The 501,604-nt window shown below is 41.2% G+C and overlaps 3 protein-coding genes across 43 annotated transcripts; 1 reads left to right on the top strand and 2 right to left on the bottom strand.

Annotated features, from left to right (window-relative positions):
* Positions 1-117,670: 117,670 nt before the first annotated feature.
* LOC1275761 (CUGBP Elav-like family member 4) lies at positions 117,671-437,769 on the bottom strand. Of its 39 annotated transcripts, none has more exons than XM_061648897.1 (13): positions 437,533-437,768; positions 432,674-437,196; positions 399,350-399,432; positions 248,167-248,215; positions 193,211-193,336; positions 163,375-163,454; positions 134,827-135,067; positions 134,591-134,737; positions 134,377-134,487; positions 129,210-129,287; positions 127,849-128,025; positions 127,600-127,764; positions 117,671-127,407 (listed from the first exon to the last, which is right to left on the bottom strand). In XM_061648897.1, the coding sequence occupies exons 2-12, from the start codon at positions 432,678-432,680 to the stop codon at positions 127,637-127,639; spliced, it is 1,227 nt and encodes a 408-aa protein (XP_061504881.1). In that variant the 5' UTR covers positions 432,681-437,196; positions 437,533-437,768; the 3' UTR covers positions 117,671-127,407; positions 127,600-127,636. The 39 variants fall into 39 exon arrangements, with proteins under 39 accessions (XP_061504881.1, XP_061504908.1, XP_061504882.1 ...); XM_061648924.1 differs by lacking the exons at positions 399,350-399,432; positions 432,674-437,196; positions 437,533-437,768 and adding exons at positions 200,129-200,818; positions 267,489-268,341; positions 269,502-269,842; XM_061648898.1 differs by having other exon boundaries at positions 117,671-127,401; positions 127,596-127,764; positions 432,674-437,769.
* On the top strand, positions 415,138-417,266 carry LOC1275759 (uncharacterized). Of its 2 annotated transcripts, none has more exons than XM_315045.5 (5): positions 415,138-415,297; positions 415,657-415,833; positions 415,930-416,211; positions 416,277-416,533; positions 416,693-417,266. In XM_315045.5, the coding sequence occupies exons 1-5, from the start codon at positions 415,240-415,242 to the stop codon at positions 417,116-417,118; spliced, it is 1,200 nt and encodes a 399-aa protein (XP_315045.5). In that variant the 5' UTR covers positions 415,138-415,239; the 3' UTR covers positions 417,119-417,266. The 2 variants fall into 2 exon arrangements, with proteins under 2 accessions (XP_315045.5, XP_061500725.1); XM_061644741.1 differs by having other exon boundaries at positions 415,171-415,591.
* A 50,507-nt stretch (positions 437,770-488,276) lies between the features above and the next one.
* LOC5667388 (uncharacterized) lies at positions 488,277-489,244 on the bottom strand. 2 transcript variants are annotated; one of them, XM_061646365.1, is made up of 2 exons: positions 489,074-489,244; positions 488,277-489,010 (listed from the first exon to the last, which is right to left on the bottom strand). In XM_061646365.1, exons 1-2 carry the CDS (start codon positions 489,170-489,172, stop codon positions 488,354-488,356), a joined length of 756 nt encoding a protein of 251 aa, XP_061502349.1. In that variant the 5' UTR covers positions 489,173-489,244; the 3' UTR covers positions 488,277-488,353. The 2 variants fall into 2 exon arrangements, with proteins under 2 accessions (XP_061502349.1, XP_061502350.1); XM_061646366.1 differs by having other exon boundaries at positions 488,277-488,914.
* Between the last annotated feature and the right edge of the window lie 12,360 nt (positions 489,245-501,604).

The following is a 501,604-nucleotide window of genomic DNA, read 5'->3' as shown; positions in this document are numbered from 1 at the left end:
ATTAAATGGGGTGGGGTGAGCAAAACTCCCCAGTGGGGTATGATGTGGACACGCTCTTGAAAGTATGGTATGATGGATTAAAAGGACGGGTATACCGCTCGCGGTTCGGAAAGGAGAGCGGCACTAAATTCAGGATCTGGTCGCCCTCTCATCGTTTTACAAATATACAGGGAAAAGGGAGCGAAAAAAAAACACATTCGGCAAAGTAGGCGAGGACGTCATTAGGGGTCGAGCTAGCTCTAGTACACCCAACATATAACTGTGTGTGTTGATATTCGTGGGTGTGTGTATGTGTGTGGCATGTGTGTTAGTATTCGTGCGAGTGCATTAGTGAACGCTCGCTGAAAAATGGTTGTCATTACGGGGTCTAAGTACCCTGCAATGATCCGCCGGGCGAAGGCAAACTAAAATGCTGCCACATTTATGGATGTGTGCTGGGTGCGGAGAGATGACAACGTTAGGCAACGCGCAGCGCCGCAAAACACTTCTCCTCTGTCCCCGATGGGATGTGATGATGATGCCGATGTTGATGTGTTCCGCTGATGTGTGCGGATGTTGACGAGTTGAGGTTGAGGGCTGGGGTGATAATGTTGCTACGGTGAGCAAAATTGTGAGGACCGACCCCATTGACATCGAGGGGATGTCCTCTTGTCCCCGTGCAAGCGCTAGGCACAAGAAGGGTCAAGTGTTCACCGACAGAGGTAAATACCCCATGTGGATTTCATCAAGTTTTCCGCTCTTCAAGTTCCCGGGGCTGTAGATTTGTTCCGTTTCGCATTCTCTCTTTTTTAGATCTCTCTCTCTCTCTCACTCTCTCTCTCTCATTCTATCTCATTATTCTCTTGTTCGCTTCATCATTCAGGTACATTACTTTCCTCTTGGTTTACTTGTGCTTTAGACTTTTTGTCAATACTTAGCAAAAAGCGACGTAAAAAAATATGGCAGGGTGAAAAAAAGGAACCAAACGAGCTCACATTTTGCATGCTCTCTTTAACTGAGCCCCTAATGATACGAATTCCCCAACCACGGTAAAACCTACTGCTGACGACGACGACGACGACGATGAGTCGAGAAGGTTAAACCCTTCCGGTTTGTGAGCATTACGTTACATTCTGCCAAAGGCAGGTGGGTTGTGTGGATGTACGTGCTGGATTAGGGACCCCCGAACTAGCGGGGATGAGCGGGACACAAAAAAATCTCTTCAAATTCCTTTGAAAAAAAAGAAAAAGAGAAGGGTGTAAAAAACTTACAGCAACATAATATAAAAAAAACATCCGAGCAAAACGAAAGTAAGAACAAAACTACTTTTCGAGGCCCCGGGACCCGGGACCCGGGAGGTGATTTTTTCTTGCTATGCTTCACAACTCTTGTTCTGTTTACAATGTTTTTGAGAAGCACACAAATGCAATAGCAGAAAGGGCTGCAAGTAGTTTTTGTACACTTTACATTAGAGAGTATAGGCTGTACCTGGTAAGCATACACACAAACGCACACTCCTCGCCATAGCTGCGTTAGCTTTTCCTCTTCAGCGAGCTCAACAAATACTTGACGATGCCTATTTTGTCGGAGGGTTTGTAGTGCTGCAAGGCAGTCAGGTGGGCAGATTGTGCTATCCTTGTTGGGCAGGCGAACTTAAGGGGGGAAATGTATTTGGAACATAATTAACACAAATCTCGCCGGTTGGTCTGCAGCGCTGAAGATGATGCATCCTAAGGTGACAGTAATGAAACGTAGAACCAAAAACAAGGCTGACGAGCTCGTAACAGGATGAATTTCTGCTTCAAAGCACAAGTTCTTTGTTTGGGTGTTGTTGTAGTAGCGAAAAAGTGGGACATCTTTTGGTCACCACATTTTCTTTAAGTACTTTTTGTCGTCTGAAGTTGAGGTTAATATCTGCACGAAAAAAAAAGGTTTTTAGTGTGTGTAGTTGTCGTAAGATCAGATTTACTAATTAAGAAGTTAGTTTTACAACAGTGACGTAACTAATCAAATCAGTATAATAAAAAAAAACATGAATTTTGAGATATTGTAGGCATTTCATTTTACATCCGAACATCTTTTTATTTAAGGTGGGTATAACAATGTTCTCTTTGTATTGCCGTTTTTCTCTTGAAATAATAACATAATAATTAAAACTATCAGCGTTCCCCTGTTTTAAATAACTTTGATCTGTTGGGACGCTTGATAGATCGAAGATGTTTGTTGTGATGATAAATGGTGGTCATATGAGCAATACTTGATAATATATAAATTACAACAAGAGATGATCAAGTCTAAAGAATCGGAAGGTATTAAAGTCATGTAACTGTGAATCTAAATAAGAAAGAAATATTGAATTGAAGTCAATGAAATTTCAAACATGATTTCTTGTTTCTGAGTTTGAAAAAATCGTATGTAAGTCAATTTGCTATCCATTTTTATTTTATTTACGAGTCCGAATGCTGAAAATTTGATAATCGTCGTAAAATACGATTTTACATTATTTGAAAAGAAAGAATGCGTGGGCTTTTGGAATGTGTTATCGTCATATACATTTAATTTTTTTCTCCTGCCATGACTAAACGGTGTTCCAATACGACTGGCAACAAAAAAAAAAAAAATTAGGTAATTGTTATTTATTTACAAATTTTACTTTTATTTGGTTGCAGTCTGCTCCGGCGTTTTAAATTTGCGTTTGAAATTATCTCCATAGTATGAATAACTTTGTTTTATACTTTAGAGATATTGTAACGCATACATCACAAACATTTTTCCCAACTACTATTTCTTATATTTCTTAAATAGTGAATTAGCAGTTTGTATATTTCAGAGCCAGTTTGTGTGCTACAAACGATGAACATGCAGTGAAAAAAACAACTAAATTTTACTAATGAAGAACATTTTAATGCATTGTAGTTAGCAAACACAAGAAACTTGATTCTCGAGCGACTGCCCAGACGTCAAGTGCAAGTCTAATTTAATCATCAATTTGAAGCGGTTTTAGGTCACTCCTTCACTCACTCTTCTCTGTGCACATTGATTTATTTCAACTCGATCGCAGGCTGCACCCTATGGAGACATTGTTGCTTAAATGCCACTTAAATTAGCTTCAGAGCATCTCGTTACGTGATATCCATCCCGACCCGAAACGGTGTCGTAACGGCAGAGCAGTAAAGTAAGGATTTTCTCTCCCCTTCCTTCGCCGGTGGCTTTCGTTGCAGGACCTCGTCGTTAGATGAATGTGGTTGCACGTTGTGCCACGTAGCGCTTCGGTGGGTCGACCAACGAAACCAGTGAAACTCGCGGGTCTTTTGCGCTATTTGTTTGACATTACGGACCAATGATTGCCGATAAAAAAAAGAACGGTAGCATGAACGGGATCGGGCCATGGGCTGAAAGACCGGAAGCTAATTAGTACGTGCCGGATGATGGCATCGCGCAACAATTTTGTAGATCCAGCCCCAGCATCGACATGATCTACGTGCAAGTGCAAAAGCGCGCGGACGCAAAAGAGAAAGCAACACATAAAAAAAGAAAGCCCGTGGTGGTGAACTTTGGAGATGAACGACTAAGGCGATTCTTAGCACGTACTTGTACTGGAACAACGAGTTCGTTTTTTTGCTCTTTGGTCTTGTTAGTATGTGGAATTGTGTGTTTTTATGCATTACACTGTCATCAGCAGTAAATTCCACCAGTGTAACGTTCGTCCTTCGACAGGATAGTGGCAGGATGTAATGAAAATGAAACAAAATGCTCCGCACAGAATTTATGGGGTGCACTGTTGCTATTAAATGGTCCTCGTCTTTTCGTAATTCTAGGTTAGTAGTAAGGTTAGGCGTAACGGTATCGACAAGGGACGCATGCATGCGAGGTATGCGGTGGCGCAAGGATTTTTTATACCGGTTTTTTCACTCTTCTCACTGACGAAACACTCGAAGAAAGTGAAAAGCATTCATTATAGTATGCACGATTCAAACTTTTCCACTATATGCGAAACGTGCTGCTCACACTTCTTGCGTGGCTGTCGTGGTGCCGGTATGTTCTTGAGATTCCACTTTACACTTTGGCAGTTTGGTCTACGCTCCGTAATTGGGGAGCAACAAAAAGCCACTGGCAAATGAGTGTTTGTGGGGACGGGAAACCGTGCGGGTAAAGAAGCGTGTACTGTTTCCATGCCCTCGTGATGGTTGTCGTTGGTGGAATGGTAATTTTATTACTCGAATTAAACTTTCCTCATCAAGCGGCCAGGCTGTTTTGGTTTAGAATTGTTTGGTCGTCTTGTAATGGTCCTGGTGGAGGTAGCGTGTGTGGTACAAGCTATTGACAACCAACGAACGAGCATATATTCTTCATGTTCTCATGCTAAGTATGTTCGGCGACAGTATGTGTGAGTGTTGATGAGTGGCAGCGGAAAATGACTAACGATGCAATCATATTTCAAAGAATGTACAATGTTTGATCTATACATGTCTTGATAGTTAAATAACATATTGAAACTGAAGCTGAAGGATACCAGATGATAAGTTAATCAATTCAGAATGTGGAAAAATACGCAATAAGATAAGCCACTTGAATGCAGTTTAAAGAAAGATGTTCTAATTTGAATTGGGCCTATTTACTTAGTTGCTTAGTTACTTACTTACTCACTTATGTAATGTAATGGACTACTAAAATTGCCATCTTTTATGATTAATGATGTAACACATAACAGCGCATATTGAATTCCAAATTAAATATTCCTAATGCATGTGTAATTTTGTTTGAAGGATTCTAAACAAAAATAATATATTTTATGGTTTTAATTTTTTATTTACAGGAAATGAATAAATGACAATTGATTAATCAAATCAACAAAATTTACACTATGAAAAGCCAAACTTATATATCGCATATTGCCTAATTTGTATGAATAAAGCACAATTTATCTTGGGGTTTATCTGAACCAGCTAAAAAGGAGAAGAAAATGAAAACGAAACAAAGAAAACATGATAAAAAAGAAAATGAAGCAAAGAAAACCAAGAAGATAATAAGAGAGAGAGAAAGAGAAAGAAAGTAATAAAAAGTGTGAGCGATAGAGATAGAAAGAAAGAGAGAGAGAGAGAAAGAGAGAGAACGAGTGAAAGAGAGAGAAGATAAAGGTAGAATGTAATATAAATGTAATATAATATTTGTTGAAACAATATAATACAACAGAAACATGCCCGCCATGGGTTCAAGCCTAGAATGAACCATGCCCCCGCAGTAGCGTCTGACTATCCGGCTCGCAAGTCTCGAAATCCTGTATAGGCTGGCATGTCCGCGTATTACTTTACATCACATAGTAGAATAATGACACATACGATGGCACGGTTATAATTTCGCTACATACGTCATCTCTTACAAGACTGGATAAGGTCGATTCCCATGAGGCTGGAAACCTCTAAGCAAATAAAGTACAATAAGTCTAGCAAGACATTTTCGAAATAAAGAAACGAAGGAAAACAAATTATAGAAACTCTGAAATCCCTAGAAAGAAGAGCATTTTGTACCCAACGCATTTTGAAACAAGTTATGCCGGATGAGAAACTATTTTCCTGTCAAAACTTGGTTCACTAAAACATCATAAGTAATAATAAAATACGATACAAACGTTGCTTGGTTACATAAATCTGTTAAACGCATCAGGCCATTCTTTCATCATTGCAAAGATTAAAGCCCCTTGATACGGTGTGGTTATATAAAAACTTTTACAAGAAAAGTTTTCTGTTGATTCTTCCCTTGATAAGCGCACAAAAAGCGAAGCCTTTATTCGTGTGCATGCAAATATGCAAGGGTACAAGAACGGCAGAGGTTTCGAAAAACCCCGGGCATAGTTTCACATCTCTTTGGGACGCTGGAACAGAAAAGACATAGGGCGAGGGATGCAGCCGGGTATGTCAGACGATCATCCGGGAACAGCATGGGATGCAAAAGTATTGCTGACGGGTTCAGAATTACCATCCTGTCGGTTCGTGGCTGATTTCCCGGTTTTTGGGAAAGTGGAGATATTGCATCGACATTGTTACACCATTAGCCACGTGGGGTCTTACACAGCTCTATCGTACGGAGCCAAATTGGTCTTCCTTGTAGTTCGTACACGCTGCGGTGCACGATACACTGTGCACAGATGAAAGGCGAGTATGACTTCCGGCATAACCAAGCATAACCCCAGCTGACGAGAAGCGCTAAGTCAGCAAGTGAAACAAGTTGCAGGATGCATTACACTACTACCGAGGCCAATATCCATAGCAGAATGCGTTACATTGCTCCAAAGCGCTAGTAAGGGTGAGTGAAAGGTTTTTGTTGGAACAAGCAATGAGGGTTACAAAATCTGGTTGCATCTTTACCCTCAGCATCAACGAGCGGTGGTAAGAACTTTTGTTATGATTATCAAAAGAATAATATCATTTGCATCAACACTGATCCTTGGTACTTTCATCAACATACCCATACGCACCCATACACATACACCACATACATACCGATGTGGCATGAACTGCACTTAAACGCATTTTAGACGACGAAAGATGGGCAACTTTTCTACTATGGGTAATTGAATTATGCTAACGATGAAAAGATGTACGATCACGCGCGGAACAGTTTTTATACTGGTACGGAAGTTATGTGGCTTTGATATAAGCTCCGTATAAGTACATCATTTGGTTTGCAAAATATTTTTTGATTTAGTATTCAAAAATGAGTAATAGAGATAGAAAAAGTTATGTGTGATAATACATAAAAACAAAATATTGAATTTACTGCATAGCTGTTATTTAACAATTATAGAACAACTTACTGACTGTTCAGATTTGTGCAACGATTATATAAAGTATATGCCAATGGTCCTATTTGTTTCGTATGGCGCTTGTTGTCTTGTACTCCTTTTCCAGAAAATAATGGTTACTCAATACTTTTTATTTTCCAATTACTGATTTGAATATTAAACCTTCAAATATGTTTGGCTGTCCGTCGAAATAATGTATCATTGCAGAGTCTTACTCCCTATACTAAAATTTTATCAAAAACAGCTGGAGTGATTTCATAATCACTTAGTAATTTCTAAAAAATAACCGGAATAACGGGTTGGCAGAAGAAGGCGTGAGACCGTGAGCGGTTTCGGAGATTCCCGTAGCAGACCAAGACTGCAAAGCGGTTGTAGCGCCGGATAAAAAAGTAAGTAAGTAAGTAAGTAAGTAATTTATATGTTTTTAATGTGTCCATATCATAATCTAATAAAATCCGTACATTTTTTTTCATGATGGGTTGTGTGAAAAACTCAAGAAAATGTAACAAACCAAATGGTTGATCACCGTTATCATTGTTTAATTTATTCATTTGCGCACCTATTCAAATAAATGAACCAACAAATTAGACCCGGATATTGGAAAATCTACATGCAACATTTGTAACACGTAAAGAATCAACATTCATTGAAAAAGCTTTGTACGTATTTTGCCTTAAAAATGTCAAAACATTTAAGCCGGGGAGTGTTTGTAACAACATGCCCGTCATGGGGTCAAGTCCCAACTAAACCGTGCCGCCGCCATACGTAGGACTGACTATTCTGCTATGGGGAGTCATCCATAAGTCACTGAAAGCCAATCCCACAAGTGGTACAGGCAGTTATTGAGTGAAACCGGTTGTTGAGCCAAAAAAGAAGAAGTGTTTGTTTGTAGTATTGGTTTGCAAAAGTGTCCGAAAACATTTCTGCATCTATTAAAGGGGCCCTTCACGATTCTAGTCAGTTTTTTGTATGGAGATTGACAGTTGGAGGCTGAAATCATGTAAACACTCCATACAAAACCACACAAAAAACTAGCCTGCAATTTTCAGTCTAGATTATTCTAGCCTCAAAGCTAGAATTAGATTCGAGTACCTGCTCGAAAACACGGTGTTGTTTACATTTACCCCAAGGTGCATTAAAGAGATCACGTGGTGGAATCTAGAATCAAAGTGTATGTAGTCCAGGTGGTCTCATGGCATGTTTTAAAAAACCAAATTTGAATATCACTTTTTAACAGAATGGGTGAAAACTTTTGTTCAAACAAGATTTTTGGAGACTTGACGAATACTCAAAACACTCCTAAAATCTTCATTCAGAAGCAGAAGCGATAAAAATCAGCCTTCTAAATTCATACACCTTGGGAGAAGCCCACCTGTATATTATACACACTTAGATAGCCGCTCGAAAACTGCTATACAATCAAAACAGCTGACAGGCTGAAATTTCAGCCTACGAACTTACAACGGAAAGGGCCCCAAACATAGAAAAGGTGATTTAATCGACCAATAAAACACAAAATATTTATCATGGCTATATTATAGTAAATCCACAGTAATAGTCCTGCCTCTTACAGTAAATAGTCCTGCCTCAGAACCGCGACGGCGGGAGAGCCGCAATTGGAGTGTTAGGCGACACTGGGAGCGGCTTCGAGTTCAGCAAAGGCACATATCCATACTGTTGAACTGTTGGTGTTTCTTTCTGAATAAATAAAAAACTGTTGGTGTTTCTTGCGGCTTTACATGTGGCAAGAGTGATGGGTAAGGGTACGAACTGGAGCATTGGCTCCTCTCGCAACTTGAAGAGATAAATCGCCATTAACCATCGAGACGAAGCACCGACTGCTAAGGTGTCGCGAGATGCAGGAAATTGAGTCGCAGACTCATCGTGGACAGATTATCAACCGAAGAAGAAGTGCTCCGCTCTGAATCCGTTGATGTAATTGGCAATTACTACGACGAATAAATTTGAGCGTTAATTGTATGTTATTACGGATCGTAGAAATCCTGAAGGGGTTTCCTTACTGGAAACGTTGGAGTTTAGAGACGTTGCATTGAGTAGGGGGTCATATCCAAACTCTAGAAATAAGAAAGTGTTTTTATTTGTGATTATTGGAGATAGTGAGCTTCTTACATTTCATTCCGATTTTTGTGTGTTATCGGATTAAAAGTTATTGTTCTCACCTTGTTAGTTTTTTTTCTTTTTTTGAGCAATATGTAAATGGGTTCAATAATTGTATTGCCTAATGTCTACATTTGATAGTGGATATAATAAGTTATGTATGTTACAGGGTAATCAAGAAACGAAATTGCATTTGCTTTGTTGTTTTGGCTGATAGTTGATCCTGAACTGATGAATCGTTCTGATAAGTTTTAACAATAGGAATTATCAACCTGACTTGGATGGTATTATATTAGAAATGCCACAATGTCGTATAACTTGATTTGAAATGAAAAATAAATAAAATACACAATGGGAAGTTTAGAAAAAAACTCTGGATAAAATTATTTTTGCTGATTTTGCAGAATACTGATCTTCTTGGTTTTGCAGCTATCCGAACATATTAGAATTAGCAGCACTTTTTCCAACGTTAGCTACAAAAAAAGTATTTACATCATCTGGAAAGTAAAACTCTTGCTATGGTTTAGTAAGTTTAGCTACTGATATTGAACTGATTAACGAATTAGAGGAATACAGCGCATTATAAAAAATGTCCTTATGGTTGTAATTTATTTCTTGCAAAATATTCTTTCTAGCATACATCCTTCTGTCCTTCTATTTAATTTGTGATGACTTTTGGGAGTTTCTTCTCCCAAGACGTCAATAGATGCAGGTCCATTCATATTGTTTTCCTGTGATCGAAGATACCTATAATTTTACAATTGTTCGACTTACATACGTTTATAACCTGGTGTAGGGTTAAAGGGTATGTGGTTCTGATTTGCTTTATTGTATTTAATAATATAGTTAGGTTAGAATAGATATTTACAGAATAGATTAGTACATGCACTAAAACTATGTATCTTACTCATTTAAAATGAAAGGTTATCAAAAGCACGTAGAATATATTTTTGTATAATACATGAAATCCGCTACACTAGGCACCTATGGAGGCGCCTAGTTACGCATTAGAAAAAATAATGTGAAAAAACTTCAATAAAATTTGCGTTTGCAAACTTTTGCTGAATGTATTTTTATAGATTCATAGTATATATATTACACTATGATGTACATGAGATGACGCAACTCGCCGAATCTTCTATTATGACATAGAGTCAAAAATTATAAAAATGAAAAATTTCAAATGTTTTTATTGTTTTTATCATATATTTTATATTTGAGCAAATTAAATTAACTCCAAAACTTTAATGTATTTATAAAGTTGACTAAATATCCTTTTCAATTGCCTAGTCTTATCAAAATCGGTTAATGGGCCCTTTCCGTTTTAAGTTCGTAGGCTGAAATTTCAGCCTGTCAGCTGTTTGCATTTTATAGCAGTTTTCGAGCAGCTATTTAAGTCGGTATAATATACAGGTGGGCTTATCCCAAGGAAGGCTATGAATTTAGAAGGCTGATTTTTATCGCTTCTGTTTCTGAATGAAGATTTCAAGTGTTTTGTGTATTCGTCAAGCCTCCAGAAAGCTTGTTTGAGCAAATGTATTAACCCGTTCTGTCAAAAAGTGATATTATTTTTTTCTTTTAAAAACATGCTATGAGATCACCTGGACTATATACGCTTTGGTTCTATATTGCATCACCTGATCTCTTGAATGTACCTTGGGATAAATGTAAACATCATCTTGTTTTGCCATTTTTCAAGCAGGTACTCGAATCTAATTCTAGCTTTGAGGCTAGAATAATCTAGACTGCAAATTGCAGGCTAGTTTTGTGTGTGATTTTGTATGGAGTGTTTACATAACTTCAGCCTGTAACTGTCAAACTCTATACAAAAAGCTGACTAGAATCGTGAAGGGCCCCAATATTTGAAAAAGTTGCAAAGGTTCAAAGTTTTAAGATTTTCCCGAGTTTTTTTTAACAAGTCTCTACTTTGAAAGCTCTGTTAGAGATTCTATTCAGAGCCAGAAGAGATAAGGAGCTCATAATTGGGATTTTTCTTAGTTCAACCCTAAAGATTGAAACCTATTGTTTGGAATTGCGTTATTACAAAGATGATTTTTTGAATTTCATCCCGGCAATGCGGTAATGCGACCTAACCATTCATAGTGTAGAATGTTGCAATTAGTTTTGTAGAATAGCTTTGTTTTGTACATGCAAATTAATGATGTATTAAAAATGAATAGCTTCGAGAATATAGTTGAAGTTACATTTTGTGGACGGCTTTGAACATTATTCATATTTTGTGAAACATATTACATAGTTCCAACGTAGTCGTTTAAATTTCAATGTATGGAGCTGATTAATTCATATGACATAAAACTGAGAAATAAAAAAGGTGATTCAATTATGATGCTATACCCATGATGTGCTGTATCAATGATTAAAAATGCATATGAATGCTTTTCGATAACATTATCTTTGTTTTGTTCATTTCAAATTCATTTTATGTTAATCTTTCATTTTAGTAGCAAGGTCTCATCATTAACTGCTTTTGGTATATTTGGTATATAACATTTTAGTACGAGTGTAGTAGTGCCTGCGGTAACGACTGCGATACGATGTGCTACAACAGATCAAAACGGTGTACGGGTAAAGTTAATCTTACCGAGACTGCAAAACCACCAACCGGGGGACCGGTTTTTGTTGTCATTTTCTGCGAATGTTATTGGAATGATAAAAGGATAATCTTCTCAAAATTTACTTGATGCAATGGGAGCGTAGCGAACGTGTGTATTTATTCGAGCGTATGTAAGGCTTTTAAAATCGATTTATTATTTCGCAAGCGACACGAATATCCGTTTCATTTACCGAAGCAAAACAAGGCTTTTCCTGGGACTTTTCCCCGTTGAGTTGGTTAGGTTGTGTTTTATTTTGTTCATTGTCCCTACCTCTGACTGTGTGTTTTTTTTTGTTCGGTTACTCAAATTCTGAGCTTCAACTGTATGGCACTGTTCTAACGCACGTGGTGGGTTTGTATGTATGCCGACTGTTTCATTCAGATCCGACGCTGGAATATGAATATTTCGTGTGCATAATAGCATTTCCCATTCGTAAAAGCGGGCCCTTCTCTGCGAATCATCGGTCTGGTGTTTGTATTTGTGTGTGTGTGGTTGATTGTGTCAGTGTGGTGTTTCATATTTCATGTGGCTTATTTTTGCCCGTTTCCGGACCTGGCGCAGTCACACTTGCCAGTCAGCCAATTTCGACCGGTTTCGTGACTCATTTATCGCTGGTTAACACATTCCCAGCGCGTTAGCTATGGGCGGGTAGTGACAGCGGTGCGGCGGTGACCAACCAGTGCGAATGAGTAAGTTTTTCGCCAGAACGGAACTTGTTGATTGTTTGCTTTAAGTTTCTCAGGACAACACTTTAGTGAACGCGAAAAACCCCTGTTGCACAGTGGGCTGAAATTTTCCCACCACAGTTGTTTCGTTGGTAGCAACAAATTAGTTTGCATAAGGAAAACAAAACGACAAAACAAAAACATAGAAAAACGCCGTGAGACAATGTTTTACATGCTATCTGTTGGCTGGTCGGTGTCAACGAATCATTACCGGTTCGTCGGCTGGTTATGATTGTTTGCAGTAGAACGAGCTTGTTAGTTTGTAAATGTAAATGATGATGCTAATGAAGCGTGACTTTTGGAGCTCTGCTGATGTTAGATTTTAGTGCTAGGGTGTTAAGCGTATCGATGGAGTGGGAAATGAATTGATTATTACATTTGTACCACGTCTTTGATTGATCAAATTGAAAAGAAGTCACTCCAGTTGATAAGATTTGTTTGTTTTTATAAAAAAACTATTTTTTTATACCCGAATTGTATAACCGTGGGAAAATTTACAGTTTTTTTTATAAAATAAACGAACATATGTTGAGACACAGGCTCGGAAGCCCTGTCATCATGTGATTGTGTTTAATGAAACACGAAGATTTTTTTGTTGACCTTTAAGCTTTCGGCTCGGGCAAATAGTTTATAAGTATAAGTGTAATAATAGTATAAACTCTGTTCTTATTTTGTAACACAACAAGCCACAACCGCCGGTAATTATTAAAAGTTAGTAAAAATTACACCGAAGTGCGAAAGAACAACTTACGATTCTTACGATTAAGCTATTTTATATCAAAGTAATGGTTTAACTGCCGGTCTCATGGTACAGTCGTCAACTCGTACGACTTAACAACATGCCCGTCATGGGGTCCCAACTAAACCGTGCCGCCGCCATACGTAGGACTGACTATTCTGCTATGGGGGGTAATCCAAAAGTCACTGAAAGTCAGTCAACTTCACAAGTGGTACTGGCAGGTCTTGTCCGACAATGGTTGTTGAGCCACAAGAAGAAGAAGAATGGTGTTTAACTAGAGATCGAAATGATCGCGGTACGTTATCATATTCGCCAGATATTGATATCAATATTACTAATGCCATCAAACATTTTGAGAGCAACAAGTCTGCTGGCAGCAGTAGTCTGGCGGCTGCAATGCCGTCTATAAGATCGGGTCTCATATCCTGCTGTGTTGTGCTGACTTGCGCCCCTTGTTACAAATTTCGTTGGCAGCTACCAACATGGAGACAAATCCACCAGCGACCAAATGTTTATTCTTCGGCAGGTCGTCCAGAAGTGTCAAGAGCACCAGATTCCTACGCACCACTTATTCCTCGATTTCAAGCGGCCTACGATACCATAGGCCGGAATAAGATATGGAACATCATGCAGAGGTACCACTTTTCTGGAAAGTTGATCCGGCTATTAGAGGCCGCCTTGAACGGGGTGCAGTGCAAGGTGAGAGCGAACTTGATGTCGGTATCGTACAAATCTCACAGGGGTCTGAGGCAAAAATGACGGATTTGCAACATCGCTCTGTGTGCTCGTAACATCGCCCTGGAAGGTGTTATTCGAAGCGTGTGGCGAGACAACGACATCCGTGACACGATCTTCTACTGGTGTTTGCAATTTTTTGCTTTCGCGGATGCCTTAGACATCATCGGCATGTCGACAGCAGCGACGCAGCAAGAATTGGATTGATAATCAATTCGTCGAAGTACCTGCTTGCTGGAGGTTCAGAACGCGGAACGGTCGTTACTTCGGACAATGACATCAGCAGTCGGAGACACATGCAAGGGAAACGTGCATACTATAGGCCTGCTATCTGCTGAGATAAAGAGGACTTCCAGACCGCACGAAATGTGCGATATAGTTTTACACTGGTCAGCACATTTTGGCACCAACAGTCGGACCCGTTGCCTCATGCGATTTCCAGTCGTTGCCAGAACAGTTGTCATGTCAGCATTCGGGCCCGATCCTCACCCCCACTACACAATCGGCAGTTTTAACATATAAGTGAGGACAGATAGCCGATTGATTCCATTACTTGTCAGTCCACGCACGCGTGCGGATAGTTTTAGTTTGAAAAGAGCTTTTGTATTAGATCAACCGGTCAACTCCTATTATTAAATATCGTACACTGATTCGCCCAGTAGTCCTCTATGGACATGAATCTTGAACCATTCGAGCGGAGGATGCAAACGCCCTAGGTGTGTTTGAGTGTCACATTTTCCGGACCATCTTTGGTGATGTATTCGAGCATGGAGTGTGGAGGAGAAGGATGAACCACGAGCTTGAAAACCAAGCATCCGGGCGAAAGCAGCCAGGATACTATGGTTGGGGTATGTCATGAGGATGCCGGACTCATGCCCCATCAAGAAGGTATTCGACAGGGTCGCTGTCTCAGGTAAAGTATTAGCCCTTCCTCTGTTTATCCCAGAATTAATTGTTAAAACTATACCATGCACTGCTGGTCTAGGCCTGCCTTCATGAGCTTTGCTATCTGTAACTGTTTGCATAGTTTAGTCCATGCAGTCAACTTTTTGGAACTTATGTATAAACACGGATCGTACAGTAATACAATCGTACAATAGAAGATGAGTGTTAACCTTACAGTTTATTTACCTATTACTGCAGAAGAGCCCGAATCCACTCACGGTTTTGCGTACCTTCGTCTGCCAAAACATACAGCTAATAAACATACATTATTGAAAAAAGAGACAGCTTCATCTAAAACCAATGGCAAGTGTGGTGATGATGGTCAATATCATATCGTTAGCTAGTCTCATTATGTACAAGTCAAACGATATTTTAATTTAACTCAACTGATTGACAGTAAAAAGCATTTGATACGTGGCAGCATTTCCATGGTATCCACTCTTGGTGGGCTGGTAATTAAGTCAATTACTTTGTAATGTAAGATGTCACTGACACGCACTAAGGGAAGCAACGTACAACGAACTAACGAAAAAATATCCTCCCGTTAAATTAACTGTCTGCTATTCTGAAGCATAAGCATGACGAAAAGAAAAAGAGAAATAAAATGAAGAAAAAATGCATCTAGCGCTAGAACCAGCTCAAGTATGATCAAATGAAAAGAATTAATTAATATATTAGATTTCAAAGCATGGTGTTTTTTTTTCTCTTTTTCCGCACTTGCAAAATGAGGAGCAGAAAAAATGCACAAAAGTGCAAAAAATGGCCGTTTCTTGGTGCTGGGACTGTGATAGTAAGCATGGAAGAAGCCGAAGGGAAGGAAAAAAGATTACCGGTCCAATTTTCCTGTCGCATTCAAACGACTATTGGCTTCGGATTCATTTTAAGTGACTTTTCATTTTGCTCACCCTCGCTTTGGGATCGTGCTGCACCGACGGTATGGCTTGCTTTGACAATGCAATCTCGCGTCGCCTGCACGATTGTTTGAAGGTGACAATAGCTCGTATTTTGAATGTGAAAGCCTTGAATGGCTATCGTGGGACGAAATCGAAAATATTCTATTAAATTCCAACCTAGCAGTAGCAGCAGAGGCAGCAGCAGCAGTCGACAACGGACAAAAGATTATGCTGGTACATATTGTGAGGCGAGAATGGGTGGCCCGTTTGGTTTCTCCCCGTCGGATACCTTCCACCGTGGCGGATGTGTTCCAGTACACAAAAATGCCCATATAGCCTTGTCTTCCTTGCTCTTGTAGCTCCGGCCGGGTGGAAGATTATTGTTCCTTATTTCTATATAAAATGAAATGAATATGCATGCAACTTGATGGAAAATGAAAACGAAAAATTGAGCGACAAAAAACGGTGGTCCAGCTTCGTAATGAATGCATGCGATAGATAAAGTGCAACTCTCGCGAAATTTGCATTCAAAAATTTCTTTTAGGAATATTTTTGAATTGAAAACTATTTGAAAAACAATTGCATCGTTCTGGTTTTGATGCGCTAAGATTGTTTTGTTCGTTCATTATTTTCTTTGAATACTTTTAATCTGTACTTAAACCAATTCATATAATAATTAGTAAGTAAAGTTAATAATATTTAATTATTTGCTTGATTTTGCTTGATCAACGCATTACTAGAAACATGCTTTCATGAATATATGCAATTAATGTATTACTGTACAAATCATTGTAGAGCAAAAAGAGGGAATGAAGAAAGTAAAAAAAGAAGTGAAATATAAAGTCCAATCAGGATCGTACAAAGTTTATTAAAGTATTTGTCGTATCGATTTATTCAATTTAATTTACAACTTAAATGGTGTAATTAGTTTTAGGTCAACTACATATTCGCGGAGTGAAAATATACCGATCGACAAATCGAAGGCCTTTCGAGAACTTATTTGAGTTCGTATATGCACACGTATTTACAATCGTATTCACAATCGTATATGGTGTCTAATCTTGACAGTCATCTCAAATTAATATTGTACTTCATGACTTACACTTCAATGTCGAGTTACTGATGGAACACAAGACACATCATTTATTTTAGTATGAATTATTGCTCATCATTTGGTATAAAAATAATTGAACATTTCTAAAAAATTAGCACTGATCCTCTTTGGAAAATGAATTCGGACGATCAAATGGCCTCCATTGATTTAAAAACAAATATTTTTAACAATGTGTTGAACAATCTGAAGATATTTGAACATGTAAAATAAGTACCTTTACCTTATTAAACCTTAAAAATCACTTGAACCATTTAAATCATTCAAAAGGTCAAACATAGATCTTTAAAAAACTCTACCATAATTCTACGGTAAATGCCGAACATTACACCAGAATTATTTTTGGTTTGTATTAGGTTGTGTAGTGAAGACTTATTGTGGTTCAGGTCCAGTTAATCAAGTGAGGGTTAAGATAAATATAAACGTAAGATAAATTCTACGTTCCACGTTACAGTTCGGATGAAAATTGGACCCCTATTGGGAGCATGTAAAGTCATACTAATCGCACATTTCAAACGGTGATGTAAATATAATATGTAATATATTTGATCGTTTCTGTGTAATCTTTCACTCCATCAAACCGAACGTTCCAAACTTTCTTTTTGTTTAGTTAAAAATGATCGCCTGTCCTAGCTGTCCTGGCAGAACAAGTAGTACCCTCTTTTAGACTGTGTAACGATCCCCCGTGTATAATAACCCACCTGATGAATTATTCATTTTTCTTGAAAAAAGGGGTTTTATAAATTTTACAAATTTAAAAAACCAACTCAGTCCATTTTACCAATTTAGTAGATATCTGAACTTTTTTCTTAATTATGGAAGACCATCAGTTTAGTTTATGAACTTATGCTGAGTTTTAGTATATGACCTCATACTTGTGATGCTCATAATTAGAGTGTTAGAATTATACCAGTTTGCTAGCCGGCCTCGTGATATAGTCGTCAACTCGTACGACTTAATATCATGCCCGTCATGGGTTCAAGCCCCAAATAAAATAGTCGCCATACGTAAGACTGACTATCCTGCTATGGTAACAAGAAGTCACTGAAAGCCAAGCTCACTTCACTAGTGGGTACAGGTAGACCTTGACCGACAACGATTGTTGTGCCAAAGAAGAAGAAGAAAATAGTGGATGTTAGTGTAAATACTAGGATAAGCTGTGGTTTATTTGAGTGTGAGGAGGATCATCGGGCAGTCTAAAATAAAGAGTCAGCCGAGTCGGTCAACTAATGATTCCATTACAGTGGTTACTTTTTATGAATTTGATTCAACAATTTAAAGAATAAGTGAAATCAATTGTTTCCTCAGTTTCCAAACCTTTGTTTTTCCTTATGCATTTCCATGGCAACACTCGTTACTTTTTCCAGTATTGGCTTTGTGAATACCCCAGCACCAGACTATCTTTATATGTAATCGAATGTAATATCTCAGGTGCAATCGAAAAGTTACTACCCTTGTAAAATTCCCCCTTGATCGGATTTTGGTCATTTTGGACCTAAAAGGGGGTCGTTATACACGGTAAAAGTTGGTATCCTACGTATCGTAAACAAAATGTTGGCAACTATGCGTTCTCTCAGTTCTCGCTGGTTACCTCTGCATTTTTGAATAAATGGGATTTTTATCTTAACACTATCGTAACAATAATACAGCAGAGAAGTTTAAAATATGTGCGTTCTGTTTCATACCTGACCCCACTAATCTTATCAAATAATTGATGTTGTAATAGCTAAGATGGTTTGTATTGACATTTTAAAACGATTCAGAGCTCCAGCAACAGCACCACCACCGTCGTCTAGGGAGAAGTTACGATGGCTGAAATTACTGAAGCTCTCTTTCATGCATGGATTATGAATAGAAGTTGTTTCGGATAAAAGCAAAACCCGTCTTAAATACCTCGCCTAAGAAGCTCGTCCGCTTTTTATCATCTCAACCAAAAGGCAGAAACAGCGAAAGCTTTGCATGGGTTTCGTGGATTGTTTGCGCCGCGCTGTAAATCCCGGCGCACCAAAACAGTTCCGGCAGCACTCGAACAGCCGCCCAAACCACCGAATGGTAATGCCGGGAGTGGAGCAAAATGAAATATAATTTATAATTCTGCGCGCTCGGCGTGTAAGAAGTGGTGCACTTTTAATTTTATATTTCGGCTTCGCGGCATCCCGCGGGTATCATTGCACAAAAGGCACCACGAGTCGAATGAAGCTTTTCCCGAGTGTTCAGTGTTCGGCTCAGGAAAACATAAATCGCGACATGCCCGTGCACCGCGATGTCACGGCATTGGCGTTTTCAATGATGGCGCTGTTGGTGGAGGTTGTGTGCAAAATCCGGCCCCTTTGCAAGAGATGAATTGAGACCCTTTGGGGAACGGGGTGGCTGAGGGGGAGGAGGGAACAATGAACCAAAGGAGGTGGGAAAGTTTTAGCAATTTCCTCAATTTTCAAAAGCTTGGACGAACTTATAAGATGCTCTCGCGGTGCATACCATCGAAACTGTCCCGACCCACTCGTTGTAGAGTGAGACGTATAAAGGATGGGGGTAGTGAAAGGGACAATGGTGGGAGTTTTTATAATTCGCCTGAGTAGCATTCGCTTCCCCCGGCTTTCCGACCATGCAGGTTGAAGTATGAAGGAGTCACCAACCCGAAGCCAACCGCGTGAAAGCGAATGGTGCACATTTTGCAGAAGAGGCACAATCATTCGAGTTATAATGGGAATAATGAAGAAACGCGAAAATTTACCGTTTTTGTCTGTTCCGCTGTAGCGCAAAAGTAAAGTACCAGCGTGCCACTTATTTCGCTTCCCGTAGTCTTCGCTTCGGATGAGGCGATATTGTTGAGACGAATATAATGGCGCAACTCAAAGACGTATTACTTACCCAGGGTTTGGTGCGCTTGCGAAATGCAAAACAGCAGTCAGTCTTATCGTCTGTCGCCCAGTGTGGGTTTATTTTCCAAAGATTCTTTCGGTCGGTGGGAGAGGCAGTGAAATGAAATCATTCTGAAGAAGATACCACCAGCTCACCGGTTGTCTCGATTGTGCCAATTTAATCCAAACACTTGTGATAAAGCTGGCTGAGTGCGAAGCTGGATCAGCGTGTAGGGAAGCGGAAGAAGCGATGAGAAGCCGGGGCCCTAGCAGCATTGGAAAACAAAGGGTCGTTAGTCAACCGTACGACTTTAGAGCGAACAAACAGAACAACAGCACAGCTATTGGTAAAAATCAATCTTGCTTATGGCGAGAAGGATGGATGACTTCAAACTGATTACCATATTTTATTTCGATTCGATGTAGGAAATTCATTGTGTCTTACTGAACACCCGCAATAGGTCCCCTGAGATGGGCTACTGCCCATCTCCGCGCCAACATGGTCTGTTAATGTATTAATAATTGCCCTTAATACATCCTAATTATAGCGAAATCTACCACCTGAGGCGTTCACGCGATCGTTACGGGTTCTGTAGGTAAGTGCAAGCATATGCAATCGCTTGGTACCATCCGGTACGTCCGGCAAATCTATGATAAGCTTGTAACATATGGTGAATTAAAATCAGCACATACTCACCGCCCCCCACAATGACGGCCTTGGCTCGGCTAGTGTGAGTGCATGTGTGAGTAGTGGTAAGTGTGTCGGTAAAACCATAAGCCTTCATTACAGTTTAATTATCGCATGCACTCATACGCCGGCCTATTAGAGAAATCCAGGATATGGCGAAAACCACAACTTGCCACTGTGAAACAGTTGCAAGCTGCAGTGAGAGCCCCAAACCGCGGCTACCATCTCGACGGGTTATCCCTTTCGGCGAACGGGCCAATGTCCATGGGCTGTAAATGTAACATGCCCGTTTTGAAGGGAAGAATTACGTCCCCGAAGGGCGAATCCGTTCTGTCGGGGTTGCGGGAGAGGTTATTTTCCTTTTTTTTCGTACGCTGGTTTCAATGTGTCTGTAGGTATGTTTGGACGGTTACTTCATCTAAAAAGTGAAGCAACTCAGCTCATCCCGTCATGTGGTGCTGGGTCCATGGGCGTTATGAGTGCAATTAAGCTTGCCTGACATTTGCCGGTTGCTCGCTTCTACCGCTTTTTGCCTTTTTGTGGTTTTTCTATCATGGATCAGCTATTTTCGGAGCAGGCTAAAGTCGCAAGGTGTATCTCGGTAGAGGATGCTCAACAGCGCTTTGGGAGGATGGTGGTTGGGTTACCTCACACAATTATTGTCTTGATGAACCGTTTTAATCTTACATGTAGAGTCAGAAAGGTTTAGAGAGCTTAGATTTAATTGTTTAATTATTTTGAGAACGTTACCGCATTAACATTACAAACAGCTCTGACAGATCTTCTCCTGTTTTACTACTTCAACGCTCTGTAGATTAAACATTTTTGAGAATTGAGTAGTTTTTAAAACATTTATTTAAAGAGTGAAACGCTGTTTATACTACTTTGTAACATTAAAGAAAAGATCTTTTATTAATGACGTTTCGATAACGTACCTCACTTTATTCTTATCTACGTCTGATAAATCACACGCACGCCGCACCCATTTTCTGCCTCAGAAACGAAATGCGCTCTGCACCAGGGCAATCGCTCATCATGCACGAAACAGAACGTTATTAAGAATCGATTATAACGCGATAAAAAAGTAAGCAAAATCCAATATGCTCCACGATCGATGGCGGTGGGTCAGTGGAGCCGGCGAACCGGTCGATTTTGAAGAATGGCCGCCCGATTACTATTCCACTCAGTTGTGGCGCTAGCATTATTGAGTGCGTGTTAAGAATTGGCGAGTGGAATACACAATGTGCGTGAAAAACATACGGCACCATTTTACCATGATGGTCTCGGGACGGGGACTTCTCAAGAAGTCGGACAAACGCGTAACGCCAACATGGTGACGTGGCAGAACGAAGACACTGTGCAAACATCGCTGCTAGTGCGTGGAGCCACATGCTTCTGCCGAGTAGAAATGAGTGTGAACGAGGGTAGTGTTCAGCTGGTGAGACGCTCAAGGTTTTCTAATTAAATCGGTATCGATTTTGCATTATCACGGCGTATTATCGCTCTACTTCATCGGATGCTGGCACGCTGTTGTACGGTTGTTTGGAATGTGGTAAGAAGCTAGCCACCAGCCCCAGGCCAGAACACGGAGTGCTGTGGTACTTCATGATTTGTGAAAAGTAAGACAAGAGATAGCGGGGAAAAGGGAAACAACCTGTCCGTTGTCACGGGCACTGCTAGGGGATAGAGTTACGAAATGGATGGAGTGCAAATGGGCCAGAAATGTGAGAATCATCTTTCGCGTGCTAGGATCCGCCGAGCGGTAGGTCGTCGGTCGGTCGTATGCGCTTATCTGATGGAGGGTATTTAATAAATCGTTTACCATTTTCCTTGTTTTTCGCACGTACCACTTTGGGCGACTTCAGCGAGCATACTCCACGGCAAGAAGCAAGCAGCCCCCGAGCATCCGTTTATCAATTTCACGACAAACTTTTGAGACGGCTAGGAGCGATGGCTAAGGATACGGCATCATTTTTATCACGTTATGTCGTCGAGTGTAATCAGGGGGGAGAGAAAAGGAAGAGCACGGCATCGGAGGTAGGATGGAAGGTGAGATAAGGCGCACAGGTTCCCTGTCAGAAGTTGTATGGCTTTAATCACTCGCTTAAATTATAATTGGCAGCGTAAATGTGCACCGATTCCGGACGTACGTGATTTTATCGCTATCTATGAGGAGCCGTCTTCCATCGCCCGGCATTGCTGTATGACGCCCGTGCCGTATCTGATTGGTCTGCTTTATCTCATAGCCACGAAGCTGCTGGTGATGATATTGCTGCTAGTACCGCCAGCGCAAGAGGCTCGACCGGAAATGAAACCAATCAGAAGACGGTCGTTTGTCCGTGATGGGGCAGCAGCCTTTTGGCTTCCGCTAGCTGCCCCGTATATATCGGTCCACGCTTCGATGGCGTTTGGCATGGCCGTTGATCTATCGCTTGGACCCGACAGCATCCACGACCTATGATGTTCTGCAAACTCTCATCTTTCGTGCGTTTCGATTGGGGCCGGGGGTTTGTGGAGCCATACGTTTAGCTTGGAATGTATGGTCGAGTCGAGCGAAAAAGCGAACGATTTATGCACCTCGGAGCATTCTTATTCCCACCGGCAGAAATGGGCTTCTGGGGAGAAATTCGATGTGGAAATGAGGGTAAAGATTACGGTCACACCAGAACACTCCGTTGGAAGGTTAGGAGGGCCGATGCTCCAACCGGTATTTGTCGTTTCGGAGTGCTACTGTTCAGTACAACTTTGGTAATGGGCAAGGGTCGCATGTTTAATGACATTGTTCAACATACCACTGGAGAATGTCTCGGCGCAACCCCAGCTACTTCCACACCTTCACAACTCACCGAAACACACACACAAACACACAGGTTGACGCACGATGTCCAGTAAGTTTCTCGCGTTATAGTAGCTTACTGGTGCGGACACTGTCCATTCGTGATCGTTTGGCTGCGATGGAAGAAGGTGTTATAATTTAGAAAAGGACGCAGAACAGATCTTGCAAGCTGTGAAGCTGTGTACGAACACGGAAAGGTAGTAACACCTTTCCGAAAACATGGCTTCACTGAACCGTTGAACTGGGAAAGTGCACGTACCTTCGGGGTATGACCTGTCCTGGTGAAAGAAGTAAGGACAGGTCCTTTGGGAGAGCAAGTGTAAATTTCTTCACAAATAGACAACGGGTGTACGGCCGTTTGACACTGTGCAAATTTATATGGAAACGCATAGGTGTGGTAAAAAGGCTTGGCTAGAGAGGGTAAGATTTTAAATCGATAACAGTTACAATTCTATTCATGTGCTGGAATTATTATTGAGCTGCATGGTATGAGCAATTCAACAGATGATTAATGCTACTGGAGTGTAAAGTGTGCAGTGCTATATATATATGCCTTATAAAGCTTACATAGACACGAATGCGTAACGGATTAATTAAAGAATTAAAAATATTTGCAATTGGATGACTTTTGTGTTTCTGTTTCAAGATTGTTGTTCATAGTTTAGTTCTTTTCGTTTTATTGTTTATATTTGTGTGTTGTTTGTTTTTTTTTAATATGTACGGAAGTATATTTGAAATTGAAAAACAGTTATCTAATTATAACTATTTACAGGCAACTTCTGCATGAAAAAGCTGCCAAAATATAAAATTATTGGCTTACATGTGCATTTTGAACCAAGATGCCTGCATAAGCTAAAGGACGTATGCGTCATTTCGAAAACACCATTGACGTTGTCTATGAATTCTCTCAAGAGAGCTGTAGGTGAAGATTTGGTTGTTTTAATATTCCAAATTACATCCATCTGCACGATAGCCTGTGCCCCCGATAAATGCATAGTATGAAGGGAATATTTTTTTAGACTGTTAGGTTTTCATCCATTTCGATGATCGATCACATCCAAACAATGATAGCTATTGCGCTGTATGGCATTTAGAATCCCTAGCTTCCCAGGAGAATATGGCTCTTATCTTTCCAGCAGTACCTATGGGAGATCCGTAAGCCGGATGTTCTTATTTGTTTCGAAAGACGACAGAAGGGAAAAAAGTTAATACCACTGGTCTAAAACACTGAATCACTTCCAATTTCATGCACATGTACGCTACACGTGTGCATTTTCTAGAAGCATCCGGTAGTCTAAGAACACTTCAATGCATATTAGTGTGCGTCTTGTGTTTCGTTCCTCTGAACGTTCGTTCCTTTTTGCAAAAAGTCATTCAGTCTGCGAAGATGTAGGATGTTGGGTTGGATTCTTAGTATTCAATCAACGTAGGGGTAATTTCTCGCTCGGAAGACAAACCACCCATTAGAGGGTAGGCATGTATGTATGGGGAAGTGTTTTTTCTGGCTTGTTGAACCAGTTGAAACCTTACCGTCGTTGTGCAAGTGAGGACATATTTGTTGGTAAGCGTGCGATGGACAAGAGAATGGTGAGAAGGTTCGTAGAAGGTGTCAGAAGGCGATGAAACAAGTAAAAGAAAGGCCAGCAAATCCTTATCGGCTGTGATGATTCCCCTTTTATCCTTGCCACTGCTCTTGGAGTGTATCACAACGAAGGGCATCTCGGAGGGAACTGGGCAGTCAGGCAAGGAGTGTATTTTTTTTGCTGTTGACGTCGAATCTAGAAGAAGCGCTAGTGTCAAGATCTGTCCTTTTGCACCCTGACTCTGTGCAAAATATGTAAAGCGGTCATGAGAACATCTACAGGGCTGGTAGGATTTTGTGCACAATTTCTGCTCCAGGAACGGCTATAGGGCATTCACAGCAACAAGCTACTTCAGTGGTGTGGCGATTAGGGGGCCCTAGGCACGTGAAACATACTAGACTTAAAGCATCGAGTGGTTTTAAAGTTCATCAGCAAGTCTTTCTCCCGGTTGACAGAGGCATTGTACTAGACATTTGTGTGCCTTAGCCTGGAACTCATGATTTCCACTGGATGGTTTTGGACCTAAAATTGTGTTGGGATTAAGATCGAAGCAGCTGGAGGTCACGTATGGCAAACGAAACAGTAACGCAATCAGATGCACATGTTTAATTCATATTTTTCCTGGGAAAAAAGTTGCACCAACCATTGCTTGCTTGCCATCTTGCGGGTTACATCAACAGGCATATCAGCATAAATATTCAACTTCGGTAAAGTGAACATAACTAGGCCAGCAGGGCGTAGAGTACAGTTGGTGTTGTATGAACAAAAATAAAAGAGGTAAAAGCTCGGAATTGAAATGAAACAAGGAAAAAAGGGTGCACTTTTCGTAGCACAAGCTGCTAAGAAAGTGTGGTTGTAAAATCCAGCTTCCCGATAGGAAAGTAAATCCCACACGGAGTAGGTTTCAAAAGTTTGCTCGTGAATCTTTGTAGCGTACGAACTTAAAAAAAAATCTAGCAAGGAACAGTAGCTTGCAATGGGGGTTCTTGAAAGGCTTGTACGGACGCGCTTTGGTACGGAGGCTATACCGAATGACTTATAGTATAAAGGGAAAACAATCGGTTAGCCACGTGTGATTGTGCGTGTGTGCTTGAGTGTTATTTTTCTTCTCGGACTGCTTCATGCTGACTACTGCAACGGATGCATTGCTAGAACCGCATACGATTCGCAACTCGACTAGCAAGCAGGGTTTTACACGAATCAGCAGCAGCAGCAGCCGGATGGAAAGGGCCAGATGTAGTTAGAAGATATGGATGGAAGTTTTATAAAACAGTTTTATCGGCATCAAGCTGTTGGATGTAGGGTTTCATACTCACATTAGAGGCATCTTGCCGAAGCAAGCTAAGCTGTGCCAGCTGAAGCGCTCAACACATCGCATCGGCTTGAGCGATGCAAACTTTTGGCTGATGTTTGATAAGTTTTCGCTTTGGAAGGGAGAATTCACACAGGTTATTACATATGCTTGCTATCGTGGATGAACGTACATTTGGTAATGCAACTTGGTGAAAAGTTAAATTTTCCGGACAAGCCATAAGGGCTAAAATGTGTAATACCGGATTATCTGCGAGTTAGTTGCGAAAGTATTGAGCTTCTTACTTTGCCTGTAATTACCTGTTTATGATTAAGTTCAGTTGATTACGACGAAAGTTTTATTACTGATCAACAAATAGCAAGCTTATTCAAAGGACTGGTTGAAATCAATGCTACATTAAACGTTATTGATTAAATTAAATATTAGTATGTGAGGATTTGCACTGAAATAACTGTCAGCTACCACTAGATACAAGTCCATTGGTAACTTAAAATTGTTCTTGTGTCTATAATAATAATAATATAATAGTTTGTTTAAAGCATACTGACCATTGTATTCGCGGTATTTTAGATGTTCACTCAAAAAACTAATAAAAACAAAAGAGTCAAACCACGAGAATATTTGTTTCTTTCTATCACATTTAATTCATGAAAATTAATGAAAGATAATAACGCACACTGACTGAGCGTACATAAGCAACAGTCAAATACAGATCACATCGAAAGAGGTAAGAATTAAACACACACCCACTTGCAGGGATAAGTTTCTTGAGCTTAAGGAGTGTAGTTGGAAAGCGTCTTGTCGGGAGGGAGGGAGGGGGGGGGGGGTCGCTGCTTGCTCGGTATAATCGCTTAGCGGCAGTGTAATTATCGTTTGCTTTCACCAAAATGAAGCAGTTCGACAGTTTGCTCACGTACTCACGGCTCATGACAAAAATGCCTCCGGGACGAGAAATTAAGTAAACAGAAAGTATTCGGCACTACCCATACGGGGACCGTACCGAGGGACAATACGACGCTGTGATGAGTTTGGTAACCATATGGACTGATGCCGGCGGTGGTGCTGGTGGTGATGATGGTGCTGGTGGTGTAATTGAGGTAAACATTTATTTATGAGTACGTTCGTACGACAGTACTGTATGTTGCCTTGCGCTATGTGTTCCCGATGTTGAAAGGTTTTCTTTACATTAAGTGAAAATTGTTTTTGTACAAATACATACAGGCTGGATGGTTCATAAGATACAGGTTTTGTTGGTTTGAGATGTTGAATTGAACATGCACAAAACGAGCAAAGATGTCTATCGTTCTGAATTGCTGATATTAGCAAGAATTATAGTATTTTGAAATCAAATATTCGGTATCTAGAATTCTGAAAAATGAATTCGTGTAAGCTGTGGTACTGTGTAAAAGGATGGAAATATCAAATACCAACCAGACTTGTCAAAAATGTCGCTTCTTTTTGTTGCTGTATCCTGCCAGCCGGATGTCGCCGGATTGATTTTGCCAAGGGTCGATGGTTTTGTGGCTTTATGCAGAGAGTTATCGCTGATTGGAATGGTGAAAGATTTTCGGTCTTTATTTTCTTCCACTTCTTACGTTTGGCTGCTGCTCTTTTAGTAGTCGCTCGGTCGTTTATGGGATGTGTTTTTTCCGTTTTTTATTGTTGCTGTATTCTAATGCCTGGTCGTGAAATCGTTCATATGGATTTCAGGTTTATTGTTATCAAGTCTGTGTGACATGTGGAAAATGATGATAAAAGGTTTTTTTTTTATTGTATTTTGTGTGTAAAAACGGGAATGGTGGGTGTGTTTGGGAGAATATTTTTCTTTTGTTGCATTGCTTTTTTTTCGTTTGCTAGCTCTGTTCCATCACATTTCGCTGTTGGTTCAGATTTGGTTTTTCAATCATGTATTCGGTTCTTTGTTAATTCGTCGATTGAACATAAAATTGACATGTTGTGGCTTTTATGGGGACAGGCTGTGAGTGTTATTGGCAACGATTGCTAAATTTTCAATAGGGTTTGTGTGTTTCTGTACTTGTATATGTATCAACTGATATAGTGGTTTTTCTATGCATGAAGTATGTAAAATAATGGGTTTCAAGTAAGTAAAAGTGGTTTAAACTTATTATTATTATTATTCATTACTGGTTTTGTTCGTATAAAAAGCGTACCGTGAACCATTTTTACACGGTACTCTCAAGATTTAGACAGACAAGGACAAATATGAATGTAATACAGCTGATACGTTTGTATTGACGAGTTTTTACACGCGAAAATTTATAGCTGAAACGAGGCCGGCTCAGATAGACGCACGGCGCGTCTAGTTTGGGTAGGTTGGTCGGTCGGATGGGCGAGAATCGCTACCAGACAAAACATCATAAAAGTGATGATGAAATTGTTTGGAAAGCGTAAAAGGGAGTAACACGTCAGAGTGGCTTAAAAATGAGTGCTCGAGACGAATTTCCCGAAGGGGCGAGCGAAAATGAGATCGTAGGAACCCATTTCCCCATTACACTCAATGACTGTTGAGTGCGCAGGGGAATATCCTGAGCGAAAAGGCACACACGGGGAAGGTGATGAGTGTAGGCACTCTTAGGAGCATGGGAAAGGAATCATACTGAGCGCTACGCGAACCCAGTGTATACAAATGTGTGAAGTATACTTCCGGTGCGCGTGCGTTCACTTGTACTACATTTTTGTAATAGCGGCGACAGCAATGCGCGGGATTACGGAAACGGGAAGCGAGAAGAAAGACACGGGGTTACACTTTATCGCTGTTGCCGCTGTTGGTTGTAGGTGCGACTTTAATTCGGCTCTTGTTACCGTTTGTTTCGAGCACAGCTTAAAGCGAACCTTGTACACGCGCGCGCTCAACTGCTTTCGGCGGCAGAGATTTACATCTGTGACTGTGCGACGTGTGTCGGGTATGCCTGAGACGGGGTGTGGTGAATGCGATGGTAACAGCAGCGACGAAAGGCAGGGTGCATGCTGCGGTGGGACGCTTAAGGTCAGGCTAAATATTTACCCTGACTAGGTAAAGGCACGATATGGTAGAATCAAACGGCCCTTCAAACGGCATGTTAGATACACGGTGCTGAACTGCTGAACTGCTGCTATAGATGGGATAATTTTGAAATATAATCGTTTTGGCGTAATTACTTGGAATGGCATTTTGGCACCACACGTTCGTAAAGGTTTTACTGGCTGAATGATAGTTGCATGTCGGGGCATTTGGTAAATGGCTTATGGTGTATTTTTTTCTCGCCTATACACGGGAAACCTGTTGTGAGGCGGGCATTACTTTGTAGAATGAGAATTTATCGATGTAAGATAATGTTTGGTTGTCAGGTTGGTGTTCGTTCTGTTTTCGAGTCAGCAAATATCTGTTGTGAGTAATTAAACAATCCTGTTAATCATTGCAAGGCCTTTGACACCTAATATTAACAAAAAAATCAATGTGATGTCCATACAATGCTAGTAGTGTAATCTTCATTTTGAGTTTTCTTTAGTATTAAAATCAAGCACAATAAAAATAGCAAATGGGGTGCAAAATTTATTGGTTATTATAGTAAATGGTGTTATGTGACACTCGTATATGAATAAAGCTTCCTCAACGAATGTGTTCTATTTGGATATAATAATATATAATTCTCAAATACAACTTCTCTAATTACTTCTCTAATTACTCTCTAATTATTCTTGACCTACCTTAATCATATAGCTGGATGACTTATAAACCGTGTTGCTTATAAACCATATTGCTTTTAGCCCTTTATTAATTTTGCCTTCAATCTTCCTTAAAATACGTTTAAAATGTATAATGATAGTTGAACATTTGTATGCATTAATACAAAGGAAAAACAGTAAAACCAATGTAGGTAACAGATTTAATGAGTTAAAATAAAGTCCTACAATAATCCGGACATACTTGTATGTTACGGATAGAAGCAATCCACAATGTCAACCATTAAAAATGGGATGTTAACATAAACTAAATATACTTTTTAGGTTGTTTGGTCTTTATTGAAATATTTGTTTAGAAAAAGCTGCAAGAAACGTACAATATTTAATAAATTCAATACAATAATTTTTCGTAAAATTGTTCATACAATTGCTTTTTTTTTGTATAGAAATTAAAACCTTTTTTGGTACGACCATCATGAAATAATACTGTTGAAGAGATTTATTAGTATAATTCCGACTTTACCTTGTAAGTGTATATTTAAAATTTCCGTTTGAATCTAAATACGGTTTTTGGCAATTTATGGATACAATGTGTTTTCAACATTAAATGATCTACTTTTTTATTAAATAATCTTCACAACTTAAACAATGGTCTGTTGCATCATTTGTATACCCTAGTTGTCCTCTTTCTTTTATTGACAATTTATAATAAATTACCAAACACGATCAGACGTCGTTTTATGAGTAACACAAACAGTCACCGACTAATCAATAAAATGTGCATCAAAGTGGGGCGAAACCGTTTCAGTTCACTACCACAACGAGGGGAGAGCCGCGAGGATCGGACACGTAATTGGAAGTTATGAAATCATTTAATTTTATAATGAGTTGTTTACCGTTCGGCGAGCCAAATCCTATCAGTGCACTGTGCATTAAACAAATACTGGTATGGCACCGAGCAGCGTAAGTGCAGCTCATTCGATATTTAAATCGGCTCGAAAAGCTTGCCAGTGAGCGCGAACGGTCGACCGGTGGTCGTAGTCAATGGTTCCCCTAAAAAGTCACACTAAGTCGGTAAGTTGGTACACATCGCGCAAAGTCAACAGAACGGCAAAGCAGACAAACTGTCCCATCCATCCAGCGGACAGCCTTCATCAGCCGTCAGCAATCTTTATTTTGGCATACATATCTTTGTGCTCGTGTGTGTGTGTTTGTCTGTCTGTTTGAAGTGCACTGTCAGGGGTTCTTTGGCCCGAAACGCAGCAAACGGCTTCTCGTACGTTCATTTCGGTTAACAAGCAAGCCACTGGAAAATCGCCCTCGCAACCACCATTACAATAACCGTGCGCCCGTTTCTTCACTCCTGTTGAACGATGTGCAATTTTGCAATCATATATGCATAGGTGTGTTTGTGAGTGTGTGTGTGGGTGTGTGGATTTGCATTTTCCGCCCACACCATCGTCGTCAGCATCACCGGCATCATCAACGGTGAGAACGGGCATAATATCACTACGTGCCCTTTCCTCTCTTTCCCCTCTATTCATCACACCCTCTCACAGTACCAGTCGCTGATGGTATGGCATCATGTGGATGAAATGATTTATTACTCGCTGCTACTTGCAATTTTCAGCCTGCCTCTTTCATTACTTTGCAGAAAATAGTTTCAATTGTGGAAATGATATTTGATTTCACCTCATTTTTACCTCCTTCGCTTCCGGCCGAAGCGCGTCACCGGTCGAACCTGGCTGGCTCATTCTCGAGTGCATTATCGAAGGTGTGCAAACGGCGGGGCCAGAGTTCTTGCACACGTAAACGATGCTCAAAATATTGAACCCACCGTTCTACGCCATCCCCGTCGTCTCTGGGAAAGAAGAAACCAGACAATCAGGCAACGGCAATTTATCGCCATCGATTCAAATGGTTCGCCCGTCATTTCGTACCGTTCCGTTCAAATGCATGCACCGTAAAGCAAACAGAGTTCCCCGTTCCAGGGGGAACAAAAGGGCACCACGATTGGTGCGATGAGACAGTCCGCCGGGGCCAGCGGGTGTCATTTAGCGTGTCTGTCAGCGTGTGCCGAATCTCGACGCTGCTATTACATGGATTTAGTAAATGTACCATTGGCCCCGAACAAGGAAACGTAAGCGCTGATGGACGTTCGCTGTACTTTGTTTGCAAAGGTGTGACGACGGACAATGAGCAAGGTCAACGTGGTTGGCATCGTTTGTGCTTTGCTCGGGCTATTTCATTTCGCAAGCATCGAATTTGGGCAAAGTAAAGCGCGAGCCCGCAAATCACGTCGCAACAATGTGAATTCGAATAATTCGCAGCGAAAATAAACACTTTCATTCGATCGTTTTGCCCTTCGATTCGTGGAGGAGTATGTTAAAACTAGCACCAAATCACTGTGTGGCCGTAAATCATCCCGGCACTGGGTTGCCCGTGTTCTAGCGAACCTTCAGTTAACCCCCAAACTAAAGTCGGCCACTTTTCTGGTCCCAAAAACAGGACTGGGCAATTTACGATGGTTGCCCAGCCTTTCCCAGCAGTGGGGATCCCGGCACTAGATGGCACCGGCATTGGTTAGCCGGGCGCATTTTCCCGCCCAGACCGGAGAAACGATCGTTCATTTTAAAAACAAATATCCAATATATTTTAATTTCATGTACACACTAGAACCGGTGTAGACCGTGAAATGAAAATATTTATCATAAACAATGTATTCATTTTAAATGCAAATATTTTTTCTTCCTCTCCACAATGCGGGGTACCGTTTTTCGGGGGACCTACACCCCGGTCGGACACTATCACCCGCATCGACCCCTGGCAGTCATGTTGGGTGTTGGGGTTTGGGGGCGTCGTGTGATACGAGCTGTGGCCACATGTGCCGTGCTGAAGCCATGCGAAACGAGTGGCAACCGTTTTGGGTTGCCTGATGCTGGGGTGGAGCCCGCGCCCTTTTGGTTCGTTTCCGTGTGGAACCCCGTACCCCGTTTTGCCGGAAAGTTTCGATTCACAGACAGTTGTGATTCCCGTGTCCTTTTTCGGTGGAAATAGAAAATAAAATAAAACGAGCAACAAAGCGAGAAAAAAAACATACACACACAAAAAGGGTTAACAACTTGCAGGCCTTACGGTATACGGTGTAAAATACCCTTTCAGTTTCAGGACACCAGTCGGGTACGGGCGAAGGGCGGCGTAGGGGCATTTTGGTGGGGGGCATTTTTTCCTGTTACTTTATTTGTCGTGTTGGGCCGATGGGGAGTTTTCGGAATAAGTTTGCATTGGGATCGTTCTTCTATTTTTTTGTGTGTGTTACTGTTGAATAACAAATACACTGGAGCACGCTGGATCGTAGGCAGGAAGCGTTAGGCAACAGCTACATGGCAACAATCTGGAGAAACTAGTTATCTTTGTATGTTGTCTAAATATGCAGAGAGTTCGTTTGTATTTTTAACACGTTTTTTTGTCCGCTTTCGAAGTGGTTGTGTAGGAATAGTTTGCAACATTTGACTGTTGCACAAAGTAAATTACTTGCACTATTTTTATTTGTTGTATGTCAGCTGGCGGTAGCGAATCATTATTATTATTTGTTTAGTTTCCAACCCGGCTCACTAGTGAGCAATGCTTTCGTCTAAAACATTGAAGATTAATAAAAGTTTCCTGAATTCAGCAGATATTAATTGTATTGAAAAATGTATGTTGTATTTATGCGCCTACACAAACATATCAACATAAGGATCAATTTTGATATGCTCAGTCACTAGAGTTAATTATTTCTACATCTCTAATACAACACTTGAACACAAACTCATGCATGCAAAGGATTGTTTGCGCCAAACTATAAGAACGAGAATTTGCCCTGGAATGCTCGTCGTAATTACAAAGCCGAGAATAAGCATAGGGCAATAAATTCAAAAATAATTTACAGCTGACACGTAGTGTCCGCCACGTCGAGCGAGCGAATTTCGATCGTGAATTATTGCCCCAACAGCGTGTGCGCTTGGCGAGCGCTGAGTGCTGAAAGGGCAGCTCGCGCGACTGCCACACGCCAAATGCAAATGCTTTTTTTGGGGCTGTGACAAGGGAGTGTTTGGGTGAGGTAGCATCGCGCGGGCGAATGGGCGCATCGGCCATAACAGCTGTTTGCACTGGCTTACTGGTTAGGATTAATGGGAAAACGTTCCGTTTGTTGCTCTGTGCGGTGTTATAAATTTGCTCTAGTTGATTTTATTAACAGTTCGCTGAATTATTGAGTGAATAGCTGGCGTAGGCTTCCTGAAGCTAGTGCTGCACGTCCAAAGGTGAAGGTGGTAGCAGGTGGCTATGGGATGCATTCAATTCGACAGACGAGCTTAATAAAATGGAAACGGAAATAGAAAAGTTTGTTGTGATGTTTTATTTGCACCACCCCGCTTTGCATGATGTAATAATTTTTCATCCATTCAAACGTATCGTTGCCAATGATGGGGCTTTGTCTGATTCGGGATGCTGGTTGACGAACAAAAAGAGCAAAAAGAAAGGAAAAATAAATAAATTCAAATGGATCTCCGATTATTGATTGACTTTTATGCTACACAGTTCGATGTACTGCAGGTGTGATGTATCAAAGAGGTAAAAAAACGGAGGTATGATATAATTGATTTGTCTGTGAGTGTTGCAAGTACTATCAATTCAATGCTCTTTTTAAATGATTTTGTAACAAATGATTCATACCCTGAAGAGTGTCATTGAATGAGTTAGTGCCGATTTACGCCGCAAGATGGATTAGTTTGACTGACAGTCTGATATGAGTAAATTTCCTAATCGTTCAATATTTTTAAAATTATTATAATAATCTTTATTTTTTTAACTGGTTTTCTTATCAGCTTGGAATTTAAAAATTGTGTGGAAATAAAAACAAGCTTCTTTATAAATCATGCGACTCGTTGGATTTTTTGAAACGATTTTGATTAAGTTGATTTGGCGTTGTTTTTGACACATTGAAGAAAAAAAAAGCGTTCTTTTTTGCACGTTCACATCGTTATGGAACAGAAAGGGCATGAACGGGCTACATGTAATCATGCTATATTAATATTCCACTGACGGCACTCGTTTTGATTCGAGGCAAAATTTAAGACTTTATTCACGTTCCCATTTTGGTACCGGGTAGGGGATGTCATCTACGCGACCATGTCATACGTAGCAAGGTGAACTGTGCCGGCTGGGAAAAAGCGAAGAAAGCAGCTGCAAATTGTTAGCCGGTTGTTTCCCGACACCTTAGATGCATAAAATACCTCGGTCTCGAGAGCGCTGGTGGGAAAATACACTCTTACCAACGTGGGATAGGCAAGCAGCTCTTAAGCAAGCACAACGTAAACGGGAATGTGTTCTTTTGCTTCCGTCCCGTCCCGTGTACGTTCGAGTGCATTCTCACTCAATCGATGGTCGATACTGTTAGGAAAGGTGCTAAGTTTGTAGCTGACAACGATCAGCAGGCCTTGGGTTGCACCGGCTGGGCAAACAGCGTAACCAGGGCCAAGTAATCCGACACGAACTATCAGCCGTTGGTCCATCCGGTGCGAATAGAGCTGGTGGAAAGTGTTTGAGAGTTTTCGGCAAAGTTTGAACTGCACGTTGTGGTTAGAATAAAAATAGACCCACCAACCTAGAGACAGAGGCGTACGAGCTGAAGGGAGAAAAAAATCTTGTAATATGCACTGCACAGCGTGGCGCGAACACATGTAAAGTAATTTAACAAACTTTTCTAGTCGGATCAAATCCCGGTCACAGGAAGCTAAGTGCAAAGGCTAGGGTGAATGTAACAGTGAAACTGAACGGTCGTGTGTAGGTGGGCATGTGTTTCTGCTGTGTGAAAGAAATTCAGGATGAACTTTAGGAAAGTTATACAGTTTTCAACAAATTTAATCATGCTCTGCTTACAAACAAATAAAAGATGCTATACAGATGTTCAAATACACATGTTTGCTTTAGTTGGTTGTGCTGAATCCTGTTTGCTGGCATTCGAAGGACGTCCAAGCAGCGACGACGAGCATGGTATGGCTAGGTAGGCCAAGTAGGAGTGCTTCACGGGGATTTTTTTTGTTTGCGCCATCACTCCTCTCACCGTGGCTGTAAGTTACTGCTTCAAGCCAAAGTCAGACCATATCTGTGGCTGTGGCATCCGGAGGATGGATGGCACCCGCGTGGCCGCCTGGGGAATTGCCCATCGGCAACAATGATGGTCCATTTTTGAACTATCGTGCGGGGCGCAACTGACGGCGATGGAACCGGGAACCAGGGGAAGAGAAATCAGTCAGAAAAGTCAACAGAAGTATTTTCGGACGAGCGCAGCGTCGGCACCGGGGATCACTGTTTGACTGCGGGCTATTCATCGAGGAGCAATTCTGCACACGACCGACTCCGAATCGGACCGCATCCATCCTAGCAGGTAAGGTATGTGTGTAAGTTATGCCAAGATCGTCGACCAGGCCGGGTCGGGTTTATGCTCGTCGCCCTGCCCGCAGCCTGAAATGCGTAATGTTTGCCAAACCCGTTTCGCCATCAGCGAGAGGAAGGAATCCCATACATCCGGAAGGACAGAATTTTGGGTGAAACAGTGGTCCAAAAATTTTTGTTACAACAAGTGTAAATATTGCATCCCCCGCCCCACTCCTGGGTGTTCTCAATCAGTTAAAAGGTAGTGTGATATCTTTTGCAATCGGATCGCGTGTGGCTGTTCCGAATTGACAAACGTAGGCGTGAGAGAATGGTTGACCGCACCGGTTGTTTATTTGTTGAAACGCTGGCTTACCGCCGGGAGATCGAAGGGAGCGTTCAATAACATTGCTTCCGGTTTTGGTGAAATATAGTGTATGAAAAGGATGTTTAACTGTTTGTACCAACGTAGCCAGATGTATAAGTTTTTTGTGGTGTAATAGTCACAAATACATTTGTACAATGTCAATGTCAATGTAAAAATTAAATACAATATTTTCCAAGAGATATCTTTTCCTAAAGATTTGTGTTGCTGGCCAAAACAACAAGAAGCTCAGACGAAAGTGAAGTAATTCAGTAATTTAAAAAATCAATGAATAGACAAAATTTATTATGTTCTTTCAGTGCTCAATTGACTTATGGACTTATGACATACTGAAACGGTAAAGCTTCAAAAATGCTCAACTGAATAGAACATTTGATTTCGCTATTTCTAATTAGTTATATATATTGTTTTAACCAAAATAAACTGTAGTGTTGTTCATGATTCAATAAATTCTAGCTTTTACCCAAAAATCACAAAAACAAATGTTAGTGTCACATTTGCAAAAAGTGTCAAAGATGCATGATACATCATACATACGGTGATCGTTGTAAACAGACAAATTCAGGCATATTTTTCTCTTTTTGAATTTCCCGCACAGTTGACTGATTTTGCTAATTTTACTATCATAATGGCACAAAAAATCTATGGAAAAATTAGCCGCTGGGACTCATGGCTTATTTGCACGGAGCGAAAAGTTTGGAAATCAATTAGCTCGGCTTGTTTGTGGGAACGGTTTGCGAACCATCAGATTTTTGGGTTCGGTTACTGAGGCCATACCCGTTGGCTGCTATCCAATCAAATCACTAGCCCAATATTCAACCCCTGCCTGCAAGTGGCCACGTCGTAGTTGTTGCCAAAGAGGTGGAACCATTTTTACTTAATCACATGGGAATAGTGAGTGGGAAAAGAAACCGATGCATAGAGGGAATGAGATAGAGAACGTACAAAATACCGTGCCTGGTAGGGGATGGTCGAGTTGCGAAAAGTTTCGTTTCCGCAACCCGAGAAGATGGTCGACCGAAATGAATGGGAAAGAATGAAGAATTATATTTCCGGAGAGATCCGGCGCGTCAGCATCGAAAAACGGCCGCTTCCGGACCAAAAAAAAAAAAAACAAAGATTGTCCAAGAAGGCAAAGTAGAACGACTAAGCAAAGGGAAAGGATCGTGCGAGCAGGCAGAACCATGGTATGGTTCACGTTCCGGAAAGTTTGCTGGGAAATTAATTTTTATTATGACATTTTTTTCGGCTAATAATTTTATCGCCTTTGAATAATGGGCAAGTGGTGGTTGTCAATGTTCGGTTTTGTGATCAAGTTTTCTCATATCTTATATATTAGAAAATTCTTCCCTTTTACGTCAGGATGCGGCACCGTCCTGTAGCTGTTTGATATTGGCCAAAATGCAGGATTCACAATGTTGAGCCGGTGCCGCCCGCTCGTTGGTCGATTGTCGGCAATTTTTCAATACCAAATGTCAATATGTTCGCCGTTACATCGTTTACTGGGCCGAGTGGCAGTCTTGCCCGGAATGCCAACATAAAAGTAATCCGCTGTCGCGAGATGGTCGTTTTGTGGGCACTGTTATCAATAAAATTGTATAATATATGGTTTTATCAGCACGCTATCACACTGCTGCAAGCTGAATCTTTTGTCTTCATTCTGATGTGCCGTGGCCAGTATAAACATTTTCTTTTATGGATTTATTTGCATAGTAATTTGAGGAATGGAAAGTTATTACATCGTTTTTGAGTTTTAGGTTGAACGGTATTAAAAACTATTTTTATTGGAATAGTTTCCATTGAATCCGAGACTGAATCCGGCAGATATGCTTTGGCATTTACCAGGAGCATAACGTGGTGTTCTGTAAAATTTAATTATTCGAAAGTCATGCTGCGCTACGGGATCGTATGTGCCTTTTGCTAGCTGGTAGATTTGTTGATAAATTCCATCCCATTCACCGAATTCACCCGGCGCTGTGACGAATGGGCCCTACCGTCTGTCGATCTTTCACGTGACCGAAACCAAATAATCCAATATAACGGGCGCGTTCGTTACCAAAACGGACAGCAACACGCAACAAACATTGCAAGCGTACACGTATTAAACGGCCGTCGGCTGAAATGGGGCATACCGCCGTCGTCGGGTGGCTCACCTTGGGGATTCTTCAAAGCCTACGGAGGTTGATGAGCCGATAAGGCAAGGGTCTGGCCAGGGTCAGTCCATTTGTTGCCTCGTTTCTTCGACCGGTGCGGCGTTCGCGTAGGATGTGATGGTGCCTTGCCGGTTGTTGCGTTTGCCTGTACTGGCCCCGTTTGCTCCGAATGAAGTCGAGTGGATCGAAAGTTTAAATTAAATTTCGATCGTTGTTTGTTGTGCCTGCCCGCCGGACTATCAACACGTTCGTTTTGGCCGGACCGTGAGTACTGTGGCACCGTGTACAGTAAGGGTGGATTTTGGAAGAGCAAAAGCCTAAAAGTGGTGCGGCTTGCACCATCTTCAGTGCGGAGGAAGGCGTACGGGACCCACATTCTAGCATTCCCTGTCCGTACTGTGGTCGCTAGCGAAAGTGAGAGAGTGCATGTTGAAAGAAGTGCACTACAAAGTTGATGAGTTGATAGCTGCAGGTCACTCGTTACATCGAGATACATTCCAACAGGCCCGTTTCAATCCACCCAGAGTGTCTGTCGAGACGGGGCTTGAAATCGAAATACCAATCAGCCCGCCAGCCATACACAGCTGTGCAGCTCGCTCCGCACCCGGATTGTGTTGTGTTGTCGGTGCTGGGGCGGCCTTTTTTTACTATTCAGTTCGTTCCATCAACGCAAAGAATGAACTCATCCGTCCGGGGCCATCGGGCCTGCTGGAAGAAGGGATGGTTTGAATTCGTGCGAAAAATGGAAAACTTTGTAAATCCGTTCGGCGCGAGCTCGAACTCAGTGCCAAACCCCGGAAGGCACCGAACCTCACTCCGGTGGTCCCGGTAATGGGACGCACTGTTTGAATAGAGTTTGTCAAATGAGTGATGCAGTGATTGCGAGACAGTGTGGGAGCGGTCGACGAAAGTTAGATTAAATTGGTATTCGCTTTACAATTGGTCGCGAACGTCTGCGAAGTTGGATATTATAGAAGGGGGTGAACGGTGAACAGGGGCGTCATGTAGTTTGGATTTTTGAGTCGTAATTCCAAAACTTCTGCCTGAACTGATTCCATCACCATCGTTTGGAGAACTACCGTCGATGAAAGAAATGAGAATTTGAAGGATCAGTTGCACGCTTGTGTGGGAAGGATTCCCCCCCCCAGAGAACCATTTATCCATTTCCATATCGCTTATCCCAGCGAGGAAAGAAAATGGCACGAACATCTTTTGTTGGACTGTTTTTTAGTCATTGTCATTTTCAATCATTTTGCTTTTCCCTCAACAAGTCATACTATGGCTATGTAATTTCACGGCACTCTTTATCAATCCGATCCAGTCAGCAAAAGTCATCACCGGGTTACGAAATAGAAACAGGCACCCGCACTGGCAACGGCAACAGAACATTCCTTGCAGTGCTCCAAAAAATCCAAATCCTGACAGACTAATTCCAGCCTGTTTTACGAGATGTCGCCTCTCTTGGATGGGATTTTCCCATTTTCTCCAAATGCTGTGTTTAGTTGGTTTGTTGTTTTATTTTGTAGTACTACCGATGACGACGGTATCTGACAGAGGCCGGGATTCGGAACAGCTCCAAAGTTGAAGATTACACTCTACTGATATGGCTGACCTACCTTTCTGTTCGTCCTGTGAGGCATAAATCTGTGGCGCTGGTTTTCCAATTTGTAAGATTCATCTATATGTGTGCTGTACGGCACGGTTCGACTTACGGACTTGCACCATCGAACAGTGTGTGACGACAATAAAAAATGTGCCATATAACACAAACATAAGCCGCATCCGAATTACTTCAGTTACTGGAACGGGGGAACGATGTTCGGGCTTGGTATTCGCTCTCTCTCTCTCTCTCTCTCTCTCTCTTACACACACACACACACGCGCACTTACATAGACAAACACACAATAACCGACCCATTACGTCCAGATTTCGTAGGCCTTAGCTGACGGGTGCCGTACACGGTGGGGTTTGCTCTGGGCAGGCAAAGGGGCAAAGTTTTTGCTGCAGCCGGAATTTGTGTCCGCAATATCACTCTTGCTCACTCTTACCCCTTACCATGGAGCTACCTTCAAAAGGCTGGGCGTGACACTTCCGTTGCCAAAGAGGAGACGATCCTTAGGTATGGCACTGAACGTGTGTGCGTGGCGGGGTGTGGAGAATGGCATGGGAAAACTCTGGGAAAATGGACAACAGACGGAATGGCCGGCAGCAGAAAATTACGGGGCTTGGAAAAGAAAAAGAGCCTAAACTTTCTTTTGTTTCCTCGCTGCTCAAAGTTATCAGCTTCAGTTTGACAGTAAGAGTTTTATGTGTCCTGGAGCGAATCCCAGCCTCGGTCCGTCCGTCCAGTCGGGTGGTGTGGGTGGGTGGTAAAAAAACGTCAAGTGTGAAAGATAAGCAAGCGCTAGCAGGTCGTAGCAATGCAGCTAGCTTCCTTTGGCAGGCGGCGGAGGTGAAGGATCCAGGAGCGAAATGGGGTTTGTGTGATTGTGGCAAGGCGTTACAAGACGTAGTGTCTTCTGGGAAAGCCGGTGATCGCAATAGGTGCCCACAGGGCAATGGGAGGGTGCGGTGGCGTACGTCAACCTGAAGCTCTGGGTATTATTCGTTTGGTTCGGCTTTTACTTTGTATAATCTTTTATCTCTTCATATTGGAAACAAACAAACATGGGGCTGCGGGATGGTGCGAGAGCAGGACTGAAAGAATGAAGGATTTCCTCGGCACAGGATTCGCTCGGGCAGAAAAGCTAGTGTTGGATGCCGGCCAAACCGAAAGCTGAGAGTGGACTTTAGATGGATCATTCGATGGTAGCAAATGGTAGGTCGGAGTAGGAGTGCCTTGGTCCTATGGTCCGATTATCCGAATGCACACAGTCCTCCACCCTACGGCGAAAGCCAATGGGCCTTGGGGCAGGAGAGGAAAATCGTAAAATAAAAGCCCTTACAAAGGTTTTTCGATTACTGCAGGCCCAGTTGCAGGCCGGCTAGGCTGTAGCCGGGTGTACTGTTGTGCACGGCACCGTCAGTACGAAAGCTGTTGTGTGTTGCTGGGAAGCGGAGGGCAAACGGCAAACACTGCGGGGATGAAATTTGATGTCTCTGACCTGACACAAGTTTTATGTTTGGTGTCTCGTGCTGAAATTTGCACTCTCGAATTCATTGGAACCGGGCGGCTTTCTGGTGCACGAGTTAAGGAGGGGCAGGCAAAAAGGGTCATCTATGATGAGCATTTCATTCAGGGCGTTGCCATGAAAGGAAGTTCATTATGATTTATTTCAATGAGTTCGAAACATTAGGCAAATTAAATCGTTCCTTTCATCCGGGTGTGCATGTGCCCCGAGGCAAATGGATGGCTTTTGTGGCTTTTGTACGGTGTGCTTTCTTCTTGTATGGGATCGGGGCAGTGGTCCACATGAGCATTGTACACAATTTATGTGCCATATCGAGGGTGGTAGCCCTTGTATTGATGCTCCCTTTGTGTTTGTTGCTGTGTAGTAAATATGAACTGAAAGGTTACGTTTGGTTGTGCGAGGTCCGGTCCGGTTGATGAAATTCATTCTGATTGATATGAAGAGCAATGGAACATTTTTATATTACTGAAATCGATAGTTAAGAGTTGATGATTGAAAAGAAAGTAAGGGTTGTGGGGGAGTGGAGACAAAACAATGATACTTGAATGCAAAAATACCTCTCGCTCTTAAATAAACTCTCTCTCTCTCTCTCTCTTTCTCTTTCTGTTGAATGTTTCAAGTGCGATTGAGACAGTCTCATTGCGACCACGGACGAATCCTTGGAGACGATGGTCTGGAAAATACTTATGATTGGCAATAAATCATTCAAAAGTAGCAAACGTCCGTTGATGAAATTGTCGACTGCAAACGTAAAAAGGACTAACGGACGAGCCAGTGTGAGTATGTGTTCATCAAAATGTATTCTTCCTTCATGCAAGAGTTACGGGCATTTTGGCATCCATTTTGGGTAGTCAATTTTCATTTTCATCGCATCAATTCTACCGATAAGTGGCAAACCGACCCCAACTCGGTTACCACGGTGTGGCCCTAGTGAAGAGAAAGGGCTTTTCTGTGTTCTGCGTTTTTAGTTGGATATGTGGATGGATGTTTGTTGGAAGCTTCCAACCTAAAAGGCGACAACCCCGGAGCTGTACTCCCCACCGGCAGAAGCCTCGTGAGCTCGAGTTAAGATGAACGACTATGCCGTGAAGTTGAATCGGTGCCGTTCCGTTGGGCAGTGTCGGGCTGAGATGGATGGCTCACTTTTTCGCAAACATGTGTGTGTATGTATGTGTGTGGGTATTCTTCTTTCTCTCGAAAACTTGTACTAACGCAGCTGCGGGTGATTACTACGGGTGTACGAGCTCTGGGATGGATAAGATGTCAAAACTGTGGATGGAAAATGGAAAATAGGACGGGGCCAAGCATAGGGTGAACGTACATCATGGACCTTACTGTTGCTAGACGGCAGCATACTGAGCCGGGGGTACGAGCCAAGCAACCAACGGAATACCAAACGGAGCGCCCAAACCTTCATTGGTATGGAGGGACGGAAAGTCAATGATAATTTTGTCATCACTATAGAAAATTAGATTTGGGAAAAGAATATTGTATTATGTGAGGTTGCCTCTCACTGGTAGAATTTGAAATGTGCACGACGGCAGTTGGATGTACCTGTTCGACAGCACTTGCTGAGAAGGCCTAGTTTACGAGCTGTTAATGAATGCAGAGCAAGCTGTCAGCAACGTTCGTTTATTGGTGTGTGCCACATTGTCATTCATGTCGACTGAAAGGTGATGTGTAGTTTAAAATTTAATAGTTGCTACAACGCGTAGTGAGTAACGTACAGTAAATATACGTGTATGCGAAAAAGGGGTGGCTTTGTATTGTCAAATAGAGATTTAAGCATAGCTTAGAAAAAAGCTACAATGTGCTTATGTTTAATGAAGTATAATATATTTAAGCACTAAACTCTTTGCACATTTCCAAGTAAAACAATTTGCTTAAACTTGTTCTCATTACCAGCGATTTTATATGTGTTTCTACTGTTCCAGCTTCATGTACAGCTACATGTTCCGGAATGCGCAGCGCTACCTTCTTTCAAACAGCAGTAATTCAATCGCTTTGATCCTTCGCCGGGTAGATGTTAAAACAATGCCGAGCGCTGGCCACACATCAGGGTGTGACATTTCAGAAGCGTACAAAGTCTGTTCCAACTTGACAAAAAAGAGAATGACAAAAAAAAACTTTGCAAAACAACGAAAAGGCTGCATTTTCTCGAAGCAAAGTGTCCCGGTCCAGTTATGTAGATGAACTCTATAAGCTGTGCTGTTTTGGTACTGTTAGCTTTTGAACCGAAACACGATAAGGTTGACGTTTGGTGTTATGTTGTTTCGTTGCTAATTAGATTCGGTACAGCTTTTTTGCTGCTGCGTACGAATCCATCGCTTCTGATGTCGAGCAGCGTACAGCGAACGTGAGTGATTTTGTGTAGCGGGACGGAGTTTTCCGGCTGCATTATCGGCACGTACTGTCGCAGTTTGTTGGCTGAAGCAAACAAGTATCCACAAAAAAGGAGCGATGCTCAAAAAACTGAAACCATCAGCAGAACGGTTAGACGAGTGCATCATGTAGAAGCAATCTTATCAGATTATTGGTCAAGTTTTCGACCGAATTGCAGGCGAACGCGTTCCAACCACAAAACCTGTTTCACTGGGTGAAAATCATCATTTATATGCTCACGCACTGCAGCACGCATAGATGCCGCACTGTTTCACCGGGGGAGGATAAAGTGTCACTACAAAGAATGTTTATTTGCCGGGAGGAAAACATAGCGCATGAAAAACAGGTTCGCATCAACATAGCAAACGCTTCTTCAAAACAATGTAGCACTACTGGGCATGGGATGAAAGCTGGGTTTGGATTTTTTTCTTGCTTTTTATTTCGCCAACTGATGAAACGCGACTGAACTTGGGATTGATCGTTTGCGATACGAAAGATGCATCATTTGAAAGAACTTCAATGGCAGCTATTCAATTTTCACCATAACACCACCATTTTTATTGGATTGTGGGCTAGCAAAATGCTTGTGAATAAATTAAACCAAGGAGGAGTAGTAATGAAAGCAGACTTATTTTCTAACACTTCTTAAAATGAAAAAGTGCTTCAGTGATGAGGTGTTAGGATATGCATAATAGGAGTTCCGTTCAGTTGTTTATATTTAATTGAAAGACTATCAGTATTCAGGGCCAGTCTCGCGGTACAGCCGTCAACGCGGACTTGGCTAACAACGGTTGTTTGTGCCAGAGAAGAAGAAGATACTTTAATAATAATTCTTAAGATGATTGAATAAAGCATCTGCAATTGAATAACTTTAAGCATAGTGAAATAGTTTTATGATCAGGTTGAGCATACGATACATGAAGCTCTTGATACCCAAGTACGAAGCTCTTGATCATAGTTAGGCGAAGGTAGGTAAACATTGCGGGTAAGATGGACTTTTTTGATAAAGACGTGATAAAAGTAATTATCGAATAATTCAACAATGCTAATTTGACTACTGGGTATATTAAGCTTTGTGACTTGCATTGTTTATATTTTCGGAAATTTTACAGAGTTTACCTAGCCAATCCGGCATCGTCAAAGCGTTATCCGGCATCGGTCGCCGTAAATACTTTTTCGAGCGTCGTAAACACTCAATTGGGCACTGTTATTTATATTCAGGCCTTGTGAAGTATGATTTGGGCATAGTCAACAATGAAAGCGGTCTACTCTGTTTTTAATTTATTAAAAAACAACGGCAAATTGATAGAAACTTTAAAGTTTCAGCTCATTTTCTGATTAACAGTGTATTTTTTCATGGTCATTGTATTTATGTAGCCCTATTTTTTTTACATTTTCCTTAACGTGTACGTTTGTTTGGCCTATTTTCCCTTACGTGTTTCCTATAAGAATAGTATATTTTCAAAGAGTGAATCTTCCTCTTGTACTTCTTCTTCCTATTAGAGTCATGCGCGGTCATGTCAGACTATGAAGGTGTATAAATTTGCGAATTTACCATTGACAGTTTTTTTCACGGTCACAGACTACAAACAATAACTCGCGGTTAGCTCACTGCTTGTGGGACTTAACTATTTATTTATCCATTCATCCACGTAATGAGTTACTGATTACACATAGCACGATAGTCAGTCCAACGTATTCGGGCACGTTCCATTCGGAGCTTGAACCCATGACGGGTATGTGGTTAGGTCGTGAGCTGACGACTGTACCACCAAACCACTTCATACGCTATTGATTATTTCTTTTCGATGCACCACTTAGCGTTCGGTTATATTCGCTCGAGCTTCGGGAGCGACTTGAACCTTAATGATCGTGGTGGGCTGTTTCGGTTGTCACAACTGCTTTCTTATTTTGGGTTCCGTTGAAACATGATGAATATTATTTTTTAATACGCTGTTAAGGCGATCTTACATGCATATGCTTTCAAGAATTAGCGAAAGTAGAATATGAGTACAATAAGTCACATAGTTTTCCCAAATACTCTGGCAAAAAGGGTGCCTTTCATGTGGCAATTATTAAAAGTCAACTAATTTTGGATTATGCTCTGATTGCTTTTGGTCTTATTTGGTTGATCTGTAACTAGACTTTTTATCACTCCACAACCCCTGAAACGTTTATCATTTCTTACTCTAAACGAAATGTAACATTGACCGAAATGTCAATGCCAATTGGTTTTATGAAATTTAATAGTGCGTAATAATTTACGCCATTTTCAGCTCAACTCACAGACCCACTTGGTCGCACGGTTGATTTTGTGGAAGAATCACCCATAGGCTAGGCCGCAGCTATTTGCACGCATTGTCAGCCACGCGTTTGCAGCGTGCAAGGCAGCGTAAGTGAAAACACCGGCACTCAATTATTTATGAACTTAATTTTAATATCAATAATCTCCATAACAATTTTCTTTCATCGCCTCGAACGCGTGTGAGCGCTTCAGTGTTGGCAGTGAGCCGCTGGCGGAAGCAGAATAATTGAGTGACGTGCACAGTTGATGCTGGCGACATCAACGACGCTGGCGTCCTCGACAATGATGGCAATGATGATGCAGAATAGCTGGAGGATGGGAAAATATCCGATGTCCTTCCATAAAAGGTCGTTGCTTTCGGTATAAACGTTTGCACATTTTGTGCGAGTGTGCCTACAGTTGGTGCATCGAAATTTTAAAATTGCATATATTGCCTCATTATAAAATGTTTGTGGCTTTATGCCCTCTCTTCCTTGTCATTTTCCATTGCTCGATTGTACGACTGCAACAGAAACTCTTGAAGTTTAGTGCATTTTCAGTATGCATTGCGTGGTAGCACGTTGATCGTCATTGTGTGTATGTGAAGCACTGGGTATACGATTGAAATATCACCAGACACATAGTGAATGGAAAGTTTGGTCATTCACGGTGGAAACTGTATGAGAAGCTGTCAGATAAAAGGTTACATTTTTGAAATAATCACCAAACAAGATTAAAACCTTGAGTATGAACCGTTTTATTATTATCAAGCTATAAGCTGTATGCTTTTAAAGTTTAATATTTGTTTTAACTATTTGATAAAGAATAGTTGATTGCCGAATGGCATGCGGAACTTCGAATGTTAAAACAATTTTAATTTATATTGAGTTTAAAATGTTAATGTTTTCGTCTTATGGGGCCTGAATTAATTTAAAAATGAATACCAAATTTGTATACAAATAAAACTGACCGCGTTTGAGAGCCATTGTGCACCAAAAGTTTGACTCGATTCCATTCCGGCTGCGTTCTCGTCGAACCAACCAAAAACGCAAGCATAAGCCAAACCAGCTTTCTTTCGGGGTGCAGTGCTGCAATGTGTCTTTCCTGCTGTGATGTGTAGTGTACGAAGTCGTTACCAAACCACCATATCGGACAGCGTAAGTGACGGCTGCTCGGTGTGGCTGGCTGTCGCGCTCAACAAGCAAATCGGAAAACCAGCCGGGTGAAAGTTAGTAGCATCATGAACGTTTCACTACAAACTGACGTGCCAGCGGCAATGATTCTCAACTCATTTAACAATATTTTAAACTGCTGTTGGCGCACTCGTTAGCTGGCACTTTGGCATCGATTCGTTGGGCTGGAACGGGGTACGTGTGGTCTTGAATTACGAAGAACTACCGAAGGGACTAGTAAACGTCGGACTTTATTTCTACCCGTGCTCTCAGGATGTGTGTTTTTGTTTGTTGTTTGCTCAAGATTCAGCAACAATTCTATCGCTTTCCAACGTTACACAGTTGCCCTTTGTCGTGGAATTGGAAAAAAGCAATGTGTTTTGTTGTTGTGATTTTGCGTTTGGAATATCTTTTTCCTTACCCATGTTGTACGATCGGTGGAGACGCCTGGTAGGTGTGGTACGCGGATGGAGGCGCTTGGTGGCTAGTGGTAGCAACTAAGAAGCGTTGGCTTCACCATTGTTTTTGCCCATGTGTGAGTACATGTCGGCAAGGCAAAAGGAAGTGTGTACATGCAGAAGAACGACAGTTTTTGTCGTGATTTGCCTTTCAAGTCACGGCACATGAGCTTTTTTTTTGGTATGCCCGTATGTGTGTGCATATGTGTTGGGTATGGCTTAGTCAACGCTCTTCCGCCTTGGCTGGGGTACCGTGTTTTAGGTTCTTTTGTATCCGGTTGTGGTTCGCTTTTATCGACAAATTTTTGGTTGGTTGGACCGTGGTGTGCAAATATGTTTGTTTTCAGTTTATTAGGAATATTTCCACCGGTCGTGGTCCCTCGCACATGGCCGCTGGACGTGTGCCATCGAATGGCATTTTGTTCTTAAGGCTTCTTCTCTGCCTTCCAGGAATTACGGCCGAGCACTCATGGGATACACATTTCGAGAAAACATGTATACAAAATGTATGTTTCTGTGTCGGTTACGAATCGGTTGCTGGGAATGTTCAATCTAGTTTTGTGGTTTATCCGGCAATTCTCAGGATCTGATTATTTGCTTGGTTTTCGGTGGAGATTCCAAGCCCATCCTTCTAGTGTTCAAATAATTCTAGATCCCTGTGTTTTTACGGTTGCTTCTCAAATCCAGCGATTTCGCTGGATCCAGGAGAAATGCTGTCAGAAAGGTGAAGGCAGTTTTGTACGCCCGGAATGATAGCTTCAGTGAGGCTAGATTTTTTTTTGTTATAGTTAGCAAATGAGCACAAGCCAAAAAACAGAGAACGATATTTGTTGGCAGAGTGCTGGAAAAAGGACTGACCAGTCTCCCATGCACAAACACTTCCGTGCGTCGAGTGGAGCAGATTTATGTCGGAAATTAAAGATTCCTTTTGACTTTTAATTATCGCATTTAGCCGGTGATGATGGGTTTAGTGGCTATTTGAAATGGTACGACTAGGACGTGGCAGCAGACAAGTAGAAGGGGAACCTACGTTGGCTGTCAGAGTCGGTATTTGCTAAATTAATTTAGTGTTCTTGCACCACAGCAATGTGTCCGGGGTCCAAGGAACATACTTGGCATCGGTAGATTTTTGTACGAGAGCTACACCAAAGCGGTTGAAATGTCCTCTGCTCTAGTGATGAACCAGGGGTTGGTGGTACGGGCAAGTGCTTCGAATTTGATAACTCGTCAGTCGCCCTGTTGCTTGATGCCGGTTCGGACCAAATGCTCGACAGCGGTTGCTTCTCCTTTTAGGAGAACCCAGTTTACTATTCCAAAAGAGGCTGTTGCGTCGACAAAGGGAAATGAAATGAAATTGAAATTGGTTGCACGAAAGTGGCGTCTCTTATGTTTGTTGAAAGTAACAGTGTTGGAAAAACCCATGCGCTTGTTTATTTTACTTCTCGCTTTACCGGTTACATCCATCAGAAAAGCCTGCACAGAACGCCAGGACAAGGTTGGAGTGAATAGCAGTGTGTTTTTGCAAAGCTACTGTGCGTGATATCACTAGCGATGGATCTGTTTGGGAACTGTTTTTACCGAACCTCAAACATTTCTTACGCTAAAATAAACAGCAAAGAATACACTTAAATTCATCTCACGATATTTGTTGAATCTGACGGCTTCGTTCTGATATCATGTTGTGAGCTCGTGTGCTTCTTTGTGATGGCTGTTCTTGATGATGGTAAACAGCAGGATTGTTTTTAATTTTTATTTTAAGCATTTTTCTCACGAGCACTTCAGGTTGCGCCTCTCTAAGGCATTTCTCAACCAAGAAAACAAGTGACAGCAAACAAGCAAAGGAATCAATCCCAGAGGATAGAAATAAAGAATATTAAAAACAAACCCTCCTCCGGGACTGACTACAAGCCAAGCAAAGTAAGCTCCGAGTGAATATCAGAGTTGTTGCTACCCGGTAGTGCTCTTGAATTGAGTTCTGGGGGTGAAGGTAAGGTTTAAAATTTTGCAACATCATTGTGTTGATTTATTTGGTGTTCGTTATGCCTACTTCTGAGAGGATTTTCATGATTGTATGCCAACATGCACAGTGGCAAGCAATCGGATGCGAATGTTTGTAGGGTAATACATTTGTGCCAAACAAGAGTCGGTTTGATTGACGTGGCGCATGTGTCTTATTATTTTGAAATGAACTGGTGACTTCCCATTTTATAATTGTACTTGATAAATCTGCGAAAACGTAAGCTGATCTCGTGTTTAAGTTTTGTTTGACGAAGTCCACTTTAAGATTTGTGTACTTTTTTACTTATTATTAATCGATTTTAAATTTTTGATAAAATGCAGCTAATTTATACAGCTCATTCTTTATTTTACCATGCATCAAAATAGTAACTAGTTTATCGTTTTCAAATTATATTAATAACTGCTTTGATTGATATTGATCAAATTTCGGATGAAATTCAATTGTCAGTTTACATTATTTTATTATTTTGATTTTAGTAGAATTTTTAAGGCCGGAATAACGGACTGGCAGACGAAGGCGCGAGATCGTGGGCGGTTTCGGACACTCCTGAGGCAGGCCAAGACCGCAAAGCGGTTGTTGCGCCGAATAAGTAAGTAAGTAAGAATTTTAAAGAGTGGTTGATGATGAATTTCTTGGTTTTGGGCAATGGCACACACACATCTCTACACATTTCTGATGTAGGCTTATTTAAGTCAGTTTATTATTTTAAAAATTTCTTTATACATTGTTTATTCAGGGATCAGCAGTTTGAGAGCTCCGTTTTGAGTAAGCGCTCTGCTATTAACTTATGTTTGATTGGGGTTTTATTTTCAAGATTATTCGGCTTGCATACGTTTTATGACCCGTTTTTAGCTCCACGCATCGCTTCAATTTCCACGCATTTTTATAATATTTCTGTTATAAATATGTATCGGATTAATACTTTTTTTATGTCAAGCGAATTTTTAATATAAGGGGTTTTAAAATGCAAGCCAGCTGTCTTTTTTATGAAAGGATTTAATTTTATTTCAAGTACTTTTATAATCAAAGATTTTTGTGTTTACTTTATGCTTTTCTTTATACTTAATATATTAGACTTTGTTATTAGATTTATCTGAGTGGTTTTAGGTCTGTGTGGATTGTAATCAACCAGATTGACAATTAAAATGATTTTAAAACGAATTGCATACATCGATAAAAGCAAGGGAAAATGGTAAAGAGAAGCAAACTTACCGTATTAGTGCAATGAAACCAATATCAATTGTAGAAGCAAACCTCTCACACTTATCGACGAATGCTATTAGCCCATTAAATGAGAAAATCATTAAAAAGGCACATGACGATGGGTAAGCAGTAAGGTTTGTTTGTGCCACAGAACAAATCGTATCCTATCGATCATGAAACCGACGACCGGGTGACGTCTAGGAGCAATTACTTTGCGAACCCATGCGAACGAATCGGCTTGCGTACCGGTCAATTCGATTTTGCAGAAAAGCTTTTTCTTTTCATCGAATGTGTCAATCTCGTGATTGTTGCAAAACCATCAACCTTCGTTCTACCGCTGCTCTCGGGCAAATCGTAATGTTTCCGCCAGAACTCTTATTGCTCTATGGTATTAACGGCATGCAACCAAAATCGGCAGCCACTGATGCCATTTGTATCGCAAAGCTGACGTTTGGTTGGCATTGGCTGAGGGCATCAATTATATCAGAAGCAATTTATCAATTTCAATCGACCACCGGCAGGGAATCGTCATTAGGAAGCGAGTTGAAATTTAACAAACTTTGCAAAGGCTGGCTAGCTGACGTTGGTATTTGTAGCAATCCCCATTGTTGCAGTGTGTTCTGAAAGGAAAAAGGTAAACTGTGTATAGATTGTTCTAGAATGCCTGAAAAGCATTGTAAAGTAAGTGGTTGTAAGAGGAACGGGAGTGTGCAATAAGTGAGAGTGTGAAAGAAACAACTGAAATCGATAAAGTACCAATTGGATGAAAGACCGAAAAGCGTTTCATTACTTTTTCTCAGCTTTTTCCTGGAGCAAATTGTCTTATTTTTGGTTAGACCATTGTCTTTTTTTAACCTTTGTATTGCTTCCACCTCTAATCCGTTTGTTTCAGCGTGGATGTGCCGTATCATTGAGGTACACCGACAGAAGGGAAACGCTAGTTCGAAATAAAAGAAGTCATTATACTTTCCTACGTCTTAAACTATCGTAAAAAGCTGTTGCCATCGAAAAGCGAGCACCCCTTCTGGAGAGATGTGGCAGGTAAGTTGGTTGTGCGGTCCGATTGTTTTTACGATTTGGTCAATGAGTTTCCTCCTTCGCCAGCACAGACTAGGCGGTAACAGCACATAAATACCGAGGTGATATCTGATTACATTTTCCACCTTCCCAGAAACACCCTCAATGCTTCTATTTGGGGCTATCCGCACTGAGTGGTTAAGGCATGGGGGGTTAGGATTAGTTTGGTGTTCTGCTTTGTTCCAGTTACCGGGCATGTTCTCTACTGTTTGTGTGGAACAGAGCAAGAGCCTACGTCTTCGATTTGAAAAACCAACAAATGAAGAAATGAAAACAAAGGCCGTAATTGTCTAATATATATTAAAAGCTTCCTTCCACCTCTATTCAACGAAGTAAGTGCTAGCGAGTGCCTTACCTGTAGTTACGGTTTACCACGCCGTGTTTACTTTCCTTGATTTCCACCGCTCTGTTTCTAGATTCATCGCTCACAATTCGCCCAGCCAAACGATGCGGTGCAACGGCAGCGTTGGGTTGGCTGAGGGCAGTGGGGTTGTATCCACGATTCGGTGTCCTCCTGATTTAATTGAAAATTTTATTATTGTTGTCCAGCGGCAGGAGAAGAAGGGATGCAGACGGGTAGCGCAGAACCTATGGCGGTTCGAAGCACGTTGTCAACAAACGACCAAGCAGGGGACTGAAGTTGGTCTCGCTGGAGGAGATTGGACGGTGTATGGGTGTTAGTTGCCAACAATGGTGCCAATGTTTGAGGCGACCAGCGCCTTTGCCATTCACCGAGCAAGCGACCGGGCAGCGAAGGTAGCGCGAGAGAAAGTTTTCCGAGTGTTTCTTTTTCATCCGTTATACGACAGCGTCACCTTCTGCCAAGGAACGGTACCATTTCTACTCAGAGCTGGCGAATGGAGGTGATGGAGTGTTGGTTGCGATGGTGGAAGCCATGGTGAGCCCGGCTGTGCACAAAATTGAGAGATAAGAATGTAATTTATTTGTTTGTCGGGGTAGTACGTGCGAGTGTGTACATTTTACAATTTCAATGCATGTGTGTGCCGAAGCGGCAAAGTAAAATGTGGATTCAGTATGAAGTAATGGGAGAAATAGTTGCTTTTACTAAAGAGGGATTGAACACAAGGTGATCTCACTTCGGTCGGTTTAACTCTCATCCTGTGGTGCTATTGATTGATTAATTGCGTCTCTCTACCTTTATACAGTATTGTTAGGTGTCCAATTCTGTAGCTTAAAAGGAACGATTCGATGTCCGAATTTGGTGATTTTATTTAGAAGGGAAAACAGGGATTCATTTAGAGTAATTATTTTTTATTTTATGATTTGAGGTAAAATGTATGGCTAGATGTAATGCAGTAGAATTTATACAACTTTATGACCGAGCAATAAAAATGCAATTCCAGAACTTAGTGAAAAGGGGAATAAGACCAATTGGCTCATAGTGTCAATAAAAATAAATACAAATAAATAAGTAAAAGGAAAAACTAATCTTGTTCTAGTTTAGTTCGAGATGATATCATAATAGAAAAAAATCACTTGAAAAGGATTTGTACGATCTTTACCCTTACATATTGAATCGAATTTGTGTAAGGCGTCATTTATGAATTACGTAACGTGATAATTTGCAAATTTGTAACCCCCTCTACCCTAGTGTAATAAACTGTAATGTTGAAAGTAACCCACTCTCCCTTATAAATCACGAAACAGGTTGCCCACCCTCCCCTACTCCCATCGCTTATTTGATTTAACAAAATCTGTTTTTGTGATTTTTTCTTTATTTATGTTTATTGTGATACATTCACAAGATCGTGGACGCGACCCACATGCATTGAGGGCATACATTTTATTTGTTCTAGAGTTATGTTAAGTTAATTAAATTTTGTTTTTGAGTTAATTAAAAGGTTTTGATTAAAATTATGTTTAAATGTTATTCTAGCCATGCTTTTTGTTTTTTTATTATTCAGGGAGAATCGCCGGAAACCGCCGTATTGCTAACAAAATTTAAACTTATTTGTCAGGGATTTTTTTTTTGGGAATGTATACCAATAATTTCATTCGAGAATCACGCAACGGACCACAGAATGGAGATCACTGCCATACAGCAATCCAAACATTTTGAAAACCGGATCCTTAGCGCCATTTGCAATATTCTTGCATCACAATCATCAGAAGCGTATTTCATCCAGCCATCTTCCAAGTTCTTATAAATATGTCCATCTTTACAGAAATAATTCCTTGGCTCTAGGTATTGTATTATCATCAAATTGATAATTCCATTTCTCATAACATGTGATGCTGAATACGTTACGCATTGCTTAAAAATAATAAACAAAATCGATACTGTTTGCAGGAGCTTTGGTTGCATTTCGACGTATCCATAAAAATACGATCAATAACCAACTCTTACGAAAATAGGACTAACTGCATTAAGTCTACCTTCAGTTTATTTGAAACGAATTGGGTTTGAATGGAAATGGATTGGTATTACACCTATTGCCAGTGTAACAGCCATGCCAGTGTCTCATGCCACTTCAAATGCGTGCCTTTTAAATAGAATGTATGCCACTGCGGTCGTCGCAGTAACGGAATGCACTACTTATATCTACGATAGGTTTGGGTCTTGCCTAGAAACTCCACAATAAATCTGGAAGTGGCGCACCAATGAAACCAAAAACCAACATGTAAATAAAAATGCACTGGATTTTTTACGTTCTTGCTGTAGAGATTAGTATAGTAGGCATCAAACTTTGTATCACTAAAATGATAGACTATGGGTTCAAGGAATACGATGGTATGATATTTTTGATTTTCTTTTAAAAATCATCTGTGTGATTTTACTTCGGAGGAATCGTGTGTACGATTGTTATTTCGTTAATGTTAATGTAATTCTTTTCGACTTGACATTCTAGCACATCATGTCAGTCTATATAGACTTCCGAGACTTATTAGTACAACGCAACAAAATAGCCAGCTGGTGCTACGGATGAATGGTACGGTAGGTAATCTATTTTGTGCGGCCTTATAGAAGACGATGCTACTATTGACAGACCATTAGTCCTTCCGACCTCCCCACTTCAACATTTCATATTTGTTTGAGATTGGAAAAAACAGTCAGTTTAAAAATATCTACAATTGCAACTTTTAGAAATTTTCTAAACGTAACGGCGAGTGCGAAATAGAAATTATGCCCACGCTAAAATGATACTAATTAACATTGTTGTCAACTCTGCTTGTCAGCTATAACCGGAATAATTTTCAAAGAGTCATGAAATGTATTTTACTTTGGCCAGCCGTTCATATAACTTCATACCAAAAACCAGCTGACACAGTAATGCACTGACTATCAGTTAGCCATTGAAATTTGATTGCATTTTGCAGTTGCACTCTGGCATCACCGTATGTTCTACCTGTGAGACTAATGAAGCATTCGCTTAGCGAGCACTTTGCTGGGCTAATGAATGGTTCGTGTGGCACGTTGGCATCCATTGACCGGGATGGAAAAAGCGCATCATCCTTCAGTTCGCTGCATGCTTGCAGCGGTGCGTTTTAATTAGGAGAAATAACAGAAAATCCAGCATGTTTTCCAGGACTCATGTTGCTTCCGTAGTGTGATTTTTTTCGTCCTTCTCTCACTCGCTTCAATTCATACCTCCAGGTCTTTGGATGGAAACGATGGATAGGATGTGCAATGCCGGTACACAGTAGCGTAGCAGGCTTTTGTAATCTGACATTATATGATGTTTTATATCACTTTGCATTCAGCCCGAAAGCGCTGTGCTCTATGGCAAGCGCATCCACGCACAGGATAGTATGGATTGTTCCTCTACGAGATTCTAAAAAGAACATCTCTAATGTGAGTGCGAATGGTACAGTTTGTAGGATGAGCTCACCCGTTCGGACCATATCAGTAGGTGTACGGAATAAAACCATGCTAAAGGTGTGCTTGGTTATGTGCTATCCATTCTCCATCGGTTTTCTCAACTGGCCGTACTGCAACCGTTCGACACGGAGAGTGGAGAATTATTCATTGATTTATTTACCATGAAATGTGTAGAAAATAATATCCCTCCTACCCGTGCGCGCGGCGGTCTCGAACGTGTTGGAAACTGAGCATCAGGGATACCGAGTCGGTCTGATTCTTACACGCCACGGAAGTGCGTATTTCGCTCGTCCGAACTGCACCGATGCAGCCGCGTGCAATCTTGCGTAGAGGATGCACGGCTCGTATCACATAATTTTCTCGCACTCTGCACAGACCATTAACTAATCAATGGTATATTAATTAAATGCAACGGTACACGTATTCGTCCGCCAGGCTGTGGTTTTGCAATTTTATGTGGCTAAGAGCCACTTGGCAGCGAATGGCGGAACCCATACGATAGATGGATGAATATGAAGGCAAGCATCATGTTTATAGAGCTTCCAGATACAAGGTAACCTGCTTTGGAATCGTATCGCTTGTCCGTAGCTTTCTGTGGATGATTTTGCTAGGGTTGTGAATGGTTTCACTTCGAACGTCTGTTGAATTTGGTTTTGGTTTTAAAGAGTGTTGTAGTCCGCTTGTTTGTAAACTCGTTTGTTTGCTGCTTTACACATAAATGATAATGATTTTTTGCATTGTTACATTTTTATTTGGATTTGTATACATTGGATATGGATTTGTTGTTACATTTTTATTAGGTTGCGGTAATGTAGATAAAAAATATAAATGTTTCTTTCTTCTTCTTATTATTATTATTCTTATTCTTACTCTTGTTTGACTCAACAACCGTTTTCGGTCAAGGCCTGTCTGTACCACTTGCGGGCTTAGCTTTCAGTTACTTTATAGATTAACCCCCACCATAGCAGAATAGTCAGTCGTACGTATAGGAGCACGGTCCACTTAGGGCTTGAACCCATGACAGGCATGGCATTAAGTCGTACGCGTTGACAACTGTGCTACGAGACCGGCTTTAATGTTTCTTTCTAGTAGTTTATAAAAATAGATCTTTAGCAAACGTAATAGAAATTAATTTCGTAATACAACTTGATTGCAAGTAAAATTTGGGAGGAAAATGGTAAAAGCACTTGTATACATAGCATGCTATAAGAAAATACAATATTTTCAACAATTATTTTTTCTAGACAAATGTCGATATACACTCGATATAGACGCCATACAGTAACGGTACCTGACGGATATCTTTCGAACACACATTACTGATTAATTGAAGGATTCTAAATATCCTTTAGCACAGTTCTAAATAAATTTGTTTTGTTTTATAGCATGACAACTTAGGACCATCCAAGGGATTTAGTTTATGGCGCTGAGTACTAAGAAGGTGGCCTGTGCTTTTAAGAAATTTACTTGATGATAACGGCTTTATGGTAAAAGAAGAGCTTTCATTTATTGCAAAAAATTACATTCTTTTACAGAAAAACGTCGCATAATATTCACCACGAGTAACCTATACTCATGAATTTAGAATGCTTCAGTGAAGCATACTAGTATGATGCCTATGTAATGCAGCACATAAAACACGGTCGCTCCCTTCTTACTCGCAGCACGTTGATGTAGTAACGGCAGTGCTTGGCAACCTGTTGCCTATGTGTTTTTCCTGACACGATAGCTTTTGTGTGTAAACACGTTTTACGTGTACTACGCGTGTGTGCGTGCGCACGAGACGTAGATTGTGGATGAGATGGGTTTTATTGATTAAATCTTCGCCATAGACATACTGTCGATTGGGGTACACAGGTTTCATCATCTGCTGTTGAGGATGGCTCTAAGATGAGAATATCCAGATGGAGAGCAGGATTGGTTCAGAAATATGAGTTCATATTCATATCAAAACATTAGTAATTAAAAATATGTAGATTTTGTCACACTGTTGTGTGTTTATTAGCATTCATAGTGAATTGTACCGTATTTTCAAATACATTCAAGACTAATTTGCTTTTGATGTTAACATGCCTTCCATTTTATTTTAGTTTTACTATTATTATCCATAAGTTAAAAAAACAGTTTTTCTTTACATACTGTCTTACATGATAATTAACGATTTTATATTATCATGAATCAGTAGCAACATAGTAATGTATAATATAAAATTATAAAGGTCATGTAATGCATATGTAGTTGAACGCTACACGTATTTCTATTCAGTTCACACAAAAAATTGATATAACATAAGCTTAAACTGGCTTTAGTAAGCGCCACCAGACGGAGGATTCAACGCAAAGCAGCCCGATTTTGGGGCAGTCACGAATTTTACATCGCGTTGCGTTTGTTTCGGGATTTCGTCACAAAGCCACCAAAGGAAGGCAACCCGATTGAGAATCTGTCAATCGGAGGATTATCCGTTATAAACAACATCAAACGATAAACGGTTTTAAATCCTTCAATTTCAATTCAGCTCATGGTGGTTGGTTTCTCTTTCCTGGTGTACCCTTGGAGTGCAGGGCTACGCATAGTCGAATCAGAAAATTGACACTCGACGCGCTATTTGGCGGGAAAGGGGTAAGCATATGGAAATAAAATTTCGTCTTGGGCACATTTTTTTTCCTTTAACCACGGACACCAGACAGTAAAACGAAGGACGTTGACGCAGAGATACGTGCTCGTTGAAATGGTGAAAACTGAAACCTAGAAGGGTGCTCTGCACCAACCATCGGATGGTTGAAATCGCAAAAAAGAAAAGATTTGGAAGTAAATCCGCTAGGCGTGATTCAATTTGGTGAACCATACAGAGTAAACCGTGCACCTTTATAGCAAGTGACTATTGTAGGTGTAATATTTGGCAAGCCAGAAGAAGTAGTGGGGTATACCTTTGGTGGTGATAGTCAACATTTATTCTATTATTGAGGATACAGATACTGTTGTTGTATGAATGTTATATGAAAATCAGATTACAACGCTCAGAACTTGGTTTTACGGTATTATTAATAAGGTCGAATCGAATGCTTAATAAAATATTTTGTGTATTGAGAATATAAAAGATATGCCGTATAAAATCTGAGTATGGATAAATAATTGTGGTGTTTTATTTGATCAGAGTTCTAAAATATACTGTAATTATGTATTTTTACATGATATTCAAATTAGAACTAACAACTAGCCAGACATAACTTTATTGCTATGTGGTACCAAACCGACATAGATACGTATAACTTAATATGGTTAGATAGTCCTCGACTTGTAACCGGTCTAGTGGTGCAGTCGTCAGCTCGTACGACTTAACAAAATGCCCGTCATAGGTTCAAGCCCCAAATGGAGACCTCCATACGTAGGACTGACTATCCTGCTATGGGGTAATCCATAAATCACTGAAAGTCAAGCTCTCACTAGTGGTGCAGGCAAGACTCGGCCGGCAAGGGTTGTTGAGCCAGAAAAGAAGAAGGAGAGAAGCCCTCGACCTACTATGCAGTTATGGCATAAAAGGAGGAAAATAAAATACACAATTAAAGAAGGAAGGTTTTTTCAATCTTAATGAATCGTTATCGTGTGTTGCAAGAGTTATAATTTGTTATTGTGTCGCAACGCAGACATTTAGATATTTAGAGATCCGCCGGGTAACGGCTTAACTATGTAAAGTTATAAAAGACAGATATCGATCGTTACAAATACACGTTATGAGACATGAATAAAATCCGTGTGAGACGTTACAAAGCGCAAACTCTAAAAGCTACATGTTGAAATAATGCGTTGCCAAATTTGCTTCATGTTGGCAGTTTCATCTGGGATTAAATTACTAAATTAATTCATTTTTTATTTGTATTTCATAAGTTGGTTATATCAATTTTACAAACTGCGAAAACATCGCAAAGTTCACACAAACATTACTCACAATCTAATCGAAGCATTTTGTTTTGCATTCTTCAAACTATGACAGTACAGACAGACGCAAACATATGTAGATTTGCGTTTTTTTAAAAAAAACCGATCAGTTCATCTAATTACAAACAAATCTTTAGTGAGAAAACGTATCATCGATTGAAAATGATGATTGAAATCAGTTTCTGCCGTAATAACATCTCATTATCTTAAGTAGCAACTGTGAGGAATGTGCGACATGCCATCTTAATCAAAGGGAGTATAACAAACACAGTGCTTCTGTTTGTTTACTCGTGCAAATGTTTCACAGATAAATAAACAAAATTTATCAACATAAAATTTGCAATTTAATTTCCAATTCCTACCCATTCCATCAGCAAGGCCCCTACCGACTGCATGCATCTCATGGATGCATGTATCGTCTCGGTTCCTAGCTAGCTTCGATATGTCCGAGAGCGATTTGCCGACATGATATTAGAACGGTAGACCTGTCCTAGTTGCGTTATGATAGCGATCGAGCTGGAGGAAGATTTCGTCATCGTTATGCAAAGAGTTCGGAGCCTTCCTCACTACCCCTTTCTGGGATGTTTGTGTGTAGCAACTTGGTCCCAAAGCGAAACAGAGTGCAGCAAAACGGGATTGACTTCATATCCAAACAAGACCCAACAGGCGCGATTGCGGTGCAGTGAGTGTATCCGGGGGAGTGTGTATTTGCGTGAGTGTACGTGTATGTTTAGAGTAAACATCTTGTTTATAAACGATGCTCCTGTTCCTGCAATCGCTAAAGGATGCATCTCCTATCGGAAGGTTCGCGGAATATTGGGCTTCGAGTAGAGCGTGGTACGTGGACGGGATGGGGCGCTAGCATACGTAGTGTGTACTTAAAGCGAAATTCAAATAAATTTGCAGTTCAAGCTACTCGAACCTATTCAATCATCCACCGGTATACAGTAGGTGTGTCAGGGGTTTGTGTTATTCGATGGTGAGAGGTTTTCAAATTCTTGTTTCTATCAATTAGGCGCTACGTTTCTAGCTGGCCGGCTGCAAATAGAATGACTTTATTGCACATAGCAAACCATCTACTGTGTGAGGTGGTTGGTACTGCGTTCCCAGGGGCCCGTGTGTGATTGGAAAAGAATCTCTCTTGGGATGGCTGAAAGGAGGCGGCTATATTGATAGCTGGCAATTAGTGTAGTGTAAGTAATGAAAAATCGCTCTCCGTTCGCTGTCCATTGATGCCAAATGGCTTGGAATATTTCCACCCAACTCACTTGGGCAGGCTTTACTCGAGACAGCGTACGCTACAGCTCGCACCGGTTTGCTATCCAAATCATTACCATCGTCCAATGCCTTCGAGCTCAAAGCTTCTATGGTGTAAGGTGGGCAAGCATTTTGCAAGCTTTCGACCGTCCGGACGTCTACGCGAGGTGCTTGGGGCTGTTTTGCGTTTCGGGATTGGAATTGCTTTCTACGACACGCTGCCACGAGCTTCATTTTCATTCTGTAAAACGTGAAGCAATAATGTTGCACCTCGCAAACAGTGCTCAAGTTCGATCAGCACCCCATCCAGCAAAGTATAGCATCTAGCAATGGCGGACAAATTTGTAAAGCAATACAATGTTGCCATTGGGACTGAGTGGGGGCAACATCTTTTGCAATCTTTGAAATCATTGGTTTGCACATTACCAAGCGGGCACATGCGATTAGACAACGTTTGACACAGGACGTACGCTGGGAGACGTAGTGGCGAATTTTGCTTTGAAGTTCAGTTAGCGAACCGAAGATGACGGGCGGATTAAACACAACCACTGAGAGAGGAAGGTGATGGCCGCATGCAGTATTTGAACTGTGTTTTAATATGTACAGACAGAGGTCGTGTTTATTAGAGTGCATCAATTTGCAACATTTCATACATCGCGACGCGATGGCGGCGGAAGTTGGTGGTCGAATAGTGAAGAGAAGGAGAAATTGCACCGATCAAATGAACTGTGGTGATATTTGAATTACACACGTTTCCTGTACCACCCCTCAACAGTAGCACCATACTTTTACTAATAATTATTATTTGTTCATACGTCATCACCGACCCATGGACTGAAAAGGGATGAGTAGTTTTAATTTCCAGCTACACGCTATTGCTTGATGATAGGCTTTAAGTCAAAACTCCCGTTTTTGTGGTGAGCGATGGTTTGGATCAATGTGGGTGTATAATGCATTGTTTTTTGGTAAAGAAAATTAAAGTCGATCTGTGTTACATAAAATACACAGAAGAGTAAAAAAAGCAATACAATTCAAATTTGTATAAACCAAACCGATCATATTTTTCAAACACCTTATCAATATTCAGATGCAATTCGAAATTTAAAAAATGCATTCATTTACTCGACACGCAAAGAATCGTTTGTAGACGTTAGCTTTTTATTTATGACGGTCACTGGTACTCTTCGGCGATGTGGAGATAGCACCACACAAATTGAATAATTGAATATAAACCCAAAAAACAAAACCAACTACCTTAATAAATTTGTGTGATTGTGTGTCAATGTAAAAAAAAACTACAACAAACATAGAGTTGTGGACAAATAAGCTCACATGGCCATTTTTACACGGGATATTTATGTTCAACACACCGGCCTACGGGGTCAATTCTTGTTGCTTTCACTGCTGCCGGAAGCGCTTAATAAATAGGCTAGAATTGGCTCACTTGATTATTACTCGAACAAGGATAATTAATTGTAACCGTAGCAATAGACGATGCGCAATCTCAGATTGCGCATATATTCGTTTTATCAAAACATAAGTCATACATACGTAGCCAACCCTGAGCTATAAACGTCATTTCCATACATTTTCAAATTGCGCCAAGATTGCGCATAAATTTTCAAGATTATATGTCCGAGATATATAATTTTTTTTTGACAGATAAATATATCAAACCGATCCGTTTGACAGATAAATATATGCGCAATCTGAGATTGCGTATCGTCTATTGCTACGGTAACATTATATAAAAGCCTCATTGCTAGTCGTAGTGTAATCGATTCTAATCTTTAGTGTTTGTGAGTGTAGGTGTTGGGGACAACAACCTTTCCAATCTTTGAAATCTTTGGTTTGCATACAACCAAGCGGGCCTCAGGCAACTAATGTAAGAGTTTGTGGTTTCGTAAAAATCTTAAATTTACATGAATACATTTTTACAGCCGTTTTTCGAACAGCATCTCCCAATGACCAGGTACCAATGGTGATTTGGAACATTGGTAGCAAAACATTGGACTGGTATCGTGATACAGTCGTCAACTCGTACGACTAAATAGCATACCCATCATGGATTCAAGCCTCGAATGGACCGTGCCCCTATACGTAGGACTGACTATCCTACTATGCGTAATCAGTAAGTCACAACCCCAGTAGTGGCACAGGCAGACCAGCAACGGTTGTTATGCCAAAGAAGAAGAATTTATGATCCATGATAAAATACCAAACATGAAATCTATTAAAATAATTGAAATTGACATAATCTCACTGCATATATACATAGAATAGGACAAAAATACCTTACATACAATTTTGATTAATTGTTTGTATTTTAATAACTTTAAAGATATTTAATAATGCAATGTTTGGTTTATGTACCATTAATTTTGTATATTTAGCTTTATTATTTGGTCGGTATATACACATATTAATAAACCCCTCTGACACGAGCAGATGAATAACGTAAACGATACACTCAGACAACCACCGAGATTCGTTGACGACAAATCCGCAAGCAACGGTGGCTTGCGGACTTCATGCATAATGATACATTTTATCGGTTGCAAACGAAACGTGACATTAAAGTTAACAATAACCATTTGCTGGAGGAAATTATTGCGCACGATAAATTATCACGATTCTAGCACGGCATACTGCGCAGGATACTTTACAGCCAGATTCAAACTACCCGCCGCCGAAATCGGGAATTAATAAGACCGCAAGCAAACGATCTAACCTCGGAACCGGTTGGTTGCACGGTCTACCACACGGTGGACAGTGTAATCAATCGAATTGCATATAAATTGCGTTATTATTTTTTACGACCAATCCACCAAGCTTTTGGATAATTTACCAATGTTGGTAGGATCTCAGGGATTATTTGGGTTTCCCGGTGCTACATTGCTCAAAAGTGAGCTGAGGTTTTCATGGTCGTAAACCCTGATATGTGGCATGCCGACTTTATATGCCTATCAACCTGTCGCCTGTGTAAAATGATAAAGGGTAAATACAATAGGTTTGGTAATTTTTTAGTCATCATCTGTAACACAGCGACGGCTGTTGCGTGATAGACTGACTACCTGTTAGGTAAATACGGTTTCGATGGTATGGTAATTGAACGATTGCAAATAAAACACCACAGACAAAGCGAGGGAAAATAATGAATCCTGAGCAGAAATTTACAGGCTGCCGATGGACGATGGTTGCTTTTAGAGTGAAAATGTCCCGTCCAATAAATCATCCAGCGAGAGTAAAGTGGAAAGTAGAATACTTTATTCATATTAATTAAGGCAAAGGGGTGCTGCCAAGTGTTCTACGCGATACGTATGTGTACTATGAGACATCAATTCTTGGTGTGCGGTAGTGAAAATGGTTTGCAGTCGGGTGCAGTTATACTGTGATAGCCTTTGGGCAGATGCTACAGGTACATATAGCAAACAGTACCGCAACCAACACCACGACTGGTGGGAAGCCTAAACCCTTCTGCAGTTTTCGGACAATGGGTTGCATTTTGTGCTTGACCGATTTTACCGCCACTGCAATCGCTGTACCGTCGTTGTTCGTTCGGTTTTGAGGCTGTAATGGTGTCTGGAGTTTACCCCTTCTGTGGTCCACAACAATCTGGTTCGAAACAGCCGAGTTTTAGCTTAATCTATATTCAAACAGATATTGGAGTAGTGATGCGTAAAATTAATATTTTAACATGTGAGACTTGTTTGCACCAAACAAACGCACTGACCACGATGTTTAGTTTGGTTGCTCCGATGTGTCCAACACGTAGATGATGGGGTTGTGGGAGTGTTTTTTTTGGTTGTTTTTCCCGTTCGCTTTACTGTTGCCTCCTCGTGTGTTGCGCCGATTCGTACCGGGTCACACCGTTGCTTTCCATCATATGGTGTTCATCAATCAAACAACTAGTCCCGGTGCAGCACTCTGACCACCGTAAAATGGCAGACCGGACCGGGATCGGTGTGTTAAGCTTTGTGGCGTATGTGTACGCTTCGCTCTCTGAACGCGTGCATATGTGCATGCGAGTTGCTTTAGTACGCAAGCAGTAAGACGGTGTGTTAATTATTATGAGAATAATAATCAGACGGCAGCAGGCGAAATTAGTGTGTTCCGGCTGCGAGGAACGAGGTTAATTGTGTACGCACACATTACATCGCCGTGCAGTTGCGCTGATTTCGTGGAATTCGCCTCATAATGCTGCCATTGTTCCGGTATGTGCGTTGGGATCTGGCACGTATTGTGCGCGAGGCAGTGCATCCTCGTTGTTCAAATTGATAGCATTTTTCGTCTTTGCTATTGCTTTTGCTAACAGTTGCTGGTGATTTGGAGTGGTGATTATGAAATTTAAACAACGGGTCATATTGAACGGGTGGTGAACGATGTTCGACAAACTCCTGCAATGAGCGATTGATTATGGTTTCGCTAAATTATGTGGCCATCCAGAAGGATAGGAGCATGACAGTGAATACCTAGTGTAAGCTTTGAAAGGGAGCATCCAAGAATCGTAAGACATGTGAACCGAATGCGTGTCATGTAATAAACATCTTGTAATGCACGTGCTTGTCATGTTTAACATGAAATTACTGTTGTTGAAACATTTTGTTGTTTAGCCCGTGAGTACATGCTAAAAACAATAATGTAACTTTTTACTACTGGCAATGCCGTTTCTAAGTAAAACCCCCATTGCCATACCATCGCTTCTGGGTATTCCATTTTCTATTGTTTGTTTACAGTACAACTCACTTTTCCCCTTTTTAAACGAGAAGTTAGATTCGCTTTTAGCAATCATAAACGGTTCACTTGCACCGGTGAAGCCAGGCCTGTTCCTCTGCCCAAAAAGGGAACCCCAGCACCATCACCCCGTACAAGGTAGATTAGTTGGGTAGAAGCGAATCGATGGGTTGATGTGTTTTTTTGGTTTGCACCACGAACAGGTTGTTTATTTGGAACTGAAGATTCAGACTGTGCCGCTTAGCTGAAGCATGCTTGGTACTTTTTGCCCAATTGCCAAATTTTGGTTGTCTCGGAAACACGTGAAGGGCACGGTTGATGCACCTGCTGGGAGAATCCACAAGTTGCCCGGGCGGCAAAGGGAAGTTTAGACGGGGGACTCGCGCACAAAATATTCTACTTTGTATTTTATGCTTTTATGGAAGCATAAAACTGGTCGCCATGGCGATGGGACGAAGAATTAATTCGACGTAATTGACAAAGTTTTGCTTGCATTCACATGGATGAGCTAATTATTTTGCCGAGGGACCAATTGTGTCGAGCAGGCGAAGGTGCAGGTGGACAAATGCTGACAGGAGAAGGTTAGACGGGAGGGACGCAGAATGTTGAAAATGTTTCAACCACCATGATGATGAGTCGACTGTTGCATGCTCGGAAAATGGTACATCAGTACAGGGAAGTCACAGTTAGTAATAATTCATTATAATTGGTTTGGTAACATTTATGTTGCAACGGACCGGTACCACTCGATCAAAAAGTAACAACAGGTGACATTCGGGTAGGAACGTGCTGGAACGTTCCCGTAAGTTGCTAGTACTACCCTTAGTTTTGTCAGCTTTGTCTACGCTTTCAGCTGATGGAAAAGAGAGTGGGAGAGAGAGGGGGAAAGAGAGTAGTTAAAATAATTTACCAACACGTTTGATTGAAAGTTATAGTCCTCAGTGCCTCACGAGTCGAAGTAAGGTTTTTCGTTCGGCTGGTATATTCTCACAACCAGGCAAACTATGAATATCAATGAGCAAACATATTGAACTAGCTTACCGATGAGCCTTAATCGAGTTGTATCGGCACTTGTATTCTACCCCTGAACTGACTGGCATGCACTGGCACCTCTTTTTTGCATCTGTTTGAGTTGATTTAACGTGTGCACAGAGCATCGATGTCGGCTCCACTGGGAATAGTTGTTGGTCGTGTCGGTCGAACATCGATACGATGTTGTTTCTCGATTCAGAACTGTGTCCAACAAGCTGAAGGTTGGTGCATGGCTTCCGAAACCGTGACTGCATCTGTAGTTTTTTGAAAAGTGAACCAAATACGCTGTATTTGCATTTTCCGCTTATAAAAAAGTGGAAACATGTGAGCCAAAGGAACCAAAAAACTAAAAAATATAACAATAAAACGGGGAAACGAAAAGGATGGATTTTAAATGGACTTATGTTCAGTATTGGAATACTGGTAGGGCACTGTCGACATAAGTCGTTCCTGTTTATTTCGTGTGGGTTTTTTTGGTTCGGGTAAATCTTTTCCTACAGCAAAAGAAACATGCTACCAGAGCAAAAAAAAGCCCGACTTATTTGCCGACCGGGTTCCATTGGGAAACTAGCCTATCTTGTAGTTCAGCTCATCTGATCTGTCTGTTCTGTCCGTTTGTGACGGGTCGTTCGGCTTCCTGGCGGGGGGAAGTAAAAGGAGTGGTTAGGAAAAGGGGTAAAGAAACAAGTGCATCGGAGCGTCCAAATTGGACACAGAAAGCGGGACGGACCGGGGTGGCATGGGAATATAATGCATAAATTTGCATTCGTTTGGAATGAGTAGCAAAAATCTGACAAATAACTGACAGATTGGAGTGTGAAGTTAAATTGGTTGCAGATTTATTTATGAGAACAGTCGATGCATAGGAGCTGAGAGCGGCTTACAACAATTGAATTTTGTTGCATATTTTCACCCATGGTCTTGTGTGATGGCAGGGTATGATCGCTTTCGTACATGATTGTTTTGGCGATGATAAGAAGGTTTTACAATTTAAATTTGGTGATGCAACTCCAAGGACTTTATGTTTAGTGTTTACTATGGATGAAGTTTAACGATGTATTGGTCGTTTTTGTGTTATTCTAATCAATTAAGGAGTTATACATTTGGCATGTATATTGAGACTTGGTTGCTTCCGCGGATATTCTATACTGAGTTTGAAGTTCATCGAAATGATCGAATCTTTGCTTTTTCTATCATTTTTGTGTTGTTTTGTACCTCTCAGAAGCTACTGTCTTTTATTCAGAAGTACACAGGTATAACTGTCAATATTTTATTTTAATAAATATATTTTTATTTCTGTATTATAATGTTGACTGGCCCTGATCGCCGTTGGTATCGTCATCAAGTCGTTCAATGTCGTCGTTTTGACACAATGATTCATCATTCGCACACCAATTCTGTCGTTGCGGGAAACCAATGCGTCGACGAAGCACACTCAGTTGGCACTGCTGTAACTGTAACTTTGCATCACCATCCTCCCTCCATTCGTGAAAATGTAGGAATGATCACATTTTATATGTCCTGCTTAATTTATTCAGTTGCTGATAGCTAAGCAATGATAAACTAATTTCTGTTGTTATTTGTTAATTCTTGTGTTTTTTTTTTTATTTTCTATATGAACGTAGTTCATACACACATGAAAATCTCCGTGTTTTGTCTTCATCATGGTACTCCAAAAGATAATAAACAGTTATGTTGAAAAATTTCATTGCACAACTAAAATAGTAAAACCCCTAGTGAATTTCATGGTGTTGTAATAATGAGAACAAACGCAAAGGAAAGGAACATTAAAGAGCATGTAAATAATTCGTTCACATTTGAACCTTCGCCGAGCACGGGAGAGACCGGGCTGTGAGTTTGTACGTTACTAGGTTGGTAGGAGCAATATTTCATAACTGCATTATGATCACTCCCCAAAACATGGATGGATTTTGCCACAATTGCCGCGGAATCCCGTGAAACATGCCCTGAGGATGCCAATTATTCGGGACAGCGTTGAATCAGTTGAATAAATGGTTTTACACATCAATATGGGCTGTATGATTGCAGTTTTTTTAATGACTGATGCATCACAATCAGCCTCAATCAGCAATACTCTTAGGAATGCAATATTTATTCGTTGGCAAGATGAGTACAGTTTGGTGGGATCAGAAGTAAACTGTATTTATGGATGGAGGGTGGTGGGTTACATAGTGGTGTTTTTGCGGAATGCGGAAAGGTTCGGAATTGTATGCACACTTTTGTGCTGCCGAAAATTATCCTCGGCGCATTGGAAATTAATATAAGCGGAAATCTATGGGCATAATATTTTGAGTATTAAATCATTTAACAGTTTGTCTGAATAATAGTCTGGATTTTTTATTTAAACAAAAACATTGCACATTTAAGCAGCTTTCTGTATTAAATGATTGTTTGATTGGTAGTTTTTCATCTCCTTTTCATCAATTTATGGTTTTATTGCTGCCATAAATTTGAAAATTGGAATCCTGGTAAATTAAACATGGTTGTTTTTCAAATTGATGATGATTATGATGATGATTAAAAAACAATTTCTTATCTTTTTCAGTTTTTCTTCAAGCAATATATCAAAAATACACATTTCAACGGTAGTAGTAAAAATCATAGTAGCCGGTCTCATGGTACAGTCGTCAACTCGTACGACTTAACAACATGCCCGTCATGGGTTCAAGCCCCAAATAGACCGTGCTGCCATACGTAGGACTGACTAAACCTACTATGGGGGGTAATTCAAAAAGTCACTGAAAGCCATCCCCACAAGTACAGGCCAGGCCTTGACCGACAACGGTTGATGAGCCAAAAAAAATATAATTTTATCAACTTGAGCATCAGTTTCATGCTCACACACAAGTTTATAACTGAGAAAAATTGGCTTTTTCCTTCTATGAGCAGGAAAAGGACTGATTGAAACAGTCTATTTATTATTCAACGTGCGTTTGATGATAATTAAAAGAATAATAGGTATAAAATCTAGCGATGAATTAATTACGCCCATATCAGCATCGCCCGATCGTTGCTTCACAAAGGGAAAGAACCTGTTGGTGGTAGGTATCATACGGTCTCGAAGGAATCTTCTTGAGCGTTCTAGAAATGAATGCGAAATAAAAGAATCACTTTTTATCAACCGTTCTTTTACGTCCCTTCGTGCTAAAGTCATTGGTTTCACTGAATGCTTAGTGTTGACGACTCAGTAGTCCCGTGCCTTCATTCAAATGTGTCTTAGCTCGATTAGCCACAAGTGGGGCGTTTCATGATATGCTGCACCAGGGAGGAACTAGTTGATAGTCAATTAGTTTTTATGATATTTTTCAGAATTAAGTTTTACTACCACTTGATTATATCGCTTGCAGCGTCTTGAGCTTCAGATGTGCATGTGTTGGGACCCGTTCTAGTTTTTGCCATCCTTGTTGCTGGGCGCTAATGTCTGGAATGAATTCTCGACTCATGGAGGAAGTTTTCAACGAGGTAGCGATTCGCACTAAACCATTGGCTGGTAAAGCGGTAGAATATTAGCGTGCATTGTCACCGGGGCTCTTAGCTGGCTACTAACAAGCTTTCGTAAAGTTGAGACAACGATCAATGAAGGGTTCCGACGCTAAGCGCTAATAATTGGGTAAAGTGAATAAGAACGTTTCTAAGAAAAGTAGCACTTTGGGAGTTGCTGTGGGATGTGGAATGGTATTTGGAGATTATTTTAATGGTGAAGGTAATCAGCAGCGCATGGAATATATGAGATGGTTCGGAAGTTCTCTACAAAAAGCTTGTAACCAACTTCTTTCATTGTTTAGATGCATAAAAAAGGCAACTGAGAGCAATAAAACTATTCGGAAGAATCTATAGAGCCCTGCATTTATAAGAGCTTTCTAGGACAATCCCTTCTCTCTTATGTTTACTGGTAATTAAATAATTGGGACGTTCATTAAATTAGAAGCAAGAGAACTTTCATCAGGTTGTTAATAAACTATGGTAAAAAATAGCTTAAGTCTTTATTGTTAAATATGATAAAGACATTAAGCAAAATTAAGACGAATTCATACTTTTACATTTATACTGTAGAATGACTGATGTAACTAACATGAGTGAACAAAATCTACATTTTTCTAACAAAATTGAAAAAAAGGAAAGAAAAACTAATTTATTAGTTTGTGTTATAGGGGCAACAGTAACGTAATGCTATTATTTTTCAATGCAGACAGAATTTGCAATTCTGCTGCAATCGAGCATTCAAGTAATCAATGCCTTAGCGATCATTTGTCACTCGTTTATAAAAGCACGTGTCGCCCGGCGAACGTGCTGCTTCACTTTTCATGAGTGCATTAGATCAGTGGTCGGCAAAGTCCGGCGCGCGCGCCAATTCTGATCCGCCGTAACATTCCATCCGACCCGCGAAAAGATTTGGTTGACTTTGAAAGATAGGAAGAACTTATACGAAAAGCTTATAAAAACCAGTACAAATTACTGAACATATTTTAGTATGGCATCTCATACCTCCGAAATCTCTTTAATTTTCGTAATATGGATTGAATAATCAACATGGTCCAACTCAAGGTTAAATTTTCTTTATGTAACAATAACATTGCTTCTATCTGACAATGGTCATCTCCATTTGAAGGAACTTGTTGTAAAGGGAATCAGTTTTCGGTTTTATGACATGATATTGTTTTTAATTTGTTATTTTGAACTTTAAAACATCAATTATTTTGTTTCTAAAAGTATATAATATGATAATTTATGTACAAAAAACTGCATTCGTCTAGTCCGCAACTTTTGATGTATAGTAAATTTGACCTTTAGCTCAAAAGTTTCCCGACCACTGCAATAGAAAGTTTGTTCATTGAAATTCAATCCTTCCCGTCTCGATTCAAACAAGATTGATTATTGCCACTCTCAACATTGTTTCCCTAACATGTGTATGTGAACTCTGACTAATTGGACTCTTACATACAACATACATTTGATTTTATCAAAAGTATTTAAAATATTATATTTGTTTTCTGTTGTTGAAGTTCAAAAATGGAAAAAGTAAAACACATCCTTTTGTATTAAATCGATAATTGATCATTCCATAGAATATATTAAAATATAAGATGTGTATATAAAAAATAAAATAAAATAAAATAAACAATTGAGCAAAATAATTTAGCCAGCAGAAATACAGTCTGAACTCATGGGTTGTCCTTCGATTCCCTGCCAACTATTGAATATGTGCTTTTTAGTTGGGGTTTTCCATACAAAAAAATATAAAATTTCTTTCGGCAGGCTATAAGATTTTTGGAAAATTTTCAATGAAGTATAAAACAGATATTTAAACTTTAAACTTTAAACTGTGAAAACAACAACGAGAATTCCGACTTGTTCACTTTTCATCTAAGCACTACGAACAAAACGACAGTTGTAAACAAAGCATCGATGTTGTACTGCGATATTTAGTACACCGATGTTAAGTTGCAAAGTTTTTAATTGCAAAGTTGCAAATAATACAGAGGTCGATTGATAGCTCGATTTTGGTCCACCATTTTCAGAGCTTGTTTTTGACAGTTGAAATGATGAAGAAGTGTTTGCAAAACATTTCCACTCAACTAAACACTTTTTACGGTCAATTGTCAATTGCACAAAACCTAATGTGACTATAGATTTTCATCTCATGAACGTGGTATGGAGTAGTTTGTTTAGTAATTCATTACTTAAAAACGACTACAATCAGGAAAACAGCCTTAGTTTTGGTTCTCTGGAGCTGCACATGAGTTCGGCCTAATTTTGGGCACAGATCTTGTTATACTAAAAAAATGAACTATAAATCTATCTTTTTTTAATAAACTTTTTTAGGAACAAAAATATGAACAAACGTTGTTAAACTGTTCGAAAATGCATCCGAACTACTGCATGCACCACAACTAAAATCGCTATGCATGCTGCAATGAAACTATTGAAGCTTTTTAATCTAACAGTCAAAACATTCCCAAACTTTTTTATCGAAGGTTCTGGATGACTCGATCTCTGTATTATAAATAGTTTGTTTAGCGCTAATATCCTAGATTGCTGCTCTTAGCAAAATGGTAAAAGTCGCCAAGCATCTTGGCAACACATTTTAAAGGGCTATATTTTACAAAAGGTAGTGGCCAGCACGAAACTATTGAAACACAAATGTGTTAAAATGATTATATTTGAAATAAACAATTCATTCTTGGTTTCTAATCGCAAATTTTTTTTTAGAGTGATCATATTGCTAGTTAAGGCCATAATTAGTACACTTACACTTCATATAAATATTTGCATTTTTAATAAAATGAATTTTATAAGCAAAACGGTATTTTTTGCCTCCTACTGAATAAAAAAATAGATTAAATTGATTATTTCATTCACCATTTTGTGTTTAATAAATTTATAAAAAAACCTTAATGCAACCCATGATTCAAAAATTACTTAAAGAGAAAGAGATATTCGGTGATTTCTTATCTGTCACGTCATCTTAACTAGAACTTGAAAACTATGTATTTTACATTTTATCTAAGCTATTTTATTGTACTGGCAGACGAAGGCGCGAGACAGTGAGCGGTTTCGGATATTCCTGAGACCGGCCAAGCGGTTGTAGCGCCGGATAAGTAAGTAAGTATTTTATTGTAATTATTTGCATGCATGTCGTTATTTTCTAACAGAATAATGAAAATAAATAAAAAAATAATTACCCAAATATTTTTTGGATTAATTCTACAAATTATTATTAAATTTGTAAATATTAAATACTTTTTATCAAAAGAAACAACTAACAGAACTAGCCAGTCATTATTGTCACAAAAAATATTCATACGTCGAAAGTTATTTCATCCACTGCCGGCTATTCGAGCTTCGTGCAGCACAGGAAAAGTGCAAGCGCAGATGAAGCATTGTTGCATAACGAGCATCTGGGCATGCGAAATGGTGTCGTTTCCGCCCCGGCAGCATCCGACAAGACAGAGAGCATACAGTTTGTCGAGCAGTCGAGTGACGTCATTGGTTCTAGTCATTCGGCCACTCATCGGCTGCCAAACTGCTGGGGAAAGTAGTGCACACCTTTAGAGACGTGTAGGTAAAGTGCAATGATTACACCTCGTATGGCTACCGGCGAATGCAGCGTGACGGGAAATGTTTTAGTAATAAACTCTCAGCTCACATCTCAATTATCTCAGAATCAATTTGTTACCTTGGATATTCTATATTGCCCTGTCAGAATTTTGCACGAAGACGCATCAAGCGATCATTGTTTTAAAGTATTTTAAAAGCAAGATTAAATTATGCGTTGTATAGCCATTAATGATCATGATTCAGTACCATAATCAATATTTACCTTATGCTTGATATTGTGACAGATGTGTCTATCGGTAGAAATCAACTACCGTCGAGTGTTTATTGTGTGCATATCAAAATATACGTTATCTGTAAAAAATATGTTTTTTTTTTGTTTTGGTAGAATAAGGATGCAGCTTCTCACAGCTCAATCGTTAAACTCTGTGAAGCTCTACTACAGTCATATCATCTAATCGATGGGTATTTTAATCAGTGTTATCATTAGTTGGTCGTTATTATTATTTGTAAATTAAAGTACTAAACGATGCTTAGAATGTCACTTGGAATAATAAGCCAGGGATTTTATTTTTATTCATTTGGTTATCATTTAGAATGTACATTATATAGAACTGACAAAAGTGCATTTATCAAAATGCGGCAGTATTCTACACAATTCCTCCCGTATGATATCGCATAGTTTACCGGTATAGATTAGGTACGGCATAGTAAACAGCATACGCGTTTCGGTATCGTTGCAGGTTTTGCGCGGAGGTAGCAACGTAGGAAACTCAGCAACCTTGTTCCTAACGCAAATAAGAGCTCCGTGTAGAAATGCTCCCGTTGATGGGGATGAGTTCCTGTCCTTTGCGTACAGCCAGGCACTTGTGTCCTAACGTGCAGGCAATGTTTGTGCAGGTAAGAACCTTTCCACTTCTGCTGCTACTGCTGCTGCTGCTGCAAACGAATAAGAGGACATTTCCATTTCCTGTGCAGTGCGGTGGTTTACCATTACGTCTTACCAAGCCATGGGTTTTTGCGACGACGAAGGACCAAAATTTGTTTATGTCACAATCATATTAATGACATTGTCATGTACCAACCTGGAAAGGTTGCGCACGTCAAGATAAAGACAGTGCCGAGCGGAGTAGCACGGGTACCATTTAATAGTATGAGCAATAAATTCAACATTCTTACTTCTGACAGGCCCGTTTCCTTTACGCTGTGGTCGGATATTTGAAAGTTTGCCTATTCGCTCCGTTGCTGGTGGTTGGCAACAGTTGGGCGAAGCGTTACGGAATTTTTTGGTGGTAAGCCTGCCAAGCATGAATGATTCTGTGGCACGGACACTTGGAATTGATATCCCTATCGAATGTCATCCGAATGATTGTGCAAAGTCACGCTTGGAATGAGCTGAAAGGACCTTTCTCGGGTAGCATTTCTCGCCTTATCAAACTCAGTCGAGTGTGCAAATTTCTTTATCGTGATAGCATAGTTTCCTTACTGGCAAGGCTGAGCAAGCGCATAGCCCAATTTGTTCAGGTAATCCCTGTGGCAAATGTGTATTGAGATGCATGATTCATTCGTTGTTTAAGAAAATGGGTTTGAAATACTAATGTTGCATAATATGTTGTTTTGAATGATATGAAATGTTTGATATTTGCGTTCACACTTATTTGATATGTACGAAAAAGTGTTTATTTTTTTTTTATTCAGGAGTAACGGTCCAAAAAGGCCGTATTGCTTAAAAAGTGTTTATTTTAAAACTTCACAAAAATGATCCTTATTCACAAACGAATCTTGTCAGAATAACTGTAGCAGCAGCAGGAAAGCAAATGACACGAAGCACGAGTCTTATCTCAAACAATAATTGTCACTCCACAGCCTTGATTGAATGAAGTCATGAGTGATTGCGGATGTGGCACATGGAGGTAGAAATTTGGAAGCAACGCTTTTGAAGTAGAAATTGGTTATGAATGCGTGCAACATTCTTTAACTACGTCGTGTGTCTTGTGCTAACCTTTTCTCGTGAGCATGGAGGAAAAATGGGTGGGATACAATGGAAGAGCCTGATATTGCACATAAAAGAGCTCGGTAAAAGGCTTCGATAGGGCAGAAAAAAACAGTGTTGGCTGAACAATTGATACCGGATGATGGGGGAGAGGGTTTTTGTGTATGTTTTTCTTTTTACCTCAAATTCCTATCGTCACATTTCTAAGTCGTTGGATTTGATGTTTGAGTGCTGATTGTGTTTGCGATTGTGAGAACTTTGCATTGTGAAGTGGTTTTACAAGTTTTCCTTTAGCTGTTACGGAGCTACTGCACAAGGGAGAATAAAAAACAAAATAAACGAAAACACATTCCCTATGTTCCATCATATGAGATAAAGGAAAAAAAAATCGGGAAAGCTTGAGCAAACGAAAAGAACAAAAAACTGCACAACGCACGAAACAAATCTTTGGAATACGGGCCTTCGTGAAGCTTGTTTCGGGCTAGTCGGGGCACACCGAGACAGAGCGCCGTTAACTGCCAAGGAGCGATCCGTAAGAGGAAATCTTTGTTTGAAGTGCTATAAAAAGCAATTTATTGTGTGGTTGAGATGTGGGCAAACATTAGGCAATGCTCAAATGGTTCAGTATGCCTTTTTATTTTGCGCTGTCCACGACATGCTGGGAAGAGCTGTGAATTGTTGGCTGCACGTTCGTACCATCTTCTTGAATGATGACATTGTCGAGCGCGTCTCTACGTTTTATGTGTTTGCTGTATTTGATGAGGATCGCTGCGAAACCAGATTCTGGAACGGCGTGATGGTTGCTGTGATTTTAAACTTTATATTTGGTGTTGGTGTTGCGTTTTTTTGGAAAACAGATGTTTATTTGTATTACTTGCGTATGTGACAAAATAAACATTTTGATCAAACGTCACTAGACTTTGGCATGGAGAGAAGCTAAATGAACGTCATCTTTTATAGTGATGAAAATGAATAATGTAGTTTTATTGGTCAGAATTTTTAAAACATTAATGAAATACTCCGTTTTTATCTCAACTAATATGATGATTTCTTTCTTATATGTAACAATAAAACATTTTTAAACAGTCCTTTACCATGGCATACCACGGATAATATTGAATTATTGAATTACTGGAATTGAACTAATAAAAATATTGGTTCGCAAAACTGAAGTTTTCCAAATAACATTGAAGGTGCATTTGTAAATACCTAGATCGTAATGCAGATCTAACTATAGAAGAAAAGTGTATTATGTAGGGTTATCTTATGTTACATACAATAAGATAAGGGTTATATTTTAATTTTTTCCATATTACTTCATTTTATGTAAACTTATCAACTTATCAAAATACGCAAAGCCTTATAAGAATCAGGTTATTAATTAGAGGCCAATCGATCGGATCCTATGTTAAAAAATGTTAAATGTTGTTACAAACCAATTCAAAAAATTACTTACTAACTGACTTACTTACATATATGTAACAATGTTAAGATTTCTAATGATAAACGTAGTAAATGAGTAGTAAATGAACATTCAAAATTGAAAATTTGTGTTGTTTGCAACATGTGACACTAGGAGTACGGAATACGTTAATTTAATGGAAATCCAATTTTGAAGAAAAATACGAAAAATACCTTTGGTTTTATCTCGTTGTTTACTTTTCGTAAATTTAAAATAAAACTTTGTGTGTTTGTACCATAATGATCATTTACTTTAGTTTAATGAATTTTTAAACACATATGTGGGAAACTTATGTCTACGAAACCCGTCAATAGTTGATTACATTTATTAAATTTAGTTTAGTTGTAACATTTTTTCTATTGTTAAAATGTTAAAATATGTAGGGGTTAAAGATAACTGTAAACCACTGAAATAATCTTGTTGGGTGATGTAACTTAATTACGCGAAATTGTTAACCAACTTATTCCTCCTGTTTCAAAGAACTCAATCCGGGAATTGGACAAAATGTTGAAAAAATGTTTGTTTGTGAAACAATGACGACTATCACAATAAATTGACAATGTGCAAACAATGTTTTTTGGAAACCATGACTTATTGAACGACACATAATATTGATACAACTAGTTTATTCTTTTATGATTATAACTAATCTTAATCAATATTCTTACCCACCTGCCAATTTCACGGTTGCTTGTTGAGATCTAGGTATATGAGAGATGTCTGTTAATCTAGTGTTAAAACAATTGTTAATTTGGTTACCTAATGCGTCTTCCTTGCAGGGGTTCTCAGCCATGCTTGTATTTTAGGTACTACTTCTGGACTTTTTATAACGTGAAGTGATAGATTTGTCGTGCTGGTGATTTAGGTTGTTCGAAGTCGAGTTACGATTTGGGCTGCATAATTAGACGTTACAATATGGTTGTCTTGTCATGCACATCACACAAGACTAGGGCAGGTAACAGATTTATTATTATTGCGCCAAAGCAAAGTCTGGACGTCCGAAAGAATTTGGAAATAATTTCATGAAAGTGAAATAAAGTGGATAAAATTTTCATTGCTGATAAGCATTAAGAAAAAGTCTATGTACTATCTATATTTTCTAATTCTAACTCTGTATATGAAACTGGAAACTGAAACAAATCTGAAAAGAGATTGATTCATGTTTACCAAGTAATTTTCATTCTTCACTACAGTAGTGTATGGTCAAGCGCAACCGATATATAATAAAACCAATACCATTTCCTCGCGTCAACAGTTTAACAATACCATCCCGCTCCATTCGATTGCATATTTCAACAATAATTGGTTCTTTGTCTTGTTCGCAAATTCAATTTGACAATCAATAAGTTGGTAATCACTTACAATTTCGATAGGGTTGTTGAGTTTAACAATTGAGTTCCACTTGAAGTGCTTCAGCAATATCGTACCAAACTATCCCACGAATACAAGTAAATATGCAAGAGACATACGGCGTAATGGAACGTAAGAAGCACGAAGGGTTCTATGAGGGGAAGCAATCATTGGGAAGATTTTCGATATCATAAATGTGTTTCTCAATAAAAACAAATTGAAAAACCACACAGTACCTATCGCTATATTGGCAGTACACGCGAATTCACCAAAGAAACCAAGTGCACTGAATTGTCCGTGAGCGGTAAATCATTTCACATTCAATAAATATCAATTGCAAATAATTTACTTGATATCCATCGAACCGTTGCAGCAACTGATCGCAAATATAGACTTTGAAAAAGAAGAGTGGTGCGAGTGCACTGAGAAATGCGTTGCGAATGGTGAAACAGATAGGAAAAGTAGAATGTATAGCGTCCGATTGGCAGCATTGTTAGTGTTTTCCGCCGATTTGCCCGACCGTACACTGAACGCCGGATTCTTGTGTCGGCTTTCGTCTATTTTCTTACGCGCGTCAGCCATCGTCATCGAAGAGCGCTCAATCGAGTGGAGGCAGTGGCGAATTTTGCTTTGATGAAAATTCAACGGTTCGTTATGGCGAGCGTCGAAATTGCTGGTCCACGAACAGCAATGGCAGGAAAAATTGCATCAAAGCGAAACTTCGCCAGCTCGCTTTACCGCTCGTGTTGGTCCCGGGGTAGGGGAATAGGGCTGGTTAGATTGGCAGTAGAAGCTGTGGAAAATAATGAAGAAAATAACGGCATGATTCCACTCAGCTGTTAGCAGACGCGTCGTTGAGCCACGTTCTGCTGATCTGATGAAGCGCAACATTCAGTTTATTTTATATCGTTAAAATATGAAGAAGCACGTCGTACAGGAGGCAAAGTTTCTGCAGGTTCGATAGGATTTGGGATTATTAGTTCTCGAAACGGTAACATCTTCCCTTGGCGAGCTGCGAGTAAGATCATCCAGTCTCGTCTGTACCGAGAGTACAGTCGACGAAAGGTAATGGTTTCGAACTGGGATCGCTTGGAAACATGTTTGAAACTTCATTACGACCGAATGAACAATCTTTCTTGCATGACGCAATGAGGAGAATGTGTATAGTGAATGAAGGCGTCTTTTCCATATTTAGCCTTATGCAGACGAAAGTTTTGAGCAAAATTGTTGTAATATTGCATTATTTGGACGATGGAGGTAAATGAGTATTCACATATTTCTGTAACAACCTAATTGCAAATAGTTTGAAACTTACATTGATTATATTGTTACTAAATCCGAAGATTCAGTGATCGTGTTGAAGCGAGCGTGAAATATTGTGTAATGGCTAAATCACTAAATTCTTCTTTTGGTCGGTTTCGTTTATTATCATGTTTGTCATGGCTTAACGATTAACAGGGCCATACCGTGTTGTACAAGTATTTAGGATTTGTTTAGTCAATCTTTAGTGCAAAACAATAGATGAGGATTGGACTCGCCTGGTCTTGAAGAAACTGGTAGGTATATTCAATAACAATGTATCTTAAAAGTACGTACCGCTTGTAAAATGCCGAAAGAGTCAAATACTGTCCTAAGTAGATTAGTAGTTAAAAAGTAGACAAGCAATTAAACCATTGAGTTTATAAGTGAGTAAGAAAGTAAATGAATACGTAGGTAAGTAAGTAAGTAAGTAATTCAATACGTAAGTTAATGTTTAAGCAATTACGGTTTCTTCCATAAGATTTTTATTGTTTATCCGATCATTCAATGAGCGATCTGAAACATGAAGATATTCATGGCATGTGATATAAATTCGCTCAAAACCGCTAGACACTTTGTTATAGATGAACTCATTATAAGTTACGATGGTGGCAAGGTAGGTAAAGTACCGATGTAATTTAATCTCTACAACTACCGTTCGGCTTGTTTGTAGATTTTGAGAGGACTTGTGTTTAATGAATCAGCTAGAGACATCTCACTCTAATTTCATGCTGCATAAATAACCGAAAAAGGTGCGACAGTTATTGCCTACCCTGACCCATGCCAAGAGTTAGGCAAAAAGATTGGTAGCGGTGTCAGGTAATTATTCCAATAAATATGAAATTTCACTTCACTGGAGTGTGACTATCGACTTAATCACCGAAGCACCAACACCATCACTATCGCCTGGGACCGTGAGAACGAGTTGAAACGAGCACGAGATAACATTAAAAAGGATTACATTAAATTCGTAAATCTTGGCACCATTAGAACGAGGATTGTCGTATCTTTTTTCAAGCTATTTGTGTAGAGCCAATAGAAGCGGGAGCCGATGGTGCCCTCGCAAACAGTTGACCTTTTGGTTGAAATGGAATCCACCGTTGATGTTATTTTTCTCCCCGACAATCCTATTTTGTGCCCTTCCCGTGTTTCCTTCGTCGCAATTTCGTATCAGCATAGGGCAACAGCTCGCTTTATCTAGCGTCGTATATCTTGGCCAATTACCAACATCCTCCTGCGAGATAGGACTAAAGATGAAGTTTGGGCATTCCTTGGATGATTTTAATACTACATCCCTTTCATTCGACGTACGTGGTCGCCCAACAGTATCAATGCTGGTTGGCTGACCTGCTGCGATTCAATATTAAAACATAATAATTCATTTTCCAGCACATTGGTCACGTACGAAGCAAAAGTTAGAGTTTGTTTCAGTTGCTGGTTTTTATTCGGAACGTTGAGGTTTTTTGTAGTAGGTTTTTATTTCGGCACGGGTAGTATGCTTATTCGATTTCCGTTCGCATATGTGTGATCGCTGTGGCAGCGCATAATACTAATACGTATGAAGCTGTACGGTTGCCTGCTGGCCTGTTCAGTTCATTTTACAGCAGCTGTTGTGAATCATAAAGCATCGCGACTGTTTTTTAAACGACTCTTTTCGTAAGTCTACCTTGGTTACAGCCATAGCTAGCTGTCCTTGCCAATGTACAGTAGAAGTAGCATTGACCGGGATGAAAATGTTTTATTTTTTTTATATTTCAATACCGGGAGTATTTTTGCTTTAAAGTAGAGACTATTACATAAACAGTACAACAACAAAGAACAAAGTTGATCTGATTGGGTAAATCTCTTTACACTGATATTTTGACGGAAATCGATGCCTTAACGTCTTATTCATGAATCAAAAATAGTAGTAAAAATTGTAACAGCAAATATAAATGTGTAAAATGAAATTTAAAAATCAAAACATCAAAAGACGTGACAATGTATTCTGTGGCATAAAATGATATCGATCACAACATTGGACTTTAGGTTTTGGTTTAAATTCTGCAATCTAGGTAGAATAGCGAGCATGGAGATTTTGTAATAAAGTGTTTTGTTGAATAATTTAGTAATTACAAGTGAGAGAGAGAGTGAATAATTTAGTAAATATGCTGGAATATTTTAATAATGTATGTGTTGTAATTATTTTTTCTCGTCGATAAAGTATACATAAAGCACTTGTTTATTTTTTTATTTATGAAAGTCAAAGTTATTGAAGCGACCTTTGCTTACATCTCAGCCTCATCATTTTCCTCATGTCAAAACATACCGACCATGTTTCCCTATGCTGGACCGACTTGGGCTAAGAACAATTTTACATTTTACAAACTTTAATTTTAAATACTTCATTTAAATAAAAATGCTTACTTTTTCACATATTTTGCATATTTTTTCATTACTGAATGACATGTGTCGCGATACAAAGGGTTTTTGTTCTCTAGTTATTTATTTTTATTATCTCTAGAGTTAATTAGCTCAATGAGACAAATTCTATAGTCTTAGATAAGCCATCATGCCGGCAGTTCTGTGTAGAGTTGTCAAGTCGTAAGAATAAACAATATACTTATCAATCACTTATCAATATACAAATCTAGAATAGACCATGTATCAAAGAGATTCCCAAAGATCTCCTTACCGCGCCCACTGGTGGTAAGAACTGAACGTACCCACTGAACAATGTTTAGTTGGTGGTAAGAATGGTTTAGTGCACAAAACGTTTTATTCTAAATGAATTGATTATTTGATAAATCTAGATAACAATAGAAATCCTTAAACGCAGCTTAAATCAACGTAACATTACAAAATAAGAACTACAAGTACAAAACATGAACTTAAACACGGACAAAATAAACTGACGTGTCGCTCAGCACGAATAAAGTCAATAAACGCGACGGGAGTCATTTTTGGTAGGCAATCACGAACGGCTTTTAATTCATGGCAGATGCATACAAAAGCATCAATGGTGATACAGGGTTTACCAGCATAATAAACAACTGTCCACTTGTTTATAACAATAGTCGTTTTGAATAGATACCGCTGTCTACCACTTACTCACACGTCAGATGGTGTAAACTACTCTGTCCAATTCAATAACACAATTTTCGCCTTCGATCGCACAACGGTCGGATTCGGCATGGTTCTGGTGGTGGTTGTATAATTAACAAAATTAATGTTTTGATTTATTGAAATATATGGTTTATACTGCATATTGCTTGAATAAAAGACACGTGTTTGAAAATGTTTTGTTTTTGCAAAACTTGTCCCAACAAAACAAACTGTGCCGAATCTGACAGTTGCTTATCGAAGGCAAAAATTGTGTTATTGAATTGGACAGAGTAGCTTACACCATCTGACGTGTGAGCAAGTGGTAGACAGCGGTGTCTATTCAAAACGACTATTGTTCTAAACAAGTGGACAGTTGTTTATTGGACTGGTAAACCCTGTAATGTGGGTACGAAGATCCTCTATATCGAGCATTGACAATGCGCGGAGCAATCTCGACGGGACTACAATAAATTTAATTTGGAATGTTTTAGTGACTCAACGCACAGCGTCCATCGTATTCAACTTAGACCCTCTAGAAGCACAAAGCTTATTCTTCTTCTTATACTTGGCGAAACGTCCTGCGTGGATATGCCGGCCTATACAGGCTTTCGTTACTTATTCAGTACCACGCAGCCGGATAGTCAGTCCTTGCTACGGGGAGACGGTCCATTCTAGATTTGAAACCACGACGGGCATATTATCTAAATAACTGACTTATTGTGCGAGTTGATGACTGAACGGTACCGCTCCCTATTATATGTACTTGAACCTGTATTTTTGTACTGCCAAATTTCATTTAAGTTATCTTAAACATATCCGAAGCGTACCTTGTTGTACAAAAATACTTTATCATTCATTTTTTGTAAAAACTTGCGTTGTGATTTTGTTTTGTTTGAGTTTATTTTAAATACGATGAAATAATGATGATAAACAATACATGGTCTGTTTTTGATAAGTGCATAATTAAACGTTTGTAAATAAATACTTTGAATTCTTTACAAAAATGAATCAAACTATGAACTGAAACATGTGGTTAAAATTTGATCCTCGTCAGGGCATGGCTAGCAATGCTCAGCCGTTAACTAGCAATGCTCAGCGCTGCATGCAATGGCTTGCAGGGATGTCAATCATTTGTGAAAATAACTAGAATGTCAGCCACGCCAATGTCACCACCAGTCATTTACGTCACCGTCACCGCTCATATGCACAGCTTTCAATTAATATCATACAAATGGACCACGTCCTGTTATTAGGTTTTTTAATACGCCCTGCCCATCATCGCACGCACAATCTGTATGCAATAGTCGATCATAAAGTGAGGCTGTTATTGTGTTTCTCTTTCTTTTGCGGAACGAAAGGCCAGCGCATGACGGATTGCTGTTTTTAATTTTGTCACTGTACATCGCTGTAAATGAGTCTTGTGCAGTATTTTCCCCTTCGAGTATGACAAACAACGAAATGCATCGATGCTTGGTCGAAAAAGCAAATGGAAAGAAAAAAAAGGAAACATTGAAAATCGTAAACACAAAAAAGTAAACCTGGTACATTGAAACAAAGTAACAGGTGAATGAAGCCAGGAAGCGGAGGCTAGTGGGGTCGCGCATTGAGAAGGAAATCTCGACAACATGAAAGAACACTGCAAAATTAAATATTTTAGGTCCCACAGAAAATGCTTTGATCATTTATAATTACGTGAGGGCGAAATTGGAATAGCTGACGCGTCCAGTGCAATGCCGATTGAAAGAAAAATCAATCCAAACGCTCTTTCAGCGATCCACGTCAGTGTAAACCGTCGAGTGGACGCATCCCGAACGTTGTTCGATTATTTGAACGAGTATAGTGGGATGTATATTTTTAGTTGGATTTTTTATGCGATACGCAAACGATGCGAGTGAACGACTCATCATTCGTAACGGTTTATTTTTTACTTGTGTGAGTTTGTATTTTCTGTCTGAAATTGAAGTTTTTTTAGACTATGAGCGTCGCACGACAGTTTCATTGAATCCACTGATTAATGTTTGCGCTCTGATTAATTCTGTCCAGTGGTACAAAATATGGTGATTAGAATTTGAGTATCAAACACGCCAAATTAATCATGCCAAAGCTATTCACGGGAGATGTATTGTGAAGAGATGAATCAAGAAAAATTATGGGAAATTTTCTTTTCACAGCAGCGTGCCATTTCTTGGGTAAGGATGTATAGGAATTCAAATCATTTAAAAAGATTGCTCTATGTCTAGAATTTTCAATTTCATTGATTAAAAAAGCCCATTAGTTTCAGGTATGTGCATTAAGTGATGTATATGTTCCAAAACACAATGATAAGCCTAGTCAGAAAAATAAAAGGATCATAGCTCTTCCAAACACTCAGCCATTTCTACATGAGTAGGCTTGAACGACAAATTGAAACTGACAATTGGAGCATAAAGCGTTGCTTGTCACATCTCCTTAGCTCGACAAAAGCCTCTGGAGGACGATTTTTCACCTTTACCGTACCCGGGGAAGTATGTTGATGGTTGTATTGGTGTTGTGGAGCGGTGAGGTGAGTAGGGAAAAATATCGTTAGCATTTCCACTGTAATTATTACCATCGCTGCTCCACCCTTCGGGAACTCAGGGAGTTTGGCTGCTAGGAGAAAAAACGGGAGCACGACTTGTTGCCTGTCGTGCCCCAACCCCTAGGCGAAGAAAAAACACGGCCCGAGCCTTATAAAATATTAACTCATTCATACACTTTTCCTAAACACGCAAGCTCCTTCAGCACACCTGGGAACTAACGGACCGTTTGTGGAGTGGTTCGGTATGTTTCTTTCGCCGGAGTTATGGGCGAGCTCGTGACTGTGTACATATGTGAAAGATAAGAAAATATGCATTAGTCAGAAAAAAAAGTAAGAGTCACTTACTCGGCCGGCCGCCCAGCTCGAGTCATTCCCATCCCGTCCTGTACGCGAGAGACAATCTTTCGTGCTTTTTGATGGTTGTTTCCGGCATTGGGGCATATCACCCCATTAATCGATTCCCTTCGGTATTTGTAGATAAATGTGGTCCGTTTTGAGGTAACGTGATTAAGTGACCACAAAAGGCTCTTGTGGGTCCCATGTCCTAGGATACGAGAACATGCTGATCATTTAAGCATGCCACTTTGTACGTTTTTCTGTCTGGCTGCTTGTGGAAGTACCTGCGAAGGGAAAGTAAAAAAAAAGGTTTGTTTATTTCCGACTAGCTTTCTATAATAGCTACGAAAAGCGGACTTCATGGCTCGGGCTGCAAAGAGCTACCAGAGATGTGTGGGTGCTCGCGGATATGCGACGAAAACAATTTATTGACTCATTTAAGCTACACTATCGAGCGCTCTATATCTTAATATAGATAGCACAAATCATTCCAAAGCAAACACGACGCACTAAATCCTTCTGCACCGAGTACGAGTCGCCCCGGATGTTGGCCACTGTTGACTTAGTGCCTCTCCCCTTCTCCGGAAGTATTAGCGCAACTGCCTCGCCCGTAGGGCTTAATTACCGGCATTGGTTCATTTTTCGAAGTTGGAAGTTTTTATTTTCTCAATTTATGGCGCTTTATCCGGGGCAGCTCGTGGAAGCCAATTGGCACACGTAAATCGTCAATATCGTGGTGCCTTTTTCAACGGTCGTGCTGTTGCGCATCCTGAGGGTTGGGATAGGGTCGAGGTAGCTGATTCAAGGGCCCCTTCGTCTGAGAGGCCGGTAGTTGCGGGAGTTGTGTGTCTTAGCGTTATAAATAAGTTTGTCGGACGTAAGAAATTGTTTTCACGCGGATTCTTGCCCACCTTCGTTGCATGGTGTCGTCAATTACGGTATATAGGACGGTGGGATGATGGTGGTAGAAATGTGGCCACAAAGGCTATAATTTGCAGTAAACATGCACGCTTGCTGTGGAATGTGAGATACCGTTGATGAAGAAGCAAACTTTTTGACTTTTGGTTGCACGAAAGGGGTATGCTACAATAGAGATATAAATGTTTGTAGTTGCATAAGTAAATCTTGCTCAGTAAAATTGAAAACAGGTAATGTGTAAACAAGCTTTGAGTGAAATTAATTTATTAAAAACTCAAACCATTAGAAGTCATTCTAGCTGCTAGTAGCGTGACGTTTTATTATGCCATGTGAAAAGCCACTCCTGACAACATAACAATATGCCAGCGCTTATTGATGAGCTAAGATAAGGATAAGGTTGTTTTAGCATGCAGGACAGTTCCATTCATGTTTATGCCTTTTCAAACGGTTCAATACGCCAGCAATCGTGCGTTGGCTAACGGAATTGAATATTTTATTTAACATTTTCAATGAAAATTGGCTTCCCCAAAATAGCTGCCACACACTTGGACAGATTCCCATTCAGCTTGTCAGCTCACCTTGACTATCTCACATGACAAAACTCTCAGGGAAACTATAGCGGGAACGAGATCCCTCATAAATATTTCATTCCTATCATAATTCTTTGAAAGCCTGCCTATTACAAACAAAATAATATGTCTCCGTTACGGTTTGGAGGAGTTGTTGGTGGCAAAAGTGAAGCATTGGAAAGGGAATTTCTTTTCGTGTTTGGGATAGCTCAGTAAAAGGGCAGGAAACGAAAAACCGACGAGTCACATTGTGGACGCAATCTGAAGAAAGTGATGGAATTATAGGCTTCCTCATGCCTATCCCATCAGGGGCACAATAAATTGCGACTTGATATTGTAATACCCGGAACCCTCAGGTTGGGTATCGCTCGTGCCCCGATGTGTGTGGCTGGATTTTATCGTTAATCCCACGTTTTCAGATTCCCATGAGCTACTACTACTTCGTTTGAAATTGAGTTTGTGGAGTGTTGTTTCGATACGATCTATGCAGCTATGATGTGTGTTTTTGTACCAATGAATGAATGGATGCATTTTGATAACGTGTATTTACAACGTTCTTAAATATAATTTAAATGTTTAAGCAGTGGTCAATTACATGAACAGTTAGGAAAGTTTGGCAATTTCAGAACAGCTACTTATTAGCATCCATAATCCGTTACAAGAAACGCAACATCCTGCATAGTCGAACAGACTGCTAGACTGTATACAAATAGAGCTTTCACCGGAGTATAGCTGACAGAAAAATTGGTTGAATTTTTCGATGAGATGGTAGCAGCATTTTTGAAGCATTGTGTCAGCAACCCTGCCCATTCACGGACAGGAGCGCCAGTGCCAAAGCCACATTAAATGCAACTTCTCTGTGCGCCGTGATGAGTAATTGAATTAAATTTTAATATAGCTGAAAGCGTCTTGAGCGTGTGATATAATAAAACACACAGACACAGACAATATTATTCGTCCGGTTTTACGTTCTCTGTCCGTCTACGTAGGCATGCCGTGGCAAAAATTGCCTTGAAACGGCCAGACACGCCTGCAGCGGAGCTGTGGCTGAAGAGGTGAAGCTGTGGTTTATGAAAATCTGAAAGTTATCTATTCTTTTTCTCGACTTTCCCATTCAACGGTCGAATATTCCGGCAGCGCAACAATTAGATTATGGTTTTGTTGCGAAAACTATTTATTGTCCCTTTGCTTAATGCTTCGTAGGCAACCTAAAATTTGGTGTTGTCTATGTCGAGCCGTTCGGGTCGGAACACTAAACGAAGGAAGTCTGGAAATGGGATAGCATTTTTCCTTTTAGTTATGAACGCCCTGATGAGTGAGTGGGAAGGAAAGTATTCGCAATCCGGAAGCAGACGGTTTTGATCCACCTTAAACTGGTGTCCTTTTGTGCGCTTGCATTCAACTGGTTTATTGCAGTTTAAGCAAGTTTGGCGAGTGTCGAGACAGAAACAAAAAATATACCCCGCGTTTTATTCGTGTTGGCGGTGTGTTAAAAACAACGATTTGCAAAATTCATTGATGTGGTAGAAATCTCAACCTGCCCGTGCTCGGGGTGGGAAGCTAGTTGAACTAACAAAAGTAGAACGGGACCCGGGGGCAACGAAATTTGGCAATGGACAAACTTTTTCCGTTGCCCGACAATTTTGCCGGAGATCATTTATTTTCACCTATCCCGTTCCTTGGTGAAGGTGACTTGATTCGGCTTTTGGGCTATCCCTGGTAGCCACCGAGGAGAGAAGTTTGAGTGGGAAAAGTTTAATTGCCACCAAATTAATTCATATCCGCCGAGTGAAAAGGCGAACGCAGCTGGGGGTGGTAGCAACGCGAATTAATAATGGAATTGACTCGGAGTGGAAGCCGTGGCAAAGGAAATTGGAATTTAATATCGCATACCTCGCTTCGTGCAGTGAACGCTGTGGAGAAGGATAAAAGAGGAAGAGAAATAGGGAATTGAGTTCGAAAGTTTGATCCGAAGGATAACTACTTGTCGATTGATTGCAATTGAATTTTGCGTGTAATAAAGAGAGCTACTGAGGTGGGCGTTTGGCTAATTATGCTGACATTGTCTTTTGCAAGTTTAATCGGTGAGAATGATTTACAGGGATTTCCAAAGGATTGGTTGCGCACTTGTCGAAAGCGGATAATACACTCAGATTTGCATAATTTACACTAAATTCACTTTGAATAAAAACTCTTGAAATGATGTACGAAATGCATACAAGGTAGTAAAATTTTTGCTACTACAAGTATGTTACAATATAATACGGTTTTAGCATTCTTTTTATTTTTCTTGTTCTTGTTTGCCATAACGACTTAGGCGGTCATATCGACCCGACAGTCACTCGACAGTGCTACGGAGAACGTTCTCCGGATGGGAATCGATCACGTCTGACCTGCTGAAAGCCAGCAAGTCCATCGGTTTCGTTATCGAGCCATTCCCTATAACATTTGACATTAAGATCCACATAATAAATTTTCTGGAACATAATTATACTAGAATGAGTTCATGAGTTTAAAGGATTCACCAAAAGGGCTCCTTTTGTAGTATTGTGGTTTTGAGTAAATTTACCATTCCTCAGCCTAGGTATCCCATAATTACCTCACTGATACATTCGACACACACTACTTGAACACCACGCTTAGATATGAACTGATCTAGCTATGTTAAGGAGTATGGCCCCTTAAGCATCATTTTGCATGACTTAGTCGCATCAAAGTGTCCGTTGTAGCGGAAAGGCAAGCAAACAGAGTGAAATGAAAATTTAGCTCATATCATCTTGCCATTGAAAACATTAATTACTGTCTAGGCAACGTGAGTCCGTGTTTGCCACTCGATTGTGGTCGTGTCGCCATGACTTTGGAGCATTGTGTTGCGCCGTCAAAGGGTCGACCGTTGGAACAGCAATAGCGTTAAGCATGTTATAGATGAGCGATGGAAAATCGATTGAGCATGTATAAAGTAAATACAGTTTCTACAAATTTATGGAGAATTTGCAGGATGTTATAGTGTGAATCTAATTGAATGTATTTGATAAACACATTTAAAAAGTAACAAATAAGCATATTTAAAAAGAAAAAAGGTCAGGATGGTATACTTACCGCAAACGTACTCGTCCAGCTTATAAGCATCAGTTATTGTCAATTTTATCTTGCACTAGGTTTGGGATATGTAAATTTATGCCTAATGTTTTATAAAATATTTTATAGAAGATCATGTAGATGCTGCTTGCGATGTAAATTAATTACCCGTATTCTATTCTAGGCCAAGAAGCTGAAATTTCAGCCTTGTTTGTTCTTTTTTTCTGTTGCATAAGTTATAGTATTTTTAATACATTAAAACATCCTTTGTATGTTCGAGCAAAAACAAAAAAATATTCTTTATGAGCCAAACTGACCGAGCATGCGATGAAGTGGTGTATGTTTACATTTTTTAAGGGTGATATAATCTAGGCTGAATCTTAGGGCAGTTTTGTGTGTGTTTTTCTTAGAAGTGTTGACATGGTTTCAAATGCCAACAGTCAAAGGCCATATAAAAAAAAGTCTGTAGTATCGTAAAACATCCCAATCACAGAATACGATCATTGATTAATGATAACACACAGATCAACATTTTGACTAAAACGAATGGTTGTAGGTAATGGATGGAATTTAATTGGCTACGATGTATAAATCATTCTTAGTAGTTGCTGTATTATGAGAAGTAGTCGTAGTTGATGTTATTTTAGTATAGGATATATTAGTAGTCTGGGGCGGTCTGGTGATACAGTCGTCAACTCGTACGACGTAACAACATGCCCGTCATGGGTTCAAGTCCCGAATAGACCGTGACTTGACTATCCTGCTATGATAACAATAAGTCACTGAAAGCCAAGCTCACTTCACTAATGAGTACAGGCAGGCCTCGACCGACAGCGGTTGTTGTGCCAAAGAAGTAGAAGAAGTATTAGTAGTAGTATTGTATGTATTATTACTAACACAGTAGCAGTACTACTAGCTGCAGTATTACGATTCGAAGACCATACTACTTTTTAATACTTATAGTTAATTACTATATAATTACTTTTTTTCTGCAGTGCGAAGCTTTCACATTTTGATTTATTATTATACATTTATATCCAACTATTAGTTATATAGTCAATTTTGACACAATACAGCGACTGGTGACATGTAATAGCCTACATATAGAAAGGTTCTTGTGCTCTAACTATAAAGTGTGCTTCGTCCAAGGCCTGGGTTGAGATAACTGATGAACAAATGCATTATTATTGTACATAAAATGAACTATTCATTTTTCATTTTTATTCAACTATTCAACATATATGGTATGCAGGTTTAATAGTATTCACTGCAACGCGAAACATTGAGCGACGAACGGCATTTAGTCACTTACCCAACCATGCGCATAATCAACGTTTGTTCCCTAACGAGGAACTTGTTCTTTGTCTATTATCATATGATCAGCCTGTATGATATCAAAAGAATTACAGCAGGTATAGTATTACGACCTAAAAAAAAACATCCTAGACAGCTTTGTTCAAAAGAGGCGATCGTAACCTCGCTGAGCATCACAAATGAAAAACATCAATGTGTTGTGCTAAAGTTGGTGAAATAATTATTGATGGTATGCCGCTAAATGCATCCGGACATTATATTTTCAATTAAAAACATGCCGAAGCACTAATCATTCACAAATTTGGAAAATGTGTGTCGAAGTGCTTAAGGTATTTTTCTTTTATTTGCTAATAATTTGATTTTCCCTTTGCGTGATATGAACATTTTGCACGGTTTACCAAGATACTCTGTGATGTGAGATACCACAGGATACGAATTGTAATTCTGGCGTACTACCTACTTCAGTTTGTCTGAAATAATTTTCTATTCCACCACTCTCATTTTCATCGTATTATATGGAGTGTTTTTCACAGGGGATCTTAGTCGGATAAAAATGCGTGTTGATTCTCAAAGAACAAAGATGTGCTGTAGCATTTCAGTCGAAACATGGATCATACATTGAATTATTAGCAGTTTAAAAAAGCTACATACATCGCCTAAGCAACTTTAAACATGCTCTGCTTAGCTGAAACGTATTGAGGTTTGCATTCAGTTTAAGTAGTCGCCGTAGATACGTTGAACGGAGGCCGATTTTACCGCAGCTTAGAAGAAATAAACGCTCCTGTTATGCGTTAAATTGACTTACAATCTAATTTGTTGCTTAAAGAGGTTATCGTCATTGCATTCCCAAAAGTTGCTCGTTACCTAGGGAACGTGTTGTACGGTGAAAAAAAAACTCCCAGGTTAACTCAGCACTTTTACCCAAAAAGCGTGGAAAACTCGGAACTGGTAAATGATAGTCACAAGCAGCCATGATGGTCATAGTTTTCATCTAGAGAAGAAACCTAATATGTAATGAGATACTTCATAAGCTTTGGTCGGATGCAGCATGATTCAAGTAAGGTACAGGGCTGCAATATGCGATACGATCCAAATTGCTCAATGGATGTAGGAGCATATCGTGTCGTACACGTGTGTCTAGTTGTTTGGTGGAGCATATGTTAGTTTTTCCTTGGAATAACGCCTATTCATGATAGCGCAATTAATAATGGTTGGTTCATGAAAACGCTGGCAACATCGAAAATGGTAATGTTTCAAGCAAACAGTCTTGTGAAACCCTTTGTTGGTCGTGATGCTAACGAGCGCGTACAGAGTGAGGATGAAAAAGAAAAACACGAACAAAACTAAGCATCCGCGTAGTTTCTACACATCGTAATTGTTTGTATAATGGTGAAGCATGTTACACAGGTTTCCTGATGCTTAAAGCATATTATTCAAACAAAAAATTTACCGATTGTGAAGTGAAGAGAAGGTTCGCAATTAGGTTTGAACTAATAAAATGCGACTTTTATAAATTAAATATTTGTTTGATATCTAATCCTAACAACGAATGAAAATATATTATTTGTCTTTGATATTATATTTTTGTATCTATCAAACAGTCAAAAATTATGTAAAAGTCTTGTAAAATAGTATAAAAATGGAACTAATAATCGGATACTTTTTATAAAGTGTAGGTAAACATACTGGATAAATTTGCAAATAGAAAGAACATTTATGTTGTTTAAAAATCATATTAGTGGTTGACGTTGAAGAATCTGCTTCTGATAGTAGGTTACGAGCAGGAAGAAGATATATACGGGCTAAGCATCTTTAGCATACTTGTAGAAGAAAAAACAACAAAAGAGACACAAGAATCATACAAACAACCTTGTGCAGACTGCTGCTACCGAGTGTCATAAATGGAGGAACCGTTAAGTTGCAGATCTTGAAATTTTATGTGTGCGCTAAAATATCGCTTTTCTGGTGGTGATGTTTTAGATGCAGAAGCGATCATTTCTCGGTCTGCTTCGGTTTGGTGCTCGCGTCATTTCACAGCGAATAGTTTTTCTCTTTGTTTGGGTTAGATTTGTTCTCCAGCAAATGAATGTTTGGTTACCAAGGGACTAGAGATTGAAGGTAAAGAATAAAGTAATAATATAAAACACGTCAGAAAGGAAGTTTATACTTCAAATTATGATTAGAAATCAAGTATATTTACTAGTATTTTAGAGAATTGTACTCTTTATTCGCAAATAGTGAAACAAATGTTAATTTTGAGTATTTGTTCAGTAACATCACTAGATGCACCGATGTGAAAACATATATGTAAGCAATTCAAGTATCGTAAAAAAATCCTTCAAAAGGGCAATCCCTTGTAGTAATATTTTGTCATAAAATTAAAATATAACATTGTCACATTCTATTAAATATACAATGACACATATTGTATCAATTGAGAGGAGTAAAAATAAAGTTCAACCCAAAGTAAAATTTAATTTTCTTATGCAGGAGTCCTGTTACACAAATGACAGTTTACATGAAGAGTTTGTGTTTAATACGCCTTCCGGTTACATTCACTGTCTCACTACAGTTTAAATTTACAAGGCAGAAACCTTTATTCCCGTAACTTTAAACCCTTAGTCAATGCTTCCTTATACGTAATCATATCTTCTAGGCGACCGATCTGTGGAATCGGATGACGAGTCCAGCTCAACCATCACGAGAAGGATGCGAGAATGTGTGCACAATATATAAAAATATAACGAGATACGCCTGAAGTAGTTGAAGCGCTAGAAACTTTTATTCCATTCCTGCCCGACGGGTTATAAAACGGGAGTTATAAATTCCGTGCAAGGAACGTAAAACGCAGCACGACCAAATTGGTGTGCTGATTTCGTCCAATGCACTGTGCTACTTGGAGGAATGATGATAGTACGGAATGGCACGAGGTGACGAATTAGAGTTCATCTCGGTCAAATGTATTTTGGTGTCACGTGAAGTGTCTTTGTTTGGTTTGTGCTCTTTTTGAATAATGCATAGATGATGGCTTATGCCCGTGGATAGATCTTTCATCTTCAATCGATTGTTGTTCACATCTTTCACAATTTAAAACAGTTATATCAAATTCGTTTTGAGTCACGAGTCTGTTTATTGTTGAAAATGGTGCGTTAACCGCAGTTCATCGAGGGGTCGTTGAAGTAATGGGGAAAATTGGCCTACAGCCGGATTTGGATTGATCCAAATCCGACTACTGTCGGATTCGAATCCGGATCAACTCCAATGGAAGGGGGTTTGGGATGGAATAATGTTCCAGGGTTGTTTGGGATGGAATGATGTTCAGCTTTTTTTCAGTTGTTGAGTTAATTTCACCATCCTTTGCCAATTATTGCAAACAATAAACTCATAAATCCATTTTCTAATTTACAATCCTTTATCTGCACTATAAAGTGTCACTATACTATATATATATCCACGTAGCTACAAGCTATAAGTTTCCTGTAAACTTTTCGATTTGCCTACCAAATACACACCATCTACTGTTAGCGTCAAGAAATAATTCGGATTTAAAAAAAATATTTGAATTAATTAACAAGGTATTGAGCGTTGCTCTAAATTGTTTGAATTAATTGTTTGTAAAATATTTAGATAATGCCAACTAATTGTAGAAACGGGTAAAATATATGCGGGAAATTGTTAGTAAATCTTTGAAAGAATCCAAACGTTTTAGAGCTGCAAACCATAAATCACGAGATTTATCAAAATAAAAATGGCAAAAGAAAAGAAAACCTTGGCAAACCATACGAATTTTTGGAAGTACGCACCTAGGCGAACGAATTTTTACTTATATGTGTGGCTATGAATACAGCGCTGTTAGCTAGGAGCTAGGGTTGCTAGCAAGCTTATTTTTTTATTTTAGGTTTTATTAAATGATGGACTATAAAGCCCTCTCGTAGTCTAAGTATTTTGCTCTAAGAATTGAGCACGGTAGTGAAACAGATTCCATTTGGAGCCATTTGGATACGATCGGAGTAATCCTGATTCAATCTGAGCCAAATGAATTTGTATTCGTTCGGAACAGCCGGATTCGAATGTTTATTTCAGAGTCAGATCCAGATTAAGAATGTCGGAGTTGGAGTGGATTCATGAATCCAATCCGGAGCTCTCTTTACTAGGTCGTTGGCCTATTTGTTGTGAATGTGTTAAGGAAAGAATGAATTTGTCGATATTTCTGCTGAGAAAAAGATCACAAAAGTAGTTTTTAATCTTTCCTTAGCTTTTGACGGAAAGTTAGACCGAAGATTTGACTTTCGGTCTTATTTTTATGTTATATCAGCTAAATGTATGGGGTTTACGAGAATCAACAAACGCTGTTGTCACAACACTACTAATCCATCCATTCAAATCAGCTACTGATGTTTATTCAAGTAACCTTTCACTGAAACTCACGCATGTGCCATGTTTGCGATAACCTCTCCAACAAGTTGATTTTTCTCTATTTAAACAGTAAACAAAAATTGAACGAAAAAATATCCTTATTACAATATTTATAATATGTTTCTGAATCAGAAAAATAACTGGGAAAGATCTTTGCGGGCCAGATTGAAAGTATTTTTGGCATATGAATTTTACACATGTTGTGTTGTTCGAAGCACGTTAAAAATACGACATAATTCGAGAACAGATACACTAACCGCGCGGCTACACGAGGTGAAATACACAGCTAAATGACCTGTTTGATATGTGAAATATCCGATAGCTAAAGCTAAAGGACTGGGGGAGATACAACATCCGCTTTCGGAAATCCATTGATAAGAGTATCTCCTCAAGCGGAATATTCACAAATTGGAAGAAATGATGAATGTTGATGAAAATTAACGGAATACTGATTATTGGAGTTCTTTAATGGAATAAGATACGATTTAATACACGTTATTTGTTTACATTGCACATCAGCTGGTTGCTGTGATGCGATATCTTGTCAAATAATTTATTTCGCTGTATATTTCACCTCGTGTGGTCGCGCGGGAAGTGTTCAGTGACGAAAAAGTTTGACAATCGAAAAGTTACGCTTGTTATTGTAAACAAACAAAAAGTGAGATAAAAAGTCCTCAATTTTGATGAGAATAACAGGAATACTTAAGTTTAAATTGTGTTAAATTGATGTTTGGCACTGCATAAGCATGCTTACAACAATTTCGTTAGGTTTTTGGTCGCCGACGCGTGGACTGAAATTGGTTGACCGAAAAAAAGCGTTGCAATGCGTTACATTTCATGTGTCAATTTTTTCGTGACGGTGGTTTTTTTTGGTTTGTCTGACAGCGGCCTAAGCTGAAAACCATAGGACTTTGTTTGGTTCTTTGATGGTTATAATTTCATTTCAGTTAACGAACATTTGTCCGCTGACTGGAAAGTAAAAATTTCCTAAGTAGCAAACACTTACTGCATTTAATGGTTTAAATAGTATTCAATTCTATCATTAAGACATAAGAGAAAACGTATGGGACATTAATGTTTATTTTACTTACTTACTTATGCGGCGCTACAACCGCTTTGTTGTCTTGGCCTGCCTCAGGAGTGTCCGAAACCGGACGGACGCCTCCACATCTTCTTGCCACCTCAGTTTGGGCCTACCACGCCTCCTCTGTCCATGTGAACGGCCTAAAAAGATTTTACGTGCTGGGTCGTCCGTTTCCATACGTACAACATGGCCAGCCCACCAGAGCCTGGCGAGCTTGATACGCTGTACGACAGTGAGGTCGCCGTAATTCTTGTATAGTTCGTCATTATAGCGACTCCTCCATTGTCCTTCCACACATACGGAACTAAGCATCTTTCTGAGCATCTTCTTCTCGAACGCGACTAAGAGGGTTTCGTCAGATTTGGACAGTGTCCATGTCTCAGAGGCATATGTGAGTACCGGTATGTGTGATATATGTGTTACTTTAGATAGTGATATATATTATTTAACTCGCAGACCATATTCAATATGGCAGGTTTGAATACATCACCAGGAGTTGTAACGAAAGTATTGATTATGCTTCTCTCGTAGGTCCAGCTGGACGTACGATCCAGGACATTTGCTATTGCTGGATTCCGGACTTCGTTTGGCGCACGTGACACCACAAGCTGCATGTCCCGCTTGTTCAACTTCATCTGCGATCTTTATGAGCCAGGAACCACGGCGACGGAATGAACCGCCCGCATTTATAAATTATCAAATAATAATAACCTAGTCGCTGTCAAAATTTGTAATTTACTACGCAACAATATTGCTCATTGCTTACATTGTTGAATGACTGATGGATTATAATTCTGTAATGAAAATCTTAAGCGAGTTAATTATTTTAGTTTAAACTCTAACCGGAATCTAACAGAAAATAGAACGGCTTGAAGCAAATGTTTATGAAAGAAGGAAACGCAATTATGAATAAATAATGTGCGTACCCGGTTTGACTTAGTTTGCATATCAATTCAGAAATCCTAATGTATTGCATTAAACTGCTAACTGTTAACAGTTTAACAAGATGTGAAATTAAAAAAAATATCTATAATGTACTGGGAAGCATAAAGCCTTCTAAATATAAATTTTTTCACAAAATTCTGTTCGGAGTTTTATATTAGATAGTTTTGACTGGCATCATTCACATTATGACTTGAACTTTTAACAAGGATTATTGTGCTCGCATCTTTTGGTCGGTTCTTTATGTATAATTTATTGCTAATCTTAATAGTTAGGGTAATTGTAAGTTATACGGCGACTCTTTCCGGACAATTCTTTTTGGATATACAAAAGAATGCAATAAAACAATTCTGTGAGCGAAAAAACTAGATAATGTAGAATATTAACCGGGAATATTGGCCGGGATAACGGACTGGCAGACGAAGGCGCGAGACCGTGAGCGGTTTCGGACACTCCTGAGGCAGGCCAAGACCGCAAAGCGGTTGTAGCGCCGGATAAGTAAGTAGAATATTAATCAGGTTACATATCAATTTCGGCAAAGGATTTAATTGGTCTATCGTGAATTGAAAAAAAAAAACAATAAATTGATATTTGTGGACAGAGGCTACTAATTATTGACAGTAACAAGTTGATATTTGATTAGTTACTTATTTTTATCCGCCCTATCTATTATTCATGATACTTCATACACTTTCTCTCCCTTACTTTGTTATCGAATAAGCAAGTTTACGATTTACCTTCTGAAAAAATATGTATTAAATTCACATATTACGTAAGCAACTGCATGTAGGATATATGTTAAAATGTTTAAGTGGAAAAGGGTTAAACAGTATAACAATTTTTTTTTCCGAAATAGCTTGTTGCAATTTTCAACGCAAACTGACCTGCGCTATTATTTTGGTTCCTGTGTGTATATTTGATTTATTACGCTTTAAAACCCCTTTTTTACAAAATACTTGTGTACAGGCGATAGCTGCAACAGAGGTCTAGCGTTCATATTATATTTACAAAGCATCAGCATGATTGTAGCTTATAAGTTCTGACGATACCGCCACAAGAGGATGTGATGGACCCGGTCAATGCCAAGCCTGATACGAATCGTGCAGTGCGGCAGCAAGTATTCGACGCCATGTTTGCCGGTAACACAATTAAAACTTATTTGAACTGACTTCCTGTTTGCTGCGGAAGATATGAACGACTAATGAGATATGTTTCGGAAACATTGGCTCGCCTGCGCATACAAAACTCCGTCCTTTGCTTGCTCTTCGATGATGCATCGGCATAGCGACTGTTTAACCACCGCAAGTGCACATCGTCAGCAGTGACCGACTGGCTACGGTTGAAGCACAGGGACCGGAAATTGAATGAGATTGTTTCGAATAAAAGGCAATTTATGTGGCGAGTTATTTGCAGGAAAACTGTACATGGCGTAAAATCACGCCACCGAAGAATGAATTCCTTTTACATCGACGAGAAAAGTGATGATAATGTGTTAACCAGCAGTGTTGATGGTACTGGTCCTGGTACTGGATGTTGTGTGTTTAATTTTCTGCTCTTATTAAATAACAAATTCAAAGTAAAAATGTACTTTTTAAAGTAAAAATGTAGTAAAATTGATTGGAAGAGAAATGGTACGTAGTATTGTTCAGCAGTTTGTTATGTGATGATTAGTAAAACATGGTGATTGAATTTTTAATAATAAATAAAATTATTGTAATGAAGTATAACGAACGGTAATTTGGGTGTTTGGTTTTGAATAATATATTGAATAAATGACATTTAAACTATTTGGTTTACTGAAGCGGCTAATTTGAGGTTACAGTAACAATTTCACTGTAACTGTAATTTTGTGTAGAAAAAATACAAGGTATTTTAGGAACACTACTGCGAACCGTAAAATGAGTGACTTTTATTTTTGCCGATTTTCTGCAAATGAGACTCGTTGCGCATAATTTCGCTAATTTATATTTTTTTCCTTCGTCCTATACTCACTACGGTTCTAGCCAATCCAATCAAATTTATAACGTATGTCGACCAGTCGACATTAGGAACCGCAGCGATAGCGGCGGTTGGTGTAAACGCCGTTTGTTTACAACAATTTGTGAGTTCTAACCAAAGGTCTATCATGAACATGTTGATGGTTCATAGATAGCGTATTCATTGGTACAGACAAACATATAATTCCGGTATTTATAATAAAAAAATGCGTATCATAGGGTTTATGTGGTCGTGAAATATATTTGAACTTATTTAATCAATTGATGAACTCAATAAATTTTAGTTGTCGATTGCTTTCTATTCATTATTAATTGCTTTTTTCTTCATTCTTCATTTATCAATTCCTTTTTTCTTCATTACATTATATTCAATAACAAATGTAGCCTCTGCCCCGTCTAATGAATAGTTAGTATACGCCAGTTGCATAGTTATTTACTTTCGTTCGTAGTTTTTTTGGTAATATGTTTTACCTTTTCATGTTTATTTCCCCACATTTATACACTATTTGGATGCTTTGTCTTCTATGCGCATCTAGCAACACTGATGAAATGTAGCATCACGTAGCAGAAAAATTGCAATCGTGTGGTGAGGGTAGTGATCCCTAGCTGTACTCTACTGCAATTCAACGAGTCAAATCGATAGTCTCTCCGATAGTTTTTTTCAAATTCATCATTTGGGTGTTTTAAGAAAATTTTAACAGACGAAGTTCGAAACGGTGCAGTTTTCTTATCAGATGCTGCTGTTCTTTTGCTCAGCATTTTTTTACTAACGCATTTATTATGGTTAAATTGAAGCATCGAATGATTTAAGTTAAAATTAAAGTGTAAGAAGTTGGCGTTAAAGTTTTACTATTTGTCCTACTGCTTTTTATTACTTGTTTGGACAGATTTACTTCAATGATAAGTTATATCTGATATGTTTAAAGTGCATCCCGTTATTTATTGTTTAATTTAAACCTGAACTTTTCCACAATGCTGCACACTCGGTGCGATTAGTGAAGCCAATAAAATGGCAATAATCGAATTTCTTTCGCCGCTATTTACGGACAGGCTCGCGTGCATAAACCTCATCGTGTAGCCTTTCCGAGCTATGTCACGAACTGTTGGAGGTGTGAATATGGTTGTGTGGCCCCATGAAATTTCCTGTTCCGTTACGTTCGACACTACAAATTGAACTCAAATTGCTACGGCATAACAGTTATTTGATTATTTCCGTAATTTGTTTGGTGGAGTGTATATATTACCGTACGGGAAAACAGAACCCCGGCAAGCGTACGTTTGTTCAGATAAAAATTGGCGCTGGGATAGGACAAACCGGGTGGAAATGACGCTTGACACCTCAAAGGCAAATCAAACAAACTGGTGTATGATAAAATTGGTATGATTATGTTTTCAACAGGTAGGGTGGCTTCAATTAAGGTTGTGTAGTGTGGGAAAGGAATTCATGATTGAACTGCACATTGTTCATAAAGTGCAGTTTTGGGTTACTCCGTTTACGGTTAAAGACTTTTTGTTTGTTTGGAATTTTGTATTTGGCAAATCACAATTATGTCAAAACTTAAGTTAAAACCATGTGTTACACTAGGTTTAAGGTTTTCAGCCTTGTTTTTTCACATTTGATTCATTTTAAATAAATACCGCTATGCCTGTTTGCACAGATTACCACATGGATGAATGCATTGTTCTACTGAAGCCTAAACGTTGTTTTCAAAACTAAGTCTGAAACGAAACTTTAAATTGTATTAAAATTTGATAACTCATTATAGAAAAAAAAATTAGAATATGTTTGAGATCGAAAAATCGTGCTGAGGCCGATGGCCGATTTAGATTGAACTCATATTCTTCGTGGTGCTAAACCCATATCTTTTCTGGAAGTGTACATGTATCCTTATTAGCACAGGAACTGAGCACAGGATAAGCATTTGTAAGATAAAAGTAATTAGCCACCCGATTTACAAGTGTACAAACCACAAACAAAATATATAATGAATATCTATAACACCGATTTTTAAGATTGATTTATACACTTACTCAGAAGATTATTCTCAAATCACCTAGCTAGCAAATCTTTTAAGAGTGCAGTGAATTTATCGTAGATAAATTGATGGATGTAGGCCTTTTTTACATTTATGATATTTTATTTACGAGAGATTGTGCGATAAACGTCAACTCATCAGCAATGTTCAGCATTAAGCCGCTAACGTTGGTCCCGAGAAAGCAATACTAGCACATGGATAAACATCATGTTGGTCCACTCGGATCAATAATGTCCTGAAAACTATGTTTATACATTTTCATATTTGCATTCATTTTCAAAAGTCAATCTATTGTCTCGAGTAGAGCTTACATTCGTTATATAATTTTACTTTTCAACAGAAAATTGTTGTACATTCGTTTCAAGTTATGAATCATACATTTTTGCTGTGAAAAATGAAATCTTATCCAGTAACGCAACAGGTAAAAACAGGTACACTGCATTCCAAATTTTCATCTCTGGTTTTATACGCACCATACGGTACATTGTCATATGCTACATGCAACTAAATTTTTGACTAGACCGTACTGCATAAAGAGTTTTTTTGTGTGTGCTTGGAATTTGCCAGCTTCCTTCGTGAACTCAGAAAATGAAGCAAACGTTCCGAACGATTGTAGCATAGGAAACATATGTCTTTCTGAATGCTAGAACAGAATAATAATTGGAAATTTTTATGCCGTTTCCGAATGCAGGAAGCAGTAGACTAGATTTTTTCTACTCGTTCCTCGAACGTTCCATTCACCAAACGATTGGCGATCCGTAACAGGTTCACACTCTTCCGGATCGACTGGTATCGGCTATTCCTTATGCTCTCGTTGATCATTGCGATGCCCTTGTGCAAAATCCTTCTTCAAAGCAGCATTTGAACCAGTGCCATCTTTTGGGGGCGTAGGACGTAGGCGTTTGAAATTATAATGAGCTTTCGAACGAGTGAGTGCCGAGATTTTATGCTACTCTAGTTCCCGTTCTCCTTCCAAGCAGTAGGCAACTGGTGGCCATGGAGCTGTTAGTAGCGCATGGCAGAGTGAAGGAAGTATCGCAGCTGCCTTACGGTGACGGAAGCGGAAGTGGAAATGGCTTCGACAACAGGATAAACGATAAAATGCTAAGTGATGGAGGCAATTTGGATGGAGGGGTTTTATTGAACGGTTTTCGACACGCACGGTCGTAGTTCTCGATGTGTGGCAACGTGATGTGTCAGAAGTTCAGTCCAACATCGTATGTGACACATGTTGAGCAAGCCAACATTTTCGGGGGCTGTACTTGTGCCCGTGACACCCAAATGTAGCAGTACTTTGGTGGAAAGCATAGCGCGTGAGTTTCATTTTGATTATCTAACGGCAAACTTAAGGACTATAATTTATGGGGTTTGTTTGGTGAGCACTATTTAATGGAAATTTGAACGCGCCTCATCTCATGTATGAGAATAAATATGACGGATAGTTTGGATTGTGATTTGACTGTTATTGATTATTTGGATGCTTTACAGATTTTGTACCAGGTAATTTTTGTGTAAATATTTCTTGAAATTTTGTTCATATCAATTTAATTTTTTAGTTTTATGAAATTACATTATGAAATATTTATTTTAATTTTAAAAGATTTTATAATGTGACATTAAGATAACTGACAAATATTTGTAGAAATCAAGAAGCTAGGAAAAGATAATTTATTATGCAAAAAATTCTCGTTTCTTGTTAAAATTCTCGTTTCTTTATATCGTAGATACGTAATACTTAAATAATTAAAAAATTTTAATGATTAAGAAAAATAAAGCTCTAAAGAAAAGAGACTCTATATTTTGATGACTACCTCGTATTTTACTAAAAGAATATTACCCTACATCTAAAACTGTGGATCACTTGACTCGCATATGTTGCATTTATATTTCTTGTCACCTTGAAATACTATTAAATTATTCGTGATGAGTGACGAGTAGCATCATGAAACTTGTATGTTTGCTGCCACAGAATATTTTCAAAGGCAATAAATTGCATATTGAAACAATTCCTAGAATCTTTTATTCTTCAGAAGGTCTGCCTCTGGTGCGTGGAAAAATGAAACTAATGCCAATATTTTGTGCCATTTTATTGAGTCATAATGAACATCTGCGTTTTACTTTCCTTTGTATTGCAGCTTGAAGCGTAAATGATTGTCTCCGGTTTCATCGGTCGGTGGGTCTTGTTCTACCGCCACAAGTATCTTCGTCGTGAAATGTGACCATATAGTTGATGGGGACGTGACATAAGCTCCCTGGTAAAAGGTGCCGTACAATAAAATCCACCAAACGCGCTACAAACGCGGCGATGCAATATGGGCTCATTAATTGGTAATACCGGTGTTGCAACGGAATGGATTAAATGATCAATTAAAACTACCGAAAAAGTAGCAACGCCCTCTTTAAGAGATGGAGCAAATCTCATCTCTTTTTCATCAAAAGGATCCCCAAGCCGTTGAAGGGCTATGATATTTGATGATCGTGTTTTACGATTTCATAACATTCTTATGACAGAACATAAACGCCCGGGACGTCACGGGAACTGTCGTGGTATAAAACCAAAAATTTAATAAAGGACCTCACAAATTGGCATGCCCGCTCAGCCCTGAAAGAGGGAAAGAGATCCAGAAACAAGGGAAGCTACGTCTCTTCCATCCCATCGTGTCCTTGTGGAAGTGAAAGCGGAAAAAGAAGTATTCCAGTGATTTCCGTGCGGTCAGTTGCACTAAGAGCTTTTCCGGTGACCACCGTCGGTAATTAAGTATAAACTTTGCTATTATATTAAACCATTACTTTTAATCTTCTTCGTTCGCTGTGTACTTTGGTCGACACAAACTTGGAAGGCTGGACTGTTTGCTCTCTTTCCTCTGGTTTTGAGTTGGTCTGGTATCGTGGTACCGGGTCCAGGGGTTTCGTGTGAGGTGAAATAAGAAAATTTATTACACTGCCTTTCGTAATCTTAGCAACGACCGAGCGGCAACGTTCGGCAACAAATTGGTTAATTTTTCTCCGTGACTTCTGCAGTCCGAGCGATGGTTGTGTATTTAGGTTGCGGACGCACATAGATGAAACAGGTAATAGTGTCACAAAGTTTACGATTGTATAGGCTGTGTGTGGATTCGAGAGAGCACGTTTTTATGATAACAAAATTGGATAATGGTTTATCTATGCATTTCGTTATTTTGCCAGGTATAATAACATTTACGTTTGATTTGTCATTTTGCAGTGATTTATTCTCAATTTTTAAAATTCATCGCTTTCTAATGCGGATTGTTTTGTTTTAGTTCTCATTCACAATATGCATAAAAATATTCAACATAGCGATGTAAGCTCACATGAAAACTACGAAGCAATCTGGTCGTTCTTCTTGATTTAATAAGTAGCAATCTGTTTACAGGGTTTCGAATCATATAATGGACTACTTAATCCACTCGGTGGAATATTTGAAATAGTAAGGGGATGTTTGCAACGTTGCTATGGAGGTTTACAGGCATATAGGGGAATCTATCAAACACTTAGGAGAAGTGTGCAAAACAGCTATGGAGTTTTGCATCCAGCTATGGAGCGCTTGGTTTTAGCGCTGTAGAAATTAAACCTAGATTTTTTCAAAAAGCACCGCGTGATGATTTACGAGTTTGGAGTGATTAAACACATGTTTTAGCATCCTTAGGAAGAAATTGTAATTAATCCGTAATAAAATTTATGCCTAATAACTACTCACTATGTAACTGTTTCCTACGTCCTATGCGATCCAACATTCAATTCTTGTATTTCTTCACATCGTCAACATTTTCTGATGTATTTAAATATGAGGATTCTTAAGGCTGGGGGGAAGTTTTGACAGCTGTATGAAAAAGCTTCAATAGTTTCATCGTAGCATACATTGAGGTTTTAGTTGTTGTGCATTCAGTGGTCTGAATGTATTTTCGGTCATTTTTACATCGTTTGCTCGTAATATTGTACTTAAAAAAGTTGACGAATATCAAGAAAAGATTGAATTATAGTACAATTATTGATTGTAACAAGATCAGTGTAAAAAATTAGGACAAAATCATGTGTAGCTCAAGAGGACCAAAGCTAATAGGCTTGTTTCCGGATTTTGGTCGTTTTTTGCTGATGAATTAGTGAAAAAACTACTCCATGCCACGTTAATGAGAAGGAAATGTATTGTTTCAATAGATTTTGCGCAGAAAAAGCACAATTGGCCCTAAAAAGTTTTTGGTTGTGTGGAATCGTTCACAAACTTTTTCATCTAACTGTCAAAAACAAGCTTTCAAAATGGTGGACCAAAATCGAGCTATGCATCGACCTCGGTATTATATAGACCAAAGTCCATATAATACAGAGGTCGATGCATAGCTCGATTTTGGTCCACCATTTTGAAAGCTTATTTTTGACAGTTAGATGAAAAAGCGTTCACAAACGATTCCAAACAACCATACACTTTTTAGGGCTAATTGAGCATTTTGTGCTCAAAACTTAGTTTAACTATACATTTATTTCTCATGAACGTGGCATGGAGTAGTTTTTTCAGTAATTCATCACTTAAAAATGACCACAATCAGAAATCTGGCCTCTTAGCTTTGACCCTCTTGAGCTGCACAAGATTTCGTCGTAATTTCGGGCACTGATCTTGTTGTAATTGATAATTTCACTATAATTCTATCTTTTCTTGATATTCGTCAACTTTTTAAAGTACAATATTACAAACAAACGATGTAAAAATGGCCGAAAATGCTTTCAGACCACTGCATGCACAACAACTAAAACCTCAATGTATGCTACGATGAAACTATTGAAGCTTTTTCATCCAGCTGTCAAAACTTTCCCACGCTTTTTGATCAAATGTTCTGGACGACTCGACCTTTATATTATATAGACTTTGATATAGACTTTGAAAATTAGCTTCAAAAGTTGTCTCCTTATTTCAAATGAAAATACGTTAAACACTAGCGCCATCTCTATAATGATTCGCTTACTACACTGACACAAAGGAGGAACTGCTAAAACCCCTTTTTATTTTTCTCCGTAAATTCCAATGCGCATTGTTTTATTCACTTCTCACATCTTTTGCATTGATTTGGAAACTTATAAAATGATTTTCCTGGGTGTTTTGTCCAAAAATTCTCACAAAATCTTGCCTAACACTTCCTCCGCCGTTTGTACTTGGAAAAGTTGTTTACATCGAAGCAGCAGTGAACAGAGCTTACTTTGACAGAAGTGATCGCCTCACATACAAATGACAGTACTTTCGTGTGGGACACTTTTGTAACGCCAGTGTCACGTCGGTTTGTCGGTGGCAAAACTCCATAGCTGTTTTGCACACTTCTCCTAAGTGTTTGACAGATTCCCCTATATGCCTGTAAACCTCCATAGCAACGTTGCAAATATCCCCTTACCATTTCAAACATTCCACTGAGTGGATTAAGTAGTCCATTATATGATTCGAAACCCTGTATATAGAATATTAATTTATCGATAGTCAAACGTGTCAAATATCTGTATCTTATAAAAGTAGTTATTATTCTAAAATGTGTACCGGTTATATTATATTTGATGATCTACTTGATGGCAAGCCCCATTTTGGAAAGCAAAGCACTAAAGTTACATATGCAACCGGTGCAAGTCCTAAAGCAACTTTGTTGTTTACTTTCTTCCGTGGAATCCGGGGAATGTTTTATGTTCATTGTGTAGTTTATGACAAACATGTTATCCAATGTTCTTAAAACTTATGGCGAGATGTGGTTTACAATCTATTCTATAATTTGATCGCGTTATCCAACGTCCAAAACACGAAGCGCGTTTGCAAGTTCATGAGCCAAGATTAAGTGGTCTCCATGAACTGTTATCGTTATCATTCGTTACAGGATGCTGCGCACTTTTGGAAAGAAAGATAGTTTTCTGTAAAACAGTGGTGGTCAGGCTTCCCGCAAGCTGTTGTAGTACGATCGAAGAAAACTATTTCCTTTCGGGAGCAATAAAGCTGTAACTAAACAATTTAGCAGTTGAATGAATGAAGACTCAGCGTGTTACATGTCTAGAGCCAATGATGGCCATGGATCATGATGGAAGAATTTTTGAGCGAAGGATTGGCAGCACAAAACTGACCATCGCATTGATGCTATTCTGACACTAAAATCTCGAGCATGTGTCTGGTTTGAAATTAAGCGAGCACAGTTTCAGAGACACACATACTTGTATTATTCCTTTGTGCACTCATGCGAAATGGTAGCAAGCATCATCCAAGGACAGTGGTCAATCTGAGACATTTGGATGCATCGGAAACCCACCGATGTACCGGAACTCATTGTAACAGTGTACATACATGCACACATTGCTCGCGCACATTCGAACATATACAGATCCATTCATTGTCTAGAGTGTGTGTGTTGCTGCCGAAAAATCCAATTATTTCCAGAAAAACACAATCGACAATGTTTTCATTAGTCTTTGCTAGAAAAACAGTACACTGCCCCGGCACGCTTACTGGCAACAAATACTGGACACGCCCGACCACACGGACACATCTACACGGTTGGGATGGAACTGGATCGAGGTTGCACGAAGGTTTAATGAAAATGTCATTTTGACTCTCTTTCAGTGTAAAATAAACAGCATCTTCCCGGTGTTGGAGATAGGACACGGGTCATACGGATAGGTACGGCGGCAGGATAAACCGGAGGGCTTTTGTGGGCAATGATGAAGCTAGCTGACAGGAGTTTCGCTGGCAGGACACTTTCTTCACTTGTAAAAACGACCATGTCCATGAGGGATACAACAGCAGCCAAGATGTGCTTTTTGCTTTGCTATCGTAGTTTGTAGCTTTTAATGGAGGATGGTTTAGTTCTTGGAAGGGATAAAGTTTAGATTTTGTTACAAGCAACGTAATTACACTGCTTAATGGATTTGCTCAAAGCAATTTTTAATATTGTGCAGTATTTTTTTTTGTAAACCGCACAAAATAGTGTAGTCTTTTTAAAAGCGTTTAATTTCAATATAACCTCAGTAAATTTTCCAATTCAGTTATACCATCGCCTTCTTCATAATCAAATTCATTGCCAATGTGCAACCATTCGGTGCAATAAATGACTGTAATTACTTGCAACGGTGGAACAATTTGACACTTTGCTTTGGAACGTGCCTGATGCAGACGTGTTTCGTGAGCAAAAATTCTTATCGAAACTCCTTAAATCCTTTTTAGTCGATCCTTGAAAAGATATGTAGCCGGACTGTGGAAGCGGCACTGTGCTTTTGTTAAGAATCGGCTGTTGCCCTGCAAGTGCTTGGCTGATTCTGTACAGGAAAGAGCGATAGAGCAAAAGATCAACAATTAATTATTTTAAGTTTTACTGTAATTAATTCCAGGCAAATTTATTGTGAGCATAGATCACTGTTAATCCATTGCCGGCCATTGTTCTGCAGATGCGTCAGAGTATAGTTCTATGTAAGTGTGTCGGTGTGTGTGTGTGCCTCACGTTATTCTTAGAGCCGAGGGACGAGAAGAATCGCGGGGTTCTTCTAAGAGCAAGACAGATGAAATGTATATAAGATGAAGAAGGTGATTACTTTTATGAATTGCGAAATCTATGCAGCACTCTCCATTTGGCGAATGTTTGTGTCTTTTTTTTCTTGAGCTAGGTGACTCCCAGACCTTTGATTTCGGAACTATAGGTTTTGAATTACTCCTCGATTCCTTTAAGATTTGTTACGATTTCAATTTGAAAATGTGCATATTGTCTTTAGTCCATTAACAAAACACAAATGTGTATTCACTGTGTATAATAATGAAATTATAAAACTACATATGAAATTACGATTAAGTATCCCTTATTTTTGGGTATAATCTGACCAATATTGAAAATGTTTTGTATTAATTAAAAATAATTTATTAATAATGAATGCAATACAACTCAATAAATGAAAAAGCGTTACACTTTAGTCGGTCGGCTCACCTATATTACCATACGTGAAGTATGTTCATGTGTTGACTAATAGCAGTCTATCAATCGGGCAGAACAGAGACTATTAAAGTAAACTGAGTGAAGAATTATTATTATTATTATAAAATAAATCAACAACAAAGAAGCATAACGTATTCTACAGTTTTCAAATCACTGCAACATTAAATGATTATGTTTGACAATAGCGTACCTGGTTGTAATCTATACTTAAACTCTGCTATTGTAGCAACTGTGTTTAAATACAGAGAAAAGAAACATCAAAGTTCAAAGTTCTGGAACAAATGGCCTGTTTGAAATGTTCCTCTTAAAAAAACACATGCTGAAAAGATTTATTTAAAAAAAATGGCATTATAAATTTATCACGTATGGTGACATCAATTACTTAGTTTAATTTTCAGATGACATGTAACTCACTATTTATACAAATCGTTTGAAATATTTTTTTTTCTAATAATGAGATATGAGATATCGAAAGAAGTCTGGGTTGAGATTTTTTAATTATAGATGCAAACAAAAATGTCTAAAAGTCCTTGTCCTGTGTTAGAAATAATGACTGTACATAGAAATAATGAATACACTAAATTTTAGATCCTCTGTAAAATTCTAAATGAAAAAAAAAATTAGAAAAATTGTTACGCGTACTATGAGTTATGTTGTTGTTGTGTTTTATTTGATGACTCGTCGGGTTCTAGTTAAGTAATGAACATAATTTCGGGAATGCGAGATATATTTATTAAACCCTCATTGCTGTATGCAATCCCATTCAAAACGGCAGGCTTAATATATCGAACGCTGTCTCATATACATGACATGGATGTGGATTATTTTCGATCCAGTTATGTGATGCTCACAAAGAGTAAAAATTTACACAAAGAAAAACACACGCATTGCTTTTATTTTGAGATAATTGTGGTTTGTTTGTATCATTTACTAATATTGCAACGACTTTCCCCAATAGAAAAAAATGGATTTGCACCACATACATTTAATCGAATGTTTATATGTTGGTAGAAGTCTTTGGAAGTTCGCTTTTATTCGAGAAAAAATATTGTGAAGAACAAATAAATCACATTCCTCGCTGTGCTGTATTCTATAATATTTGTTTCTATCTATTTGTTTCAAATAATTACCCTCTAGGTATCACAGACTCATTATAGATCCGAAGTTCTAATGCAATTAAAACTACAAGTACAATGAATAAAATTTACTAAGTGATCAAAAAATAAAATAATATGCTTTTTGATAATAAAAAGAAAAAACCAGTAAGTGTATAAACAGGCGCTATCGTTTTATAAAAACCATTCCGAGAGCTGTCGTGAAATTCAGAGGGAGTGGACTGAGAAAGCCAAGAAATATTCCTAATTTACTTGCCAGCTCCCTCCAAACTTTTAGTCATAGAAAAACTATATTCAGCACTATGTCCAGCACAAAAATCGTGTAAGAATATTGATTTATACTTCTGTTGTTTTTGATTACTTTTTGATGTACATTTAGTCATACTAGTCATGTGGAAACCCTTCCCCTCCCCATATCCCTTTCCCTACGATTTATCCACGCTGTTTATGGTTATGGGGCATCTTCCCGTTTACTCCAAGAATGATTCTCGATTTTAAATTTATCTGTATATAAATGTTGTGAGCTTTAAGCAATACGGCTTTTTTGGACCGTTACTCCTGAATAAAAAAAAATGTTGTGAGCTAGAACGTATTACTTAACCTTTTCTCACCAAGATACATTAAGATTCCTTTAAATTGTATATTTCTAATCAAATGTATGTTTTCAAGCATAATTTACTGATATAATGAACAAGATTATTTGAATGAAATGTGTCAAATAAGTGCAAAGAACGTATGATATGCAAATCACAGGATTGCACAACAGTCTTGAACTATTGCTTGGATTGATTGGTTCCCATACTCTGCCAGCCACGACACAGACAGGTAGCTTAGCATTGCCATGGCTTGTCACCAATATTGAACCATTTTGACAGGCACCTGGGCAGTAGCAATGTGATATTATAGATATGTATTTATTTTTTTGCATTTCACCCTAGGCCACACGTTGTTTGGGCTCATGCAAGTTTTGACAGCTACTTTATTGTCAGCTACCATGGCAGATTGGTTGTGGTGAATTTGTTGGTTTTCCACATGTAAGCCAGGCATTTCGTAAAAAAATCTGCTACTTGCATCATCGCACGTGTCAAACTATGCATGACATCGTTGGTATTTGTGGTGGAAAACAGAATCCTTCTTTTAATGGAGGTGTTTTTACCCATGTCATGCTGAGAGGGGTATTTACCCTAGTCGGTGGTTGTAGTGCACTGGTTGAGCCCTGAAAATGTCATTATGATTTAATGAGAAAAATGCAACCGCTGTCGAGCACCTGAATGCTAACAGACTCTCATTGCCAGTAGCGAGGTGTTACAGGACTTGACGCACTCTGCTATTGGTCATCGCACGACGCTCCAGGGAGTCGAGGGTGAAATATGAAACAATTGCTCTCAAAACAATGTTGCCCAAAGCGACGAAGCAATATAAATTAATTGGTGCGATGAAAATTTCAGTCAGTGTAATTGATTTTAAATTTTATAAAGCTGCCCTAGGTGGTAAAATCGTCGCCCAGGCTATCAGGCATTCCGTTTTCCGCTCTATCCGAGGAGCCTAGCGGTGCTCTGAAAAAATGACTGAACGTTAAAGCCTCGAAGTTGATTCGCTGGGGGTGTCGTTTGACACGTTTGTCACATTGTTTGACCGTGTTCGGGGATTTCGAATGCGCTATGCACTGGTTTTTTGTATGTATCTGTACGTGTCCGGCGCACCAAAGCACACTTCTACAGCTGCATTCTACTACTGTAATGGCAGTTGCTTGGTGAGATTAAACTGTTAATTTATGGGAAAATGATATACAATTAAGGGCTAGACAAGCGTTATGCCATAAATCTGGATTTAGGAAATACCCGGTGATATTTCAATCCGGATGCAATGAAACACGTACAACATGTTGGCATTCATAGCTATTGATGTAATTTGTACTAAAACTCTGGTTTCTTGTTTTAAACCATGTCTCTGAAATAAGACAATAAAAATGGTTGTATTAGCTTTCCCTTAAGTATTTTTAAAATAAATTTTATAAAGAATCTACTACCTGCTATTAAAAAAATGCATATATTTTATTATATCAAAGAAGTTGCACCTAATCAATTATAATAATAAAGGCAATATAAGAATAAGAAGACGGCTTCACTTAACAGATATTCACTAATTATTCAATACTATCAACTTGTGATTACGTGAAATAGGTTTGAGTTACAGCAACTACACTGCATGTTGTACCATTAACATGAAATCAGGTCAGTGTTTTTGACATTTAGAATCGAAAGAGTCTTACGTTATTATTGAATTCATCTTATTTGGCACAACAACCGCATTTGATATTGGCGTGTAATTCATGAGACAGTTTAACGATGCGCCTTAAGGAGAGGGGAGATGTTTTGGTTGTAAATGTTGTTGAGTTTGGTTGAGATTGAGATTTACAACGAAGGACATTCGAGAATGAAAACATGTTAAACACAACTGTTTGAAAATAAAGTTTTCTACAGACAGAAGTTTTTCTCATACACATAGTCTTACCATTACCATTTCCAGCTTTTTTTTGTCTAAATTTGTTTCGGATGTATTTTGGCCATGGAATGATAGTCCAAATTTTAAAAGTGTATTTTTAACTTTTATTTTGTTAATTTTCTTTGTTATAAAGATAATATGTTTTTTTTTTCTTTTTATATATAATAATTTTTCTGATCATCGAAGACAATCGTAACGAATTGTCGCTGTTAGCATTTTGCAATGGACATTTTCTTCTTGTTTTGTTGTGTTACTTTCCTAAGAGTTTCTACTTGTTACTATAGAATATATTTTGCTTTTTTTGTTTTTGTTTTATATTGTTTTCTTTCGTTACTTTCATAAATCAGCTGCAAATGCAAAAAAAGAAAACAAACATTACTGTTCCTGTTTTGTGTTTGTTTTTTTTTCTCTCATAGTAGTAGTCCTAGACTATCAGGCAGCTATCCTGTAAATTCCTCTTATACTTCTAGCATTACCGCGTTTAGTGAATGTCTATCAGTGACAACTCGATGACACTGATCAACACATGCGTTAAGTGGGTCCTCTTAACTACAAAATATTTTAATGATCCGTGTTATTCCTTTTTCTTTTGTTGTTGGCTATGTCCTGCACTTTTTGTCTAGCTTTTTCGCGTTATATCAGTTTTCACCAACTATACCTCGAACGGTTATGTTCACTTCTTACCTGTTTATTTTCTAGTGTAGTGATGTTAGCAATAAATATACTAATAATAATCATAGTTAGACTTAGTTTGTTCACTTTTGTAGTACAACCACACTAATCATGGTTTGCTGAATGAGTGAGTGTTGCAACAAAAAGAAGGTGTGACGTGTATATTATTAAGCATGTATCGCATTGCAAATATGTTGCGCCTTTCTTTTACTGTGTCAATGCTTTTTGCTGTATCTGCAGTTGAGTTGTAATTTAGTAAGAGCATGGTTTTTGTTTTAATTTTATTGAGTTTTGGGTTTTGTTGTGGTTGGTTGCTGTGTATTTATCTCGTAGTAATAAGTAATTGATAATAAGTACTTAAATACTTTTGTGTAATTCACCATCTTTTAAAGTTGTTTTGTTACAGCATTTATTCCTCTACTTGTCCCATTAAATTCACTAATTAGAATGCAAGTAATTTCATAAAGACGCGTGTCCTTCACGCTAGTGTAGCTTGTTTAGTATTGTAATCCGTTCTTGTTCATTTCATTCTTCTGTTAGCTTTTAGCAGCAGTTTTGCAAATGTTCAATATCAAGGACATGTGGCATACTATAAAGTATGTGCTGCACTATTTGCGCCATTAGATTCTTCCTTCTGCATGTTAGTAAGTATTTACTTCCCCCGTGATTGACAGTGCAAGGTTTAGTTTTTATTTCTTGTTAAATCATCTTAATACTTCTTGCACCGGCATCAGTTCTCGCGTGTTGTTTTACCACTTAATTATTCATTCGTTTTTGCTGGTTGCTTATACGTAGTTCATAGACCTCAGTCGAAATGTTTGCTAACCCTTCCGCTACTCACTGTAATGCGAATCAATGGTATGCTTCGCCAAAGTGCGTTAATCTGAAAACGTCACGGCGAGCATCCTTGTTCCACAGACTTATACGTGTTTCATTATTCTTACTAACTGATTTTGGCATTTACTGATGTCACCTAAACGGGCCCTGCATGATGCTTTGTTTCGCGAGCGTTCGACTCTATATGGTTTAGCTTCTAATCTAAGCTATTTATTAACAAATGAAAATAAAGCTGATTATAACACTATGAACGAGATGGAAGTAAAATAGAATGTTTTGTGTAATGAAAATCGTACATAGCTATTTCTAGAATTCTTCTTGTATAAGTGTTTGTGTGCATGTGAGTTTTGTAGTTAATGAAGTGAATTCTTTGCAGGATTGCAGAGATTTGTAATCAATTTTATAAAATATTCAAGTATTTCTCACGAAAAGGTATCAACCGTTTAATAACCAAATTCTCTATCCGTTTTATCAAATTTTGTTTTTAGCTTCCACAGGTTTCGCCACAACAAAGATAACACAGTGCGAAATGTGTGGTAAAAGGCCAACGGTTAATCTTCTCTTTTAAGTATGCTTTTAATCGAATATGTACTTTCATACTGTGCATAACCTTGACTGTTTATTAAGTTTATTTAAAAAAACTTAAAAGTGCAGTAGTTTTTTAGTTAGTTAGTCAATTGGTTAACATTAAATAAAAGAGGTGTATGTACTTTATTCAATTATTGTGTTTTCTCATAGAATTGTTTTTCGTGGTTTGCGTTCTTGTACGATTGTATATACTTGTCTAAAAGCATTATATTTATAGGGATTCTTTGAAATATAGCTCAACAATCCCATTTTATTTTGTTATTTTGTCTAGGTGACTGTTTCATGAAGTACTTTAAGCTTGGTAGCTATGAATGAATTAGTGAAGGGTGCAAGTGTAGAAGAATAGTTGCCAGAATAAAAATTACAAAATTAAGTTTCCGCCTGTATGGCATTACTCTCTTTCTAACTTTTGAAACAAAAGTCAAGCAATTCGTTACTGCCGTTTTTTGAATAAACTAAAGCTTACAAAAACTGAACTTCGCAGATTCTGACACATGTTACACCACCCTTTTCGAATTGCGTGTGGTGAATAAAATGTACATTTAATTTTCAAATGTAGCACGTGGGATCTTGACCTGGCTGCTTATATTGCACCTTTTTCCGTTTTTTCTCTAGTTCTGTTAGTTTTAGTACCTGATTGATATGGTTTAGTTTAGCATCGTGTCGCATTACCTTGAGAGATCATGTGTTTGTGTATGCATTTTCTACAGTTTTAGCAAATTGGTTTTTGTTGTTATTTTTTTATTCATTCCCTTTTCAATTCTACTAATACGTGGTGAATCTTGTTAAGCAATCACTGCAGTAATCACTCTATGATGTTGAGAGACGGGACATCATTTGACTGCTCTCAAAACGTAGCTACCAGCAGGATTGTTAGGAGGAAACCAAAACCAAATACCTCTATCGTTCCATTTTTGCTAGCTGAACTTGCCATTAGAATATCTAATACTGTTGTACTTAAGATTTAGTTCATGTTTGATGCTGTTCGTCTAGGTTCACACTGTAATGTGTTTTGTGTGAGTATCGGTGTATTATTTTTACCGCTCTGTATGATTTTCGATATAAATAATTCTTATCCATTATAAATATATATTTATGTATATGCCTTTCGCGGATACCTCTGGCTTTTCGCATTTCAGCTGCTTTTCATGTTTGTTTTAGCTTCTCTTCAGTTTTAGTTTGATTAAAAATCAGATTTGGTTTTTCAGATTCAGTTGTGAAAAAAGTGTACTAATTGTGTTGGCCAACAAACAAATTTTCTCATTTAAATGAGATGATTCTGCAAGTTTTGGGGTAGTTTATCAAATGTATCCAAATGTACACTACGGAAGGTAGAAGCAGTATTAACAGACGAATATTGTGTGTTATGTTTTCAAAAAAAAAAAAACAAAAAAAAAACAGAAAAGCAAAATGCACTCGACGGTCTAGCTTGGAATATAAAAAAATGAATTAGATAAAGTTGCAACCAGTATGATACAATCGCTAAAGTAGTTTCAGTACATTCGAGACACTCCATCATGTAAGATTAATAAATGTCCCAAACGAATAGCATTCATCCGGCTTCATAATTTAAATTAATAGTAACAGTCGATCCCTGTGCTACCGTTATCTTACGCAAATTTTGCGAATCGCAAAGATATAGAGAGGAAGAGAGAGATAGAGAGGGAGAGAGAATAATGAATGATACCTTTATAATAGTAGTGTTTAGGATATTTGTGTTTGTTTTAAAGTTGTGCCCCTCCAGTGCCCAATGCACGGCACTACTGCAGCTTTGTTCGTTTTGTTCCGCTGCATTACAGCAGTGCAATTTGTCTTATAATTCGTTTTAAAGTTTTAAAGAGAAAATTCTTTGATTGAAACCATTCAATATGGTCGTAGTAGTAGTTGTTGGTGATGTTGTTGATGTTTTGTTTGTGGGTCGTGGTGGTGGTGAATTTACATGGGTTTAGAATTAGATAGAGAAACGACTGCGGAGTCTTAATGGTGCTTTCGATGACTCCACTTGTAACTATCGGTTGGTTTCCCATTCCCACTTGATGTGTGAGTGTGATGGTGAAAGTGTAAGTGGTTCTTTGAAAGCGCACGTGTATGTGTGTATGCAAATGTTGCTGCTTTGGATAAGTTTCGTTTCATCTTTTAATTAAGTCGTGCACAGTCGGCTTTTAATGTAGCATATACATGGTTTAAGGCTTCATTTCAATGTTCTTTATATTATTTTATTATAATACCATATTGTCGTAATAATTAAAGTTTCCCATTAATTATTTTGTGTCTACTCTTGCTTATTTTCTCTTCTTATTCGGTTGTTCGGTTGTCTATCTTTGCATTCATGTTTTCATCAGTTAAATGAAACAAAGACGTTTTTAAATGTACTTCATGTTAAATGTTTGAACAAAAAAGCACCATTTAACAAATTTTCAGTACTAAATCATATATTTTGCGTTGAACATTTCACAATTGTTAATGAAACAATAAAATGTGATTCCATTTCTGTTTTGCTGTTTTTAGGTACATGCTATGACTTAAAACATCTGCTCCAAACAAACTTTACGTTGTATATAACCTTACAAAACATTTATTGTACTTATAATTCTTGTGCGTTCTTTAGATGTTGCATGTTTGCTTTTTATAACACTCATATCACATTTAAAAACTGAATTAAAAACTGAAATTAAAATACCACAATAAGTTATGAAACAAACTTCTCTCTGCCACCATGACACATTTACCGTAGTTTCGTCGAAGAAACGATCGATTACTTAGTAATATGTTTGATATGGTATGAACGATTAAGCCAAATTTTCCAATTCCTCCAGAACATTTTACTTAACATATAAATCAAGATTATAAGAAAATGAACGATAAACGAGATGTCAATGCGAACCGAAGCAGTGTGCATTACCTACACTTGAGGATAATGGATGGTTTTTATAGTCTCGTGCAGGTGAAAGTTGGTGAAATTGTCAACGATTATCAGATGTTTAAACTCCACCACAAGTTGTCCTTTTCTCAATGTTAGGAGAAAGAAAACAAAGTAAATTTGTCTAAAAATTTGGTTTAATTTAATAAGATTTTTGTTTGTTTGCTTTCCAGTATTAACCGTATGTGTTGGTACTCTTCTCCTTCTTCGCCTTTTCCACCGTTTCTTATTTCTCTGTGAACCTTCTCATTCCCATCGCTAGGTTAGGCTTCTCACGAGACAACTTATGAATTTGCGGCTTTGCTTCTAAGGGTTATCGTGTACGATCTTTGTTATACTAAATATACTAAATTATCATTCATATATATTTTTTGTTTCGTTTTCAAAGCGTTAAATTTCGCAATGTACAGGTGTCTCCACATTGTGTTATTTTTTTAAGTGAAATTTTAAAGAATTTCTTTGTATATATGGTATATATATTTCTTTTTCATCTTTTGCACCTTCTTATTTTTACTTGTTATGGTGCTACGCATCGGAGTTCAGCAGACAACACACTCCCTCTCTAGTAAATGGGCATTTTCTTTTCTGCTCGCTTTTGGCTTTTCTTTGATTGATATTAAACTTTAAACGTGATGCACCATCACTGCATTGGCTGCCTACGAGCTAACAGGATCTAGTTGCGTATTATCGGTCTTTTGTGAACTGTAGCATTGTTGTGTTCGTAAGTCTAACGTTGATAAAGGTGTTAAAGAAACTGATACTACTAAAGTCATTTGAAGCTGTTTTTCATGAACAAACATATTGAATCACATCGAAAATTATTCCTCATGGTACTAATAAGCCCCATGAAGTAGCAACAGATGTGTGACAATAACCAACAATAGCCTAACGCACCGGATCATCCTGAGCGTTGACTGGTCTTTGGTTAGAAAAAAATACACCATCTCTCTTACCAATTCGTCGCATATAGGTGATCCATTATTGAGCGCTGATTTGTTTTCTGCAATATTACTGCTAACATTTTGAAAAAAAATAAAATAAAAAATAATTTACTAATGCCAATGGTAAATGTTCTTATGAAAAGGGCTACAACTCCGATGTTTGCTCGAAGATGTTGCTCCTTTCAAAACTTGACAATACTGGCATTCGCTGAAATAAATACTTTAACTGGCGATTCGATTTGAAATAAATAAATCTCTGATGTAAGTATATCGCTCTTGATAAGTGTTTAGAGTGTTTGTGTTGCTATAATAAAATGTAAATCCATCCACATTTTATTGTGTACTAGCATGTTCTTCCCATCCTCATCCGCTTGCACTTTTTCTTCATCTGTTCCTTTCTATACCGGTAGACGACCTGCCTACGACCTGTTGTCAAATCTACTTTGTTTTTCATTTTTCCTGTGTTTCTTTTCCATTAGCAAATTCATAAAGATGTTTCGGGTTTGTTATTTTAAGTATCATTTTAATAGTACTATTATTATTCTTTATAAATATTCATATCACAAAACTAATTTCTTTAAACATCATATCGTTTTCCCTTTTTGTGACTATTATTCACAGGCATGAACGTCTAAAGGCTACTGAATCAAAACGTATGAATCACTAGTAGACAATAGAAGAAGAAAGTAGGAGCAATAAAATTCGTCGGAGGGTCGTATCTAAAAAACGTTTATGTTTTCTTTTTTTGTTTCAACAATCGAGCTTTATTTGCTTCTCTATTACTTAAGATCGCACGATTTAAGTGTGTTAGTTGTTAAATGTTTAATGAGTTTTGTTGTTCGTTAAATTTATAGAATAGTATGGATTAATGCGTTGTGTAAATGGTTTTGTTATTTATTTCATTTTTCAGTAGAACCCTTCTTCTAAAAATTTAAATCGAGTTGATTAACTGAACCATTCCGTCTTCGTGGTAATAATGTACGTGTTTGTGTGTGTGTGAGAGTGTATGTGTGTGTGTGTGTGTTTATGTGAAAGAGAATAATGATAGGAATTATGTTAGCAAAAATGTATAATGATGACTTTTACGTTTTTCAATTCGCAATAATAATAAGTTTTGTAATAGTATTTAAAAATGTAAGTTATGTTTTAATCTCTCCCTTCTGTTCTATTCAACATGCGTTTTTCTCCTATTAGTATTTAATTTCTCATTATTTTCAATAATTGCAAGAAATACCCTGTATCCTAGATTTTTACATAGTTTCTTATCTGTCATGAATTGTTTTTCTTGCAAATAGTTTTAAACAGATTTGTATTTCTAGTTATAGGTAAACAAGATAATGGTTCATTCGTGGGTGTGTGATCAGTGTGCGCTCCTGCCAGGATCTGTGTTTGTTCCTTTACAAATGGTGATTGCATGTGAAAAAATGAGCATCCCATTAACAGTGCTCACACTGCTCGCACACACACAAATACACTCGCAATCTGTTTTCCAACTGTTATTTCATTACGCACTTCCTTTATCGTTTCTTAGCTAGTTGAAGACTTAAAATAACTTTCCTCGTAATGGTGTAGTAATCCATTCTCTTTTGTCTTGCTAGGGTCTGCAGTGTCCAGTTTCTCCACCCGGAGAAAGGACGACCATAGCTTTGGTTCGTGATTTGGTTTGTAATGTTTCACTTGTGATTTTCGTTTACTTCTACTTTGTTTGGTTTGTGGTTTTTCTATGTTATTTTTTGTGGTTGTGTTGTTTTTGTATGTGTGTACACGCGTTTTTTGCACGGTAAATGTATATAATAATGTTATTTCTAAATATGTGTATATACGCATGTTGGTGTATATATGTATATTTATATATAGATTCATGTGTATACTATCGTGTTGGAGGCGTGGAGCATAGATTTTGGTAAGTGAATCGAATTATCCCTGTTTGCTAAAGTTAAGCTGTCTCTACATTGAAATTGAATAGAATTTGCAAATAATTTTAAAAATTTCTTTGCATAGTAAACTTAAAGAACCAAAACGGTAATTTTCTAGGTAATTTGGAGAGTTTTTTCCCATATCACGTGCATAAGAAAAAATACTTTGAGTTTTCTATACGATGAAACAAACTAGTTACATTAAGCGTAGCTTTTGAACAGCAAAAATGTAAACCCTTAAAATTTTTAAAATTTTATGAGAGTGGTTTTATTTTTTCGGACAAGATAGTTTCCCGCGTGGATATTATTAACTGAGCTACAGTTTCAGTACGGATTTGATACGGGCGTTTAATTCACCTACTTTTGTCGTCAAAACTATGTGTACTGGGCATTAAACGTGGCCTACAGATAATAAAAAAATCATTTCATAGTGGCTACTACATGCTGTAATAATGTTGCGCCATCTTTGCTTACTACTAAATATTACCTTCGCTTTGCGCTTAGCACGATGCTACTTTGTCACTCCCATCTACCAGTCAAGATTTTGTCACAAACTCTGGGTATAAGATGTTTTGTGAGAAAAAAGGTATTAAAGGATCTTACAGATGCAATGTATAGATGTTAAAATTGTTTCAAACTTGTATTTGTATGTGAAACATGTGATTCCACATTCATAAAAATCATTCCATTTTTCAAGCGTGAAGAAAACAAGGAGGCATAAAAGTATGATTCTTTAATGAAAGGTAAAATTGTTATGTTATCATATGTTCAACCGAATTTTACTGTAATCGTTAGCTAAATAACACATTCAGAGATTTGCGGAAATGTAGATAACCTTGAGAAGGGAGGACACACTAACTACGTTTAGTTTCAGGGAGGCAGCTTAGGGAGGGATACAAATGAAAGTTCCCTGGCTAGAGAGACATATAGATTGGTGAGAGAAAAATCAAACCTGACGGAAAAGTTTCACAGTTTTTTCTCTCGAAGAAGGTGGGTTCACGTTCGTTGGGCTGTAGTCCATTTTTTTCATTCATACTTTGTTTGTGTTTGTATTTTTTCATTTATCTGTTCAAGTATTTTATATGTGGATTCATTGGTGATCTTACTTGCTTTTTAATAATTATTTGACTAGTCTTTGTTTTTAACTTGCTCTGCTATAATGTGGGGACTTTCACTTTATCGTTTGTTTCGCATCAAATAGAAAGGGCGATTAGAGTGGTGATTTTTTTAATCTAGCAATGTTGGGTAAGCGATGGCTTTGTCCTGTGGAGGAATCCTTGACACTAAACTTCACGCACAAAACGCGGGCAATATGGCTCTGGGTTGAGTTACGTCGGCGTGCTGTTTGTAGCACATTGACAAACTGCTCTTTGTTTTTCGCATTCCCTACTAGCAATTGAAAATGAAACTTTTAGTTTCAGTAACTGATATGGCTTTCAATGCATAGTTAGACGCATCTAATGTAAATGCGTCCGTGTTCACCTAAGAATGGCTGCCGTATAAGTTAGACTCGCTCTAGGTATGCTAAAGAGGGATTGCAGTAAGTAATACTTATATAAGTAGAGTAGAGTGAGAGAAAAACGGCTGCATTGATTTTACATCTATGTACAGGTTGAACTGTTGTTTAATTTGTCTAGTTGATGGTAAAAGTGCTACCAAACGGTAACCTCTTTTTGATCTTAATCTCGCAATCTTTTCTGAATAATTTGGCAAAGGTAAGACCGATTTTACATATTAGGTGCACGGGATTTAATAATCATGTGTTTGTTCGTCCCACTCGAGCTGCTGCATGCATTCTAGCATAAGATGCTTTCTGCAAACCTTTAGGGATAGTGATGATTATTTGTTTTATTATGGGACGATGGTCAATAAAAGCAAACAATCCGTAGAAAAAAGTATTTAACTAAACACAAGTATTGCTAATAATTGAGGGATACAAACAAGAAAAGCAAATGCACTGTTACGATATATAAGTAGAAACAAAACAAACATCAGCAGCATTTGTTTAAGTAGGGTTTTATGTATCTGGTTGTAGTGTTTGCAAATCATAATTTGAAATCACAGCCCATTTTGTTGGTTTATCTAACAATAATATGTTTTTAGTTTTTTTGTGTTCACTTTGTAGCTGTTCATAAAACCCTACCTGCAATTTACAAAACTGTAAATAGTAAGTTTTCAATAACTTTTTCTTATCATTGTGAATCGGGGTAATGAACAGGAGTTAATGAAAAGTACGGAAAATTCCTCAATTTTGCTGTCCCTGGAGGCATGTTCAAAGAGATTTATTTTATTTCAGTTGGTATACTTGTGCGGTGAAATATGGATTCTTCACGAGATGAACAAATTATTCAATCGTATCAAATTATCAACCAATAGTGCTCTGACATTTGTATATGATTTCAACTGCTCTAACGATTTGCCGCGAACCATTAAGCTCAATATGATGCATAATAAGGTGTTTTATTCTGGTTACTTGATCGCGTTTAAGAAAATCTGTTCATAATGAAACAAAACAAAACGATTAGAAATCGCTATTGCACCGGAGAGTACAACGTAAAACGGAAAATAGCTGCTGAAGGAAGGGAAAATTATTATCTCTCTACTTATTGTTAATATTGGTTGGTTTGGTTTAGTTTTTACGTAAATCTAGCACTAGTGTTAATGTTGTTCAATGTTAAAGTTTTGTTTTGTGTTAGAAATAATGTATCGTAGTCATTCGTGCAGCTTGCTCGAACCATATCTGGATTCGATGACACGAGTTACCGCTTCTCGATAAACGAGTGTATATGTTTGTTTCTTTTTGGCTTTGCTTAGCTGTAGGTTCTCAATATTTTCTCTAATACGAGTTGGTTTTATGTTAATTACTGCTGACCACGCACACAAACCCACACACGCGTGTGCGTTTTCTCGTTTCAAATATTATAGTTTAAATCTTTGATGCATGAAGTTAATCGTTTGTTTCTATATTACTACATTCCCTAATATTTTCGTGTGTGTGTGTGTATGTATCTGTGTACGAGTGTTCGTTTTGGTTTTTATTTAAATTTTAGGCAGGAATCCGATTACTAGACTTTCCAGCCTGGCTACTGGTGGCACAGGCCCTGGAGGGATGCAAACTACCGAACGCAAAGCTCAATGATGGCGGGCATGGGTAGATTTTTAAGATGATATTACCTTAGCCTACAAAATGACTAGTGTGATAAAACGGAAACGCAATGTGCAGTGTTTTGCAATAATGCCCTTCATACATGCTTGTCTCAGTAAAAAGACGCACAGCGAAGCCGGGGCCACGATAGACAAAAGGAACGTGTTTTTATACAAATTTAAATTAATACTGTAATAGGTAAAACGATGCAAACCTGGGCTACAAAACAAAAAGCGTTGGTAACGTTATCCACGTACATTCAGGATAGGATTGAGCTAACTGTATTTGTTTCATTGCGGAAAATTTTAAAACTTTATTTTAATGTCGATTTGATCGCAAAAAAAACTCTTCGTATATATGTGCACTTCTTCAATTATGAAGTATAAAGTAAAACGTCTTACTAAACTTATTTAAAAAAATGTTAAGGAGATAGAACCATGTAATTTTATTTAAAAAAATCAATGATTTAAATATATATTTTTTAATTAAATTATTATTGTTATGTATCCGATAACAAATGTGGTTTGCGGAAGCAATCATCATCTGTTTGTTGCATTCAAAAGGGTTGATAATGATCGTAAATGATTACTTAACGTAGTAATATAATTTACATCTTAATATGTTGGCTCAAATCATAACAATATGTTGAATAATTGCTAAGTGCTGTTAATCGAGGCTTATTGCCACACTGCTAATGCACTATATAAAACTAATTCCTGTGTCGCAAATTTTACGCTTTAGTTGTTGATTAGGGCTTGAAGCTATCGAAACAAATAACACTCTTTTTATGTATTAACATATAGGCAAAGTAAGTTTCACCGTATTCCTTCGAATTCCTTAGCAGTCGAAAAAACTTTAGAAACCTATACGAAAAGAAAGCAAACCGTACCATCCCATTTGTCTCTTAGAGCCCTATAGACTATGATGAATGCGTTTTTATGTTTTGCTAAACGAGCAGTTTCACACGAAACTGTGCGAGTAAAAGAAGAAAGAAACAAGTAGTGTAACAGCATTATATATATTTGTAATAACACTGCTAATGAGTTTTCCTTAGATACAAAGATTTACTATGCAGCTAGTGAATCAAAATAAAAGTGTTTTGGTCTAAAGTTGATATAATTTCGTTTGTCGAATTATAGCGGTTAAGATGTGCACTAGAAAAGCGAGAAAACAAGAATGACAATTAAAAAGTACCTTGTGGCACGTTATTTACAATTCCATTGTTAGTATAATGAACGGGCATTTAACGTTTCTTAGTACATGATCAGTAGCGTAAAAATGTGAGTACATAAATGAGCAAAGTTTAATAGATTATCTGAAAAATGTTATTAGTATACGCTTTGCTGTAGCCTCACTATTGGTTTGAAGATGCATTTAATAACGTTCTTGTAATGCTGAACTGTGTATTGTGTCATATTAAAATTGCATAAGTGAACCTAATGTATGTAATAAATTGTGTGCGCTAGAGAATTTTTGTTACCGAACCTGAATGAAACACGTTTTCTTGGTTCCACATCGCTAATCGATGGGAACTCGGTTCCTTTTACGAGAGAGTTTTGATTTGTATCTAGATATAGATAAACTTAAGTATACGATAATTCACTTACTCCTCCTATCCTATAACCACGACATTGGTTGGCAAACATTGGACTAGCCTCCATTTTTGGTAAAACAAATGTACTTTTTCCACCGGCTGCATTACATATTTCCAGCTGCAATCGTGTAGTCACTGTCATATGCTGTCTCCTTCTTGACTGTTGTGGCTCCGCTGGATGATGCCGGTTGTGCTGTACGCACCAAAAGCACTTTCATTTCACACTTCATCCCTTCTTTTCATCACGGACTGTTGTGTGTTGCTGGCGGGCGCGTATAGTTGGTACATCGGTTTTTTTTTGTGTAAGACAAAAGTCACTGACTTTGCAACAGTGTTGTATAGCTTTGTAATCGTGTATTTTTTTGTTCTCTCATGTAGGATTTTTTTTTGTTTTTGCTTTATATATAGAGTAGCGTAAATGTTTGCTCCTTTCCATATGTTTTGTTTTTAAGTAGTGTGTCTGTGTGAGTTCATTATTTAACTTTAAGCGATTGGTTGTAGTTGTTTTTGTTTGTTTCTATTCATAACTGCACTGATAATTGATGATATTAGATTAAATTTGTCTAAGGATTAACTTCATATTTTAAAGCTTCAGCTATGTGGTTTTAATACGTACGTGAGTGGTGCAGTGTTCCGCAACAATTCCCATGATCCAGACACAGTGAAAATTGGGAGCAAATAAACGAAAAGAAGAAGAGCAAAAAAAGAACAATCGATTGGTAATCTGATACACACTAGAGACATTTTCAACGAGAAAATGTAAACAATTTGTGAATATAACACTCACCAGAAGCACTTTTTAAAGCGCTTTTAATCTCTGATTGTTAATAGGGTCTATTCGCATCCTTTGGTCTTTTCAGCTGAACTTTCAGTCTTTTCATACCAATCTGAAAACCGTTCATGGCTTGAATCGCAGCTTGTGCGCTGGCTGGATTGTCAAACGATACAAAACCTGCACATGGTTGGAACAAAGAACAAAGGCGTAAGATGCATTAGTGAGGTGTGAATAATTATCATATTCCATGAATAAACTTACCGAAACATTTACTCTGATTTGTAGCTCGATCAATGAAGACTTTAGAACTTATCACAGTTCCGAAGGGCATAAACATCTGCATCAGCTCTCCGTCACCGAATTCCTGTGGCAGATGGTAGATGAACAGGTTGCAACCTTCCGGGCCCGATATGGAGCACCCTGGGAACATTAACATGTCTTTACAGAAAATTAAAACAATCCATCACCAACGTAAAGTTAAGATTGCTTCATATAGATGTTCAACATGGTAAGACTTCGTTAGCTGATATGTAGGGTAAATGGTAGTTCATTGCAAATGGGTCAGTTTTTTTTATTATGTAAGAAAGGGAAAGTTCTTAACGCTTTTAAAGGTGTTTTTAGTTTCAATGGGATCGTCTCAGGGATTCTAAATTGTTTTATATTTCATTTTTTGTTTTTTACGCAAGCATGAAACGCCGTGCTACACACCAATACACTATAGGAAAGGCAATACGTACAAGAAACCAAAACACTGAATGGTGCACAGGAAACCGTATAGATCAAAAAGAAAAGAGAAACACGTGTGGGAAGTCGATTTTTGATGGACATATTTACTAAAACTTAAACGAATGTTTTCGGCAAGCAATGGCTAACAACAATATGAAACGACGCTATAGATCTAGTACAGCTCCCTTTTTCTTTGTGTATTCTGTGGTTTTACTCAGAATATCATTTTAAAATATTTTTCACGTATAATATACGATGAATGAAATAGGAATCTGTACCTTAGCTGCCACCGATCAAACAAAACACGTCGGTAAGGGAAATAAATCGAATTCTTCGTGATGGGTGAGAAAACAGGCCAGGAATGGAATAAACATACAAATGGACATTTACACACATACATTTTTACACAACATACATAACACAGAGAAACACCGAAGAGCATTCAGATGAACAGTGGGACAGTTAGAATGTTTTCTGTCGTCAATTAAACGACTAATGTTTTCCGATGGCGATAAATAAAAAGCGACGAAACAATGTGCCTTTTGTGCCAGTTTGTACTGTGGAAACCAATTCACTGCACGATAAAGCTGCCAGATAACGAACCACAACCAAGAAGACCTAAGATGCCCAATCATTCAGCAAATTGGACAGATATGCAAAAGCTATGATTTAGGCTGTTTGCTTCAAGGAACGGAATTTACGCTAAAACTAGTAAAGATTCACCATCTGACTGCTTTCGTGCGAAATTGTAACGTAAACTGTAGGCCGTTTTGGTAGTGGTTGTGGTGATCGCGGAAAGTGTAATTGGTTCTAGAGGGTTTGTTTTTGTTTCGTTGGATGGGGTTCGCTGCAAACGGTTCTCGCTAGCTTTTGAGGTGAGGGAAGGCGATGCTTACCTTCGCGTTGTGCTGGTGCAACGGCAGCAATCGGTTGCGGTATAGCTTGCGGAAATTGTCCATAAACGGCTGGGTAGGCTGTTAAATTTACAAATTTACAATCAAAAAAACAAATATACATCAACAACACACAGTAGAAATATCGATCGGAAAAAGGAAACGGGTGGATTGTGAAAGGAATTGAGTGGACTATGATGTGGCTATTCCGGCAAGCTTTGCAATGGTTCGGACGGATAACGTGCATGAATATGCCAATCCTAAACTAGCGTTGCGTTGCACTAGTAACTGCATTAGTCACGTACCCTTGACACTACTGTTTACATGTTTTCGACATAATTCTAACTAATGGTTGGACTTGATGGATAAAAGGTCATTATGGAGGACTAGGTGTAACGTTCCCAGGAATATTCATTAAATACGTGGAAAATAACCAATAAAAACAAAACGTTTTAAGAATTTGTAGTGTTATAAATAAAAAATCGTGTCGAATCAGAAAGTACAAGGAAGAAAGATATAATGACAAAAAACCGAAAACTACACTTGTGAGTAATATATTATAAAACTGTAGCATTATTCATGATACGTGCGTTTGTTGCATAGTTTATAATCTTGTTTAGCTCGTATGATATGCAAAAAGTAATCGCATAAAATACACAAAAAATATCGTTCATTTTGCTTTCTCCACAAACCAGCACATTGGGCACAATCAGCCCCATAACGAAAAATGTTAAAAAATATTTCTTCTGAGCACAATTGCCTTCGTAATAGATTTTGAAATATAAAACCTTCACACAAACACATACACATACACCACCTTAAAAGAGACAACAACACTGGAAGTGACTAAACCCGCAAACGACGTATACGCTATCAAATGTAACTTATTGTAGATAGCGCGGAAGGAGGAATAAACGCGTTGTGATGCCGATTATCAACCCAACCGGTAGACCAGGTTTGGCACCGTCTGGTGATTATTGCTCAGGGTGGAAACTGTCACATAATTCAAGCTGCTAAAAACCAATTGCCTAAAAGTATTGTTTAATGAAATGGAAAATTCCGTGGACTGTCGAATCGTCTGAATCAGCGTTCGTGCTTGGTTGGAAAACATTAGAGGGAAGCAAACATTCCAACACGAACCATAAGGAAACAAAAGAACGCTGTTGGAAAAGCCTCTTTGCGCGTATTATTTTTTGTTCATTTCATTTCAGCAATATTCCTACCATAACGAGAACACCCATATCTTTCTTTTACAAGAGATAGTACAAAAAATGCTTGTTGCGGAAAAAAACCCTCGCATGTGAGCAGGGAATCGGGTATCGTTACTGTGCGATAACATTTGACAAAGAAGTGGAAAGAAAAGAGGACGAAAAAAACAACAAGCTCATAATTTTCCACACCAAGCCTGGCGCTGGAGCTGCCCGGCGTACCCTATCGATATGTTACGCTTTGTGGCCGAAATATTCAAGCAAAATGGTAAGCGTAGCGGGGGAATAAAAACAAGAAAATTCATTGCTGAAAAAAGGAAGCATAACGGAATCGAATCCATGTAGGTTACGTCGTATGAACAGCACAGCAAAAATTGGTCCATTGAGCAGCGGGAGTGTAGTAGTGCAGTTCCTTCCGGATTCCCAGCCTCTAAAGGAATCCACTTAAACCTATGGCCCAATGGCCTATTCGCTGTTCATAATCCGTTAAGGGTAGTTTTCTTTGTTCATGCCAACATCCGGATCGGCCTTTTTGGATAGCACAGAAAAAAAGGACCAAAGTTAGTGGCAGTAATAATAAAACGAGATCGGTGCATAAATCTTACCAGAAAATGGCACACAACATTTTTGCGTCTGAGCAAAAGATGAACTTTCTGTTGATTGTTTTTCAGCAAAAAGAACGCGGAGGGATTTTCGTTTATCATTCAGATGTTTTTGTTTTTGCTTCGTTCTCATTTTGTTATAAAAATAATTTTGGATACGTCTGTAATTTTTAGTTAAAAATTATGTTTGGATACATAATTATCAAGCTGTAGACATACGCTGAGGCGATTATTATGCATTCGGTACACCAAACTGTCACCGATGACCAAACCCATTAGTGTCTAAATCAGGCTTAAAACGACTTAGGTTTTTGCACCAAATAATAAGAAAGATATTAAAATAGCTGAGACACATACGCGCATTAAGTGAGGAAATTTTATTAAATTTTTTTGAATTTTTTTGAAATACCTATAAATTTGTACACGCCTATATGATTTTTCCAATATTACCCAAGTCCCACCGATGTTTAACTGCTGCCTTTCACAGACACCAAAAAGTCAAACGAAGGCAAACATACTCGCAAGCCCTGCTCTGAATTTCATTCTTTATGGTACACGATTGCAAGAAACAGCGGTTCAACACCGACGGCCGAACGGAAGCGTCTGGGACGGTGAATATTTAATTATATTAGCAATTTCTCCATCAATATCCGGTACTGGCAGATCTTTATGGGTACGCATCTTCCACTTTTTGGTAACCACTGGCAAACCGTATGGCGCATAAAGTCGCTGATGGAGACGCCTGGTCGTTTGTGGATGAAAGCGTGCGACAGCTTGGGAGGAGAAACGGAGGCAAAACTCGGATTTAATTTACTTCCGCCTCATTGAGATTCACGAAAATGTTCTCCGACAGTTTTCATTCAACAAACGTAGAGGTGCTGAGATTACGCTGTAGATATATAGTTGCTCACAGTGACGACGACCGTTTTGAAGTGGAAAACTAATTACAAGGCAGCTACCGTAGAGCGGAGCAGAGTTTCAAATTTTTGTACCATTTAAATGTCACTGACAATTTGCATGCAGTGGTAGTGAAACTTTGTAATGAATGGAACTGGTCGCATCGTCCAGGGACATTCCCGACAGAAGCGTTGCCGAAGCAAAAGTTATCGCTCGGAATGTGTTTATAGCCAAGTGAGGGTTGTTTTGTTGTGTGCTGCTGCTACAAACTGTTGCATGAAAAACCCAAAACAGTATAACGCATGAAGAGATGGTTTGTGAAAAACATCCGCTTTATTGAGAGGAGAGCTGTAGGAATAGAATCAGCAGGCAGAGAAAAAGTGTAGTAATTTGCAACTTAGTTGTTATTTACCGTCGCAAAGTTGTAGCATCTGATCTTTGAGATGCTGTCGTGAGAAAAGGTGGTTTCACGCCGAGAAAATCGAGGGCAGCTTAAGCAAAGTCAAACAAAACAAGATAGGACAACAGCAAAACAAAACGACTGTCCCGTTTGTCTGTCACGTTGTGCAAGAAGTATGGTATAGAAGCATGGATCTGTGAAATTCTGCCTTAAAGAGGACTGGTAAACAGGAGCAGGAAAAGTTCAACTCCGTCCCTGCTTACTGACATCAAACCAAACAGAAACGATACATTAAAAAAAGGTGAGATGAATAAAAACCATCTTTCGTGCTCAATAGCAACAGGAGCTCTGGGGGATGATGGTCGCAGCCACAGTAGCAGAGAGCAGAAAAGGGTAGAATGCAGCTGTTAATTCCAGCACACTAGCCGTGCACCAGTGGCGGTACTGGTGTATGGAAGTGAAATGCAATTAAAGTTTGTTATTTGTTTTCGGGTGAGAAAGTTTATAATTTCAATGAAACATGACTCACCGACTCCCACAGTGCCTGGGTTTGCTCTCTTTGGCACCAGTGGCCAGCGAAGGTATGTTTGTGTATACGGGGTATTTTTTTCCCATACAAGTTAGTTTTAACTTCAGCTTGCTTTCCCGATCGTTTGGTTTGCTGCAATTCAATTGCTTTGTGAATGAGTGGAAAATGCAAAAAGAACAGTTGAATATTCAGGTCGGGGTGCTGGTTGATACTACTATTTTTAACTCTCAATTATGCCTCCGTAGACTTGGGCTTTATTGGTTTACGGACTTGAAAGCAGAAATAAAATAAATACACATCGGCCAAAACAAGTGTGTGTATATTTTTGCAATGATGTAATCATGCCTTTGCAATGGATGAGTAATTTCATTCCAACTTTGCCGGCATACCAGCTTTTGATGTGCAGCACGGAGATGAATATTTTTATTCCATTTTCAAGTGTCATGGAATGAAAATGTAAACTTGACTGAAGCTGAACTATGCTGGGAGGAAGAGAAAACGTTACCATAGCTGCTCGAAAGCAACATAAAATGTATGAAGTTGTGAATATTGTAAATTCTTTTGATGAAATAATTAAGTAAAATTACAGAAAACAAGTTGACGGAAAACAAGAAAAATGTTGTTAAAATTTTAAAATGAAGTCCGCCAAAAAGTGTTTTGCACACTCAATATCATTGTCAGTACATCAAGGTATTTTATATTAGAACCGATGTTTTCATTTAACGCGTATTACCTCAACCGTTGTTGTACAAATATATGAGAGTGTAGAAACCAAAAACACAATGAGAAAGTTTATATGCATAAATAAAAATTAGGGGATTTAAAACAGTGCCAGTAGGATAGATGGTAATGATAGTATTAGGACTAAGAATAATGCATTTACGAAAGTATCTAAATAATCAGAGAAACACATTGACACATTAACAATGAAACGATCACGGGCGAGGGCAAAAAATCACGCAGCGATTATATAGAAAACACAAACATAAAAACATAAAAATACAAACAGAAACAAAACGACTATTAGTAACAGTAACAGCAGTGAAAATAAAAAAAAACTAGGATGGTGGGAAAATAAAGAAATGTAAATCATTATATTGAACAGTTTAGCAGTAGGAAAATGGAAGCTTGAAAATGACAGAGCATAAATAAACATAAATAAACACAAAAATACAAAAAAGTGTTGTTCCACTGATCACGTTGAGTTGTTCCACGTATAAAACAAAGAAAAGTTCAAATCAACCAAGTAACGATCAAAAAATCACAGCACAACAACACGAGTGTACAGCATAACATCGGACATGGGTCAATCGGTCAATAATGGATTGTTTTAGAGCGAATGACCTATGAGGGATGAAGTAGGTTTTTAAACGCTAAAATTGATACTAATGTGTAGACATTATGGAACAAAGGGTAGCAAAAGAGTAAGAGAGAGAGATACAGAGACAGCGAGAGAGATAGGGTGTACGGGATAAGGCTGGTGGCTTATACCACTACAAATACGGGTGAATAAAAACGATTTGGTAGAACTTACCGACACCGGGATACGGCTGGATGCCAGGGTAGGCGGCATGCGGTAGGGCAGCATCTCCGTTCGGAAGTCCTTGAGCGGGTATCGACAGGTGAAGAGCATCTGCATAAAGAGCTGTGTCAATTAACAAAATTGCGAAAATGTGGAGGATTTTGGGAAGAAGAATGTGTGTGTGTTTTTTTTTTGGGTGGAACGTTCAATGTTGGAAACTACTTACGTCCTGGGTAGGTCTGGGGTATTCCGTTGGTGTAAACCGCCTCCGAGCCGGCCGGTTGACCGTTGGGCGTTTGTGCTGCCATGTTGAAGGTAGGCATCGTGGGCGATGGTAGAGAGGGGATGGCACCGTTTACTGGCTGTCCGGAACCTGTAAGGTATATTGATATCCCGGTTGTTTACATTTTGGTCCATTCGGTATGAGCGGCAAAGCTTTCCCTGGGCACCGGTCACACTTACCGTTCAACGCGTGAGGTATTTGTGTTGCTAGTGCAGCCATGGGATTGATATACGTTCCTTGTGCGGTTGCAGCCGCCATCAGGGCCGCCTGCTGCTGCTGGGCGTAGGCGCCGTACGGTCCGAACTGGTTGAACACAAACGGACTCAGCAGGTTCATATGGCCAGCCATTTGCTGCATACGACGGAGTTGCCTCTCTTTCTCGGTGTCAGCAAACTTTACCACTAAGCTAGAGGATGCACCCTGCCGAATCCGAGCAAAGGTAGAAAAGAGACACAATTATTAACGTAACTCAACCTATTTCAGCAAAGGCACTCTCAATTCCTTCCCTCTCTCTCTTTATTACATTCTTGGACTCTCTCTAAGCGGACGTAAATCATCAGCCTATTAAGTGAAGCTAAACAACAACTGCGAAACGGATAATTCATGACCAATTATTTGGAATGGTGAGCATTGTGTGGTTCTTTTCTTTTCGTAACAGCTCAGTAAACGTTATAACATTAAGCGGACACTATCAGCTTTTGATGGCAGCTTAAGATAAATACATCAACAGCAACTACAACGGTTTGTAGCGACCCGCAGAAAAATGAACTACATAACGGGTAAGCATCTGTTTTCGTACTCGACGTTAGACGCTGCACGTTTCAGGTTAAGGAATAGTATGTATGAACATTAGTTTTCGCAAACGACACACCTTGAGCTAACTGGGCTAGCGGCCGGGCATATGCGGTCATTTTGGTATGATTAATTACATAGCTTGGTGCAAACAATATATTCTACGTTTACTGACGCAAACAGTCTGGAGAGATACGGTTGTGAGGTATCCAAACACTTAAATACAACTGCCATAGTGTACAGACAATGTTCGCTCAAACATGACACAAACACATACAACGATTACAATGATAATACATAAACACACAAACACACACTTACAACGATAATATACACATTGATATGAGATACAGCGCAAAGCAACACTCTTGAGAGGCATTGAAAGCTATTTTTGAATTAAAGTTGCTTGATCAAATAGAACAATTTCTAAAGAAACTCTTTCTAAAATATGAAATTAGCGATAAAGTTGTGAAAGTGAGATAGTTCTCAACTTTTATTGTTAAAATCCTGTTACGTAATGCTCAGTCGAGCCTGTGTTTTCTTACTGACGTTTGCTCCTTCAACCCTTGAATTTTAAATCAAAACGTACATTCCTTCGAACGTCCACAATATTGACTGCTCAAAAACACCTGTTGCTCGAAGGTACGTTCTTGATACAAGACACTACAACAAAAGAGTATGAGAGTTACCGTACAAGCGTACGACACGCCAATACCGTCCACCATATCACATCCCCATTATGTGGTAGCAAAGTGAAAGGAAAACGTGTGCAGACGGTAAAAAAAACAACTGCCAGTATCGTAGGCTGAGTGGTTCGTGTTGAGAATTTGCCCCGGGGTCGTACTTAGTCACGTCACGTCACCAGTCTAAATTGTACCCCTTTTTGAGGCAGCAAAAAAGGGAAAACTATCGTTATGGAGTTTTCAAAAGCGAGAAAAAAAACCCACATCTTCATACTTCCAAGCCACTAAACTGTGATCGTCATTTCCGGCCAACTTCCTGACATTTGATGAATTTCCATTTCATGGTGATGTCTCATAAGTGAGGAGAAAAGGAATCGCTATCTCAACTGTTGCGCTTGCATGATTCCCAGTGCGGAAACCTGTTGTTATGTTCCTCTATTTTCCCTTCCCTTCCATTCCTTAGCAATGTTGGGTCTGGGAGTTTGGTTGCACGATTAAGGTTTTCTTTAGTTCAGGTTTCCTGCTCTATGCTTCTGAATGTTCTACGTCATCGTTGGGCTGGTTCATCGTTCTATTGAAACGGAAATGATCCGTACGATATTGTACGAAAAAATCGAAAAGGCTCCAGCAAAGACAAGTTCATAAATACAGACAGACGAAAAAATTGACGATAAAATTGCTTCCTCCCAGAATGGAAAGAAAATCACATACAAAAAACGGTAGGCCCATGAGGTAGCTCTCATCATCACCTTTTAGGCTGGATTGTCAGCGCTTCGTCACAAAAGGGCATTATTAATGATGGTGATTTCTGGTTCAGGGACTATGATTTGAAGCTACCTATAAGCGCCTTGAGTAATACATCCATCAAAGAATAAAGCACTCCACCATTACAATCACGTCACGGAACGGAAAGCCGGAATATTATTGATTAACGCTGGCAGGTCACAGGACAGCTCCCGGTGGGCTTTGATTCAATTGACGCCAAGGGTGCTCACCTTGCCATACATTGACTCTGGGAAGCATTGGGATCGCTAGAGGTTAATTGATGACAAATTGAAAAGCTTCTCCCGGCGGCGAGGTTCAAACAATTATGGAATGATTTATGGAATCTTCTGTCAGGCGAAGGAGTTGTTTCGTCCGGGCCGGTTGCGTCGTTTGTTTGCAAATTGTTTTGTACATTCTTTAATAATCTGTAAAAAATAAAATAGTTTATTGTACAATGCAATTATTTTTAAACTTATAGACCATGTACACAGTATCAACCCAAGTAGGTTGCTTTGCTGAAAATTTAAGTGTGACTGTTTTCGTTTCTGCTACGAAAATATGACAAAAAATAGAGGATAATGGAGCAACCTACAGACAGGACGTTCGGGAACGTCGATAAAAATCTCTTCAAACAATAAATAAACCGTCCATTACGGACTAGGGTGGCACTGCTGGCAAATCGATTCGGCACGAGCTCAACCCAGTACCACGAAATACGGCCACCTTCGTTCGGAGAAGGGTGAACTGTGGCAAAGGACAGGCGTGCTGAAGACGATACATTTTATTGAAGAGCTTTGGCCCTAATTGAATTGAGTTGATTCGTTATCCTCTGTGTAATGTGCGCACTCGGGCCACTCGGCACATCCACTTGAAACTTCATTCCATCAATAACACTCCCTGCTGCTGCTGTTGCTACCCCAAGCGTACAAACGCCACGCCTTCGTACACCTGAGTGCGGTGAAACCATTTTATTTCATTTGTTTTATTTACTGAATGGGTTAGTGCCGGCCAGCCTTCGAGTGGTTGCGAAGTGCAGGTGATGTGAGCGCCGTTCACGGTACGGCTCGGTGGGCCCCTTCGCTAGCACTCCGTGGGGTACTTTTCTGTGGTCGGTGAAAAACTCGAGGCTCAACACACAAAAGCATTCAATATTTTATTCATTTCACCTTCTGCACTAGAAACTGTGGAAGCAAAACGGGGAATGAGATGAGGTCTTGTAGAACACAGTCTGTTGCTGCCGACGGGAGAAATCAACAGATAGGGAAACTTCTTTCCCAAGGACGAGCTACTTGAGCTGCAGCTTGTTTGCCCGATGCCCTGCAGCCATTGCGTTGCTGGTTGTAGCCGTGCATTTAGGGTTGTTCCCAAAAGCAGAACACTCTGCACACGGTACCGCTAACTTCGCCGTTGCGCCAGTAAGCGCCACTACCGTTCGGCTACCGCTGCTTAGCAACGCTTCAAGGATCACAGGAGTGGATCCTTCAGCTAGAGAAGCTTCCGACGAGGTTGGGTCTGCTCCCAGTGGGCTTGTTACATTGCAGCTAGTAAGGATGCAACATTCTAGCTCAGCGGGTCTACAACAGCAGTGAGAATGGTGCATCTTTTGCCGTGACGGCAGCATGTTGCCAGTACCATCAGTATCATCTTGGCAGTGTCTTCTCTCTGCGGGAGCTGAAGGATGGGGCGGAGAAAACAAATAAAATGTCTACTTTTATCCGACTAACGGATGCAATTTCCGTGGAATGTGTGTGTCTATGGGCGGAACGGTAAGAAAAAGTGCAAATATGATCAAGGGATGGTTGCAGCTGTTGGTTTCGATTCAATGTTATATTTTGAAATGGATGCAGCGCTGCTAGACGTCATGTAATGTATCTAAATTTGTTGACATTATTATTTGGCTATCGAGGGAATTGTGCAGTGATTGTGCCGTTAAGGACATTTTGCAAGTATCGCAGATTAGTCATATGATGTATGTCTTTTTAATAGATTTTTAATATTTTTTTTAAATTTATATGAACTATAAACTCACAATAAACTATACATACAAAACCGCCCATAAGCTAATCTTCGTTCACGCATGAACACTGAAACACTAAAATTAATCAAAACCTCCAATCTTTCATTCATCTCAACTTTTAGCCGCTTAAAAAGCTGCTGTTTTGTGGGGAAGAAATATTTTACCAAACAAACCACATCTATTTTCCGCATCAATGCAGGAGAAAGCACCAGCCTGTTCGTTCCAGAAGCCCTTTGAAACAACCTCGACCGTTGTCAAAAATTCTCTACCCAACCCAAAAGTGTGATATATTAGATGGCCCGCTTAATCTGTTGCCTCGCAAGAAACGGCTACCAAGAGCATTTGCACGATAGTTTAAACCTCAACAGCCGGTGAGACGGTGTCTGTGATGTAATGCAATGTGCATATAATGATAATATTCATAAATTGTCATGACCTCGCTCATGGCTACGGCAACTTCGACCTCCTCCTGCGAGACTGTACCGAGCTATAAATGTGCAACAGGCAGGATGGTTTTCAGCTACGGGTAAAATAACGGCCAGATAGCGTCGACTTGTACTAATAATAATAATACAACGCAACTACCACTTGGGTCTATGGACAGAGCAATGTTCTTCGTTCGCTCGGGGCCTTTACGTGCTGTGCACTGCTCGTTTCCAAAACGAAGCAAGCCAAACATTATGGAAGACAGGAGAGAGAAAAAAAAAAGTACAACATCACTAAACACGAACCGCATGTTGCATGTTCCGGTTCTAAAGCGGGGCGTTTCGAAGCTTTCACGCCTCAACAGCACCAGAAATCCCTTGCTGTAAGGAATAGAACGGAATGGGAACAAAAAGAACAATCCTTGCATTCGTATGCCACGATGCAGTGGCCAACACATACCAGCCCGAAGGCATGATGTGCCGCCCCGGGAAAAGTGGTCGCTGGTTTGATTTGAGTTTGTGTGTTCCATGTTTTTTTTCTTCTTCTCTTTTTGCCTTCGTTCGTGCCAATCGCACCGCACTGCCTTCCGTTGGCAAAGTTCCAAAATAGCTTCTCAAATAATAATGAAAGCGATTAAATAAAGTTTAATTTTAAACGACCTCATCAGCGTCACTTGCTGGCAGGCTGGCCATTTCCACCGGATCCCGGTTTGCTTTCGTTCCGAGAGGGCCCTCGAACTTTCCACCGCTCGTTACGGATGGCCAAGTAAATTGAAGGAACGCCGTGAAGGAATCCCGCTTGCAGCTGTGGGCTTTTGAATTTTTCATGTGGTTCGTAAGGTTGAGGACGGTTGAGGATGTGTTTTTTTTATTCGTTACTTTCCTCTGCTTCTTGTGCTGTTTGCTCGGCCGGACAAATGGTAAGTTTATGCGGATCGGCAGTTTTTCCTTTGCCGATGTGTTTCCTTTGCGAAAAACGCTACGCTTTGTTAGCATTCGGGCCAGCTACCGTGTGCATAAGATGCCGATTTCTCAGCCAATTTTTAGGGGGAACGTTTGCTTTTTTTTACTTATTTCAACACCATTAGAATAGCGTGTGAAGAAGAGTGGCAAAAAAGTGCCCCCAGTTTTTTTTCTTTGCTGTGTTTTCTTTGGCCTGTAGTGTTTCTCTTTCGTGCTTTTACACACCAAAGCACGATGTTATTGAAGAGCTTCTAAAAAGTACACATAATTAGGTTATTAAAGAAAAATTGATTTGCTCATCGTTTGTACGGTCGTTTACGATGTAGGGAAGGTCCAATGGCAAGGGAACATGATTTTGTTGCTTCGGATTTTTTTTGGTGGAAGCAAATATTTTCCACCGTTCCCGACACGGTTGATGAGGCTGGTATGAGAAACCTTTGTTCGTGTGTTTTTTATGCCTTCCTATTAGCTCCTTCGTTTGGGATGAAGGATGCTCCATGTTTCTGGTCGTTTTACGCACCCTCATTACTGTGCGAAGGTTCAGATCGATGTTGGGAAACATTTCATTCAGCCATCTGCCTAACAGACAACGTCGAAGGTAAAGATATTTGGCAAGATATATAAGGTGAAATGAAAAATTAAAAATCATGTACCATTTAATATCGCTTTTAACGTGTAGCGAGGCCAGTGAGCTACGAACATTAGCCAAGGCTAGCCTTTATATCAAAGAAAGGAGAAACTTTGTGAGCGGATAAAAGTTTTAAAACTTTTGCCAGCTTGGGCGGTGCAAGGTATTAGAGCAAACGAAAAAAATGGGCATTTCGACGAACAAATGATTTTAAATTTGTTTTTTTTTCATGCCTCCTACTATCCAGATGATGTTTGAAAAAAGGAAAATCATGTAAAAAAGCTCATCACTGTTAGCAAGATAGATGATGGTTGCATGCATTTTGATGGTAGGTAAAATGTGGAAAGTCATGAAAATCAATAAGCTATGAACATTAATCATAATGATGCTAGCGGGCTGCAAGCTTTAAAACATTTTTACGTTTCCTTTTTGCTGCCGTTTTACCTTTAAAAATGTTCAGGGATTCCCTCTACCGTATAACGGTGCATTAAAGCAAGATGGGAATGCTTTACAATTCACTTGCAATGCATTGTTAGCGAATGAAAAGAGAGGGGAAAAAGAAGCAAAAAGTCGTTGGTTGACAAGCAGATTTTTCTCTATTATTAGCGAGCATAAGGAATTTCATACCGCGTGACACCGAAATCCCTCATTTCTTGAGGATGCAGATGAGGCAAATAAAAATTGCATATAGCTTGAAAATTTCTATCCGTCTGTCAATTGATGGAATTAAATTTCCCTCGCTCGTGTAAAAGCGACCAACGACAAGGGAAATAACCATCCGATCTACTTTTGCCAGTAGCCCGCAAGAGCCTGACACTAGCAGCAGAGGCATGCGAATGTTCGATCTAGGGTTCTGTTGACCGGTTTACCGAACGTACCAGAATGTGTATGAGCATCCGGTGAGATGGGTGAGATGACAGCGACAGCGTGTTGAACGTACGGCCGATACGGTACGTTATCGGCTCTGCGATGACGATGTGCCCGGAAACCGGATGTCGGAAGCGGTACTTCAAATTTTAATCAAATTACTACCTAATTCAATATCCCTCCCGAAATGCCACTCCCGAGGGGCCGTGAGCGGTCGACGTCTTGTGACGCGTGGTAGTCAGCACAGTTTTCGATGCTGTTCCATGTTTGGTTTGCAGCTGACGTTTACTTTCCGTGACGGCAGGAAAACGTGGGGTATTCATAGTAATATCTACGTGAAGGATATTCATGAGAATTCAAAAAAAAAAGGAATATAGTTATTCCATCGCACACATTGCCTGTCTTTTGTTTCGCGTACTTATGTGTCTTTGCACAGTACACAGTCTTATGAGTGAGGTAGAGGAAAAAAGGAAAACGATTTGCGATTACCGTACTACCGAACAAGAAATGCTTTTGGAACGCAAGAAACAAATATAATGCAAAAAAATGAAAAACAATAATCCTCTAGCGAGACGATTTCATCCGCTCTATTTAGGTGTAACCCTAGCGGCGAGATACTCACGTACACGCGTATGCTCCCGTTTGGGTGTAATCAAAATCGAATAACTAGTGCCTTCATCGATTGATTGAACCAACAGATCTCCTGTTGGTTGAAGCACAACGAGACGAAATACTCATCCATCGTAACCACAAATCGAATGCCATGTGTAAGCAAGCTAGCACAAGGCAAAGAGGTAGAGAGGTGGACGAATGTTTTGATCACTTCTCGGCTCATAGATAATCCAACGTGCAAACGTCAGCAAAAAGTATTATCTGTGACTGTGAGACGGCATGGCACATCTCCCAACTGTATGCCTTTCAAATGGCGCATTAAAGAAGGGAATATATGTAGTAAGTTGTTGTTCATCAGCTGATAGAGTGTAGCACTGTTGTCCGTAATTTAAGTTAAAAATGACAATATATTTGCTGCGTTGGCGTCGTTCCTATTTTGTGGTTTTTATGTTTAACCATTTTAGGATTTAAAGCTGTCTGAGTTTTGCAAACAACAGACGCAATTCTTAGGGCACATTTCCAACCTTAGCAATGCAGAAAAGGATGTTTCCATCGAAAGCATCATCCGAAGAATGATCTCTTGAATATTTCCATCACATTTACTTGCATTTGCGCTGCTTTACCCTGCTCGAACGTTCATCCCAACAGCGTTTCTACCGTTTCAGTGATGAGAAACTGCATACAATCGAGACATGGGTGAAGAAATGTGGCTCAGTATCCACGCCGGGTAGGTGGAACACTAAGGAAGAAGAAGTGTAATCGAGCGAAACACGTCCGTCAGCATAGAAACGCGGAATGCTTTCACGTTTCTGGCCATCTTTTTAGCTATTCCGCCGTCCGTGTTTGCTGATGTGTCCTTGCAAAATGATACGCGACAGTCCATTGAGTTTTATATGAAAATTGATAGAAAACCTCCCCCTATTTCTTTCACTGCTTGTGCTCAGCCATTTCTGGAGCTGAAGAAATGTCGGACCATTTGACATGATATATAAATTATTACACATTTCAGCTTTCCCTCCCCGCTTCAGGCGATCCTAGGAGTGTAACTAACAGCGCAAAAAGAACGAGAACAATTCATCGTCCACTCGTTCAACGCTCTTTGCACTCGATGGAGATGAATCCTTACCGGACCGTTCCTTTGTTCGTGTCGGTCAGTAGCAGCAGCAGTAGCAGCATGGGAATTTATTTCCCGACCATTTTTCTACGCTCTCATTATACTGTATGTCTCGTGGAGCAAGTCAATTGAGTGAAAAATAAATTTTCAACTCATTCGTGCGGAACGATTTGGATCCACTGAGGGAATGTGTGTGTGTTTGTGTGTGTCGGTGGGTGCATGATTTTACCCTTATTTTCTTTTCTGTTCATGAGTCTGAGTTTAAAGTACCATCAGCACTACTTTTGTTTCTCAGTAGCACTCGTGTGAAATTAGGTTGACGATGTCTAACAAATAGGTTGAACAAAGTAGTTCGCACCGTCTGAAGGGACATTATTTCAGTGAGTTTGATTTTATGCTTCCTGAGTTTGTTGCTGGAAATACTTGTGCTTTGGCAATGCTGAAAAAGAAAAAAAAATGAAACGACAAACCTGTGTTGCGTTTCAAACGAAAGCACTCCGATTTGTTCCACTTTGAAAGGCAATAATTACGGTGTGTAATGTAAATAGCGTGTTACCGTAATTACTATGTATGTTTTACGATGCGTGGCCAACTTTCCGTGTCAACAAGCTGATGGTTGAAATGGGATAAAATATCCAGGTTTGAAGAATCTAACAGAGCAGTTCACATTTGAGGAGGCTTCACGTAAAACAAGTACATCAAAGAGGTTTTTGGTTTTGAAGCACTTGCTGGTGATGCTTTGCCTTAACATTAAAACATTTATTTTAACAAATCTTCTTTTCTTTATGATTTGCTATCTGGCAAGTGGAACCACATGTTTGATTGTTATTAGCACTATTATTACATTTTTAAATTTTCTTTATTTGCTTTTAACAGTAGTGAGAAATATGAAAACATTTTTGTTGCATAGCTAAAAGTACCAAAGTAGAAGAGAACAGTTATAAATACGCATACATTAAACGGCAAGTGTAAGAAAGCGTTCCCCCACAAAATTGGCTTGTTGCTCTCCATGCTTGCAGAGGAACGTGGAAGCATTTCTTTAACTTCTCTTTGTATACAAACACTGTTCCACTTTCTAAAGTTTGTAGTTCCATTCCTTTTTCCCTCTCTTGCCAGAAACTATCACTTATTATTTGACGTAAATACAAACATAACTGTGTAGGACTTTGCCCATAGCAACGCAATGGGTAGAAGAAAACACAGTTAAAATACAAATAAAAAAAAACAACACGGAATCAACCAATAGATTGGGCGTTGTTTCGTTTGGTTTCGAAATTGATTTTTCGCTAACTTTGTTTCCTCTCGCAACAGCAGCTGGCCACAAAATGTGTAAGTTTGTGTAACCTTGGGCACACAAAAAACGGCCTTTTCCCTGAGGAAAAGAAACGTAAGGAAAGTTTGCTATTCTTCAGCTTCCCCGGTTCAGTGTGTAGAAGTTTGTAAGTAGGAAACGATTTTGCTGCATTTTTCCATCTTGTTACCGGTCTTTACGGTAGTTATTTTCCACAGGCTTAAATTCTTAAACGAGGAAAACTTTCCTTTCTCAAAGTGTTTTTGTTGTACTCGCTGTGGGTGGGACTTATGGGTTCTTTAATTTCAAATTATGTTGTTTTTTGTTGGTCAACGTCCATGCGTATTCTGTATTTAAACATTTTTATCACTATAACTACAAATTATCAAAGGAAGGTTTATCGTTTCGTGTGTAATGGTTTTATTGTTGTCATTCTTTAAACATCATTCTATAATATAAATCTATTCTAGAAATAAAGCATTCCAAATTTACACTACAAACATAAAGTAGGACGTTGTTGCAATAGTAAAAAAATACATTGTTTCTATTATTCGTGTTCATACTGTACTTCTGTCAGATATTTTTCTTAGCCCATGGAATATTATTCAAGTCTGTTTTGTCTGTATTTCACTAAAACATAGACAACATTCGACATTCATTCGACATGAACTGCTGTGGACCACTTGGCCAATTACAGTTTATTTGTTTGCAATCGATTTTTTTTTCTACCTTTTGCATGGGTGAGTGTGCGAGTACAGTACTTGAGGAGGATGAAAAGAAATGCTGGAAGTTTATGTGATCCCTTCGTCGCGTTCAAAGTCACTGAGGGAAAAAGAATGCAAAAAACAACTGATCCAAAGAACCTACACAAACGATAAAATGTTGCAAGCATGGTAATAGCTCGACGCAGACACTGTGTATTCCGTTCCGCTCACGGTAACCATACAGTGAGCTCACACCAACATAAAGCAAAAAAAAAAGGAACGGCACAAGTTGCACAAGTACGTTTGTCGATTCTGTACCGGGACAGAGTGCACTCGATATTTATATGTAGATTTGTTTTTAAACCATAAAACTTCCATTCCCCACCAACCTATCGGGCTTTTGTTGCCACTAGGCCTTTAGAGGTTTAGCAAAGGAAGGAGCCCAGCTGGCTCCAAGTGGTGTAGGTGTTGAGGGTGCTTTTCTATTATTACACAATATGTACGGTGAAATGAAACGCCCATAGATGAGTTCCTCGCTCCCGTCCGAAGGAGGATTGGATTGAATTGCTTTGCCCGGCGAGCATGTCTGCAAACGATGTGATCATAGTCAAGCCCTATCATCGTCAAGAGGATTGCCCTGGCAATGCTTACTCCCAATCGCCTCTCTCCCAGTGGGCTCGAGCCGGTAGAGAAACTGGATCTATCTTCATTTTGCAACCATATACCACAATGGAACGGTTTGAAAGGATTGTCTGTCGGTGTATTGTTGTTTTTTTTTATATACAGCCAGTTGCTTGGACACGAGAATAGGAAAGGATAATTTTAAAGCTCTATGAAGCGCCATCCGTGAACACATTGCATGCTGATATACTTTGTAAGAGTAACCATTTTGCACAGACTGGTGGCTCAATTCGAGAGGCGGTACTCAATTCTATCGACAGCGTGTAGTCATAAGAGGCTTAAACTCATCTATCATACTTTAAATATGGCTTATTACATCGAAGAGCTATTGGAGAAGTCAAAGAGAAAGAGATAGGGAGGAGGAGGGCGAGGAGAGAGCGTGAAAGATTGAAAGGATGGGAAATTAAACATGCTTATCCTTAAAAAGAGTATAACTTAGGTTTTGTCCGGATCATATTTTAAATCGGTTGAAGTTAGTCAGACAACGTAAATAAGGTAATGGTAATAAAAGAGCGATTAAATACATTATATTTAGAAATAATTATGCAAAACCATTCAAATATTCAACACTTAATAGCATAATCTTATCATTTTCATAAAAAAGTAGACAAAAGTTGAAAATACGTTGTGTGAAACCGATTTGAAACAAAATTTGTACTAAAACACATAGTTCTCCTTTTCTACCACAGTCTCATTCTCTACGGACCTGTGGTCGATTGGCGTCAACCACCCCGCGTCATGCTGTTAAACCAACGGCGACGAAATGCAAAATATGGCGTGGCAAACAGTCGCAATGGAGAGAAATATGGGAGTGAAAAATAGAATATTCATGATTCAATTTGTAAACATCAGCGGAAAAACTGCACACGGCCTTCTGGTTCAGGGTGTGCAAAGCTGTTGCTCTATATATCGCATTACCAGGAGATTTTCCGACCCCCTCACACTCGACACCTTCATTCTTCCCCTTTTTTCGGTCCACCGAAAAGAAGAGCGAGCTGGAGTGCTGGTAGCACCTATTCCGCATCTATTGCTTGCTGAATGCAGCTCTATCTGCATTTGATGCTACACTTTGCATTGGAATGTTTTTGCTTTTTCCGACACATCCTCGCAACACAACCCTACGACCTCGCTGCGGGACTTAGAAATAGCCATCTTTATGGGATGAATCCGAGCCACAGCCTTTTCCCCGTTAACCCCAGCGCAAGGCACTCCGCTCATCAGGAAGCGTTTGATGGAGAGATCGAGCGTAGCGATGGAAATGAGATGCAGTTTCATTTTCTAATTTGCATAATCGCACGACAACCAACCTATCTCCGGGTACTCAACGCCTGTTTTTTTTTTGTTTTCGTCTCCAGTGCCACTGCTCATGGATGCAAATACAACATGCAGCTCAACCGGTGTCCGACACCGTGCACAACCCGTATTCGGATGGAGCAAATCTGGATTTTCACTTATAATTTGTTGATTATTTTATGCGATCTTTGCCGCAAAACTGAAATTTAGCTACTCCGTTGCGGCGGAAGGAAACCACTTAAATCCGGGATTAAAAGTATCGTTGCGCCAGTAGTACCACCAGCACCGGAGTACGGGTACGACCGAGGGGTGATAGGGTGGATGGTAAAAGCTGTTCTCATTATATTTCCGAAAGATAAAATACAGTTTAGCACATATTATGCGACGACAAGAATATGTTTTTGGTGTCTAAGGTTTCCTTCCATTGGCTAGCCGGCAAGGGTTGCCCGGCAAAGCAGCAAAGGAGCATGGTAGACGCGTTTCCTTTTTCGAAGAACAGAAATTAAGTTATCTACCCAACGCCAGTCCGGTTAACTACACAGATGCTGTGGACACATTCACAACCCGCAAAGCACACATGGCGACTGCTGGGCCCCTCGCCGAACCCAAGCAGACAGCATTAGTCCGTTGTCCTGGCTACAAACGTACATCCATTTGAGCATAAAAGCAACGGCTCCGATGGGACAATGGGGTGGATATTCGGGGAAAATTCGTCCGTATGTGAGGGTAAAACTTTCTCCAATTCGATTAAGCTGCCAGCGAACCGCTCGGAACCGTCTCGGCAGTGAATGGACAGGTCCGGCTGGTACCCAGCGCACAGAAGTGTAACGCTCTACTACACGGACGCTCACGAGCTCAGTAATGAATGCATGTCACATAGGATATCTTATAATTAAACTGTTTTTCTTTCGGTACGCCTTTGGGGGGGGGAGGTTGTAATGAAGCCATCGCAGCCATCGACGCTAAGGGTGAATTTGGCGAATCCCCCCTCCTCCCTCTCCCGTAGCGGGTCCACCGGCGTCGTGCTTTCGCTTCCGCTTCATCGCGTCGTCCACAAAACCGGTCTGTCTGTCTTGATGTGTTGGGTGGAAGTTTTTAATCTTTTGTCTAAAATCTCCTCTCCCCTCTCGTGGAAGAGCGCCCAGGGACTGCTTCATAAAACTATCCGGCCAATATCCCTTAATTTAGGTAGTTTAGAAACTTGTTCCCCGATTAAAATCCTTTCTTGAGCAAGGGTGTTCTCGGTTTGTGTCCTGCACCAGGGAGCGAGAGTGACATCATCGAAATCGAACCCCATAGGAAAGCCCTTAAATCCTTCGGTCGGTACTGACCCACCCACTTTTCCGCCAGCTCAACCCCAACACGATAGAGACACGATTTCTGTAAGTTTGTGACAAATTTTATAACTCTCATTTAGTGCGACCGACACACGGTAGCTCACTGGTGCTACATGGTGTTTTGGGGTTATCCACAGCCACGGCATTCACTGGTCCTGCTGGTTTGGGTTGGGCGGGCTTCGGAGTTTCTGTGCTCGTTTCATTTTACAGCTTGACTTTTACCCATTGTGGTCGAACGATCGTAGTGCGGTAGGATTAAGCGGCATCGTGCTGAGATTTCCAATGTACCGTCAGTGACCTTTCACTTCTTAAGAAAGCGACATACTCGTTGGAATTAGTTACAATGGTTCGATGAACGGAAGGGATAGGTGTCCGGTTGAATGCGGGGTGTTTAAATGTCGAGCGATATCAGTGAGTAGATTGATTTGTTAAAATCTACCCGAGCAAACCCGTATGTTTGCATACGTTGTGGGTTACCCTCGAGGGGAAAACTTTTGGACTGGAACAATTAAAAGATTCAAAGTCAAAAAGAGACATCCGTATTGCGTTGGCAGCGTTTTGATAGTTAAGATTAGGATTGTGATGAGGATAAGGATTATTGAATGGCACAGCAGGTTGATGTCAGTGGAACATGTTAAGGATTACTAAAATAAGCACTTATTTCGATTGCACCGCTGTAAAAACTAAGCTACAGTACGCATTTTATACGTTTGCTTGTGTACTCGAGATTCTCTAAAATCTATTTTTTTTTTGTAAATAATTTTCCCTTGACGCGTATAAAACCTTTGTACAAAAAACTTCGAAAGGTCTTGAAAAGGCTTGATTGCACTTAATTTGGTCGAATGTAGTCACAATTTTCCTGTATAAGCCTCCACATGCTGTTTCATTGCGTCCTCAGACTTCTATCATCATGAGTTGTGTTACGCTGTTTCACAGCTGCATAGTGTTTTATGCGGTGTTTGTAGCAAATACAGCTATAGGGTAAATATTTATAATCACTTAATCATCGCAATAACGTACACTGGTCTGGTCAGCGCCAACACTTCACCGTCCATGCTATGGTCTTCTGATGAGTCATCGCCACCAGTGAAGCCATTCCGTTCAAGGCGTCTTCGAAACAAAGGAAGCTCCAGTGCGGCGAACCGAAAGAACTTCAGCATTCGTGGCCGATATCGATGCCGACTAGTTGATAGGAGCTTATCAGCATTGTTGAACGAGCAAAAAAAACCAAACAAACAAAAAACTTAATCCTCATCGAACGAGTAAAGACGGTACCACAAATATTGATCGGGACCCTTCGGTAGGGTGGCATGGTAGACCATCAGGTTGAAGCAACCACTTGTAGTTATGGTGCCTCGACACGCCCAGCTCTGTTGCTGTGGGTGCACTCGAAGCTCGGTCGTGCGATATTAGTTTATCATTAAAAGCAACAAGCAGCACGCGAGTTGGGAAGGGTGATAGAGGCAAAGCCGCGAAGAGGTTTGTTCCGTTTCGTTCCGGTTCACATTGTGAAACCACAACCGTTTGAGAGTGTCTATGCACGATGTGTTTAAGGGAAGCATGAGCACAAATTGATTAAATTGTGTTTGAAGGAAGACCGCCAACAATGTTCAGATTAAGTTTACATTCACAACAGTTCGCCCTACACACTACATATCCTTGTCAAATGAAGACGCGGACGAAGCTCCAGTGTGCATAGAAAGAGGCTTTATTATTCAATATACTAGCGCCACACAGGACAAGATCATTAGTGCACACAGACGGGCACAGACAGCGCGCAGTATGTTTAGAGGTTCTTTTTTCTGCTTCTTTTTTTCACTAGATCTGTTCATTCTATCATCCTGCCGGCACCGAGAGCAAAACATTTTCGTATTCGAAGAACCATGTACCTTTAATAAACATTCGCTCAGCATGTTGTACTGTGAGCGCGCGCCCGCCGGCAATATTGCTACAACCTTTCGCATTCGGCAGCAATCATGGCACCCGATGTAATGCAATATCCTCACTTCGTTCTTCTTGTATTCCGTGATGTTTTTATCCCCTTTCTTCGCCCTCTCGTATTTCGCCACTTCGGGAGGGTTACTGAGGTATCAGGGCGGTCGGAAAATCAGCGAAACATGCGATTCGTGTAGCCGTGCAGTGGCAGCTGAGAGGTTTAACGGGAAGAGAATGAACCAGGTACGGCTCATCGCACGGAATCGCACCTTTGCGTCCGAGTATCAATTTTCCGATCCGCCTATCCTTGACACCGAAAACTACGCCTACGCAATCCATCGATGATTGATTGCGCACGACATGGAAGCCTTGGGTTATGGGCTGAACAGAGAAGGTATGTGAAGTGATAGAAAACTCAACCAGACCGCATGTTAGTTTTTTTTTGCTGTATCTGTTCCTTTTTTTCTACTCTGGTAAGAAGCAACTGAAACGTGCCACTGGAAAAAGGAGAAAGTTTGTGCAATTCTTTCCGTGGCCGTGCTATGCCTCTTTCAGTTTTTTTTGTTTTTCTTTTTCCTCGGCTTCGCCACGGAATACAAACGGGGATCGGAAATAATAACCTACAACGTTCGTCCTCCACCACCAGCGGTGTGTGTGTGTGTACCCGTGTGTTAGTCAAGCCGGCGACGTGGACGTGATTCTGACGAGGAACCGTCGCGTAACCTGAGAATCGGGAGGAAATTGAGTTATATTTTCCATTAAAGCAACTTTAGGGAGCGATCTAAAGGTTGGCCGGATTCCAATCAGCCCCGGCCGTCCAGGATGCCCCCCGGGGAATTGGCGCAACCGAAAACCTCGAACCACCGTCCTGTGCCAAAGTCGCAAAACAAGCATAAATCAATATTTTTGATGAAGAAACTTTTCTTACAGCGCGCACGAAGGACAGGTTGGTGTGTGTTTGTGTGATTGTGTGGTCGGTTCTGTTCCTTCGAACTCCGGAGCTCCAGAGTAGCTGCCCGAGTAGATTGCGAAGGCGAGCTGTCTTAAAGTATCTTTGACGACTTGCCCTCCTTAGAGAGTAGCTTTTGAAGTAACAAAGTCCTGAGGGATATTAGTTCGTCAAACGATTGGCCGCACTGTTAGAATCTAACCTCTCACCACAGAACAATGCATTAGCGTTCATTAGAAGCAACTGTGGGTGGACGGGCGTTGTTGAAAATAGGCATGTAACATTATGTTATGGAGAAATATAACTGTGTCCATCGCATGCCAGATGCATTTAAAAATATAGCTTTAAACTAAAACGTTTTTAAAAGTCTCTTGTTATAAGTTATTTTGTTTTACATACCACCGTTTCAAAACCTATGTTTTTGAAACCAAAATGTTCACTACAAAAAGAAAACAATATTCTGCTATGACTTTCAAATGTTAGGGTTGCAAAAGCTGACACAAATTTCTTTCAAGTCCTTCATCATGTCCTGCAATCATCATCATCATCATCATTATCCATTCCATCATCATCTCCCCTCGTTTATTTGAGTTTTCTTTCGTCGGGTTAGTTAGTGTGTTTAACCTGTCCGTCGATCTTTTATGTCATTTTTCGTCCCAGCGTTTGCAACTGACCGGTTTTCCTATTCACCCATCCATTCCGGTGAACTATTCACCATTAGCACAGCGAGAGAACGCTAGATGGCACCGCGAAAGTGGTCCAAAGTCCCAGCTCGTGAACTGCTGCCCGGCCCCAGTGGATGGTCCGAACCGGGCTTTGTTTTCGGTTCGGTCGGGTCGCTTGTTTGCTTTACGCCCGAAAGGGCGCCACCTGCAACCGAACCAAACGGAGCAAGCGTTGTAACTGGTGGTTCGCAACGCGGCGGCCGCGCCTTTTGCTTTAATGATTCAACAAACATAATCTGCATATTTCGTTCCCAGCGCTCTTCATTTGCTTCGCCCACCGGCACCGGATCCATTAGTGGCGTCGAGGCTTCAACCTTCATCGGAACGGACTCGACTGTGGACTGTGGAAATGCGCGACAGGGAATGTACTGAAGGCAGGGAGCAGGTGGAAAAATTTTACATTTTCTCCACCTCCACCATACCGTTACAAGCGTCCGGAAAGTGCCAAGCTGGTTGGATGGGAAACATTAACAGTGCCACCTTTTGGTACGTTGCATCTTTGTCCGTGCGCCCGTGTCGGTTCGGCTCGTTCACTTGGCGGTTGATTTGCCCATTGGAGCAAACGTCGCCGAACTCAACCAGCTCTTTCATCGAGTCTCCACCCATTCCCCCCCACCCATTATTTTCCTCTTCAGCGTTCACTCGGTTCGCTTGTTCAGAGTGACCGTTTGTTTGTTTTGGTAAAATTGAATAAATCCTAAAATAATATTAATATTTAAATACCGTTCTCTGAGTCCGAGTCTCGGGCCGACTGTGCTGAATAGGAATGCACCGACAGCAAGGATGATGACCCGGACACTTTTGCAACAGCGAAACCCGATCCGAGCGGACGCTAGCCGGCCCAGAAGCGTGCTTTTTGATAGCATAATCTCCAGCTGCGTCCGTACAGACACGTCCGGTGGATTAGAGGGCCTCGCTAATGTTGCTGGTAGGACGCACTGGAGGAGTAAGGGAGGGGCAAAAGCAGCACAAACAAACAATCGCGTTCGTACACCGCTCACCGGAACATAGCCCACCGGGACAATCGAATGAAAGTGGATTGGTCTGGTTGAATCGGGCTCACATTTAGGTACAGGGAGACGAAGGTGTGTCTCGGGAGAGTGGTCTGTAACAGGAGTGTTAGCAATCGTGATGTGCGAGTGAAGTATTGGGCATACGCAAAAGGTACTACTGAACCTGACCGTACTTTTGCTTTAGGGGAGGCGTTTAACTGTAAGGTTTTTTTCGATCAATTCTCATCAACCATCATTTGCAACCAGTTTAGCGATGGATGAGGTGGGCATCGGTAAAAAGGTTAGTCCTATTAACGGATTAAGACGAGAAACACCCAAAGAGAAGGGGATAAACATTATGATCAACATAAGATGTAAATAATAACACGTAGCGGAACTTGGGGCAAGTATGCCACCTTAAGCATTTCAAGTTATAACTCACTAAAACGTGTTTTTCAAAAGCCGATTTAAATCTCATAACCATTTTACATCTATTTCCTCACTTATAAATGAGTTTCGCTTGAAAAAAGTGCAAACAAAACAGTTTTTGAAGTGTTTTAAAAAGGATCCAAAAAGACGTTCTTTTTTGGGCTATGGGGCAAGAGTGCCACTCGTATGGGGCAAGACGGCCACCTGGTTAAAATAACCGTATTTCTTAGATAGTTGGAAATTATTACGTTTGTACCACTAGTGTATGTATTCCTACATGTATTTAGTCACCAATGAACCCTTTTTGACCACCAATTGTACCACAATATGGTTTTTTTACTGTTCTGTTTTTCTGGCGTGGAATCCGCTAACAATAGCGCACCATTCCGCAGCACGCTACAACAATGTTTACATTTTTGACAGCTCGCGCCTATGAAAGATGGCGGCACACTTGCCCCAAACAGAGATGGCACACTTGCCCCAAAAGTTGTAACTTTCTTGAAATTGAATTTTTCAGTGACAAAAAAAAAAGTTTTTTTCAACTAACCCCACAAAAAATTATACGTTTTTTTCAGCTATACGGTGGTGTAAATATTTTCTCGGTTGATTGTTCGCATGATTTTTGAGAGCTTATTTGGTTGGATTAAAAAATTATAATATTCTGCTCTATTTTGAAACTCAATATAAATCAGTTCAAAACAATGGGAAATATCGATTGGTCTATATGAAATTAGGCTCAGAAAACTTAGTCATTGGAAAGCAACCAACTGTATACACAATTGATCATTAAACTAAAGTTTTTAAGGAAAAATGCTTGGTGGCACTCTTGCCCCGTATGGCACACTTGCCCCAAATTCCGCTATGTATACTCGCTGTGATAAGCTAGCAGAATATTCTTTTTTGTAACATAAAACCCTTCAATTTAAGCGCAACACACCATACCAAAGGAAATTTAGATTTCTATCACTAACACATAACAAAGAACGGAGAAAAACCTAAAATACTTGCATGTTACAGTGAGGCTCTTATCCGTTTTCTTTTTCCTTTTCACCAAATCATTGTTACGTTACTACATGAGGACGAACTCCTATAGTAGCGATTCTTCGTACCAAAACCAACGAAGAAATAAATAAAGGAAAAACCTTCCGGATATTCACATTTACGGTTCCTTTCATCGAAATTATCACCATTATCATAACGGAGCCATTAACATTTAATTTAATGTTGGTTCTCCAGCACCCGGGCGAGAGCCCCGGTCGCCTGGGGGTGGCCTTTTACAAGCACAATCTCCATATTGTGGTGGTGGCAGCAAAATGGCAATACGAGGCAACGATCGGCGAGATTTTAGTCTCGAAGCTGCCATTTCAAAGCATTACGAGCTTGCATGGGGAAGCGAAGAAGGGAAACAAAATTTCACACTCACGCCCGCTCTCACATACCACCGAAATGGGAATGATTGTTCCATGGTCGTAATCGTGTTTCCTCTTCGATTAAAGCTTGCCGAGCGTCATTTTCAAGCCATAAATATTGTGTGTAAGGAGGGACCCTGGGGCGAAAGAATATGCAAGCTTGGTTTATTTTTTTCGTTGTTGAAATTTCCGAAGAGTGTAGAAATGTTGGCCTGCATCAAGAAGGATACGAAAAACACACATTTCCACAAGCCATATGGAACCTTTTGGCGAACCAAACGTTCATTGACGGTGGGGATTACCCTGATAGAACGCCGAATCGGTCGGAAAGCGCTCGAATCGAACCACGCGTACCACGATGAGGTATAAGGAACGAGCTCAAATACTGTAAGGCAAACATTAAATATTGAACTATTAAGGGATCGACGAATCCCATCCCGGTGGTTTGGAGCTTGGCGTGGGGAAGGGACATAAATATTTGAGTGAAAGATTCTGTTTTTTTCTGCTTTTTGCTTGCGTGCTGCTTGTGCCAGTGAAAGTCAAACACCGCTGAGAACAATATTTGGTGCCCTAAATGCTGAGCTGCTGATTTCAAACGATGATCGATCTTTCGACGTTCTCCCGAAGTCTTATGAAGGTTTTGGCCATTCTGTGTGGTGAGCGGTTCCAAAACGAATCTGCCACTAGAGTTGTTTGTTTTCAATTTCATTCGATTTTACGATTCCATCACTTTCCATCTCCACCAGCACCAGGGGTTGGGCTTGTTTTGATCCAAATAATTCCAGCCAGTTTGTGAAAAGTGCAACGATGATAGATTTTTGGTGGCTGTTTTTTCTTGGGTAAAGGCTACATTTTACGTGAATGGGCAGCCATCAGTCCTAAAATGTATGAAATCGTAAGCGTACAATATCACAAAACAGTTTCCCCTTGCGAACATGCGATGTGGTTCGTGTCGGCTATAAATTTTATTGATCCATCTAGATGTGCTTGGCGGGAAAGCGCTAGCACACTTTGGCCACAAAAGGCTTTCCCGCCAGGCACTGGGGCACTAAAAGCAGTCCGTTCGATTTTGACAGCTTATCCCACTGCGCAAGGACTTTCGATTGGATCAGAATCTATCGTTTCAAGAGTAAAAGTGGTCCGACGCTTTTCGTCGTTACTGATAACCCGGTCGGCCAGAACACAACGTCCCCACAAAGGGAAGGGTAACACGTAATGGAATTTCCCCGAAAATTGTTGTCAAGCAAAGTAATACTTTCCTGCCCATTTGTGGCAGTGTTCTTTCGCTATTCACAGCCTCCACCTTCTGTACCGGTTGCGCTTGGATGTTGCCCCGAAACGGTTTCGGTCGGATTTCTTGTCAATAAAACCATCAAAAATTATGGCACTGGGAAATATTAATAAAGGAAAAGGCGAGCGTACGATAAAGAGTAAATTGTATCGATACGTTGTGCAATAAAACATCGGCGCATAAAATGTTGTTGCTTCAAATCAAAACCTGCCCATTGGATGGGGGATGGTTTCAGTGGGATGCTGGCCAAAGCTAGACCGGCACGCATTTTATGGCAATTTTTGCCGACGGTTTTTTCGCCTTCGCATCAGAGATTGGCTGGAATGTAAGTGAGAGTTTTATGTGTGTATTTGTACGGTTCTTACACGACGAGAAACACTAAAATTGTTGATTGGTTTTTGAATAAGTGCTGCGATGCGATAAAATGAAGAGGAACTAGTTGTTGCTAGTAAATTATGCGTTCGGGGTAGAGGGGATCGATTTCAAAGTAACTCACAAAATGTGGTTATAGGTACGGCAAAAAACAGGTTAAAAATGAAATGTAAACTGTCAAAGTAATGTCATGTAATTATCAGTTAAACGTAAGTAACTACATCATTTATTAATGCAATACAAAAAAACATTTTTTTAGTCGGGCATTAAAATAGCTCCTATAGTTTTGTGAATAATCAAATCTCAGAAAGCCTCATAAGATATTCAGACATTTCTTTTCTATTAGAACCATAATTGCACTGGTAACGCACTCCTTCCTGAATTTAATTGAAGCTAACACAAATCCACTACCCTTAAGATAGCAAGAGCAGCTGACAATTTGAATATTACAATGTGCAGCTGTTGTCGATTTTCTGGTTTCCAGCCTACCTAGCTTGTCGGTAAGCGTATGATCACCCAGGATGCAGACTAAAAATCTCGTCTCACAATGCAGCAAATCCGACCGAAGTCTACCATTATCTTCGTTCGGAGGGAATGGGGCCCATAATCCAAACCACCGTGAATGAAAGGCCCAGCAGCATTCAACAACTTTTTCTCTATTCACCATTGGTGCGGAAAGTCGAACCGAATGAAGCCACACCATCATTACCATCATCGGCAGCATTGTCGATGATCGTTTCCTTTCACGTACGAAAAAGCCAACGGGTGGAGGGAAGAGCTTCTTCGAGATTGAACGGGTTTTGTTGTGAGTTTTCCAGCCCACCTTTGGCGTACCGATCAGCCGGATTTGTCTTCATGTTCGAATATGCAATCACTCTTCCTCCCGTTTGATTTTCCGCTTTGCTCGGTCGCTCGGATGTATGGATGGTCCTATTCATAAAATATATAGGCGCATATTAAATAGCAGGTTTAGTAGAAGGAACAAGAGAATAAGAGCGCTGGATGGGAAGATGAGTGAGCGGCCCAACAGACGATTGATGGTGCTTCAATAGAAGACCAAGCTGATTTTCGACCACCATCGCAGCCAGCCTGTTGCCTGCTCACGAGCGAGTAAAGGATAATCTTTTACCATCGGTTGGAAAGTGATTGGAAGATCCCCGATGAATGGGACCTTCCCCTATCTTTGGGCAACAGGCGGGACGTGCTACGAAGTCTACTGTTGAATGGAGAACAAAGAGATTATCTGCCGGCGGCGGAAGGTCGTCCGTTTTCGAAACCACCTTTTGATTATGGTGTCCAAGTGGTGAATGTAAACGATTTAGCACCCTAAAAAGTCTTGCGAGATTGAAAACTTTAGGCAAAATAGCAGGTACAAATTTTGGAAAAGATTTTTTTGTTGCAATAAACTTAACCCTAATAGCTATCGTGATATTTAATAATGTACGTAAACTTTATACACTTTAAAACAAATTAAGCAAACAGAACAAAAATTGAAATTTTCTTTCCAAATTATTTTGTCAATCAATAGTAGCACAAAAGAGCAAACCTTGCTAAACGATTTGCAGGGATGTTTTTGCCCGTAGCAAAAACACCTGTACAAAAGCACCATTCAATTAAAATGTCAACTCGGTGCATGTCTGCACCCCGGAAAGGCCCAAATTAAAGTGCAAAAGGGTTGCACCTGCAGCAGTACGGTAGGTCGCCGCCCGGAGCTGACGTTTAATCCTTGCAGTCTAAGCTCCGATCGGACCAGCGACACAAAGCAGCGATGTCTCCTGTGCCCACGGATACACAGGCGGATTTAGCAACTCCCGTTACAGCTACCGGGGCCAACGGAAATGACCGTGCAGTGACTAAATAAATATTGTTCTACCACGCAACCTACTACCACTGACACAACCTCTCTCGCTCGGCGTTTTTCCAATCCAGTTTCGACGGTACCATACGAGCTCCAGCCGGGTGTGAAGCTGTTCGAAAACACCGGTACACAGACACAGGGAATGCGTTTACAAAGCACACAACTGGTTGGCATTACGCGAATCTACATGGAGGGGGGGCACACGCAGTCAGACGCACGTTTTGAGCACACAACATTTTACCCAAAATAGTTGACACGCACGTTCTGGCGTGCACTTTCACACTGCTGCTACCGCGCTGCTGCTGAGTGGCAGAATTCTGTGGAATAGCTGACATTTCCCCGTCGAAGGTACGGGCATCGGCTATTATTGTAGGTGACAGTGTGTGTGCTTCCCTGTGCGCCACAAATGCACTGCAGCAACGAGTAGGTCCATGGGCTGGACTACGGCACCGGGTGGAAGTGAATGTACAAATGGCAAACAGAACCCGGCCAGGATGTGACACGGAGTGCATGCGTACGCTAAACAATCGCCCGAACTGTTGCGCTCAAATACTTAAAGCGGGATTGTGGAGGGTGAGCATTGTGGGCATTGGTCCATGGGTAGCGGCGAAAATGTGTGGAATTTCAAGTTTCAGCTTGACACCACATTTCACAAACAGGTCGCACATGCTCAGCCCCAGCTGGAGCTGGCGGCGGTTGGTGTGAATTGTACTACCGTCAGAAGAGCACTTAGCCGCCACGGCGACACGAGACAATGCAACACCTTTCGTTCGTAGCATAGCGTAAAAGACTGTGCGTGTTCTCAATGGACTAAGGATGCCTGCAAGCCGTGCTCTATCATCATTAAAGTACGTCTTGTTTCAAGAAACAGCAGATAAACAGCTTTAAGCAGTACCGATAGGCATGCTTGCTTTAAGAATTACCCAAAGGGGCAACAATAAAGCTCACAAGAAACATCGGTAATGGTGCTAATAACAATAAATACATATTTTATTCGCACATCGCCCATTACTCGTCCAGTATTTGCTGGGAGGGTAGCGTAAGGAAAGATAGCCTCTATTATTGCTCCGTTAGTTAGTCGGAGCAGTGGCTTTAGTAGAAGCGAACCCTATTTTATTGATTGTTCGTGAGGCGAAAAGGGAGTTTGTTGTGCATTAACCACCAAACATGGCTAGGATGGAATGTGAGACACAAACCAGGCGATGAATGAGCGAAATTGAGCATTCAATAGAAAAAATTGTTAGCAAAGCATGGCAAAAAGACTGTAAAACCAAACGAAAAAAGGGCTCACCTCCGCACGTATGCTGTATTATTGGATTAGCAACTCTTTCAATGGATATAAATTTAAAAAATGGACCAATACATTGTCTGCACGAACAATAGGAAACGGACACAGAAACAAAAACACACTCACTCTCTTTCTCTTGCTATAGCCAACGGTCCTTTGCACGTTTTTTGCACCTAATTGGTTGTATATGATGGTGCCGAAAACCAATGATGTCAACAACGGTGTCCCAATACGATATTCCCCAGCGGAAATGTGGGCACGAAAAGTGTCCTCCTCTTCCGTTCCACACTCACACACATTCATGATGAGCCGATGCGCCTTATGCTCGCTGACAAAAGTAGCACCATAAAAATTGCTCTTGGACTGTGCTTTTTTGTTCGGGCCCCGCTGTGCAGTTGGGCCACAAGAAGTAAGAAAAAGCATGATATCCGTATTTTCGGCTCGTAACTAGCACCTTTGCTGTTACCAACTGTGACATACGTGTGTTTGCTGGAACGAATCCAGCTCTTTTTGTATGGATGTGTTAGTGTGAATGTATTTTTTTGTTTTGTTCCACCCCAACCCCCAACGGATGAAGCAGGAACACTCGCTGGGTTTTGGTTGACTCGCTTTTGCGTCCCCAATTGCAATGGATCCAAAGTAGCGCCATCGGGTAACGGAGTGGAAAAAAATCCGGAAAAACAATTCCTTTTCCGCCCAGCTTGTCCCGCAGTTCCTCCACTTGCCTGCGGTGGCCAGGCATAGAGGAAGCACACCAAACAGTGTGCAAATAAAAACACCGATCCGTACGAAGAGAAATGCCAAACGCCCGGGCAAAAGTGATGCGTCCCATATGTGTGTAGGTGCGTGTTTTTGGCTGTATTTGAACCGGTGGGTAGCAGCAGCAGCAGCAGCATCTTTTAGCCGTGTTATTGCAAAAGATGGAAAGAAATCGTCCAAAGAAGCGGCGCGTGCATTGAGTGCTGCTGGAATACTCCCGACCGCTGATGGCAGTTGTCGTGGCTGTCTTTTTTCCTTCTTCGTTTCAGTTTCAGGACGAGCAAAAGCACCGTCAGCAGCTCGATAAAAAGGAATCCAATAAAGGAACGAATCTCTCGAAACGAGATGCTCATTGGACGATGGATGAACAATTGCTACGCTGCAGGGAGTATGAGGGGCGCAGATGTGGCAATGCGGGGTGGATGGGTGTGGGTGTGTGTGTGTGTGTAGTGGTGGTAATGGCCAGGATGAAGTGGACCCGAATCTTCAGCGTTCTCGGTTTCCATTTGGCATGTCCCCTTCCTGTTGCCCACCGCTCTCGCGCGGAATGTTTAGAAGCGGAATCCGTATCGAGGAAATTTTCGGGCGGAATATGGAATAAAATGAATAAAAGCGAATAAACAAAAGAATAATAAAAGTAAATTGAGTGCTACATGTGCATCATGGGTTTTTTTTGGGGTCTCCCATACCACTGTATCTCGCTGGCAGTGCTTCCCGAACCGTATGGACGCACCGTCTCAGCGGGAGGTCGTATCCCAGGATAGTGTACGTTGTCCCAGTGCCAGCGCCAAGTTGATGCTTTGTTGACTAGCGTTAGCATTCAATCGGGTACGTATAGTGTGGAAGATGGTTAAAAGGAAAGGACGCAGGACGCCGGACAGGAACAGGAGGAAACAATATCCTTGGAACCAGAGTCGGATGATCCTGCAAACGACATCCCGGTACCATCATGTTTGGGGTTTGTTCACCAGGACAATAAAACAGCACGCGAGCTCTCCCGACCGTATGATGGCAGCAGCTCGAAGACGAAACGCAAATAAAAGGAACTACTTCTCCACCGCTTTACGGTTTTGTTGGGGAGGAAGGTAGAAAAAAAGGACAGTGCCAGAGAATCGCACCTAATGTCCTTACTTGCCCGAGGATGAACTGAGCGTGGCTAAAATGGCGTGGTGGGCGATGATGATGCAACCCGAGCGGACGCCGGTGGAACGAGCGAGAAATGAAACAATCCTTCGGGCAAAGAACAAAAAATCGCTCCGATTATTGAGACAACCATCAGGCACACCTGGTGCTTTATGTTGCTAGCATATAACCGAACTCGCTTGGGTGTGGGTAGAGTTGGGGCGTTCTTATTTTCCTCTCTATCTCTCTCTCTCTCTTTCGTTCCCTTGCCATTTTGGTTTGTCTATTTGCTTTGGTTTTGTCACCTGACACTAGAGTGGACCAAAATTAAACAAACACGTCTTTGTACATATATTTGAGCGCCACAGGACAAACATTTGCTTTGGCAAACTGCATTAGTTTGATTACGTTCCATGCGGTGGTGCTGGTTTGCCATCTTTTTCTGAAAGGTAATGTAAAACCATTGTTTAACCAGCACGCAAAACATTTTTTTGAAAGGTTTATTCTTCTCTTAAATTAAAGTATCGTTATTCATTCAGTATCGCAAAAGGCTGGTTCATAATAACCGTTAGTTTTAAACTAAATTGAAAGACATCATGGTTAAATAAACTTTCCTTTTTGAAAGCTTTCTGGCAACAGTGAAGGTACTAATAATAAATGAGTAGCATACCACTACCACCATTGATAATGGACCCCCAAACCATACCGTACCAAGTTATCAGCGGCCCTCAACCATGTCCTTGTCGCGCGACAAGTAACAAATTAACAACAATGTTTGACATTTTCATAAACTTCACGCACCACCGGGAAAGGAGTTAATTTCGTTTAATTATTCATGAAAATAGAGCGGTTCCGCTAGCCAGTGTTTCGGCACTGGCATGGCGGAACGAAAACATCACGACGATCCCTTCCCAATGCCACAGGCACTTTCGGTTGATACGCTCCCTAGTTTCGTTAGGGGGAGGGCAGGATATTGAGTAAAAATTCATGTTGCATCAATATAAAACAAACACACGCGAACAAAGAGGGGAAAAAAGGTGTACGATAAACCTTTCCATGTTTATAGATTGTCGCTTTTCCGCGACATCGAACCGAACACACCGAATCTGATGGGACGAGGGTGGGCCCTTTGGCAAATTAAATTAAGTGACACGCAATCACTTTCCCCGCGTGGTGGTCGCGGCACCAGCAGGCCGAGCCTCCATCCCCGAACGGTCGAGTGTTGGAGGTGGACGAGGTATACGATTTTTGTTTAGCTTCGGCTCGATGATGTTTAGCCCGCCAGCGAGATGTACCACAAACAAAGAGCGAGAGAGGGAGAGATGAGAGAGATAATGGGACATAACGAGTGAGCCTGGAACGGGTTTAAAGTGGCTTCCCGTAGTTTGTGATAAGTAGAAAATAAGTTATTGAAGGGTGTACTTACCGGCATAGTTTGACTACCGTGAAGTGATGTTATAGCAGCTTGAGCTTCTTGATGCGAGGTAAATTTAACAAAGGCGCAACCTGTAAGGAATCAAGAAAGTAATAAAATTAGTAAAACATTAAGCAAACAAAGAGTTACTATAAATAGTTTCTGACTATATGTGACTATGCCGATACGGTTTATCGTTCCTGACCATACAACAAGGTATCATCCTTGCAGAACATAAAATAACGAACTTCTGTATTGAGTGTGATAAACGTTGTGCCGCGTACGGAGGTCATGTTATCGCAAAAAAAGAACATGCGCCAACGAACCGACACCATCCGAATGAACCGTCCGCTAGGACGCTCCCCAGGATTGAGCTTCGGTCAAGGATAATCCACAACAGTGGGGGTGACATGGGTGTCTATGTGTGTTGTAGCGTGATGCGCATCAGAAATCGATAAACAATTATATCAAATGGGCAACGACAATCCGGGGAGCACGAGCCCGACAGGGTGTCGTTTCCGTCAATTCATTTCAGTCGGGAGAGTTTCATGGCGCACTTGCTGTCCTGTATATCTTTCCGTCCAAATTATCACCAACGCTGACCGGTGCCGAAACGATCTTTACGCTGGACGATATTTATTGCGGGAAATAAAACTCACGAGCCTTTGCTGATGCTGATCGATGATGTGCGCCCCCTAGCTAGGGCACATTGACAGCCATTCTGGTACGAAGGAAATCCGTATAAAGTAACACCGTCAGACATGTGTGCGATGGTTTTTTTTTTCGTTTGTTTATGCGACTTTGGTGCGTCCTTTTTGGTGCACAGTGAATAAAAGGATATCTAGTTCGCCAACAGATGGCAGTCTTTGCTGTCCTGCACTGGGCTAGGAAAGGGTAAATAAATTGTGTAGAAAAAATAAACAGACGCCAAAAAACAAAAAAAGCACGAAACAATAACAATCACCAGACACGGTAGTACCACGTGCTGAGCTTCAAGAGTCAACTGCCGAGGACAAACAACAAAGAACTATATCGATGAGTTTTGGCCCTAAGGCCGAACTTTGACGATCGAAACGGTGACGGTCAGGCTGTGACAGAGATAGGACCCCACATCAGCCGAGTGTAGTGTACAAACGGTTGACCTTTCCGAAGCATTGCAATGGAACCGTTGGCCACCATAGCGATAGATTGGGCCATAAAAGTATTTTTTATTGAAAAACTTCACAATCGTTCTGGTTCACGCGTGCGTGCGTAGACGAATAAAAAACGCGAATCGGTAGCTTTGTTGCAAAATACATATTGCTTTCGACACTTGGATATGTTTCCCAACGGGGACAGAGGGTTTGTAAAAACATATCCGTCAGTGCATATGTTCCAATGTAGCAACAACTATTAAAAACAAAGACTCACACTTGTATCACAAACAGTATTTTGGTACAACTGTTTTAAATATTTTCTGCTTATATGAAATATTCTATGTAATACAGGCTTTTTAAACTCGAAATACGGCAAATATTGGTTGTAGTCAACTTACACTAATTCTTAAACTCCTTCAGTAAAAATGTTTTAAACACCTGTAAACAGCAACATGTGCCAGTGCACTTACCGTGTTACGTAGTGAGCGGAAACAGGATGTATACATCCATTGGTTGTTGGTCAAAGAGAATATAAAAGCTTTTACCCATCCCATTCCGTAGGCTGGTCGATTCAATGCTCATGTTTGGCAAAAGCCGCCCATTTCCGTGGATTGCAAACGTGTGGCGAAAGTAGGACAGAGGTAAGTCATACCTTCCATAACCGAACGGGAGGCATACACACTAGGCATCCAACTCAGCGGTGCCAGCAGGTAGGATGGACGGATTTTGCGCACGGCCATTTCACATTTTCCGTCGTTCGGTCGTTGCCAATCAAAACGGTGACGTATAGCCTGTACCTTTTTCAACCGAGGAGTGATTTGAGCGAAAGTTTAGGCACGGGACTTGAAATTAGCTTTCGCACGGTGCTTTGGGAACGGGGACAGGGGACTGTCTCGAACAAGTCGCAAGTTAGATGTGTTTTTTGATGTTTGACGAAGGATGCAAAGTCCAATCAATGTTGGTTCGTTTATATATATGAATTTGGCCCTCCCACCGGTAAGTGATGGTAGTATACAGATTTATACTTAAATTTTTGAGATGTTCTATATTGCCAACAAAATTGTGCTCCATATGCGGCGCCAGGTAAGATCTAGTGGGGAAAAAGGTGTGAGGAAAAGCACAAATTTCGGCGTAAATCACTCTCATGGCAGCTTCGTTTCGAACCCTCTTCACGATAATTTTTTGCTTGCAGCGTAGGCTGGATGGCTGGTAAAAATACGTAAAAGTGGCTGCAGAAACACTCAAACACGTCAACGATGGGGCAGTGGAAATGGAATCGTTGTAGCTTAGAAGGGAAAAAGTAGCTACATCTCTGTCAGTCCCTTGTCACCGCGTAACGAAACGCAATTGAACAGATGACAACTGGTTGATTCATTAGTAAACCCATCCCTATGGCAACGGCTCTCACCGAGACCCTACATTTCAATCACCTTTTTCACCGCTGACTGACAGCGCACTGCTCCGGTTACTAGTTGCGTCATTTTCTGTAACATGCCCTTACACGTAGCGCAGGCAGCTCGAGGAGGTCTTGTCTTAGCGTACGGATGCGCAACCATACCAATCCATAATGGATACGAATGGAAAGAAAAGGATTGTGAATATCTCCTGAATAATTCGTTCGTTTCACTTCCTTTACGGTTGATTGACAGTAAATTGGTTTCTCTGTTTCACGCGGACTCGCCCCTATCGCTCCACAAATTGGACGGTGATGGACGTGGCAAAGGATGTGATCACATTTCTGCCACTAACGTCACACACCAATCGATCGACAAAGTGTTGGAGCAAATTGAAGTAATGACCGAGATGTACAGAAGGGACGTTGGCAGTGCAAATTTTGTACCCATCTGCTCAACTACAGCAAAGCATTGGTCTGGGGGAAACTGGAAAGTGGTTATAATGAACATTCATTCTAGGGCTTTTCCCGGTCGCGTTCGTAGGACTGCTTCACTTCCGTCGCGCTGTAGTTGTATTCAAGACACGGAACATTATTCGCTTTAGTAGGTTTTATCAGCAGACGTTTGTGTAGGAATTTCCTTCGGCAGAGAGTTGCCATCGCGATGCTCGTGCCAAGGAGCTGCTTGAGGCACGTAGCGAGAATGAATAAAATTAATTATCTTATTTATCATGAAGCTAAATTTGAATTCACTGTCCGACACTGGTTGACTGCTTTGGTTGCGGCAAGGCACGAACTAGCGCCGGGAGGACAATCTCCGGACAAGGATGCTCTGGAATGTTCGTGTTGCTTGAAGTAGTTGCGGCTTTTCTCGTTCCCTGCCATTTGCCTTGCCTTGTTTGTGTAGGTTGATGATGTTGAAAAAAAAGGATTTATCATGTCTATGAACATTCAGTGTGTTTTAGTGAAATCGGTACTAACAAAATTTATAAAAAAGATACTTATAAGACAGTGTCGATGAAATATTTTAAAGTTATTTTTCTAGTACAAAGAGCAAGCTTGCCAAACGGGAAGAGGCGAATGTGCTTGTTCTCAAAGTCTCCATAAAGATAAGCAATCATCTTTTTGCCAAAAGGGCATGAAATTTCTCCCTTTTTCTTGTCATAATTTCATTATTTTATTCAAACTATTTTCGTTTGAAATCTTTTTTTTCTATGTAAAATAAAACAACACATCGATAGCAACATTATTCCTTAATAATGTAAAAGCCACTTATCCTTTGAATATGTATTTAAAAAACTCTAAAATCTAAAATATTACCCAACAAACCAAACAAACAACCCTAAATTATTAAGTTTTCTGTTCAACCATGACTGTTGATATCTGCAATGCAGTTTGCTTCGTTCGCCGAATTTAATCTCCAAACAATAAAACACTTATCTTTAATCACTCTTCCCAAGCTATATCCACTGCTTTAAGAGCACTCCATCGAACATAGCTAATACTCTCGGCCCTAATCGTTCAACGTCATTAAAACATTAGTTTCCGATCGTACGATGCAATGCAAAATCGATTCCAATCAAATAATATCCCCCGTTTTCGTTTGCTGTCTGCCGTCTGTCTGCTCTTTGCCATTTTCATTCCAAGCCTTTCCGAAACCTTATTCATCGATTTGTTTGGAATAGAATACAAGCGTGTTTTTTTTCGCTCCATACGCCCTCTGCTTTTTTCCACCACTATTCATTCCGATTGCTTGCCCAAATTCGATCGCACTTCGTTTGTTAGATTAAAATTCAATTGAATGCTGTTGAATCCTGGGCCTGTGGCGAGGAGCCTCCCAGCTATTGGGTTGCTGTTGAATCTTTCCAATCAATTCGATTCCATCGCGCCCACACAAAACTGACGCGATGAAACCAAAGAATCATGGCCGGCATAGACATGGCCAGGGTACGATAGTTTTCCTTTCGTACGGCAGCTCCGTTCGGAATGGAATAGAGAGTGGATTTGAAAATGTTTTTCCACCAGCAGAGTAGTGCAAAATATCCAGCTATTCCCCTCCTCCTCAGATGCGCTACCGAAAGAGCATATAAACAAAAAAAAAACACACAAACTAAGTGAGGAAATCTTATCATCCGCAAAACAAATTTCAGACTCTTTCGGCGCAGCGCCATCCACATTCACAGCTCATCGCGTTTCACAAATTGCTTGTTTCCGTTCAATAACTGCGGCAATATTTGTTGGCATGTCCTACCGATTTCCCCCATCAGATTCCGTCGGCACTGCTCCCACTTTCCCTCGACGCTCGAGCTTCCGTTTCAGTGCGAGTGCGATGTTTGCCACACTTCCCAGCGATATATATTTTTCGCTCTGTCGAATAGAAAATGGATGGTAGGAAGCGCGCAACGCACTGCTTGGCGTGTGAGAATGTGAATTTTGTCATTTCATATCCACTTGCGAGGGTCTGGAGTGAAAACTCATCTCAACGTCCTAACGACTTTCCTGGACGCAAGCAAGCCGAATCACATGGAGTGGGTGTGGGAAGCCACGGATGCTTGCACTGCAAACGTGTACCGTACTGCTGCTCGAAAACAGCCAAGATCATCACTTAGTGGGTTTATTTCGATACCGATGGCAACACTCTCGTTACGGGTGCTGAGTTCCAAACACACACACATGTATATATACACACACACAGCACCAGTCATCCTTTCATCTGCCCGGAGGTGAAAAGTTCGTCAATATTGCAACATTCTACCCTTTTCCGGTAGCCGTAGCAAAACGAGCTTTAGAGCCGGGGAAGCATCAATGGAGGAAGCGCGCGACGAAACGTACATGGCAAAGAAAAATGCACAAACATTATTTCGGGCTAAAGAAGATATGACTCGTACGGTTCGGTGTACGCTACGAGTTGATGTGCAAGAAGCGACAGCGAGCTTCGCACGGAAAAGCAGTCACCACCATCGCGATCATAACGATGTCGTCGACGAACGGTTGCCACTCCACTCGATGGCAGTGAAGCAGCCGAATTTTCCCAAGCAAAGCACCTCCCCACCATTAGTGCTGCAGGGCGAGGACCTGTCGATTTCGCGTTCTCATTTCAGGTCGTCGAATGCTGCTTAAAGCGCAGAGAAATGGGGAGCCACGGAAGCGGACGGGATCGAAATAGGAAACGGAAAAATTGGAAATAACAAATCTGTCAACTGTGATTGCCAGCTTCGCACGGACGGAATGCTATTTCCAGCGTCGATGGCACTGCTATTATAGGTTGCTGTAAAAATTGCATCCATACATGTTTGTGTCGATTCACCTAGCCCTCCTTGTCCTGGTGCGATATGATGCATCGTCGCTGCAAATCGAATGCATGATGCAGCCACCGTTTTTCCCGCGTTTTCTTTCCTAGCACGGATTCGAATGTTTGTCATCCGGACTCGGGACCGAGAAGCTTGTCTAGCCGTAGGGCAATGTTTTGTTTTCGGAGTCGGTAGCTGTGATTTTATGTTTTACGTTTACTTGTGTGTTTTTGTGTGTATGCGATTTGGTTTATTTCGTTAGCTTCAAGTTGATTTGGAAACGGGTCTGTCGTTGGTTCCGCCACTGAAACGAACGAACATCGTACATCGTGCTGTCATAGTCGAAGGTGACGAAGTGCATCTGTACCGTCAAACAGATACAATCAATTATAATTTCGAAGTGGAAATGCAAAAACAGAACACTGCAATCAGTTTAGGGGTTCCAATTAAAAGTATCCAGTGGTATGGAGTAGGTACTCGTTTGGCTGAACTTTTTTTTATCATTTTCAAATATGTATAAGCTGTGAAGAATTGATTTGATAAATTAAAATTATTTTTGTTTATTATTCAAAAGTATTGACCATGTGTTGAATAAATCTACGATATGCAAATAACAAAATTATTTCTTTTTGTTATCGTGTCGCACAACAAAGAGATTAATACTCAAATTGATTGTAACGTGTGGCGACTTCATAGTAGATATTTTGTACAAAATTGACGCATAGTTCAAAATATATTTCATAGGTATTAATTTTTGTACGTTATCAGATTTTTTTGAACCATAAATCCCTTTAAACAGCAATACCGTGAGCACTTATTTTTGATGAAAGAACTGTTTTTTATGCTCTTAAAGAACACGTGTAGTACTCAATCATACAAACAACATAATGGTACAACAGAGTGAAACCCGGGAGAAGAGGACGAATTCTCTACGGGAAAACGTTTGTCCCCAGTGTAATTACACGTTCCGGGCACGCTATTAACCATCATCACTGTCTCCCAATCTCGAATTTCATCGTACAAACCCATCGCGCGGTGTTCCACCAACAGCGTGTGTGATACAACATGAATTGCAGCAAAAAGAAAAACGGTAAAATATTGCAAAACCCATTCGTCAAGAACCGAAAGGAAAGCGACGAGGGGCTGGGCAAAATGAAAAATGAACGGCATCAATGCAGAACCCACCACTACCACCACCAAAACCCGTAAACGCGGTGAGCACTTTCAAAAACCATAGCGCACATTAAAAAATGGGTCCTTTAATTTGCCGAAGCAGAGCCTAGGCACAGTGACGGGCGCCAAACTCGTCCCGTTTCACACCACGCTCTTTGCCCAGCTGCATAAAGCTGTTTTACCAGTGCGAGATTGAAAAGGTAAAGCGAAAATGGTTTACCAGCGTAAAAACTAGATGGGAGGAAAGGGAGAACACCATTTTGCACAGGATCTACCCCATCCTTAGTTTCTCCCCGGGACGATGCATACCGAAATTATTCGCCCATCGTCGTCCTGCTGACCAATAATTTGTCCGCGAGGACCCTTTTGGTTCGGCGTTTTTTAATGTTTGGACGCGGAATGGGTAAGCGTGGAGTAGAGTGAAGGATCGGCACCCGGTGACTAAAACCCACTCAACAAAGGCGAACCGAAAGGAGAGTGTTTTAAAATCCAATTATGAACCCAACCGAAGCAGAACAGAAAATCGAACGAGAAATATGTATGAGTTCGTAAAACCGCTCGCTCGACGAAGCGCTTGGTTTGGTGGGTTTGGTTTATAGTCTTTGTATGTGTTTGTATGTGCGCGCGTGTCCAGGCCTCTGCATATGGTAAAGGGCGCTGTACGAATGATGATGGCGATGAAGGTTGAATGCGTCCCACTGGGGCCGGACTCGTTCGGAATCGGTCTCTTCGATGAGCGTCCGCTTGGAGAAAAGCATGTTCACAGAGCAATTATGAATGTTGGTTTCGCATCGTGAGATTACGTGGCAGGTGGTGGTGTGGAGGATAGGCTGGCGCTTTGGGTTGGAATAGCGCATGGTTACCTACCACACCTGCATTGCCACAGAACCCAGTTTCCGGTCCACGGAACGCGGTCAACCGTTACCGGGGTGATTCTATCGGCTGTGGTTAAGAGCCGAGAGTGGGAGATTATTTTCATTCTTGCCAGAATTGGCTAGTGTGGGGCTTGTTTTTAGTATGGAACCGCTCTCAGCAGGAGCAAGATCGACAGACAAAAAACAAAACCATTGAGATATGAATAGAGTGCCTGCAGGAAGGCAGGGACGAGGATGCTTTGGTCCAGTATTTTCCGGTACGCTGGAAGCAAACATGAACCCACCATAGTAAAGTGTAACCCCACCAATCAGTGGCAAAGGTGAATCGTGAGACACAAATCCGCAGACAGGTGAACGTGAAGTTGTGGCACCAAATTACTACTTTCATTGCTGCAAAGCTGCTCAAAATTATGGACTAATAATTGCAAACGCAATAATATCAGCAGCATCAGCCACCAGCCGCTTACAACGTTGCAGCAGGTCTTGCCGGGTGTGAGAACATTTCGGTACGTGCCCACTTTCAAGCAGGTTCAGGTAAGCTACCAGGTCCGTGTTGGTTTAGCACAGGTGGGGAAAAACAAAGAAAACCAAAAGAAGCATATAAAGCGCCCGGGGAAATGAGTCACTTTCCATTAGGATGCGTGCACTCAGATCCGCGGATGCGTACCGGAATGGCACGTAGCTCGTAAACAATGCAGCAACACTTATAAAATCGTACACGCACCAACCATTTGGCTCGAACGTTGGTCACAGTGCACGGACGTGTGCGTGCCGGGAGAATAAGGGTGGGATTTGGGCCGAAGCGTACGATTGGATGCGAATTGCAAAACGTCCCCCCAAAACCAGAAACGACCACTGCGCGCTCGGGAACGATGTAAGCCGCTTAATTTCGAAACGGAAATCGTGCCACCATTATTGGGACGAATTGTTTGCATTTTTCAAGCGGAATTTCGTTTATGATCACTAGTTACCATCCAGCGGGCACGTGAGTGTGGGTGTGTGTGTGTGTGAAAGTTTGGTGACGGTGGTCAGTCTCGGTGACCACGGAATGCATTCCACACCGGTTGCTCTATGCACGCGGCGGAGGAAGCCGTAATGTGGAGCATGTGGCGATTTGAAGCATTCCAACTGAGAAGGGAAGGTTATTTCCTGTGTTTGGTTTCCTGTTCGTGCCTTCGTGCCGGAAAACAGCTTATTGTACCGGAGTTTGGTAGAAGTACTTTGGTAGAATTAGTTTTCATTCGAGCAAATCTATTCCAGCGTTAGCGTTATTGCAAAATGAACTGTTTTTTTTTGTTCATCAACCAATGGCTTATACTTTGAATCAATAATAAATGGTCTTCTGAATATTTCATTACAAATAGTTTAGAAGTGATAATAGTGATATAAGTCTTGTTTGCATTGTCTTAAGGATGTTATGAAATAGCATTGTGTAAGAGTTTATCTTCACCTTAAGGCATCGAAAATGCAAAACAAAGCAATACATTAATAATCCTGAAAACTGCAGTTTTGAACCTACATTTCGTTGCCAAAACACAGTTTCAACTCACTTCCTTAACTACTAACCCCATAATTGATGCCCATCAAGATGGCTATCTCAAGCCATCAATGCTTAAACCTGCAAAAAGAAACCGGCTTCGGTTCAATCTTATCAGCAGCTTTGATTTAGCTCTTACTTTTTCCTTCCTTGTTTGTCCAGTTTTTTTTCCTCCGTCAAACTTTCTCCTGTTTACTTGTTTGTTTGTTAGCTGTTTCCTCCTGCAGCTGCCATCAACTGCCTCACTCGTCGGTTCGTTATAACGCCGCTGAATCCGGTTAGCTAAATTACATTAGAGACCTTAACTGGTAATGGTGTGCAATCGAATGGAAACAGAAAGCGGCTGGTGGATTGGGCGCGATAAGCCTGGGTGCGTGAGGCCATCCCTGCACGGGATTTGTGAATACCTCCATCTGCTTTTCCCGATGGCACGAAGGCATGGCAAGGCGGCGGCGTTTTGCACGGTTGCCGGGGTACCGGGGAACGATACCGGATAACAAAAATCCTTTCAATCGCCCCAAGGCGTACAGCATGGCAGAAAGGATATTGTGCCCGTCTTCCATCCTCCAGCCTGGAAGCGGCATGGAAAAGGGGTACACACAACAGCACGACCCGGTGGGGTGCCCTTTTTCTTGCTCCAAAATGCCTCCTTTTTTGTGTTTGTGCTTCGTTTGCGTTGCCACCTAGAGGCACTTCGAGCGCTCTCCCTCGAAGGTTACTTATGGGCTCGACAGATAAGGAGGCGCCCAGAAACAAACGAACGCGGAAGGCCGGGATCCTCGATGGGCGGACGATTCGGCCGCGCAGCCGAAGAGCGATATGAAAGCGTTCCACTCACAAAAGGGACCACCATCTAAAAAAAGGGCTTCGGGCGTGGTAGAGCACGCGTTTGATTCGTGAGCATCCACCCGGCTGTCATTCCTTTCATTTCGGTGCAAATAAAATCTCTTTTTAGCAGCAGGCAGGCAACATCCAGCAGATGCGCCCGCCAAACACTCAAGGGAATTCGATGGTTTCTGGCTGTAAGCAGACACTGATAAGGATTGTCGGTGTCGGCGGGTCCAATCGCTCGCTGTAAGGTTTTTTTTGTTTTCGTTTTCGTATTTCTTCACTGTTACTGTTTTCGCCTTTGTAGCGACCGCATCTCAACGTAAAGAAAGGAAAATAACATGATCAATTCATCAATGAATGCTTCCGGTGGGAATTGAGGGTTGAAAAGCTGTTTGGAATAATGCGGCTGGAATTAAAACAGGGACTGCCTCCAGATTCGCCTATGTCTCTGTGTGTGTGTGTGCAATGAGAGAGTTGGAAATGTGAAAGATCCCTTAAGCCTTGCCCGTCCGTGCGGAGAATTATAAATGAGTTCTGCTGGAGCCGAATCGTCAAAGTGTTTTGGTTTTGATCCCATTACATACATTTCGCCTTTAGATAATTTAAATTATTATTTCTGCTCGACTCGTTACAGAAATACCGTTTTCGTGCGCTTGTTTGGCCCTCTTCAAATGTATCAACAGCAAAATGTCGAGCGGCTTGCACACGCCAGTAATAGCCAATGGGAGCAGCTCGGCCCAAGACAATTTTCCCACTCACCCCATCGGCACAAAGCCACGGTTGACGTGGATCTCAATCCGTGCTGATAGATGTGACAGCTACGCATTATGGACATGTATACCTGAGCATGATAAATTTCCGTCACACATCAAAACGCTTAGTGTCATGGGTTCGTTAGCGGAACGGCCGGAATCCGGTGAAAGAGACACAGAGCAACGAGAAAAATCCTCCTGGCAACCCCTTTTTTTCGTTTACCATTAGGACAGCGAAACGAGCAGGTTCCCAGTGGTCTCGTGTATGGTAATCACGGTACGGCCTGCAATGCAATTGGAAGGATTTCCGGCCGGCACGGACGACTAAGTTGGAGGGGTGTAGAAAATATAAAAAAAGAGAGAAGACAAGAGAAAACCAGATTTCCCTCAGCTCATCAAAATGTCGAGATTCTAAATGCGGCACGTAGCCACGGTGAATGGTTTATAGCGCTATAACTCGATTACCTAAATCGAGGGTTCACCCTTTTTTCGGCCATCATTTTCCCCCCACACCTAACCTAACCTGTCCACCTTCCCTGCCAGACAAACAACGGGAACGCAGCGGGTCCTGTGGGCTCCACAAGGACGACGGCCCCGACCACGGAAGGCAATCATCCCTGCCGGCAGGCGTTGAAAATTGCCTCGAATCCATGCGAATCCAACTCGGGCAGCCAGTGTGGTCGGTTGCTGTCCGTACCTGCGCTGCGTCCTGTGCTGACTTTGTTCCCCATGTTTAACGATACGAGGTGATGTCACTTGAAATTGTCACAAACATACGGACACACCGGGGTCGGGTTCAGTTTCGCCACTCAAGAGCCTGTGGGCCACTTCAGCTGGAATCGAAATAAATTCCCCGAACAAATTTCCCTTCCCTCCGGCACACAGGGACCGTTTTAGCACTGAGTGTGCCTCAACCTTATTTGTTGCGTGAGTAAAACACGCATCCTATTCATCTCGCACGCGTTGGTCGCTTCTTGGATAACAACCCCTGGCTACACCTTCTCATCAACTTCCAATGATGTGGCACGGATAAGAGGGCAAGGCCACGAGCGAGAAAAGTTCTGTCAAAACTCGCCCGAGACACTACGGACACGACAAATGACAGCCATTCACTATAAACTGAAAGTCATAAACCCGTTTTAAGATAAAAGCCGGAAACCTTTAACCTTTTTCCCGGAACACACAACACAATCAACGCACAAGCACACTGAGAAACGCGTGTACACATCGTCACTGGCTTAGTGTGCGGGTATATGCGAGGTGCAAGGTTCTCCGAAACGGCACGTGTCAAAGGTAGAGTCACATTTGTACCGTTGCGTGTGCCCCGGGGGCGATTTTGTCGGTTGCGAAGGAAAACCCTTCCCCCATTTTTGCCCAAAGACAAACGAGGTAAAATTAAAGCCACCATTTGGTTCATTTTCTTTCTGGCTTTTCCAAACAGGAGGACGCTGCTTTTCGCACCAAGCCGCACGTTGTTTCTGTTGGCTGCCTGCGTATATGTTTGTGAAACTGTGTGTGTGAGTGTGTGTTGATGGCTCAGGGGTGGGAAAAGTGATTTCATCTCTGGGCTCGTGAAACCCTGTGATAGCAGTGATTGATGGAAAGAACGTGGAAATCCTTCTTGCTACGTGTTGGAGTGTAGCAAAGTTTGACTTAACTTACCGCACAAATAATAATGGGATATACAAAAGCAAGACATAATGATGTAATAAGTTTTATAATAACATAAAAATGCTTAAGAGTATGCTCAGCACTCGTTAAAATAAGGAAACGGAATGAAATTTATTGCCTTTTAATTGATCAAATTAATTAAACGAATTGAATCAAAATTTGTACCTCACAGAAATAAAGAAAATGGCTGAGTAGAAAGAAATGCAACAATACAAATTAATCAACATTTTCCCGCTATTTTTTCACGTTGTTGTGACACCAACTGTGGTGAATATGATTTTTCTTTCGGCCATGTCACCACGCCAACGCACGGAGGGTTTACTTTCAAAGTCAATTTTTCTCTGCCCGTGATAAGCAACCAATCCCACGGCGCTATGTCCCACGACCCAGGCGGGAGCCTTTCCAGGTCGTCACCGATACAGTTGAATGTTCTTTTTGCAGCGCCAACTTTCGCTTCAATTTCTCCCTTGGACACTTACCTCCCAGGGTTGCCCTTAAACATAGAACATAAAAGAATAATTTTTATGTCATATCCAATTTATTTCCCGTCCAGCAGTTGTGACTTAACTTGTGGGCTATTTTGCCCGCCTGAGGAAGCGCTGAAGGTAGGCTGAAGAATGGACGGGAGTTTTTTGTCTGTTTCTGTTGTAGTTGGTTTATTCACTGTTGATTTGTTTTGTGCTGGTGTGTCCAAGGGGCAAATGTTTGGGATTTTCTTTTTTTTGTTTCATTATTCCCGTCGAGCCAATGGGGGAGAGAGTGCAGGAATGTGAGCTTGACAAATGTTTCACGCGGATAAAACACCCGGAGAAAGGAGAGTATTTGTAGCACCCCTTTGTGTGGTGGCATCCTTTTGGAACAACTGTGCAGCAAGGAACCGAGTGTAGGATAAACTGGGGCTACAGACCAAACAAAACAAAAAAATACCTGAAACGATGCGATAGGGACGTTTGCCAGGACGTTTTTGAAGGGAAATGGAGAAAGATTGTGTCGTGACAACCATCGGCAATGGGGAAGGGAAGCAGAAACGGAGACATAGTGCGAGGGCATCTGGCGAATATGGAGAGCAGGGGCAGTGCTATTCAGGATCAGACATGCGAATAACGAATAAGGGTACGTGCATGCATTCCTCGACAACCACCGAAACATGGTACCGCAACGTCTCTACGCAGCGCCGTCCATTCACAGTCGGTTGGTGTGGTATGCGCTGTAAAGCACCAAGCCGTGTGCTTGGCGGTTGTACCGAAGCGCCAGGGGAAGAGTTTCTGGTTGATCTTTTCGCTATGCGCCGTGTGTTGCGCTAACCTCGGCTGGTCACAGTAAACCACCGCTTCTTGGAATGATCTACTGCTGGCCAACATGATACGGCTGAACAACACATTCAGCCAGCAACAGCAGCCGGCACGTGTGAAATTATGTTCAGTGCATTGGAGTGCCCTCTGCTCAGTATGCGACCAGTGGTAAGCCGTACGTTTGGTACGCGAGTGGATTCTCTTTGGTGATGTAGTCAAGCCAGTCGGCTTATGATTTATGACAGTTGGAAGATTGTTTTTTTTATCAAATTATGCTCGCCTAAAACGGAAATGTACCATTTGCCCTTCGCAAAGAATTGTCTTTTTTCATATCTTAATAGCTTTTGGTGTTTAGAAACATTTCAATCCAAGCATTTGAAAGTAAAAACCCATGTCGCTGAAATATATAAATATCGCAGTGCAGCACACAATCACGATCAATATCGTGTCATCTTAAGATGGACCAATGTATTATTTTGCAATCAGAATCACTGGTGAAATCACCGGCACTAAGCTGACATCGATACGCCCTCCCTGAGAGCACTTTTCTCGTAGAGCAATTCCATTTTGCATTGCTCCATTTCCTGAAACACTGTATCAGAGGGTTTTTTTCTTCTGTGGAGAGGTGGGCCCTTATCACTGACACTGCTCCAAGACCGAACAATGTGCGGTTTGTGGGGTTTTGATGGAAGTGACATAGTGCTGCCCTGAGTTGTTTCTCTGGTGTATTTCCAACCGTGTACACAGTGGTGCATGGTGATGCCACCAGACGATGTAGATATTTGCTTCCATCAGGCATAAAGAAATGTGTTGTGAGAAGTTGATGGGTGGAGAGAGAGAGGAGAGAAAAAAAACCCGGAATACAAGAGAAGTCGAGCGACACTGTCAACGATAGCCCTGGTGAAAATCCCTAACCACCAAAACTAGTGCTGCCAATAACGAAGCCCATATCCGGCCTTACACACACACACACACACACCTCGTATGCATTATGTTTCGTATGTCCAGGGAAACGGAGGCGGTGTGTGAAGATAGAGCACCACTTACGGCATGAAATAAATGGCACATGACAAAAGCGAGCGGCAAAGGAAAGTTGCCAACTTGAAAAGGAGGCTGACAATATGATTCATGTTCTGCTGCTGCTGCTAGGTCCCCCCGGAAGGCACGCAGCTCACTGAAACCCTGTGCATTCATTCAGCCAGTGCCCCGAGTACTGACGAGTGAGCGTTCGCTGTCGTTTGTCATTCGGTTGGCAAATGTGGCGACTAGTTGCGCTTTTCGCTCCCCTCCCCGGCGCTGCGCTAGTGGGCAGGAAGCTGGGAAATAATTGCTCCCACAGTCGGAACAAATTTATTTTCCGGCGCCAGGGGAAGGCACGTGGAAACGGGCAGCCCGGCTGCAAGTGTCACTTCATAAGCATACCCCCTTATTGTATGCGGCTAAGAGCGAGCGATCTGTCGGAGGTTTTGTGTGTGTCTGCACTGCGTGAATGTGCTGCTGGCTGGGTCGTTCATTCTTTTCCCTAGTCCAAAGAAAGTATCCTTCGTTTCGGAGCTTAAGACGCTTGTTTGAAGTGCAGGAAGTACAGGAATGAGGTGATAGTACTTGCACAGCTCGTTTGAACGGCTTTGTTATGCTCCCGGTGACAAGTTGACAATTCGAGTGAGACGATTTAATGGATGATAGTGAGCGCAAAATAGGAAAATAAGCCGATAAATGATGGGTCGCTCTTTTGTGCGCGAAGTACGTTCAGAATGTTAAGTGATGCATACATTTTTAAATGGATGGTTGCATTGTTCAGGCTGCATTACAATTTGAGCGTTTTCTAGGAATAACAAGTTATTGCTGTTTTTTTTTAAGCTTTTTGTAGGTAAAAGATTAGTTAGGTTATCTTTAATGTGAAAAGAATGTGTACAAAATGTGAAAAAGGAGTATTCCAAAAATATTCAATCAATCATGACACTAATCACACAGCAAATGCCAGCACAGCCGCTCAGGTTTATTTCATATTTATGCTTATTTGGGGTACCATTCCTTGAGGTGCAGAAAAGTATTCCCAGCGAGTCGCAAACTGATACTTAACGCAAGAAAAACAACTCTGCAAGTGCGAACAGCTCCACGAGTTGTGTGTAAAGGTGCGATAGGCTTCACCTTAGCGTTTTTATTTAAAAAATCCCTTTTATGGAATAAAGCAAGAGAGAAGGGAAAGAAAACAGAAAATCTTCTCTTTTCCACTACAATAGTCCAATCGAGCCACCAACAGGCTGGCAACATGCAACAACATACACCTACCATCGAAGAAGCGTTCTTCCTGGTGCTGGTCGCCGGAAACCAGTCCAACAGCAGGGTAAACTTTTACGTTCTACTCCATTACCTAATATGCCCATCGAGATATCGCGTTAATATTGTATTAGGGTGCGGTGCGTTAATATTTCTTCATTTATGTGTTGCCCACGTCTGGAGTGGCGCCATGTACCGGGGTTCCCTACGTTCCAGCACGCTCTAGACAGTATTGTCATATTGCCAGGATGTGGGCGCGGTGTGTTTGGTCGTTTGTTTATCGCTGCTATGTCCTTTTGCGGCACAGCACACGTTGTCTGCTTGTGAAACAAACAGAGCAGACTATTTAAAGTTTCTTTCAAGAAGTGAGATGGCAATCTTGCAAACCCGCAAACGAACGGTACACGGCCGAGGAGATGATTGTTATTTTGAGAAAAATGATTCCCCTGTCGCCGTTTTTGGGTGGTATTTCATTTAAGGGTAATTTGCATAAGATAGGTCATGATAACGGACGCTTGGGTAGTGTTAGGGGCGTTAGCATAGATTTCATCGTCTATAGTGGGGAATTTTATAAATGTGGTGTGAAAGTGATTTTGTAGGAGATTCCAACACCAATCGAGGACACAATTATTTTAAAAAAAATGAAATTTTTCGGTACAAAGTGCCCAATAATTGCGTGTGTGTTTTCCACGGGCAGGTAAAACATCTTAAAATCGAGCTAACTTCTTACTCTTGGAAAAAGGTACGAAAAGAAAAGGCAAAAAAGAGGAAGCACTTTTGTACTTAGTATGATGTACATTGTGCCGTCTTTCTCACACATCCGGCACCAAAACATCTACATCCCAGCCAACGTAACCTACCGCGATGATAACGTTGTGTGTTTGGCGTTTTAGGTTTGAAGTTGATGGCGGGACGGTTTTGTTCGGCGTGCCACCTACATCCAAACACATACACCACCCAAGGAAACACAAAAACATTCAAGGAAGTAAAAAAAAAACCTCCCACTTTCAGATGTCGTTCAAATGTCAGATAAATGTGCGAACGCCTAGTGTGACAGAGGTGGCATGGGATCGAAAATGAACACACACACATACACATACAAAAGTTCAAGAAGTAAAATGACACCCCAAAACGCATGAAAATTCAGCATCCTTGCTGAAGATGGTGGTACACTTGGGAGGAATTCCTCCTGGCAGGAAGTTAGACATAAAGTCCTTAAGGCATTCATTCAACGCACTCACAGGCGTACTTTGTACCGTTGCGGATCGTTTGCCTTCTCCTACCGTTTCGGTTTTTTGCATCAAAAAAGGACAAAGGACCAAAAGAAAGCATCCCGAAACGTCATACAGCAAAAGATGAAAATGATTTCAGTTCGCAGCGGGTGGTGGGTTTTTGGTGGGAGAAAAATATGGAAATTTTGCTCACCAAAAAAACGGGAAAAAATCGAGGGTTAGCTCATACTTTCGCTTGCCTTGCATCGCCCGACAATACTTTGTAAGTTCATTTTCAAGCACTACTTCCCCGAAAGGATAAGACAGTCATTTTGTTAGTCGTACACAGTCGTAAGAAGGGCAAAAAACGAGGCAACCAGAAAGGTGACCTCAACTGGACCGAGAGAAGCGGATTGCCTTTCGGGACAATCAGTGTATAAATTGTTCTCGCTGCTGCCATAAAGTGCACACCATTCGGACGACAAGTGGTGGAACGAATGCTTGGTGCCATCGAGTTTGAGCCTTTTTATTTGTTCACTGGGCCACTAGTTGGACAGCTTTCAAAGGAGAAGTTAACTGAGATGCTGACAGAATGCATTGCTCTCGAGAAAACGAATGGCCGCAAGGGTGTAAAAAGTATGTCTTTTCGTAATTGAAGGAAGTAGTAGAGAAAGAGGGAAATATTGCAATAGGTTTGATGGCACACTTTAAGAACGAAAAATGTTTCATCCGAAACGAAAAATACTCAGCGACCAGATAAGTAACACATAGTAGCATAACTACTGATGATGTTTTAAACAATGTTCCGAAACCCATGTGAAATAAAACGGTTCAAAGCCCATTTCACCATTTAGCCTTTGATTTCTGATGGGGGGATCGGCCACATTTTCCAACATTCGACCCAATCATTTGTCGCCAATTGAAACCAATTTGCAATAATAATCCACCGCTCAACAAACATTTACCGAAAAGGCTAACTGGTTGATTGGAATTGTGGCAAAGTTTATTGTTTGTAAGCATTCACATGAAAAGAGACTGCAAAATGCCACTAAATGAAACAGTATACCTTTTTTTATTGGATGGATTACAAACTTTTAAATAAAACTAAAATATTGACATTTATTATCAAATCGCTTTACAGATAACAAATGATACTCATTTCGAATCATATGCTAACATCCTCTTCTATAGCATGCAGAGACTGAGATGCAAACTATGACTATACCATGGAATGTTGTACTCATGCTTTAAATTCCAACCAATTTGAGTTGAAGCAGGAACTTACTTTGGGTCAAAATACGATTATACGTATAAATTCCCTGAATATTTGAGCTGTGATGAGCTACAAAATATCCTCGAAACATAATCAAACAAATGTATAATAGCGGGCTTTCATGTATTGTAAACAAACACGTTTTTTAATCAAATTCAAAAGTAATTTGACTGGGAAAGTTTTGATTGTGAAGAATATTACATAGATCAAATATATGCTTAAAAATTTAGGAAAGTTTTTTTGCTGAAATAGTGTAAGTTTTTGTACTCATTTGAAACATAACTCTTTTTACTGTGTATAAGGACCCTATTTTGTTTAAATGCAAGGAACATCTAAGAGGTCATGTTCAAGAGCAATGAGCGTAATTCGGTCAAAATGTTGTACAGATGTTATATAATTCATTGAATCAAATTACCATGTTACATGAAATAAAAAGACGAAGTAGACAAGAAAACCGAAAGATCGTTACAGATTCCTCAATAACACATACAGTTGCTTACATACTATTAAATGACAGCTCACCAGTCAGTGTTTGCTCTCAATGTTTAAAATCCATGCTGAAGCTTACCTGCAAAGATAGAGAAGAAAATAAAACATCATTTTAATGGAAATAGAACAAGCCACAGCTACAAGTTGTGACAGTTGTAGTCGAGATTAAAAAGAAAAAAAACAGCGAAATCATTACAAAGGAATAAAAGTAAGGATCGGAATTTGGTTGCCTTTAACTGCTTTTCCGCTGGTTGTTTTTTTACGAGCCATGAGACAATGTATTGTAAATCTTCCACACCGTGATGAAATAAAAAAGGTATTGCATCAAACTCACTACCGCGAGGGTTGGATGGAATGGGGTGGAGAAAGGGAGGAGAGGGCAGGGGAAGTATCGCGAGCACGATCGTAAAATGAAATTTTCCTTCCATCGTCGTTTGCCTGAGGTCTTTTTTAGAAGCTGTGTACCCCTGTACCCATTGAACAAGTAATTTCTGTCACCGAGAAAACCCTGAGGAACCTGCACAGCCATGTCCTCGCGGCAGGCATGCTGGTGCAGACGAGAAGAAGTCTGTGTTTCATGCCGTGCCTGTTTTGTATCCTTCTGGCGTAATGCCCGTGCGACCGTTCTCTTGTTGAATGTGCCATTTTCATTTGAGCGTGTATGCTGTTTGTAACGACATTTGCATAAAAAAGCGAATCATTTTTTTTCTCTTCTGCCTGTTCAACCTGTGGTGGCTTGCGGTGGCTGTGGAAACAAAAAAAAAGATCAGCATTTGCTTTTCTTTCGTCTGCCGCCGTCCAAAGCAGTCATCGCTGTTTGGAATTATTTTTTTATGAGCCTCCCGGGCGGGGTGAGCCTTTCAAGCGAACCGGCTCATGGGAGAACAAGAAAATGGATGATAACGTTCGTCAAAAGCTTTCATTGAAAATGTTTATGGATGAATCCCCTGGCGGTTCAACTCCGCCATGTCTACCGAGAGGGCTATAGGCTCATCGGCGGTGAAAAAGAAAATGTTGGTGAAACTTCTGCCCACACACACAGAAATAGACACATATCACAACAATAACAATTCGGTAGACGTCTCGAGCCACGCGAGCAAGCAGTGGCCCGACGGGACCAAACCGAACGAATTATATTCATTTTAAACAAGTGTGCAGTGTGCCTGTTACATATTGTGCTCCCGAAACATTAAAAACGCATTACCGTCTCAGGGAGCGACGGACCTGTCTCAAGACACCAAAGGAAGGAAAACCCTCCCGAAGTACAGCGATGTGTAGAGCAAAATCGCATTATTTCGACAAAGGCATACCTACGAAGGAGATCGAAAGTGTGAGTGAGAGAAATCATCATTTTTATCTTCCATCAGTCTCTTGTGTCAGAGTCCCTCTTGGTCGAAACTCATCGAGCACGGCACAGGGAAATGCCTATACGTTTCGAGAAGGGTTCCCGAATGGCGCTAAATACTCCCACCCCCCCTCGCCCATCCATATTACATTCGATGTAAAGAGCCTCTCAACGAGGGTTTAAATTAAATTAGAATTACACAAGTACCAGGAACGGGAGTGAGGGTGGGGCTTTCTTGCTGCGGATTGCTTTTTATTCCAGCAAAGAAAAAAACTTCCACCGAGTTCGGATTTCAATTCTTCAATCCGTACCGCACCAAAAAAAGGGGTGATTACGGAAAAGTGCGGAAGTGTTGAAACTGAAAACTTTCTAAATACGCATCGCACCCCATGCCCGTGCCGTGCCAGTTCGTGGAATGGGAGATTATGGAGGAGGAAAACGTCATTAAAAAGTGTTTTGTACGCGTAAGGATAACAAACGAGGAAAGGATTCTCATCAGCCAAGGACACCCAACGAACGCAAGGTCTTTAATCTTCCTGCGCCATTTGGTGCGATGAATTGGGCGAGCGAAATCTACCGGGAGGTACTAAACGAAACGTACTTTTCGATACGAACGATGAATGAAAAACTTTGCCACTCGTTTTCCCTAAAGGATATCGCGGCGCAGGGTTGAGAGAGTGTGAGGGATAGAAGTAAAAGTGTGTGAGTGTGTAAAAACAAGATGATGGGCCTTGGTTTAGGTGCGGAGTAGCGTTGTTTAGTGTACTGGACGCTTCCCTTGGCGAAAACTTTGACAACTGCTGGTGAATATATTTCGCTTGTTCTATGCTCCTGTTGAGAAAAGTTCGTTTCCTTTCTTGTTGTTTTTTTTGGTTGTCGTCAGTTTTGCTTTCCTCGATGGCCAACCCAGAAGCCAACCGAACGAATATCGCGTCGGAGTGTACTATATTTATGCGAATATGTCAGTAAATATATTTTATTACATCTCATTGACAGCGGTGGCCGGTGGGGAAGCAATGGATGCTGTTGTTATTTACCAGATCTTGCTTGATTCCTTCCGATCATCCGGAACCGTCTCGGTGTTCAATATTCGTATGCGGACAAACAACACCCGAACCATGCTGGCTGGCAGAAGCAACGGTTTAGGGTTGCAAAAAAAGCAACATACATCTTCAACATTTACCAGAAGCACTTGGGAGAGCAAAAAACTTTTGTTGTGTAACTCTCACCCCCTCCCCTTACCCGCGGCCATACTCGGTTGCGGTCGTGGCGGGTCAATCACCCGCAAAGAGAAGAAGGAGAAGGCAAGGAGACGTCGCTCGCTAAAAGTCGGGAAAGGATAGAGGGAAAGTTTTCCGTACCGAGCTGTTATATGGTACGTTTCACCCAGCACAGGGCACATGGTGGCTCGATGTGACATAATGTTCGGCTCGTGACGATCCTCGTGAGACGTCGTCGTCTTTGGCCGTGCAAAGCGTCCTCCGCTACAGGAAAAGAAGAGACGGTATGGACACGATAACACGGCACAAAAAAAAAATTGATTGGAAAGTATGTGCCCGTCGCTCGACGTATTGATGATATCCCTGTGGGGGTTTGCTTTTCCTTGAGATGCTCTCTTCGGTCCTAAAACATACACACGTCCCCGAAGCAAGCGTCCCCAACTGGTAAACTTTTGCTTAACGATCTAGGGGTTATGTGTGTGTGTATGTGTATGTATGTGTGGGTGCTTATTCTGTACAGTATTGCGAAATGGTCCCAAGTTTAACCACCGACCCACCGAAACCATGAGCACTCGATGAAGGGCACTTCGATTGTCCTTACTCAGCAGGTTCCGGAGGCGGCGGTTTCGAACAAGACACCCCACGGGACAAACAATTTCGGCGGTTAGTCGCTCGCAAACTTTGGTCCATCTTTCGACCGGTTTTCATCACGCCGCTGGTTCTTGCTATCAGCGCTACGAAGTGAGTTTTCCGTGACAACCGGTCTGGCCTGCTGGATGTTTTTTTTTGTGTGTGTGTGAGTTTCATCTTCAATAACGAACAGATAAGCTGAGCAAAACAATAGCACCGACACCTACAGATCGAAGGCAAAATGAAGTTGCACGCTAGAGAGTGGAACCGAAACGACCGCAACATCGGAAGTGATAAAAAGTTTTAAGGACCTTCGAAGATCGATTTCGGACGCACGCTCAAAGTGACGACGGGTTGTTATTCGTCGACCTAGTACTCGCTCGCATCGATGTAACATTGTAATACTTTCTGATTGCCTAGCCTAGACAGCGTCGCTTCAATTGCCACCCAAATGTCCTCTTCCCTGTCCCGTCTTGATCGCATCGCGCTCGTGATGGCCAGTAATAATGGATGTAATAAAACTCCATCATATCTGAGTTCCGGTTGGAGGTGCGCGAAGCACGAATTCCCATCGACATTCCAGCGGCGTGAACACGCGCACAAAACTCGACGAAACAATTTCATTTCTCGTACGTTTTTGGGGCTGCATTGGCGCGATTCCACTTTCACAACAAATGGAGGTAATTTATTATTTTCTCCGCTTGTATTTGTCGGTATTTGTGTGTGTTTGTATGTGTGTGTGCTTCGAAGTCTTGACCAAAGAGGCACGGTTCGCTCGTTTGAAGATGTTCCCGTGGTTTGGTACAAGGGGCTATGTGTTTATGGGATTTTTGTTGTTGTATGTTTTTGTTTGGTTTGGTGTGCCACACACATCTCTCACCCCGTCAAACGTTCGATAGCCAATTCGTGGCGATTTCGCTGTCCTTTTTATTGCACTATTTGGAGGTTTTGTGGGAAACTTTTCCCATTTCACTTTCGTTTTCGAAGGGTGGTGGCACGTTTTTCTTCGCCCTGCTTGCTGTTGATGCAGGAAAGGTTTCATGGGCTCGGTACGGTGAATGAAGTCATCCGACGGAATAGTTTTTTATTGCCAAGTAGGTGAAAAAGTTTTCTAACAGCGCGATAGGAATTACAAGCACTTTGTGCCGAATGAGATACATCGGTACCATTTTTAGGTCAAAATCAAGTTGAGCTGTATTGTGATTATCTTTTGTGTTTGCAAGACTGTTTGAGGAAATTTTAAAGCTAACATATAAAGTGACCTTCATATAAGAGAAAAATTTGCCATTTAACTTGAAAAATTTGTAAATTAAATGTGTTGAAATTTAAAAATATTTTTAGACATGAGCCTTCTGCTAGTTACTGAGGCACCTTTGGATTTAATAGCGATTAAGGATGTAAACTTAACCTTGTACCACTTGGAAAGCATAATACATGCTTCAATTTATCCTCTTCTAGTTCTACAAAGAACAATTTGTACAAACATCCGAACAGGCTTTGGAGTAGAAGCAAACGAGCATAATCCTTTGTGCCAGTTGGATGTCTAAAAATGGTCCTCGTGATTGCAACTGTTTTTCGTCGACCCGCTGTCGATTGTTGCCGAGTTCAAACGATCAACTTTCCTAGCAACACCTCCACCGTAGTGGTACCGGTTGAGCAGCTCTGGTTCTGATTTGCCATTACACGAAGAGCCAGAAAGCAATCAACTTTCTCTTGACGTCTACATCAAAGCGGTGTAACAGAAATTTAATTACTTTTTGTGTTGTTGGGGATGTATCCGTACGTAAAGAAGGGATCGTGCGGAAGCGTTTCTAGCATACTGTAACCGAGGACTCCTTCGATTATTGTAAAGGAGTGTAGTTTAATTTCGTTGTCGGTACCAAAGCACCACGTGTAATCATCTCCTTCTCGGATGGTGCTGAGTTTTACACCATAGATGAACTGGGTCAGAGGAATTGATTGAAATCTGTGCGATTGGCTGTTAATAATATAGCGTCGTAATAACACTAGCCTGTACACGTTTACCGATAGCAACAACGGGCCAAGCAGTCATTCTTCTTCTAAAGCTTTTTCTTGCGCTCACTTCGATCGCTCTCGGCAAAAGATTGTCCCTCGGTGGCAACATTTCAAAGATGTGCTGTCAAATAAATCAAGATTCAATATTTCACTAGTCAGTGGTGTCGGTGCGGATCATCAATAATCCTAACACAAAACTGCCACCAGTTGGACGAAGTGGCGCTCGACGTGAGCACGACAACCCTGCACCTAGGACGAACAAATTGAACTCAAAATAAATTTCTCACTGAATTATACATGTAATCTTTCAATTCTACTACTGTTTCGTCGATGTCCTGTTCGCACCATACGCAAGTGAAAATTCCTCCGCCCCATTCGACAAGCACACACACTCCGACATGACAGCTCCGTGGTACACATGATCGTATAAATTATGTATTTACTAGAGTAATCTCCATTTAAATGACTTCAATCAAATCTATATCCAATGTGAGGTGGGTTGGCTCTTGCGAGCTCCAAGATGCTCTCCATCGAGATTGAACGAATGAACGTCTCCAAGCGGTTTGGCTGACAAGCTGAAGACATCGTCTAGGTGGAGCGACGGACCCTTTTCCTGCTGGTCTTGGCAATCTAACAGAGTGACGTGCAAGCAATCGAAGAAATTGACAGAAAACATGGCTCCGGGCCATCTGGGCAGCTGGTGCTTCACCCACTCGTTGTCATTTTGTGGCCCGGTTCAAGTTGACACCGCTGCTGGGAATAGTTTCAGCAAACGAAAAGCAAACGAAACGGGACAAGATGTACCGCCGGTGTACAGTACGATGGTTACAAAAGAAAGAACTCTTGTGCTTTATTCGACCAAGAGGTTCTTTTTTTTACTACGCTGTGAACTCATTATGGCACAACCCCCCGATAAGAGTGCTTTGTTTCATTGTGAAAAAGTTTCTTTTTACTCATTGATTTTTGCTAGGATTGAAGTTTTTTTATGCTGTATTCTTTGTTAACTCCGAAACAGATACATTAAGCTCGAATCTGAAGCAAAGAGTGGACCAACACCACCCTTACAAACCCTGAAAAAGAATGCCACTCTCGACGAATTAAGTCTTCTGCTTGATTCGCTCGACGTCCGCTTGCGCTTTTAATTCCGCTGCCCGTTCTGCTCGGGCAGCTGTTCAGATGGGTTTGAATTTATCACGGTTTAGTGAGTGTGACTTCTATCTCAAGACAGCAGCGACTATTTTTTGTGCCTCCAGCGTTCAAATGCTGTTACGTTTTTCATCATTATCCGTTTCTATCTGCTTTGGTGTGCTTGCTCTTGACTGGCCAAGGGCCCTTATCGGGGTACGTCAAAGTGAGACAGCGAAGAAATGGGCAGCAAGCTTACTTTTTATCGAGATTGAAGTCCAGATAATGTTTCCAAGGGCTTTTGTTGTAGGAGTGTCACCATTATGGGTGCCTCGTGTGCCATTTCGGTTGGAATGTAATGGACGAAAAGATGGATAAAGCACTTGAATTATTCTTGGGCGATGTTAAGTGCAACAGTTGCAATTTGTTCAAAGAAGTGCCGCTCTGCGTTAAAGCAAGCAAAAGATGTTATGAAATGAAGAAAGACAAAAACACAATCTAGTACATACAACCCGTTGGTGTGTAGTAAACTACAGTCGTTGGGCGAAATGAAAGTTGGTAGAACTTTGCTAACTGTTCCGATGTAGCAACAGCCTTCCGGAACGGGAGGATTTTCATTTTATGTCCCAGTGCTATCTTATCTCCTTGACTCTCTATTTCTTCATCATCCGTTCATTCATCGTTCAATTCTGATTCATCCGTTGCCAGCCAGCAGAGTAATCCAAGAGGCAGTGAAATCGTAAGCGACAGCCTGCTTTTGTCAAAACGTGCTGCTTAAGGGAGTGCGTGTCAAACAGATCGATAGCGAGGGATGTTTTTCTCCTCGTTCCAGAGATTGTCCTGTAACACGGACTCCGACAGACGTTCGTGCGATAGTAAAACAATTCATTTTGGCGTTTTAATTTGACGATAAAAGTAACACAAACCCCGAAATCATCGAAATCCAGCACTGTGAGGGAGTGAAAGTTGGAGACAGAGAGAAAGAAATGGCAAGATGTTTGTGGAATATTTTAGTACGGACCGATCTTATCTGGTGACCCATTTTCCTGCCATCAATGTGGTTCGGTAGAGGGGTTTGCCTGAGGGTCTGTTACTGTTGCGTGATCGAACGAACGGTTGTCCGCTTTTACGTAGTTGTTACGTTCCTCACGAAGATACCGTGATGAGGCTTTTGCAGAGGGAACCCTTTCCAATCAACGACTAACCGAGCGCACACAAATAAAAAAAACAACACTTTCTCCGTAAAATGGTACTGTTTTTGTTGTTTTCGAACGTGTCCTTATGTTGGGAGCGTGGAAAAGAACTCAACGCATCAATGGAAGTAGATTTTCCGGGGTATCTATGGAGGGTTTGGCGAGAGATTGAACTTGGAGTGAGAAAACGTGATTGGAGTAATTTTCTTCCGATTAGCAGTGTGATGAAAACGCTCGTTCCAATCACGTTCCGGTTGGGGGATAACCAATAATTCTGCGTTTTTATCAGCATCGCGAATAATTTCGTCTCACCCTCGTTTTTCGTTAAAAATATCAACTGTAGCAGAAGAAATGGTTTGATATTATTTTACACGTCAAGCATAGTGTTAAATACAACACTTAAACTTTTCATCTTAGTGTGTCCGAATAAAGGACACTCACTCGTACCACGGAATTTAAAAAGTGAACTCCACTTTATGGATCCAACATCGTTAGCGGAATACCCTTTCCGTGCAATCGTACCGCCAGACTTGTTTTCCATTTATGTTTTAATTAATAAAACCCTGACAGAGGACTTCCTTCTTTGCACCAACGAGAAGAAGAAAAAAAAATCATTTTACTTCTAGCAAACTCAGAGCAAGTGAAATTAACTTTTTTTCGGATGCATTTTGTTTCCTACGTTGTGCGTCTCCCTTCTGCTGCGGATTGGATCATCTCAGACCATTCGTCACTGCCAGCCATGGGACGTGGTTTTTTGTGCGTTTGAATTCAGCCTCCCTAGCTGCCCGAAGAAGAATTTTTAATTAGTTTCATTTTTTAAATAAAAAGTACTCGTTGTGTGTTACGGTGTCTGGAAGTGAAACTGGGAGCCGGGCGACAGGCGGGATGAATGAAAAAAAGCTATTAGATTGACATTTGGGAACGAAAGTAAAAGGAATAACGAGTGAAAGGAAAAAATAAACATAATGCGTAGCAATGGTCACCAAGTGTATGGAACCATTTGAGATTAAAGTAGTCACCAGTTCCACGGTAACTGCCAATCATAAGCCAAACTGTCGAAGAAGTAAAGTACCTCTACTTGTTAAAGCACAAAACTCTTGGAACGAGAAACAAGACAAGGCTTGAAGAGAGTGAATGTAAAGGTCGCTGAAACAATCTCACACAAAGAACGTGTAAATACAGCCAAAAGCTGTTGGTCTCGTAAAATGCTTCCCTTTTTCAAACTCGCCATTACGAATATGGCAGAAGCGAACAGCAGTGCTCTGTCGAAGTACTGTTGCAATCTACACGTTTCGGTGGGTAACGAGAAAATCCGAGATCAGAATTGAATGAAAGAATACAACAGCAAAAAAGCCATCGAACAGAAACTAGTAAATCCTCTTACCGCTTGGCCCAGGCCTGAGTGGTCGACTGATGAGTGTGCATTTGGGGTTATTTTGCGATGAGAAAAATGCGCTCGTCTGTTGCGGGTGCATATAGATAGTATCTTGCCCGAGGAGCCAACCACACTTGGCTCTGGCCTGGGAAAGGTGACAGGAAGCGTCCCTTCCATGGGCGACGTGGTAAAATAAATGATACAACTCTCCCACGATCCCAGCTTCTCGGTGGATCTGGTTGACGGATGGACTCTCCAAAATGAGGTAATTGAAAAAATGGCTGCTCAGCGCTGAATGTAACACACCGTCGGTGACTATCCCTTTGACTATGCCTGACGGAGGGAAAATTGTATCCAAAGGACAATGAGCAAAACTAGCAACTAGCAAGCGGATCACGGACGCAAGACGCAAAAGCGGCAAACAACATCGCCATCGGGACCGTGGAGTCCGAAATGAATGGACCTTACCCTTGGTGCGAACTCTGTCCCGGAAGGTAAACCCGGAGTGTTTATGTGTCCGGATATAGTTAGAGAGAAATGACTGGCATTTTTCCAGAGCTTAAAGAAGGATTTGAATTCTTGTGTTATTATTATTGCACGCCCGGAGTGTAGAAAAGATCGCCCAAAAAGGGGTCAGGAGTGTACGATGGAGAAAAAGGTGCCCGAAAAAAAGCGGCTTCGCTGATTGCTCCGCCAACCACCCGGCAGCAGCTGTAATTAATCTTTCCACTTGGACTTTTACCTTTTTTTTTGTTTCTACTTTCTCAAAACCCAGTATAGAATTTTTCCTCGCAAACGAGCATCCGTAGGATAGCTTGCGATGATATAGGAAGATTGAAAAGCGCGAATGAAAACGAAACCCGAAAGCTTAAATGAGCAATTAAAATGATACGAATCATTCTTCTTTTCAGAGAGCGAGATGGTGTAAGGCTGAGAATGGAAGTAGGAAAATTTTAGTAAACTGTGCAACGCTTACAAATTACCCGGCTCGGAAGACTATTGATTGCAGCCGGGTGTGTTTGTACTGAGTTACTAAATTAGTTCCCAAGATCTATTGCAAGTTTTAGCAGGTTTTCCTATCCCAACGCTGAAGAGCGTAGTTGGTGTAGAATGAATGATAATTGAAAATCGGAAATGATTTGTTAAGATTCAGCGAGTAATATTTGCTATTATATTGTGTACAAAAGGAAAGAGTCATGTGAACAAGTGTTTACCTAGTTTGGATATAGCACAAATGGTTTAGTTTTTTTAAGCTCATCTTATGCTACGCTTCAGCAACCCTAATAACAATAAACAAAAACACACACGTAAACGACACAAATTAAACATTTATATTTCGTACCTGCCGTCGGAGAATTGTTGGACACGCATGACATAATAGGCATAAAACACACAATCTAATTCACAGGAACAGCACAACACGCATACAAGTGAAAGGAAGAATAGTGCCCGTTGTGTATACGTGCAAAGTTGTATTGTTTAAATGCTCGAAATGGACTCGGACGCATTCATAAACCACTTATTACAGTAAAAGAAAACATAAAATATAATAAAAAAGAAAACTTTGTTTTGAGAACGAGTTTAATAACCGAAGGTTTTTAATAAAAAAAAGGACAAATCAAACCGATCATACGATTGGAAATTGTGGAATAGCAGCACATAACTAATCGTACACCGAGCGCTAACGTAAAACAGGAGCAAGTTGTGAAAACGGGAAGAATCGATTACATTTAGCACTTACCTTTGCTGGCACCGTCCGGTCCTCTCAGGATCGTGCACTCTTCAATGGTTCCGAACGCGTTAAACAACTGTCTTACATCCTCTTCAGTTTGCTGCTTGCTAAGCATGCCAACGAAAAGCTTTCGATCTAAAGTGTGATGCAATGCAAAAACACCGTAACACAAATGTTTGTTATTGTTTGTAAGTAGTTGTTTTGCAGACCGAATTGATGGTTGTTGTTTGTTTTTGCGTGCATTTCAAGGAATGAGCATGATGATTATGATAGTGGTGGTTGTGGTGGTGGTGGTGGTTGGTTATGTTGGTTTTGTTTGATTTGTTGATGGAGTTAATTATTTTGATCATTTTTGAATTGGTGTTTTCATTCGTCAATTTCCAATTGATGAAGTCGAAATGGGCGAGTTTGTTGATTGATACCACCACACATTTACCACACAACACACGCCAGGTACGGGAATGGTACGATTTTTGTTTTGTATTGGTTTGTTTGTTTTGGTTTTTGCATGAAGAGCGAACAATGGGTTTGACATAAAAAAGAAAAGAGAAAAAGAAGAAAAAAGTAAATTAATAATTTTGCATCATGAACAATTAGCTGACAGTTGTGTGTTGAAGTGTTGGGGTGCTCATGTGTTTTTTATTGTTAGGACATTTGGAAAGGTGGTTAAATTCAATGATACAAAATAATAAACACATTACGTAAATAGTTTGGCTCAATAGTTTGCGAATAATGTTGCTGGCAAAATAGTGATAGTAAAATAAAAAAAGAAAACTTTTTAGAAGTAGGATGAAAAAGGCTCAAGGGATAAAGCTGCTTTATATTATTTAGTTACGGGAGAATTGTAAGGATGTAAAGGTACATAATATAACGTGTAAGTTGAATAGAGTGCCAGCAGTACAACGTTGGAGTAACATGTAATTAACAACAGCATACATTTATCTATAAATGATGGACTCAAAATGGTGTTATCAAAATAATATTCTTTGAATTAGGCTTTGGGTAACCAAAACCAAGGAAAAAGATTTTAAAATGTTAAACAGTTAAATATGTGAAGCTAAATATCAGGCTTCGGATTAAATAGATAATTTTAAAGCTAAAATACTGCCTGATAAATAATTAAATGTGCTACCACCATTTTATTGCTTTGGTAAAACGAACAACGATTCACAAGAAGAATGTAACTACACCATGTGAATGCAAATGAACACAAACATTCACAGAAAAAATAAATAAAAAAACAGTATAAATTATGAAACTAAACGTTAACATATCCCTCATTTGATTCCAGTAACAAAATGTAGTATATTTTCTGATTCTATTTCGTGTCATAGACAATTGTCAATAATTCAAGTAATTAAATTTTGTTTTATGTTCATCACAGGTATCATTCAAGTAATAAAACTCAACTGTTGTTTCCCCGAAAGTAGAATATATTAAACTTGCTCGTTTTCTTAAAGCTTACAATAGGATGAAGCAGTACTCTAGAAATGTTACTCAGTGTAATTGCACAAAACCCTGAGCTTTTCAAATAAAAACTGTTCAAAGTTTTCTTCTCTCTAAGATCAGCTTTACTTTGTTTGTGCCCTTTTGCACATTTGCGCACACCGATCGGATGGAATCTTTTGAAAAGGAGGAAAGAAATGAATTAATCAATTTCCACTAACAATGACGAAGTGCCTCCTCGAGAATAAGGGCAGCAGACAGCTCTGTCGATCACAATACGAAACAAAGGATCATAAAGAAGCTTTCACACCACCAGTGATGGTTGGGGATAAGTATGCCCAAAATGTCCAAATGTCTCTTTCTTCTTCACGGTCCAAGCACAGGGTATGCTGAAGGTGACCCGGGGGAAAGTGCAATTGTTTATTGTACATTTGGCTAGAGGCAGCTACACCAGCGCTACTTTCCTATGCTAATGAAAAAATATTTCGTCCCTTCCTGCTTATTACAGCCGTCGTACCTTGTCTCCTGTGCCGGTAAGCTCTGTTCCGTGCCAGACCATGAACAGCTTCCCTTTAACGCTGGCGTCGGGTTTCTTTGTCCTCGAGCTCGGGAATGCAAAAAACAAACCCTGACAGAATTTTAAACGAAGCATCTTAGCCAAGCAGGACGCCGAGCACCGAGCACCGGAAGTAAACATCTTTCCTTAACCGAAAGAAAACTACCTCCGATCGATTGAGCACGGTGCACAACCGCCCGTGGTTTCTTCATGCAGGGTGAAGTGGACGTGATGAGTTTTGCTAACGATGTTTTCGCAAACTATTAGTTGAATCATGGTGCACTTCCTTCTCGAGAAGCTTCACCATGGCAAAAGACGGTGCTATAGTGCCGGCAAGGCGTTGTATCGTGAGAGGAAGGTTTTTGGGGCTACCGACGTGCATTTGCCGATCACACCGCACAGACGGAGGATGAACAGATTTGTTTCGCCATCCGCTTTTCGGGTTTGGGCTTCAAAGTGCATTAAACGATGCACCCGAGCGGAAGAGGAAATGCTATCCATCCGTTCGCTTCCGATGGACGAGGGTTGAATATTATGCCCTGGCTTCCTCTTCCTATCCCATTCACACTGCCTCGACGGACGAAGTCGAGAAGTGGAAAACAGCAGCCCCAAGTTGTATGATCCATTGTTGCTGTATTGAATTGGTCTACCGGTTCTGATGGAAGATATCGACACAGATTGAACGTACATCATTGCATGCAAACGTCTTTTTTCGTTGGCTTTTCGGAAGATGCCACAAAGGCACAGCTTTGTCTGTGGAATTTGGCTCCTTCTTTTTCTTCTGTCAAGGGACGATGCCGAGACGCTATTTAAAAGAAACGGGATTGGAAGTCTATAGCTGTACGTCAATTGGATAACTTCGAACTTCTCGTCTTACGGACAATGAATCATCGAAGGAAGTAAAATTTGCCAAGACAAACCGATTAGCATCGCAACCAATACGTCACTGTACTTATTTTGATCGCCTCTTCTCCGCTTTTGCGATGAGAGGTTTCGCATACCAATGAAACACGTAAGCCACCCGGAACAAAAAACTTTATCCCCTGGATGGTGAAAGATTGGGTTTTGGGAAAAATTATCCACTCACTTTTCCAGGGCGCTTTGCTTCGTTCTCGGCTTGTGGTTTACGGTCACTTGCTACCGTGGGATTATATTACCGTTAGATATAATTCGGATCATTATACGTTATTTATGAGATTCGATGGGTATCCTTTTCAGCATTTCTAATCTTGTTAATTACACCGCACAAGCGTACAAGCATTTTGGGGCAGACAGATTGCCGTGGCACGTAGATTGGCCATAAAGACTCGTTCTAAATAGTCGGGCCAGTAGGTCCCGATCGATTGTCACCGACTGAGCATGGCGGTATAAGCGTCCCAACAGAAAGATTTTCCTTTTCGGTTCGTCCTACGTAACGATACCGTGGCGGATAGAATTCATTTGTAAATTTTCTCGATTAATTCTGATAAATCAACATTCGGTGAACATGAAACTTGCCACTTGGGGTCTCGCTGCTGAAGGGACCGTTTAGCCGACACAAGGTGACAGTCACCCCGCCATTAGTGACATTAACAAAGTTCGACTGCCAAGGGTAATGAGGCGATAGATAAAATTAATGAGCTTCTTGGTTATTTTGCTTTGTTTCCTGCATGGTCTGGCACGGTACTACGGTTAGCACTGTGGACGAAAGTTTCAACTACCATCATTCAAAGCCACCAAAAGCAACCACAGACGAGTGGCAATTAGGGGGAATAAAATTTCCCATGATTTAGTGAGTGAGTATTATTTAGGAACTTGCTTTGCGCTAACGTAGCAATAATCGGTCAGTCAACAATTGCATGAAAATATTGTTCAACGGTTGTTCAGCGATTCCATGAGAAGTATATATATATACACTGCCTACCAGAATTATTACGGAAACATTTTCAAATTGCTGGAGTGTTGAATAATGTTGTTCATCTAGAACAGTTTTCTTTGTATGCAATGAAGGTGAAATTTTCATCAAAAATATAATACGGACCGCTGATAAGTAATCGGCATTGAGTTTTACAGAATTACATTGTAAATAAATTTACAAGTGAAGTTATCTTTATAGTATGCACAATACTGCGAAAGATAAATCGAAAAGGAATTGAAAGCGCTCATACAGGCAGAGTATTAAAAAAACGAGTAAGGCTGGAATGGTCCTTGATAACATTATTTATGTCTTGACGGTTTCCTGTGAAGGCAAGGACACGTTTATTTTTGGAATCGTTCGTACTTGTACCACAAAGATCCTTCTTGGTGCAAAAGCCTAGAAAGGATTCACTGCGAAGTGCTTCACAGTCCCGAAGGATCCCGCACGCTTTTTGTTTGTGTTTTTCTCATTATAGCATCCAGCTTTTGTCTACTCCGACCGTGTCTTCCTTCTTTAAGCTATACCACACCGTTGCTTTGACCCAAGACGCAAAACGGCACCGGAATCTCCAGTGACCGGAACTGCAGGATATTACGGCTCACAGCGTGTGATCAAAGTATTTATTTTCCACCGCCAGCAATTAAGAATGTTTTCTTTTGGGCGAGGTGACCGAAATAGAATGTCCACCGCTAGGGTTCAAGCTTCATTCATTCGGTGGCACATGACAGGGCAATGGCCAAAGACGAAAAAAGGAAGGAAAATGGCAAGACTTGGATTGGAAGACAAATGAAGAATACACGATATGATTAATTTTCTTTCACTTCGGAAAGAAGATTGTGCAAGTAAGAAGTTGACACTGTTAGCCCACCAGGACAGCTATCCACCATTCCTGGCGGGTGTATTACAAGGCTTAAAGGATGAAGCACGCCTGAGCCGGACCATCTTCCCCGAACCCTGCCACAAGGATGTGTTAATTCATTAGTTCGGTTTGCTCTTCCAACAATGGCAAAGGAGGATCACATTGGCGAAGCTGCCAAGACCAAGCAGTCTGGCTGCTATCGAAAAGGATAATGAATTAATATAACGACAGTGTCTGGCGCTTCCATTTTGTCATTTGAGCGCAGAAGGGGTAGTATGTTTCGGCGAGTCGATGAATAGACTTACACATTCACTTGAATCTGTGTGGCTAGAACAGCAAACAAATTTTGTTAGTGGGGTACTGTAAAATAGTAATTGGTAAATGTTTTGCTTGAAACGCTACTGCATTGTTTCAATACTATCATTTCCTTTCCTGTTGAGGTAAATTTACTTAATAATACTTAACACACACACAACCAACAACCAAATGATCAAACAATGGAATGATTCAATGAGGTATTGGTGACTTGGAGATGGTTCTGTGGATTGAATTTGGTTCATTTTTCAAGCATTTGGGCCGAATGGTTTCTATTTTGTTTGTTGACCATACCTCACTGAGCATACAAACAGTCAAAGACACGCACACACACACACATAGAAAAGTACAGAATGTTATCACAGTGGTGAGTTAGAAAGTTACACCATAGATCATGACACATATATACTAATATAATGATAAATGAACAACATCAAAAATATACGCACCAACTCAGGTTCGCGATCTTGAGTGACATGAAAAAAACGCTTTTGTTCACGAAGAGAGCTTCCTAAGAAAGCGACTTATCTACCTGAATGCGTTTCGTCTGGAGAACGAACATAGTTCTCTAAGTGGAGTGAAAGTGACACGATTTCTTCAAAATAGCAAACTACTATATAATTACGGATATCCTATGAGAATGCATAAATCACGACACTTTAAGGGTTACGACACAACGAACAAACAGAGCAAAATAGGAATCAATGCAAACAACGCAAACAAACAAGGAAGTACGATATTAAGAGCCAAATAATGCAGTTGTAGTAACAGTGGTTGTTGTAGCAGTGGTTAAGGTGTGTATTTGAACGGCGACACGCAAAGGCATGGTAGGATCGTACGGGCTAAACTGTAAGATTGGTAACACCTCGGGCGCGGCCAGAAACAGGACTGTGTGTGTGGTCGGGAAGAAACACAAGGAAGGAAGAGAGGATACAGAGCGGTCGCTACAAGCCCGAAGACTTCGGAGAAAATTGGAATGCGATACAGTGGCGATGCCGTTGAGCTGCGTAAGACTAGGGCTATGGGGCGATAGGAACTGTATGTTAGTCACGAATCATGGCGTTAAATGAATATTAAAATTTGGGGTTTGTTGTTTTTCTTCCTTTTGCTGCCCTTTCCCTTGTCGTCTAGTGGCCTTATGTGGGACATCCTGCTGGGGGAGTTCCTTCACAGCTCCCTTGGCCATGCTGGAACCATACCTTTGGACGACGTAGGGTCGTCTAAGGGTAAGCAAACTGTGCCCGAGCCATTGAATACGGAGAAAAGAGGGAGTTGTCAGAGAAGCGTGCGCGCGTGTAGACTGCGTGAACGGAAAACCAATTTCATGCTATGATGTGAAAATCCGTGTGATTTTCTTTTCCCTTCCTTGCCTGTTTCTGCTCTCCCCACTCCCAAACTGTGGCACCCCAATATAAGTTTGGCCAGTCACCCCAAAATCCCCACCGGCTACAGTGATTGTGGTTTGGAGCAGCCAACATTTGCATAGCTCAGGGCAAGCACCGTGGCATTGACCGTTTTCGTGGAGTTCGAGATTGAGCGATGTCGGCCAGGAATTGTCCGAGAATGACTCGGCACAGCTTTCTTTGCCCAGCGTGGTTTAATTTATGATCGAAGGTGACATTTTTTCCCCCATTCCCGTGGCACTCGTGGCGATCGTTTGGTGTTATCGCGTATCGCATCCCAATCTTGTCGCGTAACGGAAGTCATCGTTTAGGGCCGTGGAGGACCTTTTTGGCTTGTTTTTGTTTTTTTTTACATCTATCCGTATAGTTGTTACGGGAATGGAGTGGGACAGGATAATTTTGGACGTGGAGGGGACATTCACTTGACACATAGTAAAGGACATAATCTTACTTTTCAGAACTTGCACTGACGGAGATGTGCCCTCTGGTCGCCTGTCAGCATTTAATCGGTCTTAGTTGACGTTCCTATCGGAGGGATGAAATGGGAATCTTCCTCGAGGCAGTCTTCCTTTACTGTTCTGTTCCGTTCTTCGTTAAGTACTCTGTTTGTTTGTTTTGCCGTTTGTTATACTTGTTTGTTCGTTTGTTTTTTCTCCGTAACGTTGAGCACCTTGTATTTCCAGTCTTGATACTTCTCACTAAATCCGTTCTCTATCAAATAGTGTCCGTGGTATGTAAAAAAGTATTTATTTTGTGTTTTTTTTGTTTTGTTTTCCTATTTCCAGCACTTTCTCACTATCACAATTAGTATGCACTACCGAAACCAATCATTGTACTATGCAGCATTTGGAACGTAAATTCTGCCGTTATGTTTGTGCAAACGCAGAGTAAGTTAAGCTCTTTCTTATGTTTTGTTATGTGTTTTTGTGTATTGTTTTATTCTTCTCGCTAAACTTTCCCCTTGGGATTATCCTAAGCTTATTGATTGTAATTGAGTGTTCGTTCTGATACGTTTCCTTAGCGTGTTTCTCTCTTTCTCTCTCTTTCTCTGTCTCACGATTCAAACGCGGGCTGAAATTGAGTTGAGTAAACTATGTGCGATGGACGATAGGAATCGGCATCGACTTCGAGTGAAAGGTGGCTGCAATTATAGAAAGTAAAAGAAAAACCAAATAAAGTAACAGTACGCAAGAGTCCTTCACACTGTTCACTACAGGAAACGTAAAACCAAACATTTATACATCTATCCAGGACAAGTGTTGTCACATTTTATCACAGTAAGAGAGCCAAAGAGTGGATCAAATAATGCTTTACGAAGAATACATGATATTTGGATTAAAGTTTGGAAGTGATGAATGCACGGAACGATACGGTACGGTTAGCTAGAATTGCCCTTAAATTAAACTTGAATTGCAAACAAATCCTTGTTTTGTGTTCTAGCAATCATCCCAAGTAAATATGAACACGCCTTTAAATGGCAGTATTTATTCAAGGTCTTCTAATTGTACACTGATTGCACAGACTTACAGATGTTGATGTTAAACGCATATAGCTGCAGAGTGAAACATTGCAATCACAAGGTGCAAACGATTCTCTTTCATATCAAACCAAAAGTATTTTTACTCGCTTTACCGACAGACTGGCTTAAAAGCAGGAATGAAAAGCGAAATATCAGCAGAAAAACTGCGAATAATTAAAATGCAGAAGTAAACAATTTCAATTTACATCGCAAAACTGTTTTTTTGTTGCTTTCCCTCTTTTATTTTCGTTCATTTTCTCGCAAGGTGCAGCTTGCATTTAATTATCATCACGCACGAGGGACGACGAGTACGGATTCTGTTATTTTGGCCTCAAAACACTACAACCCGTCCGTTTTCATTTTGGCCGCGCCAAGGGGTTGGGGAGGTAGCTTCCTATTTGGAGGCATTTATCGTTGCATAGAATGTGACTGAAATAGGACCAGCACGTAGAGAATAAAGAGCAAAAAAGGGCATACCACGCCACGCACAGTACGAGGCAACTAACGATGAAAACTCGTTCGGACGTGCCGTGCGAGCCCGGGAGTCTAATTTTTTCATCTATCCTCCCGGTTCGTTCCGGCACGCTCATCGGTATGCTGCATTCAATCCGCGATGGGAAATGGCTTGCTGCAAGCAAAACCAAAGCAATTTTCCACAATCTTGTTCTCCCTGCGGTCAGTCTACCGGTCTGCCGGCACCAAGGGGCGGTCCTTGGGGTGCTAGAATTTTTTAAACCACCCATTCCCACTAACACTATGCGCAGCCCCGGACGGACACCCGGCAGAAGCCACAAGAAGCTAAGCCCATCCATGGCCGTTTGCCAGAGCTACTGCACCGAACCGTCTGCTGATCCGACCACAAACGTTGTTATCCTACCGAGCGGCGGCTTGGGGGAATTTGCAGCATTCCATCAGTGCAGCTCGAAAGGTAAAAGAAAGTTACAGGTGGGAGTAAAATTCAGATTTATTCCACACTTGATGCAAATAAAAGCCAAAAGCACACAGATTTGCATTTTAACCATTAATTTTCTACCTTTTAAATTGTACCATCCAGTCCAGGTAGAGTGGTGCGAAATGGTGAAAAGCACATGGATTGGTATGCAGTTACGTTGCATTCTCCTTTCCGTGTCCCAGCAGTTTGCCATCACCCCAGTTCGACAGTAATTTTCTCGCATCGCTTTAGGCTTAACTTTGCACAGTGCAGCGTTGCAATTGCCGGTAAACTGATGAGCAAAAAAAAAAAATGCTTTCAACGTAGGTAAACGAAATGGACACTGCATACCGATCGGGAGTAGGAGTACACGTTACTGCCATCCCTTCAACACGAGTTTTCCCACCGAGATTCCCTACCAAGCTGGAACTGGGAACTGAGTCAAGTGGTTGGGTCTCTTGAAATGCTTCTCCTCACTTTTCCTTTCCACCGCTCGGTTGGTAAAGTGTTGAGTAACGAAATTTCCTTCTCCATCCACGTTGCCGGAAACCAAGGCGAAAACAGCGAAAGAAGAACAGCCACGGCCCCGCCCGGTATGTTTACGTTTCTGCATGAAAAATCGTTCGCAAAGTGTTTGCTATGCTGTCGAAATTTGGCATATTTTCACCGATGGTGATGTTGCACAGTCTCAATGCATGCCCGCTTTGCAATGAGTGGAGAGAGAGACAGAGAGAGAGAGACAGAGAGAGCAGGTTAGAGAGGGTTGGGTGGAAACTTGCAAGAAACAGAAGCAAGCAGTGAGTGGCACGTGTTGCCTGCTGCGTGCATCATCTCATTGGTTTGTGGTGTTTGTGGATGAGGGTTTGTTTTTCTTTCAATTCATTTCCCCCTCACTGAGCAAACGGGACGGGTTGTTTTTTTGTGTTTTTCTGCCCCACACATTTGTTAGTACTTTCTTTTTGCTTCATTTTTGTTTGGCCAGTTACTTTCTGCTTGATGCAGTGTTTCTACCGATGCGTACCGACCGAACCGGCTGGGAGGAAAAAGAAAGTTTTCTTTGCAAAGGAGCCAGAAATTTCCCGATGCATTAAATCAAACTATTTTATCGTCCAGTCACTCTCAGCAGTTGAGTGCAGACTGGAAGCGAAGGTGTGTCCTAGGGTGTACACTTCTGGTCGGTTAAGTGAAGCGAATGCTTGCCCAAAAGTTACCGAGGACAACTTGGAGCTGCCAACCAGCGAAGGAGCAACCGAACTGCCCCGGCCAAAGGCGTCCAGCGTTCAGGCTTCAATCAATCTACCTTATCAGGAACATCTGGCGAGTTTCCTGTGCTGTGTGTTGTACCGTTCGTGGGTAATGAAATGGAAAAATAAGAACTTGGTCCACTGCCCGTCCGGGGCAATCGGTAACGGGAGCGAATAAAAACAAGTTCCGCTTCGGTGGTACATAATTGATCTGCTGATGGACACCGTTGATGAATGGTTACAGCAAAGCGCCTTCACCACGCAGACGTACGAGTACACTACACGGGGACCGTTGGTGTGCTGGTCGGGGTTGTGCAGATGTGATTACGCATTTCTCGACTGAATGGTTTCGATGTTGATGAGCGAAAGTTCTTCCCCATTGTTGTGTGCTGTATCATTGTATCATATTGGTGTGATTAAGCTATTCAGATTCAATCGAACAGCTTGCGCTGGCAGACGCAACAATTGTTGCTAAGTAATGGGCGCACTATGCAGTCTTCTTTGTGCAATCTGAAATTAATTTTGCGCATTTTCAATAATTTGATTAGCCTAGTTACTTTTATCACTTTAGCCTGGGTATCTTTTTTCCCCCGAGCTGGACATTACTCATTTTTGTATCGAATTCAATTACAGCATCATCCGGTCGCATCATTCTATTTGTTTGTCAGTTAGAACACAAACCCGGCGCAAAAGCGTGTGGCTGGAGTCTGGTGCAATAATAAATTACACCACTTAGTATGATTTACGGCCAGCGGGTTCATCCCAGCTCGCATCGGTCATCGTTGGCGATTTGACAGAAAAATACCACACGTTAATTTTCAAGCCTCCGGTTCCGGTTCCGCGAAACCCCTGCCCGGTACGGCATTCCTACATGACCAGCGTAACATGAACCAGTCATGTGATTGTCGAGCTCATTATTTTCCAATCAACATGGAAACAAACATGCAATAGCTACAGAATAGCGACACAAAAAACACATCACACCATTCACTTTTTCTCCCCCGGCATTGTTCTATACAGTGCGCATCGTTAACACTTCCATTCTCGGCCAGATGTAAATCACGATTGCATGTTGCACAATCATTTCCTGGGTGGTGTTTTAATTTGTTAGTAAATGAAAAATTGCCCATCGCGAAACATGCGGAAAACCACGGAAACGCTCCCGCTTGGCGTGAGGGTGGGGAATCGAATGCATTTACCACGGTGCCAAAATGATTTATATTACACACACATACACAATCCACACACGCCCATTGGGATTTGAATGTTAGAACTGGATGGGCGGGGGGTGTGCGTGAGTTCATGGTTTTGTTTTATCCTGCCACGAAATTGTAATGCAATTTGGTATCTCTTGTCACTTTCCCATTAAAGCCACCGTGGCCGAAAGCTGCACCTCAACTTCAGGCAGTGAAACAAACAACCACTCACTCAATTTTCTGCTTTTGTTTTACGAAATCGAGGCTAAAACACAGCAAAAATGGGTTTGGGTGGCGGAAAAGGAACGAAAAGCAGATAAGTTCACTTCACCGTTTCTTCGCACTGCTTGTGTGTGTTTTGCCGTTTCTGAGCACACCGGGGACACTTGCCGTTCTCCCAAGCGCCCAAGCGCTCACTCGCTTGACAGGCGTTTGATTTATTCTGCAAGATAAAGTCAGCCTAAATTTCCGCCCGCTCCCACTCCTGTCCGTTCGAGCAACGGGTAGCGGGTAACTGATGGAGGCATTTTTTTCTCTCTCTCGCCTTGAGGATATTTTTCCGATTTGTGAGATTATTTGAGAATGCGTACTGAGGTCTTGCGTGCGTGCCAGGCGTGGTGGAGTGGCGGGTGAACAAAAAAAAAAAAAGACTGTGCCAAAAAAATAAAACACCAACGAGGAAATCATCTGTAAGAAGCAATGGAGGCTTCTATGCTTGAAAAGCGCAAACATCCTTGGCATATTAGAGGCGTATGATAAACAGGAACAGGGTGATGGGAAGGTAGCATCGCGAACCAGTGGCTGAAGGTTACGGCAAACAAGGACTGCGTTTGGAAATTTATGAACATTTAAATTTATTCACCGCGTGTACGCAGTTTTTGGGTGATCTCTTTCGCATAAGCATAACTTTTCCCCTCATCGTACGCCTAAGTGGCAGCGTGTGTGTGTCGGTGTATCTGTACGTGGGTACAACATGGTGCCAACAGTTGCCGACCGAATCTTCAACAACTCGGCACATCTCGCACAGCTTGCGTGTGTGTGTAATTGTGGGCTTGTGGCAGCTGAGCATCCGAGGGTCGACCTTTTACCAGGGCAGGGAATTTAACGCTGTGCGAATGTGTATTTATGTGTTTCGTCGAAAACGATTAGAAGAAAACGCATAAATCTAAATATGATTCCACCGTGAGCTGCCACGGGCTGGGCCCAGGTTTTTGCGGGGTTACAGTTTGACCGGCGTGCCAGATAGCACAGCGCAGCCGCTCGGGCACGGTGGACGGGGGAAAAGATTCGTTGCCGTGATAAGAAACCCCTGCCAAAAGGGAAAACATGTTTTTTCCCACATCTCAACAGACCAACAGCGGCTAACAGCGGCTCAAATATCCTAACTCACAGTTGCACTCTCTCACGCATAAATAACTGTCCATACTTTTCGCTTGCGTAAACAAATCGTATCCTTCGCACGGCCGACGACGGTGGGGGTGTTCCACGGCAAGGCGTTGTCTAATGGCCATAGTATGTGAAATGTGTGTGTGTGTACGCTCGTTTTGAAACACATTTGGAGTGTGGAAAGAAGTGGGGACTACTTTTACGGAGCCTGGCGCTGGGTGAAAATGTGTTGTTTTTCTTGCACTTCGAGGTTCAATGAGTATCGATCCAGAAGAAGCGCAAAAAGCAAAACATCGTTTCCATGAGCGGCTTGCGAAAAGACGCTTTTAATGGATGTACTGGTTGCTCAAGATTCATCCAAGTTTGGAATCGTTTTCTAAATGAACCAGAGCGTCTTTACGAAAAGCAGTCAGATCTTTGAGATTATTTCACCTCCCAGGCTTGCCGGTGTGTGGGCCGCAAGCCATTCTCCTAAAGGTGAGTGAAAATCATATCAAATGACAAACCATGGAATGTGACACTTTTAAGCACATCCTTCCTACCACAAGCCTTCTCGAGCCAACCGAGTGGAAATCGTTGTTTTGCAGTGGATAAACTTTGTCACGCCTCGGTTCAACCCATTCGCGACACGGGCAAAGGAACGATGCCAATGGAAGCGCCTGCTCCTGCTTCACCATAATGACACATAATAATGACACTCTAAGTTGTGCCGTTGGTCGTCGCTACGTTCGTGGGTAGCCATGGTCGGTCGGGAGTGTGTAAACCCAGGGAGAAAGCTACACCTCCCTTCCAGCCATGGAGGGAAAATGAAAAGTCATTAACGCTTTGTTTCTAGCTTTTGTTGAGCAAAAATATCTGATAACAAGTTTGTCGTCGTACTTTGGAGCATTTGCTGTTTCTGCTGAGGGTCGTAGAGGACAAGAGTTAGCACCAGTGTCACCCGGGGGCTCGCTTAAGATGCTACCGAGCACGGTGCGGATGTTGTGCTTTAGACACTAAATTTGAAGCGCAGCAGCAACAGCAGCAACAGTGCTGGAGGGTGTCCAAGAATTGTCTGAAGACGCTTGGCATGAACTTTGGTGGATCGTTGTTGCTTAAAAGATCATTTCCGTATCTCCCTGCAGGCGAAAACGACGAATAGTAGTCGGTCATGTTTCATGCCTTTCGACTTGTGCACGGTGTTCGGACCTTTGGTTGCCTTAAAGGCATCGAGCGAAAAATCAACAACAAGAAGAAACCCAATTGCAAAATACACCTTGCCGCAGAAGGGATAGTTCGGTACGGTATAGTTGGCTGGAAATAAAATGGTCTCAAGAAACTGTAACCAAAGTGTATGATTCTGGCGGAAGCTTCCCCTTAGGGCGGTATTGTTTGCCGGTGTCGTATCGTAGGATGTAATCACAAGCACTAGTGCCTTCAAATTTGATGACGAAGATTCTGCCTCTCTTTTTTCGGAACTGTGAAGCAAACTGTAAAGAAGGAATCAGTTTCGTGGACAAACTTAGACCACCGAAAAGTGTCCCACCTGGAGCAGGATCAGATTACACAGGCGTTTGGGGATGGCTTTGCGGTTTGCCTGCTGGGAGGAACGTAGCGATATGATGAGTTATCCCAATTATTTTGACCGTGTTGGCTAAAATCCGTTGAGAAATTGCAGCAAACATATCATCAATATCCTCCATGCGATACGATTAAAAGCCACATCACAAACTAAACCTTGCCTAACGTTCACCGCGCCCCAAAAACATTCCTCCGCGTATCGGTGTCATTATGCTTAGGCTGCTCAGCGTCGGATTAGGCGTCGACCTAGTAAGGGCGAATCTTTTCCCGAACGCCCCACAGCTCTTTCCTCATTAAAGATCATATTTATCATTTCGTTCACCGAAATTCGAAGCCTATCCCTTCACCTTCACCGCTAACATACCAGCCCGTAAGCCGCATTTCGTGCTCGGAAAGTTAAGAGATAAGTGGTTGCGATTCTCATTAGTCTTGCCCAAAAAGGGAAGTTACTCCGGCGACTAGTCAGAAAATGACATTCCTGCCAGTGACGACCAGGTATACCTGGTCGCCGGAGGGCTTCAGCGTTTTTCGACCTGAACCCGTGCGCTGGCCTTTAGGTGTAACGCGAAACGCAACACACACACCCCGGAGCCGTGCCCCCTTTGCTCTACCCCTCGGTACGGTTTGGTCGTCGGTGAGATAGGAAAATGATTTATCGTAGCGTATAAATCTTCGGCTGTATATTTATTTATTCTATTATTTATGAGCGCGGTAACGGCTTTAGGAGCAATGACATGGCCCCGGACGCGAAACATACCACCGGAATCAATGTTTTCCTGGCGACGGTTCGAGTAATCGGATACGCATTTTGGGCCGCAGGTTGCTGCGCCAGGACAGGACACGCTGAAGGAAATTCAATATTTGTTAAGGGGTTTGCAGCTGATTACCTTTGAAATCGATATTTTAGCCAAGGTGCGAAACAGCGCTTTGTCTTACCGGTGGATGCTTTCGAAAAGAAGTTCAGGTCCTATTTACCCTATTTCTAGGGATGAAAAGATGTATTCATGCTTACTAAAAATCGATTCATGCCTCGGCTCGGCTTTGAAGTTGGTTTTTCCAAAGAAAAGAACAAAAACGTGAGCGCACCGGTGTAAAAGATATCTTATTCCTGGGTATTTCTGGGAAGATGAACGACCTTACCCGAAATTTAAGTGCTGAAAAATGAAACAAAACAAAAACTGATACATTCACAGCGTAAACGCTTGCCTCCCGGTGCGCAGGCAAAGTGAACGGCTCTTGAAGGGAATTCCCGTCGGTACTTTAGGGCATTTAAAGTTGTTAAAAAAGATACACTTGCCACACCAAAGGGGCGAGTAAATGCCACCACCCCCCCGCTCCAATACGGTCGTTTGCGGTTGCATAAAGGTGAAGTGAACTGCACATAAAAATGAAAACACCTTCCGTGCGCGCAGAACGCAGCAAGCAAGTGAAACCGGAAGAATAGCCGTGGAACATAAACATAGCGATCCCGTACAGCTTTGGAGCCAGTCCCGTGTCATGATGGAGGCAGTATGTTTGCTTCCCAACGCTTCGGTACCATTCGCGGGATCGTAACTTAATCTCTCACTCAATTAAGGGACGTGTGTCGGAGTATGTGTGTGTTTGGGAAACAGAGAAAGAGGGAGGGAGAATAGGGCACGCGAACTTCCATGCCGGCACGCCGCCCCTGGTCCGGAATCTGTCTGCCACTTTGTGCCCGACAAGGAACCTTGAGTTTTAGCAGCTGCCTTGGGGTTGAAGTTCATTTTAAATTAAAGAAAAACAGTTACTTTCCATCCGTTCGGTCCCGCTTGCGCTTCCTCCCTTAGTGGAGCGTAAAATGGCGCTGATGGGCTTGTTAAACGCGTTGGCACACCTGGGCGTGCTGCACGAGTTCACCTTCATGCGAGATGCGGCTTGGCTTATGCTACCAAATAAATGGTGAAGCAGCTTCGCCTTTGACTGTTTGCCGCCAGGCACCACATGGTTTTTTGTTTTTCTTTAGCAGGAAATTTCTTCTGCAAAACCACACCAGCAACAAGCGAAGCAAAAAAAAAAAAAAACACAGGCACACAACGTGCTTCAAAACGCTACCTTTGGTCGGAAGTTTCCTGCCACGTTCTTGTGAGTAAAAATGGCAGCAGCAGCATTTCAGTTGTTTTTTTTTTCATAAACCGTACAATTTCTTGGTTTACTTTGTATTCGAGTTTTTACAAACGGCAGGCGGGCGTTTCCGTACATCAAGCCATCGTCGACTGTTGAAAGTGATGGGACGGTAGCTGCCTTATATGTAGTTGTTTGATTGTATCCAGCGTGTGTACGTCGATGGTTTAAAGATAAAAATTAAAACTGCACTTGACGGCAGGAAGTGTCTATAGAGTTGGCTTCTGTTGCGAGCATTGCAAAAGTGTGCGGAAACATCTTTGCGCTGGGAAGGATTAGGATGGAATAAAAGGTACGGCGTTCGTTTCGAAACATATCACTGCTCGGGGAACCCAAGAGCATAGCATGGGAGTGTGATGTGTCGGTGAAAAGACGGAAAACATGCATAAATAAGTTTTTATTATATTTCAATTTTACGCTCCGAACTTTACTCTACCAGGAAGCGACGACGATGGTACGTGTTTCCTCGTGCTGTTGCCACGGAAGGGAAGCGCCCAAGGAAACGATTCATCTGCCCGTCTTAAATGGCGCTGCCGAGCGTGGCAAATGTACAGCTGCCTGGTAGTACAGTATTTGGGTAAGTCGCTGTGTTTGGGCCCGAAAATTCAAAGTTCATCTTCCGCAACGGAACGGGGCTGTTGGTGTTGCGTTGGGCGAAGGGTTTTTTGAATATTGTCATGCCAGCCGATACACGAGCATACGCATAGGTTGAAGCATTTACAAGGGAAAACCCATGTGGGAGTACAACTTTTCCCAAAAGCCTGCCGGATGCGCCAGGAGAGGAATCGGTGAAGTAGTTAGCAAAGATTTCCCAAACCCCCCTTGTGTAAAGCCTGGCGCCCTGTTACTAGCGCCAACAGGGGTCTTCGTACCGCCAGCAGTTGTGGGAAGTAAAAGGCACCCGTGTGTATTCCTTGCTCGCCTAATCACCCAACAGTTTAATGGGTTTTCCAATCAGTGCCGGGAGAAAGGAATTTAATATTCGTTGATTTAGACAGGCGATGTAAAATTTCACAAATGCGCCCCAACATCGCTAACGGGCTTTCGGTATTCGGCGTGGGCCCGAAACCTAGCCGCACCGACACCTGCTGTTAACTGCCTCAACAGATGGTGCACCAGGATTGTCCTTGCGATCAATTTTCACTGCTCGAGGATTGGATTCAGGGATGAGGGCCTAAGCCTCTCATGTCGGCAATTTCGTAAGCATCGGAAACCTAAAATTGATTATGCTTATTGAATGTTGGGAGTTGGACAGACTTTTTAACGCTCTTACTTGACTTGTAATAAGGTAATTTTAAGACTTTCCGAGAGATTTTTTGATGGAAGATGGCTTTCTATTTGTTTCAATCTGTGAATTTCCTTTACTATTATCTTTCTTTAAATACTCATATTTAAATATTCTTTGATAAATTTGCAAAGTAAAGGCCAGAAGGCTGTGTCCAAGAATAAAATACACAATCTTTCGCCAATGGGCTGGAGTGAAGATTATAGAGGGACATTAATGCTTCTGTCACTCAATTTTTAAGCCATAGACCGCAAATTTGATTACCCCTGGCTGTATCTAGCTTTTTCGATCTTGATTTATTGATCCTTTTTGTTCATTCTATGCCATTTTGTTGTCGCCTTAGCTTTCCCCAACAGCCCTGCAAACCTTTTCAGAGTATTCTGGTTTTCTTTTCACTATTTTCAGCCACGTTATTCTGCCTCCCTTCCGCTTCTCGTACAAATAATCCATTGGATGAATAATCGTATTTTGATTAGAAAATAAAAAGCAATCGCGTGCAGACCTAAGACCGCGACAAAGACGTGCTAGAATACAAATCCTTTGTTTTTCCTCGGGTCGTCCTTGTTGTATTTTGCTAGGCTGCTTCGAAGTCGTATTGAATACTGGATTCCCCTCATTTTCTATTCGATAATCGCTTCCATTTGGGTTGTCATTGTGTAAAACATCCCACCAGCGTACAATGCGGCGTCGACGTCTAATGAGCTTTTGTGTGAGTGTCTGTTTTTATTACCAGCAACCGCGAACGACGAATTGGAACTATTATGCGGTGTAAGAGGAGCCCATAAAACTGTCACCGAAACGATAGGGAACGAAACAAAGGGGACACTTTCGAAAGTCCATGTCCATAGGCCCTCGATGAAGGAAGCAGCACATTCAACAGATATGTTGTGTATGCCGGAGGTTTTGTGTTTTTTTCGTCCCCCTCCCATTCTCGCGTTTCAGGGAGGCGACACTTTGGCGTAATGTATCGATGAACTTAGCCAGTAACGGGCACTAGCAAAGGGAAAATAGATCATTGTTTCCATTAGGCATTGTTTGGGCGCAGGGAATAGATAAACGCAAGATACGAATTTATGACTCATTAAAAGTTAATGACTCCCGATGGCTTTTGTAGGGGCTATCCATTCGGCCATCGTGGCCAACACTGCTACGACGCAGTTGTTCGCGTTTGATGACTGGAGTGACAGTTAATGGTGAACTTATTCAAACTCATATTTTTTGCGATGGAAACACATTTATTAAACAAATGGAGGCGCACGGTACCCCTCGCTGGGACGGGTAGATTATCGCATAAAGGAAAGTGATCAATGGGTTTTTTTTTGACCACGACACTTTACAACTGAAGGAAGTTCGTGTGAAGGGAAGTTGATTGGTGATAGCAACTTTACCTGCCACGAAAAGGAGAGCAAGAAAATTGTCACTGTAGCGGTAGAACAGTGAAGAAATGACAAAAAAGCTTATTAACTTCACCTTACTAAAGCCGACGCTTTGACTTCGACTAGACGCCGGAAGGACAGCTTCTCTAGGGAGTCAAACTGCAGAAAATTGGCTGGATTAAGTGTTCCTTTTTATGCGCTCTTTCATGCCGTTGCACTTCCATCACGGTTTCCACCGTTTTGTCGCTGGTTTTTCAGCTTTTGTGGCGCAGTTTTAAAGGTGAAAGGCGGGAAATTTGGCTTCCCATCATCGCAAAACCATCCAGTCACTGCTGCCATGCACGATAAAATTCACCTCGGCTTGGATCGTGAGCTGAATGCTCAAGCAAACCCAGCACTCTCACCCACAACGAAAGGCACATTGTGAACAGACTAGCCGGAGCAGTAAAGAGAAAAAGTTTACTTCATTGTCAAAGTTATTGAGCGGTAATCTCATTAGTGGAAATGGTGAAGGTAAAGACACAAAAAGCTGGCCATCCTTCCGCACGGCGATTGCTTTCGCAGGTGTGAGTTCAATTCATTTCCACACGCCATACTGTTTCTTTGCACCTTTGCCGCATTGGAGCTTACAGTCGACACCTTACAAGGATAGTTCCACTGTTTCCATCCCCTGGTGTGACACCTTCTGGACAGTGTTTTTGTGTTTTTACGATCGGTTTAGTCAGGCTCATTTACGACCGCAGACCTTAGTGTCTTTGCCGGGAGACGGTAGAGACGATTCTTGGAAAAAACCAGAACTACAGGAGCGAGAGCGAAACTTCAATGTTCAGGGTATTTGAATTAGAAAATCTGTGGCAAAGACTGGACTCGTGTAATCATCGGTGTACAGTTGAATGGTTGTGGCATTAGCTTAATGGTAGGAAGCGTCCATTCGAAATCAAACGACAGCGTATTTTAGCAATCTTCTTTTAGCTTAAAGAAAACAGCAAAAAAGCTTTGGAATAGTGTCGATGAATGCAATCTGTGTAAAAGTAGGAAGAAAATAAGCTTTAAAGGCGTTTAAGAATTGTACTTCCTGATGATTTTGGTTTCGTTATTAGCTCAAAAGCGATCAATAAAGTAACATTAAAATCTGAATTTGGAATTAGTCTTGATTTGCTTCTGATTTTTCTGTAAAGATTGTTTGAAGTAGAGCTCAACAAATTGAGCTATGGCTTTAATGGAGCTTCTGGTTAGTTCATTTTATTTACTGCGATTTGTTAAACGATGAAGGCGTCTCATTCTTTGACTCATAAAACCCACAATCACCCATCCTTCGTTTGCCTGATCGAATAGCAATTTAGCTCTACATTATGTTCGGTCAGTAAACATGCGACCATTACCATCGCCTTAGAGCACCTCTTTTTACCACGCAAAAGCGGCCAAATCCTGCTTGATGAGGTTTGTTGTACATTCAGGTCGTAAAAGCTAGCATCTTCCCCGTCTCGTTGCTTACAAATGTGGGAAGATGAAGTCGTACCGTTTAATTGGCCTCGAAGCGATCGGCTCGAATGCACTTTTGACCGTTTTGGGGAGAAGAAAGAACGACGCACGAAATGGAGGATTTACATTTCATTTCCCTCGCTTCGGTTTTATTTGCTCCAAATCCTGCCAGAACGAGGCAATGAAGCCACTTTTAGTGCTTTCTAAGATTCAACAGTCAAAAATGGACTGTAAACGATTGGACGGTGGATTGTTTTTGGGGTGGATTGTACGAATGCGAATAATAACGCCCTTTTGGGTTTTGGGAAAGAATTGGCCGACAGTCGTAAAATCTTCGTCGTCTTCCGCTCGCTGGTAAGGGTAGCGCTTTTGTCTGCTTATTTTGCCATGATTTTCATTGGTTTTGTTTCCGTTTGATCGTAGTTTATGTTTGTAAAGTATTAGAATATACTTTTTGTACAAAATAAATTTTTTGTGTCAATTGCCTGAGTTCAATAAACATGTAAGTTATTGATTGAAAATTTACCTAGATATAATAAAGAGGAATTGATTTAATGTCGTGTTGTTAAGCAGTTGAACTTGTTCATCGCAAACGCTTTCATAATTGTATGAGATCCCATTAAAATTACAATGTGATGTTATTCAATAAGTGTTAATTTAATGCTTTACAAGAAAATTGTAAACTGAGGATATACTTGAAGTTTTCTTTTCATACTCTCAGCTTTTTACAGATTATAATCTTGCTGAATGAGGTTAAAATTGTAAAATTTATAATCGAGATGTAAATAATTTCTTGAACACAATCATCAGCTTTTTTGTTTATTTAATTAAAACTTCACAACGTACTCGAGCGTGCCTAGTAAAATTTAATGAAAACAAAATAGTCGGACACCAATTAAGAACGTAAACAAATGGTTCATTTTTCTTGTGAAGCTTCAAAATAACTGATGCACTATCACTGAAATGGATAGATTGAGATAAAAACACTTCTATTAATTCATGCCTGCCCACGTTGCCCTTTGTTATGTTTGATGTTGCCGTTCGTTATTATTCCTTCTACAAATATTACCTAGAGCACTGCCCACTGAAGTAATGTTTCTGGAATTTATTTGAACGAGTCGAGCTGATTGTTGGAGGAAAACACAATATTCTGTGCACTATTTTATGACCACCTTGCCCCTTTATGAGCATTGCAGCGAAACGAATGAATTGAGTATCTGGTTCGTTTGTCCGAGAATGGAAAGCAAAGGGGTACTATTTGAAAACACTTCACGAATAAGAGGATATGCTGAGAAAGAAGAAAAGTCGGCTCTTCAGTGCACTTCTTTATAGCTGGCCACATACATTCTCGTTAGATGCGCAATGTATCGCATGTCCCGGCGTTGGTCCTTTGCCAACCCTCAAAAGAAAACAAAACAACAAATGGCTGGGACACAGCCATGGAAATATAAAGCGATAAAAATTATTACCATTCTCACATGCAAGCGCAATAAACGTTCATAAAGTGTAAAGTTAATAAAAACGTCAATTATTCACCATATACTCAACATTGTGTTGCCACATCGGACACGGGTTGGTGCACTAGGGGCTAGGGGTGAAGTAATTCCCTCGATTCGGGAACAAACAGTCCTGCTTGAAATTCTGTTAACGGTAGGTGGAGGTGTGCGCGTTTTCACAGGAAATGAAAAGAAGAATGGTCACGATCGTAATGAATTGTGGCCTCCTCCTCCAAAAAAAAAAAAGGCAGAACTCCCGTTGAGGGGGAATACCGAAACACAATCCTTTTTGCACTGTACGGGGAACCAATGTATTTGTGTTGTCGTTGCATTTTTATATGATTTTGGAGTTGTTGCTTTCTTTATGGTTGCTAGTGTGTTTGTTTGTGTGTGTTATTAGTTGGTGAGGTTTTTTTACTGCCCACGATAATCGTAAAGCGGACGCCAAACGCGCTGAAAATAATGAAACATTGCGCCATGCTGCTCAACACGGCAATAATCGTGGAGCGTGGTTGTAAACGGAACCGGTTGTCATCATCGATAAAGTCACCAAACGACGACGATGGCGACAGAGAACAGCATTGAGCACCGCGATACACCGCGTGCGATTGTTTCAGTTGTGATAAACTGTCTTGGCTCACGAAGATGGTTCGCAATTTGAACGCTCTGATTCACACGCAGAGATAATCATAACTGTAAAGCTGACAACGATGCTCCCCCTTTTCCTGTGCTTCGTAATTTTCGCAAATTTCAACCGAGCGCCCAACACTTTGAAGGGCGCATTATGAGTGTCGCTTTTGATGGCAGATTTTATTGGAAAGAAATTTGAAAGTGATTTCAAGCAGGAACGGTGCACGAACATTGCGCATTACACGAATTTAATGTGACAGAATTTACATATCGCTCGAACGGAGCGCGTCCGACCGAAGCAACGACCGACTTTAATGGGCTGATAAGAAGTAGCGCAGAACGATGGCAAGAGTTATCAGATTTCGGTTCACTTGATGCCAGAACAGCTGTACTAGGGAAAGCCTCCTTGCCTGCCAGATAGCAAGCGTCTTTATGGCCTTAAATTCATTCGCAACGGATTTACATCAAACACGTGGAAGCGGTCTGCCAAATCCTTTACCGACCGACGCCTAACAACGGTTCGGATCACTTCGCCAACGGTCTTAATTCCACCCGTTTTCATGTACCCGGCCTGGGGATGCTTACTTCGCCTTTGCCTCAGCCAAGTTGCGATAAGAAATGGAGTGATAAACCTTTTTGCAGTTTTTTTTTGCTTCTCTTGCCTAAGCTGCTTCAACTTTCTTTGTCTGTATGTTCTGTGCCCCGCTCAAGGCCAAACAGAGATAGCTCGCAGGGCAAAGCGAAAGGTTCGTGCTTGTTTCGTGTTTTGCTGCTTAATTTCCCAACAAGTTTTGGGGGGGCAGAAGAGTGCCAGCAGCAGTCGCGCTGTGCAGAAGGAAGGATTGAAGGCAAATGAATTGAAAATTTTCAGAATAATGAATAATTAACGGCATCTCCTTCGCGCGGGCCCAAGTCTTTTCGCATGCTACCGAAACCACCGATCTCATCTTTCTGTGAAGTGAAGAAATTGAAAGAAAATGGAAAAAAGGAGGTTTAAGACGCTCTGGGGAATGGCACGCAGAATTTAGCCCTGCCATACTTTGCCACGGGGCCAGCCACTCATTAAAGATGTGCCGGAGGGCGTTCCGAAAGGGTGCGCCAGAACGAGTAAAATTATTCCCAGTCTTACATAATTCATTGTCTTGGTCGATAAAACGGAATCGAACAGGATATTGTTGAGCGAACGGATAAAGTGTTGCTGTGTGTAGGGGAATGTGTATTACCCTGGGTGTCTTCGAAGAGAAAGGTTGGAAGGGTTGAGCACGCTTCTAGGCATGTGGATTTGTGGATGAGAACGCTAAGAAACGCGAAATGTGCTGCGGGAGCTTTAAGCGTTTTTAATATCCTGTCGACACGCGGTACGCCTGCTGGGCGAGAGAGACAAAATATGCTTGCAAGGGAAGCTTATACTTTCATACCGTACGTTTCTATTTTTCATTTTCTATTCATTAGCAAGATTAATGAAAGCAAGAAAAGCAGGAAGCCCAACCGTACGAGGGGAAAGTTTTGTGCGAGCTTTTCGACGAGATTATCATTGATGGTGATTGAAAGGAAACGTTCCAACGAACAAGGGAAGAGGAACAGCCTTCTCTATGAAGCAAAATCAGAGGGTTTTTTTTGTTTCTTTCATACCCCCCGATGCACCCAAACCCTACCTCAAAAGCATCTAATGCCGACGCAAATGAGCGTTGACGCGCATGGCGCGTAATTTGGTTATGCTAATATTTACCTTATTCATATCCATGTTTGCATGGGCACGCAAGAGGGTGCAAACAATTACCGTCCAGTACCATGGGGTTCAGCAAGCGACCAATGCCCACAGACTTGGCCATTGCTGCCCAGCTGTGGAGGATTTTACTTCCAATCGTACACACAACAAGGGCCAACAACCAAGTGCGCACAAGCTCGACCACGATTCCACGGCGTCTATCGTACCCGGTGCAGCAATTTGCTAACGGTAGCAGAAAATGATTATTCGGCGCGGCGCCCGTTTTTGCGATTACTACAATTACGGGGTACGTGAATAAATTATTTTCCTAATTATTTAATTGCAAACCGCCGAACGGCAACGGTTCGCTACCCCACCGGTGCGGAAAGAGACGGTCGGATGGGATAAAAGATTTTGTCAACAGGGCTGTTGCCAAGTTGTTAATGAAAGTGCACACTTCCCGCTTCGCACGCGTGTGTATACTTTCGGATCCGAGTTTTATTGGACTGACAAAGTCGCATACAATTTTAACTAAACCCTCGTGTCTTTTCCCGCACTTCCCGCCAACTCAGCCAAGTTGTCTTTTCCGAAACAAAAGGGGTTATAGTTCAAGGACTACAGCAGCGCTGGGAACGCTCGCTTGCAGGCGGATTTCAACTCCACAGACCTTCAAGCCCTGCGGTGGGAATTGTGGTTTCTAGTAGGGAATTAATTTCGCCTGACTTTTCCAACCCTGACTTGAACTTTGGGGGTTTTGTGCCGCTGCTTAAGGAACATCCACCCTCACTAGCTGGCCTCTAGGTGTGTGTGCGTGTGTGAGCCTGTCTGTGTACGCTCCTTGCTTCATTACGGCAAACGACAACATTTGCCATTGGTGACTTTATTAAAGCCATTGGTGACACTTTGCGACCTTAATGTGCCTTGGCCTCAGCTTCACCACTCGCAGCTACTGTACAAACCGTGTGCTGTACGCTAAAGTTCTCGCTTGGCGGATAGCGGATGCGAATTTTTATGTATGCTAAAAAGGCACTTTAACTTTTTCCTCCAATTTGGCTTCGGGTTTGCCGTACACCGGGGCGAACGACAAATGGAAAAATGGCAAACACAACAACGTGGCGAAAACTTTGTCATTTCTTCCTTACCGGCTGCCCAAGAAAACAACTGAGCGTTCGTTTTTCTTTCCTTCCATTACGTTTCCTATTCGCTCTTAAGGTTATTATTGTAACCGTTCAGGATGCTGGATTTGGTCAAAACAACAATGTCGCCAACAAAGACGTAGTACGTGCAGGCAGCATGAACGAGAGAAGAACACAGAGTTTGTAAAATCAATTTAGAAATCCTCCATCCCACCTCCGAGCCTAATGTGACGGAGGCGTGTGCGCGAAACGTTGACAGACAGGGTAGCGTTTGTTGTCGCTGTTGTTTTTATTGTTGCTGTTGGCACGGCGTGTCCCGCAGGCACCAACGGCATCCACGGCATAGCGTTGGACTAACCGACGAGATGAGGTGACCACCCGAATAAAGTTACCCAAGGCTGGACAAAATTGTTTTTCCTGCCCCATTCGTTCCAGTGCCGAAAAGTTGTGTGCAGAAGATGAACAAAAAAAAAAGGCAAGCAAAGAAAACATAATAAACACATTATATTTGAAAGTGATTTCCATTTTTCCTATTTTCATCATCAACGTGCCCAACAGTTTGGTGTTAAACGAGAGGTGAGGCGAAGCGAGAGACGGCAAGAGATTGCCATTGCCAATGTTAACTTTCCCCTCCCTGGACGACCCCGGCAAACGGAGTTTTAAATTAATTTTCAAGAATAAATATGTATTTGAAGGCGTGCACAAGCGAAAAACCGCAAGGCTTTCGGTGTCGCCGGTTCACTTAATCGTCGGCTATATTAAACTCTCTGACTTTGAAGCGCCAGCCCGGATCGTACCGTCGTTCGGACTATGTCAATGTTTGAGAACATCATACAGCATGCAGGCCGAAGCGAACTAGTGTGTGGCTATTCACACTCATGCTAAATGAAATGAGAACGCTTCGACACACACACACACACACACACACACACACACACACACACACACACGAGGCGTAGAATAAAAACGAAAAGAAAAAAGTGGTACAATCTAATGACATGAGACTGTACGCCGTACGCTTTTCGTGTGAAAAACGAGATATCTTACACCCATGTCGCAAGGCAGATCAGAGTGGAGAGGCGAGAAAATTATTTATTCATGGCCAGACACCCAGTTTTTGCACCGAACCCTTTTTTATGTATGCGAAGGGTACAAAACTTAATAAACACACATCAGATGAATACGTTTTACGGTAGTGTGTAATCATCTACTGTTTGTTTGGTGTTTTCTCCATTTCAATCATGTGTAATTTTATCCTAGCGTGTTTTTTTACGTTTTCCGCACGACACGACTGGATGAAGGGATAAACAGTTTCATTTGAAATTGTGAGTGCAGGAGGGAGAAAACAACTCTGTACTGTGTTCGATGAAAAAAAAAACAAGTCCTTTTAATAAATTTTACATCGAAAGCATTCAAAACGCTGCCCTGTGGTAGAGTGTAAAGCGGAGTTTTCCGGCTCGCCAAAAATTGAACATACCGCTTCTAGCACTTTCAAATCCCAACAGCAAACAATACCTTTTTGGTTTGGCCCAGCACACAACTTTTACTGCACATATTTCGATGACAGGCCACCATAATGCATTCCAGCAAGTGCAGCTTTTCGCCATCAAATTTCGCCTCCATCGAATGATGAATGTTTTGTGCGCGAGAGAGCCTTTCATAAACGCTTGCATCGTGCTCGCTTTTACGCGGGGTTATAGGAGTACATAAAACTCGGCATAAAGACAACAGCACAAAAAAACACATACAAAACAAAAACCCCTAATGCCTTTTTGGCTAAAGCCACCATGGACGGGTGTAAAATTTGGTCACAGAGTTGAGTGAAAAAACGAACTCCTCCCCATGCTCCACGCTGTGCAAACGTCGATGATGAAGAGTAAAACTAAATTCAATTTGGATCTCGCTTTTTTTTATAGCGCTCCCGTTTGGCACGCTTTTTTCCCCCCGGCTGCAGCCTCAACTTGGCCGCTGTGTCCAAAACCAAATCGCTCTGAATTCCGTGAAAGCTTAGTGGCAGCATAGTTTCTGCCCGGGCGCAATCACGGCGCATGGAGTTGTACTTTAAATTCAGTTCAGTGCCAACTTCCGCTGTTCCATTTATTTTATCATTGCCTCTGATAGTGCTGGATCGGTTGAGTGCAGCGCGTGCAGGCTGCAGCGCTGTAGTAATAGAAAATCTCCGGACATGCTATATCTGCTGCTTTGGCTATGGTGAACGCTGGCGAACGGCTATCCTCTGTGTGTTGGGGAAACACCCTTCCCGGAATGTAAAGCAGTGCATTGCGAGCATTTTTCCGGGTTAAGTTGCCACTCGGCAACGTCGTGTTCACTTCATTTCGCGGTGCATAACGATCGTAAGCCGCTGGTAGGGAAGCTGAAAGTTTCGCCCCGTGGAACATGTGTTGTGCTGGAAGTGTGGGAACCAAAGCCAACGCGCGGAGAGGAACTACAGTCCAATACACGTACGTTGGATACCATTTTCAGCATTTTCGCTGAAAAAAAAACCGGAAAAACGGATGCACTGAAAAAAGCACCGAATCATCATAACAAAATCACGAACATGTAGCGCGCTGTGTCCCGAAAGTGCAACCGTGTAACATGGGATTTAGTAGTTTCACCCACGTTGCTTGTTTTTTTTATTGGTCTTCTTGCTCTCGCGCAGCTTTCAAAGAACATTTTATTTTTCCAACAGCGGGTGCCCGTGCCAGTGTTTTAAGCGTGCCGTTTTTCTCTCGCCGTCTCTCTTTATATGCAAAATCTGTTCCCAGCGAGAGATCACCGGGCGATGTGCTGCAATGGAACGAAAGCGATCCTTTACAGACGTGGCATTTATTTCGAGTGAAGTGAACAAAAAACCGCTTTCCAGACACACACACACACACACATACTTTATACCAGCAGACACACTCGTCATGAAATGTTGAATGCAACTGAATGGAAGAATCATGCAAACAAAAAAAAAGCTACCCAGTACACATCCTTGTCCGTGAAACTACCCAAAAACCGTCCACCATCGCCCACAGGGGAGGTGTAAACTGTGGTATAACATTTTATTTTCCTGTGTGGGGTCATTTTTAAACGTGGTGATTTTGCTACAACCCCTTTTTCGCATTTCGTTTGGCAATGTTGTAATTTCACATGACTGGAATTAATTTCCGCTGCCTGTTTTTTTTCTCCCTTGCGGCAGTAGCAGAAACACACCCACCCTCACCCGGGTTTTGTCTTTGATGGTTGACACTTCCAGCGAACTGAAGGTAAGGTAAGCACGACATTTTGAGCAGGCTGACGAAACCGCACTATCTTTCGGGCACATAAATTCAATTAATTTACATGTGTTTCCCCTGGCCGAAAGGCATTTCCAAGCGGCAAACCCACAGCGACGAACGGCGAGTGCATCAAACAGTGACGGTGATGGTTTATTTGTGTCGTGCACCGCACATTCCTTGAAGCGTTTGGGGGGGTCGAAACTTTGCACACGTTTACGAACTTTCTGTTAAAGCAAGTTCAAAATCAAGGAAAACTCGGCACTTATTTGCATCCGCTTGCATTGTGCTAGCATGATGGACTCTTTTTACGCAGCAGAGAAGGACAAAAAATCAAACTTGTCCAAAATTCCATCCCAATTCGGTATACATTCCTGTGTTCCGGTGTGTTCGAGGCTGTTTCCATGGTAAATGGAGATCCGTTTTCAGCTTTCTCCTCCCAACTGAAGCATTTGCAAGCACTGGAAAATGTGTCGAGAAATCGTCAAACCGTAAAATCAAAGTCGAAATTCTCTGCATTGTCGTATGCCTCGGCTCGGTTTTCCCGGTTACCTTGACAACTTTTCGGATGGTACAAGAACCGGGAAAATGTTGTAGCTTAAAAAAAGAAGCCCTGCTTGCCAGGTTGCTGTGCAAGGAATGGCACTGCTGTGATCCAAGTGATGGTAACTATGGTAAGGACACTTTCTTCAAGCGCTTTGGAGAGATGAAAGTCGTATGTACCATACAGGAATATTTCATATTTTCTTTGACGATACAAATGATAGCGCTTCAGAAAATACGACAGGTAGAGTAAAGTAAAATGAGTGTGTGGGGTTTTTCTTCTTTCTGCTGAATCCTATCAACTTTAGGAACACCGGAAAACGGTCAACGAAGGTGCCATCCACTGCGTACACCTCTATGTTCTTCACGTTTAGTGTTGTTCATGTGCAAATATTTGCGATTTCGTTTATACAAAACGAAGGGAAACATTCTTTATAATAAAGCGGCTGGCCCGTATGAAATTGAAGACTTTGAAATGAGACTATACTTTCAATGGTTTTGTTGCTATCGGTTTTAACTTTTTTTCCTTAATAAATGCTTCCAAACAATAGAATTAATAACTAAGAATATAGATTTTTCTATACAACATCTTTTCAAGACCCACCGTCGCTAGAGCCACTTCTTGAATGGTTCATTTTGTCACTCTCAAAGATTGAAGCCTTGCGATAAACAATAATTTAATTTTACAGGACATGGAGCCGCTTACCCGGTACATGGTGGTCGTAGTAATTGGCCCACGCCGTATACGAGCTCACTACCGGAAAACGCCCTGGAACAAGACCCGGAAAATCGGTCGCCTTGTCGGCGGTACAGCACGGCACGTCATCAGCAACTCACTACGTCTCCCGCTTCTTGAGCCAATGGGTTGGAAATGCCGATGAAATTTGATTGATTAAGTCATTCAGTTGAATGATTATTAATTTATTACATTACCGGCAACGGCAACTCCACCAGGTTTCGGGTGATCGATTGGCCGAAACGGCGAGCATCGATCGATCTTCCGGATGCCGTCATCGCGCACCATCGCGGCTGCTAACAACGCTTCCCCATTAGCATCTCAGTCAACCGTGCGGCCGGAAGCGAGTGTGCGTGTGCGTACTCTACCAAACCGACGGATGAGCGGGACTAATTGCAATGAAGCCACAAATTATCATCGTTCATCGACCGACAGGCTCTGGGCGTTGGTGGCTGGAATGCGCGCTAAAGATCCGATTCGAAATGAATCTAATCAGTTCGCTATGATACTGTTCGACGATTCATTTCGATTTCGTTTTCCAACATGTCCCTTCGCTCCTAGCTCAAGCTGTAGTGTGTGTCCTGGGTGCGTGTGTGCTGAAACAAAATGGCACACATAGCTTCAATCCAATCAAGCTTTAATTCAATGACGGAGAAAACTATGAAAAATCATCTCATTGCCAACGGTGCGGAACACTAATCGCTCGAGCCGTAAAATACTGGCGCCGTACAGACTTCACGCTGCGTCCGTTTTATCGAGAGCGGGTAAAACTAAACTAACCTACAAGTCCCACCCAGCTTTATTACCTCCCAATAGAGATATGTATGTGTGTGTGTGTGTGTGTGTGCGTGTGTTAACCTAAAAGCCGTTAGCAGCTGAGTCACAGAGCTAAACGCAAAATAAAGTTAATTAAAAATGCATTAAACGGCGATGAAATTTTAAAAGAGAATGATTATTACATTTTAATATCATTATGCACAATTTCATTATCGTCATTTGCTGTTTTATTTTTTGCTTCACACCCATGCAAAACAGAGCTCGGCCGAGCGAGAGCAGTGAGGGTCCTTGTATAACTTCAGCCCGGCTATGGAACAAATCCACATCCTTCCACTACCCTGTGCTTTGCCATATCTTCTTAGCTTACCCGTGCGTCCAGTGCAAAACTCATCCCGGTGGGTGGGTAGATGCGTTTCGAAGCGGTAAAGTGGGAGATTGCCATCGCATGAAATTTGAATAATGCACACTGATCTGGGTGAGTGTTGGTCGGAGTGTGCACATGTGCAAACATACGGAGCTATCGTGCTACATGAATCCGACAAGTTTCCACTCTAGTTGGTGCCCGGTTGCATCCGGATGCATGCGAAAGGGTCCAGTGAGGGAAGATGAAATAATTGCTCTATTACGAATGGCCACAGCTCGTGCATGAGCATTAAACAAAGTGCCAGAATAATCCATTCTCCATCATAATGCGGAGTGTTGGCATTTGAGCTGTTGTTGAATTGATCGGAATGATTGTTAAAGTTACGCAGCTTTGGTCGAAGTTTACTTGAACCGGAAAGGTTGTGTGAATGCGTATGTGTATTCTTTGTGTGTGATCATAGTGAGATGACTGAGTGGTAAGGACTTACGGTTGATTAAGTCGTAGACTTTGATCATCCAAATCTTGGTGGTTTTGAATTTCATGCTCGATAAAGTAGGTAAACTTATCGTACCTGGTGAAATATATATCTTTCTCTAAACGATGTCAGCTTAAATCTCCATAACAAAAACGTCTCTAGAGCGGCAGTCACAGAATTTTTAACAATGATAAGTGGGTTTTAGGCCGTAAAAATGCCTCGGATTTTAAATTCACTAACCGTTTTAGCCTCCAAAATTAATGAGCATTTTTCCGCCATTACAAAACACCACAATAGGCTAACGGGTCCACTTTTCCCGTGCAGGGACATCATCTTTCTTTCGTCGCTTACCTCCTTTGAACCGACAATAAATTCTGCCTGGCTACGGAACAATCGAAAAACCATTCGCCGGTAAGAAAAATTGCTTGATCAAATAAAGCGGAAAGGCACTTTAAAATTCCGTCTGTTGCTGCTGCTGCTGGTGCTGTTGCTGCCAAAAAAGGTTCGAGGGTTCAGGGAAAGGGCAAAGCGTAAAATGGGTAAGCGAAGGATCTAAAGCAAAACGACCACCTGCTTCTAGCAAAACGGGAGACATCGTCGTCTCACCATCACTATTTACAAAGCTTCCATTTGCAGAAAAATAGAGAGAGAGAGGTAGAGAAAGAGGGAGAATGTGGTCAAAGAAAGGCGGAACGTATAAAAAAAATGGAAACAGTTGAATGCTATTCTGCCTCTGAGTGTGTGTGGATAAGGGAAAATCCGTCCCATGTGTGAATGGGGCACCGGCAAATGGAACGTGTAAATAGGAGGACCGGAGCCGCAGTGTACAGCAGTCTTTATGGCGTTACATCAGTTGCAGACGAAGGAAACATTTTCCTCTTCATAAATTATAAATACCGTTACCGAGTGGCGAGAAAGCTTACGGGGGCCAGCAGGAACGATGTCGACATGTCGGAAGGTCAACCGGACAAAACGAACTCACCCAACCCATGCCCAGTCAGTGGTAGAGCTGGATTGAGGGGCGGTCCCACTCCAAGCCGGAGAAATCTCAGCCACATTCATGTCCGCTATTTCTACACCGTTGGAAAAAGGTGGCGCAGGCAAGGCGGGACAGAGGAAAAACGCCTCACGCCATACTGTTTTGCTGTCATAAACCAGTTCCAGTGCCGAACCAACCACCACCGGTTGCAAAACGAGATGGCGGTAAAACGATTTCATTTTCATCCCTCACCACACACTCACACAAACCTTCGACCATCTTTCGGGACGGGTGGGAGACGGTCCGCCGTCCGGGGAAATTTCTGCGGGTGTCACCGAACTGAAAGGCCGTCCCTCAAGTGGTCGAAAATTGGGTACCCGGGTGCCCCGGGTGTACGTATGCGACATCGAGCGAGCACTGATTCGAAACAGAGTGGTTCGCTTTTCATTTATTCATACATATTAAGTGAAAAATGGTAACCGCTCGAGTTCGGGATATTGGTAACAGGAATGTTCCCGGCACCCAATCTTTACTTGGGGAAAACCCGGGACAACGACAAAGTTTGCAGTCGGATTTCACTGCTCTGCGCGAACTGCTCTTATCGCTTTGTATCGCAGTCGTTGACCGGCCAGCACTACAGCCCTGGCGACTGCGTCTGGTAATTGAGTTTGGCAATTTGCGATAATTATTTAGTTAATTAGATTTACTACTATCATTCCACCGAAATGGTCGCAGTGGGGGCACTGCTGCGATGCTGCGCTGTATGCGTTATACCGTGGTGAGCCTATCGGGCGTAGTATAGATTCATCACTTCGGTCGCTGTCAGTGCAAGTGCCAGGTTGCTGGCACAAAATCCTTGCAAATCCCGGCGAAAGGAGACGACCAGAAATTAGACTGTCTGCCTTCGGGGGTGAACCTGAACGAGCGTGTAAATGTGTGTAATGGGATTTGCTTCCATTGGCTCGCTTATCCGGTCGTCCGGTCGGAGGCGTTCTTCAAATGGGCCAGTCCAGGGTCGTAATCGTTAGCGACACATTGCCGAGCTTACGCCGTTGTGTACCGGGTGGAAAAATCAATTTTCTGTATCTCATTAGACGTGAGAGTAAATTCTTCGCCGTACCATCATGACAGCTTGAACTGGCTGATGGCTGTACGGCGTGGTATGAGGAACTGATCCAAATTCTTTTCCAGACGACTCGAGGTTGGGTGAGTTCGTTGTGGTTCTGTTTTTTTACTGTAAAGCAAGACGCAGGCGCATTAAATTTGTCGAGCTAGGGAGTTTCGTTAGGCACTAACAGACATTCCTAGGATGACCCCGATAGTCAATGACCTAGTAAATCTAATTACGCGTTTAATGTCATGCCTAAGAAAATTCTGGCAACAAGTTGTAGCGGCAATTTGACCTAAATAGGGTCGAGAGACATCTTTGGTTTGGTAATATGTGAGGCATTTGAGTGAATTAGTATCTTAATATTAAAGCTAGCGCTGAGGATAGATTTATAAACATTACATGATTTTGTTTGTGGAAACGTTCAAACGTTCCACAAGATCACTCAGTATCTCGATGCTCAATATCTAAGCACAGACACACATTGTTCCAAGAGTCCGTAAAACGATCCAGATGAAATCAATGCTTCAATTTCATCCGAAAGAGCTGCACGGGGAATTTCAATTTAAATCATGTCACTGTCGATAGCTTTTATTGATTTCGAGCCAAACTTTTTGCATCCATGTATCGATTACAGTGTTTGATGTATTTGCGTGGAAGTGTTTGATTTTAAAACGCACACGACACACGTTCCCGTTTGCTTCCTTGCGCATCGCATAACGTGCAGGCAACAGGCTGGTGAGCAAAAAACTCGTCCTCCCTTCGCTTACAGTGCAACTCGAAAACGGTTCAATCTTTGAAAATAGAGGCCTTCCACATTCAAACAAGCTAGTGCAAGGCGCGTGATTCATTACAGCCGTACGGATGGATCATCGCCAGCGGCTTCGTCCCAACCCATAAAACCCCTTTGGGACACAGTGTATCGATTGTTGTTGTGGCAACGTGATCGCGCTGTCCGTCCCGTTTCGGACCGTTATGTGTCGAACGTGTTAGGATGTATGGTGAAGTTTTTCCCTGATTTTTGTGTTGTTCCCCTTCTGTAGCATCGCTCGTTTTTTGATCTTCGGTCCACAAATGATAGGCCAACTGTAAGCTGTCCTTGCTGGTGTACTATATGCGTATGTTTATCCCTTACAACTTGACGTCCTTTGTTAGTTGTACGTTTTAAGCGCACTTTTTTGCATTCTTCCAATCCAGCCATACCAGTTGGACGCGGACCGTAGCCGAGCAGCAACTTCGACAAGGATCAAAGCAGGTACTGCTGGCGTACAAAGTCTCACTAACTAAGCTGCCGTAATTACGAGCGATTTGTCTCGCTCGCCCGGAACGGACAAAGAAGAACGGTCGAACGAAACGCTCGAAGGCTGCCTCACTGAGTAGAGTCTTTTTGAGCGGCAGGAGGGGGCACTTAAGCACTCGCGTACACACTCGCAGTGGCATTGCCGTCGGATCGGTACTGCATTGTGAAGAGTGATTTCTGTCTGAGGTTTGTCCCTCGTACGACCAAGAAGACAACCAACCAACCAACAGGATGATGCGGTCTGACGACTGAGCTACGCGACAGGATTGTAGAATACGCTCTGGCGCCGGTGGCGGTACCGTTGCCGTTGATGCTGTTTGGGGCCGTAATTAATCATACGAACGGAACATAAATTATAGCTTTGGAGTCGATTAATAAATTGCAAGCTGCTTGCCACACTGCTGGTGTTGCGTCATCGTCAACGTGTGCGGAGGTGGGTTTTACCCCCTTAAGCCACCGGTGAACAGTGAACATCTTGTGCTCTGTGGCGTATTTGGTTGAGATTGCAGTAATTAACATTTTAGTTGCATCTCGGCGCAACCACGGCGTACGCCATCGTCGAGGGGGCTGTGGTTTCGGGAAGTGTGATTTGCTTAATGGTTTAGAGACTGCCGCAACGCTCCCTGTTTGACGTAGGGATTGTAGCTCCCGAGGCGACAACTGATGTTCAGCACAACCGGCACAGCCGACGCTGAGCGATTGGTTTCGACAAGGGCCTCGGGTGCCTTTCGACTGGGCGGTGACGATGGTATGAGTTGCATTGATGTACTCAAAGGATAGGCGCAGCCATCATTTGGAGGCTCGTTAAAGTGCTCGATCGGCAAGTGTGCTGTGTAGTGTATGCAAGTGTGCGGTCTGCCAAGAACATGTAGCAATCTCAAGAGCACTCGATGATTCGGTGAAGTGGTATCTCGGAGATAATATTTTTATGCCTTGCGCAACGTATTACTTGGAGCCATAATGAGAATTTCAATGTTCAATTCTAGCATTATTATTGCCAAGAGATATACAGCTAGAAAATTGTTTCTTAAATTGAAAACATCCAGAATACATGCTTTGCAGGTTTAGAAAAGGGCAAACTGGCGGAAAATTCTGGAAAAAGAACAGGGAACCGTGAAAAAAGCACTTTCTGACCTATTTCACCCGCAACAGTGATCCGTACCTTCGTCAACATTATCAACACCATTGGGAGCTATTTGTTAGCTTGCCTCCAACATCGTTTCCATTGGAATGTACACGCACAAATGATTCCTTTTCTTTCTTCGTGAGACGTGAGCAAAAGGTCTAGAAAGTAAGGAAATGTGTTATGAGTGCGTGGCCAGCACATCGTCAGCACAAAACACCCCTTTTTACCGAATGCCCCAGTAAAGCTGGTACACTGGACACGGTCCGTGCCGGCCGACACGGGGAATCGAACGACGGACTCACGTTTGGTCACGTGCCGGAAACGTGCTCATTAGACTAATAATTCTTGCGTCCGATACGATGCCTCTGGACATGGTCGGAATCTGCGTGTGTATGCTGTGAGCTAAAAAGCGGGAAGATAGCAGAGAATGGGTGAAGTCGTGTAGCTGGCGTTATGTGTATCGAATTTCAAATTATGTAATATTTTTCCCAACCCTTCGGTCCGGTAGAGGCACGACTGAAGGGTGAACATCTATTTTCACTCAACTTTTCAAGGAAAGCCTCCCACAGCCGAAAACTAAACCTGGATAGAGGGGTTTATTCCAACATGGGAGGCCTGGCTTAAGGGAAGGAAGCCAGAAGTAGAAATTTACTTTTTCCACCCGGTCGTATATTTCTTTTCGCACGTTTTTGACCCAAGTTGAACCGGGTTGTTTGGGAGTAATACACTACAGGAAGTGCAAAAAAACTCCACAATGCACCCCCAATCCAACGAGAACACGCAGTAAAAAAATCTCTCCAAAGGTATGGCCAACCGCTGTGGATATGTGTCAGTAACAGCAGCAACAGTGCGTTCTACACGAACCGGCCCATTCTCCCCAAAATTTCGACCGAAGTGAAACCCGAAATAAATCAATCGATCCGTGGCATCTTCCTCGATTTTCTAAAGGACCATAAATAATCTTTTTCTTTCTCCAGTTCGTGATTTCGACTACGTTTCTGAGCCACGCACCGTGTGCCCGGGCCGCAGACCGTGGCCACGTCCCAAAAAGTGAAACACTTTGGGCTGAAAATCCCAGCATTTCCTGTTTATCGAAAACCGGTCGAAAAATAGAACGATGGCAGGAGAAGCTGAAGGACGTCAGAAGGCATTTTCCAGCAAACGGACTGGAAAAATGGAACCTAGCCGAACCGCACGAAAGCGGATAAATCTGTTTCAGCCGTGGACGCTGAAATGAAAAGAGCGTGCGTGCTTGTGCGTGTGCCAATCGTTGATTCACTTTCTTTTCCCTCCTGGCGAGCTGTAAGCTAGGAGGCAACACAAAAAACACCGAAGAAAAACAGGATCAATCTCCAGCGTCGGTGTGGTGCACCCCATCGTCACCTAGGACTAGTTTCCTGTTTATCGAAGTGAAAAGCTATGGCCTCAGGATTCGCACGTTGCGTGTGTCAGGTGTAGCACGACGAAAGAAAAACAAAAGAAAACAAAAAAAATGCGCAACCAAAAGCCAGCTCGATGCGTAGATTGAATTTTAAACGTAATTGTATGGAACTTTCGATTTGCCAGCCAGTGTCTTCCTGGGGTGTTTTGCATTCGCACCACCGATGGAAGCAGGAAGTGATGACGCGGGTGGATCGTCATGGCTTGGGTGTCGTGTATATTGATGCCATTTGACGGTTCGTGCCCACGTCAAGCTCCCGGGAATGGATTCTTGTACTTGCTCTTCTGCCGAATCCTTTAACCTTCTTGTTTATACTCATCTCGCGTACTGTTTTTGGGGGAAAGCGGGTGTGCTTTGTTGTGTGACGGTGGTGGGATTGAAGTTGCCCCATTTCTTTTTCGTTTGCTTTCTTCCTGCTGCCTTGGTTTTGTGCCATCCCTCAATACCAACCCGCCAGTTGATTCAATTTCCCTCCCATCAGTCGACACTTTGCAGGCCTGTAACTTCGTTAGATAAAAGTGAAGGGAAAGTTTTTCTACTGGGATGTGCCCGCACAAAAAAACACTCCCCAGTGTCCCACCCTCTTTGCCTGTAGCTAGGATTCAAACGTCCCAACCAAGAAGGTTGAATAGAATGGAAAATTTCGAAGCGAGCGTTGAAACTTAGTGTCAACGCATCGCTAGGCTAGCGCTGAGTTAGCGAACAGGAACGCAAATTGTTCGTCTTGTGAGGCGGCTAGGTAATACAACAGGGCGCAAATCTGTGAGTTAAATAACCCAGGACAGATCGCGGGCTGTAATCGGCTGAAAAGGAAGGCCAAAAACTCCTTCAATTCAATAAGCCCGCAACCAAAAAACGAAAAGAAAAGCAAGACAAAGAAAGTAAAGAGCTCCAAGTGCAGCAAGCGGCAGCGCCAACAAGATTAGACCGAAGGTTATTTAGCCTTTAGGAATACATCAAAGTGGGTTGAAAGATATTTGATCGCATATTTAAATTACGTATATTTTTGGTACTAACCAACCTTATCTAAGCGTATCATGTGAACACGAAGCTTAAAAAAGAACCTTCCCGGGGTGGGTGTATAAATAGAATGGATGGATGGATTCACCCGTAACGGAACGGTCGAATGGCAAGATGCTGAGGCTGGTCGGTTAATCAATGTCGGAGCGAAATGGGACGAACATCCCGGTCCCGAAGCAGGCTTTCATTCAAACGATACACGTGTAACTTCCGTGTAGTATGGAATTGAAAGAGAATTTGAATCCCATACGCTATTGAGTTTGTGAGGTGGATGATATGTGCGTGTGTATGTGTGTACTTAATCGTGTCAAAATCAAATAATTTATTTAAAATCAGCTCACACCTTAACAAGAAGGGACGATAAATTCCAAGATATGCTACCGAGGTTCAGCTACTTTGCATAATGAATAAGCTTTTCTTTATGCTCTAATCACACGAAAATCATAGAAAATATCTCATTAAATTAAAGTGTGATTGCAATCGTTGGCCGATTCTTAAGAAAGGATCTGCTTTGAAGCCGAAAACATATTTGCTAATTGCAATTCCCCGGAACTGATTCGTGATTTGTCCGAACCAACAGCCCAGTCCTCAAACCCATGCCATTTGTTATTGTCCTCTACAGACAAAGTGTACTGCACTGGACACATATCATTAATTTATGGGTAACTATTTCTGCGTAGTCGGAACTCTTGAAGGGGCGTGAAATGAAGGTGCCACAGTTTCAAACAAGACATCAGTCCAGCGGCAGTGCCGTTCCGAAACTGTGACGAAATGCAGACATAAATTGAAGGTGGCGAAAGGAAACGAACGGAACAGACGAACGACCAGACCACCGACCGCATCGAGGCACCGTTGAATAACCGAGGAAGTTGTTATTGTCGTCCAAATGCAATTCATCATAAAATGCTCTCCAGCCCCATTTTCCTCTAGTTTACGATGTCGCAAGCCCTTTGCCGCTGCACCTTCGCCTTCGCATCCCTGGTCTGGTGCTTGCAGTCTTGCAGGGCCACATCTCGGGTGCATCGTCATCGGGCTGTCGTGTGAAATGTTTTGACATTTCATCCAACACCCTCGACCCCCGTTTCGGTTCCGGCGCGATCCTTCCCTGCGCGAGCCATTTGGATGGTTCTTGGTGGTTTGCCAACCAACCATCCCAGTAACGCCCGGAAGCAGATGGGCGTCTCGGAGGTTAAATCCCCGAGGGCAATTGCCTCGTTTTCAAGCTTGCTGGTGTTTCCCCCAAAACCCCCGAGAGCCAATGCCCTCTGTGGTAAGGGTGTACACGGGAGTACGGAAGTGGCAAACGGAAGCAAAAACTACTTTTCATTCTTCAAGTGCAATCCATCGATCAAGCTACGGAGGCTCCAGAATCTCCTGGCAGACTGCCTGCCCAGAACACAGGAAAAAAGTAGAAATAATGAAAAAATAGCATATAATCGTGACGGAAAAAGCCCGCCAGACTCGACGAGACGCGATAGCTTGACAGTTACTCCGACAGTGGCAGACAAAGAAAAAATTGCACCCGTCCTATGAAGGCGTTTGGTTTGCACCTTGGCCGAACGACGTTGGGCATGGCGAGGAAGCGAATTGGATATATTATGGTTTGTGTCTGGTTCGCCATCGCCGTTCTAGGAGTTGTTTTCATTGGGCGGTGGGAAGCAAGTGATGAGAATGCAATTTCTCTCCAGGTTCGTTAGTTTTGGCAGTACCAGTTTTGAGCTGCACCTGAGATATTTTGACGAAATGAAAAGCACACCCGTAACGTAAATAGTTATTTTGTTCTACGAACAAAATAAATATAAGTAAAATTCTTTGAATGCTCTTTCAAGGAGTTTACAGTGTTTGCATGTTACAACGTTCGCTATGGAAAATTCTATAAGATCTTGCTTACGGTACATTGTAGCATTTCTAACATTACAAAACATTTTTGTACCGGGTTTCAAAGGATCGGGTGAATTAAAACTCCTTCTAAATTGATGACTTGCAGCACATCTTTCCGCTGAACAATCAATCAACGTAACGATACGGAACCAACGTTGTCAAAATGGACGAAGAAACAACCGTTTACAAATGGCTTAATTTGTTGCAGTTAGCAACTCCAATCGCTGTCAAGCGCTCGCGGAAGCCGTTCGCGAATTTCATCAGGCACAAGTTTAACACCCTAGCCACCGCACAAATCTTGACAGCCCTGGGGACGGAAGGTGTAACCGTGAACGATGAAGACGTTGTCCTTTGGAAGGATTTATCGCTTGGACTGCATCGCTGTATTTTGCAGCGGCGTCCGAGGGCGTCCTGTCCCGTACCTCGAGGTGTCTGCAAGCATTCTGCCATTCTGCATAAGCGGGAAAATTGGTTGCCAATCAGCGATGCAACCGCTCACATACAAACCAACGGATTCGCTTGGAAAGCTCAAAATTCACTCGCCGTCATCATCTTTTGTCGTCGTTTGTCTGCCAAGCGCACGGGACGGGTGACTGATGCTCGTAAATCCGGTTCGCACAGATCGTATCGCATCGTTTCCTTCGTTCGTTCGCCTGGTTCGCAGTGCACAACAATGTAAGATGCTGCATGTTCTCATCACATTGCATGTGACCGTGTGCGACCCAGTCTACGTCTTAGACATTTGATATATTAGATCTCCCTTCCCTTTAATTTTAATACGCTTGCCATTTGCTACACGACAATGCCATACGCTCATGTTTTGATGATGCATGTGTACCATCTTTACACACATGCACCCTTCTCACGTGGTCTGTACGTGTGCTTACGGCTTTGCCGTTGCTTGCCCGAGAGCGTATGCACCACAGCCCTTTGCCGAAGACGTTACTTCCGGTTGAGAACTTAAGTTCGTTAGAACCGACCCGACCGAAACGATGCTCGGGGTAATCGTTTCGTGGGGAAAAAGGAGAAGTGGGCAGAGGGCTTTTTCCTCTGTACCGGAATTCTGATGGTGTGGCTTTCGGGTTCGTCTGCTGGAGCAACGTTTCTTGCTCCGTCATCCTGTCGTACTCGTGCATCGTTATATTGACTTCACCACAGAACCATACGGTAAACCATATGGCTCCACGTTGCACGATGCACGGGACAGTCAGGGGAAGTGAGTGGGATGAGCTTTAATTGAAATTAAAGCTTGGCAGGATGACAGCTAAAGATGTCAAACAAATACTTTGAGCTGCAAGCATGTTCTATTGATTTACGGCCATCGAACGGTTAAATTGAAGACATGAGGGTTTTAGCGCGATAAGACGAAAGAATCTCTTTTGTGGAGCGTTCACATATGGGTCTTATCGTGGGCATGATTGAAAAGCAAACAGATATAATGTACAGTGGTAGCTTTCCCATGCTAAAAGATATTGAATAAAGCTACTCCATGAAATGAAATATCATCTGAGGACTTCCACTCTACTTTAACTAAAACTTATTCCATATAAAAATAGGTGACAAAAGATGAGTAACATCATGCTAGAAATGAGATATCAAACCCATGTATTCCCTTCATCGCTCTTTGGGGAGAAACTTTAAGTCCTTAAAGCTGTGCCAACCTGTCAAGGACATTTTTTATGGCCTTCATCATCCAACCCGGTAACTTCCAGCACGGAATACCTGCCTTCGCCGCGCACCACGCATTGCAAACCAATCCGATGTAATATTGTGTCATCTTCTGGTCTCGTCACCTAATATTTATTCGATGACATCAACAAAAGTGGAAATCTTGCCTCATAACCCAGCGATGATACCCGAAAGAAGACGATGTTTACGATAGAATGGTTCCACAAGCATACAGCCGTCAGCCATCGCCAGATAGAGACACATCGTCAACCTTCCAACGATGACGTTGTTTGTTTGCTGGCCACAAAATTTATGGCCACAACAGACGTTCGCACACGCGTTTGGGCTTCTATGTGTGTGTGTGTGTCTGTGTGTGAAAGATTGAACACACGTTTGACATTTTTTACCCTCAATTCGATGGTGAAAATCAATCGTAAACGGTCGTAGCGACCAAAGGGAAGAGTGAAGCAAAATCATCGCCCCAACGCGCACTGAGGATAAAATGTCTTTTGTGGTGAGAACATAGCTCCCACACACGTCTCCGGTTTGCTGGAGGGATGTTCGTTTTTCTTTTTTCAATCATACACACCATACTTTGCACCTCCCGGGGTGGGAAACGGTTTGCTCGATGCGAAGAAGATAATACGAATATTGCCTGGCTCATTTTGTCAACCGATTCCAGGGCCATCGCTGTCTTCTGCTTTAAAGTAGGACACTGACATGAGTCGCCGAGATCCTTTTACGCTCCAGTTCGATCCCTTCTCAGGGATCGTCTCCCCTATGCCACTCTCCACTTAGTTCGAACCCGGGCAAGATTCAATCATTTGCTTAGGGTATTTGGCACTGGATTTGGCTCTAAACTCGTTTGGTTTGGTATCGATTTTTTCCTCATCACCTTGACAAGCCCATGAATCCTTCTTCCGCCTACGTCGGGCAAAACATCTACCCTACCGACGTGTGTTGGTGAGTCTTCCTTCCAGGCAGATAATAAAATCAATTCAAATAACGACTACAACCGAAGCAAAATCAAAGTGACAGGATGGAAAAAGAAGAATAAAGCAACTGGGAGGAAAAATAAAATCCACCAACACTGGTGGAAGCGTTTCATGTTCGGCACAAACCCTCCTTTCCCACCGGGAAGGGATCCGGATGGTTCCGCACCTCCCGAATCTAGCCGGAGACACGGAAACGTTCGGTGCGGCGGCGGGTTTTTGGACGCTTAAGGACAAAAACCGTACGCCGCCCGTCCTGCCGCTGTCACACCAGCATCCTCTTTTCCCGTATCGATCCCTTCCGCCTGCATCCTCGCTGGTCGCTATCCTAATTTGATGGAGAAAAGATTTAGGGGTACTCATTTTCCTTTTGAAGTGAAACAAGCAGAAGTTGATTGGGATGGAATAAAAAGGTACGCCGGGCTTCCCGTTTTTGGACCGGCGAATAGCGACCAACCGTACAGAAGGGGAAAGGAGGGAGACAAAAAAACTGTCATCCCACTGGAGCAAAACCCTAGCAACCCCGGAGTGGGCGCGGGGAAAAAGAATCGAAAGGGCGAAACAAAATTCGTAGAACAAAGAAAGCGTGCGTTCGGGAGCCACAGTATTGACAATAAATGTTATTTTGTTTTACAATGGGACAGCAACGCGTTGGGGAACCGCGTTGGTGAATGCGGTGGCTTTCCGCACACTGTTACGATAATGGCAAAGATGTTTTTCCATTGGCCTTTTTGTGCTGTGTGTGTGTTTTCTTCATTTTTTTTTTTTTTGTTGTTGGGCTGGAGTTTGTCTCATTTCCGGGGACTTTTCTTGCTTCATTCACAGGATTTCCTGTCGATCAATCCAAATCCAAAAGGATATGACAGAAAGAAAGAAAAATCAAGACTTTGAAGAATTTGAAACTGTTCTTAATGAAAAAGGAAGTGGCGCTCATCAATGCAATTTGATGAATGGTTGAATCAATATGAATTTTGTATAAATATTCATACTCAACACAAACAGGCACATCTGTCACCGACGTCGGGCTTCGGTTTGGCAAACTTAAAATAAAATTAAAAAAGTTTTCATGCTGAACCGAGAAAGTGTTTTACATTTGGTTGGCTTGCGAGTGCAGACCGCTCGCAGACTCCATTTTTATCCCCATCAACCGAACCAATACAGCATACACTGTCCAATCAATGAAGCAGAAATGCTGAAAACCAAATGCCACAAATCCAAAACCGAATCGGCTTCAACCATCCATTTGCTCACTGGAGCACTTGGGGAAAGCATACCGGCTGCAGCACTAATGTGAAAGAGGTTCATAAAACTTTCACGACCCTCATCAGTATAAATTGATAGCAAATTATTTATTTTCATAAATTATTCATCCTAAAAACTCCCACACGCCTGCTTGCGCTTCGTTTTTCTCACATTATTGACGCCTTTGCGCGTCGACGGCAAACGGTGAGCTAGTCTCGCTTTGTCATGTCCTTGCAAGGGGTACGATGATAGCGGTGGCAGGATTGGAACATTCTTCCCGCCCAGTTCAGCCACAGCAACCGACACTGGTGGCAGGTGAAAGTAAAAGGTTGCTTTTCGCTAGCTGCCACGGGTTTACCATCCAACTCCACAGACGGGGAGCGTACGAAAGCCTGGCCACGTGTTGAGAACGAAGGGTTTACTTAGGGGCGAAACCAAACACCTCCCAACGCCGGAAAACGAGATCGAGTAAAATCCTTCGAAAAGGGACACGGGATTGCCAATTCCTCCAACTATTTTGGGGTGGATTTCTTTTGCTTGAACAGGTAAGGTATCACACAAACACATACACACACACAAACACAAACACATGACTTAAATCGTATTCCACTCGCAAGCAGAAGTGGAGCAACCTTTCGGGACTGAATTTGGCAACGCGTTCAGGTACATGTTTTCCCGCGCCGTTGCTGTCACACATATGATGGTTTTGGATTTTGGTCGCATAAAATGTATAAATAAACAGCGGCACTAGAAATGGATTTCACACCAGCGAATATGTCATAAGCTACTCCCTTGCTCCAATAGCTTCCTGAAAGCTTCCCATCTATTTCAGCGCACCACGGAAACAAGCAAGATCTAGAGGCGCGGTTTTCTTCCACAGTGCAGCTGCTAAAAATGTTGTGATTTTGTGCCTCTTTCACCACACCACATTAGGTGCTGGCAGCTTAGACATGCAAATTGAAATTGAAAATCACAAAAACGAGTTCTGCTGCTTCCAGATGGCAACATCTTCCCAGTAGGGATTCTTTTTTCCCACTGGAGCGTAAGATAAAAACGCCCTTCAACGTATGCTTTACCCTTAAGAAAACGTCGAATGAGCATGTGTCTCGAACTCGCCGTTAAGTAAAATCAGTTCCAGCACACGCGGGAATGAGTTTCTTGCAGCGGGGTGAGCGGCTTGCCTGGTTTCTCCTGGCGACAATAATGTTTGTGATTATCTGTAATTGTAGTTCCCCGTGCCTTTTCCCCTCCGTCACATAGACGACCCGTCCCAAGGCACCGGGACAGCTTTAATGTAATGTAATCACGTGTCGGAACATATGTTTGGCAAAATTATGTCGACACCCATACGAGGACACAGAGGTCGAGCACCTTCAACGGCAGCAGTCGACCAGAGCTGCGCCGGGCGACAGGTTCAACAAACTTAACCTCCGAGCCACATCAAGGCGGCAAATGTGTACGATGCTACAGCAAACTGTCCAAAGGGGCTGTACGTTTCACATTTCATTGCATCCGAACGCGTTTGGTACGCGTTAAGGGGAAGCGAAAACATACTTGCACACATACTAACGAAGGAAAAAAATCGATTAATGGATTAGCGTGAAGGTGGCATCGATTTTTGTCCGACCGACAACCAAAATCCACCCTCCGTTGCAACTCCTATGCGCTGTGTAACGCCTGCCTGGTTTAAGAAGCCCCAGTTTGCAGTAGCCTTAATCCACCGTGTCACGGCGTTACACGGCTGTTGTGGGCAAGTGTGGCTTATTGTTCTTCCTGTGGGTGGTTTCTTTTTCGTTCTCTTTCTCTTCCAGACCAGACGGATGGCTAAGCTCAAATGTTACACCCAAATGAGACACATAAAATTGTACGATATTGTACACGTTCACATGTGTTTGGGTAAACGAATGTGTGGAGCGGCGTCTGCACACGCTGTTTTATAATCCAACGGCACGCTTCACCAGCACGGCGTGGAAACGCCTGGCAACAGGAAGGATGTGTGTTGCTTTTAGACATGGTTTCTGCCTCAAATACCCACCATTTCCATCACCACCCAGAGTGGCGTGGGTGGCGAAGGAGCCAAAAGCGAAGAGGCAAAAAAAGTGAAAAACAACCAGCATGGCTCACGAACAAAATCACGTTTTATTCTTTCCACTTGCGTTTGCGTATCTTTTTTGCTGTTGTTGTTGCTGCTGCTGCTGCTGCTTCTGCCCAACAAAAACGCAATGAATTCCCTTGCGGCGCACTCACGCTGCGTTCGTTACGTTAAATGAAGATGAATGATGTAATCAAACTCGTGTGAATACACCCGAAGCACACGAAAAACACGCAATCCAATCCACCACCGGCGGTGTAAAGGTCTGCGGTGCAGAGGGAGCGAGGGATAAATAAAGGAAACACACAGCCCAAACCAAACACGTGCCTCCTTTCGGCGCAAATGTAAATCGGCAAGGGGAAAATTACGCACACAACAGGATCACCTCCCCGCCTGTCCCATTGACGTTCCGACGTTCGAAAAGCAATCCATCCGCAACGCAACGGCCGCTCAAGTCGCGAAATCCCAGCTCCACGGCTGGCACGTGGGAGAAGTCTTCAATTGATTGTGATGAATGTGTGTACAAATTAAATAACATAAAAAGTACATAAAAATAATCATCAATTCCACGCATTCCGACGGATGGCACTTCGTGATTCCCCTTACCTTTGCAAAGGCGGTGGTGGCGTTTGGGGTTGTAATACTTACAGTACACCTCTTTACAAAAGTGGTTGTGTTGTGAAATTATGTGGAGTGTAGAAAAAAAAAAAAAACAACGCCCACTGACAACAGCCACCGACGAGCCCTTGTTTGATGGGTACGTGTTGTACGTGAGTTTATGAGCTGTTGGCCAAACGGTGTTTGCATTATGCAGCAAACGGAACGGAGTGTACGGGAGCTGCGACAACGGAGGTGCAGCAGCCTGGCAGCAAACTGGCAAACTGTAGCTGATATAAATTTTATGAATTACAAATCAGATATCCGAGCCATCCCTTTGCCCAGCTGGCGGGGCAGCAAATGGCTGCGGCAGGCACTGTTCTTCACCCCATCAAGAGACCCGGTGTGTAGGCCGTAATTGAGCAATCTGTCTAATGGACGGTGGTTTTAGGTTTGTTTGAAAAGGATACACATGGGGTGTATGAGTTGGTGCTGAAACAAGAATAATTTACATCGTGCTCGGCTTTCAGTGAGTGGATTGATTGTGGTCAATGTCGATCAGTGTGGAGTTGTTGATGGAATGAAAGTTTCAAGCTATCATTTTCAGCCGTTAATGCCAGATGTACATTATTTTAGCGGCCAACTTGCACAGCGACTTTTTTCTCTATCAAAATGTAACAAAGAAGTGCGATGAAAGCTGCCCCTTGTCGAGTAAAATGTGTTTTATGTCAGAAAACAAGACCATTTTCCATTACGTCACAGATCGGTTCCGGCTTTTGCTTTTGTGCCCCTGGAACGAGCCATAAAGAAAGTTTTGCCCAGGTAGTAACAACCATAAATGTTAATGTATTCCAGGACCGGCCAAGAGCACATGCCGGGAACGAGAAAGTGCGAAAAAAAAGCTGACCATTTCGTCATTTCGCCGTTGCGCGTCCGAGCGTTGGCTGCATCCGAGATCGATACATTTAAAAACTCGACAGTCTGGAGCTGAACCGGCCACCGCCCATCCTTTGCCAATTGGCCATTTTGCATTCCCCTTCCCTCGACCTACACATGCTATCTACTTTTATGATTGTTTCGAAACTGAGTCCGGCTAGTTGATATTCACTGCGGCACGAGCGCAATATCGCTTAGTGTTTGTCTAAACGGTCACCCCCGTGCACTCGCTCGTGGGCTTTGTGTGTGTCCTTTCCATTTATTTGATCGCTTGACGCCGGTTTGCCTTTTTTTTTGCACAACCATTCACCATTCATTAGAAAGGTTCAAAAAAGGGAGTTGGTGGGATGAGGACTCGAAAAATAAAGCAAAAAAAAAAGCAAACCCGCCCTTTCCGGCTAACCAAGAAAGTACACGGTTCCATCCCGAACGCTGCCCCATTCCGAACGCCCGTCCCGTCGACCTCCTCAACAAAGGGTCATCTCTTGGACCAACTTGCTTGCAGCAACATCCAGCAAACACGAACACACGTATACAAACGGCCTTGGAAAAGCCTATTGTTTAATGTAACCTTTACGCTTCATAAAAAATGCCTCGTGGCGCTTCGACTAGTAGGAGTAGTTGGGGCAGTAAAAAAGTCGAGCCTAGCCTTTTTTTTACTCCCGTCCGTCCCGGCACCCCGACGACGCCCCGTGTGTAATAGGCATAAAGAAAGACATTCATTCGCTTGTCCCCTGGACCCGCACCCGGGTGGGTGTTTGGTAGGTGTTGCTTTTGTTCCACTCCATACTCCACTCCTCTACCGCGGCACACCCTTGGCACAAGCAAATCCGTGACCATACACTGGCGCAGATACAATGTGGTACGGTAATTTGCATACCATCAGATAGGAGTGGGAGTGGGAAGCAGGCAATAGCAATAGACGGGGAGGTGTTTGGTGAACGAGCATTTGTCGATAAAGGTGAAATCGTCGCAGGGCAAGAAGGACGGATAGACACACGAGAAACTCGCTGAACTTTAGCTTAGGAAAATGAGCGTACAGATGACTCGGCGAAGAGGAACGAAGGACCAAACCATGCAAAGGGAAAGCGGACACAGCAAGCACCACACACACACACAAGTGGAAAAAATTAGTGATATAACCGAGTTCCGTTGTAAATGAGATAATTTGAATTAATGGTGTATCTTGGCCCCATTTTCGTCGTCATCGTCGCCGTTGTCGTTCTCTACGAGCTGACCTCTCGTGGTTGCCGTGGTTGGAGTGATCGTTTCAATCTCCCTCTCCTTGCCCAGTGACAAACGCTCGTTATCTTATGCCAGGGGAGGGCGGAGGGTATCGGGGTTTTGTTTTTCCTATTCCTCTTCTGCACACCCGTAGTGGTGTATTGTCTTCTGTACAGCATTCCTGCACAGTGTTAAGGTGCTCCTGATGTTAGTGTGTTTTGTCCCTCTCTTTTACTGGATATTTACCCAGCCACGGGGAAGAAAATAGGATCGAGAATAAATAGTGCCCGAAGCAAGAAGCGATTGTAAAAGCATTTCTCTGAAAAAAAAACAAAGAGCAATACAAAAAAGAAACACCGAAAAAGATTATTTCGTTGGTCACATCCGGAAAACAGTAATGACTTGAACCCCGTACAATAATACACCCCCAAATTGCGGGGAAAACGGCACGACCAAAGCGGTAACAGACCAAACAGGAACAAAGCTGGCTGTTGGGATGAAAACTTTTTAAATTAGGTACTGGATTGGAAGTGCGGCTTTTTGTCGTGCTATCTCCATTCTGCCATTCCCCAAGCAGTTGGTCCAGTTTGTCAGTTGCTTGTTAGTATCGGTGTCGCTGTGTGCATCCACGGGACTACGGTTGGGAATTTTATGGACCAATTTGCTTCTTCGGTGCGATAATTGAGCAAACATTTGGTGACACCGTCCCTTTTGGTGGTGTGTGCTGGTGAGAGGGGTTTGATTTAACGGCTTCACCTCGGCTCTGGGTATGGTATGGCACGTGAAACATGGTAAGATGATAATTTTTATGGTGTGTTTGCGCCCCGCACATCTCATCTGCTGGCAGGAGGAATAATTATCAAAAGTGTGAATCATAAGATGTAAACGATTGCCGGTACAGCACTTCATCTAGAATCGCCACAAATGGACGCACAAACCACGGCAACATTAATTGCGAACGTTACGTGCCGTTTACTCTCAGTGCAAAAAAAAAACTGTCAGGTTTTCCCATTTCGAGTCAGGCCGCCAGGTCCTTAAGCATGCACCGGAGCGCAACCATTCAATTCATCAAAAGCGCACAGCAGCGAAACGGAGAATCAAGCTATAAAAGTGCCATCACCTGTGCCTCAATGCATGGAGCGCGTGCACATGCTACTGCACGCGTGCAATAAAGTTGCGTGCATGGATCTTCAAACTGTTGCTGCTGCCAGCAGTACCACAATAAACCACCGGCAAATGCAACCGTCCTATCGTTTGGTTTGCCGGACGCGGTCGCGCTGTGCGGTGTGGTTTGCACATAGCACGCGCTCACCATCGAGGGAAATGACTGACATTCCCAATGAAATATTCAGAACTTTTCTATGAATTGAAACCGACCGAACGGGCGAGCGGGGCCGTGTGAGCAGTGCGCATGGCTGCCTCCTCCCTAATGGGAGCAATCAGTCGACTAATGTGTTGAAATTTTACCGTTCATTTCCTCTCCCTAGAGGGATAAAAAGGGATGATATATGAATTCCCCGTTCGTTGCATTCCATAGATTTTTGCTATCGTTCATGGAGTTGTTTTTTTTGTTTTACAAATTGTTCGACGTTGAAATTGATGCTTTTTACCGTCCGCTAAACTGGCCACAGTTATTACAGACTGGGCTGGACTCTCTATGCTTTACTTTTATTCACTCTCGTTTATAGCCGGTGTACACCTGAAGCGATTATAGGACGTTGTTTTGGGAGCGTTATCGATGCAGCAACTAAATTACGAGCAGCTTACTCATATACCCATCCTTTGTGTTATCTGCTGTACACCGCTGTACACCGGTTTGGAAGGACCTAAATTTCATTATTTTCCCACTATAAATATCTGCACGTTTTTCTCGCGTTTCGTGCTCGTACCATTTTGTCTCTGGCAGCTCTAGCACGTTGTGTGTAATTACTGTTTTGATGCGCTGTTTAAAGTGTAAGAATTTAATTTACTCACACAAACCCTATTTGGCACGTCTGAATGGAGGCATTTGATGCTACAGTGGCGTTGGGTCGTTTGCCGTGGTGTGTTTTTTTGCCCATCTCTTATCCCGTTGCCTAGTGTGGTTGTGAGAAAGCAAGCTCAGCAAGCGTCTTAAAATTACATTTACCGGCGCCGGCATCTTGGGCCTGGTTCGGTTCGGTTCGGTTCGGGTTTGGAACACAAACTCACACCCCATTCAGCAGTGAGTGTGTGTCAGCTGGTCTGGCAGAGAAACACCTGCTAATGACAATGTAATTTTCCTAATGGAAAATTGCTTCGCTAAGTTTGCTACGCCCACGTATCGGGGAGAGGGCATAGAGAACATGCGGACATGGGTGGCCCGGTTCACTGGATCGCAGACCCGTCTTTAGCAAAACTTTTACGTTCGACAGTGCGGTGTGGCAGGTGATGGTGGTGATTCTCAGCCTCAGCTACGATAGACCTGTCACTCATCCACCAAATCCTCCATAATCGCACACCACAAACCATCATCCGAGCAAGTGGCGCGTCTCACTCAGCCCCGAACCCGAGGAACCCGACCGGCTCGAGCAAGAAAATGGTGAAATACTCACACCCCAGGCCTCGATCGAAGTTCCGGGGACGATCCCGGGAGAGCGGCAGTAAAGGTTTCGATTTTAATTTGATCAAATTATCAAACCTTCTTGCTGACAGCCCTTTTCGGTGCCCGACACCGTACGGGACGTGTTCTACGTGTTCTACGTGGATGAGCTTGTCTAACCCGTTGACGGGCGTTCAGGGGAGTGGAATCTATCGGGCTAGTTTTTACGTCACAGAAAGAAAAGAGGAGAGGCGAAAGTTGTCCGGAGCCGCGGGGAAAAGGATGGATTGTAAAACATGGGAAAGGATTAAGGCAATTACTGAAACATTGCACACATGTCGCCCTGCCAGTAACAGGTAACAGGAATGACGAAGATTGAAGCGTAGCCGAACGCTACGGACGGCGTGTTGTTTGGGGAACTAATTTTCGGGCAACGGTTTAATCGAGCAGCAGGGTTTGTCTTATCATAAATCTTGCCTCGTATGGAGGAGTTCGAATCGGAAAGGAGCTGGGTGAGTAACAAATAATACGCATCAGGCATAAAATGTGAAAGACACTATAGGAGCGAGACTGAACATAAGCAGGAAAATGTTAACAAAGGCATCAGTAACTGTAGCTTATTACAGTCCTTTTTTTTTCTTGCTAAACCTCGTCTACCGCAGTCCCGCCAGCTAGACCGTTTCATTTGTTTGATTAGTTTACGCCTCTTCCTGCCCCCGCATATCGTTACACCTCATCGGACTACTGCTGTGGTGATGATGTTTGCTTTACAATTTTTTAATCGTAAACATACACATTTGTCGCCATGCAACGCCATTTATCAAATGAAAATTGCTTTCCCCGAGACACGCGGGGTAGGGAGCACCCGGTGCCACGCAAAGAATGCGGAAGGTGACGATAACCGACCAAAACCCACCCCACGGGTAGCAGGGGAGGAAAAGGCTCGCAAAGTGTATCACAGCAATTTGCTATTAAGTCTTTTACAGGCCGCAGAGCCGGACCCAGGAGGGGAAAAGGTAGTTCCGGTGCCTTTTCCGTGTTCTTGTGTGGCTCTGAGATGGCGACACAAAACTGTGCGGGGACGGTAATGTTTATGGAGATTTATTAGCATTCTCATAACTCGCCCTCTGACTTTTGCTCCGTACCCACAGCCTCGCCTCTCCTCTCTCGCGGTCCATTTTCTGCACTCTGCCAGATGCCTAGTTGTTGCCGCTAATGAAATCTTCGTCGCCGGGCCTGTGTATGCCATGCGCAAGATTCTTCCGTTTCAACCTTAAATTTGGGCATTTGTTGCTGCAGTTCACTGACCGTGGCGGGCGGAGGAAACGAGCACGGCAAAGAGAGGGAGAGAAAAAAAGATCATTTGCTGTTTGTGCTCGGTGTACATAAATTTTAATAACGTAACACATAAAGCTGATGGAGCAAGTTTTGTCATTTGTTGGGGTGTTGTCGGTTCGTAGACATGGACCATGGAGACTTTGCACTTCATCGCTCGTCCTACGCAACCCCCAAGACGCGTCACCCAGAGGTCGAATGGTTCTTCCCGTGTAAGACACGGAAAGCGTGTGTGTATGTGTGTGCGTGGGCCAAAAACTGTTTCAAAGCCCTATTACAACACATCAACCAGAACTGCCACAATGCCTCGGTACCCACTTTACCCTGGGTGCGTGCAGTAGTACAAGCAACGAGGGACCCTTCATAAAGCTATAGCAACGCTGCTGGTGGGAGATGTACAGTGTTGCCAAGGTTATTATTATTAAATATCAAAAGACATATTTTGTTTGCTTTGCAGCAGCATCCAGAAACAACGCCCTCGACGAAACCGTACAAAGCGTAATGGTTCCTTCCTACGCTGCTGTCCTGTCCGGGCGCTTACGAAGTGAACGTTGCAAAACACGAACGCTTTTGATTGCGGCCTGGGCGGACCCATTTTATCTTTCGGTTTTGGTGAAACGAGTAACATTAGGTAATTTATATTGCTGGAAATTATTTCATTAGCATGATATTAAAGTATGTAACGCTGCCGTGCGCCCAGATTGGTACTACGTTTGGCAGGAGAGCAGCCCTAATGGACCTGTTCAGGATGACTTTAAACAGTGCAATAAGAGTTTCCTTCCTTTACAGATGGCACAGTATCGGACTCACAAAGCAAGGATGTATTTGATCTTCAAAAGCGTCGTTTCAGATAACTGTTTACGATAGGCTGGCTGGATAAATTGGTGGCTGGCGTGTGGTTTGAGGGCGTGTGAAATAGCAACCATTTGATTTCAACAATTTTATACATATATATTCATTCATCTCGTATCAGCCCTCCCAATCTGGCCACTTTTAAATCAAACCAATCGTCGTGAATCAGAGTGAATTGTGTGCCAACAAAGCAGCACATCGACGCGTTCGCGCGTTCGCGATGCTATCTTGAATGATTGCCCACCACTATGGCCTTTTGGTGTACCGGTGGTGGTGGCGGGGACCGAGGAAAAGCAAGATAAATGGCACCGTTTTTCGCGATTGAATTTTGGCGTGAATTTATGATTATTTTAGCTCTTTTCAAATGGGTTCTCAGCTGGCGTCCGCAGTACAGCCAGCGACAGAGTAGGAAAGAATGCGCTTCCCCAAAAACCCGACATAAAACAAAGAGAACATCATTTTCATCCAACAGGCATTTGGCAGTCGCGATGAACGATGGTGATTTTTCAATGCAATGGGAAATTTACTCACGCTGCACCAGTGGCAGATTTATTTTACCCAGTACCAAAATATTGACAAAAGTTAGATGAAACTTAGCGGATGAAGTGCTGTGATGATTTCTGTGCGTTGCGAACGTGAATGGAGAGAAACTGTGTCGGTTGGACTTTAATTCTTTTCACCACTTGGTAAACTTCTCGCTGGCAAAGAAATTTAAATGCTAAACTGGTGCTTCAATGTAGCAAGTCGATGTTGGCGAGGGGGGTGTGGGGGAAATGTAACTCAACATAAAAACAATCCAAAACGTAATGAAAAAGACAGCAAATAGTGGTAATTTTCAGGAGGAAAGATCCACGTAAACCAAGCAAAACGAGCAAATCGTAACTTACCACCGCGGTTCTCGCTATCCGCTGGCTTGACTTGAATAGCACGGTTCATCTGTTGGGAAGAGAGCAAGAGGAAGAAAAAGAAGAATGTTAGATCTGATTTTCATTATATCGTTCGCATTATGCTTTACGACCACGCGCGCCGACTCGGTCACGGGGATGTTATCGAATGAACGCAATAAAATTGTAAAGGCATAATTTAGGCAGGCCACTGCTGCTGCTACTGCTTTCAACCATCGCCTACACAACACGCTCGGCATGGAAATTCCAATGTGCGAACAAGACATTTAGCCTCCCTGGTACATGCTTCTAGCCAGCGATTGCTGCCAAGGAGTGATTTGGAATGGAAAAGCGTTTCCCTTCACACAGCGGTGGAGCGGTGCGGGTGTGGCTTTGGTTGTAAAAGGAAATTTTAATGTATTCTGGTTTTTAATTTATATTCAATTCCAGCCTCCACGGTGGAAACCCCTCAACGGAGTGCCCTTCTCGCCCGCACCCATCTATTTGTTTAGTGTGTGTGTGTGTGTGGCAAACCCGGGAATGAAAGCGATTTTCTTCGCACAACAGCAAGCAAGACGTGGAAATGAGAAAGCAAAAGCCACTCGGTTTGCTGTAAACGGCAGCGTGTTGAGGCGTTTGAAATTGGGGAATTAAATTTCCCTCCACCGCAACAAAGAAGCCCTCAAAACTCACGGCACTCAAAAGAAAGGCGCACCAGCCAGGCACGCCTCACGGCAGGCTGAGATTCCGTATCAATGTTATTCGGTTGCGATCGCGAACAACTCGAAGCACTGCATGTGGGTGGTTGTTTAACGAAAATGATAAAAGGTTTCTGGGGGGTTTCCACCAACGCTAGGTGTTACGGTATAAAGCTTTCGGTATTTCATACAAAACTGGCTGGGAAAATTGTCATGATGTACGAATAATTTTGCAAAATCATCCATATTACCTAACTTATACGGGGTCTAAATAATTTAAACAAGAGTTTTTAATAATTATCCCAAACCGAGTCAAATATATCGTAATAAAATATGTTGAATGATCGAAAATTTGTATATCTTCAGAATAATATAACAGTAAGGTTATCATTTACAACTAAATATTTCTAATATGAATGCAAACCTGTTTTAAGTAAGATTAGTTTATATGCTATCAGCCTTAATTCTAAACACATTTTTTTGAAAACGTTTAATTTTCATTTCGAAAGGAACCATTTTCGAGTGTTATCCATTTTGTCAACTTTTAGCGGTAAAGGCATTTCTTAACCACAAAGCCGTGCGAGCTGTGAACGCACCCGTCGACCAGAAACTGCAGAAATCTGGTTGCCAAAAGACGCAAGCATTTAATGGCTCGCAGCCATGGCGAACGCCAAATTTATGTTCCCGTCTTATCGCCGCGCTCGGGAGTAATTGAATCTTTTGCATAATTTAATGTTGTTTAGCGAGCATAATGGTGCTGCAACGAGCGATTGGCCAACGTTAAACGACAACCCGACTTAGCGCAGCGCATTTGTTGCGACTTACCAACGTACCTTCCGACGTGGCATTTGTTGAAGCTAAGATCTAGCGGTTAATAAAACGGTGTCAACGTTTTGCGGTTAATTAAGCTCCCTTTGGAGTAATGATGGCGGCAGCACAATTTACCTTGGTCAGCTCAATGTGAGCTTTAAACCCATACCAAATAGCTCCGAAATGTTTAAAACACCTTACTCAGGTAGTTTTCTTCATTTGCATCATTAAAACAGATCTTGCTGGCGTGGGAATGCTGGAAAGGTAATTACTGTTTTCATAAATAGTCACATCTAATTATTTTCGCTTCCATCATTCACAATTACCATCAGGGAGGGGCTAATTTTTCCTTCGCCTTTTTTCTACCCATCTAGAGAGTAATCTAAATCTTAACTGATTTTGCTGAACATTTCTTTTTGCGCTCAGCCTTGCTCCAGCGCAATTCCCTCGCCAGCTTGTGGCTTTGTCCCGAAGGATGAACAACCCCTTTCTCGCCAACTGTGCGACTTCAAGAAACACTTTTCTTACACTTTGCTTAATTCACGGTGGTTTTTGTGAGTATGCGTGTAGCTATGGGTGTGTGAGTGAGAAGCATAGCTGTCCAGAATGTTATCCCATCGTACGCTTTCCAAGATGATGGAGAATGTTTACTTAATATTTTAATGCATTTCTCTACTCTTCTCTGAGCGGTGCGGGGCTGTTAGAGTGATTTTTTCCTACTATGTTCTTATTTCTGCCTTTGCATCTTTGTTCGCTTTTAGCATCTTTCGGTTAACTTTCGCATTCCCCGTAGGCCATCATTGGCCCGGTCCGTCTAGCGGCGACCACTGTGAAGCAAACAGCGTCAGTCAACACCATCTCTCGAGAGGAAAGAAATACGAATCGCGTCCGGAATCGGTATATCTTCCCCCCTTTTGGTGTGGTTGGGTGAAATTGATGGTGGAAAAGTTTTCAACGCTTTCTTCACCCAGTGCCCACCTTCCGTATAACTAGCTTGTGTCTGATTATGAGAAGGGAAAACCGAACACGCGGCAGGAGATGACGCAAAATAGCGCGACGAGAAGAAGTAATGCAGAAGTTTTGCGCGAGTCCTCGGAGAGCAGCATGGTTTGGGAAAGTGGAGGCATAAATACCAAATAGCAGCCTAAAGTCGATGTCAAGTGGTGAGGATTCGCGTTCCACTAATTAATTAATTACTAACATCGATTCAAGTCGTGCCTCTAGCTGCGGGACAGCTGCAAACGTACAAAGAAAGGGGAAACGGATGTAAAGGACCGTCTGATAAGGGCTTTGGTGGTGAAGGACTGAGTGGTTTGCCACCGCTGGGTGGCCACAAAAGCAATAAATAAATTTTCAAAGTGAATGATATATTAGACCGAAGCGGCACTATTTTCTGTCGATGCCTGGTGAGAGGGTTGTGTTGTTCGCGCATATTCAGTGGTTTCACGATTATTGATCGATTCATCTCGCTGGGCTTCGTCGTCGAATACACTCATTTTCAATCAGTTCATCTTGCCCAATAGATGTGGTTGCTTACGGGGACTGCTTTTCAATTGAAACAACCATCCGAGCCACAGAAAGCAGCAAAGCCGAAAAAGTGACCACACTCACAACGCATTCCATGGAGCATGATTAACCGATACGTTCGTGATAGCATAGCACCTAGCCCTCCAAAACCGTTTATCCTGTAGCGTTGGGTAGCAGCCACGCCAACTGGTAGCGATTGGGGAATCGGAGGAGCATAATGGTAGTAAGCGGTCGCGAATGACAATGAAACAACTGGCCCAACCGGTGGTAGGCCCACGCAACACAAATACACATCCATTAACGTAATTAGCTACCATTTATATTATGTTTCAGATTATAACAAAGTGTTCGCAGGAGATAAGGCGAACTCGTGGGCCTGGGACGTTCTTGGGAACGGGAAGGGAGCTTTCCCGGTTGGGCTGGTGGCAGTGGTAGCCAGGAAGTTCATAGCATTGTTCGACTACGAAACGCGTTCCCCGCTTGTGTGCGGTCCTTTCCAATATCGGAGTAACCGAGCTCGGCAGGTTCGGTCAGGCGAGCGAACAGTTGCGTCGCCTCTCCACATTCGATTTAACACAGGCCCAAATGAATAGAGGAAGAGCATATGTCTTGTGTCGGGAACGTGCTCACTTTGGTCGCTGAAAGCTGAGCGTCCCGCACCTTGCGTCACAAATCAACTATGGCGGTCCGGCAAAATTGCCTAATGGTTTTGGGGACCGTGGAATTTGGAAATGCGTAGCTATTTCGTCCTCCCGCAAGGTATTTCGAAGGCAGTTTGGTCCTTTTAGCTGTAATAAAATATAAATCAATCGTTTGAACATCGTGAATCATAAGCACGAAAATGTCCGTCTTTGCGGCTGCAGAGAACTGGACTTGTATTGTGTATCGACTTTTTGTACAATTACCTATTAAATAATAAACTAACTTAGGTGATTAGCGATAGGTAGATTATGATAGAGGCTGCAATGGGTAGAAGCTAAACATGCTTGATAACGATGAAAATAATGTTACTAAATTATTCACATTTAACACAACGTCAGTTTGAAATAGATTGGAGCGGTTATGATATAAAAGTAAATTGTATTAAAATTAATATTTAATATGCCATTTCTGTTCTAGTGGAAGGGATTTCTAAAAGAATTTCAATATCGATTATTTTCACCAAAGATTGCATCAAATATGTTTCGTCGGACCAAATCCTTAAGATTAAATAACAAATCCCAACATGACAGCTAGTCGTGTCAAACACTAAAACTATTTCCGATGCATTCCATGCAGCTCGTTTCATTCTCAATGACACGCGAAAATCGAAGCACTTGGACCCTGTACTGCATGGAAAAATGCTTAAGCCCAACTCGATAAGCAAAAGTTTTCCCTGTAGAGCTATCCCGTGGCACCGTCGTCTAGCAGAAACTGCAAACGCCAGCAACAGCGATGGCCCGTGTAAGGAGCAATTAAAACGGATTGGATAGCGATAAAAATCCGTCACCAAGGAACTGCAAACGCTCATCGTCGACGCGAACGTCCGTCTTACGGCTCCAGACCAAACACACCAAAACGCGAACGACAAAGGCACTAGAAACCGAATGACATTGTTTTCCTGACTGCTTTCAGACACTTTTTCTAGCCGGAAGATTTGTTTTTTTCCTTCATGTACCAGGAAGGTATGGCCTTTTAGAGGAAAAGACGAAAGAGGTGCAAGCGATCTTGAGCGGAAAGATTACTGGACTTTCTCTTTAACGGAAACTCGTTTGCTCGTTCTTCGTCTCTGGGCAGGATTTGTTTTCGATTGGACCTAGCGGCGGGTACCGGTGTATGGGAAAACTTTTGCCCTATTCAGCAACAGTGTTGTCATTAAGGATTTAAGTTGTTGATTTTACTGCTCCAGCTTCGGCTGTCCGTTCTCGAATGTGGTGCACAATTGTTGGACTTTGCCTTGTACCGTCGTCATTGTTGGGCCAATTTAAAATAGTTTTCGCGTGCTGCTCTGTGTCCGGGTGGACAAAGCGAGGAATTTCATCGGGTCGCCGTCGTTGTGCGACTTCCGCAGTAGATAACTGGTGTAGTTAAGTCTACAGAGGCACGATATGAACAAGGCAAAGTTGGGGTGTTTCGTTAGCCTGCAAATCCCTCATTAGTGCGGTCGCTTTGGTAGCATTGTGTGCTAGAGGAAAAGGTTGACTAGGAATGGATGGAAATAAAAACAAGATCCTCATTTCTTATGTTCTTTCGTTAACAACTTGAACAAATTTGAAACTTAAAAGATTACCGAATGGATTTCTTAAAATGAGATGCCGTAGACACTACTTATGTATTCTTCAATACTTGAGAATTGTTAAACTAGCAAGGGATAATCTGATGATATCTCGATGTTCCGTATAAGCAAAAAAGATGAAAGCAAAGTTCCGTATAAAGCTAAGAAAACCTAATTGTTTGAAGCTAATAAACAAAACAACAATGAAAGCTGACATTTGGCTGCATAATTGTTAGATTCTTTCTGGTTTCTCCGATTTACTAAGTAACCCTAATAAACATTCGCTTCATAGCATATCTTATTCACGTTTGTGGTTACATGTTCTTGGTTTCTGGACAAATTTTTCCCTCCATGCTCAGCTACATATAAGCTTTTGCAGTCGATGCGCTCTAGTAGCGATGGACTCAAAAGCAAACATAACCGCAGAATCGGTGCTCTGGTTTCATGTGGTCTGCCTCTTGGCTTGCCGTCTTTTGCTTGATGAGACACATTAGCGGTAGAACGGAACGACTGTTTATGTCGCTCTGGTTTTGTAACATCGATTCCCGCCCCGTGCCTTCTCCAGCCTTCATCGACGCATAGTTGCACCTCGACTGATGGCACCGTTCTGAACCATTTAAACCTTTCCCGTATCTACCGACTGCTCCGGAAGGGACAATGTAAATGTGTGTAAATGAACGCGCTCTTGCGCTTCGGGTACAGTTTGAGTGCGGGACAAGTGCAGCCACAGTGAATAGAAATGCCATCGGAGCGAGTAGTGTGCAGATGTGTTTGCAACTGTTCTACGCCAACGATGTGCATTGCATACGTTGCCCGGATGCTTCTTTCCCTTGGATAGGTTTCCTGGAATGGAATGGTTTGAAAATACGGAGCCAACTAAACGAACGAATGCATATCCTGATGACGTGCGAACACGTTCCATGCCAGCACGCGCTTCAACCATCGGTACTACCACTACGCCAGGCATTTTAGGGTTAAAGGGCTCTCCCTAGCTGCCCTACAACCTACCTTTACCATTCAACCGTAAGTGCATGCAGCTGCATGACGATGCATGTGCATACCATGCCGGATGTTTGGCATAACGTTAGGCACCGGCTTTTGCTTACGCCCTCATTCATGTACCTTTGCCCATTACGTTTGCACCTCCGATCATGAGGGCACGTGAGACAAACACAGACAAACAGACGCACATAAATACAACAACAAAAAAGACGACTGGAATGTTTGAACAAAGTCAAACCATTTGATCTACGTTTAATGTCAGCGACATTTTATAAACGTCAACCGAATTGTTTATTAGTGCAATAATTAATGACAGGCTGGCAGGCAGATGTTTATTGCAGGGACGAGGGTACGCGGCGTCGCCGAAACGAGATGCTATCCGTTTAACGAGACCGTAGCGAATGGATCATGTGTGATGATTTATACAGCCAAGCCGGGCTTCGATATTATCCTCATTAAGGTTGCCTCATCATCGGGGCGACATCGATTGCACAATGGCCACCGTGCAGCTAATATTCATTTGCCGCCGCCGCTTTGATGGACACTAATCAACAGATTACAGGGCACAATTCCTCCGAGCGTGGTCGGATGGTTTGCTTCCTGCTGTGGCAGCTTATGACATGGTATGATATTGCGTAAGGGTAGAAATAAACGGAGGGAGGATTAAGGGAATTAAACCTAACCTTCGGAACGGCTCTTAATAAACATGATTGTGATAATTCTTTGATGTTAAATTAAACTTCCTTAAGATCGATCACATTGTAACGAACATTACTACGCAAATTTACAAACTTTCTTGTTACTATTATTTTCATACACAATGTGAAGCATCGGACAATTCCTCCTGAATAAATACAATATGAAGTATACATGGTTATACTTTTTAGATATACTTTAGAAGAGGCAATAAGATGCTTGTGGATCAGCTTTAAGCCAAAGTGTTTAAGCATCATTCAGACTCTTTAAAAGAAAGAAGCCGCCGAAAATAGAAACAGCTTCCATCATTTTAACAACAGCCCTTGGCCTGCCTGCTTTGCACCTTGCACCTAGTCCCCACGACGATTCAACCACTCCACCGATCCGCTTAGGGATTAATGGATTGTTTTATTTATATAAATAACCTCTATTACTCTTTGGTGCGCTGTTTGAGGGCTGCACCGTTCGTTGCGCTGTCGATGGGATAAAAGAAACACGGCACAGGACGGCGGTACACAGTCGTTCGGTTTTGGGCAGCACAGGGCCCTAAACATCAATCCATCCGTCTTGACCAGGTCCCCCGTAAATGACCAAAGACGAGAGGGTTTCTGGTTTTCGTTGCTTTTTTCACACACACACAAAACATGTAACAACAACAACCTCCCAAACGGTCAAGAGCCGGCTGCCGGAGAGTAACATGCCTTCCTGTACTCCGGTGTTTCGCCTGGCCAGAATTTATTTATTTAGGCGAAAAGGGAAATAAAATTTTCCACCACTTTCACGGATAGCTCCCAGAAGGTTTTGTACGGGGGTAGTTTGCTCACCATATCAATTGAATGTGAGTGTGTGCGTGTGTGAATGTGTATGTGTGTCGGAGTGCTTGCTAATGTATCGTAGAATCATGCTTGACCAGTGGCGATGTTGTGCGCTAGTGTCCTAAACATGAGAGTTTGAGGCATTACTGTGAAAACAAGCAATCATGAGCATAAAGCAGATTTTTTTTGCACTACAGGTGTATGAAAAACTTGTTCTGAATGGTCATGAAACTGAAATAAAATTAGGTTGGCAAGATGTATTGAGCTAGTTTATGTTTTATTAATTTACTAAATTGAACCATACTTTAGTGGCGTTTTTATACATAGTTTAATTTGTTGCGTTATTATTATTCAATGGAAAGAATTAATATACCTCATAAAATATACCAATGAGTTATTTTCTACAAAAATGCTACAAGCAAAGTTCAACTTAACACATACTATTAAAAACATCGAATCAAACCAACGCTTTTGATGAAAATTTAACCTGTTGAATGTAAAATCGCTTCATTTCGTCAGTATGGTGATACACAAGTAAAATTTAAAAAAGTTGTGCTCCCATGGTCAAATTATGTTGTTAATGGAATGTGTGCGGTCAAAAAAGGTTTAGGTAAATGGTACTTAAAATACTACATAGCATGAGCATCTATGTTTGGTTAGGTTTCATGACATTGCACACAGTTGATTCTCTTACCTTCTCCGAAGAAGCGTAAATGTTGTTATTCAAGAAATGTGTGCCTGGTGGTTTGACCAAACGATGACTACTTTATCATTTAAGTAATTTTTTGCGTTAGATAATTTTGACAATAGTCATATTCTGTTGATAATCGATGCATATCTTTTGGAATCCGTGACTCAGTTTGCACCATTTTTTGCCCTGCGTGTAATATTTTCTATAATTTTCAACATTTCCAGCAATTAATAAAGTTACTTTGTGCTGAAGAATTCCAACCTGTCCCACCCATCATGACCAAGGATGTTATTTTTGTTAACCATGCACACAAAATTAACAGACCATTAAAAAGCGACACCAAACTAAACTTCTCTCCAGCTCCAACCCGCTGTATGTATCTTCCGCCATTCGAGTGCTAAAGCCGTTAATGGGCATGGTCATTTGCCATTCGTAAGCGCTTTTGCCTTCCAGTGTCGCCCTTATTCTGGTGAGGTGGTTCGCTGTAAACCACGGCACCAAACAACCACCAGCCGGAAGGAAACGACTTCCTCACAGTGGCGCAACAAGGAAAAACGAACTTACAAAACGGAAATGGAATATTTATGCACTCACTAAACATAAAAATCTCGCCCAACAGACTCACCAGTTCGATTCACATCACCACCCAGCACCAAAACAAAAGGGAGCAAGAGGTTGAAAACCGCTAAGCGAATCAAACCGACCGGGAGAGCATTAAATTAAATACAGAAAAATGCTATTTGTCTTCGGTGCGGATTTATGTATAAACACACAATAAATATAAATTTCGCCACCAAATCGCGTTTGGCCGTGTTAGGATATTTCTTTTTATGCTTCCTTTTTGTTATGCTATGTACCATGGAAGCCCCTAAACTGGATGGGAGCAATTGTTGTACCACACACAAGTTGAGCATTTTCCTGGCCAAACAAACGGCAACAGTACGCAATGCAAAACTAACCCATGGCGATAGGCGTGTCATGGAAGCATACAGGAACTGGGAATAAAATTAAAGCAACGGCAACCCTCAATAAGGTGTTGAATTTGTGTACGGGTAAGCGGTACTAAACTTGTCGAATATATTGTCACTGTCTACTGGCGGGTGGGTGCCCACTTTGGCACCACTCATGCGGTCAGTTGATAATGGAGGTCCAGATGAAAAGGGCCATCGACGAGTTTTTTTAAACCCGCAGCACTACTTGTAGTGAGCTTCTGACGCTTCGACTGGGGGAGTGTTTGCAAAACTATTGAATTTAATAGTGTTCACCCAGACTAACCCTATTTTGTCGTAAATTTTCACACCAAATGCAGCCGAGCCACGCTAACCCGTTCCATACATGAGCTGTTAAAGCAATGCATTTTAAAACCATCCACACTAAGCGCCTACAACTCTTGGCTCTAAACGGAAGGAAGTGCTTCCGAAGCACACGGCATCGAAAGGCAAAAGGTGAAATTATAGTGCAATCACACCGCCACAAAGCCAAATCCTTTCCACCTTCTTTCGGGACGACTTGTATCATACAAGCAGCTACATTGGGTCGAAAGGGTTCGTTCACTGCCATCAAGCAAACACACCGCAATTGCTAAAGGAAGGAACGAACATTCCTTGGGGATTATTCTACGATTTTTTCCCCATTGCTTAGGATGCTTTGTAGCGTCTGTCGAACCATTCAATCACACTGCTAGGACAAACGGCCGATTGGAGAAACGTTCTGCCATCTTTATCCACACCGCCGGCTGACCTTTCCGTTGGCCATAATCGTTAAATTATATGATTGGATGGAATGATCTCGTAAAAGCAGTAGCTGCAATTGGGCACATGACATCCGACGGACACTCGGATGCCCGTGCCGACACACCGAAAGTGCTGAAGTAAGTCAAAGTATTTCACCAAAGCTGGCACAATTGCCACTCGAACTGGGACGTTCGATATCGAAAAACGAACTTGTCGACACTCGTTTTTCTGACAGGTTTTTTCTCCCCGTCTGCCGTACGCTTCGTATCGTGCACTTCGTTTTGTCCACTGCGTTGTCCACTCGAGCAAAGAATAGGACTTTTTGCCTCGCTCTCTTTTCAGTTTATGCCGGGTTTATGCGCCTCCTTAGCAACGAGTCCTTTTTTCTGTCGCTGTCGTTTCGTTTCGTTGTGAATGTTGTGCTAAATGTGAAGTGGCTTTCGATGGGTTGCTTCGGTTCTGATGTGCAGAATGGGTGCTAATCCAGAGGGGTTTGAAGCTGCACTGTTCGCAAGGCAACCGTACGAACACATTATCTTTGCTTGACCGTTGCTGCACAGGAGCAGATATAGTAAATCCTTTATTTACTGAGGATTTTGTAAAACACCCCGCTTTGCCTGCAAGGCCATTTGAACAGCGACCCACGCAAGAACGCACACATTCTCGCTGTTTGTGGCGCTTTGACTTTGCGTTTCCGATCACAACCACTCGATGTGTTTGAAAATTAAGTGTCCTTTGGAGGACCTCCCTCCCTGTTCTTTCAATCCCAATCCAATGGCAATGTTGTTCCAAAAAGTTGGAAAATTAGATTGACTACTGAAGAAACGAACGTTCACATTAAGTGAACCACACTGTCAGGCGCTCAACATCCATGATATAGTGTCAGGTTCGCATTTATCATCGTCATGGTGTGTCGTCGTAATGAAGGGTGCTCGTCGATCGATGGGAAAACTTTTCAAATTATCTCATAAAATCGTCAAAAATCGATAAATGTAAATGATGCTATCCGGGGGTCGTCGGACAGGGTGTACTTGGCTGGCAGCACGGTACATACCGACCTCTGTTCCCCATATTCGAAGGGATGTACTCAGTGCCAACTGTTTTTATTACCATCATATTTCTTCCAGCGCATCATCCTTGTGTCATCTTACTGTCCCCTCACTACCCCACACACGATGACGAGAGCACTAATCATGCTTCCATGGGTATTTCTAGGTGCTCTCCGTTGCTTACGCCCAAAGACTCACCCCAAGGCCACAATTGCTTATATTTGAAAAGTTCTAATTTCTATTTGAACCAAGCCTCTGTCTCTTTCTCTCTCTCCCCCCCTCTTTCACTCTCTCTATTCCTCTATCTCTTTCTTTCTCACACACAACGCCAACGTCCGGCAAAAGTACGGGTACGGTTTTGAGTACATAAGTGATGGTTCTCCTCAACGATGTTGGTGTTGGTAAATTTCCATTTTCCCGACCTTCGACGGTAACTGACAAGCGTCATCTTCAGGATCGGAGGGAAACTCCCAAGGAAACCAAAACCCACCGCAACCATCACAACCGCCCCCCGCCTTCAGGTGCTTGCGCACACAGTGTAGGGCAGAACCGTCGAACAGTAGGCAGTAACGATGCCCTCCTGATAAAGTATTCTAATTTCGTACTCTAACGACATCGCTTTGACAACAGAAAGCCGGTAGGCAAGGGGAACCCAACTCACCCTTCTCAGAGCAGCAAGGTTCAATCCAAGGAGAGGGGGTGAGCACGATCGTAAAGCATTTTAAATGGCAATCTCATTTAAGGGTGTATGCAAACCAGGTTAAAATTCACAAAACAACCCATAACAATTTGCTAAAAAGTTGTTGTGATTTTATACTTGTTTATATTTCATCACATTGCAAAATACACTGAACATAGAAACAGAAACTGTAGAAATAAAACACACAGAAAGATAAAATATCACTTTATCTTCTGAACTGTATGAAGCTAAAGTAACAATACTTCAAACGCAAAAAGATAAATATTAGGTTTTGTTCCATCCCTTATACCAAAACTAAATACCTTCAAGTCTGCCATTTCGTACTTGCCCAAGGTTTGGCCAGCCTAGGGAAAAATAATTGAACTACCACTCCCACCACCAACGCAAACCCATACAACCACCTCCTGCCCAGTATTCAGTTTATTCGGCACTCGTTTAAAGCAATCCACGCCCTTAAGCTATTCCCTTGCTCGCCGCATCACTTTTTCCTAGCTGCCAGTGTTGATCTGGTGATTTCGGTCATGGTTTTTAATAATTTAAGGTTCGTAAATGACATGCTCCTAACGTTTGTGTGTGTGTATGTGCCTGTGTATGTGTATTTGTGTTAATACCGATTCAGTTTCAATATTTGGTTCCATTTGCTGGGTTACAGACAGTGACGGTGACATCGACAACGACGAAGCGTCCGTTGCTATCAATAATTTAAATTATTTCCCTATAAGATTATAGGGGTTGACAGTTCTTTGCCGTCGCCATTTGGTGTCGCCCTGTCGTCCGTATCGTCCGTGCTGGAGAAAGTCCCTTGTCTTGTGTCTCCTTGGTTTGATGAAGCGACTGATAAAACATCGAACGGGAACCCCTTCTTTACCGGATCTCGTAACGCGTTCCTGCCACGATGATGGATATGTGTGCCGTGTCTTTGCTAATGCTAACCAAAGCTATGACGGCACAGGATCGTAAATGCGTGGACGAACGCTGCTGCCAGCTGTCCCGTGCTATTGTGACATGTGAGCAACACGTCGCTCGAACCAGGTCGCTGGTTGTATTGACACTGGCATAGATTATCATTTTGAGTTGGAAGGGTTTCGGTGTGTTCGTTATCGGAACGTTGAGTATTTAAAAAAAAAAGCAAACCCCAATGCAGGGGAACGACCGCAGTCGATATTTAATAGGGGATGGAACGAATTGAGACACCTGCAGGGTCCACCCGGCACTGGTGCGAGTGGGTGGGAAGTGATGGCACGTGTTGCGTGAATGCTAGCTGTCACTCTAATGTAGCCGTGCCCCCGCACAGCTGTCCTTACCGGCAACAAAAAATCGTCCTATTCACGCCAACCGTATCATTCGAAGTTGAATAAATTATTTTCCACCCCGTAAAGGCACGCCGTTAACCCCTTTTGCCACCGCTCGAGGGCTTTCCACTGTTCGACTTTGTTGGAAACGCGGCGAGGGCAACGTGGCAGCGCGGGCAAAGACAAACTAATCACCCTGTCGACCCTCTGTAGCTTTGCAGAGGCTCGTGTTTCGACAAAAGTGTGGCAGAGTAAAAAATTTGATATTGTTCGGCTAGCATTCCAACCGAAGTTGAAGATAGCTCATAATTACAGCAATTTTGGTTTCGTGCTTCGGCGGAAGTTTCCTTTTTCTTTCGTGCCGGATCCTTTCGGAGGGAGGATTTGAGAAAGGGAGATGGGGGCAAAGTAAAACGCTTCGCCCTGAAGGTCTTGGTCCCCTTGAGAACCGATGATGATGGCTCAATTTCTTCGAGGTTAAAGTGTCTCTTTCCGTGCCGGGTGAAGTTTTCTTTATTAAAGTGTGCCATAAATCATTCAGCTGATTGGAAATTAGAACACGCACAGAGGAAAGACTATTGCTCCAATGGCACCATTCGGTTTGGTGGAGACTACGTAAGTAATCATCCGATGAAGGATATCATTAAAGAAAGAGCTCTTGAGTTGATGAAAATGGGCCATTTTTGGGCAGCGATGGTTTCACGCACACGCAATTAGTGAACCATTTTTGGTTGGGAACAAAACTTTGGAAAACGAGTTGTCAGCTGAGCCACGTTGCATACAATATTACGGTGAATTATACATCTATCGTGATGAAAACAGCTTTGTTATGTTATTCAGTAGCTTTGGAAAGGTTCTTTTCATGCGTAAAACATTAAATTATCCGCTTTTGGAAACAAATCTTGATGATTGCTATTATTTAAATTACAGACGGTTTCATACAATATTAAACCATTAATTCATTCAAAACAACGTCTTCTACAGCGCACCATGGAATGAAATTTTCTATAATCGCTAAGAATAAATTACAATAAAAATCATTCATATTCAAATAGTCTTTCTTAAAAAATCGTCAAATATCCAATGCAGACCATGCACGTTTATCACTTTACGTCTAGAATTTTGGTCAGCACTTTTACTCGCCATTTTTCAACTTTTCCGAACTTCACTAACCAAATCCAACATCCACCTGCACGAGAAATTTAAATATTTTCCTGACCTAAATCTTCATTTGCATAGGAACCACATTTTTCCCGCAGCTTTATGCTTGCACCATTTTTGTGGTGTGGTGGATGGGATTTTAGGCGATAGAATTCAATGATCACACCTTGCGTAGCCTGAAGGTGATGTAGGCCGGTAAAAAAATGCGTAAGCTTAAAATAGATTTTACACGGGAAAAAAAGGAAAAGCAAATAATTCTGACCAGCAGGAAAGGTAAGCGACGAGCTATTTCTTCCCGCGTCTGACATACAAAGCCATGTAAATTCACACATACACCAAGCAACCAGGTATCGGCTCGGTTGATAAAAAATGGGCAAAGCTTAAAAAAACACACTTAAGTGGTAGAGACCTTAATAAGATTTTTCATTTCTCGGTATGTATTTACGATGTGACATCCACTGCTGGTTCCATCCAACCCCACTTGCTGGATGTACAAACCGTGGAAGGAAGTAAGAAAGGAAGGAAAAAATCTTTTAGAGGAATTGATTTCCGCTTCTTGCGAATCCGCACACACACAGCTGGAAGGCACGGTGCGTAATAAAATATGCAACACCTCTAACAGTGCGTCTCCTCGATTTTTGGGTCGCCTCTTATTTCATCTTGGGCAAGCAATTTATGTCAGCGTTGCTGGCGTGAGATAGGCCGCGAAAAATAAAGAGACACCGCCGTGTAGCGTACATGAAGACACTGACACAGCGGGCGCCATCGCGCAGCGAATGACGAATGAAGCCAAGTTAAGGCCGAGAATCTGCCACTAAATTGTCCTTGGCATGATAACTTTGCCGTGCCGTTGCGTACGACACATCGCACGGCGTGCCGAAGCAACGTGACAAGAAAAGGATCGCAAAGTGGAAAACCGTTTGGGGCACGGGTGTGCAAGACGTAGAGTGTGAGACGATGAGCGAAAAAGAATGAAGTTGATAAAATATTAACACGATATAAAATGAACATTTTTCTGCTCATTTCTTGATCTTAAGGATTCAAAGCGATATACCCGCGGTATATGCATGAGATGGGGAGAGGAAGCCGTGGGACCGTGTGTTTGAGGGTGGCATCGTATCCGGTGGGTAAAATATGAACATAAAAGCTGCCATTTGACACTGTTAAATTTACATTCGGTTACGCTACGTGGGTTTTTGTCATGAGGGATTTTTTTTCTTCATTTTGACTTCGCAAGCCAAATTTCATAGGATGGCACTGGTTCAGAAATATTCTCTGGAGTATAGTTTCTAAAGAAACATACTTTATTAACGAAGTCTTTGAAATACCTTGAAAACAATCGATGTTGCGTAATTTTAACGTAAATAAAATATTTTCAACTATTTCACTAAAGATCTTCTTAGTTTTTGAAATGTGAGAATATATCAATAAACTCTTTCTTTTAAGCCCTCTTCCAGAGTTCATCACGTGAAACACTTTAATTAGCACGACATCGCTACTCAAATGTATTCATTTTTTACTAAGCCCAGAGAGTCACGTAACCACGTAACCATTCCAGTATTGTAAGTGTAATAGTAAGGGTGCGTGACGTGTTTGATTGCCTCGTACTACAGTGCAATCCGCTTTTATACCCTTTTGGTCAAGTATTTCCCTACTCAACCATCTATTTATTGTTGCCCTATTTCACGATAGTCCGGCTAAGGTTCACACAACATGGCTACAAATGCATTAAAGAAATGGCACCGAACTGCAAGCCTCTAAGCAGTACACTAGTTACGCGTTGCTACCGCGAATTTGCGCGTTTCGCAATGAAATCAAGTTCGCCCATTAAAGCGATTCGGGATTGCGTGACAAGCATCGCTTCGCCCTGCTCACGTCAGTACCGGAGGGAGCCGTTACTTCAATTGGGATAACGAAACGCTCACTCCCCCTCCAAGATCCACTGACCGGGATCAGCTGTTTTCCTCGGCGCGTATATATGCGTGTGTAATGCTGACGTCATAGTACGTTGCTCAAACGCTTCGTAGTACACGTTTGTTTTGTCAGCAGCTAGAAGATCGTATCTTTATTTATTTTTATTTGCTATTGTTACGACGCTTAAAGAGCTTGCTGCCAAAGCTTATACAGTATCTACCTAGCAATTTTGGACAGTTTTAGCTTGGTAGAATGGAATAGGATGACAAGTTGGGGTGCAAATTTAATGATCGGCAGTTAACTACGTCTGCCAGCTATTGCCAAGCTAAGCACAAATAAGGACCCTTTGCACAAATGGCGACGAAATCGGCATTCGCTCATAGCACAGGCCACACACAGGCACAGGCGACGACGCAAAGGCTCACCAGCCCAAGAAGCCAGCAGCAAACGGATCCACCCACTTTTCCTGGTGGCTCTGTGCAGTAGTAGGCCAACGCCCGTTTGGCCGTGCCAGGCTGTGCTGTTCATGCTGGCACGGTGGAAAAAAAGGCACAGGAGGCTGGTCTGAGCATTTCGTCTTTGCCAGCACTTTATCGTCGTTGTCGTAGTCTTCACCTTTGCTCGTGGCGCTCTCCATTCACGGACGACGATAACTACGAAGCAGAAAGACACGGCACGAACGTCGAGCAGAACCGGGGCCAACTTGAGACCAACCGGTCGCCACGGTTTGGGAAAAATAATCACAAGAAAACTCGCTCCGGTTTTTCCGCCAGGCGTGAGCGAGAAGGCCCGTTCGCTGGGAAAACACGCTCCCACTCATCCCAACAACCGGTTGCCGCTCTCTGGCACGGCGTGATTGAGACAGTTTTTGGCCCTTTCTGTCATTCGGGCCGGGGTTTCCGAACGGTTCGGTTTCAACTTTGCCGTTTTCCCGGCGAGTGGTGGTTTCGTCCTTTCGCTGTGCTTTCGGCAGTTCAGTTTTGGGGCGACGGTCGCTGTGGCTGTGCTTGTGCTGTGGCACTTTCTGCATGTGGCTCGATCCATACTTTCTCACACACACCTAAACACACACACACTTGGTAACATACGGAAAATAAGGCTTTGCTTTGCAAACGCAATGAAAACCAACGATTTCAACGGTTGCACCGGTGCAATTGACAGTGCGACTGGTGTTCCTTCGGAAGGTAGCACAGCACTTGCTATTGTTCTCACTCCCAGCTTCGTGTGAAGCTTGTTGGATAAGTTTGTTATACATGTTTAAAACGTTTAAGTAATGCATTTCCGAGCTTCCTAAAACGATTTCCTGCCCAATCGTCCTGCTCTAGCCCGGTTTGCTTGGAAAAAATCGAAAACGATTTTATGGATTTGTTGCTCCGAAGTTTTTATGTTTATGGCCATTTAAGGCTTGTCAGTTTGGTGGTCATTCTGTGGAAACCGATATTTCTACCACTTAAGGCAAAATTTCCCTCTATCTGTTACAACTTCCATCATGCCATCTTCTGGCACACCATCTTTGGAAAAGGGCTAGCACGAAAGAAGAGCCACTTCAGCCGCATAGCAAGAGAAATCGGTATGTTATGTACCATCTTTCCCTCGCGCCTACGACCACCAAGCAACCGTTATACACTTTCTACACCCTCCCCCCCAAAAATGGGTCTGGGATTCGGAAACACGAATGATTGCTGGAAATTTTTATTCCCTACGCATCAACATTATCTGTTCTCTTTTTTGTGTTGTTGCTTCTGAGGCCCCTTTCCCTCGGCTCGGGATTTCTTCCGGTCGGACCGCTGTTGATGCCACTTGCCCAAACCCCGGACACTGCTCTACATCACTTTCACGCAACCCCCAAGAGCCAAGTGAATTCCAGTGAAAATGAGGGAAACACACTCGCTTGCCATTACTGTATCTGGTCCCCTTCCCGGGAGGAATCTTCTGCTTTCTTCGAGTGCGTAGAAACTCAGACCCAGTCGAGAACACGGCATCCGTGTGTATGCGCTAAGATGAGAGCACCCATGACGGACCGAGGAATCGTTGTTTATGTGAACCATAATGTGAAAATCGATAAAAATTTAAACGGATGAATGAAATGTTTTATGGGGGCGGTGATGTGGTTCTGCTATTTTCTGCCTGCATCCTTAGCCCAGCATCTCCCATCCCGAAGATCTCGGGATCTTCGGTATGTGTTTATTTGTTTTCGTTGCTTTTTCGCGTGGAAGGAGACGGGTTTTTTTTTTGTGAGTTCAACTCAACTACGCTATTTTTGTAGCTAGCTGGTGGTGTTTTTCGGTCAAACCCTCGTCATAGGGCTGACCAGCTCCGGTATGATCGATCGACAAACTGCGGCATTCCGGCAAAGTTCATCAGTGGACAGTGAACAAGTTTGTGATATTTGTGCACAGCACAAGAATAACATTTTTGTTTGTTTTTGATCAAGCTAACCAAACGTATTCTAGCAAGCATTGAATGAGTGTGTGTGTGTGTGATGATGCGTGATAGCGTGGTGAATAAAATATTTGACCAACTTTTGTATCTCAACTAATATTGAATGCATTTCAATTATCAATACAGTGCCGATATTTGAGATTCTTGAATATTTTGATGTGATGAAATAGGTATTCTACGATAACATTTTTTTGGTTCAATAACAAAAACTCACAAAAAGTGTTTAAAAAGATTGTGCAAAAATATTCCCCAATATTTTTTACATCGTCGTCCTTCGTATCATACGATTGCGACGATGGAATTTTGCAATTCTGGATCATCTTCTTATCGTACCTTCCACGAAATTGTACGCCCACGTGACCAAAGGTTTAAGGTCGTTGGATTCTCATACACGAATAATAGAGAAAAGATAATAATGCTGGGATCACCGTCATCTTTCCGACATGCCATGCTTGGGTATTCATATTTTCTTTTCTTTCAGCAATAACGGGTGAAGCTCATAGCTACTTAACGTACGTTGTAAAAAAATAAGTATACTTACAATAACTTGAGGAAAGTCAACTTTCCCTTGACGCACAACTTCTATCATGTGAACCATATGGAATGTATTGATTTCACTAGATGAACAATGGGATATGAATTCACAATGTTTTGCGACCGAAATTATTTCTGTTTGATTTTTCACTGCTTGGTCTCTGCTTGCGGTTTTGCTTGGATGCTAAAACCGAGAAGCGTCAATCAAATGTAACGACAAACCCTTCTATACCAACAGCTACGCTGACGATATTGCACTGGCACAGTTGGTTGCTGCCCCGTGTACTGTACTTTGCCTCTGTTCTCCAAGACGCCACTGGATGGAATGACACTGTTTTGATGGATCGATTGCACTCGGGTGATGTGAGGGAAATAGAATGCGGGCTACTTGCTCGAACGCACAATATTGTATGGGTTTACAACAAAGATTGCATCATGTGATACAGTTTGTTTTGGAATGATCACCGAGCCTGCCTAAATTTCTGCTATTGAACGCTTCTGGTACTTTTCTAGCTTGGACAAATGTTTCTAGGAAGATTCGAGCGTACTTTAAATGGTTTAAACTTTATGCTAAGTTTATACTTCAATACATATGGATTTCAATTCGTTTGCTCGGTCACTTTATCACTTTCACCACTACGCAGGAATTTGATGCTTGCTTTCGCTTCACTTTTGTGTTTTTTTTTTTTATTTTTTTTTCTAGTGGTAAGATGCTTCAACACAAGACGTTTTGCTATATGCACAAACACTCACACACTAAAAAAACACGACATACACGGCATTGAGTTTTTATAGATGATTTGCGTGATCAATTTGCACGGCACTATCCACGGATGCTCTAAGCACAAACTTTCAAACACCTACCAAAGATAGAAAGGAAACGTTAACACTCGCGATTCAGATCAGGAACGATCGTTTAAACAGCGCTTGGTGTCGGTTCCCCGAAGTAAAATTCTAAATCTTAATTCTGAATGGATCAATGAAGCATTTAGCTACAAAACCATGAAGAGCAACACGAAGCAGGACAAACAACTGCGGAATGATTGATTGATTACGTGCGGCTGATTTTGTTTGAAAAAGTAAAACAACCTAAATGGCGCTATTGCGTTTGATTCTGCTGCTTTCTTTTTTTCTTCTTCTTCAATTTGGAATCACTCCATGGGATTTACCCAATCGTGTTGTTATTTTATCCTTCCTCTGAAACAAAGAACCAAAAGCTGGTGGATTGCAAAACCAAATGAATCACCCACGAAATGACTTAAATCTTAACGATGATTTATCTAGGCTTTTGGCAGGCTGCGGCTCCATCTGCCGTAGTCGAAGCATCGCCAGAAGTCTGATCCTGGAGCTGACGTACACAAGACAAGGAAGGCAAAGTGCAAAAAAAGCACAAAAAGAATCCAGCCTCTGATGGGTTTTCGCTCGCCAAAGACGAAGAAAAATTGCCAGTTGAAATTTATGATAAATATGCTCATCAATAAAAATAATGAGACTCGAGCGCGCGCGAGCTAACATATTGTTGGGATTTGGCTTGGGCCGGGACAGAGACTTCGATGCGCTAGCGCTTGACGAAAGGGCGTTTCGGGAAATGGGATGCTTGCTGCGGATGATTCAATTTGTGTGAAAACGAACACTCGAACATCGTTATTAGCAATGGGATGGTAAAAAATGGAAGTCAATGCTTGTTCCTTCATTCAGAGAGAGGTTATTAAGAAGCAAATACTTCTAATGTTGAAAACGATTTTGCTAATCTTTCGGTATCAAGCCACTAGGTATGTGAGGAATATTAAAGTTGCGTGAATCATTTAAACCATCGCTTGTAATTATAGAATTGTCTTTCGATCGACGGTTAGTAGTATGCAGAACGTTCACTTTTATCACTAAGCCACTCGTTTGCAAACCTAAAGTTGCCACGTTGTCACGTACACATTTCACATCTATTCACAAAGTTTCACGTATTGTTCTTCCCTAGCGCCTTAAAGCCCCACGTGTAGTTGATTTAGCGAAGGGTTGTGAGTACCGTAAGTAAGATCTGCCACTGCGATCTTGCTGCGTAGTCGCTGAGTCGTATTTTTGGGGGATTTTGCGTCCACCGCCACCGAATCGCGGTCGTGCAGGCGTTGGTTGGCGCTCGTTCGCTTTTTGCGTTTCGCTCCGGAAAACACAGACACAGCTTATACAGACAGATAATTAAATATAACAACAAACAACAAGTGTATATGATCACGACTTAACTATACAAAACTCAATTGTAGACTGAAATCTAATGTTTGTTTGTAAGTAGGTAGAGCAGCCGGAGGACGGATATCTGTCTTTTTTATGACCGTTGCATGGGGTAGCCGCGAGGTTCTGGCAGCAAGTACCGATGCGCGGTCGCAGCACGCTCGGGTTTTTCCTGCCACGGCTTTTGGTCGGGCCAGCAACGGAAACCCGACGGGCGGTCGGTGTTCGCTTCGTTCGCACTCTCACGTACATACAGGTGCCTGCCTGCCCTGCTTGCTGGCTCGCTCGCTCGCACACCCACCGTGGTTGGGCTCGGAAAATTCGTTCACTTTTCTTGCCTGGGTGAGGGTGGTCCCGAACCGAGAACCGATTCTCAGAAAGGATGAAAATTCCAGCGTAACTTTTTCCCCTCGATACGAGGCGAGCAAACAGCGAACCCTCGGACGGATGCGAACCAAGTCCTGTGAACCAAGCGGAGAGCAAGTCGGCATGCATACCGAGCCTTTTTCGAGTAGTGTGAGTGCGGGTGTTTCAACGAAGGAGAATTCGAGCAGTTAACGGGCATGTCCCGAAGCGTGCGGTTTCTCCTTCGCAACACTAACACTGTGGAGCGAACGTAAACACGCGCTCGTTCGCTACCCCATCTGGCCAAACAATGTAGCTACAATGTACCAGCGCCGGTGTTCCCCGCTCGGCCCGCTTACAAACACAGACGCGAGAGGGTTGGATGTAGTGCGCAGGTGCGTCACATTCCACGCCACTACACAAGGGACGCGTGTTCGGGCACGCTGTGAAGAAACTTCGGCAAACGGCACACTGTTGATTCTCCTGCAGCTCCCGAGCGTTACATAATTTCCTGTCGTCCGCTGCGCCCGATCAGCACAATAACAACGTCCCCCTCTGCCCCTTCCCCAAGATAATGGAACCGATAAAAGGGATGCTGAATCCGGTGGTGTGGTGTGGCAGCTTCGGAACGACGGTGCACGACTACGGCGACTACGACGACGACAACGACAGCGACCACGGCACGGTGACCTATACATCTTTGTACATGTGTGCATGGCAGGCGGCTTTTCCGGCAGGGCAGCACCTTTCACTGCACACACAGAGGCGGGGTTTTCCGGCTGCGAATCATGCGCACACATACCGTACCGGAGCGGAACTCTAATCAATGTGCCGCGGCTTCCCCGCTTCGTTGCTGCTCCATGCCGCTAGCATCTTCGATTGGATGGGAATCTATCAGTGTTTTCGGAGTTCAATCGAAAGCACTTGGGTTTTGGTAGGCATAATGCAATGATATGTACCCAAAAGCGATGTTTCGGAACAATAATTTTATGTCCTTATAGGTTTGCCTACCAATTCATAGTGGAAGAAGTCGTCTTTTGTGATCGATTTGATAGTCCATAAAGGCCTGCCTTATTGTCGAGCAGACCGAGCGCACGTTTCAGTGCTACCATCGTGACATATGTTTTCTGATTTATGATAAATTGAAACAGAAATTAACAGAACAAACTGTTTTTACATAATTTATTTTAAAACTATCGTCTCGCGAACCGTTTTACACAGTTGAAACCATTTTTCCATGCTGTGTGATGTTGCAAATAACCAAGCAACGTGAAAATTGATGATGCCATAAAACCCATGTTGATCGATTATTGTTTTATAGCAAGAGAACAAAATGAGCTACGAGCTAGCGCTTGTTTTCCATCAGAGTTCAACAATAATTCGTCATTGTACATCCTTTTTTACCATAAATGATCCATCATATGAATAGAACTGTGCTGCAAAAATGTTTTACCCGCACAAGAAGGGTGATAATAAAAATACCCCATAGATACCGATAACGTTGACAAACAAATGTAGGCGAGGGTGAAAAATCGATACTGCTTACCCATCACATGTTTACCCTCGCCTGGCATCGAGAGCGGAAACCCCTTCGGGATTCGAGTAAGGGTGGTCTTTCAATGAGTAAAAGCAATGCTGCGTTGCAGACGGCGCCCATAATTGCCTTATCATCAGTATCATCTTGTTTTGAAAGTTTTCTTTGGCATTTTTATACTTCATCTTGCTCGCTTCAATCCATTCAAAGGCTAGCGCTCTGCGACCGACAATCATACATACAAAAAGAAATGCACACGCACACATACACGCATATATACTTTCCATTTCCAATGATCTATTAATCGTTTTTCCAAACAGTAAACCACTTATAAGAGAGCGTTAACGTAGAAGTGTTCCCAGTGGTATTATTTTTTTGCCTTTTTTTGTTGGTACCTATGAAAGACAAGAGTCACACGAGTTTGGATTCTGCCCGGTAAGACTGTTTCCCCTTTGATCCTGTGAAAGAATGCTACTACATGGTTCTACCCGCCTTGCCTCAGCTTCAGTTTCCCAGTTCCCAGAGTACGGTTCAGGGTCGCTATGACTTCATTACGGTACAGTAGTCATTAAATAAATTAGCAAAGTTAAATTGAGGAATGCGGATGCGGCCGAGGTTTTTGGACGGGAAAAACCACCGACAACGGTGTGGTACCACACCACGCGGCAATCACGCGCGCGGTGTGCGCGCTTTCGGCAGCGCTAGCCACGCGTTTGTTGTTTGCCGTTTCCGTGTCGTCTGTCGTTTGAGCCGGCTCGATAAAACGCCAACTCAGCATCACTTCCGCCCCCGCTACGCATTTATGCTTCATCGGAACAGTGTTACTGCCAAATAAGAGGGCAACGGGGAGAAAGGGATGGTGTGTATGCGCGCGTGCGTGGGTGCGTGTGTGTGTGCGGATGGATTTTCTCTAGTGGAAGTACAAGATTGTAATCGCTGGAGTTGAAGCTGAACAGTTCATGTAGGGCGAGCATGAGCAGGTTGTGTGCGAGAAGAAAAAAAATGGAAAAGTACTCGATCGCTGCACGCGTGGGCATGTGTTTGGTGCGTTCGAATCATAGACGAGCATGTCAAGTGTTTTGTTTAGATGATAGGGAATGAATGTACGACAGCTTTCCATATGGTAGCGCGAGGTCTTTTTTTAAAGAAGATTTAGTAAAAACATATTGGAGACCTTCTCTCTGTGTGTGAGTGTGTTTTTTTTGTTAAAAAAGTTGTGTTTAGTTCGTTTTTTAACAAAAAAAAAACACACACACTCACACTCGACTTTTCTTCTGCTTTAGCACAACAGCCGTTGTCGGGTGAGGTCTACCTGCGCCACTTTCAGTGACCTATTGATTACCCATAGCAGGATAGTCAGTCTTTCGTATTTTGGTACGGTCCATTCGGGGTTTGAACCCATGGCAGGCATGTTGTTAAGATTTTCGAGTTGACGACTGTATCACGAAATCGGTTTATCAAGAATGGTTTATAACTAAAATATATAAAATATTCAAAGCAAAACAAATGGTCAAATTCAGCCATGTTAATGAGGTCAAGATGAGATAATTAAGTAATGAGGTATGGAATGAACCACCTCTTTGATTGTGTGTAAAAATCGATTACACAATTTAAATATTAAAGATTGGCTGGTTGAGGAATCTTTATAAATGTGTATGTAACGGTTATCAGAAGACCAAAACAAAATACATCAATTTCTACTGAATGGCAGACTGTATAACTGTCAAAATCAAAATCGTAGTGGATCGCATTGCGAGAATCGCCTGTACTTTTAATTAATCAAGATGCAGTATAAACTATACATTCCAGTGCATCATAACACTTTTTGTTAATGAATTTTGTTAATACTGCAACAACCACAACAAACTGTGCCGAATCTGACAATTGTGCAATCGAAGATAACAATAGTGTTATTAAATTGGACAGAGCAGCTTACACCATCTGACGTGTGATCAAGTGGTACACAGCAATGTTTATTCAAAAAGACGATTGTTATAAACATGTAGAAAATTGTTTATTGGACTGGTAAACTCTATTTTTACAGGTATCACTTGGTTTAAACATATTCATTGATATAAAATCTTTTCAAGTGTTATAACATAAAAATAAATGCTTAAGTTATAGCTATGCACATAAGAATTAGTATTAAAACTTTCAGATGCTTAATTTTAATGATAAAATTGCAATACAATATTAATTATATACTCAGCGATTGCTATTTTATAAAAAAAACGAGTACATATAAATGTTTAAACCTCTTGATAGTACTTATCCCTTATGCTACTGTTCATCGGTTGGCATCGCAATGAAGCTGAATATCCTTGAAATCATGATCCTGTTTTCCATGCTGATAAATTCATTGGACCATATAACAGAGAGGAGGTAAACAAAAAACAACTCACGCAGAACATAAAACAACTCCGAAGAGAGCCACGCACTCTTCGCCACGTCAAGAAATCGGATATTTATTAAAACAACGCAACGGTGGAAAAACAGAAGCACTTCAGGAAGGATCACTATTCAGGGTGGATATATCCGTAGGCGTCCGGCACTCGAGTGTCCTTCAGCAGGCCGTAAGGCGAATTGCGTCCAACGGATTGATAATAAGATTTCGCTCGGCGCATCGAGCTGTTATAACGCCGCTGGCTTTTCGCTTCTTTTCCAAGCGGGCTTTCTTCTGTCAACATGCGACTGACCATATCCCCGTTTGGATGGTTTTAATTAGCTCCTGGAAGCTGGAACTGGAGATTCACAGTCAGGCGCGTTTCCCTTTCTATTGCATCGGAGTAGTAGAAAATGGAATCCGAGACCAATCCTGAATGAAACCGTTCGCTAAGAAACTAACAACATCATCCTTCGTCCAGATCTCATGAAACGTGTTTTTTTTTATAAATAAATAACGCCCTTGCAGCTCGTTTTGCCTTTCTTTTCTTAGTGCCTGTTTTGCGTGTAGGTTCATCTTTGTTATTTGGTGATATTGCGCGATCTGACTACTGGACAGTTCATTGTAAATTTGATCATATTTCGTCGTTTGCCGCTTCTGGCAGGTAGTAGCTTAAGATTTTCCTTAGCCCAAAAAACAGACGTTGTCAACGGGAATAGATCCAGTTTCAAACTAAATTAATTAACCATTGCCTAAAGCGTCTCTAAGACGAGATTCACGTGAATCATGGCTACAGCCGGGTGGGCTATAATTTTATGTTTCATTATGCAAACACACCAACCAAGCTCCAAAAGGTCCCGAAGCTGGGAGTAGAATCAAAGGAAGTAAGTGACGCAACAGTCCAAAATGTTCATTTTCTAAACAGAAGCCGTCAAAAAGCATTCAGCAGCATTTTGAATGCTTTAACTTACATCACAATCGTACGGCTTGTGTTATACAAACTTTCTTCATTATAATTTACCTCCAGGGGAACCTGTGAACTTTCTTTCTCTCACTCTATCTGTTTGTTTGACACATTTTCTTTTTTATTATACCTACCCGTCCCAGCCACGCTAATGGTTTGGCTAGCAGGAAAATCGGGCAGGTGTCATAAATAAAAATATAATTTGATCCATACAAGTTAATTCGGCCGTGACACGCTGGCACCGAACCATGCCAGCTGCACATCGAACGCTGCCGATTGGCCGACAGCACTGATCAGCAAAATTGACAGCGGACTCCGTCGCGGTGCCCGGCGAAGATTGTACTTCTGTTTCGACGCGGCATAAGATCACGCCAGCGATATGCTTCAATATTTCCCGTTAACACATCGTTCGTTCCGGTGACTCGATTCTGTGTGACATTAAATAGGAGGAAACTCCCATCATCCTGAGCAGTCGGAGAACTGTGTTTTCGTGGGAGTGAAACCTACTGCCCGTTTTCCTCATTTTCGTTCCGCACTCTTCCACCTCGCCAGGCTCCAGCCCTTGAGACAAAAAGTGTAAGAATCTTATCGGCGATAATGATCTGGAAATGTCATAATAATTTCATCAAAGCGTGAAATAAGAAATATTTCACCCTCAACCAGACCAGGCATGGAAAAATCGTTTTTCACTGGTCAGCATAAGCATCGGCAACATTGTCTTCCCTCCGTTCTGAGGAACGGTTGAAGCGGTCATTTTCCAGCCTGCCATCCCAACTCATGTGTGTTTGTGCGTGCCTGTGTGTGTGAATGCCTGTGTTTTGTTGGTTGAATTTTCTACTTGGTCCTGGATTTTGTTTGTTTTGTTTTTCTTTCCCTGTCCAGACCGTAGTGAAGTAACGATGGTTGGCGGCGCTTTTATTGTGTTTATCTTTTCCACCAAATCTATGATAAACACGCGGGATTCGTTGTCGGCGTTGTACTATCTCGATGGTAGATGTTCATGTCTTCAGTTTCTTTTTTTTGCAGGAATATTTCCTTCTCTTGCTCGCACTCTCAGATTATTTCTAACGGTAGCACTTCCCATTTCACTCATTGTGGTGTGTGTGTGTACCGGCGTTTTCCTCCTTTTTCCCATTTTACCCATGTTTTTTCACGATCCATCGTCATTGCACTGTTGCAGAGTTTATCGCTCGATGGCGACGAGACAAAAGTGACTTTGTTAATCCACCGTCCCCGAAATGGTCGTTCCTTCCGGCGATCGTTTGAAGTTTCGCATACTACCTCTTGCTTCGTGCAACACGTTATCTCCTTTCCTAGCTCCTGGTCTGTCACAGGATTTTCTTTGTCACTTTACCGCGCCAAACACTCATCAGACGATGGGTGGATTACCAAGCAATTGTCTCTAGTGGATGCTGGGACGGTGCGGTAGTGTTGAATCTCTCCGTAGGAAAACAAAAACAGGCATGTCATCTTTCTTTTAACCAACCGCAAGATGTAAAATTATGTGGTTTTACGAATTTCTGCGAATAAACGAACGCTCGTGGGAGTCAAAGAGAGCCTAGCGAAACTGATGGTGGGGCACGTTGTGAAATATCTTAATTACACCTACAGGGCGACAGACTTTTTTTACGGTTAGTAGTTGTTGTTTTGTGCTTGCTAACCCGTATGATAGCGTATTATGTTAGATTGGGGTTTTAGTGGTTCTTTTTTGTGTGGTGAAAAAACTAAATTATTCACTGTGCGTAAGCAGAATTATCCAAACTATTATTTTCATAATATTTTATGCTTCATGGTAGAATTTCGAAAAAATCATATAAAATAATTAGATAACAAATCATTATCGATAGAAAATCTTGTTTATTAAATTTTTTTAAAATTCTACGTGGCTATATAACATTTGTTAAACTTCAACACCATGAGCTTGCAGTTGTTATTGTTTACGCTTTAGAATTACGCTCAAACTCAGGGGAGACATCTTCAGCCAATGTGACGAGGGACGGAGCGGTTTTGTAGCCAAATTACGCAGATTCTGCAGGCTATGGTAAACGGCCAAGGAAGCGATGATTTTATGTTTACGATTATTATTTTTATTATAGCACGCTGTGATTTCTTTTATTTGCTTTGCGGTTTTGCTGTGCGTAGAACGAAATGAAGTGTTCACTTCTATTATTTTCACAAAGTCTTAAGGAAGCAAACATTGTGGGAAATGTCACTGTTTATGCTCGGTTGTTTAGAGCCCGCCAACTGCCACGTCATGTCGATGGCGGTGATGTGCTCCAGCCTTAAGAGGTTTTATTTGCAGTAGAAACGCAATAATTGTTCATGGTCGCGAGGAGTTTGAAGTACGTTAGATAAATCCCAAGTCGTCTTGAGTGGGTCATATTTTTACAGTTGAAAAAAAAACTTAGTTTTAACTTATTTTTTTATTATTTGATTATGCCTAGTAACAGCATAATTAGTATCTGGCAATTCACAATTTCAATTCAAAGTTTAATTTGCAGTGGTTATTCTACATATATGTTATAAGAACATTATTATACTTCAATAAACACATTTTAAGGTTGAAAAGCGGTTTTCTTAGCGATAGTTAAATTAATATTTACATGATAAGAAATTAACGTAATATTTAAAAGCGGATGCTTCAAAGCCCGAAAAAATTGAATTATGAAAGATCATTTGTCCTGCCATCGCTTCTTTTCATCTATCAAAACAACAGCTAGTGTGGTAATAGCACCATACAATCTCAGCAAAACACAATAAAGAATCATCTGTAGAAGGCCAATTTATTTTATTTAGATTTAATTTGATTCGCTTGAGTGAAATGCTATTAATCATATTTTATTCCAACTGGAGTACCTTTTCTTTCGATCCTGAATCTCGTGTTTTGATTTTTACTTGCTGCTTTAAAAAGCCCATCATGCATTGGAGTGGGCAGGTAATGTAAAAAGTTTTACAACCATAGATTCATTTTCCATCACCCGACTTTAGACAGCTGCGTGGTTCAATGGTATGACCATTTGCTAGAGAAACAGAATGAGCGAAATAACCGAGAGGGAGTGTGGTCTCAAAATGGCTTAGAAAACCCGAACAGTGTCAAGATCAATCGCAATGAGAAGAAAATAGAAATTATGTAAATAGTTTCATGCTATAAAAGCCAAGTGAAGTTGAAACAATGTATAAATCATTGCCCATGCGCTCGTGAAACGTGGAAGCTGTTGCGGTCTTAAGTGGTTCTTTGATCCCAGTTTGTATTCCGCTCCGTCCGTGCTTGGTAAGTGGACAAGGTGAAATACAGATCCGATTCACCATCTAAAAAAAAAACGTATCGTATAGGGAGTGTAGGAGGAAAAGTTTCGCCAAACAGCAATTACAAAACGTACTTACCGACGTTAAAAAGTTACTTAACGATCTTTACTTCACCACCGTTTCTTACGCTACGGATAGGTTTGCAATTTATTTCTTCAAGCCATTGCAATCATCATCATCATCATTATCAACGGCGTCCACGACTCATTTTTATGTGGCGTATTTTCATGTTCGCGAAGCGAAAATGACCATCGAGAGAATCACGCTGTAGCGAAGGTATGTAATCTTACAAGGAAAAGTTTTTTAGACTCCATTGTCCTTTTCAATTTGGTGCAGCGCTTGGTAGTTTGCTCGCTTCTAGTAGCCAATGCACTAACGATTTTAAAGAACCTGTGAATTTGAGTAGAGCGTAAAAGGTAAGGTTGTTCAAGAATAAAGACAGAAAAAGAATCTTTATAGCAAGTCTCGCTAAAATCACCTTTCGAAAATGGTTACAAATCTCCAACGCAGAAACTTTCGATACAACAAAGTATTACACCCATAAAAATGTGTTACATTGTGCATTTACTTGACATGAAAATAAATTTTATGTTTTCTTACAATGTACAAGCAGAAAGTTTTAAGAAAGTTGTTTATGTTGCAGCACAATCTAATTCGTTCATTTGAATCATACTGGCGTCTCACTTCTCGGGATTGTATAACATATAAACCAATTGTGCCATTTGTTCATTGTCAATGAACGAATAAAACAGATAGGCACTATAGCTGTAGAATGCATCCAAAATTGAACTTAATAGCGTTTGCAATGGCTTCTTTCTTGTTACCAAAATTTGTCAATTTTTTCACTTTTTATGTTCTACTTGTCGTAAAAGATGTTGTTGGAGATACGTCTTGCCAAATATGAATCTCATGTGAATTTCTATATATATATTCAATCGAAAACATCTCAGGCAATGAACTTAAACTTTGTATAAAAGTTGAGTAAAAAACACGTTATAAATTTCAATGCACTTCCATTCCACCACCGCTGGGGATGCTAAATCATCACGCTCTGTTCATAACTTACGATCAAATATTCAGCACCGGGCTGAATTGATGACACATAAACCGTTTTCCCGAGTCAGTTTAAAAATCACGAAACCAACACATCTCAGAACCCTTGGCAAAATTGGTATCCGTCGATTGGTCGATTCTGTCCCGTTCGATCATTGTCACGTCGGGATGAAACCATTAGTAGCTGTAGTGGTTTGGGACATATACACGGAATCGACAATATATATATCTGTTCCTGAGCTCGTGCCGGCTGTGGTTGCGGGGCGGATTTTGCCATCCACCACCGGCAGTTCATCACTAGCCGGACACACATAAAGCGCACTGCGAGCCCACGGAAACCGATCATTCGTTCCGAGTATCGTTCTACCGGGTTCCCAAGGGTTTCCGCTCCAGCACACGAGTTGCCTGAGCGAATCGATAAGTAGTGACAGCAAGGTTCACAAAACCGTGCATACGTGGACACCCGGTACACAGGGAGGAAAAAAACATCCCGAAACAAACATAAATGGATCGAGCTGTGGGAGGGAGAGAGAGAGAGAAAGAGAAAGAGAAGTGAAAACGATATGACAGTCATAATCGTCAACCATATTTTTCCGTCATCACCGGAATCCTTGCCGTTCGTGCCGGGCAGGGTGTTCCTTCTTGCAAAAGATCCTTTTACGGGCTGATGGATATGTACGGTGTCAAGCCGGAAGGGGTATGTGAATTGGAACGGTTTTATGTTCTTGGGGATCGTGTTTCGCTGAACGCGGATGAAGAATTGCATTTTCACAGGCTTGCAAAACCCATTCTAAATGATGGTGAGAGCAGGAGTAATTTTAACCTTCTCCATGAGCAAAATTTATTGATCGGCAATATATTAGCAGTGAGTGAAATGGCCATACGGTCCAAAATAAACCATACGCAACAGTAGACCAGTGACGGAGTCATGGATATGACACTGTTTCTCAAAAAAAAAAAAAAAAAAATGTGCAAAATTGCTTGTGTGTGAGAAACGTGTGAATCACATTCGGCATCAACTTTCATGCCGTCGACAAAACCGCAATGCATGACTAACGGCGTGAACCAAGCAAATGCTCAACATGGTGCGAACATCACGCATCACTTTGAGAAAAATGAAAAACTGCTACTCTTATGACTTTAGAGGCAACGTCATCGTTGCAATGCCGACTGTAAAAATGTGAAACACACACTCACATATCCAAACAACACGCCTGGCAACAGAAATGCAATCGGTGTAGTGAAGCAAATCCAATCGTGCGTTTATGAGCAAAACATGTACCAACGGTAATGAAACCAATTATCGATATAAAATGTTCTTACAGCTTCAGCCCAGAGCCGATTGCGATAGCTATTGTAAAAAAGGCAGCTACAGTTTGACGCAAGCCCAAAAACGTTTCACACATCTTGGGACCAAAGCGAGTTTTACGCTTTATGGCATACGGAAAAACATGAACTAAAACCGATCGATCAATACGAAATGACGTCCAGAGGATCTGCCACGCAGCGTGAATTAGCTTTAGAGTTTTTTTTATGTTAGCACTTTTGATCTATTTCATTTAATTTTAGGCAAAGTACTGCAATTTATAGTTTTATGGTGGTTGATCTTGTTTTTTTTTATTGATGTTGATTTGATTGATATTCACAGTATAGGGATTGTATTCAGTAAAACTTTTAAAATAAACTGTTTAAAGGAAATGTATTGTTTTTTTTTTTAATGCAAATATTGGTTTCACGTGAACAATAACCTATTAATAGTCGATAAAGATTGAAAACATCGTCACGATCCGGACACTAACACGGTACCATTGATATGCAATCTTATGTTATTCGAAGGAAATTTGAAAGCAATGTACTTTATAATTGCCTGACATATAAATGACAGTGGTCTCCAACCTGTGGTCTGTGGCGTTAACAAACGTGGTCCGCGAAAGAATACATGAAAAAAGCTTATAACTATACTTATCGTGCATTTTTCCTCTTAAATGTAAGATGAAATTTTCAACATGCACGTCTAGAATGAGATTTAATTTTATTTTTTATCAAAAACTTTGAGCTAAGACTACAAACTGTATGCCCTCAATGGATGGATCACGGCAAATGTATTTTCAAAACCAAGTGGTCCGCGATCCTAAAAAGGTCGAAGAGTACTTCCTTCGAGTTTGGTTTAATGTTATTTTAGAGCTGTTTTAGAATTAACCAATTTGCAGTTGAGTTCCGCTAAGCGAACAAGTTTTGACGCACAGTCCATCAAAAAAGGTTGTTTTTTTCCATTAATGAATTACAGTGGAGCGCCGTTTATCCGGGCACCTTTTATCCGGCTTTCCGTTTATCCGTGCTGTTAAGAAATGACAGTTCAATACAAAAGTGATATTGGGTTATGAGGAGGATATTTGAAAAAGCGGTTATAAGAGCATATTGTCATAACAAAAAACACTATAATTCTAAACTAAAAACTAAACTCTAAACTAAAAAAATAATTTAGAAGTTAATAAAAACTGGGTTATTTTTATCGAAAAATAAGAAAAATTTCCAAAAAATAACCAGGAATTGGTGATAAAACATACCATTTGACTCATTATCCGTGTTATTCGCTTATCCGGGCTTATTAAATTTAATACATTTTAAAACAGTATTTCAAACCTCTATCTTAGACTGTTTGACAAAATGTTTATGACATAGCTGTACAAAATATCAATTATATATGAGTTGACATAATCGTATATACGCCGATTTGGCGTTTGTTTACATATTTTAATTGTATGCATCGGGCTGAAATAATTTGTAATTAAAATATTTGTGGTATGCTGTTTTACAAGGAGCGTTAACATGACTTCAGCCACCAACTGTAAAGCTGCGTTCAAAAAAAACTAACCAGTGTGATGAAGACCTTCAATATTGTACAAAACAGTTTGGAATCAATTGCACTTACCAAGTAACTAGGACCATCAACTAATTTCGCAGGGTTAAATAAAAACACCACAAAAATAAATGCTCAACTTTTACTCTGCCATCACGCTTGACGCACCAAGGGCAACCGACACTTTGCTTTGTGGCACTTAAACGTGCCTTTGTGCGAGTCGAGTAGTTTTTGCTGTCTTTTGCATTTCCAATTTCCAGAAATTTTTCTTCATTTTTTTCGTTCAATTCATTGACAACGGTATTATTTGAGAGATCCCACAATCATCACAAAGTGCTTGGAATAATCGTCCTAAAGGGGATGTAAAATAATTCTTAACTTTTGCTTCGTTTGCTGGAGGCTCTTTCAAATTTTTCCTAATGGTCGATTCTTCACATCCAATAGTTTACTTTCCTTTTCACTTTTTTACGTCTCCATTCTTCAGGAGTAAAGAGTTGTCCTATGCTGAACCGATCCATCGAACCTCTAGCATCGCGATCACTTTGATTGAGAGCTTCTCCTTTCTGTATGCTTCATTTAAAAAAATCGATCTCAAGGATTTCGGGCCCTACAACGTTAAAGTCCGTCTCAGTCCCTTCTAAGAGAGAAATTGCTTTTCCCAAATGCAACACAAAAACGTAAGCAAAGCGATAAGACATTTTTGTCTGTTCCGGCCGCGGTGTGCATTGGAGGATATCGGAGCGAACGACGTATACACTTCCCAAGACGAACAAAGCCAACCAAAGCCAACCCAGCGGCCCTCAATGTTAACCCCACTCGACACAGGCAAAATATGCCATTTGCCAGCCGGTTCCTTTAGTCGTTGGGAAACGTCTCTCCGGGCTGTAAATGCTCTGCTTTCTAGAGTCAGGGCAAGATTTTCCGCACATTTACTTCGTGCCCCAGTGGTTCGATTGTCGAAACAATTACGCCTAACGAAAGCTGCTGGAAATAAACACGATCAACTTCATGCCACTACTTGTTATCTCGAGTGCTGGGCAAATTTCTAAAGCCAAGCTGGAGGGCACACATACTTTCAACAACGGATACATATGCGGTCATCAGGAAAATTTACCCTCGGACATACTAAGCTCGACACAGCCGATGAGCTTGAAGAAAAGGCATTGCTGCTTGTTTTCTATTTCCCTTTTTTTAGTTATACGCTACAATCTTAATAGAAACGACAACAGCAGAAAAAAATAATTTAGATTTTTTAAGTCAAATTAGTAGTTTTTTTGTCAATCAAGCGAACAGTACAGGTGTTATAGACTAAGATGGATTTTTTCTAGAAACATCAAATTAAGTCTTCACCTAATAAACTTTGGATTTAATATCATTCAATACAGTGCATTTTGAATCACATGACAATGTGACTTGAAGACGAAGCATGCATAATATAAATGATAAATGTATTGTGTAATTCAATCTTTCAAAATCAAAGAATTCAAACCATAACTGTTTTTTTTTCATTACATGAAAGAATAAAATAAGAAAGAAGAGTATACATTATATGAATTCGATTTTTAACTCAGTCAGATGGGAGTATTACTATGCTAACTTTACTTGATAAATATTTAATTCTTCTGTTTAGTATTTTTTTTTATATATTTCAAGTGTTTAAACATATATTTTATTATTACATGTCTGTTATCTGTACCTATAATGGCACTATTGTAAAACATGTCAAAAACCAAAAAGGAAAAAGGGACAATTAATTTAAGTAAGTACAATTACAAAAACCTCTGTTCAAAATATTTGCCGTCAATTTTTTTTCCTTTTCTGTTCATTCTGGCATTTTGGCTATTCAATCCAATATTAATTCTAATTTAATCGGGTTCGGCGTATTTTAGTCTACTACAATCACTATTGGTACTAACACCAATATGGTTGAGTTCCAAGCTACAATTCGACATATCATATACGCAACACATTGTATGTAACAAAAAATATAAACATTTTAGTATTTACTTCAATGTATTTCATAAATTTAAACAAACATATCCAGGTTGTTGCTAATCAGACATTTTTTCGCAGTTTTAATTACATATGATATTACTAAATTAATATGATTTCGCATTACTTTTAAAGTATACTTTTTCGCTACCTACACCAATACATAGGTAAAACACCTTACTCATCCTTTTACAACATTCACGAGGTTCATCAACATTACAGGGAACGAAATAATGCAGCCCATTCGCTGGATAAGCTGACAAGCGGTTGCAGTGCTTCCAAACGCTTTACCACCAACTCGATTCACGACGCAAGGGGTGGATATTGGTAGAAAAGCGAGAAAAATCGATATATTCAAAATAGGTGACGGGTCGTCGTCGTTGTCGCTGTCGATGGCAGGAATGGTGGCGGTCTGTTTACACTAGATAGCACCCTGATGATAGTGCGGCCTGGTGCCCGCCTGCAAGGGGGCGGGAGAGTTAACGTACGAGTTTACGCATCATTGGGAGAGCTATCCAACTCATTCCAAACTCTACAGACAAACATACACACACACACACATGACGATGAAATTGTAGAACGTTGATATTGTATATATTGAGACATTAAAATGGCAAAATCACACAAACGCAATGCGTCCCCACCAACGGTACGCGTATAACCTCAAGCTCATGCCTCAAGTTCTGCCCCTTTGTGTCACCCCTTCAAACACGAGACTGCCCCGACGAACGGCTTCCGAAACACCAAAACGTACCCTTTGAGCCAGACCAAGGGATTTGTTGTGCGAGAACCGCAATCGTGCAACAGGGTGAGAGCATCGCTGTGCCAACTGATAGCTCGTGTGTACCATCGGAAGGGTTTGCTAGCACGGCTGTGTGAGAGTTTGTGTAAGCATGAGTGTGTAATTATGTGTGATCCCGTTTTATGAATATGATTATTGCATGTAAACAAAACCACACATGCAAGCAGCAGAAACGCGTTGCTGTTGTTGGGTTTTTTCGGCCCAACGACCCTTGTACAGTGGCGGTTAGCTACAATGTCTTGGTTATACGAGTGTATGCCTTGGCGTTACATTTCAACTGCGTATTGCGTCTAGTTCAGGCGTGTGAGCACTTGGGACGATGGGCGAACCGAAACAGCCAGTCCGCTCAAGGGCAACAAGCTACAAATGATAAATGCAATTTCTATGTTAATTTTGTTTTGCCACCCGGCTTCCAGTACACAGTGCGAACAGCGAGGGCAATTTCAACAAAGAGAATGTGCAAAACTGGCAGCTTTTTCATCGTTCATGAGTGAAAACGAGGTTAAAGTTGGAAGAAGCAGCTCTCTTCTTGTGACAAGTGAATCAAAGCTTACCCCTGCGAAGGGTGAACAACCGATGAGAAACTGCAAACGGTTTAAACCGTGGCCGGAAAGGCTGTTGATTAAATGGAAATAAATCAGTATGCACCGGTCAACCGGGTCCAGGCGTCGGACTATCGGAGAAGTCAATTTTTAATTACACGCCATGAAGGAACCCCTCAGCATAATACTTCCGGGGTTGGTGCTTCCAATCCCTGCGGTTCTCTGGGCGAGTGTGTGTGAATATCGACCGGACATACAGTTAATCCGCGAGGACCGGGCAGAATAATGTAATGAATACAAATTCAAATTAGATTTCCACTACGCTGTGCCTTGATCGACGTAGAGACAACGTAAGGTTCCGCTATCAAAGGGGGGTTCACTGAAGGGGTTTTTTATACTGCAAGTTGGTAGCTTTGGTTACAAAAAAACTTATAGCAGAATAAAGACGAAAAAGTGATTTTAATTAATTTTGAACCTCGAAACTGCACGGAAAGCCGAGGATCAAAAGGATTACGCACCGATAATTGATGTGTCGTATCGACCGCTGGTACGACAGTCGATAAAAAAGAAAGCATCTTTGGTTATTTACCCATACTTTTAGTAAAAAAACTTCTCAAAATATGTTGTTAATGTTGGCTTATTTTACAGTTCTATCAAGCAATTTATGTGACTATAATACTTTATTAAGCAATTATACATTATTTTGTAAATCATTCAAAAAAGAAATAGTTTCGTTATTACAACGAAACAGTGATGTAATCAGTTTGTAATAGTTGGGAAACATTTTTCTTTGAATAATTTTGTGTGAATATTAGCATATAATTTCTTATTCACACATCAAAAAGTGTTGAATAGTAAATACTCTGTTTACAAATTTAAGCAGTGTAAGCCACACGGGTTTAATTCGCATTTATTCAAAAACTTTTAGCACTTATGCCATATTGACCAATAGCCCTTTTAACTGAATTAAATATGGCCAATCGATCGAAAGAAATTTGGTAAGTACGTATTTTTATGAATCAGTGGAAAATATCTAAAAAAGATGTATAAAACTTTAATAACTCAAACTATGCACTTCCCAACTGTAGTACATGTTGAGTTTTTCATTTTTATGTTATTCGATGCAACATAGCCCAGACCTTTAAGGATTGGTAAAGCTAGTCCGGTGCATAGGAGATTTAGTAAATACGAGATATGCAGGACAAGAATATTGTAATGATTTTGATTATTCAAACCGAACTTAACTCATGTTGATGGAAACATATTGGAATTCAAGTTCTATTTAAAAGCAATTAATATGCTTTATTATGTCACTTTTCCGTCGCTACAGCCGTTTAGCAATCGTGCTACAAGAAACGCTCACGGTCTCGCGGCTTCATCAGATAGTCCGTAATTGACATGATTTAGACACATACTGCTTGTTATTTTTTAATAGTAAAATTTTTCAAAAGGGTACTAATATTTATCTACTTTTGAAATGTACAACATATCTTCCGTGGTCGTAAATTACATCGAACTGACCACGCTATTTCATGCACAATCAGGAAAATTAAACGTAGGGCAAAGTCATACAAAAAAGTGAAATCGAGCAAGTTTATTAACGTCAGATGATGAGTATAAAGGATAAAGAAAAAAAGCTAATGTGGTAAAACGATGAGCGAATGGTACCAAAACAATTAATGATAATGTAATTCAATATTTATGGTTCAACTGATAGAGTTGTTGTTGATACATTTACGAGGGCTGAAAAACAGTAATTTATGTACGTGGTTCGGTCCAGGTTTACCTCTACCGAGCGACGAAATGGCACAGAGTGGTGCAGCGGTGTAGCGTTTTTTTGTAAGTCCTACTTTACCTCGCTGGCATGTGGTTAAGAATGAATTGTTTTCGATACGGAAAGCCAACGTGCAGGCAGGTGTGTAAGTAATGTGAGCTTGAGAGCAAGCAGAGCCAAACAGAAAACAGCACAGACAAAAAAAGGCTCGTCAACCACCTGCACACGAATTGCACACAGCAACAACAAAAAAGACCGAATCACACGACAAAGGCGGAGAGCGCATAATTCAACATTAAATCGTTAGGTTGTCACAAACGGTGGAGGGCTTTTCGGAAGGGTGAACGCTTTGCCGCAACACCAGCAACAGTGTGTAACGCAAAAGTCAAGAAGGATCCAACAAAATCCTGTGACAGATTCCAAGAACCACTTTAGGCAACTGGGTTTTGAGGGGACATGAAACGTTACCAGGGGAATGAGAGAAAAATGCTGATGTAATGTACTTAAATTACATGGTTAAAAACAAATTAATTAGTTACCCTCGCGCGTTTCGGATTTCCGTCCGTCCGTCAGGCCTATATGCTGCCCCTGGAAGCATTATGGGACATTGTTGTCCCAGCCCTGGATACTATGGTCGAAATGGCTTGAGGGGTAACAAATGGGAAGGCAGTAAATGCTTGATTTATGTATGTATGTGTATGTTTCGTACAGCATGCCAGCACACGGCCACGATACGCTGAGCCGATAGTACTTTTGTTCGCTTGAGGACGAGAGTCCCACAAGGGCTTGCAGGATGAAAGGCACGCCGAAACGCACCGATTTTAACGTTGGTTTTACAATTTTATTAACGATTGCAAAGTGTTTTTCATTTGTAGCAACAATTTTCCACCATTTTAGCGAACACGAGCTCACGTTCCAATCATGAAGGGCTAGAGAGCACCGAGGGAAAATTAAGCTTTGGAACGGTGGATAGGTATTCACATTTACCTGGAATAAATTTGGGAAAGATATCAAATTTTGGTACACGGCACGATTCACGGCTTGGCTCAGGTTTCTATAGATGCATGGAATACACAAAAACATACGGTTTTACATTGGATTTACTCGCCAGGAGATACGCTGGTGCAGCAATGGACATGCATTTTGGGAATGAGATTCGTACTGTAGGGGAGCTTCTGTGGAAAGCGTGTTTCATTTTATGCTCTCCACAAGCAAAAAAAAACACACACACACACGAAAAAACAAACGAGGTAAAACTTGTTTGACGAATATTATTTACACCAAACCCGAGCATTTCTCCGACTTCATGTTTACTCGAGCGCCGTTCCCGCTGGCAGATAGTAAACATTGCAATGAAATTAATATTTTTATGGATGTTTGTTTGCGAACAAATTCCCCCTGTCCTTCGTGTCACCAGCCATCCCGCCCAATAAGCGAGTATAAAAAAAAAAACAGGACGGACTGAGAAGAGGAGAAACCCCCGTTCGTAGAATGAAACCAAATAATAACCGGACTATAATTATGAAAATGCAGCAGGCGTGGATAGAGAACATCGTTTTGTTGGCCAAAAATTAAATCCTTCCTGTAGATTCATCCGCTGGGAAAGTTTCTGTTCCGCTTACCTGTGTATGGGGGAAAAAAGTGAAAGAAACAAACAACAGAATTAGCAATGTGGAATGCATTTTAACGAAAAGTTTGTTATGCAGTTTGCAGAAATATTGTTCAAAGGTAGTGTATTGTGTGTCTATAATGATGAGGCACATTAATAAAGTGTATTGAAATTTGCAATGTTTCAAAGACATTCTATACAGTTGATCAATAAAGTGATGGTACAGCTGTAATAAATTTGTTCCAACCGTTTTTCTGTATGAAAAACTTGTCTGCATGTTTGGCATAGCCCACAATTTACCTACACATAAATATATGAACCGAGTGCACGACTTTAAACAATTTACCATTCTCGTTTTGTTTATTATTCCTATAACGATTGCAGAACGCTAATCGACCAAAACTGTTAGTTATATTTATTTTCATGTTGCTTAAGCAGGGCCAGTTTCCTTCGATGTTCAAATTATAATCTCAAATAAATTAGATTTGTCCATTTAAAAATATGAGTACCATCTATTAATTGTCTTCAAATTATGGTGTTTTTTAACCTAGCCAAAAGCTGACAGACAACATTTTTTTCCGCTCATAAATATTATACAGGAGCGGTATCGTGGCACAGTCTTCAACTCGTACGACGTAACAACATGCCCGTTGTGAATTCTAGTCTAGAATGGATCTTACCCTCGTAGCAAGGACTGACTATCCTGCTGCGAGGTATTGAGTAAAGCCTCGAAAGCCTGTAAAGACCAAATAAAATAAATATTATACATCGAATAGCATTTAAAATCTAGCTTAAAAACTAGCCTAGATTTTGACAAATAATTCCAAAAAATGTTTGACAATATGATCGAAACTTATTATTTATTTGCCATTAGTTTACCGACTTGTTTAATTATTAAATTTTATCCCGTATGACTGATTATACGCGTGATATGTATATGCGTGATACTTAAAAAGTTTAAAAAGCCTCTATAGGTAGGCATAACTGCTTCGGTCATTACAACAACAAACAGAAGACAACAAACAACAACATTTGCGTTTCTGATATTATTTTTGTTAGAATCAAGCAATGAATTCTATATGTAACAAATTTTTTTAAACATCAATTAACATACATTTCAGAATACAGGGTTTTCCAGGGATTCTCATAGTTGTGGGACACATCCTAGACTCTTTCCCATTGGAAGTGAACTTCATACGTTGGAAATTGAACGCTATGGCTGCCTGTTTGGACAGGCTCGTTGGGAATTTCTGTTGGATTTGTCCAACAAGGGTGTTGGAGAGTTCAATTCTCATTACAATAAGTTCATTTAACATAAGAAAGAGTTAATAACGTGTCCCACAGCTATGAGAACTCCTGAAAAACCCTGTAATATCGTAGAATCAATATACATTGATGTTTTTAAAGAGATCCTAACTACGAGAAATATTGCAATTCTCTTAAAATTATAATTATTATAAATTAACAAAATATTGCCAAAAAGTTAATTATAGTATATTTTTGTAAAATGCCTAATGAATCAATCAAAACATCGCTTATTGTATTGCATATGAAAACCAAATGGTCATATATCTAAGCGAAGTACACAACACTGTTTTAAAATACTTTAAGCACGGCGGATGCAGTAACAACAATCTCTCCCTCATCTCCACCCGTTACCATCACCGAGAGTGGTGATGGGCGGTTTTGTGGCTTGACACCTTGGTCAATAAATATCTCACCGGTGGCTTAGTGTGTTTTGCCGAGGCGACGCTTGACGCTGTTGCATCCAGGTGAAACCAAACCGAGGAACGTGAGAAGATTTCGGTTTGGAACAAAGCCCACCACACATGTCCTGGGTGTTTACAGCTTTCTGTGCCCCGTTCACGTTTCATCCGTGCCAAGCCCGTTCCAGCACTGCATAATGGGTGGTCGTTCATGGATCCCCCGGACCAGCCATAATGGACTTCGGGCTAGGAAAGTGATGATACTGGTTTAAATATTTAATACCATCTACATCCGGTGCCGACACCTTTGGCTTGGTTACTATTTTCGGACAGCGCTCTCCAGTTTCGCCAGTAATGCAGAGATTGCGGAATCGAAATGGACCGGCCATCCAGGAGGTAAAAGGATTAGTATATTTTATTCATCTACGATGATTTTTATGGCACCCGTTTACGACTGTTTTCTAGCAGCGCACGAGAAGGTGGACGGTGTTTTGTGTAAAGTGATACAATTCTGGCGTACGCTGGCACTCAGCGGGCGGAATGAAAAATCGCCTGATCTAGCGCAAAACGGTATCTTTTATCTTTTTTTTCTCCTGCCATTTCAGTTCTCCGTTTCCAAAATAGACGGTGGTAGTTGGTGCCAATATCGGGTGCTGAAATTAAAAGTGAGCCGAACGTGATCCGGAAAATCCACTGCCACTGATTGTGTGGACCCTCATTTTCTCCCCGCAGCACGTAATGCAGATTGTTTGAGCTTTTATCAATGTATTCGATTTGTTTCTGATTTTTGGTGATTCTTTGCAAATATTGCGTTAGGTGGAATAAAAAATACCACGTGTCACTACTGCCTACCACTGCTGAGTGAAAGCAGCGTCGGGAAGGACAATCGCGGCCTTAACTACAGACGGCGCATTAGACATTATAGGGCTCAGGCAAACTCCCGAGGGCAATCCGTTGCCCGATGCTTGACGAGCAATCTTCTCAATATGTATAAAGACTCTTGATTAAATTGGTCCCAGAATCATCCGCTTCCGGGAGCACGGGTACAGCAAACCTTTCGCATTCCATTTCCATCTGCTAGCAAACAGACACAATCGCGGCGGATTGGGTTTGGAAGGAAGGTGGTAAATAAATATCTGCTGCATCTTCGTTTTCCATTCCCAGCGGATGGTAAACTTAATGCTGAAAGGAGCTCAGAAAACGGCCTCCATTTAATTCGGGGACTCTTCCGTCAGATTTCGGTTGGCGTTCCGACCTAAGAAGTTGGTTGAATGGAGCCAAAATCGAAGTTGCTGGTGTTCAATTTTACATTAAGACGCAAGTAGGCGAAGAATAGACAACATTTCCAAAAAGACCAACGAGTCTTGCCGCATTTCTGCACGCTACATTTCAAAGCTAGAAAACGTTCAAAGCAATGTAAATATTAATCACGCTGTACTACGTAATCAAATAGTATTACTTGAACGATGCTTTCAGCTCCCGTGGGAGGGTATATGTTATTTAGTTGCCGTTTAGCTCAATGAGTCGAGCTGGAGGGATTTTTGACTGAATTTGTTAGGATAGAAGAAAATTCTACGAATACTTGCCTTTTACCATGTTAAAAAGCAGCACGATCATTTGAAGTGTACACATTTTCTATTCGGATACATTCTCCATTTATATAAATAAGGCGAATTATTTCTATTTCAGTTCAAATTATGATCATGCTGTGCTAGTTGCTTTGAGTCTCCCTACTACCAATGTGCTATTTCATAATTCAGTAAAAAAACATGTCAAATAAGTAGGACAAATCTATTTTACCATATTCCACATTTTTTCCCGATGTTAGGAATACTATCAGCGTCGGATGACATGTCTCCCGCTGAGAGAAGGAGCAAACATATTACGAAGCTTGTCGAAGTGACGAGAGAATTTGAACGGGAAATTACTGCAACGTAACCATTCTTCTTCACGCAAACTGTTATTCCTCAGTTGCTGTCGCAGCCAAAACGAACACGTCAGATAGTACGAGTAGGGGCCGCTTTTTCTACATGATAAGCATGAGTTGTAATCCAGCCACTTTAGCTTATCACATTATTTAGACATCTGTCATTTGCATTCTACCCCTACTACATAATTGATATCACACCATGAAACTTTGCACGATGAAAACGATTGAGAGGTGTGGAATAATTCAAACACGAACATTTGCAAAACTTTATTCACCTGTCACATTACAGCCAGCTTGCTAAATCAATCCAGCAATACAATGTTAAATTAAGATTTTGACAGGGTGGATTACTTCCAAGTAAGATGTTTACTATCTTCTTCCTTTTTGGCAAACGACGTACGCGATAATTTCGGGCTTACATGGTCACGTAGTCGGAAAGTCAGTACATTCGGAACGGGAAGACAAAGAGGATCTAAATGAGAATCAAACCGTGCCGGCTTTTACCTTCCACCTTCCACCTTTGAAACATTGGAACACATGTTTGCTCTATAGGCAATATTTAATTCTTTGTGCGAAAAAGAGTCGTTTGATTGCATAGTTAATTTATAAGTTGTTTTTATTGTGTAACTATGATATTCATTTTTTGTTGAAGAGTACCGCTTATTACAGTTTGATGTTTGGTAAAAAAAAACAAATAAATCCTGATTTCTAGATCTCTTTATACAAATTCTACCATTAAATGCCTCATAATGGTTCATTCCTTTCAAGCATAATATTAATTCAAGTCCTAGAATTTCATATTTACATCTGCATAAATAGCCAAACTTATTTCATATGGATACTTCATTGGTGTCCGTAGCCGTCTCAATGACAAAGTTGTTAACAAACAACAGATATATTATGTTTCTGTATCTCGTATAATCAACAAACTTTCCAGTAAGACACAGCAAAGTCTGTCACTATTTCAGGGCTGTATCAATTGCAGTTAATGGGACAAATTATAGTTAATGAGGACGGTCCTATGGTACAGTCGCCATCACGAATGACTCAATAACATGCCCGTAATGGGTTCAAGCCCAGAATGGACCGTCCTCCGTAGCAGGGATTGACTGTTCGGCTACGTGGTAATGAATTAAGTCTCGAAAGCCTTGTATAGGCCGGCATGTCCGCGTAGGACGTTACGCCAAATAGAAGAAGAAGAATAATAGTTAATTTACTTGTTATTAATCTTACGTTTCAAAACATGATAAAGAGTTTGCCTTACATTTAAAAAGTTCCAAAAATATTTGTTTTTTTACTCTATGAATTAATCGTACAAAGTGTTTGACCTAGCACAGCACAAAATATATGAGCACATAAATTCAAGAAATGATTGATTATCAGAAAATTACATACCTTTTATGATGGAAAGAACACAAAATCCATTATTTTTCAGTAAAGAGTCAAACAGATACCGTCTAACAATGCGAGCCGATCATAGAACAAAAAGGAAACGAAACTCCTGCTCATCATTTGTTTTACCAAATAATGGAATGTATAAAACCGAGTTTCGTATGATTTCCTGTATCAACTCTATTCGTAAAATTACCGACAAAGGGAAACTTTCCCTAGAACTGAAACTTTTGAGCTGTTTCTTTTTTTCCGCAAATCGTTCATTTATGCTCAAACGCCTTCAATTACAAACAAAACACCGCTAAGTCGCAAGCACAGGCAAAGCAAAAGTGAAACTTTCCTTTACATTTCGCTTCACCGGCGATCCTTCAGTGCACGGCCTACATGAATGACACCACCGAGCAAACAAAGCCGGCGGTTGCCATCAAGTAGCAAGAAATACAACGTACAAAAGTTGATCCTATTAATTTGCGAACGAATGGTTTGTCAACGGGCACGGGCAGCACGCAAAAAGCACGCAACATCCGGTTGCACTGAGCGCTGAAAACTTCTTAGTTCCGGCCGAAATGATTTATGGTTTTGTTTCCACCGCTTCCCAACGTACTGTTCGCTTTCATTCCCTCTCCCTCCAATGCACCTTACGGGGTCAGTTGTCAATGGCCTAGTGGTGTTGGGCAAATGCTGTCCAAGTAGAAAAGTTTTCTCCGACCAAACACCAAGAATACATTAAGGATTAGTTTTGTTTTTCCTGCAACTACAAACGGGTTAAGTCGAGTCGGCCTTTGCAGTCCTGTTTTAGATCGAATCCAACAGATGCTGGAGCACAGCTGTTCCCAAATGAAATATTGCAAACCACTGCCTTTTTACATTTATTGCTGTGTTTCGTGCCTCAGAACCAATTGTACGATTCGATTGGTGCCATTAGGAAAACTTTACACTTGGAACTATTGTTTTCCTCTAAAGTTGCAATCTCGCTGTGGCGATTTCTACATTCTCAATTACCTCTTCTAATTTCTTCTACCTAAATTGAAAAAAAAACGAATTAATATGAACGAAGCGTATTGCTTCAAACAATCATCGAATCACCGCAAATCAACCTCTAACCACCGTGCAATAACACATCAAAGCAGCGTGTTTTGAGTTTTTTTTATTGTGAAAATCCAAACCTCACAACCACAACATTTCACTTTGGCTTTTCGAGCTGTATCTCTGCCGTGGAACCTGCGGGAGGAGAAATGGGACAGTCAACGGGGGCGTCTTTCATGAGCCAAACACTTCCGGGCGTCGGGCAACTCACACCATTTGCCATTTGCTCTCGGCACTTTCCACGCCTTCCGGTAAACTTTGCACAATAGCATAGAACAAATAATTCAAGCTAATTAATTAAGAATTCCTTTGTGTCGCTGTGAACTGGCTCGCAGCATTTAATCTCCTTGGGAGTATTTAGTCCCACTCGCTCTGCCTTGCTGTGGTAAGTGGCAAAAACGGAGACAGCTCGTGAATAAAGGGTGTGAAAGAAGTGCGCTACAGTAAAGGATGGTACGTGGTACATACCACGAGTCCATCATCATTTGCCGTGGCTGCGCTATAGCGTTGGTGCGAGTTGTGGAATTTAAATTTCGGATTGAAGTTTCTCTCGCTTTTCTTTTCTGCTTCTTTTTTCTGCTTCTTTTCTGCGTTTTGAAACGCCCAACCGCTATTTCTTCCATCCCTGGCAGCCCCATTTCTAAGGCGATTGAGCTTAAACTTTTGGCCCAGGTACGCCAAGCGTCACCTGAATGTGATTTGACCTCGCTTTAGAGGGTTTCAAAGGTAACAGGGACGACGCTCGACAAACTGGCTCGAGCAGCGTAAGGGAAAGAAAAAAGATTCCCTAAACTTTAAATTTCATGGAAATGACATCGTTGCTTGCACAACCAGCCCCTTTCCACTTGCTTCATCGTTTGGTTTGGAGTTTGGGTGCACTCCAACGAGTAAGTCGCGGCAAACGCTCGAGATAGTGCTTGGCTTCCTTGGAAAAGTAATTCTTAGTGAAGTGTTAATTTTTAAAAACTCATCCCTCCACCTTCTACGGAGCTTGGGGAATCTCACCCAATTCATTCTCAAACCACCGGTTGCCTTCTGCTTTTGATAGCAACTGAATCGGAAAAGATGGAACGTTATTATAATTGACAGCTGCTTCGGCTTTGTTCCTTCTGCTAGCTAAATTACCTTTGAATGATGGGTAGCATGACAGGTTTCGCTTCGAGCCGGGACAAAATAATTTTAATTGAACCGCTCTCATCTGTGCTCACCGCTTGACAGCTTCCCGAATTTTCGTCTGTGCTACCCCGACCATCGGATCAAAATATTGAATACGCAACAGGCGCTACGGCCTGGAAGCTACAGGTGACTCAGGTGGCATTTCGTTGGTGATTTGCAGAATTGGCATGTCATAAATGAAATTTCATTGCGGGAAAAATATAGACCATCTTTGAGCATAAAGCGTGTCTGTCGTAAACTGCAACCATAGTGATAGGATGGCGTCAATGTATGGGACGTGTGTCCAATCAGATCATTGACAGATTCATTCACATGAATATTAAAAACATTAATAGCTTTCAGCAATAGCTGTCGAAATAATGGAATAAATAAACCTGTTTTAACATTTTTTTTGTTAAAACAATAGTCAAAGAGCAATGATTACCTAAAAGTCCCTATTTTTACACATGACATTAAATAAATATTAAATGTATATGGAAAATAGATCAACCTTACTGTATTCAGTCTGTTTACTAAAATAACATGTTGATCCCTTCCTTATAAAAATAGAAAAAAAGATGAACACAAATGATTATCACCTTCCATATAAAAACGGTAGCGTAAAACTAGTGTTGCTCCCCGAAGGCTTCATCAAACTTTCGTCCTTTACAAAACGGTTCTTTCATCGCATTCCTGGTTGTGCTGAGCTGGTATCACGGTATCATACCATACCGGTCCAGAAGTGTTAGTGTTGCTGGTTTGGCTTGAAAAATTCCAAGCAGATTCCAACCCGCGAAAGAGATTCGAATGATAGTGGTAAGGGTGCCATGCGAGAAAAATATAGAATATTATCAACATTTCCACCTCCCCACCAATACTTTCAATGGTCTTTTCGTTGCTTTTGACCACGGCATGTGACGACAACGGTTTAATTGAACGACGTCTGAATGAAAACTTTCTTAATTACAGTCTACTATTAACACTTACAAAAAGTGTTCCCTTGCGAGAGGTTCGAGATGCGCACTGCAACAACAACAACAACAAGAAAAAATGTAATGAACGATAAACCCAACACACTACTTCTTATATCATATTGCCCAAGGTCTCACTGGGTTTTCGTCTCGGGTCACACCCGTGTATCGCCATACCTGTTCCGTTTGCCAGACAACTTCTTAGCACCTTGAGCGTGACGGTACAAAGTATGAGCTGAACTAAGATGCAAGTATGCTTTCGGCTCATCCCACTCACCACAGCTGGACGTGAGGTGCAATGGTCTAAACTTTCAACTCCAACCCGTTACACACGGGAAGGTTCATTGAGAATGCGGCTCAGCAGCAGAGGCAACGGCAGTAGTGATTCACCTTTTGGAGATGCCCGTTACGATGCAGTGGCCCAGTTTAGCCGGGGTTATACCGTGTGGTTTTTGCTTTCTACGTCTTCTTAACTTTTGATTTATCTCTATTCATTTTACAACTTTCATAATGCTACCCGAGTGCTGTACATTTATTACTTTGCCCGTTCGTGTGGGGGATAGCGGGGTGGTTGTGGGTTGCGGCACTGGATTAAACTACTATGCCACTAGCTGGGCCAGCTTTCATCAAGCTGCTTGAGGTGTACCAAGCAAAGCATTAGGCTACAATCTGTCTACAACCAGGCACAAACCCCAAAAACCACGCTGGCCTAGCTATCACTTGTCTGCTCACTAGCTGGACGTAAAGGAAATTTATAAAATTCAGCTGGCCACTTCCATCTCTCTCTATCTCTCTCTCTCTCTCTCTCTCTCTATCTCTCTCTCTCTCTCTCTTTTACCTTCTAATTCTAATTCTCTAACCTTTTACTTGCAAATGAAATTTTGGCCCAAAAAGCGATATTTCTAACACTCACAGTGTTTTTACGCAGCACCCTTGAAATGCTTACAAACGGTGTAAGAATGCGATTACGCTGCTCTGTACGTCCTAGTTGGTAATGCCACTTCTGACAGTTTCAACCCATTAAAAACGAGCAAACATTAAGGCAAACAATGGAGGATAAAAATTTATTGCTTCCCGGAGTGTTCCGGCAGGGGCCATCATTAAGCCGAAGAGTTTTGCGATGGATTGATCAGCCCGGTACACCTACAGGATGGATTGCAGATCCTTGCCGAGGAAGGAGGGAATTTTTGCCTTTCCGAAAGGATAAATAACTTTACATTTGGTTCACTCCGCTTTTCCTCCCAACGGTGATTGTCTTGCGCCAGAATTCAATTCCGTCTGACACGGACAATCTGTAAGCCTTTTGGAAACCCTCTCAGCGGCCGCTTCTGCCTTCGTTGATGAGAGGCTTGCTTTAATGCGTGCACTTCTTGTATGTCTGCCTTGCAGAAAATTCCAAAAGTCCAAGAAGTATTAAAGGAATTAGCCAAACTTTCATTACCCGAGTGCACTTCGCTCAGTTTTGTGTACGCTAGACATCTTTTGTTCAAGGATGTTATTATTTATATTTAATTTACTTCTCACAACTGCTACAAAAACGTGCAGTTACGGTGTTTGGTCATCGTAGCATTTGGGATTCGATTTAGCATGGTTCTCAAGGTGAAAAAAAGAAGGGACCAAAAGGCGGTCGGATTTGAGAGCGTTTTGATTGTGGATTGAAGCAACTTTGTAGGAATAAAGCCAGGCAGGCAGGACGGGGACAGTTCAATTCCACTAATGGATAACCATTCACCGTTGCCACCCGATCGAATTTGATCCCGAAGAGCGCGAGGCAAATTTTTTAACGACTTCATAAAACCAAATCTCGAAACAATGGTGTTCGTCATTATTTTATGAGCGAGTTGTTACACTTAAGCGAGTTGGTTTCAAACTGTGTAATGTTCCGACTTTGGTTGTACTTTTTGTAGAGTTAAGCCAGCCAGTGTGTTTTGTGGCTGTATGGGTGTGTGAGTGTGTAAGTCCTTTTCGCTTGGACAGAGAATTGCGAAACAATTACGCTAATAGCAACACCCCGAAGGATGCTCATCACCGGGCCTGGACAGATGATCGGGCTTAGAAAAGGCGGGGTGAACGATTCGAATATAAGTTTTTGTCAGGGTTTGATGGTGTGCCTTTTTTGCGCTTTGTTTGCGTCGTGGTTTTCTTGGGGAAGAAGGAGCAAGGTTTTTAGCATAAATTAGAGCTTTGATACTTTTGAAAAGGTTTCCTTTTTTTTTGTCTGTTGATCACGTTTCACGCCATTTCTGACTAAAAAAGAAAGGTGAAAATACCTTCAAGCAATACGCTCATTACGTCTTCCCGGGTAGATTTGCAATCTCAAGGTTTCGAAGAAAGTGTTTGCTGATGAAGTTTATTTTTTGTGTTTATCGTTATGGCATTTGAAACTTTATGTGCAATAAGTTGAAACATAGATAATGCTTATTGTGATAGTGTTTAGGATCATTGAAAAGCGGAACAAAAAATGTGAATGATATGTTTACTAAAACGTTCATTTGTAATTTGATTAATAATTACTTAATTAAAATATGTTTAATTATAATATGTTTGTTTGAATTTATATTATATATTATATTTGAATTATATTCCTTATGGCATGAATTACTGGATTATGGTAACAGGATTAGGAACAGACAACACTTGAAGGCTTGAACATAAACAGGGAATTAGATGAAGATTAGATGAATTGTATAATTAATCATAGTGTGTAAAATAAACTTAAAAGGTCAAGTGAATACACATTACCAGAGTGAAAGTTAAACCGTCTACACGTTATTTCTCCCGATTTAATATATCACAATTATCCTCCAATTTTCACACCCGGTGTAAATTTATACATTTAACTCAAAATAAAACACTTTATTGGCAAAAAAGAATCTTAAACCTCTACGTGCAAAGTTGATTGAACATATCAGTTTTACTAAACATTTCTCCACACTTATTTTCACTGTTTTCTTGGCATCAATATCTGCGATAAAGCCCAATTATATTGCACGATTTTGTTCAGGCACGTTGCGCTGCTAATCGGCACCCGGTCGGCAAAGGTACCATCATATTTTCTCTGCAACCCAAGAAAATAAACAATTCCCCTGCCACGAGCTCTACCAGCCGCAAAGACCGGCGTCTCTTTAATCTTGCGTCGTTTGGAGCCGTCTAGTAGACGCCTTGTTATCTTTCGCATGAGATAATTTTCATCGTAAAATATCAATAATTTTATCCTTTGTCTCGTGTGGCATGATGCTTGTGCTAGTTTCTTACTTCAGCCAGTCGATGGCTGGCTGACGGGTTTACACAAATACAACAAGGAATTCAGCAACAGGATGATGATGCTCCTGCACGAGTTGGTCCCTCATAACACCGTTTCGCTAGACTATCGTTTATTTTTCTTCTTCCAAAAGCCAAACACGGGAGAACGCCATTGCAGGAGGACGAGTGTTTTTCATTAGAGACATATCGGTTAGAATCTCGCACAGTTGTCGTCATCTTTTTCGCTCGCTGAAAGAAGTGATTTTCTCCGTTGGTGCTTGTGCACCTTTCAAAATTTGCCGCCCGTTCACCGATATCAAGCCGCCCGCACACCCACTAACATTATAATGAAGAAATATAATCCGCATTTATCGTGTCGTGTAATGCTCTCGATGTTTTCAGCAACATAGACCGCTGCAACCTAAGACTTCCATTACTGTCGTCGGAAGGGGTTTTGTCATGCTTTGCGCCGCCTGTGCACACGAGCGCTTTTCAACCATTCACCTCCAACCCATATCAACAGATGTGTGGCGTGTGTGTGTGTGTGTATGTGTTGGTTGAGATCGTTTCCTGCGCTGCAGATGGTGTGAGATTATGCTTGAAGATTCTTTAAAGCGTCATTTCAGCCTCATTTGCTTGGCATTGACGATTCACGCTGCTCTCATTTGCTTCATTGGTTGGAATTTGTGGCAATCAAACATGGATTGAAATATTCTTCGCATGAATATTGGCATTTGAAATATTTAATTCTTTAGGAAGAGAGAATGATTCAATGTTTTTTTGAAGCTTCTGTAATAAGATGTTTGTTGCAAATAAAAAAATAAATAATACATGGCTTATAAATAAGAATAAGAAGTTTTTAATTATGCTATTGAATCACTTTGCATTGTGAAGTATACCTAACAACGGCTTTAAAATGGATATAACTTAAACTAAATGATGTAGTTTATGAAGTTTGATATATGAGTAAATATATGAAGAAGGGTAAGAGTCACACGAAGAAAATTATAGACAAAATTTATTCTTCAATTTGTTATTATGTATTGAATAGAAGAAAAATCAGAAAACTAAATTACGATAGTATTACATTTTAATTAAAAATAAAAATAACTTTAGCACATTGAAATTAGGTTTTACTCTAATTTAATAAAAATATATCGATAGAGGGCTTATTTAAAGTCATTTCATTTTGACATCATTTAATGAAATGAGCAGTTTTGTAAATGAAATATTTAGATTATTTATACTTCAAAATTGTTAAATAAAAATTAATAAGTAAATCATCAACTAGTATCCTTCAATGTTTAAAATTAGCGCAATGAACATGATTTTTCCAACACAATACGTTTATTTCCTTTTCATGGATTTCATTCACCATTAATTAAATTTAATTTTTAGTAGTTAAGATTTCTCCCTTTCACATGAATAATACAAACAACACAAAATTCACGTCACCGTTGCAATGACAAAAAAAGAAAACATGATAATACAACCGCCTGAAGGAATCTTTGCCTATTTTAAAATGTCAAAACAATTAACCTCTTTCGCGATTCAATCTTCTGCGTCTACCACTAGAAGTTGTTTTGATACATTTTATTTGTGCGCACTAAAGTATCGAATGCTAATTGATCGTTCGAACAATTGCTTCGGGCAATTCCGTGGCGTATCAGGTGAACGGAAATATCAGACTGCTGGAAGGTTTGATTGCTGCTCGTAAAAAAAACTGCGACCTAACAGGGCGTTTCAAACCATTTCTCGGGCGATATCGCAACTTAACTAGTTGAAAACCGTTCCCCAAGCACAAAAAAATACAAAGCTTTCAATACTTGCATTGACATTATTGGGGGTGGTATCTTAATTTTCTTTCCAATCGTTGCTTTCCAATCGGCCAAACGGAAAGGACGTTCCGGTGCTGAATTTGTTTTTCGAATAGTCTTCCTACCCGCGAATCCTCCACGTGGGGAAAGGATGCGACACAGTGATTGGTGAAATTTATGCACAAATTTGCTATTCGCCTGTTCTTTGTTGTTTTTGTCGGTATCGCAGGTTGTTATGGTCGGATTGCCTTGCAGCTATGATCCTTGCTCGGTACTTAGGATGTGCCATAAAAAATACCTACAAGGGCTACTTCATTCGCGAAGAAACGGCACCATCTCCATCGAAAAAGGGAACCACAAGGTATGGATGGATTTGTGCTTTCCTTACCTGTGGAACTTCATTTGAATAACCGAAAATTGCTTAATTTGAATATTCTCCGCCCGACTAATTTTAAGGACACTCCTTTTCCATTTGTTTCTTTTGTAACGATCACCAACAGGTTGTTGATTTGTACATATTTTAAGGGAAAAAAGTTGGTGTGTAATCTGCTGGATTTAAAATAATCATGCGTCTGATTTGTTGACCGTGATTTAATTTACATTAAACAACAAATCATTAAATCGTTTGATTGGCGATTTGTTTATTGTAAACATTATATTCATAGTTATTAGTAATGAACTTTTGAGTTAAATTGGTTCAATCACCGTATAAAGCGTACACATTAGACAACGCTTAATGAGTTTTTTTAACGTTATTTATTAACGGAAATTAAGGAAATTATTTTTAAAAAATGCTGTTTTATCGGATTTCTTTGTAATACGTTCCATTTTATTGTTATTTAAAAAACAGATATACGTCAAACATTTAGCAACGTTTACAAAAAAAGTTTAGATAAACGATATAGCATTTACTTTCAAGCATCTTTTGTTTGCAAACTACACTCATGCCACCTTTTATGAGTAATTTCTTGCTTCCATATCGAATGAATGGTCTGTTGTCTAATGTCACGCCGTATTCAGCATCTCCAATCCATTTCTCTCACCATCAACTAGCTTGCTGTTCGCGATCGTTTCAAGTACTAACTACTCCGACACCGGCAAAGATATCGCGAATGTAAACACTTAGGCGCCTCTACTAGGAGCCGTGTCACTGATGCTTCGTGCAGACGACGGCACTAAGTGAGTGCGATTGTGTGTGCGTAAGAGCTTGCAACCGTGGCCCAGAAAGGAAGGATAATACGTTACCACTCCATCCACTAGCAGTAGAATGTCAAATGAAGTGTGCTTTTGTGCCCGTACACTAACCACTTCAACTTCCTACACACTACTACGCACTTCACATTCTCGCCGTTTGGCATACATCGGCAAAGGTATTTTTTTATGACGCGTGTGTTATTATCATCACGTGCAGAAAATATAAGCCTCAACGAGACAAATATCCGTAGCAGTATGGTTTGCAAGTGTCCTGCATAAAAGCACCGTCGTAATTCAATAGAAGAATAATTTCCGCCAGTTTTCTTCAATTGGAGCTACTGAACGCTGACAGGGTTAAGAAGCACGTCGTGAATTTAGTTATAGACCACTCTGGAAGCTTACCAAGTGCTTGCCAGCACGTGAACAAAGCGCACTATCTGCAACAATGTGGCGAAATTTCTTCATGCACTCAGCCATAAATAGATCGCTTGATTTGAATGAGTTATAGATTATTACTCCACAATGCGGTACCTACACGCACACGAAATATGAATTTATTCCATCAAACCATATTTCCTATTGGAACGCGACAATTGATGTGACATTTATGAGAGTGCAAATTATCATTCCTTGTGTACCATTCGAGGGAGGTCTTCTTTTATTGTAGTCGTAAAAGAAAAGGGAAAATAACGTCCCAACCGTGCTACCAGGGTCGTGTGCAAAGCCCTACTTGTTGAACGGCCTGGTAGGATACCTCGTGACAGCACCATTTCCAATAGCATGCAGATGGAACACAGTAGTGTTGGGCAAAATGGGTCTGCAGCCGGATTTGGATTGATCTGAATCCGACTGTTTTAGGATTCGAATCCGGATCGAATCCGGATCAACTATATCCACTCTTTCTACGTAACTACAAGCTATAAGTTTTCTGTGAACTTTCCAATTTGCCTATTAGATATTCACGATTTATTTCAAGTTTCAAGAAATAATTTGGATTCCATAAATTTATTTGGCCTATTCAACAAGTTATTGAGCGTTGCTCTAAATTTTTTGAATTATTTGTTTGAAAAATATATAGATAATTCTTACGTATTGTGGAAACGGGTAAAACATATGAGGGAAATTGTTAATAAATCGTTTAAAGAATCCACACGTATCAAGGAAGCAAAGCATAAATCAGAAGATTTATCAAAATAAAAATCTGGAAACAACCAAAAACCCATGGAAACGGTTGTTTGTCGGTAAGTACATAGAAGATCGAATTTTTACTTATATGTGTGGCTATGAATACAACAATGTTGTCTAGGAGCTAGGGTTGCTAGCAAGCTTACTGTTGGAGCGTAAGTATTTTGCTCTACTATTTAAGCATGGTAGTGAAATAGCCATTTGGATATGATCGCAGTAATCCTGATTCAATCGGAGCCAATTGAATCTTAATTCGTACGCAGCAGCCGGATTCAAAGCCATATTTATTTTGGAATCGGATCCGGGTTAAGAATGGTAGAGTAGGAGTGGATTCACAAATCTAGTCCGGAGCTCCCATCACTAGACCATATGTTACGTAAACCTGACGGCATACTTGGTCCTCACGAATAGTATTAATTTGCGAGTAAAATCAACTGGGTAGGTTTATGGGACGGTTGTTGGATATATGCGAGAAAATTATTTGGTGGGGGTTTCTGTAATCCAAAGTGTTCATGAAGGTGGTGTCTTGTCGTAGAAGCATCGCTTGAGAGGTTTATTCAATGAAATATTCTACAGTCAACCATGCTTGTAGACAAACATTGCAGAGAACAATTCTCCCAGCAAGTTCGTTCTTGGTATTCATTATTGTTAGTAAGCCCTATCGCTACCCTAGGTAGAACATAAATCCTTTTTTCCAATTACTCCGAGAAAAGATAGTAATTAGTATTGTCGTATGTTTTTATTAACAAAACAAAATAACAACATAGCATACACACAAAAAACACAGGCTGCGCAATGCCAACACCAAACATACACTTGCTTTCATCCCAACAGTGGAAAAGGGTTCTGTACAGGACGGATGCCTTCTAGCATGTGTGTCGCTGCCGGTAAGCTCGTCACTACCTCACTTTAATACCTTTTCCCGCCAAAACCGTCAGAAGGGGAATGAAAAATTTAATTAATCATTTCAGTGGATTCAAAACTTTTCAATTACATTTAAAAACTCATTAAAACTTTTTCCCTTCCCATGTGTCTCGAATGTGCGAAGATTCCTTTCAATCCGTTCTCCGCCACAACAAAAAAAAAAAAACAACCCGGACAGCTGCCTTTCCCCGATGCTTGGCGGGATCTGTGTGAGTGTGTACGTTTATATGTTGTGCAAACTTGCTGCTATTTATCAAACCAATGAATCTAAGGTTTTTGGCAAATTTCGTGGTGTAAGTGTATTTTTGTAAGTCTTCTTCCCATGAAAAAGGAAGTAGTCCTTGGTGAAACCATCAATATGCCAGTGTGAAAGGTTGTTATTGGCGTTCCATTACCTTTGGTAAATTCCACCCATCGAAACCTCTTGAGAGCATATTTTCATTTGCCAGGCTATATATTGATTCCGTTGTCTTGGAAACTGAGTATTATTTTGTGGAATTGAACATTTATATTTAACATTGAATATCTGTAAGGATTCATCGCCTTGTCGGCCACGTGCAATGGGTTATGACTAATGATTATCTAGGCTGCGAATCTTTATTTATGGTTTTGAAGTTAGTCCAAAAGCAAAAACATTTTACTTTATAAGTACAAACAAGAGATTGTTTTTCATATTTTTTATTTTGTTTGCCAACCACTTCATAAAACCACTCTGATGTCGATTTTGTACCATCAGTTTTATGTTGTTCCTAGTGAGGGACATATGCAACCATGAACGTCTTTTCAGACGTTACTGCCGCTTCAGAAGGCAACTGCTGATGCTTCTGTCGGCTCGTAAAACGCGTGAAAGTTTTCGAAAATTCAATTAAAATCCATAATCCCTGTGACAAGACGATGTACGGCATGAGGTGTGCGCTCGCTCCAAACCACATTACTCCGTTGTGCCCTGGGTTTGTATTCCTTGCCCCTTACTGGCAATAAGATCTCGTCATTTTTCATCAGCAAGTGAGAAGGATTGGATTACTCCCTTTTTCGGACGACCTGCTCTAGTCTATTGATTCTAAAGCGATGAGGTAGGGGAGGCACAAACGCTGCCCCAATCAACCGACAGCAGCAGACCGCGCAAATAGTGTGTGAGCAAACCTATTAAACACTTTCCCTCGTACGCTCTCCAATCAAGAATGTCCTTGATGACATACGAAACGAGCCCGCAAACGATGGTAACCGTAAAAGCTTTCAGGAATTGCTTGGCGCCGCGATGGCGTGTTGAAAGAAGACGCACAGGAAGACAATCATCACACGTTCTACCTCAGTAATGGTATGGAAAACATTCCCCCTTCCCAATCCCGCACGCGTTCTCAAATGCCGGAAGATTCTACATGAGCCATAAACTTTAATTTGAATATTAAAATTTACACCAAAGCGAAGGTTTCAATTACAGTCTCCCTTTCACGCAGACAGTGTCTGACGTGCGATCGGTAACACAAACATATGATAATCAGGTGGTGCCCCTTGGAATGGTGCCGAGCCGTATCTTGAGCTCCCACTACTAGTAGGGGAGAGGTGCGTTGGGAAGGGAGGACACAACCACGGTATGGGAGAATGATTCTTGACGAGCACACCTGTGCTGATTGAAGACGTTGGCGTGTTGGTGGGCTGGAGGGTGTAAAAATTCTGATGATATGCAAACAGAAAGCAAATTTATGTTTGAGGTGTTGTGGTTAAGTCTTGAAGAAAATTAAGATACGATGGTGAAATGCGGTAGGGTAAAATGTGTGCAATAAGCTTGTTGGCATAATGAATGGCTAACCGGGAAAGATCAAAAGTGTGATTTGAAATTGCACGCCCGTGGTCGTGGTGAAATTGCACTCTGATATTTGTGAGTGTCTCTTTGTGGCTTCAACTTGAAACATCATTTACTTGAGTTGAAAATAAAAAAGTAATTAAATATAGGGCCGGTCTCGTGATACAGTCGTCAACTCGTACGTCTTACCAACATGCCCGTCACGGACTCGAACCCCGAATTTACCGTGCCTTCATACGTATTACTGACTATCTCGGTATGGTAATCAATAAGTCACTGAAGCCAAAGTCCATTCTGGGATTTGCTGCGTGGTTTGTTTGGAAATTGTTTTTTTTTTTTTCAAAAAAAGTTGTGGTTCATGTTTACTATTTCAAGGGTAATATGTTTTGTCTAGGAAGTTGATTGAGAGTTGTTTAAGTGTTCGTAACAATTTTGTTTATTGTGATTTTTATTGGATTGGTTTGTCAACACTTACACTACACTTGTACACTTGCATGTCCCTAATTGTCTTTACAGTCATTTAAATGACTCCTTATATTTCCAATACCAATTTTAGATTTATTCGATTTGTTCAGCAGCTACAGCAAACTTGTTATAAAGTTCGCTGGTAAGTAATCATAATACTCTTTTAAAAACACAAAACAGCTAAAAATCATAAAGCAAGGTATGTAACCTTCCTGGGACCAGTTAAGCTTATGTAGCATTGTAGGGACAGCGCTATGCATCCGTCGCCACTATAATCAACTTAACCCGGTAGAATCACGTTATGAGATCAACTTCTTGTAAAATCGTTTTTTCACCTTAAGCATTGCTTTTTTCTTAACTTCCTTTACATTGCAACATACCTTAATCATCAAAACAAGAATTTGTTCCAGGATTTTGCCTCAAGCTCGTTAGGACTAGCAATGGAAAATGTCAAAAACTTTTCAAACGACTGCACACACAGACTTTCAAACGAAAACGGAACCACTGCCCATTGTGACTGATTACGCCAGAACGGATAGAGAGCGAAAGACGGTCGCGTCCTTAGCCACTGGAGAGCATAACGAAAAAAAGCAAAGACATTTCGTTGCAGTGAAGAACAGTTGCCTGGCAACTTACACGAATGCTTTGCAAATTGTAAACTTTCAAGAGGCCATAAGACAAGACGGACATAAAACAGGACAAAATGAAACTATATTCAAGCACTCGTTGCAACCCTGGAATATAAATCATAACTAATTTGCTATGAGCTTTGGTGTTGTATGTCTTACAGTTACTGTGCTATCAAAATGGACGTAAGTTGCAGCATGTACTTTTGGGCTAAAGAAAGGTAAGCAAGAAACTGGGCATGTTGAGTATCTATATTGGACTTGCTATCATGCTTGTATATCAGCCCCGGGATCAAACCAACATTTAAATTAATTAAATAAATTAACAGATGAAATTAGCTTTACCAACGTATGTTTTGCATTGTGATGTAAGCATTCCATCGCAGAATGGTAATGATTTCCTTTATTAATATAAATTCAATTCAATACCACCTCTCGAACGATTGTAACGGCAAGAATTCAAATAATGGTGGAAGGGGTTTCACTCAAGAAGGACATTGTCGATGGAACGACCGTATGCTGCACAGGATGGGTAACCTAATTTGCTATTCCAGTCATCTTATTTACAGACGGCTTTTCATCGGCTCACTCTACTATACAAAAATGGTCTAGATCGCAGCAGCATCACGCGCTAACCTTGCTGTTCAATTTGGACGCGACGGCGGCATCTCTTCCGACCAAGAAGCGTCTATCTCCGGAGTAAAATTAATGAAATATGCATGTAACAATCGTCCCCCTGCCGCATCTGTTTGCGGCACCGTCTCATCGGGGACCACATTCAACAGCCGAACAATAACACAACGCGTCTCGTCCTGCCGAGAAAAATGGCGTTTTCATGGCGTGGTGAAGGTATGCGAGCGCTACTCAAGGTGGTACGGGTGTGCTTGCCACTTTCAGGAGCGTGTGGCTCTAATTTGTCCCTAAATGTTGACGGTGCCGCAGAACATGGTGGAACATAATTAGAGAGATTTGTTTATTTATGGCAGATTTTTATACACCATTCCCGGCGAACCTGGCAGACCTGGCTTGGCTCCGTTCCGGAACGCAGCGTGACGTTCCGCGCAAAACGCATTGTCGTGGCAGTATGCGAGGAATATTTCACTAAATATCCAAATTATTTTCAATAAATTCTAGCCTTATCTTCGCAGCGATGTGGCTGAACTCTATGGCATGTGTTTGTGAGTGTATTTGCTTGTAGCGAGTGAGAAAGATAGAGAAAGACAGAAGGAAGCGATGGGAAAGGGAATGTTTCAATTAAATTTTCTCGCCCGCGAAAACCGTTGATGAGATTGGACGCTATTGCAAGCACGTTTGGAAGCGGTTGAGCCAACGGTGCTATCCCACCAATGTGCAACGCTATGTGATACGTGGTATGCCATAACTTGCTTTATAGCCGTCAAGCGACGGTATATCATATGAAATTTTTAATCTCATCGCCATTGAAGCTCGAGCTCTAATGAACTGGATGCCGTTAAATGGTTGTAAAGTTTAAAGATGCGTCCTTCGACCTGAGATTGGATAGTTTAAATTTGTTGAAGAATGCATCCAATTTTACGCTGATTATTTAGTGACTGGAAAGTTCAAGCGTATTTGTTGTATAGTATTTCATGAAGTTTGATTTAATAGCGACAAATAACGACACCCTGTACTAATTAGCTGTAAAATACTTCACTGATTGGACAACGAAAAAATAGTTACGTTACCTATACAATATGAAGGCATCATTACTGTTTGATTATGCTTACCTGTAAAGAGAACAAAAAAAGAAAATTGTTAGTCCACATAGTACGTCTGTTCGAGGTAGCAAATTTGCTTAAGCAGTGGAAATTGAATTTTGACACAGGGTACTTTTCCCCTTATTCCCCGAAATGCTATGAAAAAGATAACGAAATGAAATACACAATACGAGCCTTTTGAAAAGAAAGGCATACTGGTTGAGCAAAGTGCGAATGAACATCACCATCATTGACAACTGAATTGACACCTGCAAAGCGCCGTAATGGGAAACAGCAACAGGCAACAGCATCCCACTAAAGCAATCATCCACACCTACCTCGAAAGGTTAAGCCAGGCCGTCGAGCCTGGGCACGAGATAATCCGCATACCGTCCGCCCTTTGCATGTTTAGCTTTTTAGCTACCGTGTGCGCGAGAAAAACTTCATCCAAATGAAAAGCAATTCATGGCAGAATGCCTCAGCCGCGGCGACAATGTGATGGACGTGCGATATGGTGCGCGCCGGTGCCGCGTAACGTTTGCAGGCAGCGGAAATACAATGAACCTAATGATGTTAGCAAAACCCGCAGCAAAACATCCGCCGTCGATACGGTCCGGAAATTCACTCGACTCACGCAAGAGCCGAAGCGATGGACGCGTTGGACGCTGGTAAACGAGGTTTATTGTTTCACAAATACTCATCCCACCACCCCTCGCTGTGCAGGTTAAGTGTGTGTCGTGTGATGGATCTACAAACTGAGCGCGATACAGGTGGTGCAGGTTGTTGCAAGCCGCCCTGGCACAGGCGTAGTGCCTACAGTGCTGGAGTGCCCTTTCACGCCGTACAACAAGGTTTCCATTCGAATGTTTCGTCCTGCTCGAGCAGCGAATCGCACGTGAACGATGGTTCTCGATATCAACATAATCAAAAATTTAATAATCTAGAAAATGAACTTTGATTGACGTACCGAGACGTTCCAGTAATCAGGGCCCGGGTGCAGTCAGCAACAGAACCAAACCGCACGTCAGTTCGTTGCTGGCCACATTGAGTGATACCTGTTGTTTCGAGCGTTTTCTCGGGCACGTTTTTGTTCGTGCTGGGAGATCGATGGCACTATAATAAACAGCACGCTGTTTGAGATTCAAACGTAATTGCTAGGAATGTTAGCCAAACAGAAGCTTAGATAGTGTTTGATAAAGAAATAAAACTTTCACTCTCATGATTATCAACATCAAACATCATTACACTATTTATATTTTAGGGGAAGGAAGGTAAAGGCGGTCTCGTGTTAAAGTCGTCAACTCGTACGACTTAATAACATGCCCGTCATGGGCTCAAGCCCCGAGTGGACCGTGCCACCATACGTAGGACTGACTATCCTGCTATGTGGGCAATTAAATAAGTCACGGAAAGCCAAACCAACAAGTGGTACAGGCAGGCCTTGACCGGCAACGGTTGTTGAACCAAAAGAAAAAGAAGGTACTGACACTGAAGGCAAGATGGGCACTTTTCATAAATGCATGAAAATGTTAATTTTTGAATAATTCTACAATGTATCATCCAAAATTGAAGTAAAAATACACATTTGAGAACATTTTTGGCATAGTATATGCAAAATTGGTAAAATCCAGGAGCAAAACAAATTTTCAATCGTGCGCACCCTGGTGGATTTAGTTTGACTATTGCGGATCTTAAGCTATTCATCTTGTATTGTTTTAATTTTCGGAAGTTTTATGCCATGAATGAATTATGGTGATTATAAACCAAAAAAACTGGAGAAAAATTAGAATGATAGCAATAAAGCAATTAAGACGAACACTTTGTCTAAGGAAAAGATGGACACCGAGTTTATTGATTTATTTTACTTCTTATGTCAAATAATGATTAATATATTTTATCAAATACCTTAAATAAGGGTATTCGGAAGATATAAACCATGCAGCAACTAGAGAAAGAATGGAAATATGCGAAAAACGGCACAATAGTCAAAATAGCAGGTATTCGTTATGCTATTACTCGCTCGACGCTGATGAGGCGCTTTACAAAATCCAATATCTTGTCACTACTTGGACAACTTTAAGTAATTAATAGATGAGACATTGATACGACATCGTTCAGGAATAAAATAGAGATTGTATGGGTTTACAAAGTTCAAAGTGTTTAATTTTAAAATGGTGTAAAAAATGGTTTGATCTATTAAAAAGTCCTCAAATAAGCTGGGATCGCGGATTTTCCGCGGAGTAATTTCCTAAAGGGAAGTTCTAGACTGTTATTCTGTAAGCTAGAGCAACGTGAGATATTAGTACCCGATATTTCAATAATGCTTTAGATTCAGCATTCTGCATAAGCGGCGCTTACAATTCCTAAATTCATTGCTGAATGAAACACCGTTGCAAATGGCCTAGAATTGGTTTATGTACGTACCAGGACGTGGAAAGCAATAGGAAATGTTAAAATACTATTAACCTCTTCTACTTCCAACGTTTTCTACAGGTGTCCATCTTTCCTATACCAGGGTCCGTCTTATCCGATCATTTCAAAACTGCACAAAAAACAGTTTTTAAGTCATGGAAAAACATAAAAATCGATAGAAACATACAAATTTCAACACATTTTCTGATGAATGTACATGAGTGTAAGGTAATGTGCGCACATTTTCATGGTCGTTGCATTTATACATCCCTAGATTTTTGCCGGGGTTGGTCTGGTGGTACAATCGTCATCTCGTACGACTTAACAACATGTCCGCCATGGGTTCAAGTTCCAAATGGACCGTGTCCCCATATGGATGACTGACTGTCTTGCTATGATAATAAATTAGTCCGAGCCCACAGGTGATACAGGCAGGCCTTGACCGACAACGGTTGTTGTGCCAAAGAGAAAAGAAGATTTTTAGCATTTTCCTGAACGTGTCCGTTTTTACCTACCTTCACCTACATATTATAGTCAAATTATTATCTGCAATTTTTAAACAACATGTTTTTACATTAATTCATTAGTTGCAGGACTGTATATTGAAGTAGTATTTTGTAAATTGTTTTGATTCGATAGTACACTCATAGGTTTACATTATTTTTTTAATATTCCACGTGATTACTATAAAAATACCACAATAATCCATAAGAGTCAATAGTAGATTGGCATTAATGTACCATGCAGTAATGTATTTTATAAAAATCTTCTTGCAATTGAATGTTTTTTAGAAGTATTTAATATTTGAGCAATACAAAATACTATACAGGCATGACAAACGTTGTCTAGCACAATACCGTCTTGTTTTAATTAAAATGCACCAAAACGCTCTATTTCCCAGCATTCATTCTCAATGGATTTAATCTGAAGTCTTTCGGGATGATTTGTCATATTTACCTTATATCTCCAAGAAACCTTACGGCATGCAATTAAACATCGTTCAAAATAATCACAACCATTCAGCCGTGTCCAAATCAAGCATCTCATTTAAACTTCATCCGATTGACTTTCACGCTTAATATTTAAAACAACTGATATTGCTCTTTTGCCCCATTGCTGCGAGATGCCCCCTGCTCTTTCATCACCACGAAACCGTCCCCGATGCTCGAAATATTTAGATTATACAAAACTTTGCCCAACCTTACGTCACGACCAAGCGGGCAGAGTTTTTCCCAATCAAAAACCGATTACGATCGAACGATTGCAAACTCTGCCCGTCTCTCGCCCGACCCTCAGCACACGGAGTTTTTGTATCGAATCGCCGCCTATCCTGCTATTCCAACGCGGCACACAAAGCTTGACGAGATCGGTGCGCGGGGTTTCGACGTTACTCGAATTATGTTTTTCAGTTTAGCAAACGTCACAACTTACCACGTCCTAATTTGCCGCTGACAAATCGCCGGGCACAACCAAAGCGCTAAGCCATAGGCGGGAGCTGCCTGGCAGGAGTGTGGTTTGTATCGAAAGGGTAGGCGGTAGGGCCAGCGGTGAATGGCGTGGATGTGTGTGTGTGTGTGTGTTTGAGGATGGTGTGTAGGCAAAGAGGCAGTAGGACAGTGTAAAAAGTGTATATCAAATATTTGAATCGTAATGGGAAACTTTTAATTACATTTCTCGTTTCGATTTGTGGCAACGAGAAGTGGTTGCTAGACACATGGACAGGGAAAGCACGCGGTCATGTTGGTGCTGGTGGTTGAAGGGGGCTGGTTAACTTTTCCCAACCAGATTCCGTTGAAAATCACGACCCGGGCCGGATGAGGCTTGTTGCATGCTGCTTGTCATTTACTTGGGACCAAGCGTGAAGTAATTTGAAATAATGTAAAGTTTCTTTTAACTGAGCGACTTTACTAGGTCCTGTCCAAGCTGTGGTGTGCTCGGGATGGTTTATTCCAGAAAATTTGAGCTCTTCGTTAGATTACAGAAGATTGACGATGGTGCGCCTACCCTACCAAAGTGTAGTATAGCGGTATTTTCCCTTTTTGATGATGTCTTCCTTACAGCTATGCAGAGAAATTTTACACAGATAAGGTGCAGTACCATTAAGGAAAGTGTTGGATGTCAATTAAAAACTGGCACACTGGCATGACGGAGCGTATTTTATCCAAAGTACGCAAGCATGTTTCATTTGAAGCATCACCGCATGCGATCACGATCGATGTGCTCGAAATACACCACCATGCAAATCGCGATGGCAAGGGAACAGAGCTCTCTCTCGCACCAAACACACACTCGTTATCAGAAGGTGCAAAATATTTACACAGACTCACACACTCACATACAAAGAATACAGGATAGGTTTGGGGAAAAGTTTCCCCGTTTGCTCAGTGAGCTGAAAAATGAGCATCTGATTTATTATATTGTTGTTCCCCTTTCGCCACTAATTGCAGGAGCCTTGGGAACGTACCATTGATCATTTTCGTTCGGAGGAAAATGATGCCCGGCCTCCCCACCCCTTACCACATTGGACTGGTGTCATTGGACAGTTTTGCTATAGTTTCGATTGCTTCCCTAAACTCAGCATCGGAAAGCTTCGCAGCTGGAAACACCTTCCCTAGCGGAGTTCGATCGATCGGAATAACGCGGAACGCACGCAGATTATTAAGTTTGTGTCATCAGTTTTCTGTTTGCCGGTGCTGGGCAATGGAAGCACTGGATACAACACCACCACGCACCGAACACGGACGTGTGACCTAATCCCGTATGTGAGAGGCATGGAAGTGTGCGACAAGGGTGAAGAAGTGATACACTCAAATAGGGGAATCGTTTCACCGATGGGTGTATGTTGTTGGTGTGAGTTGCAAGGAAACTGCAGCCCTGCTGTTGCAGGTTCCAGGGCCACCGTGCCTGTCAGTGTAGTGCGAAGCAATCTGATAAATATAAATGCATTGCAATTTATACTAATCAAAACTAATTGATTTTCGAGATAAATTTTGTGGCAGGAAAACTAGCAAATAGCAATAAATTTCAATATATTCTCACTTCCGGTGCGCGTTCCGAAACAGTGATTCGAGATCTTCGCTGTCCTGCTCGGGCTTGCCTTTCGTTCTCCAGCGGGAAACTCGCACATACGCGAATCGAACGCTCGCAGAACATCGAACTTCGCAGGCACACACATACCCAAACAGGTCATCACGTACATGAAAACAAACCTCCGGCCTAGGAGGACATCCGGCCCTAGTCATGTCGTGTCCGAGCTTGGCGGAGGTGTGGCTAAGGTGAAAAACTTTTGCGTCACTTTTGCCTCGCACAAAAGCCTTCCGTCGTAGCCAGTTGACCAGGCCTGGGGGCGCTTGACTGGCAAGCGTCTGGAAGAGCCTTTTTGCGAGCTAAATTAAATTCGATGCAAACATTCATCGCTAGTTGTGAGCTGTTTTCGGAGCTTCGGAGGAATCCTTTTGCAAAATGAAGCAACTTTCTTACACGGCTGCATAAGTTAGCCGACCATCCTCTGCACCGCCCTGCGTGCACATCTGCATCCTTGCCTGCCGGGTGCTTGCCGGGAGCGTACGGTTGCATGGCACGAAACATGAAACCATAGCTCCCGGAAAGCTGCACTATTTGTAAATTGAATTTTGAAACTTGTTCACTTTTTTGGGGTACATCAGGATGCTTCATGTTATTCTTTTTTTGCTTCTCGCCTCGGACCAGCGGCATCCTCTTACCGTGATTCTTTATACGGGTAAAGTGACTTAGGAATGAAAACCATTCCTTTTCATCTTACAAAATCGTCCTTTTGGTTCGCATTTGATACCGAGCTCAAATTCTCAAATGCTTCCGACCGAGCATGCTTTATTTTTAACACTGTGAAAATGGTTTATATTGCTTGCCGGAAGCTGCAGTGCATAACCAAGTGCTCTAAATGAAGCTATGCTAAGATGCGCTGTGCTCATTATGGGATAATATAATTTTATATTACATTATTTTATATGAAGTACAACAAAAACCTGAAAGAAAGGAGCGTGATAAACACTTACAAGGAAGAGAAAAATGTGTAGACTTTATTTTTAAGGCTTATCATACATAATTCAACTTATGAAATTATCGTTTATATTTAGTCAAGAATATTTGATTTCAATTCAGTTTATATTGCAATGTTTGCGTCACGGATTTATATTAAAATCGATCTTTTTGGCGTATCGATCGATTTGAAACTTATTATTAAGTATCGGTTAAGCCAGTTCTTGCAACCGAGGACATTTCATACGAGGCTTGAACTCACGACGGACATGCAGTTAAGTTGTTCGAGTTGACGACTGTCCCACGGGACTGTCCAATTAATCACACCTCCGTCTCGTTTTTGACACCTAAAGCAATAACAAACTAAAACGCGCTTTACATTACTTTTCTCTAGCTTTTTATTGTTTGATGGTAGATATGGTGCTGTTTTGTCCAAACAAGTTAATGTTGTCCACTACTTTCTTTTTGGTTCCTACTTTCCGTTCCGTTTCTGGCTGCTTGTTTTCACATTATAGAGTGTCGCTTCCAACGCGCCCGAATCTGGAGTGCTAAACGAGTCAACAAGAAAAGAACAAAGTAGATAGCAGACTACAAATTTGCCGGCGGATGATGATTTATGCACCTGGGTGGCGTATTACAAAAGTACAAATTGTGGAAGTTGGTGGTAATAAATGTCACATAATAAAGTGTGAGCGTGCCACACTTTTATGTAAAGAGGGAAGGAAAATCTCTAGCGGTGTGCATTGCGTTAGAAATTCGTTTGAAGAGCATAGAGAAGCTTTGTAGTGAATCGGTGAGTCGTGGTAAATGTGGATATGTGTGTGTGTTGGGGATGGAGTGGGGGGAGTGAAGCCCGGGTCAGAGGCTACGAGCAAATGGAAAAAACAACGCTTCTCCACCATAACGTTAACGGGAAAACAGTGCAAGAAAACTCACAATTCCATTTTCCATCAACTCTCGCACTGCCGGCGCCGCATCTTGACCCAACCCAGCGTCTCCGTAATGTCGTCTCATTGTCTGTCGCACATACATATACATACATTGTGTGTCAGTTAAACCAACTTTTGCGCGAGGGTGAAAAATAGTTCCCAGTCAAAAAGACAAATGAGCTCACTGGTGCTGCGGGTTTTGGGTGCGCGTTGCCGTTGTTTTTGTGTGTGTTTTGTAGAGTCTTCGCTCAAAATGGTGGCATTTGTGTTTGTTTTTAGCACCGGAACACCAAAACACTGCCATCGTACCGTCACCTTCCATAGCAAAGGTGTTTTTAATGACAAACAACGAATTGGCTTTTTGTGTTGCGTCGTACTGAATAGGACGGCCTCGGTGCCGGTGAGTCTACCCATGGTCTGTTAAACCTTTTTTTATCGCAAGCGTTTGGTTTAATTGTTGAGAAAATAAGATCAATTCAACCACAAAAATTGCTTATTAAAACTGTCAAAGAAACTTAATCACATGGTTAGTGCAATAGCCGAAACCCACAATAAAGCTACACGTCTTAGCAATAAGGCTAGTGAGGTGTATCGATTTATTATTATTATTTTAGAAAACACTTACTATTAAATATTTTTGAATGAATGAAGCTAAATAAAAAGAAAACTTAAAACCAACATTTGTAATCTAATTCATTCTGTATCTATTTATATAAATGCAAAACTCACTTTTATTCACATTTATTGCTTCATCATAATATTAGGTGTGACTCCTGATGCTCCTGAATCACTACCTATCATCAGTTTTTCACGAGTGCAAAACTCATTCGTTACATTTTGTGCCCCCGAGATAATGCTGCCGTAAAGATTAATTTTTGGCTGAACTTCTACACTTTTGCAGCTTCACCTGCTGCTACCTGTTTGGATTGTTCAAAATCACAAAGCGGCACGTGACACCGGCATGTACACCAACGTACACCGGCTCTCACACCGTACGATTATGATTCCACAGGGACTGATTACTCTAACGACCCTCTGTAGGCACTGGCAAGTGTGTTCCGGGGGCGGGAGGGGTTAGAAAGTCCGTTCCAAATCACACCATTGCCATGACGCTACGCTACAAAGATGGAACCAACTTTTCCCTACGTAGGACAATGTGCAAACCTGAAGTGTAATCTAGCATCTTCGCAAACATCGCCACCGAAATGCGCGCCGGGACACACCTTCATGCGCTTCGGATAGCATCTGCGCCGGCCCAGCGCAGCTGCACAGTTCGCGGGCCGATGACATACGTCGCCGTGACTGCCGGTGACAGCGTGCAACAGTGCACTACGAGTGTGTGTGTGTGTGTGTGCAGCTTGTCATCACTACCGAGGGGATGATTAGGGAAGGTTGGTGTATGATAATGGTAAAATTTCCTAACCCACATTCCATTTTTCTCGACCTCAATGTAAATCCTTGTGTTCGATGCGGTTTCTGATGGAAGTAACACCCGGCCGTATTCACCTACCCCTCACCCAGCCCGCTTTGGACGGTTGAAATTGAATTCATTTGCCTACTATGCAACCAAAATGTAGCAGATGCAGTCACCACGGCTGACGCAGCCGTTGCCATGGTGTGTGTTTGTTGAGCGATACGCTAGAGATGGGTAACCCACCATTCTCCCCCCTGCTCCTCCTCCCCACCTAAAAACTGCCATGGTACACAGGGTTTGAGGTTTCATGGATGCAAAGGTGCAAATCTCGCCCTGCTCACCACATTGACGGGTGGGTACGATCCAAAGTCATGTCAAACATCGGTGTGAAACACGAGCCCCGTGTGCAATTACAAGCCCACCGAAACCATGGACTGGGAAGGCGAATGCGTACGGAATACACATTGTGTGTGTGAGTGTGCTCTGTCTAGCTTGTCATTGCAACGATGCGTGACGAGGTTGTCAAGGTCCTGGGATGCAACATAGAAGCCATCCTTGCAGCGGGTAAGCTCTGAGTGTACACGCCCTAGTTGCCGACACTGGGATGGCGTCGTCATCTGTAGGCAGTGATGAATTAGATCATTGGCATATTATGATTTAAATTTTGTCCTTGTTCCACAGCCGCACAATGGTCGATCAGAATAATTATTTTCATCTTATTTGTAAATGTGTTTTGTTTTTCCTAACATCAATATTAACATTATTTACCGAAATATTTGTTTTAAAAATATGGAAACCCATGCCCTAACTTAATTGAATGCATCCTGTATTCAGGTTACATATTACGAACTCAACAACACGAACGCATAGTGCATTAGTATATTCTCGGGATTGAAACCTTCCCAGCACGTCAGCAGGCACGGTGCCTCACCAGGCAGGTGGTCCATTCGCAGTAACCGCAACAATACCATCACCTCACAAGCAGCATTCGCTACACCCGGATGAAATGTTGTGTGGTTTAACATCAGTTATCAGTCTATTTTCTCCTCGTCCAGCATCTAGCACTGCTCTATGCAACATCTAGAGCATGGGTGAAAATGACACTCATGAACCCTTTTTTGTGCGAAACGCATTCCACCGACCCGGAGTGGAAGTTGTGTGACACTGCTACTGGCCTTTTTCGGGAAAACGGCACTGGCAGTGTTCAGGTCCAGTTTTCCACAATGACACTAGGATACTGCGTCATGATTGTCTCGTCCGCACGCATTGGCTCCATGCAAAGGCGAAAACTCCTTGTTACCCGTTCGGTGTTGCAGGACACTCCGGTATGATCACTCGGGTGCTATAATAATCAATATCATTTTCCTACCATGAAGTTACCACAAGGTAGCGAAACCGTTCCGTGTCGTTTGCATTTTCAGTTGCCGTTCGCTCAAAATTCAATGCAGCATGACTTTGGCACCGAGCAGAACAAGATAGCTTCATAGATTCGTCCTATGAACACCAAAGAACTAGCCCCTTTCAGGAACACTCCATGAGGGATTATCGCTAGAGGGCAGCAGACTAAAAGAAACCGAAAGCGAACATTTTGGAAGTGGCTGCAAATGTGAGCTGAATCACAATTCTAGAAATTATTGAGAAATTCGAACCTCAATTCGTCAACGAAACACCATCAAGCAAGGGATACAAGTAGAGAGATCAAGAGGGTAAGAGGGAAATGTATAGAGAAGGGGAGACAGTGCAGCGATTGGAAAACCAACAAGCCGCAGCCCACCGCAATGATGGTAGTGACAGGGGCAAGCCCAACGTCCTGTATGGCACGACAAAGTTTTCGGATGGCAAAGTTGTCGTGGTAAATTGTCTGTGGTATTGCTCAGGCATCGGCAGCAACTACCGTTGCTTGTCGCAGTAGCGGAGAAGTGGAGATCAATTTTCAACCAATTGTTGATTTTTTGATTTATTCGCCAATGGACACACACGCACACATACACACAGTATGGTATGGTAGCTGGAGCATAAAACGGCCCACCGGTTGAGTTGCCGTCAATCGGGCGTGAATGATTTGCGATGCACGTCAGGTTGCACAGCACAAGGAGCGACCGCATTTCGATGTCATTAGCATTTTTACAATAGCCAAGCACGAACGTAACTTGTTCTTGTGTCCTGTGGTTTGTGGATGTGGTTGAGAATATTTCCTGTATGGTGTAGACATGTACTAAGACATGCACTGAGACATGTAAATGGATGGGCCGGTGTTTTGACGTTTCTGGAGAAACAGTATGGTTCAGCAGCACTTGTTATTGAGTGACTTGAATACATCAATTTCTTCATGGGAATTTAGCTTAACTAACACATGGAAGAAAGGCTAGGCCAATGCAATAGTTTCATGTGATGATGTAGATCAAACAATATTAACATTAACAATGCAATTTTGTTAGAACAAACTGTCAGTACCTTGACTCAATATGGGGTACAATACAATTATATTAAATTCCGTTTCTAAACAATTTCCAAAGTATTTTCTTAACATGTAATTTCCATGAAATTTTACCATTTTTAATTCAAACAAATTTATCCCGGTCATTGACTTTGCCCAACAATCTTAGCGCCGCTCGGATCAGCTAGAAAGATTGTTTCCCATATCTAGAAACAATCATTAATTTTATTTCCCGCTCATAAAACGGAAAGCTACCCAAGCGAAAACCGACTGCACCATCCGTACCCCACAATAATACTTTGTGCGTCGCCCCTGCACGCAGCAAAACAACGCCAATTTCTCGATGAGTCAGCAAAGTTCGACTAAAAGTTCTTGAACTATCTGCGGTGCCACAGCTACCGTGTGCGTCTTAAGAAGTTTTAATATGCTTATTGGCTTCCTGCCAGTCTCCAGCGATCGAACTCATCCATCCAACTCGACGCCGTCTAGTTCGGGACCGCCTCGGTAACGGTGACAATCGATAACGCCAAAGGCCACACTGAAAACGATTCCGGCTCTCCGGTGGCCATTCCATCACGACGAAAACACCGTCGGAGCAACGAGTATGGACCGGACCAGGCCGAGCACATGCGAAAATGGCTGGTCAAATAAGAGCGAATCTCACGTCGGCATCATTCAATCCGTTGCCAATAAGTCGTCACCCTTGGGGCGAAAAAATTCCCCAACCTGCACATCTTGGTTTACCTCGGATCCCGAGAGAGCGCTCTATCACTTGCACGTCACGTTGGCCGGGTGTTTGTGTGGAACACTTCGACGAAAGGGCCCTTCTTTTAGCTGGCGCTCTGTTTGGCGTATCTTCTTCCTTTTCTATTCCGCACATTTTGTACGCGGGTCATGGCTGATGTTTTCCATGCAGCTTCATGGCCCAAGTAAACAGGAAAAGCAGATAAATAAACATCCGGCCGAAGGTGGAACACCGCCTTTGCGTATGGTTTAGTTTAGCTCTGGTGTTGCGAATCGTCCTAGAGTGTTCTAGATGTTTTTTAGATGATTATATAGTATAAATCATGAATTTTTGGTACAACTAATTACTACAAGTGCATTAGTACAATTAATTTTATATAATGGTTTAAGAATGTTTTTAATGTTTCTTTAATTATTTTCTAATGCAAACAACTACCACCGAGTCTTATTTTAACTCCCTTTAATGATACCAGGACAGGATGCAGATACAAAGAACGATAACAAACTCCAGCACACCGTGGTCAAGCACAGCGAGCATACCGAAAGCAGCGAACCGTTGATATAGCCGATATCGTAGTCGGAAATTATCGAATTAGATCCCACCAATTTAATGAAATTTTTATTTGCCCAGCTTTGCCCCCCACATCCGTGCACATCGCGAACGTGCGAGGATCGTTGCTCGCCCCCAGGACGAGGCCATTAGCCGGTCAAACCAAAGTAAACGTTCGATTCTCGACTGTAGCTGGGCATGTCGATGAACGGCGCCGTTTTGGGAATGAATGCTGTTGGTTTTCCGACTGTTGACAAAGCCGGATGCAACCGAAACGATGATCCGGAACATTCTACCCGAAATCGTTGGCATATGGTATCAGCACACCAAACAGTCAAAGTCTTCACAGAGGTCCGAAGAGATAGTGGTTTCGTATTTTTGTAGCATGAAAGTGTCCGAACTGTTACATCCATTTGCTTCAATTACATTCCAAGAACGTTTCGAGGTTGGGTGAGCAGAAACCATTCGCCATACAAATGCCCTTGCCCTTTGTTTCTTTTCGGCCAGAGTGGATTGATTTTCGTGTTGCATTTCGATAGGCAGCTAATATAATATCGTCTCATTTCAACTGCGTTGCGAAATTAGTTGTAAGCGAGGGACACACTTGGCCAAAAGAACAGTTTTAGCTAATGCATCACAAATATCGGCCAGTAATTAAGCGTCCCAATCAGCTTCAATTATGTGCAACACATGTCGTAAATCAGCATTGAATAAATTTACCTCCACACCACGGACGCCCGGCTAACGAACTGAGTTCCGAGCCGAGTTAATTAAATATTCATTTCCACTTGCATTTTGTCCACGCGCTTGACCGTTTCCATCCAGCCCGTTTGACAATTTCTAATGCAGCTCGGACGGAGTACTTTTTGTATGTGTGTGTATGTGCTTGGCCTTTTTGCTGCCCAAACGAGGTTTCGAGCAAGTTTCCCCAATCATCATTTCCCGGTCGTCCCCGGCACCCACGGCTAATGGGCTCCGTTGAGGTTTGGCAGCGACCAGAGAAGGAATGAAAAATAGATAACAGCAACTCGATCGTGAAAATGTTCAGATCCTTTCAACGTTTTTTGTTGCGCTCCTTTGATGGAGCAAGCAAAAGGGCGCTGGGTGCATTGGACGCACCGTTATGCCGGACCGGTTGTCTCTAGTATTCTCTTTCACCGTTGATGCGGCTTCATTCGTTGGTCAGCTATCGATTGATGAGTTCTGTATGTGTATGCGAGTGAGTGAGTGAGACAAGGGAAGCCACCATTGACGCCGAACCATGCCTTGTCGAACAATGGACAATGTAATTGAAAATTTGAATTTTGCTTCCGTTGGAGCGCATAATTATTCCATCATTGTTTCATTGGCAGAAGAGGTGCAATGATGGGGGTGGGGGGGGGGGGGGTTAGGTTGAATTTTAAAATGAAAGAAAACCCAACGATTATATGGATTAAAGGCATGAGCGCAGGTGCAGAATACACAAAGCGCAAACATAGTTCCAATATACGACTGTCGGCTTTTCGTGTTAAAAGTTGTAGTTATTTAACATAAGCTCTGTGTTGCACAATACATAACTTTTTTCCTTTATGAAAGTTGAAAACATGTTTAAAGGGTGGATTGGATTTTTAAAATAATTCACATGCTGATAGTGGAATCATCTTTGTAAGCTTTTATTTCAATTGAACCTTATATTTATTGAACTCCTTCAGCATCCAGAAAGACGGAAGATTTATACAACCAGAAGATGTGTTCGATGCCTTCGTCGTTCACAGCACCGGAAACGTTCTGCCTACAATGTCACTGTCCGGCAAGCAACTGTCACGATGTGATAAAAAAAGTATCGCACAGCACAAACGGCGTGAGGCGCTTCGTCGAATTCCAGTGACACCTCTTCGTGCGCACCACTACCTCCTCCTCCTGAGCTGGTGTTGCTGCAGTCATTTGCAATTGCAATTATTAATGAAGCCTTCATAAATCATAAAGCACTAGCTGCACTTGTGCCGAGGTGACGAAGCATGAATATTTATGCATCCGGTGATAAAGCACATTCGATACCTCGGCTCCTTCTGCAACTCATGGTGTACCGTGTGGCTGTAGCGCTGGCTGGTATGGTATGGTATGGTAACTTGTGGCGCGCAACAAATAGCGGCAGTAAAAATATTGTTTTTCCTGGTTCTGCGGTTGACAATGGCTGCTTTAAAGGTGGCTTTTGCAATGTTTCTTAGCTTGCGGGACATGCTTTAAAGCGATATAATCGAACGGGATGGTACAGTGAGAGCGATTTTGCAAACCTCATCTCCAATAAGGTAACATCAATCTGGGGCATTGTGGAGCCTAACTCCAATCTCATCGAGCAGTAAAAAAAATCATTCAGCGAATGTAGGTTTTTGATTCAATAACGCTCTAATTCACTTACAGGTTACGTCAGAATTCCATAAAAATATGTTTTATCATCAATTTCATTTATTGCGCTTTCCCTACGCCGGATGCGAAGCGCGGCTGTCCCTGCTTCTTTTGTTTCTGTTCCCGATGCCGCACAGCCGCGTTCTCTATCGTTTCATCAATAACTTCGTACTCACCGACCATTTCTCGTGATGGGGTTTTTTTTGCTGCCTTTTCATCCCATAACACACCCTTCGCGCAATCACTCATTTCTTCTCGCTCACTGTTTTTCACTTCACTGCCACTGCTGCTGCTGCTGCCGTCCTCATCCAGTTCGCTTTCTGCATCCAACTGGCACTGCCAACATTCATTCATCAATCTCATCCTTGGCTAGGATAATGGCTAATAAAATTTCAATTCCAGCACTGTACCGACGGAACGATTTTTTACGCATGTCGGTGCAATAATCTTTTTCCAAACTCGTCCATCTGCGCGAACGGGCAAAACCGGAAAAGGTGCGGGAGCGATTTCCGGACGGGCGTTGTGTCGGAGTGTAATGGGCGGACAAGGGACGTGCGGACGTGGGCAAATGAAATTGCTCGCGCCAAAGAACTGGGGATGACTTTTTGCTGTTTCTTAAATCAATTTGGAGCATCTTAGATGAGAGAAGAAATCAGTTTGCTCCTAAAAACCTTTTTCATGTTTTCTTCAGGCGTGTAGCTTGTACGTCTTGTTTCTGGTTTTTTGTGATATAATTTTTACTCAGAAAGACGATTTGAACTTATTTCCAGCAGGTACAACGCAGTACTTATGAAGTGGTTAAAATGCTGCTCAGATATGCTTTCTTATGTTTAAAAACCTTGTTTTTTGTGAGCAATTGCAGAAGTATGGTTTATCTTTATTAAAGCCAATTATTTCTGTTTCTATGATAATCGCGCAATTGCTAAAGTGTTTCGGAGCATACAAATCAGCAAAAATAATTCATTTTGGTCGACGCAACGATGTTTAAGAAGTTGAGCCTTACATAAATTATTCTACATTCAAAACACATCTCTCACTGAAAATGAATTCATTCTGCTGTAAATCCATTCTGGTAGATAAAATTGCTCCACCCGGCGGTCTATTTTCAAGCATTATTTCTTCTCTTAGCATCTTCTACAAGTGGCTTCCCTATTCACTTTGAATACTTTTGCCTCGTTCTGAGAATGCATTTCTCATAAAGAATGGAAACAGGCACGGCACGATAATAAATATGTATACAACGGCACGAAGGATTACGGAACGGTCAGCTAGGTAAGTAGCAGTGCCACCTTGTTGCCGCTACTGCCATACTAGATTAGGACAATGATAGATGGTGCCCGTGGTATGATCACCCCTGTGGCCCGGGCAGGCAATGGATAATTCTTAAAAACCTCCCCTTAGCTCGAACGATGGTCGGTGCTGAATAAACATAAGCACAGCTCCTACCAGTTGTACACGCGAGGTGAGAATAAATGTGTGCAAGTCCTTGTCTTGCTGTTGGCTTCCCCAACCAACCAACCAACTGCCCCGAAACCAAACTCTAGTGCGACTGATGAGCCTTTGTTTGCGCTTTCCATTGGCAGTCCGGGCGGTCAACAATGTCCCAAACGAAGGAAACCCAGCGAAAGTAAACCATCTCGATCCCAAGGTTTTCCCAAAATTGAGTGTTTCCAGAGCGTGCTGTGTATATTGTGCAGATTTGTGGATGAACGATTACAGGTTTGTGCGTTGGGCGGCCGAGCGGCAACTTAATTTCTACGAACTTTTCCGGTCCACTTCCGTGTCCTGTTGTTGTGCTCCGATGGTACCGCTGCTGCATTCAATTCTCCCTCCAACACCCAGAACTTTGCACCTTGGTGTTGGCAAATAACTCATGCACCGAGGTGAAAATCAATTTTCAATTTATTAAACAAACAATCTGTGTGATTGAATGGTTTCGTCAATCGGGCACCCCGTGCACAGGCTCGTCCGTGACCGCGACGCTTTGTTGACTCGGTCCGACCTTCCTGCGTATCTTGTGCGATGCAATGCTCCGGGAGTCGTTTAACAACATGCAGGCACCCTGTGCTCAAGTTTGCTGCTTGTTATTTCCGCGCTCCAATCCTCCGTGTATGCTCTCGTCATATCACTGATATTGTTGATGTTGTTGTTGGTGGTGGTAGTGGTGTTTTTGTTGTTGTTGTCGTTTGTATTGCGGTTGGGCAACCACAGAATTCGCCTGCAATTCAGTGCCGTCGCCTAGCAATGTGCGTGTTTCCATGGGAACCGCCGTTGTTTGAAGTTCGAGCGCAACGTTTTATCGTTTTCCGAATCCGGCAGCATACTCCAGCAACGTCGAAAGCCAACTATTCATTTACAAGGTTTCTCGCTTCGGCCCTGGTTTCCCGGATGCGGATAGATGACGCTGATGATGCCACTGCAGCCGAATTGCATGCCAGCTACAGATTGAGCACAGGGATACTGTGGTATTATGTGGGAAATTACTCCCTCGCTGATTCGGATGGCAATGTAAACCAATGGTTAATGCTGGCCATGCTAGAGCTTACGTGTACACATAGCGCAATTTTCCTATAATATCTTCCTCGTGAATGGTATACGTGAAACGTCCGATGAGTAAAAAAATTAGGTTTTTATTAAATGTAGATGTTAGGACACTTTAAAAAAAATATTTAGAATATCCAAATTACTCGTTTATAACTATAACAAGAACGCTATCCAAAGCACATGAAACGTAAATTTTTAAATATAATTTTTAGAGTAATGTTATTTCTTCTCCTAAAATTAATTGCATAGTAGCACAACAATACACAACAAGGTTTATTTATACAATATGGACAATCATATTGAAAATTAATAGAAATGTATATCATTTTAATGATAACTATTTCATTAATACAATTTCAAGTTATCAAAGCTTTTTATGTTTTCAATCAACCATTTACGATAGTATTTCAAAAGACCAGCCGTTTAGCTAAATTAAGCTCCATTTGAATCGCTGAACTGTGAACAAATACGTGCTTAAAACTACCAGTTTTTATTTGATTCCATGGATTTTTTGTTAATGTCTAAGCTTTCCTTACACTAGAAACTACAATCGGAATTTAACAGTCAAACGTAATAGTTCGAAAACACTTATGGGCACGTTGCATAAATAATCCCAGTTTTTGAACAATAAAAACATTTCAAGTTCTTCGGATTTTGTTTTTATATGGAAAAACGTGCCAAATTAAAGAGCACAAATTCAATAGTTGGCAGACAAACAATGATCAACCAGCGAGGTTTGCTGTATTTGGCTTGGCTTTTAGTTATCTGCAATTGGAAAATCTGCGATGATTGTTTACAAAATGTAATTCCTACCTAGATGCGTGTATGCTCGATTGCTCCACTCCACTATCAGATACCTTTATAATCATTACTACTATTTATCCTGCCATGGATCTCGAAAACTAAACTGAATCCATAGTAACACGGCAGCAGGGAGCATCTAACGTAAACAAAATGCACAAACATCATCAGCTTCTTCCAACCCGTACAACAACAACATCAACTGGAGGAAAAACCGTACAAATCTTTACAAATTGCGATGCAGCATCTTTGCCAACAGTTTGGTCGGCCACCCAAGCTCTATTGTTATTGCAGGGTGGTGATGAGGAAGCGTATCTTTTTGGGAAGCTGTTTGCATCTGCAGGGCCCGGATTCGTTCATTTCGGAGTCAACAGGAAAACAGAATTAATTTAAGCGGTAAATTATATTTGCATTTTAAATTGTTTATCTAATTAAAACAGAAATCTTCACCTACACAAAGACATAAGGTAACCAGAGATGGAGTCGTATCAGAGATGTTGACTAGCGTTGTCCTATCTACAGACAGCTTCATTTACGTCATAGTTGAATCGGTTATAATTGTAGTTGTAGCTGACTAATTCTTATTGGAATGACCTTACCGATCTTTGTGTTTGTTCCATCGCAGCTTGTTGAATGTTAGATTGTTTGTGCTAATTTTTCTCGAATCTATTTTTGTACCAGTTGGTACCAGTTCTCGCCAAACCCATTTCTTTCCCATGAAAATGGACCACATGGCTGTGCATACCATCACGCAACGCACAACCCCACTGTAATGTGGCAAACGTCTTAGGTTTCATTTATTTTTCATTTATTATTCTTCATACTCTTGCGTGCGCGCGTGTCGGGCACTGGGTGAGCAGAGGTACCGGGATGTGCAAATAATAAATAATACTGCTTCATGCATCTATGGTAGCTCAACCCCAGAGGAACCCTTGGCACTTTTCCCAGTCCTCCAGATTTCTCCAAAAACAACAACAAGGCCAAACTCATCCAAATACACACACTTGCATGCGGTCGAGAGCACGAATCGCGGTTAAGCAACAGACACACAGCCCCTCCAGGCGTTTTACTGCTCCTCTCCTATCGAATTCTTCGGCGGTCATCCCAAACCGCTGGGTTATAAACATAGAATCACTTCTCTTGCCCCATGCAGCCACACACGGTCTCTGGGATTGGGGTGCCATTTTTTCCTTCCCATTTCTACTGCTTAGCTGTCTTCTGATATCGGCACGTTCTGCAAATATTTGCACAAATTGGAAAAGCAATCTATTAGTGATCGAGAACGCGAACGCGATTCTGCGATGGTCCGGGCCTCACATTCGGTCATGCCGGCCTGCTTAGTGTCCGGTTTCACATCATCCTCGCTCTTACCCAGCGCACGTCATCAGCACACTGTGTCTGGGGCGTAAGATATTCTGTATATTTTGCCCGGTCATGATACAATTGCTCCAGCTTTGGTCACCGTTTTGATGGGATATTAATGCACTACCCGTAGTACGGCCGCGTACGTAGATGCGTTCGATCGTGCGTTTGTAAGTGTGCCAATCGAATGCCTGCGTTTAATCGCGATGCTCTCTCGTTGTATATTGTTGTCTTTTTTGTAGTGTTTTTTTACTTATATTTTAATTTGCGTACAAATTCCTTGATTTGATTCGTTTATGTCTGCTTGCTACTGTTGCATCAAGCGACGTATCGTGTGGGAAAGTATAGCCTGATTGCGTCGCGTATCATCAATCTTTTTTATTATTTGACGGTGACAATACCCTATATTTATGTCCAAGAACTTTGAATAATTGATTTCTGGCTTTTATAATTCTTTTGAAATCCTTTAAAAATTTGAAGGAGGATTTATTGAAGATATTTTAGAATTAAGTTAAAATATTAGGCGTTTGTATTTATAAAACGCGACTAAAAACATTGATAGGAAATTAGTCTATCATGGTTATAACAGTATTTTATTTTTCATTTTGACTAAATTTACCACAAGTTCAAATACAACTTCCACAATAAAATCACAAACACATTTTTGCCTTTTTCGCGTCATTATTTAAACGATTTACGGTGTGTATCTTTAAAGTTGCGATGCCTTTTCAAACAAGAAGAACTATTTATTCTTGCTTCTCGTCTAAATCCCAGTCGGTGTTGTGTATTCAGCACACTGTGCATCAAACTCTTGACGCCCTGACATCAATCATGCAAATCTGAAGAAATGTTTTCGTGCCAATGTTTGTCTACCATCCCAATAGCAATCGGTGGACTATTTATCGGCGAGTTTACTTTAACGTGAATTTAATTTTGATTTGTTTATCTTAGCATCTTGCTTGCGCGGATGGTGGTTTTCTAGGCGCAACAGCTTCCACCGACGAACAGGCAGCAACCAATCAGCTCTACCTCTCCATCCGGAGGGCCTCGCTTCCCACTGCAATGCAACCCACGCAGTCGATCAAACCGCTAGCCACAAAATCAACTAACTTTGGTCCGTGCACCGTTCAATTTGCAAATCAAATTCGATCCTTTCATTTAAATCGCTCTCGTGGTGACGCTTAACAAATTTCAGCACATCTCATTTGCCGGCAACAAATGAAGCAATTTATTGAGTCATTAAATTCGAACATACACTAACAATCCATCACCATCTTACCCGCCGAACGTCTTGAGCACTATGAACAGTCAGTCTTTCGTCGCAATCGCCCATTTGGGTTTATCTTTCCGTCCTCCCGGCCATCCGTCCGGTTGCTCGCGACTTCTTTCCCGATAGAAATTGCTCAAGCGGAGGCAGGCTCAAGTCTGCCGAGCTGGGACAAGCGCTGCCTTTGTACTGCTGCGGATTTTAATCAATTTATTTACTCATCCCAGCGGATGGCACAGCCATGGCTCAGCAAAACCGCTGAATGTAGCGCAAGAGCCACAAAGGAAAGAGAAAAATTGAGCTCAATCTGTTGATGATCATTCGTTTCTTTGAGGTTTCGAAACTGCATGACGATCGAAAAAGGACGTCGCACGGAAGAGTTGTACGGCAGGACCGAGCAACCGAGTGGTACGGATTTTGTCATGTTGAATGAAGCCACAAATTAATGCTGAATTTATCAGTCACCCCTTACCGGGGGGCTTCTAGGTTGGGCGAAAAATTACTCTCCCTTTTCTTCGCACTCCGGCTCGAGCGCGGGAACTATCAACCGGAGCCGCAAGGAAGATGTCCTTTCGTTTCTACACTGCGGTCTTCCTAAGGTGCAGAGATGAAGTAATTAAGTTTTCGCTACGTTCCATTTAGCGCGACGACATTTATGAAGTGCTTCGAAATTTGATTCTGGTGGAGCAAGTTTTAATGAAGTTTTGCTTTCGTCATGTCACGGTAAGGCCCAACTGTGGCAACGTTTGTGCCGTTGCCCCCATGAAGTTCATGCATGCTGGTTTTACATTAAGATTGCTCGATCGTACGGAATGCGTGTAGCAACACAAGGAGTAAATTTGTTTTTAAATTTTGGTGAATGAAATCGTTTACGTAAAGTTTATGTAAACATTCCAATTGAAAATAGCAATATGTTTTTAACACATTATTGTTCCTTTACTAGCTTGCAATACAACATCATGTAACAGATATTTACAACGAAAACATCAGGAAACTTACTATTAAGTAAAATAGTTTCCTGTACAGTGGCAATCACCCTTTCTGCGCAGTCTTCAAACTTTTAACCCAAACGTACCTGACGAATGGTGGTGGTTATCCTTACATTTGAAAAATGAATAAACTTCTTTCCAAAGCAGTGTAAACTCATTCCGCTGACACCGAACGTCGCTCTATGTATGGGCGATGGTTCATTTACTTCCATTACCCACACACGCAGCGCGCATCGACGTAACTATTCGTTCTTCTCCGTTGAACAAAACCATGCATGAAGCACACCATGGATGCACCATCTTGAACGAGGGCGTCTGGTAAAGGAGTGGCAAACCGAAAGCAAAAAAAGAGAAGGAATACCGCATAACGCGCTTCTACAACAGCTCTGTCCTGGCGATAATAAAAAGCTCACTCACCCAACTTCGGGGCATCGTTTTTATCGTCCACTCCCGCCCGTTCGCTCCCTCCCAACGCAGGCATTATCAGTTATGGTTCATATCTTTCCATCTTTGAAGCTGCAGTCGAAGTCGTAGTAGATTCCTGCACATACCGGTTCGTGTACGATCCTGCCAAAAGCAACCCTAGCACTTCTTCCTCCCATTCATTCGAAAGTAACGGGAGCGATAATAGAAGACAGAGGGAAAACTGCAAGAAGCTTTTTTTTATCTTTCTCTGTCCCTCATCTTACTGCTTCAACCTAACAAGCAGAGGAAGCAGCATTGTTGCTGAGGCAGATCGCTCGCGTATCTTATATTTTGTAGCTCTTTCGGCAGAGAGATCAGACAATAAACCATTTTACATCGAAAGCAACATGTGCCCTTCATTCTTTCTTAACGCCCGGGCATCGATTACGACGGCATCGAGGCAGCTTTTATCTCGTCCTCCTAAGAACAGGCTCCCCGAAACGATGGCACACCCTTCCTTCCTCGAGGCACTCAGCGAATCGCTCAACCGTGACTTGCATGGAGATAAACAACTATTAACACGACGGCTTGCGACGGGTCGTGTGGAAAAAGTTACGCGCCAAGGCCGGGAGCCATCGCCTGCCAGTATCGCCTGCGTCGCCCACTTTAAGGCGCACCAAATTTATACGACCAGTATAATTCCCTGTTGCTGCTGCTAGCGCTGTCGCAAGCGCTGTCTGGAGTAAGGCAGGAAAAACATCATTTGGCTGCGTCCCATAGCGTATTGAAGCTAGGCGACGGTTTTGGGGTACAATTTTTACTGCAACTAACAGCTTCCCGCCCAGAAGTGCCGGGCACGGATATAGAGCTATAAAAGGTATAAAAATAATGACGTCCCTTGAAACAAAAGTCTCTCGCACAGTGCACCTCTTCCAAATGTCTTCGACGTTTGATGGCGGGATCGGCTTCAAGCGATCAAATCCTTCGAGTGGGATTTGTGTGGTTTTTGAAAACGTCTCTCCTCCCACATTTATGGACCAAAACATCACAACGGCATCACAACACACTCTAGCACGTAGCAAGGTTTGAAGAAAATCCTCATCCTCATGACCACTCCGAAGGCTCAGTTTTAATGCCGCCTCGTAAAATGTTTTTCCACTCTCCAGGACTGGGTGCCGCTCCCGTGTGGCCTGCGGTAGTGGTTTTGGCAAGACGGAAATTATGATGCTTGGCGGATTGTTTTATCGTTCGGTGACAGGTTTGCACAAAATTTACTGTCAAGCTAGACAAGATTCACGCGGTTTTATCGATGCGACAATTTAGGCATACTTCAATTACGCTGAAAAAGGAGAGCCAAACCCATTTTTTGGCGTTTTTCGGCCACAATGGAGGTGGTTAATATTTTGGAATCTTTGGGATTTGTGTTCATTCACAAGATCAAGCACTTTTTCAGCCTTCAACCATGAAAACTGTAGTTGTTTACGAAAACAAGAAAAAAGTAATCAAACAAATTAAAGTTTGTTGGTACATAAACACATAAAACGTTTTTTAGTATGGCAACACCACCAAATATCACCAGTACAAAACGCTTATTTTCAATTGTGTTTTTTTGTTATGTTTTTAATATAAATTCTTAACAAAGCTTGAAAACAATAAAACATGCATAAAGATACATTTGGATTTGGATATCCAACCAGAAACAATATCCGAAAATTTAAAACCATGGAAACATGCCCTTCCAATGTTCATATCTAGCGATATTACATTCCAAGCCGTAAATAGCACACATTTGCCCCACCTTTCGGTACATGTTTTTGTTTTTTGGTTTCTCCTGCAAATAAAATCGACCAGGTCGGAACATCGTTTACGTACATTTGTTTCACTCGATAAATGCCAATCCGATTGGTGTATCTTTATGCAATGGTTTTGCAAATTGCCTCAAGACACCTAACTTCCATGCACTTGGTTTTCTGATCTAAATTGGAATTTATGCTACATGCAGCTTGTGTAAACGCACGTCGATACCATTTACCTTTGAAGGCAATCGAAACCAGACCAGAAGCAAGTTTCTTCCGTTTGAAAGTTTGGCCTCGAACGGTTGCGATGCCTGTGCCATGTAATCATTTGTGAGAGTGTTTGCCGAACAGACATGATGACGCTTTTTCTAGTCGAGCTGGGTAATCGCCTGGACGTCTGTATTTCCTCCTCCCCATGCAAGAGCGCGGGCATGCAGGGCAGGCGTTAGTAAATTTAGTTAATTGGTGCTACCGTTCGGACATCAAAAGGTTTCGATTTCTTCGTGCCTGTTCTGCCTCGCAAAAACAATCCATCGACGAACAGGTCCCCCAGTTGCTGACCGGGCAGCTGCTGACTGAGCGCCACACTAATTGAATGAGGCAATACTTTAGTGTACCTTGGGGTGGTGGATCATCGAGAGGAACGGATGTGCAAACACTGTATATCTGTACACTATGCATGGTATGTTTTCGGCTCAAGGAACATGTGTTGAAAAATGCAGCCTCGGCAGACGATGTCGGTATGCCAGTTCGGCTGGAAGTCTGCAACAGTCCTGCACAGCAACTCGGTACGCTTACAGCACAAGCAATGATACAGCTTTCGACAAAGCTCCTAATCCAATCAGCAAAACTTTTTTTACAACCTCCTTCCTTGACTGCAACGAACCTCTTTGCCGACGAGCAGCCCGCCGGGGATTCAATTACAGGATCGATGCTTTCAGAGTGAAAAATGTGATACGAATTTCGGCTCGATTGAACTTTATGCCGGGCGACCGTTTTGCTATGGTCTGTTTGCAAAAGTGTGTCGTAAAATTGCGCCAAAAAATCACTCTGCAACTGGGTCGGCTCATGCGACGGTCGCTTCGATATCTTCCCGCCAACCATGCGTTCTACATAGTTTGCTTTTAAAAGGTTGGACAACAAAGTTTCATCGCTTGATAGGACCTTGTAAAGTGCTACACTGCATTTGCTGTGTCGTCGGGGAAGAATATCCTGCCGGAAGCTTTATTACAGGCGTTTGTCACGAAGCGCGCCATTTGCTTGGGCATTATCATAAAAGATAAGCTACACGCTTATTATCCTGATAAATGGAAAACTCCATTCTTCAGTAGTCAATTTTACTCCCATTTAAACCAATGATGCATGATACATGTCATGAAGGTAGATTGATATCTTACTGGTCAAAGCTTATTTTCTTGTAACGTCAAAATATGTCACTCAAAAACACTTGCTTTGTGTTTAGCAAATTGCACTTAATACATTTTTGGCATATAATATTTTCTTACTAATTCAAATTTAATCGGTCATACCTCTAGATAACTCCTTTAGCTAAGGTAAACCTTCTGTATTAGAGAAAAAAAGATTTATAATAATTTATATTCAAAACATTGAACAAACGATTGAAATTTTTAAAAAATATTATGATTCATATTCCGGGCAGTTTTGAGCTCATGTTCCAAATTACAGATGTTTTGTTTCGAATTGCGGATAGCCTTAAAATTCCGCTAATAGACATTAAATTCACACATTCACTTCAACTATTTAAATTTTAATTCGCTTTAATATCCGAACACACAATTTGGATAGTTGGTGTCCTCCTGGACCAAAAGCATGACATAATCACTGACAACCACGTTTAGGTACTGTTTTTATTTTGTACTCGGAGAAGCATTGAACCGAAACACTGTTGTGCGAATGGACAATATTTCTCATACGACGCATTAACGCATTGGTCGCACCTAGTTTTCAATATCTTTAATATATTTGTATGCTATTGTCACTGTTTTAAATAATATTTTTATGCAAGTAATCACTATTTTCTCCTACTGTCCCGAATATAAAACAAGATTAAAGTTCTTACCTCAATTTCCGTACAGAATGAAATACGCGGGTTTATGACACAAAGATCATGATATGATAAAAGACTTTTGTTTCCACATTATTAACTATTTCCACAATTGATTCCGATGTATTTCAATGCATCGGGACCATATTAATAGAATGTATCGAATAAATTATACTGTACTTGGTTTATCGTGGTATGGAACGGTAACCGACAGAAAACATTTATTTCGTTGTGACATCAGGACCTGTTGGAGGTCAGACATATTTTTAATTGATTCTAGTACATCCTGGCAATCATGCAAAATAAAAAAGGAGCAGGGTCAGGGACTGGATATGAAAAAATTATAAAAAAAAAAAACAAAATAAATGTCTGGAGTTTGAAGCTGTCCGCAATTTATAACAGTATAATAAACCTTATGAATTCAATTACGCAACATAGTCACGATAACACTATTTATAGAACATAAATAGAACATTTATAGAAACATGTAATTTGCTTTATTGTTCATCTCCTTACGCAATAAAGTAAGATCTCTAGGAACTATGATATTACTTGACGCTGTTACGCATAATTTTTAGTCGATTTAAATAATTTGAGAAAAAGACCCCAGTAACAGTTCCGTATCGTCAAGTCGAACGTTTTACGAATATGCTCATCATGGGTTCAAGACTTGGTGGTCCCGTGGTACAGTACTCTACTCGAACGACTTATTAACATGGCCGTCATGGGTTCAAGCCCAGTATGGAACGTTCCCATTGTAGCAACGACTGACTATCCGGCTGCGTGGTACTGACTAAAGTCTTGAAAGCCTTTATAGGCCGGCATGTCCGCATAGGACGTTTACGCCATTTAGAAGAAGAACAAGGGTTCAAGTCTAGACCGGACCTTCGCACCCTAACGAGGACTGCATATCCAGCTGCATGGAACTCTGAATAAGTCTGGAAAGCCTGTATAGACACATCCGCGCAGGACGATACGCCAAGTAGAAGAGGAAACCGATTAAGTTTTATGGAAACTATATGGAAATTATGTTATGAAAAAAATCATGAATTTTTCAAAGATTTTGAAAAATATGAATAACTGCGTAATAAGTAAGATTAATTATTTAAAATATATTTGTTGATTCAAGCATTTCATCCGTTTATTACTGGCACTTAGGATAGAGGCATTACTGAAATTACCTTAAATTATCTTCTTATTCTTCTATTTGGCGTAACGTCCTACGCGGACATTCCAGCCTATACAGGCTTTCGAGACTTAATTCATTACCATGCGGCCGGAGAGTCAATCCTTACTACACGGTTCATTTTTGGCTTGAACCCATGACGGGTATGTTATTGAGTCGTTCGAGTTGACGACAGTACCACGGGACTGCCCCAAATTAAATTTTATTAAACAGAAAATCAAACAGTCAAAGAGGTTCATTTCAACACATTCATAAAAAAACACTCATAAAGTAATATCAATATGTTTGTAACACATAGTCATTAAATACATACACTACATACAATTCATTTTAAGTAGCATGTTTTGACACATGCAACAAAGCCCCACGCACTGGATAACTTGAGAGTAATTCCAGCTATACCCAAAATCTTGATACAATTGTAAGTTCATGTGCATTAACAATGTGCTGATTTTCGATTCCACTAACCTTGTCTGGGTATCACTGCAGGAAAACGCATCGTCTTTGCGGCTCTCGTGTTTCCGTTTTGTAAGTGAACCCATGACACCTTCATCTTCTTTTGCAACAGATACTTCCAAACAGCGTTCGCTAGGAAGCCACCAGCTTGTATCACGTTATGTCGAGAATTATGCCGGAAAGGTCGCCGCAAAGAACCGTTCCCCACTGAACCGGGTTAATGAATTGATTATTGCATGGCAGCGAGATAGTTTCACATGTGGCACGTTACCGGCCTGCAACAAAACGATTATGTGCGATTGGCCGGGCGATGTTTACGCCCCTGCCCTCTTCACGCTTCTACAGACAAATGTATCTCACCTTAAGGTCCACACCAATCGGTGTGAATCTCCAATGCAAGACCACATTTCCGTATCACGTGCCTCCGGTCCCGGGGTCGTAACGATGTCCTTCCAATGTAGAACCCGACCCTGCACGGTGCGCTCGGCAGGTTGCCGAGAAACCCGAACTGTAACACATTCATTCCCACACGCATCATGAGCGCATTATCATGCAGTCAGTGAGCATTAGAAGCAATTTTCTCACAAAGGCATAAGGATAAGCGTACGTGACCCGTATGACCCAAGCCCAAGCAGTACGTTTGGCGATGATCTGCAACGGTTGCCGTGAGCTCGTTGTACTTTGTAGGATGGATGGTGTAAGAAAATTAATTCGATATCAGTGCATACGTAAGGATGTGATAATGAAAAGATGTTACTCATAGCGGGCGTCCCTGCTAGCAACTTACTTATCGTGTGTACGGGTGTGCGTTTCACGGTAGGGAATCCGTTGATACGCCAGCTTCAAGAATGACCACTTTTAAATGGGCAAAGGGGTAGTGGTTCTAACAAGGTGACGGGCAAATCGAGTGAACAGACAAAACCATATTTTCCTTTCACAAGCTAATTTATAATTTATGTTGCTGAAGATCATTTCAGGTGTTCACGGCACTGTGCGTTTGCATAGAGGCTACATGAGGTTTCCCACCAGCCGTGCGACTGGCTCGGTTTGGGTCGATGAATCGCATCTCCGTGGAACATGTCCTCCAACATATCCCTGTGCAGTGAGAACAACGGCAAGACATCCGTTTTAGTCCTGCTCGAGCCTATTCAAAGCCATCATTGTTATTTTATTCAATTCCCTATTTATTTACGAATGGATAAAGACGACACAGTTGGCATGAACTTACCCGGCGACTGCAATTGCAACCCATCGGGTTAGTTATCTCAACTTCGCTCCATGTCAAATCGTTTCCCATGAGTTGAAAGATAAATTTCCTCCAGCCGGGACTGGTGGGCCCATTTTCCATTTCCTCGCTACAGTGAGACCGCAACGGAAGGAACTTTCGCTCGACCGGTTCGATCTTGGGTGAAAAAGGGCGAGAGCTTGACAAGCTCAAAATGTTTTATTACAATTAGCATTCACAAAGGAAATGAAGCGGTTAAGGCAGTCATTAAGGTGTTTCCTTAATGAAAAACAAAAGATTGTGGTTTCTGGCCTCGAACTCGACTCGAACACCCTGCAAGAACCTTGTCAGTAGCAGCTATTGCTAGTTCCACCACTCGGCGCTGGAAAGGTGCAAAAACAGTGGGCTGAGATTTTACCCCCTAGCAAAACGGAAACCCATTTCCGCTCGGTTTTGGTTATGAACCATTTTCCATTTATCATTCGATGGAGATTTTAATTAAAACCAAATCGGGTTGTCGCAAAACCTAACGCTCCGTTCCGTTTGTGACGGGTTGCTGAAAAATGATCAACTTTTAAGCTTGGTTTGGTACGGAAACCCTTCACCCGCAAAAGCGACCGGGCTCGCCCGCCCGGAAATGCGTTCGGATCTGCAAAGATACGGAATCAATTCACTCGCAACGGAAGGCGGGAAAATTACGATGGCAACAAATTTTCCGCCTTTCTGCTCGCTGTTTGCTCTTCAGTTTATGTATCGATAGCAAACAAATGGACAAAGAAAAGAAGGCATCCACGGCCAACAAAAACTGGTGACACAATCCTTCTGGCTAAATGGATTGCTGCGAAGGTGGAATAAAGAAACCCTTTTACTAGCTCTTTCCTAGCTGTGCGGTATCGACTGTACAGAGTCAGCCACCATCATTACTAACCAAAAGAAATGAAGCGGTTAGTGAGCGTGATTCGGTTTTCGAAGTGTGTATCCGCTAGAAAGGAAATGGAAAGAACTCAACATTTTCGCTCTCTCTCTCTCTCGATCATTATAAAAAGGTACAGGGCGCAGCGCTCGTTTAAGGCGTTCATTCATCCACTGGCGCACACTTCAAAGCGGAAAGAAAGCTAAAACCCAAGCGGAACGCCGATTGGAGTTCGGAGGATCTTCACACTTTGGCTTGCGGCAGCCGGAGTACCGCAACTCCACCGGAATCGAAAAGCATTCATCAAAGGGACGGTTTTTTTCCTTCCTCAAAGTTGCCCGAGAACGAGACATACAAAAAAGCTCTAGTTTGGTGAACGACCGACGAAAAAGCACCATTGACAGTGGGTAGGTGGCCCTAGCAATCCAAAATTCAGTTGCAAACTTTTGTGTAAATTGAAACATTTTAACGGTTTCTTGAGCGCACCGCCTTGTACCCAGCGTGAGGAGTCTTGTTTGCTGCACTACAGTTTTTTTTCTTTTTCATCATTTCCAGATCCTCAAGAAAAAGCTTTCGTTCGATTTCGATTTTGTGTGCGTATGTATTTGTGAATGTGTTTTGGTAGCGTGCTGTGCTCACCAACCGAACGATCGAAACGTTGCAAGCTCCGTTACCTTACCGCATCCGGAGGGAGGAAAACTGTTCCAGGCTCGAGAAGATCCTGCGGCCGTGGAATTCCCGTACCGGGCTAGAGCAGGATTTCTTTTGCAGCATTAAAATCCTAACAAAACACTAGCACTTTTGCTAAGTTTTTTTTTGTTCGTTACCTTTTGTTTGGCCGACTTGAGTACGCTTTTTTTGCAGCGATGCTGGTAGTAGTAGTTCTGCATTGTACCGATGCAAGCAGCGGATAAGTGAAACTTCGATAGTGTTGAGGTGCAACAAGGAACGGCAAGAGTAAAAGAGATGTAGAATAAAAGATCTACCAGTTCCATGAGCTAGGAGGGAAAACCAAAAACATGTACGCTTCATAGTAGTATAGGGACGAAAGGGAGGATAAAAAATAAAACAGGAAGTATGTGGCTCAGAAAAGTTAGTACCAAATTTAATAATAGTCGGTCATGGTTGAGCACGAATTTATTAAGTTGCTTCGTTGGAGCCAACTGCATTCGGAGGACTGTTGGTGAATGGTTTTTGATCCTCTTTGAAGTTCTGATAGAACTTCATTCCATTTCCGGCAGATCCAGTTCTACTGGGAGGGCAAGTGGCTTATGGTTGTACTAGCAATGCACGCACAGCGCATTAGTGCATTCTGTTGTGAACTGTACAGCTCTTGAACAGATATTTATGTTTTTTTAGGTATACATAGAATAAACTGAGTCATAAAGAAGACAATTGACTATTCAGTCATTTTCGAAGAAACAGTAAACCAACCAAAGTCGTAACCTGAAAGGGTTCTTCCAAAGAGTTTGAAAAATAGATTTAAAGAATGAAAATAATTTCAATCCCCACATTTTATGATTATTCGATTTATTTCTCATATAAATATATTCCATCGATAAATCTTCATTCCCTTCACTTATGATTATTAGCAATAAAACCAACTATATTATCACCTATTTTACAGGAAAATATAACATTTTGCGACATTCTTTCGTATCTGTAACAGATTATGTGTTTTGAATTACCAAAGTGCTACCTACGAACGGAAATATCGTGTGTTTAGCAAACGCATGCTGCTCAGACTGGACGGTTTGAGCGATAATTACTATGCTGCCTTCCTCTGCCGGGAACATGGAGCATGGATATGGTTTACGAGGTTGTTAGGAAACAGTGCATCTGACAATTGAAGCGAGTGGCCCTATAATTTACTCACGCCCTCCCAATCTGCACTAGTTTGTGCACCAGCGCCATGTCGCAGCTAGATGTCCTTTGCCTCGAAGCCCATCGATCAGTGTCTGCAGCTAGCGGGCAAACAATCTCGAATGCCGTCCGGGCTGGTTACAACCAACGTCCTAACGGTGGCACTCTGAACTCCCGAAACTGTGCTCGTGCAACCGTTACTCGTGGTTACCCTTTGCCCCTCGCAGAACTGCGGAATAAAATTGCTAATGACTTTCGAAATTACACAACGCAGCCCGCACTGGGTTTGATGGGTCAGGCCAGCTCGGAGTGAAGGAGGCCATCATCAGCTGCGTGATATAAAGTTCGTTTGCGGACGCTGCATGACTTCCGGCGACGAATGTTCGCAAGGGCACTGCTGCATTGTGCTGCACCCTGCATCCCTTCAGTTTCGTGGTCTAGGGCTAGACGGTTTCGTCACGAAATGTTGCAAATTGCATCTTTGCACAGCGAAAATCGATCCGTGATATGTATATTCCTGTTGGTCGGATATATTATTCCGGTCTGTCGACTAGGTAGCTCTCTCTCTCTCTCTCCAGCAACCCATTCTAGAGTGGAATTATTTATTTAAATGATTGATTAAAATCCGTTTAATGTAAATGTAACAGCACGGATAAGCTGCACAAATGCCAAGCATTATTGAATTTTCGGCCCTCGACAGTGAGCGCGTTAGGGGCAGCGAGAATAGCACAGACGTACGATAAGATTCCCTTGGTCGGTCTAAAGCGAATGGAAATGGCAAAGAAAAGGTGACACTGTCTCCCTGTACGAGAAATGGCAGGTATAAAGAGCCACTTCAGGACACCGGAGCATCATTAGCTGGGACGCGTTGGTCCCGATGGACCGTTGGTCGCTTTATGCAAATGTCAGCAAAAGTTTGCCCCAATAGCTCCTCTCTGCCGGGCGACTTTGCTATTGGAAATTACAGATTACCGTAATGCATGGCGCAGTCGGTGGATGAATGAATGTGCAGTAGCTGCTGAGTGCACGATGGAAGTAATCGGTGGTAGTGCATTGGATGTGCCGAAAATTTTACCACAGGCTTCCTGCAGCCACGCACACTCACACACAAACACGCTAACACTGTCCACAGATAGCAACAGAATGGAAGTGAAATCCTTTTGCAACCAAATCCCGACACTGAAAATGCGTCGCTGAAATGGGACTCGATGTGGAAAACAGGATTAAGACTTGTGCATTGTGTGCAGATACTCGTTTGTAGACACACACATACACCGTTCTGGGGCAAAACATACCGACAGGCGGCACATTTCACTGCGGACGGACGGTGCTGCCGAAGCGCACATATATTAAACGGATTGCAAGTGTTACTTTGGGCTTTGAGTTCAATCTACACCGATGCATGGGCGCTCAGTCAACATTGGCTGGATTCGCCGAACGGTAGCCATGCATTACTGTGCGCTGCTAAAGTACCTTAATGCATTCGAGCTCCCGCACACACTTCGGACCGAATTACGAATTTCTTCATCACACGATGCCACGGATTGGCAAAGACAGACCGTTCCAGATTATGGCTACAGCTGATAAGCATACCGGGGTGCCTTGTACGTGGGGTTTGCTTCTGGTGAGATATTGGCAATGTTCAAGTTCATTAAGCCACAATACGTTGGAAATAGAACATATTTGCGAAAGGAGAAGAAATGAAATATTAAACGATTAGGATAATTCATTTAAGCTTCATCTTTTAGAATATTAAACACAAACATAGAGGGACCGTTCTTATCGATAAATCATAATTAAATAGCTTAACATAGCAGATTAATATACCTAAAGTGTTAACTACAGTTTTGATTTCGAAATTTCTGTAGAAGTGTGACTGTGTTGAAGAATATTTAAAACTGAAGAATACTTAAAAGATTGATTAATTAAAACATAAAATTTAGACGTTGATGATATTCTTGACAGGTCATTTTCACTATTATGATATGGACTTTCTCATTTGGAGGCAAACAATATACAAAGAATATTTCTTCACACCACAGTGTAACGTTTATTCTGATTCAAAAAAGTCTCAGTGTCATTGTAAATGGTATCTTTACTGATTTTCTCGACATACATGAAGAGATATTCTCATTTTCAGCCTTTACGCACCCTTGCAGTCAGAGTATTTTTTGCTTTGTTAACCATCAGTGTGTAGTAGTTTTTTTAGATCTCTAATAACTATAATGTATCTACCGGTACATGATTTCCTCAATGCAACAAAACGAATACAAAACAAATAGATTTTTTCAGCTTAAAAGAAATATTATTTAATTTAAACTTAGTCATATTTTTACCACAAAAAAGCACTTTGCTCGTACAAAACAGCAAAACAAAAATTCTGTTTTTCTTCCTTTAGCTCTTAAGCGGCTTCTCTCCGGCACATTGTGGCCGATATCATAAGTCAACATAAAATATTCAAACACTAAAAAGAGGATTTAGACGACCGATATTAATGTCTTTTTTGAGAAATGTCGCAAACGTTGGGTAGGGGTTTCGTTGCGATGCGCGACGCAAACTCCCTCGCTAACGCTTCCCTTTTATACATTTACCGATAAAGAGCCGTCAACGTCAAAGTCATCGTATTTTTGTGATAGCTCCCAAAATAAATCCATCCCCGTTTGTGCGGTAGCGTCCCTTTCTTCTATTTAGTAGCGAGCGTTAAGGCGAAGGAGAAGGAGATACTGTGCTGGAAAAAAGCCCCCAGCAGAAGACTCCAGTATTTTGTTCAAATACTTGGCCAACAAATGGATCCGAATGATTCTTAGCTTCTTCGTTTTGAATTTTGCAACCGGTAACAAAAGGATACTGCTGCTGGATCCGTTTACCTCTGTAGTCGAACAATTTAAGCTAGCCTTTTTCATCTCTAATTTAATACCATCCCTCCTTGGAAATAGGCTTTTCTGCGGCCATTAGCGAGATTTATAAAAAGACGTTTCATTCGCTTTGCTGTTGATTCTGTCTCTGTGCAACAGGATACGGGAGTGCACGCTGGAGCAATAAAATGGATTGCCTATATGGTTGGAAGATTTATGACCTGATTTAAAATTATCATTCGAAGTATTTTATTTTTGTTTCGCACTCAATGCTTTTGGCTGTTGTGAAAAAGGTTTCATTTTGATGACTATTCACTTAAACTATATTCGTCCGTTTGTAATTTCATTACTTTTAAAGACCTTTTTATCATTCCAGTGATTCCATTTGACAAAACTCAACACACTTCCCTTTAGTGCGTTATTAAAGGTACAAAATGTCCTTAAAGTTCATTTTCGCAGTTCTCCATTAAACCTTTACCCGTACTGGGGATGATCGGCTTACAGTTTAACCGAATGGCAGCACACTTTACGGTTCACATATTCGCCGCTCATAAAACGTACCGTGGCATAACGGTGAAGAGCTGTCTGCCGGTGGGTTAGTGTGTGCCCATACACGGTCCCCGTTGCGGGCTTGCCGATTTTAATTGACTGTTAACAACGAAAATTATCGCGCCACTGGAGCGTATTACAGCGCGTAAAATTTGTCAATCCCTCAAAATACCTTCAAGCTTCAGTAAGGCCCAAGGATTGAGGCCATCAGCTCACTCCATGATTCCTGCTACACATTCGCGTCATATCTCACCCGAGAACATTTAGCACATCGTAAAACTGTGCCATTTTCGCCTTAGAAGGCACAATTTAAAGTCACATTCGTTGCCTTGGAGTGTTGATTCGGTGCCCGCACAGCCTTTTCTCTCCCTCAAAGTATTCCTATGCTCCGTCATAACCGTATGCCACGACCCACAAACAACCAACGCTTGCAGAAATGTCAGTTAATGTCAAAATATGTTCCTCGTCCACCATTGTCTTTCAGAGACAGCGTGCGAAGGAGGAAAGAAGGATGCTATTCGGCGCTACTGTGCACATAATCGTTGCCGGGCAGGAAGCGTTGCCGTGATGAAACTAAATTGCACCAGTGAAGATTCCCGTCCTACCGTCCCTTTTCCCATGCGCCGATGACAACTCGGGAAAGTTTTGTGTGAGAAGAATGTTTAAAATTTCATGACAAATATTTTTCACTTAAAGCTGACAGATGCCACACTTGAGTGACTCCGTTCGAATCCTCCGTTGTTTGACTGGTGTTTGGAAGTACATTCTCGAGGTGTGCCGTTGACAATTCTACCCGCTGCTGCTGTCATGGCGTCACCCCCGTGGACACACAGCGTTTGCGTTCGGAAGGTTCAGATAAAGTTTCGCATACTTTTGTTGCGAAGTGTACTCCGCCTCAAGATCTATCTTAGTCTGCATCTCGTCACCGCTTGTGTCAAGTGAATTGAAACGTTCAATTTGGAAGCAAAGTGGTGCTATTTCTTTACCCTCATATTGTGTCTTTGGGTGCCAGTGGTGCGATCTATGCGCAAGTTGAAAGATCGTCATGTTGCAATCGTATAATTTAATTTTAAATTCAATCTTTATTACAAATTATTTAAGATAAAACTAAACATTTGGTTTACAAAATCCAATTTCTAATAGAAAAATAATATTGATTTAATATACCTTTGTCATTAATAACGCCATTTGCTAAAGGCAAAAGGTTGAACCAGTATAGATGAATGCTATTCTTAAGATGCATCATTATTTCACCAGCTAAAAGGCGTTGCGTGCAGAAAAGAAATAATTTAAACGTCAATAAGCGATCCACGCTCGCACACATATCCATCGACATAGTGTGAAAACAGGCGCCACCCGCACACGGAAAGGGCAGCCTCGTTAGTAACAACAGACAGGAAGTGAATATATATCGTATTGCCGTACACACTGAGACCATTTTATTCAATAAAGACGGAAGACACATCCCCAGGTGTGAATAATTGACTTGCTCAATGCACCAAGGAGCTGCCGGGGCACAAAAGCATAAACTTCCAGACGACACGCGCACACATGGTGTACATGTGTACTGGCGGCTGCAAACAAAACGCGAGATAACGGTGCTCGGAGCGTAAGTGAAATCGGAGAATAATAGCCGCAATTACAGTGCTCCATTTTGTATTCAAATCAGGTGAGGCTAATCATTAGCCTCCTCGTTTCGTAGCGTTCATAATGGTAATGACAGTCAGCATAGGGACAGTTACTGTTGTTGCTACCGAAAAGTGAGTGATCGAATGCAACGCCTACTCAAATCAAGGGACTGAAATTAAAGAAGCATACGCTGATGTGCAATGAAATTTATAAATATATTCTAATTATTTTATGATAAGATGAATATCCTGCTATACTTATATTTGATTCGATACATCCTTGGTATAAGATTGCTTTTGTGTCAAATCCTATTTATAAATTCTGTTTTTTTTTTCTATTTTACATTTAAGTTAATTCTTCTTAAATGAATTTCAGTTTGGTTAACACTTGACAAGTTGTCGACAAGTTGTACCACGAGACCGTCCTTTCTAGACTTCATATATAAAATTTATTATACATACTAAAACACAGATAAACTTGATTAGGATTAATTAACTTCGCAATGATAATTGTTCTGTTGAAAATTATTTAAAAGTTTTATTTATGTCTCTATACTTTCTAAACGATACTCATTCCCGTACAATGGTTATGAGATTATTCTGAGTTTTTTTTTTTGTTACTAAGAATGTGTAAAATTTGTAGAATCTGTAGAATGAAAATGTAGCTGAAACAAACATTGACCTTTTTTATATTCTAAGCCAGAAAGCTGTAATTTCAGTCTGTCCGCGGAACAATATTTATCATATTGGTTGTATTTTTTTATACCCAGTGAATAGTTCTGACACATTGATTTTTTTCAATTGTGTACAATAAAAGATACATTAAAAAATCACTTATGTTGGAACCTTACAACAGCAAAATAGGATGGTTCCAACGACCTGTCGACATATGCGTTAGGAATTGGTGAGAGAGGAAAAGAGATGGGAAAAAGATAGAATATTTTTAATGAAATAGGCTTAAAAGACTCGCAAGATTAGCCAGAGCGATATTTACAAACGAACTGGCGGAATAAAAAGACATATTTTTTGGCAACAGCTAAAGTACAACCAAAAGGCTTTAACGTGTTCGGCATTGAATTATTTTTCCGCTTCGTTTTTTAACAACTTAGTTTTTTTCTTTTTTTATTTGAAATGAGCTACATTACTTTAAATGCATTTTAAAACATCGATTAAAACATAAGAACCTTTTTTGACCAAATATGTATGCTTTCGCGTGTGGATTTCTATTCAGTTAGCATTAGCCGTGAACAGTGAAACTCCATACAAAAACTCTGGCTGGTGTCGTAAAATCTCCTGTTTTCAGAATTATGTTATGTCATTGATTATTTCTTTACTTGTATCAAAATTTCATCCAATGTGATGTGAACTAGCTAACAATTTTAAATCATTTTTATCATTGGTTCTCTGTAAAATTGTGCTTCAATCTAGGGAACTACCCCCCGCAACCATAAGAGCAATCAAAACACAAATTTATAGAATGTGAGGAAAGTGCAATACTTTTCATTTTGGATTATTATGGGATGTAATGTAATCTCTATAGTTTGAATATTATCGTCGCCATCATTATCTCATTCGGTCTCTATAAAAATAAAATGATCACAATTAAATTCCTTTTGTCAGTGTGACAATATCTCGATCGTTTCGAGTGAAAACTTATGAAGCTCTATCCAATTAGAATAAAACAAATTCACTCTCTCGAGAGTAGATAAATGACAGAAATGGAAGGAAAAGAATCCCACAAAGTAAAAACACCGTGCCGCCGTGCTGTTACATTTGACCCCGAGCATCATTATCGAGGCAGGAACAATCCAATCAGCCCCTGATTGAGACAAAGAAGAACCATCCGAAAGGTGGGTGTTTCGTGCCCGAGAACCCTTTTTCAAACATTCCTTCTAATTGGGCCCGTGCAACGAAACGACGTAATCAAATCACCAGTGCTTTGGAAATATTTTCCCTTTGCTGCTCTTCACTGTTTCTTCGGCTTCGTCTTGTGTTTGTATGCTCCCTCATTGAGTCGCTCTTTTCTTCCTTTGTGTAACGAATGGCATCAAAAGTAAGATTCGTAAAATGTACCACCAAAAATCGTATTCTTGTAAGACTTGACAACATTTTCTACAATATTTCTTGCACCAGAACGCCAAACCAACCCAACAGAACGTTGTACAATGCACATGAACCAAACCGTTGACATCACCGTCCGAAGAAGTTGCTGACGTGTCCGGATGTCGTTTGCTAGTTTTCGCGTTTGTCCAACACGGTTCTCGATGCCCGTCAGTGCCAGCGACAACAGTCGGACGGTTTTCCAAAGTGAATTAAAAGCATGGAAAAAGTTTTCACTTTCCATTTGCTCTTCTTCCAACATACTCGCAGCCATTGTTTTTCCAACGACGAAGTTGGACAATTTCTAGTAGAAATAATATTGCCTGTTTTTTTTTTCTTCTTGCAACGTTAAAGTACATTTTACTCGATCACAAGCTATGTGTTTTACTCTTTCGTACATCACTTACGAATACTGCCAAAGAGGCGAAAGCTTACCAAAGATCGCAACGTTGGTGAACACATTCATAAATTGTTTTTTATGCATTGTACGTGAATTTCATCGAAAATGGAACCATTGGGATGGTTTGCACTAGAGCTGCACTTAAGTAACAAATAGAGTCTTTATCGTTTAAAAGGTTTTGCTTGGGATTTTTTGGGACACAAGGGATACGCTTTAAGAGCGTTTGGTGAAAGATTAAAATGTACCTTTATTCTCATTGAAGATTGCTTTTAAAGCTTCCTAATAGCAATGGGCAGAATGCTGCAATCAATTTTTTCTTCCAATTACTCAAAGTCTTACAAAAACGCAAATCAAGCTATTGGGATTAATATAGCTGCAACTTTCACCGCTGCCTTTATTAAAAGCACTGCTGTAAATATGAACTGTCGAAGGTCGGTGGGTAGCAAAATTATTTATTCTTTATCCAACCACACCAACCTAGCAGATAGACAGACAGCACACAACCTAATCCGGGAGCATTGTTTAGTATTTAGAGTGAAATGTAAATTAAAACATTTCCAACAGCGAACGGATTACTTTGCTGGCCATCGAACGATGGCCCGTTTACTGTGTTGTGCAATTATTTTGGCAAACTTCACTCGGCGGGACGTAAAATTCTAGGTCCTAAATCTTGTTGCGTTTCCAAAAGCGGACCTTGGCACAGTATAAGAGAACAGTGGATACCCGGTCACCAGGCAGATAGCGCTGTCAGTAAATCAGGGGATTAAAAATGCGAAATAAATTACACTAATGATTGTTTAAGCTCTGTTGTACCTGATTCCTGACGGTTGTGTTGCCATCCGAACCTATCCAGCAGCTTGGCCGAGTGTCTTTCAATAGCTGAGAAGCAGTTACACTTGTTGTAAACGTTGCTGGGTTATGCGTGAAACAAATAAAACTCTAATTACTGTGACAATTATGTTTTTACACTGCACAGTACGTTCTTGAGAGCACCACTTCGCGGAAAGGAGTACACACATAACATGTAAGATTTGCGTGTTTGTTGATCAGTTTTGAGCAGCTTATCTTCCCGATTATTTTACCTGCAGACTTTTTCAGATGAGTACAGATACACTGAATTACACAATAAACCAGGTTGAGTCCTGGCCTCGACCGATTATCCCTGGGATAGATAGCAGCGCAGACAGCAAAGCACTGATTTAATTGACTTTAATTACGTCTTTCACTCAGCTCGCAGATTGTTAGTCGTTTTTCATTAAGCTAATGGTCTTAGAGCTTTCATTACTGCTAGCGGTGGGTTAGGCTGTCATCAACTAAACCCGGTGAGGTTCGAAACAATCTCATGCAATCACTAAATGTATCAAACACAATTAAACTTAATCATTCACTTTATTTTCCCAGCAAAAATCAATTTCATCGCCGCTATTTTGTATTAAATGTGGAGAAATGTTTGTATAAAGAAACTGCACAATCACACTCACTTTTACAGTTTAAATTGCCATTCACTCATTCCGGTTTCGCAACACTGGATACTCATAGTGTGAGAAAAAGAAAACGGATATTTCCTGTTGTTCTTGTTCTTGTTGTCCTAAAGCCTCCGTTTAGTGTGTCAGATGGATTCACTATCCTTTGAATACGGTTTATACCGTTTTTAACCTTCCTTCCGTTTGTATAAATTAGCCAATTTCCTCTATCTGCATGCAACATGCATCGTACTCTGCTTGACGTGCAGCCAAGGTTCACTTGTCGTTGCATTTAATATGCACACAGCATGCATTATTTTTTTACACCGCCTCACCTTGACTCGTACGCATGCTTTCGCGTCCTATCGCCACGACAACCGCGCTCTCGCTTCAACCCTAGCAAACAACCTGCTATCTCACGCGGCCCGTTGCCATGGCACTCGCCTCTGTTGCTCCCGTGCTCAGCGAATGTCCTCGCTCATCTCATTACTTTCATTCGAGCGTGCAATGGAAAGCTAGCAACAGGCAAGTTCGTGCCGAGGGTAGGGAATCTCTCGTTGCCCCCTGGTTTCGTTCGGAAAGGATAGAAAGAGACGGTGATTGCATATTGCTACGGGAAGGTGTTGGTGTAGCATCACTTGCACCACCCAAACTGCTCATGTTTGAACGAGCTTTCCGTTTCGGTGGGTCCGTTGTCAAACTCGTAACATAGTAACCGATGCTGCGATGTTTCCAATTTTCCCGCCTGGTCGGCACGGGTCGACGGTTGATCCTTTTGCTGCTCGCCTTCACAACGATCGAGGTTAAACGATTCGCCGACAGGGAGCGCTGTTTGTTTCACGGGTTCTATTTAGATTTTTGGCACGGCACGAAAAAGAGATTACTCTGTTTGGCTAGCGCCGAGCTGCACTCTGCATATTAACGATGGCTTACCGGCGCTCGGGCATTGTTTGGAGGGTCATTTGGGCGTACGATTCCTGGCATGTGTATTTCTGGCGCGAGTTGGAAAAAGGTACCATCCAGAAATGATCTTAAATTAACATCCCTAAACGCTTAGTGCCCGATCATAATAAAATGAACGTATGAATATTGTTGCTTTACGCAGCAATCAAGTGCCTTGGGTAGTAAATATTCATTTCAGAACAGATATTTGAAAACTTTATCGTGGAGACAGTGATGTAGAGAGTGGGCGTAAACTTAATTACTTCGCATGCTCGATCTGTGATTGATCATGCGCTTTGGCGTGACAAAAGAGTGGAAAAATAACGACTAAACAAATTTTTTTTCAACATATTTGCACAATGGAAGCATACAATCTGCAACTGTTGCGCGTAAAGTTCAATGCATAAATATTTAGACAATATATTCAGGCTTATCAATTGAACATTACACTGACAATAATATATAATTAACTACGCAGATGAATGAGACTATACTATTCATTCAGGTATTTATTAATCCGTGTCAAAGAATGTTGCTTTTTTCGTACTGAGATATAAATTTTGCATAAAAAAAAAGAAAGTTCAATAAAATTGCCAAATCAAATGTTGAATTTAAATATTGAAAATATCTCCACAGAGGCATTTTGCGTAAATGATATTATGCATTCTTAACGAACCGACATTTTTACGTTTTTATATGTATTCTTTCTTTCAGTGCATGCCAAGGATACAGTTTAGCTACTTACATTCGTACAATATTGAGGATAACCAAACCTTTTCACGCTGCATGCATGCGTGCTCAATTGAGAACAGTCGCATCCTAGCCCGTATGCTCGCATACTTGCCCATCGATGATTGTGACGAATAGGGGAATTTAAATATGAAAAAATTGTTATTTCGATGAATTTATTATGATGAATAAATATTTCAAACATTCCACCACATGACCACCACCATCATGTGCTACGTACTGAAAGACTTTTCAAGCGTTTGCGGAGAGAAAAGAAAATGCGGCTCGCTCAAAAAGGGGAAGGGCAAGGACATGTAGGTTAATCTTACTTGCCCCACACGCGGGGTAGAATGGGTAAAGGAAAATAGCTGCTATCGGTTTTCATCATCGCGACCTTTCTGGCCATAGCGATCTGGAGCAATGTACCCGTCCCACTTCCGCATAGCCGAATGACACGAATGGCAGAAGCGAAAAAGCACGCAAAATATTTCATTCGATCCACCAAGCCGGAAGGTGTTACGGTCCATTGAAAACAATAGGGAAAGTACGCTCGAGGACCATGGAGACCGGTAACCTTAACACTTTTCCGAGCAACAGGGAAGAAAACAAAACGAAAATAATACAGAATACAACTTCAGCAAAAGAGAAGAGTCTGGTTCGACTACGGTAATACAGAAAACCGCACCGACACTGGAGCGATTGGAATCCAGCAGCGATGTTTATGGAAAAATAGCATCAAACATGTGGAAACTTCCTTGCACGGACGGATGAGTGGCCCGTGTGCTTACAGGGTGCGTCGGTAAAGCGTCCGTGTCATTGTTAAAAATGGTGGAAAATAACCTGTCAATTTGATGGACAGACAGTAGTACGACCCGATACATCGACCGGCTAGCTAAGTAAGTGTTTCGGCATGATGGGATGGGTTTTCAATTTGTAGTCATGTAATCAGCACCTTTTGTCATACACAAAAACAATTTTTTTTCGAATTTTAACAATAAACCAAAATCTTACTCATTCAATATCAATAGGTCTTGAGCGTTACTAAAGAGATCTATCATTATTGTATTGTAAGACATATTGAAGCTACATGGACAATTACACAAGGTTTACAAATAATAGATACCTTCCAAAAAGGTAAAGCCATTTGATTTATGTATGAAATTCTTGTATTAGTATCCTTATCGAGGCGTATTAATGGAATATCTATGCTTGTCAATAGACTTGTCTATGTCAATAGATTTTGTATCTATATCTTACTATGTAGACTCTTCATAACTTAGCATCTATTTAACCATCTTTGTCACATAAGAAATTGTTGTGCAAAGATGTACAGCGTCTTCAAGCCAATTGGCTATTTTTGGCATTTAGTTTTTATGGCTTTGGTGCACACACATAAACAAATACGACAAGGCTTATAGTGATATATTTTTTACAAGGTCCTGTCTCTGTTTTACGTGACGCAAAAAATTATGCAAAAAATTAACAAAACAAAAATTACTAGTTTGGACCACTTAGCAAGAATATATTTAAAATTAATATTTTTTTATTTATAGTTTTACTGTTACAATTTTATTCTTAAATAAAAAGGACATATTCGGTTTCAATCTACACTTTTTTACAAATGTATTACAACAAATGATGTAAGCATTAATATTTTTTGTAACTGTAAGGAAGCTCCCATTGTTTTGATTATTTATTGCTAACCCCAAAAATGATATTAGGTTCAAGCTAATTTCCAGGAATTACAATTTCATTTCCACTCAAAACCGATTCCACGTTTGATGAAACACACCAGATACATTTCAATCTTGATTTGGAAGATACGAATCCCACCTCCGACTCGGTCTCCCGGGCACAAACACGCACACGGATGGTGGAGAGGTGGGAAGGAGGTAAAATAATATCACCCGGATTGAAACTCATCTAGTAAATTAGCAGCTCCTGCTGAAGTTTTGTTATTATTCATACACTTTTGCCTTAATTATCGCAAGTAGTAGTGTATGTAATGTTTCATCCGAGCAAACATGCTGCCGCAGCTCGGGAAAAAGCAAACGGCAAAGTTAGGCGAAAGGAAGCACAATCCCGTCTCCATGCTGATGAGACACAAGACGGGGGTAACAAAAAAAAATGGGTGTGCTTGTATGAAAAAGTGCTAGACGAACACGCGCAACTACACATCGCAACCGGGCAAACAGAGATCGGGTTGGGTATCCATTTTGCATATAACCAGGGGTAAACTACGGCACCGAACGGAAGCGCAACATCTAAAGACAACGCGGCTAGGTACAGCTCTAATAAACCGAGCAAGATGCATCCGGTCGTGAACGGAGCAGTTTGGCCCTTTGGCACTGCACCCTCTTATCCTCGCCAACCCTGGCGGTGCAGCCAGCAACAACACGGCAAAGTATTATCTATATTCGGTGCTGTGGCTTAGATTCCATCCAATTTTACCACTCCACAGCGGGTGGCAGGGCTGGTGGCACCCCGATTCCCGGAAGCGATCCCGGAAGCACTGAAACGAGAAAACTGCAACCCGGCTTTGGTGTCGGTCTGACCAAATGGTGAACCACCACCACGGGGTAGGAAAGAGCGAACGAACGGAGCGATAAGCACAAGGCCACCAGGCTTCCGTTTGGAGCGTTCTCGCTGCGCCCAGGGTCCCTGTGTGTCCGAGGGTGTGATAAAAGACTACAAAATTTAATTAGTATTCCAATGGCGTAATCAGCTGAACGCTGCAAGAGGGAGATGGAAACCAGACACTGCAGAGGCCAATGTGTGTGATACCCAAGAGGCGTATGTTTTCATCCACCTCCAGAGCACGCTGCATCAACAATCGAGCACACGATTCCAGCTCATTCCGTCTGTGGCTTTGGATGTGAAAATCAAGAACCGCGTGACGAATCATTTCACCATGTGTCCTGCATTTCCCCTTTATAGATTTGTAAAATTTATCCTCAAAAAAACATACACACACAGACAGACACTAGAATTGTGGTTAATGGGTTACTTGTACCATTTCATCAGCTTTCCACGAAGTACAACATGTAAAAGCTCAACACAAAAATCATCATCATATTGCTGTATTTTTTTTCGATTCCTAATCCATTTGAAAAAGCACTTAGATGACTAAAGTCACCCTCACGGTTGCGTTGTTTACGATATTCTTGTACCTCTGCGTCGGCCGAAAAAAAGAAACCATTAAAGGATTTCAACGAGTTATTTCGAACCAAGTACGTTCAGGTATTTAATCAATGTCTTCTCCGAAGTACGGCGAAATTATTCTTCCGCATTGTAGGAAACGTATTCTGCGGTGTGTATGCGTGTATTTGTAGGGCTTCTTTGGGATTCTTGTCTTGTTGTTGTTTAATTTAGCCACTTCAAGCTGTATATGCTGCTATCGTTGCCGTTCACTTTAGGATAGAAATTTATTAAAAACCTTCTCGTCTGATATACAACCCTTAACTCACGCTTTGCGTTCTCTGAACACAGTTTGGCACTCGATTGCTCCGCACTTGCCAGCATTTTCGAAAAAAAGGTAGAATATCGTCTTTTTTGGAAGCCGTTGCATCCTTACGCATGATTGAATGAAGTGAATTAGTATGCTGGAGATATTTAATTTGTTTTCAGGCTTCTTCCAGTTGAGCCTTTCCGTGAAGATACTTGCGCTAAAAGGGGCTAAATCTTTGAAGTTACGCGAGGCCCCAAAAAAGAACATGGCAAAACGAACAGCAGCCACAGCACAGTTATCGTCATTGAAAATTTGATGTTCACACTGATGTCTTGCAACGGTGTAGCTCGGTGTTCGTCGTATACGCACAAAGGGCAAATATTCACATCGGGTTGAAGTCTCAGGAGAGCATATAAATCACAACAACGGGAAATTAATTGAATCCGGGAAAATTGATGATATGCCTGTTCCTAACATCCCCCGGGGGATGGTACAGTAAAGCTAAGGAGATATGTAATAACACATCCTGGCTTCTGTACGTAGCGATCCAGGTGTGAGGTGTATCAGTCAATACAAGTGCTATTTTTCGGTTGTACTTTAATGACAATTATTTACAAATATATTGAAAAAAAAAAGACTTTTGAAATAGCATAAGGTAATTGTGAACTTTGATATTAGTTTTATATCAAACCATGAATTCACGTTTAATATAACAGTATCATGTAGAGTATATAAAAATTATTGCTTTTTAAATTTTTTGTAAATGTGCTTAAAGATCACTTTAAACGATATTTTTATTAATGCAATAAAAATCTTACACGAAGGACAGCAAGATAAGGTTTCCCGTGGCGTAAATTTTAAACGGAACATTTAAATACCCGCTTTGAGATGGTTTCAAAACAAAGAGCTCCCAAATCTCATTTCCTTTTTCATTCTCTTGAACAAAAAAAATCCCAGCCACGAAAAGGCTAACACATCGTCGACGTAAAGCGAAGATTAAAAGGGGAATAAAATATCAATTTGTGCGAAATCGAATACCAGGCTCGTTTGCTTTGTACTAAAGCGCTCCTGTCACCTACACAACCAACTCACTTCCCTTTTCTAGTATTGCTCCACTGCCAACCGGAGCCACTGCCCTTGTGCGTCTCGATCGTTCCATGCGGCGGACGAAAATGGATGACATTATTCAAATTTTCCGAACCCATGCATTCATCACCGTCGTACCTGACGGGATGGAAAGCCTCAGCGAAGAAACATTCCAGATTGAACGATTCGATACACCGGCGCAGGATCTTCGGTACCGCAAACTCGTACGTCAAAGTTTTTCCACACTCGGGCCCCAATCGAAACCGTTCCAATTCGCCTTTGTCTGCCCCGCACCTTCCAGAAAGGGGCAAATGATGGAAATCGTTCCTTTTTTTATCCATTTCCCTTCGTGTGCGGAAACCGTTTTGCTAGGGCAAAGAAAAGCTTGCCCAATGTTAAACTCTTCACCTGGTTACCACGCACACGTTGAGCCGGCCAGATTTTGTCACCATAAAAATGCAATCAAACTCTTTCGCCAGATTCCACGAACTAGGCGGTGCTACACTTTGAATTTCGTAACGGTAAATTACTTCCTCAAAAATAAGTGAGGAAGCAGGGGAAAAACAACGCCAGAAGCCAAACACTCACCCAAGAAGAGCCAAAAACCGAAACCGAAGTACCAACGTTTCTGAAGGTACATGCGCGGATTTTGCTACACCTCGTTCCCTATAAAATTGTATCCCCGCTTGGCTAGCGCCCTGGTACCGCAAATGGGAAATTAAACAGAGTTCACTTATTTTACGATGAATAAGTCACCGCAAGTCGTTTGAATGTTTGCACTGCGCGCATAGAAACTCAATCAATCATTGAGTGATAGCGAACTATCTCCGTTACACAAACGAATGTTTAACTTTTCAATAATAGATCTCCGCACGGAGAAAGGTAAGCTCAGAACGCACCAAACCGCCAGCACGTTGCTTGCCATATTTGTAGAAGAAAGATAACCATCATGACGAGAATGAGCTAATGGCAATTTCGATTAAACTACCAGAGTGAGATTGGGATATGATAGATAATTAATGAACTACACATTTCATTAATTATACGCAATAATAATGCATTTGCTACTATCTGTAGGTATAAAAATTATAGATTTCATTGGTCAAACACTTCATTACATACTTCATATAGCAAGTTAAAAATATAAGAATTCTGGAAGACACATTAAAAAGATAGGCCATCCGGCTGAAATAATTATCGCCCCTTCAAAGTGATGATGATGGATATTGATGTTTGTAAACATATTTCCATAATTTCCTATAATTTATTAATCACTAGCTACAATCCATCTAAGTAATTAAAAATTATGGCAAGAATAAAGTGTTTGTTAAACTTTTCATCCATTTAATGCGACATTTAATGATTTATTTTCACATTTTTTGCAGTAAAGTGTTTTAAATATTTTTTCAGTATAAATACAAGCTTGGGATTGGGACGTTTTAACATAAGCGATGAAAAAATGTCATGAATACCGTAACATAATAAAGACCTACATTTGTCGATAGCACGAAAAAAAAACAAAGTCTTCCGCTAACACAAGACTCGTTAATTTTGGGTTGTCTTTCATCCTGCCCAGCGCTTCTTCATTTTCAATTTCCGGTCGGTGGAAAAGGAGAATGGAATGAAATCAAAGAGAATCGTGAAGCAACTAAAACCTACTCACAAAAAAACATTCTCAAATAGAAAGCGGCACACGGCCGATTCGATTCTCTCGCACGGAATAAACAGGTAGCCGACGACGTTACGGAAAAGAAGCACGGCGACCAGCACAGTTGCCAACACACCCCCAGTGCGCAGCTATCCACAGTATATATCAATTTTATTACAAACTCCACAGAAATATCATTTCCGCTTCTGTAAGAACGCTTTTCAAAACCAGATGTCAGCGTGAGATCCCCGGCTCCCTGTCGAAGACACAAAGTGTGGCCCGGTGATAAGAAAACTTAAATGGCACCCGAAAAGAAAATCCATCCCTTCCGTGGTCGCGTAAGTTGACACGAACCGGCGGTTGGTAAGGCGGTTTGGGAACGATTGGTAAATCAACCTGATTCAAAGAAGATCTTTTTACTAGCAGTACGATCATCACCAGTTTCATCATCATCGATGCGACTGTCATACAGGTACATTTCGTCAGATAAGCTTCAAGCAGTCGAAAAAGGACTAGCAGGGAGTTTGGCCTTCGAGTCACTCAATACACTTCTACGATACGTTCGATTTGAAGGCAAAAAAGGAAAAGAAAAAGATTGTCAATAAATCTACCCTTTTATTGGAGACTGATCTGTAACGCAAGTAGCCGAAAAGTCCTCCACCAAAAGACATTCCAAGTACCGGTCGGGAGTTAATAAACCAGAATTTACGACGTTTGCCTGGGAGTGGGTGTGCGCGCGCACCCTCGTGTGACTTCTTTGTTCCTCTTCAACGTGAAATTGGGGAAAAAAATACGCCCAACACATGAAGTGAGGCAAACTGTATCGTGAGTTTGGCTCGCCGTTCATGAACTTGTATTTTTCGCACCTCGTCCAGTTCAGCTGCTTCTCTCGTGCGCTTCGTCGCATCAGCCAGTAATCTTTACGGCCGCGGCCAGGACAACGCGGTAAGCAATAATTTTGAATTTTCCATCGCTTGCAACCGCACACGCATCCTTTCAGCACGTTCTGCACTTTATTTTTGACTCTCCTGTGCCGCCGTTTCTTCACGCCCGCACGTGGTTTAGGGATTTCCAACTCAGAAAAGTCTTGCTGCTGCTCTCCTGCCGCGTACAACTCGATTCGATTTACTGGAACCCTCCCGTTTGCTGGAACATTGCTGCCACATCGAAGATCGAGCCATCGAGCATCTGTTGAACCGGGTGGTTCAAGTTTGCTGCACTAGGCATCAGCCCCTAAGGAGACCCGCTCCACCGATTTCCCCTTTTCGGATTTTGATTCCAGACCCGCCCCAACAGAAAGGAGTTAAGAACAAAGTTTAGCGTAGCTGCTTAAGCCCTGTATTTATAGAAGGAAAACTTTCACTCCAAATCTACTTTCCCAAAAGTCCCATTTTGGTACACACTCCTTCTGCAGCGGCCCGATCGGTCCGATGGTACCCTTTCCACCACAACCCGGATCATCCGATTGGAAAAATCCTCCACCGGGACACTGTCCCGCAGGCCATGTGCCGTATCAGTTGCAACCCGCAAAGAGCTCTGTCGGAAGGCAGGGAGCGGAACCGGGATGGTGGGTGGGTGCGAGAAGGAAGCTCAAGAAAGTATAAAATTTAATAGTTATTAACCCCTATTGAAGGTTGAGAAAAGTTCGGTCACGGATAAAACTCGGTGTCGTGGAAAAGTATCGACTGCAATAAAAATGATTGTATTTTAGTTTTCTTCCGGCCCAGCTCTCCCGCGCCCTCACACCCTGGCAGCCCTTCGAACGACACACCGCACCGCAATCTGGGTAAAAATCCAGCCGGTCGGAATCAGCTCCCTGTGCACTTGGCTTCACTCGCTCTCCACCCAGCAATCGACCCATTGTGCAGAGGCTTTGAACTTGCAGTACTTGCACTCGGATGACTCCGTTTCAATGCTGGCTGCTGGTTGCGAACTCTTTGGCAACTTTGAAGCGCCCGAAAAGCGTCAAAGAAACCCGCTCCCTTTACTTTGCCCCCCCCCCCCCACCCCTACACTGATGCTTACGCTCGAAGGTTTCTTCACCTCTCCTTGTAGGGAATTACATCATCTGCTAGCCTTTCGGAACGTGCATACACACACACACACCCATACATGCAGTAGGTTCTGTTTTCATTTCACTTCCATTTCCCAGCAGATGAATCCTCGTCCAAACCCGGGCACGAGAGTACTTCATCTCTTCTTACTCCTTAGTTCCTTCGGTTCACTTGGTTTCAGCTGCCTCAACAAGTACACCTTCATTTCACAGTGTATACGTGTGTTTGTGTGTGGCAAATTGGGTAGCCTACGACCGGGTTACAGGTGTGTGTGTGTGTGTGTGTGTTTGGCTTGGTGCGCCCGGCAAATGGTGTGCTCAGTAAGCGGAACAAGCACAGTACGGATGAAAAGATCGGGCAAGGAGTGCATCCATGATCTGTCGTTCGTATTGAACCCATTCAATTTTAATGCTCTTACAACAAAGTGAAAAGAAAACGACAAAGAGAGACATCCTCAAGAGAGGAGCGGAAGGACCGTCCGGTTCGTTCGTCCCGTTGCGGGTGCATCTATCTGGGCGAGCTGATAGATTTTAATGCAAAGTGCGTCCTCTCCTCCTTCCGCAGAAGGGCCCACACCCTGCCTACATCAGTTGTTCATTGTCCGGCCAACGTTTGGCACATTAAATAATCCCTTTGCCGAATGGCTTGCAACCATTCGGTACCATGCCAGTGCCAGCTAGAACTTATGGAAGCTGCAGGCATGCTGCTCTTCTGATACCGTCAGACGGATTTGTGCACTTGTGTTGGAGTTTTTTTTTTTTTGTCTGCATCGTTTGACATTTTTCCTTCCTTTCCTTTCATTTAGTCATTGTGCAATTTCTGCTGATGCTGCTGTTCTGCTTACGAAAAGCTAAGGGGACAAAAGACACACTACAGACTCTCTGAACTGTCGGTTGGGGTTTGTGTGTTTGTATCACGGTAGGTTTGGAATGTGGTGCTTTATGAGGGTCATACGGGTAGTTGAATTTAACTTCAACTACATGAAAATTTGGCCTTTAACCGCACCAAATTGTTATTGTTTCATTTGTTAATTAAGATGATTACGCCCGTTAAATGAAGGGTCTCACAATTCAAAGGCACATGCTCAAACACATGTTTGTAGCCTAAAACAATTCAACGTAATACCAAACACAATGAAGAGTGTCTTGTGCACTACTGCACCAACCCACTAAATTCAATTATATGCTCGAAAAGAAATCTGTTTGCAATAATTGCTCTTATGGAGAAATCCCCAATATTTGAACAAACATTTTTGTGCTGCTTCAATGGTATTACCGCATTGCTAAAATTAATACCATCATCAATCAACGAGCTCCAAAAAAAAAACCTTCATCAACTTCAAAGCCCTCACTAGAAATTAGATATCACCTGCACCACCAGTGCCACAACGAGCGCACAACGAAATATTAATCATTCCGATCGAAGGTACGCACCAAACCGCATACCAACCAACCAACCAACCAACCAACGGGATGTTATTACTTTCCCTGCAAACCGCTCACCGATAAATGAAACAACTTGTCAAACTTCGAAACAAAGGTGTGCCGCAACGAACATCGATAATAGTTTGAATGTTGACGCTTCACATTATCAGCTTCCCAGTATTCCCTCGTATTGCATGGGCGGGAACAGGGTGAGTGCAGTTCGCTGGAAGGGGGAGAGATTTTCAACTGTTCCCTCGTTCGATCCGCACCACACTCCACATCGACCCGATCTCCCTGAGTCAGGGAGACGTCATTATTGTTATTAAATTTCGTTTCTGAATGCGTTATAATTATTTGCCCAAGTTACTGCACAGTTTTAATTAGTTTCCATTAATTATAATTTTAAAGTGGTTTCAAGTGTTGTTCAAACAAATGGGTCCGAGCGATGAGCACGATACGGTGTGGCGAGTCCGTTCGGTCTAGCCACCCACTGGTGGCGGTGGCGGCGGTACAGATCCTCCAGCTTCTGCGAACGGATCTGAGTAATTATCGGAAGCTGTCGATTGCAGTGCGATAATGATTTCGCCCTCATTGGGACTTTGTTGTAGGGAATGTTGTTTTATTTTGTTTGAGTTCCTACCCCTACCCCCTAAGGGATGGTAAGATTACAAAAAAAGAGAGAGAGAGTGAGAGAGAGCTAGAGAGAGAGAGAGAGAGAGAGAAAGAGAGAAAGAGAGAGAGAGAGAGCGAGGAACGATGGTGCCTGTATATGGAGCGTACTTGAGGTAGTGAAAATATACTGGATATCGTCATTGTCATTGCACTTCGCCTCGAATCGGTTGAGCGTTGAGGATCACATCGAAAATAACTTTCAAACTTAGCACACTCAAGCTATAAACCTGGTTTGGTGAAAGCAGCAGCACACCTAGGGAAAATTATCAAGCCACGGAAGTGCCGGCATTTCAACTAAATACTTACACTCCATGTTCTCCCTTCGTTAGTGGCAGTGAAGTTCAAAACGGTACGGAAAAGGGGGATACGACTTTAAGAACACGGTACACTACGCTTCTCCGGATTATACAGGTGAGTGCGGCAATGAAGAGCACCAATTATCATTAATTGGTGTCTCGATCATAAGTTTGCTTCTCGAGACTATGCCAAACTGTATGCCCATGAAGGTGGATGGCTATCCTATCAGCTGCGTTCTTGAGTGGAGTAAGTACCAATTAACTGTGTACGAAGGAGCGTTACACAAAGCACACACATACACATCCACGAGAGGTTATTCCATCAAAGCCTATTTCCTTTTCAAATCGAACAAAAGTCCTTCATAAGCCTACTTTAACTCGAATTGCAATTGATAATGATTCAGTGAAGTAACCAATGCACTTACATTTTATTAGCATGACGTTGAGTCATTGATTGATTGTTTATTGAAAAAACAAATCAGAGCTAAAGGAATTTTTCATTTGATTATGAATTCATTTTAAAGGCTATCAAGATTTCAATGAACTACCGATAAAAAAAAACAGATAAAATCGATGCAAAGTCTTGATCACGAAAGTACGTTTGCAAAACAATGCCTTGGCCTAAGAATCAGAGAACAAAACATCATCTTTAACGCATTTAATCCTCTTACCAGCACGACGATTATTACTCCGCACAACACTTAAGAATATTACCCAGCTTAATTTAGACTTTGCTATTTCTCTTCTATGCCGAAATGCCGATATGCAGCTTGGCCGATGAACAATTTGTTGATTATCTGTGTACTGCCGGTGGGTGGCCATTCGGAAGCCATTGGAAGTTTCCTATAATTCCGAATAATCCATGCTGAATAATACATAAACCTTCCGCGCGTGTGCCCGTCTCGTTCGGCTCCCGGTCCGTCGCTCCCTTACCGCTGTTTCTGTAAGAATAAACAGTTTCTCAGCCAGCCAGCCAGTCAGCCAAGCCAGCCGGCAAGAAAACTGTGCAAAATATAATAAATTATATTGCAAAATACCATTTATCATGGTAGCCAAGTTTCGGTTTCGGTTTTGACACGGCAAAGGCATTCCGGTGGTCTCCTGTCACGGTAAATACACAAACACTCACACTCACACACACCCAGAGCCCACCGTTCTACCCCGTGCCCCATTGCAAGGATAGTTCCTACACGGGTACTCATCATACGAGTTGGTCGTAGTTGGGCTTGAGAGATGGGGTGGATGAAATGAAACACGGTTGGCGGAAAAATTGACGTGAACGGGAAAAACAAAGAAACTTGTTGCCTCACCTACAGGCAAGCGCCACAGAGATGCCCTTACCCCAAGGCAGGAACTACTAAAAAAAATGTACGAAAAAAACACACACACACGCACACAGGCTAGCCTAACCACGTGGAAAGAAGTGTTACTTAACTTCTTTCTTCTTCTTCTTCTTCCTCCTCCTTCCGGGATAGTCTTTTGTTTTTGTCTCGAGTGTGTTTTCCGTTCTCTTGTATTCGCACCTTTCCCGGGCGGACCAGGGTGGGTGTTTTCGTGGATGCCACCCGTCACTATTTAGCACACGCCATTCGTGTGCAACAACTTTCTAAGTTAGCTGCCAAGAAAAAGTTTTCTTCCAGGTTCGGTTTCCCCGCCTCAGCGACAATGCTCATTGTCCCAGCCGTCGCAATAACATTACTTGCCCCTATATACGATCGTCCCAGCGGTACAGTGGTAACAGCGGCCCTTTTTCCTCGCCCTAAGGTGTCAATGCTAATACGGAGGTGTTTCTTGGGGGAAGTTGGGTAATTTAGGAGTGGAAGGCAACGTTTTGCAAAGTTGTTTTGTTTTCCCATCGGATTGTTTGTGCTGTTACGAATCAGTTTTAATTTTTAGTGCACCAACGACCAACTTTCCGTTTGTGGGGCGCACTTTTCTCCGAGCGTGACCAGCAGAGTGCAAAGGTGAGAAAGTACCTTGCACCAGTACACTTTCTAACACTACTGTGGCACCATGTTGACCCTTCGTGGTAAGCGGTTGTGGATGTGTTGTGTTCCCTCTGGGCGCTTAATTCGTAATGAATGTATGTAAGTTTTATTATTTCTTGTTTTGCATTGAATCGTTGAGGTGGCATTTTCATCACTTAATTGCTTGCAGGATATGATATGGGTTTCATAAGTGTAATATTGAGGGATGTTTCTATAATGTTTAAGAATTCAACAATTTAATATTCGTATATAGTAGTATATATTAGCTACTAAACGATTTATCTTAATTGGTCAAACATCCGGTTAAAGTCGATACACTAATGCTTATCTTCCCAAGCTTCCACGGCTCATAACTAATCTGTAAGCCTAATACACAGCTTCATACACCATTTTTACCTTAAGAATCTTTCAAAGCATTTTCTATCTGTTAACTTAAGTATCGACTGTCATGATAAACTGAGTAATGAGGCTAGTCTAGTTTCTAAGGCAATAAGCACCAATATTCGATTGCGTTTTATCTCATTGATCTGTAGCCATCTATTGTTTACTAACTGTTTATTCTACTAGTTTGCTGAAACTGCATAGAAAATCTAAATTATAATAGCATTACTGTCAGTAGAAGATCATTCGACTTTAGATCTTTCTTGTCATAATGTGCTAATAAAGATACAAATACGATCAGTGGCCTTTTTTCGTATACTATCACGATTTTTACACAAAAAAAAAACCATCACAAAACAACTATTCGTCTCCCATCGCTCGTTGCTGTAAATCTTGCTACACGTAAAGCGTTCCACTATGTGTCTTACTATGCGGACGGACCAACATGATAATCAGGCCTTTCACTCAGCTGTGCCCGGTACGGTACTGGATGCATAATCTCCATACCTGTCTGACACCCAATCACCACGCCCTGCCGCAAATTCAACCCCTTTTCCCCTAAGCGCTCATCGTAATGAGTACGTCGTAGATTAATTAATTTTAAAAGCTTTATAATGGAATTTATGCATTATCGAAAGGTGCAAAGGATTTAATGTTGGTGGAAAACGCTTCTACTTCAGGGGGTTTTTCTTTTGCCCGCACACCGCAGAATGGCTCCCGGAATACCACAATGTCCGAAAAACCCGCAAACCCACACCGAAACCGATGTTGTGCTGTCTCGGGCACAGTGTTTTGTCGGTTGTGTCGCAAACTACTCGCGTTCCACAGTGGTGTACGCGGTACACATTGTGCTATCGGATGGGGCGTACGCGCTGTGAGCTGCTCACTGATTGCGGTGCTGCATTTGGGGCGAACAATTTTCGTGGCATTCTCTAATGTGAATGAATCGGTGGATTTGGTGAGTTTGCTGGTTGCGCGGTCAGTGTAAGGCTTTGGCGGGAGAAAATGAGATTTACTCCGAATGCAACAGAGCAGAGGCTCCGGATAGAAACCGGGGCAGCAACACCGGAACGGCTTATCCGTGATGCATGCGAACGGCGGCAGATGCACCATTAGATGCAGATAGCTCATTTGTTCCTATGGAGCAGCAGCTCGGCGCGGATGATATAGCAGCCCGGATGATTAAGGGTGAAGACTCTAATTATGGATGTAGAGCAAAATCCTTCTTTTGAAATGGTTTAAAATTAGGTAGCACTATGTATGAATCCGCTCGTGCTTCGGACTTATATTCATTAAATCCTGTAAGCAGTACATTTGACAAAGGCATTTAATATTACTACAATATAAAACATGAACATTTCCTTAACGGATTCCGCTTTTATTGAGTAAAAGCAAATCGTTTCATCTATCTGACAACAATGAAATTATTGCAAGAGCACCAAAGTTTATGCCTACCATACCTTCAAACCACTTTCCAAAGACGTTCAATCGCATAATGACCATCCCTGCCATTCCCACGACCACTTGAACCGAAAGACTCCCAAGGATAGACAGCCGGCGCCTGGAACCGTTTTGCTTCCATACTTGGTTCGCACTAGTTGCTTTCAACAGCATTGATCCCTTCCCTTTTTCGTACGGGCGAAATTTCTAAGTGTAGGATTAAGCGCAGGATTTCTGGTCTTGTGGCGCACTGTCACCGGGAGAAGATTGAACTTCGGCCCGGAAACGGTCCCCGAACCAAGCCCGCTAGCTGGTGTTTTTAGCTCTCGGGCACTCTTCTTATCCTGAGCCTTTGCTCAAGTGCATAATACTTTTGTTGTCCTTGCCGTTATCATCTCGAAATGCTGGGAAGGGACAGCCAGCTTCCTCAAGGTGCGGCATGGGTTTGGGTTTGACCTACGAGCAGCTTACTCTGTGGAAGGCCATCATTCGCAAACACAGAAAGAAAAAAGACCATGGCAAAGAGACAGATAGATAGAGCAAGAGAGATCGAGTGAAAGACACAATCACCCATCACGGTAGTTCGTCGTAACAATGACGTACAGGCTCGCTGAGGTTCTTCAGGTCGCTCCAATGTTTCGGGTCAGCATCGGTGGGGCTTTGGGTTGGAGTAAACATAATTTTTGGAGATTATTTCTGTTTGCCTTTTTGATTCATGAAGAAAGCCGTACATTTTACGCTACACCACGTACTACAAATAAGGGAGGCTGGTTGTACGCTTACATCTTTCCACTCGGAACACGTCTAGTGCGGAGCTTAATGCATTTCAGAAGCGTTTAGCGCGGTTAGGTTTAGTTTATCTTTCTGCTGATTCTCGAAAGATGCTCTAGATCTATTTATAACAGGTACGTTATAGGAGATAGTTGCTAAATAAGTGTAAGTGTTGCAAATCTTTCTCTAAAATAATCTCTGTACACTTAACAAATAACGTTTTTTCAACGTATTCTGAAATGTTTTACTTACACTTTGTTCATAGTGATTATTTTGAAATGATTATTATGCCATTGGATTCTAAGCATTATAATTGTTTTTTAGGAATCAAAAACACTAGTCTATAATTTTTATTCAAATTTCCATTATTTTTTCTCCTAAAACCACTAAAAGTTTGAGCACTCTTTTAAATTTCTACTCTTTATCCAACCACATTTTTCGCACGCTCTAGCTAGCTTCAATGTTCTATTTATAGGTAACCTACTGGCAACCCAAATGTCAGATGTATTCGATTTGCGTTAAGCCTATTTCACCGTACACCGACATGATATGAAAGCATCTCACCGAACCAACGCAACCAGACCGGCTAAGTTCGTGACCGAAAAAGTAGTACCCTGGCACATCTCTGAAACACCTTTGCGTCCATCCACTACACGGAAGAGGGTATCGTAAATCAAATTGAAATATTCCTCCGCTTAAATCATCTTTCTCAAGCGGTTAGTCTGTAGCGCATTCGTGAATGGTTTTGCCCATCGAAATAGTGGCTATTGTTTTTATCTGCCGGCAACAGTGCAAACTGTCCAAGCGTAAGCAGCGTACCGTTAAGCTGCATTTGCGAGACGGTACCCAATGTGGCTCCCAACGGGTCACGAGATTTGGAAAGAAAAGTATGCCTACAACAGCAAAAAAAAAAACGACCAACAGTACCAAAGCACCGCACTTGTTTGTACTTTTTTTTTTTGGGCCCTTGTTGTTCGAGCAACCAGCGATAAATCCCTTTTTAGGGATTTTCGCGTAACTGCGCGTGAGCTCTTCAGCAATGAGGCAAACTTGTTAATACGCGACCGTTCGTTTGAATCACTTCAGAACAGCTGAGAGATGATACAGAAACAAAAAAAACAACAGAAATAGATGCTTTCGACGCTCATAAAATCTCTTTCATTCCCATGTTGGTCTCCCCATGTGCTTAGCGAACAAAGTCTAGCAATTGGCGCTACCGTACCCGTACAACCGTCGTTTCCGTTTCCGGGTTTTGAATAAAGGAGTTCGCGAGAAGATGAAAAAACTACGGGTGGAATGGTAATGGCAAGGTTGGCATAACGAGGCACACAAAGTCCGAACATCCGCCCGATCGATCGATATGGAGACGCCGCACAGCAATCAAACAGCTGGGTGCCGGTTTGTGCACTACTTGCGAGTAAACAGGAACCGGAAATGAATAATAATAAAAATTCCTCGTTCCTTCATCGGATGGACGAGCAGGAGCAGGTTTTGCTATCGAATATAAATTCCAGTACGGCAGCATCGTTGGCATCATCGCTGCCCTTCCTTGCATGCGCTTCTTGCACGTAAACGGTTATGGGGAAGCATGCCGAGGGCCAGGATATTTATGATTCCGTCAACTTTGCTGCTAAAGAACACGGCTACAGCCATACAAAAGGGCTTCTTTTCAGCTAGTTTCTTTACCGCTGATGGTTCAAAACACTCCCGATGCTGCCACTCCTGTCGGACGCTTGTTGTTGAACCGGATATCGAGTGATGTGCACACTCTTGAAAGTTGGCCGAAGGCGGAGCGTGGTGGAAATGTGTCCGGTAGAGTGTCGAGCGGCTCCGGGTAAAGCGATTGACATGATTCGCCTGGTCAAAGGATCGAACTTTGGCAAACAGTGCGGAACCAAAGCCCCTACATCAATCGGTAAGTAGATGCTAACGGTAGTTTTATGACAATATCATTAGTTTTATTGAGGAACCGTGCACATACCGCTCTTTGGAGCAGTTTCAAGATTTGCCGGTAGAGGGACTTTCTGCAAGGCGATTGACAGTATAGTAAACAAGAAACCGGTTCAAGCCGGTTATTATATAGAAATGTTCTTCTTTTACCTACACACAGATCTATTGCAATGTTGGTTAAGATTCACAGTAAATTCTTGAAATCCCTTTCCCTTCCCGGTGGTGATTCCGTTGCCGAAAAGTACATGAACAATTCGGCAAATAGTAATTCAACCGGCGCGCGATGGGTCTTTGGCTCAGTTTTGGCATCGTTTTTATCTTACCCTTCCAGTTTTTGGATCGTTTTGTTTACCCGCCCGAATCTATCGTCCATCGATGCGATTTATTTACCGAAGGACAACAGTTTGAATGGACCGAAAATAAATATCTTGGGCCGAAAAAAAAGGGAGAGGATATTGAAACCCGGTGGGGCCGATTTCATGCTTAAACATCGAAACGAAGCAAATGAAAATCAACAGTCAATAAAAGGAAATCCTTCGATCGGTGAAAGCAATCCTTACTGTTCATCTTCTTACCGTTGTTTAACGTTGTTTCTTCTCTTTTTTACTTCTTTCTTGCTTTCGCACGCTAACACGCACGCCACAGACTGAAAGGTCTTCAAGCAGTTTGTTGCTTCGTTGCTGGCGCTTCTTTTGCTTGGATGAATTCGTTGTTTGTTTGTATTTTGTTTTCGGGGGTTCCTTTTCATTTTATTTTTTGTTTTATTTCCCTTCTCAGATTTGTTCCACATTTTCGCCGGATTGGCCGTGGGGCACGAACATTATACGGGTGGATTGATACACACTGGTTCATCCGTGCAGAGGATTTGTTGTCTCCCAAACCGGATCACCAGTCAGTGCCCGGCAGCACTTTGTACCAGCATTGGTTTAAGTAAGGACCTATTTTTTCCACTATCGAATGTCCAGTGTCGTTTGCAACTACAGGGCAACAGGGTTTGAGCTTCAAATGAATGAGTTTTTCATAAAGTTTTTGTTGTTGTTGAAGTTGTACTTGAAACAACCAACGTCAGCTGAAATGTGTAACCATAAACGCGATCCAAACATGACCACAACAAAACAGCAATTGAGATGTTTCCGTCGCGAAGGATTCATGTTACAGGTTTTTCAGCCTAGTTGAAAGCTTGACTACCATAGTTGAGCAAAACATGGTATACACTATGCTAGAGAAAGACAGATATCGAAGTAGAAGTTTGTAATCTTAACTCTAGAAAAAAGCTATCACGTTTCCAAACATTACTCGAACTTTCAGATGAAAACTTAACCTTTTCCCATCGACTTTTTAATTTTGTACCATCGGGATTCTCTATAGGATAATAACTAAACAAATGTATCTGTAATGTGCCTTTTATTGAAAATACAATTGTTCTACAGATTTATTAAGGAGACGATACTTCATCTACAAAACACTCTCCACAAACTCTAAACTCAGCCCGAGCAAAGTGTTTTTCGCAGTTATGCATCCTACCATGATATAACAGCTCAACATGCCTGCCCTAAATAAAAACACGCATCAAGTGTTTGTCAGTATTTTGCTTCGGTCTGCAAAATGTTATGCGTACGGTTATGGTGATGGCAGTGGTGGTAGTGGCAGTGGTGGTGTTGTGCGGTCCTATCCAGTGTGCTCCTCCTTGGCGTGTCTCTAGCAACAGGTTGCCAAGAAGCTGAGACGAATGGTACGCTGGATGCCTAGCAACAAGCCGAACCGGGAAAACGTGCGCTGATTGGATGGCCTGAAAAACATTGCCCCATTGATATGCGAGCGCCATTTTCGCACAGGACACGGATCACCAACATCACCACAAAATCCATCGCACGACGCCAAAACTGGCACAGCGCCTCAATAAATACGATTGATTTTTTGTTACCGTCAGCACGAGGCCATATTTACTCGCACCGTAACGAATACGCAATCACAAATACATTCACTTACACGCATCCACACACACACACATCAATACTCGCCCTGTTGATTGAGGAGCGCATGGGAGTGTTTAAATAAAGAATTGAGAAAAATGAAAACACAACAGGTTTGTAGTACACACGAGAAGAGCTTGTATGTGTGAGAACCGTTTGTATCCTGAGTGGTGAAAAGCTGCTTCGCAATTCTGGTGCTCTTATTTCATCTTTTCGATGTTTTCAATGCGATGTTTTCGTGAGGATGCTCAGAAGCTTGCACCATAATTATAGCTTGCTCTTAGTACACGCTTTAGTACATGGCTCTAAGTTCGAAAGGATATTTTATTTAACATATCCTTTAAAGGATGTTCGTTCGAATAGCATGCCATAAATATATATGTTCTAAAATTATAGCAAACTTCTGTTTCAAGCCAAAAGCGATTTTACCACGAAAATAGTATTAGTATCCTTAAAATACAATAGATGGCTGCAAATAGTATAAACAAAATATGATTGTGAAAATGGATAAAGTTATAGGAAGTTATTTATAGCAAGATATTTGTTCATTCAGCACATAAAACATGTGGTTTCATGCAATTTATACGTTGAGGGATATTGTAGATTGTTTTCTTGCTAATCATTTAAGTCAGTTTTTGTACAACTGTTATAACGGTCTTTTTTTTAACATTGTCATTTTCGCATTTTCATGCATTGATTAATCATACTCTAACTGGGTAAATGGTATGTCCTTTTGTATGCTTTTGTTGTAGACTCTTGACGAATTCAGGTATTATTTTCTGTCGTAGATGCTTCATGAGAGATGTTTTAGTTGAAGAGCTGATGTGACCCGGCTTCAACAATGCTGAATGAGATTCGATATTCATCCAAGAGTCGTTCGCTCTGGATCGCACACCGTGTGTCAGTGAATCAAAATCATCTTAAATTTATCTAGAATCAAAATGTGTCTCTAGACGTGTCTTGAACGTTTACACATTCGAACATATATTTTTTAAAGCCTATGCATGTATGCAGACTATGATAAGACTCATTTTTATGCTGAACGTTTTGGCTAAGCTGTCAAAGACATGGTCATAATCTTTCCATGCCTAGCCTCACTCGTCTGTCGGATTGAACCATCCCAAACCGGCTGTTTGCCAGACGTCTAAAGCGATACACAAGAGCAAACAACACATCGAAGAGCCTAATCAAGAATTAGACGCACCGCTTCACCTCAATCCAGCAACCCTTCGTGCCAGGAGACAAGGCGTCGCTACCTCACATTAATCTATGCACTTTTGCATCCCTCTAGGGTTTGAAATCGAAGCAAATCCCTCGGGGGCAGTTGATTGCGCCTCTGCGTTCAATTCCCCTGAGGGCAGCCACTTGTCATAATCATGCCTTCGTTGGAGGCGATTTGGCAAAGGAACCATCCGACTGCCAGAATGCTCTACCAAAACAGCACCACGAAAACTATGACGATGGGTTTCCGATTGCGCTACGCAACGGCTGAAGTGGCCTAAAGTGCTAGCGAGGCACGGGAGACAGAGTCGAACTCGAACCGGGGAAAGGAAACCCACTACGGCTACTAAGCGGTAATTAACGTGCATGTTAAAGCCCAAGAAGATGCGTAATTGAAACAATTCAATTTTGCCTACTCGACGACGGGTGCCTCGTCTTCGCCTCGAGTCCAACGCAACACAATTTTGCTCGTTCAGCAAAATGGAATGCGAATTGAATCGAATGTTGAACATTCCTTCTCCCACGTGTGCACGTGCTAGCGTCTCTACACAATGTATTCACGTTCGGTTTCGATACATGGTACGGCCAAACCTTTCCAAAAGAGCCACTGAAACCTGAAGATCAGTTTTAGGCTACTTTCCGTAATGTAGGCGTCTGAGATGCAAGAACAGCTGTGTAAAATCGAATTCTTTGCTATAGGTAGTGCATTGTTGGCTACATACGGATAAGCGTTTCGTGCAATTGTATATCATAACTTGATTTAAACTGAAGGTATTGGAAAATGTTATTTTTGAAAGATGTTTGACATCGATAACATTAAAAATCCTTATTTCTACGACTAATGTGGGTCGACTATTAGGACAAGTATGTCGGCATGATTAGTGTTTAGTAAATGATAATTTGGCGTGTGATAGTGGTATAACAGATCTGGATGATTTTAAAATAGTTTCACTCTATTGATTCATTTACACAACATACACATTACAGTGTACTGGCCTACACAAAATGAGCTTAAGCTAAACCTCGCACCGTTTATCGATCGGTTTGTATATTTTGTTACCGGACCTTCCCAACCTTCGAACCCCATTTGTGCGTTGTTTAGACGTTGATGTGAGCTGCAATCAGACTGCGGTTACAGTGAAAGGCTAGTCTCGTCTTTGGTCACCAGCATCGTTGAACGATCGACGTACGTTTGGCACCCGTTTGGCACCGGCCGAGTTGCGATAAGCCGAGACAGTTGATACCGTCGGCCACACTTTCACCGGCAGTGCGTGAGGGCACAGCAGCAAGATTGATTTCATTATTGCGTTGTTTTGCGTGAACAGTCCCAGCCAAGTGAGTCCGTACACTCCGTAATGTTCGTGCACAAACCGAGCGTGCTTGTAGCGAGCAGAGTGGACAATCCAATTGCCACGAAAGGAACGGTAGTGTTGAAGTACCAAGCCACCTGGTCAAAACCAGTTGACGTATGCAATTGGGTTTGTAGCCTATTGTTCCGTATCCAGCTGCCCCATACCACTCACCCAGGCGAACAAGTGTGGGCTCAAAATATCAAACTGACCGCAGATTTAATTCCTCCATTTGCTTGTCAATATCGCACCAAATTGAATTTAACTCCTAATAATTTAATCACTATGTATTTAATTAATCGCACTCCTGCCCAACACCGTTACCCCTTTTGTGTACCTTACTGATGAAATGTGTGTTGTGTGTGTGTGTGTGTTGGTGACTGTGTTTCCATTTACCACTCCCAGCTCCTGATTCATCTTCCTCCCGGTACTGGCCATCCCACCCATCGGTCGATCGGTCGGTTAGTGAGTGGAATTGCAGATTAGGCTTCACTATGGTGAAACGGAACAGCAAGGGAACGGAACTAAGGCCACCAAACTGTGGCCACGCATTGTGCCGCTCATCCCCGCACAGTAGCAGCAGTAGCAGAAGCAAGCGCAGCAGGGCAGCATAATGTTCGAAGCAGCAAGGCAGCAGCGCTCCACCACAGTACCAGTACCGGCACGACTTGCGTACTGTTGGGCAGAGAGGTGTTCATTTGTTGCACTCCGGAAGCGGTTCGGTCGCGTAGTCCGAGCATTCACACTACCCATGTGTGAGTATGTATGTGTGAGAGCCGCGCGTGTGTATGTGTGTATCTAGCCCCGACGACGCGAGCCCCACTGAATGGCCGAGTGTTGATTTCAATTTCATTTGAATCAACATCAAAAATGTATTACATGTGGTGATAGTCGTTTGTTCGTGCGTGTCATCGGTCCCTTCCTGTGTCGCTGCAAATGTTGCGTCGGGTGCAAGCGTCATGGCAGCGGATGCGTATTTTGGAAGGGTGCATCTGGCTCGGTGCCCACATCCATTTGCTCGTACGTTGTCGTCGGACACATTTCCATCCGTTCGCATAAATCGAGATCATTTCCCTGCTTTTCTTTCCGTTGTGCGTTGTGCTGATGTGCGCCACGTTGGGCAAGTGAATAATTCCAATTTTAGTCACTCTTTGGTGTCAGCTTTGACCATCGTTTATGTGCTTAGTGCAGGGTTTAATACGCTAAACGGATGCACAACTGGGCACGATAAAAATGCCAAAAAAGCTGGGCGTAGTTAAGTTTTGAGTCATATGTTATCAGATATCATATGTTTAGATTTAGTTTGTTATAAATATGAGGTTTGAGGCAATCTGTATGAACATGTTCTTACTAACGCATTGTTAAACAGATAGTGTACTTGTATTTTCTTGTGCTAGATATGTTTTTATATGATTGTTCATTTTAGTTATTCAAAGTTTAACATGCGTTTTAAGCACATTATTGCTAAGGTTGTGCAATTACATACATTAATAAACTTACATTTCTAACGCCTTAATTCAATTAACGAAGCTTTAAGGAGAATAGATATAATGTTTGCTACACAAACTTAGGCAAGAAAAGAAGTAGAAGGTCATATAAATTGTACATATAAATATAAATTGGCACTGAAGATCAAACTGATATCACCCTTTTAATCGGTGCGAATATTACCAAAATCAGATCACAATTCATGAAGGCAACATAACACGTATCACATTAACCTTTATCATTCAACGCACTATTTTTATCATAAAAAATTAATATTTTACAACAGACTCCTTTTAAAAGAGATAGTTTAAGGAAAATATGTATTAAAAACTGCATGACGAATAGCATCTAATTAATGAATGATTTCTGGAATGAATGATTCAACAAATATTATTTGTTGAAATACACGGCCGAACAATAACTTGCTGCATGCTAATGCTTTAATCCTATAAACCGCTACAGATGTTCATATGAAGTTTCAAACTTATTAAATATTATATATCTTTAAGCTACAGTTCAGTCATCCAGGACCCATCTAGCACCAACAGATACGTCCAATGACACTCGTCTGCTGCAATTGATACCTTTCATCTCGTGCTGCACTTGTGTTGGTTTTCAACATAAATGAGCACTGGTTTTAGTAATCGACACGACGATGAATGACTGTTTTGTATGATAGCATCGCAATCAACTGCACGCCTTTGTGAGTGAGCTGCCATCCGGGCGAGCAAGGCCACGAGACTGGAGGAAATGTTTCCCTCCTACATGGGATGTGTGCCAACTATTGGTGGTGTTTTGTACAACTCGAGACCACTCTTCTTACATACCCTTTGCCCCCGGTCTCATTCCGTGTTGCCACAGTCTCCCAAGCATCACAAAATAATATAACATGATTTCCATTTTAGTCCATTTGGTAAATGATAAAATGAATTAGATACGATACCGAAACACTGCATGTCCTTCCGCCGCCCTTGGGCAAGGCGGTGGATGCATGTGACGATAAGCATGTCACTCAGCTAACTACTCCGAAGCGCTTCCGGGTTGTAAATATCGAATGGTGATTGATGGAGAAAGTGTGCGGCCATCGTGGTTTGTGGCGGTGCCGGCCTGGAGCCTGCTGTCCGGATGTTTCGGGTCCGGTGCAAGGCGGTGGCGGAGGTTTCAGTTGCCGACATCGACCACATAAACTTTGCCTGGCCAACCATCATCAACATCATCGGCCATAGCGGGCATCGTGGCGGGGTGAACCGTGCGGGTAACATGCCTATCATCTGCTGCATCCCGTCCATCCGCATGGCGAAACTATGTAGAACGGATCGGCAGTGAAGCGAGGCGATTTGGAATAATATTGTTATCCAAATGAAACGGACCATTCCAAATTTCATTAAACATTCTCATTGATTTATGTTGATTTTATTTCTTGCTTCCAAACGCCTCCCCGTTTAGACCCGGATTCACACGTTCCGTGCTCTGGTTGTTTGGTCTATTGCCATGATGTTGATCGTCGCGCTAGACATGGCATTGCCCGGTGGTAAATATAATGACGCTGGGGATGATGATTTCATTGATACGGTTTGGGTGTAAACGATCGAGCAGCAACGGGACTCATCTCGTTTCATGATTGAAATCGTGCCTAACGCTTTCCCTTCTCGTCGTCGCTTCATCTAACCCGCGGAGAATTATTCCATTCTCCCCGCGCGTGGACGTAGGTAGGTGTGGAATTAAAACATGAAAAAATCCAGTTTCCTTTACGCGGGTGTGGCTAGTTGAGCCAGTTCGTGCTTGAAGCAAAGGTCATACTCCTGGTGGGACACGTACTGATCACATCCTGAAAGCAGGCACCGAACCCAGGTGCCCAGCTTTGTGAGTGTGTTCTGACGGAGGGAGGTAAGCAGGTGTGGGCAGTGTGCACGCAACGCCTCCAGCAGAGCGGTGTTAAACGGATTATATGAATTATTTATGGAGAACTTTCGCCAATTTTCAATCGAATTGAATGCATAATTTTTCCACTTTATCTTGCGTGCTTTCTCACTCCTCTCTCTTTCTCTCTTACTATCTCTCTTTCTTTCTCCCTCTCACTCTTTATGTGTCTCTTTCTGACCCTACGATTTATGTTTCACTCTCATTCCATTCGCTTTGTTCATTACTTGCCTTAAATTTCTACTCAGCCGGCCGATCCAACTGTTTGAATTTGCAATTTCATAGGCATTATTGCGCCCGATCTTTCACTGGCAGTATGAGCGACCATGCGTCTCCATCGATCGGACAATCGAATCGAATCGCAGGCACCTATCACATCAATCGTCCAAATTTGCCATTCTCTAGGGAAAACCCGTGATATGCAAATTGAAAAATGGATGATGGATGAACTTTGGCCATTTTTCGATCAGGTGATTGCAATTCCGTGGCGGTGATGCCATGACGCAACAAGAAGCTCAAATTGAAATAAAGAATGTTTGAAATGAAGGTGAATAGTTAACGAAGGATGAAAGGAAATGCTTTCGCAAGCATCAACATTTCCAAACCGACCCCAAAAATACCATTCATCGCCCATGAATTCTACTGATTGCATTGTTGTGAAGCCCAAAAAACCCCGCCCTGCCATCCGTTGGGGGATAAACGGGGCACACGAAACCAGACGATGGTAACCATCTCAGCCAGGAGTGTAATTTTAATCGGTAGTAATTGAAAATAATTGCCCGCGAGTCCCGGAAATTGGCCCACGCTGTAATTTGAAATTACATCGATTGCAAACTTTTTTTGTTTTTTTTTTTTTGCTTTTGTTCTACGTTTGATACCCGATATGGTGTAATTAGGAAAATAGCATCTATAACTCACACAGCGGTAGCGACCGGAACACTCTCCAGCCGGTGTCGGGTTTGATGGTTTGAGTTGTGCAGCGTGGCACTGCAAGCAAAACTTCATTGATAGACTCGCTTCAATTCGGTTCGGTTCGGATGCCAACCCATCGGTTCGATTTCGTTCGCATTTCCATTGCAGCTTAATGCTTCGTTCGTACTTGCGGCCGTTGCCATCATGTCCCTGCTTACGATCCTCAGCCCACCCAAACTTACCTGAAACGAAATAGGGGGAAAAACAAAAACAAAAACAAAAAAGAACGAAAGAACAAAAAATTATTCAACAGCAAACATGAACACGGCACAGCAAAAATGGTATAAAACATCACACCAACAAAACAAAACAACGAAGAATTCACAAATTTTAATTTCGTTTCTCTTCACACATCGATAATCACGGGATTGTAGTGTAGTGAGTGCATCGTAATGAAAAAGCAGACACGCGCTCGCAAGAGCGAGACGCAGCCGTATTGCAAAAGGGACGAAAGGCAGCAGCAGCAGCAGCACACGTAAACGCACACAAGTCAAATGTGCCCACTTCCATGTGCCTTTCTGTGTTTTTCTCCCTCCCCCTCCTTTTTGGTTCATTCCTCACACTGACAGGTGGATCATATCGAACATATAATCGTGCACAAATTCGCACACATCAATCGCACAAACACACATACACAGAGAGAGAGAGAGAGAGAGAGAGAGAGAGAGAGAGAGAGAGATACATACACAGAGACACGAACAGAAATAAAAGATACAAAAGCAAAATGAAGGAAAAAGTTTGTAGAAAAAAAGGACATACACACAACAAACAAACGTTCGCAAAGCAACAGAATTGAAAGCATTTGGCTACCTGTACACTGGGGCGGTAGGTAGGCGGGAAAACCCGACGCGTGATGTTACATGAACCACAAAAGTACACAGACGATAAAACGCAAATTACACGAAATTTAAATTCATATGAAATTTAAAACTAAACGAGGCGGCAACATCAGCCCAAAATCCATCCAATCCAACGAGTATCAAAGGCTAGCCAAAACGAACGGAAATTTTGATGCGAGGGAGCGAATAAATAGGTGAAAGTAAAGGAAGTCAGCGCCAAGAATGGTGGGACGAGCACGTCATGCCAGAGGTGGAGTGGAACATGTTGCAGCGGCATATTGCATACATTTCGGAGGGAATAGTGGAAAAGACAGCGCAGTAGGTTAGGAATCCTGAGAGTTGGAACTAAAATTGATGAATGAAGGGTAAAAAAATAACATCAACTAAACAAACCGAAGTAAAATCAAAGCACAGGGATTTGCTTTGATCTTTGACTAACCGAGCGTTACAAGTACCTCCACGCGTAGCATAACTTTTTTGATATTTTTTTTTGCTTAACTATCGTTTACTCAAAGTGAATGGTTTAGGTTGCAAATTACTTTTAATGTTTGCAACGTTGTTTTTTTCTCAAAAAGCTTATCTAAAATCATAATGCCTTATTACAAATTCCAGTTCAATCGTATTTTATATGATTTCTGTCATCATAAAAGATTCATGATTGCTTCTGCGAAAGTTTTGAAGAAACTATTCAAGGTTCAAGCTAGCAAAGTGAAATAAAAAAAAATAATCAAATTGCCTCATCTATATTTATAGTTACTTTTTGTCATATTTATGGTTGCAATTGACTCCGATTATGTATTAAATTCATAAAACAAATCCGGAATCTGAAAAAAAAACCAGTTTACTCGGCTTCTAAAGTTACTATAGTTGGTGCTATGCAAAATAACTGCCAAGTGGTATTGAAGTTTAAAGAACGCCAAATGTACAATAACCGAACGGTTAATTAAGTTCGCGTGAAAAAAATGAATGAGCCGATTCACAAGAAAAGAACGTTATAGTTCTTTTGTTACATCAAATTAAAACAAAATCCTGAAAATTAGTGCAATTATTTATGATAATTTTTTAAATAACGAACAGAAAAAAAGCATCCAGCATTCAAACATTTGAAGAAAAAATAAGAAATGTTTGTATTTAAACTGTTTATGTGAGTCGCTTTCCAGGGGCAAATGACAGATTGTCAGTATTGGATTGCTGTTAATGCAATCAGACCAACGGATTAAACTAACAAACTGTTATAAATAGTTCTACCGATTTTCGAATAGTGTACCGATTCACAGACTTTACAGGTATTGCTGTTTGCAAAAGAGCAAAAGAACCGACATCACGTTCACATTCAGAGCAATGAGCGACTCGATTCACTCATGTTCACTTAAATCCAAATATCTGGATTCACATGAAGATTGTGTATCAATCGTTATCCTCTTTTTTTATATAATTTTCCATACCATTCTTTTTTAAACTGCCAGGGTGGCATGAAAACATATATGAATAATTATTGGTGAGTAGTTGAATTATTGTTCAAAATATTTGAAAACTACTTGAACTATATACCCCTTGCATGCCCGACGTAATGGTAGATATGCTCGTACAAATAACTAAATCAAACAAAAATATATTAATAAATAGCAGATACACAAAAGCATATCGACAAAGGCAGTTTTGTACGTCTACTTGCCGTAACTGCACTTGCTCGTTAAACGCATACAGTTTGCGGATTTGCAAAACGACCAAGGAGACTTCGATCCAGATTTTCTGCTTGACAGCGATCAACAGCATCACTTCGACGTGGCTGCGATAAGATTCCGATAATTTGCTGGCATTCTCATCATTTTTGGCTTACCAAACAAATTCGATGCTTCAACGAATCCACCCACCAAGCTACTTCAAAAACTCTTTTTTTTTTGTTCGTTCGAAGGAAGGGAAGCAAAATTGTGGAAACGGAAAAAATACACCCAACACAAAACTGATAATAATAAAGATTGCGAACAAACTTCCCGAATCGACGTTGAGTGGAGAAAAATGAAAAGAATCGTGACCTGCATGAGGATGTCGTTTGGAGGCAACTGGCGAAAGCGACAACTTTCGCCTTGACAGTACCGATCGTTAGGCAGTGCTCGTCGTCGTCCATCGGCTCGATGGAACATCGGTGGGCATTCAAAACATTTCCGTATAAAGATGTCAGTTTCTTACCCAATTCACTTGTGGTGGTTTGCAAAGTTTTGACCATCCTTCCGACCAACGGATTTGTGTTTTTCTTCCCCTTCTTCTGCACTTAGTTTGGAGATGTTTTATCGATTGGTTTGGGAGATATCCATCTCTTTCTCTCCCGCTTTCTAGGACACTTGCAATGGTGCAGTACTTTTGCAATGTACTTCACGGTATCATCGTATGAGTTTCGGTGGCACCGGTCACTAAACATTCCAACAGATGCTGCAAAGGTGCAAGTGAAGAAGAAGAAAACAAAAACCCTTCGTATATGTATGCGTTCATATTATACTCAACCTGCTCAGCCAGTGAAAGCAGTGGAGCCAGTCGCTGGTCGGTAAAATGGGCGTTTCAGTAAAAATGGAGAAAACTTTTTAGTTCGTACTAAAAGGCACTACTATTACACGAGAGAAGGAAGGAGAGAAAAAAGAATAACGAAAAAACTTTTATAACCACCCGAGTTCAAAGTTGGCAAGAAATAATCCAACCAGGAAGTGCCAAACTTTCCATCCCTGGGCTTGCAAGCAAAAATCAACCATTCCGTTTTAGTCTTGCGCTGCAAAGGCCAAGAAAATTTGTCCACCGTGTGCCAACCACTCCGAAAGCACTCCGATGTTGTTTCTTATCCACCAGAGTGCATAAACAAAGAAATATTAATGAAATAGAAAAGCCAATGCCAAAGTTGCAGCTGCACTTTATACACATACATACATACATACATACATATTTATACATACACAACACTCATTTGGAGTGCTGCTCCTTTTGTGCACACAAACCGGCGATCCCATTCGCGCCAACAAAAGATCAAATAATAATATTAAAGATAATGAAAAGACAGGAGCATAATTAAGCGAGCCCTTTGCGTTTCGTATGCAGTGAGACAGGGAATGGCATAATATGGAAGGGTTGCACTCCCAAAGAGAAAACAGCAAGCTTAATGTCAGAATCTGAAAAGTCACCAAGCACAAGAGCATGTCTCAATTGTTCATGGTGTCAAGATGGCTGGTAGCTCTTCGCTAATGGTAGGTAGAATTTTTTGGAGACATAATTTTGTACAATCATTCTTTTGCATTTTCCAAGCCGTCAGGCAGTGTTTTAGAAAGTGGGGCAAGGTTTTAAGTGCGCGGGCTACATTTATGAAACACGAAAACAAAAGTTTTGCTTCTAATAGCACCAATCAAAATTAAAACATATTTTTAACTGGGACGGACGGAAGGACTTAAGTGTATTCATCCATCTTCCTATGTTATTGCTCAGATGCAGACAATTAATTTGAAAATAATTTCTATAATTCGGCGTGTGAATCCAAACTTTACATTTCTTAGGGAATCATTTCTTAGGGAAACAAATGAAATCCACAAACATCAATTCTTACACACGTGATAACTGATTTGTATAGGAATACTACCAACTTTCTCACTTGTATTGAGCTCAAATTCGCATTTAGAAACGAAACGAAACTTGAAATAGAGCACACACAAAATCTGAACATAATCCAGTGGAAATTTCTTATTCACAAAACATGACGTGTACTAACAAGGGTTAAAATGATATCTGCACCTAACGACTACGAGACACACGAATTTGGCTACTGGGATTAAGCTTGTCTTGTGCTACGAAAAATTATCCAAGGAAACTTGACTAGTTTCCGTTGCTTTCTCACCGGCAACGAGCCATCGTCTTCTTTTCTTTGCGTTTTTAGCTATCCGTCGAACCGGCCTTGTCTACTTCCCAGGTAGATCTGAGCATAGTTGCATTCCATCTGCGCCTGTGTCGGTGGTTTGAAGTGAAGTTATCCTCAAGAAGTCTAGAACGAAAGGCGACAGACTTCGCACACACTTCTTTCATTTTATTTATCGTGTCGTTTTGCCAAGGTTGCACGGGTGGTAGACATTTTTGCACATTTCTTATACGTTCCGTACAGCTGCTTGCTCGAGTGCTATGGCTCATTTTTTTATTCCAAAACCACACTTGTTACCTGTCTCGAACTAAGCCCAATTATTGTTGTGTAGGAAACGCTAAAGTTATGTGGCTTTTTTTTTGGTTCTTCAATCAGCTGTTGGCATAGGCATTATTTGATGTGATTTAAACATCAAGAAGTTATTGGGGTATATATGTCTTTAGTATGGTGAGAAACATCTAGAGGTAGTTATTAAAGTCATTTTGATAATTTTACTTTATTGCTTTATGTTTTCGAAATGAATATTCAAACGACGTAAAAGATCAAAACAGAACCTCATGACCTGTAAGTTTGCTGTAATATGGACATGTAAACGTACTCGTTTATACTTAGTTTATGTGCGGTTTGCATATTTGACCTTTCTATTTTTGTTCAACTAAAAAATAATAATACAACTATCAACAACACACTTTACGACCAATTGAAGCAAACACATAAATGTGAGAAAACACGTGGAAAAACAGAGACGACCACGAACAGCTCGTGCAGACAAACAAACAAAATGAACAGAATAAGTAACTAAAACCACGCCCAGTGAACAACTTTTCATATTAAGCTAGATACACTTTGGAAACGAAACTCATCAAAAACACAATCCACAAATGACACGAACAACACAAGCCACATATGACACACCACCTATATATCAAAAGCTAGTTCATCTTCATTCGCTAATGCAAACACGATCGTGATTTCTTCAACATATATAAACAAAAACATCAAACAGTAAAACATCTTTTTTTTTGCGATTGATCTGTTTCCATATATGACAAAATTACGAACACGCACGCACACACACACATAATATCGTCCACACAAGGCAGACTTTGAAACATTCAGAAGCGATACACAATACATCAAATGAAAATCATAATTAGAAACAGATCTCGCACGGAATAGAACGATCGTGTGTAATGCATTGCTCACTTTTCATGGAGCTCATTTCAGAGCAGCTTGCTAAATCGATGCAAATTAGAACATTATCGCGCATGAGGATCGTACTAGCTTTTGACAACACAGTGACGTACCGATTCATTTTGTCAGAAGAGGTGGCGATCTCTTCTGAACGAAGAAATTGGCCTCCATTATCCTGAAATGGAAGATGCAGAGAAAGGATTTTAGTAAACAAAGGCCCCACACACACGCGCGAACGGGTTTTTTTTTCACATCTACAGAAAGGCTGGTGTTGTTGGTTGCATGTTCAGTGCACTGTAAAAATAATCGTTCCTACAATGCAAATCTCGTTCTACTCTCCGGGTCCAACCGACTGGGCTCGGCTGTGTCGTGTAATTTGTCGCTTACAATTGTGAGCCCGAAAATCCCTGCACTGCAACAATGTAAAAGCATCGAAACGAGTAAATTCAAGTGGTAAGACCATCATTAGCATCGCTAGGGAAAACCGCATTATACGAGGGACAATGGTGCTGTCAGTATAGCCAGTGATTGACACTACCATGTACGATGCACACATATGTGGGATGGTGCAGCAAACTTGCCGCAGCAACGATTACAAAGATGGCGACATTTTCTTGCGTAATTATACATTCCAAAGACTCTTTTGGAAAGACCGCTGGGGGTGTAGCCTCGTGCTTTATTTTGTCCCCTGGTGACAATAGCCTCGTTGGCCGAATGCCTGGGGAATGAAGCTGTGGACAAGAAACAAACATCATGGTTTGGATGACATCCACCAAGCGTTGAAGATCACCACCGACTGGGGGAGCACCTTTTGTTGACTGGAATTAAGGCTTTTTAATGACACTTGACGAGCTGCGGTTGACTGGAAATGAAATGCATAAATTACATACACTTCTAGCGCAATCTCACAAAAGGGGCGCCGGGTAACAAGCATGATTATGTTCAGCAGTGAATTGGGATTTTTCTTTCCATTCCCCTCTTACATCCGTTTGGTGGCCTCCCACTGCCCTAATCCCACTTGAGCCCAGCCGCACACGATCCACACTTTTTCCTTCAGCCATTCACACAGACGCTCGCACCAATACAGAAGCGAAATAGTTTGACACTATTCACTGGCACTGATTTCAGCTCCATACCCACCGCACTGGCAGCGTCCACCAGAGCTACGTTTGCGTTCATCTCTCCTCCGAGACCATTGAAAGTTTGATGACTGTGGAAAGTTGTGGTAATTAAATCAGGCACTTTTGAAATTTCGCCCCACCACCGCCACGGGGTCTGCCAAGCCGGCCCGGCCACAGACGCTCGCAGGCAAAACTGACACGAATATAAAAACCGCAAATGCCTGGTGTTGGTTAAAGATTCACAATATCCATTCCTTGGGTCGTGCGATGTGCCACGGCGCTTCTAGGACGTTCGCACTTGACAGTGCTCTTCGTTTCACCCAAAAGGCAACGCTCTGAAATTCGCTCTTCCAATGTAGTACTGATTCATTCTGTGCTCCCTGTCGTTTCGAGAACATTCCGGATGGAAAGTACGTCCTTTCAGTATATAGGATGTGTATTTGTATGGGAGTGTGTGTGTGTTTGCTTTTTTTTTGTTGTTTCCTCAGCTTCTTGTGATCCATGTTTCCCGAAGAGGGTGGCAAATTGCTGTCGAGTGATTAATGTGTCCCGTCCCCAGTTGCCGTCCCGACCCCAAAATAATGCTACCGGGGAAGGTTTTTTTTTCATGTTCACTTTCACGCTCCCCAAAGATTCAAGTCATCAGTCCATTTTGCCATCCGATAACCTATCATGGAATCATCTCCCATCACCCTGCGGCAAAGCAGTGCGAGCAGCGCAAGGAGGTATTTGAACGCTTTTAAAACTTCGTTTACGGTCCACCAAGGCGAGAGAAAATAGCGTACGAAGCAGCAGGCAAAAGCGGCTCCCGCTTGGATGCAAAGAGACAAGCACAGAAGACCAGCAAAAACGACACACCAAAACGCAGCTTCTTTCCTTCGACCGGAAATGCATGGCCAGCGATGGTGACACTGACAAAAGGGGGGGGAGTAAAAGGACAGTGGGTCCAGTGTGAAAACGAGCCTCGAAAGCGGTGCATCGGGGGCAAACGATAAAAAGCAATTCCACAGCAACGACGACCACACACACTCTCCAATGATGGGAAAGAACATGAATAATCATTTATGTGACCGCTACGGAGACGATGCATACCCACGTCGGGCCGTAGCTCTCGTCCGTACTATCGATGAACCGTCTGAAATTGATTCCAGGGCTGCCATCTTTCAAGAAAAGTTCAACAATAGTCCCTTTTCTACTGCTTTCTCGTCATTTTCCAGCATGCAGTTCGTACGCCACGCTCAATATAGTTCTAGCAATCGAGCACACGAGGAGACATTTTTGTGTCTGCGTCATCGAATGAGGGGTTTTTTTTGGTCAAATTTCCTTCCTCAATAAATGATGCGAAAAATCGAAGTTTGAGACAACTGTGCACAAATCATGGGAAGCGGACGAGCTCGTACCTTATTAAATAACCATTGTAACTACATTTTCAAATTAGACCCGAAATTTGATATAACAGGACTGGCCAGAGGTGTAAAGTGTTCAGATGTGATTTCAGATTCCCCTTAACGTATCTAGATGAAGGAAAGATAGTTTGGATTGAGGTTTAATGAATGATTACGTGCTAATCCAGGTATCTGAGCGTTACTAACGAAATCAATTGTTGATATCATCAGCATCATCATAGTTTATTATTGCCATATAAAGTGATTTTGTTTATAGTTTTCTATGGAAACGGACTGAACATAATTCATCGATTTTATGCCGCTTCAATTCAACGCTTTGTCATCAGACTGTTCTCCGGTTTTTCCTTCCCAGCCAGTTATTATTTCTTTCCTATCACGATCACACTCCAACTGCTAGCACCGAGGTGGTAACACCTCGATTCGGAGCTCATCCTTTCATTGCTTTTTCTTCCCAATCCCTCCCTGATCAGTAGCATCGAGAATGGGGTTTTCATCTAGCGCCATTTCTGATATTGAGTGAGTAAAAGCAATGGCCCGCCAAACGTTGCCCAGGTTGACACTGGGAAAGCGTGCGTCTGAAAATGTCATTGATTATGTACAGCGCAAACATGATGCTTTTGACCGAGTGCAATCGTGTTCGCTTTTCTCACGCTCAAGAACAGACTATCCCCACGCGCAATTGGAAGGATATGGAACTCTAACTAGATCACATCGTTGAGAATTGGCCAGCGTTTAGAAGGGACGCTGACCAGCCGAACGCTGACCGTATGTTTGTGTGAAGAAAAACCCCAACGGCTATGCTCTGTGAGCACAGTGTGTGCTAAAAGTTTGCTCCCGTTTGGGATGCAATAAAACATTAAATAAACTGGCATAACGCACGGTAAAATAATGTGAATTCATTAGCACTGAACTTTAATCGTTACAGAATGAAAAACCGAACAATTACTATACATTAAATAATCATTTGAGGTATGTCTTTAACGATATGAAAACAGTCTCATTGGCGTCACTGTAAGGGTGTGAAGCATACGGTGCCTATCTAAGATTCATTTTCCCAGGCAGGATAAGGGAGTGAGGTAATAGACAACCTATCGTATCGAACTATAGCTGAATCAGCGAAAATCGAGCAATCATCAAGTATTGCACACATACACATATACACGGCCCTACTCATTCCGATGGCATGAGATACGAAGGCAGACACCGTGCCGGACTGAAGTCGAAGAGTGCCCGGTGCCAACATGCGAACTGCAAGGCAAGCAAGCGTGCGGAAAAGACGAAACTAACGGTGGAACAAACATGTGGCGCACATACCGATAATTCTATACAATCAATTTGAAATCGTTTTATGTGCACATATTATCAATGAGTTGTACATGAGATCTGGCGAGAATGTCACTGCCGGCCGGGCACTCCCGGCAAACTCTTCTAAACGCTGACTTCGGACCCCCAACCGGCTACGACTGCGAAAGTGGTTTGTGTGATGAATTTCAACGAAAATCGTTTCCCTCAACGCTCAACCCTTCTCCTGATCTCACATCTGCACAGTAAGGTAGTACACGGTAATGTCATCGCCTCGGGTCGATCAGCCCCGGAAGGTTCCCGTACACGGTATCGAACGTTCCTCGCACCCTTCCCGTAGGGTTTTGCAAATTCGCGTGCGTTCGTTTCCCTTCTCGAGGCTGTGATGTCGATTGGCTTTCGAAGCGGAAGGGGCAGAGTGGGCACTTGGCTTGAACTTTTTCGTCCTTCAGTCTGCCCTTCACGTATCGAGCTGATTGGACATCTGTTCGGCAAGGGTTACGGGCGCACGATGCCCGTGCGACTCGCAACGATGACCGGAGCAACGATGTTCTGCCTCGTTCGGTGAAGTGGTCGACGCTGACGGAATCGACATCGACCGAGACCAGTCACGAGACTTGGTAGGATCATTAACTATGATAAACTTATCACGATGTCAGAGGAGAAGCATTAGTGGTATTAAAAATTTACTACCAAAAAGTGCTCCCTCCTCGCTGTGGGCGTCGGTCAGGGCTCGATGTAAGCCACCGTATGTCACGAAGGTGGAGCACTCGACCGGCGTCTGAGATGGTAGAAATATTGCTCCCCAACTTTTGCAAGTTGGTTGAACTTTTAAAGCCCCTGGAAGAGCGTGTATGTTCTTGAAACAGGGCAAGCTTTTACGAAGAAGTATCACCTCTCTCAATAATACTTTCGACGCAATTTGGTTCAGCAATTTCTATACGACTGGACAAGCTTACTATGAAGAAGTTAAAGAGGCTAAAAAGGTCCTTCGAGAAAAAATGGTCATACATGTTTGATCAAATTCCACTAAGCTGTTAGATTACGTTCTCCTGCTTCTACTCAAGCCGCGGTAAAAGTTCTGTTGGGGATTTGATCAGAAAATATAGTTTTTAAAACATCATGTACCCCGAAAACATTAAGAAGATTTATCCAACACCATTGTCACCACCCAGCATTTTCACCGTGACGAAGGTTTCAGAACTTTCCCATTTGCACGGTCCGCCATGGTGGAGGGGAAAGTGGCGTAAGTCAACCGAGCCACTTTTATGTCGAGTCTCGCCGGGCTAGTTGTCTTCATCGTGCACTTTCCAGAACTATCTCCTGTTACGTCGCTTCCCACCAAGTCGCAATGCTTGCGCGAATTGAATTTTGCAACAGCTATTAAGAAAAAGGACATCTGAGACTCATTGTACGATATTTTTCGACCATTCGCAACATTGTTTGCACGTGTTTGCATCATGGTATGGCCCACCTTGAAGGTCGGGCTGCTAGTGGCCACAGTAACAACACAAAGAAAAACCAACTTGTAATGGATGTCGTAAACGTCCGATACGTCCGGGAGAAGAAGCGAAAAAACAACAACACGGTACAATAAAAATGAAAATATAAGTAAAAACGCTCAGACATACGATCGGAATGTACGAAGGCGGAAAGCAGTTTCAAACAGAACGCTCAACACCGTGTAGAGCAAGGCGAAAATTAAACCTTCCGTTTTGAGATTTTTTGTTCATCTGTTTTCTACTTCCTGCATGGTTCAAAGAATTTCGCTTGTTCTGTTTTTAACGACAAGAAGAGTTTTTAGACCAGCGTGTTTCGAAAAGAAAGGCTTATTAAGTGGGTATGCTTTCTTGTAGAATTCATTATAATCCTATTGAATCAGAAATCCTGCATAATGCATAGGGTTTGGCTTGAAACGCCAAACATTGTAACTAATTTTTTTTAATACTGTTCAAAAAAGTAAATTTCAAAATTTGCCCCACGTGAGCTTCAAAAAACAAATGGTCTAACCTTTACCCACCGTGCCGGAGCAGACACTCATGCAACAAATCACAATCATAATTAGCAAACAAGCACTCGAAGGAGCGATTATGCGCTCTCAACAAGTGGCCCAGACGAATAATATTTTAAAACTTTATAACTCACAAATTTGTAAAGATGGTTTTCGGAAGGAACCCCAAAAAGCATTATCCCCTCCAATCCCCGGCAACGCTACCACACATACGTGGACAAAAACAAATGCTCCCTTGCATAATAAACAAGACGGTGGGATCCACTGGTCGGCTTCCGCACACACAACCCGAGCGGTGAGTGGAAAATTCGCCCGAGCGATTATTTAACCATGTTTCAAATTAAAAGTTATAACTCCCTCTACACACATTGGATCGGACGTGGCAGGATTTTTTCACGACCCGTTAAAGTAACCCAGCCCTCTGCGCTACCGCTCATGAAGCAACACTCGGTTAGGCCTGTGCACAGCGTGTCGTGGCGTGTGCGAGACTTACTTTGGTTTACACACTAACACAAAACTTGCAACACTGGCAGTGGACACATACACAAGCACACGTACCCACGACGAGACCGTACAAAAAATTCTATCAAAATCGAAAGGTCTCGCTCATGCCCTTAACACCCAGTGTACAACACACGCGATTGTGCTGTGGGAGGAATAATCGCTTGCCACCACCACCACCACCGACTGCTAAGGATCATTCGAACTGAGGAAAAGGATTACCCACCCAGGCAAGAAAGAAGACGGAGTGGAAAACTCGAGAAAAAAAATCAGGAAAAAATGGCCAACCACTCGAACTTGCCGAAGGTTTAACTACGACCCGCGAGCACCCACGTATTGGCACGAGTTTTGTTCGTGTGTGGCGCACAAGGCGTGTGTGAGGGGAGTGTGAAACAACTTACATAATAAATGAACAAGTTGCGTGCTATTTTATTTTACGAAAGTTTATTAAAACCTCATGAAAACTCAAGAAGCTCGCTGTGGCATACATACACACATACATAAACACACAAGGACGGACGGGTAAAGCCACTTCAATGATCACATCCATAAAGGCACGAAGCGTTCGCAACAGTTTGGCGCTGCGATGCTTCCTGTTCGATGCCACACTCGATGATGAGAAGGGGAGAAATGCCCAAAAGTGATTGGAGGTGGAGAAAGGGAAGGAGTTGTTTGTATCTCGTGGTTTAGTGGCTGCTTGATAAGCGTGAAACGAAGAGTGTGTACAAATCCCACATGTCGGGTTTCTTAAGCCATAATCTCATCATCCTCGGCTAGCGTACTAGAAGCATGAATACAGCCCGTGCTGTACTTTGTACACTTGGTGAACCAGAAGAAAAACGCCAAAACAAGTTTATGTGTGTGTGTGTGTGTTTTTTCCATGGGTCTACCAAATGCGTTTATTCCTAAAATAGAATCATCGTGTGAACTGCGTAGTGTATTGTTTTTCTTCTATGCTTGGATTAAATTAACAATGAATTTACATTTATTTTGTTTATAAACTGCGTGCAATAAAAATAGCACCATCATCTGTTTTGTAATAGTAATGAGATCTGGATGAAGTAATATAACACATAGATAAATCAAGAAACAGTTTAAAATATAAGAATGTATTGGATTGCATTGAAATACTTAAGGCTGGAATTTTTACAAACATATTGCAGATATCAAGTTTTCAGCAAGCTGTCCAGCTTTAACACTTCATAACAGTTTATTTTATTAGCCTAGTTTAAAAACAAAAAGCGTAGGTTATCTAAAATTCCTGATTTGAGTCTATTTGCAACAAATTGAGTAACACTGTCTGCAATTTATATCTTTTCCTTTGGATTAGCGATTTACTGAACCAATCCGTATCCATGACATGTGATTTTATTCCTAGAATGTTATGTATATAAAATATATAATTGATATTTTACAATACAAAATTCTTCTTCTAAATGAAGATTTTAAGAATGTTTTGTCTATTTGTCAACCAACAAGAAAGCTTGCTTGAGCAAAAGTTTTCAGCCATCTTGTCAAAAAAGACGTTCAAATTTGGTTTTAACCCACATGCTATGAGACCACCTGGTCTACATACACTTTGATTCTAGATTCCACCACCTGATCTCTTTAATGCACCTTGAGATTAAAGAAAACACGACATCCAGACAAATCGTACTTAATTTACTTCACATAAAAAAAATATATTTATAGGGTTGAGGCTAAAATAATCTAGTCTGAAAATTGCAAGCTAGTGTTGTGTGTGGTTTTGTATAGAGTGTTTACATTATTTCAGCCTTCCACTGTCAAACTCCACATAAAAAAAACTGGCACACATAAAAATCCCATCAGTATATAACAGTAATGTACTCGAAAGGTATAAAACATATTATTTTAACATTCTTTAGTAAAGAATCCTTATCGGTATAGTAATTCCACAATTATTTAAAAACAAAACGATGGTGAGGTTATTGCTATTTCAGGCGGTGTATAGAATTGGATTTTTTTTTAATAATTGTATCTTATGCCACTAACTTCAATATACAAAGAATTTAAAATTAGAAATTCCAACTGCATAAAAGTGCTATTTTGTTTGGCTGCAATTAGTTTAATTAATCTTTTCCTTTAAATTTCCATTTAATCTATTTCTTAAACTTATCTTCGAAAGGTTAGCACAATATGGCACAATGCTAACCGGATTCATCGGTACAATAAGTGGTTTTTAATTTTGCATGCTATTTACAAAATTAATTTTGTTGATTTTTTCAAATCGTTGTTTTACCAACACTCAACGCTTTTGGCAACCAACACTGCTAAAAACAACAGAGGCATAAATTCGAACGAAAGTATCACACATCACGGTTGCCCATTATTACATTCAACCCCGCTGAGCCGCACCTGAAAATGCTTTCACATGCACCATTTTGCAACCTACATGTGTGTTACTCCTCTACTCCTTTGCTCCATTCCATCCCTCCATTCCAATATGGAATTCTATCGCTTCTTTGTGCCACCTTCCAGTTATGGTAGCTCCCCGGAGCAACCGTTAACATTTCCATTGATTTTTTAATGAAATTAATTTCGAACCATCAACATAACGACCCCGCTCGCGTACCAATCCCTTGGGCCTCATTTGACGTAGTCAAACGATCGATCCGTGCCAATCACAGACCAACAACGTGAGTAAACACATCCCATGTATGTTGCGACTTCTTGTCAGTTCCCCTTTACCTTTACCCATGCCAAACCACCAGTACGAGTACCATAACCCTACTCTACCTCTTGTTTTTGACCGTGGTACTTTGTACCAGGGTACTGTATGCACACAGTTGCACTAACCGGTAAAACTTCTGAGTCAGCCCATCGCGCAATCGACGCTTCATCTGGCTACGATAAAAGGCAAGTGCGAACGGCACGGTTGCGGGAACGGAAGGTGCGAGTGATAAATCGTTTCCATCTAGACTTCAACATGTTTCAAAGCTTCATTCAACGCCCCAGTTTTAAGGTTTTCATTTTACACTTGCCCAAGTACAAACAGTCAAACCAGCAAACAGCTTCCTACCCACTAGCAAACAGTGTGGATTGTTGTAGGTGGACCGGCAAGATTGTAAGGCATCGAAAATGTAACTGTAAGATCCTCAATTCTTCCAACAGACACGACTTAGGATGGGCAACGATAACTCTTGGGCAATCCATACTGTTGGTGGAAACGTGTTGAAATTAAGGTATGGGGATAACTTTGCATTGCTGGTGCAATCACCATTTGTGCAAACAAACTCAAAATGTAACAATCTGCACATTTCAACAAGCTTTTTTAAATGAACCTCAGTTCAATCGAGTTTGTAAATACACAATGACCAATGTTTTTAAAATGCAGTATTCGATTGTATGTAGGAAAATTGTTACACATCTAGGTTACGTGGTATTGAATAATCAGTTAATGTTATTCATATATGATTGGCACTGAAATTATATACGTCCTTATGATTATGCTACTTGCTTTCGAAGTTACTTAGATATTATTTTCAATGTTTTATTTTAAAAAGATTGTAACAAGTATATTTTTTTACAGTTTAAGCAGAACAATTCCGCCAACCTAGTGAGCAGTCATACATAATATAATAAATTAGTTATTTTACATACGAACACATGCAACATCATACATTTGCTAGTAGTGAACCCATATCTCTCATCGTTACAGCTTGACTACATCACTTTTTGCCATCATTTCCGTTCCCAAAACGATGCATCGTTTTCTCTACAAACTAGAGCAAATTTTTGTTGTGCCATCATAATCGGGCATGACTCATGTCGAGCCGGGTACGTAACGAAGTCTTGAATGCGCAAGCAAAACGATAGAACCGAACAGCAAGAAAAACACGGCTTTACCCATAACGGATCATAATACCAAAGGCTAGCATTATCCATCATCGTAATCTGCTCGGCGCTTCTGGATGACAGTCGGGTTGTACAAGTTCGAGAGGATAGTGTCCCCGCGCCCCGTCGACGATGGTCGATCCTTCGACGAAGTTGGTTGGAACTGAAAGCTTTTTCTACTTTTCCACTCGCTAAACCAAACACTGGACAGCGTGTCACAGCACTACACAGCACATCACATCAACACACAACCTTTTTTCTGTTGCTGCTTTCGCTCACATATAGATCTTTTCCACTAACATTCATCCAGCGAAGCACTTAGCGACTTTTTGTTGCTGTTGCTATAGTTGTTGTTATATTCCCTTCTTCAAAAAACAACTTCCAAAGAAGGAAAATAAAATGCTTCAGCAAAACTTCGTAATTTGATATGACAATCGTGAAGCTCCAAACTCCAATAGATTTCTTGGCGCTACTCTGCCCGGCTTCACCATGCACAGCACCCGCGGTTCAGCAACAACGACCGCCAGCTAAACAGAACAGCACCAGACCACCAATGATAAACATTCACGAATGGGAATATTTCACCACCGTAACACGTCACCAGCACGCGAGCGGTGATCTTTTGGCAATGAGAAAATTAAATCACTTGCACAATGGCCTTTTTTTGGTAGCAAATTTTGCCAAAATACGACATTATTTTTCACACCCTCTGTCAAAATATACTCTCTACCGTCTGAACCACTAAAGCCACACGATCAGGTAAACTTTCACAAATAAATGTACGGTTTGCATTAAATTGAACTAGCAACTAGAGCTACATCAAACAATTTAAATCGACATAGATGCACACTGCTTTGAATAGTTACGAATGGTACAAATAAGCACAGAAATTTCACGATTATTCACCTTTCTTCGGAGTTGTTTAAGAAGTTATACGCTAAAGTGAAAGCGCGACAAGAAACACGAAACCCGGATCGAATCACACCGCTACCAGTGAGCAACGTTTAACCTCGAGTGCGCGCGCAAGATCGACTGGCTGGCGAACTAACTCTGAGTTTCGAGAGTGTACAGGGGTTTCGCTTTTCCCCCGGAATTGGAACGGGTTGGGATGTAAAAAATTTCCCACTCTCCTGCTCTCGGGCGGCCGTGCCTGGTCTGGTTGCTCCCATGCCAGACCATACCAGCAGATAGCAGACAATATGGCTGAAGGAAACGGGGTACGGGTAAAGAAAACATCCATCGACGAATTGAACTCCAAAATCAAACAGGAATCGGTAGGAAAACGAAACGACGGATGGGACGGACGCACAATCATCGCAAAGGGGCAGTGGCAACAGGAAAACCGACATTTTCGATGATCGTGGTTCCGTGTGTTGGTTAGACCGTTGGTGGCGAGGCATCACATGTGCGTGCATTCCACCCATGCAAATGCAAGGCGATGGAAGGTGGAAGAAAGTTTTCTTCTACTGCCAGACGTCTTGTTTAAAATACCGGCAGTTTCGCTGGTGTAAGCGAACCCGTTTTAGATTCCGTTCCTTAACCAATAAAATGGTGTGATGGTTGTGGGAGGTAGCGTGTAGCGGACCTTCTCCTTCGCACTCGCCATGATCCCCCGCAGTGTATGACCTGCGTCACACAATGTACCGTAAGCGCAAGTAAACATTTCAAGAACGCACCACGAGTGTTCAGTGTTCGGGTCCTGCACCCCGTACGTAGAGTCGGGATGTTTAGACAGCAGATGTAAATGGGTCTACCGCCTTCTGCCAGTCAAATTACACCTAGAAGTTAGAAACCAGGAAGCGTGGTGCAAGAAGGCAATACATCGATGAACTTCATGCATGATAGCATGATTGACTTCAGTAATTGGAACAAAGATAGTGCAACGGAGGGGAATGGTATGGAAGGGGACAGGAACAACGGAGGTTAGAAGGCCACTTATGACAATCAAGAAATACGTGTAATTTAGCAATAAAATCCCTAATGACTAATCATCGTAGAAGAAGCTGATGTATTGTTCAAAACAGATTACGTGAAATTTAGTAATTTAGTGTCTACACGATGTAAAAAAAACTGATCCGCTTCTTGTTTCTACCAGATCAGATATAGTGAACAAAAGCGTGATAGGCACATCAATATCTAAAACCCACCAAGAAGCCCAGACAAAGTTAAAATATTTGTTGAAGAGGGATTTGCACAACTATGCATGTACTAAAATAATATAGTATGTAATTCATTTCCAAACTCTTATAAGCTTTATATTAATGTATTTATTCCTGCTGGTCCTACAACAAAACTACATGGCCCCAAAACCTGCAGCCAACCAGATATTGGAGCTGCTGCATCGATAGATACGGCCAATTACTGTCACTGATACAGAACGGAAAATCGAAACTGGTGCACCTTCTTCACGTCCATTAGCCCAGTCGTGCATGGACGTTACACGCATTTTCATCACAACCGCGCCATTGTGCTCACCTTCCCCGCCTCAGTAGACTCTGCAAACAAGTATTAACAACGCGCCCCCACGCCATACAAAGCGTACATGTTTATATGGATGAACACGCATCCGCACGCTCGAATGCACGCTCCATCTTGATCGAATCATATTCTCATAATCTTTCCAGTCAAGTGGAGCATAAACAAACCCCAGAAGCACATGAGCGCATGTACGCCGAGGCCCATCGACTCGCGATGGTCGGTGCGGCCGCTAAAAATAGGACGCATGGAGAGAGGAAAAAAATCCCAACCAACCAACAAAGCGATTTCCCTCGTTGCTTTATTGACCTGATCGGAGAGTTTCATTACAGCGGCTAGTGTTTTTCCGACTCTTAGGTGCTTGCCCGTTCTAGTCCCGGCTTCCTTAGCCGTTACGTCGTGATGGTGAAGGACTCGTAGAGAGACAGACAGAGAGAGGGAGAGATAGAGCGAGAGAGTCAGTCCACTGCCGCACCGAACGGCACAATAACGATTCACGTGCGTAAAGACGCATCACAATCGATTCCACGCAAAATTGGCACATACACACACTCTCTCCCACATACGCGCAGTCGATGGAGTGAGCTGCTGGTCTTTTTTAAAAATACACTCCATAGAAACGGCCGGGAGCGAAATTGTACTTGTAAACACCGCACCATATACCATATATGCGGTAGAGACGCAGGAAGGCGATGAGAGTGTAGAACAACGGGTCGGTTCCATTTCCGCTTCTATTTCCTACCCGGAATCGGTTAACGGTTCAACGATTCACGGATGCATCCATGTGTTCGGTGCATTTGCCTGCGATTGCGATCTCGGGCTCCGGCCATCGGTAAGACATCTAAATCATATGGAAGCAGTTCCCCGGTCAGTGACTGTCTTTAAGTGTGTCGCATTTTGCATCTGCTCTCTGTGAACATTACGGTACTGTCATTGCACTTCCGTTATCAAATGTACATTGTATGTATGGATTAGAACACATTTTATAATATCTGTAAAGGTTTACCATACAAAAATGAAATTATATAAAATTTATTTATAATTGATATAAGACTCAACTAATATAAGACTAGCTATTGCCTACATAAAAAACGAATTTGTGTAACAATTCCTAATATCTTACTAAATTGTTCAATAAAATGTAGATGTTGTGCGTAACTTGGCTGGTGAGTACCATCAATCAACCTACTCAAAGGTTCGATAAAACCAAATCTATTGATCCAATCAACAAGGCAGCTTGCTTCAGTGCACCTAGTGGAGCCGATGTTTCTTGGTGTCAATTACGCCTCAAGAACAGCGAAACGTAAGCGTGCCACCAGCAAATTAAGCCCTCAAAGCCCTATTCAATTGCCTGTTCAATCGGCAAGCCTACCCCCAGCCAGCTTACCAAAAGCCGTAGGATAATTTGTTGAATTCCAATTCCAAACCGTACTGGAAAAACGCACACTATCGAAAAGGGCACCGAACGGGATATTGTGTGCTTCGGAGAGCCTCTACGCACTGTGGTCCTTTGTGCTGCTTTGTGGAATGTCTGCCTCACTTCTTGTTCCTTGCACTAAAATGTAGCGCAGCTTGGTTAAGCTGTTGTTTCATTTTATTCCTTTATCGACCATAAAAGTACCTTGCGAAAGGATTGGTGGCGTGCCGGAAGCGGAGTGACATACATTTCTGCGTCGAACGAGTAGCAAAGATGGGAAAGGCTCCAGCTAGTGCCGATAGTAAAATCTTTTCACCTCCCTTGCTGTCTGCTTCCTCCCTGGAGGTCTCGATAGAGAGAGAAATGTACATTCTTCTCTTTCTTTCAAACAGCCCGGTTTAATCCTCCAGGCGGACAATCGTGGCTATATAAATTTAACATCTTCTCTAACGCACCTCCCCAAAAGCTAGTAGGCACGGGTTGAAGGCATACTCTGGGGTTTACTTCTGGCAATCGTAAAATGGCACCCAATACTCCATCAGGTCACTCAGGGTGCTCATGAGGGAAATGGGGTGGTAAAAATATCAGTTTTTCTCAGGAGGTGCTCGCCGAAAACACGCGAAGGTGTTGCGCCGGATTTCTTTCGTACTGGGCCGTCTAGCATCTAAATTTATGTAGCAATCGAAATAAAAGCAGGAAACAAAACTAGCATACGGTAGGCACCGCCGTAACAGAGCACAATCAAACTTACCCCAGGTAGTGTCTGCTTCTCATGTAACGCGCCCTGACCGTTAACGGCGCTTTCCGGACTGAAGTACGTCAAAAACGCGCAGCCTGCGGAGAAATGGTAATGAAAGAGGGTAAATATTGAGATATGCTATTCAACAGGGTTTGAGTGTGTATCATTTGTTGACTGTGAGGACTTAGAACAAAGCATAAATTATATTTTACAAGCATATAAAAAGAAATAATATAAGCATTATAGAATAAAAAAGATCATATTGTTGATGATTAAAACAATCAGGATTAAAATACTTAAAATGTTTAATCAGAGTAAAAATTATGATATATTCCGCTTCAACTATGTTATATTTTCACAGTTTATAGGTCATTCAACCTCTTAATCGAATTTTGAATATCAATTTAGGCATGATAATCCAATATTTTTTAATGCTCTAATTTAACAAGAAGAATTATCTAAAATGTGTAACATACTTATCAATACGTTTATATATTGGTACAATTTTCATTGATTTAATATAAGAACCTTAACATTATTTGTACAAGCAGTTTATATGTTAGCTTATCAGGAATTGGTCCCCTAAATAAATTGCTCCAAATATTCCCTGTTTAGTTTTGATCTATAGCTTGACAAGGGATCCCTTTGCAATGGAGTTGAATGACAAGCATTAATGGTGTCCAGTGGCACCATAAAACCGCTCTTTTTCTAAACGTCGTCACAGCTCCTGGCGTTACGTCGTAGGAATTGGTAGGGTCGTAAAGCATTGTTCGAGACATTTCAGGAAAATCCGAAAACCCGATATATCAGACCTTCACTTTTTGTCAAGCCCCACTAAAACTGCTTCTACATAAACGCCCGAGGGAAAACATTTGGAACAATCCTTTTTCTTTCCCTCTAGTTGCCCCTTGGAGACCCTTTATCACTAAAAAATTCACACCCGAACGAATGCTTTCCCGGTCAACACTTTTCAGCGTTTTGAAAGACGGATGCCTGCCTCGCTTACCTCGGCGAGGTTCCCCACTGCAGTCTGCGCTGACCGTCCGCCGGCTTTGAACAGCATCATTTAGAGGCTTCAAAAACGGAAAGCATAAAACACAGCAATTAGAGCAAAAAGAAGCCCATAAATTTGGTCGAAATAATAAATTCAAGTCGGCCGCTGGCTTACTGGCCTGGCCGATGCTTTCCGTTCTACTGGTTGAATCGCCAGCAGCATTCCGGTGCCCGGCCCAAGCGACCCTTAAGAAAATAGCGCTTTTCCGCGTTAATACTCGGTGCAAAGTGAAAAATCACCTCCTAAGGCGCTGTCAGCGAAACATCACCCTAATGGCATAATTCTCAGGCACAATTTTCGTGCACAGTTTCAGCTTCCACTCACCAGACCCTCGTTTTGGTGTACAAGCATTCTTTGGGACGCAGCTCGTTTCCGGGGTCAAACACATAAAAGAAAGGCCCGATATAAAATTTATCTAACTTTAGTGGATTTTAGTGATTAAATAAGGAAGAGTTTGTGACATCGTGGCATTAAGGGATGTTGGAAAGGTTTTTTTAATGTTATTTGCTTTTCCACCGACAACAGCTGATAAAACCGTCGTCTGTTCGCCCCAATTGCTGTAGGATTAAATAAACAAAACTTTCTGCCTGCTAATTAGACGTTAAATTGGTGCAAACGTGAGAGAAAGATAATGGGTTTGCAACAAGGTTGCTACCGGTTTGGTACGATTTAGGACATGAAAAGTCTTAGCAATCCATTTTTTTCCTTAACCATTGGTAAAGGTTTTCACAATATCAAATAAAAACACATTAGTTTAGCTTTAATTTCTAAAAACGACCTAACATAAGCTATGGATGCAACACAGACATGTTTAATAATTATTTGCCCACCAGCCTTGTCCAATACTGTCACTGCAAAAAGTGCATCCAGTTTTCTTCTTTCGACAAATGACTCTTTCAACACAGCACTGTTTAAGCCCTTTACGAATCTCTTATGAATTCCCATCATCATGTCTCGCTCCAGGGCAGAGCCTTGAAAAGGATAGGATTGCTTTTCAGTACTCAACTTTTATAAATTACCCTTTTTTGATAAATTATGACCAGATCAACGGAAGACTGAGCGATCCATTGAGGCCGTGATATATCTCATAACCAGTTCCTTGGTAGCAAGAGCCATTAAAGCATGTATGCGAGGAGCAGTAGGGCGGTGAAAACCAACTGAGCTTAAGGGCGGTAGAAGTAGCAATAGTAGCAGCAGCAAAAAAAAATGATGCAGAACAACTCCTGCTCCAAAAAATGAAACACTGTGTGGACTTGGAGAGAGATAAAAAAGGAACCCAACCAAGGATAATATGTGCATGCAAGGCAGGACGTACAGAAAGCAGAACCATGCCGGATGCACAATGAGCGAAGGCGGCAGGCAGTGCTGTCGAGCTATGGAAACTGGAATGACATGAAGCATAATTTAAAAATAGACCTTGCTTTTCGTTTTAACTTTGAAGCCAAAGTCAACAGAACAGTAGCCAGAAGCGGCCACCAGGATTAAAGTCCCATAATTATACAATCCGTCCGCCTGGACGGGCTCGGTTGAAATCATTTCCTGTATACTACAATGTGAATGAAAAGGTCTCTGGGGCTGTTTGGTTCTAGATGGTTTTTGTTGCATCACCTCTCCCTCATATTTTCCTCTATTATCGCTTATATTTCCCGGACTTCTTTTCTTACAACCAATCCTTCCGGTGTAGTCATGTCTGATGTGTCCCGATTCTCTGCTATTGCTTACTTTTCTCTGTAACAACGGCAAATGGTTGAGAGGACAAAGACGAAGCCCCAGTAGTTTATCAGTCATTAGACTGTAGCCATGAAACAAAAACCATGATCGCGTCTATCCTGCCAGTCTTTCTCCTAAGAGTATCTAAAGTTTTGGATAGCTGACTTGGTTCAAAAATGATGTACCGCATAAAAAACAAAAACCATGTTGAACTGGAAACAATCCGAACAGAAGCAAAACCGATGACATACATGACTGTATGAATCGCTGTAGACAGGAACGACTTTGAATGGGAATGGAAAAGGTATGCAACAAAAGCCAGAATTCCTGTTAAAAGTAGAAGAATGGGGTTCTTTACGAAGACGAGTGGCAATCAGCAACGATTACCTGTGCTAAATGTTCCGTTTAAAGGGTTAGCGATTAACATTCTTTTGTTGCAGGATGGCATACGTGCATAAACCAAACAGCTTACATAAATGTCGATTCAAATGGTGTGTGTGTGTGTGTGTTGGATGTTTTTAACGCGTGTGTGGGGAAAAAAGGTTTGCTTAAAAATCTTTTGCTTTTGTTTTACTACTTATTCAAAACTTAGGTAAATAAATGTAAATATGTTTCAATAAATATAACACTTTTCGTCATTGATCGCGCAAACCCTTACGTTGTGTTAATTTTTATATGTTTTACTTAAAACTGCTTTATTGAAATATAACGCGAAACGTTTGTATGCTTACGCAAAGCCGTTGTTCTTGGTGAGTCGGTTCTTGTATCAATTCGATCAATCTTTTCCCGCTATCCTAATCGCACCAATACATACAAAACAGAAACTCTCAAATATACGCGCAGTCCGATAAAAAACGCAATTCCGTGAAACGCAGTTGAAATATTTCAATTACACGGACCATGGGTAACCGTAACACACATTCCTAAACAGTCATAAATTTGAAACAGTTTTTTTCAAAATTCTCAACATTTTTGCAGTATGCAGCAATGTATTTTTTCATGGGCACAACAACCGTTGTCGGTTAAGGCTAGCTTGTACCATTAGTGGGCTTGGTTTTCAATGACTTCTTGATTGCTGGTATGTTCTTTCGTTAGACAACTAAATCATAAATGCTCTGAACGACTGCATTATATGATTCATGAAAGTAAATTAAAAAACCTGCTAAGACAAATACGACGAACTCTTTCTAATAAGCAGAAACACTGACAAATTGTCAACAGTGCTTCTTTCATGATACTTCTAAAATGTTTATAAATATCAAAATTATGAATAACAATAATACCTTCTTCCATGATACCATTTTCAATGACTTTAGTACTTCAATTAGATAATTCAGACTGTAACACGTTTGACTTAGGCTATGTACACCCAACATTATCGATTGACCTCTAATAACTGATATTGGGGCCCTTTCCGTTTGAAATTCGTAGGCTGAAATTTCAGCCTGTCAGCTGTTTGCATTGTATAGCAGTTTTCGAGCAGCTATCTAAGTGGGGATAATATACAGGTGGGCTTATCCCAAGGTGTATGAATTTAGAAGGCTGATTTTTATCGCTTCTGTTTCTGAATGAAGATTTTAAGATTGTTTTGTGTATTCCTTAAGCCTTCAAAAAGCTTGTTTGAACAAAATTTTTCTCCCATCCTACCTAAAAGTGATATTCAATTTTGGTTATAAAAAAACATGCTATGAGACCACCTGGACTACATACACTTTGATTCTGGATTCCATCACCAGATCTCTTTAATGCACCTTGGGATGAATGTAAACATCACCTTGTTTTGCCATTTTTCGAGCATGTACTCGAATCTAATTCTATCTTTGAGGCTAGAATAATCTAGACTGAAAATTGCAGGTTAGTTTTATGTGTGGTTTTGTATGGATTGTTCACATAATTTCAGCCTCTAACTGTCAAACTCCATACAAAAAAACTGACTAGAATCGTGGAAGGGCCGCATTGAACGATGTTAAAACCATATTTACCAATGTTGCTAAGCTACATATCACTTACTGTAAGCTACATGGTCATTTTGTTAAGAAATCGAGATTGTATGACTAATGGATTGTATGAATATCATGCATTTTTTTACATTTACGCGTAATTTTTAGAGGTTTTTTAAAATAACGGCTTGATTTTTTGCTTGAGCATAGCTGAAGAGTGTCTTCCAAGACGTGTGAAGATTTTTTTCCTATAAATTGTCTAAGACATATTTTGTAACACGCTGCCAGTTAGTCAATCCTTGCTATACGAGCAAGGCGAATGGTTCTTACGAGGTTTGAACCCAAGACGGACATGAAATCGAACGACTTTACCATGAGTCCGCCCTCTTTTAAAATTAATCTAATAAACTAACGACCAGCTGTAAAAGTGGATCTAATTGTTTAAATATTTTTGTTAATATTTTCGAATTATCAAACATTCAATCACCTACAAAAGAAATGGTTGCAATTGTAAATAACTATAATTGCATCAATCAGCTTCATCGCTATCTTTTCCGTTTAACTCAGAAGATAGTTAGTCTCACCGTTCTCGATTTTTCTCAACCTATTCTGTCGATGCTTTTCAATCGATCTTTTTTTAAATCTTATATTGAAAGTGAATCCGATTATCCGGCAGAAAGGAAGTCAAATTCCTATGGGAAATTTGAAATTCTCCGTGGTTTGAAGCCCCGTTTAGTTCATTTTCAACTTGAACCATACAGATAGATACACACACATATATGCAGACTTTGGCTTCTATCGACTAGACAACTAAATTATTTCTTCACTTCTCAAACCCAGCAAAATAGCCTAAAAGCACCGTTTAAAGCGAACGAAGAAAATCTAGCTACCCTTACCGTCTGTGGTTGAACGTGGAGGAAATTTCAAAACTGCACCGGACACTTACTTTTTATATTGGAATATATATACATGCGAGTGTGAGCGTGTGTTCGTTATGAAAGGCTAACATTTGGTTGAAGTTCAAATATTGACGAAGCCGTTTTTGTCCTATGTTTTACTCCGTTTTGACCATTCAAAATAATACCGCTTTAAACGGACGATGCTTTCGTTCTCTTTATGCAACCAGTTTGCCCACTGCTAGAGCTTGCATGCTTTAACATCTGACCAAAGGTGCTCCATACCAAGAAGGGAAGTAAGCATTTCGCTTTGCCACTCTTAATATTCTGGATTCACTTTTTGTACTTCCTTTTCCTTCACGTGCTATTGTTTCGATTTTCAGACACTTTTTACCGGTTATGACGATGTTTTCCCTTCTTGGTTTTGTGTGTGTGTGTGTGTTTCATGCCTCTTTATATGTTTTGTTTTACTCTTTACAGTTTCAAGCACTGTCTGGAAGCAAACCAGCTAGCCACAGGTTAGCGTTTTACCCAGCTGCTTCATTGTTATTTGCAGTGGCAGAATGTACAAATCATTGCCCAGTTCACCTGTGTAAGCATAGGATACTAACCTACGTTCAGCACGTAAAACAAAACCAAAACAAAACAGTTCCTCCCTACGCTTTCGTTCATAACGGCATGCAACTCCAAACGCCACAAACATTTTCTCTGTTGGCAAGTACTTTCCGACCACAGCGCACAACATTGCTTCGTGCTGTATCGTTTGCTCCACCACAAACGATCCGCACAAAAATGAACCTAATTGAAAGATAAGAAACAATTTTCCCAACCAAACATTCGGGTGCACGCGAAAGTGAAGTCTATTTGCAAATTTATGTCTGCTTTTAACATCGTTCAAAGTCAGCGCCGTACGCCGGCATCGTTCGACGTTTTTGAGCGTTGATAGATCTTTCCTCGAGCTAGCAACTTCACTTAGGGGGGAAGATGTTTATTTCGAACATTCTTATCCAATTCAGCTTAGCAGTCCGACAGGCGCGTATGCACAACCGACTCCATTTGATTTATTGACAGAATTTATCCAATTTTATGAATGCTTCCTTAAATCTCGATAATCGACCCTACCTTTTTTGGGTCGTTTTACTCCCCTTTGCCTCGTCCACAAGTGCAAAAAAACGTGCCACGTTCGGTTGAAGGAACCGTACGAAACCCTTTCTGATATAGTATGGATTTGGTCGGCTTCTCCATCCTGGCTTAGGACAAATATGCGGCCCCACAGCTACCCATCGAGATGCCATAATCGCAAATGGTCAGCGGCCTCGAGTCGAACCTTAATTTCCAAATCGTTGATTTATAGTTTACGCTGAATGGTTTCTACAGGTTATAAATAATCTTTAATTTAGCCTAAAACGTACCTCGATAAATCAAACTCTTCGGTGTGAACTTGCTATCAAATCGTTCTGTTTCTCGGTTGCCTTTTCCTTCAACATTAGCAGGGTAGAGTACGGTAGCGAAAAACAATCGACGGCAATGGCCGTTGCAGACGGGAAGGTACGCTTTGCATGTTTCGGACGTTTGGACACAGAAGATTGCCCAAAAGGTGCCAGAAACTGGACAATCCAGCACGAACAACTGTGACTTACAATAACAACAAAAACACTCATATCTAGTTCACACTCCACCATACGCCATGCCAAGGTGCCATTACGACAATGGGCTGCACTCAGAAGCTAGGAGTGTGCGTGTAACGGCCGCTTCTTTAGCTGCGGTGGGTGGGCAAGCACCGTTCGAAACCGGCACACATAAACAATGACTGACCATAAGGCATAATGCCAGACAAATGACTCCATCAACCATTCGAACGACGCACTTTTTACCGATTATGGGATCTGCCAATGTTGGGATTGCCGGAAATCGATGGCCACACGCAACACAAAGGGGAGGCGAAATAAACAAAGAAGGGAACACATCAAGCAGATAGCACGAAGCACCGGAAGCCCTTCTTTTCTTTGGCTATCCCAGCACGGCCGACTTGTCCGTCAAAGGAGGGGTTCGGAGTAATATGTTCTGTTTGGCATCGCATCCACCCTCAGCACACAAATGGTTGGTAGGCTTTTCCGCGACGAGCTACGTTAAACGCAATGAAAAACGGTAGAGGAAAAAAAACAATCGATACAATCGAAGATATTTCTGAGTAAAAAGCACTCGAGTAGATTTCCCAAGCCCTTTTGTTTTTCGGCTGTATGCCGGTTGTAGAGGATGTGGCTTCGTCCTGTATATAAAAACTCAGCCTCTAGTATGGGAGAGCTGAATGTGTGTTGGAAAAAAGGATGTGTGCAATAAACGAAATGAAGGAAAACATCCCTCCGCTTTGTGGAGTTGGTCTAAATGGGCTGATGATCGCGTGCTGGCACAAAGCGGAGAAAGGGAGCGTGTTCGTTTGTGGTTTGGCTTTTGTTTTTCCATCCCAACAACTAACAATTCTACCTGCACTAATGGGCCGGCAGAATGAATGGCTTTGTCTTGTGCAAAAAAAAATCAAAAGCAACTTCCACAGGTTTGTGGTTAAGTATTGCTCATTAATTTATGCCATTGCCCTATAGTTATTCGTTATCACTCGTTTTCAACGAAGTGATGTGCCAAAATCTGTTATTTCTGTGTTTTGTACTGTCAAACAATGAGATGACCACATGCATTGAGAATCCATATTCGTTATCAAAGCATATTCTTTTGCATTCATGGGTATAAGCAATTTCCTTTGAACTTTGTGAACACAATATGAACTTTTTTCGATATTATAAATTAAATATCAAGCATTTAAAAATGATGAAATGAAATTAAAAACAGCAAGTAATATTCAATGTTCTTGGTATAGATCACTTGTAACGTGATTGTATAGGTTCACTGCGTTTTTTATTGCTGCCTATAACTTCTGAGTTTTGAATTACTGGTAAGAGTTTTGCTAATTATTAAAAAATTATGATTTTATTTTTATTTCGGCATCCATCCATCAATGATGTAATGCTCATTGAAAAGTTTGAATTTTGCTAAAGATTTTGGTGCTCCAAGCAGGAGCTTTTGTTGCGTAACACAATATACAAGATACAAAAATAATTAAAATGATTTTATTTAATCTGAAGAAAGCGAATCATGTAATTCACAAAAAATTATTCTTTCCAACAACAACAATCCTAAACACAAAAAAAAATTAAAAATTCAACTTGGCAGGGCTAGCTAAACTGTTCCAACAATGAAGAAAGAAAACGAATTGGAACCCATTACAAATCTACAAGAGTACCCATTGTACACTGTACATAAATTTCAAATCAATAAAAACTTGTATACTACTACTACTACAAAAATTATTAAAAATTGTCTCCTTCAGCATCGACATCGTCTTAGTCTTTTAAAATATTTTCAAAGCGCCGATTTACAAATCATTTCAAGCTTGAAACTAAACTCAATCAACGTGTTTGAGTAACAGAACAAATAATAACACTTCTATTCGAAAAATCGTAGTATTCATTTAAAATTTCTATTCATTTCTGTCGAATGAAAAAATACTCCAAACCGACTTATGCATCGTTACCTCTTATGTATCCGTATCTTTTTTTACAAAATAATCTAATGTACACTTGCCATAGAGTTTTTGGCTCTCGATATAATTCCGTTTAGCTCAAATCTCTTCACTCAATGCCACGAAACTGTTTACGTTGGCTCAAATTCAACCACAGTCTACCCTTTACGATGATTGACTGACGTTGAACGATAATGTCCACTGGGTTTTTTTCATCGTCCAACACGCGGCTAAATGCATACAAGTGTGAAAGATGTGGATTGAAAGAGGGACACTGCACAAGAAATCCACATCCTCATGGCAGCGCTTGCCACTGAATTGCTCACTGGAGCAGGGGAACGATTCATTTCGCAACACATTTTCGTACTCGTTACGCGACCATCAAGTTGAGTGAAAATCCCCTTTCCGGAAAGTTTATTGAATAAAACGAAAATATTGCATTTCATTCAAATCAGGTCACGGCGCATCTCATCGTTTCAGCTTGATGGGTGTACAAGATGGAGACAGGGAAGGCCTGCGTCCTGGTGACGATGATGATGATTTTATTACACCAGAAATAGGTGCCCTACTCTTGACGACTTCGCCTTTCGTTCTCGCCGCTTTTCCCTGCGCGCTCGTGTCGTTGCAGAATGGCCTATGATGCCTAATATAAGCACTTGACAACTCTCACCCTACTCGTCCCCCCGCTCCCGGCACGACTAGCTGAAAGGAAGTCAAACAGGGAGTAGGCAGATCGACGTTGATGTCACACATTCAATCTGCTGCTCTCAACTTTACGTCAAGCGAGGTCCGGAATTGACAATCTATATCGAAGTTCGTAAAGTATGTGCGCCACGATATCGGCTCGGATCGTGTTCGCTGGGTTGCATCGTGAAATGGCAGCATCAATGGAGGGATTCATTCTTTCACAGCTCCAAACCATTCTCGCTCAAACGTGCGATGGAAAACTTACCTCACCGGAGACACGTTCCGGAAGGGACGTGGCAAGCATCGCCGCAAACTGTGCGCACCACACATGTATGGCCCCATTCTCGTGGGAAGATTATTTACTCCGCAAATACTTTTATCATGCATAAACATTTTATGAATACCAATCAGATATTTACTTTGGCTTTTCTTCTGTGTCGTGTGTAAGTTTGTGTGTTTGTGCGTGTGAGTGTGAGTGTGAGTGTGTGCCCCACATGGCTACCTTCGCTTTGTTCGCTTCCACCAGAAACTGCACAGGAGCGTGAGGTAAACTGGAAGGTAGTTTGATGGCTTTTCTTTACATGCGGCACGTTGGTTGCCCTTCCTCCGAAGAGGCCACGCGAAGAAGTTTCGATTACCACGAATTTCCTACACTCGAGTACGGTGGGTCGACTTAACGGCTCAACGCGTCGTGACATGGGGCTGATGAAAGTCTTTGCCAATTTCTCGCCATTCTTACAGACACCCGTTTTGCGGAGTACACGGTGCCCGCAAGCTTCCTAGCAGACAGGCCGTAAAACCTCCCTACCACATACCGTTTAAGCTTCTTGACGACCAAAAAGCCTGCCCGTGTGTGGGGGCGCTCACGCGGGCCCAGCGGGAAGGAAAAATCCTCGCTCCAACCGAACATAAAGCAAGCTTAAGCATACTGGTGATGTAAATGGTCTTATCGGTGGATCTTCCTAAATGCGAAACAAAAGAATGTAAAATTTATGTGCTCCACGCTGCATCATCAAGCTATACACACGCATGTGCTGGAAGGTTGCAGAACGCTGCTATTCTGTGGAGAAGACAAATCTATAGGTGAGATGGAGATTTGGGCAAAGTGAACGGAAGATAGTTTGAATGAAGGATACAACAGAGAGGTAAAAACATTTATGTTTTTTTACGGTGCCGTTTAGGATCTATATGATTCTTTTTTGTCCATGTATTGTAACATAGCTACGTAGGAAACAATACAAATTTGACCATTTTTTGGAATTTAATTAAAAAAATTTATAGAAAAATACAACATAAATCAAACGAATCATTTTAGAAGAATGTACATCACACATTCGAATTAAAAAAATAATATTTGATTCGAATAAACCCCCATCGTATTTCAAATAAAAACATTGATTATGAGTGGAAATATTACATTAAATGACAAATAACATTCCCCAAATTGATAAAAACTTTGATAAAAACAAATTGATTCGCCGTTTCTCGGATGAGCGATGGAAAGGGATGGGATTTGTTTCCGTGGGATGAGAATGCAGTCGGGTACAGTTTTTTATGCGAAGGTGACTTACATATAGAAACAAAAGGAAAATTGTTATTTCTTCAAATATCTATTCTGCAATGCAATTCGAAAATGATAGGAATAGGTTAGCTATAGTAAGAGAACTCTGTTTTTCTTATGGGAGTTTCAACTTCATGAATCGCAATAAAAAATTCTTTCAAGTCTCATTACCATATATTTTATACCTGATTCAATAACTAGAGTATATCAATAAATGTATTAATTTTCTCTTTTAACGATGCTCTAAACAGAACCTTTGTAACAGCGTATTTACCAATATTGCACGTAAAAACTTTTTATCATCATGGAAATTCACATTTTACAGTGCATAAACTATTCTTGCGAACAACATCAAACTCTGCCAACATTTCAATAATAAGCAAAATATTACAATCTTTGTGCCTTTGAGACGACGCAAGACGATGCGTTCCTTCACCCCTGCAAAAATGTACGTCCACGGATGGAAACTCATTCGACGTGCTCATGTTACACGTTACAACAGCGTATCGGCGAGATGTCTTCCAGACTCAAAGCGCTTGTTGTTTCGCCCAAAACCTCCCATACTACCATCTGCCATCAAACGGAAAACTTCCTGCTTTTCCGACGTAATATGCCCTTGGTTGTTCCGAAACCTTGCGCGGTTCCGTGACCCCCGCCCGCAGACTGCCTCTGGTCAGACCACACCCAGCAAAGATCTTTATTTTCATTCTTCCCATTTTCGTATGCTTTATGTCAACAAAGTACCAAAATTCCGAAAACGATATCCCATCCCCCTACGATGCTCGGGGTTGGTGGTCTCGTTCCAATCTTTCCCTTCGTTGTCATTCACGAAAGGAGCAGAGGGAGGGACGAAATAGCAGCGAACTTTTTGTACCGTGTGCGGCAAGTGAAAATTCTAAAATAATTTTACGAGCCTATAAAACACGGCAGTATTTCAAAATATGGACCAATATTTGGAAGCCAGCCCGAGGGCACATGAAAGCAATGGCAAACCGCGGAAACGCAAGATGCCAGTCGCAAAGGAACACGAAGTATTAAAAAGTTATATGCCGCACATTTCGGTGGCCCCAGTTCTGCCGCCGCCTACTGCTAATATCAATTTCAAATATTACTTCATGCTTTCATACGTACATCGCGGTGCACCGGAGCGTACTTGTGCGGCGAGGGAATGTGAACGACCGAGCCGAAGCCCAGCCGCTGGTCAGTTCTGTCCGAACTGGTTTGCTCTTGCTACTTAGGGTTGGTTTTTCATTTTACCAACCAGACGAACGGGCTTGATACGACGACCACTACACCACGCTACCACGCCTGGGAAATTCGTCCATACCGAGCAGCTGGCACAACCGGTTCACTTACCAATACATAGCCATACGCGTTAATACGCCGTGGTGGAAAATGTGAAATCAATCTTGCTGTTTGATTGTGTGGGTATCGCCGAGAAACTACCAGCTCGCAAGAAGGTCGATCAACTGCTTCATACTATAACCCATGGGTTGAGAGATAGAATGATACTGAACCGTTTGCGGAAACGGCGGAATTCGTTTCCTCCCATCCGAGCACTATTGCTGTATAGTACGCTGTGTAAACAGAGTAAGAGTGTAAAAGATTCGACCGCTGAATCGAACCATTTTGCAATAACCTCACCGAGAGCTGATGTACTATGGTTCCGCAATTCAATTCAATACCAATAAACCGAAGCAGTAGAATGCTATACTAGCTATATTTATCGTAAAATGAAAAGAAAAAACATGGCGAATTTAGAATGGTGTATTTTTAATGATCAGCAAGATCGTTCATAAACGTATATAATATATACAGCGACTATGAAAAAAAATGTAAAAATAGTGTGTAAGTTTTTCTTTAAACTTTTAAGATCAATCCGGCATTGAGAACCAAATTTTATAGGAACTTGTATGTCCTTACCAACACCAAAATATCACATAAAAATAGAACTGGCAAGTAGGTGCAAGTATGGCTCGTGATACAGTCGACAACTCGTACAACATGCCCATCATGGGTTCAAGCCTCGAATTAACCTTGCTCATATACGTACGACTGACTATGCAGCTATGGAAATCAATAAGTCATTGAAAGCCAAGCCCATTTGTGGTGCAGGCAGGTCTCGCGCGACAACGATTATTGTGCCAAAGAAAAAGAAGGCAAGTAGGTTTGCATCAATTTTGAATAAAAAGTGTGATTTGAAATTTTTGAAGGAGTTGAGAACAGTTTCTCTGGAAAAAAGCTTTAATTTTTAGTAAGCTATATGGCATAGCTAAAAACTAATGGTTATCTATAACTACTTCTGTTCAGCAAACGGTTGTACTGCTTTTAGTTTTTTTAGATAATCAATTAGATAAATTAAATGATATACATTAGTTTAAATTAATAAGTTCAAACCATCGATTTTAAGCTGAAGCCAGATAAGCAATGGCAGCGAGTAAATTAGTTGTAATCCAAATAAAAAAATTGCTAAACAATTATTTTACTAATTTTTTTACTTTTTGCCATTCCGATGTTTTTTTTTATAAAAAAATAAACATATCGTTTCAATGGCGACATAACCCAAAACCAAAATATCAACAAATTGATTGAGTTTATGGATTTTTTCAATGTATTACATTGTGGATCAAATACATTCAAATACTCTATATTAACATTATCTTCTTGTAAATAAAAATGCATATTTGTATTTCCGTCTGTTTGTATGTAGTTGTGCATCATGCAATAACTACAAAGTTGATACGAATCAAATTTGGCACATAGGCAGTTTATAGTTCAGGGTATTATTTTTGGAGCCACTTTTACTCCAACATCTTTATTTTCCATTTCCGTTAATTAATAGTTTCCTCAAGAAATTATGTTATTAATTATTTTAAAACCTCGGTTCTAAATGAAACAATCGACCTTTATTAATTTGAAAAGAAGATGCCTTATGGTGCCACAACACAAAATTCTTCCAGATTTTAGGCCTATAGTACCTTTAGTAAGAGCCTCAAAATGTTATCAAATGTTATATCTCATGAATCAATATTATCCTTTGATTACAACCGATTCAATTTTAAAATGTTCGCCACAAATTTCGTAGATATTTAAATCATTCATTACATTTTTACGACATAAGCAAATATGTGGGACAACTACAATCAAACATTTGCGTTGAAGAATTAAATTGTAAAAGTAAATAAATTTTTCATTGTACATGACAGATTCTAGAGACTTGAATAGACCGAGTTCCTGATATTCAAGACTGTCTATCCTGTTATAAGTTTAACTCCATCAAGTAACTGATAGCCAAGCCTATGAGCAGCTCATGCAGCTCTAGACACATACGGTTGTTATTATAGATTTGAAAACTAACCAAAATTTTGGGATATTTTAACAAATTTGGAATTGTTATTGTATTATTCAGATTTTTTATCTAACAAGAAAAGTTTACTAACGTTTTGGAAACCTTATTAGCTCATTCAACGTTCAGTTTAATTTTTTATTATTCATCTGGGGCGGCTTTGCCATATTGTTTTTGTTTTATAATGAAAAAAGCTGTTGTGTAAATAACAATTGGCTATGTGGTCCACAAAAAACGTAAAGTTAATGGTGGTAGGAAAGGGAGAGGGGGGGGCTAGGCTGTCGTCAAACGTTACTATTTGTTTGCAAATCAAATGGTATTTATTAGACGATGGTTTAATGAATATAGTTTCCGACTATGTCGATACCAGAAGCGCTGCAATTAGCTATGAAGTTTCACGATATATCACCACAATTACGTTAATTTTTGTTTTTAAAGCAACAATGTTTTTTTTAGTATGAAGAATGCTCACGAATTTTCACATACAAAGAAGGACAAATTGCAAGTAAGTTGTTGATATTTTTTCAGCAGTTATTTTTGTTACATGCTTTTTACCGAATCGCTTTTAAAATAAACCTTTTACAAAAGACCACGTCCCTGGCAACCTATTCCGAGTGCAGCAACTGCACTCGTTCTACCTTTTTTCCCCGTTAATGGCGCACTCTTTGTACGTTAAGTAGTGCCCAGTATCGTTTGAAGATCGTTTATGCAGTAGCAACATCTGCGTTAAACAGCCCAACATGTAGCAGTAAAGGTGCGAGCACAACAAAAAACATTCCCGAGCAATTAAAGTGATGATTATTTGCTGAGACACTTGCGCTCCGACCAGTAGATGGCTTTGTTGACGCTAAAATGTGACACAAGCACCACCAGTCGGCTGCTACATAGATGGTAAACGGGTGTGATTTCATCGTGCAACTTCTAGCGGCTGACAGCATTTCAGTGGTGTTGTGTTTTATATATGCAAGCAAACACAGACACACACACTCAGGCGCATAGACCAAGCCAACAAAGCAATGCTTGGCTGCGTATCTGCCTACTTGCCTGGACTGCTAGCAATCGGCGTGTAAACAGTCACTTGTTGGGACTTGCCCAGAACGCTAGAACACCCCGCACAGCGCGGTCACGAGTGAGATGTTCTTACCCATCGTTGTGATAACGTTATCTGCGCTTTTGCACGGTGCTACCGCCAGTGAGTAAGAAAATAGGGAACACACGTAATGCTGCTACGACTGTGTTCGCGCAACTGTAAGGTGACTGTTCGTTAGCAGCACGCATTCAGTACCACGGCCTAAGGTTTAGTCTAATTTATTTTAATCTAGCCACAAGCTGGATTATTCAGTAGGGTAAAATTATTAATCAATTCAAACACCGGGAGTACTAGTCCCTGGGTAGGGCTTTGTTAACAAGCGTGCTTACATGCGCCCGGAGAACATACAGTTGTCAACATCAGGAATTGACATTCGCCGACTAATTGGGCATTCCCGTAACGATTTGCGCGTTGTGTGCAGTGTGCTGTACGATGATAGTGATTTGGTTGGCAATTTGCAGGATGTCGCGTGTACTTGAACGGGAATCTCACCCAACCCCACCCGCCGTTGTTTATAAAGCAGTCCGGCAACAACCAGCAGTATGACCTTTTGCAGCCTACGGGACCGTTTTTCGAATGGCGTCAGGCGGATTCAATTATATTTGCATGTTCGCCAGCTAAAAACGTTCTCAACAACAGTAAGTTTTCTAATAGTTCCATTTTTACTAGTAAAAACATGTCATCAAAGTTAATAATAATATTTTTATTCCTTTTCAATGGATTTATCGTAACAGCTCGCAACGGAAAAGCAACTTTTTCATGCTTCGAAGGACAAGACTTAACTCTAAACGACAATTTAAATCGAATCGCTTTCAATGAAATCAGTTGTAGCTCAGCCGTTTCGGGAGCAATAAAACCTTCGAATGTGTCCTGTGGCAATAAAGCAGGTCGGCTATACAACATAGGCTTCGAAGTGGAAGGCACAGAATTCATCAACTACTTTCAAGTGTGCTACGATTTAACGAAATCGTCCGCTCTCTACAGTCAGCATCAAATTCTGGGGAAAGTTATAAGCCGTGAGTGTTAATAGGAGCATTGCAACAGGGAGCTCATTTCATTGTGATTCATTTTCTTAACTCAGAAGCACAAATCAACAACAACCGACCATCGTTCAAACTTGGTGGATTAAAATCGACCGTGCGCTTAGCTTCCGTTTACACTCAAAGACATCAGCTAGAGCACTTTTCCACAATTCTTGGCTCGGCGGAGCATGCCAGCAAGTTTATTGATTCAACCTCGTATCTGGCCAAGGGTCATCTGACGCCAGATGGTGACGCAGTGCTTGATAGTTGGGCTGGAGCAACTTACTTCTTTATAAATGCTGTTCCGGAATGGCAGGTAAGTGGATGTCTTGTTGAACTCAGCGAATAAACGAAACTGTCGTCGCTCGCTTGACCTTGGCTTTATCCGACATGTTTGACAACATGTTCTACTGCCTCCATTACATTTGCTAAGAGTGCTACTGTTTTTTTGTCTTCTTATTTGTGTTTGGTACAGGTTGTAAACGGTGGCAACTGGTTGCGTGTAGAGAATGCAGCTCGTAAAGTGGCTATACAGTTGAATGATACCGTAGACGTATACAGCGGTGTGTACGACGTCCTCCAGCTGCCGAACAAGAAAGGTAATCTGGTTTCGTTGAGTTTGGGCGATGACGGTGTTGTACCAGTTCCAAAATGGCTATGGAAGGTAGTAGTTCATCGGCCCAGCAATAAGGGTATTGTCCTCATCACACTAAACAATCCATTTGCCACCAGCGCAGAAACTTTATGCGAAGACATATGCTCACGATATGGCTGGAATCAGAAAGAATTTCAGGATTTACGGAAAGGGTTCACGTACTGTTGCAGTGTATCCGAAGCTCAGAAATCAATCACTCTGATTTCCAAGTCAATAAAATGTAACAGTGTTCTGGCCTTGAGATAGCGATAGTGGCTATGAATATCAATATCAATGACACTATTTCAGGAAAGCTTCTCTTTTGATAATGTAACGAACATGTCAAACAATTATATTTAATGTTTAAAATAAAGATGTAATAAAATAGTCTTTAAATCTACAAACAAACAACAAAGTTTTTTTTATTTATTTTTGTGCACCATTAAAAACAAATCGAAAGCTATAATAAGGTCAGTTTCAGTGCATTATTTTATAACTTCGACGATTAGTTCATAATTTACAAAGCTTGAGATATTATTTACACACATTTTGATTAAAGCTTTTAACATATGCTAACAATGTGTATGTTATTTTTGAAACTTTTTAATATCAAAGTACTACTAACCATAAAGTAGACAACCTATTTGAAGTTTTGCTGAAGCTACCATAATTTAAGAATGAAACAGATGATGTGTGTAATATGAAGTATGATTAATATGAAATCAATATAATTCATTATATAAGTCATAATTCATTAGCATAGCTTCATCTTGTACGCTTCTGCATCATTTTGCTACACATACACTGATCGGTCCATTACACATACTACAATCTACATCACATTGTGCTTGTCTTTCCCTAAACTACATCACATCAAAGACACAATACGCTAACGGATGTTAAGGATCGGCCCACAAACCTCTCTAGAGATCAAATCAAACAGAGCCCACAGCAAGGATCGTAAAACGGGTACCTACTCATAATATAACTTCAATACTGAAATTTGAAAATCAGACAACAGACACAAAATTTACATTCAAATTAGCTGCGGTCCCAACTGAGTTGGGATAAAGTTTACGCAAGCAAAAATAAAATATGCGTCAAGGTTTGTATTTTTATTTCCATCCAATTTTTTCTCTCTTCTGGTTGCGTTGGGTTTCACTTTTTTTATTCTTTTTAGTTTTTGTGGTTGCCTCACAGCCATAGGCTTTGCATTTTGCTGTCCTGCCCAGCTGTTTTTAGCTTTTATCGTACTGACGTAGACGGTTTCTATCTTCAGTTACTGCAGCAGGCAGTTTCATTCGATTTGATAAGGAACTGTAGAGTTTTGGCAAGCTTTTTTGACAGAACCCATGAGCTGGTTAGTAAGTTGTAAGGCGCTAAGCAGCAAAACGAAATGGAGCCCTTTGCACTTGGTTTCGTTTATAAATTTTATGATAATATTCTACCAGTAGTTGCTACAGGCGTTTAAAGAACCGCAAAAGACAACGCCCTTGTTGAGCTGTTTGTGTTATATCATTTGAATTCATGTAGGGAAATAATCCATCTTTCTGACACATATATCAAATAAAAACGGGTTAATTATTGGAGGATTTTGGTTAAAGATATTGATATGGTTATCAATTATAAATTGATAACAATCGAATTTTATAGAACCAAATAAACTAAAACTCATTTCTCTCTTCCTATTAGTTCTCACTTGCAAGCTTAGACACGACGATGAAAACTGATAGGTAATCTCTTTGTTACGTTTTTATCATATACCAAGTTGTATCTTAAAACCTACATAAGCTAGAAAAAAGCTATAACTTCGAATTTGTTTAATTTATTATTCATTGGGCCGAAGGATGAAACTCTATAGTACATGTAACCTTGACAAACCTTTATAATTCAAATTACGGACAGCTTCAACCTCCCTTCATTCACTAGGGTTTTAATTAATTTCTTCATATCCAGTCCCTGTTCATGCTCCTTTTTAATTTTACATGACTATCATGATGCACTAAAATCGAATAAAATGTGTCTGACATCTAGCCACAAATGCTCTTACGCCACGGTAAATAAATATTTTCTCTCGGTCGGTCAAATCACCACCTTAGCAGTTTTGCTTCAAACCAACTATAATGTAATTTCATCGATAATTTCTATAAATCTGGGTCAGATAGTTTTAAATACATCAAAATTGATTCTAAAAAAAGTGATCAATGTGATAACAACAGTGCTCTAACATATTGTGCTCAGAAATTCATTAAAAAACTTATTTAAGTAGTAGTAAATTGTTATTAGTTTCATAAAAATATGATTCCGTCATTTGAACAATATGGTACGAATATGATTCAAAATTGTAGTTATTAAACTTTTTATTTATTAGAATCCTCAAAATACAACATGCAATTTGCCTAGAATTTAAATTAATAAACACAATAGTATCATAATTACAAAATAACCAATATGTTATAGCACTTTAGTGGATTAAAGGTTGACGTTTGATATCAACGCATAATGTACCACCAACCCAGATTATATAATCTTATTTCACGGACACGTTATACATACTGCCTTTTAGATGAACAATTCACTCAAACGAAAACATCATAACTATCTTCCACCAGCAGCTTCAAGCTGGCCATAAGGAAAACTTGCACCGGAATCCTGACTCATGACGAAGACAGCATTTCCGGCGTTCAACAGAGGAATGGTTTTTCGATTCAGCATGATAGGAAACTAGCTGTCCGCTTTCAGCCTGCCGCGAATAGCGATCGGATTTCTGTGCTTGGGACTAAACAACCGCCTCCATCAGCACTACCGAGCGCTTTGGAAAGAATCGCTACGCAAGATGCGGGGGATCGGGGAGAACTCGGCGGATGAAATAAATCACGATAAGAAAAGAAAGAGCCAAAGAATGAATAGAGTGCGCTGGGAAAAGCGAAAAAAACAACAACAACAACACAGGAATAAACGATGAACAGAGTGCAGGAGAAAATTTATATTCCTACATTTATATTATCTCGCCCCAGTTGGGGAGCATAATGACTCCACCGGGCGATGACGATGACAATGACAGTGACGATGATGAAAACGAATGCCAGTCAAGCCAGCATGCCGAGTCTGTCAGTCGGAAACTGAGTCGACCGATGAGGAAGACTAGCAGCAAAAAAAAGGACATCAGACAAGGACAACGAACCCTCGTCGTCCGGCTGGAGTTTCTTCGCAAGGGAAATTGTGACTTTCGTCACACAATACTTACTTGCATTATGTAAAGTGAATAATGTTGATCTAACATCAGGCCATGATCAATGCAAAGCCCGCTCGTTTGCGTGGTTACTAAGAAACATAGATGTCGTTAGTAGTCCTCTACCATCGTCAATGCCGCCATTCATTGCGATAACAATCCAAGGAAGATTGAAAATTATGTTTGCTGTGAAAGTTGATATGTTTATGAAACGATGTTTGAGTATCAGTTTGAGAATACATGATATACTATTGCAATTATCTTGAGCTCTTCATTTAAATGATCGATACATATCTGAATTATCAAAACTAATATCATTGCAGCGTACTTGAACTTAGACTACAAATAAATAAATCTTGCCTATTGATTGGAAACCTTTCCTCACAAAGATTTACGACCGTAAGTGATAGCTTTGCTATTCAAACGTGGAAATCAATTTTTGCACACGTATCCCCTACTGATTTGAAACCAAATCGTAAACCCGTTATCATCGCATTATGCTTAATTGCTTTTTACGGAGCATTTGTTTTTTTTTCTTCGATTCAAACCATACATGAATTCAAATCGCTTCTCAAATTGGCTTCGCTCTCCTTCGTACGCGTAATTGTTTCTGGCCTTCGCATGGCGATGGATTCGTTTTATCGAGAGCCCAAGAGTAAATCTGGCCAAAGCGTGCCCTACCACAAATTTATAGCACGTAGTAGCGATAAATAACTCACTGTTTTCTCGCTCGTTCACTTATACTAACATGATCACTTGGTCCCCTTTTTAGAACCACTTTAAATCGTATCTAACTAACCCTCTTACCCTCGAAGCTCAGAAGCATCATATCTCACGTCCTTAGCTTATGTCTGTTTGGTGGAACGAATTATTTGAGACGAAGAGCACGTTATCGATTTTTAACAATTTATTTGTGCCTTTGACATAGATATCCACAATGAGAATAATACATTCAACCTCACGATGTCCATAACTGAAACTGTCATGTACCCAAGCATCTTTACAAGAGTATTTTTAAGAAAAATGCTTGAGATATGCATGGCATAGAATCAATTTTAAGCAAATGATTCACCTAAACTGATTCTGCGTTTGTAGCTTGAAAATATTATTTAAAATGCAAGTTCAGCTTTGTTTGCTGATGAGAAACGCTAGTTTTATATTTCATATAATATCATTTCTAATATATGGTTGAAGCGAAATTTATTTTATAGCAGTTCACTGTGTTATCGTTTAAACCATTCTCATTAACAAAATAATAAATTTAATTCGTATACTCAACATTCATTTTATAGTAAACTATTCTTGCGGATGTACGTATTATAACTCTTCTCTCGGTAAATGCTGATCAATAACATTGCAAAATCCCTTTTGCTTCAAATTTAATACAAGCTTAAAGCAACACTTTGGCATAGAACTACCCTCTTTCCCCAGGGTTGATAAGGCTTCTGTATGATACGTGTAGTATCGCCGATAAAAACTGCCACCCAGTATGATGTGTGTTCTACAAAGCAAAGCCTTACATCTCGGTCAATGTGGCCCATACTGGGGTTCCTTTGTTGTCAGCTTGTCTTTGTCAGCTTCCCTTAGCTCTTTGCTATAACATATTGCAGGTACCGTGTAACAAATAGCCCGATCCAGCGGCGAATGTGCGGGCGTGGGAAATGTGATACGCTTATCGCCATGTATTTCCTGCTAGGATCTGATAATTTTTCTACAATCTAAAAACCAGGACGTAAAATATGCATAGCGACGAAGCTCTCAGCCCTTCACCAAGTCTCCCGCATCGATCTGCTACCTGGATTTTTGTTTTTTTGCCCACAGTTTGTTCTTTTTCCGTCCGGTGGGCTGCTCCGTCGCCTGTTTTTCGCCTCCTCTTTCAACCCACCAAACTACCACTTACTTGGACATGGCGCGTTCATTTGCACGGCTCGCTTTCTCGTTGTGCTACCACGGTTGGTTTATGGTTGCACACCTCGTCAAGGGGATCAATTTCCAAAAACGTTGTGCACGGGCACGAAATGGTACGGCACGAAAACCATCGACAAACGGGACGAGCGCGCATCAACCTTTCACCGCCATTTGAAACCACCAGTTCCGCCGCCAGTTGATTATGTTCGTTTTGCTCCTTCGTCAGCCATTCGCTTTAGTTTTATTTTTGCTTCTGTTAGTTTCCCCGATCACAACGGGACTCAAAAGCCACGGGGTACGTTATTTATCTCAAAAGTTGTGAGTATATGTGTTTGTATGTGCGTGTTTGTGTGTTAGGGTTTTTTCGTTACCTTTAGTGCTGCCAGGTCCTCCTGAAGCACACAGCAAGGTGCCATTTGGCCCAGTTAACCGTGCTTACATTGCTGTCTTGTCGGTTGATAAAAGATCAGCCGAATAAGGACCACTTTTGCGATTGAAATCGCTTCGGTTAACGTCCAACAGGGAGGTTCGGACCGTGATGGAGCACCGCGGTGACGGGTTTGGCATGAATGTATTCAACGGGCCGTCGGGGCTGCTTCCGATCCGGCATAGGCTACGATAGATGACGTAAGATCTTGGTAGAAATTAAATTTTCATGCCTCACTTACACGGCGGGAATGACTTTTCAGTGCGAACCGACAACAACCGCCATCATCATTTTGCCACTGGCTCAACGATCCGGTTGCGTCCGGTCTCAAGGGGCATGGTTTTGAGTTCTTGTAGAGGTTCTCTCTCTCGCAAAGCTCTAGTTTCTAAGGGATTGAAACACCTCACCTGCATTGTAGCTACACAGCAGGACTTCACCGAAACCGTAATCATGCTTTTTCCTACACCAGCGCAACCAGCGACGACGACGACGACGACGATGATGATGATGATGATGATGATGATGATGATGATGATGATGTGTGAATGTGGTGCGCTTCGAAACTAAACCTAGCCGAGTAGCAGGGAGAGGACAAATTCATTTTCTTCATCCAATGTCGTTCGACTTGCTTGAATCACACGCTGCCGTTCTTTACTGCAAGTCGCAGCTCATCAACCGGCTAAAGGCTCAACCCGGGTGTCCTGGTAACGACAACAGCTACGAATGAACCGGTTACACCCCGAGGACAGCCACGGCTCGGTACACTCTCCCAAAAGCACGCCCTGGTACCCCGTGGGTTTGCTCTCGTTGCTAGAATCCTTCCAGCCAATGTACAGTCCTGCTGGTATGCCTTTCCTGTGGCAAGGTGTGATGAAGAATTTGTTAAATATAAGCTGACTGCGCTATTGATATCGATCACTTGCAGTGGATGGAGGCCAAGCTATGAGTTAATTAATCCTGCCTAAAACTCATCATGAAAATTCCACATAACATAACTGTCAGCGGGTGAAATTTTCTGGATTGGGACATTGACGTGTTTTTACCACATTCTTCTTATTATGCCACTCTAGTTAAAAAACATTACTAGAGGAGTGCTGTCAATTTTATCTGAAATATTATCTACATTTGATGAGTGTAGTTTTACAATAAATGGTTCTTAAACCTTTCACCTTTTCAACCCACATAAAGTTTGTTCATTTTGTACATGAAAGAGGAAAATGTTCGTCCATGCTAAACCAAACTATTCTTTAATATTGAGCATAACCTTTAGACTTTATTCCCTCTCTGAAACAGAAATCCTATTTAAATATGAGAATGAGGCTCCATTACAAAGCCACCCTAACGCTATTTTGAAGATGCTGATGCCAATGATTGACTAGATGATATGTCTTAATCATCTTCATCTTTTCCTTCCGAACTACTCTACAACGTGGAACGTACGTCTTACACACGTGGCTGTTAGATGTTACATAATAAAGAAGCTTCATTCCTTCGAAGAGCCCAACCAATGGTAAACAAAGATTTACTTATGAATATCAATATTTGTTTGCTAGTCCATCCTCGGTACGGGAGGGATGGCGTCCAGGAAAGGATGTTCATCAAAGTTGAGCTGATATTAATTATAAATTGGACAGCCCTATGACAGCAGCCGTAGGCTTGGTAGCAAGTTCCGTTTAAGTATTCATGGCTTGATTAATGCTTGTGTTGGTCAGGTTGTTCGTCCTATTTTAAGCGCTTAATATATGGTCGTAAAGTCGTCGTTTATTGGTCATAAAAAAATTTGATTGATTAAATGGTTTCTACGGCAATGCTACAACCAGACAAGGATTTAATTCCTCATAGTAAACTAATACACTGGATTGACGCACCGAATCTAATGAGATAATAATTTGAAATCCGTTTACCATTTTAAACACAACATCTAGCTGGATTAAACTGTTCAAATGTTAAGACCAGTTATTTCAAACCAATATTTTAATGAATATGCAATGCACCTTAACTCAAACTCTATGACCGGTTATTTCAAACCAATATGTTAATAAATATGCAATGCACCCTAACATACACAATCAATTATGCTTTCAAAAAAGTCAAAAGTCACTATCGCATGATACACTTTACTTTACATTGCACCGGTTCCTCTATCGAAAAATCCATCCAAAATACTCAGCTAACCAGTAAGTATCGATTGAGGTACTCCATTAACAAAACCATCAATAAGCCACACCCAGCGATTGGTATCGAACAGCTTCATTTTCGATTTCGACAAACCGACCACTTATAGCGACCGTGGGCCGTCGTAACGTGCTGCTGGCGAAACTTATATCCCACCGAAAGCGCTTACCTAGCGAAAACCTCTCAATTAGCACCTTTTCTTTGCCAGCCAGCCATTGCCGGTCGATAACAAATTTAAGGCCTCTAATCAGTTTGAGCGAACAAATCGATCGGAAATCTCGATAACGAGTTAACCTACTTCGCGCAATCATCCATCCGTTCCATGGTGGCTCAACCGTTCCCAAGTGCAAAGAGAAGGCCGGAAGGGGACGCACGACACTGCATCGGTTCGTGATTGGTGAGCAATCCCATCTCATTGGTACCCGCTCGGGAGTGAAAGGATTGCCGGCGACATTTATCGAGAATACTCAATCAAGATAGGCGAAATGAATCGCTAATGAAACGCTAATGCACTTTGACGACCGATCCGTCCGTCGGTCGGTCTGGAGGTTGTCCCTTGCCAGGAGTTTACCCAGGGCGGAAGCTGGCAAACGGCATGCTTGTATAAATTGTGTAATTTATTGTTATTACAAACCGTTGCCGGGAGGTCATTTCAATGGGAGTGCTCTAAAACAAACCAATTAGTCCCACACTTACAAACAGCAGTGCCAGTACTGGGTGGCAAAAGATCCAAAAGAAGGCAGAGTGAATGTGCGGGTGGAAAATTGATTTTATTTCCTTCTACGGTTCGAATCAGCTTACAAAGTGGCAAACACAGTAGCATCGACCGATACTCTTTTCCACCGCTTGGATGACTCATTGGTTTCTTACCTTATATCGATTTTCCTTTCTGAATTTTGAATTGTTATTCAGCTAGGCTTTCAATGAGGCTAACATTACTAGCATTTTTTTTTCTAAGAATTGCATAGTTAGAAGTTTTATTTGGTTTTCAGAGAAACAGATGTATTTTTACTGCGTTTTATAAAAATCCGATATGATGTAGGTATCATTACTAACAATTTAACTTTCAAACAAAAATAATAATATCAATAAAAATAACGAAAATAAAATAAAAAATCCTAGATACACATATTATAAGGATAAAGGTTGAGTTAAACTGTTTGGAAATTCAATTTACAATGTTTCATATTCGTTCTTTTCGTTTCGTGCCTTCGTCGGTTTGCGCTTCATATACATCAAGCCAATCACGTTGTTGCACACCTCAAGTATAACAATAAATATATTGAGTACAATGCATATTTATTTATACTTATATGATTATGTTATGTGTCTAAAGTGCGGATGTGAAACGATGTGATACATGTTTATTGAATAGGTGTTTAATGAAAAATAATAAAATAAAAACTGATAAAAAAAGAAAATAAAAAACTGCAGTAGAAGCTGTTGGAAGGCATTTTACTTGTTGACTACGAATACTTTTTTAACATCGTGCGATTTTTCAAATCGTTAGGGGACCATTGCATGATTGAAATGGAGGTTTGAAAGCCGATAAAGTAATCGTTCAAACGCTCAGCAAGAACGTTCAAAATAACTGTAGGATTTTTCATCCAGCGCTGCAACACTGTGATATAATAGTTTGGGAACTTAAAGAATAATACATTCTTCGTAGAATGTAATTCCTTTAATAAGTATTTTCATTCAAATACTGTAAAATTAACATCAATCTAAACATATTTTTTCAATATTGGTTTTATGTGACGCAATAAAGTTATATGCTGCTATAGATAAACATCTTCAATGAAAATAAACGGCTAATGTCCACGTTCATACAGAACACGTATTGGACTTCCAAGTAATGTGTCCAAGTAAGTAGACCAAGTGTTCAAGTAAGATATAGGATACAAATCCTTTCTCCCGGACCTCTTGAAATCCCTGCAATTTGGTAGGAATGACTCGAATATATTTTTAATGAGATTATAGTGTTCGTGCTACAGTCAATTGAGTTGTTCCTGTTTTTTTGGGGAGCTTACTTACGAAGCGGAATGCAACGATCATGGTTTTTCAACACGTTCCAAGGAAATTTAATTTAAGATATTTTTATCAAAGATTCATTTTCCTTAAAACGAATCAGACATAAAAATTGCTGAGTTATAGAAAACGGATTTTGTTTATCAGCCTTGCAAAAATACCCTTAATGTACCATTACCAAAATCAAATTCAGAGCACCCTTTTAATCTGCACCCATCGATTCCCAACAATCAAAAACATTAAAGAAATGTTCGGTAAGTATATTCTGTAAAATATGACTTTTCTTTGCTGATCGATATCATTGGATAATCAGTCATTTATGTGTAATCAGTCATTTATCTGTCACAAACAATAATGCCCTAGATGTTGTAGCTTACAGTATTTTTTTATTTTTACTCATGACGAGTTTATTATTACCATTTACACAACTAATAACATGTGCTTAAAATAAATATAAAATATTTTTTAAAGAATATTGGCGTATTTCAACCTAGTGATCTATTAATTGAGACTAACTTTGTAAATGCCTGGGGTAGTGGACAGTGAATCAAATGTCATCACAATATACCAAAAAAGTACCAATAAAATTTAAGCCAAAGACATATCTTGAACCTGTATCATTGATTTCTGGAAACACTTTCACAATTGATTCGTGCTTTGTTATATTGTAATTATTTTTTAAAAGGTTATTGATTTGGTACCGTAGCTTTTGATGTTTTGCATTGACAACTAAATGCAAATTGGGGAAATAAATAACAAACACTATTCTTGTACCTTGAAGCAGATACAATGTAAGTAATTTAATAAATGACTGTCACATGTTGTAAATTAAAAATGTGTTCAGGTTATTATAGGACTCAACATGAACACGGTACGGGGTTTCGCTAAGCCACCAAAACGATACGATTACAAAGATTCCCTGAGCAATTGTATAAAATTGTACGGTTTTAATAGATTCACGACACTCTCGATCATTGGATACAACACGAGACAAAACCAAATAAAATTGCAAACGAAGACGAGCACACCTTAAGGATGAGTCTGGTAAGCCCTTGCAGTCATGATTTCAAACCAAAATACTAGGTCTCAGGGCCTTTAACAACCGATGGCCCACCTACAGTCGTCTGCGATGCATGCAAGAGTGTTGCTTCGTTGAGGCTTTCGTTGAGCTTTACGTGTCAACCGGTCCACAAGCGACCGTAACCACCAGCCCTGTACGACCCAATGTACAGTGGTACACCAACATTCGTCTTAATGATGGTGTCAATGTTTTGTTAAATTTATTCAGACAACGAGATTCGAAACACTAGCTGTTCTAAGCCGCCCGCTCCCAATGTTGCTAGTGAGGGCTTTAACCTTCCCGGTACGCCTTAGCTACCGTACCATCCAGGCGCAGGGGCGTTTATTTATTGACGTTTCATTTTCTTACGCAAATACTCGAGAAAAGCTTTTGCCCATGTCAGGCTCGGGCTGTGGCTGCTTTCAGTGTTGTACCTCAAGCCAATTTTACGCTCCACTCTGCTTGGCTGACGTTGTCGTACTTATGGAAATACATGATGTACAAACACTGCACAGGGGCTGGATGCCTCGAACCAATCAAGCAGTTTCATTTGGAACATTCGAGTGTTTCTTTGCTTTATTGTCTTTCCGAATTGAGCATTTTCCAAGATCCAGGAACGCACCCAACATCACACACCGAGTTGGGGAAATGCAAAGAAGTGTACAAAAATAAATATTTTTCTTACGAATGATTTCAGGAGGCACCCCGCAACGAATGGTTAGCAAATAGACACGCTTCATGAAAGGTTCAAATTTTTAGGAAATAATGCTATGCAGCAAATCAAAATATATTTTTTTGTACCAAACTTTATTTCATTTTACTTCACGTTGAAAATTCCATTTTATTTGATATACACGACAAAGGTTTTTGCTACATTTTCTTGGATGATAAATTATGTGCCTGCAAGAGTTTCCGTTTCCTAAGATGCGTTCAAGACAACTATATTGCTGCTCACATGACCTTCAAGGGTATTCTGCAACCTTCTCGTAAAATATACGCTCGAAAACTCGTCTAAGGTAAACTGGGTGTGGTGATACAATCGATATTCACTCATGCCGCTCAAACAGCATGCCGACCCGTGGTACGGTTCCCGACAAGTGGAAACAACATTCTCACATATGTACACGATATTGATTGGAGCCAAATTTATGATGTAACATAATCATTTTTCTTCGCTTCCTATTCCTATCACATCAAGCGCTTCGCTTCGAGCCGTATTTCGGCATTGAAAGCAAATCTGTTCAAATTTCTTTCGATTGAAAACGGTCCCGAGCACAACCGAGGCAGTACAGTATTGAAAGAAAGTGGAATTCACCAAAGCAATCCAACCGGCTGGGTTCGTTCGTACGTTCTGGGATCGTTTTATTTTCACTTAAATTTTACTTCGCTCCAATGAAAGCATCGACCCTATTTGGATGCTCGGTTATTTATTCTCCGCTGCTCGGCAAGTAATTTTTACATCTCCTCAAGATTGAAACTCCTCAACAAGCAAACGAGGTTGCTTGAAGTGCCTAACCGTCGTATGAGCAGCGGGGTTCTTTTTATCAGCAACTGGACCAGCTTTAAAAAGTTTTGAAAAGGGTTGTTGAGAGTCTGTCGTATGTAAAAAGGAAATATTGATTTTTGTATAGTTCTTTCATCCCTTGTATTTTTTTTTTTTTGCTGAAGAGAAATTTCTTTGGAATCACAAACTTCCAACGTTGCGGATTAAAACACCATCTGTTTTGTGTTTTTCATCATTATTTTATCGTTTAGAAACCATTTCAAATTAGAGTAAAATTATTTAACATAAAATATCTAACGAGTATACGTTACTTTGCCGGCAATGCAAAAGAGCATTTGATTTTTTAGTCCTGCTGAACATTTATATACATCTGTTACATGTTAATCAAAGCTACTTGATAATAATTTACATAAGCATAACGAACAAAAAAGTGCAAAATAATAGAATATTTTTCTAAATAATATTCAAATTAAACATGTGACAATAATTGTAGAAATGCAATTGATCAAATATAATTCAGCTGTATAAGAAATTTTAGATCATGGGTTCTAAAAACGTTGGTTAAATATATGTTTTTAAGTTTTAATGATGTTAAACTAAGACAATGTTTAAAAATTTCTACATTAGTATGCTGGAAACTTCAACCATTACTGACCGTAGATCTTGCAGCGTGTGAGTGGTTCTGCATCCCATATCAAGCAAAGAGGCAGATATTCCATTCCGCTTCTTCAACAGGAACGAGGTACGTTAACAATGAATGAAGTCGCACGTGATTTTTGTTATTCCTACTAACGTGACTTTATAAGTTTATCACAACACACAAGTGACGGAACGCGAGCGCTCCGTTTGCCGAACGCTGCCAACACTAGCTAGCCTTTTGCCCAAAGATCCCAAGGCTTTCCACAAGCAGGTGTGGAACCCTGTGGGACCGACTCCTTGCACCATCGACCAGTTGAGCCCGGCAACCCATTCACCGTGCAACTGTTGCAACTGGCGGCCTGATCATAACATCGCTTGTTCATTGGCATGCAAACTATTGTCAGCTCGAACACCACGTACGTTCGGTTATGTATGAACACAGCACCACAGGGGCACCGGTAGGGCTGTGTCAGCTTTGCCCTATCTGCCAAGGCTCGCCGAAGCACTGGCACCCTTGCACCAAGTGCATCCTCGATGGTGGTGGCCGATACGGAACGTCTCGACAAACGCCTGGTACGGCTGTTTGTTTGTTTGCCTTCTGTGTCTTGTGGATTGCGGCGGCCAAAACGAAACGCTGGAGATTTATACTTTCGGGATCGTGTGATAATACTTAAGCCCATTTCTGAATTGTAGCAAGACGGACCTGCTTAAAGCGGGTTATTGGGATATTAAGGCGGTGGGGTAGTTTTGTACACGCCTGGATTGGTTTTAAATTGGGATAACAGTGTTTTTCCCTTGTTGAACAAACGATACATAAGGATTACGATCATTCTACATTTCCAGGGTAGAATTCAATCTATTCAAATGATCAATAAGAATAATTTTGTTTGAATCCGCTACACGGATGAATCAATACTCATAAAATTAGTGTGATTAATAAAAATAATTTATAAGAACATAAGAAGAGATTTATTATTGCGATATACTTGCCAATACTATCAATTAATTCTTTTATTCTTCTCTGTGGTATGTCTTGCAACAAATGTTTCGTGAATTCTTTAATGTGCTGAACATCTCAATACTGAACAAATTAGTGCATTTCCCGTTGAAGCTACTTTTTTCTCAAGCTACACCCTGTACGGTAGCAATCTTAAAGCTGAAACTGACCTCATTTTCCATTTCCTCCTTTGATATCAGACTGAGAGAACGTCGAAAAAGAAGCATGAAACGTACACTAACGATGCTGCTAGCAAATGGCTGCCTGTCGTTTCTGGTTTTCCAACTGTCCAGGAGTGCAATACCGAGGACATCCCACGGACAGATCGGTGGAAACTATCGAAAACTACGCCACTACCAAGATGAAGAAAAACTTCATCAGCTGCTCTGGTTTGTTTGTTTTTTTTTGTATTTTTTTATCTTCCTTCCTCCAATTTTCCTGCCCACTCCTAGAACATCAAGTCGCTACCGCTGAGGCTTGGTTTCTAGTCGCTCTAGTCTAGTTTATCTGCCGAATGCTACCAGCAACGGCTTGGGAAGGTGACAGATACCTGCTAGAACGAATAAAACACGATCATCCAAGATGTGCAGCAAGGCAGTGCACAGCGGCACAAGACAAGGTGTTGCGGCGGAGAGCACAGAATTCTCAAGCCTCATGGCCGTTCCCGAGGCCCTAAATTGAGGCAAAGGCTGCTAGGAAACGAACCGAAAGCCTATGGCAAATCATGCATTACCGAGTTATAGACTAAGACGGAGGACTCAAGCTGCGTGGTATAGCCCGTAACACGTCATGAGGAGACGAAAAAAGGAACGAGAAAAATGAGCTCGCAAATGAAAGGCACAAAAAAGAAGCCCGAGAATACGTAAAATGAGAGCATATACTAATGACCGCATATATACGTACAAATCCTTCCTGGCGAAGCATGCCGCCGAGGGAATCTGCCCTGCGAGGGGAGTGTTTTGATGACTGTATGTGTATGGTTGGTCGTTAGCTTAGCGAGGTTAGTCCCGGCACACCGTACGGTACGTCCTGGAAAAAGGCACACATTAGAGTGTAGAGATGGATTTTCTCTCATTTTCTCACTCTCGTGTCGTCGGTTCAAAGTCGCGGGCGCGACTGAACGCCTACGTAGGTATATGGGCATGTATATGTGTTTCTGTGTGTTTGGGTCCTCCGGCACCGTGCTTAGCCAACGGATCCTTTTCCCCTCTCCTCGCGTGCAGCGAGGGAAAAGCATTTCAAATGTCTGCCCGAAGGTCTGGAAGGGGTGAACACAAACGAGCCCTCGTCTATCCATCTCCTTCATGTCTCGGAATCGCCTTACGGGTACGTACAATTTAGCACACTCCGACCGTCTGCTTACACTGAGCAAAAGCAAACGGCAATCGTGGATCGGTACGACGGAACGAATCTGGGTGTGGGTTTCTGTATGTGTGTGTGTATGTGTTTAGTGTGTGTATATATGCGGTTGTGGTTTTGCGAGAGCAAAAAAGAAATATCGTCCCAAGCGCTCTAGGTTTTATATTTATCAATAATTTAAAGGGCGATATAACGCGGCAAAAAGGAAAACTGTAAAACGGCGAGCCACTCGGCGAGCTCGGGAACGCTTCCTTCAAGCAGCATGAAGGAGGTTTAGCAATTGAAGTGCAAGTGATTTAGACTGTTCACTTTCGCTTGGGTAGAAATCACTTAGCAGGGGTTTTTTCACCGATTTAAAGGGTACAACTTGGTACACATTCGAACGAGAATTAAAGCCAATTGACGTCTTGTTCGAGGAAATCAATGTTTAGAGTACTCTAGGTACATGCATTGCATGTCGTTTGGCTTTCCGGTGTGGATTCGCTTCGCTTACCTAACATGTATGCAGAGTGCTGTTGATGATGTCGAAACGCAATAACGTGATGCTAGAGTCGGCACTGGAGACGATTTGTCGCAGAGTGAATGTGACGCCCTTCCCGACACTGGGCGCCGATTTATATCTATTTGCAGCGCTCGAGCAAACGATCTCTTCAAGCTCGCCTCTTAGCTTCAGGTTATTCACAGCACTAGTACGATATGCGATTTCCCGGTAGAATAAGCGATTCCCGCCCTCACACACACACAGCCCAGCACTCTTTCCTTTGCACAAGCACACAAACTTTCGGCTGAGAATTTTCCTTGCGTTTATGCCGCCCGCACACACCGGTTTGCTTTTTCCGTCAGTTGCATCTATTTCCCTGCCACGAAACGCGCGTTAGGGCCGAGTACTGCCGTGAACTGTTGCCCGTGAGAACAAACGAAATCGAAACCTTTCCAAATGCCACACAACACGGAAAGCAACAATGGCGAAAAAACAGACCGACCGACCGGCTGCACTCACACACGCACACTCTCCACCAGCAGCAGCAGATGACTTTTATGATTCCCAGAAAATATCATCAATATTTTCCACCACACTTGGCAATATTTGCTCGCGGCGCTATCACTTCGCACGTTGGTTGTTTTCCACCTGCCTTTAACACTCGGTCACCCCGCGGCCTTAACACCTCAACCACGGCGATCCCTCTTGGATTTGCAGGGCGCGGGCAAAAAACTGCAACGGGAATATCGGAAAATCACACGCTCACACGGAACCGATCGGTTTGCACCGGAAGGCGGATACGAGTGGGACTGTTGAAGTTGGTCGGCGAATAATATTTCTCTGATCACAGCATCTCAGATCAAACAATCCCAACCGGGATGTGGGGGAAGAGCTGCAGAAAAGCCGGATACAACACTCCGCGGTCAGAGGGAGTGAGGGCTTTCTCTGTACGACGTTGCACAAATACACACACACACACTGAAACACTCACAGACACACTCACAGATACACCAGATCAAACACCAAAAATCAAACAATATGCACAGACAAACGCGGAGCACTTACACCGTGAACATACGCGAAACCTGCACTCGAGACTGGCACTGACAACAACAGCGACGACGAACACAATCACGCTACGCTCGTACACACAATCACCAAACCGATAGCGAATAATATCACAACGGAATACGCGCGCGACGACAACGACGACCGTACGAACGTTCCTTGCTTTCTTCACACTTTGCACTTTAAAACTCGACTTTTTGCTTTGGCGGGTAGGCGTAGGGATCGGTAGACCCCGCACGAGTTTCGGAGCAGAATCTAACTCTCCGCCACTGGAGATGATGGGCGAAAGTGATGATATTGTTATTGCGGAACTATTATTAGAACCATCGGCCGAACCACGAGTGAAGCTGGCAGAGTTGGCTGTTGGACGTAATGTAACCCCCGGGGGGTGGAGTTGCGGAAGGTTTGGTGGGCGGGATGGAAGTTATGCCGCTTTGCCTTGTGGAAGCATGCACTAGTCACGTCCGCAGCAAAACCCACTCCTGGGAGGGTTGATTTAAATTTTACGAAACGAAAATGCCGACGAGATCAGCATTCGCAAGTGAAATTCCGATATGTGAAGAAGGTTACCGAGTTTGCTCTTTTTCTCTCTCCTCTTTTTGTCTCTAGTGGTTTAGAGTTTTCGACGATCTGGTTGGAAGCTGGTACGACAGTCACGAGACACACACACAGACACTGATATCACAAATATTTCCTATCACTTTGTTCAACCTCAACCTTTTGTTAGTAACGTGTTACGCAGTAGTCACGATCGTCCGGAAGCACACACACACACACACTGCTCTGTTCAATACACCATGGTCCAGAGCCGGGCTCCAAGGATTTTGATTGCTTGTTAGTCGTGTTGGGATTTTTCGCAGCACTCGCCGTAGCTCCTTTAACTTTGTATCCGCTTTAATCGATTGCTGGAAGCAGACGCGATAATGGGCACAGTTCTATTGCGTAGACAGGTAAGTGCACGAACGCACTACCAAATGCCGGGGAAAACGAGGAAAATCAATGTTCACATCAAACACCAGCCAGCATTCGCGTTCCTCGCACGTTGCTTGAAGTGAACGCGGTTAAAACTACACCTTTGTAACAGCAGCACGAACGGAACACTCCTCCAGTTGGCAAAGGCTTCGGAAAGGCGAAACACTACTGCACTTACACAAATCCTACCCTATACTGCTACGATTTCTTCATCGAGTTTCTAAACGGTTTTAGCTCAAATAACAATTGCGATGATAACAATCGGCACACGAATTTTTGTTTTGTTTTGTTTTTGGAGGGTGCGAGGGGGTGTTTCTTTTTTTGTAATAGTTTTATCACTTTTGTATTAGCACACTCGCAGCATTGCGACTAATCCGCGCGTATGTGTGTGTATTATGTTTTGTTCATACTACCACCACAAGGGAGCACACTACTGGGCGCACACTTTTCAATTTAATGCGTTTTGATTTGTTTTTCCACTCCTTTCACCAGCTACCCGAAACGTAACACAACCATTACCTGGTGGCCTAAAGTACAACGGGGCTTTTTTGGTTTTCTGGGAATCCGAACAATCCTTGACAATCCTTAGCTACACGCTGTTTCCCAGCTCCGCTAGCATGCCTGTTCAGATCCGGTACGGTAAGCGTGTTTTCTACGGACGGGTCCACGCAAATCGACGGGGTGTTCGGGACAGGGACTGAGTGGACCGATACAACAACAGATTTAAGCGAAACGCAAAACGGAAATAGTTAGGCACTTTTTTGATGTGATGGTTGCGGTTCTCCTGCTCAGTTTCGCGTTTGTTTGTTTTGGTTGGTTGGGGTCGTTAGTTTGCTTTTGTGTGTTTCCGATAGCGAACCCGCTATTGCGCTAATGCGTTCGACTAATAGGCTCTTGCTAATGCTAATTTTGTATTATACTTTCGCCTCGCTTCTGGGATGATTTGCCGGTCTGCTAGCGACTTTTGTCCCGAGACATGGGCTCGACTACGAGAATGGCACCTTGGGAACGAAGACGAAACAAAGCACTAACACACTACCACTGCGGCTAGTTTGGAAGAAAGGGGAAAGCGGCTATGTTCGCGTTGTACCGTTGTTCACTTTCACTTAAGCAACACACCTAGACTGCACACCTGAAGAACTTTAGTTGTTTCGCTTCGTTCCACTAAAAAACGCATCCACACGCATTTGCGCCGGTTACAGTACACGCTGCTTAAAGTCAGTGTACACGCGAGTGATGAAAACAACAAAAAAACACCGATCGACGAAACTCGTTTGCAACACAACTGCCACGATGCACCGATTGCGAACGGCACTGAAGGGATGCAGTCAATATATTACCACTTCTCCTGCTGCAAGTGTATGCTGTTTATGCTGCCACTGGCGGCTGACTGAGTGACTGACTGATTGTTGATTATTGACGGCAATGCATGCGGCCGTTTACTCGTTCACTCTCTTTCTCTCTCTCTCTCTTTCTCGCTCGTACTCTCGCTTGCTCGACTCGTGCGTTCTCGCCCTGACACAATTGCACTCTCGCTCGCCCGCTCGCACACGCAGTTTTCCCAGGCCAGTTCAGATGGAAAAGCCAGCTCACGTTGACCGGTTTTCCCTTCACTCGGATGCAACGCTATCACGCACTCCAGCTGACACTGGCATCAATCGGCGGCTGACTGTCCGCATCCGTGCTGATCCGTCGCCCGTAGCTGTGAGCTTTAATACAACCTCGTGCGCTCTTTAACTTTACGCGTCGCGCAGACTAAAAGGACAGGGTTGTCGTTTTCTGGCGAAATTCTATTCCACACAGTTGTTACGTTGCGCCCACTTTTAGATGGATTGTTTTGTTCAACAGCGTCGTTTTGCTTTTCAGCTGTTGTTGTTCCTTTTGTTCCGCGAGGAGCTTTTTTATCGATTTTCGCTTCTTGAGCTAGGCTTCTTCTAGTTGCCTTCTCGTGTGCTTGTCCTTTTTAGGCTGTGGATGGGAGGTTTGTTAAAGGAGTTGCTAATTTCGAGGAAAAGGCTCAAGCAAATGTTACCATCATCGTCTTCTAAATTGCCAGCATTACATACACACATACATACAGAAATGCGTGACTAACGTACACTTTTCGTAACCTATATAATCCCTGTAATGATTTTTCGATTGATTCAGAGCTCAGTGTTTGTTTTGAGTATGTGTGCTTGTTTGTGGGTTGACTTTCTATCGTCCTACTTCCACGATTGTTGATACTTTATACATGTGTTTACAGCTTCACCTGCTTGCTCGCTGTCGGTGATGATAGTTGGTTTTCTATCTTATTTGTTTTTACATTTCGCATCTGCGTGCATGCTCCTTGCTTATTGGTTTGTTGATATTCGTTTTACGTTAACGTTTCGGTTGGGCACTTCTGTTCACTGCTTTCTTTGGCGGGTGTATTTAAATCACGAACCGCTATCAGCATACTTCACCGCTCCTCTGCATCTTTTCCAACGTTGACAAAACCGCATCTACGAGCGCGTCTCCTCGTTCCACGTCACAATCAGAGTTTTGTTTTCAAGACACCAAAACCAGTCTGCTCCTTTCTTGTCCGGTCTTAGTGTGTGAATGTGTATGCTACAATTACTACCACGATTTTGGCTCAAGCCAATGGGCTGCGTTGGTACTGGGAGGCACGATTTTCCAGTGGCAAGCTTTCCCGCTCTATACCGGTAGACGATGGTTTTTGCCGGGACTTTTAGGTGCTTTGCTCGACGGAACCGTTCTTAAATTCGCTGGTCGCTGATCGAAAGTATTCCTGGCGTTTTGCTCGTTCTCTCACGGACACTACGACTTGCGAGCGATTTCTACCAACTTACTTAGCTTGCGGCACACGCGGCTCCTTAGCGGATAGTGTAGTAAGAGTAGTAGTAATAGTAATGGTAGTAGTAGTATTCACACAAGACCGGGGAACAAACAACAAACTTATGATTTGAACAACTAAATACGACGACGACAACAACGACGACGAGCACGACGACAACGACAACGACGATGACGATAACACACCCGTATCCTTGTTCCACGTTTCTTTCTCTGAAGTCAAAACAGTCCCAACCGGATCTAGGAACCTCTGCTACGGCATACCAGTCCCGACAGTCACGACAGCGAACGCGACGACGACGACGACAACAACAACGAGCAACGCCGAGGATGCTCGCCGTGAGTTCTGTTTTAGTGTCCCCAGGAGCTCAGTATATCTCAGCCACACACCAAACGAACGCTACTGATGGAAACAAAAGTGAGCAACCCTTCAACGGTAGTTGTGAGTACAAATTGCTCATTGAACGCACTTTCACTCGGTCCCTATGTACGGTTATCTTGAAATTTGTAGTACTTGTTGTAATTTTTTGTTGATAAAAATATATTCATATCAATAAGCTGGACAGCATTGAAAATGGAACATATTTTAGTCTCTGAGTGCATCAACATCCAATAAACCAATAATACGAGTGGGTTTTTTATTATAATGTTCAAAATGTTTTTTTTCTTTCAATATCGTATCAATTGGTTCAAAATTGTTCCAAAAATACGATATTAATAAAAATAATTTAAAAATATGTGTAGAAATGTTAACCTGTTTCATTCCATTCTTAAATCTAAGTGACGTCATCATTTACAAACTGCCGGCATCGGTTGATGTTCTCAGACGACCAAGTGAGTGCAAATAGTACCATTCAAAAGCATTTACAAAAACCACTGGGAGCACTCCTAAAAAAAGGATGTCCGGCTTTCGGAACAGTCCGTACAGTGTATACATTTGGCGCAAGCGTCGTCGTCTGTCATCTACTAACTCTCATTTGTAATACTCATTTTTCTACCCCTACCGTAACTCATTGCACTCGGCTATCACATGGTGAATGAGTGACTTCCCCACCAGCTCTGAAATGGTTAGAGAAGCTATCCCTTTGCATTGAGAAAGCCCTTTCGAGCGTTTTGCTACTAAAACGGAGCGTAGGGAAGAAAACATTCGAATCAGTTCACTTGTTCGTTCCTTTTTTGCACACGTAAGAATTACCTCCGTCTCTTTCAGATGTTTGCCTCGCTGCTTCGTGCTGGATTACTTATCTTATTCTTGTGAGCAAATTTTTATAGATCCGCTATAAACTACAGCTGACCAAGTCATGCAGGCAAGCTAAATGATGAATTGTGTATGCCCTACCTAAATCGGATAGAAATAGACCATACCATCCAAAAATATGTATTACTCGCATGAAAGTGCATTTAAAGAGCCCTAAGGACATGTACTCCAATAGAAGAAATTGAATCATTGTTTCCGCTGAAATAGCAGTATGTATCTTAAATCAAGGTGATCCTCTGGTACAGTCGTATATTTGCACAACTGAACAATATGTTCGTCATGGATGCAAACCTCGTATAACCGTCCCCCGAAGCAAAGACTTACTATCCGGCTGCGTGGTACTAATAAGTCAGAAAAACTTTATAGATCAGTGTGGCCGCACAGGCACGATCTTCCATAACAGTTATATCTAAGCTTTTTGGTTTCGTGCATTGTTGAATATGCTATATTTTATTTGTAAATGATAAAAGTGGCAAATGAGCACGACTAAGAGATATAATTTAACCCATTTGATTGCCAGACGAACCAACAAATAATTAAAATCAATTGGTGCTACTAACAATTTTTTTTTTGTTCGTCCATTTTAACTCAAGACAAAGATCATAAGTGATTAATGCAACAGTGTTTTCTCAAAACATACTGTAAAAAAAAGAGAAAATATATAAAACATTGGATTAAAAAATAATAAAATTTTTGAAAAATCATTACACTTTTTGCTTTATTTTTCGTTTTAAATGACAAAAACATGAGGAATAAACTAAAAGTATTTAAAAACAGGGTTGCTCTTTTTCTTAACACTTTAGAAACTTGCTCCAATGTCTTTGCTGGAATAAAATCACTATCTACCGTGATGAGATGTGTATTTTTTCACCCGTTTTTTTTTCTTCTAGTGCTACTCCACTCAACAGGCTATCTGATGCATGAAAACTCGATCTCGTAGCATATGGTGTACAGCAACAGTGTTTTCGAGGCATGTGTTGAACTGTTAAATTATAATAAACTTGAAATTAAATGGGCTAATGTTATCTTTTTTCCCACTAGCTTTCGGCTCTTCCCACTGTTAGAGCGATGGTTTAGATTTGCAATTATGATAAGAAGGATTTCGTGCGGGAAGTTATAAACCGAAGAACCCTGCTCAACGGAAACGACAGCGGACTCACTTTGTTTCGTTTCTTCGTTCATTTTTTTGGCGTTTCCCATTCTCTTTCGGCCACATTTTCCGATGTTTGCGAGAAAATATCTTTTTCATATTCACTTTAATCCTTTAGTCAGACCCTTTTTCTGTGCACCGGGTGTTTCTTCAGTCTCGAGACGTAAGAAAAGGATACGAAAATTCTGGGAAGAGTATACTCGGCATCTTTACGGCATATCTGTTGGGCTATATTCCTACAGTATCCTTTATTCTTTTTTATACTCTTGCCCTAATGCATACAATATCAACTTGTCCGTTTTTTTGCTGTTGCTTAGACATCGCCTTTAGACAGCCCTAGGATTAGACTACAACCAAATTAAAATTCTGCGTTGTAGTACGGCATACTGGGCTGGTCGCTGGAAGTGGGTTGTGTGTAGTGGTCTCCGCCCGTAAGCTGCCGTTCGTAATATTCGCATTTCACTTTCTGTTTGTTTGGGGTGAGTTTCCTTCAAAAGTAGCAAATAGAACAGTAATCGGTTGGGAATCGCTTACTTAGCATCGGATTGTGGAAGGCTCTCTTTTCGTTCCTTTTTTCATTAATCGCACCGTTTGATTTTCATCCATTGCTTCGCATAATGATTTACAATCGCCCGAGGAAGGCGAGATTATGGAAACTTATTCTTTACCTTACAGTTGCTAGTCCACCCTCACCTGGGGTCGGTGATGGTGCGCTACCGTCAAACGGTTTCTTTCCTATAATCGTTATATCGTATTTTTCTCGTTCATTTCCTTCTTTCATTGCAATCCATTGCCATTTCTAGGGCAGATATGAGAAAAAAAATCCAAATCAGCGAACGTTTCCCTCGGCAGAGAGTAGGTCGAGAAAAGATAAGTGTTTCCGCACACACGAAGGTGAATACAAAAGTATCTCAGGCCGTACACACTTGTTAAACAAATTATCAAACACATTTTTTCATTCACTATATTTCATACCACGTTAGAGATCATTTAAATACAAAGAAATTTTAAATAAAATTTCCTTTCCAATGGAACAGGAAAAATACAGAAACAGTAACTTTGCAATCCTGCTATTTGTACCCACATTCAAAGAAGCCACAGACGGTAAGGTGTTCTCATAACATCTCATCATCGCGGCAATAATGCCTAGCGAAGATTTTCACCGATGTCTTTTCCATCCAAAATGAATGAAGTGATGAAAGCTGAACGAAAGCCATCACAAGTTTGAACGGTTCGGGACGGCCGGTTGCGGGAAAAGCAGGGAGAGACCTCGAAGACTGATGAGTAAAGGCAAACCTCCAGCGTCGTAAGGACGTAACATCTCGATATCGGAAAATGAAGAAAAGTCTCTATTGATGACTTTTTCCACGGTGGCCCATCCGAGTGAAAGGTGCGGTACTATTCATGTACAGCTAGCAAGCAGTCAAGATGGAAGAATCGTTTGAAAATAAATCAAAAAGCAAAGAAGGTTTCTCCTTCACCGGCAGCAGGACGGCGATTCACTCATTTCAATTGACGGTGCTAGTTATACAGAGCTCCCAGCGTAATGGAATCGATCTGGGAATGATTCCTTCTTCATTGGAACAAACGGATAGCGATGCTCCGGGGCAAAAAATGTGCACCAGTTGTAAGTAAAACCGTCCAATAGCTGAGAAATGAAATAAACTTTTCCTTAAGCGGCCATGTTTGAGATATCGAGAAAATACCGTTAGTTGGGTATATTTGTTTGAAGTGCCTCTTTCATCCAAGCACAAGCAATATTCGTAACCCTTTGATGGACAACAGTTCCTCATCAGTTTGTGTAAATGAGCCTTCAATGTGATTTGACCTTAAAGCATCCAAAGGAAGCCAAAAAATCGTGCAAGTTGACGACTGCACCACGAGGCCGCTCTGTTATTCATTGTTTTTCATTCCTAATTTACATGATTAGACAACACGATTAGACAGAAAGGGGAAGTAGATCTCATGCAAATGAGGAAAAGTTTCCGTGTGCTAGTTCTAAGATACAATGTAAGGCTATAGAAATTAATCTTAGAGTATAGGAATTATTACATGAAAAATTTATTCCCACTTAGCATTAGCTAACGATAACATTAGTTTGGTCCGTTTATGAGTATGTATAACAAGGCGTATGAAAATCGTATTCCATATTCATCCAGGGTTCTTTTTAGTAGCACATTTTCTATCGAGATATCATAGAAAGAGTTCAAAATCTGACAAAATATCGAGTCTTTTTTTACAAATAAGAAAAGAATGCATGTGTGCTAAACGATTTATTTCATTTGCCTTTTATACTCACATCAGCAGGTGTGCTGATGCTTCCCCAGTACGACAACTGTTTTGTTTAATCGACTAAAAACCAACGGTCGCTCATAAAATGTTGAACGTCCTAACCATTCACTTAGCCCAGCCGCTAGGAGCATCAGGAGTTTGTTTCTTTTGTAATTTGTGTTTCGTTTATGTTTTTTTTCTTTGTTTTTGCTATCCTTCTCTGGTCAAAAGTCAGTAATTTCCGCGTGCAAGTGTATGTGCGGTGCACGTAGTCCTTTCGAGGGAAATAAAGCCATTTGTCTGTAAGCTGGTAAATGGAAATTGCTCTGACCGCTTCCATAAACAAAACCGACGCGAATCCCGTGCACCGGAGACATAAAAAATCCCCCCCTTCATTCTGTCACTACCTCCTACCCTTCCCTTTCCAGGCGCCGGTGTTAGGAAGGAGAGTATCCAGCTTGTTCGTTCGCATCCATCTAGAAGGGAATGTTTTCCGCTCGTACACGAGCGTGTATGGGCCAGGTTGCATATGTAGGTAGCTGAGTGGGTAACTGCGTGGATGCATTGCAAGTAAGGATGGCACAGACGTAAAAAACTACACGGAAAACCCATCACTACCGCTTTCGTGTGTGACAGTTGCTGGGCCGTACACTGAATCTCGTCCACTGTTTGCTTGGCATGGCGCTTAGTGAGCCAAACGTGTGCCATTGCAACCGGTTGGGCTGGCCGGGGTTTATGTTTAATCAACAAACAAAAATAAAAGGAGACAAACATGTTTCAAACATGACCTGATATGAATCAAGAAGGTACGGCGCTACTTGCTCATCCCAAGCAACAATGTCAGTAAGGTAAATGCTAGCATTTTTTTTTTTTGTGAGGATTGTTTGATTGGACACACGGAGCTATTGACCTATTTTTTGGTTTTGTTTTATTTATTTTCTTTTATCTACAAGTTCAAGCTGTTACTGATTTAAAAGCTTTGTGTACAAAATCCGATTTACGCTTTTTTGAGTAAGTTCATGCAATGCTTACAAAACTTGTTTTTTAATTCCCTTATTTATGTTGCATCCTTTTATAATCAATCGTTATACTCGTATTTATTCTCCTCTCTACATTGAACCACTGTTTTTGCCTTATTGTTTCAACAAATTGCTTTCTTGTCTGCCGTCACGTACAACCAGTTTCACAGAATAAGGATGCAAGCCTGCAAGTGCAATGAGTTGGAAGAATATTTTCTCTGCCTATCGATGCGAATTAATTTCTCATAAATGACATTTCAATGCCATGAATTTTCAGCCGTGATTCATTTTTACCAGTGCCATCATTTCGCTCATTTGCTCATGAAATTTGATTAACAACATAAAAAGTAAGAAAGAGTCGGCAGTTTCACTCTATTATGATGATAGCCGCGTATATGATAATGCTGTTGGAATTTCCATACCCTAATTGGGTGGTTTCCCCGACTTTCTGCGGGGTCGAGAAGTGTGACACGGATAGAAAAACGACCGCCCGGATACAAAACGGTGTGGCCACCGGCATTGGTAGTAGTCGGTAAAAAAAAAATCCGATAATTTATACGACATGACACACAATTGCAGAAACATATCAATTTTTCACACTCTTCACTCCAGCGTGTCGTACCGTGGTCCGGGGGGTCGTGTTTATCTCATTGAAATCCCGTTCCAGGCTACCCGTTTGCCATCTGGATGAACGACGTCACTAAATAATTATTTTAATATTAATTTTTGACATTATATTCATCATGGACGGTGGCGTCACCGTGCGGTAATGTTAAAAGGGTAAAAATGTAGCGTGTAGATTTTTTGTTTGTTTTGAATTCAAGCCTTGCATCCCATGCGGCGATAGACACTGGTCTGGGACATCAGTGCGTGTCAGTTATTTAAAGTGTGTTTAATTAACGTGCACATTCCTAACAAACTGGCACTTGTATGAAGTATATTCAGATATTTGTTCTCCCCCATTTTAGTTTGAGAGTATGAAATTGGATGTTAATTAAATGTGTACCACTCACTTCACTCTATCTGTCATTTCGATTTGTTTTACCAACGACTAAAATTATGCTAAACATTTTTAATATATTTAAAAATAATGAATCAAAGCATGCGACCTATCATCTTTTATGTGTGTTTTGCACCATTCGTATTCTTTGTTTAAAAACATTGATAGAGAAACAAGTCGCTTATACTAAGCATAATTCCTACCTTCACTAACGCTCCAGGCCAGAACGTACACATGCAGGATGCCGCTGATGGGCAGTTATGATTCATTCGCTCGTATTTTGCATACACATATTTTGCACTCACATCTCCTTTCGCTTGATAGCAGCGTTAGCCGTAACTTCAAATGGCTAAACATTACCTAGCACATGTCCTCGCCGGCTTAACGGTTTGAGCAACGGTTCGCTTGTGGGTTCGAAATTTCGTACAGGTAGCCAACGCTTTTAAATCGCACCAGCGCTTCCGCCGTGTTTATGCTTCCTAGAACCGTTTTTTACCCTCTTTCGTGTGTTTCGAAACAACCGAAATATACTGCTGATAACATTTGACCGCATAAATTACGGGTCGGCGTATATTTTGGTAGTAAATTACGGGGCTATCGCAAATTGAAACTCTCGTGCACCGTGGCCGCGCAATGGATGTCGTAGATGAAGATTGCAATTTTTGAAAAATTGCTTTATTATTTACTGCCATGTGTCTGCCACGGAGTAGCGTCGAACGAGCGCTTAGCGTCGGTAAACGCTAATGGACTAGGCACATTTGCGGCAAATTTGCTTCTTTTAACTCACTCACACGCAGTAGCTGACTATTAGAGCCTGTCGTAAAGCATAGCGAAATATTTTCTAATGTATCCGATTTGTAATTTGGATGCCAGTGCACTTTCGTGTGTTAACATTTCGATTAACGGAACTGCATAACAATGATTTATCATGGGTTTAAACATATTAACCCTAATAAATGAACTGTATTATAACTGTGTATACAATGTACATTTTGGATTAGTTATGATTGATGAAAGAATGCTAAATTATGAGTTTTGATTGCATTTCCTGTATAAAAAATAAGCATTATTTAAGATCATTTCTGCAACAATCAATGACCCTGGTATACACGATCTGCTATTTAGTCCTGTAATAATTATGCAGTTAAAAGGAGCCCATAAAAAAATCCTTTTAACAGAAATAGTGATGTTTTTCAGTTTTTCACACAGATGATTAATTTTTATCATTTGCAGGACAGAGACTATAAGCGAAAAAATTTTAATTATTTATTGAAATAACCGATAAAGCAAACGGTATAAAAACCAAGTAAGTATAGATGTTTCCGAAAACAAAGATCAGGTCAGGTTCCAAAACTAAAATGGAAAGTTGGAAAGGATATCTTGGAGATCTCCAGTATCTAAAATATAATTATCAGATCCACCAACTCCTTTCAATTTCAAAGGAATTTACCTGGTTTATTCCGCTTCTGCGGTATTATTTACAAAAGTGTTTATGAACAAAATACATTCAAAATATTCTTGACATATGAAATAACTTGTAACTGTATCATGTAAAATTATCCACCATTACAATAGTGGATCTACTTTTTTCCCCAATGAATCAGTTTAGCCTTTTGCTGCATCAGCCATGCATGCATAATATGACTCTTCGCATGCGTTCGTTTGCGCTGTTGCACACGACCGAGCGAACGGGTCGTTGTTCGATAGTTCATCTCAGCTGTAGATTTACATTCAATCTATGCACAATTCGCCGATGCTCATGGAGCAGAAAATAGCAAAAACGCATTTTATGCTTGTCTGTACGGCTCGCTGGTAACGTTTGTTATTTTTGCAATCGATGTTCTGTAAAAGCGGCCCAATCTGCCCTGTCACTCCTATGCCATCGAGCCGATCCCTACCCTTCAGCTCCTTTTACAAGAACAGCGCTATGTTTTCCAATCGAGGTGCCTTGTCATATTACCGGCGCTTCCTTACTGAAGGGAGAACCGTTCGTCCATTGACTTGCACACAATGAATCGAGCCAGGAGAATACAGGATGCACCAACGGCTGAAGCATCATTGCAATCTCGAAATCTCGTCGGCGGCATCGCCATCGTCATCGCTCGTCAGCGAGTGGTGCTAGTGCGATGGATCAGCGGCTGGAGTGAACACCCCCGCTCGGTTCACGCTACCAGTATGAGTTCGGGGCAAGAAAAAGAACCAACCTACACTGCATCACAACACAATGGATGACAACGCATCAGCACAGGCTTGGGTGGAATACCGCCACCAATGCAGCGTACAATGTGCATAAACATGAACCTGGCCCGGCGGGGCTAGGGCGTCGGTAGTAGGACGTAATTTTCCAGATTGATGCATGATTAAGTAGACAATGATATATTTTTTTCCGGCCACCGAACATCATTTTTACACAGCTGTCTAGTGCTGATAGTACAAAAATAATAGATCAGTATTTTATGCGAGACATGATTATTATGAATCATTGATTAAAATGTAAGCACCTTCCCATGTAAAGGGATGTGCATTATGATATTTTCAGTGTATGATCGACATCATGTGTGATGTATATATTAATGAACAATCAAAGTCCCCTAATACATTTAATTCAATTTCAATGGTGTACTGTAGAACGGATTTTCAACAACATTATTATAAGAAGTATTTTTTTGGAAACCATAATTTCACTTCAACATAAGTTGAATTATGGTTCATTAGAATAAGTTTGTGTATGTTATTAATTTTAAAATAATGTTCAAATTAATCAAAAAATAGAAATAATAAAACTACACATTTTAAGATTAAGCTGAAAATAAACAAGAAATCTAAAATACTGAGCTATTTCATCTTTTTATTCTTATCTGGTACAACCACCGTTGTCTACCTAGGATTACCTTTACCACAAAAAGGACTTCTATATCAGCGTCTTATTGATTTATCCATAGCAAGATAGCTAGTCATATGAATAATCGACTCGGTTTATATTAAGCTTGAATCCATAATTCTTCACTTGTGCGTATTAAGTCACGCAAAATTTATTATTCAGGAAACAAGAATTACATAATTTTTGTTTTAATATCACTCTTACATTAAACACTCTGCAATTTTTTTAAAACAACAAAACAATTCAAAAGGCTTCAAATTTTGAAAAAATAATATTTTTTTTTATAATTCAAAAAAGCACTTGAAGACTTGTAGTCATTCAAGCTAGCCTTGTCCATTTTTGGCAATCATTGAACCTTTTGTATGGCTTGGACCATTCGTGGCGTTTAACCATAACGAGCATATCATTAGTTGGCATGACTCTACGACTTACAAGTTGAAAAATCTAAACGTCTTGAGGTAAATCATAATGGTAAATGAATGCGTTAATATAAGTGAACAAACAAAATCAAAACAAATTCTGATGATACATCAATAGGATGTACACAAATATTCATAACCTTAAGCAAAGTTTGTCAAATTTTCACTAATTAATTTGTAAAATGAAAGATTGATCAAAAAGGGTAAAAAATCAATATTCAATTAAAAAAACATAACTTGAATTATTTCAACATGTTACCCTGTGTTCCCCTTTCTTTAGGATAACTGTAGAAGATTTGATACACGATGGTTTAAGAAATTTTTTTTTTGTAAAATATGTAATTGGCTGTAATTCAAGCAGTCATGTTTGAAACAAACCCCAAAAAATGTATCTTGTAGTTTTTACTGGTATGATTTATAAAGTGAGCTAAACCCTCCAAAAACAACCAAATGTCCAAGAAGACGGCATAGAAACAAACAACAATCAATGGCATCCGAACTCGATCCAGTTCAAATAACGCGCATAGCTCGAAGACATTCGCTGTCTAATGTGAAAGGAAATTGTGTATTATTAAGAATGTTGGACCTTTGCCAGCAAATCTCTATTCTGGTGCCATTTTCTCCGACGCCGACAGGCGGCAAATGTGTGCCATTCAGCCGCAAAGCACAGTGGCTGGACTGACGAAGGATAAAAACCATTACGGCAGGGCAGTGAGCGGAAACGTGTTGATAGAAAGAAACGATTATCCTAGGCACCAGATGACGTACATAAATATAAGCTGTGCCCGGGTGTGATGGAAGTTGAGAAAGCAGGCGGTATGTGTGTGTTGTGGAATATTGTAGCGAATGGGGATGAGGAAAAGTGTGATTCTTTCCTGATTCGAAACTTTAAAACGCAATACTCAGACGGAACAGAAAACCTGTGGATGTGAGTGGGTGAATCACGGAGGCTTTGTTGGAGACCAACTGAAAAATATTTCAAATTGGAAAATCGTTCGTTTCTGAAGCATCGGGACAGCAAATAGTTCGCTCGGTTGCTCGAAATCAAACCAACCCGTAGCATTTTCACTAGGTGCCATCCAGAAATATAGTTCATTGGATGGCCTTCAACTAGTCGGTAAAGCCGCCAGGACATACATCCACGTCAAACCCTCGCATTCTGGCTAGCCACCATCCGACTGATCTTTTATCCCACACGGTCCAGTGTGAAGAAGACTTTCATGCACATTTCATACACTGAAGCTCATTTCTCATGAATAAACATATCTTTCGCTTGGCAAAGCGCTCATAAATGCAGCCGTGTTAGGGTGGAAGCGTACGGGCTATCTGAAATGCATGAAACTCCGGTAACCTCTGGTACTGGCACACAGGAGAGCTTTTGCTCCCATATTGTACGGTCCCATCTTTCCGGCACACCCGGTACGGCTCAATCGAGGCGATCACCGAAATGCATCTGCCTAGAAGAAAGCACCGTGAATAACGCTAGTGAGCGGACTGGGTTCAAGTGTTGATAGTGACAAAGCCGACATAAGCTACGGCATATCATAAATGCCAGGATGGATATTGATTTTAATACGGCAATAGCTTATCTCACTCATGCTTGACACCTTCTTTTATTTTCGAAATTTCTACTGCACACGAATACCCCGGCCGAGCGATGCGCCAAACTCACATGCCTGAGATGTTTCTGGGCAGATAGTTAAATCTAAATTGTGAAACACGCGTATGCGTGACATTATGAAATTTGATATCCTTAACAATGATGCAGCTGAGGGTCTGAGGTGTTGCGTGTTAATTGTCACCGTTCGTTCATGTTCGTTAGAAGTGGGACGTAAATGATCGTTGGGATGAAAGGCGTTCAAAAGTTTACCTGTTAAACGAAGCATAGAGCTTGGCAGCACAGTAAAAAGGGAACGAAATTTCGTACAACAAGCACAACTGGTCATGATTATGCTTTGGTTGCCTGCGGACAAGATTAATGGGCTCGCTGTACGTAGAAGAAATTAACACATTCTAGTCGTTGCGCTCAGGCCGACAGTCCGCTCAACATTCCATAAATTTAACGCACACGCCAACACAACCCCTTCTGCTCGTATGATTGCACCAAAGTGGTGCTTCAGGCTCGTGCGATGTTGCGTTCTATCTTTAATGGCACACAAGTATCCAACGACGGTTGGATTACTAATAGTGTTCACGAAGGTTTACTAGGGTTGTGGGAAGGTTGCATAAAACGGGATGCCTTGGATGGAGGTACAATTCGATAAACCACACCACGCTTCGTCAGGCGTAATGGCGATTAATGAGCAGTGTTTAGTGGTTAGTAAATCTTCGCCAAAGGGGAGTGGGCAATAAATAAATTTCTACCAGCAAACTAATTCGGGATGATACGAAGCTGAAATAGGTTACCCGTAATGATTGTGTAAAAATACTTTCAAGGTGCAATAAAGCATGTATAGGCAAAACAATTCCTTTCATTGTCAGAAACTTTTTTAATGTATTCAAATTATGGACTTGTGCAAAAATAATGGCAGGATCAAGCCCTAGTGTTTATTGCCTACATATTAAGAACAATGAGATTAAGATTTATTGCATGCAACTTATCAGCATCAGGTGTTGGCAAATTTATTCTCACAGTTACTTCAAAACATAATAATGGATACATAATTCAACTATGATAACTATGATTCCAATAAATTGCTGAACAATGTAAAATTTAAACACTTGACTTGGGTGTACAAATTAAAAACATGTGTTACGTTTACAAATCTATAATATTTAATGTACGACAATAATGTTTTATTAAATATTATAATTTATATTATTTAATTCATAATTACGTACATAGTTATTTGATAATTGCATAAACATTAAAATTTTCAGTAGAGTAGGAAAATTTTCCTCCAATGACAAAGTATTTAATTTTCTTCTTTGGTGCAATAAACATTGGTGATGGCTTGCCATACTACTGGCTATATTGGGCTTGGTTCTCAGTTACTTATAGATTACCCATAGCAGGACAGTCAGTCCTACGGGGCACTGTCCATACGGGGCTTGAACTGGAGACGGGAATGTTGTCGTGCGAGTTTATAAATTTACTCGAAAGATACAGTGCGAGAAGCCTTTACAGAACGAACAAAATACAGTACTCAGAAATCTTATATGCATTGTTCGATGATACACTTCTTTTTTCAGGAGGAATGGTCCGAAAAGGCCGTTTTGGTCGATGATAAATTTTATGCCACATGCAAAACGATATCGCAAAACAATGATGCAGATTAAATAACCACCAGTGCTTAGATATTTTAATCAATATGTATGTATTCTATACTCTGTACTTTGAATTACAAAGAAATTGATCCTGATGTAGAATGTAGAATAAATCCTCCTGCAAAGTGGCACGATGTATGTATTCAATTAACATAGTTGCAGGTAATGAAGAAATCTCCTTCTATATTTGTCTAAGGCTATGTTCTTGTGACTCAATTCGCTCATATCCGATGATAAGATGCTATATTGCACGTGTAAAAGTTTCTACCTACCTGAACGCTCATCAAAACGTTTTACTCATATGAATGACAAGAGATAGCTAGTGGTTTGGCATGAAAATTAAGGTTAAGTGAATGCAAAACTGACACATGCTTTGCAATTAAAATTTTAACCAAGGAATTGATCACGCATAGACAGTTGGTTTTTGGTTATACTTCTGGATGTTTGTACAATAATAGATGTAATCATCATAACAAAAACAAACCACGCGTACAATAATGTGATGATAGATTCTCGTCTTAAAGTAAAACTTTTGCCGTACAATAACGATTTTTTTTTTTCATTAAAGAAGTTTGACCTATTTTAACTGAAAAAAGTGTTAAATTGTCAAGTGCTCTAGACGTATGCCTATTACTATGATTTCTATGGTTTTATTATGTTACTCATCCACTATTTGTACCAAGTTGCAATTGGTACAAAATGCAAAATTACATGCAAAATTTAATATTGCAGTTAACATTTATTTTAAAAAAACGCCCTGGTGTGACCCGCTGTATCATACATGGTGCCTAATGTTGGGAATACAATTCGTGTATTTGTGGCAAACATAATCTTCTAAACTATTTACTCCTCAAATCTGCTTGCCATAATTAACACCAATATTCTAACTAAAACACCAACTCACCATTAATTCTCAAGTATTGATTTTAGGAGCCAACAGTGTAGCTCTATGGAACCTTTAAATACATGTTTCCAGCTCTTGACAGGACATTTAGTAATAGCTAATAACATATAGGTTCGTGTTAAAGTTTCTTGAGTCACACGCAACCATGAATATCAAGCAGATTTTTGAAATAAATTAATTATTTCATAAAAATATTTCCCTGAAAGAAAAATTCGGTGAAACTGAAGGCAATGTTTTTGTGTTTCGTTTGGTTTCATTCATCGTGTGGGATGAGGGAGATAAAATTATATTGATGACACTTAATTTTATTTAAATGTGTCCCATTATTTACTATGAGCCTACAACAATCTTAGAAAAAAATCAAGAAGTTTAATGATCCATTACATGGAATATCCTTTCACTTTTAATCCTGCAATTTGAAAAAAGAGCCAAAAAATTGACACCAATTTTTATAGCTTGAAATTCGTTATAAAATATTCAAAATAACAATATAAACAACTTAAGTGACAAGACATGACCAACTTTTGATTTGTTTATATCTTCAAATTTTTTACTACAACTGACTGAAACTAATTATATGACAATTATATGATTATGGATTGTGATTATATGTTCTATTGGGTGGGTTCATAATTGCTTTCTATCATACGCATGACGGATTAACTAACAATTTGATCTACCGTCGCGAGTCTAACACACACCGTGATTTAAATTTATTGTATATGTTGATCGTTAAACTCAATTTCTTGATAGATGTTTGGTATTCTTCTTCATTTTGTGACATTGATGTATACTAATTAATACGCTATTCTTATTAGCATAACGCTGCTAGATAGTCAGTCCAGAAGGTCAAATAGTCTGATAGATAGACAGGTACATAATGAGTTTGTTATACATGCTTTTAGTTTTGTTACATGCATTGAAATAATTACAGTTTTTTTTTTCATCTAAAGTTGAAAAAGTATGCTAACTATTTATTTATTTTATGTTTTATTGATTTATTATCGAATGTCGAAAGAACTACATTTAGCCTATCAGCATCAACGCTTACCAATGTCGTCAGAATCTGCAATTTGCTGCTAAATTGATCACTTACCTGAGCTTTATGAAACGAAATCGACTACAATCTTTCAAAGCACTTATCTGTAATCTTCGTCACTGCTCATAAAACTGCAAAACCCAAAATCATGATAATCGTTGAATTTTCTCTCCCACTGCAACGTCTGCGATCGAACTTTGGCTGATACCCCAGTTGGATGTACCGTTCAGCAGGACCTGTCTCGCCATTCTTGAGCAACTTAGAACATTTGCCTGCTGGGAAGTGTAAACGTACAAAAAATGGAACAGAAAAACGCAGAACCGAGCAGTTTCGCTTTTACGCGCTCGAACATTGCGCTGCTCGGTACCATAAAACCGTCCAACGGATGGCAGCAGGAAGTGAACATATTTACGACATCGACACAAAATAGAAATACCTTTAACGGCTTGAAGAAGCCATAATCTTCAAATTCACGCATTCGACGCATCAACAAGCGGCGGAACGCTGCCGTAAGGACCGATATGATGCGTCAAATGAACGAACAACGATCGAAATGTCATAAATACGGACGCCTTTCGTGAAGGGAGGGACCGGTTTAAGAGGTACCACTTTACGACTTGTGGCATTTGCCATGTCTTCCAGCCTATTACCCGTAAGAGGGAGAGCGGAACAACAGACTGTGCAGAACGCGGAGTGGATTCAGTTTTCATTGAAAATCGTACTTGTTAGTAACTGAAAAAAAAACACACACACACAGCCGCCCACATACACAAAGAAATACAAGCTGCCAAACCACTCCATCTTGTGCTGTAGCACGCTTTGCCCCACAGCACCCCTGTTTCTGAGCGACTTTAGTCGTACGCCCCCTTGCGTAACATTATGGTAAATGCCACGGTGAGCCTCGAAAGCACGCGGGCGCTGTTTTATGGTGCGATAAAAGAACCGCTTCGGAAATTTACACGCTCAAAGCAATGATTTTATTGCGACACAAACGAGATGTAAAGTCAGCGATCGCGTTCACCACATAGCGAGCGTGTTCAACCTCCTTCCCCCTCACACACACACACACAGTTCCGAGTGTCTCGGCCACGTGTCATCCTGTTTTAATACAGCATTTTACGATGCAGCTACATTTAATTCGGATGACATAATTAATAATTGTACAAAAGCATAATGAAACATTGCTCCCCTACTGAGAGTCGGTCGTTGCTTGGAGCAAAATAATAAAAAAAATGAACTAACAAAACATGGTTGAATATTGAAATTATTTTTTTCACGTTTCATACGTTTTCGCTTCGAATGTTTCAGAAAGTGTGTGTTATTTTTTCCCATTAATTAAGACATTCAGTTGGTATTCAAACGGTAACTTTAATCATCGGTGCATAGTTTCGAACGTTTCCTTTGCGCTGTTTTTAGCAAATTGATGTACTTTGTTTCATAATTAATGCATCAGTCGTTCGTTCTGCCCATGATTAAAGTCCGTCCGCCTTTTAGCTGTAAGATGTCGTCATGCTGTTCCTTTGATGATGCAGTCTAGCATGAATATTTGTTTTTTTTAGTATTCCGGTCGGATTACTTTTACTCCTTCTACAGCCACCTGTCCTGGGTATCGCCAAGCAGTTTTCTGAGCCTTACACTCTTCTTCAAGGATCGACCAAGCCGGCCCGATTTTATTTTATTTTTGTGCAAGCCTCCATGTCCTGTGACCTTGTTTGCTCGCTTTCTTTCTTTATTTCCTATGTTGATTTTTTTTTACTTTTTGTAGCAAAGCTAGTTGCTTCTCTTTGAACTGAAGGCATAACGCGCGGATCAGCACAGAGAAATTAGTACTGTGAAAGGTGTATTCCGGCTGTAAAATAAAACGAAGGCTCACGGGAACCAAATTTATTTCACCTCCTGAATGCTTAATACAACCGGAGGGAATCTGCATGACTTTTCTTTTGATGCAACTACGGTACTTCACCAATTACTCTTATTTCTCCGCCAGCCGTAGTCCAGCTTTAGCAATGTCTTTTGACAACTTATCGCTACTGCATGTACATCTTTTTGATCGGCATAAAGTTTTATAACATTTCATTATGAGTTACGATGAATGATTTACCAAATCTGTGCAAGTTACTGTTTCCGGGGCATTTTATTTATTTGCTAGTCTGAGCCAGATACTTTTTACATCAGGATTATTTATAAATATGTTTTCATTAAATACTTGTTATTTAAAATTGAATGTTACTAATCTAAGCGTTACATGTAACTTAAAACAATTGCTTACTTACTTATCCGGCGCTACAACCGCTTTGCGGTCTTGGCCTGCCTCAGGAGTGTCCGAAACCGCTCACGGTCTCGCGCCTTCGTCTGCCAGTCCGTTATCCCGGCCTTAAATGCGGACGCCTCCACGCCATCTTGCCACCACAATTTGGGCCTACCACGCCTCCTCTGTCCTTGTGGACGGCCTAAAAAGACTTTACGGGCTGGGTCGTCCGTTTCCATGCGTACAGCATGGCCAGCCCACCGGAGCCTGGCGAGCTTTATATGCTGTACGACGGTGAGGTCGCCGTACATCTCGTATACCTCGTCATTATAGCGGCTCCTCCATTGTCCTTCCACACATACGAGGCCAAGTATCCTTCTGAGCATCTTCCTCTCGAACGCGGCTAAGAGGGTTTCGTCAGATTTGGACAGTGTGTGGACAGTGGACAGTGTTTCAGAGGCGTATGTGAGTACTGGTACTATATAGGTACTATATAGTCCCAGCTTCGTACGTCACGACAGGTTCTTTGAGGTGAACTGATTTTTCAGGCTGTAGAATGACCGGTTGGCAGACAGCATCCTTGCGCGCAACTCAGCTTCCATGCTGTTGTCGTTGCTGACCTTTGACCCAAGATAGGTGAATTGTGGGACGACTTCAAAAGTGCGAACTTAAAACAATAGGCGATATCAATACAAACAGTGCTGCAAAATGTCATGAGTATCACGAGATTTTCGCCAACGAAAACAACATGAACATACTATATCTGTGGTAGCTTGATGCTCATCGCTGATAGTCAATAAAAGTGCGTCATGATATGCTGAACACGACATGTGAATTCTTGAGTCCAACGCGATACTCTGACTGACAAGCTTAGCTTAATGCCGGCTCAAGCATAATCATGATTTTTTTCTGGCTGTGAACAGTGCTGCCAAATGCCAACATTTCAGTCATCAACACTCATGAAACGAAACTCAAATTAGATCACGTACTCAACTGAGATGATCAGTGACGATACTCAAACAGTTGGAGAATCAATCACATGCTTGGTGACATTTTGTTTGGCACCCAACTTTTGGTCACTCACTTGGTCACGACTTTGTTGTCGTCGATAATCACGACATTCTTGGAATTACTTGGTGCGTGGGCTCTAGCAACAAAATGAGTATGCTTTCTCCCACTATCTGTTTTAATTATCTGTCGGGTCAAACAGAACGAGAAAACATGCTCATTTAGTTTCTTGGAACCACTCGCACCACGATATGTGGTGCATATCTTCCATGACCATCGCGATGATCACCGACTGAAAATGTCGCGACCAAGTGACTGACCAAGAGTTGGTTGCACACAATGTCACCAAGCATGTGATGGTCGCACCAACTGTTTGAGACTCGCATCTGAACATTACAGTAGAGCTCGTGACGCTGAGATTATTTTGTTTCAGTCGGAATTTGTCATCAGTCAGTGACATTTGAAAAACTGATCACAGAAAAAAAAAAGTCGTGACATAGTGACTGACCAAGCGATGGTCGCAAACATGTCATGAGCATGTATTAGTCACACCAACCAATCTAAGTATCACCTCTGATTATCACAATTGAGTACGAGACGCTAATATGGATTTTGTTTCATTCATATTTTTTTATGACTTTGACAATTACATTTTGCAGCACTGAATACAAATAAAAGACACGTTTGAATTACAAGAATGATACAGACTGATTTTTTTTTTACCGTACATCTATCCTAAGCATCGAAGACAAGCAAAATTCACAAACAATCAATTTAAAATAGTTTTAACTTTTTTTCCGTACAACATGTTCCTCTGAAATTTTGTTAAAGTCTTGCTGTTATAAAAGTAAAAAAATCTATGGACAACATCAAAATGCTAAATCAGAGTGACTTATTTACCATTCCAGAATAAAAAAAGTCCGTCTCACATTCCTCAGCACATCCTTGTGATAATTTTTCCCATAGCACAAAAAAACTTCTCTTCTCACATAATGAGTCAATGTACAGCGTGACAATTTAATTTAATGAATATTTAAGAACCATCCACTTCCCCATTGGGGTGTCAGCCTTCAATTGAACTTTAAGCCTCGCTTGATGGAGTTAAAGTACCATTCAAAATCATTCGCTCGCTGATATCATGCGCATTCGCATTGAGACGACAACGAGAGTATCAAATAACTCTCCCCGAAAATGGTCCAGCCCATCCCACAACTCGTCCAGCTCGGTTGAAAACAGGACTTCCGTCCATCTTTCAAGTGGGGGCCCGATTCTTCCGATATAATAAACTCTCAAGGGCTTACAAAGAACGGCACCGGGCCAGTGACAGAAAGAAATACAAAAACTGCAAAAAACACAGTCTACCGGAAAGAAATAGGAAGCCGAAAGCCAAAGAGAATATCATTATGATGTGGCCATTTAAATTCTGTGAGCGCTTCTTCCCTTTCCGTGGGCTTTCGTATTTCTGTTATTTTCTGCAACAGTTCAAGATAATTGTACAGTGAGAAGCATAAATTGCATTTTCACCCTTCAATGCTGTAGTCGTGCCGCCTGGCCAATGGTCGCGCGTTCAATCCGAAATTATTTTCACTTGAATCGTTTCCAAACCGTTCGGGACTGTCATCTTTCTCGTTTGTAGCGCATTCGGAGCTACACAGTATAGCTCCCTCCTTTGCCTTTGGTTTTTATCGCTGCTGTGTGTTAGCTATCAGTTCCCATTATTCGTTTCAAACGCCCTTCTTCAACGATGAATCTTTTCCGCTCAACTGAAACGTTGTCTACTAGCAGGCAGTTTGAAGGACGAAAAGATTTTTTGAAGGCAAATGAAGCACCGGCAGTTCACCTCAACCGTGTTGGTACGGAATACGAAGCGAATGTAAAAAGTAAAAAACCCCTGAAACGTCCGTAAAATGTTCGTTCGGTCCTCTCTATCTTGCCGATAATTATTTCTTTTCATTGAAAATTCATTTTCACTCCAATCGCATAAAAACGTCGGTAAGCAGTTGTATTACTTTTACCCTGATGGGCAGCCCTGATGGGCTGCATTTGCAGCACTCGACGTACAAACACTTCATGCCGGATAGCAATTGCAATGCGAGGCAAAGTGAAACTTTACACTCATCGCTCGCTTTTAGAGCGAATGCAAAGGGGAAACATTTACCTTCCGATTGTCATTGTGCAGTGTCTCGTCTTTTTTCTTTTCTATGAATTGGAATACAAATGCTTACAATGAAGTAAAGCAATTCTTTCGGAAATTCTTTCCGTCTGCAGAATTCTGATGCTTTTATGTGCTGCCATAAAGAGGGAAGTGTTTTGAAAAGATAATAAGTTCTTTTGAACACTATTTCTGAATAGTATCTTAGCATGACAACAATAACACGATGGTAATTGTACTTCAATAAAACAAGACAATTATTCTGTATTTAAAATAAAACAATTTCCCCTGCCCTGTACTGTGCAATGTACAAAAGTTTTACTTTTGTTAATTCATTATGTAATTCGAAGAAATTTTGTAACCTCACGTTTTAACACATAACATACGGTTTTAATCAAATTTGTTTTCTAATAAAATGAACTTCATCAACCTATTGACCGTTTATCTACTTCGATGTTTTTGTTGAGATTATTTTCTAATTTCTAATTTCAATTGTTACACTACGTGGCATGCTTGATCTCAAACATTTTGACCACATTTAATTAACAGCACGTGCATTTCGAATCAAATTCATCAGGTGCTGTGGTGAGTGGAGGAATTCAAATTAGAACGGATGGAATTCTAAACACACCTAAACTGTTCACCATGGCAGACAGAATTTCGAATAGGATTTTTCTCAATAAACGGAACCTCGCATTCGGTGGTTTGGGATATTCATTCCACTGCATGAATTTTGTTGCGCCTTTTTTCATTTTCTCCTACTCGGTTGAAATTGACAGTTAAGCTGGTGGGATGCCGGGTGACTATGCTGGAGGATATTGGAACATCCCTGGCCTACCGCAGTGATAACGTCCCAAAAACGCTACGGTCCAAAGCGAATGAAGAACGACCACGCATCGAAGTCCGCTTGAGTAGTGAGAAGCTTAACCATTCGCGGATTCTGCTGCACGGGTCAATTCCCATCTGGGAGATATTAATGCTTGAGGTTCGGAAAGGGTTGCTCGTGTAGTGCGTGTGTATGGTTGCCTTTTCGTTTTGTATTTATTTTGGTGGAAAGTGTTCACCGTAGCTTTTTTATTTTATTTTTGCTTTGTTGTTTTTCCCCCATACGCTTGAACGGGCTGTCACCGGCAGGGTTGGATTCGAAATGGTTTGCCGATTGGCAGACGACACCAATGATGCTGGACCGATGGTGCATGCATCGTTCAACTGGCGCTTGTCAAACACGTTCGATTTGTGGGATTAAATTTGAGATAGAATTTGATTGGAATATTCTGTGTACGCTAACTCGGTCATTACGCTTTCACCTGATGTGACACGAATATCGGAATTGTCCCATCAGTGAAACGTAGGGCAAAAGTCATCAAAAAGGCCGATCAAATTAGAAATGTAAAAAAGGCGAACCACATTCAAAGTTTTCTTTTAAATTTTTTAACTTTTGCTAGATTGTGAATACGAAAAGTATCGTTTATACAAAAACCTGCAATAGCCTGCCGGTAGAAATTTCGTCAAATTGGATTTCAAAAATTGTGCTCAAACAATTATGCATCTCATAAATTTCGTTTTTTGTTGCCGTTATTTTAGTGCTTAAACAAGATAATACTAATTTATTAGTTTTCAATGTATTATTTTAAGCTATTTGTCAATACCTCTATTAATTTCGTTTTTTTTTTTTGTGGCTTCACTTACTTTATCTAAATACATTTCGAAAAATATTTGAATTTCATTAGCAATGGAATAATGAAAAATTTTTGAATCAAAAATTATGTTTATTTTTACCACAAAACATCATTAAGTCAATAAAAATCACTATTTGCATCTAGAGGGCCTCACCGCCTTGCTGTCAAAAGTATTATTTTATTCACTTGGTACCGATGGTTGACACTTCCAGTTATTACACGCCAATGCTACCGGGAGAACCTGTCCGACTCTGATATATCTTGTGCGATCCCGACCACTCTTGCAACTCCGCGTGTCAGTATCGAATGACATTGTCCCTTCTACACAGACACACACAGCCATTGCGGTTTTGCGTGTCAGCACTGCCCTTACTCATCACACATTGAATGAACATACTCTGGAAGGGCGAAATATTTTTCCCTCGAGCATTTCTTACAACACACTGGGGAGGAATGAATGGGGGTAATAGTAGCACCCTAACAACCAGGGAAGGGTGGAGGAGGGGGGGAGGGGGGTAAAGCAAAAACATGCCCATTGGCGTAAGCAAGCATACGAGTATGGTAACCATTCCCTTACACCATACATGATGAAACGGTTCAGTTTCGAGCACTGCAAACAAAACAAAACAAAAATTCAGGACGACGCAATTCATCGCGAACATCCGTACAACACCATCCGGTGATGGCGATCGTCACCACAGGTCACAATGCGCACACAGTCAATCTGGACAAACCAATCCCGGAACTCGCCAGAGAAAGCTGACTACAAGCAGGAAGTAAAAACATAAAATATAGGAAAAAAGAAACGAAACGATGAAAACCATTTAATGTACCGACATTGAATAATGACAATTTTCATGTGTGTCCCACATCGACTGTCACTCTCCATCATGCACACTCTTTCGGGGGGATTATTTTCGCGGCCATTTTTACCGCCGCTCCCACTCCCCAGCCAGCTGACCAACACCTTCGGTAGCAACATTTGTGCCGTTCTATTTTTCATCGCCCTTCCGACCAAATGCTCCTCCCGTCATCCTAGATGCGAGGCTGACGGGAAATAAATTTAAAACGACAAAAAACAACGACTTTCCTTCGCAGACGATGAGCCTGGAGGGTCTAGCATTGGATCGGTACAACGATTGGCTTTATGAACTGAGCGTTCGTGCTTCAAGCTGCCAGCTCCAAAAACCAATCTACCGGAGTGGCCCGTGAGCCAGGTGACGAATCGTTCCGGTGGACAAAATTTTCTAAAAGCTATTCCCATAAACCGTCATCAACTTGCAAACCCTTCCAACGCCACCGGGGACATCCCTCCACTGCTCTCTCACACACGGAAACAGCTGGCCACCACGTTTTCTTTCCCTTTTTTTACTACCGCACGGCCAGCGAAATGCAACACAACATAACAATACCATTAAAATGCTGCAACCGATGGAGGCGCCCAGTACGTCAGCGACACAGTTGAGCGGTGAAAGCCTGTGGATGAATCGGTGGGTACCCTTTTCGATTGTCAAAACGAGGGACACAGGAGCACAATGCGATTTTACGAATGACTCGCCAATAATTTGTCGTGAAGCTTGATCCACCAGACCTGTGGGTAATCGGTCACCGAAAATGGACGGCCACCAATTCATTGGATGCAAGCATAAGTACGAAACGATCGATGGAACGAGCGATGCCAGACGGAAGGTACACTCAGACTTCGGAACAGCCCAATTTATAAAAGCTGTGAACGATTGATATAAATGTGGGTTTTATGAAAATTAGGACATTATTTAAAACAACAATAACAGGAGCCGGCCCCAACTGCTCAATAGTGACATCCGGCAGGGCTGGTAGAAAGGGACGAATCGAATGGACGTTATTGTTTTGGATAGCAAAAAAATGGCACCACATCTGTGCATGTGGTATGTTGAAAAATAGCTCTCCCGTGCGACTCCATCCAGCACTGCAGTGGAGCATCGGTGCATTTTTTGTCGATTTTACCGGATATAGGAAGGGCAAGCAGAAGGGACACTCACACAGCGGCACTTTTGCTCGATGGTTGAATTTGAAAAATGTATCCTCCTGCATGCAGTGTGCAGCGCGTTAGAGGGCGGTACCCAGTTAATGGCCCAATCGAGCAGCACGATAATGCGCTAACGTGATCTCCCAAACAGTAGGCAAGCATTGTCCACTCGCTTACTGAGATGAAATGCATATACCCTATGCTGGATAGAAAGCTTACTCTCCTTCCGCGGGTGGTAAACTTCAATTCAGCGGTGCTCTAGACCGTGAAAAACACGAAGCACAAATAGAGCGCCATGTTGAGCGGTACCATATTTGACCGGCAACTAGTTGACGTGTTTATATTTCAAATCCACGTGTAAGCATTTGTTAAATTTATTGCTCCCAAGCTAAGCGGGTTTCCGCCAAGAGCGTTGGTAACGTTCAGCAAACATGCGCGACATTAAGGTTGCCCATTATTCCCTGCGATGTTGGGATTTTCGTCTTCTTTGAAATTAAAAACATTTAAAAACATATTCGGTTAAGATATGTAAAACAAAAATAATTTCCACGTAGAAAGATATAATACTAAATTGGATCAAAATAATGGAATAGAACTTGGTTCAGAAAGGTATACCTTAATATGCATGTCAAGTTCTCAAACACATATCATACCATACAAAATGAAGTGTTTTTATCAATTCATGTTAAAAATTAAAGTATTCTCGTTCGATAGGTTGAAAAACCAGATTTTAGAGTAAACATTTATAGGGGCAGAAATGTATTGGTGCAGTTACATGATAGTTATAGTGGATGGTCTTGTGGTGCAGTCGTCGATTCGAACGACTCAATAACATCCCCGTCATGGGTTCAAGCCGACAATGGACCGTCCCCCCGTAGCAAGGGCTGACTATCCGCGTGGGACGTTACGCGAAATACGAGAAGAAGAAGATAGTTATATTTAAAAATGAAATGCACCCGCAGATAGATAAACATGAATTAAAACAGATACTATATTTTGTCTTAGAGATAAAGTAAGTTATATTTAAGCCAATGATGTAATAAAAACTGAGTAAATTAATTTTTATTAAAGAAATAATCATACAGTTGATTTGTTTAACACTCTGGGCGCTGGCATTTTGCGTTAACTTTCTGCGGAGAACACAGTACCAGATAAGAAAGCGATGAGAGCGTTTCATTGGTGCGTTCACTCTCTTTCCGATCCTCACTGATCCTCGGCCAGAGTGTTAAATAGCATGCATTGAGAAACCCATTTATGTTTTTAAATAACAGTATTAAACGAGCTTACGAACGAATCGCCAAACTCCAAACATGGTAGAAAATCTTTTTGATAGACGTTACATGAACCAATAAACAATTTTATATTTGAATGTTTCATACAAATATTTCGTGAATTTTTTAACAATTTAAATGACTCTTATCGTTTGCATAAACATATTATGAACTTAACACTTTTGCATTTGTTTTATTATTACACATATTAAAACATACATAATAAATACTGAAAAAACGTACAACACTTTAAAACGTAGGCCGCGCGCCAGCCGCACCGAGCGCCCCTGCCGAGAGCCCCTGCTCGATCGGTCTTCGTGCGCACTCTGCCTGGATGGCGCTCGGCACACACTAAGCTTTGCGCGCTTAGTGTGTGCGACAGTGTACGTGCACACACTGTCGTCCCCATGGACGTTGACCGGTGGCAGCGCAACTGCGCAACTGGTCGGCACGCACGGCTGCCCACAGCAAAACACACTCTAGTATAAATAGTAAAAAAATGGACCCACATTTCGTTTTTTTTTTCATAGGTTCATCGTAACCCGCACGAATCAAACATTCATCGCACTTTCAATAATAGTATCCCATCAGTCAGCAGACAAAATTTTACACCTCTACCAGTGGAACTCTAACCGTGATGGCCTAAAAGTAAAGCAACTTTGTTTAGATGCATGCATGAGCATAGAATTGCACCTTTTAGCGTCTAAAATAGACTCCGTGCTCAATTATGGACGTCGTATAAGCCTGTTCCAGTATTTATAACATCTGGGCTAGTATTTATAAAATCCGACAACCCTAAGCGACTTGAGGTTCCAAAGTAATAAGAATTGAAGACGGACGGAAAAATGGTATATTGCTGAGGTAGCTTGACCAGGAAGTCGATGCAACTCGCCAAAAAGTGAAATAGTACTTGAAAAACAAACATATCAGAATGCAGAAATCGCTTCCACAGGCTTCCTAGTGGTAAGCAATGACGCCAACACTCAATTAGATTGTTTAAAGCGAGTTTCGGCAGAATTTCGATATGACACCCGAATACGCGAATCGGTTCAAAATCTCCCAGTTGCGTCCCATCGAAAATTTCTCGACTAACATGATGCATAAGTTCTACTCCAATGATTTCGTCGGGAAAACTGAGGAGGTACTGGTAAAAATCAAAGTACAGAATTGGACAATACAAGTGCAACTCACATTCACCAATCACTATATGTATCAGTAAACTTCATTTTTTAGAATTTGAAATTGAGCAAGTTATTGCAGTTGATGCTTCAGGAGTCTAATTGTTTGCTGCATGATTATTGAAGTGATCAGTTGTTAAATGATATATTACCGGCAGTGTTTTGTCGACACGAGCCGTTTTGTGTTGGTCAAAACATGTGCTTTTCCTAACTTTTCCTATTTTTATTCTTATTCCTTTAAAAACTGTTGGAAAAGAGGGGTTTATTTGTAGATAATAGTATTTTTGCTTGCGTTATTGTACAATTAAAGGGTACATATTGCTGAAAAAACATTGACAATGGTCAATATTCTCTTTTTCCTTCTATTTATATTATCAGACATCAAAATTGCTCCTGATAGTCTTGGATTGGAACTATCAAAGATAATTATCGATGATTACAAGAGCAGAATGTTACTAAAAATTGATTGGGATTGAATGGTTGCAAATGTTTTGACCAATAATGTAAGTCTTAAAAACATGTTCTTCGTCCACCATAGCAAAAATTCTGGCTAGTTTGTTTGCAAGGTCGTACATTTAGATTTGAAAGTAAAATTATATAATTAATTTTCAAAAGATGCTCATGAAAGGATATTATCCTTGTTAGTTTTTTTTACAGCCATCCGAAATAAGTCTTTTCTTAATGCTAACTTTAGTGAGGCGCTAATCTGTCGCTTATACCTATGATTCCCCTAAACGCCTTTCAGAAGGAACTACAGAGCATAATTCACATTTCGTCAAACCAGGTTTGTTCATGATGCTCGGGCAGGGTTTGATTTGTAATGTTTAAGCATTGTAAAATTTGAGAAATTATTAAATTTTGTATAGCCTAGCTCATTTTACACTGAACAACGATTACAAGTTCGTCCACAAACCGACTCTAAATAGCTTTTTTGGAATTACTTCAAAAAACTTATACATCTCTATACTTTCCTAGTAGAAAGTGTGACATAAATCCCAAAGAAAACTGTTTCTGCAGCCCACTTTCCAAATTGGAGAGGACACAATATTTATTCATTCTGCTCATGCTTACCCTACTCGAACGGTTCATTTGGCTAAGGCCACTTTCGGGTGGATGAGAAACTGAAATTGCCCATCCAACGAATTTCTTCACGGGACGTTGATGGCGCACATGTGGAGGTGTCGTGTGCAATGGCGGGCTCGGACCAAGAAGATGGTCTTGGTCGGTATTTTTGGGCCTGTTTTTTAACTCTCAGCTGTTCTTATTCGTACCAGGGAGGCCTAGTAGCCGTGCACCTGTGCTGTAAGGTGTAAACATTTCTCCGCGTACAAAGTGAAAAGAAACGCTCCGAAATCCAAACGACTATTCGGCACAAAACTCCTTCCCTAAGCATTAAGATTCAGTCGAGAAATTTGTCACTTCTCTCCATTTGCGTATTTCGACATAAATATGAAGAGAGCTTGTGTATTCTTTATTGCAAACCGCCAGCCAGTGAAAGGACCACAATTTGGTCCACAGCAGCAAATCGCCCCTCAGGTGAATTGCTGAAATTGTCCCAATTCTACACCAAGGTGAAAATAAATAAGGCTTCATCCCAGCAGGTACAAAAGGTTGCAAGAGGCTGTTGGTTAACTCCCCACCCCAGTGGACCGTAGCAAATCGTTACAACATCTTGTTCTTGCCACACTCGACGGACACGGCAAAGGCGTTTAATGAGAACAAATAATGGGCAAGACCTTCTGGAGGAAAACTAGACCGCTCCTGCATGGAGCAAAAAGGGGGAAAAGAAAAGCGTCAACTTTTCGTAAGCAGTAGCCTAGCACTCTCGATAAGTGAGTGTTTTTGTTTCATTTAGCTTCCACCTCCGTTTGCATACAGGACACATCCAAGGTGAAACCTTTTTTCCGACTTTTTCTGACAGCAAGGTAGCGAGCTACTTCCTTCTTGAATAGATAGTGTCAATACTCTTGCGCGGCCAGCTTTTTTTGCCCTACCCGATTCAGGCGTCCTACGCTTTTCGGTTTTGGGCTTTCTTTATTTTTTGGAAAATGGAAACCAAGGACCCAAAGAAGCATCGTTACAGAATGGAAACTTCCGCATGAGTTACTTCATTTGCAATTCTGAGCCCAACCGCCCAACTGGCTTAAATTTCACTCTTCGCCCATTCACCATCCCGTACCGAAGGTTGTACCTTCGTTACGTTCTACACTCGACAGCAATTGATTGCTATCCCTGTTCCCTTGAAAAAGAGGAGAAAAAAACCCGCCGGATGCTCTAACGCGCCCCTTCCCGGGGCGGGGATGTGAGAGGACAGTGTTATGTTACTGCCATTCCTTCATTTCGGATGAACAAAACTCATTTACGTAATACAGTGAGTGAATTTATAAAGTATTAGCAACTTTTATTATTTGTTCTTATGTTCTGTGCTGACTTTTTGGGGCGCAACGGCAACGCAAGCCAGTCATTTCTAAGCACCAGGCACGGTGCTGGTTTGGAAAATGGTCAGCAGTTTTGCACTTCATCAAAAAACCGATCCAACCGAGCATCGTTCTCAAATGAGCGTGTAAAGACGAAGACGCCGATGCGAACTTGGCTGCCAACAGAAGAAAGCAACAAAAAAAATAAAACAAAATCAGCACCATTTCGCAAAACTACTGCTCCGAGGAGAATTGCATTTATGAAGGTTCATCAGCAGGCCACTGAAGGTAGGGCAATTTATTTAATTTATGATTTAATTTGAAACTTTTGTAATTAAGATAGCACGCCGTAGTTCGCGAGCGCCCAGCAGAAAACCGCTCACACACACACGCGCGCAGTGCAAGAAGGCAATATGAACCGGAAACAGAGATTTGGTTGTACATTTTTCGAGTATCACACAACTTTATCTTTCTCCATGTTTCCGCATGCACCCGGTTGCCAGCAAGTTCACCAACCGTGCTGACCTTGCTAGAAACAGTCGGAAGGCGTGCAACGACTTCATTTTTATAATCATCCCTTCCCGTGTCAGACCCGGGCATTCTACCTCTTCCCTTCGCAGCTCGACAGCTCTGAGTAATCCACCGCGTCGCTGCGCGGCACCAGTAATTATTCCGTCGTTAACGAGCGTCTTTGGCGTGGCGAGTGAAGTAAATTCGGAATGATATATCCTACCACGTGCTGCACGTTTCCGATGTATCTGAGGCGCTTGGTACAACAAAATGGGGTCGGGCTAAACAAAGACATTAAGACACAACGGGTATAAATGGTGTGATCCTGTATTTTCGAACTTTCTACAGTTCGGCACAGCGCAGCACAGGCACTAGGCAGGCTAGATGAAGGCCCGCAAGCAGAAAAACACTCACCAGTACGGCTGATAACAAATCAACTTACCCACGCAGCGTAATGGCCTCTAACGTTCCGCACATTGTCCGGCGGTTTCTACATCCGTGTGTGCTAATGATATTACAGCAAACATACGGTTGCACAACAAACTAATGCTACTATTTATGTGCACAAACGAGGACCCCCGCAGGCTCCTTGCTCGTTTGTATCATTCGACAAACCCTTCGACGGCTAAGGGCCGTCTACATCTGCATCTGCTCAACATTTTGCTTGCTTCACAACAGGAGCGAAGCTCACGCTCGACGATCGTCGAGAACGGGATGCGTACGGGATCGTGTCAACGCTACAAGGGTTTTTGCCCTGCTCATACCAAACGAACGACAGGGCAGAGATTATATTTAGCAAATTACTATTTTGTTGCGAAAATATACCACAGTTAGATTTCGGTAGTTGGATGGGTCCGTTACTGGCACCAGGTCGCTAGCTACTGCTTTCGACGATGCAACTGCTGTCCTCTGTACCGAAATTAATTAATGTAAATGTAATTTGTTTTCAGTTCAGTTAAATAATCAACCACCAGGCTATGGAGTGAGCGTTTGCTGTAACGCTGTGACAGTGGAATGGCAGGAGAAAGCATCAATGTTGGACTGTGCTTAACCGTAGATCAATAGTTTCAATCGCTTCGTGTCGATGATGTCCGCTGCCAAATGAGAACAATTAGCTGGGGTGTGTGTGGTGGGTTTCCTGTTAAGTTACAACTCGATACAACCGAAAAGTGATGTGATATTTTGTTTACGCCGTTCAATGTACAGTGCGATGAGTTCCATTTAAAATGGAGAGGAGATGGCAAACATTGCTCACACATTTGGTTCATTGGTTAAGTGATGCATTTATTTACAACCCTTGTTTTATGCTACACATTTAACACATAAAAGGTAGTATGTTCATCATTTTTCTTGTACAATTACTTGATTGATGTTTAATTTATTTTAACAAAGTTAATTTAATACAATTGAATGTTTGAAACACCCATTCAATTTGGATTAAATTGTGCTGTGCTTCGCTAGGTTTGTAAAATGTATAATTTTTTTATGTATGTTATTCTACAAAAAATAAGCTTTTTCAGCCTATTTTTGAGTTCACAAACTCTGTCTATATCTTACCTTGATCATTAATTTACAATTGTTTTTGGTTGTGTTGTGTAATGTAAGTAAATAAGTAAGAAGCACAATCGCCTCAGGGAATTTTTTCATGGTTTTATAAACCATGGCGTTTTTAGCATTTAGCAGTAAAAATCTTTAAAAGATTGTTTGGCTTAATAGGAAAGTAATTTATTTGGTTAACTAATTATCTTCCACGACGGACCCAGTGGACTATGTTTAAAAATCAACCTTTATAAAGCACGTTAGGAGTTCCTTTAGGCAGATTTTTTGGTCCTACACTGGTTTTTGGTCCTATTCATCATGCACATCAATGATATAAAAAGTTAAATAAAACATTTAGACTTTAATCATTTTACTAATGATGCTGTGATTATTTTATTGGAAAATTAAATAAAACCATTGTACAACCATAATATTGTAAACATCTAAATTAACTGAATTATTGATCGGATTCAGCAGCGCCGTTCTTATTCTGCAGCACCAGAGTCGCTGCAATATATGGAAATGGTCTTTGACATTCATTTATAAACTGTTCATGATTACTTGTCCCGGTACCTGGGAATTAGAGTGATTAGATAATTTGAATTTGATCATTATATTGCAATAACTAGTGTTCCAAGAATCCCTCACTTTAGATCATCTTTGGCCTGGAATTAATTTTTGGGTCTTTCAATTTTACAATAAAATGCCGAGGTATTGCTGAAAAATCGCTACGCTACCTCAAAAAATGTATGCTATCCACATAAAATGTAATGTTGTAATGTAATGTGTTTAGTATGCATATTAAATAGTATATACAACCACTGACAATCGCAAATGTTTGTGCTGATGACATCAGTAGCACCATCTCACGCAATTTCGTCTGAGATATTCGCTAACCGGGTTGATTAACAATTTGAATTAAATTGAAACAATTTGAATTAAATTCATGACATTAAAAGAAATATGTCTTCCACATATAATTTTCTATTCTTTGGAACAATACCCGTTGTTAGTCAAGGCCAGCCTGCTCCACTAAGGGATTGGCTTTGAGTGACTTATTGATTACCTACTGCATAGTCATTCCTACGATAGTCCACCATTGGATAATCAGTCCTACGTATGGAGGCATGGTCTATTCGAGGATTGAACCCATGACGAGCATGTCGTTCAGTCCTACGAGATTTCGACTGTGTCACGCGACCTAGCCACATTTACTTTAGGTTCTAGTATTTCGCGCAGTACTGCCATGAAACTAACCAATTACACGTTTTAGCAATTTGCTAAAAAGTCATGTCATCGTTGATTGCTAAAACTTTAAACTTAAAAAGGTAGGTTACTGCTTTCTCTTCAACGGTAGGTAATGAAAACCGATTCATTCGGAGGAATTTTTAGTTGATTTTTTAGGTTGGCTTACTAAATAAACAAACAAACTTAACTTAGCACAGTATCATCTAATCATGTGCATAAAATAAATTATACATTCTACTCAAACGCGACACATCAAAATTATTATTTCATTAATAATTGCAACGTACTTCATCTAAGAAAGGTGAATGCTCCGAATGAAGCAAAATTGTATAAAATAGGAACAAAGAAACAACGCTAACAGTAAAACTTAAACTAAAGGAGACAAAAATATACGTCAACTACATACTTACTCATACTTAAACTAATATGCTTAATTAATCGTTTCTTGCACGTATTCTATTTATTTTGTCTAATGTATTCCTCCAGACACTTATTGTTATTTTATTGCAAACACTTCATTTATATCAACCTGCTCGTGCTCTTGAAAAAACAAGACCGTAACGGCTTTGGACTAGTGAGTCACAGAAAAGCCCATTGTCATATTTAGCATGGCTTTCATGTTTTTCCACGTGCGCTCGCTTTTGCTCATAATTGTATGTCGCACCGAGAGGCAGTGTGTAGAAAACGTAAATGTTATTATATTTTCCTTTCTTTACCTAGCAGCACCATCAGTACAAAGCCACAAAATTTCTCTTCTTGTCTCTCAACTACGTTCTACGACCGTTCTTAAAAATGGATTCACTTGCAAACAGTAACAATAACAATGATAATAATTCAAACGAAAATTTTAATAATCTCCTAGCATACTACCGCTCGATTACGCTACAATTGCTGCCAGGATTGAGTTGAACGTTTTATGGGCAGGCTTTGAAATTCGGTTCGTACAACTCAACGTTCCGCGTGAATGTTCTGAATGTGTTGATGCAAATGAATCTCGAGATGAAATGGTTTTTAGAGCAAGAGACAGGGGAAAATCGCATTGAAAGGTTTATCTCAATTTAGGGATGAGTTTTTTTTATACGGGTATATGATTGTTTGTAAATAAGAACCAGCTAGAGCAATTGAGCGTTTTAGTAATGCAGCAAATTCAGTAGGTGTTAAATATACCAGTTCTGGTGTTTACTATTATTTTAAAACTATAGAGAAGTTGTTTTGGCGATGGTTGAGTCATGCATGTAGCCTCGTATAATTCATTAGGTATAGCTCGGGCACGAGATCTCAAAGCTTTCGCCGAATGCTGCCGGATATGTCGCTGGTCACTAAAATTAATCTCAATTAAATTAAGCACGAGTATAAATCATCATTCCTCTTACTGCAACTGACGTTCAAAATGCACATAAAAGCAACAACGAATCATAGCAAGCAGCCAGCAATAAACGGTGCAAGAGAGCGCATAAGCAAACGAAACGATTTTTCCACCCAACCAAACAACCAACCAACCAATCGGCGAGTGCACCGTGAATGGGAAAGCGTTGAGCTTTGCGGTTTGTTTCTTCGTTGCTCCATGAATGTGCAGCACCAACGTGGGAAGGGTTTGTTTTAGTTGGTGAATATTGGTGTAAAAAATAACAACATATATCCCACGGTTTTACAGCCACATGGTACGAGTGTACGGAAAAATTACGATTTGTTGGGAGTAAGTCAGAAAAATAAGGCAAACTCTTTTCGACCCTTCGCAGCACCATGTTGTACCTTAGCAAGCTTAGCCTCGAACTGCACTCGTCAGTTGAAGCAAACTAACGCTAGCTGGCAAATGGGTGCTTCTCTTCATAGCAACTTGCTTCCCTGCCCAACCGCCAGAGCCGGAAACGTTTATTTAAAGAAATATATCCCAAGAAAGCAGAGCCGCTTTTGGCAAAGAAACTACCCCAGTACACTTTTCCTTCCTAGAAGCATCGCTAGCCAGTGCTTAAGAATTTTAAAACGACACCGCTTCCGCGAGGAAACGTGGAGCACAGTGTAAGGGGAAATGCATAAAACAATCATACTTCACTAACGTGTTGAGCTGGGTGCGCCTGACTCTATGCTACCCTCCGTTCAGTTGGTTGAGCTTACGGGATGCTTTCGTATCGTATGGGGTTGAAAGTAATCACATCAGACGTCTTGGGCAAAAGCCCACGCGTCACATTCCTCAGCACTACCACTTGCGGTGGGTGGGTGCAATGGAAATACCAAACGAAAATGCACTTTCCATGAACCCTGATTTAACGCTCAGATTACGAAGCGGAAAGTGTGTACAAGGGTGGCAAGGATGCAGTTTTAAGGGAAGTTCAAATCCCAGCCTTTCCTTTCAAATTCACATCAGCTTTTATGTGCAGTGCCGGTGCATAAAGTTTAATTTGGTTTCATAAAGCAAACCTCAATGGATGATGGCTTTGTGCCATTTTGAACCATTCATTCGTGCTATCATGTATGTGCTGGCAGATCGTATAACGAACGAGTTTACTTTCAAGCAGCCAAGAACAAAGAGTTGAGCCCCGTAGGTCACCTTCTCGTTACGGCTGAAACCCGCTGGCTGTTGGTGTTCATGTAAGTTAAACAATATCCCCATCTTAGATAAACAAATGGCCAAAGTTTTCGCATACATTTACCACCCGTGTCTTTTCATGACTGACTAATTATCTGTTGTAAAAGGGGAAAAAATAAAACTCTCGAAGAATGGTTAGAGCTGCAACGTACAAAGATGAGCCATGTTTTGAAATGTTCCGGGTTTGAAAGTTTGAAATAGTTTCAACTGATTGATGTGGAAACAGTGGTCGTTATGAACCGAAATTACATTTTGTTGTTCACAAAAAAAAATCTCTTTGCTTTTTATCTTCCAAGATGAAATCGTGATGAAAATCTAACCTGTTAAAAAGTTGTTTGAATACTAAAATATATTAAGATCCGAGGAAAAACAAACATACACTGTAACAATATGATACGATGATATAGCTTTACACAATGGGATCGCATACGCTTCCGATACGGTAACACCATTACTGCACCAAACGTCAAAGATGGTTGGCTTCAGAAATAGTTTTTTGATGGTGACGATGGTCTCGGAATAGCTGGGTCTCCCTCCGGCAGTGCCGCCCAAGAAGCATCAAGCAATCCTCCCACCTTCTGCATTGACAGAAGCCCATCGGCAGCCCGGCAAAACCTGATGGCGCATCGCGAACCGAACGGATAATAGTGTTTGTCCTATAAATATACTATTAAGAAGTTTATTTATTCAGAAACATGTTCCCGCACGATGATGCGTTCCGGGCGATGAATACTAATTTCGTTTTCACTCCCGAAAACACGCGAGTTCGTTAGCAGCCAGGCCGAAGAAAGTATCATTCGTGGGCCAATGCTGCCTGCACTGCGCCACACGAATATAGCGCTCAATTTGCATATACATGGCGTTGCACTCCACGGCACGGCGGCCGGGGCAGTACTGGTCGGGCCTCGAGTTCCCAGCAAACGTCCGAATACAACGTGTCCATGTGTGTGTATCCTCTAGCAGTACTGAGTGGGTGGGTTCGTTAGTTGCTGGAACAACATCTCCAGGAAAGTATCTCGAATTTGTAGCCCCATGCATGTAAGTATGTAACCAAGCGGTACGATTCAGACACCCTCCTGTCACTGCTTGTCTTGCGTCGCTCTACTGCGAGACCCACTGTGTATGCCACGTAGCGGCAAAACGTGCTCACCATTTCCGGCGTCCACAGGCACTTGTGTCCAAAATGAAACTTTTAATCGGAAACCCGTCTGACAACGGTGCCACAAACTGTGGTCGAACGTACTTCGGCCTTGTACTGCTCTACCCAGTGAGTGTTACGCCCCGCCGTCATGTCGTTCCCCCAGTGGGTTGGAAGTATTGAGCACTTCAATAAAAGGACTCTTTCGCCTGAACGCATTACTGCATTTAACTTACTCAAGATCCCCACTCTAAACACGCTTCAGCCAAGTTTGAAGCTACAACACGGCCCAAATTCAATCAAGAAGGATGCGCTCGAACAGTCGAGCAGGTGGAGCATACAAGTTTTACCCAGCCATCCCACAGTTGCATCCGGTGTTCGAAGCATCCGAGAGAACAAACGAAAGCATGATTTGATGATAAATAAATGCCCTGCAACAGCTGCACTGAATTATGAATGTTCGGTACTCGGTATCGAATTTGGGTGTCCCTTCCTTTCCCAGCTGCCTAGAGTTTAGATCGCTTTGGCACGAATTGTGCATCCGGTCGATGCATTGACTTTTAATGAAACGTCAACGTAGCTTTTCATTATGCGATGGGAAAATAGAATTACTATTCCAAATTGTATTATCGAGTTTGTCTGCCTCAAAGATTTTGCAACCAAATCTCTGACCATCTTTTGTCCCGCCTATACTGCGCTTTTTATCTCTGTTGCATTGAACTGAATAATGACAATATTGGTACATATTGACATATGCTTGTTCCATTCCTTTGATACCATTTGGCGGGACAGCAATGGTGGGATTTCATTTAGTTTATTTAAAATCAATATAATATAATCAGAATCAGAATCTTAAATAATATCGCTAACCAGTTTGGTTAAGTTGTTTATTTTATAGACAACGCTTCCTTGAAGATCGGATGGGATTTATTTTCATCCGGATAGATCGATATCGGGGTTATACTAAGCATGAAAAAAACCAGCACAAATAAGAACAACAAATCAATAATGTTTGAACGTATCATAAGGTCAATACTACAAACACCAACACGAAGAAGCAAACAAGATAATTTTACGTTATTGCTCTCCTGCTGCTATGACTAATAATGCAAGCTGGACACCTTCATATCACTTAGTCATTTTAGTTTGACGCCTGTTCACGCAACGCCATCAGAGCAGTCAAAAAAGTAACTACTTACCGTGACACCTAATACCGTTTGGATTATATGAACACTGAACGGAAAATATGACACAAATACGTGAGTTCAAAAAAAAAGTTCAACAATGAAGTACTAAGAACAATTGATTCGTAGTATCGTAAAATTTTACTCGACTTTTAGATTATGTTTAATACGACTCATGGTTTGAGATAAATTATATATATTTTTAACATAGATGGAGTACTTTAGATCAGCGATCTCCAACCTTTTCAGGAAAGCGGATCACTTGGCTTTGAAAATACATTTGCCGTGCCCCAATTGAATGAGGGCATGTATTTTGTAGACTTAGTTCAACGTTTTTGATAAAAAATATGTGTAAATCTTATTCTAGATATGCCTTTTGAAAATTTAATCTTGATTCTAAGGGAAAAAATTGCACGATCAAGGACCACATCTATTAACGCCACGGATCACAAGTGGTCAGCGGACCACAGGTTGGAGACCACTATTCTACATATACTACTCTAGAATTTTTCGTATCCGAGAACCGATCAAATACACACGTATAATCGTATGAACGTGAAACAGCTTCGTTTAGAAGCGTGCGCGAACAAAGAAAGACTAACTTAGTTTTGTTTCTATAACTTTTCGAAAAAAAATCTTTTTTTATGGAAACTGTCAGATTTTCGGATAAATTTACTGAATATGAGGAAAAATTTAAATACATTTTGCGTGATGTTCAAATTTATTGCCGCTTTTATCTTAGTTTTCCGATATCCGAATGAGAGGCCTTCGAGCTTGATCATCATCTATTTATACCGTCCTCGCTCGGAATAGATCGGTACTACCAAAGCAGCAGGGATGGTCAAATTGTTTTGACACAAACGTTAGCACTCTATGTAGGTGCTTCAAAAAGTTTGACAGATTTGTTGAAGAGCATCTTCATCGAATACCATACGTTTGTTTTGTTTGATAGCTGGATACGAAAAATGTGAAAGCAGTACCTGGAATTTCCGCTTTTTTGGTGTAAATGTTTATCAAACGGTTTGTATAAGAATAACTCCATAGGCTGTTGACAGTTGCGTCCCATCATATTGAAATCCGGAATCAATTGTATACAAACAACAATGCAGTAACACATCTGTGTTCTGCTTGAATTGATATGAATGAATCATAATACTTTTGATACATTTTAAATGTATTTTAAATTGTTTTCAACCTTTCTTGTTAAAATGATTGAGCTTCAGCAGAAACAATCTCCCTCCCCTCCAACCTCTTCCTTAATAAATGAATATACGAAACTTTCAATAATGACTGATTTGTTATAACTTAGGAATACTTTGCAATATTATAATCATAGTTTGCTAAATCTTTGAAAAACAGTCTAAAAATTTATTTTTCCGTTATGTTTTTCTTCATATTTCTGCTCGTCTTTCAGGTGATGGTGTTTCTTAAATTAGATGTACCTAGATCAAACCTAGCAGTAGCCAAAGATCTCTTCTCTCTCTCTCTCTCTCTCTCTCTCTCTCTCTCTCTTTCTCTCTCTCTCTCTGTCTCTATCTCTATCTCTCTCTCTATCTCTCTCTCTTTCTCTCTCTCTCTCTCTGTCTCTCTCTCTCACACACACTCGCAATAAGCAATCCATCGCATGTTGAACGCACTCATGTAAAAACGTATGTACTATGAAATGTAATTACTATCGTGAGCTAATGACAGCCTCCCATACTCTCTTCGGTATATCATCAGTTGAGCACTACGAGTGCCGAGGTTTGCTAACGTGAGGGAAAATTTTGTAATCACGAAATAATTTCTTCTCTTCCTGCACTCTTCCCGTCCGACGATCTGTTAACTTTTCTTCCATTTAAACGTTCCGTGGCATTCAATGAGTCGACTAAAATCAGCGCAGAGGGTAGTGTTTCCGGCCCGCCCGGAAGTCTGTGATAGATATGCATTTTCTGCTTATATGGCGCTGTCAGAGCACCAGTTTGAAGAACCATCATCTCCATCATCACCATCTCCACGGTACCGTCAGTCGGGCAGGGAAGGACCCCTGAAGGACCATCATTTGGGACATGTACGGTGCACTCTTCGGGTGCACAAGTGCTCGGGATCCGCAGTACGATCGACGTGCAGAGAAGCTTTTAGCGCCATCATCAGCACACACTTAAGCACTCTAAACCACTAGCCGTCGCGATACCGAACGTACCCACCACCCGACAATGGCCATCGATGGTCCGTTTCGATGGGTTGAGTATGCGTTAACTCGAAAAGTAAATGCCACTGATGAATTGGACACATTCCGCTGACAGCTGAAAAGCTTGCAAGCTGCGTACGTCACTGCGTATGGTGGTGCATCCGCACCGGCTGTCTGGGTGCCGCCTCAATGATACCTCATCGCGTTGACAACCTATCCAGTGCATTTTCCAATTGCATTCCACACTTCCGTAATGCGATGCCGGTTTAGTTGTTCAAGCCGGACGATGGGTAGGGATGTTTGGGAGGATTATTGTTATGCTCGGAATTGATTTTTCCAGTGATTAATGTAGAAAAAAAAACAATCCGTTCAGCATTAATTCAATTTGCTTTTCCAATTCACTGTCGCAATGCACCCAAGCCTAACATTACGCAAATATGAAGGTAAATCGTTTCAATTTGAAAAAGTCAAACCAACACAATGATTTGCACTATCGACCAACAACAGCCATGTTCAGGGTTGCTGGTGGCCAAGGGAAGATGTAACTAAATTAAGCATGTCCCTTTTATTTTATTGCTATGAATTTTTGCTGCCATTTTTTTCCATCCGCCATGGTGGCCATCATCAAACGCGGTAAATAATTTGCCATCAGCACCACGCACACATTATTTCAGTATTTATGAAGCCAATCAAAATTCTGCTCGGATTTGTTTGCTCCCGTTTGCCGTTCAGAAATCGCTTTCCCTTCATGTTTCCCGCTTCTTTTTTTGTTGCGATTGCTGGATCGCATTTAATCTCGCAATTAATTTAATTTGTTCGACTTTTTTCGATCTGCTAATGGGTGCCCGTGTGTATTGGTGACTGGATTACAACATTGTATGCATTTCTGCTAGCACCGCGCTTTCCGTGGAGTTAAAGGTAAATTTGGGAGAGAGAAAGGGGCGTAGGCATTCATCGCACGAAAACTGCCACACTAACGGAGGTGCTGATTGTGTTTATCAGGATTTGGTGGGCTTCTGTTAATGAACAAACTGTATCCGCTTAATGTTTACCGAACGATCAATGCGAAATTCGAATGTTTAATTATTGGTTTTAATGGCCCGTTCTCGAAGCAGTCAAAGTCCCGCTTTGGCTAAATTACGTTACTCATCACACGTACATCTCGCTAAACTAAATGAGAAGTGCGAGTAATGCAATTGAGATGTGAAATGTGTAATAACTTTTCATTGCACGCGCACATTACAATGTCTGGATGCAATCATTTTCCAATCACTTACTTCAATGTAGCCTCAAATTGCTGTGCAGTGAAACGGGATTTTTTTTATAACTTCTACCATAATTTTCGTCATCAGCATTACCAATATCAATGAATCCAATGTACTAAAACCAATCCGATAGCAAACGGTGAAGGACACAACCAAACCAGCATAGCTCAAGCAATCGACACAAACCCATTAAACGACCCATTTCAAGGGTCATTTTGATTAGGCATCCTCCAAAACCCACTGGGCAGTGGGGTTCTGCCTCTAAACTGGACCACGACTTCCTAAATGAAACTCGGTCGCACCTGTACACCGTCTAGAAACCATTAAAATAAATGTTTATTGCAAAACATCTAAACTTTCATTAAAACCGTTATTAAAAGCAGTCAAGGTGAAAAGGAACTTCCCGAAAACGTCAGAGATTCCCCGCTCCGAACGAAGATGTGACGTAGTCCTCGCTGTCGTAGTCGGTATCGTCGCTGCTATCCTCTTCTTTGTCGTTCCGCACGATGACTATTTGCGTTCCCGAGCAAGTCGCTACTTGCACACCATACCGCCGCAAATTCACTGCCGAAACTGGATTTTACACCAAACAGGCGTCACCCTATGCAAATTAAGTCCATTAAGATCTTCCATATTACATTAGCCAAACTTTACCGATTTTTTTCTTCAACCATTTTTGCATATGCCCTGTCCTTAACGCGTCCTTCTCTCCTTCTCACCTCACCCGAAGCGCATTTCATCGTGTGCTAGAATTTCTATCCAGTCATTACATTTTTATTTTTTTCTCTTTTCTGACTTTTTGAAATTCATTCTGACGCTTTCGTCTCTTCATCGTTCGGACCTCAAAGGCCCGTTTTTTTCCTTTTACTATCGCTTTCTCCTTCTCTCCTTTATTCGCAATCCGCTCTCCGCCAAATGTTGTCCCCATTCAACGGCGCCTTCATGCGGAGCGTCATGCTTGCCCATTAAGATTCGGGACCGTTCTTTTGCGTTACTTTCTGACCGGAACCTTTCCACACCACATGGGCGAACATCTTCATTAAAGAGGTATCGTTTTAATAAAACTTTAAACTTACCGTGCCTGGCGATATGCCGTCGCAGGCAAAAGCAAAGGTATTCCCCATTACGGCCGTCACGGTTCTGGAAGTTGAGCGTAAAATTCACAAGAATTTGTTTCGTTGGTCTTTGCAATGGGATAGCCAAAAAAAAGGGGTGGAAAACTTTTTCCATATTACCGGCCAGCCGCCGTCTACCGCGATACAACGCGATGAAGGAAGTGAACCGGGAAGCTTGGGTGAACCATCGTAGAAAGGATAATTAATTTTTTTTCGCTGTTCACAGTTTTACACCCAGTAATAAGATACGGGATGAGACGGTTACGTTCGAATACACGCATATTCAAGATTTTTGAAATATTTCAGCCCACCTTTCTGTCATCTGGTGTGCTGCAGGATCAGTGTGTTTCGTTGATAGCAAATTGTTCATATATAAATAATTGAATTACATGTTTCGTGGAGAGAAACTACCTCATGCTTTGTAGTAGTTACATATAGCTGCTAAAACAAATTATTATTTCGGGACATAAGTTCAAATACCGAGTAAAGCTATATGGATTTTATGTAATACAACTTTTTGATTGCGTTTGCTTTCTCAAATGTCTGAAAAACGTTTTAAATTAATCCACATTTAACTCTCATTTAACTCTCATTTTGGTTTACCAATGGATTGTCAATCTTTTAAGATTTCATGATCCTATTTCATGCATTGTGACTTCAAACAAAATTCCAATTACCATTGACCAATTTCCCATTCGCTCAAAAGAGACAACAGGTGCGTATTGAACATTGTTCTTCATAGAATAAAGTTGTACGTTCCCTTAGTCTAGGCATTTTGTTATTTTATTGTCACATGGCTAACATTCTTCATTTGCTTATTAAAGCTACCCTTATGCCACACCATTCTCTGTCACAACGCATGACTCTTCACACACTGGCAACATAGATACAGGAAAACTTTCGACCTGTTTTGCAGCCAAATCTATAGAATGACATTGTGCTCAGTCTCTTTCTACGTTGGTGTGGTAACTGCTGGCTTGACTTGTGCACCACTCAACAGAGGGGAACGTTCAACAAGAATGGATTGCCCTTCGGCACTCGCTTCGAGAGATGTTCGAGAAGTTCCGGCCAAATGGGAGGAACAAAAGAAAACTAAATGATCATAAATTATCAAATTTCCACATACATATTTGCTAAGCCCAGAAGCGGCACGACAAAACGTTTGGACATTTGCCGACTACGCTCGAGTCGGGCGACTACCAGCACTGTGTCAACAAGCAAGCAAGCAAGGCCGGCAGGGAAAGGCAGGATAAAAACTAGCTTGAAGAATGTTTCATGTTTATTTATATTCATTTGCAGCCGAAGCATTCATCAGAGAGCTTTCCCAGAGGTTTTCTGTTTCCGGCAAGAGAGGATAGCCTGTTCCTTGCAATCTTGAAACTATAAATGGATCCTCTGGGAGGCAGCACAGTGAAAGAAAGTCCTGTAACTGTTGACAATGTAGCATGTACGATGTTAGGCACTTCTAGAAATGACAAGGTTTTGTTTTCAATGAAACTTCAGTTTGAAGGACAATATAATCAATATGATCAATCCGTTTCTAAACAAAATATGCAATTTGAAATTAAAATATTAATTTCCTGTTCTTAATCCTGTTCTTAAAGTTAATTCTCATATTCCAACAGCAAAATTCTTAAATCGACCGAGCATACTTTCCAGCTTAAAATGCAACTGCCTGGTATAGTTTAAATTACATGCGATAGATTTAAAAGAAACAAAAACATCCCTAATCTATGTTACTTGATGATATCTATTCACACAAACGGAATTAAGTATTAAAACAGCTCATTATCGAATAATTACCCGCTCTTCACTGGTAAAACCACACACACACACACACACACACACACACACACACACACATACACACACACACTACACGTATCCCCCTTTTCAATAAACCTTTCGAAAACAAATGTATTCCTACATATCGAAATAGTCTAATCAGCTGGAAGAGGCAATGTAATGTCGGGACAATTTATTGAAACCAACATCCCGATCTTAGGCTTCCTTAATTTACAAAATGAGTGAAAAAAAAGCGCAGAAAATAACGGGAATGTATCCAATAACGAGCGCGCAGCTTGAGCCGAGCTAGCGCTGGAACATTAACCGATGCATTCCGGAAAGAGCATGGTTTAGCGTGGTGCGATATAAAAAAGCTAAAAAAGAAAAACACATTCCCGTTCTTTGGGTGGAAAGTTTGTTCGCTAAGCGCTCAGCCACCGTAATCCTGTTCGGTATTATTTTCGCTTTCGCTTAAAATATGTAGCATCATAAACTACCGATAAAAGTGCCCCGTAAATGTAATGCTGCGCTTAGGTTCATTCGTACCGAACGGTCCCGCTTGGCCGATCCAGACCAGCTGGAGAAATTCAATTCACTTCCGGTTGCGGTAGGAGCAACCGACGTGCCGATCGGGAAGCGACGGACGAACACGCGGGCAAACGCGGTACAGAATGTACGAGCGAACGGAATCTATCGAAAGTTACTGCCTAGGAAACCAAATCGCGCTCTGCTCCGCGCTCCCGAATGCACTTGCAATTTCACTCAACTGCATAAGCTCGGGAATATTTCGCCCACAAGTTTTTCTTAACTCTCTCTCTCCTTGCTCTCACCCTATCTCACTTCTGTCTCGTGCTGCATTTCCCTCGATCTCTACCATTTCTTTAAGCACGGTTCACTTCGAGAAAGCAGGTCCACGCTTCCTGGCAAAACAACCGTTTGCCGCTTCTTGGCCGGAAGTTGCTGGCACAAATTTACACCATCGACCACCGGCTCGTTACGAACTAACCTTCTCGAGCGTTGAAACTGCTCATCCGCAAAAACAGCACCCCGCTCAAGACGCTCGGCATCCCTACGGGCGAAGCGTAAATCATGTCGTATAAAATTAAAAATAAAAACACCAACCCCGTTTAGGGATAGTAGCCACCACCGAAAAACATCCAAAATCGGACAGCAAACATGTTTCGGATCCGGTACAAAGACAAGCGATTTGTTCTTAGAATTTAGCAGGAAATATGAAAGTTACAGAGGCCTTCTAATGACACAGTTCATGGCGGTACATGCGCCCAAACAAGCATTCAATTAAATAACCGATGTTTAACAGACTTTACTAAGTGCTTCAAACCTGCCAAGCGATGCTGTGCCCTTTGCGAAATACCAACCTTATTAAAAACTTGCTAAGGCGAAAGTTTCTTGCAGCTCAACCTGCTCCTAGAAGTAGATAATTTCCTAAGCCGCCTCAATTGCAGCAATTAACGAAATATTACAAATTAGCCAAATGTAGGACCATTCCATATCGCAACAGAATTTATCAAACGACCTGTCCTGCCTGCCTGCGTAAACTGTAGCTCACTGCATAGCAGCTTCATAAAATTTAATCTCAGGGTCTTGGTAGAAATTCATTAACATCTCACAATCTATGCCATTCACGTTATGAGCATTCGAGTTCCCCATTCGCCTCGATGACAAAAACTATGCTTACCGTTAATCAAGAAATCTACTCAACGACTTCACCTCCACTGCACTTGCCCTCCTGCCTCGCCACACACTCTCTCAAAAGATGTCCAGAAAAGGCGAACATTCTTAATTATTTCATGTAGCTTCACCTCGTAACATTATCCCTTTTGGCATGGGTTTTAGGTGCGCTTGTTCTAGTAATCCGCTTTGCCGCTTTGCTACTTGCCCGCTACTAAAGATTTTCCACGCTCAGCTCGTGCGCCGGCTGATCGGGGAGCTTACAGTTTTATCTTCAAGCGTGAAGATAGTTCTTTGATGCTTTCGGCTCCATTGCGTTCCCTTTGTCCGCGTTTTTCCAGTGCCCAGGCCCCAGCTTCCAAATGCGTCCAAGCTTCGTTAAGATTCGTGCCTGCTTCATACTCTCCTTCCCTACTCGAGGCACCCCCTTTCATTTGGGTTCTCTGTTTCACCATTCAGACCACCACGTAGCACGTTGGCTCACCGAGTCATACGAAGAAACTTTATCGTGAGAATAATTGAAAGTAAAATAAAGTCACACCGGCTACGACGGTACCAGTGCTACAAGCGGTTCTATCCACAACCGGCAGCCACGCTCAACCCCTGGCTTTGTATTGGTCCAACGAAATAAGAAAAGACCATACAAAGCCCAAAAACTCGATGGATAAAGACGGTGGATACATTCTTTCCCGACCAGGACAAGCCTGCATTTCTTAAACAGCACGATAAAAGGAACGGAGACCTTTTCCCACGAAACACTACTGCTTGTCTCATTACTATCCTCATAAGTGTTTTACTCACCGTTTTTAGCCTCAATCTCTCACATCGTTGCTTCCGTCGGTGGTTAAAGTGCGCGAGGGGGGAGGGAGTGGGGGTGTTAAAGATACGGCACAAGAAAGGATTCTAATTAAAACATTCTAAGAAGTACAAATCCTCGAAAAGCGAGTGAAAATTTCGTTCTTATGGGTGGTCCATTGAGCGCTTCGATCGTCCATGCATCGTTTGTTGCCAACTGGGACGACCCCGGGAAGCAGACTTGCCTCAACAGCTAAGCAAATAATGTTCGCACGTTTCAGTGAAATGGAAACTAATGGTTAACTGTGCGTGGCGATTAAATTATTCCTGATGCTGTTGTAGCCTAACCACCATCAAGTAATTGTTGCTGATGGTTTTTGGTTTATGTTTTAAAGAAACTAGCTTTTTTGAATTGTCGATGTGTAAATCGTTTGTTACCCACGGTTGTTTTAATCAATGCTGAATAAGCGCAAAAGCTTGGTGAAGATACTCGTATATGTGTATACAACAACTACAAAAGAAGTGTTCTGCTTTAATGCCTGGCATAGACAATTAAAAATCCACAAATACTTAAAAAGTGCTGAGAAGGAGGGCGATATCAAACGTTAGTGTTTTAATATACGTGCATAACTGTATAGAATAACCTATCATATGACTTAACACAGACGTAGTCTAAATAAGAGAAATTATAGAGATAGCAAAGAGAAATTCAAACATTAGTTTGAACAAACTGAGGCGGATATTGTGCAAGTCTTGTGGTACAGTTGTTAAGTTTACTTAAGACTTAACGATAACATCGTAGCCAGTCTATACCGATATAGTCACATAGACGACGTCACTACAATAATAATAATTAGAAGAAGAAGGAGAAGGAGAATATACCCGCTCTCCAAAAATAAAACATGAAGAACAACCACCGCATATGTTTATTTTCTTTGTAGCAAATTTAGCCACTGAATCAAGTTAAAAAAATCTACCATTTCAAATACAACACTGTCACCAGCTCGGTACTTACAGAGTTTTACAAGCCAGAATCGAATGTCAGCAAAACAAATTCAGAACCTCAAGATTCAGTTTAGCTGTCAAAAGTTGTTGTTTCACTGCACCGATGCTATTTTCAAAACCGCAATTTGATTTTTAAATCGTTCAAGTTGTTTTTTTAGAGGCCTTTCGTATGGTTTTGCTAATTCAATCGCGATTTTTGAGATTCCCAGCCCAGAGCTCATAAAGTTCAGATTTAGTAAATCACAGTTGTTTATGTATATTAAGCGGTCTCGTGGTACATTCGTCATCTCGTACGACTAAAGAAAACAACCCAAGTAACATTTTAAATCTTATCTTAGTTTTTACGTTGTTGTTTCGGTTATCCCATTAGGCCTCCCTTTTTCATTTGAATACCATGTATGACCTAATAAAACTATAATAAAATTCTCTTAAGATTGATAGGGCCCATCTACAGAACTTTGTTAAGACTACTTGTTAAAACCATTTCTAGACCATTAAGATGTGAGGCGTAAATAAATTATCAAAAATTACAGCTTATTGCTATCTATATGTTCTTGAGACGGCAATGAAGTAATGATTATAAAGTCATAGTAATGGTTGAGAATTAATTGAGAGTTATTATGTTGTCTTAATTTTTTTTAATTCGGAAATCGCTTGCGTATGAGCAGAAATTCATGCCAAGAAAATTTCACTGTTGAAATACATTATAATAATTTAAAAAATATCAAAGCGCCTCAATTATAAGTATCTTTTTAGCTTAAAAATAAATTATTTTAAAAATGTAGTTTTCATTAAAACGCCCTCAATTTGCACAAAAAGCTTTTTCAAGGCTGTGGCATAATAAACACGACGGGAAACACGTTTGGGAAATAGCAATTTTTCTATTTGTCTTGTAAACTATGAATTGGTTTATCTACACATCAACATGGCTGACACATTTTGGATGCACAAATCAACAATCTTATACATTAAAATGGATTCCATTGGCTTAAGATCAAGAGGATATTCTTGATCACAAATTCAGCCGATTTGTAGTGCTGTATGTATGGCTAAGATAGTTTTAAACAGCACATAGCTTTAGTAAGCATTTATGCAGACTAACAAGTTTTAAGACTCTTCACGTACAGATAATGTCGAAGTACGCGGATCCTGGTATATGTAAATTTACACAATCGTTTACACAATTTACACAATTTACACAAATTTGCAAGTTATTTGCACACATTTTATTGATATGATACAATATGATATGATTAAAAAAACAAAAACTGTTTAGAATTGGAATAATAACCACCCACTGCAAGCAAAAGGAAAAGAAAAATAAATATATAATGCCTGAAAACCACTTCTTCACGATTTGCGTTAATATCGTATCTCAGATACAGCCTGTATAGTTTGTTCCAAGTTCCCTTCATTCAAGACTTAATAAGCATTTAATAAGATCAGTTGATCTTTATGTCCCAGTCTCAAATAACGAGTCTTAAAACATGCTCGAGAATACGTTTGCTGGATGGTTAAAGCCAGGCATCTTATAACTTTTATAAGACAGTCTAATAATCGCCTTCAGAACGTTTTAAAGGTTTAACAACTTTAAAGACTGTCAAGCATCTTTAAAATACATGTTATAACTATGTGGCTCCTATTATAGTTTTAACAGATAGTATTATAATCGCCTTCAGAACGTTTTAAAGTTTTAACAACTTTAAAGACTATTAAGCATCTTCAAAATACATGTTAAAACTGTAAGGCTTAGTACACTCAAGCCTCGAATTGACCGTTCCTCCATATGTAGGACTAGCTATCCTGGTATTAATAATCAATAAATCACTGAAAGCCAAGCCCATTCATGACACAGGCAGGCTTTGACCGACAATGGTTGTTGTGCCAAATAAGAAGAAAAAGTAGTTTATGTTCAGATGTCATTAATTTAATGCTAGATGCTATGATTCATGTATGATTCGAGTCATGTAAAGCCTGGATTTTAGTTTCAGTTAAATTGAACGTGAAATTTTAGGGTTTTTTGCTATATTACTTGAAATATTTATCAGAATATGGCTTATCGTACTTCATAAGAAAGGTTACTAAATTCCATCCAACTGTTTAGACTACAGAATATATTGAATACATACATTAAATGCATTTCCATGTGATTCCCCACATTTTCACGGTGTATAATGGTCAGTGGAAGAAAAAGTTAAGATAAAAGGAAGAAAAAAACTTCATTATGGAAAATAGCATTTCATTTAAATAATTCATGTTTTTTCAAAACTGTGATCAAACACTATGATAGCAAATATGTTCAACCCGGTGCTTTTATTCTAAACACTGGTTAGTGGTGTTTACTTACACTGAAACTATTATAAACTGGATCGGGAAACGGTGCAAATAAACATGTTGTTGAATTAAAATGATTGTACATCATGTTCGTAAAGACACTATCTTTAATTTATTTTAATAAAACAGCATTTATTATTTTCGCAACAACACAACAGTGAGAACCTGAATAATATTCAAAACAAATCATTGCAGCGTATCAGGCCAATATCTATAAAACATTATAAGACTGTGATATTATCTATTATCTGCATAGTCATGTTTAAAACGTGCTGTAAACAAGATTTGCCCCAGTCCCTATGTAGTTTCTAGTTGCTGTTCCACTTCAAAAGTACAGATTTTGAAACTTTTCTCATTGTTTTTAACGCGGCATAATGTGCGTGCCGGTTTCATAAAATGCGTTTCTGCCAAATCTTTGTTCGTGCAATTCTATACGTATAAATAAGCACTGTGCCACAAATCCATGCGCCCATTATCATGTAAAGCGAAAAAGTTTCTCCCTAATCTCTTCATCAAAACTGGCAATGAAGAAGATTGCTGTTGACGAGATTAAATTAAAACGTGGATAGTAGCTCTATACACGTGGCACGACCGACCATATTTAGCACATCGTTTCAGGTCGGCAGCACACAACGGAAGTACAACAACTACCTGTTAATAATCTTTTCAAATTAGCGTGTAACGTTATCAGCATGTTTACGTCGTTTACTAGTTTGAGCGAGCAGAGTGCTGGAAGATTAGCAGTGTACTTTGCCAGGACAAACTGTCTGTACCTGTTGAAAGCATTATGCAAAACTTTACACATTACTAGTACTTGCATGTATCAGACTACCAAGCAGTATGAGTGTGTATGTGGTTTTTTTTTTAAGATTACATGGCGAAACACTTGCAAAATGTAAGTATTTTACGAGAACATTGATTCATTTAGGAGTGTGGATAAATAGCCTGACTAAAATGTGTCCATTTTCTTTCAAATACTATATTTTATCCATTGAAACACAAAAAAATAAAGCAAAAAGCAATTATTTTTTATATAAATAAAGTTAAACATACATATAAATACACAAAATACAAATATACATTAATTTTCTTTATTTTTTATACAAGAAAGCTGCATTAACTTTCGACAAAATTGATTTAAAAATGCAACTTTCATACAATTTACACTTACCTGAACACAGCAAGAATAAATATTTTCGAACTTTCGTTTGAAAACTTTATTATTAATAATAGCAGTTATTCAACTACGAATTGAATCTATATAATTTTCAGGGCCATCGCTCAACCGCTAGATTCGGTCTTACAGTCGCATGGGAGTCGTTTGAGAATAGCTTTCCATGCGGGCATCCAGAAAGGGTTGATTTTCAATCTTAAACTTGCTTGCACATCCTCCGTCGAAAAACCGCCCTCGGCAACCGACCGACGGCCACCGAGTCGTCCAAACCATCGGTCAAGCAGCCCGGCCAAATCCAGCGCAAGTGAACAGTGCACCAGAAACATCTGTGCCGTAATTGTTGCACCCAAGCTTTGTAATCGGCAATAAACAAAAAACGGGTGATACCATTCCTCCTCATCCGTCAGGTACTGAAGATGGATGTCCTTTTCCGCGTGGTACATCGAAACAAACGCAGACACCACGAACAGCAGGAACGCAGCGCCCGACACTATCGCCTCGACGGTGTAGTTTAACTCGCAGCAGCCCTTGTACAGAAACAGGAACGAGTAGAACGAGATCAGAAAGTAGCTGGCGTACAGACCGCAGAACAACATCTCGTGGGGAAACGGTTCCGGATAGTGCAGGAATCCCTGGATGTGCAGCCCGGCGCAAATCAGGCAGCAAATCTTCGCACCACGACGTCCAACAGCAACCGCACCACATCGAACACCGTCACCAGCAGCGCAATGAACCACACGTAGCCGAGAAAAAGAACAAATTGTCTTAACATGACAAGTCAATTTGATGGAACACGGCAGCAACAACGATGCCCGCCTATTGCTTACGGTTTCTACCAGCTTCATTCCAAGAAACGCCTGCTTTTCCTGCTGCCGTGTACGATCTCGCTCAGTTTGGACACCACTTCCCGCGGCAATTTCTGGCATGACTTGGCAGCCGCCGTCTAACACCAGCAGCAGATACCTTTTCTTCTCTCCCGTGCTCACCTTCTCTACCTCGAAACACTCGATCGACCAACGTGCGCGAATGTGAGTAAAACAACCGAGTAAACGATTACTCAATATGCAACTAACTAGCAACAACTTCCACAGCTGCCACCCAAATGTGTCGGGCTTCTTCCATCGAGTAATTTATGGTCCCAGCAGGCAGGCTGGGAACGTTTATACGTCACAGTAGAAAGCCACGCCGCGCCTACTTTGACGGCATGCATCTTTCTGTAATTATACTAGCAGCCCTTGCTCACTTATTTGCTCACTCCTGGCTGAAGCGGAGCTTCCTGCTCCGCTGACTCATCTTCTTGGGCTACTACATCGTGCCAAAAAAGCCTTTGAGACTAGACAATATCCAGACGATGTACAAGATCTTGTAGTGAAACTGCTCCATTGCAATGATTTGCAGAAAATCTAACGCAATACACATAACTGCTGGTTATCATTCATCAGTTTACATCAAGCGTAACCCAATACTGGCACACTACCGTATCATCTGCAACTTTACGCCTCAGTACTTTCTCCCAATGCACAACACAATGGAAAAAATGTCTTATCACCGATAGTACAATAGCCTAGACCAAATCCAATGTATGTGTGTAATACGTACTTTTCATGCCCTCATAACGATGCGGCTAAATATTCTTCTCCACATGTAAGATAGCAGTGGTAAACCTATCATGCCCTGCCTGTAAGACTTGACATAATGAAAAACAAACCCATCTTGTATGGAGGTCGTAATTCAAATGTTTACTTTAGGCAATTTGTTTTTAATGGACTGGAATCCATAGCGTACACCGTAAAACGATACTTTCGTTTCAATGACCACAGGAGCGTGCATTAAATGGTGCACACTGCTGTACGTACATTACGGGGAAACAATAAAAATGTGTGATGTTAGTTAGTAACTAAGGATGGATCCAAATCCATCCAATGAGAGCATACCGAAGGTACAGCATCGCCTTCAGCAGTTCAGCAGTTGATGGCCAGTCTGGATCGGTCAGTCTCGTAAAACCGTCCTACTGCCTAGTGCGCCCAGTTTAGAGTCAATTAGGCTCAACATCCTGAAAGCGATATGGCACAGAAAATGAGGAATCCTGTTACAGTGCACCATTACGTTATTAAAGCTAAATTTAGACTGTACGATCGATAGAAATTAAATTAAAGCTGTACTCTTTTGTCCGGAGAAATGTTGTGCAAGCATTTCTGCTCACTATCTTATGCCGTACAGTTGCCGTTGCCTTGCTACTTCATCGTTGTATGCTCATCCAGAGCGGAAGGGACTTCAAATCACGTACTTACACACATTGCTGGTGAACAATTGCATCATATGCCAAGCACGGACGAAAACTATTTACCACTGTTTTCCACAGTTTTACAATTATAAACGAATACACTCGCAGATTTTAACTTATATGCACATTTTAAGAATAAGTAATAGCATAAAAGTAACTACGAACCATACCGACAGTAGACGTGGTGGATTTTAATTAAATTGGCATTCACTTTCATAACCACGGTTGTAGTGTTTATTTGCTGCTAGAACTGGAATACGAGAAAAAGCATTAGCACAAAATGTTCAGCATAAAAACTTCTTTTGCATGCTCTTTCACTTGGAGTGACAAAATTGGAACATCTAGCTTAGTTATGTCTTTGCAATTCCCCAGAAACCATCAACCTTGCTCATGTTGTGGACCATTTACTAATCCCGACAATCGTCCGGACCTGGTGCAGCAGCTAAAAGAGGATTAGATATGAACTTTCCGTCTGTCTGTAATATTAGAGAAGGAACAAACAGAAAAAAAGAAACTAAACTACTAAACACCCGCCCCGAAACTCGCCCCAGTGGCGATAAAAAAGCTCCAACGTCTTTAGTGTTTGCAAGACAGCACATACCGTTCTAAGCCAGAACGGTGCACAGGTCTAAAGTGCACGCTTGCAACAGGGCTGTGGTTTTTCTTATACCATTGTACGGCTACATTGCGGCAGTAACACGGATGCTTATTTCCACCAGCTTTTAGCCAGAAGCTACAGCCGCACACGGTTGTAGCATTAGTAAACGCCAATGGCGTCCTCGAACTCGACGACAATCACACAACAACCACATACATTCCAAGTCCCCGTTGCCCGGTGCCCGGTATTCCCGGTTCATTTCCCGTTGACCGTTGCAGAAAAGGGGTTTTGATAAAATCCTATTTAAATATTTCCATAATGGAATAAATGATAACGGTTATTGCTGTCGTTATCCGCCACGAAACTAACGTCGCCGGGTTGGTTACCACAGCATTCGTAGGTGGCTGCGCTGCATGTGGTAAAATCTTGGCCAAAGTCACAAACATTTTGCGGTGGCAGGAACTTATGGGAAGAAGCGCAGCTATTAGTCGGTTAGTAGCAGTACACAGGAGGAGCTGAGGTTGAGGCTTAGTTTAGCATGGAATTAAACCAAATAAAAGTGAATAGTACAAATTACACGGCTAATGTGGTGCATCGCTTGTTTTGAGTGTCTGTATAAGCTTACTATAGAAATATGCTATGCACTAGAAATTGAAAGATAAATTAGAATAGGAGCTCGTAAAATCAACAAATATGATGAATAGTAACAAGGCCAAAGATATTTAACATCCTTTAATATTTATATTATTTTTTAACGTAAACTATCTCAAATAACACCATCAAAAATTAATAATTTTGAGTTGTACCTAAAAATGTACGTTTCATTTGTAGAGATACACAAAACAAACTGATAGCTTTGTGTACTTGTACACATCCGTATATAAACGTTTGTCGCACAATGTCGAAGAACAAAAACTGAAGCCTACACTTAATCATTGCCCAACAGGGAAAAGGTGTGTTCGTGTGTGATTTTACTAATGCTATATTGGGCTTTTTGTCACCACCTAGGCCCATGCGTTGTCCAGGTCAAAGAAACTTCAGCTAAAACCGGAAAACCTATCCTAATGATGATGTGCTCTCACAAGACCACATCTCTGAAATAAAACTGCCCAAAACACGGCAACTTACACGTGCAAGAAGAACCAACGCACACCAACAAAGCATCCGGTACACGGAGTCACACTGCCCCGCTCAGTGATCTCGTTGCTAGGTATGTAACACCCTAGTAATGCTAAGAAACATAAATTATGTAACACCCTCACTGAAATCCGATTGAAGCTCGGATACTCGCCTTGGCATGGCATCAATTTCCGGCCACACAGGAACGGCTGCCCGTACTTTAAGGCTGTGAATATTTCAAGCCACACTACATGCATGGCACTTTTATCCTACCCTATCATGTCAGCCGCTAGCCAAAGCAAATACGGCAACGGTCTAATCGAAATGTGACTAATTGGTAGAGTCGCTGCTGCGTTCACGGTACAGAACTGATGGAATGATTTATTCAACCATTCAGAAAATTCAAACCACAAAATGATTTAATATTTGATTATACCTAAAAGTATGAAACTGAACGGGAAAGCCCTCTGAATAATGCAGAAACAATGTTACACTTTTCATCATGCGTCTAGGAGCTGTAAGCCTTCTCCTACTTGGCACAGGCAATCACCCAGCAGCCGACACAGGCACAGCGTTTGAGAAGTAACTCGTAAATCGATCAACATTTGCACACAACCACAGCCAACCGGGCAGGGCAATCGTTCAGCGAATGGCTTTCAATTCATCCTAGCCTGTCACTGGTTTAAAATGAACAGTGTACATACACCAATTCGCGGAGCGCATGAAGAACGACCGAGATGCCTTAAGATGATATTTTTCCTCCCCTGGTTTGGATACAATACTGGTACTGCGAATATATTTTTCAATATTTCTACGACACAATTTTCAAATATTTTCCTTAAGACTAAACCATCTTTACTGTATAACGACACCATTCGACTGCTAATTTCCAACATCGTGCCAAACGATAAACTTTCTCCCGGTATGGTTGATGTATTTCCAGACAGAGCTGTTTTAAATCCTTGGAATCATAGAAAACTTATTTCTCGATAACTTATAGCTGCTTGAAAAACACGCACAATTTAGCTATTTTCTGCAATCGGACTGCTGGTCCACTAAAAGGCAAGTCTCTACCAACAGGACGAAGTTTCCACTGGTAAACGCGTTACCGAACGTTGATCATGCGCACTCTCCCTTGCAGGCCTACTGGTAGAACACTCATCGCACTGAGTGTTTTGCCAAAAAGTGGGAGGGGGTTAGCCTGTTACATTGAAAGAGTGCATGTAATGAGCATCTCGGAAGCTCAATGCACACTCTTCTGGCTGTTACCCCTGCCGTCAGTGAGCGACGCTAATCATCGGCAAGCGGCATGGAGAAATAAAATCAGCGTTCCGATAGGGGAAGTTTTGTGTAACTTTGAGCACCATCATTGAGTGAAATTGTCCTCGTGAGCTCTTTTACGTTCGTACCTTAACCTCACGTTAACGAAGGTCTCATTGCAGCTTTCCATTTGCTTTCTCGCCTACGGGTTATCCCTCAAACAGCACGTCTTGAAAGACGTTCCTTGAGCGAACTTTCATTGCTGGAATCTTGTGGCAACGACGGTGGTTGTTGAGCGACCGTAGACAATAAGATGCTCTCTGCAGGCAGCTTTAATGTTCGCTACCGTAACTTTGCTACACGTAATTATTACCTTATCAATCATGGCGCGATAAAACGAAACTTTTCATCTTTTAATGCCCATCAAACCTGACGAAAAATGCACTGTCCAAAACTTTCGGCTGGCTTGAAAGCAATTTTATTCATTGTTTTTAATGGCAGTGAACTGAACGAACCTCAAGTGAGGTGTGTTTGTGTGGGGCTGGTATTGTTCATATCGAATTTTTGTGGCAGTTTCCAAATTTCGTAACTTACTTCAGCACGCCTTACACAAGTTTGCCGTGTTTAGCCGCGTAGCAATTTTAGCAGGTGGTTTTCCTTCAGTATTATTTGTTACTGTAAGCCGCAGCTGGCGAATATGGCCAAACGATCCTATTTTTTATTACTTTAGTATATATTTTAGATCTCAAAAGGTTCAAGGTTTGTTTTACACTCAAGAATTATGATGTTTTATAATAAGCTGGCAAGTCATAAGAAGATATCTAATGATTTCGTACATTGTGATATTTTACTAAAAGCATTGTGTTTTTTAGTTCAACAAATGCTTTGGCATGATTGATTCAGTTCACTAATTATTTTTATTTATTTCTCAGATTGTTAGCCCCGTGTAAATGTTCAATAGATTGTTTAAAAACAGTTATAGATGAAATGAAGCATTGTTTCTAGCTGATTGAGCTTTTTTCAATTTTTCAGTTTAAAATAAAAAATGTTCACAATTATAAACAATAATATTATTATTTTAGATATCGGTGTCTAATCATCCCAACAACAACGAAAACTAAAACAATTCAAAACATTAAATTGTGTAAGTTCCCTGCATCGTGCGTATACGCTTAAAGTCAAACAGATAAAAATCAAACATTACACACACCATAAACGTTGTTTGCCAGGACATATTACATCCTACACGCTTCACAATGTAGTAAATGAGGAAACATTCCTCACGGTCGGCCGCAGCTTTCCGCTGTTAAAAGTGTTATAAACCGTCCTTATTAGCATTACTAAGTGGTGACCACAAATCAACCATCCCAGCCGACGGCTGTGTCGGGCAATTAAACGCATCACATATTAGCGGTTGCGAACGTGTGACGACGGGCGAGAGCTTCAGTGGCGATAAAGTAAATTATTAATGTAGAAACTCATCAAACGCAAGCGAGCAAAGTGTTGATTTTCCGGCCCGTCCTGCGCTTCCCTCTCCCATTGCAGCATAACGATTCCACTAACGATTGCTACCTGTCATTAGCCTTCGTCGACTACTGCTACTGCTGACGACAAATTCCCTAGTGCGCCTGTATTTCTGACCCTGATTGCCACGCACGAGATCATCCAAGTGAGAAGTGTGTTGCAGATGGAAAGCAATATATATATTGGCAACATTTCACGTTCCTTCGGTGTCGCACCCTTCACGCCATCGTCTGCCCTTCACCGAAGATAGAAAGAAGTCGGAAAAAGGGGCGTACCACGGCGAACTCAAGAAAAATGAGATAATTTCCACGATAACAAAACCAAGACATCCTAAATGGTATCCCTCTGCAGCTGGCTTTGAACCAAAACCTCAGGCTACCCCGCAACCGCATGGTGGCCCGAATCTGAACGCACTGCGATCCTGCCATAGCTACCGCCCTGGCGTAACCGCACGCCTAAACATAAATAATCCAATCAAAGATATAAATTACTTCCCATTACCGCTGGCATATTTCATTTTCAAAATTAATTGAAGCTCATGGTGTTGAATCGTATGCACGCCGGAATTCGCACACAGTGCCAAGAAACGGGGCTAACAAAACATTTGCCATCGGCGTCCGACCACTTCCTCCACCTGGTTCATGCGAGCAAATTAAGGTTGATGTTGGACGGGGAAGGCAGACCGGTGGCACCAAAACACAAAGATGCCTATTGTTTGAGCTTCCCTATCATTTGGCTCCAGAGAATACAGCCTGAAAGTTAACCACAATCTTTCTGACACATCATCTGCAAGGTAAACAGATAGACGCTTATCCTTCCTTCGCATTTATCGCACGCACTTGCTAAGCATCTAAATCCTTTAATATTGCTCAGAGGTGTATTTGCCATTAATCAAAAACTCTTCAAGCAGCGAATGGTTACAACACGCCGAAAAAAGTATGTTTTTTATGAAACATCAAGTTGTTATTTTAACTTTAAGCTGTAGGAAAAGAAATACAGAAAAAACCTCAACTTCAAACGTGCAACCGCCAATAAAAAATGTGGCTTAAAGAGAAAATGTTAAAAAAGTTGATCATTTTCGCTATGTTTTTGTGTGCAATACGTTGGATGCTTCCATGAAAAATCTACTCGATACAACACTCTCAAATGCAACATAATAATGACATCTGAGGTTAGTAAATTCTCTAATCAAATAAGACTGTTCTTTTCCTTTAGCTTTTTCCTGTCTCCTGTATCAAACACTCTTTTAGTACGTAAGACATAAACTAGCCAAAAATATAATGCTCTAACGGCTATGGTTAGCTTCTTTTCTGACCATGCGTTTTGTGGTCTGCTTTCTTTCCCTGCTGATATATGCTTTTACTCTTAGCTAAGACTCTACAGGATCGCGGTACAACGGACGGCGTGTTTCTTTCTTCTTGTAAGCGTATCGCACCGTTTCATCAGCACTAGCCTTTATAGCCTTTATTCCTTTATTCATTTTTTGCTTACACGAGAAAGAGTTGGTGTCGTCCCAAAAGATTGAGAATCTTCCATTATCTGCCCACCGTGCGCGGCCAATGGCCAATGGGGAAAGCCCGTGTATTTCTGGCGTTCGTCGTACATACAACACACGCTGGCACTGCATTCTTTCGCTGGAAACCACAAACAGCGTTTGCAAAATGTACGTTTTCTTATAAAGGAGAAAAACGAGTAGAACATTATAGCGACTGCTTGGGCTTACTTCCCGCCGCACGCCTTACAACACGTAGCCAGTAACGATATAAAAATGAGTATGGTACAGCCGCATGTGCACTTTTCACTTCCATCAACGACAACAGCGTACTATCAAGCGTTATTTTAATGTGCAGCAAAGTGCTTTCAATGCCGCAGACAACCATTTGCCCGATTATCTTTGAGATCAGCACGAAATTGGAAACTAAACACGCTCATAGAGAATATACACTGGAAAATTTGGCTTCATTCTATCTGGTATTATCACTAGAAATCAAACATGCAGTTCTAAAGGTTGAGAAATAAACTAAGTAATGTTTGTACAGAAATATCGTGTTTTTGTAACCGTTTAAACAACAATTCAATCTAACAACACGTATATGGTTGTTCGTAACAAATTGAAGAAGAAAAAACAATCTGCCCATAAAAACAATTAGAGATAAAGACAATAACATACCAAACATTGACATTATTCAACAATTGAATGTATCGTTATAGATTAACGAGCCCCAATTTAAAATGCAATAATGAGCATCAGTAGAAATTAAGGGAGTCATACCAAATATCATTAAATTTTACTTGTAATGCAAACAACAACAGCGAAGTCACACGGGAATGGTGCATGACTTTTGTTGCTTACTAATCAATGTTGTGATTTGAATCGTCATCTTCAATAGTAAAGATAAAAATACATTAACGGTCCCAGGCCCACAGGGCACAAGCGGGCTGCGAGCTTCTTTTTTGACTTGTGGAATGATTTGGAAATCCGACCTATGGTTTCTATAGGCCTGAAAATCTAAAACGATCACATAAGTCAAATCGATAAAGAAGACGTGTTTATTGTATCACAATATATTGCATGTATAGTTACTTAATATTATGATAAGCAACATACAAATTATAAAGTTTATAAAGTATATCTGAAAAGAAAAATTGCATGAGAGTTTCAACAGAAATATGAGGATGACTTCAAAACGAATAATTATTGACATATATGGCACCTATATCGAATATATTGTATATGCAAGATACATGCAAGAAAAGCCTCTTCCAGTGCTGCAAAATGTCATGAGCTACACGTGACGATCACCACTGAAAATAATAAACATATCCGTGTTAGCTTGACGTTAATAGTTGATAGTTGATTGCACAAATGTTACCAAGCACGTGATGGTCGCACCTACTTTTTGAGTCTCACCTCTGATCATCACCTCAGCTCGTGACGCGGACATGATTTTGTTTCAGTCGGAATTGGTCATGACTATATCAATGACATTTTGCAGAACTGATCACAGTAAAAAAATCAAGACAAAGTGACTGCTCAAGCGTTGGTTTCTAAAATCTTAAGCACGTGTTGATCGCACCAACTCACAGTGGACACCGTAGAACAAAAACCGGGATAAAAGTAATTGTCATTGAATACATTATTTCTTAGGTACATTATAGCTTTGAAATTCCACATTAAACAAAATATTAATGTGTTATGTATATATGGTAAATTATAATTATTTTTAAAATATCCTTGTATCCCATTTACGTAGACTAAGACATTTCCAAAACATATTCATTTTAAAAATTTAATTGATTTTTTTTAAGTTACAGTGGTTTATGCTGAGTTTTTTTCAAGACCGAAGACATTAGGAGTCTCTATCGTAATAACTAATGCGACTAGGAGACTGAAATTTCATGTTTTTCTTAGTTTGATACTGTAGAATTCAATGCTTTTCTTGGATTACAGAAAAATGATAATTAAATGTTGGGCTTCATCCCGGCAGCTGCCCACTGTGCAACTGTTTGAGCATCACCTCTGATTATTACAATGTACTCTACATGACGCTGACATGGATTTTGTTTCAGTCAGAATTGTTTATGACATTTACACTGACATTTTGCAGCAGTGGATCCTTCTCGTAGCAATATTAAATACGTTCATAAAGTTGACTGTTGGGACCGCGAAAAAACAAAATAGCACTAAATAACAGATATTCATAAGCTTCATAAAACAAACAAATAAATAAATAACAATTGGTAGTAAAAAAACAGTTAGAACTCAGAAATTTTTGACAAGGATATGTCGCATTAAATATACATTTATCTAGACAGCTAAATCAATAATGTAAAATTAGTTAAGATCTTCAGACAAGAAGTAAGTTAACAGTTCAATTGCAAATATTTTTCAATCAAATTAAACCTTGGAACTTTTGCAGAACCTGTACCAGAACCATTGGAACAAATCCCAAACCCATACAGGCGTTAGAGTTGATCCCACAGATGTGACTTTGGCTCTAAAAACTCTTCCCGAAATCATGACACTCCTAGAACTGTTTCTGATCTCATTACAGTCTTGAAACTGATTCTGAACTTATTCAGGTCATGGAACATATCCTGAACTCATCCAGGTCCTCGACCTGATCTTTACCGTATATCGTTCTTTGAACTGATTCAAAAACCATCCCAGTTCTGGAACTTTTACAGAATCGAACTTGTGACCCCATACTTAAACGTGCAGCCTAGAACTAATCTACAACCCATAATATTCCTGGAACTTATTATAATTGTAATTTTGATATGTACCTGAACCTGTCTTAGCCATGGAATGGATCAAGAACCTGTTCTGATCCAGAAACCGTTTCAGTACCTAGTTCGATCGAGTAACATATTTCTCTAAATGGTACCCCATAGACGAAGGGACTCATATACTAAAATAGCCCCGTGGTCGTGGGATCCAAGAACCTAATGACCAATGGATCATTTTTGATAGCTGTTGTTTCGGCATAGTCATCAAACTAGCCAAATGTGCCGTATGACTTCACGTTTATGTGTTCGAAATGCGACCAATCGAAACAATATATAAATTTTCTGTTCATTATCTATGGTATATTGCAAACACAATTAGACTTGAGAGAGACATCGATTAATAAATACTACACTAAACTAAACTAGCCAGATAGTAACAAAAATAATGCGCGTGACTCCTTACTAGAATGTGTACTACAAAACGATAGTTGATGCTGAATAGAAATAGAACAAGATATTCAACCTTTGTGATGTTTAATCATCTTTATTTCACATATTTCACAAAGTTGAGTTTTTGCCAAAATAGCATGCTCTTCACAAAAAAAGGTAGAAGAAACGACAAAACCAAGCTAATTGGTGACACCCGAGCTATGGTATGTAGAACAACTAAGTATGAGACTAATTTTGTTACGTTTGGTCTTGCAGCAACCCGAAACAAACGAGCCATTCTTACAACACCCATCACCCAGTATCGCATTCAATGCCAGCACTCCAAGGCGCGGTAGAAGTTGAACCCTGCGGACCAGGCGCAAAAACCGGTTAAATGTTTCGCTCTGCTTTCGCCCACCGTCAGCAGAGCTTTTAATGATGACTACCTCCACCAGCAAACAATGCGAGAAAGATTGTCTCGAGTGGCCTGTAACATCTGTGTCTCGTCTAATGAGGAAAGTATTTTCTTAATTACGTAATAATACTATTTTTGGTTTTGCTCGTGCTGGAAACCGAAACTGTCGCCTCGTGTTAGTGTGATCGCGCATCGTACCGGGCCCGGGAAATGCGGAAGTCGGTGCGGTATGTAGCCTGCGGTGTCTAAAACGGCAGGATAAATGACAATCACAGCTGTCGGAGTGGAAGTAACCGAAGCTGAAGTCGGACAAGTCATCGGGCTCGGGGCCAAAATGGGACCCTGGTACGGTTTCGTGCTACCATGAGCATGCCTTGGGAGAATGTTAATGCTCTACGAACATTCACAAATGACATTTTGCCTAATTTCAGCAAAGAATTCATAGACTTTCTACCCCAAGATGAATGTAAATGAGTGGCGGAACCGATGCAAGATGGGCGTTTGCATGGACTGCAAGACGCATGATGTGAGTCTGTGACTGTGGCCATAAGAAACTCCAATTCAAACCCTTTACACCCAGCAGCCGGACCAGTGGAGGCAGCCTGGCAGTGCCCGACAGTGACACTCGATTTCCGGCAAAGGAGTTTATTTTAAAAGTGCCACTTGGGCGTAACGTTATCTGCGCATTTTCTTGACAAGTTTATTAAAATCCCTTCCATGCCAGTGGCATTGAGATAGATTCCATGCAATCATTAGCATCAGCAGCTGCCTCTGTTATGGATGGTTTGACCTGGGACACAGGTTATATGATAGGACGGTTGGCGATGCAATTGTGATATATCAGCTTTAATATGTTTGAAGGATTTAATCTCTCTGCCCAAAACTATTATTTATCTATAAATACATTTAAGGTGCTTGAAATGAAGAAAACTTTGAACATTAATCAATCCTCGATGATTTGGTTTTCAAACGGCTAGGAGCTTTCATTCAAACTCATTACGCAACGCTAAGACACATCACGGTGGTCCAGTATGATCAAATTTAGTCCAAGTTTACTGCCAAACTGCTTTGTCTTCCTACGCCGCCGGGATACCGCCAGCTCCAAACCTAACTCTCTTAGAAGTAATTCGTCTTCACCGATCTCCTAAGCACCCCCACTGTCTTACAAAGTCCCACTCCTGCCCTCTAAACAAACTATGGTGGATAAAATAAAAGTCTTTCTCCTTCCTGCGCCGGCTCACACATACACGTAGAAAGCGTATTTCCGCCATACGCCAAAATAACCAAGTAACCCCCGCAAAGCGCCTCCTGCAAAGACCCTTACATTAATCAAGATTACACTTGTCCTGTTTCGTCTTCGCATCATCCCACCAGTAGGCCTAATCCGGTTGTGCCGTGAAAGTGCAGTAAGTAAGTTCCGTCCCAGATCGGATGCCGTCGGTCGCTTGATAAATATGTCAACTGACTTCTTGCTTGAAGCTCTCTTCGCGCTTCATGCT

The sequence above is a fragment of the Anopheles gambiae genome, chromosome 2 (assembly GCF_943734735.2).
Source record: "Anopheles gambiae chromosome 2, idAnoGambNW_F1_1, whole genome shotgun sequence".
In the NCBI taxonomy this organism is placed as follows: domain Eukaryota; kingdom Metazoa; phylum Arthropoda; class Insecta; order Diptera; family Culicidae; genus Anopheles; species Anopheles gambiae.
The sequence above is the reverse complement of the archived record's forward strand: the minus strand, read 5'-3'. Positions and strand labels throughout refer to the sequence as shown.

Excerpts from the sequence above, each read along its gene's own strand:
- LOC1275761 (XM_061648898.1), bottom strand. Across the intron at positions 248,216-399,349 it reads AGAAGCAGACACTACCTGGG|ATGAACCGTGCTATTCAAGT; the intron begins GTAAGTTTGATT and ends TCTTCCCAACAG. Across the intron at positions 135,068-163,374 it reads ACGGTAGTCAAACTATGCCG|GGTGCATCCTCTAGCTTAGT; the intron begins GTAAGTACACCC and ends CGGATTCGGCAG.
- LOC5667388 (XM_061646365.1), bottom strand. The coding sequence starts at position 489,172 with ATGCCAGAAATTGCCGCGGGAAGTGGTGTCCAAACTGAGCGAGATCGT. Across the intron at positions 489,011-489,073 it reads GAATGAAGCTGGTAGAAACC|ACAATTTGTTCTTTTTCTCG; the intron begins GTAAGCAATAGG and ends TGTCATGTTAAG.
- LOC1275759 (XM_061644741.1), top strand. The coding sequence starts at position 415,525 with ATGCGCCCGGAGAACATACAGTTGTCAACATCAGGAATTGACATTCGC. Across the intron at positions 416,212-416,276 it reads TCTGGGGAAAGTTATAAGCC|AAGCACAAATCAACAACAAC; the intron begins GTGAGTGTTAAT and ends TTCTTAACTCAG. Across the intron at positions 416,534-416,692 it reads ATGCTGTTCCGGAATGGCAG|GTTGTAAACGGTGGCAACTG; the intron begins GTAAGTGGATGT and ends TGTTTGGTACAG.